The 487587-nt window shown below is 43.1% G+C and overlaps 7 protein-coding genes and 2 pseudogenes across 9 annotated transcripts in view; 5 read left to right on the plus strand and 4 right to left on the minus strand.

The window, feature by feature from the left end:
• Nucleotides 1–28329, minus strand: part of BMERB1 (bMERB domain containing 1) — a 197395-nt gene extending 169066 nt beyond the window's left edge. The window contains exon 1 of the mRNA XM_052635969.1: nt 28020–28329. Coding sequence (XP_052491929.1) covers nt 28020–28329 — 310 coding nt within the window. The remainder of the gene's footprint in view (nt 1–28019) is intronic.
• Nucleotides 28330–54172: 25843 nt separating this feature from the next.
• PDXDC1 (pyridoxal dependent decarboxylase domain containing 1) lies at nt 54173–108958 on the plus strand. The gene is made up of 23 exons (XM_052652148.1): nt 54173–54318; nt 72084–72157; nt 72660–72725; nt 75159–75239; nt 77166–77312; nt 78715–78904; nt 81277–81345; nt 82916–82994; nt 87467–87551; nt 88609–88657; nt 88799–88900; nt 89762–89887; nt 93061–93111; nt 97989–98052; nt 99235–99323; nt 100394–100499; nt 103030–103201; nt 103784–103902; nt 104181–104302; nt 105408–105500; nt 105588–105684; nt 106438–106542; nt 107215–108958. The coding sequence occupies exons 1-23, from the start codon at nt 54295–54297 to the stop codon at nt 107466–107468; spliced, it is 2364 nt and encodes a 787-aa protein (XP_052508108.1). The 5' UTR covers nt 54173–54294; the 3' UTR covers nt 107469–108958.
• A 375-nt stretch (nt 108959–109333) lies between these two features.
• NTAN1 (N-terminal asparagine amidase) lies at nt 109334–124425 on the minus strand. Its single transcript, XM_052663960.1, has 10 exons — nt 124267–124425; nt 117248–117350; nt 117106–117171; nt 116713–116821; nt 114910–114983; nt 113681–113734; nt 113086–113139; nt 111767–111864; nt 110072–110185; nt 109334–109683 (listed from the first exon to the last, which is right to left on the minus strand). The coding sequence occupies exons 1-10, from the start codon at nt 124345–124347 to the stop codon at nt 109504–109506; spliced, it is 933 nt and encodes a 310-aa protein (XP_052519920.1). The 5' UTR covers nt 124348–124425; the 3' UTR covers nt 109334–109503.
• A 2771-nt stretch (nt 124426–127196) lies between these two features.
• Nucleotides 127197–156298, minus strand: RRN3 (RRN3 homolog, RNA polymerase I transcription factor). The gene is made up of 18 exons (XM_052659134.1): nt 156170–156298; nt 154019–154124; nt 153276–153332; nt 149147–149236; nt 148870–148999; nt 148414–148473; nt 147957–148020; nt 147153–147222; nt 144713–144811; nt 143034–143126; nt 141891–142029; nt 139922–140052; nt 138571–138701; nt 137443–137627; nt 133844–133952; nt 131179–131331; nt 130299–130386; nt 127197–129187 (listed from the first exon to the last, which is right to left on the minus strand). The coding sequence occupies exons 1-18, from the start codon at nt 156256–156258 to the stop codon at nt 129026–129028; spliced, it is 1956 nt and encodes a 651-aa protein (XP_052515094.1). The 5' UTR covers nt 156259–156298; the 3' UTR covers nt 127197–129025.
• Nucleotides 156299–161996: 5698 nt separating this feature from the next.
• LOC128070753 (heterogeneous nuclear ribonucleoprotein C-like) lies at nt 161997–162902 on the plus strand (annotated as a pseudogene).
• A 63193-nt stretch (nt 162903–226095) lies between these two features.
• On the plus strand, nt 226096–226782 carry LOC128060053 (vacuolar-sorting protein SNF8-like; annotated as a pseudogene).
• Nucleotides 226783–237548: 10766 nt separating this feature from the next.
• On the plus strand, nt 237549–255895 carry LOC128043915 (group 10 secretory phospholipase A2-like). The gene is given in 6 exon segments (XM_052636329.1): nt 237549–237627; nt 241665–241815; nt 243085–243191; nt 255129–255187; nt 255190–255229; nt 255753–255895. Coding segments are annotated over 6 exon segments (579 nt in total).
• Nucleotides 255896–256780: 885 nt separating this feature from the next.
• On the minus strand, nt 256781–287421 carry BFAR (bifunctional apoptosis regulator). Of its 2 annotated transcripts, none has more exons than XM_052655392.1 (8): nt 287229–287421; nt 274156–274431; nt 272449–272653; nt 271602–271771; nt 269521–269665; nt 262521–262694; nt 260616–260818; nt 256781–259031 (listed from the first exon to the last, which is right to left on the minus strand). In XM_052655392.1, exons 2-8 carry the CDS (start codon nt 274416–274418, stop codon nt 258839–258841), a joined length of 1353 nt encoding a protein of 450 aa, XP_052511352.1. In that variant the 5' UTR covers nt 274419–274431; nt 287229–287421; the 3' UTR covers nt 256781–258838. The 2 variants fall into 2 exon arrangements, with proteins under 2 accessions (XP_052511352.1, XP_052511343.1); XM_052655383.1 differs by having other exon boundaries at nt 256782–259031; nt 274156–274492.
• On the plus strand, nt 286751–486939 carry PARN (poly(A)-specific ribonuclease). Of its 2 annotated transcripts, none has more exons than XM_052655370.1 (24): nt 286751–286982; nt 293348–293425; nt 297086–297165; nt 297645–297712; nt 297798–297879; nt 306252–306312; nt 312289–312454; nt 313478–313543; nt 314634–314672; nt 316031–316073; nt 317202–317282; nt 320312–320368; nt 326462–326539; nt 331048–331091; nt 332230–332272; nt 332954–333029; nt 335214–335324; nt 335633–335702; nt 360015–360070; nt 361041–361127; nt 364075–364149; nt 431666–431855; nt 472381–472574; nt 486020–486939. In XM_052655370.1, exons 4-24 carry the CDS (start codon nt 297651–297653, stop codon nt 486070–486072), a joined length of 1734 nt encoding a protein of 577 aa, XP_052511330.1. In that variant the 5' UTR covers nt 286751–286982; nt 293348–293425; nt 297086–297165; nt 297645–297650; the 3' UTR covers nt 486073–486939. The 2 variants fall into 2 exon arrangements, with proteins under 2 accessions (XP_052511330.1, XP_052511322.1); XM_052655362.1 differs by lacking the exon at nt 286751–286982 and adding an exon at nt 292977–293014.
• Nucleotides 486940–487587: the final 648 nt, after the last annotated feature.

The following is a 487587-nucleotide window of genomic DNA, read 5'->3' on the forward strand; positions in this document are numbered from 1 at the left end:
ATGTGCCAGGAGCTATCCTTCAAGCTTTCACAAATGTGATCTCATTTATTCCTGAGTAAATTGAGGCGGTGAAAAGTAATCTCCTAACCCAGGATCACACAACTAGTAAATAAAGACCCAGGTGCTGAGAGGCACATGCCTCAAAAATCATTCTACTCATTACCAGAAAAGAGTTCCTTGTATAGACCTCAGGGACTTTACAAAGGAAATATTGGATTACAGCAATGTGACTCATCAGCCCAATTTAATATTACCTATTCATTATAATGCAATGATGCTTGCATAACAGAGAATGCTGTTGTATTTCTGTGTGTGGCTCTGTAGCAGCCATACGTAGATCACAGGACCCCTGAGCATAGGCTAATTCCATGACCCACAAATGCAATCAATATTAAAAGCAGTTTTAATTGTTCATATTTATGTGTTGCAAATACACAGTCTAATTTTGGTCAGTGGTAGCATCTAGGTAATGCTGACTCAGAAGGGACACATTTGTTGTTGCCATGAGAAGTGGAAAAGCTGAATCACAGTGTACCACAGAAAATGTTACCACTATTAATATAACATGTGCTGAGCAGTGAGCAAGACGGAATCAGACCATCTCTGACCAACAGGTTCATCCTTCTACCAGGAGACAGATCCAAGAAACGTCACGGTCCTATGTCCCTATGTTGTATTATGTTCTCTATCAACTAAGCTAATTATTAGTGTGTGGTTATCCGGTCCACGGGGCTTCCCAGGTGGTGCTGGTTATGTTATGTCTCCTGCATTGCCTGCCAATGCAGGGGACATAGCATGCTGAGCGATTGAGCATTCGTACATGAAATATGTACTGGAATATATTCCAATTTTAATCCCAGACTGTAGTTCAGTCTGGTTCAATCCCTAGGTCAGGAAGATCCCCTGGAGGAGGGCATGGCAACAACCCACCCCAGTATTCTTGCCTGGAGAATCCCATGGACAGAGGAGTCTGGTGGGCTACAGTCCATGAGGTCGCAAAGAGTCAGACACGACTGAAGCGACTTAGCACACACAGCACATTGGTCAACATCACCAGTGTGGTGTACCATCTAAAAAAAGGATTGCAAACTCAGAGCCTACAAGGGCCTGCATTGGGCAGGTTGTAAGAGAGTAGAGAATGAAGTCTATAGTGAACTGTCTAATGGAAGCAGATACTGTATACAGTGCTCAATCGAGGACTATAGCAATCAGAGGACCACATCTTCCAGGAGATGCCAGAGACCCAGATTTTTAACATGAAAGTTCCAAAGTCTGGAGACCTTGTGATTGCCATAAAAAGCACTCTTGTGGACCAGATTTGTCCATTCTCTGCTGCATGCCTCTGTTAAAAGACTTCTAGTTTGCCTCTCATTTCTTCTATCTTGTGGAAAGCTGAACTTGGATGGGTTCCAGTTTTTATGTATTTACTTACTATTAGTTGCCTACACTGGGTCTTTGTTGCTGCAGGTGGGCATCTCATTGCAGTGGCTTCTCTTGGTGTGAATCACAGGCTTCAGTAGTTGTGACTCCCGTGTTTAGTTGCCCTGCAGCACATGGGATCTTCCTGCAGGGGGGATCAAACCCATGTCCCCTGCACTAGCAGATGGATTCTTAACCACTGGACCCCCAGGAAAGTCCCCAGTTTTCTTTTTGAGGTAAGAGGATCATGGAAAAAGCAAGAGAGTTCCAGAAAACCATTTATCTCTGCTTTATTGACTATGCCAAAGCCTTTGACTGTGTAGATCACAATGAACTGTGGAAAATTCTGAAAGAGATGGGAATACCAGACCACCTGACCTGCCTCTAGAGAAACCTGTATGCAGGTCAGGAAGCAACAGTTAGAACTGGACATGGAACAACAGACTGGTTCCAAATAGGAAAAGGAGTACATCAAGGCTGTATATTGTCACCCTGCTTATTTAACTTCTATGCAGAGTACATCATGAGAAACACTGGGCTGGAAGAAGCACAAGCTGGAATCAAGATTGCCGGGAGAAATATCAATAACCTCAGATAGGCGGATGACACCACCCTTATGGCAGAAAGTGAAGAGGAATTCAAAAGCCTCTTGAAAGTGAAAGAGAAGAGTGAAAAGTTGGCTTAAAGCTCAACATTCAGAAAACGAAGATCATGGCATCTGGTCCCATCACTTCATGGGAAATAGATGGGGAAACAGTGGAAACAGTGTCAGACTTTATCTTTTTGGGCTCCAAAGTCACTGCAGATGGTGATTGCAGCCATGAGATTAAAAGACGCTTACTCCTTGGAAAGAAAGTTGTGACCAACCTAGATAGCATATTGAAAAGCAGAGACATTACTCTGCCAACAAAGGTCCGTCTAGTCAAGGCTACGGTTTTTCCAGTGGTCATGTATGGATGTGAAAGTTGGACTGTGAAGAAGGCTGAGTGCCGAAGAACTGATGCTTTTGAACTGTGGTGTTGGAGAAGACTCTTGAGAGTCCCTTGGACTGCAAGGAGATCCAACCAGTCCATTCTGAAGGAGATCAGTCCTGAATATTCATTAGAAGGACTGATACTGAAGCTGAAACTGCAATACTTTGTCTACCTGATGCGAAGAGTTGACCCATTGGAAAAGACCCTGATGCTGGGAAAGATTGAGGGCAGGAGGAGAAGGGGTCGACAGAGGATGAGATGGTTGGATGGCATCACCAACTCGATGGACATGAGTTTGAGTAAGCTCTGGGAGTTGGTGATGGACAGGAAAGCCTGGCATGCTGCAGTCCATGGGGTCGCAAAGAGTCAGATATGACCAAGCAACTGAACTGAGACATTGAGAAATTAAATCAATTCATTTTATTATTTTTATACAATGTTAAAGGTTACACTTAATTTACAGGTATTACAGAATATTGACCATAGTCCCCATTTTGTACAAGGCATCCTTGTATTCTTCCTTACATCCAATACTTTGTACCTCCCAGTACCCAGGTCCTATGTTGCACACCCCCCACCCCGGTAACCACTAGTTTGTTCTCTGTATCTCTGAGTCTGCTTCTTTTTTGTTATATTCACTAGTTTGTGGTAGTGTTTAGATTCCACATATGAGTGACAGCATACAGTATTTGTCTTTCTCTATCTGACTGATTTCACTTAGCATAATGCCTTCCAAGGGCTTCCCAGGTGGCTCTAGTGGTAAAGAACCCCCACCTGCCAATGCAGGAGACATAAGAGACACAGCTTCAATCCCTGAGTCAGGAAGATCTCCTGGAGGAGGGCATGGCAACCCATTCCAGTATTCCTGCCTGGAGAATCCCGGGGACAGAGGAACCTGGTGGGCTACAGTCCACGGGGTCCCAAAGATTTGGAACATGACTGAAGCGACTGTGCAGGCACAATGCCTTCCAAGTCCATCCATGTTGCTGCAAATGTCAAAATTTCACTCTTCTGGCTGAGTAGTTTTGCATTGCATACCACGTTGATGGACACTTAGGTTACTTCCATATCTTGCCTATTGTAAATAATGCAATTTTAAAATTAAATATTTCTGTTTATGGTCTTCATTTATTTACTCAATCACAGTGTCTATTTAGTACCCATGGCAGAAAGTGAAGAGGAACTAAAAAGCCTCTTGATGAAAGCAAAAGTGGAGAGTGAAAAAGTTGGCTTAAAGCTCAACATTCAGAAAACGAAGATCATGGCATCCGGTCCCATCACTTCATGGGAAATAGATGGGGAAAGAGTGGAAACAGTGGCAGACTTTATTTTTTTTGGGCTCCAAAATCACTGCAGATGGTGAATGCAGCCATGAAATTAAAAGATGCTTACTCCTCGGAAGAAAAGTTATGACCAACCTAGATAGTATACTCAAAAGCAGAGACATTACTTTGCCGACTAAGGTCCGTCTAGTCAAGGCTATGGTTTTTCCTGTGGTCATGTATGGATGTGAGAGTTGGACTGTGAAGAAGGCTGAGCGCCGAAGAATTGATGCTTTTGAACTGTGGTGTTGGAGAAGACTCTTGAGAGTCCCTTGGACTGCAAGGAGATCCAACCAGTCCATTCTGAAGGAGATCAGCCCTGGGATTTTTTAACCAGGGTGGTAGGGGTAAACCTTATTGAGAAGATGCATTTAAGAAAAGAATGGAAGGAATTAAGGGAGTTGGCCATGAGATTATCATAGAGGCGAGCCAGTGCAAGCGTCCTGCAGTCTCCAGCCTCCATTAGGGTGACGCCTGCCTCCTGGGATTCATGCCCTTGAGGGCTGGATTTAGAAGAGAGGAGAAGAGAGTGTGGAGGAAGTGAAAGTGTGCGACATGAAAACTAAGTTACAAAAGGCCTGTGTTGGGGTTTTCTCGAGTGTTTTTTCTCTGTGTTGGATCTCACTCGACCGAAAGCCATGTTGGGAGCTTCCCAACGGAGGGGTTTATGTGGTGATGAACCGAGGCCCCCAGCCAACAGCCAGCTGAGTGAGTTTGGAAGCAGGTCCTCCAGCCTGTCAAGACTTCTTCGCTGATGGCAGCCCCAGCTGCCATCTCAACTGTAATCTCGTGAGAAATATGGAGCCCCCACTACTCAGCTAAGCCACCCCCAGGTTCCTGAGCCATGAAAACTGTGTGAGATAATGTATGGTTTTTGTTTTAATTACACTTTGGGGTAATATGTTACACAGCAGCAACTGAGTAATGTAGACCCTAAAGCAAGACTCTGCCTGGAGAACGTGAGGTGGAGAGGGAAGTGGCGGGAACTGAGCGCAGAAGGTCAAAGTCAAGGTCAAGGTCTGGCAGGATCTCCAGGCTTCTGTAAGAATCCTGATTGTTCCCCAGAGTGGGATGGAAAGCCACTGACAGGGTCATTCTCAGAGGAGTGACATGAGATGACTAACTGGTTTGACCACTGAAAAAGAAGGTACGATTTTTTTTTTTAGCACTGTATAATAAATTATTTCATATTCATGATAATTCAGGAAAACTCTTCTTTTTTTTTTCTCCCTTGCCTCCAATTTCTGACCTTGATTATCCTGTCAGCGCTGTGTTTTCACTCAGGTCTTCCTTGGATTTTTCAAGTCGGTCTTACATTCTAGCATCCTCCGTGTCTGGAAACCACATCCTTCTCCCTTCAGGCACGCATCCAGAAACAATATTTTGGATCCTGCCTGACATCAGCAGAGCTATTTTTAAACCTTTGTAAAATCCAGACACTCTTTCTTTTAGAGGATTACCCTACAGTGTATCAAACATATTGAAATGCACCCACATCCCACATTTAATATAAATGATATACTTAGGAAAATTGAGTTGCAAATGACTGACCAACATTATATTCCTTTTTAAAAACATTTAAACTTATTCATTTTGATTTACTAAGATTCTTTTTTGTATTTTGAAGCCTTATCTATGTATTTATAGACATATATGTATATATACATGCATGTATATATGTATACAGACACACACACGTTTCAAAGATCTTTATAGACCCTTAAAGTTCAAAGACCCTAACCGCTGTGCTTGTGTGTGTGTGTGTGTGTGTGTGTGTGCGGGCGCGTGCGCGTGCTAAATCATACTTTAGTCGTGTCCAACTCTTTGCAACCCTATGGACTACAGCCCGCCAGGCTCCTTTGTCCATGGGATTTTCTCCTTATATTGGAGGGGGTTGCTATGGGAACCCCCAGGGAATCTTTCCGACCCAGGGATCGAATCTACATCTCCTGCATTGGTAGGCAGATTCTTTACCACTGAGCCATCTGAGAAGCCCTAAGGTGTATGATACTGACTATAAATCCTCTGAGAGTCAGGGAGGAAAAAAAAGCATAATAAAAGCCAGCATTGGAAGAGATGGCTTTATGGCAAGGTGTCTGGGGTGGGGCTTTGAAAACCAGCTTTTAAATAGAGTAGGTGCTCAGTTCAACAATTGTTGAATAAATGGATAAATGAATGAATGAGCAGTAAGTACTATCGTGAATTTTTAGTCCCCTACCACCATTTATTGTATCCGTGGCTCTACCCTGTGCCAGCAGCTCTGAGGAAGTAAAATACAGTTTTTTAAAAAATGCTGATAACCCAGAAGTCAGTCAATTATTAGCTTTTGGATTTCAAAACAGTCTTTGGAAACAAATCATAGAAGGATTTTCAAAAGCTCTTACAGTCCAAACACTAACTTCTGAGTATCAAAAGTCAAGTCCCTAAGGGCTCACAGCATAGTTTCTGCAATGATTGATAGATTTGTGAAGAACAAATGAAGAGTCAGATGACCTTGCCCTGGGAGATAGATTCCTTAACAGAGGGAGGGCTGCAGAGGCCCCTAGGAGAGGAGTCCCTCAGGTTGGAGAGACGGCTTGGAGGGTTGAGTCAGCATGGAAAGGCCTCCAGCCTCTCTGGGGTAAGCACTGGACCTCATCAGCAAAGGGGCGCCAGGTCAAGGCTCACAAATCACCCAAGTTACTCCCTAAGCCAAGTCCAGCCTGGGTCCAGGAGCTCTGTGGTAGCCCACCCCAATGCCTGCATGTCCATTTTCTAGCCAGACAGACTCATCTGCAGCTCAGACGGAATCCAGCCCTCTAAATTATCCTGTGTGTAGGAATTCCTTGGCAATCCAGTGGTTAGGACTCCACACTTCACTGTAGAGGTCAGGGGTTCGACCCCTGGCTGGGGACCTAGGATCCCACAACACACCAGCATGGCCAAAATAAGTAAATGAGTTGTTCTGTGTGCATAAGCCTGTTTTCCTTAATCTTGGGTAGAGAACGGAAGGGAAAGCCTTGCCATTCTGATTGAAGCCAGGATGGGGATGAATATGAACCTAGGAAATAGGAAAAAATACTTTTTTTCAACTTTTATTAACAAGTAGAATTTGGATAAAAAGAAGGCAAGGACACAGCATCCTATGATATGACCCACAAGCAAATGGGACAACATAAAAACCAGTCTGTAGCAGGGAAAGCACAGTGGGGAGTAACAGATAAATTGGTTTTCGCTTTTACCACTTGTCTGTATTGCTCATCATTCTTTCTATACATTTGCATTTGGGACTTCTCCGGTAATCCAGTGGCTAAGACAAAAGGCCTGCAATGCAGGGGGCCCAGGTTCAATCCCTAGTTGGGGAACTAGATCTCTTCACATGCCACAACTAAAGATCCTGCATGCTGCAGCTAAGACTCAGTGCAGCCAAATAAATAAATATAAATAAAATCTGCCTCCTCTAGCTTTTGCTTTACAGTGGACTATTTTATACACCTTTTACCTTCTTTTTATTTTTTACAGAGTGAAATCATTTTCATTTCTTCAGAGAAAAGCATAATTGCTCCAAACTGTTGAGAAATTACTCTAGATGTATATATTGCTCCTTAAAATTTCTTCCAGAGGATAAAATAAATTACTTTTGTTCATTAACTCTTTTCAGAGATTTCACACATCACCTGCAGGAGATTCTCTAATAGTCTTCTCACAGATTCATTATTGGCCAAAAGCCTGGAAATCTCAGTTCACTTAAGTAATACTTATCATGATAGAGCAAAAACAGTCTGCAAAAACTTGGCATGTTACCATTTTTGCCTAGTGGGTTTATATCTTATTGTTCAGAATATTAATACTTCTTGTCCCTTTATTAAGTCCTCTAAATATTATAAAGCATTTTTTCTGGCATTCAACTCATGTATAAACTGACTTTTCCCCACTTCCCTTTAGTAGCAAAAAATTAAAGTAAAACTGGCCAAAACGTGCAAGAACCTTTAATGGCAGACACACCATTCCACCCCCTAAGAACATTCTTCTAATCTTCCATTTAGAGACCTGTGATTGAAGAAGTCAAGTGAACAGGGAATATTTTTACTTTGGTTCAGTAGTTTCGTTTCAACTTTCCAATTTATTAATATAACCCTTACGCAGAAGACATTCAAAAAGAATGACCTGTGAAAATTTAACAAACCTGAACTTTACATGTAACTTGATTTCATCTGTTCTATAGCTATTCAAATTCTAGAACTAAAAGCTAAGTGCTGGGTACAAGGAAGGGAATTCCATCTCCTACCCTCCAAGTTACCTTCCTATATTTTAGGAATCTAAAATATATAATATAATAGAACATATTTATATTAATTTTTATATAAAATTAATTTATAATATTATATATATAATATAATTCCCATTATATTCACAACAGTTTGATTATAATTTTGAAAAACCTAAAAGGATTTGATGGGAATGTAAATCAGTACAGTCACTGTGGAAAACAGGATGAAGTTCCTTAAATAAAAAACTAAAAATAGAGTTACTGTATGATCCAGCAATCCCACTCCTGGACATATATCTGGAGAAAATTTAATCTGAAAAGATACATGCACCCCAGTGTTCACAGCAGGACTATTTCCAACAGCCAAGACACGGAAGCGAACTAAGTGCCCATCCACAGAGGAAAGGATAAAGAAGATGTGGTAATATATATTTTTGTTTTTGTTGCTCAGTCTCTAAGTCGTGTCTGACTCTTTGTGACCTCCATGGACTGAATACTGGAGTGAGTAGCCATTCCCTTCTCCAGGGAATCTTCTTGACACCAGGATCGAACTGAGGTCTCTTCCATTGCAGACAGATTCTTTACCATCTAAGCCACCAGAGAAAGAAAGAAAGAAAGTGAAGTCGCTCAGTCGTGTCCGACTCTTTGCGACCCCATAGACTATACCAGGCTCCTCTGTCCATGGGATTTTCCAGGCAATAGTACTGGAGTGGATTGCCATTTAAATTCACGTCCATTCCATTGTGTACGGGATACCACTCAGGCATAAAAAAAGAATTAAATAATACCATTTTCAGCAACATGGATGGACCTAGATATTATCCTACTAAGTGAAATAAGTCAGATAGAGAAAAACATCACATGATATCATTTATATGTGGAATCTAAAATATAATACAAATGAATGTATTTACAAAACAGAAATAGACTCACAGACATAGAAAACAAACTTATGGTTACCAAAGGGGAAGGGGTGGGAGGGATAAATTAGGAGTTTGACATTAGCAGATGCATACTGGGCTGTGTGTGTGCTTAGTCGCTCAGTCACATCTGATGCTTTTCGACCCACTGGACTGCAGCCCACCAGGTTCCTCTATCCATGGGGATTCTCCAGGCAAGAATACTGCAGTGGGTTGCCATGCCCTCTTCCAGGAGATCCTCCCAACCCAGGGGTCGAACCCAGGTCTCCCACATTGCAGAGACACACGCTACTATATATAAAATAGATAACCAACGAGGAGCTACGACATCATACTGACTGCATAGCACAAGAAACTATATTCAATATTCTGTAATAAATCATAATGGAAAGAATATGAAAAAGAATATACATATATGTGTGTATATATATGTATATAAATGGAATCACTTTGCTGTATATAAGAAACTAACACAGCATTGTAAATCAACTGTACTTCAATGAAAAAATATGTTTTAAAACAAAAGCAGGATACAAATTCTGTTCAAGTTCCCATAGTTTATAAACCAAGAGACACTGGAACATATCCGGGGACATAAAACAAGGTGCAAAAATTTCTTGGCCTAAAGGTATTGAAATCATATAGACTATGTTCTTTTATCAATGTGGAATTACGTTAGAAATAAATATCAAAAGGTAATTTAAAATAACCGACATATTTTCAAGTGCAATGTGACATTTACCGAGAGAGATCTTTGACTTAGCCATAGTAGAACTGTTAGTCACTTAGTCATGTCCAACTTTTTGCAACCGCACAGACTGTAACCTGCCAGGATCCTCTGTCCATGGGGTTGTCTAGGCAAGAATACTGGAGTGGGTTGTCATTCCCTTCTCCAGTGGATCTTCCTGATACAGACATCAAACCCAGGTCTCCTGCACTGAAGGAAGATTCTTTACCATCTGAGCTACCAGGAAGCTCTGTAGCTTAGCCATGGAAAGCCTCAGTAAAGTTAAGACTGGAAATACAGAGGGTGATTACAGAGAAGAAAGCATTTAAATGAGAAATTAATAGCAAAGACACTTTAAAAACCCCACATATTTGGAAAGTAAATGTCCACTTTTAAATGGTGGTTGTATCTAAGAAGCCATAACAAGGAAAATTAAAAAATATTTGTAACAGAATAAATATGAAAAGAGCATTTATCAGAATTTGTTGTATATGGCTGAAGCTGCTCAATGCTGCTAAATACAATGTGGAATCTTGAATGAGGTATGAAAATAATGGATACTAGCATAAAATTCTGTGAAATTTGAACAAAATCTGTACTTTAGTTATAATACTATACCACGTTAATTTCCTGTTGTTTTTTTTTTAACTACATAGCCATTTCTTTATATTCTCAGAATTGGATCAGAAGTTTCAAGCCTCATTCAAAATCTTTAAAAATCTTTAAGATAATAATCTTTCTAGACTTGTAGCAATAATACTAGATACCAGAATAAATGGAACTATATCAAAGTTTTGAGTGAATATAAACTAGAAATCTAGCATTCTATCCATATTTACTCAAACAAGTGGAACCAAAATGTCATAAATGTTTTAGCTAGGCAAAAATTCATAAATTTTCTGAAATATATATTCTATTATATGTGCTATTTATATATGATAAAATCTTGAGAAAGGGAAAAAAAGAGAGATGGGGAAATTGGAAAATAAGGACCTACGACATAGCACAGGGAACTATGTTCAATATTCCGTAATAAACCATAATGGAAAGAATATGAAAAAAAATGTGTGTATATGTATATAAACTGAATCACTTTTCTGTATGCCAGAAACTAATACAGCATTGTAAATCAACTATACTTCAATAAAATAGTTTCAATAAAGAATAAAGTTTAAAAATAAAACAATATGGTAAAGAAAGGGACCTGAAAGGAAGGTGCAGTGATACAGAAAGGGGAGCCACGGAAAAATCTACTGTGACCCCAAGGCACACACAGGTTCACAAATAGCATAACTGTATACATTTGCTGAAGTCAACTCCAGAACAAAGCAACATATTTTTCAGATACATACTTGCAGTTCCTTCATGGACTGTGTTCAGGGAAATCTATTTCAGTCAACACAGTAGGAAAGGATTTAAATCAGGAAAAAAGAAATGAGTGGGGGAAAAAAAAAAAAAAGGAATGAGTGGACTCCAGGCCAAAGGAGCCACAAGAACATGGGACTGCAGTTTAAGTAATTTTCCAGCTGAAGCTCAAGTTGGCCTCCATAGTATTAATAAGAGGAATCTTAATAACGCATTCCCCCCTATTTAATACTCAAAAAGAATAGCTCTTGAGAAGTCAGTTGGGAACGACACCAATTCTAAATTTTCAGCTCTATCAGAGTACATACATTCATAGGATGTAGACGAAACATTTGGAAGAATTCAGTAAGTGACAAAGAGCACACGTTAGATAAGGACAACCTGTATCTCAATCCAGAGTAAAGGCATAAATCTTATATTTGCAATAAAGACGATTAGGAAAGATTACAGGATGTAAATCTCATTTCCTTTACATATTTCCCAGAATATTCATACCACCGATAACACAAAAGAGTAATTTTCTGTATTTAACTAAAATTCATTTATTTTTCGTATACATTAAATCACAATTACCCTAAAAATTTAATATACATAAAAATTAAATTTAGAAATGAAGCAACCGGTGGTGTTTTTGCAACCCGTTCCACACAAAATATGAAGAGTACTCTGGCTCCGTGGTTCAGAGGGGTAAGACACTGACACAGGTGTGAGAAGATGAACAAATAGTTCTTCCTTATGAACATTAAAAAGGCAATGTTCAGACGCAGCAGGTGTCTGCCCCACTGTCTGACCTCAGTACTGAGGTAGGTTATCCATCATACTGACCAAGCCCTTCACTAGGAAGCATCATCAGACACTGTGATACTCTCAACTCTGAAATGGCTTTTAATCCAACAGCAATCAATTCTCAGTCTCCCAAATTCACAGAATTCACAACATACATACTCCATCCACTGTCAATCTAACTGAAAATGTAATCAGTTCTGCTCTTTGGCAATTATTTGGTGATCTGACTGAATTTCCATTTCCAGGTCATATATGGAGGCTGGGGAATAGGCGTGTATAACCACCTATGCTTAGTCACTCAGTCGTGTCCAACTCTCTGCAACCCCATGGACTGCAGCCCGCCAGGCTCCTCTGTCCACGGGATTCTCCAGGTAAGAATATTGGAGTGGGTTGCCATGCCCTCCTCCAGGGGCTCTTCCCAACCCAGAGATCAAACCTAGGTCTCCCACAGTGCAGGCAGATTCTTTACCACCAGAGCCATCAGAGAAGTCCAAGAATACTGGAGTGGGTAGCCTATCCCTTCTCCAGGGGATCTTCGCGACTCAGGGATTGAACCAGGGTCTCCCACATTGCAGGCAAATTCTTTACCAGCTGAGCTACCAGGGAAGCCCCTATATAACCACCTACATATTATGATTTCAGGAGCCCCAGAAATTAATGTCCAGAGTAAATCTGTAACAGTTGTGAGCTGGGTATCAGCACCCAGACAACCATACTGCATGAGCCACAAACTATGAAATATTCACATAAATATTCATATACGTAAACAGGAGGCATTATGCAGGGTTCTCCGGAGAAACAGAACCAATAGGATTGTGTATAGAGCAAGAAAAGGAGATTTATGAAAAGGAATCGGCTCACATGATGATGGAGACAGGTCCCAGACTGCAGGGTGAGTGAGCAAGCTGGAAACCCAGGAGAGGCCACACTTTAGTTCCAGCCTGAGTCTGAAGGCCTGAAAACAAGGCAAGCCAATGTGAAGCTCTCATCTGAAGGCTGACAGGCTCCAGACATAGGAAGAGCCAACGTTTTGAGTCCAAAGGTAGCAAAAAGGTCAATGTCCCAGTTTGAAGGCAGTCAGGCAGTAAGAATGCTATTACTTAGGATTAAGCCAGGCTTTTTGTTCTATTCAGGCCTTTAACTGATTGGACGAGGCCCACCCACATTAGGGAGGGCAATCTACTTGACTTAGTCTATAATATACATGTCACTCTCATCCAAAAACACCTTCAGAGAAACACCTAGAGTAATATTTGACCAAATATCTGGGCACCTCATGGCCCAGTCAAGTTGACACATAAAATTAACCATCACAAAAGGGTTTCCCTCATAGCTCAGCTGGTAAAGAATCCACCTGCAATGCAGGAGATCCTGATTCAATTCCTGGATTGAGAAGATCCACTGGAGAAGGCATAGGCTACCCATTCTAGTATTCTTGGGCTTCCCTTGTGGCTCTGCTGGTGAAGAATCCGCCTGCAATACAGGAGACCTGAGTTCAATCCCTGGGTTGGGAAGATCCCCTGGAGAAGGGAAAGGCTATCCACTCCAGTATTCTGGCCTGGAGGATTCCATGGAGTGTATAGTCCATGGGCTTGCAAACAGCTGGACACGACTGAGTGACTTTCACTTTCTTTCAATGGTAGTCTACTGGTTTGAAGGAGGCCAAACTACCTTGATTCTACCCAGTTGTTTTTCTTTTTCTTTCTTTATTTTTGGCTGTGTTGGGGCTTTGTTGCTGTGCAGGCTTTCTCTAGTTGCAGTAAGTGGAGGCTACTCTCTACTTGCTATGCACGGGTGGCTTGTGGTGGCTTCTCTTGTGGAGCATGGGCCCTAGGGCATGGGCTCAGTAGTTGGGGCACATGGGCTTAGTTACTCCAGGGCATGCGGAATCTTCCCAGATAGGGACTGAATCCATATCTCCCACATTGGCAGGCGGATTCTTAACCGCTGGACCACCAGGGAAGTCCTACGCATTTCTTTAAGACAAACAATCCAATCTTTCGAGAGTTAGAGACAGATATAAAGAGATGATTTTCAGAGGGTGTGTGCAAGTTGGACCAGGGGCATCAAAGCCTTCAAGTCCTCACCATCTGTAAGAAAACACAATTTTCTGGGGCCAAAGTAAGTGAAGGTCTGAGTTGTATCCAGCTTAAGACAGGACAGCTACCTGCACACAGGGATGAAAACGAAGGGGTCATCCATCCAGACTGCTCAGCAGCAGTCTAGAGGCAAAAAACAGGAGAAATCCACAAATTACATTCATTCATTCAATAGTGTTACAGAGCTTCTGCTCCATGCCAGACACTGTGCTAGACATTTCAGAAACAAGTATAAATAAGAACTATATTCTTCCTTTCAGAAGTTCATTTCAGTAGGGATTATAAATATGCAAACAGATGATGATCATACATTGTGAAAAGTTCACAATAAATTGCAATGATCTCTGCCCAGCTGGTTTTAATTCAATGGGAAGTAGACCGTGTAATGTAAAGTATATCAGAAATCTGCCAAAACACACCTTCTCTCCACCCCCACCCACCCAGCAATAGTTCCCTAAAACTCCATCCAGAGATACGCTTGCATTAGTAATTTAAAAAGCAAAGCAAAACTCAACTAGAAAGGCTGTCATCCACATCTTAGTAAATTAGTTTAATAAACCTACTCTTCTAAATGTAGCTGAAATCAGGCGCATGAAGAGAATGGGAGATTTGAGAAATGAGGAAAAGAAATGAGAACTGATTTGGAAGATACAGCACTAAGCCAGAGAGAACGTGGGCTTCCCTGGTGGCTCAGCGATAAAGAATCCTCCTGCAATGCAGGAGCCACAGGAGATGTGGGCTCAATCCTTGGATCAGGAAGATCCCCTGGAGAATGGCATGGCAACCCACTCCAGGATTCTTGCCTGGAGAATCCCATGAACAGAGGATGCTAGAGGGCTACAGTCTATGCATCGCAAAGAGCTGACACGATTGAATCAACAGGACGCACGCACAGAGACAATGCAGAGAATAGGCATCCAGAGATAGAAGAGGATTTCAGAAAAGAAAGGGAATGCAGCAAGGTCGAAGTCTTTGGGCACAAGAACCTATTAAGTTTTCAATACTTTCAGAAGATGAATCTAATTTCGGATGGAACCTGCCTCCAAAATGTTTCAGTTTAGTTCAGTCGCTCAGTTGTGTCTGACTCTTTGCGACCCCATGAACTGCAGCACGCCAGGCCTCCCTGTCCATCACCATCTCCAGGAGTTCACTCAAACTCATGTCCATTGAGTTGGTGATGCCACCCAGCCATCTCATCCTCTGTCATCCCCTTCTCCTCCTGCCGTCAATCCCTCCCAGCATCAGAGTCTTATCCAATGAGTCAACTCTTCGCATGAGGTGGCCAAAGTACTGGAGTTTCAGCTTTAGCATCAGTCCTTCCAAAGAAATCCCAGGACTGATCTCCTTTAGAATGGACTGTTTACTCACTTCAAAATTCTCCCAAGGGCTGAACTTCCTCCTTTTTCTTTCTCCAGAAGGAAGAAGAGACCCACAGAGCAAGCTCTGCTTCCATCTCTGAATCATGGCTGTCTTGTCACTGAACTGTGTGGGCTTTAACTTCATCACAGTTTCTGTCCCCTAGGAGTGTCTGGGTGGTCAGGTTTGTGGAGGAATGAAGGACAGAAGAGGGCTTGTTATGGCCATTTGACAGAAAGAGGAAGGTATGGATGAATAAAGATTTAAAGAAAGACAGACTTACAACAGGGAAGCAAACTAAAAAAAGATAAGCTTCTGATATATGCCCATAATGTTAATCAGTTATTAACTATACACTTGGTTGACTACAGTTTATAATAGCTTGAAATCCCAAGTACATCATTTATTGTTAAACCAGATTTCCCATTTCACTTATTTCCACGGACAATATTAAAAGAAAATTTTTCAATAGGTTTAAAATTGCATTTTCTATGACTTGGTTTCTTCAGATTCTAAGCATTGTAGGCAAAACTAGATTACATATAGCCAATGCAAGGTCAAGATCTTCAGGCACAAAAAATCCATTAATGTTCTAATACTTTCAGAAGATGAACCTAATTTCAGATGAAAGCTGCCTCCAGAATATATGGTTAAGTATGTTCTGGGTATAATTTGTTTTGGCAAACAGTGTAGAAATTCATATGAAACTCTACTGAACTAACAGTAAATTGCCCACCTAGAAAAAAATAAATTTTCAATAGCTTCAAAAGAATTCTAAAGGATGACAGTCCTTGGAGGAGAAATAAAACATGGATGAGTTAGAAATTGTAGTTCTGGGCTGTTATTTAGTTGCTAAGTCATGTCCAACTCTTTTGCGAGCCCATGGACTGTAGCCCATCAGGCTCCTCTGTCCATGAGATTCTCCAGGCAAGAATACTGGAGTGGGTTGCCATTTCCTTCTCCAGGCCATCTTCCCAATCCTGGGATTGAACCTGCGTCTCCTGCACTTAGATACAACCTGAAATAGCAAAGTTAAATTTCTATATCCACATGTTTTATAGTGAAAGAAACAGAACAAAATTTTCTTAAAAGTATTAATAAATCCAAATTGCAATTATTAATGAAGTATTAGAATGTGAAAAAATGTTTTCTACCTTGAGTTATCTTTTAGTAGCTCTGGGTTTCTCTGGTGGCTCAGACAGTAAAGTGTCTGTCTGCAATGCAGGAGACACAGGTTTGATCCTTGGGTTGGGAAGATCCCCTGGAGAAGGAAATGGCACCCCACTCCAGTATTCTTGCCTGGAAAATCCCATGGACGGTGGAGCCTGGTAGGCTACTGTCCATGGGGTCACAAAGAGTCGGACATGACTGAGCGACTTCACTTCACTTAGTAGCTCTAATTCCTTTCCTCCACTGGACAGTTTTCTTATTCTGGATCCCAAAAAAATCAGTGCCAATAAGATAAAGTTTTCCTAAAGCACTCTTCATTTTATGAACCCTTAAGTGCCAAATTTCACTCACTGTATACTGGGCAAATCGATCACTTTGTCTATTGAATCCCCTTAGTGATAGATTTTGAGGAAAACATTTTTCCATGCCACTGTCACACATGGCTTCAGAAAATTTTCAATTCAGTGCACTCAGTCCTGTCTTAAGTATATGCTTTTAAGTATATGATTTACTCAAATTTAATAGGTATTAATGTATCTTACCTTACTGGGGCAAGAGTAAGGAAATTTATAGACAGTTTAACTCTAAAATAATTGGTTTGCATAGTTGTAAAGTAGTTCATACAACAGAAGAGCTATTTCACAACATGTAACACAAGTTTTATCATTTAAAACTATAACTATAGTTTTAGAGTAACTATAGTAAAGGCTACCAGAGTAACTACAGTAAGGGCTACTCGGCAGCCTTCTAGATGAGCTTCAATATTACTTATGGTGAAAGAATAGTGTTTGGGAAAATATTTGAGAAAACAGACCTTGGAGGAAGAGAGAAAAGCTTCAGTTCAGTTCAGTTCAGTCGCTCAGTTGTGTCTGACTCTTTGCGATCCCATGAATCGCAGCACGCCAGGTCTCCCTGTCCATCACCATCTCCGGGAGTTCACTCAGACTCACGTCCATTGAGTCGGTGATGCCATCCAGCCATCTCATCCTCTGTCATCCCCTTCTCCTCCTGCCCCCAATCCCTCCCAGCATCAGAATCTTTTCCAATGAGTCAACTCTTCACATGAGATGGCCAAAGTACTGGAGTTTCAGCCTCAGCATCATTCCTTCGAAAGAAATCCCAGGGCTGATCTCCTCCAGAATGGACTGGTTGGATCTCCTTGCAGTCCAAGGGACTCTCAAGAGTCTTCTCCAACACCACAGTTCAAAAGCGTCAATTCTTCGGCGCTCAGCCTTCTTCACAGTCCAACTCTCACATCCATACAAGACCACAGGAAAAACTATCATTCATCAAAGTTTGATAATCTTTACTTATTGTGTTATTCTGTACTGTAGAGAATATACAGCATATATTCTCTGAATACTTGCAAATAATACGCTTTTAATTTTTATGCAAACCAAACAATAATAATAAGATAAAATTGTACAAAGTACAATTGTAAAATTGTAAAATAAATGTAAAATTGTAAAATAAAATTATACAATGGTTGCATAACTCTAAGAACATACTAAAATCCACTAAATTATTTAAACTATTATCCAAAGAAATGACATTGAGTGGTATTTAACCATTTAAATCACAACACATTCAGTTCAGTTCAGTTCAGTTGCTCAGTCATGTCTGACTCTTTGCGACCCCAAGACTGCAGCATGCCAGGCTTCTCTGTCCATCACCATCTCCTGGAGCTTGCTCAAACTCATGTTCAATGAGTCAGTGATGCCATCCAACCATCTCATCTTCTGTCGTCCCCTTCTCCTCCTGCCTTCAATCTTGCCCAGCATCAGGGTCTTTTCCAATGAGTCAGTTCCTTGAAGCAGGTGGACAAAGGATTGGAGCTTCAGCTTCAGCATCAGTCCTTCCAATGAATATTCAGGACCGATTTCCTTTAGGATTGACTGGTTGGATCTCCTTGCTATCCAAGGGATTCTCAAGAGTCTTCTCCAACACCACAGTTCAAAAGCATCAATTCTTTGGTGCTCAGCTTTCTTTATGGTCCAACTTTCACATCCATACATGACTACCGGTAAAAACCATAGCTTCGACTAGATGGACTTTTGTCAGCAGAAAATTTTTAAAATGTGCAAACTCTCACATTGCCTAATTCTTTCTCACCAAACCAACTATGATATAGATAAAATGGAGTAACTGTCATTAATTTTCCTACAAATGAAAGAGTGATAGGTTGCAAATTATGTATGATTTTAAATTATAAGTAAGCTAGACAGAAGTATCTACATTATTCAAAGCTGAGGAATGGTTATGGATAGTTCTCTCTATGTTAGAAGCTACATGCCTTTTTTTTTTTTTTTTTTTTGCTTTGCTTTCTCCTTCAAGATCACATCTCATCCTGGGACTTCCTGGTGGTCCAGGGACTAGGACTCCATGCACCCAATGCAGGGGGCCCAAGTTCAATCCCTGGGCAGGGAACCAGATCCCACATGCTGCAACTAAGAGTTTGCATGCTGAAACTAAGGATTCCATATGCCTCAACTAAACAACCCAAGTGCTACAACTAAGACCAGTGCAGTCAAATAAAAAATATTAAAAAAAAAAAAAAGATCTCATCTGATCCTACCATTACCACTCCAGTTCACAGACCCTCAGTCTTTTGAATCCATCTTTCAACATCCAGCTGTGGCATCTCCTCCATGGAGCCTCCCCAGATTGCTCAGGCACCATGATTTTAAAAGCTTATGTGCTTCCCTGGTGGTTCAAACGGTAGAGTCTGCCTGCAATGCCAGAGACCAAGGTTTGATCCCTGGGTCAGAAAAACCCCCTGGAGAAGGAAATGGCAACCCACTCCAGTATTCTTGCCTGGAGAATCCCGTGGACAGAGGAGCCTGGCGGGCTACAGTCCATGGGGTTGCAAAGAGTTGGATATGACTGAGCAACTTCATTTTCACTTTTCACTGCTTATGTCACCAGCCTATGTCTGGGTGGCATTATTACATTAACAGTCAAGCTTTCTATTGACCACTTGTCATGGATGCTGTTCAGGTACTGAATGGTGAACTGGATTAGATCTCCTGAGAACCTGATTGTCATTTTTTTAATACTTATCCTTGCAACCAGATCAAGAACTTCTTTTTTAATTTTTAAAAAACATTTATTTACTTGGCTGCATTGGTCTTAGCTGTGGCACGTGGGATCTTTGTAGCATCGTGAGGGATTTTTTGTTGTGGTGCATGGACTCTCTAGTTGTGGCATGCAGACTCAGTAGTTGCAGTGCTCAGGCCTAGTTACTCTGTGGCTTGTTGGATCTTTAGTTCCCCAGCCAGGCACTGAACCCAAGTCCCCTAAATTGGTAGGCGAATTCTTAACGACTGGACCACCAGGGAAGTCCCCAAGACCACGGACTTCTTTTAACAGTTGTCACATGCTATTTATCCTCTTCACATCCTTACAGTGGCCATTTAATAACCTTTACTATTTACGTGAGGGTTATGAAGTTTTATCTACTACAGTTATCCTAGTGGACGATAAGACGGGTTCCATCCACTCGTGTAGAAGGAAAAGATCTCTCCTGAATTGAGAATTCATTTTTTAGTTATTTGAGTAAAAAGCCTATATCTGAAACTGGAAACGGAAACCAGGAAAGTCAAGACTGGGCACCCTTGATTTTAATGGTAGCAGGGCCAGGAAGATAGCTCCCTGGGGGTGGTGGCCAATGGCATCATTACAAGGTGACTATTAAAGAGCCAGAAAAGGAAGAAAACTGGCTAAGTGCCATCACAGCTACAGGGCAAATGGACCCAGGATCAGGAAGCAGTAGTCTGTGAGCTTTGAAAACAAATGTTTTGACATCCTCCAAATTTCCATTTTGTTTTCTACATGTATTAGGTGAAGTTGTTTTGAAAATCCAGTCTTCTTCAGCTCTGTCATGGGAAACGAATGAAAGGTTTTACTTTTGCCTGAGCAACAGGGGGCCAGAAAAGAGGGCCAGGGGGCAACACACAAGCACAAACCCTAGGGGGTACTTCCCTGATGGTCCAGTGGTTGGGACTCCACACTTCCAAAGCAGAGGACCCTAGTTGGAGAACTCAGAGTCTGCACGCTGTGAGGCACAGCCAAAAATAATGATTGAAAAAAAAGACAGAGAAGAAGAAGCCTTATGGAATGGAGAAATTTGGAAGAAGAATAGCATCCATCTGGTCTGTTCTAAACCCTGGAAGGTCAAGAGCGTGTTTTACCAAGGATGGCAGCATTTTAAAACAAACATTGCATTATTTCAAATGAGTTCCATTTCTCACACTAAAGCACAAAAAGACTCTTGAGAAAAATTAAAATGGTATCATTTGCAAAAATTCCGAGAATACATGCTACATGTCTCTGGAGTACAGAGTAACACATTATTGAGTCAAGATTATCAAACTTTTATGAATAATAAGCTTTTTGCCCTTCCCCCAAGGTTTGTTTTCTCAAATCTTTTGCCAAACACTATTTTTCCACCATCAGTAGTGCTGAAACTGATCTAGAACAGTGTCAAGCAGTCCTTACTATAGTTACTTGGGATATGCTTTTCTTTTTGATAGATAAATTGATTGATCTCTAGTTGTGGCGTGTGGGCTCCAGAGCATGGGCTCAGTAATTGCAGCACAAGGTAGGGCTTAGCTGCCCCTCAGCATATGGCATCTTCCCAGACCGGGGATTGAACCTATGTCCCCTGCATTGACAGGTGGATTCTTAACTACTAGACCACCAGGGAAGTCTTGGATATACTTTTTAAATGATAAAACATGTCTCACATGTTGTGAAATAGCTCTTCTGTTATACGAACTACTTTTAAAACTATATGAAAAACCAATTATTTTAGAATTAAACTCTACCTTACTCTTGCCCCAATAATGTAAAATATATTAATATCTATTAGATTCAAATAACTTATGACATATAAATCTAAATTACAAGTTACATAAATTATATGCTTAAATATTTAGGCAAACAAGCTTAAATTAATCTTAAATATAAAGTCTCAAGATAAATATATTAACATCACAATGTTTAACATCTTTAAATTTGTGAAACACTCCATTGGAAACAACTGAACAGTGATGCAATTCTTGGATGAAAATTGCTAAAACTTCTTAAAATAATCACATAATTTTTAAATCCACTGATTTGAAGATAGAAATGAAAAATTGGATTGAGTTTCTCATGTCAACCTTAAAAATTACCTATAAAGACTTACGTTAAAGCAGTAATTTAAAAAAATATATCATCAGTGTGAATTTCGGGATAAATATTTTCCCTGAAACTTTATGGAATTGAGTTCTTTCTTCCAGAAGAAAAGCGTTTTTTTTTTTTTAGGAACTTCATTCAATATATTTCTTTTTAAAACCAAATATTTTGTACATTTCATATATCTAGGAAATGGGATATTTAACCAAGTGAATATACTAAAAACTAAAAAACATTAACCAAAAAAAAAAAAACCCAAACCCTTAAAAACTGTAAAAATAGAAAACATCAGTAAAATATACTCTATTCAGGACCACTGATGATACGCTATTTTTTAATATATGAAATGTACTTGCAGAGCTTTCATGTTAGCATAACAATAAATTATTATACAATATTTGGGGGGTAATCTGTTTATTCAAACTTTCTGATTGTGGTGTAAACAAACATTTACTGTAAGGACTATTTTTGGTATAAAAAATAATCTGATCCAAAAGTGTTTAGGAGACAACTTGAGATTTTAGAAGATGGGGGTTTTCTATATCAACTGGCAATAAAATATTAGACCAGAAATAGTAATGATTATAAAATGCCACTTTGGCACTATCATTGATATTAACCAAGGGAGTAGAGGAGTCAAAGTGGTATAGGAAATGGCAACCCACTCCAGTATTCTTGCCTGGAAACTTCCACAGAGAGAGGAGCCTGGCAGGCTACAGTCCATGGGGTCGCAAAGAGCCGGACACAACTGAGCACCAGCATTAGAGAGGTGAAAACATTAGAGAATTAATAGCTCCAGATTAGAAGTGGGGGGGAGAAGGATATTTGGATAAAATTGAAAGTTATCATTGCTAATTAAAAAGCAGTCAGGTCTATAAGAAAGTAAATCTTCAAAACGGAGCACGTAACTGGTAAGCAGAGTATTTTATCTGCAGGCAATTCACTGTGCTTACTTAAGGGGAAGAAATGAGTCCCTTTCAGGGAGTTCTTGACTTGTCATTTCTCTGGGGGCTTTTCAGCTTCATTTGTCCCCTTGATATGACGGAAAGTAAAAGCTGATTTGAAGGTGCCATCACCTTCCTGTTGAGAAAAACAGAGGAAGGTGGCCCACAGAAAACCACAGAGTCCAGTGTAAGCTGTTCGCCAGCGAATGGGAATGAGGCTGAAGTTGGTCAGCTGTAACAGAGAGAACACATCTGTGAGAGCTCCGTATAAACCAAACCCATGAATTAGCATTCTCAGTAGTTTGAAACTCACCTGTACAAAAGGCCAGTACATCAGACCACTCTGGAATAAAGGAAAACCTTATTAGGATGCTTTTAAATAGCACGAAGTAATCAGACAGTTTGTTCTATAAAGTGTTAAAAAAAAAAACACACAGACAACAAAATAAATAAATAAAAACAAAGATGAAACAATGGTTTAAAAAAGAAATACCAGACAGGAAGAATGTGGAGGTGGGAGTATATTTCAGACTAAGCAGATTAAATTAGACGACTTATGGTCTCTCAAGTGGAAGAGGGTGGGAAGTTGTACAGAAAGCTGTTAGGCACAGGAATAAAGATTTTTATTAGTTGTAGTCATAGACCTAGACTATAGAAAAGTCTACCTGAATGAGGACCAATTCTGGAAGACAACTACTTTCAAATCATTGTTAACAACATATATTTATATATTGCAGTTTTCCTGTTTGCTCATGCAAATGATTCAGGGAAATACCGATAAAACACAGGATCGTCAATGAATTTTTGAAACTATAGACCAAACCCACTTTATGGTGATTTTCTAATAATGTAGTCTAGCTACTTCATGCTAGAGAATAAATTTAGCTTTTAAGATGGATTTATTTTAACAGGCTTTAACCTGTTGGTTCGGGTTTCCCAGGTAATAGTGGTAAAGAATCTGCCTTCCAACGCAGGAGAGACAGGTTCGATCCCTGAGTTGGGAAGATTCCCTGGAGAAGGAAAAGGCAACCCACTCCAGTATTCTTGCCTGGGAAATCCCATGGACAGAGGAGGCCGGCGGGCTACAGTCCACGGAGTGGCAAAAGAGTCAGACATGACTTAGTGATTAAACAACAACTGAGTATACAGGACAAGAGGTGACTTGTTTCAAGCCCTGGAATAACCCTGAGAAAGTTTCCTTTTCTGTAAATACCATTGTGATGTTAAGAAGGTTCATTTCACGGGGACACAGCAGAATGCATACCTGGAAACATCAGCTCTAAAAGTGGCAATGATTCCATTAAGCCACTCACATTCTACAATTCCTATTTTGCAATAACCTCTTTGACTCCAAAAATCACTGTAATCACTTACAAGAATAAATACAAGAATGTCAGAAATCATTGTGAACATTGAATAAAATTCAGAGACACATATAGACATTCTTAAAGCTTCTCCTTTAACCATTAAAACAAATTTAAGAACTGTCAAAACATTGTACCCTTGTGTCAACCATCTGGAGCCCTAATTTAAGAATATTTTTATTTAAATGTATTTTATGTTAAAAAAGATACCAAAAAGGGCTTCCCTGGTGGTCCAGTGGTTAAGAATCTGCCTTCCAGTTCAGGGACGAAGTTTCGATCCCTAATGGGGAACTAAAATCTCACATGCCTTGAGGCAACTAAGCCTGCACACCACAATGAAAGATCTCGTGCAGAAACTAAGACCTGACACAGCCAAATAAATAAATATTTTTTAAAAAAAAGATACAGAAAGATCATGGTTGTATTTTTCAAGTCTGTCTTACCTTATACGTATTCCAGAATTTCTGTCTCATGTCCAAAAATATGTCATCCTTTCCCTGGAGAATACTCATACCTATTTGGAAAAACACATACCAAAAGAATTTTAATAAGATTCAATAGGAAGAATACTGTGTAACAGTTCACGTTCAAGTTTTCTATTCCAATATGCAAGGTGACCACTGCTATCACTCACTCAGTATGTCCCATCTGACCCAACAGTGAAAACAAGACAATCTGCATTCTAAAACCGAGTACATTTTAAAGTGATGATTAATATGAACTGACAATATGGGTATGAGGTTATAGCAGAATTATTTAAAAAAAACTGTAAGAGAATTCACAAAACCTCAATATAATCACAGTGGGACTATTGGTGACATTTTTCCTCTCCTTTCAAAACATTTTTTGAAATTCTTAAATTTTTAAAAATTAATTTCCTCCTTTTACAGAAAGGCTGCCAGACCCTGGATGTTCTAGCAACTTCAGATTTCCCATCTAAAGAGGCTTTCAAATTGGAATTTGAAAGCGGAACATCAATTCAATGCTCCTAAAAACATGTGGAAAACTTTGATATTCAACAACCCTGAAAAGGAAGTTAGGGGAAAAGAATAAAACCCTCTTATTTTAGGAAGGGTGTAAACATGCTGCTAAGTCACTTCAGTCGTGTCTAACTCTGGCGACCCCATAGACGGCAGCCCACCAGGCGCCCCCATCCCTGGGATTCTCCAGGCAAGAACATTGGAGGGGGTTGCCATTTCCTTCTCCAATGCGTGAAAGTGAAGTTGGTCAGTTGTGTCCGACCCTCAGCGACCCTAAAAGACTGCAGCCTACCATAAGAGTGCTTTAAAAATTTTCCCCCAACTCTGATTAGGAGGAAAGGGAAATAAAATATTTTAAGTCAATTGCAGGGGATTCTTAGAACAGGACTTACAAGAAAACTGAGCCCAATATTGGTAATACTGTACTCAACTTACACAGCAGTAACTAAGGGCTAAGCATTTTCTGTGCTTTCTTTCATAACCCTGGGCTAAGGATGGTCAAGTTACAAAGGAGGAAAAGCGCTCAGGGAGGCTGATAGTGATCCAAGAGCAACCCAGGTGTGGATTCTGAACCAGGTCTCATAATCACAGCTATTCTAGCTTCCAAGGGATGCCCAGCACAAAGGATCATCTAAGACAGGCAGTTTCCAAGCCTAAAGAGCCTTGAACAGACATCCAACCTACCCCCCTCCTACCTCCCCAACTTCATTTTTACAGGAGGAGAGGGAAGCAGGGTCCAGAAATGTGAAAAGAAAAACAAGCCCCGTGGGCAGGAATCTGTTTCAGGGTCCTTGGGCTTGACTCACAAGCCCCAGCAGCCCTGTGACTGTAGCATCTTTCTGGTTTCAGGCATACTGACATTCCCCAGGGAGACGAAAACCATGCCATGAATTGTGTTTGTTTCGGGCAAATCATTTTTTCTCCTATGAGCCTCAGTTTCCTCGTGTGTGTGTGTGTGTGTGTGTGTGTGTGTGTGTGTGTGTGTGTGTTAGTCACTCATTTGTGTCTGACTCTTTGTGACCACATAGACTGTAGCTCGCCAGGCTCTTCTGTCCATAGAATTCTCCAGGCAAAAATACTGGAGTGGGTTGCCATTCCCTCCTCCAGGGATCTTCCCGACCCAGGGATCAAACCCAGGACTCCTGCATTGCAGGCAGGTTCTATACTGTCTGAGCCACCAGGGAAGCCCCTTCCTCATATGTAACATGGGAATAATGGTACCTGCCTTGCTGTTTAATTTTGAGAATTAAACAGGAATCTGATTCCCAAAAGCCAACACCACCACCCTCCACCCCATCACCATGGTACAAGGCCACTGCTGCAGCAGGCACGAGGAAACTTCACAAACCTGGCCTGGACGTCACTCCGGGGATAAGGCACAGATTTCTGATAAACCAGGCAGCTCCTGCTCTCAGGTCCTCTAGGCCCTGACCTCATGGACCCTGTCAGCTTTGTGGCTGGCACTGTATCAGGCATGATTCCTGTGCAATTTGTGAGCAACTCTGGTCCTCGAGAAGGCGATGGCACCCACTCCAGTACTCTTGCCTGGAAAATCCCATGGACAGAGGAGCCTGGAGGCTGCAGTCCATGGGGTCACTAAGAGTCCGGCACGACTGCACGCCTTCACTTTCACTTTTCACTTTCATGCAATGGAGAAGGCAATGGCAACCCACTCCAGTGTTCTTGCCTGGAGAATCCCAGGGACGGGGGAGCCTGGTGGGCTGCCGTCTATGAGATTCCACAGAGGTGGACACGACTGAAGTGACTTAGCAGTAGCAGCTGGTCCTCAAAATGAGATCCATGGGGCAGTGTAGGTTCCTTCAAAGTGGTAACTTGATCACTTCGACCCGTTTAGAAGAAAGCACCAACAGGCACTGGCATGACCCTATGGGGGGGAATCTGTGATCCCCAATGCCAAGGCCTGGCCCAGAATCCTTGAATTTTCTTAATGGATGGGTGCCCCTCCCCTGATCACTCCTTTCCAGGTGATAGAAAACGCTATGAAGATGAAGGCCACAGAGCCCTCTCCACTGTTTTAGAATTTTAGGGTGCTAAGGAAGGTTCCCAAATGTAGGCCCTCAGGCTCTGCGGTGCACTTTCTGAAGAGTGGGGCTCCCTGCACCCTCACAGGTACAGAGTCCTCTCATAACAGGGGTCCAAGGTCTTCTCACATTTATCTGTGGGTTTTGATGTGGGGATGGGACTCCCTTCAGGTAAACCTTTACAAAAGCAGGAAAATGGCCCTGAGCACACATTCTGGGGGCAAACAGGTGGGACCCGGAGGCTCAGATGGTATAGAATCTGCCTGCAATGCAGGAGACCTGGGTTTGATCCCTGAGTTCGGGCAGATCCCCTGGAGAAGGAATTGGCAACCCACTTCAGTATTCTTGCCTGGAGAATCCCATGGACAGAGGAGTCTGGGGAGGCTACAGTCCATGGAGTCACAAAGAGTTGGGACACGACTGAGCGACTAACTCTTGAACACTTAGGCGGGACCTCAGATTCCCCTGTCTCTGCCCCGACCATCCTGAATCCCCTCACATTTTTTTTTCCTGTTGGAAAGGCTTATCCCTCCAGTGGAAACGAGGCCCCCAGGCCCAGGCGTGAATTTTCCCAGGAGCGGGACCGTCTCCCCCCACCCCACCCCGGACCGTCCCATCCCCACCCCTCCCCGCCCCACAACCTAGTCGCAGCGGCTATGGTAACGAGCTGGGGGTCTCCTTGATATCCCCGTGGATCTTTTTTTTCAGGGGAAAAATGGATCTCCTTTCCTGTCTCCCCCAATTCCGGCCTGCGTACACCCCAGGGCCCCCTGAAACTTCCAGCCCCAGACTGTTTGCAACCCCAGCGTCCCAAAGGCGCCCCTCGCGCCCTAATCCCAGGCCTCTCCAGCAACCACGCCTCAATCGCTTTCCCCTCAACCCCCTTAATCCACGGTCCCCAGACTTCCCGGTCCTCACACCTCGATCTCCCGCTCTCGCCCCGACCATCCCAGTCTCCTAACCCTTGGCCCCCACGGGAGGGTTTCCAGCCCCGGCCCCGTTCCCACAGAGCCCCAGGCTTCTGCTCCGTCCCAGCCCCAGGAAGCCCCTGCCTCCAGTCCCCCAATTCCAGATCCGACCCCGTTCCCCAGCTCCGCCTCCAGGTCCCCCTCCCGGCTCCTCACCGGCATAGAAGGTAGAGACGTACACCGGCCCGCCCAGAGCCTGGTCGCACAGCACCTTGGCCAGGATGGTGCGCGGCGCGCGCCCAGGCAGCGCGCGCTCCAGCAGGCTCAGCCACACATAGTTTAAGTTCGCGTGGAAGGCCACGGCCACGGTAGCCACGTGCCGCGTATGTTGCCAGTCGGGCTGGCCGCCCCGCAGCAGCTGCTGCAGCGCGTCGCCGCCCGAGAAGAACCCGGCGTAAAGCAGTACGTTCGCTGGCCAAGGGTAACGCCCGGCGGCGCGCGTGAGAGCCTGCCACCAGCTCACCATGCCGGTTCCCAAGGCGCCCCACGAACGCAGGCCGCTGGCTCCCGGGCCTTCCCCCTTCGCCCTCCGCCCCGGCAGCCGGCGCGCCGCCTCCAGCCACTTGCACCTACCTCCTTCCGATGCTCGAAGGCGATTGGGCGCCCCGCGCACACCCAACCCCCGCCGGCCAATCCCGTGGCCCCTGGCGATCCTGGGGCTGAGCTTTTGATGTGCGGTGGGTCCACAAATGCTTGATCCCCTAGCAAGAAATACCCAGAACAGGCAAATCCATTCAGACTGTAGACTAGTCAGGGGCTGGGCGATGGCGTGGGGGCGGGTGGGGGTGCGAAGTGACTGCTAACCGGGTGTGGGGTTCTTTTGTGGCGTGATGAAATATCTAGTAATTAGGTAATAGTAGCGATTGCATGGTAACGAAAACCATTGAATGAATCGTGAACTGTGTGGTATGTGAATTATACCTCAAAAACAAACCAAAAAAAAAGTTAAAAAAAGGAAAAACTTGGGGAAAAGTGGGCATACCAAAACTCTATTACCAAGGTGGCGGTGTATTTTAAATGTTTTTACATGCAAGAGATTCACAGTTTCAACACATACAGTGCAGTCTTTGGAGACAATGTCAGAAATTAACCTCTGAGGTCTTTTTTGAATGTGAGGTGGGATTCAATCCTCTTCAGAGGCTATGCCTCAATGAATATTACCTCCCAAAACATACACTGAGTTCCCAGAAGCAGGGGGTCATTGGAAACCCAAACAGCAGGTGTAAACTCTGACCTCATGGAAGTCACTTTCTCTTTGCTTCTTTTTCTCCATTTTTCCTTCCTCCGTGGTCACATCCAATTCCATTCTCATTTTCTCTCTTTCCCTCTTCTGTTTACCCTATTTGGTTAATTATTAATTTTTGATTTTTAACTTTTCATTTTGAAATAATGCCAGACTTTTTGAAATGTTGCAAAAGTAGTACAGAGTTCCCCTATACTCTTCACCCAAGCTTTCCCAGATATTGACATCTTACATAACCATAGTACAATCCTCAGAACAAGGAAACAGGCACTGATGTAATAACCTGCCTAGAGACCATATTCAAATTACTGCCAATTGTCCCACCAAAGTCCTTTTACAAGGACTAGCATTCAATCCTGGGTCACTTTGCATTGCATTGAATTGATACAGAGCACCTTAGTCGCCAATTAGGAGCATTAACCAGTTATTTTACAGTTCGTTCCTCAATTTGTCAGCCCTACTTTATGGGCTGAACTGTGTCCCCACAAAATTCATAGGTTGAGGCTCTAACCCCTAGTACCTCAGAATGTGGCTGTCTTTGGAGAAAGGGCTTTAAAAGAGGTGGTTAGGTTCAAATGAGGCCCTTAGGCTAGGCCCCAATCCAATCTGACTGGTGTCCTAGTAAGAGGAGCAAATTTGGACATAGGAAGAGACATGAGCAGTGCATGCATGCACACAAGAAAGGTCATGCAAGGACCGGGTGAGAAGGGGGCCACCTACAAGCAAAGGAGACAGGCTTCAGAAAAAACTAAGACAGCTGACATTTTGACCTTGGACTCCCAGCCTCCGGAACTGTGAGAAAATAAATTGTTTAACCCACCTAGCCTGTGGTATTTTCTTCTGGCAGCCCAAGCCGACTAATCCACCCATTCTCTTCACTTTTTGGGATTCTGCCAATTTCTGTGTCCTTTGACCTTTGCTATCTGCTCCTGTACTGATCTTCATCCCTTCGTGCTCGTCGTGCTTGTTACTGGTTGCAAGTAAATCTTCTGTCAGACTTGTCTCCACTAGGCAGGTTCCTGGCACACACCTTTGTTTGTTTATTACTTAAATTCCCCTTGTATTATTCTTTTCCTATTGTTGCTGTGACAAGTTACCACAAATCTGTTGCCTTAGAGGTTTGGAGGTCAGAAGTCTAAAATGGACCCACGGACTGCCTTCCCTTCAAAGGCCCTAGAAGAGGATCCATCTCCTTGCCCTTTCCAGCTTCTAGAGGCCCCCTGCATCCCTGGATGGCTCCTTCCTCTGTCTTCAAAGTCGGTTTCATAGCATCTTCCAGTCTCTCTCTGTCATTCTATCACCACATAGTCTTCTCTGACTCCAACCCGTCTATTCTTCCTCTTAGAAGGACCCTTGTGATCACATTCATCCTACCTGGATAACACAGTGTAACCTCCACACCTTGAGATCTTTACCTGTTTGACTCTTTGCAACCTTAGGGACAGTAGCCTGCCAGGCTCCCCTGTCCATGGGATTTCCCAGGCAAGAATACTAAACTGCCATTTCCTACTCCAGGGGATCTTACTGATCCAGGGATCAAACCCTTGTCTCTTTTGTCCTGAATTGGCAGGTGGATGCTTTACCACTGCAACACCTGGGACATCTTTGCAGGGCTATGGGGCTTCCTGTGTAGCTCAGTCAGTAAAGAATCTGCCTGCAATGCTGAAGACCTGGGTTCGATTCCTGGGTTGGGAAGATCCCCTGGAGAAGGAAATGGCAACCCACTCCAGTATTCTTGCCTGGAGAATCCCATGGACGGAGGAGCCTGGGGGGGCTGAAGTCCATGGGGTCACAAGAGTCAGACACGACTTAGTGCACTTTGTCTTACTTCTCTGTAATCCTTTCAATCGCTAACTGCAATTGATCACATCAGCTGAAATAAAAGGACCCATATCTCAACAAACTGCGATAGGACCAGCTGTTAACTCAGGCAATCTTTCATTCATTCATTCAGTTGATCAGTATTTACTGAGCACAGTTATGGGCCAGGCACTAAACTATGGGCTTGTGGCATGGATTTGTGTTCAAAATGATTTTTTTCTAAGAAAAAAAAAAAAATCTAATTCCTGCCTAAATTAGAGGAAATTGTGGTCTTCATTAAGAAAAAAAAAGGAAATCATCCTAATGCCTCCTACACAATTCCCTTAACCAAATTTGTTAGAGAGAAAAATAGAGCAAAATTGGGGAAATTTTCTGAAAAGTAGGGTAGGGGAGGGATTAGGGTTTCCTGGTAAAATGTTCAGTTCAGTTCAGTTCAGTCGCTCAGTTGTGTCCGACTCTTTGCGACCCCATGAACTGCAGCACACCAGGCCTCCCTGTCCATCACCAACTCCCAGAGATCACACAAACTCTTGTCCATCGAGTCAGTGATGCCATCCAGCCATCTCATACTCTGTCGTCTCCTTCTCCTCCTGCCCCTAATCCCTCCCAACCCCTAATCCCTCAGGGTCTTTTCCAATGAGTCAGTCAACTCTTCGCATGAGGTGGCCAAAGTATTGGAGTTTCAGCTTTAACATCAGTCCTTCCAAAGAACACCCAGGACTGATCTCTTTTAGAATGGACTGGTTGGATCTCCTTGCAGTCCAAGGGACTCTCAAGAGTCTTTTCCAACACCACAGTTCAAATGCATCAATTCTACGGCACTCAGCTTTCTTCACAGTCCAACTCTCACATCCATACATGACCACTGGAAAAACCATAGCCTTGACTAGACGGACCTTTGTTGGCAACGTAATGTCTCTGCTTTTCAATATGCTATCTAGGTTGGTCAAAACTTTCCTTCCAAGGAGTAAGCGTCTTTTAAGTTCATGGCTGTAGTCACCATCTGCAGTGATTTTGGAGCCCCCAAAAATAAAGTCTGACACTGTTTCCACTGTTTCCCCATCTATTTCCCATGGAGTGATGGGACCAGATGCCGTGATCTTCGTTTTCGGAATGTTGAGCTTGAAGCCAACTTTTTCACTCTCCTCTTTCACTTTCAAGAGGCTTTTGAGTTCCTCTTCACTTTCTGCCATAAGGGTGGCGTCATCTGCATACCTGAGGTTACTGATATTTCTCCAAGTAATCTTGATTCCAGGTTGTGCTTCTTCCAGCCCAGCGTTTCTCATGATGCACTCTGCATATAAGTTAAATAAGCAGGGTGACAATATACAGCCTTGATGTACTCCTTTTCCTATTTGGAACCAGTCTGTTGTTCCATGTCCAGTTCTAACTGTTGCTTCCTGACCTGCATATAGGTTTCTCAAGAGGCAGGTCAGGTGGCCTGGTATTCTCATCTCTTTCAGAATTTTCCACAGTTTATTGTGATCCACACAGTCAAAGGCTTTGGCATAGTCAATAAAGCAGAAATAGATGTTTTTCTGGAACTCTCTTGCTTTTTCCATGATCCAGCGGATGTTGGCAATTTGATCTCTGGTTCCTCTGCCTTTTCTAAAACCAGCTTGAACATCTGGAATTTCACAGTTCACGTATTGCTGAAGCCTGGTTTGGAGAATTTTGAGCATTACTTTACTAGCGTGTGAGATGAGTGCAATTGTGTGGTAGTTTGAGCATTCTTTGGCATTGCCTTTTTTTGGGATTGGAATGAAAACTGACCTTTTCCAGTCCTGTGGCCACTGCTGAGTTTTCCAAATTTGCTGGCATATTGAGTGCAGCACTTTCACAGCATCATCTTTCAGGATTTGAAATAACTCAACTGGAATTCCATCACCTCCACTAGCTTTGTTCGTAGTGATGCTTTCTAAGGCCCACTTGACTTCATATTCCAGGATATCTGGAATGATATCCTAGGTGAGTGATCACACCACCGTAATTATCTTGGTCGTGAAGATCTTTTTTTGTACAGTTCTTCTGTGTAGGATGCCCATTTAATTTTGAATTTCATATGAACAATGAATAATTTTTAGTGTACGTATACCCTGGTGCAGTATTTAAGCATGCTTACACTAAAAAATTTTAACTGTTCATCTGAAATTTGAAGTGAATTGAGCAGCCTGTACCTTTATTTTTAATTTTTGGCCACACCCTGTCGCTTATGGGATCTTAGTTCCCTGCCCAGGGATTGAACCCAGGCCTGGAAAGTGAAAGTGCTGAGTCCTAACCACTGGACCTCCAGGAACTCCCAAGGGCATCCTGCTTTGGTTTTTAAAATATTTATTTATTTATTTGACTGTGCTTAGTCGTGGTATGTGGGATCCAGTTCCCTGACAAGGGACTGAATGTGGGCCCCCTGCACTGGGAGTGCAGAGTCTTAGCCATCGGATCAGCAGGGAAGTCCAGGCATCCTGTATTTTTAAAATACAACTATTGGGATTGACATTCTTGGTGAGCGCGCTGCATGTGGCAGTTTTCTACTAACCACTTTAATACATGAATTCTTTTTCTCCTCACAGAAAGCCAGTGAGGCTGAGGATTGGTAACAACCTATATAGGGGCAAATATCCTCCAAAATCTATGGTGATGTTTATGAAGGAGCTCAACATATTTACTTAATGGGAGTTGAAAGGAAGAGCAATTACTATTTTGAAAGTTGAGATGGTTTTATGTAGAGTGGTATATACTTGTCTCTTCTTAAAAGCAATAAAAAAAAATGCAGCAGTTAAAAACAATCTAATTCAGTAAAAATGCTAAAGAACCTGCCTGGCCTTCAAAGGAGAAGAGATGCTGTGAGATAAATTAATTCATTCCATTGATGCTTCATCATTTGTGCAAGCTGTGATTTCGAGCCCTCTGGCAATAAGGAATTAAGTTTTACAGGACATTAATATCCCTGAACAATGGAGGATAACTAGGGAATGTAGTGCTGAGTTAAAATGGAAGAGTTTTGTTAGGAGTTCTTTCAGCAGGGAGTAAAGTACTAACGTGGGAACTGAGCTTCAATTTACAACTAAGGATCACATTAAACACACATTAAGATTACACGGAAGCTTATTGTAACCATTATTATTTCATTTTATTTAAATGAATGGGGACTTAATAAGAACCATCATGTGGGCTGCAGTGTCTAAAATCTTCTGTCTTCTTTTGCTAATCTGGAAATTTCTACTGACAAAAGTTTACTGTGCTGAATAGGCTCCAAGACCAACAGGTCTGTTTTCCAACGAATGAAGGAAGCAATCAGCTTCAAAAAAAAAAAAGAAAAAAACCCATGACCTTCTGAAAAGGTCATGGAAGTTCCTCCTGTCCCTTCAATATCACCTCTGAGACGTCTTTTGTTTCTGAGGGTGTGGGTACTAAGCCAGAGACCGACTCCTTGTCACCTGAAATGAGGTTGGCAACAAAAGCTCCAATATAATCCTCTTTCTTGCAACATTTTCTCACCCACCCACCCCTTCAGCCCAGACCCCTTCATTCTCAAAAATTATTATTTATCTATTTTTGGCTGCACTGGGTCTTCATTGCTTCAGGCTTTCTCCAGTCGTGGCAAGCAGGGGCTACGCTCCAGTTGCCATGCTCTTCTCCTTGCGGTGACTTTTGCTGCAGTGCAAGGGGTCTAGGGTGGGTGGGCTTCAGTAGTTGTGGCTCAAGGGGTTAGTTGCCAGAGGCATGTGGCATCTCCCCAGATCAGGGATGGAGCCCATGTCCCCTACATTGGCAGGTAAGTTCTTAACTACTGAACCACCACAGAAGTCCATTCTTTTTTCTTTATTTATTTATTTGACTGCAACAAGTCTTAGTTGCAGCACACGGGATCATCAGTCTTCCTTGTGTCGCACGGGATCTTTTAGCTGAGGCATGTAGGGTCTAGTTCCCCAACCAGGCATTGAACCCAGGCCACCTGCATTGGGAGCACAGAGTCTTAGCCACTGGACCACCAGGGAAGTACCCCCAGAGGCCTTCTTTCTTAATGGAATTTCTCCAGCCTTGATCTGAATGGAAGGGGGTGCTTTGATTTGAAGCTAGGTATGCTCAGTAAACACAAGGTTTTTGTTTAGTGTGGTTACAGATGAATAAAAAGAGCTATGCTTTATGTAAATGTTAATATCATTTTCTTTTCTAAAAATTACTTTTCTTTGGATGGGTTCCAGTAGGTGGGGTTGAAATGATGGAGGTGGGGGTAGGAGGTACCACCACTGCTGACACCCTACTATTACCGAAAGGTATGCATGGGGGTCTGGTTGCTGACCGCTCAAAAGCCAGTAAACAGGCCAGGTTGATGGAAAGGAAATTTTGTTTTATTTCAGATGCTGGCAATTGGGGTGGGGGAGGAAGAGGGGGAGGGTGGCAGACATATGTCCAAAGGCTGATTCCCCCTGCAACCCCCACAAGCAGAGGGTAAGAGCTTCCATAGACAGATTTGATGGGTGGGGCGGAGGTTATATGCAGAAACAGCACAGTGGCCTGACTAGCATCATCTTGGTTGCTTTAGGTACAGTTAATCGTCAGTTTCAGGGTGCACTTGTTCCCATTTCTTTTTGGCCAGCTCTCAGAATTGTGCAGCTCAAGTCCTGGGTACAGTCTGGTCATCACGTAGTTACCTTCTCCACCTGGTGTTCTCGTATCTATAAGACAGCTCACAGGATATGGCTCAGAATATTATCTATAGCCCTTGAGAAAGAACTGAAGGTCCTTGACGATACTTAATGACAACATTGTTATTACTTAGTCTCCTTTGACTGTTTTTGTTTCAGCATTTCTCACTTCTCGGATTAAACTTGTTCTTTGATTCAAGTTTTCTACAGGCAAAAGGCAGACAGAAGACATGGTGAGGGGCAAGGATCATAGAGTCCTGCTCTGTTTCACTACATGAATGTCCGTAGGAGAGAAAGAATGGGTACTCTAGCTGAAAAAGTTCCAGAGAGGTTAGAAGGAAGAAAATACAAGCCTAGTTCCAACCGGAGCCTTAATTTCTCCTCTTAGCAGAAATGATATGAAGCAATCCCATCATGAAATCGTTGCATGTCAGCTCTAATATGGAAAAACCACACCTAAGAAATCTGTTTTGGACTTCCCTGGTGGTCCGGGGGTTAAGAATCCGCTTACCAATGCAGGGGATGTGGGTTCAATACCTGGTCTGGGAAAACTCCACATGCCTCGGGGCAACTAAGCCCAGTGCTCCACAACTACTGAGCCCATGCACTGCAACTACTGAAACCCATGCATTCTAAAATCTATGCCCCACAACAAGAGAGGCCACTGCAATGAGAAGCCCGTGTACCGCCAAGGAGAGCTGTCCCTGCTTGCCGCAACTAGAGAAACCCCATATGCAGCAACGAAGACCCAAAACGGCCGAAAATAAATAAATTCATATATGCTAAAAAAGAATTCTGTCTTTATGACCTAGGCAACTCTTACTCCCTTGACATTGGCACCAGTTATCTGAAAGTGCTGGGTTCCATACGATTGTTTTCAGACCCTCTTAATGTCGTTGTATGGATGGATATGCGAGTTGGACTATAAAGAAAACTGAGTGCCTAAGAATTGATGCTTTTGAACTGTGGTGTTGGAGAAGACTCTTGAGAGTCCCTTGGATTGCAAGGAGATCCAGCCAGTCCATTCTAAAGGAAATCAATCCTGAATATTCATTGGAAGGATGGATGCTGAAGCTGAAGCTCCAATACTTTGGCCACCTCATGTGAAGAACTGACTCATTTGAAAAGACCCTGATGCTGGGAAAGACTGAGGGCAGGAGGAGAACAGAGGATGAGATGGTTGGATGACATTACCAACTCAATGGACATGAGTTTGAGTAAACTCCAGGAGTTGGTGATGGACAGGGAGGCCTGGCGTGCTGCAGCCCGTAGGGTTGCAAAGAGTCGGACACGACTGAGTGACTGAACTGAACGTTGTTGCTGTAGTTGTTCAGGTGCTCAGTCGTGTCTAACTCTTTTGCATCCCCATGGATGGTAGCCTGCCAGGCTCCTCTGTCCATAGACTTCTCCACACAAGAATACTAGAGTGGGTTGCCATTTCCTTCTCCAGGGAATCATCCTGACCCAGGAATCGAACCCATGTCTCCTGCATTGGCAGGGGGATTCTTTACCACTGAGCCACCAGGGAAGCTGGTGGCTTAGTTTGGGCTGGAAGTAAAACAAAGTGCTAAGGTGAGAGTTGTATCCATCCCTTGCTCTTGTTGAGAAGTTTGGAATACTTTCCACTTTCCATCCTGCCCTCAAGAGAATACGAAAATGGGGCCATGGATTTCTTAATAGGGATGGTGGACATCAGATAGTTCACCTGAGACTTGGTACTTTGTGCTATTTGAAAGAAATATTTGAAATAGAGGGTTTCTCTGGCACAGGAACTGTTTTCACCAGCTTTGTTTTCAGTGACTATTCTGCCCACATTGGTGTGGAATAATAGGGCAGCCAATTAAATTTATATCATTAATTTTTCATTTTTAAGCTTTGGAGAAAGAAATACCTTTTTAGTTCTCCTAAAATATGTCAAGAAGAGATTTTTAAAAATCTGAAATTATGAAAAATCTAACACTAGAAGCAGCTTTAATGATAGTGCATATTCAAATATGCAATTAAGAATTTCCATATAAAAGGTGGAATTCATTTCAGAGAGTTCTCCAATTATGCTTTTTTTGAACCTCTGAAACTTCAATTACTTTCAAAAAAAGGTATGACTCTACTAATATGTGAAAGAAATAATTAATTAGTGGAATAATGGTTTAAAGATGATGTTAGTGTTCTGAATGATCCAATCAGGAGAGAGAAATCACACTGTAATTAGAACAGGGAAAGTTTGATACAGTCGATTGTTATTACTCGAATTAGTTACAGTCTATAAAGTTGCTATAAGCACTAAACCAGCAAATGCTAACCCTTCCTCCTAGAGGAATTACAGGGTTAGGTTCCTTTCAGCCTCTGGTCACATTTCATCAATTGATCAATACAAAGCCTTGCTTTGTGTTTCTGTTGAAACACAAAGGACACTTTATTGAATATGCATTGTGGATGTGTTAACACTGAACTCTCAACCCAACAGCTTTATAACTCCTGCCTGAACAAAACTAGGTATTCTCTACAAAGGGCACATCACGGCCTTTTTGCATTTAGGAATACTAGACAGCACTGTAGAAGTAAGCTCAGCCATTTAAAACAGTGAAATTCCTAGCAAAAAGCATAAAAATGTAGGAATCACTGTGAAAAGGACACTTGCAGTAGGAGAGACAACCAAAAGGTCAAGCATCGCCTTGTTTGACTGTAGCTGGGAACATGCAAGTTAGAAGATTCAAAGCTTTTGCTTCTCTGAGCATGTGCATGTCTTCAAATGATAGCAAAAGCGTTAAGAGTATTGGTTGTGGGGCTTCCGAACAAATTTTAGCAAGTAGGTGAATTTGCAAATATAGAATCACCAAATAATGACTATCGACTGTATAAAGAATTGTTAATGGTAAATTCAAATGATGAGGGATTGAATACAAGAGAACCCTAAAGAATACAGAAATAGCAGATATAAGGACCAGCCACTACTCCTAGGGCTGAGATAAAACACCCAAGAAGAACCCTCCCTACCCTTTAGGGCTGAAATCCTGATCTTATTGGGAGGGCACATGGCAGAGAAGTCAGCTGCTCTAAGGACCTGCCAGCCAGTGGAATTTGCTGGAGATCTGCCTTCTAGGGTAAACTGTTGTGGGACCTCACTGGAGGTTTGTTGTTTAGCTGCTTTGTCTGAATCTTTGCAACCCCATGGACTGTAGACTGCCAGGCTCCTCTGTCCACGGAATTTTCCAGGCGAGAATATTGGAGTGGGTTGCCATTTCCCTTCTCCAGAGGATCTTCCTGACCCAGGGATGGAACCCATGTCTCCTGCATTGCAGGCAGATTCTTTACTATTGAGCCACTAGGAAAACCACCAGAGTGAGTACCAGGGTGTGATACAGTGATTTTCTTGCTACTGCTAATTCATTTCAGTCGTGTCCGACTCTGTGCGACCCCATAGACGGCAGCCTGTCAGGCTCCTCCGTCCCTGGGATTCTCCAGGTAAGAACTCTGGAGTGGGCTGAGCATTAAAAAAAGTTATTTATGTAATTTGGCTGTGCAGCATATGGGATCTTAGATCCCCAACCAGAGATTGAACCCCACCCCCTTCATTGGATGAGTGGCGTCTTAATCACAGACCTCCAGGGAAGTCCCAATGATATAGTGATTTATAATAAGAAATATTTATTTGCTCTGTGTCCCATTTCTGGCACAGAGCTCCTAAAATGCTTGGATTTTCTGAGCGATAAGAGCAATGGGAGCATCACTTTGTTATATTTGGTCTACAGTTTTGTACTCCGCCTGAAATAGCTTCCGAGTCCTCAGACTGAAAGGAGGAGTGTCTAGTTATTTGCAACAAGTTTAAGTGTTAGTCGCTCAGTCGTGCCTGACTCTTTGCAACCCTATGGACTGTGGCCCACCAGGCTCCTCTGTCCATGAGATTTTCCAGGCAAGGATACTGGAGTGGGTTGCCATTTCCTTGCAACAAGCCCCTTTCAACTACAACTGAGTTTATGTTAATAAGGCAACTTTTGGGCTGCCTTTAAGGCCAGACTTGTTACCAGGGGAAACCAATTGCGACATCAGAGGGTTGGGACTTTTAGTCCTGCTCCCACCTCCAGGGAGGGGGGCTGAGGACTGGAGATTGAAGCAATCACCAGTGATTTAATCAACTGTGCCTTTGTAATGATGCTTCCATAAAACCCCGAGAGGATGGGATTCAGAAAGCTTTTGGGTTGGTGGACGTGTGGCGATCTAGGGAAGAGGGTCTCCCCTCCCAGGGCATGGAAGCTTCAAGCTCCATCCCACATACCCTGCCCTATGAACCTTTTCCATCTGGCTATTCCTGAGCTATGACAAACCTAGATGGCATATTAAAAAGCAGAGACATTACTCTGCCGACCAAGGTCCATCTACTCAAAGCTATGGTTTTTCCAGTAGTCATGTATGGATGTGAGAGTTGGACCATAAAAAAAGCTGAGCACTGAAGAATTGATGCTTTTGAACTGTGGTGTTGGAGAAGACTCTTGAGAGTCCCTTGGACAGTAAGGAGATCCAACCAGTCAATCCTAAAGGAAATCCACCCTGAATATTCATTGGAAGGACTGAGGCTGAAGCTGAAGCTCCAATCCTTTGTCCACCTGCCGCGAAGAACTGACTCATTGGAAAAGACCCTGATGCTGGGCAAAACTGAAGGCAGGTGGAGAAGGGGACGACAGGGGATAAGATGGTTGGATGACATCACCGACTCGGTGGACATGAATTTCAGTAGGCTCCAGGAAATGGTGATGGACAGGGAAGCCTGACATGCTGCAGTCCATGGGGTCGCAAAGAGTTGGATGCGACTGAGCGAATGAACTGAACTGATTCCTGAATTATATCCTTTTATAATAAACTGGTAACCTAGTAAGTAAAATGTTTTTCTGAGTTCTGTAAGTCACTCTAGCAAATTAATCAGATCCAAGGAGGAGGTTGTGAGAAACTCCGATTTATATCCGGTTGGTCAGGAACATAGGGAAACAATCTGCATTCGTGGTTGGCGTCTGAAGTGGGAGGAAGTCTTGTGGGACTGAGGCCTTAACCTACGGGATCTGATACTCGACAGGTAGTGTCAGAATTAAATTATTGGACATCACACCCAGCTGATGTCACAGAACCGCTAGGTGAGTGGCAAACCCTTACATCTGGTAGAAGTGGAGTCGTGTTGTATCAACAGTAAAGTGTCGAGAGTAGAGGAGACATAGGAGTGAGTTTTTCCCTACATCTAAGGAAACCTGCTCCTAGCATTAGAGAGGCCACCAGTAAGAACCTAGAAGCAAAACTCTTTCCTCCTGTGATGTCTTTCCAGCGCCCTCTACTGACAAAATGTAACATAACATTGTGCCAAGCTGTCAAAGGAGACATATTTGTAAAGGGCCCAGATCCATCTTTGCAAACCAGGCAAAATGAATGGATTTGGAGCAAGGAGATTATAAATTAACAAACAGCACAAATATCTGGGCTTCCCTCATAGCTCAGTGGGTAAGGAATCTGCCTTCAATGCAGGAGACCAGGGTTTGATTCCTGGGTCGGGAAGATCCTCTGGAGAAGGAAATGGCAACCCAATCCTGTAGTCTTGCCTGAAGAATTCCATGGACAGAGCAGCCTGGCGGGCTACAGTCCATGAGAACGAAAGAGTCAGACACAACTTAGCGACTAAACCACCACCACCACCACAAGTACTATTTAATGTTCTCCTTTTAAGTGACTCTACATGTGTGGAAAACAAATCAAATTAAGAAAATTAACATTCTACAGCTAAGCAGTTTCCGATTTTAATTAATTTTAATAACCTTTTCCATGTATTCATATGTTGCTGCTGTTGTTTAGTTGCTAAGTCGTGTCCAAGTCTTTTTCAACCCCATGGACTGTAGACCACCAGGCTCCTTTGTCCATGGGATTTCCCAGGCAAGAATCCTGGAGTGCGTTGCCATTTCCTTCTCCCTGGGGATCTTCACAACCCAGGGATCAAACCCACATCTCTTACGTCTCCTGCATTGGCAAGTGGGTTTTTTTACCACTGAGCCACCAGGGAACCCCATGTATTCACATACTTTTCCTTAAAAAAATAGGTTTATAATATACATGATATTTTCTTAGATATTTTTTTGAGGCAACATATCATCTCTCCATGTCAATAAGTAGGTTATCTACATCATTGTTTGGAAAGGTGTGTTTCGACCAAGTTTACCATTATGACCAATTTTTCATTATATTATGGAATATATAGATTGTTTAAAATACTTCATCATTATAAACAATGCTGATATGACATTCTTATAGCTAAACCTTTAACTTAATGATTTTTTAGTTTAAATTTCTGGGAGCAGAATTTGGGGCACAAAAGATATGTATATTTTAGGTTTTTCTGTCGTTATTACTGAATTGCAAACTGCACTCAGTTGAATGTAACTGAAATCTATAAAAGGTGTCATAACAATTTGAAATTCAAGCAGCAATGCATGAGATTATTTCTTCTACTCTAAGTAACAGCAGATTAACATTATTAGCAAAAAAAAAAACCCAGTTAGTTTGACAGGCAAAAATCTCACTTGATTTTTGCACTTTTTAATCACTAGTAATGTTGACACTTTTTCATGTGTATCAATATCTACACGTTTTTCTTTTTTTATATTGTCTGTTAATGTCGTTGTTCATTATTCTTTTGGGGTATACAACGAAAGAGTCGGACATGACTTAGTGACTGAACAACAGTAACAAATGTTAGAGAAGACCGAATTCTTTCATGAAATATAAATCTGAGACACATGAAAGGTAAAATTACCATTTTATACTATTTCACCTTTTTACAATGTCACCTAAAACTTCAATATACTCTAAAATCCTGCTTAGAACATCTTAAACAAAAAGAAAAGAACATCTTAAATGTTCTTTTAACGTAGTTTAAAATCTTAGTAAAGGGACTTCCCTGGTGGTCCAGTGGCTAAAATTCCATGCTCCCAATGCAGGAGAGCCAGGTTGGATCCCTGATCAGGGAACTAGACCCCATATGCTGCAATTAAAGAGTTTGTATGCTGCAATTGAAGATCCCAAGTGCTGCAATCAAGACCCAGCATAGTCAAAATAAATAAATAAATATTTTTAAAAAAAGATTAAATACAATGTTAGTAATTTTTTTTTTTCGTATGGCTGCATCTATGTTAAAATATCTGCTTCAAATTTTCTAAGTCTTCACGCCCAATGCTTCTCCAGTGATAATTAGCTGATGGTCAAATGTGAATTTCCAGAGATGATCAAACATCAAAGAAAAGTCCTTTAAGTAACAGAAACACTTGGAAATGTCTTCCTCACGGTCTTAACTATCAGTAAACTGTTGGTAGTAATCAGTTGGTTTTGCTTAATTTTCTTCTATTTCCAGCTAGTTATCACCGAATAGATATTTCCAATGTTTTAGAACAAAGATTTCAAATTTACAGCCTGAGGCATGAATTCATTCATAATTTACTTTCTTTTATGATACCTAAAACAAATATATTATAGAGCCATTTGTTACTATCCCATTCCTAAAGAATGTTAAGATCCACAAATGCAGAGGCTTAATCCCTTGGACTGCAAGGAGATCCAACCAGTCCATTCTGAAGGAGATCAACCCTGGGTGTTCTTTGGAAGGAATGATGCTAAAGCTGAAACTCCAGTACTTTGGCCCCCTCATGCAAAGAGTTGATTCATTGGAAAAGACTCTGATGCTGGGAGGGATTGGGGGCAGGAGGAGAAGGGAATGACAGGATGAGATGGCTGGATGGCATCACCAACTCGATGGACATGAGTTTGAGTAAACTCCGGGAGTTGGTGATGGACAGGGAGGCCTGGCGTGCTGCAATTCATGGGGTCGCAAAGAGTCAGACACGACTGAGCGACTGAACTGAACTGATCTGAACTGAATCTCTTAAGGACTTCCTGGTGGTACAGTGGATAAGAATCTACCCACTAATTCAGGGGACACGGGTTTGATCGCTGGTCTAGGAAGATTCCACATGCCCCAGAACAACTACACCCGTGCTCCACAACTACAAAGCCCAAGAGTTGCAACAACTGAAGCCCCTGTGCCTGCAGCCTGTGCTCCACAAGAGAGGTCCCCTCTTGCTGCAACTAGAGAAAGCCCACTCACAGCAATGAAGACCGAGTGCAACCAAAAATAAATAATTAAAAAAAATCTCCTTCAATCATTGTATTCCTGATTCCTGGAATACTGCCTGGCATATAGTGGACTCTAAGAAAATATTTGTTGAATCAAGGCATTCAGTAACTACTCATTGAACACCCACTCCATCCTAGACATTGGCCTGCCCAGACTTGGGAGGTAAAAATCGTCACTTGGAAGATGAAGTGTCTTTAAGCTCCAGGGGACAGTGAAAGACAGGGAAGCCTGGCAAGCTGCAGTCCATGGGGTGCAAAGAGTCGGACACAACTTAGAAACTGAGCAATAAATAAACCCATTAAAACCAGATTGAAAATAATGGAAATGTCTAGAAATAAAATCCACACATCATGCCATATAGATTATTCATTCATCCATTCATTACACAACTTTTTTTAGAGCTTACCTGCTAGTCCTTAAGGACAAAATAAGATTGACAGACTCCATCTTTACAGAAATTGCATTCGTAGTCTATCAGGGGAGACAGGCATTAAATAACTAGTTAACTACAGTTATGCTAAGTACATTGAAGGAGACACATAGGTGCCTATAAGTACTGATGACATTGCCCAAAGAATGACAGCTGAGACCAAACAGGTTGAAAAGGGTAATACCACACCTCTGGGCCATGTGAAGGACATACACTTTATTCTAGCAGCAAGGAAGGCTTATAAGCAGAGGATCCAGTTTCTCTGTGTAACAGAGAACAGAATTGTTAACAGAGAACTTGTTATTGATGGCAAGTTTGAGTACCTACTGCACGGTGAGGCCAAACAAACATCAACTTCAGAGTTTAGATCAGAGAAAAGTCTATTGCAGGGCCAAGCTTGGAGACAGGGGGGCTCATGTCCTCCCTCAAAACCTGAGATCCCCAAAGGGTTCAGGGAAGCCCCCACCCCTATTCCCCTCACCCCCCTCACCTACCCCATCCACCCCACCCCACCCCATCCCATCCAACACCATTCAGCTTGCAGGATCTTAGTTTCCAGATCAAGGATTGAACCCTGGCCCTCAGCAGTGAAAGTGTGGAGTCCTAACCACTAGACCAACAGGAAAATCCCTCAGTAAAGCCTTTTTAAAGGCAAACTGAGGACTTCCCTGGTGGCCCATAGGCTAAGACGCCTCACTACCAATGCAGGGGCCCAGGGTTTGATCTCTGGTCAGAGAACTAGATTCTGGATGCCACACTAACGATCCTGCAAAGCTGCAAGTAAAAATCTTCAGCATGAGGCAAGTGAAAATATTTGGAGTGCTGCAACTAAGACCTAGCACAGCCAAAAAAAGAAATATTTTAAAAATACAGAACATTTCTATCACCCTCAAAAGTCCCCTAATACCCCCATACATTCAATTCCCTTTGACCCCTTGTTGTTATTCAGTTGCTCAGTCATGTCTGACTCTTTTGTGACCCCATGGACTTAATCCCCCAGGTTCCTCTGTCCATGGGATTTCCCAGGCAAGAATACTGGAGTGGGTTGCCATTTCCTTCTCCAGAGGATATTCCTGATCCAGGGATCAAAGCTGAGTCTCCTGCACTGGCAGGCAGATTCTTTTACCCCTGAGCCACTGGGGAAACCCTTTGACCCCTGGCCCCAGGCTTTCTGTCATTATAGATGAGTTTGCATTGTCTAGAATTTCATATAAATGAAATCACCAAGGACATATTTAGTATCTGTATTAATTTGGGTTTGGCTTCTTTCACTCAGCTTCATGTTTTTGAGATTCATCTATGGCAGTGATCAGCAAACTCTAGCCTATGGGCCAAATCTTGCCTACTGCCTGTTTATTTAAAGACCCAAGAGCTAAGAATGGCTTTATATTTTCAAACAACTTTAACAAATCAGAATAATTAAATTCAAAATTCAGTGCCTATAAATAAAGTTTTATTGCGACACTGTCATGACTCATTTCTTTATGTATTATCTATGGCTACATTCATGCTACACAGAGTTGAGTAGCTGCAACAGAGACAAATGGTCCACAAAGCCTAAAAACTTTCTGTCTGGCACTTGACAGAAAAGTTTGCTAATCCCTACTTTGTGCTATTCCATATATCAGCGCTTTATTCCTTTTTACTGTTGTATAATATTCCACTCCATTGTATGGCCAAACCACAATTTATTTCTGTTGATGGACATTTGGTGTTTCTCCTTAATATTCTTATTCCATATACCATGTGGTTCTGATGTTTTTTTATTCCATTTGATTTTTTAAAAATTGCTAGATATGACCCAGTAAACTGATTTCACAACCCATTAATGAGGTGACTCTCAGTTTGAAAAACAAGATGTTGAGATAGACTGAGAATGTATAGAGTAAGAAAAGGACTTTAGGGATGAGTGCTGAGGAAATCCAGTGGTTATATGTTAGGTAGAGGAAGAAGGACTGAGAAAGGGCAGAGAGGAGAGGACAACCAAGAGAGTTTGATACTTTAGGAAGCAAGAAAAGTCTCAGTTGCCAAAGGAGGGTGATTATCTGGATCCGGTGTAGCTGAGACATGAGGTAAAATGGATTGAGAAGATTCTATGGGTGGATGAGATTCACTTGGGGGAAGGCAGCTGCAACTAGACTGAAAGGAGTTGGCTGGACCTCCCTGGTAGTGCAGTGTTTAAGAATCCACCTGCCAATGCAGGTGGCATGCGTTCTAGTCCTGGTGCAGGAAGACTCCACACGCTGCAGGGCAAGTAAGCCCGCGGGCCACAACTATAGAGTCCACGCTCTAGAGCCCACAAGCCCCAACAAGAGAAGCCCACGCACTGTGACTAAGGCCCTCACGCAGCAACATTAGACTCCACGCAGCCAAAAACAAACAAACAAGAAACGAAATGAGTTGGTGGTGCTTGTGTCACGAAAACTCAGACCATGAGAGTAACTGGAAGGGAAGGGGGTCCAAGGAGAAGTTCTTGTTGACGTGCTTCTCGGCTGAAAGAAAAAAAAAAAACATACAAACGTATGCTAAAGCACACCGAAAGATTAAGTATAACCTGGATTTTACAGATCAGTAAACCAAACATCATGAGCTTAAGCAACTTGTCCAAGGAGCTTTCACTTGCACAGCTTTAAGACCCCAGACTGACTTGGGTCTAGAATCTGAGCTGTGAAAATATGCTACAGAACTAATCAAGGAAAAGCTGGTCTGGGCATAAGTCAATATTTACACCTTTGATTTAAAAGTCTACCATTGAAAGAAAAGTTTGTAATCTTTTGCAAGCTTCTGGGGAAGAAAACATGATTATTCACTACCTGAGATTTGTGAACAATAAGACATTAATCTATTTTTATATCAGGTAAGGCTCTGGACATTTGTATGAAGAAAGTCACTATGCATTTGAAATATCAACATAAGGACCTTCTAAAAGTAGATGGAAATCTCACACTGATGGACGTTCTGCAAAGTATCTGGCCTGTACCCTTCGCTGTTGTGAAACACAAAGTTGGAGGAACTATTCTAGAATGCATTATTCTAGACTTCTGCCTTCCTGGACTTTACTGGGACAATTGTCAAGATCTGAATAGAGTTTACTGATTAGAAAATATTGTAGTATCAATGTTAATTTCATAATTTTGGTGCTTGTATTGTGGTTGTGAAGGAGGATGTCCTTCACAAATATATGTTAAATTGTTGAGAAACCAAGGGTAGCATCTGCAACTGATTATGAAATGATTCAGGAAAAAAAAATGTGTGGGTTTATTTAAGAAAGAGAGAACAATGAAGCAAGTATGGTAAAATGTTAACATTTGAGGAATTTGGGTGAAGAGTTTTCAAAAATTCCTTGTACTTTTCTTGTACATAAGTCTGAAGTTATGTTAAAACAAACATGACAGACTTCCCTGGTGGTCCAGAGGTTAAGAATTCACCTGCCAATGCAGGGGACACAGGCTTGATCCCTGGTCCGGGAAGATCCCACATTTCTCAGGGCAACTAAACTTGGGCGTCACAAGTCCTGAGCCTGCACTCTAGAGCTGGAGAAGTCCTCCAGCAAGCAAGTCCTCACCCAACAACTAGAGTAGCCCCAGTTTGCCGCAACTACAGAAAGCCCACATGCAGCAATGAAGACCCAGTGCAGCCAAAAACTTAAATAAAATTTAAAAATAAAACAAAAACACAAGAATCTTAAAAATGGAAAGTACGGTGACATGAAATCATAGCTTGGATTTATACTCTTGAAAAACCTTCCTCAGATGTAAAAATGTATATGGTATTTTAAAAATTCATAGCTCTTCCATTGAGGTTAGAATTAATATAAGTTAAAGAATCGTGGATCAGCTGGTAAAAGCATCTGCCTGCAATGCAGGAGATCCAGGTTTGATCTCTGGGTCAGGACGATCCACTGGAGAAGGAAATGGCAACCCATTCCAATACTCTTGCCTGGAAAATTCCATGGATGGAGGAGCCTCAAAGGCTACAGTCCATTGGGTCGCAAAGAATTGGACATGACTGAGAGACTGGACTACTTACTGCCTTCTAACAACACAAAAAGACAGAAAACCAGATACTGAGTGCCTCTTAGTGAAGAGAACAACACCATCTTTGAATTCTTTTCTGCAGACTTCAAATCTGAATCTGATTAAACGTAGATTCAACAGCCAAGCTGCAGGAAATATACTGAACAGAGGAAAATCCAGACTAAGGAAAATCTGGAACAATAATCTGGTGTCTTCAACAATTAAATTGCAAAGGAGGAAAAATATATAGGAAAACCTGTAGATTAAAAGAGATTAAAAGATACAGATATGAATAGGTGTTTTTTGTTTTTGTTTTTAAAGATGAAGCTAAACTGTAATGGTTAGGGGTGCATCGCTGGGTGATAAAACTGCAAAGAAAATGTAAGTGAATGATTACTATAAATATAGGAAATGGCAATTTTTTCTTGGGAGGGAACTAGGATTGTTTGAGAAAGTGTGATTGTTTATAGGGTGTCTGAGAAGGCTCCTCTCATTGGGGGTGAAGCTTACAGGGTATTAGTCAATGACAATCCACTTCTTTTAAGTTGTTTTCTATATTTTAACAATAAGATTTGTTAAAGAAAAACTTTCTTAGTGAACTTGATGTAACCAACGAAGTAAGTTAGGAATCAAATAGTCTCAGGGTCGCCAACTCAAGTCGCCTTTAGGGACTGCAGACTTCTCTCTCAAATTTTTAAAGTAGTAAAACTGATTTGAATCTATTTTTTTACAGGCAATTTCAGTTCAGTTCAGTTCAGTTACTCAGTCGTCTCTGACTCTGCGACCCCATGGATTGCCGCATGCTGGGCTTCCCTGTCCATCACCAACTCCTGGAGCCTACTCAAACTCATGTCCATCAAGTCGATGGTGCCATCCAACCATCTCTCACCGTCTGTCGTCCCCTTCTCCTCCTGCCTTCAATTCCTAGGCCATTCAGTTATGACCTAAATCAAATCCCTTATGATTATACATTGGAAGTGACAAATAGATTCAAGGGATTAGATCTGAAAGACAGAATGCCTAAAGAACTATGGATGGAGGTTTGTAACATGTATAGGAGGCAGTGACCAAAACCATCCCCAAGAAAAAAAAATGCAACAAGGCAAAATGGTTGTCTGAGGAGGCCTCACAAATAGCTGAGAAAATAAGAGAAGCTAAAGGAAAAGGAGAAAAGGAAAGATATACTCATCGGAATGCAGAGTTCCAAAGAATAACAAGAGATAAGAAAGTCTTCATAAGTGAACAGTGCAAAGAAGTAGAGGAAGACAATAGCATAGAAAAGACTAGAGATCTCTTCGAGAAAATTAGAGATACCAAGGGAATATTTCATGCAAAGATGGGCACAATAAAGGATAGAAACCATATGGACCTAACAGAAGCAAAAGATATTAAGAGGTAACAAGAATACACAGAAGAACTATACAAAAAAGGTCTTAATGACCTGAATAACCATGATGGTGTGATCAGTCACCTAGAGCCAGACACCCTAGAGTATAAAGTCAAGGGGGCCTTAGGAAGCATCTCTATGAACAAAGCTAGTGGAGGTGATAGAATTCCAGCTGAGCTTTCAAATCCTAAAAGATGCTGCTGTTAAAGTGCTGCACTCAATATGCCAGCAAATTTGGAAAACTTAGCAGTGGCCAAAGGAAAAGATCAGTTTTCATTTCAATCCCAAAGAAGGACAATGCTAAAGAATGTTCAAATTACTATAAAACTGCACTCATTTCATATGCTAGAAAGGTAATGCTCAAGATCCTTCAAGCTAGGCTTCAACCGTACGTCAACCGAGAACTTCCAGATGTACAAGCTGGTTTTAGATAAGGCAAAGGAACCAGAGATCAAATTGCCAACATCCACTGGATCATAGAAAAAGCAAGGGAAATCCAGAAAAACATCTACTTCTGTTTCATTGCTTAGACTAAAGCCTTTGACTGTGTGGATCACAATAAGCTGTGGAAAATTCTTTAAGAGATGGGAACACCAGACCATCTTACCTGCCTCCTGAGAAACCTGTATGCAGGTCAAAAAGCAACAGTTGGAACTGGATATGGAACAACAGACTGGTTCCAAACTGGGAAAGGAGTCTGTCAAGGCTGTATATTGTCACCCTGATTATTTAACTTATATGCAGAGTACATCATGCAAAATGCCAGGCTGGATGAAGCACAGCTGGAATCAAGATTGCCAGGAGAAATATCAATAACCTCATATATGCAGATGATACCACCCTAATGGCAGAAAGCAAAGAGAAACTAAAGAGCCTCTTGATGAAGGTGAAAGAGGAGAGTGAAAAAGTTGGCTTAAAACTCAACATGCAGAAAACAAAGATCATGGCATCCGGTCCCATCACTTCATGGGAAATAGATGGGGAAACAGTGGAAACAGTGTCAGACTTTATTTTTTGGGGCTCCAAAATCACTGCAGATGGTGACTGCAGCCATGAAATTAAAAGACGCTTACTCCTTGGAAGAAAAGCTATGACCAACCTAGACAGCATGTTAAAAAGCAGAGATGTCATTTTTCCAACAAAGGTCCAAAGACAAAGTCTATAGACCAAAGGTCTATGACTTTTGACATAGTCAAAGCTATGGTTTTTCCAGTAGTCATATATGGATGTGAGAGTTGAACCATAAAGAAGGCTAAGCTCTGAAGAACTGATGCTTTCGAAATGTGGTACTGGAGAAGACTCTTGAGAGTCCCTTGGATTGCAATCTTTGGATTGCAAGGAGACCAAACCAGTCAATCCTGAACAAAATCAACCCTGAATGTTTACTGGAAGGACTGATGCTGAAGCTGAAGCTCCAATACTTTGGACACCTGATGCAAAAAGCCAACTCACTGGAAAAGACCCTGATGCTGGGCAAGACTGAGGGCAGAAGAAGAAGGGGGTGACAGAGGATGATATGGTTGGATGCCATCAATGACTCAATGGACATGAGTTTGAGCAAACTCCAGGAGATGGTGAAGGACAGGGAAGTTTGGAGTGCTGCAGTCCACGGGGTCACAAAGAGTCAGACATGACTGAGCAACTGAACAACAATGATGAATAATAAATATATATTCCATATATGAAACTTGGTTGATTTTAAAACTTAAAGACTTAAAAACTACAGTATAATGTATATGTGTTAGTTGCTCAGTCATTTCTGACTATTTGCAACCCTTTGCAAATAGTCATGGACTTTATTGACAGTCATGGACCTGTCAGGCTCTTCTGTCCATGGAATTCTCCAGGTAACAATGCTGGAGTGGGTTGCCATTCCCTTCCCAGGGGATCTTCCCAACCCAGGGACTGAACCCAGGTCTCCTGTGTTGCAGGCAGATTCTTTACCATCTGAGCCACCAGGGAAGCCCATGTTGTAGGTATGTAAATATTATTCAGGGTATAACAAAAAAATAGGGAAAAATAACCACAAACTTCCTTTATTTGGTTTGCTTTTTGTCTATTAATCAGGAAAAGTCTGTATCAGAATGTATAAGCTCAGTTTTCCACACAGTGAGTGGTTTCATGTTCTGACTCCCTACAATATTTTTCTCATTGGACCCTCTCTTCATACTAGGCCATAGAATGCGGTATTATAATTTAGCTGTCTACCTATAGGCTAATGGTTTTGTTTTTCCAGGTGTGTGTGTGTGTGTGTGTGTGTGTGTGTGTGACTTGAGTATAAAATGAAAGCTATGCTTATTCTCTCCAGAAAAATGCACTCGTGCAAAATTTGGGGCACAGTTTCAGGAGTTTCAGACCTCCTCCTAGGTCCCAAAGTAAAAATCTCTGCCTTAGTATTTTCTTAACAGCAGGATCTTGCCTTATTCTTGTATGTCTAGCCCCTGACTGTCCAAGATGGTAGTCAATAAGTATTTGGGTAAATACTGAACGAACCAATTATTCCCACTTTTTCATGTTGAGTTTTAAAGTCTACTTTTAAAACAGATAATGTATCAATAAATTTCACATCTCTATTATTTGTTTTGTAGACTCTACTTTTTAATATAATCCAGATACTTGGAGGTGGCTTTAAAAATTAGGAGTTTTTAATGATATCCAAAGGATGAGGTGTTAAAGGGTGAAATATATGGAGGTCTGCAACTTTGGAATGTATCAAAACATAAGGTATTCACATGTACACCCGTGGTATTCATGTCAATGTATGGCAAAACCAATACAGTATTGTAAAGTAAAATAAAGTAAGAAACAGTGAAAAAAAAAAAAAACATAAGGTATACTGATGGATAGAAAGATGGATTGGTTACTCAGTCTGTTTGCTTACTTCAGACTGCTTGAGACCGAGGCCAGCCAGGCTCATCTGTCCATGGGATTCTCCAGGCAAGAATACTGGAGTGGGTTTCCATGCTCTCCTCCAGGGGAACTTCCCAACCCAGGGATCACTCCCATCTCCTGTGGCTCCAACACTGCAGGCAGATTCTTTACCACTGAGGCACTGGAGAAGTCCCAGATAGATGGATACTGATGTAAATACAATATTAGAGCAAATATAGGTAAATGTTCACTGCAGAATAGGCATATAGGTGTTCATGGTATAACAACTTTTCTGTTTGATAACACGTTTGAAAAGGAGAGTTGTTTAGCTCAAGCAGAGGTACATTCCACTTTTAACTCTTGCAGAAATCTATCATTTTTTTGTTTGCAGAGCTGTCTAGAGAACCTTAATGGTTCCCACTGTACACTCTAAATCTACAAACAAGGCTTCTTTTGGTAGAATATAATTTTATTAACATAACTGGCCAATTTATCTGATGCAAGTTAGAGAGCTCAAACAATGTAATTACTACACTGAAATGCGACCCAGTCATTTACACATGTTTCAGAAGAGGTGCGCAAAACGAGAGAAAATGAATGTTTCTGTGGTCGTAGTATCATCGGTGTTCTAGTGGTGAATTGTTTTAGGGACTGCAACAGCAATAGACTAGTTCATTTCAGTTTCTCTCGTTTACAGGGAAAAATAAGGACATTTATGTCCTCCCTCATTCCCCGGAAATACCTTATGATTATACAGCAGGGATGGGAGTGGTTATAGAGGCAGTGCGTGTAGCATACAGACGCTGGGATCCTACCTAGATTGGCACTGCGAAACCGGGATAATGATGATCTCTACATCACAGGGCTGCTGTAGCATAAAATGGAAGAGCAGCGGCTGATCTATTATTATCATTATTATCTAACAAGTCATAATTGTGCCCCGACATGAAGAAAGAGACTGTGCCGGTTGTCTCAGAACGTCTAAAATTCTGCGGGAAGATCTGAGACAAATTCCACAGCTCTGCGGCTAAGTAACTTCAGTCGTGTCCGACTCTGTGCGACCCCATAAACGGCAGCCCACCACAGCTCTGACCAGGGCCTTTTCAGAGCAGCCGGTACTCTCGATGGAGTCCGATACTTGAAACCCGCGGAAGCCCTTAGCACCTAGGAAACCACCGATGCTGCGCCATTCTGTGGTGGAATGGCCTGTTCCATTCCTGAGGGATGTTGATAGTAGGGGAGCTTGGGAGACTAAGCCCGGAAATGCCGGTGAGTTTACTAGCATCTCCACCATTTTACTACATGACTGATATCTTGTAATTATCACACTTCTACCCTGACGCCCGCGACAGGCTTTTTGAGGAGCGTTTGGAACGGCGCCACAGTCTCTCACCTGGGACCATTTGGGCTAGCCGGTGAGACGGCCAGGAACAGAAGGCTGGAGGGCCCCGCCCCCACGCAGCCCCCGCCCCGCCCCCACGCAGCCCCCGCCCCGCCCCCACGCAGCCCCCGCCCCGCCCCCACGCAGCCCCCGCCCCGCCCCCACGCAGCCCCCGCCCTTTCAAGCCGCGCCCCGCCTCCACGCGGGCTCCGCCCCTCCGCGCCGCGCGCCGCCCCACAGGCCCCGCCCCACTTCGCCGCGCCCCGCCCCCTTCCCCGCCCCCACCTCTGCACCCCGAGACCCGCTTTCCCCTCCCAGCGGCGCTGTTGGGCAGCTCCACCTCATCTCGGCCCTGCCCGCCGCGGGCGCGCTGGACGTCAGCGCTGCCAGCGTGGAAACGGCGGCGGGGCGCGGGAGGCGGAAGTAGCGCCTGGGACTGCCGAGCCTCCTTCTGGCTCCACCGGCCGCCTCAGCCATGGACGCGTCCCTGGAGAAGAAGGTCCGTAGCTTGGGGATGGACGCGGCGCGGCGACCCGAAACCCCCCTCCTCCGGGGCGACTGTTTGCCGCTCGGGAGCTGCCATTGTGACCCGGGAGGGGACCGGGGGCTAACGGGCCCGCCTGAGGTGGTCTGGCTGCGAGGGCGTCCGTCTCGGCCCTCGCGGCTGGGCCCTGGTCACGTCACGGGGCCCGGGGGTCTCTAGGGTCCCCGTGGACCGGGAGGGGTCTTCGGGGCCGGGTTCTGTGCGGGGGCTGCGAGCGACCCGGAGCCCAGTCGGGGGCCTCGGGGCCGACCGTGGCGCCTGCCTCCGCTCGGCTCGCCCTCTCGAATGACAGAGCCAGCAGTCTGCGGCCCCAGAAGCGCCTGGAATGAAGTCCCAGTTGTTTCGAAGCCAACTGCAAACCTGTAGGTTGTCTGCGGTCTCCGAGTTTGCTTTCTTTAGCGTGCCTTGGAGTCACCTGGGGCCCTTGGTTAAGGAAAAAATATCCAGATTTTCAGCCTCGAAGTCCGAACCTCAGGGGGGCGAGACTGGGATTTGTGGGTTAAACAAGGTCCCCACGTGATTCTGATGCGGTCGTTTAAAGACCCCTGAGGTCCAGAAAGGGGCGGGGCTTCTGCAGATGGTGACTTTCGTTTGGGGCGATGCTGCTGCCGCGCAACTTTCTGGCTCCCCCTTTTTGTGGCCAAGGGAGACCCTGGGGTCAGTCGGAAAACCGCTGGAAGGAGCGTTTTCCTCTGGTCTCCTCTTGGGAGAACAGCAGCGTGGTGTACCTAGCTGACCGCTCTGGCATGTGAAATGGATTCTAATTGTCCCGGATTTAGGGCGGGTAAACGAGAACCAGAGCTTAGGTTTCTTCACGGATCCCTACCTTCAGACCTGACTTTCTGCCCGCCTCCGGAGTCCTTCCTTGGGAGTCTGCTTGTCCAGACCGGGTTTATCAGTTATGTGGGGTTCAGGAGCGATGGTAGTGTTTTAAGACTGCTTTATTTTAATTTTGAACTGGCAAATATTTGGTCATTTTTTTCAGTGCAGCAGCTGCTATAGATTTATTCACTTGTCACTGGCGAGTTGAAGGGAGTTAACTACAAGTTGAGCCAGAGGTCTTCACATGCGATTTAGCCTACACGTTGGTTATTTCTCGTAAATTGGGTGGAAGGAATCAAGAAAGGGCAAAGATAATATGTTTTTATTCCACTGCCTCTGTGGTGAATGTTTCTGGCTAGGAACAGCCTTCCCAGGCTTTTGATGAACACAGTGTCTATCTTTTTTTGGAGTTTTCAGTCTAAATCAGTGTTTCTCAACCACCAGGCAGTTTTTCCCACCCCGGGGGATATTTGGTCAACGTTTGGATACATATTTTGGTTGTCACAACCAGGAATTAGGGAGGGGCCTCTGGTTCCTAGTAAGTAGAGGCCAGGGATTCTGCTAACATGCGACATTGCTCTGGACAGACACCATGCCAGAGATTATCAGTAGTGCCGAGGCCCAGAACCCCAGGTCTACAGCGCATGTGGACCAGTGGTTGAATACCAAATGATGCTAACAATTTCCCCTCAGTGTTTCCTTTCCAATTTCATAAAGAAGATGGGAGCAGCTTTGTGTCATTTCCGTTAGAAACTGAAAGAACTGGAGTGTTTTCCTCCAGGAATAGTTCATTACAGGCAAATCTAGGAAAGAGTGAGTTGGAATCCTTCTTTACATACTACTTTTTTGGTATTTGATCAGTGTATCGCAGTGTTTGGTCCTTAAGAGTTAATTGATAATAAAAGATCTAAACTCTTCAAATGAAGATCTGAAGAGGTACTGAAACTCCGACATGCTTAAGCCTGGCGCATTCACAATTACAGTGATCTTTTAGGAATTCAGAACGTGTGGGCTGGAAGTCTCTGCCTTTGGCCAGTGTGGAAACTTTGAATGTAAGTTTTTCAGAACTAGTACTGTGTCTTATTTTTATATTCCTTGAAGCGATAGAGGGCTTTCCTTGTAATGAACAGTTTCTCTTGGTGCTAAGTGGGCAGAAAAGAAAAAGCATTGCTGTAATATGAGTGTTGAGGATTTTGTGTTCTGAAAAATAGTTTGCATCAAAGTAAAACATTGCATTGTGCCCATTATTCTGGTTTCTTTGAGGAACAGACGATTCTGTGTTAAATTCTACATTGCTAGTATGCGTAAATTTAAGAACTTTTTGAGCAGTTCTGAATGATCCCCTTTAAACTGATCCCTGCATGATTAATACTAGCTACAGAAACCACAATGTTATTTAATACCCATCCTCTAAAATTTCAAGTAATCTCTCTCACTCTACACTGTACTGTGCCATCGCTGTTTAATAGGATCACTCAGTACATTTCCTTTGGTCCAAATGTCATTTTGTACCCTTGCTTTTTCTTTAAATAATATTCAGACTGCAAACCTGTGATGACAGAGCCTTTTCCTTGCCTTGATTTTTCTTTCACAATATATCAGTTGTCTTTTTGTATTCCAAATTATTGTCCGGAAAAACTAGAGATAGGGTAATTAAAGTGAAAGTGAAAGCCGCTTAGTCATGTTCAACTCTTTGCGACCCCATGGACTGTATGGTCCATGGAATTCTCCAGGCCAGAATACTGGAGTGGGTAGCCTTTCCCTTCTCCAGGGGATCTTCCCAACCCAAGATCAAACCCAGGTCTCCCACATTGCAGGCGGATTCTTTACTAGCTGAGCCACAAGGGAAAGGGAAAGTGAAGTCGCTCAGTCGTGTCTGACTCTTTGCGACCCCATGGACTGTAGCCTAGCAAGCTCCTCTTTCCATGGGATTTTCCAGGCAATAGTACTGGAGTGGATTGCCATTTCCTTCTCCAGGGGATCTTCCCGACCCAGGGATCGAACCTAGGTCTCCCGCATTGTAGACAGATGCTTTACTGTCTGAGCCAAAGGAAGCCCAAGCCACAAGGGAAGCCCAGTGTAATTCAAGGGGCAAGAAATTCAAACTAGAAGAGTAGGAGCCTCAAACCATCAATATTGAATGTCCAACTCATAAGGAAGGAGTGTCACAGTGTTTACTTATGTTTAAGTAAAATGTTGATCCAAGTTTAAAAAATGCCACAGGAAGTAATAACACTGGTGCTGAAGATCTTAATGAGGTATTCAGCACACCTACATACACCTGTTAGTAAAAACCTGCTACTTTAAACTTGTAGAACAGCCCAGACCTTTTCCTGTTGCTTGGGAAAAAAATCTCATTCTTGCTGGGTATTATGTTTAGACAAGGTGTATTGCAGTTTGTTTTGCATTTACTTTAATTCCAGCCTTGAGTAAACTTAGAGCAGATGTCTCCTCCTTGACACCCCTGACATTGGTCTGGGTCGTTCTCTGCCGTGGGGGCCATCCTATGCACTGTGGGGTGTTTAGCTGCATTCCTGACCTCCACCCGCTCAGTGCCAATAGCATCTCCTCCCCGACAGTGTGACAACCAAAAACATCTCAAATTGAGGCAGTTGTCCCCTGGGGTGAGAGGATCCCCTCTGGTTGAGAACCACTGACTTAGAGAATCTGGAGCTGCACCATCCATCAGCCATATTTGGCAGTTTACATTTAAATCTAATTAATTAAAATTGAGTAAGTTTAAAATTCAGTTCTTCAGTCACAGGAGCCACATTTCAAGTGTTCAGCAGTCACAACGTGGTTTGTAGTGCAGCACAGACAATAGCACATGTCCATCGCCACAGAAGTTCTGTTGGACAGTGGTGTAGAGTGGGGCCAATTTATTTATTGTATATCTAACTCTTGGTTCTAAGAGAGGCAACTTGGAGCCTGTTTCTAACCTAAATAGTTACTACCAAGCCCATTTTTGATCGTTGTGCTCATCCAGAGCTAAGTGTCCCCTATCCCTTGGACTTGATTTTGGAAAATTCTGTTCCCACCTCACTGTTTATGAGGAGCAGCAGGAGGTGCATGGTGGGAACATTGCTGACCATTACTGATAAGAACTATCAGAATTTTTATCCCTGCTCTTTACTTAAATGCTCACAGAAAGAGCCCCCATGAGCCAAACTTGAAATGAGTAGTTTCTGTGATATGCCTTTGTGGATCCCACTCTTATAGAGAAAAGGAAGACTTCCGTGAGGAGATGAACACCTATAATGTTCATTTAAAGCTGACCTCTGCATTATTGTGATGGAGGGTTTTGCATGTAGGTGCATTGTGCCTAGGGCAGTAAGTGATTCTTAAATGCTGGGTGTCAGGGAAACATGGCAACGTTCCTGATCCCAAACATTTGTGACATCTGTGGTTCTTGGTTTATTCAAGATTTTAGATGCAATTTATTCAAGATATGCAATAGTTAACAGTAGAGCTATTGGTGTTCCCCAGGCCTGGGTATTCCATCTTACCTAGGATTTTGAGTTATAATTATAGATAGCAGTTGCTTGAGCTTAATGTCATCTGTTTTCACCCAGAGCACTTTGACTTCAGGTTTTTTATTGCTGGTCATCTACAGTCAAAGCCCTGTGCTGAGTTCAGAAAGAGACACAAGATGCATAAGATACGATCTCTGAAAGAGGTTACAGTAGGGGGCATACAAGTTTAGGCAAAGCCTTGTATAGCAAGTCAAAGTTCGCTCAGTCATGTCTGACTCTTTGTGACCCCATGAACTGTACAGTCCATGGAATTCTCCAGGCCAGAATACTGGAGTGGATATCCTTTCCCTTCTCCAGGGGATCTTCCCAACCCAAGGATCGAACCCATGTCTCCCGCATTGCAGGTGGATTCTTTACCAGCTGAGCCACAAGGGAAGCCCAAGGATCCTGGAGTGGGTAGCCTATCCCTTCTCCAGGGGATCTTCCTGACCCAGAAATCAAACCGGGGTCTCCTGCGTTGCAAGCGGATTCTTTACCAACTGATTTATCAGGGAAGCACTTTGTATAGCGAAGAGGGATGAAAAGAAGCACAGGAATTAAGAAACAAAGGGCATTGAGTGAGTGGTCGGAAAGTTTATGTGGAAGAGATTCTTTAGGTAGAATACTTAGTTCAGAATCACGACTTTTCTAGGTTTGTTCTAAATGTAAATATAATGCATTTTTTTGCTTTATATTTGTGCCTAATGTTACTGCTTAAGTGTGTGTTAGTCACTCAGTTGTGTCCAACTCTTTGCCGTCCCACAGACTGTAGTCTGCCAGACTCTGTCCACGGAATTCTCCAGGCAAGAATACTGGAGTGGGTTGCCATTCCCTTCTCCAGGGGATCTTCCTTACCTAGGGATTGAACCCGGGTCTCCTGCTTTGCAGGCAGATTCTTTACCAGGGAAGCTCCCAGTGTTACTGCTGTTAGAATATAAATTAAGAGAAAAGAAGCCATTTTGTCTCTTGATGTTAAATCAGATATTAAAAGATATGTATATTTATATGCCTCCAATCACATTGAAAGTATCCAGAACTTCCTTTCAGAAATTTATCTAGCTAAAATCGAATCCATTCTCTCCAAACAATATTTAAGGGCTATAAAATTATTCTGAGTTTAATATTTGTTTAATTTCTGTTGCTATCACAATAGTTTTTGTTTTTGTTGTTTCCTTTGTGGCAAATGTTAAGTGTTTAGCTGCCTTAATGTTAGATAGTTCTTGAGTCCAGCCTGGGGCCCTATCTACTTTCTAATGCCCATGGAAAAGGCATGACTGAGGGGCAGTAAACTTTTCTAAGATCTTTTTTCTATATGCATAAAAAGTAGAAACAGCAAAATAAAGTCTTCAATTTGAAGGTGCAACTCAGTGACACTGAGCATGTTGCTGCTATAAGGCTTTCAGTAACCTAGTGAGACTGAATTGCTTATTAGACTGGGCATTGTATTGGGTGGGGTCCTATGAAACTGCTGGTTTTGGCCCCTGGAAATAGCTGAATTTTAGCAGAGTCACAGTTTTACTCAGTAAAGGCCTAAAGATACATAGAGCCTTCAAGAATTGACGGTTTCCTTTCCTGAGAATTCTTATTAAGATAAGGTTGACAACATTAAATCTGCATAATTCCAATTCAGTTTTGGAAGTAATTGTATTGATAAGGGCAATGGATATCTTTATCTTTCTGAATTGATCCACCCACCAAGTCCTAGGAAACACCTTCTTAAAGAAGCATGTCTCAGTGACTTATTTTTTCCAGTGACTATAGCATGCTTTTCTTTAGGCGGTTTTCTTTTTTGTTCCAGAGTTAAGTATGTGGTTCTATGTGATTCCAAATAAACTAGTAAACATTTTAGAACTAGCGCTTGCTTGTTGTGGTATTTTTCCTTCCTTGTAGTTATTGGCACTCATGATAAAATGTCTAAGTGAATTGATTCTCCAGAAGTAGTAGTCTCTTGGAATACACAGTTTTTGAAATTTTTGGATCCCTGGTCTTCCCAGCATGTATCTGAAAACAGTTTTTTTTTATTTAGTTATGTATTTATTTTTGGCTGTGCTGGGTCTTCTTGCTGAGCGGGCTTTTCTCTAGTTGCGCCGATAGGGGGCTGCTCTCTAGCTGTGCTGTGCGACTTCTTATCTCAGTGGCTTTTGTTGCAGAGCCCGGCCCTTGGTGCACAGGCTTCAGCAGTGGCTCACGGGCTTAGTTGCTCTGTGGCATGTGGGATCTTCTCAGACCAGGAATCGAACCGGTGTCTTCTGTATTCGCTGGGAGATTCTTTACCATTGAACCATCAGGGAAGCCTGCCCAGCATGTATCTTATGGGAGTGAATTGATGGCCTTTTTTCCTTGTGATGCCAGATTTGATCTGGTGTCACTGTGTTTCATCCCTACTGATACCAGATTTTCCCCCTCTTATTTGTGTATTTTTGCCCCTTCTTTTTCCTATCTGTTCTTTTCTGCCTCTTTTCTTGAGGGATTTGTAAGGTTACATACCAACACCTTATGCCACATTTGTATATCCCTTTTCAACTAAAATATTTTGCTTAATAAGCCAGTAAAAAATACAGGATGTCTTCATGTTCTCAAACACTCACATATAGAGTCTATGATAGTTAAAAATAAAAGATTTTCCAAGAGTGTCCAACTTTTAAAAGACAAACAGATGAGAGTGCCTGGTTCTTAATTAAATTCTTTTCTGTTGGCACTACATAAAAGTATTTAGACATGTAGAAACTGAGGCCCCAGTGAGAAAGTCAGGTTTGCAAGGTGCTCTGTCGGCTTGGAGGGTCCCTGTCATCTCTCATGGTTAACCCGAAAGGAACAGCTGTGTTCATGGAGCAGCTGCTGCTGCTGAGAAACTCTGCTTCTCAGAGATGCGTAGTATTTGGGGTACTTGTTTAGTGCTAGACAGCAGGCATTCTTTATGTTTTCTGCTATGTTTTCACCTGGGAGGAAAATGTATGGTGTTTGGAGAGTTGATACTTGCATGATTATCACTATCCAGGATTAAACCTGCTTAGAAAGCTGTGGAAAGCTGAAGAGTAGGTGGAATGTTAAAAACATCAATTCAGAGCTTTATTGATTGCCTTGAAGAGTAGTGAAGAAAGGTAGTGATTTGTTTGTTTGTTTGTTTTTAATTGAAGTGTAGTAGATTTGGGCTTCCCTGGTGGCTCAGCAATAAAAAATCAGCCTGCATACACGAGACCCAGGTTTGATCCCTGGGTCAAGAAGATCCTCTGGAGAAGGGATTGAGGATCCACTCCAGTATTCTTGCCTGGAGAATTTCACGGACAGAGGAGCCTGGCAGGCTACAGTCCGTGGGATTGCAAGAGTTGGACATGACTGAGGGACTAAACCACCACCACCGTACTTGACTTATGATGTTGTGATAATGTCTGTGTAGTGACTTTTTTATGTCTAATGCAAATGTTGAAGGTTTAGGTCTGCATTTTTAAAATAGCCATTATTCTTATACCATTTGTGAACTTTGTTACCACTTGTATTGTTATTTGCTGAATATTTCTTTTCAGTCAACTCAATCAATTTGCCCTCCTTTTTTAAAAATTAAGGAACGATTTATATGCACTAAAAACACACAGTTTGAGTTTTGGCAGTTGTGTATAGTCACATCAGTTCAGTTCAGTCATGCAGTCATGTCTGATTCTTTGCAACCCCATGGACTGCAGCACGCCAGGCCACCCTGTCCATCACCAACTCCCGGAGCTTGCTCATCATGTCCATTGAGTCGGTGATGCCATCCAACCATCTTATCTTCTGTCATCCCCTTCTCCTCCTGCCTTCAATCTTTCCCTGTATCAGGGTCTTTTCAAATGAGTCAGTTCTTCACATCAGGTGGACAAAGTATTGGAGTTTCAGCTTCAACATCAGTCCTTCCAGTGAATATTCAGGACTGATTTCCTTTAGGATGGACTTGTTGGATCTCCTTGCAGTCCAAGGGACTCTCAAAAGTCTCCTCCAACACCACAGTTCAAAAGCATCAGTTCTTCGGCTCTCAGCCTTCTTTATGGTCCAACTCTCACATCCAAACATGACTACTGGAAAAAGCGTAACTTTGACTAGCTGGAACTTTGTCGGCAAAGTAATGTCTCTGCTTTTTAATATGCCATCTAGGTTGATCATAGTGTTTCTTCCAAGGAGCAGGCATCTTTTAATTTCATGGCTGCAATCACCATCTGCAGTGATTTTGGAGCCCAAGAAAATAAAGTCTGACACTGTTTCCACTGTTTCCCCATCTGTTTGAAGTGATAGGACCGCATGCCATGATCTTACTTTTCTGAATGTTGAGTTTTAAGCCAACTTTTTCACTCTTCTCTTTCACTTTCATTAAGAGGCTCTTTACTTCTTTGCTTTCTGCCGTAACGGTGGTGTCATCTGCATATCTGAGGTTATTGATATTTCTCCCGGAAATCTTGATTCCAGCTTGTGCTTCATCCAGCCTGGCATTTCACATGATGTACTCTGCATATAAGTTAAATAAACAGGGTGATGATATACAGCCTTCACATACTCTTTTCCTGATTTGGTACCAGTCTATTGTTCCATGTCCAGTTCTAACTGTTGCTTCTTGATTTGCATACAGATTTGTCAGGAGGCAGATCAGGTGGTCTGGTATTCCCATTTCTTTCAGAATTTTCCACAGTTTGTTGTGATCCACACAGTCAAAGGCTTTGGCATAGTCAATAAGGCAGAATAGATGTTTTTCTGGAATTCTCTCACTTTTTCAATGATCCACCAGATGTTTGCGATTTGATCTGTGGTTCCTCTGCCTTTCTAAATCCAGTTTGAACATCTGGAAGTTCACGGTTCATATACTGTTGAAGCCTGGCTTGGAGAATTTTGAGCATTACTTTGTTAGCATGTGAGATGAGTGCAGTTGTGCAGTAGTTTGAACATTCTTTGGCATTGCTTTTCTTTGGGATTGGAATGAAAACTGACATTTAATCCCTATGGCCATTACTGAGTTTTCCAAATTTGCTGGCATATGAGTGCAGCACTTTCACAGCATCATCTTTTAGGATTTGAAATAGCTCTACTGGAATTCGATCACCTCCACTAGCTTTGTTCGTAGTGATGCTTCCTAAAGCCCACTTGACTTCAGACGCCAGGATATCTGGCTCTAGGTGAGTGATCACACCATCATGGTTATCTGGGTCATTAAGATCTTTTTTGTATAGTTCTTCTGTGTATTCTTCTGCTTCTGTTAAGTCCATATCATTTCTGTCCTTTATTTCTGTCCTTCATGTGAAAGTGAATAATATAATTTTGGGTCACACTTTGGTGGGCTGGTTTAATTGAACAAAATGTGTTCAAGGGCTCAATTAAACACCTTGGAAGCTGAAAATATTTTAAGTGTATGTAGAGCTGTGCTGTGCTTAGTTCCTCAGTCATGTCTGACTCTTTGCAACTCCATGGACTGTAGCCCACCAAGCTCCTCTATCCATGGGGATTCTCCAGGCAAGAATACTGGAGTGGGTTGCCATGCCCTCCTCCAGTGGATCTTCCCAACCCAGGGATCAAACCCATGTCTCCCACATTGCAGGCAGATTCTTTAACGTCTGAGCCGTCAGGGAAGCCCTGGAGAGCAGTGGTTCCCAAATCTTTGGCCCTGGGATTTTATTCTTCTTCTGCTGTAGTGTCCATTTATGAAAGGTTATTACAAACAACTTCTCAGTTAATAAAATATGTCTATTAACAAATTATTGTTTATTCTGTTACTAATTACCGGGTATGAATTTTCAGTGACATCCATTAAAATGGTGTGAGTCCCCATCCCCTAAACTGCAGGTTACATCCTATATATGAGATGTCAGATCAATTTAGCAGATCATGACCAGCAGTTTTTCAGAAAAATGAAATAGAATAAAATGATAAATATAACATAATCCAAATAATAGGAGTATTACCTCGTAACTGAGTTGATATAATTCTAGCCAAAGGCAAAAATAAGTATTTTTCCCCCATTAATTCAAATAATTTTTCTTCCAAATAAATTTAGTTTCCTACAACTTTGAAAAGTTGAGAGTTACTTCCAGACCTCCTTTACTATGTTATCTTGCATTTGACTTTCAATTTTTTTTCCTCTAACATTTATGTTGTGGGAATGTTAGTGATATTTTAACATTACATATATACTATTTCTTCTTTTGATAGTGGCAGACTATTTTAATATCCCACATGAAAGTGATGTAAATCCACTAGTATAAAAGTCATTGTTAAAAAATGCTTATGAAAGAATGAATGGCAGGGCTTGTTTTACAAATTGAGCTGTCTGGTTCTCTGACATTACCATATGAGCAATTAAATGGTTCTCCTTAGGAGCTTTGAAATTGCATTAAGCCATGCCATGCATCTCTGTTAGACATAATTGGAGCAAAAATATGGAATCCACTTCATTACACAGAATCAGCCGTCGCTGAAATATAATTTACAAATTTGCAGTCTAATGACTAACAGTTTAATAACGGATTCTGAATTTTCAGTAGTGTACATGTGGTCTTGTAATTAGAAAGTGAGCCAGTGGATATACGCACTCTGTATATGCTTTGTTGCACATTTGGGCTCTGTTTTTAAACAGTATAATTGCTCCAAGCCTCTTGAGGGCTGAAGGACCCCAGTTGAGTGGAGACCCTAGGAGTCCAACGCAGAAGTGTGTGTTGGCTGCAGGGCCCTTTCCTAGAAAAGCATCTTGAAACACCACATTCATGTTCAGCCTGTGTTGGCTTGCTTCAAGACAGCAGAAAAGATGATGGAAGGGAAACAGACTAAATGCCAACTGACTTCAAAAGGGATGGTTAGATAGTCCATGGGGTCGCAAAGAGTTGGACACGACTGAGAGACTTCACTTTCACTTTCATGTATGGATGTGAGAGTTGGACTGTAAAGAAAGCTGATCCCCAAAGAATTGGTTCTTTGGAATTGTGGTGCTGTATAAGACTCTTGCCCTGGAGAAGGAAATGGCAACCCACTTCAGTATTTTGCCTGGAGAATCCCCATGGACAGAGGAACCTGGCAGGCTACAGTCCATGGGGTCGCAAGAGTTGGACACAACTTAGCGACTGCTACCATAAGACTCTTGAGAGTCCCTTGGACATCAAAGATATCAAACCAGTCAATCCTAAGGGAAATCAACCCTGAATATTGTTTGGAAGTACTGATGCTAAAGCTCCAATAATTTAGCCACCTGATGTGAAGAGCTGACTCATTGGAAAAAAACCCTGATGGTTGGATAAGATTGAAGGCAGGAAGAGAAGGCGATGATGGAGGATGAGATGGTTGGGTGGCATCACTGATTTGATGGTCATGAGTTTGAGCAAACACATGAGTTTGAGAGAGTGAAGGACAGGGAAGCCTGGCATGCTGCAGTCCATGGGGTCGCAAAGAGTTGGACATGACTGAGCGACTGAACAACAACAATAAGGAGTCTAAAAAACCTCAAGTGTCTTCTTGCCTACTAACCTCCTTCATCCTGAACTCTGTCTTAGAGACAAGATATCCCTATCTTGTCCAGGAAATTCATCTACGTAATAAACTTTTGGAGGAAGCAGCCCCTTTGTGTAAAAAAAAGGGGTGGGGGATGGTTAGACTCTGTTGCTTTTTTTGTTAATAAAGGGGCCTTTTTTCAGGAATTGTTTCTAGTTAGCCCCCAGTTTTTAATCAGGCCCCTGTACTCAAGATTTAAATGAGAGAAAATATATTGTTTATAGGGAGGAAAAGATGTCTCTCGTAACAATACTGTGTGGTCTTGAGCATTGAGAAAAGTGCCATGGGCAGTACCTGCACTGCAGTGCACTCCTTTTGAATTATGTGTTGTCTTTGGTTTTACCTTATAACTCATGAACAGCCAGCACTGCAAACATTTGCCTGGCCTTCACTCGGTGGAATACTGATTTAAGATAGGAAGTAAACACTGTAGTGAAGGCTGGGGTAACTGTACATCCTGGTTTGCCCAAGACTGTCCCAGTTTGTACCTGCTGTCCTGGCTTAATTATTAATAGTACTGCCTTGACTCTTAAATATGCTCTGGTTTGGGTAATAAGTTTATGATCATCTAGTTGAGGCTGTTGTAGAATAGAAATTTTACCCAGAGGGAGAGTCTTCTGATAAACTAACATTTATCTAGGTGAAAACATCAGTCAAACAAGGATTACGTTTAAAATGAGACCTTAGCTCTAATTATGATTTTGAGACAAGAGCTTTTTCAAAGTGTAAGTTGCTTTGTTTTCTTATTTGATGAAATTGAGGGGCAGTATTGCCTAGTGGTTAAGAGCACTGGTTCTAGAGTAATTCAGACCTTATTTTATTAAAAAAAAACATTTTTTTTTTTTTGGCCACACCTCAAGGCACGTGGGATCTTGGTTCCCTGACCAGGGATCAAATCTGCACCTCCTGCATTGGAAGCTTGGAGTCTTAACCACTGGAGTGCCAGGGAAATCCTCAGACCTTGTTCTAAATTCTGGCTCTGAAGCCTGCTAACTCTGTAACTTTGAGTTTGCTAGGAAGTAATGTATGTAATCACTTCATGGCAAATCGATGGAGAAGAAATGGAAGCAGTGACAGATTTTAATTTCCTGGGCTCCAAAGTCACCGCATATGGTAACTTCAGCCATGAAATTAAAAGATGCTTGCTCCTTGGAAGGAAAGCTATGACAAACCTAGACTGCGTATTGAAAAGCAGAGACATCCCTTTGCTAATGAAGGTCCGTATAGTCAATGATAAATGGTTTTCCCAGTAGTCATATATGGATGTCAGGACCATGTGTGGACCATAAAGAAGACTGAGTGCTAAAGAACTGACGCTTCTGAACTGTGGTGCTGGAGAAGACTCTTGAGAGTCCCTTGGACAGCAAGGAGATCAAACTAGTCAATCCTAAAGGAAATCAACTCTGAATATTCATTGGAAGGACTGATGCTGAAGCTCCAATACTTTGGCCACCTGATGCGAAGAGCCGACTCATTGGAAAAGACCCTAATGCTGGGAAAGACTGAGGGCAGGAGGAAGAGGGGACAACAGAGGATGAGATGGTTGGATGGCATCACCGATTCAATGGACGTGAGTTTGAGCAAACTCTGGGAGATAGTGAAGTACACAAAAGCCTGGCATGCTGCAGTTCATTGGGTCACAAAGAGTCAAACTGACTTAGCGAATAAACAACAACAATGTATATAAAGGTGTTAATTAGATGATGTCTGGAATATAGAGAGCAATTCAGTAAGTGTTAGTAATGAGGGATCACAGTAAATTAAGGATCACAAATCTCATTGAGTCCTTTTTCTGCTCCAGGCCCTGTGTTAGGTGCTAAGGTTTGAAAAATATGACATTTTTCCCAGGAACCTGGCATAGAATACTATTTTTTTTCTTCCCTGAATAGTGTAAAACAGTCTTCTTCTAAATACTGAATGTTGGACATCTTTATTCAACTTAATTCTTTGCTCATTTTGGTTTGTGTCTGGCTGTTGCCCTGCTATTGCTTTTTAACATTTATCACACAAGTTCTTTGTCTGGCCCTGTAACAGGTATTGAGGTTGGGAAATGTGAAGAAGAAAGTAGTCACTGTCCTCAGTAGAAGTGTATAGAGGCATGGCTTTTAGTTTTAAGTAACCAATTGATAAATATTTTTTTTAGAGCATTCTTTGACTTAAGGCCTGATATCCTGCAGCTGGGTAACATTTTATATTTTGGATTATCCTGTTAACAGAACAGGCCCATGTGGGTCTATAGCACTGGAGTCACATTCTATTCACATTTAACTAAACGTGCTATTTTCCTTACCCATCTGCTACCCCACCCCCTGCCCCCACTTCACTCCCTAAAAGAGAGTAGGAGCAAGAACAATTTAAATGTCAGTCTTTCCACTCAATGAGTGTGTGCTCTTGAGAGAGAGAGAGACTCAGATGGGGAAATATGAAGCTGCACTTCCCTCCTGCCTCTTTCAGTGTCAGCGTCTTGTCATCACATGTGATTCTGGTGTTTAAAAATAAGTAATATCATGTGAAGCAGCTTCTTAAGTCGACTACTTTGTCTATTCTTAACTGAAAAATCTGTTCAATCTTATAGGAAAAGTTAGTTGTATTGAACTTAGAGCCAATATGTTGATATCCAGTATGCTGTGCCTTCCTGAGGGGTTTCAGAGGCAATATGGCAGGCAATCCAAGACTCAGGCTGACTTTAGACATTTTAGGCCTGTTGTTTAGCTGCTCAGTTGTGTCTGACTCTTGCGACCTCATGGACTTTAGCCCTCCAGGCTCCTCCATCCGTGGGATTCTCCAGGCAAGAATACTGGAGTGGGTTGCCATTTCCTTCTCCGAGGGATCTTCCTGACCCTAGGATAAAATCTGCATCTCCTGCCTTGCAGACAGATTCTTTACCAGTGAGCCACCAGGGAAGCCCTTGAGGCCTATAAGAGAAGGCAGAATCAGTGGGAGTCTGAATGGCTGCCTTCAAGAAGCATATGATCATACTGGGGAGAATACCTGTACTGGGAAGGCCACCTGTAACACAGTTCACAGTGAGGGATGTTAGAAATTGGGCAGATACATATTAGAATGGCCTCGGGTTCAAGCCTTCCATCCTGCTGTCCCCGTGAATATTAGTACAGTCATTTGTCAGGCAGTGAGTCCAGATGTTTGATTTAGGAAAAAATGATATCGATATCATTAGAGGGGATGTGAAAAAGTGAAAGTGATTTTATCCATAAGGGTTTCTTGAAAGTAGTGGATCCTGATTTAATAGGTGGTTAGCGGTAGATAAAAGGCACAGGGACATTTCAGACAGGACAGATGTTATAAGCACGAAACAGGGAAGAGTAATTGATCAAGCAAACTGTTTGTCTTTGCATTTGGCCAGATGCTCAAAGATTGGAGTGTCACAGGAGATGTGGGTGGTAAGGACCTTGACCAGCAGACTGGGGAGCAAGATCACTTCTCTTGACCATTATCTTGTTCCTCCTCCTACTCAGAATTGTTAAGGAAGAACAAGGAGACCCTTTTAAATTGCTCTTTCACTCACCTTGTGGTTACATTTAAATTGTGATTTTTATTGGAAACACCTGTTGTTTTTTAAGTGATTTTTCTATCTTTTGTAAAAATCAGGTCGGATATGGCTACGTGATTCTTTTCTAACCCCTTGTAGAATCAGTGTGGTGTAATAGAGGGAGAAACAGATCAGGAAACCAGGGTTCTGGCAGCTCTCTGTCTTTGATTAGTTCCATGAGCCTAGGCAAGTCACTGTCCTTCTCGAAGTCTTAGTTTCCTCTCGGAAGTGTGACATCAGGACTTCCCTGGCCTGGCGGTCCAGTAGTTAGGACTCTGCACTTCCCCTGCAGGGGGCACTGGTTCGATCCTTGGTTGGGAACTAAGATCCCACTTGCCGTGCAGTGCAGGCAAAAATAAGTAAGTTATAAATAATTAAAATGTTAGACTGGAAACAGAGGCTTTCATGCTATACTTTTCCTCTTTTGGAAACTTGACTCAAAACCCTGTTGTTAAAAACAGAGCTGATCTCCTTAAAGGGGAGCGGAGCTGGAAGCTCCAGGTGGCTGCCGAGCCCCTTCTCCCTAAAGTTCTTCCCAAGAGTCTTAAGGCTCCAAAGAACTCAGGTTGGCAATGCCTAGACTAGACCCCTAAGGTCCCTTCTTGATTTAACATTTTCTGGTACTTACACTGGGATTTCCCTGGTGCCTCAGACGGTAAGGAATCCGCCTGCAATGTGAGAGATGCAAGTTTGATCCGTGGATTGGAAAAACCCCCTGGAGAAGAATGACTACCCACCCTGGTATTCTCACACTGGTAAACAGTAGAATTTCTTTAAGAAAAAGAACACAATTTTGAGGAGGTAATGCAACACTAAAGGTAATACTGATTGCACATCTACATAAGATAAGCTATTACCAGGTACAGTAGACAACAGGAGGAAAATGCAGATAAATACACTTGAAGTACACTTAAGAGGAGAACAAAAGAGAGCTTCTATAATTGTTTATAACTCAACTCATGCTACATAGAGATTCATGGCAACAAGGCTGTCTCCCTAAAAATTGTTACGGAGATATAAGAAGAAAGAGTGAATGTTTTAATTCTGTGAGAATTTAAAAAATTTAGTTTCATCTGTGTTTTGAATGGGAGGTCGATGTACGCTTGGTACTAAAATCCAAAAGGATATGAATGATAAATTCTTTGGAGACGTCAGTATTACAAGTTTGTATAAGTGTCCGGAGGTTTTAGAAGCACTTGCAAATTCTTGAATGTAGGAGTTTCATGTGATTGCTGTAACCTGTTAACATGAACTGGGTAGCTCGGATCAACAGAAATGTATTCTCTGTCAGTTCTGGAGGCCAGAAGTTTGAAATCATTGTCAGTGAACTGACATCAAGGGATGGCAGGGCGCACTCCCTCCAGAGGCTCTGGGGTGTCCCTTGCTTTCTTGTTCCAGCTTGTTGCTTGCCAGCCACCTTGCCTTTATTGGTGGCAGTTCTAAGGGCAGCATCTCCAGATCTCTCTCTGCTCTGGGACACAGCACCTGCTCTCTGTTGTGTGTGGTTTCCTCCCAGTTCTCTCATGTTGGTTCATGCTAGGGCACTCAGGGCTCACCTGGATGACCACAGTTTAATCACATCTGCAGAGACTTTGTCACATGAGGGACACATTCACAAGTTCTAGGGATTAGGATATGAACGTCTTTTGGGGGGCTAGTTTTCAGCTTGGTGGTGGTGATTTAGCCGCTGAGCAGTATCCGATCCTTGCGACCCCATGGACTATAGCCCTCCAGGCTCCTCTGTCCATGGGATTTCCAGGCAGGAACACTTGGCGTAGGTTGCCATTTCCTTCTCCAGGGGATCTTCCCAACCCAGGAATTGAACCCACATCTCCTGCATTGCAAGCAGATTGTTACCACTAGGCCACCAGGGAAGCCCCATTTTTCAGCTTGCTACAGCCGTAAAACAAATAGTATGCTATTCATACTTCTCTGGACTTTCTTCTAATAGTGAAAAACTCGAGTAACCTAAAAGGCCCATTAATTCAGGACTGTTAAACTATAGTACATCCATCAGATACAAAAAGGTGTAACCGCTAAAGAGAATGAAGCGGACCTACTGATGTGGAACGGTACTCACTGTAAAGCAGGAAAAAAGCAGTGTGGAGAAGCGCACGTGAGGAGAGGGAAGCTTGGAGAGGAACATGCCAAAAGCGGCCTCCCCGGGGCTGGGACTTTGTACTGTTGGAATTCTGACATCAAGCATGTGCTTCATAACCCAAGTATGTTATAATAAATCCAGAAGAAGATGGACTTAACATTTAGTTTTTTTCTTGATGAACTTTGTTGTGGAAGTATTAGAAGGTTGTTAACATTTAACCTTTTGAAAAATTTTTTTCCAGATAGCAGACCCTACTCTAGCTGAAATGGGAAAAAACTTGAAGGAGGCCATGAAGATGCTCGAGGACAGTCAGAGGTGAGCCTGCAGAACAGACGTGACCCCATTAAACGCGCTCAGCCTGCTGCGAAACTGGTGGCACTGGTTTCCTGCTGTTGAAGACACCTCTTGCTTTCAGCACGTCATGCTTAGCTGCAGCTGACTTTAAAACTGGTGTTTGTCTTGAGTGGAAGGTGCTTTATCATTAAAGGATTTTGAAATTGAGGGGCAGGACTTATAATTTTCACTTCTGCCTATTAAAATTTACGTAATATATTAACTTGATTCTAGAAATACTTCTTACTATATATTCAGGTCGTATAGTACGTCAAGTAAACAAGAAATGGGTTGAAGTATTATTATTTTTTTTTAGTATTCTTTTCCTGAAATTATAGCCCAGCCTGGGGGGCTGGGGTGGGGTGGGGGTGGGGGAATATGTGTTTCAAATCCCACATCAGTTACTAGAGTTTATGAGCAATATTATCACATGTTCATGCTCCAATGTTAGAAATATAACAATTTTTTATTTCCTTTAAATTAGAAGAACAGAGGAGGAAAATGGAAAGAAGCCCCTATCAGGGGATATTCCAGGGCCACTGCAAGGCAGGTAGGTGGCAAGGAAGAGAACCACTTTTTCCTACTGTTTAGCACAGTTGCTCAGTGTTATGGGAAGGGAGTTTGGGGCAGAATGGATACGTGTATATGTATGGCTCAGCCCCTTTGCTGTCCACCTGAAGTTATCACGACATTGTTAATCAGCTGTACTCCAGCGTGAGGTATACATTTTCTTTAAAGCAAGATTTTACCATCACTGATTTACAGTTTTAATGAACACAAAGCAAATTGAGAGTTCTATGCAGTGTAACATCAGAAAAGTGAAATGCTGTTGGCTGGCTGGTGATGCTGCTATCTATACCTACTGTTTCTCCCCCTTCCTGGTTCCGAGTTTAACACAGCCTCTTAGAGGCATATAAGACTCATAATATAACTCAGCTATTGTACTTGTTTCATCCTTGAAACCAGCAATCTGGTAGACTGAGGTTCATTGTGAGAGTTATCTTAACTTAATAAGATTTACCATTGTATTGTATAGTAAGGAAAAGAAAATGAAAGGAAAGCATCAGCTCATTTATTAGTAGAGTGATTTATTTTTTGGCAACTAAAGGAAATCTGTCTAATATTTGTGGTTTGAAGTAGCAGGGAAAATATCAGGAAATTAAGTAGATGTTCAGCCAACAGTTTTTACAGGATGTTTGGAGAAGACAATGGCACCCCACTCCAGTACTCTTGCCTGGAAAATCCCATGGGTGGAGGAGCCTGGTAGGCTGCAGTCCATGGGGTCGCTGAGAGTTGGACACGACTCAGTGACTTCACTTTCACTTTTCACTTTCATGCGTTGGAGAAGGAAATGGCAACCCACTCCAGTGTTCTTGCCTGGAGAATCCCAGGGACGGCAGAGCCTGGAGGGCTGCCATCTATGGGGTCGCACAGAGTCGGACACGACTGAAACGACTTAGCAGCAGCAGCAGCACTTAATATGGATTTTAAGTCCTGGCCCAGTGTCCTTCGGACAAACTTATTATTTTTTTTATAACCAGGAAATCGTGCATAGGTAAATAGTGCAACTCCCTTAAGCCGTCCTTTGACCCGAATATAAATACGTTCAGGGTTGCAAAAGAACAGAGGAAGGAAGGATCCCAGTGGATGGAGGAAGTCCTCTATGGGTGAAGTTCATTTTCCAGCTGAGAACAGGAACCAGATCTTCTAAGTCTCCTCACCCAGGCCTGCTGAAGGGAGTTATAGGGTTCTACTCATCCTGCAGAGGTTTCCCTAGAAGAGATACTGCCAGGAGCATCTGTAATTCAGAGTGGGAGTGCATTAATGACGCCAGTCCAGGGTGTTCACACTAATAATGCTGATAGCTGCATCCGAGATCCCACTTCCCAGGCGCAGAGTTCAGTGCTTTTCATGGACTAATGGCGTCCTCACAGCTCTGTAACATAGGGTTTCCTGAAGGTCACCTCGCTTCATTTCTGCATAGAGTCCAAGGACCAGAGTCCTTCACATGTGAAGGTCAGCACCTTGAGGAAGATGGGTTTGCGGACATTGCTTTTCAAAAGGGAGAACTTTTTATGTCACCTTCTCCTTAATAGAGTGGTAGCATGTTGACATCACATGCTTTGCAAGTCACCTTGCCATTGCTAACGAACACCCTGCTCACATTCTTCTCGTATGTTTCCACCTCACGTAATGAGCATTTAAAAACGTATCTTGGACAGAAGTAAGTCTGTTTATACTCTAACCAAGTCTCCAGTTTCTCCAGTTTGGGGAAGAGGTGGTAATAAGCGATGCCTGCATTTCATGTTTAACTCTGTTAAAACAAACAGACAAGAATCCCACGTGGAAGGAAACTTAGATACACCCAGTGGTATTATAGTATTCTTGCTGCTTTTGTGATCTTCCAGCAGCTTATAAGGACTATTTTGACCCTTATAATATGCTTACTAAGTAGTCTCCAAGACTCAAATGAACTGGTAGAGAAATACTGCTAAAGCTAGTGAAGTTTTTAAAAATCAAATTTACATTCAGGTAGAAGATTTAATTAATCACAAGTAAGGGGCTTCCGTGGTGGCTCAGATGATCAAGAATCTGCCTGCAGTGCAGTGGACCCAGGTTCAAGCCCCAGGTGGGGAAGATCTTCTGGAGAAAGGAATGGCTACCCACTCCAGGATTCCTGCATGGAGAATTCCATGGACAGAGGAGCTTGGCGGGTTGCAGTCCATGGGGTTGCAAAGAGTCAGACACAACTAAGCAACTAATACTTTAATATATGTATGGTTATATTCAGAATTCAGTTGATAACTTATGGTTTATTTTTAAAAAACAAGATGGTGTATACTATATCTCAAAACACATTATTTCTGTTGTAACAGAAAGACATCAAAGCTAGCTGAGACAAGAGAAATAGTGAGAGTGGTGGTGAGGGGAGGGAGTGGCGTGTGCTATTTCCCCGTCTATCAACTGTTTTTCTGTTCCACAGTGGACAAGACATGGTGAGCATCCTCCAGTTAGTTCAGAATCTGATGCATGGAGACGAAGACGAGGAGCCCCAGAGCACCCGGTAATGGAGAACGGTTGGCAGCTTCTCTTTGAGAGTATCTGTGTTCTTGGGTTTGATAATGATTGCATTCATACAAGTTGCTGCAATGATAAGCCTTATTTCATTCCAGATTATATATGAAGTTACAACAACATTCACTTCCTTCAGGGAGACGTTGACATGTTTTAGATAATGTATTTTATAAAAGGAAATCATTTACTAAAACCTTGTCATTTTTATGGTCTTGTGCCTTAGGGAGGGGCTGGCGCAGTGGCCAGAGGGTAGCTGCTGTGTGCTTCTGTTTCTGGCTGTTGCTGTTCCTGGGCTTTTGATTGCTGAGAAGTACTGCAGCTGAATTCATTGGTGGCAAGCCATGCCATCTGTGAATCATCTGCTTATCTTATTTCCATTTATGCATCTATCAAGCAATTTATCTAGTTTTCTCTTAAATTGTTTTAAATACAGTGTTTTTTAGAATAAGTAATGCATTCTTCTGGTTCAGATTTCAAAAGATAGAAAAGGTATATATGCAAAGGCAGTATTCCTTCTTATCTCTCTCTCCCTAGCTTGTTCTCCTTCCTAGAGATAAGCTGCCAGTTTCTGGTGTATTCTTCAGAGATACTTCATGTATACGTACACCCAAGCCAGATGTTTATGCTTACTGCTTCCAGGGCCTAAATTCTCTGCACGTTGTTCTTTGTCTTCCTTTTTTCATTTATGTCTTGAAATTCCTGGAATAGCAGTACACTTTCTCCTTTTAAGAGCTGTTTGATGTTGCTCTGGGCATTCCCTGGTAGCTCAGCAGTAAAGAATCCACCTGCAGCGCAGGGTACGTGGGTTTGATCCCTGGGTCGGGCAGATCCTCTGCAGGAGAAAGTGGCAGCCTCCTCCAGTAGTCTTGCCTGGAAAGTCCCATGGACAGAGGAGGCTGGTGGGCTACGGTCCTTGGGGTCGCAAAGAGTTGGAAATGACCGAACATGCACACAGTGTTAATGGATGAGCCATATTTTATTTAACTAGTCTCCGATTCATGTTTTACTCTTACAAACATTCCTGCAGCTAGTAACTTTGTACATGTGTCATTTCCTCAAAGTAGTGTTTCTGGAGATTAGAGTCCTAGAAGTGAGATTGCTAGACTGAGTAAGTTTGTATATTTATAAATTTGACAGATATTGCCAAATTTCCCTGCATGGACTTGTGCCTGTTCACATTCCCACTCTGTATGTGTGTGAGGACCTTTTTCCCCACACGCTTGCCTACAAGGGTATTAGCAAACTTATGGATTGTTGCCAGTCTGATAGGTAAGAAATGATATTTCAGCATGGTTTTAGTTTGCATTTTTCTTAAGAAATCAGGTTAAGTGTCTTTTTTGTACGTTTTAAGGCCCATTTATATTCCCTTTTCTATGAACTGTCTTTGCCCAGAATCCTGTTGATTCTGTCATTTTCATTATTACATTTGTTCTTTATAAGGGAAATTAGTCCATCCACTTTAATTATATGCAAAGCAATACCTAGTTCCCCTTGAATTTGCTGAATTGTTATACGTAGCTGTTTAATGCAGGGAATTGATCTTCATCTATTAATTCTTAAATTGTCTTCTGCGCATTTTATCTCAGCTCTACTCTCTATAGTTCTTACAGCTAGTATTTAATTTAAAAAACTTATTTGGAGAAAATTATTTAAAAATAGTTTGTGTATTTAGTTGGTATTCAATAAAAAGGATATTTATCTTCTAGCACTTGAATTCAGAAAGAAAATTTCCCCCTAAGCTATGAATACCTTATTACGCATTGAATTTTCTAAATTTATCTCAGTTTCTGCCTTCTAGGTCGTTAAGTGGATTTCAAATGTGACAGAAGTTTTTGTGGAATACTGTGTCTCTAAGTTTTATTTGTTTATGCTTAGACTGATACCTTTTTTAAAATCTAATATTTTTGATTAACAGAATTCAGAATATTGGAGAACAAGGTCATATATCTTTGTTGGGGCATAGTCTGGGAGCTTACATTTCAACTCTGGATAAAGAGAAGCTGAGGAAACTCACTACTAGGATACTTTCAGACACTACCTTATGGCTCTGCAGAATTTTCAGGTAATAAGTTTTTAGTTTCTGGTAAAGGCATTTATGAGTTGGATCTAGACTGTGAGATGTCTCTTTTCTGGAGCTGTGCTACCTAGAGTCAGATCTGCCTCTTCCCTTTCGGAAGAGTTACTCAACCACTCTGCATGCTTCAGTCTCCCTATCTGTGCAGCAGAGATAGACTTAATATCCATTTGATGGCATTGTTGTGAGGATTAAATGAACCCATGAAGTAATGCGTGGAGGATCTGAGGACATGAGCCTGCACTGTTGAACAATGTCCACAGGTTCTCATGTGTCACTGTAGATAGCAGAGCTGTGTGTGATCTCGCTCTGTATTTGTCTAAGTCTCCTGTAAATGTGTCATCATACCCATGACTTAAAGAAAGTAAAGATAAGGAAAGAGAAAGAAGATTCCTAGTTGGCACATGTTGGTAGAAGATGTAGCAGTGAAATGGAGGCACGTGTGGGGGAGTTTTTCTCTTTTTTTTTGCCATGCTGTGTCGCATGCTGGATCTTAGTTCCTCAAGCAGGGATTGAACCCATGCCCCCAGTCTTAACTACTAGACCACCAGGGAGGTCCCTGGATTCGAGTATTTTTATTTAAAGTATTAGCTGTGTTTTAGTAGAAGGGAAATGCTGTCATAAGGAAGATGAGTATGTGTTGGGAAATTGAAATTTGCTTTATACAGTGGTAAATACTGTCATTATTAAGGAATTCTAGCCGAGTAAGGAATCAGTAGAAGATAAAGACCAGTGGTATTTTGTGTTTATTTATACTGTTATTTTTATGGAAAAGGAATGTTTACCTAACGTTGGAACGTTTAATAACTTGGGAGACTCATTTTCAGATGGTGGGAAGGAGCTTGGCCTGGCGAGAGTACGAGTTTGCCTGTGTGGCAAAGGAGAAATTTTCTTCTAATAAAAATCCAACACCTGTAATTGTAATTCTCTCTCTTTCTCTTTAGAGATGGAGAAGAATAAAAGTTTCCAAGCAGATAATAGTGAAAGCAAAACTTAGCCTGACTAGCATTATTGACAGTTTTACTTAACTTTGGATGTTTTAGGGCTGACACTGCAAAAAACCATGCCTACATTACCCAGTGCTGCTTTTCTGGTAAAGTAAGCCAGTCCATGATCTTCAGCCTTTTTATATCGGAGGCATTCCTATTTCCTACTGGTTTTCTTAGTTCCTACTCTTCCAGGAGCTCAGTGTGGATAAAGGGTCATTGCCTTTGTTCTTTATAACCTCCAGCTGCCGTGAGTTTTCAGCCATCTGAGACGAGGGTGATTCCTATCTCCTTTGATCTGGGTGACAGTTTCTAGGTTGAGAAAAGATTTACTTCCATGGTTATAAGACTGGGACTTATAAACTCAGAGGTAAGAGCGTACTGACATGTGAGTCTCTCAACAGGTATGAAAATGGCTGTGCTTATTTCCACGAAGAAGAAAGAGAAGGGCTCGCAAAGATCTGTAGGCTTGCCATCCATTCCCGTTATGAAGACTTCGTAGTGGATGGGTTCAACGTGTTATATAACAGGAAGCCTGTGATCTATCTAAGTGCTGCTGCTAGGCCTGGCCTGGGCCAGTACCTCTGTAATCAGGTAATGTGGCATAAGGGCGATCGTTTAAGGAAACGATGCTTTATTCTGTCCTAGAAGTTTCTGAAGTGTGTTGACCTATTTCTTTAGCCGCTTTTTTTTCAAGCGAAAAGGAAGATGATTTTCTTACATGCGTCTGTCATTTTTAGATGTAAATGTGTATTAATAAGTTTAGAGAGATATGTATGTCTTTTTTAGTTGCCCAAAGGCAACTGTAGTCAACATTTTACTTTATTTCTTTTCAGACTTTGATCAGTCAGAGGGCATGTACGTTTTTACATGGCTATACATGGCTTTTTTCACTTACTGTTGTAACAGGTGCATATCATGTTTTATCAGTTCTTCAAAGTAAAGTATATTTTTAATGCCTTCATGACATTCCTTCAAGTGAGTGTATAGTATTTAAAAATTATTTTTTTCTTTTTGGACAGTTAGTGTTTTTATTCTTTGGCTTTTTATGACCATTTTTGGGAAATTTTCTTTGTATAGTGCTGTTATGGACATCTTTGTGCATAAAGCTTTTTCTATACTTTGGGTTATATTCCTCAGATGGATTTTCAGAGCCAGTCTAGAATTATTAGATCAAAGAGCATTATCCTTTTCTGGAGTTTAGGAAAGCTTGATTAGGGTGCTACCTTGAGTCAAGAACCTGTTAAGCCTCTTGGCCAAGAACATTTTAAAGCAAAACCCATAGGATTGGAGGGATTGTCTTCTGTAAGATGGAGAAGTCCCCGGGAGAAACAGAGGAGAGACTCTGGATCTGGAGTTGAGTTATTTCTGAGCCTTGGTCACTGGTGGCAAGAAATTGTGTCCTCTTCTTCTCTGGATGAGGAGAAGTATTCTTGCCTGGAGAATCCCATCGACAGAGGAGCCTGACGGGGTATAGTCCATGGGGTTGAAAAAGAGTTAGACACGACTTGGTGACTAATCAGCAACAACAAATATTAACCTAAGTGGACTAAATCAGGTTGGCAATACAGAGTATTTTTACCCGTTTTCACATCAAAATGAAATCATGCCCTCTTCTTAAGGATATACAAAATGAGGAATTTTATAATACCTCTGTAGAAACATGAAACAAATTACTTACTGGGTACTTGCTGTGAGCCAGGCTCTTACGGGCTCAAAGCTGTTTTGGAACAGCAATCGAGTCTTCAAAAAATATGTGAGGATGTTAAGTGGGAAAGGCAGGTGGCAGGTGTTCATGTTTTAAAAGTATGTACATGCTAATGTGCATATTTTTTTATACCTGGAAAAATATATAAATACATTATATTTTTGCCTAGAAAATATCTGGAAAGTTCTATACTAACCTATTAACAGGGGTAATGTTCATCACTCAGTTGTGTCCAACTCTATGACTCTGTGGCTGTAGCCTGCCAGGCTCCTCTGTCCATGGGATTCTCCAGGAAAGGATCCTGGAGTGGGTTGCCATTCCCTTCTCCAGGGGATCATCCCAACCCAGAGATCAACCCTGGGTCTCCTGCATTGCAGGTGGATTCTTTCCTGTCTGAGCCATCAGGGAAGCCCAACAGTGACAAATTGTGGCTTAACTGGGGGGTCTGAGGGGTGGGGGGAATGGGACGACATTTTCACTTTTAATTTCTATAATTATTTATTGTGTGTTTTACTTGGGTTTCACTTTCATAATTTAGAGCAAAGGTTCTTTACAGGAAAAAAATGTGAATAAAATGCTCGTTAAATTTTTGGTCTATAAGGCTTACAAGTCTTAGTTATATAGAGCAATATGCTCAAATGTTAAAAAATTCCTAAAACATAATCTCCTTAAGGATTTGGAAGCTAAAAATGAAGAATATAAAATTTATTTGACAATTACTGTCTTTATAACACTTCATTTCTCTTGAGATATGTACATCTGTTGCTCCATATTTATTGTTTTTTAAGAATGGGTGGGACATTTTGTTCCTTGAATACCTTTAGGTGGTGTTATTTACCACTAATCCTTGGAGGGAAGATCCTAAATTACCCCCAAAAATGCTAAAGGCTCAGCTTGTTTCTCCATTTGGAAAAGTTTTTTGTTTTTTTTGGCATATTCTAAAATACAGCAAAGAATAGGTACTCATTTAGAAGATGAGTTGATAGTTACTCATTCAATTGACTCATTTAGAAAATTTTACATTGTCTGTATCCTCTTAGAAGACAGCTCCTGGAAATTTACCACCCCACCCTCCTCCACCACTTGATTTTTTTGGCTTGACTCTCTAGATATACTTTAACATCTATATATTTATATTAAGTATTCCTAAGGAAGGGATTGTTTTAAAAGAATTGTGACTTAGAACCACAGTCTTTCAGGGATGTAAGGGGATGGAGACAAAGATCCTTCTTGTGAAATTGCATGCTTCTCTCCACAGCTTGGCCTGCCCTTTCCCTGCTTGTGTCGGGTGCCCTGTAACACTGTGTTTGGATCCCAGCATCAGATGGTAAGCTCTGATGGTAAAGTTTATAATGGTAAAATACACTGGTAAGCTCTGATGGTAAGTTTATAAAATAAGAAAGAATTGTGTTTTGAAACTGTATCTTCTTTTCAACTGTGGCTCTGTTCGCTGGCTTCCAGATAATTATTAGCTTATTCACGGGGTGCTTAGATCTTCCCGTTGCCTAATACATGCTTCCAGGTTTGAATGTCCACACAGGTTGACTGGCAGAAAGATGAGCAGCACCTGGTTCTTAAGGAGTCTTATAATCACTGTATCACCTGCTTTAAGTAGAAACATGGAGTTCAATTAAGCATCAGAAATTCCTTCTAAACCATTCTTTCAAATGGTTATCACTGTTAACCTGGATTTATGAATGGGCAGATTTTGAAAGTAAGGTTGTTTATCATAATCCTTGGGACTGGATTCTGCTTATGTTCAGACATACAAGTGGTGAGGCTTTCCATACTGAAGTCAGAAGCAGAAGGGATAGGTTTTAGGATTCTGCATTTCTTTTTCAAGGTAGTTAGGTTTTCTGGTTTAGATACATCATTGAATAACATTCAGTTCAGTTCAGTCACTCAGTCGTAGTCATGTCCGACGCTTTGTAATCCCGTGGACTGCAGCACACCAGGCTTCCCTGTCCATCACCAACTCCTGGAGCTTGCTCAAACTCATGTTCATCGAGTCGGTGATGCCATCCAACCATCTCATCCTCTGTCATCCCCTTCTCCCACCTTCAACCTTTCCCAGCATCAGGGTCTTTTCCAATGAGTCAGTTCTTTGCATCAGGTGGCCAAAGTATTAGAGTTTCAGCTTCAGCATCAGCCCTTCCAATGAATATTCAGGACTGATTTCCTTTAGGATGGACTGGTTTGATCTCCTTGCAGTCCACGGAACTCTCAAGAGTCTTCTCTAGGGGACTTCCCTGGTGGTCCAGTGCCTAAGACTTCATGTTTCCAATGCAGGTGGCCTGGGTTCAATCCCTGGTCAGGGAACTAGATCCCACATGCTGCAGCTAAAAAAAAAACACGTGCTGCAACCAAGACTGCAACCACGTGCTGCAGGAAAGAAAATAAAAAGTTGTAGAGGGGGGAAAAAAAAAGAGTTGCAAAAAAAACAGTCTTCTTCAACACCACAGTTCAAAAGCATCAATTCTTCGGCACTCAGCTTTCTTCATGGTCCAACTCTCACATCCATGCACAACTACTGGAAAAATCATAGCTTTGACTAGACAGACCTTTGTTGGCATAACATTAGAGATACATTTTTGGCTGTTTTTGTGGCGACAAGGGGGACAGTTTAGGAGAATTTTTTAAATCATAAACGTTTTAAAGTAGAGAAATGTTGGTTTTGTGTATGTAGTTTCTAACTTTAATCTCTGAGTTTTTTAGTTAATCTTCAAGTAAAATGATTTTGTTTTCTCATCTATAATTAGAGGGATAAAAAGGAAAATTGTCTAGAAAAGAATTGGTAAATTTTGAGAGTATCTGCTTCATTCAGAAGTTATCATTTTTCCTTGTATAGCTTTTATGTTGGTTGTCTCATGTTTTTGTGGTTTGTCTTTCAATCCCAGGATGTCGCCTTCCTGGAGAAACTGATTAAAGATGACATAGAGCGAGGAAAACTGCCCTTGCTTCTTGTTGCAAATGCTGGTAGGTGTCATGAACCTGAATCTTCCATTTTGGACATACAAGGTAGAAGATTGGAAAAAAAAAGAAGATTGGTACTTAGCCTAAAAGAGATCAAGTCTTAAGAATGTGAGGTAGAGGTAGACAGTATCAGTACCATGGTGAGAATTATAATAGTAAAATATTGGTTTGTTTTGGGAGTTCTTATTTGTGTGTATATACTTTTTCATTTAGGATGTAAGTGCTTTTCTACTCCATCATGTGCTTCCTTTCTAAATTGAATTTTTAAATGTCACACTTAAATCTCCCCATTTGAGATAGCAAGTCAACTACCGCTTTCTGCTATGCTCACCAAATTGTATTCAGCATTGTACTTGAATCTCTGGACAGTGCAGTAAGGCAAGAAAAATAATTACATGACACGTACATGACATGACAAAAATAGTTACATGACAGATTAGAGAGGAGAAATAAACTGTCTTTATTTATAGATGGCATGATTATAAGATAGAAAGTCCTAAGGTAACCACAAAGAACAGCCATTGGAACTAATAAGCAAATCTATCAAGGTTGCAATGAACAATTGAAATTGAATTTTAAAGGCCATTTATAATAGCATCAAAAAACCCTTCATGGATAAATGTAATAAAATAATGCAAGATGTATACACTGAAAACTATAAAATGTTGCTGAGAGAAATTCAGGAAGACCCAAATAAATGGAACAGTGTGCCATAAACATGGGTTGGATGGCTTGATAGTATTGTCAGATCTCTCCCAAATTAATTTATATATTCAACTCAATCCATATCAAAATCTTAGCAGACTTCCAATTTTTTATAGAAATGGATCAATTCAGTTCAGTCAGTCGTGTCCAACTCTTTGCGACCCCATGAACTGCAGTATGCCAGGCTTCCCTGTCCATCACCAACTCCTGGAGCTTGCTCAAACTCGTGTCCATTGAGTCGGTGATGCCATCCAACCATCTCATCCTCTGTAGTCTCCTCCTCCTCCCACCTTCAATCTTTCCCAGCATCAGAGTCTTTTCAGATGAATCAGTTCTTCACATCAGGTGGCCAAAGTACTGGAGTTTCAGCTTCAGCATCAGTCCTTCCAATGAATATTCAAGACTGATTTCCTTTAGGATGGACTGGTTGGATCTCCTTGCTGATAGAAATGGATAAGCTGATTCTAAAATTTATATGTACATAAAATGGTCTAAGATGAGTGAAAATCATTGTGAAAAAGAGCAGCATTGGAAGACCTACCTTGTCTGACTTTTAGAGTTACTATACAGCTGCAAGATAAGAGTGTGAGCTTAACCAAAGAAAAGAGAGTTCAGAAATAGACTCACCTATAGAAATATGATCACTTAGGTTTTTTTTTTAATAAAGATGCCAAAGGTAATTTAAAGAGAAAAGGATAGTCTTTTTCCATCAGTGGTTTTGGAACAATTGGATATCAATATAGGAAAACTTGAACCTCAATCTTTACCTCACTCTACATGCAGATGTTAATTGTAAATAGTTCGTAAGCCTGAACATAAAAGCCAAAGCAGTAAAATTTCTAGAAGAACATGTAGAAGATCTTTATGACCTTGACTGAGGACAGATTTCTGGGGACACAAGAGGCAGAACCATAAATTGGGCTTTATCAAAAATTAAAAGCTTTGCTGCCCAGGGAACTGTATTCAATATCTTGTAATAACCTTAATGGAAGAATCTGAAAAAGAATGACTTTGCTGTCAGGTAGCTGAGTGGCAAAGAATGCCAAGCAGGAGACAGGTGCGATCCCTGGGTCAGGAAGATCCCCTGGAGAAGGAAATGGCAACCCACTCCAGTATTCTTGCCTGGAAAATCCCACGGACAGAGGAACCTGGCGGGCTGCAGTCCATAGGGTCACAAAAGAGTCGGACATGACTTAGCAGCTGAACAACAACAATACCTGAAACTAACACAACATTGTAAATCAACTACAATTTAATTAAGGAAAAAAAAAGCTTTTGCTATCCAGAAAACCATGTTTTAAAAAAAAATGGAAAGGCAAGTAACAGACTAGGAGAAAATATTGGCAAAACATTTTCCTGACAAAGGACTCTATCCAAAACATACAAGGAGTTTTTATAATTCAGTATTACAGATATAAATAATACCGTGTTTAAAGTGAACAAGAGATTTGAGTAGACACTTCACCAAAGAGATACATGAATGTATAAGCACCGAAAAAATGCTTAATATCATTAGTCGTTAGAGAAATGCAAAGTAAAACCACAATAAGCTACTACTATACATCTGTTAGAATAGAGAATATAAAAAAATACAGTGCCAAGCACTAGTGAGAATGCAGAATAAGTGAAACTCTTAGGCTGCTGTAGAGATGCAACATTCTTGCCTGAAAACAACCCAGATTCCCCTCCCCTGGTGAATGAATAAATTGTAGGATAAACAAGTCATGGGTTACTAAGCAGTAAATGAAAATAATTACTGATATACATATCCACATGGATGAATTTCAGAAGCATGCTAATTAAGTGCCAAAATCCAGACATAAAAGAAGTTACATAGTCTATGATCCCTTAAAATGAAATTCTAAGAAGATAAAATGACAGCAAAGAAAACAGATCACAGTTGCCTGGGGCCAGTGAGGAGTGGAGAGAAGAGTGAAACGTCAGGGGGAGACGAGGGCACTTTTGGGGTCATGCTATGCTGATTATATGCCGTATACGTTTGTCAAAATTCATTGAATCGACTGAAGCAACTCAGCACGCCGCACGCACATACATGAGTGGATTTTATTGTACATAAATTATACTTCATTCAGTAAAGTTAATTATTAAAAAACAATAATAAACAGAAAAAGCATCCATCCACCTTGTTGCCACCAGAAAAACTGTCTCTTCTGCCTGATTTAGTGTATATATATTTAAATAGAAACAGAACCAATGTACTATCAATCACTTAACAAATGGGAGGGGCACCAACAAATGGTTGGTTGCGTGACTTACCAGTGTGACCACATTGCGTTCCCCAGACCCCGCGTCCCAGTGCTCAGACAGCTGACATTGCCACAAGATGAAGAGAATGTGAGTGTGGCCTCCAGTTGCTTAAACACAGCATTGTGCTTTATGTTTTGATGGCTCATGTGACCCAACCCATGCCTTGGCCTTTGATTTTGTTCTAGCTAAACTTAATGTGTCATTTAAGATTTTTTTTTTTTTTAATTTGAGATGGGTTTGGGTTTGGGAGGTGGAGTTTTCCGCCTTTTCCCTGGCATAGCCTCTGCAAGAGAAGCACTTGTCTTAGTTGTGTTCATTGAATCAGTTGGTGAAGATCTGAAATCTTACTAGGTGGCTTCTGCTAACTGGAAATTTAGGACAATTGGGAGCATGCCGACACTTCATTTTATTCATGTTCTGTAAAGAGGGTCTTCCCAGCAAAGCCTGCCATGTAAATGTCACCAAGGGGTTGGGTCAACATGTGTAATGTGTTCAAGCTGACTTCAGAATGCTTTCTAAATTTAAACAAAGAACCCCTCACATTGGGTTAAAAAAATTATATTATTTTTTATAGAAAGTGAAAGTTCCTCAGTCGTGTCCAACTCTTTGCGACCCTATGGACTGTAGCCTGCCAGGCTCCTTTGTCCATGAAATTCTCCAGGCGAGAATACTGGAGTGGGTTGCCATTCCCTTCTCCAGAGGATCTTCCCAACCTAGGGATCAAACCGAGGTCTCCCTCTATTTTTTATAGAGGACACATCTAAATAAAAATAACCCAGAAAGTGACCAAAAGTAAGGGATATCTCGGGCGAGGGCTTTCCAGCTGATGTAGTGGTAAAGAATCTGCCAGCCAGTGCAGGAGACACAAGAGATGAGTGTTCAGTCCCTGAGTTGGGAAGATGCCCTGGAGGAGGAAATGGCAACCCACTCCAGGATTCTTGCCTGGAGAATCCCGTGAACAGAGAGGAGCCTGGCGGGCTACAGTCCTTTGGGTCACAAAGAATCAGACATGACTGAGCACACACACACATCTTGGGCAAATGGTGAGAGAACAAAAGTACTATAGCAGGGTTGCTGTGAGATAAAATAGACTTCATAGTAATAATTCATGGCATCTTCTCAGAGATATGTATAAATGCTTATGAATATAACTGAAATATATAAAGGAAAAGTTGACAGAATACTGGTATAAATTGACAAACCCACACTCTTGGTGGGAAACTTGAATATATTCTGAAACAACAGATCAAGTACATAGAAAATTAGTGTATACAGATACATAGAGAGAGGATTTAAATTGACAGCGAGCTTGATTTTTTATTTTTTAAAACTTGAATAATCCTTGAATAATCAGCTTGCAGTGGTTGATTTTAAGCCAGTTTACAAGGAAAATCTCAACAGATATATTACTTCTCTCAAAGGGAGATAAAGTATACAGAAGCTTTTATCATGCTGTAAAGACTCAGAAAAATTTGTGTCCTTTCTTGTGTGTTTTATCCTAGGAACTGCAGCAGTGGGGCACACAGATAAGATTGGGCGTTTGAAAGAGCTCTGTGAGCAATACGGCATATGGCTCCACGTGGAGGGGTGAGTGGAGGGGAGTGTGGGTCCACAGTGGGCCTGCAGAGTGCCTGGGAAGAGCTCACTCTGTCATCACATTTATCTCTAAGGACTCTGGTGAAGTGATAGTGAAGGTGCAAGTCGCTCAGTCATGTTCTACTCTTTGTGATCCCATGGTCTATACAGCCCATGGAGTTCTGCAGGCCAGATTACTCTAGTGGGTGGCCGTTCCCTTCTCGGGCAGTCTTCCCAACCCAGAGATTGAACGCAGGTCTCCCACCTTGCAGGCAGATTCTTTACCAGCTGAGCCACCAGGGAAGCCCAAGGACTCTCTGGGTTGCAGATAATAAAGAGATCTTATTGGCTTCCGTAACTCAGACCAGTGTTAGGATCGGCAGTAGGCACCACGTCACCAAGTCACTTGGCTGAACTTCCTCTGGGGTGGCTCCGGCTGGAGGTAGATAGCCTTTCCTGTTCTGGTGCAGAGTGGCTGCAGCAACTCCAGCTGCCTTTCCAGCTTTGTGTCCAGAGGGTCAGAGATCCTGCCAGGAGTCGTATGCTGAGCCAGTCACTGTGGCCAGGGAAATGTAATTCTCTGATAGTTCAGGTGATTTCGAGGCTGAGGTCTCACAGAGGAGGTGGGGGTGGATTCCCAGAAGGCCGCTGGAGTGCTGCAAAGACAAAAGGCGAGGAGGATGTGGGGCAGCCCTGGGGGTCCACTTCCAGCATGTCATACATACAGGGTGTGTTGCATCTTAATATTATCTCTCTGGGAAGCGTGATGACTTGGATATAATACTTACCAAGATAGAAAGTACGACACTTACTACACTAGATAAGTAGAAGCCATCCCCCGAAACATTTTAATTAAAATGCATTTTCCAGGTTTTCCTGAAATTTGTATAATATATGTACCACACTTTATGTTGCTGTTGCAAATGCTACCAACACAGCTGAAAGACATGTAAACGTCAGCGTGGAACAGCACAGCCGTTTTGTTTTTCTTTTTGGGGGGGGTAAGTACATACTTAGCAAATAAGCAGCAGTAAATAACTAGTTCTCAGGTCTGTGTTTTTTCTTGCAGTGTGAATCTGGCCACCTTGGCTCTAGGTTATGTCTCCTCTTCAGTGCTGGTATGTTGTTGATTTACTAGATACTGTGTTTTTAAGAAGGAATTTAAAATCACTTAATCCCTGATGGTTTCTATGAATGAAGAGGGTGCTGGGTTGACTGGGTCCTGATCGTCTAACAGGAAGCTGTTCTCTCTGTGGTAGGCTGCAACCAAATGTGACAGCATGACGCTGACTCCGGGCCCGTGGCTGGGTTTGCCAGCTGTTCCGGCCGTGACCCTCTATAAGCATGACGATCCTGCCTTGGTAAACTTCCTCTCGCTGGGAGGGAGGAGGGAGTGGCTAGTAATCATTGAGTCTGGGAGCAAAATACAGAAAAAGGAAAAAGTGCATTTTTTCCTTAATGCTACATCTGTGATTTTTCATTAAAAAAAATCTTTTATTTACATAAGGGAAACTATGCCATGTATTTTTTTTCTATTTATTCTCCCCATACTTACCCATGTGTATGAAAAACTTTTATCACTGTATAATATTCCATCATTTAAGTACCACAGTCATCCTCTATTTGTGAACTTTTAGGCTGTTTTCACGTTTTTGTTACTGAAATAATGAGTATCACTCGTGTTTCAAATTACTCCTTAGACTGGATTCCCACAGTGGAATTAATAATTAAGATTATTTTAAGGCTCTTGATCTTCCACATTGTCTAAAAAGTTACAAAATGATGTAATTCTTAAAAGCGTAGTGATGGTTCTTGTTAGTGAACCACTTAGTGATAGGCAACTGCAGAATAAGTTTTCAGTGATTCTTAAACAGTTAAGCCTTGCTCATGTGTTTCTGGCCAAGTATTTGAGGATGCTCAGAACAGCCTTGGAAGGGGCTACCTCTTGAGTGGCTAAGAGCTCCTGCTCTGGGATGAACCTGTCTGGATTCTCATCCCGCTTTGCCACATGTTAGCTACAAACCCTTGGAAAAAGCAAGGTCTCTGAGCCAAGTTGCCTAGAATACTTTGCTCGTGGAATTGCTTGATGATCAAATAAATAATGCAAGCCAAGTGCCTGCATAGCATCTGACACAAACTAAGTGCATAGTAAATGGAAAGTGGTTAGTTCTGCTATGTGATTTCACTGGCTTTAAGTAATCAACCTATATTGACTTTTTTAGACTTTAGTTTCCGGTCTTACATCAAATAAGCCAGCAGACAAGCTCCGTGCCCTGCCACTGTGGTTGTCTTTACAGTACTTGGGACTTGATGGGATTGTGGAGAGGATCAAGCATGCCTGTCAGCTGGTGAGTGGAAACCTGAAGTTCGCACAAGTCACAGATCCTCCATGGCAGAAACAGACAGAAAAATCCTTCACTGATTGACCCTGCCTTCAATACCTCATTGTCTGGATTTCCCTTCTCATAAGCAAGCAGACTAATTGCCCTGCACATATAGGTTTCTTGTTCAAAGTTCTGGGAGAGACTGCTGGGGCTGTCCCAGCATTTGTGTCCAAATGAAATCAGATTAAAATGAATGTCGGTGTCAGCATGGGGGAGAAAAGAAGTCACGGGGACGGCCAAGGAGTGGAGGAGGATGCGGAGGCAGGGATAAGCGTTCCACTTGACTGACCGACTCTTGAGGGTAAAAGAATATCATGGCTGGGGGGAGTAAGGCTAGCATGGATATTTTTAACACCCACTGGCTTGGGCTCCCAAATTGCAAAGCTTTTGGAACAATTCTAATTCTCTGTTTGAGGTGTTCTAATTGTGAAAGCTATATAATTATGTTGTAGTTCAGAAAACAAAAAATGCCTTATGTATGCAGTTTTTGAGAGCTGAGTTCTACCTAAGTCTATAGCATGATGTCACCTTTCTGTCCTTCTGATTTCCCACCTGTAAAATAGAAGTGATGATGTAATGAAAGATTGTCATGAGGACTTAGTGAGTTCGTACATGTAAAGCTCTCACAGTAGGGCCTAATCATATGGTAAGGTATGCAGATAGTTTTAAAAATAATTCTCTGTTTTCCCTGGTTGAGGAGCTAAGATCTTGCATGCTGCATGGGTGCAGCCAAAAACAAGAAAAAATAAATCTTTGTTTTAAATGTATTACTGGAATGCGAACATCCTTGTGTCATTTTTATATTTAAGAAAAATTAGTATTTTCATATTACTGTAATAGGGGGTCTTGTTATAACAGGATATTTTAACATGAGTTTCTAATGAAATATAAACATTCTAAATTAAGTAGTTTCATTTTTACATTAAGTTTTATTAAGATTCATGCTCATTATGTTTACAGAAGCACATTTTTAAAAACATTTTCTCATGGGGCTCTTGGCCCTCATCTTGAGGTTTGGTTCTTCGGAAGGAGAAGGCTTCATTGCCATGGTAACTTAGTTTGGGGAAGGTTGGGGCACTCCAGGGAGAGCTGTTCAGCTCCCTTTGGTTTACAGAGTACAAGAGAATAATGATGAGATTAGCCACCAGACACTTGAGGTCCCTGCGCTCTGGCATCTACCTGCCAGCAGACACCACAGTGGATCGCAAACCCTCCTGAGGCCTGGCCTCCGCTGCTGACTCACGCTGCTAAACGCACATGTGGAAACCCCACAGAGGTTCAGCAGGTGTGGTCTTCCATGTCCCGTCCTGCCTTGTAGTCCACACCAGGCCTCACATTCCCTGAGCAAAAATCAGTGTCCTCTTTTTCTTCCTTTTTCTCCTCTTGGGAAGCAGTTCCAGAGCGTTTACACTCAGTGCCAAGCACTGTGCGGCACCATGGGGCACCATGGATGCAGGCTCTCATTTGGTCTCTGCAGCTCCCCCAAAGTATAAGGTCCAGTGATAGCATATTAAGAATTAGTTTCCAGGACTTCCCTAGCGGTCTGGTGGTTAAGATTCTGCACTTCCATTGCAGGGGGCCTCAGTTTCGATCCCTGGTCAGGGAACTAAGATCCTGCATGCCACTCAGCATGGCCAAAAAAAAAAAAAAAGTTACTACAGTAATATTGACTATATTCCCCATGACTTATTTTTTAATAATTGCAAGTTTGTGCTTTTTACCTTTTGAGTCCCTTCACCGACCTCCCCCAGCCGCCACCTCTAGCAGAGACCAGTCTTCTCTGTAACTGTCAGCTATGTTTTGTTTTAGATTTCACATGTGAGATCATATGGTATTTGTCTTTGTTTGAATTATTTCACTTGGAGTAATGCCCTTCAGGCCCACTCATGTGTGCATGCTAAGATGCTCAGTTGTGTCCGACTCTTTGTGACCCTATGGACTATAGCCCTTCAGGCTCCTCTGTCCATGGGAATTCTCCAGGCAAGAATGCGGCAGTGGGTTGCCATGCCCTCCTCCAGGGGATCTTTCCGGCTCAGGGACTGAACGCTTGTCTTTCTGTCTCCTGCATTAGCAGGTGGGTCCTTTATCCCTAGCACCAGCTGGGAAGCCCTCAGGCCCACTCATGTTGTTGCAAATGACAAGCTTTTGTTCTTTTTTTATGGCCGATTATTTCCCATTGTGTGCGTGTGTGTGTATTATTATATGCCCTAACGTCTTAACTCATTCATCCTTTGATGGACGCTTAGGTTGTTTACGTATCTTGGCTATTGTAAATAATTCTGAAGTGAACATACCTCGACAAATTAGTATTTTCCTGTTCTTCAGTGCAGATAACCCACCTGGAATTGCTGGATCATATGGTGGTTCTATTTTTCATTTTTTGCGGAAGCTCCATATGTTTTCCACAGTGGCTGCACCAATTTACATTCCAACCAAGGGTGCACAAGGGTTCTTTTTTCTCCGCATTCTTGTGAACACTTGTCGTTTCTTGTTGTTTTGATGACAGCCATGCTCCCAGGTGTGCAGCGACATCGCATTGTGGTTTTGATTTGCATTTCCCTGATGATTCGCAATGTTGAGCATCTTATCTTTCCATGTGCCTGTTGTCTGGGAAAATGTCTATTCAGATCTTCTGTCCATTTTTTAATTGGGATTGTTTGGGTTTTTGCTATTGAGTTGTATGAGTTCTTCATAGACTTTGGATTTTAACGCCTTATTAAGTAAATGATTTGCAAATATTTTCTCCAGTGCCATAGGTTGCCTTTTCATTTGTTGATGGCTTCCTTTCTGTGCAGAAGCTTTTTAGTCTGATGTAGTCTGCTTGTTTAATTTTGTTTTTGTTGCCTTGCACTCAGTATTTTTTGAATGAATGAAAGACCTCTATATTGTTAACATGACAAATTCACATATATCTAATTAGAAAAAGCTTTTCTGGGATCACTAAATGTAATTGTAACTGGCATATTGGGGAGTATTTGCAGATGTTGACATGCAAAAATTGGCAGCCAAATTTAGAAATCATCAAGTCGCAGATGGCTTTATCTGCCCAAGATCCTTGTTTGCAGACTTGCAAAGACCCTTAGGAAAACTACTTCTTAATATGAAATTACATGAAACTGTTCTTTTGTCATTTGCAGAGTCAACGATTGCAAGAAAGCTTGAAGAAAGTGAACCACATCAAAATCTTGGTACAGTATATAATTTGGTCTCTTACAGTCAGTAACTTTTACCTTCAGTGACTTAGCACGATTTTCTCCAGATTTGGTGCATGTCCATGGAATTGCAGCAGCTCCAGTTAACCACCATTCTTTGGGAAAGTCATACATGTCCTGATGACCTAATTCTGCAGTTAGCAGAAAGCCTAGAAATTGGCCCCATACACTGTTTGAACACCTACAGTGCTTTTCAAATAATCCATTCACAGTTTTTATTCTAAAACTGCACAAAGATGTAATAAGCACCATTGATTTCACCTTTCCAGGGATTTTTAGAACACCCATCTTCCTCAAGTGGAAAATTGTTTTGTCTCTCAGAGTGCTTTGGGCCACTCTTTGTGAAGCCCTCTGATCCCAGAGAGCATTTGCATGAAGGGGTGTTTCTTTGACAATTCTACAAGATATAGTTAACTTTAAAACTAACATTTGAGTTTATTTGGAGTTCAAGTGAGTGCAGTTTGTGTCCACTTTAGGACATGGTTCGGTTTAAGTGCCTGATCAGGGGCTGCTTCCCTTACCGCCTTCTGAGTAGGAGCTGGGAGCTACTCACTTGACCTGAGGTGACTCCACTCCTAGCTTGGAAGGGGACAGTGGCCCCACTGGAGAAGCAGAGGATCAATGTAAGTCAGGAGACTTGGGTTCCAATTTCAGCTGTGCCACGGGGCCCCTGTGACACTGACTCATTCTGTTAGTGAGCTCAGCTGTCGGTGAAGGTATGTTGGTTGGACACTCTTGATTGCAAACAGAGAGACTAAATTATGGACTGGAATGAGCACGCTGGTGGGGTGCAGGCAGTGCTGGGCCTGTGTATTTCCTGTCACTCCTTTGCTGAGCCCTCTTGGGCTCCTCCTCACTCCTCCGTCCTCTTTCTCCTGCAAACCAAGAGGAGCTGATGTTGCTCACTAATCACCAGCTGGTTTGGACTTCTTTGTAAGGCCACATACTGCCCAGGCATAACCCTGCTCCTTCCCTCCTTCCAATGGCTGCTTTACTCAATAGAGGGGACAGCCACTGGCAAACACCATGAGGCACTGTGGCCTGGCAGTGATCCGTCCACGCCGCCATCAGCATCTTCCTGTCAGTAACCCACCATCATCATCGTCACCATCGCCACTGCAGCTGCTATTCGTGACATGCTTGCTGGGTAGCACGCGTGATACTAAGTCCCCCTTCCATGCCTGTTTCATTTAACCATCACACATCTCCTTTGTACATGCTGTTCCCCATACCTGGAAACACTGTTCCCCTTAATTCTTCTCATTACCAGCTTCTTATCCTTCAGATCTTAGTTCCCACATATCACCTCTTCAGAGAGGCTTTCCCTGAGCCCCCACCCCATCAGAGTAACACCCACCACCTTCCATCACTCTCTGTGCTCTGGGTTTTTTCCTTCATCATTGTTACTGCCTGAAATTGTGGGCTGTATTTGTTCCTTGTCTGTTTTTGTCTGGAGAAGCCTTGTAAAGCCAAAGACTTTTGTCTGTTCATGACTTTATATCCTATACCCAGTGTGGTACCTGGCATACAATAGGTGTTCAAGTGTGAATAAATACACAGACTCTGTGAGTTGGACACAGTGGTTATTCCTTTTTTTTAAGTGAGGAGGAAGCTAAGGCACAGACAGGATAAGGAAGTGCTGAGGCAGCGTAGAACTGGGATGCACTCTCAAAGCCTTGTCCTCTGCCAGTGGACCCTCTGTCTCAGGGTAGTTAGAGGAGAATGGATCCGTCTGCCTCAGTGGCTCGTCGGGAGGGGCACATCAGCTAATGTGCGGGAAGGCAGAATGGAGGCCGTCAGGCACCATAAAGTGGAGGTGATTATTGATTGCCTTTTGCTCCTTGCTCCAGCCTTTGTCTGGTGCTTTCATAAGTACTGACTTGTGAACCCTCACAGTAAGCCTCTGGGGTCGAGTGGCAGCGTCTCCGTTTCTGTGGCTCAGGTGAGCTGTGTGTCCAGAGTCCCAGAACTAGTATGTGGCAAAGCCAGGAATTGACCCCAGGGTATCTCAGAAAAGCTTCCCTGCTGCATAGCTACTCCCTTCTCCCAGCGCCCGTGACCTTCTTCCTTCCCATCTGGAGGGCCCTTCAGGAGCCTCTCCCATTGCAGAAACAAGGACCCACTTCCCCAGCTCAGCACCTCCAGTGCCAGGGCCCGGGGTGGCACCCGCAACCCGCTTTCGCAGCGTGCCAGTTCAGTCTCCTCGGCAACTGTGTTCTGATAAGGCTGCTGTTTTACTGGACTCTTACCAAGCACTTTGAGTGGATTCTAAAGTCGGCCTGTGAGGGGAAGCTCTAACACTGTCACCATTACACCCGAGAACTCCAGAATGCCTCCGTGGGACAGTGAGCATGGCTTCACGTTTATGTCCTTGTTGTTCTGCCACTTTGACCATGGTACATCTAAGTGAGGATTTTTTTTTCAGTCCTGTTTGGGACTTGTGCTGATTTAACATGAGGATTCTTCTTTTTTTTTTGTTAATCCTATAAAGTTAATTTTTTCAGATATCCCTTCAAGAACACCAGCGAGCTGCATACTGAACCTGTCATTCCACCCTCCATCAATTTCTTGGACGCCTCCATCTCTTTCTGCTGCCTTCTAGAGCCTCTTTTCAGATCCTTCTTTGAGTTCAGTCGTTTATTCTTGAGCAGCATCTCATCTGCTGTTCAACCCATTCACTGAGCTTTTTACTTCCAGTGACCTCTTTCATTCTGCGATATTCTCTTCAGTTCTTTTTCAAGTTATTCTGTTTTATAATCATCTTTTTAAAGCAAGGATTTCTGGTCCTTTGTCTGTCTGTTTAAACACAGTGATCGCCATGTGTTTCCGAGGTTGTTTCAGTCTCAGTTTTGGGGGCCACAAATCGTCCTCTCAGTTATGTCTGCTGACTCTTGCTTCCTGTGTTACATAATTTTTCTGTTATAAGTGAGATTTTTTTCTCTTGTATGACTTGCCAGGGTCCATTTATTTATGTTGGTTTCCCAGCTTTAGGAGTCCCACAGAGGACGTCACACACAGGTGCAGAACACACCTGATGTTTTCTTCTCATGAAAGAATTTGTCTCTCTCTGCAGAGCCTTAGGTAGAGTGAAGCTTTCTTACTGATCAGTGGGTGAAGTTTTTCTCTCTTTTCGTAAAGAGCATTTTTCAAGGGTCCTGGCTTTATGTAAACTAAGCACTACCCCTCACATGGGCTTAAAAACCCACAACCTTAGATGTTAATGCAAAGTTCCAGGCCCCATGTGTGCTCCCCTCCCCCAGACCCTGCAGCTCAGCTTACAGTATTCTTTCTGTTTTCTCTTCTTTCTGGGTTCACCTTTTTTGTGAGCCTAACAATGCTTTGAACCTTTTTTGGTTATTGATTGCATTTAATCAAGCATTTCAGGTATTTAGAATTGATGACTTCAGCTTTAGCTTGTTCTACCATGTGGCCAGAACCAGAATTCTACATATATAGCCCTGTACAGTATTTCTTATGCACACTGACATTGAGACCACAGGGCTCCAAAAAGGAAGAAACAGAAGACTATAGAAGTCTTGGCACTCAAATTCTACCTTGTTCTGAAAATAGGAATGTAGAGTTTTGTCACTTTGTTACCATTTACTTTTTATGCTTACTCCATTCTATATATTAAACCACTCTGACTTTAAAGATAACTAGTAGATTTATTTATGTGAAAATTAAAAGAGATAGTAGATATGAAAGCACAAGAATTGACTCCATAAATAACTGGCAGATTCAAATCTACCTGTTGCTTAATCAGACTCACACACATTTGTTCCTTTGAACAGCTTAGTGGGAAAGATCTTGGGCCTGTCTCCCCAGTTGGCATGTCCTGGTGTGGCCCTACCAGTGCCATGGGAAATAGGTTTCAAGACTAGAATTGTAGTGCTGGAGTTGTTGAATGCTTGGAGAGCCCCTCTCCCTCTACCCCCACCTCCTTCCCCAGCACCACCGTCTGTCGAGGGCATTGACACTCCCTCTGTGTCCTGACCCCAAGGGGAAGCTGATGGCTGACTGTACATTTGTTCAGTGGAGAACAGGGAACCTCGGGCTGGGCAGTCTTAATGCAGTGGCCGTCTTCATCTGTTAGGAAATCTGTTAGTGAAGATGGTTGTCTGATGCCTGTCCTGAACGTAAGTGCTACTTCGGTGATTTAGAGAAACACAGCCTCAGTTCTAGACTGTGGTTATGCACACGCCGGCAGGACTTGCCTTCTGCTCAGCGAGTTTCACATGATGAGTGGAGGATGAGTAGGAAAGGCTCCAGTCAGTCCTGGCTGCAGGGGCCTCACTTCTGGATTCTTGAAAGCCTGGACTCTCAACGCTGATTCTAGTGCCACTGTTTTCTTGCCTTTCTTGATCTTTCGTGTTGGACCCATGTTTATCCAGAACTATCAAAAATTTCCTTCTGCTTCTCAGGGTACCAGTGTCACATATTATAATGTATTCTCAGGACTGGCTTATAATTATTTCTAAGAATTTTACTAAACCTTTGATTTTTGTTTCTCCAGCAACTGAAATTAACCTTTGAACTTGATGTGGTTTTTTTTGCTGTGGCAGCAGTGGTGGTGGTGGTGGTGGTGGTTGGTTTTTTGGTTGGTTTGTTTCCTTGGTTTTGGTGTTTTGGTTCTTTTCCTGCTGCGCAGCTTGTGGTATCTTAGTTCCCTGATCAGAGACTGAACCAGGCCCTGGCAGTGGGAGCACAGAGCCCTAACCACTGGGCCACCAGGGGATTCTCTGTGTGTGCTTACTAAGGGCAACACCTGCAGCCTAGTTTCCAGGCTCGCTGTTTGACTTTGTAGGTGTTTGGAATTTACTGTCACTTGGTAATAACTGGATTCCATGTTTCAGGTGGAAGATGAGCTCAGTTCCCCAGTGGTGGTATTCAGATTTTTCCAGGAACTACCAGGCTCTGGTAGGTGATTTTTAAATGAGGGTTATTTTTCTGCATGTAAGGGCTTTGAGTGTTAAACCACTTCATGTTAACTAGGTAGTCCAAAATATTTTGATTGCTAAAATCTTGTCATCATTGCAAAAAAATGTAATAACGTTCACAAGAATTCCAGGCCTATTTGCCTTAGCACTTTACTGACAGTTTGCCGTGATTAAACCAGTGGTTTCCAAACACCAGTCCCTGGACTACTGCTGGAATGAATGAGAGAGTCCCTTGAAAACAGAATTTGGGGCCCTCCTTCCTAAGTGTTTTGATTCAGTAAGTGGATTCAAGAATCTCTATTTGTAAATACTGTCCCAAAGGCGCCCTGCTTAGTCCAGGGCTCTCTCATGTTTCACCCAACAGCCATGGACCCCATTCCAGACCGTTCTCCACATCCTGTCACCCCCTTCCCCGTAGCCTGCGTGTCTTCCCGTGCCCGATAGATGAGGTCCAGGCTCTGGACCAGGCCTCATGCGGCCTGCGGGTCCAAGCCCTCCCCTTCCCCCCGCCTTCCTCTTCTTGCTCGCTGTGCCTCAGTCAGACTGGTCTCCTCTGAGGCACCACTGCCCCCCTCATCCTCCTGGCACCTGCCCGCCTTCGGGTCCCTGCAGTGCCCACCCCCTCATGGAGCCTTCCATGCCTGTCCTGTCTGAGGTGACCGACTCCTTCATATCATTTCAGAGCCTCACCTTCTATCAAGGCCCTGACAACAGTATTTAGTGATTTCATTTCTTTATGCTGTTTCTCCCGTAGAACATAAGCGCCAGCCTGACAAAAACCTTGTCTGTCTCATATCCTAACCCCAGGCCCAGCACAGCGCCTGGCACGAGCTGGCGCCTCGACGGTTAATCGCGGGAGGCCAGTTGCACTGTGAGGCCTGGCGTGCTGCTGGGCCGACCCCCTGCCCAGGGCTCGGTGCTTGTGGACTAGTTGGTGACTTATAATTTTTATGCTTTGATTTCTGCTCAGAATTCCTTGAGAGAGAAAATGTTTTAATGAAATTAAGAATTGCATTTGTATAAATAGATGTAAGCGTATTGATCTTCATAATGTTTGAGACTTTTCTCTCAGGTTCACATTGGGCACTAAGTGAGACGGGTTGGGCGGTTGCTGTAGTTGGCTCTAATTCTGGGAGGCAAACCTCTCTGTGTTTTGTGTCAGATCCAGGACTTAATGCCATCCCAGCGCCCAGTGCTGCCCCCTCAGCTGTTGGCCGGGAGAGGCACTCCTGTGATGCCCTGAACCACTGGGTAAGAATGCTGTCACGTGCCCTTCCTGCTGTGTCTGGATGGTTGGGATAATGCATGGTCACCTCTAGAAAGGCAGAAACTCACTGGGGAGCCCTGTGAAGCGTGGGCTTTGTCCTGGGCTTCTTAAGCAAAAACCATGGCCCCAGAGGCTACACAAGTTCCGCAGGTCCTCTCAGCACTGTTCCTGCAGGTTCTTCACAGAACCGTTTCTCTCCTGCCCTGTAAGGCTGATTGACAACAAGCCAAGCATGGCCTGCAGTCCCGGCACTATGGAGCTCTGCTGATCGCAGAAGGCACATGAACCCTCCCCTGCATGCCTTCAGTGGAGGGGCTCTTTGCTTTGGCTGTCTTTTGACACTGAAATCATGGCATGATCAGTATAAAGAATATTCTAAACAACGTGAAGGTGTTCACCAGAGCAGCACCAACCCTAGCAAAACCTTGGACATGCCCCCAGTGGTTAGGACTCAAGAGCTTCCACTGCATGGGGCCCAGGTTCAGTCCCTGGATGGGGAGCCAAGATCCTGCATGCTGCAAAGTGTAGCCTAAAAAAAATACCTGGACATGGCTAACCTAGGTGTTTGGGTGAATAAGGTACATCCATGCAGTGAAGTTCAGAACAGCCAGTATAAACCGTGTAGCTGCGTGTTCATGGCAGAAGAGAAATGGTCACTGTGAACTGCATGGGAAAGTGCAGCTTACTACACAGCATGTAGTGTATCCTGTTTCACAGCAGCAACAGAAGAAACAGACTCACATGCACAGAAGATGGGGGAGGGTTATACCATATGTCAACAGTCAGTAGGTGTTTCTCAGTGGTGTATTGTGGGTAAGTTTTTGTTTGGTTTGGTCTACCTGTATTGCCTAGATTTTTCTACAGCAAACATTTTTGTAGTAAGAAAAAATGTAAAATTTACGATTTTTAAAATGAAGGTGCCATAAGTATTCAAAGAAAATCACAGATGAAAGGAAACTCACCTCCAGGACCCTCTTGGGTCTGGGCTGAGTGGACGAGGAGACACGGGTGCCCTCCTTGCTGGAGTGCGTTCATTCTGCCCCTTTCCCTGCAGCTGGGAGAACAGCTGAAGCAGTTGGTGCCCGTGAGCGGCCTCACGGTCATGGATCTGGAGGTTGAGGGCACGTGCGTGCGGTTCAGCCCTCTGATGACGGCAGCAGGTAAGCTATCTCTGTGGGGCACCCTCGGTGTTGTTCTGAGGGCACCGGTGCCAGGTTGTCAGAGTCTGGGCTATAGACTGATCGCTTTCCCCATGAGTCTATCTTCTCTCCCTGGGGAGGCTTTTACTTTTCATTTGGCTGAGTTTAGGTAGACAAGCCCCTTTCCAGGGTACCTCCTCACAAAGAGAGATCTGTGAAGTCACTCGAATTCCTGTGTCTTGATGTCCTCTGACCTTTTGTTTTCTGTTCAGTGGTTCTCAGTCCAGAGTGACTTTAGAATCCCTGCAGAACTCTGAAAACCCCCAGTGGCCAGCCCCACCTGCAGAGATTCTGGTTGACTGAGTGTACTTGGAATGGAGCCTGGGCACCAAACAGGCCGGTGAAGGTCGAGATCACTGTCGTAGACCTCTTAGAGAGCAACAGAGCTGAAAGCACGTGGACTTTGATGACAGAAAGTCCTGGGGGTTCTTGTCCCTCTTCAGCCACTTCATACCTGTGGGACCTGGAGTGAATTTCTTGTCTCCATACCTGTTCCCCACCACCTCACAGTGGTGATGTGAAGATCAAACTGTGAGATTGTGAACGTGCAGTGGCTTGGGTAGTGCTTGGCATATTTTATAGTAGGCGCTTAAAAATAAGCTGTATAGAGATGCATCAGAAATCTGATTGTGCTTTTTTCTGAGATGATCTATGTTCAGAGAATGCTTGATGGTTTTTCATGAGGTGTTTTCTGCATTTTTGGAAAGGTATTTTTCCCACAGACTTCAGAGTAGGGAAGTTGCAGGCACCTGTCCCGCGTGTCGTGACTGTGGCCAGAGGCCTCGGAACATTCTGGGAGCCTTCGGTCCTGCTGAGCAGGGCGTCTGGAACTGGAAAAAGTAACTGTGGACACCCCATGCTGCACGTATTGAGGCTGAGATCACACAGGCTTTTGAATCAGTGGAAGCGAGGGTGCAGTGAACCCTGAGACTCTCAGGCTCTGACCTTCAGAAGCACTTGGTACTGTCACCATCATCACCCTGCCCTGCCGCCCCTCCCCCACCCCCTAAAACCTCCCCCCTCCATGTAAATAGAGTGAGAACTGCGTGGCTGTCTTCTTGTTTCCAGCCTGATACAACGTTTATCACCTGGCTTAAGCAGAGTCTTTCTTCAAGAAGAATCTGATTTCTATGGTAGGATTTCACTGTGTGTTAAATCAGAGGGGCTAATCACAGTCCAACTCTCACATCCATACATGACCACTGGAAAAACCATAGCCTTGACTAGACAGACCTTTGTTGGCAAAGTAATGTCTTTGCTTTTTAATAGACTATCTAGGTTGGTCATAACTTTCCTTCCAAGGAGTAAGCGTCTTTTAATTTCATGGCTGCAGTCACCATCTGCAGTGATTTTGGAGCCCCCAAAAATAAAGTCTGACACTGTTTCTACTGTTTCCCCATCTATTTCCCATGAAGTGATGGGCCCAGAAAGCTGAGCGCTGAAGAATTGATGCTTTTGAACTGTGGTGTTGGAGAAGACTCTTGAGAGTCCCTTGGACTGCAAGGAGATCCAACCAGTTCATTCTAAAAGAAATCAGTCCTGGGTGTTCTTTGGAACGAATGATGCTAAAGTTGAAACTCCAGTACTTTGGCCACCTCATGTGAAGAATTGACTCATTGGAAAAGACTGATGCTGGGAGGGATTGAGGGCAGGAGGAGAAGGGGACGACAGAGGATGAGATGGCTGGATGGCATCACCGACTCGATGGACGTGAGTCTGAGTGAACTCTGGGAGTTGGTGATGGACAGGGAAGCTTGGCGTGGTGCAATTCAATAGGTCGCAAAGAGTCGGACACGACTGAGCGACTGAACTGAACTGAATACTATCTTCTGTGTAAGAACAAAATGTGTCTACACCTAGGCCGTCAGCTACGTGAATTTTTAACACCTGCTTCTTCTATATCTGGGTTTGTAGTTCAGTTGTGTCCGACTCTTTGTGACCCCATTAACTGCAGCACACCAGGATTCCCTGTCCTTCACTATCTCCCAAGTTTGCTCAAATTCATGTCCATTGAGTCGATGATGCCACCCAACCATCTTATCCTCTGTCATCCGCTTCTCTTCTTGCCCTCAATCTTTCCCAGCATCAGGGTCTTTTCCAGTGAGTCAGCTCTTTACATCAGGTGGCCAAAGTATTGGAGCTTCAGCATCAGTCCTACCAATGAATATTCAGGGTTGATTTCCTTTAAGATGGACTGGTTGGATCTCCTTGCAGTCCAAGGGCCTCTTAAGAGTCTTCTCCAACACCACAGTTCGAAAGCGTCAATTCTTTGGCACTTAGCCTTCTTTATGGTCCAACTCTCACATCCATAAATATCTCATATCCTCACGTATCTGGGTTTAGTGGTTTTTTTTTTTTTTTTGACTGCTCGTCTGCAACCGATTGGCTGTACTGAGAACTGCTTATGTTCTGATGGTGGAAGTGAGAGCACAGCTCCCTCATTTCCAGCCATTCCTTAAGCGCTTCCCTGACATTCTGCGCATGTGTCCAGTTTTAGGGACGCGGGGAGAGGATGTGGATCAGCTGGTGGCCTGCATCCAGAGCAAGCTGCCGGTCCTGACCTGCACACTGCAGCTGCGAGAGGAGTTCAAGCAGGAGGTGGAGGCAACGGCAGGCCTCTTGTACGTTGACGACCCCAGCTGGCCTGGAATAGGAGTTGTCAGGTATGGTAAGACCGTGGGCGGATCATTTTGTGAACCAGCTTAGAAATCTAAAATGAATTTGTGTAGTCACAGCACTCGGGTCTGATGCAGGTTCACCCAGACCTGGGCATTTAAAAGAGCACAGCTGGCAAGCGGCACAGCATGCACTCAGGGAAGCAGGAGTTGCTGTGTTCTTTCTGCTCCAGCTTGAAAGTTACTAGCGCACCACTGACATGAACAGAGAGCTACAGCTCACCCCAGAGAACCACTTCCCAGTGGGGGCAGACCCTCCAGCCTCTGACTCAGTGGGCATCTTGAGGCCCTTTGTCCCCTCTCGGGATGAGGGAAGCCTCCAGCTGGTCTTACGAGTGATGGGGCTTCCTGGCCACGCCCCTCCTTGTACATTTCATGCACCTGGAGACTTGGGCTCCCCTGGGACATTCTTAAGGTTCGCTCTTGAGACCCTGTGAGCGGCTCCTTTGCCCTGTGTCTCCTTCCACACCCTTGGTAACTTCCAGCAGCTTCTCCTCCACCTGTCATCCTGTGTCTAGAGGGACACTTATTTTAGATTACTGAAGTGCTGTTATGTGATATTGTTTATAGGTATGAACACGCTAATGATGATAAGAGCAGTTTGAAATTGGATCCAGAAGGGGAAAAAATCCATGCTGGGCTCCTGAAAAAGTTAAATGAACTGGAATCTGACCTTACATTTAAAATGGGTAATTACTCCTATAAGTCAGCTGTGGACTTTGGAAGCCATTTTCTAACTGGCCTAAAGGGAGTTGGGCTGTCTTAAGTGGTGTAACACTTCATAGCATGAGAGAGCTTCCTGCCCCTGCCACAGCCTCGCTGGGTCCTGAATCCGCAGTAGCTCTATGCCCTCAGCCCCTAGGGGAGGCTGCCCTATGCCTGGCTGCGTGGTGTGCACAGAATGGCCTGTGTATGACTCGTGACAGCAGACTTGGGAACCAAGTTGGTCTGTTGTTTCTGCCCACAGGCCCTGAGTATAAAAGCATGAAGAGCTGTATTTACATTGGCATGGCGAGTGATGACATCGACGTTTCCGAACTAGCGGAGACTATCGCAGTCACAGCCCGAGAAATCGAGGAGAACTCAAGGGTCTGTAAGAGTAATCTGTGCCTCATTCCTTTTTTGGGTTTTCCCTGGGCAACTAGCTGGAGTCACAGAGGAAGAAGCTACCCTCGGCGATGTCTGTCCATTCATTCTTTGCCCAGGTGTGTAAAGGCCGCCTGTGAGCCAGGCGTTGAGCAGGTACCACGGCAGTCCCTGCCCTCGGTGAACTCATGAGCCAGCCTGGGAAAGACGTGAATGAGCAAGTGAGGTGGTGCATGCACGTTTGGGAAGATGTGTTCACATCATCTCTGCCCCGCGAGGCCAGGGGAGAGCTGGTCAGAGCTGGTCCTGGGGCTGGATGGGATGGTGCTTCGGGTAACAGAACTTCCCGCCCGTAATAGACCTGCTGCTCTTGGCCAGTTGGCACAGAGGACCAGGCTGTCAGGCTTACAGGACGCTCTCCACACCAGATATGAGTCATTAGGAATCCCTCAAAGGGAGGGAAAAGTGACCAGCGCAAGGCTGGCCTGAGAGGAGGCAGACACCTGTGTCATGCAACTCACGTTTGGTAGGAGGGGTGCAGAAGAAAAGGGGTTTGAAATGGAGCCCAGGAGCCAGCTTTCTTGGGTGGGCATCTTAGTTCCTTTGGACCCCGCCTGTATCACTTCCGCCTCCGTTTCCGTGAATGTTGAGCACTGTGTCTTAGTTTTTCCCTTCTGCCTGCACTGGGTCCTCCTGCAGTGCAGACTCTCCAGCTGTGACGCGCAGGTTTAGTTGCCCCAAGACGTGTGGGGTCTTAGTTCCCAGACCAGGGATGGAACTCATGTCCCCTGCATTGGAGGCAGATTCTTAACCACTGGACCACCAGAGAAGTCCCTGTTGTGTCTGTTTCCTGTTGGTAGGACGTTCAGATCATAGGGGCAGTTCTTTCTCTTTCTGGCAAATGAGGCCAGTCACCGTGGCACCTAACACTAGGCCTCCTTTAGCATCTTGATCTCTTCTATTTGATTTTCTGCTGTATTTTCACACTGACATGTTAAAGTACCATTTCCTAACACACTTTTGAAAAATATCCCCAGTGCTGTGTTTATAGTTCTAGAACCCCGGCAAGCAGCTTGGACAGATAATGCCTTTCTTGGTCTTAACACAGCTACTGGAAAACATGACAGAAGTGGTTCGGAAAGGAATCCAGGAAGCTCAGGTTCAGCTGCAGAAGGCAAATGAGGAGCGGCTTCTGGAAGAGGTGAGGCTCCAGGCTGGGCCCCTGGCTGGACTCAGGCTGGGAGCTGGCCTCTGGACCACAGCCTTGAGCAACGGTTGTGTTTTGCAGGGGGTGTTACGGCAGATCCCCGTGGTCGGATCCGTGCTGAACTGGTTTTCTCCAGTACAAGCATCACAAAAAGGAAGGACGTTCAACCTGACGGCAGGTAGGACTACCTTCCTCCCACTTTCTCGCATCTGGATTGTTTGGCCAGGTGTCCTGGGATGAGGAGCCGTGTCTGCGTCCCAGGCTTCACACCAGGCGCTGGGCCAGGACCTGAGAGGAGGCGAGGTTTGTCTGCCTGGACTCTCATCCTTCTCGCCTATCCTGACGGTTGCAACAGCGCGGGGGAAGGTGCCCGTGCCCGTGCCCCCAGCAGACTCCCCTTCTGGGGTCCAAGCCCACGCAGCTGTCCGTTCGGATCAGTGTTAATATTCTTGCAGCTCTCCTGAATGTTTTCCCCCAGTCAAGGGCTGCTTTTGCATGGGGCAAGTGAAAGGCTGTAGTCTGTAGCTTTTTAGTTCAAACAGCGAGTATTCCCAGTTGCTGTTCTGCCATGGAGTAGGCTCCCCGAACCTGGGCCCTTCCTCAGGAAATGATGACTACACGGTCACAGGGCAGCAGGGGATAATCTGACTCTCCCCACCAGGCCTCAGCCTTTAGCCAAGAGGCGTCCACTCCTTGTTGCTAAAAGACATTTCCCACCAGGGCCTGGCTCTCCAGGCACGCTTGGGCCACACTGCAGGCTGGCTACACAGGCTGGCTGGGGAGTCAAGGCTGGAACACCCCACGGGGCCAGCACCTGGCTCAGGGGAGCTGGAGCCTTGGCAGGAAGCTCATGGGGAACAAAGCTGACGGGCCTCCACAGGGCCCCCTGCACTGGGCGCCTACCCCACACCTCCCTGCCCCCTTCCCGCAGGCTCCCTGGAGTCCACGGAACACACGTACGTCTACAAAGTGCAAGGCTCAGGGGTCACACCGCCTCAGACCCCCACAGGCACTCGCGTTAAACAGAGGCTTCCAGGTACGTCAGTCCCCATGCCTGAGCTCACTGATACTGAAGAACATTGTTCATATTTCCCTGGGGAAAAGACCTTGGCCTCACATAACGCTTCTATGACCTGCATTCCTGTGTTCTTGGTTCTTCAACCCAAAGTTCTATTTCTCTTCATCTAAGAACAGTGGTCCCTGCCCCTGGGCTTCCCAGGTGGCGCTAGTGGTAAGAACCCACCTGCCAATGCAGGAGACTTGAGAGACAGAGGTTCAATCCCTGGGTCAGGAAGACCCCCTGGAGGAGGGCATGGCAACCCACTCCAGCATTCTAGCCTGGGAAATTCCAAGGATAGAGGAGCCTGGGGTGGCTGAGTCAGACACGACTGAAGCGACTGGGCCCACACGCACGTCTCTGCCCCTTCAGCCATCTCTGAGCCTTGGGGAGCCACCTGCGGAGCGTCACGTTTACCGTGTCCACTCCTCTGAGCTTCTCCCAGCTGGGGCTCCCTCACGGTCCCTGGCGCTGGGGGCATGTTAGTGTCCCATCAGCTCTCATTTCTCGCCTCATCACTCAATGCTTCAGAGCCAGGGATCCCTGGGATTTCTGCTGTGATTAAATACAGATCGCTTAGAGCACAGCTGGCTTCTGCCGCAGGGGCACCCTTTCCTGAACCGTCAGTGCTGTTCATTGATCTTCCTCTAGGCCAGAAGCCTTTTAAAAGGTCCCTGCGTGGTTCAGATGCCATCAGTGAGACCAGCTCAGTCAGTCACATCGAAGACTTGGAGAAGGTGGAGCAGCTGTCAGGTGGGCAAGAGGCCTCAGAAGCTAACAGCCCTGAGCGGCACCCAGGGGCGCCCGCCCCTCTGGAAGCCGAGCCGCCTGGAGCCCTCCAAGACGGGGCCCAGGGCCTGCAAGATGACCGCCCGCAGGTAGAAGAGCCAGAGAGCTTAAGATAAAACTCAGTGTTTGCTTGGAGACTGTACTGAATATTGTTTCAGGGAAATGAAGTTATTCTGAAAATGTGAACTGTGCCACATGCTGAGAGAAATTACTGTTATTTGTGCTTAACTGGGATGGTTGCACAAATGTGTGCCTGAGAGCCAGGCCCAGGCGGGCAGTTGACATGTCTGATTTTGTGGGTGTTGTAGAACAACCAACAACTACTGTTTCTGTCTACCCAACTGTAGTAACACCATTTCCCCCCCGTTACCATAAACACTTTTTATTCACAAAAAACATGAGAATTTCCAGTGCCTGCCACTTGAAATACTTGCGCTTCTCTTTCTAAACAGACACATGGAAGATGTTATAGGTTGCACATAGTACGTTCTTGGTGAGACAGCTTTCTAGAACTCTCCGGGTTCCCTGGGGCCCTGCTGCACAGACAGACGGCGATCTCTGCCATCTGTCTTACTTGGTATTCAGTTGGATCAGGTCGCAATATGCAACTGGACTGTCTGGCTTGAAGGAGTGGGCATGATGGGGTTGTAACAGGAGCGTCAAAAGCCCTCTCCTGCACCCCCGCTGCTGCTGCCCTGAGACGTCGGTCAGGGCCGTGTCCACTGAGCGGCGGCAGGTCAGGCTGGACCCGGCACTGCTTCTGGCTCCACTCTGCCGCCAGCCCGTGTCTCCCTTTATATGCTATTTGTAAACAAATTAAAACTCCTCTATTCAGAGTAACTGTACAGACTCTTCTCAACCATATTATATATATATATATATGTATATTTTTAAATACTGGTAAAACTTTTAAATTGGCACAGAAGTACAGACTGTACTCATTTCTATGTTTAATATCTGAAAACTCAACAGATGCTGCTCTTAAGAGCCTCGTATTAAATATGCTGTGTAGCACCTCGTTATGTTGAAATTCTAAATTTAAGTCCACCTCTGACCTGTTCTCACGGGAACTTCTGGAGTCTGTTCACAGCAGCTCAGCCCTTTGGGCCCAACTCAGAAACAAGATCCAGAGGGGCAGCCTTTCTCAGGCTGATCAAGCCAGATGACTGCTGAAATAACTGAAGTAAACCCTTGACTACGGCCCGTTTCTAAGTCCTGCGTCACTTCCTTTACCGTTGGCAGCGGCCCCTGTGCCTTTCAGTCCAGCAGTCAAGCTATGGGAGACCTTAAATGGTGGCAATTCACATGGGGTTTGGGGACTGTCGAATTGAAAGCCTTAGTTATACCATATTAAGCCTATAATTACACTCTGATTTGATGTGATTTCTGACATTTGGCACTTGTCAAAATGCAGTTTTCTTTTCTTCCTGGTGCAAATGATTAACAAGTCTTCCCTGTTTCTTTGGTGCAATGAAGTATAGCAGATAAAATGGGGGAAAGGGAAATTATTACCTTTACAAGATTAATTTTTAAATGTTTTTATATATATTTGAAATTGTTAAATTGGTTTTGCTGAAACAATTTCACCCTTGAGATACTATTTGAATGTTGGTTTCAATAAAGGTTCTTGAAATTGTTCCCAGTTCTTCACTTCATAAATCTTAGCATTAATTGGGCACGGTGACTTCCTTTTGGATAGCAACTTCAAAAGAATAAACGTTTCTAAAAATACGTAATATCAGGTTTGAATCTGATGCTTCTAAAGTATTTTGAGGTTAAAAAAAATCTGAGATGTATAAATTCTCGCCGCTGCATTTTAAACAAACTAAACGACAATTTTTCCTTTATTCACTAATTTAGCAGAATTAGGAAGACTTACCCAGACTTACCCAAGTATCTGAAATAGCTGCTTATGGAATAGTGAGAAAGCCAGCTTCTCCTCTGGCCTCTTAATACTAACCAAGAAGAAAACCTAAACAAATGCCTTTGCCAAAATAAGATTTTATTTTAAAGTCATCTGAAAAACAGGTAAGGAGTAAGGAGAGAGACCTCAGACTGAATGGAGGAAGATTCCAAGTTCACACTCTACCCTGCCCCCGCCAGGGGTCTTTTGCTGTGTCAGAGAGGTGCTTTCTTTGGTAATTCCTATTTTTAGCTTCCTGGGGAAGAGATCTTTTCCCATAAGCCATCTTCATTTTTTTTGTAGAGTAGAGCCTTGTTCCCAGGAAACAGTGTGTTAGCTGGAGAAGGGTGTTTCTTTAAAAACATCAAGGTAGATCTGATATGTTCAACAAAGTGGGGGGGCTCAGCCAGAGGTGACGTGGAAAGGTTCTGGAAAAACAAGATTTGGGGTGTGAGAGGAGAACCGGCTCTGTTCCCTACTTGGATAAAGCTGTCAAGAGTGTCTCTGTGCTCCTTACACATTCATCAGGCTGTTCTCGGATCACTGTATAAATATATATAATATGTAAAGTTACATAAGAAACAGGTGTGCTGGGTCAACGAGAACAAAGCAGATGGCTGCCTGTTGCTCTGCTGCGTAGACATCTACCCAGGATCCACTCAACCCCGACTAACATTAGGAGCAGCTCAGCAGGGTCTGCGAATGGTGCCCTCCACAGACACCGAAGGGAAAGCTGCTGTGGTCTCATCTACACTCTCTTCTTCGACAGATGAGGAAACCAGGGGCCAGAGAGGTGCCCAGCCTGTAGATGCTCACCTCTAGTATCTGCTTATCATCTTGCTGCAACCAGAAATCCACATGGGGAAATGGCATCCAGGAATACGGTCCTATACGAAGTTGCTCTGTCTTTGCATCGTAAATGCTAATCATCTAAAAAAAGAACATTTCAGGGGCAGAATTTAAGGAGTGTTATCAGCAGAAATGCTGCCTTTACTGCAAGCTCCCGTGTCGTCTTGAACTTGAGGCATTTATCTGGTAGAGAAGCTTCTTTCAAGTTTTGTCTCACTGCAACAAGCTGCCGCTTAACTACTTCCCACCAGTCTAGTACTGCACTTGGTGGGCAACAGACATCATTTTGTTTAGTTCTGACAACAGTCCTGCAGGAAGATGGTGTTTTTTCCATTTTGGTTGGAGACCTGAGGCTCAGAGATGGGCCTGCTGCCAAAGTCATGTGTAAGTGTCAGGGCTGGGCTGCAGACCCTGTGTGTCTGATCCAAGGTCATGCCCCTCGCTGCCTCCTTGTTCACACCCCTAAGTCATCTTGGAGATTAAAACCACACATGCCTGTTGCCTCCTCAAGAGAAGGGAAAAGCCAACTCATAAAAATTTGCCAAATGATCAATTCCTTGAATTCTCAAATGTTGCCAGTGGTAGTTTCCAGCTTAACCAGCAATGTTCAATTTTGGTTACTGAGACTACGTCCTGCTGCTGCTGCTAAGTCGCGTCAGTCGTGTCCGACTCTGTGCGACCCCATAGACGGCAGCCCACCAGGCTCCCCTGTCCCTGGGATTCTCCAGGCAAGAACACTGGAGTGGGTTGCCATTTCCTTCTCCAATGCAGGAAAGTGAAAAGTGAAAGTGAAGTCGCTCAGTCGTCTCCGACTTTTAGCGACCCCATGGACTGTAGCCCACCAGGCTCCTCCGTCCATGGGATTTTCCAGGCAAGAGTACTGGAGTGGGGTGCCACTGCCTTCTCCAAATATGTTCTGAATCTTAGCTAAATCAAGACTGTTCTGCTCCCTGAGAGACTGAGAAAGGAAACCTAACAATGTCAAAGGGTTGGCAGAACAGACCACTGGGTCCAGATGTTTCCAGTGAAAATGAAAGCTTTTCCTAAGCAAGCAGACTTCTTTTGGTTGCTCTAATGCAATTTCTGTTTTTTTCACGTTACGCGTTTTTAAAGGATTTTTTTCAATCGTTCCTCAAATAGCATGTCAGTCTTGTTTTTTTTCCCAACTTTTAAAATGAAGGTGTTAGTTAACTAAAAAGACCCAAAGGCAATCAGACTTTTAAACTGATCTGATTATTCTTTGGGGTCATCAATTCATCCCAGCAAACTGCTTTCCAGTGACCTCGTCTGGGGACAGCATGACCTGCAGTAGAGAAAAGAAAAGCCTCTTCTCCCCACTTAGCTCTCCTTTCTTTGCAGTAACTTCACTGGTAAAGCTCTTACAAAGTACAAGGGGTTCATTTTGTTTGGATCTGGATGCAGGGAGAGTCACATATATCCCCAACATCTTCAGGGCACAGAACTGGGGTCTTGCACTTCTAACCTAAAACATTCTTTCTTCTCTATGTGCTATGAGTGTGTGGTGGTTCCTGATCATGGGCAGCTTTCCAGAAGCTGTCAGAAACTTTTCATTTCCAAAGTGGATAAAGCTCAAGGCTTTGGAGTTTGATGCACCGCCCCCTCCACCTTCCCTTCACCCTGTTAAGATGCTGTCGGACTCACTGGTCCTCCTGTTAAAGCTCGGGCGGCCCGCAGCTCCTCCTCCGGACCTCGGTCTTGGAAGGAGGCTCTGTAGATTTCGGCAGTTTTGATGTTGACAGCTGTGAGGACGACAGGACGACTCCAATTGGCAAAAGGAGCTGGTAAGTCTCACACTCATACCATTGCCCGTGATAGGACTGAGCAAAGTTACATGTTGGTAGTCTCTCCCTTGCTGGGAAGGGAGAATGCAATGCTTTGGCCAGGCATCTCACTGAGAAGTGCTGAGGCCCGAGCTGGACCCAGTAAGACCTGGCTCCAGACCAAGGGCCGCCCCCACCCGGGAGACGCGCCATCTCTTCAGGCAGCCCGTGGCAAGGCCTCCCTGCTCAGCCCTGTGACAAGGAAGACAAGCCTTGACAAGACATGGCTGCGGACGTGGCCTGGGATCGGCGCCAGGGCTGGTGGTGTGTGCTGGTTATGACTATTTCTGACATACAAAGGATAGAGAATAAAGCAGTGAACACCTTGCCAAATAAACCAAATGTTAGGGATGTGGCAGAAGCCCTCTGTAGAGACAGCCAGTCTCAGGACTTCCCTGGTGGTACAGTGGTTCAAAATCTGCCTTCCAATGCAGGAGACTCAGGTTCAATCCTTGGTCAGGGAACCAAGATCCCACATGCAGCAGGGCAGTTAAGCCCTCACCTGAACTACTGAGCTCAGGTGCCTCAACTAGAGAGAAGCCCAGGCACCGCAAGAAAAAATCCTACATGCCACAACTAAGCCCAATGCACCCAAATAAATACTTAAAGTAAACAAATAAAGACAGCCAGTCCCAGCCTGTTAAAGCCTCAGGAGTCCCAGGGGCTGTCACAGGAGGAAGGGACACTCTGGCTTTCTTTCAGGCTAACCATCTTTAGCCTGATGGTTTCACTTTGCTTTGTAGGCTCTTTGTTCTCCATCAAAACCTTAATTAGTTCCCTGAGTATAAGAAGATTCAAATTGCCCCATTTCAGCCCCCAGAGTTCTGGCTAAAGAAAAGCAGAGGGGCCTCTTGGGGGAGCAGAGCCCACTGACATCGAGCTGTCCTCTAACCCGGCGAGGCCCAGGCTTTCTATTCACTACCTGTTTCCCTTCACAGTCTAGGACGTGGACATTGTTTCTCCCGTAGATATAAGGTCAGAGAAGGTAAGCTCCTTGCCCAGGCTCGCCCAGCAGATCCAGAGAAGAGTCAGGACCCGGGCCCAAGGCTCTGCCACACTGACAGCTGCGGGCCCACCAGCTGCAGAATCTGCCTTTAATCAGTGTGAGATCACAGACCTTCCACCCAACATGCTACTTACCAATGCCGTAAATTATTGGAAAGTGGCTTTCATTTTCTTCCCGGTCATTTAATTCTAACACATTAAAAAAAAAAAAAGGAATTTTAAGATCTAATTTTAAAGAAATACTAAATAATTGCTTTCATTTTCTATAAACAGAGGCCAAGAAGGAGGCCCCCGCCTGCAAAGGGGGGGGAATCAAAACATGAAAGGGCCCGTGTCCTGTTTCCCAGCCAAGCCTGGGGCGGTCAGATTATTGGAACAAACTGCCCCTCCAGAGTCTGAGTCTCCGGTCACCCACACACGTGGCGGCAGCTCCTAGTGGGACCGGCCCCAACCCTTCCTAGAAAACGGAAGAGGCTGCTGAGAATCCCTCAGAGGAGAGCCCTCAGGGGGTGGGGGGTCAGGATCTCGGCGGAGGCTGCGCGGGATCTGGATGAGGGAGGGCAGGGAGGGCCATGCCAGCAGATATGGGGAAAGCCAGAAGAGGGCAGCAATCCAACGACACGTGGTGCCGTCTGCAACTGAGGCACAGACGCAGGGTCCTGCCTTCAGGGCGAGGGCAAAACATCCCCCAAAGCTGCAGCTTTGCTCTGGGAGGAGTGGCAGAGCTCACCTGTCACACACAACGTCACCAGATGAATGTCATCTTCTTGTCTGTCAAATTCACCTACAACGAGAATTTTAAAACTCATGTCAAAAAAGTTCCCTTAAGTAGCAGAGCATACGCTGAACAAGTCAAGAGGGGGATGGAGGGTGGGATCCACCACCCTTAGACCACAGCCCGGCCTGTCCATCGGAGGCGGATACCCCTGAGCGGATGCCCAGCACCCTGCCTGCCAAGGGTCAGACGCGCGCCCAGCATCGGGCCCAGAGAAAACTCCCACGGAGACTTTCCTTTCTTCTCCCTATTCTGAGAGGCTGGCGGGACAAACAGTCATAAGATTTTAATCTTTCCCTAAAGAACGTTTTTTTCCTGATGGGTCATAAAATCTGACTGTTATGAAACATTTGGAAAGTATAGAAGAGTATAAGGAGTCTGTGGCTTTTGAAGGTGTAAGCGAATGGGCTTTTCCTGCCGATAATCCTAGCACTTAACAGTGTACTTCCTGCCGTGTTTGTCCGTGCACAGCTGAGCTCAGACACCGTGCAGGCACTGCCTGTCTGTACATGTTATTGTTTGTACATGCTATTTTCCCATGCAGTGCAAACCTCTTCGTTGAATATCTTTTAATGGCACATATACCTATGCCTCTATTAGTAGACAGTAGATTTCCTGCTGTAGATAATCTTTTGCCCACCTTCAGGTGTAAATCTCTATGCACACTTCAGATTAATTTTCTTAGAAAAGATTCTCAAAAGAGAAATTACTGGGTCTGTGATGGACCATGATGCCAAAAGGCTTTCCAGGTTCAGGTTTCACCGAAGTACTGCAGGGTGGAAGTATGCCCACCTCGCTGCTTCATGGTTAATCACAGAATGTTGTTTTTTCTCATGGTAGTATTTGCTAATTTAACCAAGAAAAAATAGTATGATCAGGGTTATTTTAACTTTCTGCACATTAACAAGAACATTTCTGCAGGAGGGTGGTGTTTTTTTCCCCACACAATTCACAGGCTTACTGTGAGGCATCACCTGCTGTTTTGAAGGCAAACTATGTCCCCATCCCGTGAGCTCTAAACGTTCAGCTCTTTGCTCTCCAGTGTTTATGGAAGATTTCAAGCTGAGCAGTTTGGGTGGCTCCCAGCAGGTGCGCCCCTCGTAGGTTCTGTACTAATTGAGATTTTCATCTAAGCAAAAATAGGTACACATTTTTATCAGATTTGAGGGGAAAAGTGAACTTACTAAGGAGCTGATGAGTCAGTTTCTGTGACAACTGCCTGTCGTCATTGAAGCCTCCCACGAGGTGTACTTCCAGCCTGGCAAAGAGACCAGAGTGGGTGCTCAGAGGCGGGACGGCTCAGCCTGGCAGGCCTGGGTCTGCCCTGAGCCTCAGCTCCTGGTTCCCGGCCCTGTTCACGCCATGGCGCACACACTGGGGCTCTGCCCGGGGGCCCAGGGGTGCTGTGTCTCAAACATGATGCCACCGGGAGGCAAAAGAAAGAAAGGCTGGTCTGGAAGATAACGATTACATCACACAACTCACCCGCCCTGAGCGGGACGCTTCAGAAACCTCTTAAAAGTCTCGGCCTGGTGCAGGGTCGGGGAGGGACGAGACTGACCCGGCCCTGCGTGGGGGCATCCCTGCCACCAGGAGGCCAGCGTCTTGGAGAGACAGGGGTCTCATCTCCGTTTTACAGAGAAGGAAACTGGTTCAGCGTCTGATGCACATGCTTATCTATGACAGCAGCTTTTTCCTCAGTGCGTCCCCCTGAGCACTGGCCGCATGAGACAGAAAAGCATTCTCAGGGTTCAATAAGCTTGGGAGGCCTCGCCCGCCCCCAGGGCAGCCACCAGGCACACAGCAGAGCACAGCAGCACAGTACAGCTCCGGGAAAACCTACAGCTGGAAAACCCGCATCAACTCTGTTAACCCTGCGTTTCCCAAGCTCACTTCTCTGCTAACTCCAGTCCTCTGCCTGTGACGACCTGGGGACCCGAGCTCAAGAGAGTGCAGCCACCTTTCACACTCCCTTCAACCGACAGAACCCTCCCGAGGAAGGCCCCAGAATCTTCCACGTCAGCAGCTCAGTGTGAAGCATCTGGTGGCCTCGAATCCTCTCTCTCACAACCATGTGCTGAGAACCATGGTCCTGGGCCTGGAGCCCAGTCCAGCTATATGTACTGCCGGGCTCAGTGTCCGACAGGACACAAGGCTGAGGCCAGCCCAGCCGATCACAGACCCGGCAAGGGGAGAGTTAAACTTAAACACAGATCTGTGTTCCATTAGGGAAACTGTGACAGCGAGGAGGCCTTCCTTAAATCCCTGGGATTTGGAGAACGTGTGGATGACTAGACTAGCTCATTCCAGTGAACTGCTGCCCCAGACTTCAGATAAGATGAGAGCCATGCCTGCCAGGCCTGGCGATGAGAGAGAAAGGGGAGGCGACAGTGAGCACCAGCCAGACGGCCGGGCTGGGGTTGCGGCTCCCTTAAGTAGCCACGTGGCTCCTGAGGGCCCACCCTGGGGGCCACACGTGGGAAGCAGTCTGTCACTGGTGAGCAGGCGGGCACTGTGCTGGGCGCCCAGGCGGGCGCCAGCTCTTGCACACAGCCTGCAACACTGACCCCCTTCGTTCCCACCTTCGTTTTCCTCACAGCCCGACCACTACTTAACATCCTGCTTTGCTGGCGTCTCCTCCCCATGGACTGTGAGCCCCGGGGGCAGGGTTTTGTCTCCTCCATTCACTGCGAGGCCCCTGGCACCTATGAGCAGTTCCAGTTCACAGGAAACACTCAACAAACACCTCCTGAAGAAAGGGAGAGATTCCACTGCTGGGGTGCCATAAGGCATCGGCGGACACACAGAGGCCACTGAGAACACAACTGCAGGTTCAAAGTCAGACCCTCCTTCCGGGACCGGCCCCGAGTCCCGTCGTCCACTCTGCCCTGAGCAGCTGCTGAGGCGAGGGCAGGCACCCCAGCAGCTTCCTCTACACGACGGGGCCAAGTTCCCCACATGACGCAACGCAGGAGCGGGGCGCTCACCTTCCACATTGAGTGTGGTCGGAAAAGGATTTTATGGCGTTCATGATCAAGGGGACCTCAGCTTTGGTGTCACTTCCGTCACAGTGTGTCAAGCAGGTAGCCCCATTACCTGAAGAACAAGGGTGAAACGACTCATGTTATTCCCGATGAGAACTCGGGGTGCAGCCCAGGTCTACGCCTGTCCATTCGGACCACCTCATCTTTGAACGGCCTGCAAGAAGGAAAAACAGAGACGTCTGGGCTGCCCAGCCAACCCATCTGACCAGGGCCTCGGGGAGGGGCCATGCAGACGGAGGAGAGGTGAGCGGAGCCAGGAAACGCAAATTGAGACGCTCATGGTCCCATGCGGTGGGTCCAGGTAAGGAACAGTTTCCTGCGTGTCTCTCGTCATACCTGTGTGCCTCAGGACCACAATGTGACAAGTGGTGGCATCATCAGAACCCAGAATGGAGATGGAGCCTGTTTAAAAAAGAAATAAAATAAAATATCCACTAGCCTTTGGGGAGAAGGCCCAATTCACTGGTTCCTAACCTACCATCCTTTGGGGAGGTCACTGCAAGCTCTCTTTGCTGAACATACAGAAGGCCCTGGGGTCCCACTTGTTGAACAGACTGACCTCTGAGAAGTCTGGCTCTTTCCTGTTTAATTAAAAAAAAAAATAAAATAGTGATGGAAATTAGTGAGGATTGCGTAACTAGATAGATAGATGGAGAGAGCCAAAGTGCGCCCTAGGTGGAAACAGACCCTCGTGAGGTCTGAGGTGTGTGTATTATCTGACAGAAAGGCTAAAATAAAAACGCAGTGGGATAAATAAAAACACTACCGTGTGGAACAGTGAAGAAAGCAAGGAAGTTCTGGGTTTTTTTCACCCTAGAGAACAACATTCTAAAACCTATGAAATAAGATGCAAAGATCCTTTTCTACAATTCTTTGCAATTATAAAGAGAATCAGATCAGATGGACTAGTGGAGTGAGTGGTTCAGAAATTACAGCCCTTCTTCACTTTCTTTAAAAATGAGGATGGCTCCAAGCCTTCCCTATGCCCCAACCTAGTAATCCCCCCTCTGGAAACCTGTACTGTAGGAATAACCCCAAAGGCCAATGCGCTTATCCCTGTGTTACTGGGAACGGCACGAAGCTGGACGACAACCGAAAAGGTAAGCAAATTATGCAGAACCGGCTCACAGCTGTTAACCCCACAGTCACAAACAATGAAGACCACGGGAAAGGAGCTTTGAGAAATGGAAAACTGAAGAGCGAGACACAAGAGTGGGAAAAGAAATTAAAGCTGTAAATATGCTATTAGTGCGACAATGCTGAAAACGTTACTACATATAGGGGAGAATACTGGAAGGAAAGCCACTGATATAACCATGATGGCGTTGGAACAAGGCCAACGCACGCCATTTAACTGTCCCAGCTGCCGTCCCTCTATTCTCCAAATGCCCTGTGAGGTAATTATGTTATTACAGTAGAAAACCAGGGGACTTCCCTGGTGGTCCAGCGTTAAGACGCCGAGCATCCCATGCTGGGGGCAGGGGTTGGATCCCTGGTTAGGGAACTAAGACTCCACATGCCACATGGCGTGGCCCAAAAGAAAAAAAAAAAGGCTACAGCAGAGAACCAAACAGGAGAACTCATAAATAAGCAAATTAACGAAAAGGTAGGGTAACATTAGGTGTCCACTGAGTGTCTGTATAAATTCTTATGCAGTAAATCTGGAGCGGGGAAAACTCAGGTGGCCAGTTAGCTCTTCGCCCAGTCGCTCAGTTGTGTCCGACTTTGCAATCCCGGAATGTAGCCCACCAGGCTCCTCTGTCCATGGGATTTCCCAGGCAAAAACACTGGAGTGGCTTGCCATTGCCTTCTCCAGGGGGTCTTCCTGACCCAGAGATCAAACCTGGATGGCCTGCATTGCAGGCAGATTCTTTACTGTCTGAGCCACCAGGGAAGCCCAATTAATTCTTTAATGAGAATTAAATTTTTCTTCAAAAATGTCAAATTGATGCATCACTAAAATGTATCCTAATTTCCTTCTTACTTACAACAAATAAACTCCTCAATAAACAATTTCCTAACCACGTGTGCAAATACAGAGCGTGTAGGTACTTGTCTAGACCGGGGAACATTTTTATAGACTTACACTGGCTGCTGGCCATTCCTCACAGCTGGGGCTAATTTCGGTTAGTGCTGGCTTACCAGACAAAATACAAGAGATAGAAGAGAACATGACAGTCCATTCGGTGAGTTATAAAAAGTCCTCTTCTAATGAACTTCCACTAATGAGAAGCAAGGCAGCAGTCACTGAGGAACTACAGTGAGAAGCAGTGAGGAACGACTTCAGACAGGAATTGAACTGGGGATTAGCAGATGCAAACTATCACATACAGAATGGGTAAACAGTAAGGTCCTAACTGTATGTAGCACAGGGAACCAGTCAGTGTCCTGTAATAAATGATAATGGAAAAGAACATGAGAAAGAATATAAATACATAAAACTGAATCACTGCTATACAGCAGAAATTAATACATCGCAAATTAACTATACTTCAATTTAAAATATTTTTCTAAAAAGAAAGGAACAAGGACCGAATGAAGCACAGTGTGCGATCCGAGGCCTGGAGTCAAAGAGAAAGAAATGCAGCCGATGGTGCAAAAACTCACACCTCAGAGCAGTGAGCGCTCTTCCTTTTCATACCACTTCTCACCTCAATTCAAGGTAAGATAATGGAGAACGCAGAATTTCTTTTTTTTTTATCATTCCTTTAATACTCACCTCCTTTGGTTCGTTTCAGGGAGAGGGAGGGAGGAGTCAAGGCAAATTTTTACCGCTCCTTTTCACAACTGGGTCACCACCCAAAAGCAAAGCTATTTCTGAGAAATGAATTATCACTTGTTTACCTAAGAACCCCAAATCACAACGTCTCTGATCTACAGTGCCTACTGTTTCCCAGAGAAACAGAAGCGCGCTGATCGGGAGAGAGGACGGCCTGAAAGGGAAAACAGCGACGCTGGTCTGTCACGTTCAAAAAGGAAAAGAAGATTAGCTCAAGTTCTCCTCTAAGCAAAAACACACAGCCCTACTATATAAACTCGTATCCCTTCTGAAATAAAAGCAGCCCAGGTTTTTTTGAATGTTCTGAACGCTCAGATTCACACATACACACACCCCAAACACACCCCCAAAACCTTTTCCCTCAGTCTCTCTTGCTACTGCTCATCCTCATTTCTCAATTCCTATCTGAGGGCACTGTCCTCTTATCCCCAGGGTCAGTGCACTTGTTTCAGAAAAGGGCCAGACGGTAAATATTTGGGGCTTAGCAGACCATGCAGTTTCAGCTCCTCAGTGTGAAATCAACAGAGGACACGTGACAAATGGCCGTGTCCCCAGAAAATATTTATGGGTGACAATGAACACTGAATTTCATGAGACTTCATGTGTCACGAAGTGACTTCATATTTCACATATCAGGAAGCATTCTTTTCTTTCCCCTCATCATTTAAAACTGTAGAAACCACTCTGGGCTGGTGGGTCATCCACCAACAGAACACGGCCCGTGGCTGTAGCTGACTGTCCCAGGGTTCACCCATCGCTGGGGTGCAACCCCAGAGGACAACTAAGTCCCCCTCACCCCTCTGCCAGACTCTGTCTTTCTTCCTTCAAAAACAGGAAAGCAAGTATGAAAGCACCGCCCAGCCCAGCCCTCGGGACTGAGCCTTCTTCCCCCAAAAGGGCCCTACCCCATCGCCGTCCCGTCTTCCCTCACACCTGCTGTTGTAGCTGTGTAGTCTCTCGGTCGTGTCTGACCCTCTTTGTGACCCCATGGCCTGTAGCCCACCAGGCTTCTCTGTCCATGGGAGTTCCCAGGAAAGATAACTGCAGTGGGCTGCCATTTCCTCCTCCAGGGGATCTTCCTGAGCCAGGGATCGAACCTGCGTCTCCTGCATTGGCAGGTGGCTCCTTTACTGCTGAGCCACCTGAGAAGCCCAAGAAATGGGAGCCCGATGGCACTCTGGCCGAGAACAGGGCCCGGGGCCTCCTGTGTGGGAGGTGAGAATTCTTCCACTGAACCCCATGCGCCTCTCGCCTCAATTCCTGCAACTCGTGCCCCCAGCGAAAAGTACAAGGCATGACAATGCAGGGGGGCGGGGGGCGCCCCCCACTCACTCCTGGAGTGACTGACCTGGGCAGAGCCTGAGCCCCTGTGCTTCATCCCGTCCTCTGAGAAACGAGGCCACTGCTTAGGGTGTGGGAGGATTAACTGGGAGCAGGCCTGCGGGGAGTGGCTGTCCCTACTCCCCACCTCTGCTCCCCGGTCCTGACCCCGAGGTCTCCCATACCCACTCTGTCCTTGGGATGGCTGCCTGCATCCTTGCTTCAAAACACTGGTTCTGTTACAGGGTTTTTGTGCTCAAAAAGCCCTTCAATGGGATAATTACAGGGATTTATAAAGATTCAGCTCTGTGAATGTTCCTAAAGGGGAAAGAGCAGAAATGTCTCGCATGCTTAAAAGCAGGAACTACATTATGTGGAATTCCATGGGACCGTTAAGTCTCAAGGTGCTGGGGACCGGATTCTGAGCATCCAGAGGCTGGATAAGAGCGGAAGCTCTGGACCGCACCATCCGAGGGTGCTCTCCGCGGGGACGGCGGCATCTGCACCTGCTGTCTCATCTTGTAGCCGCTGTCACTCATGACTGTCGAGCACTAGAAACATGGCTAGTGTGACTGTGTGTGTGCTCACGATGCTTCAGTCGTGTCTGACTCTTAGCGACCCCATGGACTGCAGCCCGCCAGGCTCCTCTGTCTGTGGGATTCTCCAGGCAAGGATACTGGAGTGGGTTGCCCTGCCCTCCTCCAGGGGATCTTCCCGACCCCACAACAGAACCCGCATCTCCTGCGTCTCCTGCACTGCAGGTGGATTCCTGAACCACTGAGCCACTTGGGAAGCGCAGTGTGACTGAGGAGCTGATTTTTTCATTTTATCGAATTTTGTTGCTAAGTCACTTCAGTCATGTCTGACTCTGTGCGACCCCAGAGACAACAGGCCACCAGGCTCCCCCGTCCTTGGGATTCTCCAGGCAAGAACACTGGAGTGGGTTGCTATTTCCCATGAATTTTAACTAAATGTAAACTGCCACCTGTGGCCAATGGCTACGGTACTGAGCAGCGCTGCTCCAGAGGCAAAGGCCAACCCGCCAGGGTTCACCTCTCGCAGCATGCAAAACCTTGGGCAACTTACTCCACGCTCCGTGCCTCAGAGTCCCCAGCTGTAAAATGGGAACAGTATTAGTACCTGCCTCCTAGGGCTGGGATGCTTGGCGAGCTCCACAGCAGTGCTATTACTGTTGCTGCTGTTATTATTACCCTACGCTAAACACAGCTATAGACGGGCTGGTAACCGCTGCTACTGCATACTCACAACCTACTGTCACAGGAAAAAGGACACCTTATGGAACAGAGCACACAGTACGCTATCATGTAAAAAAGGACATCATATACAACGAAAAACCTCTGTAAGGATATTCACCGAAGTGTGAAGCATAGTTGTGGTCACAGATTCCTTTTCCTTCTTTTTGAGACTTCTATTTTCTTACCAAGGGGATACTACTTGCTATTAAACAAATAATAATTAAACCTTTCATTTCTCTACACTGTGTGTCAGCTGAACGACCCATCTAAACCTCTGCAACCTACGTATGACTGACCTCTCCCGGCTTGCCTCCCATTCTGCCCTCCTGCCCTCTGTGCCAGGCCCTCCTGCCCTCTGTGCCAGGGAAACCAGTCAGTTCACCCGCCCTCAGAGCCCCTCCTGCCCTTCCCAGGGGCCGGGGGGCACAGTCCAGTTGGCCCAGTGAGAATGCCTCCCCTCTCCCCTTAGGCCGCCGCCTGTGGAAGCGGCCGCCCACCCCGGCCACACTCCTGTAAGGCAAACTGGTCCCCACTCCACAGCCTTTCTAGGCCGAGTCTCCCCAGAGGCCAAACCTCCCTTCTAGAGGTTCCTGGTATCCCACCTCATTCCCCTTCTCTCCACACTTAGGGTGCTGCCTTGGACTAACTTTTTCATAGAAACTTTCTAACAGACATAAAAATAGAGTGTCACTACGTTCTTTAGGCAGCTGCAACTTCTTCCCCTTTGAGTCCCAGTCCCAACTTCAGCAGTTAAGTGACACAGCACAAGGAAGGAAAGTGCTTAACACGATGACTAGTGTCCGCTGGGCGCCCAGTACGTGCTGGCTGATATTACTACGGCTTTCTCGAAATGTAAGTCGAGAATCACAGAGTTGTCCCCTCGTCCCTTGTCAGTAACATCGCCTCATCTTTCGGGGGTCATTCTGCTCACCTGTTTGTGTAACACATATTTACAAAGCACAGATTCATGGCCAGGGTCTGCCCTAGGCTCTGAGTATACAAAGGGAAGATGCATACTCTGCCTTCAGGAAGCTTACGTTCTCGCAAGGGGAGGCGGAGATCAAGGGAAAATAAAACAAGCCTGCTGGACAAGATCATTACACACCGCCCAAGTGGTACAGAAGAAACCTCAAGAATATCTTTCCTAAGCCCACAGACTTGGCCAGATTCCTGAGCTTCACTTTGCAGAGTGAAAAGGCGCATTCTCCCCTGTACGGCACTTAATTAACAGTTAATGGTGTTTGAGCCACTCTGTGGCTAAAAAACATAAAAACCATCCCCACCCCATACATACCCTGACTGTGAGGAAAGAGGCAAAGGCCATAGGGGCCATAGGGGCCATGAGGGGCTCAGCGGGCATCTCTTAAATCCATGAAATGGGTTGAACTGGATCTGAGGCAAGTGGGAGGTTTGGTTCCGATTTTTTTTTTTTACAGTAAAAACCGTTTTCCAAACAGTCTCTGCTTATGCATGGAATAAGGGTTCAGAGGTCTATGTAAGGACAAAAGCAGGAAACAAAACAAAAAAACCTTCCATAGGGTGTGGTCCTCAACACAGCCCAGCGGGGCGAAAACACCGAGGGCCCTTCCTTCCTTCTAAAAATACCCGGGAGCCCCACACCGCGGGGCTAGAAGCCCAGGGGACCCGCCGGGATGCCCCTGCCCACACCCGGAACAGCCTCCAGCTTCCTGAAACCCCCAGGAAGGTGGTACACTCACCGCGGGTGGGGATGCGCGGCGAGGGAGCGACCCAGGACGCTGCCCAGATTCGCCTAAACGGGTCAAAATCCGGACTGGGGGGCTGGGACCGCCCTATATGTGAGAGGGGGTCCCGGCGTGTCCTCCAGCCGCGGTGCTGGGCGACCTTGGGCAAGTCACCTAACCTCTCTGGGCCCCCATCCCCTCCTCTGGAAAAAGAGGGGGGCCTCCGCAGATGCCCTGTAAGGTCCAAAGAAGGTAAAAGCCCCACAGACGCCTCAAGCCCGCGCTCCGGATGTGCCGACAGCACCTCAGCTGCGCCAAGTTTCGAGCCTGACTCCGGGGAGAGCTGGTGGTGCCGGCGGCGGCGGGCTGAGGACGGCTCTGGCCCGCCTGCAGGTTCCCTCGGGCCCGCCTCGTAGCCCCCCGCCCGGGCCCTGCTCACCTCCAGAAGCGGGTGGGCTCGGACCAGGTCCCCGGCGGACTGCGGCAGCCGCACTCGCCGCCCGTCCACGAGCAGCGGCATCGCGGAGGCGGCCGCCCGGGCAGGCCCAGGGAGGCAGCGGCCTCCCCACCCAGGGGCCGCCCTCCGCCCCCAGCCTCGGGCAGCCCCGCCCCGGCCCGCCGCGCCGCGCGTGCCTCCGGGAAATGGAGTCCGACGGAGGCGCAGTCCCCAGAGGCTAACGAAACCTAGAGCGGGGTCGCAGGGCCCCATGGGAAACGTAGTACAAACCGGAGGGAGCCCCCCTCCTCCGCAAGGGGCGCTGGGAAATGTAGTCCTGAAAGCGTGGAAAGACACGCAGGATGGGGAGGAGCCGCGCTTCTCCAGAGGGCCTTTGCGCTCAGCTCCAGGCTCACAGGAAAAGGCAATGACACCCCACTCCAGTACTCTTGCCTGGAAAATCCCAAGGACGGAGGAGCCTGATAGGCTACAGTCCATGGGGTCGCTAAGAGTCGGACACGACTGAGCGACTTCACTTTCACTTTTCACTTTCACGCGTTGGAGAAGGAAATGGCAACCCACTCCAGTGTTCTTGCCTGGAGAATCCCAGGGATGGGGGAGCCTGGTGGGCTGCCGTCTGTGGGGTCGCACAGAGTTGGACACTACTGAAGCAATTTAGCAGCAGCAGCAGCGGCAGCCAGGCTCACAATGCAGCCAACCTGGCCTGAGTTTGGGCACTGGGGTCGCCTAAGTTCATCATAGTGAACTAGAGAAAGTCTGCGAACCTGCGTGTTGCTTCAAAGGGCTGTATTTAATGATTAACATAAACTGTTTAAAGATGAAAAAATGGACCCTCTAGTTTGCTAGCCCCACACATTTAGAGATCGCTAATAATGATCTCTTTCAGATCATGGCTTCCCAGGCGGCGCAGGTGGTAAAAGAGCCTGCCTGCTAACGCAGGAGACTAAAAAGCTGCGAGTTCGATCCCTGGGTTGGGAAGACCTCCTGGAAGAGGAAAGAGCAACCGACTCCATGACTCCTGCCTGGAGAATTCAATGGACAGAGAGCCTGGTGGGCTACAGTCCATAGGGTCTGTAGAATCAGACGCGAGTGAAGAGACTTAGGACACAAGTAGGCACAATAATGCTTGATGCTTGACATTAAATAGGCACTAAGAGATGGGCTGCATCCGGTCCCATCACTTCATGGGAAATAGATGGGGAAACAGTGGAAACAGTGTCAGACTTTACTTTTTGGGCTCCAAAATCACTGCAGATGGTGACTGCACCCATGAAATTAAGACGCTTACTCCTTGGAAGAAAAGTTATGACCAACCTAGAAAGCATATTCAAAAGCAGAGACATTACTTTGCCGACTAAGGTCTGTCTAGTCAAGGCTATGGTTTTTCCTGTGGTCATGTGTGGGTGTGAGAGTTGGACTGTGAAGAAGGCTGAGCGCCAAAGATGCTTTTGAACTGTGGGGTTGGAGAAGACTCTTGAGATTCCCTTGGACTGCAAGGAGATCCAACCAGTCCATTCTGAAGGAGATCAACCCTGGGATTTCTTGGAAGGAATGATGCTAAAGCTGGAAGCTCCAGTACTTTGGCCACCTCATGTGAAGAGTTGACTCATTGGAAAAGACTCTGATGCTGGGAGGGATTGGGGGCAGGAGAAGAAGGGGATGACCGAAGATGAGATGGCTGGATGGCATCACGGACTCGATGGACATGAGTCTGAGTGAACTCCGGGAGTTGGTGATGGACAGGGAGGCCTGGCGTGCTACGATTCATTGGGTTGCAAAGAGTCGGACACGACTGAGCAACTGAACTGAACTGAAGAGATGGGCTAAGAACCCTGGGAGTAAAGACCAGCAAAATGCCCTACAGACCCTACTGAGGACAGGTACACTGGTGTGAGGCTTCTCACCTTGGAGCCAATACTATTCAAATAGATCCGACTCCACAATGAACAAAACAATTTTAGAAAAGTCATAACGGTGAGATGATCAAGGGGGACGCACTTCACACAGAGCAAAAATTATCAGACTGTCTCTAGGATGCTGCAGTAAGCACTGCCTGGCAGGCAGAGCCTTCAGACCCTTCTCCTCCGGTTGAGTTTAAGTTGGTACCAAATAGGTAAACATGGGAGAAATGGAAGCTATCTTCGCCTTGAAAAGACTTTTCCATGCTTCCTGCATAACTTTCTCCCAAGGTGGTGAAACAACTGACTTTACATGAACATTCATCAAATCCTCACAACCATGAAGTAGTTATTAGTAATTTCCACTTTTATTTTCAAAGTGGAGCTCAGAGAGACTAGGTAACTTGCTCAGGGTCACACCTCAGGAAGAAGACAGGTCTGACACCCTCGACACTTTGTAAGTCCTTTCACATCTGTAAGAATTAGCCACTTCTCATTAAAGAAGGCCCACCCATAGCTGGCAGACAAAATGATGGACCCTGGGACTCCTACTCCATTGAAAGCCTGCTTTTGAGTACGAGGGATAGAAAAATCCTGTTTTCACATAATTCCAAAGATTAAACAACTTTTTTTTTTCACAGATGTTCCTTAAAACCCTGTAACTTTCTGGAAGTGTTTGTTCTCCTTGGACCAGTTGGGTGGGATGCCCTCTAGACGCACCTGGAAGTGATCCTCATCACCAATATGCAACTATTTCTGAGTACTTGCAACCTGGCCTTCCCTGGTGCCCCAGTGGTAAAGAATCCACCTGCCAATGCAGAAAACGTGGGTTTGATCCCTGGGTTGGGAAGATCCCCTCCAGTAGGAAATAGCAATCCACTCCAGTATTCTTGCCTGGGAAACCTCATGGACAGAGAAGCCTGGTGGGCTATAGTCCATGGGGTTGCAAAAGTCAGACACAACTTAGTGACTAAACAACAACTTGCAAACACACTGACAATTATTTTTGCCTCTTTAATAAAGTCTCAGTTTAGTAAAGTCTCAATTTCAGTTTTCTATTGCAAAATGGTGCTTTAATACAGTAGATCAATTAAGGAGAAAAAAAACACAGAAATCAAAAGAACGTTAATGTGACAAGCCTCTTTATCAGGGTATCTCCCTTTACCCAAGGTGGTGAAACAACCGACTTTACATGAACGTTCATCAAATCCTCACAAGTAGTTATTAATTTCCACTTTTATTTTCAAAGTGGAGCTCAGAGAGTGTAAGAACAAAAGTTCCAAGTTAACCATGTCACTGTTTTATCCTCACAATAGATTTTTTTTTCCAACTCCTTTGAAATTTTAGACTTCTATGTAAATATATCCTTCTACATTAAAGCTATTCCCCAACTCACAGAGACTCCACTCACCATTAATTTCTATAGACACATTTTCAATCACTCATTTTATGCACTATACAAAAATCCCATCTTTTTGTCTGCAGTTAAAAAGAGAACCTAAAGGCTCTCAAAGGACCTTCCACCAAGTCACCAAAAGAAAATCACCAATATCCCAAACTTTTTAAAACAATAAAAATTTGTTTTTCAAAAACGTATTTACAGACTGAAGCTCCAAATTCTACATTGCCATCAATGTAATAAACGAGCATACAAAGCCCTAGGAAAGAGAAAAGTATTTCATTACAAAATATTTGTGATCAAGAAAATATCGCTTAACTTTAAATAAAGAATAGGAAAAGTGACAGTAAAATAAATATATTTAAAGATGTCCATTTTCACAAATAACAAAAAAGTACACAGATAACAAATGAAGCTAAAATATGCAGGAGCTTCAAAATGACTCTAGCAGCGCTTGCATAAGTCTGTTATACAGCAATGTTGTTTAGACTCCTCTCTCTCAGTGTTTGGTTATAAAAATACAAAAAGAGACTCAAGAGAGGAGGATTTCAGTGAGCTGGAATTCATGATACAATGAATAGCCAGTAGACAGGGACTGCGTTGTAACCCTGGCCTCTTGTTGCTAGCAAAACCATTCCACCAAATAACCTAAAATCCCCTCTCTTCCCCCACTTTTGGACAAAGGAATTCTTAGTTACCAACATAACATTCCACTACAAACAAGTAGTTCCAGTTCTAACTGCACTCTTGGGAGCCTCAAGATAAAATACTGTGTTTTATAAAAGTTCAACCCCTCTTTTAGTCAATGTGAATTACATTAACCCAGAACTCCATTTTTCCTCTTAAATCCATTTTTACACTCACAAATGTATGATCTGTCTGATTCTGCTTCTCTAAATCCTCTCTCTCTCCCTTCACGCGTCTATTGGTTTCTGAAGTCCTTGGAGATCTCCTTTAGTGCCAGCTCCAACCTGCAGCATCCAGGACCAGCCCTGGCCGCCTCCCTCATCTGTCCTCGTATGTTCCCTGCACCCCACTGAAACTCCAGAACACAAATGCAATTAGGCAGAGGGTACACAGTGTATCCAAAATAGTTAAACTCATTCTGAAGATTTTAAAGAGCATCCTACAGGACTTTTCAGTGAAAAGATATCATGTCAACAAACTCTTGTAAGTATGAGCCAAGCTTTCAACATTTATCACCAACTCCACTATAAAATATTGCACATGGTACTCTGTCTTTTCCTTTAGTCTCTACAGGAACAAAACAGAAAAAAAAAAAAAAAAAAGAAGAAAACAAAAAACCCAACCACATCTGTTCAGATACCAGAGTAAGTCTAACTTGAAAGTGAGATGCCTGAAGCATGTACTCGCTCAAGTTCAAAGAAACACTCAAACAGGATGAAACCCAGTACTGAAGGGCCCTACGGGAGGAGTGTCAGCCTCAGTCACAAATCCTTGTGACCAGGGGGGACTGGTCCGGCAGGTATAAGACAGGTGGGGAGCCCACACTACTTGAAGGGCTGCGGAAATGTGCGTCAAAGGAGCTCGGTGTAATTCCAACTTCACCTTTCAAAAAATCGTCTTCCTCATCTTCTACCACCTCCTGCACAAAAACAGAGATTACAAACAAGATTGCAAGCAGCAGTTTGAAATGCTTTCAAGAATTCCTTTCCTCAGGAATGTGCTACTTCTAGAGAAAAAAAAGAGTGAAGAAAAAAAAAATCTTCATTTTGAAGGCTTCCTCTGATGCATACTTCTTTGTTACAAACCACTCACACAATTGCTCATGACACATTGTGAACATCTCTTTAAAATCTGATTTTTTTTTAAACAGATTTTAAGTTCAAGGAGGACAGGTAACATCATATATCACTCTTGCTCAATCTAACGTAACATGGAATGAATAACCACCTTCCTCAAATGCAAAATTTAAAGAAAAAATAAAAATAAAAAGCATTCCAATGATAACTTATGAAAAAGAAAGCCATATTAAATCTGATTTTTAATGAAGAAATGAATGTGCCACAAAGAAACAGATGGTGACATTCCTATCTTCACCACCTATTCATGAAGACCTACAAAATTAGTGTGAACTTCTGGGGATGTTTCAGCAATAAGCAAATCTGAGACTGTTTCTTGGTGGTAACTATCAAGTGGTAAAGATCTAAATTTGTTAAGCTGATTTTTAATTATCCTTCACGTAGAGTCAGCATGTGAGATATCTGGTTTGAACAATTCATTAAAAAGCAAGCAGGACTTCCCTTGTGGTCGAGTGGTTAAGAATCCACTTGCCAATGCAGGAGACACAGGTCCAACCTCTGGTCTGGGAAGATCCCACTGCTGCGGAGCAACTAAGCTCTCGCGCCACATCCACGGAAGCTCGCGCACCTGAGCCCATGCTCCGCAGCAAGAGAAGTCACTACAGTGAGAAACCCACACCCCACAACAGAGTAGCCCCTGCACATCCCAACAACAGAAAACCCACACAGCAACAAAGACCCAGCACCGCCAAAAATAAATATATAAATCTTTAACAAACAAACAAACAAAAGGCAAACACTCTTCTCATAAGAACATAACCTCAGTGCGGTGTTCCGTAATGGCTGAATGAACAAATGTAGCATTCAAATGTAGCACTGCCTTTAACTCTTACTGTGATCTGTAGCCACATAGGAGATTCCCAGAAAGTGTACTGAAATCACAACTTTATTTACCTTTTTAATGGGTTTCTTAAACTCCTGAAGCTCTTCCGCACTCATGTCTTCCCATATCTGATAAAGAGGATCAATGAATTTCTTTGACCTGTCAAAAAGATCACATTTCAAAATCAAATTAAATAAACACTAACAGCGAAAGTCATATATTTATTACCTCTTTTCTCACAAGATCCAAAATGAAAAAGTAAAAACTATAACTCAAACAACAGTGTCCAAAAATACCCTACGCAGGATCTGTTAACGTGGCTTCTTTGTAAGAGCACATCCACTCACACAGATGGAGTATTACACCGACTGTTTCTCATTTTTTCAAGTGAAAACTACTTCGACTGTGCAAAGATTGACAGTGAGTTATAGTATGTTCAAACTGAAGGTGAAACTATTATTCTAGAACTTCCTTTGCTGTTAGTTACAGACTGTCATAACAGAAATTCTGCTTCCTTAAATACATGCGAAGTGAAGACTGGCCTGAGGTTTTCTATAATTACCCATCCAGATAAATCACTTGGCATTTGCTTAATCGTGCAAGACTATGGGATGTGGTCTCTAGAGGAAGGAACGAGTCATTTGGGAGAAATTTATGAGCAAAGAAAAGGCAGCATCCTCCTTCTCCAGCCTCTTCTATGTTCAAACCAACAAGTTTCAAGGATGACAAAAACCCCTTGGTATCATCTGGGCTCCTACTAAGGTAGACCCTCAGCAGCCTCAAACTGGCTTTTCCACACTGGGCCTGGAATACACACAAGGAGACCAGGAGACCCTGTCAAAGGCTAGGAGAGCCACGCATGACAAAGAAACCCTAAGTGCTGATCCTGGGAAAGGCATATACACACCACATTTAAATTCACCACCGAAAGGGCGACTGTGTAACACCCACCTCTTCAGCACACAAGGATCAAAGGGGAAGAAGGTGTCCAGTGGGTTCGTACAGGTCTGCACCGAGTCCCCCCCAGCAGTGTTTCTGATAACGGGCAGCATCTGGCGGTTGTTCCTCTCAATAAGAGTGTAGCAGAAGACAAGCTGGTATTTGCTGTGGAACAAAACCAACACCGACAGAAGCATTAACATGCCACAGTTACTCTATGGACACGCCCATTTCTGTGTGACAGCCACCCCAACACACAGACCTTACTGAACATAACAACTACAAGAAAAAACAGCATAAAGTAGAAAGTAACCCTTTTTGGGAACAGTCCTCTGGGCCTACTATTTACAACTGGCGAAGGAGGAAGAAAATTACTATCACTTTAAGAATATGAGAGTGGGCTTAGATTATTAATAGGCACCACTCACTGAAAACGAATGGGTTCATGGTAATTGTTATAATTTACAAAATTATGTAGCTATCTACTTATTTTTACTGTTTGTAAGAGAATTAGTGGGTTGGTGAAAAAAAGGGCTTTGGGTTCCACTGAGAGAAAATACGCATTGTTGATGGAGAGACTTGGCTACTGAAGAAATTAAGATGGGTCCTAAGGGAGAGACATGGGGTTTACTGAATCACAACCTCAGAAAATGGTAAAGAAAGGAATAGAGAGTGAAAACAGTTAAGTGGACAGAAGACCTTGCAATAAAAACCCATGGGACCAAGACACGGTCAATCCCTTTGTGGGTTTTGACTTAGCAATTCAAGATCACTCACTGGGCTGCTTCTTTGCGATGAGGACTTAGCTCACTTCTGCTAACTCCCCCGGCTCCCTGCTTCCCTCCCACGGTACTCGTTCAGCCATCTGTTCTCAGGCTCTCAGCTCATTACTGCAATCTTAAGTATGGCTGTTTCGGTTCCATTAGCCGAGGATCACATTTGACTCTTGGTGGGAAGGTAGTATGGCAAAACTGCACTTTCCAGTATCTGGTAAAACGGAAGGTGTATACTTCTACCGCCCAGCAACTGCACTTCTGGGTGACAGGAGTCTATGCCTGTGCGCCAGGACACACATACAACCATGTTCCCAACATTGGAAAACTAAGGCAGCTTGCTGCTGCTACTGCTGCTAAGTCACTTCAGTCATGTCCGACTCTGTGCGACCCCACAGATGGCAGCCCACCAAGCTCCCCCGTCCTTGGGATTCTCCAGGCAAGAACACTGGAGTGGGTTGCCATTTCCTTCTCCAATGCATGAAAGTGAAAAGTGAAAGTGAAGTCGCTCAGTCGTGTCCAACTCTTTGTGACCCCATGAACTGCAGCCTACCAGGCTCCTCTGCCCCTGGGATTTTCCAGGCAAGAGTACTGGAGTGGGGTGCCATCGCCTTCTCCTTAAATCCCAACAAAGAATCGATTTTTTTAAATTACGAGAACATTACACAGCAGTCAACATCAAAAGACAGCCATATGGGTCCACATGGTTAACTCAATAAGTATGCAGAAGCAGCAGCTACAGAATAATACTTAAGATCCTTGACACAAACCTTTATTTCCACCTCTTGCTTACAGACTCCCATCTTACTCCTCACCTCCGCCGCTAATCCCAGCCCCAAATCTCAAGCCTCTATGACCAGCCTGCCCCTCAGCTGCAGCCCCTACTCCAACCCACACACACTCTACAGGCAGCAGCCTCTGCCTTGTTCCATCCATCCTTATTCTTCCAGAGGCTATCTTCCTGCAACATGCTAGAAATGTCCACCCGCTGGGCACTATTGCTGGTTGGTTTCTTATTTTTTCACTATCATTTTTGAGATCTCAGGAGAGAGAGAAATCCTTAGACTAGATACCCAGTGAAGGAAAAATGAGGGTGCTGATGTCTAGAGGAGCAGAAATTATCCTTGTCTTCTAATAGCATCATCTGTTGAGCATTTTAATTTACGATCTACAGTCCATGGGGTTGAGAGATGTTGGACACAACTGAGCGACTAACACTTCTTTCTGTCCTCAATATCCTAATTAGAGGCCCAAGGTCTCCAATTCACTTTCTACACAAAGCAGGACAGTTCAGTGAATGCTGACAAAGGAGCCAGCCTGTCGGCATTCAAACCTCAGCTCTGCCACAGTCTACCCATGACTTCTCCCAAGTCATTCAGTCTCTCTGTGACCCCACCTTGTCATTTATAAACAGCGGTTAGTAACACAGACATAGGACAGTGTGAGCAATAGGTGAGCTCTGTGTAGAGTGCTTACTGGGACCGTGCTGGGCACACAGCAAACGCCATGCATCAGCTGCAGCCACAAGGCCTCCACTGAACCATCTCCCTACTTGTTGGATGTTTATCTCGTGTCCAGTCTATTTTTATTACTATTATAGGAGTCATTCTAATAAACATCTGTGATTTGTACCTCTTGGCTTGCGAACTTACTTTAAAGTGCCTGAGCTTCTGCTGAATGATCCTCTTTAGACTAAAAAGCAGTAGCAATTTGCAATGCCACCAAAAGTACAAAAACAACACCTTCGATGCAGTGTTTTCTGCAGGCACTGGGTTACTGGTTTTTAAATGTCTTTTTGTTATGAATTTTGTTAAGTAATATTACAGAAATTTAATGGAATTTTACAATACTAACATAAGTTTACTTTTTAAGTAACTTCCAGAAATAAAGCAGAAAGAACTTACTTTGTGATTGCGGCAAAAAAGTTAACGACCGAGGGCAGGCAAATCTTCAGAGGATTCAGCTGACTCATCACTATCCGTTCAAAATTTAGACTCTGAAGGTACCTCAAACCTTTGATTAAAGAACAACAACAAAAAATTTTTTTAAAGGTACAAACACAACAGTCTAAGCAGCACTCATTATTCTATATATTAAAAAAAATTTTTTAAGGGTATTTGCACAAATGTTTTGAAGGTTCATGTAGATATTCACATAGTGCAAAGCCCAAAGAACACAGTTTATCTTAACCACACGCATTTACAACCAAACCAACTTTTCTAAAGAAAAGAGTTTACTCTTTTAAAGATCCAGGAAAGTAAAGATACATTCCTAGTGGGCTACGAGCTTATAAGACAATTTGGAACTCAGATACATGCAAGCTCAGCACATGCTGACTGCAGCACGGGAAACACAGAACATGTGATCTGACTTCTGCTAACAATCATGGACTCATTAAGCAGTTGGGGAGCAGAGTGAATTCCCCATTCCCTCAAGGTGATGACTATACAGTATGGAATTTCTCCTTCCTGAACTCCATGTGTATATATACACACACTAATATGACAGTTAACAAAGCCAACAGCAAGCCTTACAAAACTCAAATTATCAGTAAAGTTGAGCCTATTTTTCAAGCGTGCATTCACTGTATTTCGGGGGTTTTTTGTTTTTTGTAACAAAACCATGGAGGTAGAAGGAAAAACTGGGTACATACTACTGTCTTGGAATCAATGACTATACTTCTCTCCTATATAAAAAGAACACCACACTTATTCTAAGAGGTGAGCAAACCAACTTGTGCCTAAGTATATTTTTGTTAGGAGATCCTTTGATGTATATATTTTGATAAAAGTGACTAAAAATGCAATAATGTAAAGGCTTACAAGAAATAGATCCACTCCAGTACTCCTGCCTGGAAAATCCCATGGACAGAGGAGCCTGGTAGGCTGCAGTCCACGGGTTCACACAGAGTCGGACACAACTGAAGTGACTTAGCAGCAGCAGCAGCAGCAGTAGTAGTAGTAGTAGTAGTAGTAGCAGCAGCAGCAGCAGCATGCAGTTACAAGCATAATGTAGATGGATCCTAAACTACGTATCATGTGTAACTCATAAATGAGACTGTGCTTACATAAAGTGATCCTCTTAAGTGTAGAATTAATGGACGTTTAGATATGTGGATAACACCACCCTTATGGCAGAAGCGAAGAGGAACTAAAAAGCCTCTTGAGTAAAAAGTAAAAGAGGAGAGTGAAAAAGTTGGCTTAAAGCTCACCATTCAGAAAACTAAGATCATGGCATCTGGTCCCATCACTTCATGGGAAATAGATGGGGAAACAGTGTCAGACTTTATTTTGGGGGGCTCCAAAATCACTGCAGATGGTGACTGCAGCCATGAAATTAAGACGCTTACTCCTTGAAAGGAAAGTTATCACCAACCTAGATAGCATATTGAAAAGCAAAGACATTACTTTGCCAACAAAGGTCCATTTAGTCAAGGCTATGGTTTTTCCAGAGGTCATGTGTGGATATTAAAGTTGGACTGTGAAGAAAGCTGAGTGCCAAAGAATTGATGCTTTTGAGCTGTGGTGTTGGAGAAGACTCTTGAGAGTCCCTTGGACTGCAAGGAGATCCAACCAGTCCATTCTAAAGGAGATCAGCCCTGGGATTTCTTTGGAAGGAATGATGCTAAAGCTAAAACTCCAGTACTTTGGCCACCTCATGAGAAGAGTTGACTCATTGGAAGACTCTGCAGCTGGGAGGGATTGGGGGCAGGAGGAGAAGAGGACAACAGAGAATGAGATGGCTGGATGGCATCACCGACTCAATGGACATGAGTTTGGGTGAACTCCGGGAGTTGGTGATGGACAGGGAGGCCTGGCGTGCTGTGATTCATGGGGTCGCAAACAGTCAGACACTACTGAGTGACTGAACTGAACTGAACTGACACAATATCCTTTCTGTGTTGGTGCTTGTATTTAAGACTGTAAATCTCATCAGCTTTTGCACAGTTAATGTCTCTATTAGACTCTTTAGAAAAGTATCTTTTATGGTTAATAAAATGTAAAGACTACACCTGCTATTATACTAGCTTTCATTCTTACATATTTTCACAGGGAACCTGTTTTAATGAATTTATTTTGAGAATTTTTAAATCAAATTCTATGTCAGGCTTTTACATTAATGTCCAATAGGTGGTTAGATTTGTTCAATGTTAAAACAGGTATTATGGTAACTTCCTCATCAGTTAAATTACTAATTTAAAGTATAATATTTTTTTTATTAAGGAAAGCTAACTTATAGAGAAGTTTGGCTGAGAATAGACAACTGTTAACGCCCTTTGTTGTACAGAATGCTGTGCTTTAATAAATCATGATGTTGTAATAGAAAAAAAAGAAAAGAAATAGATCCTCTTTAACTAAGACTCTTAGCATTTATTTTTACAGAGAAGAGCACTGATTTTACTTACCTTGTGATAAAATCTTGTCCTACTACTGTTCATACACCTATTTTTAAGCCCCCATCTTTTTAGTAGTAGTCATGATACAAGAAAGTGCATGTGATGCAACACGCACAAGCTTCAGCTTAGAGCTGTGATTCTCAACCAAAGGCCACAGTGCCCTCAAGAGAACATCTGGTAGTGTCTGGAAGATAGTTTTAGTTGTCACAACAGAGGACGAGCAGGGCTAGTACTGGCATCGAGCGGGTAGAGAGTGCAAGAGACTGCTGGTCACCCTATTATACACAGGACAGCCCCCACAACAAAGGATTATCCAGCCTAAGGTATCAGCAGTGCAGAGTCTGAGAAACTCTGGCTTAGAGCAAACAGCATATTAAACCATTTGCATTATTCATGAAAATGAAACAATTTAAACTGACTTAACTGATGCTGTTCTTGGGGACTGCCTTCAACTGTAATACACTAACCCAAGAAACAACCTTCATCTGGTAGACTCAAATTTTAACTCTTAGAAATTAGCAAAACTGAAAACCAGGAGATTAACTCGAGTCTTTGGGTCCAGGAGCATACCTGGAATAACCTCAAGCTTCAGGGTCACTCTCATCTGGTTTTAATCTCTCATCCTGCCAATAAGTTACTTCCCTGGGGTTTGGTCTCATCTGTAAAGCAGGGATGACGTCCACAGTTCACTGGGCCATTGCAGGGATGGGATGGGATGGGATGGGATGGGATGGGATGGGATGGGATGGGATGGGATGGGATGGGATGGGATGGGGGCAGCATGGGGGCGGGGGCTGAGGATCAAAAGTGCCGAGCCCGGCGTGGCCACAGCACAAACGCTGAGCCACACCTCACATCTGACAACGACTCCTGCTGCCACCTTCTAGAGTGGAGCTTCTCAATCACAAATCCATCGACTGTTAAAAAGAAGGCTTATGGGACTTTTAGAGGCCCACAAGCTGCTAGAAATTATCTGTAAAAGCTTGAGTGCACAGGTAGTTTTCTAACAAACAATTTTTGTCAAAAAAAGTAATAAATCTTCATCCTGAAGGGTAACTAGTACATAGGAAAATCCAGTTTCATATCCATCACCCCCACATCACTGACCTTCCTTCAGGTTTCCACTTAAAAGCTGCTTGTGTCTAAAAACAAACGTGTAGAATACAGCTTGGCAGGCTGAATAAAATGGTCCGTGGAGAGCAACGTCACAAAATGCCTTTGTTCCTGAATCCTGGTTATTAAGGTATACGTGTAGCCAGTTAACCAAAAGATCTAGGCATGATTTTACAGTACTAGAGAAAAGAAAAATTCAAGTCAACTTCACTTGCTTCATAACACACTAGAGTGACACAAAAACACATAATTGCCTCTCATTGCAAACTAAGAAAAGTCTGTCCATTGGCTTCTTTATCTATTAGCCATGGGCACAGAGGAGAAGCAAGCAAAGGTAAGGATGGGCAGGTGGAAAGGCAGCATTCCATTACAAAGTCAAGAATGTGGACCTTCCATGAACCACAGGAAGGCCCCTAAGGCAGCCTAAAGGGTCAAGAGTTGGAGAACAGTTTCTCCTGGTCAACTCAGCAGGGCTCTTCCGATGGCCTCCCAGTCCTCTTGAGGGAAAATGGTCAGAGAAGAGGCATGTCTACCCACACCTCAGAAGAGAAAAACAACCTGGCTGACTTCACCATTTCCTGGGGGTTCTCATGAAGTCCTGTGGTCAACAATTCAGGACAGAATACCCAGACAGCTTTTGGTTGTCAGGGAAGGGCTTTTAATAACCCTCTGGCTCAAGGATATCTTCATGGACCACTGGAAGAAACAGGCCCAGCACCGGCCTCCTAAATAGATCCATTACCTCCAAAGGGGATTTTTTTTCTTCAGCTTTAACAGATACAATTGATTCAGAATGCAAATGAAAAATGACAAACCTATAAAAAGAATCAAAACAGTATACAACACTGTACCCATCCATGAAGACAAATGGGTCTTCATGTTCAAGTGCAACGATACAGATGACAGAAGCTTTGCATGTGAGGTTTTACAGTTTAAAAATGAGACATTTTATTCTGAAATTGCCTCTCGGAAATATAAACATCTTGCATAGAGTGGAGAAACAAATTTTCCACTTTAAAGACAGGCCACAAAAATAAGGCAGTTATTTCTCTGACTTGAGACAATACTATATTCTTTTTTAAAGCATGATAAGAAAAGCACTTGGAAAATCAGGTTACTTACATAAGAGGAATAAATTTAGCTCTTGCCAAAAAGCTCCCAATATAATTTGCAGCAGCTTGCCTGATGATAGCAGGATTATTTGGATCCTGCAATTTTTTCCAGAGATGTTCCAAAAATGCTTCTGCAAATCCCTATAAAAAGAGAAGGTGTTGGTCTCCTCTTTTTCTAATGCTTCAGATATTCTAGCTAGCAGAATTCTAAGATTTTTAACTCACCAACATGGGAAAGCTCCAGTATCTCAGTTATACTGCTAAATAATGAACAGGGTCATCATGGTTCTTATTTTGAAAACACTCTGAGATAATACTATCAAAAACAAAAGGCATTCCCCAGCTTTAAACAATTCAATGGATGCCCAAGCCAGCTGAGCATCAGACTTAGGGCTCTGGAACCCCACACACCCCTGACAGGACGCTGGGATCCAACAGTCTGTAAAAGCTCTGTTAAGTGAGAATTCTCTGGCGGCCCGGGGGTTAGGACGCAGTGTTCTCACTGCCAGGGTGCAGCCAAAACATAAACAAGTAAATAAAGCTCTAGGACACTGATATTTAGCCGTAACTAGAAAGCAGTGCTTATCCACACTCACATGGGAATCCCTTTTGCCATACCCTCCAGACTGCACATAACAAACTCAACCAGAAACAGAAACGAGGATTAAAGTACAGTTGATATCTGACTGATTATGCTAACTGTAGGGAAAAAACTGACCAATTCACTTCTTTTCAACAAAGAATGCAACCTCCAACTTCTCTCAAACAGCTCTTTTCAAAAGCTACTAATATATGCTTTGGGGCAGATTGAGTTTAACCTTCCTACCCATGAACAGTACTCTCCTAGACTAGGACTAGGAAGCTATGAAATAGCACAAAGAAGAGTCCTGTGTTCTTTCGCTTTATTCTCAAAACAGAAAAACAAACTCTTCCGAGTTTTAAAATCCTGGATTAAAACTTTAGTTTGGGCTAGTTAATATCAACTGAAACAGAATTTAAGAAAATAAAGTTACATACTGTATATGAGGTTTTTAAAAATTGGAATAGAATTGCTTTACAACTGTGTCCACATGAGATTTTAGGGAAGGTGTGAATTAAAGGGAAGGACACCACCTAGTGGACCAAACGCAGGACGACGTTTTCAGAGCACAGCTTCAGCTGATGGGCAGCAACGCCCTCGCCTCCTTCCATAGGTTGAGAAGGGCTTTCTATTTGACTAGAGGCACTAAGTAAAATGAGCTCCAGACAAAGAAATGCTCGATTCATGGTCCCTCTTCAACATTTCCCTCCACCCCTCATTTTTTAAGGAAAACCTGGGGCAAGAATAACAAAAGCTACGATAACGCAAATGACATACTCACCAATTTAAAGCTACAGAGGTAAAACATGAAAAATTGCACATGGCAAGAGGCATGGGTGGGCAACAGGAGCTTGTCAAAGATGGTTATGAGATCTCGATATAAATCTTTTGTTTTGTTGTTATCAATGTTACCTGTGAAGAAAATTTGGCATTTCAGTTCTATACATTATTTTCAAGCCACGAGTTTCATTTACATTTTAAAAAAGCAAACAAAACCATTAAGAAATACTTCATCCATGAAGCTAATGGGGGGTCGGGGTGGGGGCATAGGATGCCATCTTTATCTGGCACAGAGTTTCCATTTCAATTATAAAAATCCAGGACTGGTAAGGAAGTGGGCCCTCATCTCACACACACCACTGTAATTCCACACATTGGAAAATCACCATTTATAAGTTCTACTGCTAGGAATTTATCACAAGCAAACAAGTGACAATATAGGTGTAAGTATGTTCATTACACTGTTACTTATAATGGCAAATAAAGCAGGGGGAGGAAAAAAATAAGGAACCAGTTAAACCCATATGATTAATAACTATTTTAGAAGAACCGTGAATTGTATGAGAAAATGTTCTTAAGAGGTAAAAGGGGAAGATTATAAAATACTACATATAGTGTGATTCCCCCAGAGAAGGCAATGGCACCCCACTCCAGTACTCTTGCCTGGAAAATCCCATGGACAGAGGAGCCTGGTAGGCTGCAGTCCATGGGGTCGCTAAGAGTCGGACACGACTAAGCAACTTCACTTTCACTTTTCACTTTCATGCATTGGAGAAGGAAATGGCAACCCACTCCAGTGTTCTTGCCTGGAGAATCCCAGGGACAGGGGAGCCTGGTGGGCTTCCATCTATGGGGTCGCACAGAGTCGGACATGACTGAAGTGACTTTGCAGCAGCAGCAGCAGTGTGATTCCCCAAATCCGTTGAGAAAAACACATACACCCACGCAAATAGAACAGAAAAAAATAAAAAAATGCTAATAATGGTTCTCCGACTAGGAGTGTGTGACCATATAAACTGTCTTTTAAAAAAAATCCTTTCCTGTATTTTCCAAATCTTCTCTAACCAACATGTATTACTTTTATAGCAGCAAAAAAGTTAAAGTAATAACATACTCAACTCAGATTCAAGCCCTATTATTCTGAATGGTTGAGTTTCATTCTTAATCTGAGAAATGCAAATAGAAAAAAAACTGCTTTTTTCAAGGCGAAGTGTCTAGACTAAAAATCTAAAAATTCCATTAAGGGCAAGAAACATATCAATTTGTCCACCAACACTTGGAACAACCAGAAGTACCCAGACTCTAAATTACAAACATAACACCAAGTGTATGCATGCATGCATGCTAAGTCGCTTCAGTCATGTCTGACTCTTTGCAATCACATGGACTGTAGCCTGCCAGGTTCCTCTGTCCATGGGATTCTCTAGGCAAGAATACTGGAGTAGGTTGCCATGCCTTCCTCCAGGGGATCTTCCAGACCCAGGGATCAAACCCGCATCCTCTTAACATGTCCTGCATTGGCAGACACATTCTTCACCACAAGCGCCACCTGAAAAGCCCCAAATATCTACTATGTGTACGTATGCTTGGTCATGTCCAACTCTTTCCAATCTCATGGACTGTAGCCCACCAGGCTCCTTTGTCCAATACCGGGCTGGGTTGCCATTTCCTTCCTCCAAAATATCCACTATACCATTCTTAAATGTCTCCAACTTGAGGTCCACTTTAAACTGTCCAAACTCCATATATAATCTTTTAATACAGTAGGCAGTGAAAAGATCACCAAGGCCTTTGAAGACAAACACAACTGAGTCTGGGTCCCAGTTCCACTACTCTCAAGCTATGTCACGTTGGCAAACAATCTCTCTAAACTTTCTTTTCCTCATACTCAAAACAAAGATTTTTATCGTGATTTTCTATCAGTATGCCCAGCACAGCGCATCCCAGCTGTGGCTACTGCAGGCTGTTACCGTCCACGTAGCAGACGTCCTTAATGTAGGACAAGAGTAAAGACAGGAGGATGTCCAGGCGCTCAGCCATGGGATGGACCATCTGATCGAGCCTTCCCGGATCAGCCTCAGTTTTGTGGTCAGCTTCCTCATCTTCATCCTTTGAAGGTAAAGTAAAAACTGACGTTATAAAAACTCAGTAAAAGTAGTTTAGGGAGAAAACTCTGAGGTAACTGTTTCCTTTAAAAGATAAAGAGAAAACCCAGAAGTCTTGCCAGGCAGAGGCTGTCAACCAGAGGCATGAATCAGAATCACCCCTGGAATTCAACATGAAAGCACAGATCCAGCCTCTGACTCTCATGTAGAAGAGCCACCTACAGTGTGACCGTGCAAACACCACAGATTTCCCCCAGTTTCTGGCACAAACTGTTGGTGCCGGGTTTCCTTTCCTGGGACGGGGCACCCACCCCCTCAGCTGCTATGAGCACTGGCTGCCAGCTCTCAGCTGCCCCGTTCTCCGGAGAACTGCCTTGGCTCCTCCCAACCCTCCCAATCAGACCTAGTAACTGACATGAGGTCACAAGAGGCCATTCCCCCCAGTCTCAAGGTAGGATTAACCCTGTCCTGTAACTCATGCTCCAGAGCTCCTGGGGGGGATCAGGCTGCAGTGACTTCCAATCGAAACCCAACTCTCCCTTCCTTCCTCCCCCTGCCCTTCCTGCTTCCCCACACCCTGTGTCCCAAGGGCACCTGCATCCCCATCTCAGGCTCCTCCCAGTGAACCCAAGTTAAGACACAGCTCCAAGCAGAGAGGCACTGGGTGAAGGTACACAATTTGTAGAACACAGGAATCACACTGACGTGCTTTTCTATGTATCACTCCTCAACAAACAATATGTGGTGTACAGAAACAAACTTAAGGAACAGACGGAAGAGTAAAAGGGAAACAGACTTCACCAAAACCAAATTCAAAGCCTTGGAAATGAACTCTACTAGTCGATAAACAACAAGGCAGCAAACTACCCATTTAAAGAACCATTTTCAATCTTGCCGAACTACTGCTTTAACCCAAAGCCTTGACAAAGGTGAGGAGCCATCAGCTGTCTCTTGCCACCCTCTGGGACTGTGAGCTGTATATGTCTGACTACGTTCACGAATACTGACCATATTAAATAGGGCTTCTGTGGCGTCGGCTCCACCACCAGTTTGAGCTGCTGTTTCCTCAGCATCCTCAATATCCTGCCGGGATGCATTCACCTACATCATAACACAGAAAAAAAAAAAGAATAAAAACATATAAAATACAACCACAGTATTCAGCAACTGGAAACTCACCTAATGTGCATGTTCTAAAGATATCCACACTAGCACCCTATACAGCACTGTAACTCAATACACAATTATGGCACAAACCTATAAATGAAACTCGGTCAAGAAAGAATTGACAAGATTGTAAATCAAGCAGCCTGTACTACATATTTTCATAAAAATCAAAACGAACTGTGCTATGTTGGCCTATATCAGACAGCTTCAAAATTCAACATTTATCCCAACACTTACTAGGCACAAGGCACATGCATGGAGTATAACAGCGTACGATCAATCAATGGAGAAAATTATTAAATCCAAGTCAATTTTGAATTACTGAAAATTTATTTTAGCATATAACCCTCCAGATAGCTTGTTTAACATACCATCCAAATATGCCTTTTTAACATGTCTATATACATGACCTTCTTCCTAAATGTACTCTAAAATGTTCCATAAGCATACATCAGAGAAGGACTTTATAAAGATTACGGATGCAGGTGATCAGAGAGGTTTAACTCCAAGTGAACAATGCGCAAGCCCACCCAACCTCTGGTCTTTCCTAGAACTCCCTCCCCACTACAGGATCAGCGTGCTTTCCATCAACCCCTATCTCCTTAGTCCACAAACCTCCTCTCCCCAACCCTGAAACATGCCTCTCACCCCTGCTTCATCTTCTCTCTACACCGCAAACCCTCAGCGGGTCTCTAGCAGCCCCACTTCCTAAGCAGCCACACTCTCCACAGCAACAGACTGCCTCCGAAACCCCAAACCCACAGACTCTACTTTCCTCAACCTCCTGAAGAAGGCCAGCAACATCTCATGCTGCTGAGAGAAGCCTGATCCTCCCTGGGTGCCCAGGCTCTTGCTTTTCCTCCCACTTCCAATCTCACTCTCTCTCCTGTCGGGTTTGCTCTCAGTCCTCGACCTGCAGCTTCAATTGCCGGCTGACTGTCCTCCACCCCGTTCCCTCACCCGCACCTCAACCCATCCAAAGAGGAACTCATCACCCTGCAACTTCCTCCTGACGTTTTTTAATACTGTTATGGCAACACCAGGCTTTCGTTCCACAGGGAGCTACCTTTGAGGGATTCCTTTCCCTTACCCCTCCACTCCTCTACTTCCAATCCAGTCAGGGCCCTTTCCTCCACGTGTCACCAGAATCCACCCCTTTCTCATTCCCTCTGCAACTTATTGCAGGTCACTTCCTAGGAATGTCTTCCCAACTTCTGACTACAACAGATTTTCTAGCTCATAATGCATGTGTTCCATCCACAGCATTTATCACAATACTTTTCCACTTATATGACTTTCTAATTAATGCCTTGTTCCCCAACCATGAGAGATAGGACTGTCTATAAACAACACCACACCCATGTTCAAAGGAAATGTTTAAGAAATGTTCAATGAATCAAAGGTGGAACTGTGGATTCTCTTCTATTGTTGCTACTATTGTTTCAATTATTATAACAAATACTGTAACATAATATTTGGAAAAAGAAAACTGAAGAGAAAACAGATTATCTAATACTTACGTCCAACTTGAGTAGCTTTTCAACAACAAGCTCCAGAATTTCATGCCTCAAGGTCGGAAAATACACACTAATCCTGAGTAAGTTATGAACATAACATTCCTAAAACATAAAAAGATAGAAAAAATGACTATCAAGCAACACAGAAACTACACTGTTTATATACACAATATCAGCATAATTGTGATTTATATACTCCTACAGTATTTTTAAAACAGGTTTGTTGATACACAATTCACCCACTTTAAGTGTACAATTCAATAGTTCTCAACTATTCAGAGTTGTGCAACCATCACCATAATCAATTTCAGAACATTTTCATCACCCTAAAAAAAAAAATCCTTGTATCTTCCAGTAAGGTACCTCCTCCCAGCCCTAAGTAACCACTGGTCTACTTTCTTTCTCTATGAATTTGCCTAGCATAGATATTTCACGTAAGAATATTACAACATGTAGTGTTTTAGCATAATGTTTTCAAAGTTCATTCATGTTGCAGCAAGTAAACCATGTTTATTGTTGACTGATATTCCAATCTGCAGGGATAGCACGTTCCATTTATTTATAAGCTGCTAAACACTTGGCTTCCATATTTTGGCTACTACGAGTAAAGCTGCTTTGAACATTTGTGCAAAAGTTTTTAGGTGGACGCATATTTTTACTTCCCTTGGGAGCAGTGGAAATGCTGGTTCATGTGGCAATTCTACCTTTTATGAGGAACTGTAAGGCTGTTTTCCAAAGCAGCTGTACCATTTACCATTTACATCCCCACCAGAGCGTGGGGGGTTCTGGTTTCTCCACATCTTTGCCAACACTTGTTACTATCTATCGTTCTGAGTACAGCCATCCTAGTAGGTAGGAGGCAGTATCTCACTGTGGTTTTGCCTTGCATTCTCCTAATGACTAAAAATGTTTAGTTTTTCACGTGCTCCTTAGCCATCTGTTTATCTATTGTGGAGAAATATCCCTTTAGACTCTTTGTACATTTTTAAATTAGGTTCAATAACAGTTCTTTAAATATTCTAGATACAAGTCCTTTATCCAATATATGATTTGCAAATATTTTTCCATTATTTGTCTTTTCATTTTCTTGAAGACTATGAAGCACAACAGGTTTTAATTTTGATGCAATTCAACTGTCCTTGCTGTGGTTTCTTGTGGTATATCTAGAAATTGTTGTCTAAGATCACAAATATTTTCACCCACATTTTTTCTAACAGTTTTATCCAATTTGAGTTCAGTTTTGTATAAAATGTGAAGAGAAGTCCTATTTTATTCTTGGCATATGAATGTACCCCTGTCCCAGAATCAACTGTTGAAAAGACTATTTATTCTCTTCCCCACTGTCCTACACAACCGATCACTATACATTGATCTGGCATCCTGTGACTATACTGAACTCACTTATTACCACTAGTGTTCTTGTGAATTCCTTAGGATTTTTCTGTATATAAGATCATGTCATCTGCAAAAAGAGACAGTTTTACTTCTTCCTTTCCAACCTGGGCACCTTTCTTTTTCTTGCCTAACTGCCCTGGCTAGAAACTCTAGAATAATACTGACCAGAAGTGGCAAAAGTGGACATCCCTGTTCTGTTCCTTATTGTGGGGGAAAGCCTTCAATCTTTCACTACTGAGTATAAAGACAAGTTTTGAATTTTTCATAGATTTTTTTCACAGATGCCCTTCATCAGGCTGAGGAAGTTCTCTTCTGTTTTTGTCACAAAATGGTTTTGGCGTTTTTCATCTACTAAGATGATCATGTGGTATTTACCATTTATTCTACTGATACAGCCTGTGATTCTAATTGCTTTGGGAGTATTAAATCAACTTTGCATCCCTAGGATAAATTTCAGTGTATAATTCTTTTTTGTATGTTGTTAGGCTCAGTTTCCCAGTATTTTGCTGAGAATTTTAGCATCTATGCTCATAAGAGATACAGAATTTGTAACATTCCAGTTGAAGCACACTCTCACAAATATCAACAAAAGTTGTTAACTCTTTATTTAATACCTATATTATTTAGAAAAAATATTCTGTATTTAGAAGGAAACCACTGTTAGTTACTGAACGCTACACAGATGATCTAAGTATTATGCAGAAGACTTCCACGACTTCATTAACAGAAGGCTCTGCCTTCAAATAAGGCATGTTTACAGCTGGTAATAAATGAGCTATTATCTTCCAGCAATTCCTACCTGTGTTAACATTAAGTTCTATCTAGATATTTCTGAAATGGACTCTGCCTTTGACACGTACACAGGAGTAAGAGAAAAGGCACTAAGAATCCTCAGTCAGTGGCTTGCTAAGAAAGGAATGAGTCAAATTCTTAGTCTTGAGTTTAAAATTCAGCAGATAAAACTTTGAAGAAAAAGACCCAAATTCACCTAAAACTAAACCACACAAAACAACTTTTCCATTATTTCCCCCATGAAAAGATTTCTTACCAATGTTCTCTCTGATTTTCGAACAAATGGAAATTTTTCCACCAGTATTGGCATAAGAAACCATGGTGTGCTATTAAAAAAAAAAATTCAATAAATCCATGATAACAAGACTTTCTCAGAAGGTAACATTTCCATTCTAAGAGCAAATATGGATACAAGAGGCAAAAGGCAACTCCTACCTCAAGCAACTGGAAGTGAAAACACCTCAGAGAAAATCTGTAACAACTTAGGGAAAAATAAGCTTCTGCTGAGTTTGATATCATCAGCATATTAAAGGAGGATTCTTTTTTTTCTACAAAAGTTTTAACAAAGAGCTTCAGTTTAAAATCTAAACACTTCCCACTACACATGTTATTTTTAAAAGGAGAAAAAATTACCAACTTGGCCTTTTTAAAGTTAGCTTATGTGCTAAGCTTACTGGGGGAATTTGAAGTTCACCCCTCCAAAAGAAACCTACATATAGAGCTAATTTCTATTCGTAAGACAATACACAAACACATAGGCGGTTCTCACCGAAAAATTTTGGGTATTTTTGTCTGTTGAAGTTAAAAGCAAAAGTCCAACCACCATAGAAAGCTGGAGGGTAGACTTGGCATACAGGTTTTGAAAAGAAATTGAAGACAATGAATAGAGAACTGAAATGCCTTGTTTTCTAAACTGTGATATGACAGCAATGAGATACAAAAACATGCTGCATACAACTTCAGGTTTGATGCTGTGAACATTTTATAATTTTCTACTAACTGACTGTAATTTTCTTGAGACTTAAACACAATACAAAATAAGTAACTGAAATATACTCACGATGGGACATATTTTGCTATTATCTGTAAGGCTCTATGACAGGTGTCAAAATTTGCAGGAAGATCTACAGGTGAAAAGGGAGAGCATGAGCATTAAGATAAGACTGAAAACTGAAAAATTACCTACTTAAGGCTAAAATCGTCTGCTGACCAAAACGGAATCATCTGTCAGCTAAATAATCACATGTCAGCAAAATAATAATCTCAAGACTTTTCTCCATGACTATCAATGAATACGATAAATAATGCCAGTAATGGCAACTGATTGCATAGTAATCAGTTAAATATAACTGAGATTCTTTTTGTTAGATATATAACAAAAAGACCCCATCAAAGGTTGCCCTTTGTTACCGTCTACCTGTGAGACTAAGTCCTAGAGGAACCAGGATACCTGAGCGGTCAGCACACATTCACTCAGACACAAGAGGTGGCCTTCGTCTAATCCTCTTTGTACTTACTTTCATCCTCATCATCAGAATCCGAAACATCTACGTCACCTTCTTTAATAACCACTCGGGCTTTTGAGGAAAAAAGAAAATGTTATACTTCTAACGATCTGAACAAGGAACAGCTACATAAAAAAAGCAATTTTTCTGTTATCCAAACTTAATACAATAAAATTTACAATGTGGGCATGAAGTTTAAGCAGCTAAAAATCCCTGAGTTCCAAGACTTCACCAGAAGCTCACTAAAGTGAATTAAATCCATAAAAATCACAGCAACAAATAAATCCAGACACTTCCAGGGAGGTCATTACAGGGAACAGACAAGTACCAGAACTACTGCTGCCCCAGTAAGTATCCTGGCCTCTCCCATGGTGGCATAATCTCCAAAATACAGTGGGAAGGCAGCCTTTTTAACAGAGATAAATTTTTAAAAAGAAAACTTGAAGCAAGAAAAGAGCAATGACTTACGAGGTACAAAATGAGAAGCAATCATGCTGAGACATGGTCTAAGGAAGACAGTCTGTGCTGATACAAGATTACCAAGGAAGGATAAATACTCCTCCACCACTGTCTGACTTCTGTTCAACCACTGCAATCTCTAGAGATGGGAGGGAAAGACAAAAGAAACATTTTACTGATACAACACATCCTATTTTCAACATATACAATATACACTATTTTCAACAGATACTATTTTCAAAGTACTGAATTACATATAAGTCATTGAAATAAATAGTGAACTTACCAACAGAATATTAATAAGCTGCTCAAAGTCTTTCGTTAAGTACATGATGGAAGAACGGAATTCAAGCAGCCAGTTAATGATCTGGTCATCCTTAAGTTAAAAAAAGAAGAGTACTTTCAAAATCACAAGTCCTCTAAAATAACAGAAATATTATATTACCTGGCATTGGTCATCTATCAGCAACATTTAAATTAGGGGGGAAAAGTCACAAACTTGGACTTAAGCCAAAGTTGGGATGACGATTTCTTAGTTTTTATCAAAATAAAAAAAGATGTTACAATAAATTTTCCTTTTTTCTAAAAACAAAGAAGAAGAAGTAATATGGTAAATGTTGACACCTGGGACTTTTTTAAAGTGAAGAATTCTAACAGATCAAATATTCTAAGGTCACAAAGACCAAGAGGCACCTCTACTGCCTCTATACTCATGATGACCTGCAAGCATGTGGATAATATTCAGTCTAAGCTGATTAACCAGAGTCATCAATAAATGTAACTTTTTTTAACCCAATATGCAAACGGGTCTAAAAGAATCAAAATGTGTTCTATATAAATGATGGGTCTACTACTCCATTAAATATTTTTCAGACAATAAAATTACTATTCATAATACTTTTCTTGACACAGGAAAACCTGCTAAGTTCAAAAAAGAGGCCATGTAGAGAATAAGGTATCAGTGATACTTAATAGATATTGCTTGCATTGAAGCATATATACAACACACATGTGCAAGAAAAAAATTAAAGCCCCTAATTCTGGGGAACTTCCTGGTGGTCCAGACTTTGCTTTCACTGCCAAAGGGGCAGATTCACTCCCTGGTTAGGGAACTAGGATCCCACAAGCTGCACAGTATGGCCAAAAAAAAAAAAAAAGCCCCTAGTTTTTTAAAGAAAATGGTTAATGCTGATAAATCAGATTCAGTAGGGGAAAAGAGAAATAAAGAAACAAAAATAATACTGTGTTGCACCTTTAGCAACAGACTACAGACAATGCCGAACCCCCAGTGATAAACTACTGACAGACAGGGCTGGACCTACAGCCCTAGACTACGTATAGGAAGTACACGCCATGCGCCAGGCACAGTGCTTAGCACCATACATATATACCTATCCCTAATCCTAAACATGCTGCGAAGGGATTACTGTTATTCTCATTTTATAGATGAAAAAACTGAGGCTAAGAAAGATTAATAAGATTAATTTGCCCATCACATCAGTAAAAAAGGACTTCCCTGGTGGCTCAGACGGTAAAACATCTGCCTACAATGCAGGAGACCTGGGTTCAATCCCTGGGTCAGGAAGATCTCCTGGAGAAGGAAAAGGCAACCCACTTCAGTATTCTTGCCTGGAAAATCCCATGGATGGAGGAGTGTGTAGGCTACAGTCCACGGGGTCGCAGAGTTGAACACAACTGAGCAACTTCACTTTCACCAGTAAAAGACTAGGTTCAAACCCATCTGCCTAGATCGATGCCCCGCCCACTTCCCCACAGTGCCTTGCCCCACACAGTGGAGCTCCCCACCTTCCACTCAACCAGTGAGAGCTTCCTATGCATCATCTATGTGACAAACCTCCATGACACTATTTGCGGATGAAACCCTAACTAACCTGGCAGGAAAATAAAGTCACAACTCACTTGCAGTTTAACTTCATAATGTCCACATTCATTAAGGGTAACAAGACCTGAAGCAGAGAGGTCAAGCTAAGTTACACACACAGTTAGCTCTAGTCTGTCACTTTTCCACTAAAACAAGTGCAACAGAATCATAAGGACATTTAACGCTCCAGTTTTCAAGTAAACCAGTCAGGGACTATGGTACTGAGCAATTATTAGAAACAAATTATTTCAACACTCCTCTGAACTAACATAAACATAACTGATGTGATTCTTGGGTCTGTAAAAATTCCCTGGAGATGTGCTGATATGAAATACAGTAGAACACAAAGAATGTGCACCCGGGGAAGAAGGCACAGGTCAGAGAAAGCTTTAGAGACGAAGTGATGCTTCCATTGTCTTTAAACAGACTGAGTACTCTCACGGGCTCTACACTTTACAAAGGTGAAAGCATGTCTTCAGAAAACCAAGAGCAGTTTAGTCTGGCTGGAGTATACTGTGAGCAAGCAAGCCAACAGATAAATCTGGAGAGCAATGAGGGACCAGACATATCACTGAAGTCCCTGTAAGCCAGATTTCTAATTAGAGATCTGCTGGTAGTGTGGGGCATGGTCTCAATGAAGGCACAGTCATGTGCTTAGACAATATCTGGGAAAGTTCATTAGTGAAGATGACATTTCAGTTGGGTCTCAAGGAATAGTCTTATAATTACAGTAATAATAATAAAAAACACTAATATAAGACTAGGTGCAAGGCACTATTCTAAGACTTTTAACATTCCATGAGAGAGATAGAACTACCATTGGTTCATAGCTGGGGACACCTAGGCACTGAAATGCAGTAATTTGCCCTCAATCACAAAGCCGGTAAGAGAGGGAGGTGATGTAACCAGAGCCCATGCTCAAACAGGCACCAAGCAAAGTGGATCCAAGAACCTCTCACAGGCAGAAAGAAAAGGCACATCAAAGCCGTAAAGTGGCAAATTCAAGAAATACAGTCTCCAGTGAGACGGAACACTCCAAGTCTGCTGCAGGCCATGCTAAGGGGCTGGTCCTCTATTCCTCGGTGGGCATGAAGCAGGGCAATGGCATTTCTAGAATGTGCTTTAGAGATGACTCAGATGCACTGTTAAGATATAAGGGATGGAGGGGACGTGTACGTGAGACAGACAAGCAATAAATCATTTAAGCACATAAAGCCTGTATAGAAGTGGATTTGAAAGAGAGAAAACGCTAAATCCAGGGCACCTGTAACACCTATGGGTTTGCGGTTAAGAAACAAGTCCACACAACGTTGTAATTCAATTATACTTTGATAAAAAAAAATTAGTGATATTAAAATTAAAAAAGAAAGAACAAAGTCTGAAGTCCACAAGACCAATCTGATCTATAAATGCAAATAGCTCTATTATGAAGACACAGATATATCCCAAAGCCACAAGAACATAGGGCAATCACACAGGAAGAATCTGTAAAGTGAGGACGGGGTAAGTTAGGAAATCCAATCAATACCAAATTTCTGAAGAACCTGTCGAGAGAGATGAGATAAGCAGTAAGAAGACAGGAAGATCAAAGAAACTGAAGGAAAGGTTTTAAGAAATGGGCAGTCAACTGTACAAATTGCTACAAGAAATTACTATGGGGCTGAAAGAGAAAGTCCATGAAATCAGAATGCAGGAAATCATCAGTAACCTTTGTCACAGTACATACAGCAGTGAACTTCACAGTGGATTTAAACACTAATGAGAAGGTGCAGTCTGTCGGCATGAACAATTACAAAGTCCTCTGAGTCAGACACTGCTCTCACTGGATCCTCGAAAGACCTCTACGCTTAAAGAACTTATTTCTCTGGATTTACAAGAAGGGAAACAGAGGCAGAGAGGTTAAAGAATGTGCCCAAGATCACACACTGGGAAACAATGGAGCTGGGATTCTATTCCAGGCAATCTGACCACCACTGCCCACAATAACAGACTATTCTTCCCACAACTGGGCAGTCAAGGAAGAAAGGGGGAATAACGCTTACTTGACGGGTACATATCTCGAACCATTTCCAAAAACAATGAAACAGGGTAGTAGGTTGAAATACAAGTCATCATTTGTTGGTTTCATTTTGCTGTTTTGGCACTGGAGAGCCATGAGCGTTGCATGCAGCATAGAAGACGGGTTCTAAAATGGCAAATTAAAGCAGGGTTTCCCAGCCTCAGGACCGCTGGGATTCGGGCCAGATTGTGCATTGTTGTGAAGGGCTGCTGTGTGTGTTGTTTGCTTTTCAGCAGCACCCCTATCACCCACTCACTGGATGGTAGTACCACTGTTCCCTTATCAAAAATGTCCCCAATTCATCACTAAGTTCCCTCAGGGGTGAAAATGCCCCTGGTTGAGAACCGTTAAAGCAGGATCACCAAGTAAGTTCTAGAGAATGGAACAGGACAAAAAGTGCAAATTAACATCTTTGTTAATAACATTAACAAAGTGTTAACAGCTTTGCTAATAATCAAACACAAAATTAGTTACCTTTATCTCTGGATCTGACAGCTGGTTCTTCAACAACTCAAAGTCATTTGTTTCCCCCTTAAGAAGAGGGGAAAAAATAAATTTTTGCTTGCTTGGGTTTTCCTTTTAAAGACCAACAGCAGGACTTTAAACTATTACAAAAAGAAAACTGTAACACTGACATCTCAGTTCTGGGGTGTTTGGGTACACTTGTGTACACCTGTGTACTGACATCTGACCATGACAGTATCCATGCACATATATGGAATTAAACACAGGTCACACATGAAAGTACACAGAATGCACATTTTCCCACCATCACTGAGACACAGTAGAATCACTTCTAAACTGACATGGAAACAAAGCCCATTAATAGAGCTGGTTTATTATCCCAAAGCAATGCTTATGTAACTACTTAAGAAATAAAATGCTTTGATCTAATGGGTTTTTTAAAATTATACCACTTGCTAAAGATTTTAAAGGACACGAAATAAAGTGTAAATAAAGCTTTAAACAAAGCATCTGAAGGTATAAAACCGCAGAAAAGGGGTTACTATTCTAATTGTGAGCGGACAGCACCATGCTATTGTTAAACTGATTTGACTTCAATATTGATATCTAAAATCCACCTTATTTGCCTATTGGTCTTTAGTATAATAGCTATAATTGTATTCTGACCACCAAAAATCAAACCTCAATACATCAATTATATTTCAATAAATCTGAGGGACAAACCCACCAAACCTCACACTATCCCCTCTTACCTTTTTGTACTTCAGTAACACTTCTGTCACAGTTCCACCAAACCGAACAGTTTTTCTTGGGGGAGAATTGAAGAAATCATTCTCTAATGCAAGCATGTCTGAAAGCCTACAGAACCAAAAGTATCAAGCCATTAGGTGCATGACAAGGAACAATCTCATCCTTCAGTGAGACCACTGCTAAAGCCCCCTAACTGGCCTCCCTCCTCCCACTTGAATCCCCCATCAATGGATTCTTCATTCAGTGATCTAAAAATCTTTCAAAAACTAAAGACAGGCTTCCCTGGTGGTGCAGTGGTTAAGAATCTGCCTGCCAATGCAGGGGACACGGATTTGACTCCTGGTCCGGGAAGATCCCACATGTTGAGGGGCAACTAAATAAGCCGCCACAACTACTGAAGCCTGGGCACCCCTGAGCCTGTGTTCTGCAACAAGAGAAGCCACCCCAGTGTGAAGCCTGCACACCACAACGAAAGCAGCCCGTCTGCTGCAACTAGAGAAAGCTCACAGCAACCCAGTATTTTTTTTTTTTAACTTAAAAAAGATCATGCTACTCTTCTGCTTAAATTCTTTAAAGGTTTCCTACTTTACTTAAAATAAAAAAACCTAAACTCCTTATCATTAAGGTCCTACATTAATCTAGCCCCTACCTATCTCTCTGACCTCACCTCCAACCCTTACATACTGCAGCCAGAGTCCTTTCTGCTATTCAAGTTCACCAGTCAGATTCCCATATAACTTACTATTCCCTCTGTCAGAAACACTCATTCTCCAGATGTATACACGGTTGGACCCTTGTCTTCTTTCAGGTTGAAGCTTAAATGTCAGAGAGACCTTCCATATCAGAAATCTTAAGTACCCATCCTCTCCCTCTTCCCTACTGTCACACTGTTTTATTTCTTCACAGTAGCTACCACTATCTGAAATTATTGTTGATTTACTCTTTCCCTCCTTAGACTTTAAACTTGGTTGAGAGCACGGACATTGTCTCTTTTGATATACTGTCCCCAACTCTAACATCCAAAGTAGGTACTTAAAAAAAAAAATTATGATATTATGTCAAGAGTTCCACAAAGTCTGTTTCTTTTAAACAAGTCAATGAAAAAAACATAGCATCCTGCTAAAGACTCTCATGGAAGAAAAGTTATGACCAATCTAGACAGCATATTAAAAAGCAGAGACATTACTTTGCCAACAAAGGGCCGTCTAGTCAAGGCTATGGTTTTTTCAGTAGTCATGTATGAATGTGAGAGTTGTAAAGAAAGCTGAACGCCAAAGAATTGATGCTTCTGAACTGTGATGTTGGAGAAGATTCTTGAGAGTCCCTTGGACTGCAAGGAGATCCAACCAGTCCATCCTAAAGGAGATCAGTCCTGAGTGTTCATTGGAAGGACTGATGTTGAAGCTGAAACTCCAGTACTCTGGCCACCTGATGCGAAAAGATGACTCATTTGAAAAGAACCTGATGCTGGGAAAGATTGAGGGCAGGAGGAGAAGGGGACCACAGAGGATGAGATGGCTGGATGGCATCACCGACTCAATGGACATGGGTTTGGGTAGACTCTGGCAGTTGGTGATGGACAGGGAGGCCTGGCCTGCAGCGGTTCATGGAGTCGCAAAGAGTCGGACACGACTGTGCAACTGAACTGGACTGAAAGACTCTCAAAGTTAAACCCCAAAGTGTTTTATGGGAGTTACGGGTTTTAAAAGTTGAGCTAGATATAAAACACTGTTAAGCAAACGTGCATCAAAATAACCTTCAAGCAAAAAACTTAAAGACACAATCTGCCATCAGTGACATCATTTGGTTAATAATCCAAATAGCCCAAGTATCTCTTTTTGAAATCTAGTCGAAGCAGCAGGAAGGAAGGGTAAAGTAGTATAAGGTAGTACCCAGGCCTGGAAAAATGAGGAGAGAAAAGGGGGGAGAAAAGGGGACTCTGGAACCGAGGAGGTTCCTTTTCCCAGCCCCGCTCCCACCTTTATTACCCATCTAAGGGTCACGGGCTCACTCCTGACGACCTAAAGTGACCCTCTTCCCTCGGCTCCCACCCATTCCATGAGCTCTGGCCCCGACCCTTCAGCTCCGCTCTCCTAATCCCGGTCCAGTGCTCTGGTCCCGGAAGCGCAGAAGGAAGCGTCCTGGATTCTTACCCGGTCCTCGACGAGCCCAGCCTCTTGACAGCAGAGGCCGAAGCGGCCGCATCTCCGGGCAACCGCGTGTGAAGCAGAGGAGCCGCCATCCGGCCGGACAAACGCGACGACTGCGGCTTATGCCGGAAGTCTTTCTCTCTCTAGGCCCGCCTCCGTCCCGGAAGACTCGCGTGAGAGCGACGGGCTTCAGCCAATCAGGAGCCCCAGGCAGGGAGAGCTGAGTTACCCCGGTCCAGGCTAGAGTGCCGCCAAGGCGTAATCCCTGCCGTGAATCAGGCCGCTTCTTCCGCTTGAAGGATTTTCCCCGCCAAGCTAACTGCTGATGGCGGCTGTGGACTCTGCTGGTGGCTCAGCGGTAAAGAATCCGCCTGCCAATGCAGGAGACTTGGGTCCGATCCCTGAGTCGGGAAGGTCGGGTGGAGGAGGGCATGGCTACCTACTCCAGTGTTCTTGTTTGGAGAATCCCATGGACAGAGGAGCCTGGAGGGCTATAGTCCATGGGGTCGCAAAGAATGCACAGCTGAAGCGATTTAGCCAGTGCACTGTATTGAGCCAACTTTGACTCAGTTGGACCAACAAAGGTCCGTCTAGTCAAAGCTATGGTTTTTCCAGTAGTCATGTAGGGATGTGAGAGTTGGGCTATAAAGAAGGCGAACTGTGGTGTTGCAGAAGACTCTTGAGAGTCCCTTGGACAGCAAGGAGCTCAAACCAGTAAATCCTAAAGGAAATCAGCCCTGAATATTCATTGGAAGGACTGATGCTGAAGCTCCAATACTTTGGCCACCTGATGCGAAGAGCCGACTCATTGGAAAAGACCTTGATGCTGGGAAAGACTGAGGGCAGGAGGAGAAGGGGACTCCGGGAGAGGGTGAAAGACAGGGAAGCCTGGCATGCTGTAGTCCATGGGGTCACAAGGAGTCGGACATGAATGAGCGACTGAACAACAACTGTAATGAGACCGGAGAGCTGCCTGGGAGGTGTCTGTCCAGCCCTGAGTTTCCCAGAGAAGGGGCGGGGACACCGGGAGGGGCCAATCAGTGGCTTGGTCTGTCGACTTTTAACTTTTTGGAGTCAGAGCCTCCCTCAATCAAATTGAAGAACCCAAGCCTAGAGGGCTAAGGTACATAGGGTCGCAGAGAATTGGACACAACGGAAGCAATTTAGCATGCAGGCACTCATAAAACAGATAACTAATGAGAACCTACTGAACAGCGTAGAGAATGCTACTCAGAGTTCTGTGGTGACCTAAATGGGAAGGAAATCTGCAAAAGAGTGGGTATATGTATACATATCGCTGATTCACTTTGCTGTACAGTAGAAAATAACAAAATTGTAAAGCAACTACACTCCAATAAAAAGCAATAATAAAAATGAAGAACTGGAAGTCCTGTGATTAATCTAAACCTACAGAAAGATGGGGTGGGTCAGGATTTGAACAAGTCGGCCTGACCCAGAAACCTGCTTTTTCCTACCTACTGGGCTATTCTCACAAACACCCAAGCTAATCTTACCCTCCTGGAAACGGGGTTGATGACACATCCAAAAATCTCAGAGCTGTGATAATTCTGGGATTAGATATCAAAGAGTGAGAGAAGGCAGTTTTCAAAAGGCTTTAACCCTTAAACTTAACAAGGTTTAAAGATGTACCAAGTCAGCCAGACCAGCAAAGCAGGGAAGGGTCTTCCAAACAGGGAACAACAGGTGCCAAGGCAGGGTGGGTGGGAAGAAGGCAGAGGGAAAAAGGGGATGTCCTTCCCCTCACTTTCTAAGAAGGGGGAATTGTTGCAACCTTTGGATATGAAAAGGGCATAAACTAGGTACAGCAACTTAAAATATAAAGCATTGTTCTGTTTTGGCAACGGTGTAAAATCAGTTATTGTCCTTCTGCTGCTTCCATATGGGCACACCATTTCTTGCCTCACTGCGTCAGAGTTCCTGCGGAATGCTGGGCAGAAATCATCCATGTCCCAGGAACCAAGGAAATTGCGTGGTAGCTCACAAAGATGTTCAAGATAGCTGTTTAAGTGGGAATCTCTTCCCCTATACCCACAAAGCAGAGCTAAAAAGAAAAAAAAAAATCACAATTCTTTGCACTCTCAGCCAGTAGAAGTTTAACTGTACTGTCAAGGAATTTGACAGTTACTTTATTCCTTCACTTATAAAAAGTCTGATATGTATTAAAGAATATATGTTAATGTAAGTTATTAAACATAGTAAAGTGAAGACCTGCGAATGTACAACCAACTTATGAAACAGCCTGTATTATTGATGCTTCCTATATGCTCCTTCCAGACCCCCACCATCTGCCTGCTTCCTCTCAAGGTAACCACTATCCTGAGTTTTTAAAAAATCGTTTCAACTTTTCTCTTGTCTTTCAATGATAAAATTACTTCAGTGTGGCATCATACTGCTGTTTCTTTTCAATCAACATTTTGCTTTTAGAATCCAATCCTGTTGTGTATAATTATGTTTCTCCTACCATATAGCATGGGCTCCCCTGGTGGCTCAGAGAAAAGGAATTCACCTGCAATGCAGGAGAGGCGGGTTTGATCCCTGGATTAGGAAGATCCCCTGGAGAAACAAATGGCAACCCACTCCAGTATTGTTGCCTGGGAAATCCCAGACTGGAGCCTGGAGGGCTACAGTCCATGGGGTCATAAAGAGTTGGACACAACTTAGCAACTAAACAGCAACAACCATGATTTATCAATCCATTTTCCTGTCTCCAATATTTAGATTGTTTCCTTTCCCGGCTCCTCCCTACTCTTACATACATTGTTATGATTATTCTTACACATCCTCCTGATTCAAAGGTGCATGAATTTGTCTTAGGGTAGAGATGCTCTTGGAGGTATACAAGACACAGTCAAAGAACTTTCCTAAGTGGTTGTGCCACTCCCTGCAATACTTCGTCCATAAGCTTGAACACAGCTTCTTCCTTATTTTCATGAAGCACAGTTAAGACAAAGCTTATGTGTTAAATTTTTTTTCAATAACACCTGAGCACAATACAGGAAAAATCCTAAAACTGGCATAAGCTTCTGTGGGAGTTCTCAGGTCATGCTCCTTCATTGTGGATCCTCCCCTGCTGCTGCTGCTAAGTCGCTTCAGTCGTGTCTGACTCTGTGCGACCCCATAGACAGCAGCCCACCAGGCTCCCCCGTCCCTGGGATTCTCCAGGCAAGAACACTGGAGTGGGTTGCCATTTCCTTCTCCAGTGCATGAAAGTGAAAAGTGAAAGTGAAGATGCTCAGTCATATCCAACTTTTAGCGACCCCATGGACTGCAGCCCACCAGGCTCCTCCGTCCATGAGATTTTCCAGGCAAGAGTACTGGAATGGGGTGCCACTTCACTCTGTTTCATGGGCCATCTCAGCGTGACAGGATAAAAGCCTCCTTTATCCAGTCTTGCCTCCCTCAGACTCTCATGGCTTTTTGTCTCCAACTCTTAAAAACAGAAAGTACCAGTACTAATGAAGACCCCTCCTTCTCTAACTGCAACAACAACAGAAAGCAAACAAATAGGAACATGTGCTTGCAAAGATACAACCTCACCTACAATGTAGTCATCCTTTCGTATCACTGGGTATTATCATTGTTCATAATTGCTCTGAGCTTCTTCACTCTAGAGTGAAATTTTACTTTCGTGTACCCAGATGACCCATTAAACTGTTTTTCAAAAGAGCAGTCTTCCTCTAGAGATGAATTTTACACTCGTCCCCAGAGTAGTTCTTTTGGGCAAAGCCTCAATCATGGCTTGAAAGTAACAGAAGCTATCTTTAGCTAGTTTAAGCAGAAAAGAAGAATTTGTTCTAAGATTACAGGATATATTAAAGCACCAAAAAAGAATTTCTCACTGGCCAAATTTGAGTCAGGGACTTCTCTGTTGGCTCAGTGGTAAAGAATCCACCTGCCAATGCAGGAGGTATGGATATGATCCCTGGGTTGGGCAGATCCCCTGGAGAAGGAAATGGCAACTCACTCCTGTATTCTTGCCTGGGAAATCTCATGCACAGAGGAGTCTGGCAGGCTACAGTCCATAGGGTCGCAAAGAGTAGGACATAACTTAGTGACTAAATAACAACAATAAGCCCTCCTCTAACCCAGTCTAGAGAGATGAGGTCATATGGTACCAAATGGCTTCCAGTGAATTTTTGCTGTAGATGAAAGGGTCACTATCAATGCTCCAGAAATGTTTTTCAAATCACTGAATGGCAGGGACGTTCCAAATGAATAATTCTAAATAGCAAAGCCAATAATAAATATCTCATTTGTTCCTTTCCCCTTTCCAAAGAGTCAACAGTTATTTTATAAGTCACTTATCTTTATAAAAACATTCATTAATACAAGATGGCAACTGTATATCTTTCATGTAGATAATGAATATTCATAATGTATATATGTACTAATATATCATATTCACATATTATATATGAAATTATAAATAAATATTCATATACTATGTGTATGTAATATAAAATTATATACAATATAATTAATGTATTTAATATTTGATTAAATAATATAAGTATATCCAAAGAAGATTAATTTAGAGCTTTCCTTGTCCCAGAGAAATAAAAGCAGTTTCTCAACCTTGGCACTGGTGACATTTTAGACCAGCTAATACTTTATGAAAGGCGGAGGCTGTTCTGCGCATTGTAGGATGTTTAGCAGTATCTCCGGTCTTCACCCCCAAGGTATCTTCACCCCCTAGGTGGTAGTAGCATTCCCCTCTGTGCCACTGTGACAAGCAGAGGTCTCCAGACAGTGCCAAATGCCCCAGGAAGACAGTATTGCCAAATTAAGAACTACTGGTATAAATCACGATCTTAGTGAACACAACTGTGCTCATTTCACATGCTAGAAAGGTAATGCTCAAAATCCTTCAAGCCAGGCTTCAACAATACGCGAACCGAGTAATTCCAGATGTTCAAGCTGGATTTAGAAAAGGCGGAGGAGCCAGAGATCAAATTGCTAACATCCGGTGGATCACAGAAAAAGCAGGGGAATTTTAAAAAAAACCTACTTCTGCTTCATTGACTATGCTAAAGCCTTTGACTGTGTGGATCACAACAAACTGTGGAAAATTCTGAAAGAGATGGGAATACCAGACCACCTTACCTGTATCATGAGAAACCTGTATGCAGGTCAAGAAGCAACAGTTAGAACCAGATGTGGAACAACTGACTGGTTCCAAATTGGGAAAGAAGTACATCAAGGCTGTATATCGTCACCCTGTTTATTTAATTTCTATGCAGAGTACATCATGCAAAATGCCAGACTGGGTAAACAAGCTAGAATCAAGATTGCGGTAGAAATATCAACCACCTCAGATATGCAGATGACACCACACTAACGACAGAAAGCAAAGAGGAACTAAAGAGCCTCTTGATGAAGGCAAAAGAGAAGAGTGGAAAAGCTGGCTTAAAATTCAACATTCAAAAAACTATCTTGGCGTCTGCTCCCATGATTTCATGGCAAATAGATGGATGAAATGTGGAAACAGTGACAGATTTCATTTTCTTGAACTCCAAAATCACTGCAGTCGGTGACTGTAGCCACGAAAGTAAAAGACACTTGCTCCTTGGAAGTAAAGCTCTGAGAAACCTAGACAGCGTATTAAAAAGCAGAAACACGTTTTGTGAAGAGGCAAAGACTGAGTGATTGCGACCGCGTTGCCAACCTCTGGCAGCAATCGGCTTCTCCACATAGAACCCAGGGGTAGGAGATTTAGAATCGAATCTCTTTTCCCTTCCCCCTCCTGTGACTTTTTTCTTTATCTTCAGCTACTTTTTCAGCTTTGTGAGGCACCGTATCACCAAAGACAATGGCCAGCAATGTTACCAATAAGATGGATCCTTGCTCCATGAACTGTCGTGTGTTCATTGGGAATCTTAATACCCTTGTGGACAAGAAATCCGACGTGGAGGCAATCTTCTCAAAATACAGCAAAATCGCGGGTTGCTCTGTTCATAAGGGCTTTGCCTTCGTCCAGTGTGTTAATGAGAGAAACGCCCGGGCTGCTGTGGCAGGAGAGGATGGCAGGATGATTGCTGGCCAGGTTTTAGATATTAATCTGGCTGCAGAGCCAAAAGTGAACCGAGGAAAAGCACGTGTGAAACAATCTGCAGTGCAGATTACAGGTCAGTACCAGAACACCCTTCTCCATCCCCTCCACTCAGCCCATCTTTTGACTTGGACTGTGACTTTCAACAGGATTATTATGACAGGATGTACAGTTACCCAGCACGTGTTCCTCCTCCTCCTATTGCTCGGGCTGTGGTGCCCTCGGAATGCCAGCAGATATCAGGAAACACCTCATGAAGGGGCGAACATGGCTCCAATTCTAAGAGCAGACAGTGGGGATCTTCCTCTAAATCTGGAAAGTTGAAAGATGACCTTCGGACCATTAAGAAGGAGTTAACCCAGATAAAACAAAAAGTGGGTTCTTTACTGGAAAGCCTGGGAAAAAAATTGAAAAGGAACAGAGCAAAGAAGGAGTGGAGATGAGGAAGGGTAAGTCAGAAGAGGAACAGAGCGGCAGCTCCCTGAGCAAGATGAGACAAATGTGAAGATGGAGTCTGAGTGGGGGGTGCAGATGACTCTGCTGAGGAGGGGGACCTACTGGATGGCGACGATAGTGAAGATCGGGGGATGACCAGCTGGAGTTGATCAAGGATGATGAAACAGAGAGGATAACAGAGACAGCACCAATGGTGAGGATAACTCTTAAGCACATAGCAGGGTTTAGAAATCTTGTCCCATGATTTCTTTACCTAGGCGCTTGTCTAAGATCAAAATTTTCACCAGATCCTCTCCCCTAGTATCTTCAGCACTTGCTCACTGTTCTCCCCACCCTTGTCCTTCCCATGTTCATTAATTCATATTACCCATTTTCACTTCCTTTGACCTTCCTAGTAGTTATGTTAAGTCTTTACCCTGTAATTTTTGCTTTAATTTTGATACGTCTTTATGACTTAACAATAAAAAGGATGTATCAACTGTCTCCAAAATAATCTCTTGTTATAGAGGGAGGACAGTTCTTTCCATTCATACAGTAGCTGCTTCGCTAACTACAAAGGCAATCTCATTAGTTGAGTAGAACCTGAGAGCAGCTTTGAGTTAGAGGTATCTGTGTTATACCCCACATAACAGTGTTATGCGGGGCTGTTAAACACAAATGTAACAATGTATTTTTGTGAATGAGAGTTGGCATGTTAAATGCATCCTCTGGAAAAATAACTAGTGTAATAGACTTCAGGTCTGTTTTTTAAAGTTGATACTGTGGGTTATTTTTGTGAACAGCCTGATATTTGGGACCTTTTTTCCCCTCAAAATAAACAAGTCCTTATTTAACCAGGAATTTGGAGGGGTAAAAAAAAAGCAGAGACATCACTTTGCCAACAAAGGTCCACATAGTGAAAGCTATGGTATTTCTAGTAATCATGTACGGATGTGAGAGTTGAACCATAAAGAAGGCTGAGCACCAAAGAACTGATGTTTTTGAACTGTGGTGTTGGAGAAGACTCTTGAGAGTCCCTTGGACAGCAAGGCAATCAAACCAGTCAATCCTAAAGGAAATCATACCTGAATATTGGAAGGACTGATGCTGAAGCTGAATATCCAGTACTTTGACTACCTGATGCAAAGAACTGACTCATTGGAAAAGATCCTAATGCTGGGAAAGATTGAAGGCAGGAGGAGAAGGGGGCTGACAGAGGATGAGATGGTTGGATAGCATCACCGACTCAATGGACATATGTCTGAGCAAACTCAGGGAGATAGTGAAGGTCAGGGAAACCTGGTGTGCTGCAGTCCATGGGGTTGCACAGAGTCAAACATGACTGAGCAACTGAACAACAACAAGGTGAACTTTTAGTCCAATTGAAGACACAAAACATATATGAAACAACTGGAGGACAAAGAGGTAAAACAATATACAAGATTATATTATAAACAGTCATATAGTTTCCATTTTTGCCTTTAATATTCTTTGGAAGATGTGGGCTCCATCCCTGGGCCGGGAAGATCCCCAACCCACTCCTGGAAAATCCAGGAGTGTATTTTCAGGATTTCAGGAGTGTAATTTCCAGTATTTTTGCCTGGAAAATCCCATGGACAGAGATGCCGGGTGAGCTACAGTCCATGGGGTCGCAAGGAGTCAGACATGGCTGAAGTGACTTAGCACACAAGCACAAATCTATTAAGTCCTTAAAGCGGACAACATGCTACTTGCTGTTGGGTTCTATAAAGTGCATACTTTACATCTGTGAGGCATTCTGGTAAGCTTCCCTAAGAAAGTGATTATTGAATCAAAATTTTAAAAATCACTAAGAGTGAAAGGGTCAACAGGCTATGTGGGGATAGCGCTTTTAAACCAAGGAGAAAAGTGTGTGCAAGACCCCATGGCAAGAGTAGAATACGGGATATGAGTTAGGATTTGAATTTAACAGTCCAAGGTTAAGGTAATAGTCCTTTGGAGGAAGGTGGTGGTGGTTGAGAAGACAATCCATTGAGAGAACAGTCAAAATTGGAATCTTGAAATAAATGAATGATTGGGAATACTTTTGTAATGCAAATATGCATTCCTTTCCCTTCTTAATATTCAAATATGTTAGCTTTTTGCAATGCAAGACACAAAGTACAAAAATCTAAGCTGAGTGAATGTTAAATTTCAGAAGTAATGTATTATTTAATAGCAGTTCATCATGATATAAGGCTTCCTTTGTGGCTCAGCTGGTAAAGAATCCACCTGCAATGCAGGAGACCTGGGTTTGATCCTTGGGTTGGGAAGATTCTCCAGAGAAGGGAAAGGCTACCCACTCCAGTATTCTGGCCTGGAGAATTCCATGGACAGTCCACGGGGTCTCAAAGAGTTGGACATGATTGGGTGACTTTCACTTTCACCATAATATAATCTGCTAACGGTATTGGAAAATCTTGTCCATATTGTTACTGAACTCAGGTTCACCTGCTCCTCACTCAAGAATGCGATAACAAGAGACAAGTGTCAGGTAAAAAGAAAGACAGCTTTATTGAGGAGGATGGCAATCCTGGGGAGAAGGTGGACCCATGAACCAAAAAATAATCCCGGAGTTTGCTCAAATCTATGTCCATCGAGTCAGTGATGCTACATAATCATTTCATCCTCTGCCATCCCCTTCTCCTCCTGCCCTAAATCTTTCCCAGTATCAGAGTCTTTTCCAGTGAGTCAGCTCTTCACATCAGGTGGCCAAATTATTGGAGCTTCAGCATCAGTCCTTCCAATGAATATTCAGTGTTGATTTCCTTTAGGATTAACTAGTTTGATCTCCTTGCAGTCCAAGGGACTCTCAAGAGTCTTTTCTAGCACTGCAATTCGAAAGCATCAGTTCCTCAGTGCTCAGGCTTCTTTATGGTCCAACTCTCACACTGTACATGACTACTGGAAAAACCATAGCTTTGATTATACATATCTTTGTTAACAACTTTAGAGAAACTTTAAAAGGGAAGGGGGACAGAAAAAGGGAAGGTACTGAAAAAGATGCATAGTATCCTGCTAGTCACTTTTTAAAAATGCACAGACTTGTATAAAAATATATGCTGGGTTTTGCACAGACTCTCTGGATAGATGTTCCAGACACTAAAAACAATGATTGCTTCTGGGAAAGGGCCATTAAGGACTGGGGAGCAGGGGGGTGGGGTTCAAAAGCTGAAGGAAGATTTATTTTCACTGTATAGCTTTTAGTACTATTTCCCTATCTCATTCTCTGAGATAATGTATTTTTTAAGGAAACTACAACACAATGAAATAATTTTACTGATTTGCTAGAAGGAGGACTCATACTCAGGGAGGTCAAATTTTAGTCCAGCCTCTGCCACTAACTAGGTATAGGCAGATCACTTACGATTTTGTTTGTTTGGGGGCAGGGAATGGACTAAACAGCCTTTGGAATTGTTAAAGTCAGTGCTCAATCACTAGTGGTTGATCGGTCAATATGTATTTATTAGGTCCAAATTTATTATTGCTTTTAAATATGTATTAGAATGGAAACCACAAAAATGTCCATCAATAGGAAACAAGTGAAATTATGATACATCTATTCAATGGAATACTGTGTTCATAAAAAAAAAAGAAAGCTCTTTGACACCCAAAATGGAAAGACCTCTGAGATACATATTAAGTTTAAAAAAAACCTGTAAAGAAACACTAGAATGTATAAGCACTTGGCATATATAAATGATATATATATATAATGAATCATTATATATAAGTGATATATATATAATGAATCATTATATATGTGATATATATATAATGAATCATTATATATAACTGATATATATATAATGAATCATTATATATATATGCTTGAATGAAAGGATTTATAAGAAATAAGTAACATTTTTTAAAATTATGTATTTATTTTTGGATGCACTGTGTTCATTTGGATGCACTGTGTTCACTGTGGAGGCAGTGGCACCCCACTCCAGTACTCTTGCCTGGAAAACCCCATAGACGGAGGAGCCTGGCAGGCTGCAGTCCATGGGGTCGCTGAGGGTTGGACACAACTGAGCGACTTCACTTTCACTTTTCACTTTCATGTACTGGAGAAGGAAATGGCAACCCACTCCAGTGTTCTTGCCTGGAGAATCCCAGGGATGGTGGAGCCTGGTGGGCTGCCTCTATGGGGTCGCACAGAGTCAGACACGACTGAAGCGACTTAGCAGCAGCAGCATTCACTGACGCTGCACTGGCTTTCTCTAGGGGCAGTGCTCTGGTTTCTCACTGCACCGGTTCCTCTTGTTGTAGAGCACTGAACCTAGAGACTGAGGGCTTCAGGAGTTGCGGCACGGGCTTAGTTGCTCTGTGGCATGTGGGATCTTCCTGCACCAGGGATCAAACTTATCTCCCCTGCACTGGCAGGCAGATTCTTAACCACTGGTCCACCAGGAAAGCCCCTAATAACATCGTTGATGTCTATCAGGAGCAATGTTATGAAGGTTGAAGGCTTTAATATGTGCTATTTTATGCTTTTTGGATTTTGCAATATGGAATTACATTACCTAGTCAAAGATTTAAACTTTAAAAATTTGTTCATCCTATAAAATGTTTTATTTCTATGTCACTTTTTAAAAACTGTAGTTGATGTATGATATTATATGTTACAAGCGTATAATATAGTGATACCTAATTAAGGTTATACTCCACCTAGAGTTGTTATAAAATATTGGCTATATTCCCTGTGCTGTACAATATGGCTTCGTGGCTTATTTTATACATAATAGTTTGTATTTCTTTACTCCGCTACCCCTTGTCTTGCCCCTCCCCACTGGTTACCACTAGTTCTCTGTATCTGTGAGTCTGTTTCTTCTTTGTTATACTCACTAGTTTGTTGTGTTTTTTTAGATTCTACATACAACTGATATCATATAGCATTTGTTTTTCTCTATCTGACTTATTTCACTTAGCATAATGCCCTCCAAGTCCAACCATGTTGTTCAAATGGCAAATTTTTATTCTTTTTTTAATGGCTGAATAGTATAAAAATACTTCTTTTAATTTGAGGGTAAGATAAACCAGAAGAGTCTAGTGTTTTTTACTTTATTGTCTATTTATTGATTCATACATTTATGTTTTTAATATTTATTTTTCCTTCATGTCAAGGCCTGTGTGGAGTCCTGGCTGGGGGTGCAGCTCTGCTCTAGGTAGTCAGTCACTTGGGGACCTAGTGTTTGTAAAATACCTAAGTACCTATATTTACTAAGATGATTATAAAGTTGTTTCTATTTTTCTCACAAGGTGACGATCTGCTGCTCAGCATTGGTGACGCTTGAGGTTCACTAATCACAATTCTTAAGAACCAATTCTATTTACCCAAGATAAAATCCAATCATAGGAGTATTGATTAGCCTCTGCAAGATAAAAGGCTCTTCTGCAGGTTCCTGAAATGTGCGTATGTACACACCCTCTGTCCTCCAAGAATGTCCTTTGCACTTACTTGGTCCCTTATTCTGCACTACATTAAAGTTGATTTTTCTCTGAATTCCTAACTATAGCTCTTCAATCCTTAAAACAACTCTGCTAAGATTTCCCTGGTGGTCCAGTGGCTATGATTCCACACTCCCAATGCAGGGGGCCTGGGTTCGATACTTGGTCAAGGAACTAGATTCCACTAAGACCGGGTGCAGCCCAATAAACAAATAATCAATAAAATTAAAAACAGCAACAAGAAGACAACTGTGCTTACCTGGTGCATTGTATATATAGAAGCTCAGCAGTTGCACATATTTATTAGTTAAAAATAAATCTATAAATGTTAAATGGTTTATAAATTGCTGGTTTAATCCAATTATTCTTTTTGGATTGTGGTCAAATACACAGAAAGTTTTGGTTGTGCCAGTGGTAAAGAACCTGCCTGCCAATGCAGGAGATGTAAGAGACACGAGTTCTATCCCTGGGTCAGGAAGATCCTCTGGAGGAGGCCATGGCAGCCCACTCCAGTATTCTTGCCTGGAGAATCCCATGGAAAGAGGAGCCTGGGGGGCTACAGTCCATGGGGTTGCAAAGAGTTGGATACAACTGAAGTGACTTAGCAGGCAAGCATGCACACATAAAATTTACCATCTTAACCATTTTCAAATGTACAGTTCGGTAGTGTTAAGTACATCCACACTGTTGTACAATCGATCTCCATAACCCTTTTCATCTGAAATTCTGTACCCATTAAACAACTCCCCATTCCCCCAACTATCCCCAGACTCTGGAAACCATCACTCTTCTTTCTGTCTCTGTGAGTCTGATTCTCTGACATGAGAAATCTTATATAGGTGGACTCACACGGCAGCATACGTCTTGTTGTAACTGGCTTATTTCACTTAGCATAATATCCTGCCATTATTCTTTTTTCCAAGTATCTGCAGTGCATAAAGGCTTCCAGCTTGAGTTAATTTTTTTTAAATTCTGAACAGAGAAATACTGAAGCATGGGACAGAAAATGGGAGGATTTATAAAAACAACTAACATTTTTGGAAGATTTGATAAAACATACCATACCACGTATTTTTACTTGTAATTGGAAATCTAAAAAAAGAAACTATCCCTATATTAGAGCATTGTTGCACAAATAATCCAATGATACAAAGGAAGAACATAAAAGAGAACAGTCCCACATGAACTTTGATCATCATTAATCAGTTCAGTTCAGTCACTCAGTTGTGTCCGACTCTTTGCGACCCCATGAACCGCAGCATGCCAGGCCTCCCTGTCTATCACCAACTCCCGGAGTCCACCCAAACCCATGTCCATTGAGTTGGTGATGCCATCCAACCATCTCATCCTGTCGTCCCCTTCTCCTCCTGCCCTCAGTCTTTCCCAGCATCAGGGTCTTTTCAAATGAGTCAGCTCTTCACATCAGGTGGGCAAAGTTTCGGCTTCAACGTCAGTCCTTCCAATGAAAACCCAGGACTGATCTCCTTTAGGATGGACTGGTTGGATCTCCTTGCAGTCCAAGGGACTCTTCAGAGTCTTCTCCAATACCACAGTTCAAAGGCATCAATTTTTCAGTGCTCAGTTTTCTTTATAGTCCAACTCTCACATCCATACATGACCACTGGAAAAACCATAGCCTTGACTAGATGGCCCTTTGTTGGCAAAGTAATGTCTCTGCTTTTTAATATGCTGTCTAGGTTGGTCATAACTTTCCCTCCAAGGAGTAAGCGTCTTTTAATTTCATGGCTGCAATCACCATCTGCAGTGATTTTGGAGCCCCCAAGAATAAAGTCAGCCACTGTTTCCACTGTTTCCCCATCTATTTGCCATGAAGTGATGGGGCTGGATGCCATGATCTTAGTTTTCTGAATGTTGAGCTTTAAGCCAACTTTTTCACTCTCCTCTTTCATTTTCATCAAGAGGCTTTTTAGTTCCTCTTCACTTTCTGCCATAAGAGTGGTGTCATCTGCATATCTGAGGTTATTGATATTTCTCCCGGCAATCTTGATTCCAGCTTGTGCTTCTTCCAGCCCAGAGTTTCTCACGATGAACTCTGCATAGAAGTTAAATAAGCAGGGTGACAATATACAGCCTTGATGTACTCCTTTTCCTATTTGGAACCAGTCTGTTGATCCATGTCCAGTTCTAACTGTTGCTTTCTGACCTGCATACAGGTTTCTCAAGAGGCAGGTCAGGTGGTCTGATATTCCCATCTCTTTCAGAATTTTCCACAGTTTATTGTGATCCACACAGTCAAAGGCTTTGGCATAAATAAAGTAGAAATAGATGCTTTTCTGGAACTCTTTTGCTTTTTCCATGATCCAACGGATGTTGCCAACTTGATCTCTGGTTCCTCTGCCTTTTCTAAAACCAGCTTGAACATCTGGAAGTTATCATTAATATATGCAATCAAATCAGCAATTTTAAATCCTTGGGAAAAAGGGAAACTCCTGCTATTTAAAAAAATGAAAATACAAATTGTAATATGTTGATTGTACTAATCTTTCTGATAGCTTGATGAGGCCACATGGTATCCTTAAAAAAGAAGCCACATTTTTCAATGTCCATTTCTGTGGGATTTGTATTTATATCTTTACCCAAAGTGTGTGACGTTATTTTCCACTTAGAATGCTGGAATGCTTTCACAAGAGAAATCTATTTTAAAAACCAACTTATTTCAAAGCAAAGTTCATTTGGCTGTTCAACAAACTGTTCACTGGCACAGTTTATTATGGGTTAAAATTCTGATAATGTCTTTATTATCTGAGGCTGGAATATTCTCCCCAACCCTGAAACGTATGTTTGGCAGAGGCAGTCTGGTTACGTTTGCTGGTCTGAGATAGATCAGGACTCCATGTGAAGGTTTCCAAAATGAGGTTAAGGTAAGTATTTGTGCTTTTATAAACTTGGTGTTGAAATCTGAAGGAATACTGGTGGGTTCTGAAAAGAAAAAAGCAATTTTGAGATGCGAGTGGAACAAAAAAATTACAGAGTTGTTGATTTTCATTTTCTCTGGAAGTAGAGCTTTAAACGGAGAACTAAGCCACAGACTGATCCGGGGTATTACAGCTCGTTATGACTAACAGGCTTAAGAAAAAGGCTCATTAATAACAATCGCTTGCACGGAAAGTGTATAGTATACACCTTATAACAAATTATACATTAATTATATATCAATTCCAGCTTCTCAATTTATATGACATTGAAAGAATTACATAACCTTCCAAAATCAGATCTCCTTTCCTTAAAGTAGAGATAAGAGTGGTGCCTGTCTCTATTGTGACAAATGAGATAAAGCCTGTAAGTTACTTGGTACAGTGGGTAATGTATGATAACACCCAACAAATGCTAGCTACTATTATTAACAAATACCCCATGTGTGTGTGTGTGTTGATTCCAAATTATACAAAATGGGAACACAAAGATAAATAAAACAATGGTGAATGAGATCCTCATGGTCTAGTGGAGAAGTGGCTACTACTATATTTAAGAGGTAGTGAATCTGGGACTTCCCTGGGGGTCGAGAGGCTAAGACTCCACGTTCTCAAGTAGGGGGCCCAGAATCAATCCCTGGTCAGGGAACTAGACCTCACATGCCACAACTAGAGATCCAGTGCAGCCAAATAAATGTTGTGGGTTTGTTTTTTTTTAAAGAAGAAAAAAAGAGGCAATGAGTCATATAAACTGAGAAGCTGCTCTTGGTCAGGTGGATGATTCCAGCTGAGGCAACTGGAGTCAAAGCAGCTGTACAACCCACCCCCCCAGTGAGTGGGAATGGGGGTGGGGGTGGGGGTGGGCGGGAGCAGTTACTCTCTTGTTATATAAGCAGCCACGTAATAGCCCAGATTTTCCCTTTTGACCCACCGAGCCTATAATATTTATCATCTGGGCTTTCATAGAAAAAAAAATTGCCAGCCTCCATTTTATTTTATTTATTTTTCACCGCATGGCTTTTGGGACCTCAGTTCCCTGACCAGGCATCAAACCTGGGTCCCCTGCATTGTAAGCATGGAGCTTTAACCACTGGCCCACCAGGGAAGTCTCAGCTCCATATTAGATAAGCACTCATCCTACTGTCAATACAGAGAAATGTATCAAAACAGTGTCATTCTCCCTGATGGTATCGTGGGACAGGAAGACAAGAGCATAGCCATTTTGGAAAAGGACCGGGAAGGGCCTTGAGAAAAACAGGCCTTGTGAGCTAAGAACAAAGGCCCCAGGGGTCTCAGGCCCAGAGACAAAAAACCTGGCCGGGGGGTGGGGGTGGGGAAATGAAAGATTAACTTTATCTCTGTTACACTAAAGAGTATAGCTAGTTGCCACAAGACTAGAAGCTCAACTATAAATTATAACCTTATCTGTTCCTGTGCTTTCTTACAGAAAATTCTCATGCATTTCTTCCCCCTCACAAAAGCACTCCCTATTCCTGATAGTCATCACGGAGCCACCTGCTGATAAATAATCAAAGAAGGTTGATGATTTCTGGAAGTCTTCAGTGCTCCATCAGACAAACCCTCCCTTTTGTCATAAAAGCAACTCACCCTTTCTACTCCGGGAGCTGAAAGTTTTGTTTTGTAGTTGTGTGTTTTTTTCTTTGCCACTTTTTCCTTTGTGCACAAGCTATCTCTTTTAATAAAAAGCTTTTCTTGGGACTTCCCTGGTGGTACAGTGGATAAGAATCCACCTGCCAATGCAAGGGACATAGGTTCGATGCCCGGACCAGGAAGATTCCACATGACATGGAGCAACTAAGCCTGTGAGCCACAATTGCTGAAGCCCCCACACCCAAGAGCCTGTGCTCTGCAACAAGAGAAGCCACTGCAATAAGAAGCCCATGCACAACTAGAGAGTAACCCCTGCTTGTTGCAGCTAGAAAAAGTCTGCACACCGCAGCGAAGACCCAGCACAACCAAAATATAAACACACACAAAAATAAGTAAATAAATTATATATATATAAGCTTTTATTGCCTAAGCTTTCCTTTCTTTGGGGAAATGATACTCATTTCTATGGTAGTACTGTCCAAGAAGGTAGAAAGGGCCTGGCAACAATCTTTGTAGCCAAAGTAAAATGTTATGCCCAAGTAAATAAACACCTAACACTGTCTTCCAGGATGAATACCCATGGAGCCTACACTCTAGTTAGAAACTGTTGCTAACATCAAAGAGGGCTGTTTTCAGCTTCGAACTAACCAGGAGAGAATTCAGCAATTATTCACTAATTATTGGCCTACTGCCATTACTTTATAACAGAGCACACAGGTAGAATTATGAACGCAATTACCCTTCTTAAAAAGCCAGCAAGGGGGCTTCCTGGTGGTTCGGTGGATAAGAATCCACCTGGCAATGCAGGAGAAACTGGTTTGATCCCTGGTGCAGGAAGATCCCACAAGCCACGGGCAACCAAAGCCCTTGCGCCTACAGCCTGTGCTCTGCCACAAGACAAGCCACCGCAATGAGAAGCCTGTGCACTGCAGTGAAGGGTAGCTCCTGCTTGTCGCAACTAGAGAAAGCCCTGCAGGGCAACAAAGACCCAGAACAACCAAAAATAAGCAGTTTTAAAAAAAGGCGGCCTGCAAAGATTTCTCACCCCCCAATTTTGGAGTCCCAGGCACTCTTTTTTTTCATGGTAAAGACCACTTCATTGGTGGCAGTTAGTACAAATCAATAAATATTGATCCCCCCCCAAAACTCAATTATTTATCAGATTACTGGTTCACGGTGAGCTGAACGGAGTTGAGCCAAGTGACTGTTGGGAGGATAAACTGAAGTCAATCCAGCTTCTTGGGAAATGAAGTCATAGTCAGTTGATATATGGCATATGCCATTCCATCAGCTCTAAGAATCATGCATGGTGGCCCTATACAGGAGGGCATCAGCTATCCCACCTTTCAGATGCACTGGAATAACATTACCTTCCTGAAACAGCTTTTGTTTCCCTGGAACCTTACGCTCAGACTGCCTGTGTGAAGCAGTACTCACGGTCCTCTGGGTAATCTGACAAAGAGCCAGCAGATTCTGCAACCTCTTGGCTCAGTTACTGCCTACTAACCTCGACAACTGACCACCAGGAACGAAAGCACTCTTGACTACAGCCTCAGATTATCCTTTCCCAAGTGTGTCCCCAGCAGGTCAAGGACTGTTAAACCTCTGAGACTTTCTGTTCATTTTCCCCCATGCATGGAATGTTGTTCCATCTTCTTCATCCAATGAATACCTCTGGGTCTTCGTTGCTATGCACAGGCTTTAGATCAAAAATCTCTCACCCAGCCCACACCTGTATTCTGGAAGACCGAGTAGACTTGTGTTACAAGCACTTGTTGTGTGTGTGTGTGTGCCAATCACTCAGTCATGTCTGACTCTTTGCGACCCCATGGACTGTAGCCCGCCAGCTCAGAGGTCCAAGGGGTTTTCCGGGCAAGAATACTGAGTGGGTTGCTGTTTCCTCCTCCAGGGGATCTTCACTGTGTTAATTATTCCTAGATCTGCCTTCCTTGATAAACAGTGAGTGCTTGGAGAACAGGGGCACCTTATCTTTGAATCTCTAACACCTAATGTAATGCCTGGCACTTGATAGAAATTCAACAAATGCCAAGCCAATGAATTAATCATTTAAAAGACACTGCATGGCAGTTCCTGTCAAAAATAAGGGGTAGACACCAGGCTACCCCTCCTTCTTCCTTGTCTAAAGTGTTCTTCTCTTTAGAGAACACGGTCTCTAAGCTTTCTGATGGCAAGGTCTGCAACCTTTGTGTTTATTTGTGGTCACCATTATTCTTGGCACTTAGTAAACGCTCCTTCAAGAATTATATGGAGAATTATTTCAATCATATGAATTAATGGGAAAATGATCTTTTTCAATAACACTAAATCCTTAACTTGTGGAATTATTACAATTTGTTACTGTTTTGCTCTTTAAAAAAAAGGAAACCTAAATCACTGAATGTATTTCATTTTAGAATCCACAAGTCCAAACTGTACAAAAATTAAGAGCTAAAATGCTTTGCCCCTATGATTATCTATAGAATATATATATGTGTGTGTGTATACCTAGAAACTGTTACACATTCTCTTAAAGGTGAATTGGAGAAAATTTTAAGGAAATTAAGGGTTTGACTTCCACCTAATAGTTGTATTTCATGTCAGAGATGAAACCAGTCAATATGAAATAAGGATGAACACCTTCTTGAATGTGTTGGTAGCATGTAAACAAGGAGCATTAACATAATCTCAAAGTATTGCTCTGCTCCATACTCTTCCTCCTTGCCCCCCAAGGAACTTATCAAATGGGGTCAGAGAGAAAGACCAGTATACTGACACTCAGCACTTAAACCACTGAGAAGCAGTGTTTTAAGGGTCACCAATTTTGACCTTCACATGATCTCTTCTATTGTTCTAATTGACAAGGGGTCGGTTGGGAGTTAAATGAACCTCCTCCTCAGCTGTCTTAACCATAACATTCATCTCATAGGTCAGTATAAAGGGTCTTGTGATTTAGTACACATAACCACATGTGTACTATGGTACATAAGCGTATATGATTTAATACAAATAACAAAATGTTTTCCAAATCTCAGAATCTTTCCAAGTTTCAGGCCACGATTAATTTTAACCTTTATGTTGATGCATGTAAAATAATTTTACTTAAGTAAATGGATTTCAAAAAGCTACCATCACTATCGTAAACAGAGAAACTAATAATAATACTGGGCATAGATAGAAGTTATCCACTAAAATAACTGTTAATATGAATGGTATTAAGTCCTAGCTGGGTGGAGGTGTTGCCTACCAAAGCATTAGAGAGGTGTTAGAGATCAGTAACCCCAGACTAAGGACATTCTCCTTCATATAATTAAAAAGATTGAAAAAGAACTGAAAAGACCTTTCCCACCGGAAGGCTCACTGCTATTTGTGTGGTGTCTTGTACCACCTAAACTCATCTTATTTCAGAAACATTGTAGAATCTCGCCACCTTCACACCCCCTGAAGCTTTAGAACTCCTGAGTGAAGGTAATTAATACTCTCAGGCTGGTAGAGCCATAAAGCCTTAACAACAACTCATCCACTCAGAGCACTAGGTTTCAAAAACCTACCTAAACTCAAATAATCGAATCACTGAAGGAACAGGTCACTTCACCTCCAGTAACTTTATGTGTCTGAACAGAGGCGGTTGAGGAAACCACCAGAACACGGACCTGGAAACGATTAAGGAATACTGCAGGTATTCCTCCTAAATCACTTACTTGGCGGAGGCCTGAGGGCCACTCAGAAGGCTGGGGTCTACTTCTGTCCTAGATGGAGTGACTCTTCTCTCGGACCAGTGTAGGGGTCCTCCCGGAGGGCACTGATTGCTGGGCTTGAGCAGCTGGAGCTGGAGACTGAGGAGGCAGGGCCGCAGCGTCAGGACGGTTCTGACTTAGCTCCTGGTCCGCTGGTGGCGGGGTCTCAAGAGCAACTGGCTCTGTGTGAAACTCCTGGGCAGATGGAGGCTGGCTTGGTCTAATTTCCTGGACTAAAGAGCTGCTCTGGGAGGCCTGCTGGGTGTGATACGTGGCCCGAAGGTCCAGAATAGCCTGGGCCACCTGCAGGTCCACAGGCTGGGTCTGCAAAGACTCGGTGGGCAGAACCTGGAGCAGAGAGATGGTGGCCAGACTCTGGGCCTGGGAGGCCTGAAGAGGTGGTGGTCCAGTTTGACAGACCTCCAAAAGATTCTGAAGCTGATGCTGAGAGGCCAGAGGCACCAGGGGGTGGCCTTCAGAGGCCACAGGCACTGGGAGCTGGCTTTGAGAGGCCACAGGCACCAGAGGGTGGCTCTGAGAGGTCCTAGGCACCAGGGGGTAACTCTGAGAGGCTCTAGGCACCAGGGGGTGGCCCTCAGAGGCCACAGGTACCAGGGAGTTGCCCTCAGAAGCCACAGGTACAAGGGGGTGGCCCTCAGAGGCCACAAGCACCGGAAGCTGGCTCTGAGAGGCCCTAAGCACCAGGGGGTAGCTCTGAGAGATCCTAGGCTCCAGGGGTTGGCTCTGAGAGGTCCTAGGCACCAGGGGGTGGCTCTGAGAGGTTCTAGGCATCAGGGGCTGGCCCTTAGCAGCCACAGGTACCAGGGGGTGGCCCTCAGAGGCCACAGGCACTGGGAGGTGGCCTTGAGAGGTCACAGGCACCAGGGGGTGGCTCTGAGAGGCCACAGGTACCAGGGGGTGGCCCTCAGAGGCCACAGGCACTGGGAGCTGGCCTTGAGAGGTCACAGGCACCAGGGGGTGGCTCTGAGAGGCCACAGGTACCAGGGGGTGGCCCTCAGAGGCCACAGGCACTGGGAGCTGGCCTTGAGAGGTCACAGGCACCAGGGGGTGGCTCTGAGAGGCCACAGGTACCAGGGAGTGGCCCTCAGAGGCTGCAGGCACCAGAAGCGGGCTCTGAGAGGTCACAGGCATCAGGGGGTGGTCCTCAGAGGTAAGGATGGTCAGAGGCTGGCTTGTAAAAGACAAGGAGACAACAGGCAGGCTCTTAGAGGCAAAGACCACCCGAGGCTGAGTAGTAGAAGTCAGGGGGACAGCAGGCTGTCTTGTAGGAGCAAGAGTGACTGCAGGGGGCTGGCTTGTAGAGGAAACTACAGCCAAGGAAACTTCAGACTGGCTTTTAGAAGTCAGGAGAGGTGGAGGTTGGCTAGTAGAGGGCAAAGGGGCTGCAAACTGGCTCACAGAGACAAGATTCACTGCAAGGGGCTGGCTCGTAGAGGCCAAGGCTATTACAGGCTGGCTCTTCGAAGTCAGAATAGGGGCACTTTGGCTCATAGAGGCCAAGGAGACTACGGGCAGGCTCTTAGAAGTCAGGATGACTGGAGTTGGAGGCTGGTCCAGAGGAGATGGCGTGAATGGCTGCACCAGATTGGTCGATGGTCCCTTAACGAACTTTGGGAGACTAGCCTCACGGCCCAGGTCACCAGCATCGGGCACCTGGGAGCCAGCTTCCTTTACAATTTTGACAGCTTCGGGTTTGGGGAGATCCTTGCTGCCAAAGTCCTGAGCCTCGCCCTTCTCCGCGACCCCTTCCGCCCGGTCTTTGTCTTGGTCTAGCTGGCTTTCGACCTGGCCCGTGACGGTCATATCTAGAGATGTCCGCCCTTCCAGGAACCTCTGGCGTTGTCGCCGCCGCCGCCGCCGTATCCGCATAAAGGTGTTGGAAACGCTGCCTATGGTGAAAGTGAAGCGGTTGCTGATGGTCTGGCTCAGGACTTCCAGCGTGTAGGCGGAGGGCAGGCGGTAGGGGCTGTTCAAGGCCTCTTCAGGAGACAGTTCGATGTTACCGCTGTACCAGAAAGTCCACCAGAGGAGGCTGAAGAAGATGATGCTGGCACCCAGGTAGAGGAACATGTCATAGTAGAGCATACGGGTGAAGACCCCGGTGAACACCATGGCCGCGCCCACCGTGTCGAAGGTGACGCCCAGCCAAAAGAAATGCTTGCAGCGGCCCAGGCACGACCGCTTCTCGAGGTTGGCGGCGTGGTTAACCGAAACCTCCATGAGCTCCGACTGCCGCCGCCGCCGCCGCCGCCGGGTCCGCAGAAGCTACCAGGCAAGCGGCGTCGCCACAGGCCGGCAGGGGCCGCTGGGTCGCCACGGCGACGCGTTGGGGGCGCGCCAGGAAGGAGGCGGGACGAGAGTTCGGAAAGCTCGGGCACCGCCCACCTGCGCAGAGAGCGGGGAAAAAAAAAAAAAAAAAGGCGGCACACCAGGGCCGGGCGCATGCGCAGTCTGCCCCAAGGCGGTCCGTCCCAAGGCGGTGTACCCCATCGCCCCGCCCCCGACCCGGGCCGCCTTCGCGCGCTGTTTCCTCCGCGTGCTCCAGTCGCGTGTGCGTGCGCCGCCTGGGACCTTCGCAGAGCCGAGAGTTCACCTCACGTGCTCGGTGTCCCCGCCGTAGGAAGACGTATCTACATTCTTTCCTTCGAGCCCCCGCCTTCCAGAACGGGGGCGAAATCCTGAAGGAGCGCAAAGGGCAAGGACTCTTGTCAGTAACTTCCATTTTCTCAGCTAGGAATGCAGGTTGGTGTCAGGTGCTACCACTTTCAGAGGTAAAGGCTTTCCCTGGTTTTGGTGAAGGGTCTGTTGATAGATATCTTTATTCAGATCTTAGCTATTTGCCTCCTAGTGACTGGGCGATTACTTGCTTGCCTAGAGAGCAGACCTAGGGGTGGATTCCCCCGCCCCTCCCCCGTCTTTTCAGTTTCTTCTGTTTTAATTTTCCTTCCAATTTTTTTTTTTTTAGTTTTGTTTTCAGTTTTAGTTTGGTGGGGTGTTTTTTTTGGCCATTCTGTGAGGCATGTGGGATCTTAGTTCCTTTACCAAGAATGGAACCCCTGCCCCCTGCAGCTGAAGCACGGTCTTAACCAGTGGACCAAGGGAATTTTAATTTTCCTTATAGTGTTAAATTAGTTGAAAACATTTGAAAAATTGGTGTATTTAATTTACATTGTTTTGAGTTTATTGTAGAGTATTTGTAACAAAACCAGAATTTGTTACAATTTTACATTCGTGGTCTTAATGGAAACAAACATCAATCAGTTCAGTTCAGTTCAGTTCAGTCACTCAGTCGTCTCCGACTCTTTGCGACCCCATGAATCGCAGCACGCCAGGCCTCCCTGTTCATCACCATCTCCCGGAGTTCACTCAGACTCACGTCCATCGAGTCCGTGATGCCATCCAGCCATCTCATCCTCAGTCGTCCCCTTCTCCTCCTGCCCCCAATCCCTCCCAGCATCAGAGTCTTTTCCAGTGAGTCAACTCTTCTCATGAGGTGGCCAAAGTACTGGAGTTTCAGCTTTAGCATCAGTCCTTCCAAAGAAATCCCAGGGTTGATCTCCTTCAGAATGGACTGGTTGGATCTCCTTGCAGTCTAAGGGACTCTCAAGAGTCTTCTCCAACACCACAGTTCAAAAGCATCAATTCTTTGGCGCTCAGCCTTCTTCACAGTCCAACTCTCACATCCATACATGACCACTGGAAAAACCATAGCCTTGACTAGACGGACCTTAGTCGGCAAAGTAATGTCTCTGCTTTTGAGTATACTATCTAGGTTGGTCATAACTTTCCTTCCAAGGAGTAAGCGTCTTTTAATTTCATGGCTGCAATCACCATCTGCAGTGATTTTGGAGCCCCCCAAAATAAAGTCTGACACTGTTCCCACTGTTTCCCCATCTATTTCCCATGAAGTGATGGGACCGGATGCCAAGATCTTCGTTTTCTGAATGTTGAGCTTTAAGCCAACTTTTTCGCTCTCCTTTCACTTTCATCAAGAGGCTTTTTAGCTCCTCTTCACTTTCTGCCATAAGGGTGGTGTTATCTGCATATCTGAGGTTATTGATATTTCTCCCAGCAGTCTTGATTCCAGCTTGTGTTTCTTATACAGGCTTGACGTACTCCTTTTCCTATTTGGAACCAGTCTGTTGTTCCATGTCCAGTTCTAACTGTTGCTTCCTGACCTGCATACAGATTTCTCAAGAGGCAGGTTAGGTGGTCTGGTATTCCCATCTCTTTCAGAATTTTCCACAGTTTATTGTGATCCACACAGTCAAAGGCTTTGGCATAGTCAATAAAGCAGAAATAGATGACAAACATCAATAATACTATTGAAATACACTTTTTAGTGTATCTTGTTTTAAATGGAAAATTACTGCATTTTACAATTTTTCAACATAGCAACTCATTAACATCTTCCCCCACCCCCACCCGACCCCAGGCTGCACCCAGGGGCTTATGGGATCTTAGCTTCCCGACTAAGGATTGAACCCAGACCCTGACAGTGAAAGCACCAAGTCATAACCACTGAACTACCAGAGAAGTTACAAACCACGGGATATTTTTGAGGAAATAATTTTTTTTAAGTTATTTTTTTTATGGAAGAAATGTTTGCTTTACCTCCTGATAGTCAAAAGTAGTTCTTATACAGGAGCACAGATCAAAGCCTTTCAGAAGTGGATTGTTAAAAATCAATGGTGTGCTGGGTCCTTGATATGAGGTAGGGATTAGGTAATTGTAACAATATAGTTTCTCAGAGAAAGCCATTTTCACACCCCAGATTAGTATTTTTTTTCTTTAGTAAGTCAATAACTTAATGAACTTGTTGATTCCTTTATTGGCTGGGAAGGCATTCATCAACCAGAAGAAAAATGAGCAACTGCTTATTAACTTTCCAGTAGCTAACATGATACTTCCTGGATTTAAATTTCAGAAATAATAGATTTCTTTTACATGATAACGCCTTTTAGTTGAGAGGTGTTGGTCTCTCTTTCGTTTTACCTAGTGCTAATATACCATGGGATCATGAAAGAGCCGCACACAACTTAGCGACTAAACAACAAGAAATATACCATGACATAATGTGACACACTTTAAGCTGCACTTTGAAAATTGCAGTATGTAGTTGATTTACAAGGTTGACGTTAATTTCTGCTGTATAGCAAAGTAATTCATATCTATATCTCTCTGCATATGAAAGTGAAGTGAAAGTCACTCACTCGTGTCCGACTCTGCGACCCCATGGAATATACTGTCCGTGGAATTCTCCAGGCTAGAATAGTAGAGTGGATAGCCTTTCCCTTCTCCAGAGAATCTTCCCAACCCAGGAATCAAACCCAGGTCTCCCACATTACAGGCAGATTCTTAACCAGCTGAGCCAGAAGATATTTTATATTCTTCTCCATTATGAATAGAAAAGGCAGAGAAACCAGAGATCAAATTGCCAACATCTGTTGGATCATAGAAAAAGCAGAAGTCCAGGAAAACGTCCACTTCTGCTTTGTTGACTGCTTCTGCTTTGAGTACAGTAAAGCCGTTTTCATCTTTTGTGAATCTACTCTGGGTTTTTGCTTTGTGTTTACCCTGAGGCTTGCACATAATGTCCTATAGATATAACCATCGATTTTATGCTGATAACAACTTAGTTTCAATCACAGACAAAAACTCTTTCCCCCTACTTCCCCCTTTTATCTTTTTGATGTCATAATTTACCTCTTTTATTTTGGGTATTCATTAACAAATTATTATAGCTATTTCTAATACTCTTGTTCTTTAACCTTAATAACAGAGGAACTCCCTTAATCTATCAGTGGTTTCTCAGTAGAATACTTACATGCCAGAAGACAGTGGGATGATATATTCAGGAGTGCTGAAAGGAAAAACGAAACAAAACCTGCCAACCAAAAGGAGCTAAGTGGTTAACACTCCATCATATCACAGTATTCAGATATTCTGAATTGACTGTATACTTACTTTTATCCGTATGTTGTATGTTTTCACATGTTTTCATGTTACTAACGAATATCTTTGCATTTCAGCTTGGAAAATTCCTTTCAGCATTTCTTATAAACCAGGTTTAGTGGTGATGAATTGCCTCAGGTTCTGTTTTTCTGGGAAAGTCTTTATCTCACCTTCATTCCTGAAGGACAGATTTGCCAGTAAAGTACTTTTGGTTGGCAGGTTTTGTTTTGCTTTTTCCTTTCAGCACTCTTGAGTATATCATCCCACTGTCTTCTGGCATTTAAGTTTTCTGCTGAGAATCCACTGATCGCTTGAGGGAGGTCCTTTGTAAGTTATAGGCTTTTTTCCCACCTCCCTCTTGCTGTGCTTAAGATTCTCTCTTGGTTTTTGAGTTTTGATAGTTTTTTTTAAAATGTGCCTTGGAGAGGGTCTCTTTAAGCTGACTTTGTTAGGTGTCCCATGAGCTTCACAAAATTGGATATCCAGATCGCTTCACAGATTTAGGAAGTTCTCAGACATTACTTCTTCAAATAAACTTTCTGCCTTCTTCTCCCTCTCTTTTCCTTTTGAAACTAATAATTTGGAAAATACATAATTTTTTGATGGATCCATGGACCACATAGGTTCCTTTCATTCCTTTCTCTTTGATCTCCTCTAACTGGATAAGCTCTAATTTCCTATCTTCTGTCTCACAGAATCATCTATTGATCCATCTGTGGTTGCTTTCTATTTCATTTTTAATTTCATTCATTGTATGCTTCAGCTCCAGAACGTCTATGTATGTATTTATTTATTTTGGCTGCACTGGATCTTCATTGCCATTGCTGCATGAGGGCTTTCTCTAGTTGCAAACAAGCAGGGGCTACTCTCTAGTTGTGGTCCGAGGGCTTCTCTAGTTGTGGGGCAATGGCTCTAGAGTGCGTGGGCTTCAGTAGTTGTGGCATGCGGGGTCAGTTGTTGCTGCATCAGGGTTTAATTGCCCTCTGGATGTGTGGGATTTTGGTTCTCCAACCAGGGATCAAACTCGAGTCCTCTACATTGGAAGATGTATTTAAACCACTGGATAACCAGGGAAGTCCCCAGAACTTCTGTTTTGTTCTTTTCTGTGGTTTCTATGTATTTGTTAAACCTTTCATTTTGTTTGTATATTGTTTTGCAGATTTCACTGAATTGTCATTCTGTGTTTTCTTGAAATTCACTAAGTTTCCTTATAACAGCTACTTGAATTCTTTATTGGGTGAATTGAAGATTTCCGTGTCTCTGGATTTGGTTATTGGAAGTTTCTTGTGATCATTTGGTGGTGTGATGTTACCTTGATCTTTTCTGTTCCTTGGAGTTTTGCTCTGCTTATTTCACACATAAAGTAGTGGTCATCTTCTCCAGTTTTTACTGCCTTCTGTTGGCTCTGCTACCGATTCTGAGGCTTTCTCAGACCTTATAGGGGTATACCTACTCTGTGCTGCCTGCTCCCTCTTGTGGCAGAATTCTTAAGCTTCTATGTCTTCTCTGGATCCTGCAAAGTTCTGACAGCTTCTCTTTTGTTTTCCCAAAGATGTGGCTTTAGCTTTCGCACCGCCAAGCTTGCCGTCTGTCCCCGGCCCACAGATTGAGGCTGGCTTCCTGAGTGTTCTTACTAGCTGTCCACCGCAGTTTGCTCTCACCGCTGCTGTCAGGAGCACACACGGGGGCCTGGCCGCAGAGGAGTGGAGTGGCGTGGGCGAGGCACCTGGAGCACTGAGGGCTCCTGTGGGTCAGTTGGCAAGCGAGGCTTTCGCAGCAGCACATGGGCAGGCTTCCTGATGGAGTCCCGATGCAGTTAGTAGGATCTGCATCCCTTTTAAAGCCCTCGGAATCCTATCTCCACTCACCCAGCTTCTTCCCATCTTCCTGTCCTGGAGTTCAGGATTCAGTAACTGTGGGTGGGGTGAGAGAGGAATGAACCCCTTCCCCTACATCCTGCACAACTGGGAAGGCTGGGCACTCAGTCCCATGCTCTCCCTTTCCTTGCAGGAGAAATCACCACTGAGAAAACCTCTCTTTTACTTGAGCTGGGCTGCCTTGGGGGCAGAGCGATGTGGGGAAAGTGAAGTGGTTCCTCTTACCCTCTCCTTTGTGTCCAGACTTGTATTTCTTTGCTCTTTTTTTCTTTTTAAAAAATATTTATTTGGCTGTGTTGAGTCTTAGTAGCAGCATGCAGGATCTTTGTTACAGCATGCGGGATCTTTGTTGCAGCGTGCGGGATCTTTGTTGCAGCGTGCGGGATCTTTGTTGCAGCCTGCCAGATCTTTCTCTGTGGCACACAGACTCTAGCTGTGCCATGTGGGCTCCGTAGTTGTGGCACATGGGTCTAGTTGCTCTGCCGGGATCTTAGTTCCTTGACCCGTGTTCCCTCCATTGCAAGGAGGATTCTTGCAATGGAAACTTGTGTTCCCTCCATTGCAAGGAGGATTCTTAACCACTGGACCACCAGAGGAGCAAAGAAGTCCCTCTTTGCTCCTTTCATGTCCTAGATCTTTTCCTCTGGAAAGCTGGACTTCCACAAAGGCTCTCTCACCCACGGTTGATTCTAGGGACTCCCAGACCACAGCAGAGAGAGGCTGGAGCCAGTTCATGGGCCACTGCAGGGTGTATAGCTGGGAGCAAGGTCTGTCTGCCTATTACCTGAGCACAGGTGGGCAAGACTTCTGCATCTGTTGGCTTATGGATCCCACTGCTCCCTCAATCGTACCTTTGTCCATGGATGGATGCCAAATTTTTGTTATTGGTTAGGAAAAGGGATAAAAACAAGGGATGTCTGTGTCACTGTGATACTGACATCACCTATCCCATTTTAACTACTTTTAAGCCTATAATTCAGTGGCATGTGTTCTCACAGCTATGCAACCATCACCACCATTCACCTCCAGAACTTAATTTCCCAAATTAAAAGTCAGTATCTATTAACTAGTAAGTCTTCATCATCCCTTTCCCCCGGCACCTGGTAATCTCTGTTCTACTTTCTGTCTCTGTGACTTTGACTATTCTAGGTGCCTTTCACCTAAGAGGAATCATGCAATATTTGTCTTATTGTCTCTGGCTTTTTTAAGTTAGCATCCGTGTTGTTCAAGATCCTTCCATTTTGCAGCATGTGTCAGAATTTCTTTCCTTTTTAAGGCTAATAATATCCCATTGTCTAGATACGCTACATTTTGTTTATTCATCCATCCACTTAGGAATATTTGGGTCGTTTCTTCTTTTGTGCATCCTTGCTTTATTCACGGCACTGCTGACACTTGCTTCTTGCCCCGGTGGCTCAGAGGTAAAGAATCCACCCGCAAGGTACAGTCTCCTGCAGAGAGGCACAGGAGACTTGAGTTCAATCTCTGGGTAGGGAAGATCCCTAGAGAACGGAATGGCAACCCACTCCAGTATTCTTGCCTGGAGAATCCCCTGGACAGAGGAGCCTGGCAGGGTACTGTCGATAGGGTCACAAAGAGTCGGACACAGCTGAAGTGACTAAGCATATGTGGACTGAACTGTGTGCTGCCAAATTCATATGTTCAAGCCCCAGTGTGACTTTGTTTGGAGAGAGGGTCTGTAAGGAGGTAATCAAGATTAAGTGAGGTTATAGGATAACACCTTAAGTCCATAGGACTGAGGTCCTTATAAAAGGGGAAGGGACACCAAAGATTTCTCCGAACACCTGAACAGAGAGGAGCCCCTTTGAGGACACAGCAATAAGATGGCCACCTACAAGCCAGGAAGCAAGTCCTCACCAGAAACCAAAGCCGCCAGCATCTCTCTATGAGGAGTCTAGCCTCCAAAACAGAGAAAATTTCTGTTGTTAAACTCCTCAGTCTGTGATGTTTTGTTAGGCAGCCTGAGCAGACTAATACTACCCTGGATGATTCTTTGCTGCGGGAGGGCTGTCTTGTATATGGGAGGACATTTTGCAGGCACCTCTGGCCCCTACTCACAGGGAGAGGCCAGTAACACCTTCCTCTCCATGTTGTGACAACCGAAAGTGACTCCAGACATTGCCAAGTGTTTCCTGGGAAACAAAACTGTCCCAGTGGAGAACCGCTGATGCAGAGGAATTGAAACATGTCTCTCTGGCTGGGGGACTTCCCTGGTGATCCAGTGGTTAAGAATCTGCTTCGCAGTGCAGGTGACACGGGTTCGATCCCTAATCTGGGAACTAAGATCCCACAGGCCTTGGAGCAACTAAGCCCACATGCCACAACAATGAAGCCTCGGTGCTCTGGAGCCTGAGCTCTACAACTAGAGAGCCTGTGCCCTGCAGTGAAGGATCCCACGTGCTGCAACTGAGACCCGATGCAGCCAAATAAGTAAATGTTTAAAAAAAAACAACAAAAAACTGGCTCAGTTGTTTTCCATTTTCATAGGGAGTGGCTGCAAGAGAAGAAGACATATCCTAGTGGGAGAAAGAGGCAAAGAGCTTAGACTTCAGTCCATGTGTTTTGTTATTATTCAATATCAGAATCCTGAGAATGCACTAAAGACATACTTATCCTACCCAAGAAGCTTCTGTTCAGTGGACAGGGATTATGGTGCTGGTTTTGTTCGTGTTCTCTGGAACCCACCTAACTTGTGTTCTGTAAGCATCCAAGACTATTAAAACTGGGTCATCTTTAACTTCTAACTGATGACTCAGTTGACATTAAATGGGAATAGGATGCCCTATAAATGCCTTGTTCTGGAGAACAGTGATTGTAGGATTTACAACAGGTTTCGTGACCTGGCTCAGAAGAATGTCTCCCTCAACCCAACTCTTCTGTTGATTATTTATTATATCACTAATATTTGGAGAGAACTTTGAATTATTAGGATAAAGAACGTTTCCCTCTGCCCCAAACAGTGTCTAAGAAAAGATTTTCTGAAAAGACAAATGAACAGAATAAGAAGGAAGATGTTTGTGGCTGTATCTTAAAAACTAAAATTTATTTTAGGTTTAAAAAGAATAAATAAAATGGAGATCCTTTTGAGGCCTGACTCTGCTCACAGAAGTGGATAGTGGGCTCATTCTCACTCTTGCAGCCCAGATGAAGGTGGAGGTTCCTTCTGCAGGTGGACACCATGATGTTCCACTTGCCTATCACGCACTTTCTTCATTGTTGTGCTGTGATATTCACATGTTGAGAATCAGAACCCAGAGAAGCAGCAGTCCAAGAGTAAAACTTATCCAGTCTTCAGCTGACAAAGCCATTCCAATCGATAACAGCATATATCCTAATATAAAGTGGAGGATGAATTCAAAGTACAGCATTGAGAACTGCCTTCTAAGCTGCATCTCTTGTAACAAGGTGTTTAAAATAGGAGCTCATGGGATGCCAGCTGCAGCACATTTTTGGTGGTGGCAGAAAGAGGAGAGGAAGAATGACCAGAATTACCACTGAAAGGTTGACTGAAGAATTCCTCATTTTGAAAGGACATTGCTTTCAATATGCAGTTCATTTGTACCCATAAGGAGCATGACTGCTCAGACTCGAGTTCTACCATATCCAGTTTTGGGGTATCAAGAGGATAATGTTGTAGGATCATCTTGAATATCTTCCATGAAAGATGCTCAAGAGAAGAGAATGCCCAGCTTGTATGGCTTTAAACAACCCCAGGAAGCAATCTGTTACAGTAAGTCCCCTGCATACGAACGAGTTCCATTCTGAGGGCGTTCATAAGTCCAAGTGTTCAGAAGTCCAACAGGGTTAGCCTGGGTACCCAACTCACATGACCAGCTACATAGTACTGTACTATAATAGATTTATAATACTTTTCATATAAATAATATATAAAAACCTAAGAAACAAAAAGGAAAACATTTTTAATCTTACAGTACAGTACTCAGCACACTGCAGCAGCTGGCATACAAGGACTGGCATAAGTGAACGGACGAGAAGACTTACAGACTGGAGGAGAGGGAGGAGGTGGGAGACGATACAGCTGGAGGGTCATCAGCAATAGAAGAGGGAGGGGCAAGCTGCAGTTTCATCCATGCCTGAGGGTGATGGCACAGGTTCCGGCTCCTTGTTAGAACCAGACACACATTTGCATCTTTGAAAGTTTGCAAGCTGAAGGTTTGTATGTAGGGGACTTACTGTATTGAATAAATCTTGGTGAACTTATATAAAAGGTTGTTTTTACTTTAAGAAAACAAATATATGGTCAACAGAAAGTAAAATCCATATGAACTGAAGAACCAACATTTTGAGCCTCAATTGTTGTGTATTTGGATAGTGATCTGTAATTACTTTACGTGGGTGAAATGTCTATAGGATTTGCCACTCTGAGCTTTACGTTTTATTAAAAATTTTTTATATTTAACTTTCATTGAAGTGTAGTCCATTTACAATGCTGTTTCAGTTTTGGGTGTACAGAAAAATGATTCAGACATATATATATATTTTTTTTTCTTCATTCTTATTTCTATATTCTTTATTATGTATACATACATATGTGGGGCTTCCCTGGTGGCTCAGTCAGTAAAGAATTCACCTACAATGCAGGAGACACGGGTTCGACCCCTGGGTCAGGAAGATCCCCTGGAGGAGGGCATGGCAACCCATTCCAGTATTCTTGCCTGGAGAATCCCATGGACAGAGAAGCTTGGTGGGCCACAGTCCCTGGGGTCACAAAGAGTCAGACACAACTGAAATGACTGAGCACGTGCACACTAACGCACACACACACACACTCTATCATATTCAGAATATCTTTCAGATATTCCCACTAAAAGATATTGAATATGGTTCCGGTGCTATACAGTAGGACTCTCTTGGTTTGAACTTTCTCTAAATACAAACATGTCCGAAGGGCTCAATGTTAGCAGGTATTGGCTGTTAAACAATTAGATAGGCAGCCAAGATGGCTTTGGTATTTAGTAACTTCAGTGCAAGAAAACGGCTCCTTGAGACTGTCAGCACACACCAGGCCATGGGGATTTGACAACACAGAGAAAAGCCATCCCACTGGACAAGCTACCTCTCTAAGCTCAGTTTCTTCACTAGTAACAACCTCATTTGACATTTGAAAGCATTAAATTAGCAGGCCTAGAAGAGTGCCTGGCATAATAGCTAATGTCTATTTAGTCTTTTCAGGCCTGTCTCCTGAAAGTAGAGCCAAAATTTGTAGCCGGCTGAGTGGATAGGTGAGGTCTGTCCTCATCTACCATTTTCTGAACAAGTCAGAGTCTTCACTGAGTCACAGGTGCCAGGGAAGTAGTTGGAAGCCTCATGTGACAACTTACAGGTAAACTTATTCTAAAGCTGAAGTACATGCAAGCATCAATGAGCTTCCAACCCAATGAGAAGCTTATTTCATCAAGTTCCACAAAATCCTTATGCTTGTCCAAGAGATGTGCAGATGCCCTTTACATATTTTTAAACAATGTTTTTTAACAGATGCTTTCAATAATGCTTTTAAAGTTCTGGCCAGGGCTTCCCTGGTGGTCTAGTGGTTAAGAATCCACCTGCCAATGCAGGGGACACAAATTTGATCCCTGGTCTGGGAAGATTTTACATGCTCTGGGCCAACTAAGTCCATGCACCCAGAGTCTGTGCTCTAGAGCCATAGAGCTGCAACTGTTGAGACTTCTTGTTGCAACTACTGAAGCCCCCTGTGCCCTAGAGCTCACGCTCCACAGCAAGGGAAGCCCTTGCTCGCCGCAACTAGAGAAAATCTGCACGAAGTGATTTAGACCCAGCACAGCCAAAAATAAAATTTTAAAAAGTAATAAAGTTTAGAACAACTTCATAAAGCAGGCTAGAATTGTGGGAGGCACATCAGATTTGAGATCTGAGGACAGGGCTTCAAAGTTTGCAAAACACCTGGATACTAAGATGCAAACATGTCAGCTACATCAAGCCCTACCTTCAGTCAGCTAAAGCTGGTAGAAGACAAGTTACTTAATTAAATCTGTGCAATAAAGCTTCATTGGTGAGACTGTAGAGGCAGACACAGGTGCCAAGGTTAGAATGGATGGAGAGATGACGGAATAAACAGGAATGGGTCCTAGCAACATATTGAACTTAATCCCAAGACACAGCTGGCATATGCTAGGCAGAAGTGGGAGAAATATTCTAGCTAGACAGAATAGTAGTGAACATCAAAGAAGAGTGGATTGATGCAGGATTTTACATGAGGAGTAAGTAACTTAGCATGGCCACAGTAGAAGCTGGATTCTGTAAAGAGGGGAGAGGCCAGAAAGGAAGAAGCTGAAGAGGTAGGCAGAGCCCACATAATATGGAATTTTACAACAAATTCACCAATGGAGGTTTGATCCTGAGAGTGGAACAAATCCTCATGACTCTTAAAGAAATGTACAGTAACTTGTTAACTCAGTGGGCCTGGGCTGTCCAAACTCTATATATTCCAAAGTTCTTCAGGACTGGTCTTGATCACTCTTTGGAGATAACCTATGATCTTGGCATAGGCCATCTGCTAAGAGTATTTTGTATACCTGGGCTTTGGACCACACCATACAGTGGATGCTAGTAATATGATTTATGGTGAGTGCCTAGTTTTGCATGCTTAAGGGCTCTGGGCTATACTACATCAGTCTGAACTTGGTGGGAAGGGCTGGAGACTGCCCATTTGCCTACATAACTGACCCCCAGTAAGAACACTGGACACCAGGACATGGGCGAGCTTCCTTAGTTGACAGTACTTCACACATTTTGTGAACTGCTGGCAGAGTTAAGTGCTGTCAAAGCTACTCCACTGGGAGAGGACAGTTGGAAGCTTGGGCCTAGAATGTCCTAGACTCTGCCTTATATAACTTTTCCTTTGCTGATTGTATCCTTTAACAATAATAAACCATAACCATGAGTATAACAGCTATTCTGAACCCTGTGAGCCCTTCTAGTGAAATATCAAACCAAGAATGTTCTTGGGTCTCCAACAGCCAAGAGATAGCAAATAACATTTACATTTAACATTTGGGAATTAATACATTTGTCATAAGAAGGATGGATTTGAGGGGGCTAATATCAAGGAGTCTAGAAAAGAGATGTAAAGACCTCAGTGAAGAGGAGTGTTGATAACAAGTGAATAAGCCTTGATGGTGTGGGGGGAATTTGGGGGGTGAGGGGTATAGAATTGGGATCAGCTGGCTTGAGTAACTAGGCTTACAGTATCTACATTTTCTTGCTTGGGCAAGATCTAGGTAGACAGGTCTAGGGGAAACACCTCCAGCCTGACATAGATATAACTGGGCGTGGGAAACATCCCCCAACCAGGAAGGAATGGATGCTGTGGAATAAATGAAATTACCCTGAAGGAATATTCAGAGAGCAAGGAGAAAAGAGTCAAGTCCAGGAATTAGTGGCACCCTGGCTGGTTGTTTAACCCCCATGACTTCTGCACGGCAAGGGGCCATGCTGGTTCTTCTCTGCTAAATCTCTTGGTGTCTATGAAGGTCATCTGGCTGTCATCCAAGACAACAGAGAACTTGCCTATTTCTTGCAACTGTAGTGCCTGTAACATTGTAGTGACTCAAATTAGTCAGTTCACTTCAGTCGCTCAGTCATGTCTGACTCCCCACCACCCCACAGCAGGCTTCCCTGTCCATCACCAACTCCTGGAGCTTGCTCAAACTCACGTCCACTGAGTCAGTGATGCCATCCAACCATCTCATCCTCTGTCGTCCCCTTCTCCTCCTGCCTTCAGTCTTTCCCAGCATCACTATCTTTTCCAGTGAGTCAGTTCTTCACATCAGGTGGCCAAAGTATTGGAGCTTCAGCTACAGCATCAGTCCTTCCAATGAATATTCAGGACTGATTTCCTTTAGGATTGACTGGTTGGATCTCCTTGCAGTCCAAGGGACTCTCAAAGAATCTCCTCCAGCACCACAATTTGAAAGCATCAGTTCTTTGGTGTTCAGCTTTCTTTATGGTATAACTCTCACATCCATACATGACTACTGGAAAAACCACTGCTTTGACTAGACAGGCCTTTGTTGGCAAAGCAATGTCTCTGCTTTTTAATATGCTGTCTAGGTTGGTCATAGCTTTTCTTCCAAGGAGCAAGCGTCTTTTAATTTCATGGCTGCAGTCACCATCTGCAGTAATTTTGGAGCCCCCCGAAATGAAGTCTCTCACTGTTTCCACTGTTTCCCCATCTATTTGCCATTTAATGATGGTACCGCATGCCATGATCTTCATTTTCTGAATGTTGAGTTTTAAGCCAGCTTTTTCACTCGCCTCCTTCACTTTCGTTAAGAGGCTCTTCAGTTCCTCTTTGCTTTCTGCCATAAGGGTGGTGTCATCTGCATATATGAGATTATTGATATTTCTCAAATATCAATACTCAAATACTTCTTCCTTTTTTGGGGCCACATGTCCTGGGATGCACAGTACTTGTGGGAGCTTAGTTCCCCAACTAGGGATTGAACCTACACCTCCTGCATTGGAAGGGTGGAGTCTTAACCAATGGACCACCAAGAAAGTCCTCAAATACTTCTTTAGCAGAATGATTCTGAAACAAAAGAACAGCTACTACAGGAAAAAGAAGAAAATTATTTTTGGCTACCAGAGTTGAAATCTAATGATTAGATGAAGAAAGCTATCACTTATTTAACTTCCATGTACAGTTGTCAGCTGGAAACAATGAAAAAGATTGAGAAGCTGGGCATGGGAGGGCAGAAAGACCTGCACAAGCCAGAGGGACTCTGTGACCTTTTAGAGCTGGTTAATCTTTTATACTTGATAAGAAAGCTCTCAGTTCCCTCTAACTCAGTTAATAATGTCAGCACTGCAGGTGTTTTGTTTTTTTTTTTTTGATGGAGTTCCAGGGAACACTTATCCCCAGAGAGATGCTTCACAAACAGAAATTTTCTTTATCAAATGGGTTTGCGAAATGTTAGATACTCCTGGAGTTTCATCATGCACAAGAGTCCTCTGGGAGATTTGTCAATGAATACTGTTGCTCATTAAACCCAGTATTCCCCCGGGTCACCTGGATGTTGAACCACATCCCACCAAAGACCTTTTAAAATCATACAGAACTCATGCCCCTTGGAACACATCTTTGCCAAAAACTGAGTTTGAGTACTCCAAATACTTTCCACTGAGTATGTGCTGTTTTATCAGATTGTATTTGTATACCAAGCATCTTAAAAGAATGCAAAGCAAGCTTTCCTATCTGGTAGACCAACAGTTTCCTCTAGTCCAAATTGAGGAAGCTATGAAAGATTTTATAATTCAGGTGGACAACCGAGTTTGTAGTGAAAGATCTTTGGCATCGGGCAGATCTCTATGGGAAGACAGTGATGAAGAGCTTGAGTGCTGGAGCTGTACTTCCTGGGTTCAAATCCTGCCTCTGCCACTTTCTTACTCTCTGACCTCGAGCAAGTTGCTTAATCTCTCTGCTTATGTGTCTCCGTCTATAGAGCGGGGAAGACAACAATCGTATTCATGGAGTGTTTGTATTACCCAGAACATCACAAGTGTTCCACAAATGTTAGCTGTTCCTCTTGAGTTACTGATAAAAAAAATTTTCACATATCAAGATATAGGGAAGTGATTCTGGCTTATACATGAGTTAACCTGAATTTTTTTTTTAACCTGAATTGTATGCTTATTAAAATAGCCTGTTTGTGGCCTAGCAGGTGTAATTGTACATCCGCTTTAATTATTAGAGAACAGGACACATGGACCAAAAGTACAGAATGTCCATATTAAAAAGAGAGAATAAATGCCTCTCTTCCTGGTATGTCAGTGCTGGTCCCCCTCTGATGATAAGTAAGTCTGCCTTCCCAGGTGCCAAGTTCATGCTGCCTTGCTGTGTACTTGCTGGAATATTCTTTTCTGACCCTGAAGAAATGTATACCTAACTTGTTAAATGTTCTTTGTTCCAGAGATATAATACTGTGCTGAAAACCCTGCTACTCCGGAGGAGTTTCTCAGTGTAATTCTGGGCTAGTCCTCAGTTCAGTCCAATCGCTCAATTGTGTCTGACTCCCTGCTACCCCATAGACTGCAGCACACCGGGCTTCCTTGTCCATCACCAACTCCTGGAGCTTGCTCAAACTCATGTCCACCAAGTCAGTGATGCCATCCAACCATCTCATCCTCTGTCATCCCCTGACTTCAATCTTTTCCAGCATCAGCGTCTTTTCTAATGAGTCAGTTCTTTGCATCAGGTGGCCAAAGTATTGTAGCTTCAGCTACAGCATCAGTCCTTCCAATGAATATGCAGGACTGATTTCCTTCAGGATTGACTGGCTGGATCTCCTTGCAGTCCAAGGGACTCTCAACAGTCTTCTCCAACACCACAAACCAAAATTCTTTGTTGCTCAGCTTTCTTTATGATCCAACTCTCACATCCATACATGATTACTGGAAAAACCATAGCTTTGACTAGACGGACCATTGTCAGCCATGTCTCTGCTTTTTAATATGCTGTCTAGGTTGGTCATAGCTTTTCTTCCAAGGAGAAAGCATCTTTTAATTTCATCACTGCAGTCACCATCTGCAGTGATTTTGGAGCCCCCCAAAATGAAGTCTCTCACTGTTTCCATTGTTTCCGCATATATTTGCCATGAAGTGATGGGACCGCATGCCATGATCTTTGTTTTTTGAATGTTGAGTTTTAAGCAAGGTTTTTCACTTTCCTCTTTCACTTTCATCAAGAGGCTCTTCTTTTCCTCTTTGCTTTCTGGCATAAGGGTGGTGTCATCTGCATATCTGAGGTTATTGATATTTTTCCTAGCAATCTTGATTCCAGCTTGTGCTTCAGCCAGCCCAGCATTTCTCATGACGTACTCTGCATATAAGTTAAATAAGCAGGGTGACAATATACAGCCTTGATGTACTCCTTTTCCTATTTGGAACAAGTCTGTTGTTCCATGTCCAGTTCTAACTGTTGCTTCCTGACCTGCATACAGATTTCTCAGGAGGCAGGTCAGGTGGTCTGGTACTCCCATCTCTTGAAGAGTTTTTCATAGCTTGTTGTGATCCACATAGTCAAAGGCTCTGGCATAGTCAATCAAGCAGAAATAGATGTTTTTCTGGAACTCTCTTGCTTTTTCAATGATCCGACAGATGTTGGGTATTTGATCTCCGGTTCTTCTGTCCTTTCTAAATCTACTTTGAACATCTGGAAGTTCTTGGTTCACGTATTGTTGAAGCCTGGCTTGGAGAATTGTGAGCATTACTTTGCTAGCATGTGAGATGAGTACAATTGTGCAGTAGTTTGAACATTCTTTGGCATGGCTTTTCTTTGGAATTAGAATGAAAACTGACCTTTTCCAGTCCTGTGGCCACTGCTGAGTTTTCCAAATTTGCTGGTATACTGAGTGCAGCACTTCTACAGCATCATCTTCTAGGACTTGAAGTAGCTCAGCTGGAATTCCATCACCTCCACTAGCTTTGTTCATAGGGATGCTTCCTAAGGCCCACTTGACTTTGGACTCCAGGATGTCTGTCTGTAGGTGAGTGATCACACCATTGTGCTTACCTAGGTCATTAAGATCTTTTTTTGTATAGTTCTTCTAAGTATTCTGTTTATCATGTGCTGATCTCAAACTCCCAATTCTACTCTCCTGGACCCTCCTCCCCCTTGGCAACTAGAAGTCTAAGCAGAAGGAATTTCAAGTTCACATAAAGGAAATCTTAATTTCAAGAGAAAAGTAAAAACAAACAAATGTCTAAATGACATCAAAGCATTTTATATGAAATTTTGATTTCACTGAATCCTGGAAGATGATGTTGTGAAAGTGCTGCACTCAATATGCCAGCAAATTTGGAAAACTCAGCAGTGGCCACAGGATTGGAAAAGGTCAGTTTTCATTCCAATCCCAAAGAAAGGCAATGCCAAAGAATGCTCAAACTACTGCACAATTGCACTCATCTCACACACTAGTAAAGTAATGCTTAAAATTCTCTAAGCCAGGCTTCAATAGCACATGAACCGTGAACTTCCAGATGTTCAAGCTGGTTTTAGAAAAGGCAGAGGAACCAGAGATCAAATTGCCAACATCCACTGGATCATCAAAAAAGCAAGAGAGTTCCAGAAAAACATCTATTTCTGCTTGATTGACTATGCCAAAGCCTTTGACTGTGTGGATCACAATAAACTGTGGAAAATTCTGAAAGAGATGGGAATACCAGACCACCTGACCTGCCTCCTGAGAAATCTGTATGCAGGTCAGGAAGCAACAGTTAGAACTGGACATGGAACAACAGACTGGTTCCAAATAGGAAAAGGAGTACATCAAGGCTGTATATATTGTCACCCTGCTTATTTAACTTCTATGCAGAGTACATCATGAGAAACTCTGGGCTGGAAGAAACACAAGCTGGAATCAAGATTGCCGGGAGAAATATCAATAACCTCAGATATGCAGATGACACCCCTTATGGCAGAAAGTGAAGAGGAACTAAAAAGCCTCTTGATGAAAGTGAAAGAGGAGAGTGAAAAAGTTGACTTAAAGCTCAACATTCAGAAAACGAAGATCATGGCATCTGGTCCCATCACTTCATGGCAAATAGATGGGGAAACAGTGGAAACAGTGTCAGACTTTAGTTTTCTGGGCTCCAAAATCACTGCAGATGGTGAATGCAGCCATGAAACTAAAAGACGCTTACTCCTTGGAAGAAAAGTTATGACCAACCTAGATAGCATGTTGAAAAGCAGAGACATTATTTTGCCAACAAAGTTCCGTCTAGTCAAGGCTATGGTTTTTCCAGTGGTCATGTATGGATGTGAGAGTAGGACTGTGAACAAAGCTGAGCGCCAAAGAATTGATGCTTTTGAACTGTGGTGTTGGAGAAGACTCTTGAGAGTCCCTTGGACTGCAAGGAGATCCGCCCTGGGATTTCTTTGGGAGGAATGATGCTAAAGCTGAAACTCCAGTACTTTGGCCACCTCATGCGAAGAGTTGACTCATTGGAAAAGACTCTGATGCTGGGAGGGATTGGGGGCAGGAGGAGAAGGGGATGAGAGAGGATGAGATGGCTGGATGGCATCACGGACTCGATGGACGTGAGTCTGAGTGAACTCCGGGAGTTGGTGACGGACAGGGAGGCCTGGCGTGCTGCGATTCATGGGGTCGCAAAGAGTCGGACACGACTGAGCGACTGAACTGAACTGAACTGAACTATAAAAAGTATTAACAGCTTATAGACAAAAAATTAGAAGAAATTTAAGAAACAGACAAGACCTCCTTTAACCTTCAAGACAACCTGTTTCTCCAGAGAAGAAACATTCACCTTTGCTTCACCTCTCGCCTTTTCAAATCCTGGGGATGGATTGCCATTAATTACAACAACATGGATTTCTGGAGAGAAGCACTTTTACAACTTAGATTTATGGGACTTTTTTTCCCTCTCCCAATTAAGCCTGTGGTTTCATTGATGTTCTTTAAGGAGTGAAGTTTCACAATAACAGGGACTGTGAGTAATGCTTGTGGCTATAGGGCAGTGGTTCTCAACCTTGTTGCCCAGAAGAAGCAACTATCTGAGGGGCTTTTAAAAAAGCAGATACCCCTGCCCTGCCCCAAACCACATGAGTGAGAATAACATCCTGCATTTGGAGAAATTAAAAGCACTCCGGTTGTCTTAAAGCTCACCCCAGGTCAAAAACTACTGCAGTGTCTGTGTCTCCATTGCTGCCCTGCAAATAGGTTCAGCAGTACCATCTTTCTAGATTCCATATATATGCACTAATATATGATCCTTCTTTTTCTCCTTCTGACTAATTTCACTCTGTATAACAGGCTTTAGGTTTATCCTGCTCATTAGAGAAGGTGGGAGGGAGGTTCCAGAGGGAGGGGACATATGTATACCTATGGCTGATTTATGGTGATATGTGATGGAGACCAACACAATACTGTAAAGCAATTATCCTCCAATTAAAAATGAGTACATTTTTTGGACTTCACTGGTAGTCTAGTGGTTAAAAATCTTCCTGCTAATGCAGGGGACACAGGTTTGATCCTTGGTCCGGGAGGATTCCACATGATGCAGAGCAACTAAGACTGTGTGCCACAACTGCTGAGCCCCCTCACTGCAACTACCAAAGCTTGTGTGGCTAGGGCCTGTGCTCTGATACAAGAGAAGCCACTACGATGGGAAGCCTGTGCATCACAACAAAGAATAGCCCTGGTTCACTCTAACTAGAAAAGGCATGCTCAGCAACAAAGACCCAATGCAGCCAAAAATAAATAAATACAAGTATTTTTGAAAAAAGAATACATTTTAAAAAACTGATGTAAAGTAACTTGAACATAATCAGAAAATAATATTAATACATTGATTTTATATGACCTTCTCTTGGAGTTAGAAACCATAAATATCTCATTTGGCTTCACCTGATGCTATTTGACACAAATGTTACTCCTAAATGAAGGCTGCGTGCATGCTAAGCAACTCCAGTTGTGTCCAACTCTTTGCAACCCTATGGGCAGTAGCCTGCCAGGCTCCTCTGTCCATGGAATTCTCTAAGCAAGAATACTGAGTGGGCTGCCATGCCCTCCAGGGGATCTTCCCAACCTAGGGATCAAACCTGCTTCTCTTATGTCTCCTGCATTGGCAGGCGGGTTCTTTACCACTAGCACCATCAGGGATGCCCAGATGAAGGCTACATCTAAGTTAGGGCAATGGTTCTCAACCAGCAGCAACAGCGTTACTTGGGAACTTGTTAGAAATGTAAATTGTCAAGCTCTACCTAGACTTGCTGAGGCAGGAGGGTAGAGCCCAGCAATCAGTGTTTTAATAAGCAGATTTAATGCACCCTGAAATTTGAGAACCACTGAGTATTGTAATGCTTTAAATCTAGGGCTGCCAGGTTAGATATAGGACACTGAGTTAAATATGAATTTCAGATAAACACTTTTATCTGAATATTGCCTCAGTCAGTACAGTTCAGTTGCTCAGTTGTGTCCGACTCTTTGGAACTCCATGAACCGCAGCACACCAGGCCTCCGTGTCCATCACCAACTCCAGGTGCCTACCCAAACTCATGTTCACCGGGTCGGTGATAACATCCAACCATTTCATCCTCTGTCATCCCCTTCTCCTTCTGCCCTCAATCTTTCCCAGCATCAGGGTCTTTTCAAATGTCAGCTCTTTGCATCATGTGGCCAAAGAATTGGAGTTTCAGCTTCAACATTAGTCCTTCCAATGAACACTCAGGACTGATCTTCTTTAGGATGGACTGGTTGGATCTCCTTGCAGTCCAAGGGACTCTCAAGAGTCTTCTCCAACACTACAGTTCAAAAGCATCAATTTTTCTGCACTCAGCTTTCTTTATAGTCCAACTCTCCTATCCATACATGACTATTGGAAAAACCATAGCCTTGACTAGACGGAACTTTGTTGGCAAAGTAATGTCTCTGCTTTTCAATATGCTATCCACGTTGGTCATAACTTTCCCTTCAAGGAGTAAGCGTCTTTTAATTTCATGGCTGCAGTCACATCTGCAATGATTTTGGAGCCCCCCAAAATAAAATCTGACACTGTTTCCACTGCTTCCCCATCTATTTGCCATGAAGTGATGGGACCAGATGCCATGATCTTCGTTTTCTGAATGTTGAGCTTTAAGTCAACTTTTTCACTCTCCTCTTTCACTTTCATCAAGAGGCTTTTGAGTTCCTCTTCACTTTCTGCCATAAGGGTGGTGTCATCTGCATATCTGAGGTTATTGATATATCTCCTGGAAATCTTGATTCCAGCTTGTGCTTCTTCCAGCCCAGCGTTTCTCATGATGTACTCTGCATAGAAGTTAAATAAGCAGGGTGACAATATACAGCCTTGACGTACTACTATTCCTATTTGGAAACAGTCTGTTGTTCCATGTCCAGTTCTAACTGTTGCTTCCTGACCAGCAAGATTTCTCAGGAGGCAAGTCAGGTGGTCTGGTATTCCCGTCTCTTTCAGAATTTTCCACAGTTTCTTGTGATCCACACAGTCAAAGGCTTTGACATAGTCAATCAAGCAGAAATAGATGTTTTTCTGGAACTCTCTTGCTTTTTTGATGATCCAGTGGATGTTGGCAATTTGATCTCTGGTTCCTCTGCCTTTCCTAAAACGAGCTTGAACATCTGGAAGTTCACGGTTCACGTATTGCTGAAGCCTGGCTTGGAGAATTTTGAGCATTTACTAGCGTGTGAGATGAGTACAATTGTGCGGTAGTTTGAGCATTCTTTGGCATTGCCTTTCTTTGGGATTGGAATGAAAACTGACCTCTTCCAGTCCTGTGGCCACTGCTGAGTTTTCCAAATTTGCTGGCATATTGAGTGCAGCACTTTCACAGCATCATCTTTTAGGATATGAAATAGCTCAACTGGGATTCCATCACCTCCACTAGCTTTGTTTGTAGTGATGCTTCCTAAGGACCATTGGACTTCACATTCCAGAATGTCTGGCTCTAGGTGAGTGATCACACCATCGTGATTAACTGGGTTGTGAAGATCTTTTTCTTACAGTTCTGTGTATTCTTGCCACCTCTTCTTAATATCTTCTGCTTCTGTCAGTTCCATACAATTTCTGTCCTTTATTGAGCCCATCTTTGCATGAAATGTTCCCTTGGTATCTCTAATTTTCTTGAAGAGATCTCTAGTTTTCCCCCATTCTATTGTTTTCCTCTATTTCTTTGCGTTGATCACTGAGAAAGGCTTTCTTATCTCTCCTTGCTATTCTTTGGAATTCTGCATTCAAATGGGTATATCTTTCCTTTTCTCCTTTGCTTTTCACTTCTCTTCTTTTCTCAGCTATTTGTAAGGCCTCCTCAGACAGCCATTTTGCTTTTTTGCATTTCTTTTTCTTGGGGATGGTTTTGATCCCTGTCTCTTGTACAATGTCACAAACCTCTGTCCATAATTCATCAGGCACTCTGTCTATCAGATCTAGTCCCTTAAATCTATTTCTCACTTACACTGTATAATCATAAGGGATTTGTTTTAGGTCATATCTGAATGGTTTAGTGATTTTTCCCACTTTCTTCAGTTTAAGTCTGAATTTGGCAATAAGGAGGTCACATTCCCAGCCACAGTCAGCTCCCAGTCTTGTTTTTGTTGACTGTATAAAGCTTCTCCATTTTTGGCTGCAAAGAATATAATTAGTCTGATTGTGGTGTTGACCATCTGGTGATGACCATGTGTAGAGTCTTCTCTTGTGTTGTTGGAAGAGGGTGTTTGCTATGACCAGTGCGTTCTCTTCGCAAAACTCTATTAGCCTTTGCCCTGCTTCATTCTGTACTCCAAGGCCAAATTTGCCTGTTACTCCTGTTGACTTCCTAGTTTTGCATTCCAGTCCCCTATAATGAAAAGGACATCTTTTTTGGGTGTTAATTCTAAAAGGTCTTGTAGGTCTTCATAGAACCGTTCAGCTTCAGCTTCTTCAGTGTTACTGGTTGGGGCATAGACTTGGATAACTGTGATATTGAATGGTTTGCCTTGGAAACGAACAGAGATCATTCTGTCGTTTTTGTGATTGTCCTCAAGTACTGCATTTTGGACTCTTTTGTTGACCATGGTGGCTACTCCATTTCTTCTAAGGGATTCCTGCCCACAGTAGTAGATATAAGGGTCATCTGAGTTAAATTCACCCATTCCAGTCCATTTTAGTTTGCCGATTCCTAGAATGTCGATGTTCACTCTTGCCATCTCCTATTTTACAACTTCAAATTTGCCTTGATTCATGGGCCTAACATTCCAGGTTCCTATGCAATATTGCTCTTTACAGCATTGAATCTTGCGTCTATCACCAGTCCCATCCACAACTGGGTGTTGTTTTTACTTTGGCTCCATCCTTTCATTCTTTCTGGAGTTATTTCTCCACTGATCTCCAGTAGCGTGTTGGGCACCTGCGGACCTGGGGAGATCCTCTTTCAGTATCCTATCTTTTTGCCTTTCATACTGTTCATGCGGTTCTCAAGGCAAGAATACTGAAGTGGTTTGCCATTCCCTTCTCCAGTGGACCACATTCTGTCAGACCTCTCTACCATGACCCATCCATCTTAGGTGGCCCCACGTGGCATGGCCTGGTTTCACTGAGTTTGACAAGGCTGTGGTCCATGTGATCAGATTGGCTAGGTGTCTGTGATTGTGGTTTCAGTCTGTCTGCCCTCTGATGCCCTCTCTCAGCGCCTACCATCTTACTTTGGTTTCTCCTACCTTGGACATGGGGTATCTCTTCACGGCTGCTCCAGTGGAGCACAGCCGCTGCTCCATACCTTGGATGTGAGGTATCTCCTCTCTGCCGCTCACCGCTTCCGTGCCCTGCAGCCACCGCTCGCCACTTGTCTAAGACATACTAAAAAATTGTTTTTTGCTTATCTGAGATTCATATTTAACTGGGCATGAAATCCCAAGGACCGAGGAGCCTGGTGGGCTACAGTCCATGGGGCTGCAACAGACTCAGATACCACTTAGCGACTAAACAACAAAACACACTGTATCTTTATTTCCTAAATCTGGCAATTCTGTTTTAAAAATCTTGCCCGCATTGCTTTTAATTTTAGACCTGTAAAAGCAAGAGGAATGGGTTCTTTTAGAATGAAATTTTATAAGTAAAATTTCACAAATAAAGTGGAAAAAGATGACTAAGTTGAAAGAAAAAAACAAAAGGAAAACATTCCATACACTGAAAACACAATGTGGAAATTACACCAAAATGGTCACAATGTCTATGATTTGCAGAATAGTATCATGAGTGACATTATTTACTTGTAGCCTTGAATTCTGAATAACTCAGAACACTTTGAGTTATTGAGAAGAATTATCTCCATTTCAGCGATGGTAAAACCAAATGCAAAAGGATATTTGCAGTTGATTTAAAAAAACAAAGCGAGCAAACAAAGTCTTACTGTATAGCACAGGGAATTATATTCAATATCCTGTGATAAACCATGATGGGAAAGAAAATTAAAATAAATGTACAGTAGGACTTTCCTGGTGGTTCAGTGATTAAGATTCCATACTTCCAGTCCTGGGGGTGAGGGTTCAATCCCTGGTCAGGGAACTAAGATCCTGCATGCTATGAAGTGTGGACCAAAGAAGGAAAAAGAATCGCTTTGCTGTATAACAGAAATTAGCACAATATTGTAAGTCAACTCTACTGCATTAAAACAAATATTAAAAAGGAAAACAAAGGTATTGCCTATTCAGAAAATCTGTAGAGAAACAGGGGGATAGTACCCCCCTGATGCCTATTTTGATTAGGCTCCATCTTTCACTGGAGAACTGTGGGGGATGGTGCTGGGAGGTGGGAGAGGGAGACGGCATGGTTTGCAGGTGGGAGGGATGGTGCTTGTCACCTGGCATTTTAAAAACACATTTAGGACTTCCTTCGTGGTCCAGTGATGAAGAATCCACCTGCCAGTGCAGGGGACACAGGTTCGATCCCTGGTCCTGGAAGATCCCACATGCACTGGGGCAACTAAGCCCTAGAGCCCACATTCTACAGCAAGAGAAGCCACCGCAATGAGAAGCCCCAGCACCACAACTAGAGAGGAGCCCCCTTCCACTGCAACTAGAGCAAGCCCGGGTGCAGGAACGGAGACCCAGTGCAGCCACAAATAAATACATAAAAACGTATTTAGAAAAGATTCTTTAGAAAAGAATCAAGATAATGATCTTGAAAACAGAGTTATCTTCTTCCTTAAAGCATTTTTTCTAATTAGTAAAGTAATACTTATTCTTTGTAGAAAAATTAGAAAATTATGAAAAACCACAGAGAATAACAATCAATGGAGAAAATGTCAAAATTTGTACATAACCTTTGTAGCTTTTTCTCAATTCCCCATAGACATATCACAAATGTGGGCTGTATGTATCACTGCACTTAGTGTTTTATAACCTAGTTTCTTGGCCCAAGAACATATTTGAATCTTTTCTTCAATCATTACATTTTTTTCCCCATATAATTTTGATGACTTAGGATTTAGTTGAGCTTCCCAGGTGGCGCCAGTGGCTAAGAACCCACCTGCCAATGCAGGAGACATAAGAGACACGGGTTGGATCCCTGGGTTGGAAAGATCCTCTGGAGGAGGGCAGGGCAAATAGGGATGGCTACATAATAATCTAACTCCCTATTGTTGAATATGCCTCTGACTAAATTTGAAGATCTAAATGACTCTGCTTTAATTTATTGTATAGAGGATTTTCACTGTCCTAAAAATCCCCTGTGCTCTGCCTGTTCATTCTGCCCCCTCTCCCACCCTTGAAATCACGCCCTTGCAATCAAGGATCATTTTGTTGTTTCCACAGTTTTGCCTTTTCCAGAATGCCATATAGCTGGAATCATTTGGTATGTAACCGTCTTAGATCGGCTTCTTTCACTTAGTGCTGCTGCTCTTTAGTCACTGTGAAAGTGAAAGTGAGAGTCTTAGTCACTCAGTCTTGTCTGACTCTGTGATCCTATAGACTGTAGCCCGCTAGGTTCCTCTGTCCATGGAATTTTTCAGGCAAGAATTTTGGAGTGGATTGCCATTCCCTTCTCCAGGGGATCTTCCCAACCCAGGGATTGAAGCCAGGTCTTCTGTATTGCAGGCAGATACAGAAGGGAAGCCCTGTTTAGTTGCTAAATTGTGTGCAACTCTTTGCAATCCCATGGACTGTAGTCTGCCCAGCTCCTCTACCCATGGGATTTCCCAGGCAAGAATACTGAAGTGGGTTGCTGTTTCCTTCTCCAGGGAATTTTCCTGACCCAGGAACCAAACCCACGTCTCCTGCTTGACGAAGGGACTCTACCACTAAGCCACCTGGGAAGCACCTTTCACTTAGTAGTATGCACTTATTTATGGTTTCTCCATGTTTTTTCCCTGGCTTGATAGCTTGTTTCACTTTCAGTTCAGTTCAGTTCAGTCTCTCAGTCATGTCCGACTCTTCGTGACCCCATGAATCGCAGCACGCCAGGCCTCCCTGTCCATCACCAACTCCCAGAGTTCACTCAGACTCACGTCCATTGAGTCAGTGATGCCATCCAGCCATCTCATCCTCTGTTGTCCCCTTCTCCTCCTGCCCCCAATCCCTCCCAGCATCAGAGTCTTTTCCAATGAGTCAACTCTTCGCATGAGGTGGCCAAAGTACTGGAGTTTCAGCTTTAGCATCATTCCTTCCAAAGATAGCACTGAGTAATAGTCCATTGTCTGGATGTTCCACAGTTTATCAGTTAACCTACTGAAAGATATTTGGTTGCCTCCAAGATTTAGCTGGGCTGGATGAATCACAAGCTGGAATCAAGATTGCTGGGAGAAATATCAACAACCTCAGATATGCAGATGATACCACTCTAATGGCAGAAAGCAAAGAGGAACTAAAGAGCTTCTTGATGAGGGTGAAAAAGGAGAGTGAAAAACTGGCTTAAAACTCAATGTTCAGAAAGCTACATGGCATCCAGTCCCATCACTTCATGGCAAGTAGAAGAGGAAAAAGTGGAAACAGTGACAGGTTTTAATTTCTTAGGCTCCAAAATCACTGTAGATGGTGACCACAGTTATGAAATTAAGACACTTGCTCCTTGGAAGAAAAGCTATGATAAAAATAGATGGTGTATTAAAAAGCAGAGACATCACTTTGCTGACAAAGGTCCATATATTCAAGGCTATGAATTTTCCAGTAGTCATGTAAGGGTGTGAGAGTTGGATCATAAAGAAGGCTCAGCCCCAAAGAGTGGATGCTTTCGTATTGTGGTGCGGGAGAAGGCTCTTGAGAGTCTCTTGGACTGCAAGGAGATCAAACCAGTTAATCCTAAAGGAAATCAACCCCAAATATTCACTGGAAGGACTGATGCTGAAGCTGAAGCTCTGATACATGGGGCTACAAAGAGTAGGACATGACTTAGCAACTAAAGAACAAATTTTGGCAATTACAGCAAAACACCACATGCAAATTCTTGCATGCACGGAAGCTTTCAGCTTCTTTATGTAAATTCCAAGGAGTTTAATTGCTGGATCTTACTGTAAGAGCATGTTTAATTTTGTAAGAAATTGCTGAACTGTCTTCCAAAGAGACAGTACCATTTTGCATTCCTTCTAGCAATGTATGAGAATTCCTGTTGGGGAATATCCTTACCAGCATTTGGTGTTGTCAATATTCTAGATTTGGGGCCATTCTAATAGGTGTGTAATGGTATTGCATTGTTGTATTTATTTGCATTTTTATGATGATATATAATGTAGTGCATCTTTTCACATGCTTTTTCACCATCTGTTTATCTTTTCCGGTGAAGTGTTTGTTATGCTTCTGGGGTCATTTTTTAATTAGGTTGCTTGTTTTCTCATTGTTGAGTTATAAGAGTTCTTCGTAAATTTTGGATAGGTGTGTGCTGTCGCTCAGTTGTGTTCAACTCTTTGATACCCCAGGGACTATAGCAAACCAGGCTCCTCTATCCTCGGAATTTTCCAGGCAAGTGGGTTGCCACTTCCTACTTCAGGGAATCTTCTCCACCCAAGGAATGAACCCACGTCTCCTGCATGGGCAGGCAGATTCTTTACCACCATGTCACCTGGAGAGCCAAAATTTTGGATAGTAGTCCTTTATTAGATGTGCCTTTGCAAATACTTTCTCCCACTCTGTCTTATTTTCTCATTCTCCTGAGACTGTCACACAGAAAAAGTTTTCAGTTTTAATTAAGTCCAGTTTATTATTTATTTAATTCTTGGATCACGTTACATCTAAAAATTCATCCCCATACCCAAGGTCATCTAGATTTTCTATGTTACCTACTAGGGTTTTATAGTGTTAACGTTTGCATTTAGGCCTCTGATTCATTTCAGTTAATTTTTGTGATCAATGTAAAGTCTGTATCTGATTTTTTTTTTGCACATGTATGTCCAGCTGTTCCAGCATCACTTGTTGAAAAGACTGTTCTACTGTATTGACTTCACTTTTCTGTCAAAGATCAGTTGACTATAATTTTTTTAATTGGTCTATTTCTGGGGTTTCTGGTTTTTTTCTATTGACCTATTTGTGTATTCTTTGCCAGCACCACCGTATTTCGATTATTGTAGCTTTTAAAGTCTTGAATATGCCTGCACTGCAGGAGATCTGGGCTTGATCCCTGAGTTGGGACGATCCCCTGGAGAAGGGAAAGGCTACCCATTCCAGTATTCTGGCCTGGAGAATTCCATGAGTCCATGGGGTCACAAAGAGTCAGACACGACTGAACAACTTTCACTCAAAAGTCTTGAAGTTGGGTAGGATCAATTCTCTGACTTTGTTCTTCTTCAAAATCATGTTGGCTATTCTGGGTGTTTTGCCTCTGCACAGAAACTTTAGAATGACTTCGTTGATATCCACAAAACAACTTGCTGGGGTTTTGACTGAGACTTCATTGAATTTATGGATAAAATTGGGAAGAACAACAATATGGCAATAGTGAGTCTTCCTATGCATGAACATGGAATATCTCTCCATTCATATAGTTCTTGGATTTTGTTCAACAGGTTTGTAATTTTCGTCACATAGATCCTGTACATATTCTGTAAAATTTATACTAACTAATTTCTGGAGTACTAATGTAAATGGTATTGTTTTCAATTTCAAAGTCTACTTGTTTATCACTGGTATACAGGAAAATTTTTAACTTTTGTAAGTTAATCTTGGATCCTACAGTCTTGCTATAATTCCTTACTTGTTTAAAGATTTTCTACATAGACAACCATGTCATCTGTATACAAAGACAGTTTTATTTTTTCCTTCCCAATCTGTATACCTTTTATTTCCTTTTCCCATTTTATTTACTAGTGTCTTAGTCCATTTAGGTTGCTAAAACAAATTAACATAGACTGAGTGGCTTATATACAACAGAAATATATTTCTCACAGTCCCAGAGGCTGGGAAGTTTAAGACCAAGGTGACAGCAGGTTTGGTAACTGGCGAGGCCCACTTCCTGATTCAAAGACAGCTGTCTTCTTATCATGTCCTTAAATGGAGGAACTGGATGAGGGAGCTCTGCATGGTCTCTTTTAGAAAGGTACTAATCCCATCGATGAGGGCTCTACCTTCATGACGGATTCACCCCTGAAGTCTCCACCTCCAAATACTATCACATTGCGGGTTCAGCTCAGTTCAGTTCAGTCGCTCAGTCATGTCCAACTCTTTGCGACCCCGTGAACTGCAGCACGCCAGGACTCCCTGTCAATTACCAACTCCCAGAGTTTACTCAAACTCATGTCCATTGAGTTGGTGATGTCATCCAACCATCTCATCCACTGTCGTCCCCTTCACCTCCTGCCCTCAATCTTTCCCAGCATCAGGGTCTTTTCAAATGTCAGCTCTTCGTATCAGGTGGCCAAAGATTTGGAGTTTCAGCTTCAACATCAGTCCTTACAGTGAACACCCAGGACTGATCTCCTTTAGGATGGACTGGTTGGATCTCCTTGCAGTCCAAGGAACTCTCAAGAGTCTTCTCCAACAGCACAGTTCAAAAGCATCAATTCTTCTGCACTCAGCTATCTTTATAGTCCAACTCTCACATCCATATATGACCACTGGAAAAACCATAGCCTTGACATTGTGGGTTGGATTTCAACATATGAATTTGAGGGGTTGGGAGGGGATGCAAACATTTAATCAAAGCAATTAGCTAGGATATCCTGTATGATGTTTTAAAAAAAGTAGTGAGAGGTGACATCTTTGCCTTGCTCTTGATCTTAGCAGGGGAGTTCTAGTTTCTCATCATTCAGTTTGGTGTTAGTTGTAGACTTTTTGTAGATGTTCTTTATCAAGATGAGGAAATTTCTTCTATTCCTAGTTTGCTGTATTCATTTTATTTTAAAACTTTATACCATTATCAGCATATTAAAAAGCAGAGACACTACTTTACCAACAAAGGTCCGTCTAGTCAAAGCTATGGTTTTCCCAGTAGTCATGAATGGATGTGACAGTTGGACTTTAAAGAAAGCTGAGCGCTGAAGAATTGATGCTTTTGAACTGTGGTGTTGGAGAAGATTCTTGAGAGTCCCTTGGACTGCAAGGAGATCCAACCAGTCAATCCTGAAGGAAATCAGTCCTGAATATTCATTGGAAGGACTTATGCTGAACCTGACGCTCCAAAACTTTGGCAATCTGATGCAAAGAACCAAATTCTTGGGAAAGACCTTGATTCTGGGAAAGATTGAGGGCAGGAGGAGAAGGGAACAACAGACGATCAGATGGTTGGATGGCAACACCGATGTGATGGACATGAGTTTGGGTAAACTTGGTGAGTTGGTGATGGACAGGGAAGTCTGGCAGGCTGCAGTCCATAGGGTCACAAAGAGTCGAACATGACTGAGTGACTGAATTGAACTGAACTGAACTGAACCATTATTTTTACCACAAGCCCTTTGAACAATTTAGGATTTCTTGGTGTGGGTGTTTGTCTTTAGGATGTAAAACCAAAATACCGTGTTTTAAAGTCTCTTCCTCTCTTTGTGGTTATTTACCAACTACTTATACAGACAGTCATTTGTTTCAGCTTTAAAAATATTTTTTTAGGGATATTGTTCTTTTGATTTAATTTTATTTCTAAATTATGTAAAATTGTACTTGAATCCACAATCAAAACTTGTAAAAAAATACATTAAGAGAAGTATATCATCTACTCCTTCCTCAATACATTCTCATAGTCTCCTGCAGGTAACCTAGGTAACTATTTTTATTAGCTTCCCTTGTAGCTCAGTCGGTAAAAAATCTGCCTGTGGTGCAAGAGACCCAGGTTTGATCCCTGGGTTGGGAAGATCCCCTGGAGAAGGAAATGGTGACCCACTCCAGTATCCTTGCCTGTAAAATCTCATGGACAGAGGAGCCTGGTGGGCTGCAGTCCATGGGTTCACAAAGAGTCGGGCATGACTGGGCAACTAACACACACTTTGGTTTATCTTTTTATTGAACCAAACTTGTGTCCACTTTCCAGTCACACAGCAAAGCCAGTTACGAACACCAGGTCCCTGTGAAGGAAACTATAGCATTCATTGCAGGGTACCAAGCAAGGGAGTGGGCTTCCCTGGTGGCTCAGATGGTAAAGAATCTGCCTGCAATGCCGGAGACCTGGGTTCAGTCCCAGGACTGGGAAGATCCCCTGGAGGAGGGCATGGCAACCCACTCCAGCATTCCTGCCTGGAGAATCCCCAGGGACAGAGGAGCCTGGTGTGCTGCAGTCTGGGGTTGCAGAGAGTTGGACGCGACTGAGCGCCTATGCACTTCACAGCACAGCAAGCAAGGGAGTAGGAGATAGACATCAGATTCACTCCAATTAATCTTTGAGTTGGGGGTTGTAAAAGGTGAAGAACAATAGAAGTTGAGATTAATCACCATTTTGTGATGTTTTTCTTAATCATAGTTTCGAGAGTCAAGCTGTTTCTGGCTTTTGAGTCTCTGACCAAGTATTTTGTGGTTCTTGGGTCTGCAAGCTCATCTTACCCTGGAGAAACAATGTTGATAATGATATCTATGAGGGCAATTTTAGTATGTTAATGTTGTTATCGACAACAGCAATTTTAGTTACCTGACTCTAGTTGATTAGTGTTCAGTTAGCACAGGATTGAGGTCAGAGGGGATAAGAAAGGGAATAACGTTTTGGATTGAGAGATTAATCATAAACTCAGTAAAGGGAAGATAATTTTAGGAGGAATAAGTTTCAAAACCGTCCAAGAGTATGGAGAATTTCTTGTACACCTTATGTCACCCAGCTTCCTCTGTCAATGTCTTACTTAACCATAGTATTGTTACCGAAAGCAGGAAATTAAAATTGATATAATGACGTAATTTACAAATCTTATTTCGATTTTTGTTCGCAAATATTTTGATAGGTCAAAATTGCTGTCCCCTGATGCCAGGGTGGTTGCTGCCATCATGTCCCCCAGTGCTAGTGAGGGACATAATGCTATATATATATTTGCCTAGATATCTACCTTGAGGGAAAAAATAATCAGACATAGTGAACAAACTCAGAGGCATGCTGATCTGGAAACATTTTGTAGCCTATGTGTCTGTGTGAGCTTGCTCAGTTGTGTCTGACTCTTTGCTACCCCAAGAGCTGCACCCCGCCAGGCTCCTCTATCCATAGGATCTTTCAGGCAAGAATACTGGAGTGGGTTGCCATTTCCTCCTCCATTTATAGACTATACATTTTATCAATTAAACCAAATTGTCACACAAACATTGTGCCTATTCTTTTAGCAGCAGACTTAAAACAAGCAGTGATACACGCCGGTAGTTACACTCTGTGAAAACTTCACCCGAGAATTTTCTTTCTGTCTTGAATGCTGAGGGCAGCAGTTTGGTCAGAAGTAACCTAATAACTTTAAATATTGATAGGGAGACAACCATTTGGTAAACAGTTCAACTGAATTATAGGATGGGTTTTGCCTGGTCTGGATTCTTGGGTCAGTTGCCCATCACTGCTGTTGTCTTCTCATCCTGGTGTGGGTGTCGTTTGGGGTCCGCAGGTCTTTCTATACAGGTCTTCAATGCAGAGGCCCTTATTAATTGGGAAATATGAATTCAAGAGTCAACTCCCTTCAGTTTCACTGTGCATGAGCTGGTTAGGAAAAGCTGCAGAGAGTCCTTTTATCTAAGTTGGAGGCAGCCCTTTAACTGATGCTATTCCGGTTTGCACAATCTCCTGGCTGAAGGTCATGAGGCATCTGATCCTCATCCAAAGAAAAATTGCTGTGATAAGCTTCAGAAACAAACCTGGAGAGTCCTTTTAATAATTCAGTTTAACTATACAATAATGTAACATAACAGCAAATAGCTATCTGGGAAGTTGAGTCAACTGACAAAATTAGAATTTAATTTCCTCTGAAACATAATCTTTTTCTGTCTAAAATTACCCCCATTTCTACAAATATAGCTAAATGAAGACTATTTTGGGGAATTTCCTGGTGGCTTTCACTGCCAAGGCTAGGGTTCAATCCCTGGTTGGGGAACTGAGATCCCACAAGTGGTATGGTGTATCAAAAAAACCCAAAAGACTAATTTGTTTGCAGCCTAAATCTGGCTTCAGTTAACTTGGCCTGATTACTTACATATGCATAAAAATATCACATAGGCTCTTTCAAGTGAGCTCTGCTGGATCTTTTTATAAGGAATTTCATATTGTATTGAACTTTGGTAGATTTATCCAGTGGAATATTCAGTTCAGTTCAGTTCAGTCGCTCAGTTGTGTCCGACTCTTTGCGACCCCATGAATTGCAGCACGTCAGGCCTACCCGTCCATCAGCAACTCCCAGAGTTCACTCAGATTCACGTCCATCGAGTCAGTGAAGCCATCCAGCCATCTCATCCTCTGTCGCCCCCTTCTCCTCCTGCCCCCAATCCCTCCCAACATCAAAGTATTTTCCAATGAGTCAACTCTTCGCATGAGGTGGCCAAAGTACTGGAGTTTCAGCTTTAGCATCAGTCCTTCCAAAGAAATCCCAGGGCTGATCTTCAGAATGGACTGGTTGGATCTCCTTGCAGTCCAAGGAACTCTCAAGAGTCTTCTCCAACACCACAGTTCAAAAGGATCAATTCTTCAGCCCTCAGCCTTCTTCATAGTCCAACTCTCACATCCATACATGACTACTAGTCAGCCACAAAAAGAATGAAATAAAGCCATTTGTAGCAACATGGATCAACCTAGAGATTATCATGCTAAGTGCAATAAACCAAACAGAAATATCATATGATATTGCTTATATATGGAACCTAAAAAATTATACAAATAAACTTCTATACAAAACAGAAATAAACCCATAGACATAAGTAAACAAACTTATGGTTATGTAAGGGGAATGGGTAGGGGGAGAGACAAATTAGGAGGTTGGAATTAACATAAGCACACTACTTATATATAAAATAGATAACCACCAAAAACCTACTGTATAGCACAGGGAATTTTACTCAGTATTTTTTAATGACCTATAAGAGAAAAGAATCTGAAAAAAAAATGTGTATAACTGAATCATTTTGCTCTATGCCTGAAATTAACAGAACATTGTAAATCAACTATACTTCAGTTTTTTTAAAAAAGCCTCTCAAGGCTAGGAAAGCCATGCCAAGGTCTTACCATCAGACTCCACCTGTGATATCTATGGATTTGAGTGAATTCCTCTCTTTTCCAAGTCCCAAAGAAAGTATCCTGAGATTCCTGCATCTACTAGGAGGTGGCCGTCTGTATTTACCTGGTAAGACTGCTGGGAATCCATTAAGCAGGGTACTGGGTTGTTTTTCCAAGAACTTCATGGTGTCATAAAATCCACATTAGCTCTGTAAAACTGCCTGGTCATATTTGCTAATGATATTTGCGTATTTATTTGGCTGTGCCGGATCTTATTTGCAGCAGGCAGGATCTTCAGTCTTTGTTGCGGCATGTGAGATCTTTAGTTGCTGCAAGTGAACTCTTAGCTGAAGTATGTGGGATTTAGTTCCCTGATCAGGAATTGAATCTAGGCCCCCTACATTGTGAGCATGGAGACTTAACCACTGGATCAACAGGGAAGTCCTGTCTGCTTATACTGAACTCTACACTAGTACCGTTTAGTTGCTCAGTTGCTGTGTCTGACTCTTTGCAATCCCATGGACTGTGACTGGCCCGGCTCCTCTGTCCATAGGATTCTCCAGGCAAGAAAACTGAAGTGGGTTGCCATCCCCTTCTCCAGGGGATCTTCCCCACCTAGGGATCAAACCAGGGTCTCCTGCGTTGCAGACAAATTCTCTACCGTACTGACCAACTCCTTTGATTCTATGCATATTCTCAAATATGCCATTCCAGTCAAAGCCATGGTAATATGACCAATGTTCACAATTCCATACTGTTATAAGGAGAACACATTCTTATTGAACATACAAAAATAACTGTATTTACATAACATAAGAATACTCAGTAAGAGTTTCAAAATTCTGGAAGAATCTGATAGAGAAAAAAGAGAAATGTTTCAATGGCTCTTACAAAGGTATAGATTACCCTGTTACTATGAGCCATGATTAACTTGAGAAAGCTTTCCTAATAGAAAACACACATTAAATCAGTAATATTGCAGACAAAAACCATAAAAACTATAACCACATTCATCAGTGCCCTCAGCCCCACATGACTAATCCTTGTTATGATCTTCTGTTAACCATTTAATCCGTTAGGGTTTCCATTAAAGTTCTTTTAATTTCTTACCCAGTTCAGCAATATGACCTGAAAGTTTTCAGTAAACTGTATACATATGAAAAACTCCTTTTTATGAATCTTCTTGGAGATGAACTACTTTTCTGCAAAAGCATCAGAGTACACCAATAACTATCTATAAATAATAAGACTTTTAAAGCCACGGTTATACACCTGGTTACAATGCAATTGGCAAATAAACTTGGTTACTGTGGTGACATACAACATTTAAAGATAATAAAAGAATTGTGACTGAAAAAATTCTACCAAGACATATTCAAGTCTTAGAAGTGTTATATAAATTTCTAGAACATCTATATTAATCCCATTTACCCACACAGTAAGGTTTATCTCCAACCACTTGACAATGTTTCCCGTGTAACTTAACATACTTAATCATCCTAATCAGCTTAATCTTTGTCTCTGGGATGCCATAGGGACACTTTGAAGCATCTCAAAGCTAGCTAGAGGTCAAAAGAACTTCAGGTAAATTTGACTGTTGGCGTGGGAAGGAGAGGGTGGAACAAATTGAGAGAGTGGCATTGACACATAGACATTAGGCAGATTCTTTACCATTTGAGCTACTAAGTAAGCCTGTAAAATGGGAAGTTGCTGCATAACACAGGGTGCTCAGCCTGGCGCTCTGTGACAACCTAAAGAGGTGGGATGCGGGGAGGGAGTTTTAAGAGGGAGGGGTTATATGTATACTTATAGCTGATCCACATTGTTGTGTGGCAGAAACCAACACAACATTGTCAAGCAGTTATTCTCCAAATAAAAATAAATTAAAAAACAAAAGATTTTAACTCTTGGGAAATTTGTCAAAAATATTAAAAGTTTCAAAACATTTGGTCAAAAAGGATCGTAGGTCACTGTGAGACAATAGTTTTGTTGTTGTTCAGTTGCTCAGTCTGTTCAACTCTTTGCAACACCATGGACTGCAGCACACCAAGCCTCCCTGTCCTTCACCATCTCCTGGAGTTTGTTCAAACTCATGTCCATTGGGTTGGTGATGCCATCCGACCATCTCATCCTCTGTCATCTGCTTCTCCTCCCACCTTCAATCTTTCCCAGTGTCAGGATCTTTTCTAATGAGTAGGCTCCTCTCAGCACGTGGTCAAAAAGTATTAGAGCTTCAACTTCAGCATCAGTCCTTCCAATGAATATTCAGGGTTGATTTCCTTTAGGATTGACTGGTTAGATCTCCCTGCAGTCCAAGGTACTCTCAAGAGTCTTCTCCAACACCGCTGTTCAAAGGCATCAATTCTTCAGTGCTCAGCCTTCTTTATGGTCCAACTCTCATATCCATACATGACTACTGGAAAAACCATAGCTTTGACTCTACAGACCTTTGTTGACAAAGTAATGTCTCTGCTTTTCAATATACAGTCTAGGTTTATCATAGCTTTTCTCCCAAGGAGCAAGCATCTTTTAATTTCATGGCTGCAGTCACCATCTGCAGTGATTTTGGAGCCCAAGAAAATAAAGTTTGTTACTGTCTCCATTGTTTCCCTAGCTCTTTGCCATGAAGTGATTGGGACTGGATGCCATGATCTTCAGTTTTTGAATGCTGAATTTTAAGCCAGCTTTTTCACTCTCCTCTTTCACTTTCATCAAGAGGTTCTTTAGTTCCTCTTTGCTTTCTACCATGAGGGTGGTGTCATCTGCATATCTAAGCTTGTTGACATTTCTACCAGTAATCTTGAGTCCAGCTTGTGCTTCATCTAGGCCAGCATTTCTCATGATGTACTCTGCATATACATTAACCAAGCAGGGTGACAATATCCAGCCTTGACATACTCCTTTCCCAATTTGGAAACAGTCCATTGTTCCATATCCAGTTCTAACTGTTGCTTCTTGACCTGCATACAGATTTCTCAGGAGGCAGGTAAGGCGGTCTGGTATTCCCATCTCAAAGAATTTTCCACAATTTGTTATGATCCACACAGTCAAAGGTTTTAGATTAGTCAGTGAAGCAGAAATAAATGTTTTTCTGGAATTCTCTTTATTTTTCTAGGATCAAACAGATCTTCATAATTTGCTCTCTGGTTCCTCTGCCTTTTCTAAATCCAGCTTGAACATCTGGGAGTTCTTGGTTCATGTACTTTTGAAGCCTAGCTTGGAGTATTTTGAGCATTACTTTGCTAGTATGTGAAATGAGTGTGATTGTTTGAACGTTCTTTGGCATTGTCTTTCTTTGGGATTGGAATAAAAATTGACCTTTTCCAGTCCTGTGACCACTGCTGAATTTTCCAAATTTGCTGGTATACTGAGCGGAGCACCTTAACAGCATCACTTTTTAGGATTTGAAATAGCTCAGCTGGAATTCCATCATGTTCTCTAGCTTTCTTCATAGTGATGCTTCTTAGGGCCCATTTGATTTCACACTCCACGATGTCTAGCTCTAGATGAGTGATCATACCATCATAGTTATCTGGATCATGAAGATCTTTTTTTGTATAGTTCTTCTGTATATTCTTGCCACCTCTTTTTAATATCTTCTGCTTCTGTTAGGTCCATATCATCTCTGTCCTTTATTGTGCCCATCTTTGCATGAAATGTTCCCTTGGTTCTCTGATTTTCTTGAAGAGCTCTCTAGTCTTTCCCATTCTGTTGTTTTCCTCTATTTCTTTGCATTGTTCACTTAGGAAGGTTTCCTTATCTGTCCTTGTTATTCTTTGGAACACTGCATTCAGTTAGGTACATCTTTCCTTTTCTTCTTTGCCTTTCTCTTCTCTTCTTTTCTTAGCTATTTGTAAGACCTCCTCAGACAATCATTTTGCCTTTTTACATTTCTTTTTCTTTGGGATGATTTTGATCACTGCCTCCTCTACAACATTACAAACCTCCATCCATAGTTCTTCAGACTCTCTGTCTATCAGGTCTAATCCCTTGAATCTATTCGTCACCTAGACTGTATAATTGTAAGGGATTTGATTTAGGTCATACTTCAGTGGCCTAGTGGTTTCCCCTATTTTCTTCAGTTTATGCCTGAATTTGGAGTTCCTCATAAGGAGTTCATGATCTGAGCCACAGTGAGCTCCACATCATGTTTTTGCTGACTATATAGAGCTTTTCCATCTTTGGCTGCAAAGAATATAATCAATCTGATTTTGGTATTGACCATCTGGTGACATCCATGTGTAGAGTTGTCCCTTGTGTTGTTGGAAGAGGGTGTTTGCTATGACCAGTGTGTTCTCTTGGCAAAACTCTGTTAGCCTTTGCCCTGCTTCATTTTGTACTGCAAGGCCAAAATTTTCTCCTGACTTTCTACTCTTACATTCCATTCCCCTATGATGAAAAGGACATCTTTTTTTTTTTTTGGCTGTTATTTCTAGAAGGTTTAGTAGGTCTTCACAGAACCATTCAACTTCAGCTTCTTCAGCATTAGTGGTTGGGGCATAGACTTGGATTACTGCCATGTTGAATGGTTTGCCTTGGAAACGAACAGAAATCATTCTGTTGTTTTTGAGACTGCCCCCAAGTACTGCATTTGGGGCTCTTTTTTTTTTTAACTATGAGGGCTACTCCATTTCTTCTAAGGGATTCTTGCCCACAGTAGTAGATATAATGGTTGTCTGAGTAAAATTCACCCATTCTCATCCATTTCAGTTCATGGATTCCTAAAATGTTGATGTTCACTCTTGCCATCTCCTGTTTGACCACATCCAATTTACCTTGATTCATGGACCTATTATTCTAGATTCCTATGCAATATTCTTTACAGCATCAGCCTTTACTTTCACAACCAGACACATCCACAGCTGGGCATTTTTTTCCGCTTTAACTCAGCCTCTTCATTCTTTCTGGAGCTATTTCTACACTCTTCTCCGGTAGCATATTGGGCACCTACTGACCTGGGGAGTTTGTCTTTCAGTTTTATATCTTTTTGCCTGCTCATATTGTTCACGGGGTTCTCATGCTGGTTTGCCATTCCTTTCTCCAGTGGACCACGTTTTGTCAGCACTCTCCACCATGACCCATCCGTCTTGGGTGGCCCTGCACAGCACGGCTCATAGTTTCATTGAGTTAGACCAGGCTGTGATGCACATGATCAGTCTGGTTAGTTTCCTGGGACTGTGGTTTTCATTCTTTCTGCCCTCTCATGGATGAGGATAAGAGGCTTGGACAAGCTTCTTGATGGGAGGGATTGGCTGTGGGGAAAACTGGGTCTTGCTCTGGTAAGCAAGGCCATGCTCGGTAAATCTTTAATCCAATTTTCTGTTGATGGGGGTGGGGTGCTGTGTTTCCTCCCTGCAGTTTCGCCTGAGGCCAAACTATGGTAGGAGTAACGGTGACTTCCTTCAGAAGGGTTTATGCCAGCATGCTGCAGCCCCCAGGGCTGTTGTAGTCAGTCCCTTGACCCCGTGGCAGGCCACTGTTGACCCACACCCCCACTGGAGACTCCTAGACACTCACAGTCAAGTCTGGCTCAGTCTCTTGTGGGGTCACTGCTCCTTTCTCCTATGTCTTGGTGCACACAAGGTTTTGTTTGTGCCCTCCAAGAGTCTGTTTCCCCAATCCTGTGGAAGTTCTTTAATCAAGTCCCACTGGCCTTCATAGTCAAATTCCCTGGGGGTTCTCAGTCCCTTTGCCAATTCTTTGTGACAAGAATACTGGAGTGGCTTCCTATGCCCTCCTCCAGGGGATTTTCCCAACCCAGGGATCAAACCCAGGTCTCTTGCATTGTAGGCGATTGTTTTACTGTCTGAGCCATGAAGGAAGTGAGACAATAGTTATTCACTTAATAAAAGTGACAATAAAAGATTTCAAAGCAAAGACAGAAAGTTAAAGTATTTAAAAGATTATTTTAAAAGGTTACAATCTGTTATCAAAATAACTTGATATTAAAAAAAAAAAAAAAACTTGGTTCTCCTAATAGAGAAAAGAAGTTCAGGTTTTTCACCATCCTGCCTTTAATATTAAAATTTGTTTACTTGATTAAATTCATTCTAGTCATGGACAGTCCCGACCACACATAGAATTCCTTTCTAAAGATTGTTTTTAACCTTTTGTATACTATAACTTTCTATATTCTTATATTTGTCCCTTATTTTCTTTCCCATTTAGAAGTAACCAGCTTTAGGGCCAAATTATTTTTTTTCCATACTAAAATGCATTTCTGTTCCTTATGCTTTCTCTTTCCTTGCATTCAAAGATGTCTTTTTAGTAATTTTTAGTTTTAATTACATATATTAATTAGAATTCTCAATTCATAAAATTTTTATTTTCTAGTGAAAACTAAGAAGTAAGCATTAAAATTTTTTTAAGTAAATCAGTATACTTCAATTTAAAAAAAAGGAGTAAGCAATTGTGAACTGTTTGTCATACCAACATGTCCTGACTGGAAAACTTATGAACATATATATTCTATAACCTTCTGAAATGTACATTTTCTCATAGCATAATTTTTTTCTTAATATGGTATAAGGTATGTGTCTAATAAACCCAACATCTTTAGTTTTTTCTTCATAAGAAGACAAAGTAGGTAAACTTATGCTTGTTCAGCAATGAATGCTTCAGTATTTTATATCTTATTTGAAATGATCTGGATAGTCAATGACTTTTCCATCATTACCTTAATTTAACAAAACTCTAAAGTGGCTCAGATGGTAAAGAATTCTTCTGCAGTGCAGGAGACTTGGGTTCAATCCCTGGATGCAAAGGTGCCCAGGAGAAGGGAATGTCTACCTACTCCAGTATTCTTGCCTGGAGAGTTCCATGGACAGAGGAGCCTGGTGGGCTATATATGGGGTTGCAAAGATCAGAAACTACTGAGCAACTAACACTTAAAGAGATAGACTTAAGTCTAAAGTCTCCACTTACAAAATCTGGAGGAACTATTTCTTTGGGGGGGTTGGAAATCAGTTTGTTTTAATGAGACTTTCGCATTTTCTGTATTACTTTTAAAACAAAGGTCCTTGTGAGTCACTGTTTGTTGTTGTTTAGTCAGTCAGTAATGTCCAGCTCTTTAGGACCCCATGGATTGTAGCCTGCCAGGCTCCTCTGTTCATGGGATTTCCCAGGCAAGCATACTGGAGTAGGTTGCCATTTCCTTCTCCAGGGGATCTTCCTGATCCAGGGATTGAACCCACGTCTTCTGTTGGCAGGTGGATGCTTTACCACTGAGCCACCTGAGAAGCCTGAGTCACTTTTTAGAGAACTTAATGTTAGGAAAAAAGTTTGCTTTTCTCCTCAATATTTGAAATGCTTATTTTAAAATTTATGTTATTGAAATAAAACTGATTTATTATGTTGTGTTAATTTCTTCTGTATAACAATGAGATTCAGTTACACATATACCTACAATCTTTTTCATATACTTAAAAAAAAATTATTGATTTATAGTTGAGTCAGCAGGGTTTGATTTCAGAAATTCCAGAGGACTGGGGGAGACAGAGGCACTTGGAGAGCACAAACAAAACCTTGTGCACACCAGGACCAGGGGAAAGGAGCAGTGACCCCACAGGAGACTGAACCAGACCTGCCTGCGAGTACTGGGGGGCTTCCTATGGATGTGAGGCTCAACAGTGGCCTGCCGAGGGATCAGGGGCATTAGCAGCAGCAGTCTTGGGAGGTGTGGCATGTTGGCATATGTCCTCTTGGAGGAGGTTGCCATAGAGAGTGCAGGCTCCAGGACTAGGTCACCTCAGCCCAAACAACTAACAGGGAGGGAGCACAGCCTCACCCATCAACAGAAAATTGGATTAAAGTTTTACTGAGGATGGCCCTGCCCACCAGAGCAAGACCCAGTTTTCCCAATAGCCAGTCCCTTCCATCAGGAAGCTGGCACAAGCATCTTACTATCTTCATCCATCAGAGGGCAGACAGGAGAAGCAAGAACTTCAGTCTCATGGCCTTCAGAACAAAAAGCACAATCACAGAAAACTAACCAAAATGATCTCATGGATCATAGCCTTGTGTAACTCAGTGAAAGCATGAGCCATACTGTGCAGGGCCACCCAGGATGGACGGGTCATGGTGGAGAGTTCTGACATAATGTCCACTAGAGAAGGCACTGGCAAACCACTTCAGTATTTTTGCTTTGAGAACCCCATGAACAATATGAAAGGGAAAAAATATGTGACACTGAAAGATGAACTCCCCAGGCTGGAAGGTGCCCAATAGGCTATTGGGGAAGAGTGGAAACATAATTCCAGAAAGAATGAAGAGACGGAGCCAAAGTGGAAATGACACCCAGCTGTGGATGTGTCTGGTTGTGAAAGTAAAGTCTGGTGCCTTAAAAAACAATGTTGCATAGGAACTTAGAATATCAGATCCATGAATCAAGGTAAATCGGATACGGTCAAATAGGTGATGGCAAGAATGAACATCAACATTTTAGCAATCAGTGAACTAAAATGATGGGAATGGGCAAATTAAATTCAGATGACCATTATATAAACTACTGTGGGCAAGAATCCCTTAGAAGAAATAAAGTAACCCTCATAGTCAACAGAAGAGTCCAAAATGCAGTACTTTGGTGCAGTCTTAAAAATGACAGAATGGTCTCTGTTTGTTTCTAAGAAAAACCATTCAGTATCACAGAAATCCAAGTTTATGCCCCAACCACTAATGCTGAAAAAGCTGAATTTGAACAGTTCTATGAAGAACCAGAGATCAAATTGCCAACATCTGCTGGATCATGGAAAAAGCAAGAGAGTTCCAGAAAAACATCTATTTCTGCTTTATCGACTATGCCAAAGCCTTTGACAGTGTGGATCACAATAAACTGTGGAAAATTCTGAAAGAGATGGGAATACCAGACCACCTGATCTTCCTCTTGAGAAACCTATATGCAGGTTAGGAAGCAACAGTTAGAACTGGACATGGAACAACAGACTGGTTCCAAATAGGAAAAGAAGTACATCAAGGCTGTATATTGTCACCCTGCTTATTTAACTTCTATGCAGAGTACATCATGAGAAATGCTGGGCTGGAAGAAGCACAAGCTGGAATCAAGATTGCTGGAAGAAATATCAGTAACCTCAGATATGCAGATGACACCACCCTTATGTCAGAAAGTAAAGAGGAACTAAAAAGCCTCTTGATGAAAGTGAAAGAGAAGAGTGAAAAGTTGGCTTAAAGCTCAACATTCAGACAACAAAGATCATGGTATCTGGTCCCATCACTTCACAGCAAATAGATGGGGAAACAGTGGAAACAGTGTCAGACTTTATTTTTTGGGGCTCCAAAATCACTGCAGATGGTGATTGCAGCCATGAAATTAAAAGATGCTTACTCCTTGGAAGAAAAGTTATGACCAACCTAGATAGCATATTCAAAAGCAGAGACATTACTTTGCCAACTAAAGTCCATCTAGTCAAGGCTATGGTTTTTCCAGTGGTCATGTATGGATGTGAGAGTTGGACTATGAAGAAAGCTGAGTGCTGAAGAATTGATGCTTTTGAACTATGGTGCTGATGAAGACTCTTGAGAGTCCCTTGGACTGCAAGGAGATCCAACCAGTCCATCCTAAAGGCGATCAGTCCTGGGTGTTCATTGGAAGGACTGATGCTGAACCTGAAACTCCAATACTTTGGCCACCTCATGCGAAGAGTTGACTCATTGGAAAAGACTGTGATGTTGGGAGGGATTGAGGGCAGGAGGAGAAAGGGACGACAGAGGATGAGATGGCTGGATGGCATCACTGACTCGATAGATATGAGTCTGAGTGAACTCCAGGAGTTGGTGATGGACAGGGAGGCCTGGCGTGCTGTGATTCATGGGGTTGCAAAGAGTTTGACACGACTGAGCGACTGAACTGAATTGAACTGATGAAGACCTACAAGACCTTCTAGAACTAATGCCCCCCCCCCCAAAAAATGTCATTTCATTCTTAGGAGATTGGAATGCAAAAGTAGGAAGTCAAGAGATACCTGGAGTAACAGGCAAGTTTTTCCTTGGAGTACAAAATGAAGCAGGGCAAGGCTAATAGAGTTTTGCCAAGAAAACATACTAGTTGTAGCAAACACCCTTTTACAATAACACAAGAGAAGATTCTATACATGGACATCACCAGATGGTCAATACTGAAATCAGATTGATTATATTCTTTGTAGCCAAAGGTGGAGAAGCTCTATACAGTCAGCAAAAACAAGACCAGGAGCTGACTGTGGCTTAGATCATGAGCTCTTCTATAGCCAAATTCAGACTTAAATTGAAGAAAATAGGGAAAACCACTAGGCCATTGATGTATGACCTAAATGAAATTCCTTATGATTATACGGAGGAAGTGACAAATAGATTCAAGGGAAGTGACAAATAGATCTGATAGACAGAGTGCCTGAAGATCTATGGATGGAGGTTCATGACCTTGTACATGAGGCGGTGACCAAAACCATCCCAAAGAAAAAGAAATGAGAAAAGGTAAAATGGTTGTTTGAGGAGGCCTTAAAAATAGCTGAGAAAAGAAGAGAAGCTAAAGGCAAAGGATAAAAGGAAAGATATACTCGACTGAATTCCAAAGAATAGCAAGGAGAGATACACCTTCTTAAGTGAACAATGCAAAGAAATAGAGGAAAACAATGGAGCGGGAAAGATTAGAGATCTCAAGAGAGTTAGAGATATCAAGGGAACATTTCATGCAAAGATGGGCAAAATAGAGACAGAAACAGCAAAGACCTAACAGAAGCAGAAGAAATTAAGAAGGGGTGGCAGGAATACACAGAAAAACTGTACAAAAAAGGTCTTAATGACCTGGATAACCAGTATGGTGTGGTCACTCACCTAGAGCCAGACATCCTGGAGCATGAAGTCAAGTGGGCCTTAGGAAGCATCACTACGAGCAAAGCTAGTGGAGGTGATAGAATTCCAGCTGAGCTATTTCAAATCCTAAAAGATGATACTGTTAAAGTGCTGCACTCAATATGCCAGCAAATTTGGAAAACTCAGCAATGGTCACAGGATTGGAAAAGGTCAGTTTTTGTTCCAGTCTCAAAAAGGCCAATGCCAAAGAATGTTCAAACTACTGTACAATTGCACTCATTTCAGATGTGAGCAAGGTAATGCTCAATATCCTTTAAGCTAGGCTTCAGCAGCACATGAACCAAGAACTTCCAGATGTTCAAGCTGGACTTAGAAAAGGCAGAGGAACCAGAAATCAAATTGCCAATATCCATTGGATTATAGAAAATGCAAGAGGATTCCAGGAAAACATCTACTTCTGCTTCATTGATTACACTAAAGCCTTTGACTGTGTGGATCACAAAAAACTCTGAAGAATTCTTAAAGAGATGGGAATACCAGACCACCTGACCTGCTTCCTGAGAAACCTGTATGCAGGTCAAGAAGCAACAGTTAAAACCGAACTTGAAACAACAGACTGGTTGAAATCTGGGAAAGGAGTATGTCAAGGCTATATTTTGTCACCCTGCTTATTTAACTTATATGCCAAGTACATCATGTGAAATGCTGGGCTGGATGAAACACAAGATGGAATCAAGTTTACCAGGAGAAATATCAACAACCTCAGATATGCAGATAATATCACCCTAGTGGCAGAAAACAAAGAGGTATTAAACTACCTCTTGAGAATGAAAGAGGAGAGAGAAAAAGCTTGCTAAAAACTCAACATTTAAAAAACTAAGAACATGGCATCCAGTCCCATCATTTCATGGCAAACAGATGGGGGAAAAATGGAAACAATGACAGATTTTATTTTGGGGGCTCCAAATTCCATGAAATTAAAAGATACTTGCTCTTTGGAAGAAAAGCTATGACAAACCTAGATAGTGTATTAAAAAGCAGAGACTTAACTTTGTCAACAAAGGTCTGTATAATCAAAGCTATGGTTTTTCCAGTAGCCATGTACAAATGTGAGAGCAGGACCATAAAGAAGGCTGAGCACCAAAGAGCTTATACTTTCACACTCTAGTGCTGGAGAAGACTCTTGAGAGTCCCCTGGACTACAAGGAGATCAAACCAGTCAATCTGAAATTAACCCTGAATATTCATTGGAAGGACTGATGCTGAAGCTGCCACGTGATTCAAAGAGCCAACTCACTGGAAAAGACCCTGATGCTGGGAAGGATTGAAGGCAGAGAAGAGGATGAGATGGTTGGATGGCATCACTGACCCAATGGACATGAATTTGAACAAACTCCAGGAGATAGTGAAGGACAGTGAAGCTTGGCATGCTGCAGTCCATGAGGATCTCAATGACTTAGCGAACTGAACAGCAGTTGATTCAGTCGGTGAAGAATCCACCTCCAATACAGGAGACACCGGTAACACAGGAGACCTGGTTTCCATCCCTGGGTCAGAGATCACCTGGGGAAGGAAATGGCAACTCACTCCAGGATTCTTGCCTGGGAATCTCATGGACAGAGGAGCCTGCTGGGCTATAATCCATGGGATTGCATAAGTCAGATGTGACTGAGCAACTAAAAACAACAACATACTTGACTTACAATGTTATATTAATTTCTGCTGTATAGAAAACTGACTCCATTGTGTGTGTGTGTTATGTATATATTTCTTTTTATTTCCATTATGATTTATGGCAGGATATTGAGTATAGTTCCCTGAGCTACACACTAGGACTTTGGTGTTTATCCATTCAATATATAATAGGAAATAATTTCAGAGTAGTGGTGGATCCAATTTTCTGGCAGCGGGGTGGCTATGGCCCAGGGCAGGGATGCACTGCTGCGGGGTGGGAACTGATGTCATCCCCAAGAAGAAGCTTGCACAGCCAAGTATAGGGAGTGAGGGACTGTCTTGGCTGAGACGGATGTCCAAGCAGTTGGACATGTACAAGACCAACCTGAAAGAGTATGTCAGCAAGCCCAAGCAGGGGATCTGGAAGAATCCTGAGTCCCAGATGGATTTCCAGGACATGTGTGCTACTATTGGGGTGGATTCTCTGGCCTCTGGGAAAGGATTTTGGTCTGAGATGCTAGGTGTGGGAGACGTCTATTACAAGCTGGGTGTCTAGATCATCCACGTGTGCCTGGCCCTGAAGCAATGAAATGGAAACCTGATAACTCTGGAGGGACTACATGACGTCAACAGGTGTTAAAAGGAAAGGTCACATTCGCCCAGGCTGTCAGCCAAGACGACCTAATTGGAGCCATCAGGACGCTGAAGGCACTCGGCGCTGGCCTTGGCGTCATCCCTGGGGGCGGCACTTGCTTCCTGCGGTCTGTCCCACTGAGCTAAACATGGATCATGCTGTGGTGCTGCAGGTGGCAGGGAAAATGGCTCTGTGGCTGTCAGTGACATCAGTCTTTTATTTTTAAACTATCGATTTATTTTGGGGATGCTGGTCTTTGTTGCTGCAGGAGCCATGCTCCAGTCACAGAGTGGTGCGTGGGCTTCTCAGTAGTGGCTTCTCTTGTTGCAGCCCCCAGACTCAGTAGTTGTGGTGCCCAGGGCCTTAGTTGCTGCACAGCATGTGGGATCTTCCCAGACCAGGAATCGAACCCCTGTCTCCTGCACTGGCAGAAGAATTCTTTACCGCTGAACCCTCTTTCAAAGCCAGTCTTAAATGCGAGGCAAGTACTGGAACACCTGCTGAAGGAAGGGCTGGCTTGGCTGGATCGGCTGGGCTCCAGGGGAGACCTACCACTGGGTGCCAGGTCTCCCCTCTGACCTCTAGATTCCCAGGAGAGTACAGCTGAGGAGACCAGAGAAGGCCACCCCTGACTGGGAATGCTGAAGGGGGCACAGCAGTGGGCAGGGAGAAGAGAGAGGAGTGGGTGGTGAATAAAACCTGGACAACTTTGTTTTCAAAAAGAACATCCCTGATGGTCTAGTGGTTAAGAGTCTGTACTTCCACTGGAGGAGACACAGGTTCGATCCCTGGTCTGGGAAGATCCCACGTGCTTCAGAGCAACAAAGCCCATGCACTGCAACTCACAAATGAGCCCGCGCTCTACAGCCTGGGAGCCACAGCTACTGAGGTCCACGTGCCTTGAGTGTGTGGTCCCCAGCAAGTGGAGCCCCCACAAAGAGAAGGCCACACCCCACAACAAAGAGTAGCCCCTGCTCACTGTAACTAGAGAAAAGCCCGGCTAGCAATGGAGACCTGCACAGCCCAAAACAAGTAAATATAGAAAGTGAAAAAGACTCCCTAACCCATCAGAAAAAAAAAGAAAGAACAGGAGGACTTCCCTGATGATCCAGTGGTTAAGATTCTGTACTTTCACTGCAGGGGGTGAAGGTTCAATCTAAGAACTAAGATCTCAGAAGCCCTGAGATGTGCCCCCCACCCCCCAGTTTTTTTAAATACACACACATCTAAAACATCATTACTAAAGAGTTCATCTTAGAAGCTCTTATCTCATTTACTCAGTTTCACTACTTATGACATATCATCATACCAAGTTAATTTTTCTTTGTTAAAAATTGAAGTATAGTTGATCTACAGTGTTGCATTAGTTTCTGAGGTATAGCAAAGTGATTCAGCTAAATATATACAATCAATATATATATAATTTTCAGATTTTTTCCAATTAAGCTCACTACAAGATAATTGATATTGTAGTAAGATAAAAGATAGTGAATATAGTTCCCTATGCTCTACAGTAGGATCTTGTTTATCTATTTTACGTATAGTAGTTTGCACTAAGCGCGGGCGGGTGCACACTAAGCGTGGCTGAGAGGAGCTACCCCACGTCTGAGGTCAGGGGCAGAAGCTGGGAGGACCCCATGCCCGAAGGGTGGCGGCCAAGAGGTGTTACCCCACGTCCGAGGTCAGGGGCAGCGGCTGAGAGTGCCAGGCTGCAACGGCACAGGAACGGCCGAGAGGAGCTAACCCGTGCCCAAGGCCAGGGGTGGCGGCCAGGAGAAGCAACCCCACGTCCAAGGAGCGGTGGCTGCACAGGCGCAGGAGGGCCTAGAGGAGCTATCCCACATTGAAGGTCAGGAAGGGAGGCAGTGAGGAGATACCGTTTGTCCAAGGTAAGGAGCAGCAGCTGTGCTTTGCTGGAGCAGCCGTGAAGAGATACCCCACGCCCAAGGTAAGAGAAACCCAAGTGAGATGGTAGGTGTTGCAAGAGGGCATCAGAGGGCAGACACACTGAAACCATACTCACAGAAAACTAGTCAATCTAATCACACTAGGACCACAGCCTTGTCTAACTCAGTGAAACTAAGCCATGATGCCCACGGGGCAACCCAAGACGGGCGGGTCACGGTGGAGAGGTCTGACAGAATGCGGTCCACTGGAGAAGGGAATGGCAAACCACTTCAGTATTCTTGCCTTGAGAACCCCATGAACAGTATGAAAAGGCAAAATGATAGGATACTGAAAGAGGAACTCCCCAGGTCCGTAGGTGCCCAACACGCTACTAAATATCAGTGGAGAAATAACTCTAGAAAGAATGAAGGGATGGAGCAAAAGCAAAAAAAAAATACCCAGCTGTGGATGTGACTAGTGATAGAAGCAAGGTCCGATGCTGTAAAGAGCAATATTGCATAGGAACCTGGAACATCAGGTCCATGAATCAAGGCAAATAGGAAGTGGTCAAACAAGAGATGGCAAGAGTGAACGTCGACATTCTAGGAATCAGCAAACTAAAATGGACTGGAATGGGTGAATTTAACTCGGATGACCATTATATCTACTACTGTGGGCAGGAAGCCCTCAGAAGAAATGGAGTAACCATTACGGTCAACAAAAGAGTCCGAAATGCAGTACTTGGATGCAATCTGAAAAACGACAGAATGATCTCTGTTCGTCTCCAAGGCAAACCATTCAATATCACAGTTATCCAAGTCTATGCCCCAACCAGTAATGCTGAAGAAGCTGAAGTTGAACAGTTCTATGAAGACCTACAAGACCTTTTAGAACTAACACCCCAAAAAGATGTCCTTTTCATTATAGGGGACCGGAATGCAAAAGTAGGAAGTCAAGAAACACCTGGAGTAACAGGCAAATTTGGCCTTGGAATGCAGAACGAAGCAGGGTAAAGACTAATAGAGTTTTGCCAAGAAAATGCACTGGTCATAGCAAACACCCTCTTCCCACAACACAAGAGAAGACTCTACACAGGACATCACCAGATGGTCAACACTGAAATCAGATTGATTATATTCTTTGCAGCCAAGGATGGAGAAACTCTAAACAGTCAACAAAAACAAGACCAGGACCTGACTGTGGCTCAGATCATGAACTCCTTATTGCCAAATTCAGACTCAAATTGAAGAAAGTAGGGAAAACCACTAGACCATTCAGGTATGACCTAAATCAAATCCCTTATGATTATACAGTGGAAGTGAGAAATAGATTTAAGGGCCTAGATCTGATAGATAGAGTGCCTGATGAACTATGGAATGAGGTTCGTGACATTGTACAGGAGACAGGGATCAAGACCATCCCCATGGAAAAGAAATGCAAAAAAGCAAAATGGCTGTCTGGGGAGGCCTTACAAATAGCTGTGAAAAGAAGAGAGGCAAAAGCAAAGGAGAAAAGGAAAGATACAAGCATCTGAATGCAGAGTTCCAAAGAATAGCAAGAAGAGATAAGAAAGCCTTCTTCAGCGATCAATGCAAAGAAATAGAGGAAAAGAACAGAATGGGAAAGACTAGAGATCTCTTCAAGAAAATTAGAGATACCAAGGGAGGATTTCATGCAAGGATGGGCTCAATAAAGGACAGAAATGGTATGGACCTACCAGAAGCAGAAGATATAAGAAGAGGTGGCAAGAATACACGGAAGAACTGTACAAAAAAGATCTTCACGACCCAGATAATCACGATAGTGTGATCACTCATCTAGAGCCAGACATCCTGGAATGTGAAGTCAAGTGGGCCTTAGAAAGCATCACTACGAACAAAGCTAGTGGAGCTGATGGCATTCCAGTTGAGCTATTTCAAATCCTGAAAGATGATGCTGTGAAAGTGTTGCACTCAATATGCCAGCAAATTTGGAAAACTCAGCAGTGACCACAGGACTGGAAAAGGTCAGTTTTCATTCCAATCCCAAAGGCAATGCCAAAGAATGCTCAAACTACCGCAAAATTACACTCATCTCACATGCTAGTAAAGTAATGCTCAAAATTCTCCAAGCCAGGCTTCAGCAATAAGTGAACCGTGAACTTCCTGATGTTCAAGCTGGTTTTAGAAAAGGCAGAGGAACCAGAGATCAAATTGCCAACATCCACTGGATCATCAAAAAAGCAAGAGAGTTTCAGAAAAACATCTATTTCTGCTTTCTTGACTACCCCAAAGCCTTTGACAGTGTGGATCACAATAAACTGTGGAAAATTCTGAAAGAGACAGGAATACCAGACCACCTGACCTGCCTCTTGAGAAATCTGTATGCAGGTCAGGAAGCAACAGTTAGAACTGGACATGGAACAACAGACTGGTTCCAGATAGGAAAAGGAGTACATCAAGGCTGTATATTGTCACCCTGCTTATTTAACTTCTATGCAGAGTACATCATGAGAAACGCTGGTTTGGAAGAAACACAAGCTGGAATCAAGATTGCCAGGAGAAACATCAATAACCTCAGATATGCAGATGACACCACACTTATGGCAGAAAGTGAAGAGGAACTAAAGAACCTCTTGATGAAAGTGAAAGAGGAAAGTGAAAAGTTGGCTTAAAGCTCAACATTCAGAAAACGAAGATCATGGCATCCGGTCCCATCACTTCATGGGAAATAGATGGGGAAACAGTGGAAACAGTGTCAGACTTTATTTTTGGGGGCTCCAAAATCACTGCAGATGGTGACTGCAGCCATGAAATTAAAAGACGTTTACTCCTTGGAAGAAAAGTTATGACCAACCTAGATAGCATATTCAAAAGCAGAGACATTACTTTGCCAACAAAAGTCCGTCTAGTCAAGGCTATGGTTTTTCCTGTGGTCATGTATGGATGTGAGAGTTGGACTGTGAAGAAGGCTGAGCACCGAAGAATTGATGCTTTTGAACTGTGGTGTTGGAGAAGACTCTTGAGAGTCCCTTGGACTGCAAGGAGATCCAACCAATCCATTCTGAAGGAGATCAGCCCTGGGATTTCTTTGGAAGGAATGATGCTAAAGCTGAAACTCCAGTACTTTGGCCACCTCATGCGAAGAGTTGACTCATTGGAAAAGACTGTGATGCTGGGAGGGATTGGGGGCAGGAGGAGAAGGGGATGACAGAGGATGAGATGGCTGGATGGCATCACAGACTCGATGGACGTGAGTCTGAGTGAACTCTGGGAGTTGGTGATGGACAGGGAGGCCTGGCGTGCTGCAATTCATGGGGTCGCAAACAGTTGGACATGACTGAGTGACTGAACTGAACTGATCCAGTATTTTGGTTATCTGATGTGAACAGATGACTCACCAGAAAAATCCCTGATGCTGGGAAAGACTGAGGGCAGAAGGAGAAGAAGGCATCAGAGGATGAGATGTTCGGATGGCATCACTGATGCAATGAACATGAACTTGGGCAAACTTTGGGAGATGGTGACGCATAGGGAGGCCTAGCATACTGCAGTCCACAGGGTTACAAAGAGTCAGACATGACTGGATTGCTGAACAATAACAACAAGTTTGTACCTACTCATCCCTGCCTATGAGTAGCTATGGTTCAGACATCCAAGGAAATAACCAGGTGACACTGTGGGTGTAATTTCAGACTAGTACTTGCATTGCTAAGAACTTGAGTTTTTTGACTTGTGTCAGACTTGGATGCCACCAGACATTCTCAAAACAGTGTCTGCTGGCAGTAAGTAACTGCAATCTTACTTTTTATAAAGCCAGACAACTGGCTACTTGACTATATGTCTCCCCAAAGTGCCAGGTCCAGAGTGGGTTTCAGGCCTATTCTTCTGAAAATAAGTGAGATTTATTTTGTCTATTAAGATTCCAGTTGTCACTTCCAACTACTTCTGCTTGGGCCTGTTGCCCCCAAATGACAGACCAAGGGATTGAGGTTTTAATCATAGAAGACTCAGGTCCAGGAGTTGGTACTCAGAAATACTTTCAGTTCAGTGTCTGTTCTTCAAACTGAGGCAGCACTATGCCCCATTTCAACAGGAAGTTACTGGAGCCACAGTTGCCCAGTTCCCTGAATTAAAGTGAGCAGGAGTCTATGGGGTTTTGGGGTCTTTCTGTGTCTTCTGTTTCTTGTTTGTAGGATACACACTTCATTCAGCCTTTTTGACGTTCCCGGAGTTCCAAAGGGCAGATTCAAATAGTTGCTGATCAGGGAAGGGGTGGGATACAAAATCAGAAGAGAAACAGTCAAGTGAGTTTGAGTAAACTCTGGGAGTTGATGATGGACAGGGAGGCATGGCGTGCTGCAGTCCATGGGGTCGGAAAGAGTGGGACTGAACTGAACTGAACTGAACAGACAAGTGGTGGTACAGCCTTAGGGCAGGGTCCTGTTTCCTACTCAAGGAATATGCATAACAATATCTTTGAGTTCTTTGGCAGAACTGGAGCCCCACCCAGGTGGAGGATGGTAACTTCAGGCTGAGCGCAAGATTCCTGGAGCACCGCCCTGTTGCCTCACACCAACCAATCAGAAGAAAGTCACACACTTTGCAGCCTTCACCCCAAATTGTGCCTTCCTTCCCGGGGCCCTATTTGGCCCCTGTCTGTTTCAGGGTTTCACACTAAATGGCTGTTATTAGAAGGGTGAATGCTGGTTTCAGACCCAGATCAATTGGTAAAGAATCTGTCTGCAACATGGGAGACCTGGGTTCGATCCCTGGGATGGGAAGGTCCCCTGGAGAAGGGAAAGGCTACCCACTCCAGTATTCTGGTCTAGAGAATTCTGGTTGCAAAGAGTTGGACATGACAAAGTGACTTTCACCTTCTTTTCTTTCTTTCATATCTAGATTTAGATTAGGTAGAGAGAGACTTCTGCTCTGCTAGGCAGGACTATGCCCGTGCACAGCAGCAAGAAGTCACAGAAGAAAGAGACCTCCACCCCAATCCCCAAAACGTATCTTGAGTATGAAGTCTCTCAGGGGAAGTTGTTAGGCGAAACACACTGACTGACTGCCCACCATAGCCAGGCACCATAGTAACCATTTGCATGAGTTATTTTACAACAGGAGATCTTGCTAAAGAATACGGAACTAACAAGCCACCACCAACTGGAAGAGTTTCAGTTCAGTTCAGTCGCTCAGTCGTGTCCGACTCTTTGCGACCCAATGAATCGCAGCACGCCAGGCCTCCCTGTCCATCACCATCTCCTGGAGTTCACTCAAACTCACGTCCATCGAGTCAGTGATGCCATCCAGCCATCTCATCCTCGGTCGTCCCCTTCTCCTCCTGCCCCCAATCCCTCCCAGCATCAAAGTCTTTTCCAATGAGTCAACTCTTCGCATGAGGTGGCCAAAGTACTGGAGCTGCAGCTTTAGCATCATTCCTTCCAAAGAGATTCCAGGGCTGATCTCCTTCAGAATGGATTCGTTGGATCTCCTTGCAGTCCAAGGGACTCTCAAGAGTCTTCTCCAACACCACAGTACAAAAGCATCAATTCTTCGGTGCTCAGCCTTCACAGTCCAACTCTCACATCCATACATGACCACAGGAAAAACCATAGCCTTGACTAGACGGACCTTAGTGGGCAAAGTAATGTCTCTGCTACAGATATATTTATATATTGGGCTTCCCCGGTGGCTCAGCAGTAAAGAATCGGCCTGCAATGCAGGAGCCGCAGGAGACACAGGTTCGCTCCTTGAATCGGGAAGATCCCCTAGAGGATAGTGGCAACCCACTCCAGTATTCTCGCCTGGGAAATCCCATCTGGTGGGCTACAGTCCATGGGGTTGCTCAGAGTCCGACACGACTGGAGTGAGTTAGCACACACACACATGTTTATAATATGGCTGTCTGTCTGTTGTGTGATCTGTAATGATAAAGATAGGATCACACTGCCAATGCCTGCTTTTTAAAGTATTTTTAAATGGCCATCAAATATTCTTCAAAACACTCTCTATTAGAATGAACATGTATGAACATCTTATAATGTTTTAATTGTTGTATATTTATGCTGTTTCTAGATTTTTGTTGTTAAGGATCCATTTTGTGTATAAATCTTGTCTGAGAAATTTATTTTCTTAGTGTTATTCCTAGAAATGGGTTTCTGGGTCAAAGGATGTACTCATCTGTATCAGGATTCACTGGTCTGTTATTTGTGGTTTCACGAGTTGGAGCATGTACACAGATTCACACACTCCCCTGTATGTATAAAGTTATTTTATCTTCTGCAGTCAAATTCTCTTCCCCTGAGCTATACCCCCTATTTTATCTTCTAATCATAGAAGAGCACTCACTTACATCATCTAAAGAAATCATTTTATTCACCAAACATTTGCAGCAATTTTTTGTCAATAGATGAGGATGAAACCTGAAGATTAGACTGAGACCAACTCTGTTAAACAACAGAGTTGGTCGTGACCAACTCTTTGCAACACCATGGACTGTAGCCCACCAGGCTCCTCCCTCATGGGATTTCCCAGGCAAGAATACTGGAGTGGGTTGCCCTTTCCTTCTCCAGGGGATCTGCCTGATCCAGGGATCAAACCTTGTCTCCTGCTTAGCAGTGAGCCACCAGGGAAGCCTGAGGCCAGCTCTAGATCACTGTTAATTAATGTGCTTAACTCACCCTTAGGAAATGAGATGATGTGGCTCCGTTCACGTTGTGGCAAATTCCGTCTCACTCAGCACGTTCAGTGGAGGCACCTCTGGACCAGACTTGTAATTTCAGTTCAGTTCAGGTGCTCAGTTGAGTCTGACTCTTTGCAACCCCATGGACTGCAGCACACCAGTCTTTCCTGTCCATCACCAACTCCTGGAGCTTACTCAAATTCTGGTCAAGTTGATGATGGCTTCTCCTCCGTCCTTCAATATTTTCCAGTATTAGGTTCTTTTCTAGTGAGTCAGTTCTTCTAATGAGGTGGCCAAAGTATTAGAGTTTCAGCTTCAACATCAGTCCTTCCAATGAATATTCAGGACTGATTTCCTTTAGGATGGACTGGTTGGATCTCCTTGCAGTCCAAGGGACTCTCAAGAGTCTTTTCCAACACCACAGTTCAAAAGCATCATTTCTTCGGTGCTCAGCTTTCTTTATAGTCCAACTCTCACACCCATCCATGACCACTGGAAAAACCGTAGTTTTGACTAGATGGACCTTTGCTGGCAAAGTAATGTCTCTAGTTTTTAGTATGCTGTCTAAGTTGGTAATAGCTTTTCTTCCAAGGAGCAAGTGTCTTTTAATTTACGTTACTTTAAATATGTTAATTACCGGGAGAGTAGGTCTTTAGTATATTCGCTGATGGGGCTTCCCTTGTAGCTCAGCTGGTAGACTTGGGTTCGATCCCTGGGTTGGGAAGATCCCATGGAGCAGGGAAAGGCTACCTACTCCAGAGAGTCAGACTAGACTGAGCGATGTACACTCACTTACGTGTTTGGTGATGGTCTCGATACTCCAGTTATTTAACATAATTGGAAACAAATTGTTTTGCAAAATGAGCTTTGCAGATATTGAGGATAACCAGTTAAAGCAGTAGAGTCTGAGGTGCAAAAGTTCCAATATTGAAAGCAGATTCCCTAATTTCTTAATTATAACGGACCTAGCATAGATGGTAAAGAACCTGCCTGCAATGCAGGAGACCCAGGTTCCATTCCTGGGTCCAAAAGATCCCTGGAGGAGGAAATGGCAGCCCACTCCAGTACTCTTGCTTGGGAAGTCCCATGGACAGAGGAGCCTGTTGAGCTACAGTCCATATGATAGGAAAGAGTTGGACATGACTGAGCGACTAACACTTTTAACAGGGTAAATGAGTCTTCCTCCATGCATATTGATTGCGAACCTCCTTGAAAGCAGAAGTCTTTTTCCCTAAATTTATGTGGGATGTTTTCATTCCCCATTGCCCGTGAAGACCTTCAGAAGAAAGAAAATGTTTTTTATTCCATGTTTTGGAGATTCTGAAACCCATAATCTGTTTGGACAAGCCTTAACTGTATACCTGTTGGTGTTCAAGAGGAGAGACTTTGGTTTTGCTTTGAGAAGCTCACTCCTCAAAACAAGGGGAGAGTGACCTCAGAGTATGGCAGGTGGATGCCCGGAGGCTCGGGTTTTCCGCGAAGGAGGCAGACAGGGGTTTGGCACCATGTAGAAATAAATGTGAGCCTGGGCTCCCCAACTTCTTGGTTCTTAGCTTCTCTGAGCTTCACTTTCTTCTTGTGAAAATGAGAACATCGGGGGTCTGAAGTAAAATCGTGCACCCGACGTCCTTAGTACACTTAGCAGGTGAGACGCGAGGTCACCTTAGTTGCCACTATTTTTCGGAGGGCTTGGGGAGGGGTTCCGCCCTCCGAATCAGTCATGACTAATTGGGTAGGGCTATCACCGGGAACAAAGGGGAACAGATGTGTGCCACCTATTTTGGACACGGAGCACCTACTGTGTACCTCTTTCGGCCTCGCGAGGCCCCTTGGAGGACTTGATGCCCTACGCCAGATGAAGAGCCTGAGGACGGGAGGGAGCGGGGGTGGGCGGCTTGCTGAGACGCAGCTGCAGCCTGGCTCCCCGTTCCCACCGCTGTTCCTTGGTCTTTTTTGTTTTTTTCTTTTTTTACGTGAAGCTACACTGTAACCTTGAGCAAGTCTCGGCTCCTCTCCGTTTCCGACTGGCGGTGGGTAGTGGATTGCAGGAACAAGGGACAAGGACAGGGAGTCCAAGCTTTCGGGACATCTAAAGTTTTTAAGATCCTTCCAGTCCCTCCCCTTGCCCTACGTCTCCTCCCGTCGGACGCCCAGGTGAGCTCCGGGAGGGGAGGGGCTCGCAGGTAATGATAACAGCAGCCGAGCACCTAGGGACTCCGCGACCCGACGCGCGCTAAACGCCTTTCCTCCGTAATTCTCCGCTAAGCCCGGGCTGGATTCTCCCTGGAGCCGGGCGCCCATCCCATGACCAAGACGCACAGGTCGCGACGGCGGGCCGGCGCCTCCCCCGGCCCCTGCGGCCCCTGCGGCCCCTGCGGCTCCTGCGGCTCCGCCCGGGCGCTCCCGAGAGGGAGGCCGGGGGCGGCGCCGGGCGGGGCCGGGCGGGGCGTGGGGAGGGGGTTCGGCCCCGGCCGGGTGACTGCACTGGCCCGCCGCACAGCCTCCACACTTGCCTCCCGCCGACGGGTCCGATGGCTCCGCTGCCTCTGTGCCCGATGCTAGGGCTGTTTCTGCTGCTGCTCCTGGGATCTGGACCCGGGCTCAGAGCAGGTGAGTGAAGGGACGAGCCCCCATCCGAGGACCCAGGGCTTCCTGGGACTCCTTCAGTCCTCCCCGGGATTCCTGGAACCCTGCCTCCCTACCCATCCGCAAGAACCCCAACTCCCCAGCCCTTCCAGGGGACCCAGGAGCCCTACAGTCCCCGGCCCTCCTTTGTGCAGCCCACCTGCACATTGCTTCCCGGCTTCCTGGACGTCCTGTGTGTCGCCCCCTCCCCACCTCCACCACTTCCCCAAAAGCCCCTGCCTCATTTACCCCTTCCAGGGACCCTGAAACCTTCTCCAGGGGGGCTCTGTGTCCTCCCCAAACATCCCCTCTGTCACCCTCTCCAGTGATCAGATCTCCCCATCACCTGACTTGGGATCCTGTGAACCCACCCTTCTCTCCGCCTGTCCCTGGGGTCTGCAGTGGGACCACCAGGGAGACACCAGAGGTTGGAAGGAACAGGGGGAGAAGGGGCCAGACCCTACCTGGAGCCAGAGAAGAAGGTGATGTCTCCTTCTCACCACTCCTGGACATGACCCTTGGAGAGGTCCCCTCGGCAACCTCCCATTTACATGTTTACCACAGGGAAGTATGTGGTCATCAGAAGCTCGGAGACACACAGGCATAGAACACCACCAGCAACATCTGGGCACACAGGTGCTGGGCTCACGGATGGCCTCACACCCATGCTGCATGCTCAGTCACTTCAGTCGTGTCCGACTCTTTGTGACCCCAAGGACCGTAGCCTGCCAGGCTCTTCTGTCCATGGGGTTCTCCAGGCAACAATACTGGAGTGGGTTGCCATGTCCTCCTCAGGCTCACACACAGACACAGGCAAAGACACTCAGAGGGGAACACACACACACTCAGGGATACTGAGACAGCCCCATATGAGCACACACACACACACACACACACACACAGAATCACATGAGCACACACATGCACACACACATATGCACACCTTCAGGCCCATAGGAAGCCTGGGCAGCCTTGGCACTCCCAGTAGAGGCTGTTGTGGGCAGACAGAGCAAACAGCCCCCAGAATGACCTGCCCCACCTAAGTTGGCATAGAGGGAGTGTTTGCCTTGCTTACAAACCCAGCGCTGGGCATCCACCCATGCTCGGGTTCTCCCTAAGGCTGAGCCCTGGACCCTGAGATGCCAGAGCTGGGGTTGAGTCAGGGTAGGGGGACCTCTGGGGACAGCTTTGGGGTATGGGTTTGGAACGGGGGTCTTTTCAGATGTGCTTGTTATTTTTTTTAAGTTTTTATTTGTTTCTGGCAGATTCTTAAGTCCCCAGCCAGGGAATCAGACCATGCCCCCTGCAGTGAGAGCACAGAATCATAACCTCTGGACCACCGGGAAGTCCCCAGATGTGCTTAGACTGGAAGTGTTCCATGGGGCTTGGTGGATCCAGGGGTCAAGGGACCTTTTCTGAAAGCCCCCTCATGCCAGGGGATGTGGGGCTCCTAGGGCAGAGGTCTGTCCAGACTGAAGGGTCATTGCCGTGAGCAGAGAGTAGCACAGGGTGACGAGGGCCCCTGTGGTCACGTGGCAGGGAGGCAGATTCTAGAAGGAGGTGATGAGTGAGCTAAGTGAGAATGGGGTCAGGGCATCTGTTACACAGGGTGTATGTGACAGTGTGATGGGAAGTTTAATTGGAGGAATAGGAAATGATGAGTGGGGTCTATGTGGGGTCCATGTTGAGAGAGGGCACCAGAGGGGGGAGAGGGTGTGTTTCTGCAGGGCCTCTGGCTCAGTGAGGACCCTGAGCTTTACCTGGAGGGGGTTGGGAGCCTGGGGAGGTTTCAGGCAGAGATGTGGGCACCTGGGCAAGTCCTGTGAGGGTGAGGGCTGGTCATCCAGAGAGGAGGGCAAAGCTTTTAACTCTAAACTCGTTGTTACATTTTGTTTCTATTTAGTTTATCTCTAATTCCCTAGATGAATATGCTCCTTTTTCCACTGAGAAAAAAGAAAATTGAGGGGACTCCCTGGCTTCCCGGTGATAAGAAAGACTCTGAGTTTCCACTGCAGTGGATCTGGTTCATTTCCTGGTCAGGGAACTAAGATCCCACATGCTGTGCTTGCGGCCAAACAAAACCAAACAACAACAACAACAACAACCCAACAACAAAAAAAATTGAATTTGAATTTTGGCCTGGATTCTTCAAAGAAGAGTCAGCATGATAAAATCTTGTTTTAGATTTTACAAATGTGAAAGGGAATCCGCAAATCTCTGGATTCTCAGTCCTGGAGCCGTGGGTGGAGAGTGAGCTCCCAGGGGTCAGGCCAACATGGGAACAAGTTTCTGTTCAGCAGTTCACCCACTCTGGGACCTAGGATGGGTCCTTTTGCCTCTCCTAGCCTCAATCTTTCCATCTGTAAATGGGAGACTGCTACTGCTACTGCTAAGTCACTTCAGTCGTGTCCGACCCTGTGCAACCCCATAGACGGCAACCCACCAGTCTCCCCCGTCCCCAGGATTCTCCAGGCAAGAACACTGGAGTGGGTTGCCATTTCCTTCGCCAATGCGTGAAAGTGAAGTCGCTCAGTCGTGTCTGACTCTTAGCGACCCCATGGACCGCAGCCTACCAGGCTCCTCTGTCCATGGGATTTTCCAAGCAAGAGTACTGGAGTGGGTGCCATTGCCTTCTTCGAAATGGGAGACTAGCAGCCCATAAGACAAAGAGATTGACAACAGATGTCGCCTGTGGATTGGGGAACACGGTGCCTGGTGCCAGGTGAAGTTCAAGTGATAGCTTCTCCGTGCTGTGGCTGATTGTGTGTGTGTGTTTTCTACGTGTTGACTGTGTGCAGCATGTGAGATTTTAGTTCCCTGACCAGTGACTGAACCCCTGCCCCTGCAGTGGAAGCACAGTGTCTTAACCACTAGACCTCCAGGGAAGTCCCTGATTGTGGTTTCTGACCAAACACCAGAGTGGACTCTTGGACCTCACCAGAAGGAGTAGTGGCTCTGGGATTCTCTGATGTCCAGTCGCAGTGGGTTTGACCGCCCCTGACCACGAGCAATGGACTCCTCGATGCCCCTTACCTCTGTCACCCCAGGCCTCCCTCTCCTGCTGCTATTGGGTGAGGAGGAACCACTGGATTGGGAGTCAGAAGGGCCCCCCTCCCCAGCCCCATGACTGTAGGGGTCATGCTTCCCATCTGAGCCTCCTCTTTCTCCCATGTGAGATGCAGGGGTTCCGGTTGCACCAACTGTGTTTTGCTATGGACAGAGAAATGGCTGGGATGGGGTCACAGGGCCTCCCTGTGTGGCAGGAAGCTATGCCCTGGCAGTGAAAATAAGAGGTGATGCAAAGAATCTGGAAGGCAGTGGTGAGGGGGTGGGGGAGGTCCCTGTAGAGGATGGCAGGGAACCTGTTTGGTTCATCTCTGATGTCCAGTGCCCAGGACAGGCAACTAGACAGACATTAGATACACAACCCACAATCCGACTGTGTCTGAAGTTGACATGGGCAAAGGATTGAGAACGAGGGCATTCCAGGAAGAGGGACCAGCCAGTGCAAGGGCCTAGAGGTATGATTTTTTTTCAGATGCCGTGGCTCTGTGACCTGGTTTTTCCTTCACGGCTGCCTTGAAGATATTGATAATAATAGTTAGAGCTCACTGTGTGCTGGTAATTTACATGCATGATCTCATTCCATTCTGGGGAGTGAGGTCCCCTTATTCCTCTCTTTTAAGATGAGGAAACCAAGGCACAGAGAGATTGAGTGGTCCAAGGTCACACAGCTAGGAAGAAGGAGAAGCAGGATTCAACCCTGAGATAGTCATCCAGAGGATGAGATGTTTGGATAGCATCATTGACTCAATGAACATGAGTTTGAAAGAGCTCCAGGAGACAGTGAAGGATAGGGAAGCCTGGTGTGCTGCAGTCCACGCGGTTGCAAACAGTTGGACACGACTGAGTGACTGAACAACAAGAAGTCATCCAGACACTTTTCAGGCTAGTGCCTGTCCCCAGGCCAGGACAGCCCCCACCTGCAGCCTCTAACTTTTGTCTCCCTCCTCCACCCCCAGCTCCCCAGAGGTCACATGTGCACCGACGTGGGCTCATAGGACTGGCCGGGGCTATTGACTGTGTTGGCCCTCGCCCTGCCTTGGTCTACGTGAAATATGGCTGCTTTTGTGGTCTGGGGGGCCATGGCCAGCCCCAGGATGCCATAGACTGGTGAGTGCATGCTGGGGGCTTAAGGTCCCCACCCCCTGGGGTGGTTAAGGCTTATGAGGAAATACCCAAACTGAGGTTGGGTTTAGATACGAGGCCCCCAGCAAATGGTGCTCTTTGCAGCAAAGGGTCTCCTGGGCAACATGCCCATGAGGCCAGACCTTGGTGCCAGCTGGCCCCCAGTCTGGCAGGGTGATTACTTTAGCTGAAAAAAAAAATCATACATCACTGTATGAAATGACCCAGACTTATTATGCACCAAAACTGTCCTGAGAGCCCCTTTGAGTTCTCACAACAGCCCCATTTCAGAGATAAGGAAACTGAGGCCCAGAGAGATCAACTTGTCTAGAGCCACATACAGAGTGAGGGGTGGGGACTGGGATTTGAGCCCAGGCGGCCTGGCTGGATTCATGCCCCTGATCACTGCCTTCTGCTGCTGGGTGAGAAGGACCTGTTCTGTGCCAGGCTGTGGGCTTAGACCTTCCACGACCTCTCATTTGCCACCACAGCCATGGCCGTCCGATGGGGATCCCTATTTTACAGACCGGGTCCCACAGCCACTCATCCATTTCCAGAGTGGTCAGGGGGCAAAATGTTGATTGTCTCTTCCAGGTCTTGGAGAATATAGTTGTCACTGACAGGTCTCTATCCAGCCTCGTGCCTCCAAGGCTCCTGCCGTGGGCCCTGCCCTTCCTCCCACACTCTGGTTGGCTGGTTCCTGCACATCTTTCCAGACATAGCTCCCCCAGGCATCACCCCCTCTTGGAAGTCTTCTCTGAAGCCTAGCTGGACCTGGCATCCCCTCTGGCTCCCAGAATCCTGTCACCTGCATCCTCGTGTTTCTTGCCATGCCCACCGCATCTGGAGATTTGTCTGCCTCCCCCATCCTGGGGTTGGGGGCTGGTGCTTGGGCTGAGACCTCAAGCAGGAAGAGTGGGCAGGAATTTCTCCCAGGCAGAGGCAGATTAGGGGCAAAGTCAGGAGGCAGGGAGGGTATGGCTGGAAGAGACCAGCATGGCTGGAGCTCAGAGGCTCAGAGACTGAGGCAGGCAAGGGCCAGACTTGAGCATGGCGGAGAGACAGAGGTAGGGCAAGACACACTGGGGTCAGTGGGATTAATTCCCAGGACGGGGATTCTCAGGGACAAAGCCTGGACCAGAAGATGCTCTCCCCTGTGGGTCCTCATTCTCCTGAAGTTATGGCACAGGAGGATGGCCAAGGGGCCACCCTTGCCCTCACGTACCCCTTGGTCTGTCCATCTGCTACCCGCAGGTGCTGTCATGCACACGACTGCTGCTATGCACATGCCGAGAACTCCGGCTGCAGTCCCAAGTTGCAGCCCTACTCCTGGAATTGCGTCAGTCAGATTGTCAAGTGTGGTGAGTTCCCAACATAACACCCAGCAACAGCCATTGGCTGGAACATAGAGGGGCTTCCCACTGTAGGTGGGGCCGTTCTCCCATCTGCCCCAGTCTCCACCATGCCCTATTGTCTCTCCAACATTGAGGCCAAGGGTCAGTTACCGTAGTTCATTTCTCCTGTGCTGTTGATTTTGTTAAGAAAAAGGGATTTTTCTGTCAAACCTAGGAAAACAGAAGGGAGGTCCAAAGGCTGACTGATTTGAGAGAAATGAGAGTGGTGATTGAGCCCATTTATTTATCAGAATGAAGAGTATGCTGGCGTCTAAAGAATCCCCTTTGTGTTAGCACTGCCGGCCCCAGGGGATGTCTGAGTTTGCAGACCCTGGCGTGTGGCTGACAGCTTGGTCTGTGATTGAGATTCTGTTATGTCACTAAGCCCTGATCTCCTGGGGCCTCAGTTTGCTCACTGGTAAACTGGGAGTGGAAATCCAGCTGGCCTGTGGTGAGGGTGAAGTGACAGTGTTATGGCATTTCATGCCTAATAGATGTCCTTAATGGTCTGTTGAAGAAATGACCCAACACAGAACCTCCGATGAGCAAGACCAGGCACAATTTCATGGAGCCCAGGATTTAGGGAAGGACATTAACACAGTTCTGAGTAACCCTGAATGCCCCCAAGAGAAAGTGATATCTCTTTCAATTTTCTTTTAATCCTAATTTTGTGAAATCAGGAGAAAGTCAGTTTTAATCTAGCTAAAACATCTGTGGGACCCTCCCTGATCCTTTTGAACAGAGAGAGTAGATTTCTGGCTTATAACGTTATTCAAAAACTGTTCTATTCTTAAATTTAATTCAGGCTTTAAAAAATCCTTCATATCTATCCATCTATCATCTATCTGTTTATCTGTTACTTCTCTTTAACCACAAGCAGCATGTATTTAATGAGGATAATTGTAACATAACCTGATACCACTGTACATTTTACATGACTAGCTACCTGTAAAGCTGAAAGAAAAATAAACTTGTGGTTTAAAATATTTTGTCCCTCAGGGCAATCTTACTGGTTTTCAAAAGAAACCAGTAAGAAAAGGAATGAAGTATTTGTTTTTAGAATTATCTTCTGATGGATGGTGTTTTCCATTTACAGTTTCTGTTCACATAAATTTAAAAAGCCAAATCAAGGGAAGAAACAGGATGTGAATAATTGTACAGGCACTGTGTAGATAAGGCTGGGATTTGGGCAGTGAAATTCCAAGTTATCTGAGAAGCTGAAATGAAACACACAGACAACGGGCTCCATAACTTTTTTTTTTCTTTTTACTCTTAACTGAGCATAACATAAAATTAACCATTTTAAAGTGTACCTTTCAGTGATATGTAATGCATTCACAATGTCCTCCAGCCATAACCTCTATTTCCAAAACATTTTACTTTTATTTTTGGATGCGCGGGGTCTTCTCTGCCGTGTGCGCGCTTTCTCTAGTTACGGCAAGTGGGGGCTACTCTCCAGCTGTGGTGAACAGGCTTCTCCTTGCAGTGGGTTTTCTTGTTGTGAAGCAGGGCTCTAGGCCATGTGGGCTCAGTAGCTGTTTGACTCGGGCTTTGTTGCTCCATGACATGTGGCATCTTCCTGGACCAGTAATGTGTCCCCTGCAATTGGCAGGCAGATTGTTAACCACTGGACCACCAGGGGTTCCCAAAACATTTTCATCAACATCCCCGCAAAATCACACACCTGTCAAGTGCTCAGTTTCTATTCCTCCTCTTTCCAGCATCTGGCAACCACTAATTTGCTTTCAATCTTTACGGATTTACCTATTCTAGATATTTCCTATAAATGATGTCATATAATAAGCCTTTTGTGTCTGACTTCTTTCACTTAGCCTCATGCTTTCAAGGTTCATTCATGTTGTAGCATGTGTCTGAACTTCATTCCTTTTTATGACTGAATAATATTCCATTGTAGGTATGTATCGGAGAAGGCAATGGCACCCCACTCCAGTACTCTTGCCTGGAAAATCCTATGGACAGAGGAGCCTGGAAGGCTGCAGTCCATGGGGTTGCTAAGAGTCAGACATGACTGAGCGACTTCACTTTCACTTTTCACTTTCATGCATTGGAGAAGGAAATGGCAACCCACTCCAGTGTTCTTGCCTGGAGAATCCCAGGGACAGGGGAGCCTGGTGGGCTGCCTCCTATGGGGTCACACAGAGTTGGACACGACTGAAGTGACTTGCCAGTAGGTATGTATATACTACATTTTGCGTATCCATTCATTCATTGTAGGACATTGTATTGTTTCTGAAACCGTTTACCTCAGATTGGGACTTGAACGAGCCAAAACCCAGTTTGGGACTTGAACCCACATGAAGTGAAGTGAAGTGAAAGTTGCTCAGTTGTGTCCAACTCTTTGCGACCCCATGGACAGGCCATGGAATTCTCCAGGCCAGAATAGCCATTCCCTTCTCCAAGGGATCTTCCCAACCCAGGGATCAAACCCAGGTCCCCCACATTGTAGGTGGATTCTTTACCAGCTGAGCCACAAGGGAAGCCCAAGAATACTGGAGTGAGTAGCCTTATCCCTTCTCCGGGGGATCTTCCCGACCCAGGAATCAAACCAGGATCTCCCGCATTGCAGGTGGATTCTTTACCAACTGAGCTCACATGGCTGGAACTCAAACCCAGCCAAAACCCATGGTACCTGGTTTCAGGACCTAATGAAGCTCAGGTTCTTGATATCTCATTGCAGAAAGAACTCAGTGAGAGACAAAGTGATAGGTGAGAAGTGGATTTATTCAGATTCAGAGAGAAGCACACTCCACAGACAGAGTGTGCGCCATCACAGAGAGTGAGTGTGGCCGTGAAATGTGGTGTGGTTGGTTTTTATAGGCTGGGTAATTTCACATGCTAGTGAGTGGGAGGATTCTTCTAGCTATTTTTGGGAAGAGGTGGAGATTTCCAGGATTTGGTCCACTGTCCACTCGGTCTTTTGACAGTGCCTTGGAACTCTCGTGGTACCTCTGGGTGTGTCATTTCACTTGCTGATTGAGGGTTAAGGTCTAGTCTTGTCTGCCATCTTGGTCGCATTTGATTCTAATCGGTTTATGGTGCGTTCTTGGGCTATGTCATTCGTTCACAAGTTGTGCCCTGCTCCTTTTCTTCCTGTTGTATTTCCACCTTTTAACTACTGGGAATAGTGCTGCTGTGAACATTTGTGAACAAATATTTGTTTGAATACATGTCTTCATTTCTTTGGGGGCATATACATAGGAGTGGAATTGTTGCATTGTCCAGTAATTCCATTTTACTTTTTGAGGAACCCTTCCCTGGTGGCTCAGATGGTAAAGAATCTGCCTGCAATGCAGGAGATCTGGGTTTGATCCTTTGGTCAGGAAGATCCACTGGAGAAAAGAATGGCTACCCACTCCAATATTCTTGCCTAGAGAATTCCATGGACAGAGGAGCCTGGTGGGCTAGCGTCCATAGGGTCACAAAGATTCAGACATGAGTGAGTGACTAACACTTTCACACCAATTTTTGCTATAGGAGCTGCACTGTTTTACATTTCTCATTAGCAATGTATAGGGTATTTCTCCACAGCCTTGCCAACATTTGCTATTTTTCTTTTTTCTTTATTATTTAGTGGAGATAATTAGTGTGTCTCATTGTGATTTTGATTTGCCTTTTTCTCATGACTAATGATGTTGAACATATTTTCATGTGCTGGTTGGTCACTTTTCCATCTTCTTTGGAGAAATATCTATTCAAGTCTTCTGCTCATTGAGTAGTTTGTCCTATTGTTGTTGAGTTGTGAGAGTTTCTTGTTCTGGATACCGGACTCTATCATATATGTGATTTGCAAAAGATTTCCGACCATTCTGTTGCCTTTTTATTTTTTTGATAATGTCTTTGGTATACAAAAGGTTTAATTTTGCTAAAGCCTGATTTATCACTTCTGTCTTTTTTATTTTGGGGCTGCACTGGTCTCCATTATGGCACGTGGGCTTCTCCAGTTGTGGTGCGTGGGCTCCGGAATGCCCAGGCTCAGCCGTCGTGGTGTTAGGGCTCCAGAGCACGTGGTCTCTCTAGTTGGGGTGTGCAGGCTTAGTTGCTCTGCAGCATGTAGGATCTTAGTTCTCCAGTCAGGGATCACACTCACCTCCCTGCTTTGGAAGGCAGATTCTTAACCACTGCACCACTAGGGAAGTCCCAATTTTGTCTTCTGTTGATTGCATTTCTGGTATCCTGTCTAAGAATTTGTCGCCAGATCCAAGGTCATGAAGATTACCCCTATATTCTTCAAACAGTGTTATAGTTTGAACTCTTTTATTTTTTTAAATTTTCTTGAAGCATTATTGATTTACAATGTTGTGTTAATTTCTGCTGAACAGTGACGTGACTCAGTTATATATATTTTTTCACTGAACTCTTAACTTTAGGTCATTGATCTATGTTGAGTTGGTTTTTGTCTATGGTGAGTGGTAGGAGTCCACGTTTATTCTTTGGCACATGGATATTCAGTTGTTCCAGCACCATTTGTTGAAGAGACTCTTTTGTCCCCATTAAATTGTCTTGGTACTTTTGTTGAAAATCACCTGGCCCTTAGATTGATGTCATCTCTGAGCCTGTTTTCTTACCTGGAAGATGGATGTTGCAAAGATGAAAAAAAAGAGTTTATAATGTGATATCCAATTGGATGGAGGTTGCTACTTTCTTCCCTCCTCTCTCCTCCATCCCTCATTCTTATCTGAACTTCCCTCTGATCCCCACTGCCTCCACCTGAGAGAACTGAGGGTGTGGTGTGATTCTTCACTGAAACCCCAGCTACTGCAGACTCCAGTATTCTTGCCTGGAGAATCCCATGGACAGAGGAGCCTGGTGGGCTATAGTCCATGAAGTCACAAAGAGTCGGACACAACTGAGTGCTCGAGCACACACACACACACACACACACCCATATAAAAATGATATTTGTGAAATACTTATTAGTGTGTCAGCTAGTGGGGCTGTGCCTATTTACAGAACTGCTTTCCCTGAACTGAATGAAGAGAACCAAAATATCTATTATGCATTTTTTGGCTAAAAATATTCTCTTATTCTGTTTGGAGATATTCTGAACTTAGCTGTTTGCTTAATTACAGGTGTGGCCCATTTTCCATTTATGGGCTTGACAAATATATTTTTTAAAAATATTAAGCATATAATAATATTTACCAGCAGGCCTTTATTTTAAACTTAACCCTTGGGAGCTAGGTTTCCTTTTCAGTTTTTTATTATTCTTGAATAACATGAATCTGTTGGAATTCTGAGGCCATAGAATAGTGAGACCAAGCCTTGTTTTTCAAAGGATTTTCTTGCTCAGGGAGACGTGAGGAGCATAGCGGAGGGACAGACACTGGGTCAGGAGATGCTGGGCTGGAATCCTGATATACTCTTTCCCAGATCTGCGGCCTTGGACAAGTTACTGAATCCCTCTCCTTTTCTGTAAAATGGGAGTAACAAAACTCTGGTGCTGGGTTTGTACAAGAATTGGAAATGATATATGTTTTTTCTATATTCTCCCAACAACCATTATTGAGAATCTATTCTGTGTCAGGCTCCCTGATGGGCAAAACAGAGGAGCAAGGCTCTGTGGTCGAAAAAGGGAGCAGGAAATAGTGTTCATGCCAATTGCTTTTATAAGTGCTTGTTGGAAAAGACATCAATGAAGTACTATGCATGAAAGCGAAAAATGAAAGTGTCAGTTGCTCAGTCATGTCCGACTCTTTGCGACCTCATGGACTACAGCCTGCCAGGCTCCTCTGTCCATGGAATTCTCCAGATAAGAATATTGGAATGGGTAGCCATTGCCTTCTCCAGGGGACCTTCCACTCTGGTTGCTGCAAGGAATATAGCTGGAGGGAACAAGGGTGGCAGCTAGGCCCCCCTGTGAGGCTGCTGCAGGGATCTGGGTGAGAAGTGCCTTGGACAGATGACATCAGTGGAGGTAGCGGAAGGTGGAGCCAGGGGACTCCCATGGATGGGGGAGGGAAGGGGAAATGGCTGGAGTGTTTGTGTCAGTCCCCCTGTCCTTAGACAGCTGTCCTTTGGCCAACTCTGCGGGAACAGTGCAACCTTGGAGCTTCAATGGCTCTTTCCTTAGAAGTCCCTAGCCCACCAGGTCATGTTCCAAGGGTATGGCCCGTGGAAATTTTACCGGTAACAGTGCTGGCTCTGGTACCAGCTGGTTCATTTACCAATTTTTACGTATTAGTTTTATCTATCTGTCCATCTGTCCATCCATCTGTCTGTCCATCCATGCACAGGCCTTTTCTGATTCAAACCTAATCCACGTTTGTTGTGGAAAATCAAAACATCCCAGAATCATTGTGATGTAAGAAGTTAGGCTCCATCCACCAGCATTAACTAGCTTCTGTTGCTTGGCATGTTGTTCTCCTCCAGGTTTATGCATGTGTAAACAGACAGACAAGAACAAATATCAGGACTTCCCTGGTGGTCCAGTGGTTAAGAATCTGCCTGCAATCTAGAGGATGCAGGTTTGATCCCTGGTCCGGGAAGATCCCATATGCCCTGGAGCAGCTAAACCCGGGTGCCACAACTATCGAGCCTGTGCTCTGGAGCCCGAGAGTCACAACAGAAGGCACCGCACTCAGAAGCCTGCCCGCTGCAACTCGAGAGTGGCCCCTGCTTGTCACAACCAAAATCCACTCACAGCAACAAAGACCCAGCACAGCCAGAAATACATAAAATAAATACTTTTCTTTAAAAAAAGAACAAAAATCGGATCACATTATATACATCACGTTTTTTGTTTTTTTTTTTTCCCACCTAATATTGTGTCTTGGACATCTTGGAATGTCTAGATTGGCCTCATTCTTAAATATATATTTATTTTATTTACTTATTTTTGGCCGTGTATGGGCTTTCTCTAGTTGCGGTGTGCAGGCTTCTCAGTGCTGTGCCTTCTTTTATTGCGGACCATGGGCTCTAGGGTGCGTGGGCTCAGTAGCCGTGGCTCTCGGGCGCTAGAGCTCGGGCTCAATAGTTATGGCTCACGGGCTTAATTGCTGCGTGGCTTGTGGGATCTTCTCCGACCAGGGATCAAACCCATGTTTCCTGCATTGGCAGATGGAGTCTTTACCACTGAGCCACCGGAAAAGCCCCAGCCTCATTCTTTTAAAGTCTGACAATCACCTGCAGTAGAGTGTCTCCATCTTGACACTATGGACATTGGAGGCTGGATCTCTGGTGTGGGAGCCATCCTGGGCATTGCAGATGTTTAGTAACATCCCTGGTCTCTGCCAAGCAGATGCCGGTAGCAAACCCCCTACCCTCCACCTGGGACAGCCAAAGATGTCTCTAGACGCTACCACAAGCCCGGTGGGGGACACAACGGCCCGCAGCTGAGAATGGCCAGTCTGTGGCACCAATGTACTTCATTTTGCAGAGACTGTGGTTGTTTATAAGGCTTTGTGCACCTGTGACAGGCTTTTGCAGCATGGAGTCTTAGAATTGTAGGGTCAGATGGTGTATTTGAGGCACCCTTAGAATAATGGGCTTCCCTTGTAGCTCAGTCGGTAAAGAATCTGCCTGCAGTGCAGGAGACCCAGGTTCGATCCCTGGGTTGGGAAGATCCCCTGGAGAAGGAAGTGGCAACCACTCCTGTATCCTTGCCTGGAAAATCTCATGGACACAGGAGCCTGGTGGGCTGCAGACAATGGGGTTGCAGAGCTGGGCATGACTGAGCGACTAACACTCACTTACTTACTTACTAGAATTTTTATGTAGAAAGGGCTGGCAGGCAGCCTGAAGGGGAGGTTAGAGGACTTGTCCTGGAGGAGTATTTACTCTGCAAGGGCATTTAGACAATGTAGACGGTGTTTATTGTAGAAGCTGGGGAGGTGCTAAAGGGAGGCCTGGTGAAGATCAGGGAGGAGGAGGGCCATCAAAGACCCCCACAAGCCACCTCCTTTCATCACTGAGTGGTATAGATATTTTAAGTCTAATAAGTAATGTAAACTAAATTCAAAGTAGCGGCCCCTCACATTTGGTTAATTGAGATCACTTTTCCACAATGAAAGCACTGTATGGCTCAAAGTAGAAAAGTTTCAAATTATAACTTCTACCACAAAAGTTTTGTGGGAAATAAAACTCCCATTGACACTACCCAGACCTCCATTTGATTAATTTTCTGGTGCTGTTCTTGTTTTGTCTTTTTTTGAGTGCATAATACATAAAAAATAGAGCAGTGTGTATTGTACTCCTTAAGTTTTCTTAAATGTAAGTTGCTTCCCATGTCATTAATGGCAAAACCATCACAATATTGTAAAGTAATTATCCTCCAATTAAAATAAATTGAATAATTTAAAAAAGCTCTATTCAAAGAATAGATTGTTGTTGTTCAGTCACCAAGTCGAGTCTGACTCTCTGTGACCCCACTGAATTGCAGCATGCCAGGCTTCCCGTCCTTCACTATCTCCCGGAATTTGCTCAAACTCATGTCCATTGAGTCAGTGATGCCATCCAACCATCTCATCCTCTGTCGTCCTCTTCTCCTCCCGCCTTCAAGAGTTCGATTCCTTGTCAGAAAACTAGATTCCACATGTTGCAACTAAGACCTGGTGCAGACAGATTTATTGATTGGTTTTAAAATCCTGTCTTAAAACTTGGATTTATAAGGGCAGATGAGTCCCCTGAGTTGACAGTCTGTTCCCTTCTGGCAGACAAGCCAGGAGGGCTGGGATCAGGCAGAGCTGAAGTGGGGATCAGTCCCTATACCCCTTCTCTGGATTTTTCTTCTGTAAGGTTGGGGTGCTGATGCTGAAAGCTCAGCTTCTCTGTACACCAGTGCTGAATCAAACCTTGGAGGCAGAATTTTGGGCAAAGTAGAAAAGGATAGGTTTTTTGCTTTGTCAGGCCAAGTGGGGGACAGAGCAGGCTTATGCCCTCAAAACCCACTTGGGAAGATAGTGAGAAGTTTTATAGTAATTGTCCAAAGAGGGAGTGATCAGCTCGAGGACGTTCTTCTGGTGGGTTGGTGGTGAGGTAAGTGGGAATCAACATCATCAACCTTCAAGTCCAACTAGCCTGAGGTCTATGTGTTTATGGGCAGCATACTACTGGTAACTCCTCCCACCTGGAAGCCTTTCAGTATCTGCAAAATATCCCAAAGACATTCTTGTGTGGACCTGTTAATAGGAAAACAGGACCTTGCCCCAGGGCTGCTCTTGACTGTTTCCCCTTGGTCTCCCATCCTCTCCCTTCCCTAGTTAACAACTGCTTGACTCTGCCTCCAGGTACTGCATTTCGGACTCTTTTGTTGACCATGAAGGCTATTCCATTTCTTCTAAAGAATTCCTGCCCGCAATAGTAGATATAATGTTCATCTGAGTTAAATTCGCCCATTCCAGTCCATTTTAGTTCACTGATTGCTAGAATGACGACTGTGAAGAAAGCTGAGCGCTGAAGAATTGATGCTTTTGAACTGTGGTGTTGGAGAAGACTCTTGAGAGTCCCTTGGACTGCAAGGAGATCCAACCAGTCCATTCTGAAGGAGATCAGTCCTGGGTGTTCTTTGGAAGGAATGATGCAAAAGCTGAAACTCCAGTACTTTGGCCACCTCATGCGAAGAGTTGACTCATTGGAAAAGACTCTGATGCTGGGAGGGATTGGGGGCAGGAGGAGAAGGGGACGACAGAGGATGAGATGGCTGGATGGCATCACAGACTCGAGGGACGTGAGTCTGAGTGAACTCCGGGAGATGGTGATGGACAGGGAGGCCTGGCGTGCTGCGATTCATGGGGTTGGAAAGAGTTGGACATGACTGAGCGACTGAACTGAACTGAACTGACTCTGCCTATTGGAACTCAGGGAAGGAGTTGGAGGAACTCATGGAGAACTCATGGAGGCTGAAGAAAGGCTGTTTCCTATAATCAAAGAAGTGAGGGACACAAAGGCCTTTTGCCCAGGAGCCTCAGAGGGCCCTGCATGCCTCCAGTGCCAGTGGCTCTGCCCTGAGAGGACTGGGTGAGATGGGGACCACAGAGCCAGCCCTTCACGTAACTGCATAGTTAACTCAGGCTTCCGTCATCTCCACTTTTTCTGTTACCATTTACTGAATTATAACCAAGACGATTTTTTGTTCTGTTTTTTAAAATTTCGTTTTGTTTTTTTTGGCCTTGCAGCATGGCTTGGGACATTAGTCTCCTGACCAGGGATCCAATCTACGCCCATGGCAGCGAAAGTTTGGAGTCCTAACCCCTGGACCGCCAGTGAATCCCCAAGGCAGAGTGTTTAAACACAGGCTTTTGGAGTTGGAGGTGTTTGTGTTTTGCCTTCTCTCTCAATAGTTTCCCAGAGTGTGAGAAGCTTAATAAATGAATTTAGGTGAGAAGGATTTTCCCTTTCAGTCCTTTGTTAATTCTTCCAGTTAGGCAAGGAGGAAGTATCGATTGCATGATGGTCTGACTGCTAGAGAGGGTGAACCTCTCTTTCACTTGCTATTCTCCCTTTTTTAAAACTAAGACACTCCATTCTGGGGGCTCATAGCTTTCAGGTGGGTAACAGGATTTAACTAGACTTTTATCTTCACTGGCTTTTTTTAGTCAGTTTTATATATTTGTGGTATAAGATTTTGGTTTTCCATTTATGGCAGTGATGATTTATTTAATGCAATTTAATACTATTTAATATAATTAAATAATAATTTATTTAATAATTGACTATTAAAAATAAAGGGGATTTAAAGATATCCCTGGTGGCTCAGTGGTAAAGAATCTGCCTGCAATGCAAGAGACATGAATATTATTACCTTGGGTCGGGAAGATCCCCTGGAGAAGGAAATGGCAACTCACTCCAGGATTCTTGCATGGAAAATCTCATGGATAGAGGAGCCTGATGGGCTACAGTCCATGGGGTCACAAAAAGGGTCAGACAAGACTGAGAGACTAGCACACATAAAGCTATCATCTTGAAGCTGCCATGGGCCTGAGTTTGGGAAACCCTGTGTGCAGTCATGTTGATAAACACCTTTAATCAACTCAGCTCATTACAGGGTCAGAGGGTCTCAGGCCCCCTGCCTCCTGCTTGACATCTCCCAACCCTGCCCCTGTTCATCACGCCAGGTGCTGCCAAGCACTCTGAGTGTTGCCCTGAGACAGAAGCTGAATTTTCTGCCTCTCATGCTTCATCTTGCTAGGATCTCTAAGGAACATGTATATTTTAAGAGGAGATTTTTAAGATTAGCTGGCAGTTTAAGGAGGTCAGCTACAGCTCATAAGCACCTGCTGTTTGCCCTACATTTTACTGACTTCCATCTCTTTGCATTCTCCCAACAGCCCTTAGAAGTAGGTACTTTTAGTATCCTCATGTGGACCCTGTGGAAGCAGCCTGGGAAGGATGAAGTGATGTGTCCAAAGGAACTATATCCATGGCTGAGCTGGCTACCTCCAAGCTCATGCTTTGCTGTGCCTCTGGAAGAAATTTGGAAGGATTTAATAGTGGGTGTCCCCTGCCCCACCCCCACCCACCTCCACCACAATTATTTTGTGAATAATTAAAAACTCACAGTCAAAGGCAGGTGACGTATCCAGAGCTGTTATAGCTTCTAGATTAATGGATACAACTTGAAGATCACAAAATCTTTCCAACCCAAAGGATTGCTTCTGTAGCAGCAAAATTCCCAAGGTAGAGGGAGATCTATCTTTGGGTGGCAGCCTTTGCATCTCTGTATAACGTAGGCCCAAGAGGAAGGGAGAGATGGAATGTACAATTGTTACCTAAAACAAGCTGTTTTTTTATATGGTATCATGTCATCTGCATATAATGACAATTTTACCTCTTCTCTTCCAATTTGGATTCCCTTTATTTCTTTTCCTTATCTGATTGCTATGGCTAGGACTTCCACTACTATGCTGTATAGGAATGGTGAGAATGGGCATCCTTGTCTTGTTCCAGATTTCAGTGGGAAGTCGTTCAGCTTTTCACCACTGTTATGTTGGCTGTGGGAACAAGCTGTTTTCTTGAAGGAGCATCTGAAAGAGACTTGGAGAGAAAAGGTAGGGAAGTGCAGGTAGAACCAACATTGATGGTGTGCATGCCTAGGGCCAAGCCCCTGCCTGGCACTTTATATATGCTTTCTCACCCAGACTTCATAATAAACCCACACAGTGGATAGTGCCCCCTTTTAAATGAGGACTTTGCTCAGAAAGTTCACACAGAGCAGGGCTCCAAAAAAAAAAAAAAAGCCTGGATGGTTCCCAGGCACCTACTGCTTGTCTAACTGGATCCTCAAGTGCAATAGTGTAATACTGATACAGAAGAGAAGCTTTATAAAAGGGCGTACAGACTTTGGACTTTTCCTCTGAAAATATTACCCTGGTGACTTCGTTTTCTGTAAAATGGGCTGAATATCACCTTCCTTGGGAGTTGTCATGATGAGGGGGATCACTATGGTGAACTGTCAAAGTGTTACCCGGATGCAGTTTATGACCCTTCCTTTCCAGCTTTACTAGCTTCCCTTGTGTTTATCTTCAGGCCTGCAAATCCCTGTTCTAACTTCAGTTTCTCCACTTCTTCCAGAACCAACGGAGGACAAATGCCAAGAACTCATATGCAAGTGTGACCAGGAGTTTGCCCACTGCTTAGCCCGAACAGAGTACAACATTAAGTACCTCTTCTATCCCAATTTCTTGTGTGGGAACTATTCACCTGAATGTGACTGACTAGCCTGACTTGAAATGTTTTTGCACGAGGGAATAAAACTCCTTTTTGCTCATCAACAGCCTCATTCAGTTCTTTGCAGTAGGGAGCTGAGGCCAAGTGTCGAAGTGGCAACCCTTGTGTTTGCTTTCTCTCCTGCCCGGAACTTGGGCTACAGCCAGTTTGGTTTCCAGTTTGATTAATGTCAAAAGTCCCATCCTGTTTAATAAAACCACAACTGTGCTTCTGACTGTATTGGGTTTGATACCATTTTTGACATTCAGCCTTTGTGAAAAAGGGCTAGGCCTTATCTTCTAACCTGTTCCTGATGGCAGGTAGTCAAAACAGACCAAACACATACTGTGTGTGCAGATTCTGGGCAATGAAGAAGCCTACCACACACTGCCCAAACTTGTGAAGTTCAAGTCTAGTAGTTTTTAGCTTAAGTCTTCTTTCCATATCCCACTCCACTTTTAACAGTTAAAATTTATTTCCTGATTACAAAAGTGTAATAGTACCTAAACAGCAAAAAAAGAAAATAAGAGAAATACAGAAAGAAAAAAACCCACTCGAATTCTCACAGTCCAATATAACCACACTTAGCATTTTGGTGTGCTGCCTATCAGTCTTGTCAGCAATGCTTTAAAAGTGTAATTGAGGCAATTCCCTGGTGGTCCAGTGGTTAGGACTCTGTGCTTTCACTGCAGGGGCCGTAGCTTCAATGCCTGATCAGGGAATTAAGATCCGCTGTGTTTCATGGTGTGGCCGAATCAATAAATGTTTAAAAACCTCACGCGATTTTAAAAAAATATATAATTGAGACTCCGTAATGTATGACTTTTACAAGCTTTTTTCCATTTTTGTGTCTTTAAAAAAAGCTGTGAAAACTTCATTTCCATGTATTATTAGATACTATTTTATAGACTGCTAGCTTTCTGACATGGGCAGTATTTCCTATTCTTATCAATTACTAATGTTAACGAGGATGCTTGTCAATCTTTACCCTCTCCCACCTTTTTATTATTCCTTGAGATTTGCAGAAATGGAACTCTTACATTAAAGGGTCTGAGTATTTTAAATAGACACCTCATTTTGAGACACCTGAGCCTGCTCTGAGAGGGTGGCCCTCGCTCTGCCATGCCTGTTCCTCCTGCAGGTGATAAACAGGGAGCACCCCGCCTCTCCTGTTTGCGCTTGGCTGTCTGCCTTGTACTCCTCCCCAGCACGTGTATTACTCATCTCTGAAGCATGATTTGGGGAGCAGGTGAGGACAGTGTGGGAAGGCCAAGAGGCACAGGTGAGAAGCACTGGACAGGGAGTCTGCCCTGGGCCCCAGCTCCAGTAGTGCTACCCAGCCTCCCTTTCTTCATCTACAAATAAGAGGGGCTTCCCTGGTGGTCCCGTGGTTAAGAGCCCGCCTTGCAATGCAGGCAACATGGGTTTGATGCCTGATTGGGGAGCTAAGATCCCATAAGCCACGAAGCAACTAAGCCTGCACACCGCAACTACTGAACCCACACGTCACACAACTAGAGCATCCACAAGCTGCAACTAAGACCTGAGGCAGCCGAACAGATAAATATTGTAAAAAATAAAAAAAGAGAAGAGTAACCTCGTGAGGCACCAGGCCAGGGAGATGTAGACACTGCAATGTCCCTGGATCCACTGGGTTGGCAGTGTCTCTGGCTTATCAAGTCAGGCAGGCCCAGGGCCTGATGAGGAAACACAAGGGTAAGGAAAACATTCTCTCCCCTTTCACTTAAGATATCCTCAGTGGCTCCTCGGCTGTGGGGTGGAGGGGGGGTGTGGTAAGCGTGACCAGTAGGTTGTACTGGGCAACATACTTTCTTCATGTTTCCTAAACAGTCAATTTTTCTCTATGTAGAAGTTTTATCTGTATATAAACTGTATTTTTATTTCAAGTCATTTCTTCAAACTTTCAGATGCAGAGTTTGAGGGAAATCTTCAAAGATACAAAGGGTTAATGAATGGTTCATAGACTCGCAAAAAAACACTTTGGATGCAAGCTCATTTCTGTATAAATATGGGGCTGATCTTCAGATTGATAGCCTTTCACACCTGCTGTTGTCACACTGGCAGGAAATCAAAGGCCACAGTTCATCTCATATTTACAATTACAGCACTTGGTGTAATTACACATTGTTTTATACATCAGAGCAGGACAATAAAGATTATACAGTGTGAGGTCAATGTACAATGTTTCCTTAAACAAACGCACTGGCTTGGATTTTATAGATTACATTCTCAAAAACAAAGCAAACCCTGCCGAACAACAATTTTACATAGCACGGAAGCAGCTCAGCCTGATTAAACTGCCTGACGTCCCACTCAACAACTCCAACAGAAAGATCCAAACTTTCAGTGATTCCAAGCAGAAAACAGTGGTGGCAAGTCTAACCACCATCATTCGAACCTCAAACTGACTGCTTTCAGAGGTTTAACTCTGAACCTTCTAGCAACTCTTACACAAGACAGAATCATCAACGGGATTGTGGTTTTTCCTCCTTATTTTTCATGTGCAACTGCCTCTGCCTATGACAACATCTTCTGTTCTCCCACACTTGACCAAGAGGACAAGCCTGGCCCTGGGCTCCGACCCGCCCTGGGAGCCTCTTATCAGTCACTGAGGTTAGAGCAAGCGGGGATTGCGACCCACTGTGTGTCCTCCGAGGACCCTGAGTCCCTGCCAGCCATCGCAGGCTGAGCCTCCCAAGTCCTGGCGAGGAAGGCGGCTGGGTAGGAGGTGCGGCCGCCGTGTTGGCCAAGCTCTGGGGCGCCAGTTCCTGCTGCCATGAGCCGAGGGAGGAGACCTGGCCGTGGCCTCTGACGGACAAAGCAGCACCTTGTTTACTAGGGGCGGAAAATAGGAAGTCCGCTTCCCCCTCTCCCCAGAGCTCGGCGGGCAGGGAGGCTGCAAGGGTCCCTCGGAACCTCAGCAGCGTCAATCACAAGACCTGGGTTTCCAGCCGTCGGACCTCCTTGACCACGAGATCAATGTTAATAATCGGGTTAAAGTACAGGGCCCAGTAAAACAGACAGTTGCAAACAAACTGAGGGATGAGGGGCCAGAACATGGCCACAAAAAGCCCCTGTGTCGACACTTTCCAGAAATGGCTCCACATCCTCTGAGGCACGGTCCTGCAAAAGGGAGAGAGGTGTGTGAGAGCTGAGACCGAGGCGCTCAGACCCTGCCTGGGCCTTTCCCCGCCGCAGAGTCTGGCCGCTGGAGCTGCAGGAGACCCTGTTTCCTGTCCCCTGTGCCTGAGACACACCTTTCCTGACCACGTCACCTTCAACTCCTGGGATGGAGCCTGGAGGGGGCTTCCTCAGGGAAATGTCACCACGTCCCCTCAGGCGAGGCCTTCCCAGCACTGCCCCAACTCCACCCGCTTCTGCGCCGAGTCACACTTGTGTTTAATACAATACAGACATATTCTAACTTGTCTGTTTATTTCTGGCGGTGCTGGGTCTTCGTTGCTGCGCGGGCTTCTCTCTAGCTGTGGTGAGCACGGGCTCCTCTCTGTTTGCAGTGCACAGGCTTCTAACTGCAGTGGCCTCTCGTGTTGCAGAGCATGGGCTTTAGGGCGCATGGGCTTCAGTAGTTGTGGTTCCTGGGGTCTAGATCACAGGCTCAATAGTTGTGGCCCACGGGCTTAGTTGCTCCTGGGCATGTGGGATCTTCCCGGATCAGGGACTGAACCAGTGTCTCCTGCATTGGTGGGCAGACTCTTTACCACTGGGCCACCAGGGAAGCCCCTTTAATTTAATATTAATGTAATATTTTCTCTGCTAGGCTGTAGGCCTTCAGAGTATAAACTATCCTCTTGACCAACAGATCTGCGGTGTCCAGCAGAGAAGCAGGGGCACAGGACAGGTTCAATCAACTGGGCATGAATAAGCGGAATCACTGAATTGAATAAATAATGGAGATTCCTGTCAGGTTCTCAGTATTCACCTGATGGGCGAGGCCAAGAAGCCTGGGTCCATCAGAGCAAAGGCACGTGAGCCCGCGGCTTTCCCAAGTGCTATAGGGAGAGAAGTGTCTCTTTCCTTTAGGGCTCCTAAGCTGTCGGTCTCTACCTGGAGGGATCAAGGGCCCCCAAACACAGGAGCTGTTGAGGTGAACAGAGGGAGAAAGACACTTGGCCCTAAGGACAGTGATCGGGTCTCTGGGTCCAGCCACGCAGGAGGCCATCACTGGGCATGGCCCTTGGTATGAAAGCCAACCCAGGTTGGTTTCTGTCACTTGCAACCAAGAGTCCTGACTCAGCGACTGTCTAGTCCAACTTTCTCATTTTACACATTAATCCAGAGAAATGATTACTGTCCCAGTTGTGGCAGAGCAGGGTAAGAACTCATGCCTACAGAATTCCTCCTCAGATCTCTTTATGTTCTACCACACTACTTTCCATACAGCACCCTCTCCTCGCTTCTTTCTTCCTCAGTGATTAAACTCCTTCATGTACACCCCACCCTCCAGGAATTATCTGGTGTATTACGTGGGGAAAAGGCACCCGGAGGCACACTTTAACAATGAGCACCACGAGAGCCTCCCCATACTGAACTGAAGTAGTTTTCCTGTTCGGTGCTTAAGCAGTGTTTCTAAACCAGATTGCTGGGTGTCTACTAGAGTCTGAAAAACACTCCAGAGGACTTCTCCACTTGGTATTTCTTCCCCAGTCTCTGTTGCTCCAACCATCTCCAACATAAAAACACACTTACTTCAGTTCACTTCTGGACCAGATCCTCCAGAAGGAGAATAATTCCAGAACCGAGAGAAGCATGGCGTTGACGATGAGAAACCGTGACGTCCAGTAATGGACCTCCAGCCAGTCCCAAGCAAACTCAGCAATCAGCTGGTATGGTAGGAAGGAGTACTTGATGAGGAATTCTCGCCACTGCTTCCATGTGGGCTCTCTAAGATCCTTTAGGAGTAGAACACGAGTAAATACATAAAAACAGACACAAAAAATTACGAGGACTGACTTTTACACAAGATATTGTGGTCAGCCCAGAGAGTTTTACATTTATTAACACACACACACATAGACATACACATCCAACAATCTCAAGTGAGATCTCCATCCATCAACTTACCTTGTAATAACTCATCGTACACTAAATAAATGTTACCAAAGAGACTGAACCTCTTACATTGTTATATGATTGTGGAAGCTCAGAAGGAAAAAAAAAAAAATCTAAGCATGAGATATTAATCAGAAGGTTGAAATAGATAAAATTAACCAGTTTTAAAATGTCTTCAGCACTGCAAGAGCAGCTCAAACAATTTCCCAAATTCAACCTCTCACCTGTGGTGGAATGATCACAGGTCACGGGAAAATTAAATGTGTACCTTTAGAAAGTAATTTTGGGAAAATGAAAAACTTTAATGACAAACTTAGCAGGTAATTTATAACAAGAGTTTTTAAACAACTCATAGGCATTTGGGGCTTTCTTGGTGGCTCAGACTGGTAAAGAATCTGCCTGGAATGTGGGAGACCTGGGTTTAATCCCTGGGTCAGGAAGATTGCTTAGAGAAGGGAATGGCAACCCACTCCAGTCTTCTTGCCTAGAGAATTTCATGGACATAGGAGCCTGGCGGGCTACAGTCCATGGGGTCGCAAACAGTCGGACACAACTGAGCAACTAACACTTTTCACTTTCTTTTAGGCATCCAGAGGGCCAATGAAAGCTGAGCAAGACTGTGCACAATGGAGCAGACACTGAGCATCCCAAGAAAAAGCCGGCCTGATGAGCAGACAGTGATATAGACAGGGCTTGTTACAATGGCAAGGTCAGGGGTTCTCTGTGCTCCCAGTCTAGCAAGGGCAGAGAACAGCTGAAAACTGGGTAAATGGAGAAACACTGTGCAAAGGGGCTAACGAGCAGGCTTAAAGCAACATCAAGGCTAAAGTCACTTAGGCAGGCACTTGATCCAAGTGTTTAAGAAAAGGTCTTGGAGATTTGGGAATTCTGTTTCAATATCATACACAATGATTCCTATACCCTTGTGACTTTTGATATAAACAGATCAGAAGGACTGCCCCCAAAAGTACCAATGTAAAGGGCATTACCCTCCAGTGACACAGAGAATCAATCTGAGTCAATGCGATCAACTATTCTGGAGGAATACAAGAGAGCCGTGGTGGGTAACCAGCCCTGCCAAAGGCCTGGTGGTCAGCTAACAGGATGACTGCCATCCGCAAGCAGGATGGTGGCTTCCTATTCTGAGGCCCATAGGACATATACTAAACCAATTTAGAAGATCCCATTAAGAGATTACCAAGATCCATTACCAAGCTGGAGGGCCCATAAATCTAACGCTCAGGCAATCTGGAAATATGCTACCTTATTTTATAACAGAAGCAATACTGTTTTTTTTTTTTCCCCTCTAAATATCTCAAGTCTAAAAGGTAACCCCTCTGGCTATGCAATGCAGGAAACAAAACAGGCTTCTAGGAGTGGAGAAGTTCCTGCTCTATTTTCTTTGTGAGGGCTCTCCTTGCAAGATTCCAGTGAAGACTTGTGCTATTTGCTCCTCCCTGCTAGGCTACAGCCACATATCCAAATCTATTCCACGATGGGCAATGGTGGCATGACGTCCCTCAAGGCCCTCTGCAGACCCACCAGGAGCTTGGATATGATGTCCTCCCTGGAGCCGTCTTCTTGAAGAGGACAGATGGTGTGAATGAAGGGCAGGAAGGTGTCGGTGTAGTCAAACAGGTAGAGGTACAGCAGGCCAAGGCGCGGGGAGCTCTTGAGGGCATACAGCAGGAACAGGGACCTCCCAGGGTTCACGGCCTGCAGAGCACAAGTATTCATTACAACCATGGCTGCATTCTCCCGACTCACGCTCCTTCTGCAGTCTCACGCCCTCTGCCATGTGGTTTGTGCTAACAATGAATGAATGAATGAATGAATGAGAAGAGGAGGCCAAGAAATTCATCTGATGGGCCACATTATATAAAGATCCAGCCTCTCTCCACGGTTGGGGAGAGGCAGGAGGATGAGAAGCAAGGTCCTAGGCACAGTTAGAAGAACACAACCTTTCAGGAAAGTAAATGAGTGAGTGGGTGGGTGTGCTCAGTCCGGTCTGATTCTCTGCAACCCCATGGACAGTAGTCCATCAGGTTTCTCCGTTCATGGGACTATCTCAGCAAGAATACTAGAGTGGGTTGCCACTTCCTACTCCAGGGTACCTTTCTGATCTAGGGATCGAACCTGTGTCTTCTGCACTGGCAGGTGGATTCTTTACCGCTGAGCCACCTGGGAAGCCCCAAATAGTGGGCACCACTTAATAAAAATAACCTGAACTACAGGTCTCATGCACAAAATATTTTGTGTTGCACTGTATATAACAGAGAAAAAGTGAAATCTGTGACTTCTGTCCTGAAGTTACAGTAGATAATTAGCCCAGAATTCATACAGCCATTGAGGAATGCAAAGGAGGAGCTTTGGATAATGCTCACGTTAAAACATTAGGTGAAAAAAGTCAGCACTGTTGAAAGCAGGGCCTGACTGGTTCATAGCTGAGATCTTCTTCTAAAAGATCACCTGGCTCACAAGAGACGTCAATACATATTTTTGTGTGTGTGTGTGTGTTTGCGTGTGCACACGCACGCATGCTCAGTCGCTCAGTCTTGTCCTACTTTTTTGGAATTCCATGGACTGTAGCCTGCCAAGCTCATCTGTCCCTGGGATTTCCCAGACAAGAATACTGGAGTGGGTTGCTATTTCCTTCTCCAAGGGAATTTTTCCAACCCAGGAATTGAACCTCTATCTTCTGCACTGCAGATGGATTCTTTACCACTGAGCCACCTGGGGAACCCTATAAACAGTACTTAGAATAATCAAAATGGTGTTAGAAGAAACCTCCCATTTAAAGATGTGTTTCAGCCAACAAGTGAAAAAGAAACGAGAGAGTTATGATACCACCATTTGGCAACCCTTAATGAACTCAGAGATTTAAACAATCAATGATCGTGGGACGTTATGAGCCTCCTGATGGAAAAAATACCACATCTATGAAGCAGCCTTGCCATCCCACCAAATCTAAACCAAAGTTAGCCTCTAGTCTACTAGATTATAAGATATGCAGGGGACAAAAGGACCTGTTAGGTGACACCACAGAGACAAGTGCCAAAGTTCAAGATGTCAGAAACCACAGGAGAAAATGATCTGGTTTCTACAACAATTAAGTGCAGGGTAATGAAAAGAGGGAGGCAGAATCTATAGACCGAAAGAGACATAAGAGGTGTGTGTGTGTGTGTGTGCACGTGCGTGCACGTGTACTCAGTCATGTCTGACTCTTTGCAACCCCATGGACTGTAACCCGCCAGGCTCCTGTGTCCATGGAACTTTCCAGGCAAGAATACTGGAGTGGGTTGGCCATTTCCTTCTCCAGGGGATCTTCCCACCCAGGGATCGAACCCATGTCTCTTGCACCTTTGACATAACCAACAAACAACCCAATGTGCAGTTCAATACCAGAAAACCAAACCCAATCAAAAAGTCGGAAGAAGATCTAAACAGACATTTCTCCAAAGAAGACATACAGATGGCTGATATACACATGAAAAGATGCTCAACACTGCTCATTATTAGAGAAAAGCAAATTAAAACTATCACCTCACACGTCAGAATGGCCATCATCAAAAAATCTACAAACAGTAAAGAGTGGAGAGGGTGTGGGGAGAAGGAAACCCTCTTGCACTTTGGTGGGAATGTAAACTGATACAGCCACTGTGGAAGAGAGTATGAAGAGTCCTTACAAAACTAGGAATAAAACTACTATATGACCCAGCAATCCCACTACTGGGCATATACCCTGAGGAAACTGTAACTGAAAGAGACGTGCCCCAGTGTTCACTACAGCACTACTGACAATAGCCAGAACACGGCAGTGACCTAAACATCTATTGCCGGATGAATGGATAAAGGTTGTGGTACATATGTACAATATTACTCAGCCATCATGCAACAGTAATTCAAAAAAATACAGATACCCAGAGCCTATTACACAGAGTGAAGTAAGGCAGAAAGAGCAAAACAAGTACCATTCATTAACACATATATATTGAATCTAGAAAGATGGTACTGAGGAGCCTATTTGCAGGGCAGCAATGGGGATGCAGACACAGAGAAGAGACTTGTGGACACAGTGGGGGAAGGAGAGAGAGGGAGAAATTGGAAGAATAACATCAAAACATACACATTACCATGTGTAAAATAAGACAGCCACTGGGAATTGGCTGTGTGATGCAGGGAGCTCAACCCGGGCCTCTGTGACAACCTACAGGGGAGGGATGGGGTGGGAGATGGGAGGGAGGTTCAAGAGGAAGGGGACATTTGTATACCTATGGCTGATTCATGTTGATGTATGGTGGAAACTAACCCAACATTGTAAAGCAATTATCCTCCAATTAAAAAAAAAAAAGCCAGAAGACCTGAATAGACATTTTTCCAAAGGAGACAGAGATGGCCAATATGCACGTGAAAAGCCACATCAACATCGCTAATTATCAGAGAAGTGGAAATCAAAATCACAATGAGATATCACATCAACTTGTCAGAAAAACCATCATCAAAAAGACCACAGATAACAAATGTTGGAGAGGGTGTGGAGACAAGGGAACCCTTGTACCTTGTTGGTGGGAATTTATATTGCTGCAGCCACTGTGGAAAACAGTATGGAGGTTCCTCAAAAATCTAAAAATAGTCCTTCCATACCATCTAGCAATTGCACTCCCTGGAATATATCTGAAGAAAAAAAACATTAATTCAGAAAGAAGCAGACAGCCAATGCTCATAATAGCATTATTTATGCTTGCTAACCTACAGAAACAGCCTAAGTATCCATCAACAGATGAATGGGTAAAGATGATGATAATGATATAATATATATGGAATGGAATACTGCTCTTCCGTAGGAATGAAATTTTGCCATTTGCAACAACTTGGATGGACCTGGGAGCATTATGCTTAGTGAAATTAAGTCAGATGTAGGAAACAAATACATATATTTTGACTTATATGTGGAATCTAAAAAATAAAACTAACAAATGACTATAAGAAAACAGAAACCAACGCACAGGTTTAGAGAAACAAGTGGTTACCAAAGGGGACAAAGAAGTGGGGAGGGGCAAGATAGGGGTAGGAGATTAAGAGGTACAAAGTACTCCATATAAAATAAGTCGGCCCAAGAACATACTGTATAGAACAGGCAATATAGCTGATATTTTAATAACTTTAAATGGGGTATAATCTACAAAAATACTGAATCACTATGCTGTACACCTGAAACTAATATTGTAAATCACTTTTCCTCAATTAAAACAAAAAAAGATATGACAACCAAATGTGGACTCTATTTGGACCCTGGCTGGAACAAGTCAACTGGGGGAAAAAAAAAAAAGTGCGTTATGTGTATACTGATAGATTGTTTGTAACATCAGAGAATTATTCATTCTGGGGTGTACACTGTGATATTTTAGTTTTGTTTTTTTAAAAAGTCTTTAATTTTTAGAGATTCAGTGAAATATTTACTTCTGAAATAGAACTATCCCAGATTTTCAAGATAATCAGGAATAGTAGGAATAGGTATAACTGTGAAATAAACATAGCCAAGAGTTACTGTCTTATGGGCGGATGGTAGTTTTGTACTATTATCTTGCCTTTGTGTGTATTCGAAATTTTCCATAGTAACGGTTCAAAAAAAAGTCAACTTAGGTGAGACATAGAAATGTGGAAATAGTTCTTCAGTTTAAAGCAGCTTTTCCCAATCTTTTTTGCATTATTACCTCTTAAGGATTCTTTTAAAGATTTTCTCATAAACGTGCCCCTGCCCCAGAAAATGTTAATACCACAGAAATACTGTGTATTTGTTTATGTACTGTGATCTCTGGAGCCACAAGTCATTGCAATACGTAATGCTTTTCACCCCTCCAGAACCAATGGCCTTGGGGGCAAAACTGCTCTTTTGAGTGTGCGGTCTCTAAAAGAACACAGGTCCCAGAAACGGAGCCTGACTGTGTGCAGCCACATCGTGCTAAGGACAAGAGAAGGGACGATGGCCGGGTTAATGTTTGTAGGTCTGGGGTCAGCTGGGCCAAAATATCCCAACTCTGGGCTCCTCTCTGTCAGATGAGAAGGATGAACCAAAGTCCCAGCGAGGGGATCATGATGGCAGGGCTGCAGAGGGGAGCAAGCCATCTCTCTCAAGTCAGCCCAGAACAGTGGTACTCAGGAGCAGCTGCACTGGGACTCCAAGGTCAGGGGGGTCCTGTCGCACAGCCTGTGGTGCGGGCTAAGTCGCCTCAGCCGCGTCTGTCGCACAGCCTGTGGTGCAGGCTAAGTCGCCTCAGCCGCGTCTGTCGCACAGCCTGTGGTGCGGGCTAAGTCACCTCAGTCGTGTCTGACTCTTTGAGACCCCATGGACTGTAGCTCGCCAGGCTCGTCTGTCCATGGGATTCTCCAGGCAAGAACACTGGAGTGGGTTGCCATACGCTCCTCCAGGGGATATTCCCCACCCAGGGATGGAACCTGTGTCTCCTACAGCTCATGCTTTGGCAGGCAGGTTCTTCTAGCACCACTGGGAAGCCTATACACGCAACATCAAATGACCACCCTTGCGGAGATCGGAAGGAACAAGATTCTGATTGCCTTTTAAACCAGGACCAGAATCCCAATCCCATTCACTACAGTTAATATTAAGTCTACTTTGATAGACTCTAAATAGAGGGTCACAGGACCCAGAAAGGTTCTGTCAGATATTAAAATCCACCACAGGACTAATATCGGCTATAAAAAGTCCAGAGTTTGACTGCATTAACAAAACTAATAATTTATGACAAAAGAGAAGTAGAGATTTAAAAAAAAAAATTGACAAACGAACAATAGTCAAACAGTAAAAAAAAAAAAAGAAAAAGGTAAAACAATAAATCTTTTATCTTAGGACCCCTATCCCCATTCTTCAAAAAATTTGAAACTAGTGTTTTTCAGTTTTAAAGTAATACAGGCACACACTGCTATATTCAAAATGGGTAACCAACAAGGACCTACTGTATGGCACAGGAAGTCTGCTCAATGCTATGTGCCAGCCTAGATGGCAGGGGGGTTGGGGGGAGGATGGAGACATGTGTTGTGCCTGGCTGAGTCCCTTTGCTGTTCACCTGAGACCACTGCAACATTGTTCATGGGCTATTCCCCAATACAAAATACAAAGTTTAAAGTTTGGAAAAAAAAATAAAGTAATACATGCACATAATAAACACAATCTTCTTTTTCAAATGGCACAGAATTGAACTGAATGACAAATACAGTTCAGCCTTTCGTCCATGTCGCAATCCCTAGGTGAGAACATTGTTCGCAGTCCTTGTATCCTTCCAGAGATCTATGATCCACACAAACACGTAGGTTTTCTAACGTGCTTTTTGTTTTCAGTTAAAAATACCACTTGGGCCTCCTTTCTGGTTAGCGCACCCCAGGTCACCTCCGCCTTTGTAATGGCTACAAGTGGGGCTGAGCTGTATTTACTCAACTTGCTCCTAACAATGGGCACTGAGGTTGTTTTCCATGAGCGACTGCCAGTGATACTGGCGTCAACATCTTGTTCAATGGTTTCTGTGACTCAAATGTATAGCTCTCACTGATTCTCTGAGGTCACTGGCTGAGAAAGAAAAGGGACCAGGAGGCCCAGGGTCGTGCTGGCATTCCCAGTGTGTCCTGCAGGAGCCACAAGTCACTGCAACACATACCTCATTTCACCCCTCAAGAACCAATGGCGAGGAGCCCAGGAGTCAGGCTCCCCGGTCTTTTCTTGATCAGACCACTATGCTGCCTGTGTGCTCAATGCAAAGAAGTGAGATGAAGATCAAAGAGTAAGTACCGCTTAAATTTGAATAGTTAGTGACAAACTGCTCTCCAAAGAGAGGGCACCAATTTAGGATCCGCAAACATGAGTGCCTCTTTGCTCGTGTTATTATGAAATGTTCTCATCCCGACAATGTCAGAGTTGAGAACAACACAGGGGGTTGTCTCAGTTTGTACTAGAATTATCAGTGAGCATTACCCCCACCCCCAATCAACTTAATTGGTTATTTGTATTTAGTTTTCTCCATGATGTCTTGTTTAGGGTACAGGTCTGTGTGATTCAGATATTCTATGACTATTAAAAAATAGTGTTCCTCTTATAGTACGGTACTCCCTAGATTCTCCCTGTAAAAGAGAACGAGGTACCCAGCGAAGAACAATTTATCAGAATCGAGTAAAGTTGATGACGTGCATTACTTGTGACCCAGTAATCCCATTCCTGTGTATAGCACTGATAAGAAAGAGTGGCCATCAATGGGAGAGAGGACAGATGGTCATGCTGATAAATGGGGGCCAGAGAGAAAAGCTACTTGCAGAAGCATCAGCTCACTTCATGCCTCTTAGGTTAAGGTTCAAAATCTAGAATGTTAGTGCTGTGGAGACACACCCGTAACACAAGCAGGAGAGCAGGCCCAGGAAGGATCCACAGCTTGACAGGGGCTTCAGCTGTGTCTGCCATGTCTGCGAGCAGTGGGCAGACAGATAACTGTTATCTTGTTCTCAGTACTTTTCTTTTTCCATTTAAGAAAGTGTTCACCTTATATTCCCAGAGGTTCTGGGGGGGCTTCACACCCAGGGCTTTCACTCGCTCCAGCTCCATGAGGATAGCTCTTCGGTGGCTGCTGCTTTCTATGGTATACGGAGCCTTAGAAAATTCTTCCTCTGTCAGAGTTAAAAGCAACCTGGGGGGATAGGGGTGGAAGCAAGCTTTTCAGTCAGAACTCTACCTTATCAACACAAATACACACTTTGGGCTTGAGGTAAGGCACCTAATATATGAAGTAATATGGCCAACAGAAAACAAGTGAAAGCTTACTATTTGCTAGGGACTCTCTGAAGACGCTTTGCTATATTATCACTGACCCATCTACCAATTCTGCAAGGTAGGTGGTATCATGTCCATTGTGTGGGTGAGAAAACTGGCTTAGACAAATAAAATGACTCACCCAAGGCACACTCAGGAGGACCACTTTGCTCCTACCCTTGGTCTTTCAGCTATGCACTCTGACCTTACTATTTTTCAAAGTATATGCGTGTGTGTGTGTGTGTGTGTGTGTGTGTGTGTGTGTGTCTGTGTGTAGGAAAAAAAAAACTAGAAGGAAATCCAATGAAATATCATGATAATAAGAGTAGCTGTTTGGGGGTAGTGATTAAAGATGATAGCAGATACATTATCTGTTCCCTTTCATCAGAAAATGTGAATTTACCGCTAGTGACTCCTCATTAAAGTACCCCATAAAGGTTTATTCTCCTTTACTCAGCAATGCCAGTTTAGGAAGCTCTCCTCTGGAAGGAAGATAGTTATGCAAAGTACATTGTATTAACAAGGCAGAGAATTCCAGGAGGGAGCAGGGTGAGGTGGGAGGTGGTGCTACTCTTTACAAAAAGCAGAGTGGGAGCATTTTGCTTCCTCAATAGAGAGTCAAGTGTTGAAAGTTCAGTTCAAGGGGAAAAACGGAGCAGGGTGGGAGGTGGGGCACCAGACAGGTTATCTGGGGATCCCAGATAGACAGCCTAGCAGTGAGGACCACGTGTCTGATTCAAATGGGTTACAGAGCAGTGGCCTGGTGGTCTAAGTACATTCCTATGTGATCCCAAGGAAGGCAGGGACCCAGTAAAAATGGACAGGGCTCAGGAAGGAGCAGGGAGCTTTGCTGATGGGCAGAAGCAGCCTGCCCCATCGCTCAGCAGTGAGTGAGTTCCTCAAACTAATGGGTTCCTCCATTTGTACCAATGCAGTTTGGTACTGTCTGGAGCAGAAAAAAAAGGAAACACCATAAATGTGTGTTCATAGAGGTTAATAGACTCTAGCATATACATATAAACACACACACATACACATATGTATATATATACATATAAACACAGGTCTGCTTAGAACAATCATATTTTCATTTAAATAAATAATCCACAGTTCTATGTGTAGAACTGTATAAACATTGAAAAAAATCTGGACACCTGTCCAGCAAGTGGTTTTTTTCTCAAGAGCAGGATGATGAAAGTAGTTCATTTCTAATGTCCTATAGTTCCACATTATTATTTTGAAATAAACAAACACGTTACCCTTATAATTGGGAAGCAACAAACAATTAAAACGTCAACCAATGACATAAAATGGTATGGCTGCTTTAGAAAAGTTTAATGGTTTGCTAAAAGGTAAACACAGAGTTACCTTATGACCCAGCAATTCCGCTCCAAGAGTACTGAGTATTGAAAATACAAGTTCACACAAAAACCTTTACACAAGTGATCACAGCAGCAGTGTTCCTAACAGCCCCCAAATGGAATCAATCCAAATGTCCATCAGCTGAAGAACGAATGAAGGAAGAACGGAAATACTCTGAACAGGCAAATCCAGGAGACAGAAAGTAGAATGGTGCTTGCCGGGGGCTGAGAGAGGGGAAAATGAGGACTGACTGCCTTTAGCAGGAGCTGTCTTTTGGGGGGTGATGAGAATGTTCTAAAGCCAGACTGTGGCCATGGCTGCACATATCTGCAAATATATTAAGAACCATGGATTATACACTTCAGATGGGTGAGTTTCAGGGTATGCGGACAGCATCTCAAAAACACTGTTTCAGAAATGTCAGTGGCGCAGCAGCAGAGTTTGCTCCTCACCTTCCGTTTACTCTTTCAGATAAAAACCTGTCTCTGTAGAGGGAGGCCCAAGGGCCTAGCTGCTCCAGCCAGAGCACAACTTCCTCCGCTGTCCATCTGGCCACAGCCTTGTGGACCAGGAGGTGCCGCTCGGATTCCCTGCTGCTCCAGTGGTACACCAGCAGGACCACCTGGGGAAAAGCGACAAGGACCTTACTGCACAGAAAGATCAGAGATGCCAGCTTCCGAATACGTGAGTGTGGGGTCGGGGAGGAAAGACGCTGGGCTGGGAGGAAACGATGCCAAGTCTGTCAACACTGAAGCCAGGCCACGCCACTGCCACAGGGAGCTGGGGAGCACGACCCTCGGTGGGCTCACTCTGCTGATTTTCGGGTCATTGTCGGGGAACAGAGACAGAAATGGGACTCACTACAAGGCACCTGGGAGCACTGTGCCCTCGACCCCATCCATTTGGCCAGTGTGACTGACTCATGTGCCTTTGCTATTGGAAAATTTGTTAACAATAAGATTTTCGTAGCATGGATAGAACTTAAAAAGAAAAACAGTCTCTAAGGTTTGAAGTTAGTAAAGTGCTGTGCTCAAGACATGGCCTCAGTTCCAGCCCTAACACCTTTCTGCACCAGTTTCCTTCTCTCTAGAGCAGGAATAATGACAGTGTCTATTGCATAGGCTGTGAAGATGAAATGGGACAAAATTAACAGTTACTGGGCTCTGAATACCGGACTCTGTAGATACCTGTATGGGCAACATCCCAGGTTTCAACTTACACAGTGAATTACCATGTGCGATCACTTAGGAGTATTTCAACAGAACTGACTTCAGTGAAAATCGTGGGACATCCACTTACTGCCACCCCAGTTAAAGCTGTGAGCACTCCGGAGTAGAAACCCCCTCCCCTGTGCTGGTTCCCTCGGCCTGTGTGGGGAGCTGAAGGGGTCTGATCATTCCCAAACTTTTGAAAGGCTGCAAGACTCTGGACTATGTCGTTATTCTGCTGAATGTCTTCAAATCGCATTCTAATGGCATCAGGAAATAATTTTTCAATGGCGTCCCTATGAAGGAGAGAGAGAGAGAGAAAAAAGACAGTTGTTTAACTAAATACACTTAAAATGTTTAGAGGACAAAATAACACTGATGTCAACATTTAATAATATACCAAGGATTTCCCTGCTCGTCCAGTGGTTAAGAATCTACCTTCCAATGTGGGGGGTGTAAGTTTGAGACGGGGAACTAAGATCCCATAAGCTATGAGGCCACTAAGCCCATGCACCACAATTAGTGAGCCCGCATGTCCCAATGAAGACCCAATGTAGCCAAAAGTAAATAGTTGTTTTTAAAAATACATATACCAGGATTCAGAAAGAATGGATAAGAAGGTTGGTTATGGCCCTATTGGTAACAACAACAAATCAAAAATTTCTACATGTCCACTGTTAGGGAAGCAGCTAAACAAAACATAGCATATTTCTACAGAGGAGCAATACATTGTTTTAAAAATAAGTTTACTGGATAACACTGGGTATCAAGATAAATAAATTTCATTCAAACATATTGTTTGAATGAAATAGGAAACTGCGGAAACACAGACTGTACACAACTGACATAAGAAAATATTTGCATTTCCTATTGGCACATAAATGTATAAATTATCATAACTGAAACTACTCTGAGAAAAAGGAAGAACTGTAATAAGATGGGGGGAGGCGGGGTCGAAGGGGTCTGTATCAGCAACGATCTGATTATCAAAAATTAACTCATAAAAAGAGAAAAAAGGTGAAGTTCAGTTGTAAAAGTTAGACCAACGATCAGGCCATGCCATAGGGCTCTTTATCTTCAATTATACACAAATTGAGAACCTCCCCCCGCCACCCGCCCCACAAGAGAACCCTTCTTCAACTTAAGATTAACCTGCAGATAAACCAAGGCTGACAGGTCAGAGCAACGTGTTTGTAAATACACTTCCTGTGAAAAACAGAATGCTGGGTTAACGTTTTAACCTTCCTGGTACTCTGTTGATAGAGAGAAGGCAACAGAAAGGATTTTAGCCTCATAGATCTCCCAGGAACAGGATGAACATTATGAATAGAAAAAGGAAAAAATCCACCATCTGAAAGTCTTACCTGCTGTGTGATGCTACGCATGAGAAACTCTATGAATGTGGCAAGTGCGACAGAGTTTAGTCAGAGATGAAAATCAGCATCACACTAGTTATTCAGAATCACGCAGTTAGGCCACTTTCTCTATTCTAGGGTGTTCTCAGTGAGCACAGACCAGTCAGAAGCATTATGTACCAAGGGTTACAGAAAATGGTCTGGTAACCAGTTTCTTCCTTTCCCTCATTTATAATAAATAATAGACATATCACGGCCACCTGTGAGGAAGGGAGTCAGGACTTGCAGGCCCTTGAGCCCCCTGACTCACATGCCAGTGGATCCAGAGTGACCCCCGAGGCAGTGGGCTCCACGTCTCGGGCCTTTCCAGATGTGGCTGCTCCCATTAAGAGAAACCACGCTGTCCAAGCCCAGTGAGCTACCCATATGGACGTGAGCATTACCTGAGGAGAATATTGACTTTGGGGAAGCCTTCCCATTTTTCTCTGCATTCTGGACACTCTGTTTTCTTCGAAGAGGCCCACCACAGAGCGAGGCAGTGCCGGCAGAAGCTGTGCCCACAGTTCAAGGTGGTGGGGTTAACCAGGATGTCGTAGCAGCAGTGACAGGAGAATTCATTAATGGAAATCTGAGGGCTGGCGCTCTCGAGCGGGCCCGTTTTCTCAAGGCTTGCTGCATCCACATCATTCTGCAGAGACTCCTCCATCTCTTAGCAAATTCTGGAATCCATAGACATAGAAAATTACAGACTCAGCAGACCTAAGCAAGATGACATTAAATCTAGGGGAAAAAGAGAGACAAACAACAGAAACAAGTCAAATAATTTAGCAGGTGTTTGAGATGACAGATATTCTATTAAAGCTCTGATTTTTAAATGTGACAAACTTGGCTTCTAAAAATTTACATTTCGTAAACCACATAAACATCACTAAATTTTTCGACTTACTGTCACACTTTCAAAAATTAGGTAAAGCAAAAGGGTGCAAAGCAAACTTCAGTGGGCTTGGGTGGGGGGGAGGCTGGAGAATTCTAGACCCTTCCCTGCTAACTTCCTTGGAAGATTTAATTTCTCCGGCCTCAGTTTTCTCAATGAAATCTGTGACATCCTTTCAATGTACATAACTTTAAATAAACCAGATTCTTGGCCCACTAAAATGTTTGGAGTTGGCAATAACAGATGCACTTCATATAAACAACAGATTTTATCCAAACAAATCTGCCTTCCCCTGAGGTAATTATTTAATATATGACTTCAGAGGCTCCCATAGGGACGGTACCTGGAAGAGAGGCCTGGTTCTCTGAGATGCCCTATGCCAGGCCTACTTGCCTGGGGCTAAATATCCCTCCTCTCTCCCCAGATCAACCCAAACAAGCACATCCTGCCTTCTGGATCCCACTAGTTTGGTGTCACAGAAACATGGTAATGTCACTAATAAGCTAATGGCAAAGGACCATTCTCTTCTCATTCTTATCTGGGTCTTAAGGGATTTTTATTGAGAAGCAATATGATGAGGGCATGGAGTTAGAAGTTCAACTCTCCATCTCTGAGACTAAGTTACCTGGGCTCTCCCAGCCTTATTTCCTCAACCTCACAGTGTCTTAAGAGGGTTGTGCTGTGCTAAGCTGCTTCAGTCTTCTCCTACTCTTTGCGACCCCATGGACTGTAGCCCAACAGGCTCCTCTGTCCAAGGGATTCTTCAGGCAAGAATACTGGAGTGGGCTGCCATTTCCTTCTCCAGGGGATCTTTTCAACTTCAGGGACTGAATCCATGTCTCTTATGTCTCCTGCACTGGCAGGTGGGTTCTTTACCACTAGAGCCACCTGGGAGGCCTTGTGAGGGTTAGAGATGGTGAACGGGGGTGGTGGATGGTGTAAACAGGGCCGAAAGAAATTATTATTCACATTGCTACTGGAATTAGCATGCACAGACACTGGTGGGGATGTTTCTCAATCTCACTATTATTACAGGAAAGAAAGTAAGTTGCTGTTGATGACCCACAACTGGTCTCGCAGAGGACTCTTCACAGGCACAGTGGTTGAGAATACAGGTACCAGGGCTGGGCCGCCTGCGTTCTTACCCCAGCTCTGCCCTCTGGATCTGAGTCTCAGGTCTCTCATCTAATAATAGGGGTGGTAACAGGGGCTTCCCTGGTGGCTCAGTGGTAAAGGATTGTCTGCCATGCAGGAGACGTAGGTTCGATCCTTGGGTCAGGAAGATCCCCTAGAGAAGGAAATGGCAACTCAATCTAGGATTCTTGCCTGGGAAATTAAATGGACAGATGAGCCTGGCAGGCTAAAATCCATGGGGTCACAGAGTCGGACACGACTTAGCAACTAAACAACAACAATAAACAATAGTATTTACCTCATTGGGAGGTTTTGAGAGTTAGATATGAGAATGCAATTAAAGTGCCTGGCATACTGTAAGTAGACCATAAATGGTAACGATTTCTCTGATTTTCAGGGAATTGAATCACTTTTTACAGGGCACAAATTTTAAATTAAGCATGATAACATTATTTTAAACAAGAAAATCTATAAACATGAGAATACAAATCATGGCCACCGTTTGGTGGTCTGCTGCCCGTCTGATCCACCAGAGCTTTCTGAATCCCTAAGAAACAATTACATCCAAGAAGTATGCTCAGCAAGTCAATGAGATGCACTGAAAACTGCAATGCCTAGTCAGCATTGGTCAACAAAAGGGCCCAGTTCTTCTCCATGACAACACCCAACAACCAGTGCTTCAAAGTTGAACAAATTGCGCTATGAACTTTTGTCTCATTGACCATATTCACCTGAACTCTTGCCAACCGATTACCACTTCTTCAAGCATCTCAACAACTTTTTGCAGGGAAAAGGCAGTTCCACAAACCAGCAGGAGGCAAAAAAGGCTTTTGAAGAGTTTGTCAAATCCTGAAGCACATATTTTTACGCTATAGGAATAAACATACTTATTGCTCGTTAGCAAAAGTGGTGTTGATTGTAATGGTTCCTATTTTGATTAATAATGATGCATTTGAGCCTAGTTATAATAATTTAAAGTTCACAACTTTAATTAAACCACAATTACGTTTGCACCAACCTAATGTTAGTAGGCTATGGTCTTTCCAGCAGTCATATATGGATGTGAGAGCTGGACCACAAAGGCAGAGAGCTGAAGAATTGATGCTTTTGAACTGTGGTGTTGGAGAAGACTCTTGAGAGTCCCTTGGACAGCAAGGATATCAAACCAGTCAATCCTAAAGGAAATCAACTGTGAATATCCTTTAGAAGAACTGATGCTGAAGCTCCAATACTTTGGCCACCCGATGCAAACAGCCGACTCACTGGAAAAGACCCTGATGCTGGGAAAGACTGAGGGCAAGCAGAGAAGGGAGTGACAGAGGATGAGATGGTTGGATGGCATCACTGATTTAATGGACATGAACTTGGGCAAACTCCACGAGACGGTGAGGGACAGGGAAGCCTGGTGTGTTACAGCTCATGGGGTCGAGAAGACTTAGACATGACTTGGTGATGGAGCAACGTTAGTAGTTTCTTTGTTGGGTGGGAGAGGATCATTTTTTTGGTTTTGGTTTTCTGTATTTACTAAGCTGTTCTCAATGAAAATGATCACTGCAAAAATACAGAGAAAATCATAAATTAAACCACATTTGCTGATTATTTGTTTCTAAAAATTAACTGAATTTTATTTATTTTTGGCTGCACTGGGTCTGCATTGCTGTGTTTGGGCTTCCCCTAGCTGTGGCAAGAGAGGATCTCCTCGTGTGGTGTACAGGCTTCTCCCTGTGGTGGCTTCTCTTGTTGCCAAGCTCAGGCTCGAGCTTGGCAGGTATTGCAAGCTTCGGTAGTTGAGGTTCATAGGCTTAAGCTGCCCTGTGGCATGTGGAATCTTCCCAAACCAAGAACAAACTGGTGTCCCCTGCATTGGCAGGCAGATTCTTAACTACTGGACAGGGAATTCTTATCTGTATGTTTAAGAAACATTTAAACATTTTCTGCTTTCCTCTGGGCAGTCTCTCCAAATTACTTGAGAGAGCTCATATAATACAGGTTTTCAGAGAAAAGAATCATTGTTTTGATAAAGTGATTCCTTTATTCGTCCAATACTAATTAAACAACTACCATGTGGACAGAGTTATCCCAGGAAATCATCACTGGACCATTTTGAGCTACTGAGCATCACTAAGGATGCCCATCACTGGTGGGCACTTGAAGTGCATTCACGAGTCCATCTACACTCACTGTTGGAGGCAGGATACAGAGGCTTCTGGTGAGGGCTGCACAGGGGTGAGAAGAGATGGGCCTGATCTGGGTGCTGTTCTTGGTGCGTTGTGGCGAGCAGTGAGTGACACACCTGGAGATACAGGTCTGATACAGAGTCCTGTGTTCCACGCCTGGTTCACGAAAGGTGGGCAGATGAGGGCACATAAAGGTTTTGGAGGCGGATGAAATCAGTAAAGCTGTGCTTGAGGAGTGGGCTTCCCTGGTAGTTCAGCTGGTAAAGAATCTACCTGCAATGCAGGAGACCTGGTTTGATTCCTGGGTTGGGAAGATCTGCTGGAGAAGGGATAGGCTACTCGTTCCAGTGCTTGAGGATGATAAATCTCATCAGGAAGGTGGGCTGGGCTGGGACAAGGTAGAAGGGAGGTGCTGTTACTTCTGCAACTATGGTGACAAACATGAAAATGCAAAGAGAGAGATCAATCTATGCAAGAGATATTACAAGAGTCATTTCTGAGCTTTGGTGACTAGAGAGAATGATCAAAGAGGTTGTCTAGTTTCTAGAACTGGGGAAGTAGATGGTTCTGCTGATAGAAATGGGTCACAGCAGGGACTTCCCTTGCGGTCCTGTGGTTAACATTCTGCACTCCTGATGCAGGGGGCCCCGGTTCAATTCCTGGTCAGGGAACTAGATCCCACATGCTCCAACTCAGAGCCTGTGTGCTGCAACCGAAGCTCTGGCACAACTGAATAAATTAAAAAAAAAAAAAAAAAATGAGTCCGTGTAAACTAATGGGGCCCAGCTTGAAAAGAAGGTAAAAGTTGAATTTGAGGTGATGACAAAATTTCCAAGAACTGCCTAGTGAGCATGTGGAGATATGAAACTATGGTTATGAGGTTAGAGCGAGGCCAAGTGTATGGATCTCAAAGTCATTTGACATGGCAACATATATGGAAATAAATTTCTCACAACCTTTTAAAACTAGAATGCACCAATAATTCTTAGTTTACCAGATCTGAAAGTTATTTGTCATAAGAGAGAATAAGATATCAAAGTGCATTTTAAGTGTCATGTTTGGAAAAGCTGAGGTGGCCACTAACTCTGTTTTTTTAATTGTCTTCAACAAACTAGAAACTGCACAGACTTTAAGTGGAGAGTGAAAATGTTGGCTTAAAGCTCAACATTCAGAAAATAAAGATCATGGCATCTGGTCCCATCACTTCACAACAAAAAGATGGGGAAACAGTGGAAACAGTGGCTGACTTTATTTTGGGGGGCTCCAAAATCACTGCAGATGGTGACTGCAGCCATGAAATTAAAAGACGCTTACTCCTTGGAAGGAAAGTTATGACCAACTTAGATAGCATATTGAAAAGCAGAGACATCACTTTTCCAACAAAGGTCCGTCTAGTCAAGGCTATGGTTTTTCCAGTGGTCATGTATGGATGTGAGAGTTGGACTGTAAGAAAGCTGAGCGCCGAAGAATTGATGCTTTTGAACTGCGGTGTTGGAGAAGACTCTTGAGTGTCCCTTGGACTGCAGGGAGATCCAACCAGTCCATTCTGAAGATCAGCCCTGGGATTTCTTTGGAAGGAATGATGCTAAAGCTGAAACTCCAATACTTTGGCCACCTCACGCGAAGAGTTGACTCACTGGAAAAGACTCTGATGCTGGGAGGGATTGGGGGAAGGAGGAGAAGGGGACAACAGAGGATGAGATGGCTGGATGGCATCACTGACTCAATGCACATGAGTCTGAGTGAACTCCGAGAGTTGGTGATGGACAGGGAGGCCTGGCGTGCTGCTATTCATGGGGTCGCAAAGAGTCAGACACGACTGAGTGATTGAACTGAACTAGGAATTCTGCTCATTTCATTTTACTCTAAATTGAAAAACTGGACGTTAACAGAGACAGGGTGCACAACTTAACTGAATTCAACTGATCTTTTCTGCTATTTTTGTATAAATATTTGGGTTGTTTCCATTAAAGAAAGCAACAAGAAAGCAAAAGGAGGAAAGTGCCTCCCAGGTGATAAAAATCTAGCTCAGATACTGAAGTTCCAAGCTGTGGTCTTTTGACTTGGATAAACACACCCTCCTGCACTGCAAAGGCCTCTTCGAGGATGTTGATGACGATTCGCTACAAACGCGGCACACACAGCAACGGGCTGGAACTGAGAGCAGCTTTGCTGGCTGAGTTCCTTCACGGGGAAGCACGTGTTAGACACACCCACAGCCTACTGCTCTTCCTGCTGCAGTCTCAGAAGAGTCTGGGGGGGTGTGGTTAGGATGGGGCGAGAAGCATTCCAGCCCTGCTCCCAGTGCCCTGCCCACACGGAGACACTTAGGTTTGTGCTTAATCACTGCAAAACAAGACCAGTGTTGATTACCTTGCTCAAAACGAATGGGAAAAATGCCTGAGTTGGAAAAGCCTGCAAAACTGCAAACAGAGACAAGGTAAAAACAACGGCCTGGATACCACAGAATTGAAGACCTCTGCTCTGAGTCACTCTGAAGAGCTGTGGTTTCTGACAGTTGAAGCTGGTTCTTCAGCTGACGTCTGTATCAGTGCTTCAAGGGGTCAGGGCACACTCTGAAATCACGGGCCAAGTTTGTGTTTGTCTACACGAGCCTTTTCCTGAAGGAAATCTAGGTTTTTATTTACTCTCCTGGGGCTTCTCAGGTAGCACTAGGGGTGAAGAACCCTCCTGCCAATGCAGGAGACATGGGTTCCATCCTTGGGTCAGGAAGATCCCTGGAGACGGAAATGGCAACCTACTCTAGTATTCTTGTCTGAAGGGCTACGGTCCATGGGGTCGCAGAGTCAGATATGACTGCAGTGACTCAGCGTGCATAGCATGCAAAGTGGACCAAGGCCCAGATAAGGCTAAGAACCACTGACTGTCTGTCCAGTGAGACAAAGGCTTTATTAATGTAACCCCCGCTGCTCCCCACAGTGACTCAGCATTACTGTCAAGAGCAGCCATTCTCCTTGACCTGGCAGTTTCAACAGTGGCGCCATCTGTTCTTTTTGTTTCTTCCGGCCGCACAGCATGTGGGATGGCCAAGGATCGGATCTGTACTGGAAGTGCAGAGTCTTAACCACTGGACCACCAAGTCCCAACATTGAGTCTTCGGACAGGCAATTTTCACGAGGTGCTTCTCTTTCTCCTCCTCCTCCCCCACTTTCTATTGAATTTGATGCCAGCATTTAAAACAATCTGATGTCACAGACAAATTCAGATTCCTGGCTGCTTCTGAAAATTCAGAAGATCTGGCAACCCTGGGTTCTCCTTTTGTGTGTTTAGAATCCGCGAAGCTGTGTATCTGAGCAGCTGCCTGCTTCAGAGGGAGCTGCAATCATCACCCCAGCTGGCTTCCTCACTTCCATTAGCTGCCAGATTTCAGTGGATATTTGTTTTTCATAACTTGTTCCGTAAGGTGCTGCCTTCCGGGTCCAGCATGAGAGTGTGGCATTTCTAGGTGGACTGGCCTTTTAGGCTGGAAAGCTTCTGGAGGTCTATGGGCTTATAGGTTTTCTCTTTCTCTGCTGTTGGGTGGTTACTTATTGTTGGGAAGGTGGTTACTTATGAGGTCTTCCTCACATTTTTCTATGTTACCCCTTCTATTCTGCTTTAGACTCAGGTGCAGGAGATTCTGTGTGTGAATGGCTGTGCATGAGGGCAGGGGTCAAGTTTAAAAATCCTAAGCTGGCTTTATTCTCATCATATCCTTACAGACCTAGCACCTATTTATCAAGTATTTCAGTAGAGGCCCTTAAGACACTTAATTTTTTGGAGGTCTTACCTATTCCTGGTTCTGAGGGACAGAGTAATACAGCTCAGTTTTAAAATCAGAAGACAGATTCTGATTCCCAGCTTCACTACCAGCCATGAGATCACAGGCAAATTATTCATCCTCCCCAAGGCTCACATCACCAGACATAAGCAATGGGACTGGCCTCAGAATTAAGAGGACAGCACACAGGAAGCACTCATGGTCCCTTCTTCCACATCACGTTCTAGCGGGTGACATCTGTCAATCCATTCAAGAGAAGAATTGCTAAGGTGGTATCTTTCCTGCCCATGCCATATAACCAACAACTTACTCTACCATGTAACTTTTATTTATTAAAATGGCCACACTTGCTTTTATTGCAAGACAAATGGACATTTTTGAAATTTTATATTATGTTTTTGGCTGTGTCTCAAGACATGTGGGATCTTAGTTTTCCAATGAGGGATTGAACCCGTGCCCTCTGCAGTGGAAACACACAGTCCTAACCACTGGAGTGCCCAGGAATTCTCTACCCTGTAACTTTTTAACACCTGGAGAGACACGACCTCCTGAGTAGCACACCATGTCTAAAGTTGCCATGTCAAGAAATGGCATAAAATCTTAGAAAGCATTAATATGTGAAATATGACATGAATATAAACACCTGCTCAAACTGCACAGCTGACATTTTCTAAAATGTTCATGGGTTAGGTCTGTTGGCACAACTGATAGGAAGCAATTGCTAGAAAATAATTATCACAAGATATCTATCACCCCAACCTTATGTATATTCAACCAAAGAAATACCTAACTGACAGGGTACAACTGTCTGAAAATCCATGGGGGGAAAAAAGAGCTGGGACACATATAATGTCCCAATGATTCTATGTAACTGAAGACCCTGGAATGAATTTGGCTATTCCATCCCTGGAAGGAAAGTTGTTTGTCAAGTGCTTCTCTATGGGTTTATCCAGGGGCCTACTCTCCAGGAGGAGGCAGGGGCCCTGCTATGGCCTGTTTCATTCTTCAGTCCTTCAACTCACATTTAAGAAAACTAATATAATGATTTTTATTGAGTTTATTGAAGAAGAATGCATTAATTTTCAGTTTAAGAATTTTTATATCTTAGCTTCTAAAGACCTCACTATGTGATGACTGTTAATTCTTCAGAAAGTGAAATTATCAAGCTGGTTAGTTCAGTGAAATTATGGTTCTACTTCTTCACTCAACAAAACACTGACTGTGACTGTAATACATACTGAACATTTTAGGAATAAGTCTTTGAAGAACTAATGTATTGGGATTCCAGCCTGAAAAATGTGATCTCAACTATTTCTTAGCAGAAATGTTGGCTGCAAGAATACAAAGATTTTGGCTTTAGATTGGTCTCTAGTTAGGTTATTTCTTCCCATTACATACTGCCCAACAACAGAGAATAATGACAATTGCTAACATTAATTGAGCCCTTATATAATGTGAGAGGTATAATAATCTTATGGGATAATTATTACTATCATCTCCATTTTACTGATGAGAAACTGGAGACCTAACTGGTATAGGACAGAGTCCTGTTTTTTGTTTTGTTTTTTCAAACAACACAAATTTCTTTTCTTTCTTACTTTTTCCTTTTTTTTTGGCTGCACAGTGGAGCATGTGGGATCCTAGTTCCCCGACCAGGGATCAAACCCATGCCTCCTGCAGTGGAAGCCAGGGACCTCCAGGTCAGGTTTTAAATCATGGTCTCATGTAAAGCCTGTCCTCGTACACTACGTCAGTCTAGGCCACAACATAGAGGTGTCACTGTGAAGCTGAGAAATTCAAACTAGAATCTGACATCACTGCATTTTGGAACAAGAACTGCAGCTTGAGGCTGTTAGGGTGACCATGCTCTTCCACCTAGGAGATAGATAAACAAGCAGAAATATTCACAAGAGAAGTAGGGGTGATAGTGTTTGGGTGTACCTCATTTCTGGCACCCCTAGTCCACCCCTGGGGACACAACTTAGACACTAGCAGAACACTACAGATATTATCAAATGTCCAAAGACCAAAGACACCCATTTCTAGTAATTATGAGATACACAGAAATGAGTCCAAATGTAAGCAAAGCAAAGATCAGAAGTGGCAATAAAAAGAGAATGTGGTAAATGCTTCTTGCAGGTGGTGGAAACTGGCTTTCATTAACATAAGAGAAGAACTTCCAGGCTCTTACTGTATAAAACTCTGTGTTTTTCCAACTTAAAGAGACAGATTTTCTTTCTCAACAGGGTCAGGAATCACTAGGGCAAAGGTAGCCAGCCAGCTCATGGGTTAGGTCTGTTGGTACAACTGATAGAAAACAACTGCTAGGAAATAATTATCATAAGATATCTATCACCCCAACCTTATGTATATTCTCCCAAAGAAACACCTAACTAACAAGGTACAACTGTCTGAAAATCCATGGGGGAAAGAAAAAGACCTGGGACACATATAATGTCCCAGTGATTCTATGTGACTGGGCACTGACTTGCTGCCTACACTCGGAGGCCCTGTGATTTACTGCTCTGGAGTGCTGTTGTGCAAGACAAGAGCATACGGGGAAGGGTCTGTGGAGGATATGCAAATGACTTATCTTGTGTAAAACACTGGAGACGTCCAATAATTTAGGAAGTGATCAAAAACTACTGGTGGTCACCACTAACCCATACCATAGCTACTGGTTTTTAAACTATCCCATTATGACTCACACATTTCTAAACTCATGAATCCTTTTCAGGTTTTGTACACTGCTGGTTGAGCAGCCTGTGCCTCTCCAACCAGATCCTGAGCTCTTGAAGGTCAGGAACCAAGTCAGAGAATTCTATCATTGTACCTGGGAGTGACTGGCACAAAGCTGAGTTCTAGTTATTTGGAGCTGAAAATAGAACCCACAAACCTTTGATTTCTATCATAGAAACTTCTTAGAACGTCTGTTGGAATCACCCCAGAAATTTGGTGAATTCAAACAAAGATATGTGGGAGAGAGGACCAGGAATGCTCCTTTTAAAGAAGCCCCTTAGAATATTCTTTACAAAAACAAAAAACAGTTATTTTTAATTGAAGGATAATTGCTTTACAATATTGTGTTGGTTTCTGCCATACGTCAACATTAATCAACCATAGATTACATATGCTCCCTCCTTCTTAAACCTCCCCCAAACTTCTCACCCTATCCTGACCCTCTAGGTTATCACAGATCTTACTTACATGGATGTTTGGGAACTGAGAGCTGTTACATACAAATAAACACTTGCAATCCTAAGTGTATGTTTCATACAAGCTGAGGCAAGACAGTAACAAAATCAAGTTTAAGTAACATTTCCAATTTCCTTTCCTCTCCTCTCCAATCCTTCCTCTCTCCACAGTCCCAATCATCCTACTGGAGCAAAATCCTGATCAAGTCCTTCCTTTACTCAAAACCTTCCCAACTGTGAGAGTATAAAACCCATGGTCACTTAAGAATCTTTATGGCCCAGCTGCAATCAACAGAACTTTTTAACTAAGAGCATGGACTCTGGGGCCAGAATGACTGCATTCAAATCCCAATGATTCCAATTATTAGTTGTGTGACCTCAGGCAAGGTACTTAACCTGTCTATGCCTCAGTTTCTTAATCCGTAAAATGGGGATATGGATAGTACCTGTCTGATAGGGTTGCTGACAGGATTAAATGAATTAATGCACGCACAGCACTCAGAATGGTACCTGGCACACAGTAAGTGCAAAGTTATAAGTGTTCATTTTTACTATTATCCTGATCACCTCCTGCTACTCACCTACTCATAGGTTATACTCTAGCCCCACCTGTTAATTCCTGCCCTTTCCCCACACTGTTCTATCTGTAACACAGACACACCATCTCTGCGTCAAAAGTGTCCAACTGACAAGACCCAAATCAACCATCACTTGAAAATCTTTAATGACTAACCTTCTCCATAGCTCAAATTAATCCTTCCTGCCTCCGTGCACTAAGTAACTTTCATTTGTGCATGTTTTCTCACCTAGACTATGATTTCCCTGGAAACGTTAGTATAATTGAAATAGTACTGTTTTAAGAGTGACACACTCCATCTATCTCCTCTGAGCCTTTATTTCCCATTTCTAAGTTCAGGATAATAACAGTTCCTTTGAAGGAAGCTTAAATGACTGATTTCTATCTACAGATAGTCCGAAAATCCACTGTGTGATTGATTGGCATTAACAATTATTAATAGTGGTGTTTATTTAGTGCCAGCTAGCCTGGTAGGCTGCAGTCCCTGGGGTCGCTAAGAGTCGGACACGACTGAGCACCTTCACTTTCACTTTTCACTTTCATGCATTGGAGAAGGAAATGGCAACTCATTCGTGTTCTTGCCTGGAGAATCCCAGGGAGGGGGGAGCCTGGTGGGCTGCCGTCTATGGGGTCGCACAGAGTCGGACACGACTGAAGCGACTTAGCAGCAGCAGTAGGTAGGTAGTACCGGTGCCAAATACCGGAACTTCAAAAAACAAAAAACTGCCCCGGAGCAGCACAATTTTCCCATCAAGTTTATAGAGATCTGCAAGGAAACTGAGCACATGGGTTTGTATATCCCTAGGCGGGCTTGTTTATAAGCAAGCTGTGACAAAAACAAACCCAATCCAACCCAACCCACACGTGCACTCTTGCGCGTCAGCTCTGGGAAGTGCTCCAGGAGAGGAAGGTAGTAAAACTCCTTCCCATTGGCGTTTCAGAGCGTGTCATCAAGACCATCTACAAGGTCTGTCCAAGGACTGGCCAATCGGCTTCGGTGGGGAGGACCCAACGAGGACTTAGGAGGGCAAGACAGCACCTGGATCCTTCTCCCCACCAAAGTTGGAGGGCCGCCTTCTGCCCCGCCAAAGATCCCCTATCAGACGCGGCCTGATTCTCTTTTGCCTTTGTCCAGATTTCTAAGCCATGAAGTCATAATCACAAGAGCTGGGAGTGTGACTCTGGGTTTCACTTTTCCTTTCTGCGAGTCCCTTATACTCTTCTAAAACGGGATCATTCGTTCAGCCCTGGGGCCAGAATCACCCGGCTAGTTAGATCTGAAGCCCAGCCTGGCGTCTATCAGGAGCCGGGTCAATTCTGCACGCGCGGTCGCTTCGCGCTCCCGGGGGCAGGGTCCCGGTCATCTCCCTCCGAGGTGTGAGGCAGCCACGTCCTCTCCGTCTCGCCCTGGGGAGGGTGGAGGTGGAGATGCAGAAACTACAGGCTCGGACTGTGACCCGGGAGTGAACACAGGTGAGGTCCAGGAACCGGCTTGCCGAGGTGGGGCTCTCGGGAAGGATGGAGAAGCTGGCCAAGTGGGGGTCCGCGCCTCAAAGGTAGGGCTGAGGCTGCACAGAACCCAGGTCTGGGAGGGGAGAACCCAGGTCTGGGAGGGGAGATCCCGCCCACCTCCTCCGAGCCCGTTCTCCACCGCCTCCTTCCACACCCTAAGTCGAGCCCGGCCGCACCCTAGCTACTCTCCGCCAAGCCGCTTCTTACCTCCGCGCTCATGGCCAACCTGGCAGTCGACCCCTTCCTGGACCCCTTCACAGACACAGAGGAAGAGGTAGCAGCTCCACTTCCGGAAATAACCTTGGACTCACTGCGGAGGAGGGTACCCCGCCGGCCCGCGACCATAGAGGAGAGGCCGCAGTTGTTCCCCAACCCCCTGAACCCTGCGCCCTCCCGCTGCCTAGAGCGGCCACTCCCGCGCCTGGGGGTCCGCGCAGGCGTACTACTTCCAGCCCCGCCCCTTCCTCTTGGGTGGCCAGACCTTGAGCGCAGGGCGTTAACACCCTGAAGGTGCTCCCTCCGGGTGTCTGTTTTGTTAACTGCAGGAAACAGCTTTGCCTGGAAATTAAAATAATATTACAAGACTGCACTGTACTCGCCACGATTTTTTTTTTTTGGCGGTTACATTGTATACAGAAATCAGAGGACCGTCGCTATATTTCCATTTGCAGTATTAAGAATCGGATTATTAAAATACCTTTATCACCACGTTTTTTTCTCACCCAGCGTCTTGGTTCGTTAAGCTGTGCTGTTAAGGTGTGCTTGGGCACTCAGTCGTGTCCGACTCTTTGCGACCCGGTGGACTGTAACCGCCCGGCACCTCTGTCCGTGGGGACTCTCCAGGCGGGAATACTGACGAGTGGGTTGCCATGCACTTCGCTAGGGGATCCTCCCAACCCAGGGATCGAACCGAGGTCTCTCGTATTGCAGGCGGGTTCTTCACTGTCTGAGCCACCAGTTAAGAATTCATTCTGATTATCTGCTTTAAGTCACTGGCCTGGAAATTGATAAAACTGATCATTTTTTCCCCTAGCAATCAAATGTGCAAAGAGTGAAAAGACTGATGTTCTGTGCTAGTGCCAGGAGGGTATGAACTCATTTTCTGGAGGGTAGTCTGACAATAGGCAGCAGCATATTTTTAACATTGCAGTGAAAGATATGTGACAAAATTTACCATTTTAACTGTTTTTAAGTGTGCAATTCACTGGCACTAAGTGTATCCACATTATTGTGCAAGCATGACTCACATCCATCTCTAGGACTTTATCATCTTCCCAAACTGGAAGTTCATATTCATTCAACAATTCTCAATAGTTCCTTCCCCAGCCTCTGATAACTACCATCTAGGTACCACATGTAAATGGGATCATACAGTGTTTTGTCTTGTGACTGGCTTATTTCCCCCACCATAGTGTTCTCCAGGTTCATCTACTTTGTAACATGTGTCAGAATTTCCTTCCATTTAGAGGTAGAATAATATTCCATTGTATATATACATGACATTTTGTTTATCCAGTTTATCTGATGATGGATACTTGGGTTGTTTCTGCTTTTTGTCTATTGTGAATTATGCTGCTATGAATATGGGTGTACAAATCCCTATTCAAACCTCTACTTTCAGTTAGTTTGGGTGCATACCCAAAAGTGGAATTGCTGCATTACATTTGATAATTCTATTTTTAATTTTTAAAGACAGGCCATAATGTTTTCCATAGGGGCTGTACCATTTTATATTCCCACTAGCAGCAGGCAAAGTTCTAGTTTCTCACCTAATAGGCATGAAATGAAACCTCATTTTGGTTTTCACTTGCATTTGTGATGTTCGGCATCTTTTCATGAGCTTATTGGCCATTTATATCTTCTTTGAAGAAATATTTAAGTCCTTTGTCCATTTGAAAAATAGCTTCATTTATCTATTTATTTGGGCTGTCCTGGGTCTCTGTTGCTTTTCTCTAGCTGTGGTGAGTGGAGCCTACTCTCTAGTTTCGATGCTAGGGCTTCTCCTTGTGGAGCTCAGGCTCTAGGGTGTGCAGGCTTCAGTAGCTGCGGCTCCTGGGCTCCAGGGCACAGGCTCAATAGTCGTGGTGCCTGGGCTTAGTTGCCCTGTGGTGGCATGTGGAATCTTTCTGGACCAAAGATCAAACCCATGTTTCTGGCGTTGTCAGGCAGATTCTTTACAACTGAGCCACCCGGGAAGCCCCACTCCACATGTCCACTTTTATACTGGATTGTTTCCTTTTGTGTTTTTTGGGTTGTAGGCGTTCTTTTTGTATTATGGATATTAACCCATTATCAGATATATGGTTTGCAAATATTTTCTCCCATTTTATGGGTTGCCTTTTCATCTTGTTGGTAGTGTCCTTTGAAGCAGAAAAGTTTTAAATTTTGATATAATTCAATTCGTTGATTTTTTTTTCTTTTCTTGCTTGTGCCTTTGGTGTCATAGCCAAAAAAATGATTGCCAAATCCAATGTCATGAAATTTTGCCCTATGCTTTCTTCTAAAACCCTTATAGTTTTGGCATTTGCATTTAGGTGTTTGATTTACTTTGAGTTAATTTTTATACAGTGTTAGGTAAGGGTCTAACTTCATTCTTTTGAATGTGGATATTCAATTTTCTCAACATCATTTATTGAAAAGAGTATCCTTTCCTCATTGAATGACCTTGGCATCCAAATCATTTGAATGTATATTCAAGGCCGTATTTGTGGGCTGTCTACTCTATTTCATTAGACTCTATGTCTATTTATGTCAGTACCACACTGTTTTGATTAATGTTGCTTTACTATAAGTTTTGATAATTATTGAACTTAAATTACTTAAAATTTAAGTGGTCATATGTGGCCACTACTCTCTATCTAGGACTTTCAAAGCTGATACCAATAGGCAGAGAGATATTTCAGATTTTAAGTTTGACTACTTGTATTGGTTTTCACATTTACACAGATTGCTGCTTACACTAAGAACAGAGGACATAGCTAACTATATATAAATTTCCTTTGAATGAGGAGAGGAAAATGGACTTGTGGCACCTTGTGGGGATAATATGGCCACACTCTTGTTCTTTAGGGTACGTAATATTTTCTTTTGGGGGAAAATGGTTATTTTCTTTTCAAAAAGACCAAGTGGTTTGTACTCAGCATTTCTCCCAAACCTAAGGGGTGAATTCAGGGAAATGTGACAGCAGGTCAGAACTCTGATCATAGCTTATTGACACATTTATTTCTACAGTGCTTTATAAGTCACATACATTATCGACACTGATCCTAAAACTGATTTAGTGGAAGAGAAAATAGAAGCTTAGGAATATTGAATAATTCCAGACCTAGTAAACAGATGGTAAAGAATCTGCCTCCAGTGCAGGAGACCCAGGTTTGACCCCTGAGTCAGGAAGATCCCCTGGGGAAGGGAATGGCAACCCACTCCAATATTCTTGCCTGGAGAATTCCATGGACAGAGAAGCCTGACAGGCTACAGTCCATGGGGTCACAAAGAGTTGGACACGACTGAGTAACTAACACTTTCTCTCTGACCACTAACATCTTGACTGAGCCTTAGAAGCCAGATCGTCTAACCAACTTCATATGGCTTTTGTGAAAGACCAAGGTGAATTCTCAGACAGCCATTTTGCTTTTTGCATTTCTTTTTCTTGGGGATGGTCTTGATTCCTGTCTCCTGTACAATGTCACGAACCTCCATCCATAGTTCATCAGGCACTCTGTCTATCAGATCTAGTCCCCTAAATCTATTTCTCACTTCCACTGTATAATCATAAGGGATTTGATTTAGGTCATACCTGAATGGTCTAGTGGTTTTCCCGACTTTCTTCAATATAAGTCTGAATTTGGCAATAAGGAGTTCATGATCTGAGCCACAGTCCACTCCCGGTCTTGTTTCTGCTGCTGCTGCTAAGTCGCTTCAGTCGTGTCCGACTCTGTGCGACTCCATAGACTGCAGCCCACCGGGCTCCCCCCTCCCTGGGATTCTCCAGGCAAGAACACCGGAGTGGGTTGCCATTTCCTTCTCCAATGCATGAAAGTGAAAAGGGAAAGTGAAGTCGCTCAGTCGTGTCCGACCCTCAGCGACCCCATGGACTGCAGCCCACCAGGCTCCTCCGTCCATGGGATTTTCCAGGCAAGAGTACTGGAGTGGGTGCCATTGCCTTCTCTGTGTTTCTGCTGACTGTATAGCTTCTCCATCTTTGGCTGCAAATAATATAATCAATCTGATTTCGGTGTTCACCATCTGGTGATGTCCATGTGTAGAGTCTTTTCTTGTGTTGTTGGAAGAAGGTGTTTGCTATGACCAGTGCGTTCTCTTGGCAAAACTCTATTAGCCTTTTCCCTGCTTCATTCCGTACTCCAAAGCCACATTTGCTCCAGGTGTTTCTTGACTTCCTACTTTTGCATTTCAGTCCTCTATAATGGAAAAAGACATCTTTTGGGGGTGCTAGTTCTAAAAGTTCTTGTAGGTCTTCATAGAACCATTCAACTTCAGCTTCTTCAGTGTTACTGGTCAGGGCATAGACTTGGATTACTGTCATATTGAATGGTTTGCCTTGGAAATGAACAGAGATCATTCTGTCATTTTTGAGACTGCCCCCGAGTACCACATTTTGGACTCTTCTGTTGACTGACGGCTACTCCATTTCTTCTAAAGGATTCCTGCCCACAGTAGTAGATGGTGATTGCAGCCATGAAATTAAAAGATGCTTACTCCTTGGAAGGAAAGTTATGACCAACCTAGACAGCATATTAAAAAGCAAAGACATTACTTTGTCAACAAAGGTCTGTCTAGTCAAGGCTATGGTTTTCCCAGTAGTCATGTATCGATGTGAGAGCTGAACTATAAAGTAAGCTGAGTGCCGAAGAATTGATGCTTTTGAACTGTGGTGTTGGAGAAGACTCTTGAGAGTCCCTTGGACTGCAAGGAGATCCAACCAGTCCATGCTAAAGGAGATCAGTCCTGGGTGTTCATTGGAAGGACTGATGTTGAAGCTGAAACTCCAATACTTTGGCCATCTAATGTGAAGAGCTGACTCATTGGAAAAGACCCTGATGCTGGGAAAGATTGAGGCCAGGAGGAGAAGGGGACGACAGAGGATGAGATGGTTGGATGGCATCACCGACTCAATGGACATGAGTCTGGGTGAACTCCAGGAGTCGCTGATGGACAGGGAGGCCTGGTGTGCTGTGGTTCATGGGGTCGAGAAGAGTCGGATACGATTGAGCGACTTAACTGAAGTGAAGGTGAATTCTTTTGACCACTCCATGTTTATGGAGCATCTGCTCGTGTCAGCAGTGTTGTAGGCTCTGGGAATCAACAGCAAACCAATAACCAACATAAAACTCCATTATGCAGGACCTCATCTGTTTTGCTCACCATCGTATTCCCAGTAGCTAGTGCCACAGCTAAGGGTCTCAGCTTTGCGTTCCCTGTCGCCTCTGCAAATAACCCTCTTTCCCACTATTCTTATTGCAGCACTCTGCTTTTTCTCTTTAAAGCGATCTTCGGATTTCCAAGTGGCAAGTTTGAATCTTGCCTGACTTTACGCTCTTCAAGTTAAGTTCCAATGGGGTTGGGCATCTTGTCTTTTCTATTCACCCCTGTATCCCCACTCATTTCAGAGTGTCTGGCACATAATTGGAACTCAGGAAATAGTTCCTCATCAATTGGATGGATGTAAGGTCACTCAAACTTCTCAAGTAAAAGGCCCAAGTCTGGTCGACTCCAGTGAGACCACGGCTTGGAGAACTTTGATAGCCACGCCCCTGCTGCCTCCCGGGAACGAAACCAACTCTTGGCCCCGCCTCCGCCATGACGCAGGCGCACGTGACGTGCGCCGGCGCGCGCTGTTTCCGGAAGTCGCCCCCGTGATTTCTGCCGCGGCTGCCAGCGCTGTCGCCGCGGAACTTCGCGAGTGGAACGGTCGAGGCGGGCCCGGGCGGGGCCGGAGGCCTGGCCACTCCGCAGAATGGAGATAATCAGGAGCAGTGCGTGTCCGCTGTACACCTCCCCGCGTCCTCGCGGCAGTTCCTCACCCGGCCTGTTAGGCCCTCACCGCGGCAGGTCTACTTGACCCGGCCTGGGGCAGAAGCAGTCCCCTCAGGGGTTTGCTCCCCTTTTGCGCCTCTTGGGGCCTTGTTCGTCTCTGGCCAGTGCACCCCTCGGGGCTTATATCCCTCCGGTCTGTGCACCCCTTAGGGACTTGTCCTCTCATCCCAGGATCCTTGGAAGCTCTCCCTCCCTCCTTCCCTATCCCCCTAGTAACTCATGGGCAGGAAGCCAGGCCATCGATTCTGAGCCTCTTCTCGGTTTCTCCGCAGATTTTAAGAGTAATCTTCACAAAGTGTACCAGGCCATAGAGGAGGCCGACTTCTTCGCCATCGATGGGGAGTTTTCAGGTATCCCTCGCTTGCAAGCTCGAGGCTGGCACCCTGCAGTGCATAGCCAAGCCTCCTCCTGCCCGCCACCCCCATTCCCCCACCCCTCACCCCTCACCCCCCAACCCCGCGCCCTCCTGTCCTCTGGCCTGGGCTTATACCTGCTGGTCGCTCCTCCCTGTTTGAGTTTTTTGGGTCAGGTTGCATGAGTCTCCACGTTTCCTCTTAAACGTTTCAAAAGCACGAAAGAGGTGCGGTGGGTTTCCTGATTGGGTTTGTGGTGGTTCGAACTCTGAGGGTTGCTGATAAGAGACTACCGTTTTGATGCTGCTGAAAAACGACTGGACAAAGTGTGGGACAGAGCTTGAGAGTTAGGGTCAGGCCTTTTTTGATGTATGGTGAAATACGCATAGCATAAAATGTATCCTCTTAACCATTTTAAGTGGTTTTAAAAGTTAAGTGACATGTAGGACATTCACACTGGAATGCCACCATCCCCACCGTCCATCTCCACAGAAGTTTTTCATCTTCCAGAACTGAAACTCTACACATTGGACAGTAATTCTCAGCTTCTCCCTCCCCTCTGCCTCTAGCAATCATTGTTTCTGTCTCTATGAATTTGACTACTTTAGACATTTCCTCTAAGAGGACTCATACAATATTGGTGCTTTGTGACGGACCTTAAGGTTGGACTTCTGCAGATAAATGAGGGTATTCCTTTAGGCATTAATGAAAGTGTTCATTGCCTGCCTTGTACACATGTGTCTAGTACTTAGGTTAGTATAACTAACAGTTACAATTGCAAGGTTCTTTTTTTTTTGGATCAAAGGTATCCAAATTTTGGTAAAGATAGCCATTTTTGCTACAAATTGTACATGTTTCAAAGACTTCAGCTCTTTCTAAAGGAATCCATGTTGGGCATAATCTTTTTAACTGGGCATAATCCATTACTGGATTATAATTGCTTAATTATATATATAGTTATATATATAATTGTATATAATTATAATTACTGAATTATAATCAACCAATTGTATCAGTTTCAAGTGTAGAACATAGTGATTTGATATTTTTATACATTGTGGATTGGTTACCTCGCTAAGTCTAGTTACCATCTGCTGTCATACAAAGTTCTTGTCAGCTGTATTATTGGCTATATTCTCTGTGCTGTGACTTACTTATAAGTGAAAGTTTGTACCTCTTAAACCCCTTCACCTATTTGGCCTCCCCCCCTACACCTCTCCCCCACTCTGGCAACCATCAGTTTACTCTCTGTATCAATAAGTCTCTTTCTGTTTCTTTCTTTTTTTTTAAGATTTCATCAGTAAGTGAAATAATCAGTATTTGCTTTCTTTGTCTGACTTATTTCACTCACTTAGCAGAGAAGCTATGGCACCCCACTCCAGTACCCTTGCCTGGAAAATCCCATGGACGGAGGAGCCTGGTAGGCTGTAGTCCTCGGAGTCCCGAAGAGTCGGGCACAGCTGAGCGACTTCACCTTCACTTTTCACTTTCATGCATTGGAGAAGGAAATGGCAGCCCACTCCGGTGTTCTTGCCTGGAGAATCCCAGGAACGGGGGAGCCTGGTGGGCTGCCGCCTATGGGGTCCCACAGAGTGGGACACGACTGAAGCGACTTAGTAGTAGTAGTAGTATAGTACCTTCTAGGCCCATCCATATTACAGGGTTTTTTTCTTTCTTTCTTATGGTTGAGTAATATTTCTTTACACCAATTCTTTGCAATCCCGTGGACTGTAGCCCGTCAGACTCCTCTCTCTGTGGAATCCTCTAAGCAAGAATACTGGAGTGGGTAGCCATTCCCTTCTCCAGGGGATCTTCTCAACCTCTGGTGTCCCACATTGCAGGCAGATTCTTTACCATCTGAGCCATCAGGGAAGCCCCATGTATGCATATATATGTGTGTATACACACACATACACATATACACACAAATAAATAGCATCTTCTTTACGTATATATAGGATCTTTATCCATTCATTTATCCTTGGACACTTAAGTTGCTTCTAACTTTGCTGTTGTAAATAATGCTGTAGTGACTTAGGGATGCATATATCTTTTTCAGTTAGAATTATTGAAGAAAAAGTAATTTTTGTTTTCTTCTGCTAAATATCCAGAAGTGGAATTGCTGGATCATATGTTCAGTCCAGTTCAGTTGCTCAGTCGTGTCCGACTCTTTGCGACCCCATGAATCGCAGCACGCCAGGCCTCCCTGTCCATCACCAACTCAGAGTTCACTAGACTCAACAGAGTTCACTCAGACTCACGTCCATTGAGTCAGTGATGCCATCCAGCCATCTCATCCTCTGTCATCCTCTTCTCCTCCTGTCCCCAATCCCTCCCAGCATCAGAGTCTTTTCCAATGAGTCAGTTCTTCACATGAGGTGGCCAAAGTACTGGAGTTTCAGCTTTAGCATCATTCCTTCCAAAGAAATCCCAGGGCTGATCTCCTTCAGAATGGACTGGTTGGATCTCCTTGCAGTCCAGGGGACTCTCAAGAGTCTTCTCTAATACCACAGTTCAAAAGCATCAATTCTTTGGCACTCAGCCTTCTTCACAGTCCAACTCAGATCTATACATGACCACAGGAAAAACCATAGCCTTGACTAGACGGACCTTAGTCAGCAAAGTAATGTCTCTGCTTTTGAATATGCTATCTAGGTTGGTCATAACTTTCCTTCTAAGGAGTAAGTATCTTTTAATTTCATGGCTGCAGTCACCATCTGCAGTGATTTTGGAGCCCCCCAAAATAAAGTCTGACACTGTTTCCACTGTTTCCCCAAATATGTTCTATTTTTAATATTTTGAGGACGCTTTATACTGTTTTCTATAGTGTCTGCGCCAGTTGACATTCCCACCAACAGTGCATGACACTTTCCTTTTCTCCACATCCTCGTCAGCACTTATTTCTTGTGTTTTTGAGAATAGCCATTCATTCTGACAGATGTGAGGTGGTATCTCAAGATTGCTATGGTTGTTCGGGGTCTTTTGTGGTTCTATACAAATTTTAGGATTATTTGTTTAGTTCTGTGAAAAACACCATAGGTATTTTGATAGAGATTGCATCGAATCTATAGATGTTTTGGGTAATATGGGCATTTTAACAGTATTAATTCTTCCAGTTCATGAGCATTTCTGTTTATTCATGTTTTCTGCAATTTCTTTTACCAGTGTCTTATAGTTCTCAGAGGACAGGTCTTTCACCTTGGTTAAATGTATTCCTAGGTATTTTATTCTTTTGATGCAGTTGTCAATGGGATGGTTTTTATAATTTCTCTTTTTGATAGTTTGTTATTAGTGTATAGAAATTTACAATGGATTTCTGAATATTAACTTCGTATCCTGCAACTCTACTGAATTCATTGATTAATTCTAATAATTTTTTGGTGAGATATCTGTAGAGTTTTCTTTATTTGAAATCTGGTTTAGATACTGAAACTATCCATTCTCAAATTGAAACATTCGTATTTCTGAATTCTTTATTATAGGGTTTGGCTTGTTAGCCTGCAAAATTCATGCTAATTTTGAAAAAGTGAAGTAAAGAGCACTTCCAGTTAGTTTTAATTCTTAAAAATATGAAATTATAGAGACATTGAATAGTTGACTGACATTTTTCCAGTAGCATTTGCTAATAGGTTAAAACTTTTTTTTCTTAAAATCTAGGAATCAGCGATGGACCTTCGGTCACCGCATTAACAAATGGTTTTGACACTCCAGAAGAAAGGTATCAGAAGCTTAAAAAGGTAAGTGGGTGTGCTAGAAAATCTTATTTTTTTTCTCATGTTGGTCTTGCATATGTTAAATTATAGAGGAATAAAATCGTCAAACTTGTTTATTAACTTCTCAACCCCAGCTATGAATGATATTTAGTGGTGTTTAAAACAACAGCAAAAATAATTGTTTGCTGGAAAACATTTTGGGGAAGGTTTAGTATTTTCATTGTTAATTTGATTTGTAGGAAATATGATGTGGTTATTTTAATCATTTGGAAATAGGTTTACTATGATGCTCTGGATGATGCATAAGTGCTTAGTTGGGAAAAATATTAAGAAATGTATATAAATTAATAATGCTTCTGATAGGTGATCTGTAATCTGTTTGGATCAGAAGTATTCTGCCAAAGTCAAGTAGAGTAATCAGAAAACCTACCTGATTGCAAATACTGTTGCTCGTGTCGACTGTACAGCACTGTTTTGACAGGTATTTTATTTCCCTTTTCCAGCATTCCATGGACTTTTTGCTGTTTCAGTTTGGCCTTTGCACTTTTAAGTATGACTACACAGATTCAAAGTAGGTTGTTTTAACAAGCGGTGGGAATTCTTTTGTCATGGCATAATGTAACACCCTAAGTCTCCTTTTATCTTATTTTCTCCAGGTATATAACAAAGTCTTTTAACTTCTATGTTTTCCCGAAACCCTTCAATAGATCCTCACCAGATGTCAAATTTGTTTGTCAGGTTAGTAGTATCATTGAGTTTTTTTTTCCTGTTATGAGTCCCTGATGAAGCTGTGTGGACATGTGGAATCAGAATTCTCTTTAAAATTTGGTTCTATAGCCAACTTTGCACTTTGGGCAAATCACTTTACCTCACTGACCTTCAGGTTTAGGGTTAGAAATAAATCATACTCCCGTCTTTCCTTCGACCTGAGAGTGAGTTAAGGAATAAGATGTGAGAGACAGGCAGCGGGAAATGGGAACATGAACTTTATTTTAAGTAAAGCTGAATTTGAGGCCATGACTTCGTACTGTGGCTCTTTGGGGGATTTTTTTTATTGTCTTACCCCTGAACTGAACCTACAGATTAGGACCTGCAGGTTTTTTCCCACCCCATTCTCACTGCACACCTCTCCAAGGGTAGACCTTTATTTTCTGGAGGAGCAGAGTATGTGTGTATCCTCATTGAAAAGAGCAAACGTAGAAGTGAACGTGAAAGTATAGTCACTCAGTCGTGTCTGACTCTTTACGACCCCATGAATGTAGCCCCCAGGGTTCTCAGTCCATGGGATTCTTCAGACAAGAATACTGGAGTGGGTTGCTGTGCCCTCCTCCAGGGGATCTTCCCGACCCAGGGATCGATCCCAGGTCTCCTGCATTGCAGGCAGATTCTTTACTGTCTGAGCCACCAGGGAACCCAGAAGGGGCTAAATTATATGGGCTCAGTTTCTTTTCCCAAGCTTACCAGTTAGGAAAGAGAGGGTAGAGAAAGATCACTGTTACCTACTGAGGAGAAGAGGGCTGACTTTATGAGCCAAGGTAAGGGTACAGGGAGGTGTCCCTTTAGAACAGCCAGTTCAGAGTTGTAGCTGATCTGGTAGACATTCAGTGAATGTCAGCTTCCCCTTTCTGCTCTCTTAATAATCTGATTCGTGGATAAGGAGATCATTGATCTCCACTGACAGGAGAATGTAAATTAGTGTCTATTATATGGATATGTGATAAAGCCTGAGTTTTGGTCTTCTCTTCCTTATAATCTTATGTCTGAGCTTCTCTCCCCAGAGTGACATTAGTTGCTTTGAGTCTTCTCATCTGTCCCTTTTCCTGCATCTAAGTAGTAATGAAGTTAAGAAAGCCTGGAGGGTAGGCTTCTGAGTGACTGAGTCATGTCAGATTCTCTCTGTAATAAGGCAGGATGTAAACAAATGAAATAGCATTCATTGTGTGTCAGGAGCTGGAAAGAAGGCAATTTTACTCTTGTAACCAGCATTTTTCTTAAATTAGCAGATAAACCATAGTTGATAGTTCTTTACCTTGCAATAAGTTCAGTTCAGTCTCTCAGTCATGTCTCGACTCTTTGCGACCCCATGGACTGCAGCACGCGCAGCCTCCGTGTCCATCACCAACTCCTGGAGTTTACTGAAACTCATGTCCATTGAGTCGGTGATGCCATCAAACCATCTCATCTCATCCTCATTTAACAACTATTTACCAGTCACCTGAGTGTAGAATACTTCATTGAACAATATTTATACATTTTTTCTGAGAAAGATAGGTTCAGTTTGGACATTTGTATGGATGTAGTTTTCCAGTGGTAGCAGGAAAAGACAGTTCCTTAAAATGGATTCCATGGTTTTAGCCAGGGATTAATCAAATGCACACAGTGGCAGTGAGACATCTTAGGGATGACAGTATGTTCTAAAAGACCAACACAAACACAGTTATTCTAGGAAATCAACTGGAGACAGATCAGAAGAACCCTACCCATCATACAAAACCATCCTGTGACTACACCTGGAACACTTTATACAGTTCTAATAGCCCGCCACTCCTTAAAAAAAAGAAAAACATCATAGACTTGAAGACAGGCCAGAGATTAATGGGCTCAAATAGTGCAGTTCTCTATTCTGGAAAAACAAACGCAGAGAAGAGGTTGAGACTCAGTAAGTAAACTTGGCAATTATATGGATAAGGTAAATGATAGTATCTTTGAATTTTTTTTCTGGTCCTCCATCTAAGATGGATTTTGTCTTGTTTAAAATTCTATGCCTACAGCAGAGTCGCATCTTAAAAGGAACTTAGCTTCTAGAGTCAGTGAGTAGGGTGAAGATTGTGTCTAGTTAAAAATCGATCTCAAAAAGCCTTTATTATCCTTAAAGCAGGGAGAATTGGGCAGCAAAACAACTTACTGTGCTATCTGAAAACTAAGTATCTGTACACAGAGTGATCCATGCACACTAGACAGGCTATGGAGGAACGGACCCCCTGAGAGCCATGCGCACTCCTGGAGCTCGTGCCCATCCAGGTGAATTGCAAGGCATCTGCATTGTCTTCACTTCTTTTTTCTTCTGTTCTTCTTTTCTCTGGCTGAACATCTGTAGTTGAGTTCATGGAGGAAAATATATACATGATTGTAAAAAGACACTGCTGCTGTCTATAGAGTAAAAAATGTTTCCTTTTTTAAATCCCCTCTTCCCACATGCCACTTCTTTCCCCATTTCACTCCTCTTGTGCCATATATACATATACTCCTGTGTCTACATATATATATACACACACACATACACAGTTTTAGGTTTTTTCTTTAATATACGCAAAATCGTAACATTCATATTTCATATAGCTTGCATTTTCCGTTTAATGCAATGTCTTCATACTTCATAATGCAGATGTATTGTAACCTAATTGGAATTGGAAAGTTTCCCAGTGGCCCCCTGTTTTAAGCAGTGCTGTAGTCAGTGTCCATGTGCATGTGTGTTGGTTGTATATGGGAATTTTTTTTTTTTGGCTGAATCAACATGTTTTTAAAGCTATTTTTAAAATTTATTTTTAATCGGACGATAGTTGCTTTACAGTGTTATATGGTTTCTGCCGTACAATAACATGAATTAGCCATAAGTGTACATATATCCCCTCTCTCTTGAACGTCCTTCCCCTTCCTCCCCCACCCCATCCCACCTCTCTAGGTTGTCACAGAGTAAGTTTCAGGTTAAACTCCAGGAATGTTTTTATCGGATAGCTTTCCTAGGAGGGGAATTGATGAGTCATAGAACTTACAGATTTAAAAGTTTGATAGATGCCTCAGATTGTCCCCCCTAATATCTATGCTTATCTTTTGAATCCTGAAAATGGTACATTTAGGACAAACCAAAGATAGTGTTTAGAATATTACAAATAAAGTTTGTTGGTTTGACGTGTTTTTTCTTTATTATGGTAAAAAAAAAAATCCATAACCTAAAATTTACCATTTTAAAAGGCTTTAAGTTCAGTGGCATAGAGTACATTTTTTGGTGCGGTCTAAAGAGTATTATTTGAGTAGAAAATAAATAGCTTCAAGAAGGGGATATGTGATCTCTGACTCTGATTTTTAAAGAAGAAAGGATATTTTGGAGTCTAGTGACAGGAGGGGTAAAAGTGCCTTTCCATAATCCATCTTTTGGTGTTTCTGTCAGTGATGGGTATTAGGGGAGCAAAGTTATAAGAATACTCAGGCATGGAAGGTAGAGGGGCTTATGGCCCAAGTCAGAAGGCACTGGGTCTTATTTCAGAACAGGATAAAGAGGGAAGATACAGGGGAAATGGTTGCTTATTCACACCACAGAAAACTTGGACATGATAGAAAATGATGTGCCCATATTTGTGTGTGTGTGTGTGCGTGCGCACGCGCGTGCGTGCACGCACATACCCGTGTATATTTGATTAGGTTGCTCATATTTTAAAAGAACTTGTGTCAGGTAATAAAGATACATAAAGTACAGAAAAGTATATGTAATATATAAAACCTTTTTACCTAAGTTTAAAAATAAGTAAGTGAAAAATTAGAAGAAAAGAAAAATGAGGGTGTGATTACTGTGTTATGATTAGCACACAGAATTCATGCCAAAGAAAGTCTTACCTTTGGCTTACTTCAGAAGCTTGTCTCTTGAGCTTCCTATCAGCCAAGATAAGGGGGAAACACACCGTCAGTTCGGTGGCCCAAAGGATCAAAACGGACCAGGACCAGTTCAGCTTTCCTCAGATTAGAGACCCCAAGACATTTCCCTTTCTGTTATCGTTGTCTTAGTTGCTCAGTCATGTATGACTCTTTGTGACCCCATGAACTGTAGCCCGCCAGACTCCTCTGTCCATGGAATTCTCCAGACCAGAACACTGGAGTGTGTAGCTATTCCCTTTTCCAGGAGATCTTCCCGACCCAGGGAGTGAACCCAGGTCTTCTTAATGGCAGGCAGAGTTTTTATCATCTGAGCCACCAGGGAAGCCCCTGTTATCATAAAGAAGTCATTAATGTAGAAGACGTCGTCTTTGGCAGCAGCCCTAAAGTGAATGTGGTGATGAGCTTACTGGGACTGGGAGAGCATCCTCAGTCTAGACTGATGGTGTACCATCAAGTACGGCTCAGGAAGGGCCGCTCTATAAGGGGTCATATTTAGCTGTTCCGAATTTAGTTACTTCAGTTGCTCAGTTATGTCCAACTCTTTGAGACCCCATCGACTGCAGCACGCCAGGCTTCCCTGTCCATCACCAACTCACGGAGCTTGCTCAAACTCAGTGTCCATCGAGTCGTGATGCCATCCAACCATCTCATCGTCTGTTGTCCCCTTCTCTTCCTGCCTTCAATCTTTCCCAGCGTCAGGGTCTTTTCCAATGAGTCAGTTCTTCGTATCAGGTGGCCAAAGTATTGGAGTTTCAGCTTTGGCATCAGTCCTTCCAATGAATATTCAGGACTGATTTCCTTTCGGATGGACTGGTTGGATCTCCCTTGGACTTGCTGTCAAAGGGACTCTCAAGAGTCTTCTCCAGCACCACAGTTCAAAAGCATCAATTCTTTGGCACTCAGCTTTCTTTATAGTCCACCTCTTACATCCATACCTGATTGCTGGAAAAACCATAGCTTTGACTAGACGGACCTTTGTTGGCAAAGTAACGTCTCTGCCTTTTAATATGGTGTCTAGATTAGTCATAGGTTTTCTTCCAAGGAGCAAGTGTCTTTTAATTTCATGGCTGCAGTCACCATCTGCAGTGATTTTGGAGCCCAAAATCATGGGACTGGATGCCATGATCTTCGTTTTTTGAATGTTGAGTTTTAAGCCAGTTTTTTCACTTTCCTCTTTCACTTTCACCAAGAGGCTCTTTAGTTTACTTTTAGCATATTAAAAAGCAGAGACATTACTTTGCCAACAAAGGTCCATTTGGTCAAAGCTATGATTTTTTCCAGTAGTCATGTATGTTTGTGAGAGTTGGTCTATAAAGAAAGCTGAGTGCTGAAGAATTGATGCTTTAGAACTATAGTGTAGGAGAAGACTCTTGAGAGCCCCTTGGACAGCAAGGAGATCCAACCAGTCCATCCGAAAGGAAATCAGTCCTAAATATTCATTGGAAGGGCTGATGCTGAAGCTGAAACTCTAATACTTTTGGCCACCTGATGCGAAGGACTTGACTCATTGGAAGAGACCCTGATGCTGGGAAAGATAGAAGGTGAGAGGAGAAGGGGATGACAGAGGATGAGATGGTTGGATGGCATCACTGACTCAATGGACATGAGTTTGAGTAAACTTTGGGAGTTGGTGATGGACAGGGCGGCCTGGTGTCCTGCAGTCCATGGGGCTGCAAAGAGTCGAATATGACTGAGCGACTGAACTGAACATAGTCAAAGGCTTTGGCGTAATCAATAAAGCAGAAATAGATGTTTTTCTGGAATTCTCTTGCTTTTTTGATGATCCAACAGATGTTGGCTATTTGATCTCTGGTTCTTCTGCCTTTTCTAAGTCCAGCTTGACATCTGGAAGTTCATGGTTACCATACTGTTGAAGCCTGGCTTGGAGAATTTTGAGCATTACTTTGCTAGCATGTGAGATGAGTACAGTTTTGCAGTAGGTTGAATATTCTTTGGTTTTGTCCTTCTTTGGAATTGGAATGAAAACCGACCTTTTCCAGTCCCGTGGCCTCTGCTGAGTTTTCCAAATTTGCTGGCATATCGAGTGTGGCACTTTCACAGCATCCTCTTTTAGGATTTGAAATAGCTCAACTGGAATTCCATCACTTCCACTAGCTTTGTTTGTAGTGATGCTCCCTGAGGACCACTTGACTTCACATTCCAGGATGTCTGGCTCTAGGTGAGTGACCACACCATCGTGGTTATCTGGGTCATGAAGATCTTTTTTGTATAGTTCTTCTGTGTATTCTTGCCTCCTCTTCTTAATATCTTCTGCTTCTGTTATGTCCATACCATTTTTGTCCTTTACTGTGCCCATCTTTGCATGAAATATTCCCTTGGTATCTCTGTTTTTCTAGAAGAGATCTCTAGTATTTCCCATTCTGTTGTTTTCCTCTATTTCTTTGCATTGATCACTGAGGAAGGCTTTTTTATCTCTCCTTGCTATTCTTTGGAACTCTGTATTCAAATGGGTGTATCTTTCCTTTTCTCCTTTGCCTTTAGCTTCTCTTCTTTTCTCAGCTATCTGTGAGACATCCTCAGACAACCATTCTGCCTTTTTACATTTCTTTTTCTTGGGGATGGTCTTGCTCACTGCCTCCTGTACATGTTACAAACCTCTGTCCATAGTTCTTCGGGCTCTCTTGTCTATCATATCGAATCCCTTGAATCTACTTGTCACTTCTGGTGTATAATTGTAAGGGATTTGATTTAGGTCATACATGAGTGGTCTAGTGGTTTTCCCTACTTTCTTCAATTTAAGTCTGAATTTGGCATTAAGGAGTTCATGATCTGAGCCACAGTTGGTTCCTGGTCTTGTTTTTGGTGACTGTTACAGAGCCTCTCCATCTTTGGCTGCAAAGAATATAATCAGTGTGATTTCGGTGTTGACCATCTGGTGATGTCCATATGTAGTTTTCTCTTGTGTTGTTGGAAGAGGGTGTTTGCTTTGACCAGTGCGTTCTCTTGGCAAAACTCTATTAGCCTTTGCCCTGCTTCATTTTGTACTCCAAGGCCAAATTTGCCTGCTACTCCAGGTATCTCTTGACTTCCTACTTTTGCATTCCAGTCCCCTGTGATGAAAAGGACATCTCTTTTGAGTGTTAGTTCTAGAGTGTCTTGTAGGTCTTCATAGAACCGTTCAACTTCAGCTTCTTCAGCGTTACTGGTTGGGGCATAGATTGGATTACTATGATATTGAATGGTTTTCTTTGGATACGAACAGAGATCATTCTCTCATTTTTGAGACTGCACTCAAGTACTGCATTTCAGACTCTGGTTGACCGTGAGGGCTACTCCATTTCTTCTAAGGGATTCTTGCCCACAGTAGTAGATACAGTCATCATCTGAGTTAAATTCACCCATTCCAGTCTGTTTTAGTTCACTGATTACTAAAATATCGATGTTCCCTCTTGTCATCTCCTGTTTGACCACTTCTAATTTACCTTAATTCATGGACCTAACAGTCCAGATTCCTATGCAATATTGCTCTTGACAGCATCAGACTTTACTTCCATCACCAGTCACATCCGCAGCTGGGCATTGTTTTCTCTTTGGCTTCTTCTTTTCATTCTTTGTGGAGTTATTTCTCCACTCCTCTCCAGTAGCATATTGGACACCTACCGACGTGGGAATTTCATTTTTCAGTGTCACATATCTTTTTCCCTTTTCATACTGTTAATGGGGTTCTCAAGGCAAGAAATTGGAGTGGTTTGCCAGTCCCTTCTCCAGTGGACCACGTTTTGTCAGAACTCTCCACCATGACCGTTGCATCTTGGGTGGCCCTGCACAGCACAGATCATAGTTCCATTGAGTTCGACAAGGCTGTTCTGACTTAAAACAAGAATAAAATTAGAGAAGCTCAGTGATGTTTCCCACTCTTCAGTCAGTTGAGTAAGGACTTTGTGAAAATTTCCCCATTCTTGCGTATTGTTACTTACTTGATATTTTTGTTACGTTTACGTTTATATTTTGACTTTGAAATATGTATTTAATAAGTCTCTTTACTGGGAATTTTTCTATATTATGTTGTTGAATGTAAAGAACATCCAGTTATTTTGGGCTTCCAGAATCTAATTTGAAGTGAATATTGATACCTTATAGTTTGCACATTTGTTCCCTTAAACTTGAACCTGGGGTGAGATAATAGAAATACATTTAATTTTTATTCAGGAGTTTTCTGCCTATTGGGAGAATATATGTTCACCAAGTAAAATTTTCTTAAATGTTGGGTAACAAAGGATATTCCTCTTACAAACTATAAGGGAGAAGCCCAGATAGTTGAAGTGAATGAATGGACAGTTCAGCAGCCATGGAGTAGAAACCCCTTGTCCTCTGACCCGTGGCATGCTGCCCCCTTGCCTGGTTGCCTTTGTTTACTCCCCAGAGTTCTTTCTCTGCCTCTGTTCACACACCTGCCACGGACCTCACTGAAATGCATGTTCTATTTACTCTTGTTTCAGAGCTCAAGCATTGACTTTCTAGCAAGCCAAGGATTTGATTTTAATAAAGTTTTTCGCAACGGTAAGATTACATGTGACCTCTCTTCAGAGCTTGTAAATCTGGATTCGGTTGAGAATTATCTTCCTGTGCATACTGTCTGAGACAGGGTCTCGGATTTCCATTCCAGCCTATGCAGCCATTAAAGTTCTCATTGTGCCCCACTCCTGAAGGCCTGGTCGAGCATGAAGGGCGCAGGAGAGGAGCTGCTGCTTCGTTCAGCTCCAGTGAGGCCTCTTGAGCCCTCAGACTCATTGAGTGGAGCTTGTGCTGTTACTGGTGTGACTCAGTGGCCTGGCAGACTCCCCGTGGGGTATGTGTCCCCATTGTCTTTCACTGAGACAAGTGCTCCAGTGTCGCTTTTTCAAAAACAGCCGTGTTTCAGTAATACCGTGATGGTCTTTGGAGGAAAAAATTCAGTTCTGACGGCTAACTTGCTGGTGTGATGTGCTGACCAGCAGCCTGGCGGGTTGGGGAGACCAAGTCCTAGTCCTTATCCCCAGCATAGGGCATGATCCCTCAGAGAGGTGATTGTTAAATATTTAATTAATGAATGCTGGACATTGAAGCACGTCAGAGTGGCTTTTTTTCCTCCATTCATTTATTTTCTGGAAAGTGCCTGGGAAAGCCTCTCTTGTTCCCAGCAGTATTAGGTGCCTGCTGCTCTAAGGTCAGTAACTTCTTTTCACTTAACTATTCTTGTAAACTGTGTTCTTTCCCATGGTGGATGTGTTACTGAGTGAGGTAGGAGAGGAGATGTTACTCAGCAAAGGTTCTAGAACATAGACTTCAACTACAATCTCTCTGCCTCAGCATGATCTCGTTGTAGGGTCTTTAGGACCATGTCTTGTTGTCTGTTAATTGCTTCAGTGGTGCTGCATCTTCATATCTACTGATGATTTTGATTTTTGGAAATGCTAAAAAAATTTTGAATCCAAACTGCTTACTTAACCTACTGGGTATACCCACTGGGTAACACAGCTTGGGTATAACAAAGTAATTTTATTCCCTGTGGCTCATGCTTGACTCTGAAAGCCACTATAAAATACAAATTCCACATGTAGTTAGAGCACTGTGATGGAATGTGTGCAATTTGTTTTTTTTGGTGCACTGTGTGGCATGTGGGATCTTAGTTCCCTGACCAGGGATTGACCTTGTGTCCCCTGTGTTGGAAGTGTGGAGTCTTAACCACTGGGCCATCTGGGAAGTCTTATCGCAGGAATGTTTTGAAGGAAATACTTGAACCAGATTCCTATGAATGTGTTTTCCAGCCTGATGATTTTATTTTCATAGAAGGAGAAAAACAGCTAAATAGGAGGATGCTTCATTTTCTAGTTTTGTAGTCAGACCTTGGAGTATTTTAGTTACAACTGCATCAGGGCTCCCAGGCCATCTGTTATTACTGAGACTCTTATCCCTGTGCTTTAAATCTGACCCAGACCTTCACTTCTCTTCCTTATTAAATTTTTCCACTCTAGGGTTTGCACATGCCAGAACCTTTCCTTCTGGCAGTCACCTTGGAAGTACCTCTGACTTCCTTGTCTGAAGTGGAACCAGGTGACTGTGGTCACCATTCTCCTAAGCCCAGATGGTTTCAGCTCTGTTTGTGCAGCTGGGCGGTAGGCCTGCCACCTTCAGCCCATCTGAGTTCTTCTCAGGAGCCACGGCTCTTCCCAGGGCTGTGTTACCACCCTGCCATCCCCCTTCTGCTGATGTCCTGGGCATGGCCTTCACCAGAAGCCTAGACTTTGGCTCATCTTGCTCTCTCTTCCTACCTCTCTCCTCCTTTCAGGTGATTCCAGCATCCACACGGAGCACCTGCAAAAGCTGTCACGTGTGCTCCCAGGTGGTCAGCAGTCCTCGCCTCTGCCTCCCCTTAGCTGTCCACTCCGTTAGTGGCTTCATGGGTCTTATCAGCAGGCACTGTGCCCGCCTCCATCATTTCTCCTTGACATTGCCTCCTCTCGTCCTTCACATCCACTTGGCTACCTCATTTCAGCAGCTGGTTGATCTCTGTTGCTTTCTCACTGTCAGTTACCTTCTACTCTCTGGTCTAGACTTCTCTCCTTGTCCACCTGGTCCGTTATTATCCTTTCTTCTTCCCCTTGCTCCTCTCCGCATATTGAACTCGTCTAGCTAAGTCCCAGGCTTAGTTGGTTCTGATCATTCACTTTCTCTCTTCCTGAGCATCTGAGTATTGCAGTAAAATGGGACATACCTGAGCCCATTTGTCACTTTAAATTCATGAGCACAAGCATCAAGTAAGAACTCCATCATGCTCAGAAATCCTACTTTTCTGACTAAGAAATTCCCTTTCTGACTTTCTAAAATATCTGTATTTTTACCATCTCTCTCCAGGCCTCCCTCTCAGCTGCTGGTCATGCCTCAGTGAAAATAGAAGCCAGCAGGCAAGAGCCAGTTTGTGTTCTTACCACCAGACCCACAGATCTCCCCGCTGAGCCTGGGCCTGGCCTTTTCACAGGTGTTCCTTAGAAGGCTAGTCCCTCCCTTTGTGTCAGGCACTGGCTCTTCCAGTTTGCCCTTCTGTCTGCTGGGTGTTTTCCCTTCTCTGCTGATCACTCCATCAACCTTTGTAAACATTCTTTTAGTGCAGAGCTCCCTAATCTAGTCCATGGGCCGCTTTCCTGCCATAGATCGAGTTCCGGAATCTGTGAATCTGGGGAAGGCGGTGAGGAGTTGACATCTATATTTTTGTCTAACCTTGGACTGAATCTGTTCATTTCTTCTGTTGGGAATGTAGGCAACAACCCAGCCGCATTAGCAGTAGCAGGAAGTTTGTCCTCAAGTGAAATCCTAGGTAATGGCATTTTCGTTTTGGCAGATATCTTGAATATTGTTTGCCTTCATCAGTACTTTGAAGTTATTGTAGTTATTTCACCTGCCATTCGGTCTTTAAAAATTTTTTTTAATGTATTTAATTTACTTATTTGGCTGCACCAGGTCTTAGTGCAGCGCTTGGAATCTTCGATCTTTGTTGCAGCGTGTGAACTCTCAGTTATGGCATGCCAGATCTAGTTCCCTGACTAAGGATTGAACCCGGGCCCCCTGCATTGGGAGCAGAGAGTCGTAGGACCAGTGGGGAAGTCCCTGCCGTTAGGTCTTCTTAATTTAATGTGTTGACCAGGAAGCTGGTATCTTATATTACTATATCATAGATATTAAAAAAAAGTTCTTGGTAACTGTTTCGATTTAATTACTTTTCTTTATAATCTTGTGTATTTTATTTTATGCATTGGAAAACATCATTTTGAGGAAGGGCCTGTAGATTTCACCCGACCACCAAAGGAATAGGTGGCACGTGAAGATGAATCACGCCTGTGGGGATATCTCTATCTCAGAATAACTCTAAGCAAAGCAAACCCATCCCCCTCACTTGATTCCACATCCCCAGTGTCCCTTCTCGCCTGTGATGCTCCCACTCGGAGGAAGGCATCTTGAATGAGGTGTTTGCTCTCGCCGTTCCTGCCTCTTCCCCTCTGGTTTTCTCTTCACCCACCTGAGCCAGTCTGCTGTCCTCGCCCCTCCTCGGACTTGCGGTCAGGTCATATGCCAGGATCTCACACCTTGTGGATCCTTTTTGCCCTCACTCCGCCTTTGGCGGGATCTGACCGGGCGATTGCGCCCTCCTCCCCTGACGCTCTCCCCAGCTCTCAGACTCTTCGTTCTGTGCTTTTCCTCCTGCCGTCCTCTGGCCTCCTCTGCATCCTGACTGACTCTTTTTCATCTTGCCTGGCTTCAGTGTTAGTCTCATATATTCCATGGTTTCATTTACTTTTTGTTATTAAATTCTTATTTTGAAATAACCTCAGACTTTATAAATGTTGCCAGAATACCTCAGAGAATTCCTGGTACCTGCCCTCCAGTTTCCTGAATGTTGGCATTATACTGTTTGCCTTGTCGTCCTTTCTCTCATTACATGCGTGTGTATAATTTTTTCCCCCAAACCATTTTTGAGTAAGTTCCAGACATGACGTTTCTTTATTCCTAACTACTTCAGTGTGCATTTTCCTAAAAACAAGTACCTTCTCTTACACAGTACAGTAATCCAAATTAGGAGATGGACGTTGCTCCAGTACTGTTACCTCGTTTACAAACCTAATGTATATAAGTTTTGCTACTTAGATTAAAAGAGAAAAACAACTACTCCCCGTCCAGATTCAGTCTGGGCTCACACGCTGCATTTAAGCTATCGTATCTCTTTGCTCTTTTACAGTCCAGAGCAATTTCTCAGTCTGTCTTTGATTTCAGTGCCTTGACAGTATTTTGTAGCGGAGGCTAGTTTGTGGCATGCCCCTCAATTGGGACTTTTATGTTTCCTCAGCCAAGTCTACAGGCGTCCATTCCTCTCGGGCAGGGATACTGCAGATGTGTGCTCAGTGCATCATATCAGGAGAACGTGGCACCAGTGAGCCGAGTTACTGCTGATTATAGCTTTTCTTTTTACTTTTAGAAAAACACACGTGTATCATCTGTTAATTATTTCTAAGTATACAGTTGGCTGGTATTAAGTACATACATATTGTTGTGTAGCTTTTGGTGTTTGTAATGTTGATCATACTTCTTCAGTTAGGTTTAGCATCCACTGATGAGTCTTGCTTGAGACAATTATTGTTGCTGACAAATGATGATTTTCTAACTTCATCATTGGTTCTACAGTTCATTAACTGTCTGATGACTGGTAATGCCTCCCTTCATCCTGATGACACATAAATTTGTATCTCAACACCTTTCTCCTGAGCTTTAGGCTTTTATTTGTAGCTTTTCATTTATATGTATATCCCTAGATGATTTAATATATCCAGGAGGTAGCTTTTGGCTTTATTGGGACAAGCATGTCCATTTATTTACCCACTGTGTATGGCTGTTTTCATGTTGGAAAGATGTTGAGATCTTATGTTGCCACAGAGATCTCCTTATGGCCCATAAGCCTAAAATGTTTATTGTTTGTCCCTTTAAGGAAAGGTGTACTGATCTCTGATCTAAGCGGTTATCTCCTGCCTGGACAACCACAGTGGACAGTTCCTTTTGGCTAACCTCCCTACTTCAATTCTCATAGGACTCCAGGTGGTCTTTTAAAAACACGGAGCAGGGCTTCCGTGGTGGTCTAGTGGTTAAGAATCCGTCTTGCAATGCACATGGGTTCGATCCCTGGTCCAGGGAGATTCTGTATGCAATTGGGCAGCTAGCCCACACCTCACAACTACTGAACCTGAGTGAGTTCTAGAGCTGTGCCCGCTGCAGCTAGAGAGTAGCCTCTGCTGTCCGCAACTGGGGAGAGCCCGTGCGCAGCAGTGAAGACCCAGTGCAGCCAAAAATAAATAAATATTTTTTAAAAAGCACATGAAAATATGGAGCAGATAATGTGATTATTGTGCTTAAAACCTTCCAATAGCATTCTCTTGTTCTTAGAATAAGTAAATTCTTACCATGACCTCTAAGGGCCCGTGTAACCTTGCCCCATCCTGTCCAGCCTGACATTACTCCATTCTCCTGCTTACAGCTTCCTTCTTCTGGAACTGTTTGTGGAACAGTCCACAGCATTTCTGTCCTTTAGGCTTTTATGCCTGTTCCGCGCCTGAAATACTCTTCCCTCAGCTCTTGCATGTCTGATCCATGCTCCCCTTTTGGGTCCTCCTGCCCGGTGGCCTTCTCTGGTTGTCCTAAGGTGTTCCCTTCACTAGCGAGCAGGATGCATCTCCCTTGTTCATCATTAGCTCAGCGGCGCCTGGTACAGTGCCTGGCACAGTGTGCATGCCAGGTCACAGCCTGTTGAGAGATGAATGAATGAACGAGCATATGGAGTGAAGGAGGTAGACACACACATTTCAAAATCACTTGCTTTTTCCACTGGATTTTTTTTTTTTGAGCTGTAGTCAAATATGGTCTTTCCCGAGTCTTTTAGTCTCTGTGGTTTGTTACAAAATTTTTTACGATAAACAGTGACCTCTGCTAATGCACGCTTTTAAAAATTCTGTTCAGGAATTCCGTACTTAAACCAGGAAGAAGAAAGACAGTTAAGAGAGCAGTATGATGAGAAGCGTTCGCAGTCCAATGGTGCAGGTGCTCTGTCCTACACGTCTCCTAACACTTCAAAGTGTCCCGTGACTATTCCTGACGATCAGAAGAAGTTCATTGACCAAGTGGTGTAAGTTCCTAAACTGAAACCAGACGTGCGATGAGATGTGTGTCTTGGGGGCAGGATTGATGCCTGTATCTCAGGCCTGTGCTACCCACACACAGCGCACACAGAAGTGTGATGTGAGGGCAGGATTTAATTGTGGCATACCTGAGTTTGTGTTATATGTTGTTGTTCAGTCGCTAAGTTGTGTCTGTCCCTTTGCGACCCCATGGACTGCAGCATGCCAGGCTTTTCTGACCTTCACTGTCTCCCGAAGTTAGCTCAAACTCATGTCCATTGAGTTGGTGATGCCATCCAACCTTCTACTGTCAGTTGTAAACTGAGCTCTGTGTACTGTGTGCAGAATCGCCATGTGTCACCAGGCCAGAGACTGCCTTGGCAAGTGGGCAGACCTCTTGGGGGGACCAGAGGCCTGACAGCCACTGTTCCCCCGAAGGCAGAGGCACATCCAGATATTGCAACACATCTGTGTTTTTTTTTTCTGTTGTGGTGAAGTTTCTAACAAGCAAATGTGCCACGGGAGGAGCGTCTGGTTTTGCTCAGTTTAGTTATCGGTGTAACTGCTGACTCATTGGAAAAGACCCTGATGTTGGGAAAGATTGAAGGCAGAACGAGAAGAGGGTGACAGAGGATGAGATGGTTGAATGGCATTACTAATTCAGTGGACATGAACTTGGGCAAACTCTGAAAGATGGTGAGGGAGAGGGAAGCCTGGAGTGCTGCAGTCCATGTTGCCAAGAAGAGTTGGACATGACTTGGTGACTGAACAACAGAATTACTTGACCAGGAAAGTAAAAATGTAAATCACTTGTATCAATGAATCCTTGAGAAGTTGTCACTAACTCATTAATAACAATGACAGAAAGAATCTGCCAAAGTAAAGCATTTTAAGCCTTACTGAACTAAAAAGTTATGATTTGGTAAAATTACATTGTCATATGTTATTGCTTTTGAGTATGGTGGTTCTGTTGATTGATGACTTCATTCCTTAATGATGCTGATGGTCATGTTTTTATTCTAATTCTTCAGAGAGAAAATAGAAGATTTATTACAAAGTGAAGAAAACAAGAACTTGGATTTAGAGCCATGTACTGGGTCAGTTGCCTTGAATGTTTTCACTTGTTCTCTTTTGGAAAAGGTAGATGATTTCTGGCATGTGCTCTCCTTGGTCTCTTAAAAACATTCATAAATAGTCTTTTTATTATAGGTATGTTCCCAAGATTTCAGCACTAACTTTAGCATTAACGCAGTGGGGACCATGGTATATTGAGACACTGAATGAGTGCTTTGTCCTGTCCTGGAGGGAAGAAAACTGGTGTGCACCTTTGCTTTAAGTCATGCTCAAGAGTGGCGTAATTATTGTAGCCTTGATGTGTGCTTCATACAGAAAGGCTTCAGAAGAGCAGAATCCATTGTTAGGCTATTTCTGTCCTTTTCATTTCTCTCTACAGTAAAAAGCATCAGTGTTTCAAAGAGTCAGTAACTGAAACAGCCTGCTTTCCTTCCTTTTACATTGTGACTAGCTTCACAGAAGTGTTTTAATGCATTTGTCTACTTAAAATTCTCTTCATACAACCACAGGAGGTAATATTTTGGTTAGATAAGGACTTCTGCCTCTTCTATAAAGGCAGTATAATAATAGCAGTGATAAAGAGCATTTTCCATTCATTAATTCTCTTGGAGAAGAAAATGGCTACTTCAGTATTCTGGCCTGGAGAATTCTGTGGACTGTTCCATGGGGTTGCAAAGAGTTGGACATGACTGAGTGACTTTCACTTTTTCATTCACTTCATTAATTAGGCTGTGTGGTGACATGGTTGCGGCACACGGGCTTCTCTGGTTGCAGCTTGAATGCATCTCTCTAGTTGTGGTGTGTGGGCTGAATTGCCCCTCGGCATATAGGATCTTAGTTCCCTGACTAGGGATCAAACCCGAGTCCTCTCCGTTGAAAAGTGGATTCTTAACCGTTGGACCACCAGGGAAGTCCCAGTAAAGAGCATTTTGATGAAGAAAAGTGGTGAGGAATCCTCCCACCTCAATCATCCTCTCTGTTCCTTTTGCTTGTTAACTGTCATTTCTAATGAAGCCTCTTGTAAAACTTACATGGTCTTTCCCAATCAGTGCTTGGTCAGTTTGAATTTTCCTTCAATGATTGCAAATTAATACCTTTCACTTGTTTTCGTAGGTTCCAAAGAAAACTGATTTATCAGACTTTGAGCTGGAAGTAAGTGTTTATATTATACATGAGTGTTCTGTGAGGGACCCAGAATTAAAAAATTAAATGCAGTTTTTTAGCCTTTATTTCATTTTTGATGTTCTGCTGGTTTTGGTGACTTGATCATACCATGTTCTTGGGCAGTGCTTTATTTTATTACTGTTCCCCCCCACCCCCAATTTCTTAAGTTAAATACCTGCTTAATTTATTTGCTCTTGCTTCTTAGTAGCTGCTGTAAAGGCTTTACAGTTTTCTTTTAATGATCAACTTGGCATATCCTAAATTGTAGTATTATTTTTGTTCTTTGAAGGTATATGATAAAGATTTGGCTTTAAGACCTGGGAAATACTCAGGTGAATGCTCTTTGTTTTTCTTTTTTGAAACAGGGTAATTTTTATTTAGATTCTTGTCATTTATATTAACTTTTTAATTTATGCAGCTTAAACTATTTAATTATATTAGGCTGCCTTCTTTACTATATTTCATTAGCATTGTACACAGAATTTTTAATTTCATACTTTTGCTGTTTATAAGAAATATTGAAATAAATTAGATTAAATGAAAGGTGAATGCTTTTTCTAAAGCAGGGATTAGACCATGGGTGGATTTCAGGATGCCTGAATCTCCTGAAATAATATCCAAAATTTTGTATGTGTTTTTTTCTGGAGGTGTTTCCATTAGTTTAATTATATTTTCAAGTGAATCTCTTAACTTAGCAGTTGAATGTCAGGATTGAACAGATGGATGTTTGCACTTGACTTCGTTTGGGGTTTTTGTTCTTTAGTTAGAATCTGCCAGTGGCATGTACAAAGAATTTACTTTGACCAGACTAGGAAAAGGGCCATTATTATTTGATCAGGCTCCTTTCCTCTCATGTTATCCTTGCAACATACTCCCTGTGGATTCCAGATTCCTCTCCTTGGCAGATGCCAACTACTGTGCCAGCTTACCACCGAGTTACTCATCTCAAACCTCCCCTGTGTGTGCCCCAGACCATCCAAAGAGACCTCCAAAATTTTCACTTAGGAAGTAAGCATTGTGACATTTAGAAGCAAGATTTGACTGTGAGGTAATATGTTGTCTGTATTATATGATGCCTGACATTTCAGAAACTGCCTAAGTCCTAAAAACTTAATTTGAAATCAGATACATTGCTGTATTCTAAGAGCAGAGATGGGGAAACATTTGAAAACTGAAATATTATGGAATAGGCTTACTCTACAGTCTTCCTTGTAGTAATATATATTGCATACTCAATAAAACAGATGTAATGAAATTATAGCTATTAAGTTGTTTTAAAAGTCCTTTAGGGTCTTAGCTGTCATTATCTCATCTACTGATAATCATGTTTTCTTTCTTGCCTTTAGGTATCCCAAAGGCATTCATGTTGAGACTTTAGAAACCGAAAAGGTAACCCCAGGGCTTATCCAGGGCCAACATTAAATGCATTGAACCAGTGCCACAATATTCAAGTACAAAGTGCAGTCAGATCAAGAAATTGAAAGTCAGAGTTGGCTCCCATACGTATGAGCTGGGTGACATTGGACAAGTCATTTCCCCGCTGCTAGCCTCAGTTTCCTCATTTGTAAATCCATGCATGACCGTGGTAATGATGAGCTCTGTTGTCTCACAGCTTTTTAAAAAGTATTAGATGGAACTGAACTTTGTAAACTTGAGAGCATGCAAATGTTGGTACACATTCTCATCATCACAGAAAGCTGATATGCATGGTACTCATGTAGTAATTGCTCCTTGTCACATGGGCCACTAAAATTCGGTTTTAGAATCTGGGGCATCAGCATTCTGTCATCATGTATTCCCGGAGAGCAGTGATAGAACCGAAATGGGTAGTGGTGGGCTGATGGTGGGTTCCTTTGACAGAACTATAGAATTTTAGAATTTAGTTCTTGTTCTTAAGTGAGATGTCTAATTAAATAAGAGATTACATAAATTAAATCTTGCTAGAAGATAAATCTCAAACTTTGACACAGGAGATTTTGTGGTGTTTGATCCAGAATGCAGTGTGAGAAAGAAGATGCTAGTTATCCGACAGGTTACTGGAAAATCCAGGATTTTTCTTTTATGTTAATGAGAAATGATATAGAAATTTTAAAAATTGAGGTATGGTTGACTTACCAGTATTAGTTTTAGGTATATAATATGATTCAAGTTTATATGGGTTACATAGAATTTTTATTTCAAAACCAACTACTTTGAAATTTGTGTTCAAATGCAACATCTTAGTGTCCATCATGGAGTGTCTTACTGTCACATTCTCTTGATATTTATAATTGACTCTGTTGGGGTGAATTAATAAATCATAGGAAACTGTTGTGGAAACATGGAGACGAAGTCTAGTTTGTAAAGCAACAACTCAACTTTTGGTGGCATTTCAAGATACTTTGAATGTCTTTAGCCCCTGAAAGACTGTGCACTGATAAAAATTATAACCTCTAATGGTAGCAGAACCTGAATTTCAGAGGGTGAGGAGGGTCAGGTAGCTTCCAGAAAATTGTATATCTCCTTTATGTCTTTTAGAAAGAGCGATATATTGTTATCAGCAAAGTAGATGAAGAAGAACGCAAAAGAAGAGAGCAACAGAAACATGCTAAGGAACAGGTGATTGAACTACACTCATTTCCTTTGGGTGAGAAATGGCAACAGAATTGTAAATCCTATGTTGGATTCAGTTTAGTGAATCATTTTCTCCCGTGGAAGAATTGAATTCATAGCAAAACCTGAAAGAGAGTGAGGGAGATCGAAGCGTAGGTATTTAGACATAGCCAGCAAAGTGAAATGGCAACCCACTCCAGTGTTCTTGTCTGCAGAATCCCAGGGATGGGGGAGCCTGGTGGGCTGCCGTCTGTGGGGTTGCACAGAGTTGGACATGACTGAAGCAACTTAGCAGCAGCAGCAGCAGCAGCAAAGTGAGGGTGGCATCGCGGTGGACAGTCTTCACCTCCATGAAGCCATCTCAGAGCAAGAGTTAGTGGTTAGCATTCAGACTTTGTGTCACTGAGCGTCTCGGCCCGTTAAGTGGTCTCACTGTGGCTATATTCAGGCCCGGTTAACTAGTTTTCCTAAAACAAAGTTGAGATGATATGGGCCTACAGATGTATGCTCATATTTTTGTTGGAACCTCACTTTGGTTGTCCTCTGGAGAATGGATTCGAGCAGGAAGACCAGTTAACCTGAAGAGTAACCAAGCAGCTAAGAGACGCCAGTGGCCTTAAACAGGAGAAAGTGAAGTGGAAATGTTAAGCGGTCTTTCATGTCCAACTCTTTGCGATCTGATGGACTGTAGCCCACCAGGCTCCTCTGTGCATGGAATTCTCCAGGCAAGAATACTGGAGTGGTTTGCCATGCCCTCCTCCAGAGGGGCTTAGCTTTGGGAATAGGTTTTTTTTTTCTTTTTTTAAAAAATTTAATTCTGGTAAAATATGTAACATGAAATTTACCATCTTTGCCATTTTGAAGTGTTCAATTCTGTACTGTTAAATACATTTACATTGTCCTACAACCATCACTACCATCTGTCTCCAGAACTGTTTTTATCCTGCAAAATTGAAACACTATATCCATTAACTAATAACTTCCCACTCCTCCCATCCCCCAGCCTCTGGTACCCACTGTTCTTTCTGTCTATGAATTTGACTCCTCTCAATGCCTCACATAAGTGGAATCAGATAGTATTTGGCTTCGTTCATTTAGCGTAATAGCATTTTGGGTTCATCTTTATTGTAGCATGTGTCACAGTTTCCTTTCTTTTTAAAGTCTGAATAATATTCTGTATACCACATTATGTTTGTCCATTTATCTGTTGATGGACTCTTGTGTTGCTTCTGTCTTTTGGTTCTTGTGACTAATGCAGCTCTGAACATGAGTGTCAAGGATTCTTTTGAGTCCTTGCTTTCAGTTCTTTGGAGCATATATATACCCAGGAGTGGAATTGCTGGATCATATGGTAATTCTGTTTTTAATATTTTGAGGGACTACTGTGACTGTACCACTTTACATTCCCACCAACAAAGTACAAGTGTTCCAATTTCTCTACAAAACCACCAGTGCTTTTTAGACTCAAGAGTAATTTAAGGAAGTGAACAATTTCAGTGAGGGTGAAATGGGAGAGCAGGGGGCTTGCAGTTTCCTGGGAATTAAACTGGACCTAGTGAATTTTTTTTTAATTTAAATTTTTGGCCATGCCACACAGTGTGCAGGAAGGATCTTAGTTCCCTGACCAGGAATAGAACCCATGCTCGTTGCAATGGAAGCACAGTCTTAGCGCCTGGACCAGGGATCTCCCAGAGAAGAGTCACTAAATAATTTAGCTGTGAAGAGACAAGAAGGAGAGTGGTTCCCTAGAGCTTAGAGTTAAGGAAAGGATTTGAAGATAGGGAAGAAATTGAGTCTATTTAAGCACCGTATTGAAGAAAACAGGAGAGAAGCTGAGTGGGAATGAGTCTCAGTGTGGTGCTGTAAAAATTTTATAAAAATGCATTTGACCAGGAAAAAAGAAGGCGGGGGGGCGGGGAGGGCGGCGCCTCCCTGGTGGCTCAGTTGGTAAAGAATCCCCCTGTAGTGCAGGAGACCTGGATTTGATCCTTAGGTTGGGAAGATCCCTTGGAGAAGAGAATGGCAACCCACTCCCGTATTCTTGCCTGGAGAATCCCATGGACAGAGGAGCCTGGTGGGCTACAGTTCATGGGGTCAAAAAGAGTCTGACATGACTGAGCAACTAAGCGCTCACTCAGGAAAAAAAAAATTAGAGAATTCTTGATATAGCAGTTGATCTTAGTGGTTCTCCTCGGAATGGAATGCAGTATTAATTTGGCCAGCAGGTGGCAGCTTTTAAAAGTCCCTGTTTTTAAGGCAACTTCTTGTTTAGTCCTTAAATTGTATCAGACTCTGTAACCCTATGGACTATAGCCCACCAGGTTCCTCTGTCCATGGGATTACCCAGGCTCAAATACTGGAATGGGTTGCCATTTCTTCCTCTAGGGGATCTTTCTGACCCAGGGATTGAATTGATTTCTCGTGCATTGGCAGATGGATTCTTTACCGCTGAGCCACCTCGGAAGCCCTCAAGGCAGTCTGAGGGATGTGGAAATTTCAGCAGTTGATTGGAAGTGATGGGTATTCCCTAGCACTGTCATCTCAGTAACTGATGAATGGGAAGTGATGGGTATACCCTAGCATTGTTACCTTAGTAACTGATGAATGGGAAGTGATGGGTATACCCTAGCACTGTTACGTTAGTAACTGATGAATGGGAAGTGATGGGTATATCCTAGCACTGTTACCTTAGTAACTGATGAATGGGAAGTGATGGGTATATCCTAGCACTGTTACCTTAGTAACTGATGAATAGGAAGTGATGGGTATACCCTAGCACTGTTATCTTAGTAACTGATGAATAGTTTGCCACTTGCTCATCCCTCTCTCTGAAACAGAAAAATGGTACATGCAGAAATCATTTCCAACGCAGTTGTTTGGCGGTGATGGACTCAAAGCATGGGAAACAAAAGTTATCTAACTGGATATAAAATTTCAGCCCCCTTTTTTTTTTTTTTTTTGCCTAGATTTTAACTTATTCAAACAAGGAATATATATATTTCAATAGCTGGTTTTTTGTTTTGTTTTTAAATTAGGAAGAACTGAATGATGCTGTGGGATTTTCTAGAGTCATTCATGCCATTGCTAATTCGGTAAGTGAAACAAACTTTGTAATTAATTTCCTGAACATAACATTTACTGTGAAATGCCAAGTTATCATTGCAAATCCATCATCTGGTCACATTGATATTAGAATGTTTTCTTGGTCTGGAGGGAGAAGTTAGAACTTCATAAAGATAGCTTGTCATAATGCACTCAGTGTGACATTATAATTGCTGAATTACATCCAAACCGTTGTTTCAGAAAGCATTTCTGTTAAAACGCAGAAGAGGATTATACTGTGATGGCCTTATGTGGCTCCATGAAACTGATAATTTATTATTCTCAAAACCAACAAGAAGCAGAATAGCAAACTAAAGAAGATGAGCAGAAATAATCCAGTGTTTGAAACCTTGTATTCCTTCATCAAAAGAAATCTAGAGGATAAAAATAATTGTGTTGAATTCCTCCGCTTAACTGAATCCTGTATCTTTGTTTTTTAAATAATTTTATTTATTTATTTAGGCTGTGCTGGGTCTTTGTTGCCGTGAGGGCTCTTCTCTAGTTTTGGCGAATAGGGGCTCCTGTCTAGTTGCGGTATGCGGGCTTCTCATTGCGGTGGCTTCTCTTGTTGTGGAGCGCAGGCTCCAGAGCACTTGGGCTCGGTAGCTGCATCTCCTGGTCTCTAGAGCACAGGTTTAATGGTTGTGGTGCACGAGCTTAGTTGCTCCTCAGCATGTGGAATCTTCCTGGGCCAGGGATTGAACCTGTGTCTCCTGTATTGGCAGGCACATTCTTTACCACTACCCCAGAGAATCCCTGAATGTTATATCTTAATAACATTAGATACATTTAAAAAATGTGTCAACTGTTTATGTAAATGTGCTGGAGGGTTCTATGATAGATATAGTAGATATTTTCCCTTGTTTCTTACATCCTTTAAGAAAAGAAGCACCCCCATCTTGCACAGAGAAACTGGGTCTTGCTGCTGGTTGTTCTGTTGAGTTACCCATCCAAGTCACACTGCTTTCCTGATGCTAAACTTCCTGGAGTCTGAGACTTCCTTTTCCTTGAGTAGCTGGCCTAGGGAGAAGGAATTGTCTCCCTGAAGGAGTCTTCTTGTCCCTTAGATGCTGAGCTCTGCCTCGGGGAAACTTGAAGGCGGTGCTCCAGGAGTCCATAGTTGTCTCAACAGCAGGTACAGCCTTGTCAAACAGGAGCACTTTTAGGGAGGCAGCCACTCACCCTGGCAAGGGGTATACAGCACTTAGACCTTGAGAGAGAAAAGGGCCGGCTCCTCTGGAGCTCTTTCTCTCAAGTAAATGATGTTACCGGAACAGAAGAGAGCCAGGGATGAGCCTGGAGAAAAACAAAAGGTGTGGGTCTCTTGAGAAGTAGCTAAAAAGCTAGTTTAAAACTCAGCATTTCAAAAAACTTAGATCATGGCATCTGGTCCCATCACTTCATGGCAAATAGATAGGGAAACAATGGAAACAATGACAGACTTTATTTTCTTGGGCTCCAAAATCACTGCAGGTGGTGACTGCAGCCATGAAATTAAAAGACACTTGCTCCTTGGAAGAAATGTTATGACAAACCTAGATAGCGTATTAAAAAGCAGAGACATCAGTTTGCCCACAAAGATCCATGTAGTCAAAGTTATGGTTTTTCCAGTGGTCATGTATGGATGTGAGAGTTGGACCGTAAAAAAGGCTGAGCGCTGAAGAGTTGATGCTTTTGAATTGTGGTGTTGGAGAAGACTCTTGAGAGTCCGTTGGACTGCAAGGAGATCAAAGCAGTCAGTCCTAAACTAAAGGAAATCAGTCCTGAATATTCATTGGGAACGCATGTACACCCGTGGCGGATTCATGTTGATGTATGGCAAAACCAATACAGTATTATAAAGTAAAATAAAAATAAAATAAAATCCGTTTGGACATTTATCAAAAAAAAAAAAAAAAAAGACTGATGCAGAATCTGAAGCTCCAAAACTTGGGCCACCTGATGAGAAGAGCCGACTCATTGGAAAAGACCCTGATGCTGGGAAAGATTTAAGGCAGAAGGAGAAGAGGGTGACAGAGGATGAGATGCTCAGATGGCATCACTGATTCAATGGACAATAACTTGCGTAAACTCTGTGAGATGGTGAGGGACAGGGAAGCCTGATGTGCTGCAGTCCAAAGAGTCAGGACATGACTGATCAACAGCAACAAGATTGCGTGTATTCAGAGAAGCAGAGAGGGTTTCCCTCGTGGCTCAGTGGTAAAGAATCTGCCTGTAATGCAAGAGACTTGGGTTTGATCCCTGGATTAAAAAGATTTCTTGGAGAAGGAAATGGCAACCCACTCCAGTATTCTTGCCTGGTATATTCCATGGACAGAGGAGCCTGCTGGGCTACAGTCTGTGAGGTCACAGAAAGTTGGATATAACTGAGAGACACACACACACACAGAGAAGCAGAGGGGAGTTTCTGGTCATGTTTGCTTACATTACACACACTTAACCAGCCGTCTTCAGAGCAGTGAAGCTGTCCTTGAAACATGTGGGGCAGCAGTTGGCTTTGAGCTCCCATAACCAGCATGATGGTTTAGGGGGCTTTTCCAAGGTGGGGGCATTTCTTTGCCTTGTACAAACAATTCAGATCCCTTAGCCAGCTGTGCCTCTATTTATTTTTCCTCTCTGTCGTCCCTCTTCTGCAGAGTGATTCATAGCATGTTGTGGACCATTCATAGTACACGTCACGGAGCATACCGCGATAAAAATTTAGCCCTGTTTGTTAGTGATCCAGACATTTAAAATTTAAGTCATGTACTTCAAAACTACTAATGTAGTTGAGCTCTGTATAGCCAGTGAACAAGTAAACACTCTATATGAGACCAGGTTCTTTTCCCGTCACTCTTAGTAACGAATCTGTTGTCTCTAGTTTAAAAAAAATTCATACTAGTTTTTCACCCACAGAAAAGTTGCAAAACTGGTACAGGATTTCTATACACCCGTCACCTAGCGACACCTAATGTTACTATCTTGTATAACCATACAGTTGCAGAACCATGAAATTAGCATTGGTACAATATTATGAGCTAACTTGAATTTAACCTGTTTTTCCTCTTAAGTCCTTTTCCTATTCATGGTTCTGTCTAGGATCCCACATTGCGTTTACTTGTTATTTCTCCTTAGTCTTCCGCAGTCTGTAGTTTACTTTGTCTTTTATAAAGAGTATTGATTGTAATTATGTCGGGTGTCCTTTGGTTTGGATTTGTTTGATCTCTTCTCACGTTGGATTGAAGACACAGTTTTGGTAGGCACACCACAGAAATGATGGTTTATGACATTGACCCCCCATCACTCAGTTCAGGTGGTGTCTGCTGGGCTTAGGCACTGTAGAGTTACTGTGCCTACTTTTGTAGTTAATGAATATATTGGAGATATTTTCAGATGCGGAGAGTCCTCTTTTTTCTCGAGCTTTTGCCAGTGGCATAGCATCTGTCAGTGGACCTTGCCTGCAGCCATCATGACTGTGGTATGCTAGTGGCAAGTTTGTGTTTCCCTCCTTCTTTTTCCATTTGTTTCTGGAAATCTTTTAGAAGAGCTGCCCCTGCTCCCCTTCTGTTAATTCTTTTTTTGTTTTTTTTTTTTTGACTCAGAGAAATTTATTTCATTCTACATATCTTTAAACAACTTATTTATTTATTTGGCTACATCAGGTCTTAGTTGCAGCGTGCAGGCTCTCTAGTTGTGGCACACAGGCTTAGTAGTTGGGGCTTGCAGGATGAGTTGCTCCAAGGCACATGGGATCTTAGTTCCCTGATTAGAGATGGAACTGACAGCCCCTGCATTGGAAGATGGATTCTTAACTACTTGACCACCAGGGAAGTCCCCACTGTGTAGATTTCTTTCTTAATTGAAAAACATTATCAATTTATTTATTGTTGGCTCTGCTGAGTCTTCATTGCCATGTGTGGGCTTTAGTTGCAGTTGAGCAGGAGCTACTTTTCTCTAGTTGCGGTGCAGGGGCTTCTCTTATTGTGGAGCATGGGCCCTAGAGCATGCAGGCTTCCGTTGCTGTGGCACACGGGCTAGTTGCCCCACAACTTGTGGGGTCTTCCTAGACCAGTGATTGAACTGTGTCCCCTGCATTGACAGGTGGATTCCTAACCACTGGACCATAAGGGAAGTCCCTCTACAGATTTTAATCTAGTGTTCTTATCATTTATTTTGTTGCTCAGATGGTATCACGTGGGCCATTGGCGCTTCTTCAGGCTGACTCCCCTGGAACAAGCCCCCGTCTTTTTCTGAGCACCTCCTTACTTTCTGACATCACAAGATATTCCACACTTATCTTATATTTTCCCTTCCTCAGCTCTAGAATCAATGACTTCTCCAAGGAGCCCTGGTTCCTTTTAGAAACCAAGTTCTGGTGCTGAGCTCCTGCTGTGGTGTTACTACTTCTAGTTCCCCTCCCTGCACAGAGCTAAGAATGATACATGTGTAACCATGCATATACACACGTTGCTATTTCCGTGTCTGACTTAAATGCACAGAGCTAAGAATGGTACATGTGTGTAACCATGCATGTATATACATGTTGATATTTCCCTGTCTGACTTACATGCATATTTTGAAAAATGAATTTATACTGATATATGACAGACTGTGGTGTTGGCGAAGACTCTTGAGAGTCCCTTGGACTGCAAGGAGATCCAACCAGTCCATTCTAAAGGAGATCAGTCCTGGGTGTTCTTTGGAAGGAATGATGCTAAAGCTGAAACTCCAGTACTTTGGCCACCTCATGTGAAGAGTTGACTCATTGGAAAAGACTCTGATGCTGGGAGGGATTGGGGGCAGGAGAAGGGGACGACAGAGGATGAGATGGCTGGATGGCATCACCGACTCGATGGACGTGAGTTTGAGTGAACTCCGGGAGATGGTGATGGACAGGGAGGCTTGGTGTGCTGCAGTTCATGGGGTCACAAAGAGTCGGACACGACTGAGCGACTGGACTGAACTGAACTGATGACAGACTCTAGTCCAATACCACAGGGTTTACTTTTAACCTACTCTCTTGTCTTATTTGTAACTTTCTTCCCTCCGACACTGGGAATTGCAGTTCTTGTTATCTGCTGTGTTGATGTTAGTTTTGTTCTTCCCGACCTCTTTCAGTGTGGTTGAGGGCTTCATTTATAATACAGTTAGGTTTGTCTTTTAGGGTTTCCATTTTGGGTTCCTTCCTTCTCTGTGGTTTCAATCAATACTTGGTATCTTAGCATTGCGTAGATATTCAGAATGGCCCACACACTGAGCTGAGAGGATAGCTCGTCTGTTGGATTTGGGAGATTTTGTACAGAATTATTTATTTCAGAGAATTATGTTTAGCTTTGTGAGTCAAGGAGTATTGCTCTGAAGGTCCACTGGGATGTAGCAAAAAGCTCTGGATGCTTTATGTTAAAAATACTGTCACCTGGCTAGCTAAATCTAAGTTTGATGTTCCATTTTTTGCAGTTTAATTTTTATCAAAATGGACTAATTTATTACACATATATTGTACCTCATTGGTTGAAGAGCAGTGAATTTCATTGGAAACAATATTTCAGAACAAGCCCTGTGGAATTTGATATACATGATGGAGGAGATGAAAACTCATTCTACTTAAGTTCGTTATTTTCACCTTCTAGCATTGTTATGAGTGTCTTTTGAAAATAAATGAGTTGTTTTGAAGAAAACATTTCTGAAATAGATATTTGGAGTTTGTTCACAAATTATTTGACAGTTCAAGGTTTCTAGCATTTTCAGTTACTTTTTTGAACTCTTTAATAAAAATTTTACTACTTCTGATTCTTTTGGGTAGAAGATGAATAAAAATCAGAGAAAAAAGATCAATGAAATCAAAGTCTTTTGGAGCTTTTACTTTGCATTCTGGATTTTACACCAGAAGAGGAATGAAGCCAGCCCAGATTTCTTTATTTGCATATCTTTATACATTCTTTTCCCCCCTTAGTGTCAAAAAGTAAGTTTAGTACAAAATCCTCATGGAAGCAAGCCATACATTTCAAGATACTTAGCGTTTTCTGTTAGTGTTTTGAGCTCTTCAGTAAAAAGCCCTGATCCAGCTTTGCACCAAGGAGTCTCCTAACCATGGCTTTTTTCAGGGGAAGCTTGTCATTGGACACAACATGCTCTTGGACGTCATGCATACGGTTCATCAGTTCTACTGCCCTCTGCCTGCGGTGAGTGTCTTGTCAGCCTGTGTTAAGAATTCTCGTCTTCAATACTGAGAACGTGTTCTCTGTGGGGTGCCGTTCCCTTGTCCGCAGCTGTCCCAGAGGGACAGTCTCCTGCACTTGGTTGAATGTTTTTGAAGATATTTTAAAGGATCTTCGGATGGCTGCCATCGCTGGAGTGAGGTTAAACATTTGTTTCGTCTTGATGCTGGAGGTTTGTTTCCTCAGTTAGTGCTGAGCAGGGGTGGCTGAGCTGCAGATGTGGTCTTCAGGTTTGATACTGCTAACATGAACCATAGCAGGGCATTGAAGTGGAGGTGGCTGGGGTGGGGGGGTGAGGGGGTGGGTAGTGGGGCTAGAGGTCTATAGACTGGATCAGGTTGTGTAAAAGTTTTGGTTCCCTCTTGCGAGGCTGCTTCCCTGAGATTCTTTGTGGACCTTGGTGTTTTGGGACTCTTGGAGCCATGCTGTCTCAGTGCACCAAAGCACGAGCTCCAGGTAAAGGGCTGCTCTCTGTCGCCTCCTCTTCGCTCCCTGACTGCCTGGGGTCTCACCTTGCTGCCGCTCATCACTTCAGTGCCTGCCCTTCATTTTCTCTCCATGTTTTCTGTCCTTTAGTGATCTCACCCACCTTCTAGGACTTCAGCTGAAGACATCGATATCTTCCTCTCCAGCTGGGATCTTTCCTCAGATCCTGGTCACAGTTTATGCTGACCCCACACGTCTCTACCTGGGTAGCTTTCAGAATGAGTGGGGTTTAAAATTCATGTGTCGCAAATTGGGTGTGCAACTTAACGTAACCTTTCTCTCCTTCTGTCTCCAAACCCATTCTTTCTCCTGATTGCTTCACTGTAAATGATGCCCAGTCACCAACATGGTCTTTAACATCTGTTTTGGCTCTTCCTCTGTCCCCCAGATCTGGCCAGTTCTAAAATCCTGGCAGTTTTGTCTCCAGGCTGTCTCTCACATCTGGATTCTTTCCATTTCAAGTAGCAAGTAGCTTTATTTCTCATCTGAAGTTAGCAAACTCCAGGCAGGATTTCCTGCCTCACTTTAACCTTCAGCCCATCCTTTAAACAGAGGTTGGCAAACTTTTTCTATGGAGGGTCAGATAGTAAAATATTTGGGGCTCTCCAGGCTGAATAGTCTTTGTCAGGACTCTCAACACTGTCATTGTCACCTGAAAACTGCTGTAGAATGCAGTGCGTCGACAAATGGGTATGACTTTGCCCCAGAAAAATTTTATTTAAAAATAGGTGATAGGCCAGATTTGGCTTGTGGCTGTGGTTTTCCAGCCTCTGTTTTAAACTATTATATACCACCAGATTTTTTAAAATGGGAAGATAATTGCTTTTCAATATTGTGTTGGTTTCTGCCATACAACAACTTGAATCAGCTATAACTATATATATATATATATATATATATATCCCCTCCCTCTTGAGCCTGGCTTCCCTATCCTGAACCCCATCCCTCTAGGTCATCATAGCGTGCCAGGCTGGGCTCCGTGTGTTACAGAGCAGCTTCCCGTAGCTAGCTATTTTACACGTGGTAGTGTATACATGTCAGTGCTGCTCAATTCATCCTACCCTCTCCTTCCCCCTCCCTGTCTGCAAGTCCATTTTCTACGGCTTTGTCTGCATATACCACCAGAGTTACCTTTTATGGCTTCTGGATTGGATAATACCTACTTTAGAGTCCAGTGCCATTTATACATCTGCAAAGCCTCAGTTACTTCACGTTTCTCATGATGCATCGTTCCTTCAGCATCTTGATTACTTTTCTTTGGAAAATTCCAACACTGAATACAGCAGGTCTGTTGGGAAGCCTGTTCCTATTTCTGCAGCCTTAAGGTTGTCCTTGCTTTTCATAAAAACTGCATCACCCTCAGGGACTCAAAGGCATCATAGTTGTGAGTCTCAAAACAAACGTGATGGGTGTGAATTTGCATTGTGTAAAGCTAAAGAGCTAATGTTAATTTCAGATCCGTCACTCCTTATTGACTGAATAGTAGTAGCCTCTCTCACGGCCTTTTGACCTTCAGAGCAGTGAAGTTATCTGTAAGGAAAAGTGTATTTAATGCTGTGTTTATAGGTGTTTTAAACACCAAACAGAGCTTGGCTTGTAAGAGGCATTAAATACTGATTTAACAAATGAGTGTTTTCCGACTGTGTCAGCTTTGTAATCTCCTGATGTATGGCTCTGTCCACATGACTGACCCTGAGTTAAATTCTGAGTTAATCCCGTGTTCTTTGTTTTTTTGTACAGTTGATTCTTTTTAGCCTGGCATTATCAAGCCTTCTGTGATCTGGCCCAACCTTCTTGTATAGTCTGGACCCATTTTTATCCTTCTTCCCAGCCAGACTGGCTCATTTTTTCTCCCCCTAGAAAATGTTGTATGCTTTTGCATGTCTGTGGTTTTTGGTATGGAGAAGGCAATGGCAACCCCACTCCAGTACTCTTGCCTGGCAAATCCCATGGACAGAGGAACCTGGTAGGCTGCAGTCCATGGGGTCGCTAGGAGTTGGACACGACTGAGCGACTTCATTTTCATTTTTCACTTTCATGCATTGGAGAAGGAAATGGCAACCCACCCAGTGTTCTTGCCTGGAGGATCCCAGGGACGGGGAGCCTGGTGGGCTGCCATCTGTGGAGTCGCACAGAGTTGGACACGACTAAAGAGACTTAGCAGCAGCAGCAGTTTTTGGTATATGAAATCCTTCAACTTGAATTTCCTCTGGCTTTTCTGACTGTTTGTTATTTACAGCTTTACCCATCTTACCCAGGTCCAGTGTATGCCTCTTTGGGCGTACACCTTTCCCTTGCCTGCTGCCTTGCCCAAGAGTGATCTTTCCTTTCTCTGAACTGCCAGAGAACCATGTACCTCTCTCCTATTGCATAAATTTTGCCTTTACATCTTACTCCGTTTTTCTCTGTAAGTGATTCCCTCCTTGGACAAGGAGTGTGACCTTTTTATTGTCTGTGTCTAAATGCCTAGAATAGTGCTTTGTATGTGAGGGCTTAATAAATGTTATCTTGCATGTAGCTAGTTTTCAATCTAATTCTACTGGAAAGAGCATATGGTTTATTGCAAAATAGAAGGTGAGTTAGGGTAAGTGGTTTTATTCCTTGCTTTATTACTAAGGCCTGAGTATGTTACGTAACTTCTTTGTGTTCTGTCATTGTCAGAAGGAGAAAATGGTTTTCTTTCATCCACCTTTGGAAGAAGAGATAACAGGAAAGGAAAAAGCCTAATTAAAATGATAGAAATACACTGTTACCAAATGTTGTATTTAAAAGTGCACTAAAGGATCTATGTTTTGGGGCAGGTTTTTAGGGGAAGAGTCTCTTCTTAAAAGTCTTGCTATTCATTCTTGCTACCTTTTAGAAGGCATTGGTCTAGAACCTTGCTGTATGCTGGCCCTGGAACTGGCCATAATTCTAATTTTATCTTGCTTGTGAGGCTTTCTAATGGTACTGAGAGATTACAGTCTTTATTGTCTTTTTGTTTGACTTAGCACTGAAACCGATTATTCATGTATTGTTCATTAATTTAATGATAGCCATTGAAAAAGCTGGTAAATACTTCAAGCTAGCTAAATACAGACTGTATTTACAGGCTCAAAAAGCTAATGGGAAATGGCAGTTTCCTGTGAAGCGTGAATAACGCTGAAGAGAACTGTAGTCACAGTGGGTCAGGAGTATGAGCAGGCAGTGTGGTATGGCAGTTATGTATATAAATAAGTTAATTCAAAATGAGAGCAATCTCATTCCAGCGCTAGACTTCCTGATCAAATAAACTTGGGAAATGAATTGCCTAATTTAGGCATTTGCTATTGGTGCCACTTAAGCAATTTTCTGAGTAGTTAAAGCAAGAATCATGTGTATTGGAAAGTCTCTGTTTTAGTGGCCATTTTAACCAATATTTCAATGGTGTTTCCATTAAAAGTATGATCCAATTTACAGTATGTCCATTTCCTGCATGAACCACTTTATTTTATTTTTTAAAAAATTTTATTGAGGTATAGTTGATTTGTAGTGTTGTATTAATTTCTGCTGTACAGCAAAGTGACTCAGTTATACATAAATATTCCTTTTCATATTCTTTTCCTTTATGCTTTATCACAAGATACTGTCAACCAAAAAAAAAAAAAGATAGTCAACCATTTTATTTAAATAATTCTACGTCTCACTTTACAGTGAATTGTGTAATAGAAGTATTAGTGACTCTTTTCTACATACAATAAAAACCTTTTCCCCAAACTCTTTTGTTTCAGCCATAAAATGCTCATATATCTATTTTGCTTATGCAGAATTTTAGTACCAGGTCATATGATTCCCAATCAGTGAGGAATTGCCAAAATTTTTAGATATTAGTGAGAAATGGAAGTTTAGCTTCAAGTGCCTGTGTTGGTATCATGGTTTGAGAAGAGAACCATGGGACTTGAAATATTTGTTTTAAATATTGCAAACATACCAGTAAAATCATAACAGGTCACGTTCTTATTTTTTAGGACTTAAATGAATTTAAGGAGATGACAACATGTGTTTTCCCCAGGTAAGCTTTCTTTGAGGATTTGCCTTTTGTTAAAAACTGCCATCAGGGCATCCATAATTACACATAGGTATACAGTAATTTATTAAAACCATTAGATCATGGTGACAGTTCAGTTTGCATAAGTTGGAAAATGGCTTAATAGCTCCACCTTGCTGATGTTTGCTTTTACAAATGATGGTTATGTTTGTTGTTAAAATTTTAAAGCCAGAATTTGATCCAAGGGTGAAAACGGACAGCAGCTGCCTTTTCTCTTACCCTGCCTCCCACTGTCTGCGGGACCTGGGAGGTCTGCTTGAGTTGGCGCTTGTCTGTCTTGTCTGTCGGGTGAACCTTGTCACAGTGAAGCATCCAGTTGAGGATATTCTGTTGAATACTGAAGATGGTTGAATATATAGTTGGATAGAGTTGGATATGTTGAGAGTATTCTGTCGTCGGTCAAAACCTGTCTGGCTAGAGAACTCCTTTTTCGCAACTTTGTCAGTGCCTTAGCCTGTTGGTATTGTCCATGGTTAGTGTGGTGTGTTCTGGTAGATCCTACGTCAGCCGCATGAAGCCCTCAGAACAAGAGTCTACATCTGAGGACCTGTCTGCAGAGGACTTGGAGCAGTTGCTCTTTCAGCCAGACTATTTCTGTCCAATTATCTGCAGTACTCATATTTATATGAGAGGAAATAGTATTTTTATATGAGTGTGTATATGTGTGTGTTTCTTTTTTCTGTTATTGCAATTTCTGAAGCAGAGTAGTGGGAAATAACAGTTGTATGAGACTGCAAATGTAGTTTTTGACCCTCCAAGATATTATATTATACAGATCTGGGTAGTGGTAGGAGATGATAAGAGCTTGGGAGCATCAGGCCTGCAGCAGTGTTTGAACCACGTGCAAACACACGAGGATGTTTGACTTAGCCCTGATGTCAGTGTAAGCCCATGCCCTCTAGAACTTGTGCTGTAGGTGTGGGCTTCCCCACAGCCTCCTGATGAAGTGCCTGGATGAGGGGACCGTGTCCTCAGTCTGACTTAGTGGAGATGCAGATGACTGATGTGCCTAACGCCCCCATCCACTGTTATTCATTGGAGTAAAGTACATTTTGAACGTTGCTATCCATTTTGTTTACCTTTTTAAAAAATTCTGTTTTAGGCTCTTGGATACAAAATTGATGGCCAGCACACAACCTTTTAAGGTATTTAAAAAATCAGAACTATTGTTGATAAATTATATCCTGATTGCTGCTAACAGCTTTAGAATTCTGGTCAGTTAATGTCACTTTCCAATACAACTTCCCCCCTACCTGCCTCTTGTTCTCTGAAAAAACAAAAAAAGATAAAAAAGAAATTGAGGAAAGACTAGAAATAGATATGTCAAAATGTAAATAGCAGTTGTCTTTGGGTAGTGGAATTGTGGGAGTTTTTTCCTTTTGAATATAAATTTTTAATGTTAAAACATAATGAATTTTTGAATAGATTACAGATGCATACACTCATTCCTTTTCCTTTTTTTACATATTTTGGATATATAGTCTACAAGAGAATTCAGGTAAAAATATAATCATTTGCTTCTTTCTGAAGTGACTTTATATGGCTGAGTGAAATGAATGCCAGAGCAGTATAGCTTTCTGGCCAAAGGTCTGTAGATACTTAACACATCTGTAAAAACTTTTCATATGGCTATACTTCCCATATGGTGGAAATTAAACTTGTGGTTTCTCTCTCATATTGAAAAGAACGACTCCTGTGTTTCTTTAAAGAACACAAGGGGGCAGTACTAGATACTTTTTTTTTTTTTGGTCCTGATTCTTCGTGAATCTCTAATAGATGTTGCTCTGAGATGATGACAGCTGCTCCCTGTGTTTCCTGGTTTGTAGGATATCATTAACAACACATCCCTTGCAGAATTGGAAAAGCGGTTAAAAGAGATACCTTTCAACCCTCCTAAAGTTGGTAAGAATATAAACGATCCCAGAAAGCTCCACATTCTCAATGATAATTATGGATGTCTATTATAGAAGAAAGGTAAAACTATTCTAGAAACTACATATGTTGTACATTTATAAATTTTGGCTGAATTAACTTGCTCGTACCCTTGGTTGAGTTGCTATTTTCTGAATAAAGATGGTCTTCTAATCCTACCTCGATTTTGCACGGGTAGGATTGGGTAGCCTGTTCGTTGAGAAGTTTAGCAATGGAATCTTCAGGGCTTTTTGTTTCTTAATGCTTGGAATTGCCCCCAAACTTTATGTGTCTTCCTTTTGGCTTAAGCAAAGACAAAAAGCTGGTGATTAATTGTCAGGGGTAGAGTGAAAATATACTTTTTGTCTCAGGAAAGCCCAAGAACTGGGTTTACAGATGAGGAAGGAGGGGGCTCCACCTCTGCCTCCTTCAGAGGTCGCTTAGGCACTGGACAGCAGTGGTGAGGAAAACCAGAGAAGGAAGGGACATTTCTCAAGGGTGGAAACGTTTGCCGTATCTGGCCATGGTCCCACCCATGTGTTTGGTGAACCTTCCAGGTGTTAGTTACTTCCTTGGTTCCTCTTGGCCTCAGTCATGCTGCTGGTATCATAATTAACATCCCATTAGATGTAGCCTGCAAGCTTCCTGAGAAATTGATAACAGGACTGATGGCTCAGGAATTGACAATGGAAGGTACTAAAGCAGCCAAGATGACAGTTATTTGCTTCCCTTTCTGGAATAGTCCAAAAAAGGAATTAAGTAAAGGATGGGGGGAGAAAACCTAGACCTTTCCTCTAACAATATAATGGACAGTATAATGGAAATAATTGATTTTGGAAATAAGTGTTTCAGCTGGTGGTAGAATAGAGGCCATGACTTAGTTGGCTATCATGTTAAAAGACTTTTTTTTTTAAGCTTAAAATCTAATATTCAGTACTTACTGAGGTTAAAGAATTCTTGCTTAAAGAGCATTGTATTGATATAAAAACAATTATAGCTTTTTCATTGTTAATTTCCACTCATGCTTTTGATTCTGTTGTAACCTTTTTGATTCTCATTTACAAAATGGTTCTAGGAAAGAACTATTTATGAGTTACAGTTTTATCCCGTTATTTCCATATAATATTCCAGTAAGGAGAGTTTAGTCTAAAGCAGGTTCAGTAAACCTCATTCTCTCAGCATCTGTGAATATCATTGTGACCAGAGAGGCATGTCATAAAACGGTCTCTCCCATGAGGATGTGCCATGTTGCAAGGGCAGTGTTACAGCAAATTCTGATGTTTTGGGACTTGGTTGTGCTTTCTGTCTTTATATCTGTGAGTTTGGAGACATAGTGAAGGACACTGTTGACTTGAGCTGCCAACCTTGATGGGAGTCTTTGGTTTTTGGGGAGGGTGAGCTGGAGTATTGTCAGATAACAGTTACAGAGTGTTTACCACATACCAAACATGGCATGAGAGCTTTGCTTACTTGAGCTCATTTGATCCTCACAAAAGCCTAACGAGGGAGCTCTGATTGTCATTGCCCTTCTACCATGGTGGATGCCCAGAGAGGGCAACGTGCCCAAGATCACATAGCAGCTAAGTGATGGAGCAAAGATTCAAACTCAGACAGTGGACGCTGGGGGCCATGCTCTTAGCCATTGCTCTGAGGTCCCTAATCTTAGGGATCTAATGCCTAATGACCTGGGGTAGAGCTGATTTAATAATAATAGAAATAAAGTGCACAATAAATGTAATATGCCTGAATCATCCCCAAACCACCTCCGCCCCCATGGAAAATTTGTCTTTCACGAAACTGGTCCCTGGTGCCAAAAAGATTGGGGACCACTGCTCTGAAATACCCCTTGTGTCCCAATCAGAGGAGGAGTCATGGTCACAGGAGTGAGTTATGCATGGTTGTAAATAGCATCCAACAGCATGCAGTTGGGAGGCGTGTGGCTGAGTCTTTGACAACGTAACCAAGACACTTCTCTAGTCTAGACCGAAGCCCTCATTTGCAGTGACTCTGTTATCTCAAGATCTTGTGTGGAGAGAATTAAGGAGATAGCTTTCTTTCTGCTTCTTTATGGTGTTTCTGCCACACAGACGTCTGGATTTGGCAGGGCAGCATGCTTACGAGTCTTCATGATTTGTGACGACCTTGGGAAGACTGTTATTTCTTTTTTCTCTTTAGAAAGTGCAGAAGGCTTTCCAAGTTATGACACGGCTTCTGAACAGCTCCACGAGGCAGGCTATGATGCTTATATCACAGGACTGTGTTTCATCTCCATGGCCAACTACCTAGGTACACACTGTACCTGTCTCTGTCAACACACCATGATCCAGAGGGGATCTTCCCTGTCTACCCTTTCCCTTGGATCCACTCACCCAGTAGGAAGTGGGAGGGTTTTGAGGGAGGAGGGGGAGGAGTTTGGGAGAGGGGGTGGGGAGTGCACAGGAAGAACCATCAAATGCTTACCTGGGGTTGTGGTCCTTGGTCCACATGAGCACTTATTGTACCCTTGCAGAACCATACTGTTGATTTCAGGATATTTTTTTCAGGCTTTGTTTTTCCTTGACTGTATGTGATATTCTGCTTCTTTTCTTTATTAGGTTCTTTTCTTAGTCCTCCAAAGAGTCATGTGTCTGCCAGATCAAAACTCATCGAACCTTTTTTTAACAAGTAAGTAATCAGAGTTCCAGTGCCCCAGAATCCTCTGCTGGTGGAAGAGCCCAGTATCTGGGATGTCAGTGAGGGGTGACTGGGAGCTCTCGGGCATTTTTAGATATTTCTCATCGCTGGTGACTCAGATGTTTTTTGAAAAATAGAAATTGACCTTTTCGAAAAGAATGTATTCAATATTTGCTAGAAAAAAAAAGAAAACATTATGAAAGGTAGCACATCTCTTCCAAGACAAAGGACTGGTGGCTTCAGAATTTAAGTGACCCATGAGGGAGTCTCTGAGTATGTGTCTGTATACACAGTCAGACCTAACTTAACCCCAACAGGCTTTACGAGTGAGATTATTCTTCACGCTTGCATTATTATCTAATTAAATAATGTCCTTTCTAAGAAGACGTTGGGTACACAAATGACTTCTCAGATAACCTGTGGAGCAGGTTGATGGTCATCGCATCCCGAGCCCTCATCTGAATGGATCCGGTGAAGTTGCTCCTTCACCGTCGGAGGAAGTCAGTGTGACTGTAGGGAAACGTCTGCTCTCAGAGCATTTCCAAAGAATCTCTAGATTATTACTTCAAAGTGAGGCTGGTGCTTTCTTGGCACAGTTGAGACTAAAGTTGTGAATGTGATCATCCAGCCGGCCACAGCATGGCTTTGTGCCAGGGCCCCAAGCCTTCGTCTCTACCCTACCTCTCTTCGCAGGGCTGGTTCTGGGAGGTTTAGGTGAGCCAGACAGAAGTGGGCAGCCCACATCACTCACCACTTCTGAGAGAGCCATTTCAGGGTCGGCTTGGTGACATCATTTCCTTATATGTGGCATTTTGCATTTCTATCAGTGCTTTCCTGAGTAAGAGTGCTGTCTCCTCCAGAGTCTGTATAAATTCTGGTATCACAGTGCTTGTTCATAGGTACCATGCTGCAGTCAGAAGTTAATTCCAAACATCTGGATTCCTACAGGCTTGGAATCTGTATAGTCTGAGTTAGTGAATTCTGTCATCCTGTGGCTTCTTCCTTTTTAAATCTTTGTTCTTTTCTGTGGAAGTTCAGAGGTAAATGTGTTTGACTTTTCAAAAACATCTTTCACATCAAAAAAAAAATCTTTCAAAGAGGACTGGGTAACAATGTAGTGTATATTGAAAATTAAGTTGAATTTTTCTGCATGGAAAACTAATTCTGCCACCAGTTGAGTTCTTGCTATCTATCCAGTTCAAAATGGGATTTTCTAACCCCTTAACTCTAAATTGGGGGCAGTGTTTATCTTTGTAAATCTTAGGACCTCTTATGGCATCAACCATGGAACCTGTGAGTGACACTATACATATGGATTGTGGCCTTTCTGGCATTTTTATGCATGTGATGTTAAGTTTGTCGTTCAGCAGTATTTTGCAACTGGGGAGATGTTTACTCCCGTTTAAATATTTAAAACAACAATCCTGCTTCTGCACTAAAATCAGCTCCTAATAAAGTCAGGTGATGGTTGCAAATGTGGGTAGATAGAGGCTGTCTCTTGTTTATCAGTCATCTGTGTGGCCAAAATGAACAGCAGTCAAAGTAGGCTTCGGTTTATAAGTTTAAGTGAAGTGAAAGTTGCTCAGTTGTGTCCAACTCTTTGCGACCCCATGGACTGTACAGTCCATGGAATTCTCCAGATCAGAATACTGGAGTGGATAGGTGTTCCCTTCTCCAGGGGATCTTCCCAACCCAAGGATCGAACCCAGGTCTCCTGCATTGCAGGAGGATTCTTTACCAGCTGAGCCACAAGGGAAGCCCTTTAAAAGTTTAAGACTTCTAGATCAATTTAGTATTGCTAATTATATGCAAAGATATTACTACAAGAACTGGGGAGTAAACACATAACTTAACTTTTAAATGGGGCTGGTGTCCATTCAGATTATTTTTTTGCTAAAACCTAGATGCATACCAAAAATAGTTGAGGTTTAGGAATCCTCCTGTGATATTGCACTGAAAATTCTTGCCCAATTTGATTTTTTTCCTCTATTTTTCCCTATCTGTGAAGGAAGAATTGTTTCTTTATCTTTGAAGGGAAGAAAGATTCTAGCAGGATTTAAAGTGCAAAATAAAGACTTTTTTTATTCTATATTGGACTGGCTTGGTTAAGTACAGCCACCCATCCTGAACCCGTTAAGAAAATGGGAAAAGCGGTTGCTTTTGATGATATGAGTAGATGTGTGTTCAGTTGCTCAGAAGTGTCCAACTCTTTGTGACCCCTTCGACTGTAGCCCACCAGGCTTCTCTGTCTATAGGATTTCCCAGGTGAGAATACTAGAGTGGGGTTCCATTTTCTCCTCCAGTGGATCTTCCCGACCCAGGGATCAAACACGCATCTCCTGCATCGGTGTGTGCATTCATTACCACTGCACCACCTGGGAAGCCAATATTGACCCATTCTTACTTAAATGCAGGTTTCATTTATGATATTAAACCTTGATTTTTTACTTCAAGATTGCTCTTGTAAAAAGACGTCCAACAGTTGCTATCAGTATTATCTCAAGCGGTTGATTTTAGAAGAATCTAAATTTTTCTGAGGGTTTATTTGTTTTTGTTGTTGTTCAGTCACTAAGTTGTGTTGGACTGTTTGCATCCCCGTGGAGCACAGCGTTTCTGGCTTTCCTGTCCTTTGTTATCTCCCAGAGTTTGCTCAAACTTGTGTCCACTGAATTGGTGATGCCATCCAACCATTTCATCCTCTGTCACCCTCTTTTCCTCCTGCCCTCAATCTTTCCAAGTATTAATGTTTTCCAGTGAGTCAGCTTTTTGCATCAAGCGGCCAAAGTATTGGAGCTTCAGCTTTAGCTTCAGTCCTTCCAATGAGTATTCAGGGTTGATTTCCTTTAGGGTTGACTGGTTTGATCTCCTTGCTGTCCAAGGGACTCTCAAGAGTCTTATTCAGCACCACAGTTTGAAAGCATCAATTCTTTGGCACACAGCCTTCTTTTTGGCACCTGGCTTTTCTCAATGTAAGCTTAACCAAACAGACATAGCCTTAATATGAATTTGGGCGGACATGAGCTGACTTACATGTGCAAGTGATATTTTTGCTCTGCTCTCACAAGATTGTTTAAAAAGTAAACCTTCAGTGAAGGTAAACCCAGCCTATTTCTGCATTATTTTGAATTAGCATCTGATTGCGTTAGGTGTTTCTTTCAGGGAAGCTTTACCGAGTCCGCTATTGAGAAGATTCCAAGACAGTTGGTGCTTGAGCAGATTGCAGAAATGGAGTGTAGTACAGGGCACTTTCTAAGCCCAGTTTGTCCAGGGAAATGTCCCAGTAGACTTTGCAAGGTACCGTTTGTCTCTTTCCTTTCCTGGGCACCTCATTTCTCCCTTCCTTTTTGGACTCAGAATGAAAGTCCTAATATTGCTGAATGATGGAAATTGGGATGAGACCACTGCTAATGACAGGCTGTGTGCAGCGTTCTCTTCCTCTATGTTGTGGGCTCTCTGCTCAGGAATTGGTTTACCTTCTTTTATGACCTTGGTCAGTTTTCATCAATGCATAGAAAACCAGACTTAGAGAAGATCCTTTGGTCAAATCCTTTTAGGCCCGGAAGGAGCTAAAAATACACTCTGCTTATACTTTTTATTGCACGACAGAAAGCACATAATCAGACTTTAGTGTTATGTTTTATTAACAGCCATCTGTTTCTGCAAGACCCCTTGAGCTCTCTTGTATTAATAGATAACCTTTTATGAAGGGTTTTGGGGAAAGGTTATTTTCGATTTTCCTCAGTTCTTAGAAGGAGGAAGGAAATGAGCACGTATTTTGGCCAATCTCTAAGTAGTGGGATTAAAAAGGAAGAAGTGCCTGCACTCTGCTATATAGGACAGCTGCGTCATGCTGGGCACAAGTGTTCTGAATTTTTTTTTTAATGATTTTTTTAAAAGTCTCTATTGAATTTGTTACAGTATTGCTTCCGTTGTTTATGTTCTGGCTTCTTGGTGATGAGGCATGTGGGATCTTAGCCCCTGGACCAGGGGTTGAACCCACACTGCCTGCATCAAAAGGCAGATTCTTAACCACTGGACCACCAAGGAAGTCCCACAGCATTCTGAATTTCAACAGGAGTCTTCCTAGGATGACAGGGCCGTGTGTTCCATCTAAGCTGAAGATAAGACAATTCATTTCCTCCTCTGTAAAAACAGGACTGGAACTATCCCCCTCCCATGTAAGTTATAAAAGTCACATGAGATGCAAAAGGACTTTGATAGTTCCTCAGACTTAGTAGGTGGCCAGGGTCTGTTATTTTCCTTTGCTGAAGTACAAGAGGATTTGACATGCTGGGAAATTCAAAACAGTAGATATCGTAGCAGCATGAGTTTTTATGTTTTTAGTTTCATGATAGAGAAGAAAATGGATTGAAGTGCCGATTTAAAACTGGAGCAAATGTGAAGCATCCACTTTTCCTGTACTCACCTTTTAGTGTTTGCTTAAGAAAAATCAGAGGACAATAAAGTATGTCAGATTGGTACATAATAGAAGTAAGATTGCTTTGATTTGAAGCATTTTAGAAAGTTTTGTTATGCAGATGAATCCAGCAATTTATGGAAGGTTGTATAGGTACACAAAGCAATGATAAGTGGCGAGTAGGAGGAATGGTTACAGCGCCAGAGATGAAGCACACTGATGTCTTCTCCCTTTTCCTCCATGGAGAGCAATCATGTGCGGGCAGTAAGTTCTTTCTGCTAATCTGCCTGTGCTTCACCTTTGACATCAGAGAGATTTTTTAAACTGAAGGGTTGTAAAAAAACAAAATACTTCCGATCCGTGCAGAACCTTCTTTTGCTGGAGCTGGGCGTGAACCATGCTTATTGTCTCAGTTACCAGCAGTCACGCTTCATGCTGAACCATGTCGTTCACTGAGTGACCCACGTGTCCGAAAGTGCAGACCCTGCTTGTCTTTTTTTTTTAAATATAAATTTATTTATTTTAATTGGAGGTTAATTACTTTACAATATTGTATTGGTTTTGCCATACATCAACATGTATCCACCACAGGTATACACATGTTCCTCATCCTGAACCCCCCTCCCTCCTCCCTCCCCGTACCATCCTTCTGGGTCTTCTCAGTGCACCAGCCCCAAGCATCCAGTATCACGCATTGAACCTGGACTGGCGACTTGTTTCATATATGATATTATACATGTTTCAATGCCATTCTCCCAAATCATCCCACCCTCTCCCTCTCCCACAGAGTCCGAAAGACTGTTCTATACGTCTGTGTCTCTTTCGCTGTCTTGCATACAGGGTTATCGTTACCATCTTTTTAAATTCCATATACATACGTTAGTATACTGTATTGGTGTTTTTCTTTCTGGCTTCACTCTGTATAATAGGTTCCAGTTTCATCCACCTCATTAGAACTGATTCAAATGTATTCTTTTTAATGGCTGAGTAATACTCCATTGTGTATATGTACCACAGCTTTCTTATCCATTCATCTGCTGATGGACCTCTAGGTTGTTTCCATGTCCTGGCTATTATAAACAGTGCTGCGATGAACATTGGGGTACACGTGTCTCTTTCAATTCTGGTTTCCTCAGTGTGTATGCCCAGCAGGAGGATTGCTGGGTCATAAGGCAGTTCTATTTCCAGTTTTTTAAGGAATTTCCACACTGTTCTCCATAGTGGCTGTACTAGTTTGAATTCCCACCAACAGTATAAGAGGGTTCTCTTTTCTCCACACCCTCTCCAGCATTTATTGCTTGTAGACTTTTGGATTGCAGCCATTCTGACTGGCATGAAATGGTACCTCACTGTGGTTTTGATTTGCATTTCTCTGATAATGAGTGATGTTGAGCATCTTTTCATGTGTTTATTAGCCATCTGTATGTCTTCTTTGGAGAAATGTCTATTTAGTTCTTTGGCCCATTTTTTGATTGGGTCATTTATTTTTCTGGAATTGAGCTGTAGGTGTTGCTTGTATATTTTTGAGATTAGTTCTTTGTTGGTTGCTTCATTTGCTATTATTTTCTCCCATTCTGAAGGCTGTCTTTTCACCTTGCTTATAGTTTCCTTTGTTGTGCAGAAGCTTTTAAGTTTAATTAGGTCCCATTTGTTTATTTTTGCTTTTATTTCCAGTATTCTGGGAGGTGGGTCATAGAGGATCCTGCTGTGATGTATGTCGGAGAGTGTTTTGCCTATGTTCTCTTCCAGGAGTTTTATAGTTTCTGGCCTTCTGTTTAAATCTTTAATCCATTTTGAGTTTATTTTTGTGTATGGTGTTAGAAAGTGTTCTAGTTTCATTCTTTTACAAGTGGTTGACCAGTTTTCCCAGCACCACTTGTTAAAGAGATTGTCTTTAATCCATTGTATATTCTAGCCTCCTTTGTCAAAGATAAGGTGTCCATAGGTGCGTGGATTTATCTCTGGACTTTCTATTTTGTTCCATATTTCTGTCTTTGTGCCAGTACCATACTGTCTTGATGACTGTGGCTTTGTAGTAGAGCCTGAAGTCAGGCAGGTTGATTCCTCCAGTTCCATTCTTCTTTCTCAAGATTGCTTTGGCTATTCGAGGTTTTTTGTTTTTCCATACAAATTGTGAAATTATTTGTTCTAGCTCTGTGAAAAATACCGTTGGTAGCTTGATAGGGATTGCATTGAATCTATAAATTGCTTTGGGTAGTATACTCATTTTCACTATATTGATTCTTACGATCCATGAACATGGATATTTCTCCATCTATTAGTGTCCTCTTTGATTTCTTTCACCAGTGTTTTATAGTTTTCTATATACAGGTCTTTAGTTTCTTTAGGTAGATATATTCCTAAGTATTTTATTATTTTCGTTGCAGTGGTGAATGGAATTGTTTCCTTAATTTCTCTATTTTCTCATTATTAGTGTATAGGAATGCAAGGGATTTCTGTGTGTTGATTTTATATCCTGCAACTTTACTGTATTCATTGATTAGCTCTAGTAATGATGGACGTGAGTCTGAGTGAACTCTAGGAGTTGGTGATGGACAGGGAAGCCTGGTGTGCTGCAATTCATGGGGTCTCAAAGAGTCGGAGACGACTGAGCGACTGAACTGAACTGAACTGATGTAGAGGATCATGTCATCTGCAAACAGTGAGAGTTTTACTTCTTCTTTTCCAATTTGGATTCCGTTTATTTCTTTTTCTTCTCTGATTGCTGTGGCCAAAACTTCCAAAACTATGTTGAATAGTAATGGTGAAAGTGGGCACCCTTGACTTGTTCCTGACTTTAGGGGAAATGCTTTCAATTTTTCACCATTGAGGATAATGTTTGCTGTGGGTTTGTCATATATAGCTTTTATTATGTTGAGGTATGTTCCTTCTATTCCTGCTTTCTGGAGAGTTTTTATCATAAATGGATGTTGAATTTTGTCAAAGGCTTTCTCTGCATCTATTGAGCTAATCATATGGCTTTTATTTTTCAATTTGTTAATGTGGTGTATTACATTGATTGATTTGCAGATATTAAAGAATCCTTGCATCCCTGAGATAAAGCCCACTTGGTCATGGTGTATGATCTTTTTAATGTGTTGTTAGATTCTGATTGCTAGAATTTTGTTAAGGATTTTTGCATCTATGTTCATCAGTGATATTGGCCTGTAGTTTTCTTTTTTTGTGGCATCTTTTGTCAGGTTTTGGTATTAGGGTGGTGGTGGCCTCATAGAATGAGTTTGGAAGTTTACCTTCCTCTGCAATTTTCTGGAAGAGTTTGAGAAGATAGGTGTTAGCTCTTCCCTAAATTTTTGGTAGAATTCAGCTGTGAAGCCGTCTGGACCTGGGCTTTTGTTTGCTGGAAGATTTCTGATTACAGTTTCAATTTCTGTGCTTGTGATGGGTCTGTTAAAGATTTTCTATTTCTTCCTGGTTCGGTTTTGGAAAGTTGTGCTTTTCTAAGAATTTGTCCATTTCTTCCACATTGTCCATTTTATTGGCATATAATTGCTGATAGTAGTCTTTTATGATCCTTTGCATTTCTGTGTTGTCTGTTGTGGTCTCTCCATTTTCATTTCTAATTTTATTGATTTGATGTTTCTCCCTTTGTTTCTTAATGAGTCTGCCTAATGGTTTGTCAATTTTATTTATCCTTTCAAAGAACCAGCTTTTGGTTTTGTTGATTTTTGCTGTGGTCTCTTTTGTTTCTTTTGCATTTACTTCTGCCCTAATTTTTAAGATTTCTTTCCTTCTACTAACCCTGGGGTTCTCCCATTTCTTCCTTTTCTAGTTGCTTTAGGTGTAGAGTTAGGTTATTTATTTGACTTTTTTCTTGTTTCTTGAGGTATGCCTGTATTGTTATGAACTTTCCCCTTAGCGCTGCTTTTATAGTGTCCCACAGGTTTTGGGTTGTTGTGTTTTCATTTTCATTCGTTTCTATGCATATTTTGATTTCTTTTTTTATTTCTTCTGTGATTTGTTGGTTATTCAGCAGCATGTTGTTCAGCCTCCAACATGTTGGAATTTTTAATAGTTTTTCTCCTGTAATTGAGATCTAATCTTATTGCATTGTGGTCAGAAAAGATGCTTGGAATGATTTCAGTTTTTTTGAATTTACCAAGACTAGATTTATGGCCCAGGATGTGATCTCTCCTGGAGAAGATTCCGTGTGTGCTTGAGAAAAAGGTTAAATTCATTGTTTTGGGGTGAAATGTCCTATAGATAGCAATTAGGTCTAACTAGTCTGTTGTATCGTTTAAAGTTTGCATCTCCTTGTTAATTTTCTGTTTAGTTGATCTATCCATAGGTGTGAGTGCAGTGTTCAAGTCTCCCACTGTTATTGTGTTATTGTTAATTTCCCCTTTCATACTTGTTAGCATTTGTCTTACATATTGCGGTGCTCCTATGTTGGGTGCATATGTATTTATAATTGTTATATCTTCTTCTTGGATTGATCCTTTGATCATTATATAGTGTCCTTCTTTGTCTCTTTTCACAGCTTTTGTTTTAAAGTCTATTTTATCTGATATGAGTATTGCTACTCCTGCTTTCTTTTGGTCTCTATTTGCATGGAATACCTTTTTCCAGCCCTTCACTTTCAGTCTGTATGTGTCCCCTGTTTTGAGGTGGGTCTCTTGTAGACAACATATATAGGGGTCTTATTTTTGTATCCATTCAGCCAGTCTTTGTCTTTTGGTTGGGGCATTCAACCCATTTATGTTTAAGGTAATTATTGATAAGTATGATCCCGTTGCCATTTACTTTATTGTTTTGGGTTCGAGTTTATACACCATTTTTGTGTTTCCTGTCTAGAGAATATCCTTTAGCATTTGTCGAAGAGCTGGTTTGGTGGTGCTGAATTCTCTCAGCTTTTGCTTGTCTGTAAAACTTTTAATTTCTCCTTCATATTTAAATGAGATCCTTGCTGGGTACAGTAATCTGGGCTGTAGGTTATTTTCTTTCATCACTTTAAGTATGTCTTGCCATTCCCTCCTGGCTTGAAGAGTTCCTATTGAAAGATCAGCCGTTAGCCTTATGGGGATCCCCTTGTGTGTTATTTGTTGTTTTTCCCTTGCTGCTTTTAATATTTGTTCTTTGTGTTTGATCTTTGTTAATTTGATTAATATGTGTCTTGGGGTGTTTTGCCTTGGGTTTATCCTGTTTGTGACTCTCTGGGTTTCTTGGACTTGGGTGATTATTTCCTTCCCCATTTTAGGAAAGTTTTCAACTATTATCTCCTCAAGTATTTTCTCATGGTCTTTCTTTTTGTCTTCTTCTTCTGGGACTCCTATGATTTGAGTGTTGGAGCATTTCATATTGTCCTGGAGGTCTCTGAGATTGTCCTCATTTCTTTTAATTCGTTTTTCTTTTTTACTCTCTGATTCATTTATTTCTACCATTCTATCTTCTAATTCACTAATCCTGTCTTCTGCCTCTGTTATTCTACTATTTGTTCTCCAGAGTATTGTTGATCTCATTTATTACATTATTCATTATATATTGACTCTTTTTTATTTATTCTAGGTCCTTGTTAAACCTTTCTTGCATCTTCTCAATCCTTGTCTCCAGGCTATTTATCTGTGATTCCATTTTGATTTCAAGATTTTGGATCATTTTTATCATCATTGTTTGGAGTTTTTTCTCACATAGATTCCCTATCTCTTCCTCTTTGGTTTGGTTTGGTGGGCATTTATCCTATTCCTTTACCTGCTGGGTATCCCTCTGTCTCTTCACCTTGTTTATATTGCTGCGTTTGGGGTGTCTTTTCTGTATTCTGGCAGTTTGTGGAGTTCTCTTTATTGTGGAGTTTCCTCGCTGTGGGTGGGGTTGTGCAGGTGGCTTGTCAAGGTTTCTTGGTTAGGGAAGCTTGTGTTGGTGTTCTGGTGGGTGGAGCTGGATTTCTTCTCTCTGGAGTGCAATGAAGTGTCCAGTAATGAGTTACGAGATGTCTATGGTTTTAGAGTAACTTTGGGAAGTCTGTATATTGGAGCTCAGGGCTGTGTTCCTGTGTTGCTGGAGAATTTGCTTGGTATGTCTTGCTCTGGAACTTGTTGCCCCTTGGGTGGTGCTTGGTTTCAGTGTAGGTATGGAGGTGTTTGATGAACTCCTGTCAATGAATGTTCCCTGGAGTCAGGAGCTCTCTTGTGTTCTCAGGGTTTGGACTTAAGCCTCCTGCTTCTGGTTTTCAGTCTTATTTTTACAGTAGTCTCAAAACTTCTCCTTCTATACAGCACGGTTGATAAAACATCTAGGTTAAAGATGAAAAGTTTCTCCACAGTGAGGAACACCCAGAGAGGTTCACAGAGTTACATGGAGAAGAGAAGAGGGAGCAGGGAGTTAGAGGTGACCCGAATGAGATAAGGTGGAATCAATAGAGGAGAGAGCAAGCTAGCCAGTAATCACTTCCTTATGTGTACTCCACAGCTGGACCGCTCAGAGATGTTCACGGAGTTATACAGAGAAGAGAGGAGGGAGGAAGGAGACAGAGGTGGCCAGGAGGATAAAAGGGGGGGAATGAAAAAGAGAGAGACAGATCCAGCCAGTAATCAGTTCCGTAAGTGTTCTTCACCATTTGGAACCCACAGAAATTCACAGAGTTGGGTAGAGAAGAGAGGGGTTAGTGAGGAGACACAGGTGACCTGGTGGAGAAAAAGGAGAGTCCAAAGGGGGAGAGAGCAGTCAAGCCAGTAATCTTGCTCCTATGTTAAAATGGGTACTGAAAATTGGGTTCTTAAAGGCACCAAATTGATAACAAATACCAAAAAGCAAAGATTAAAAATCTAGAGTTTGGAATTTCAAAAATACAACATTAAAGAAAAGAAGAAAAAAAAAGGCGAGAAAAAAAGACAAAGTCACAAAAATTATTAAAAAAATATATATATATGAAGTTTGCTTTTGAAAAATAGGGTCTTTTTTTTTTTGCAAAGTAATAGTAGGTTATAAAAGTGAAAATTAAAGAGTAATAGAGGACTTAAACATTTTTAAAAATTAAAAAAAAAGAATGATCATAAAAATAGTAAAAATATATCTAGGACTTTCTCTGGTGTTGTGGGTAGTGTGGGGTCAGTTCATTTTCAGATAGTTCCTTGGTCCAGCTTATATTTCTCAAGATCTATAGGCCCCTTCCTATGTAGTCGGTACTAACGACAGGGTTTTAGTCTATTGCACCTGTCACTTCCAAGGCGGTTCCCTCTGTTTTAGCTTCTTCTGTTTGCTGGTCTCTTCAGTGTCTGATTTCCACCCTGACACAAAGAGGGTGGTGGTGGACACTTTTTTTAGGCTCACTTGTTCAGTCGCGCTGTGGGGAGGGAGGGACACTGCAAACAAATAGCACTGGTGTGTGCTCGCAGTGCCTCAGCCACACTGGGTCTTCCCCTGCTCATGGCACATGTACCCTCCCTGCCCACTCTCCTCAGTCTCTATGTTGCTCTGCCGGGAACCGTCCGAGGCCGGCCCTGGGCTACATGCACCTCCCAGGTCTAAGCCGGTCTGGTTCAGGCACTTGGGTGATCCTCAGAGGCGAAGACTCCGTTGCGCCTGCATTTTGTGCCCTTCCCATGTCCGAGCAGCTCAGGTGATGGGGTGTTTGGTGAGCGCGGTCGCTGCGACTTATCGCCTCTCCCATCCCTGCTGCTCGGTTTTCTGGGTGTACAACCGGCGCACCTTCTCGGGCAGATGTTGACGTCCAGAACCCCAAGAAGTCTTAGTTGACAAAGAAGCCTGCTTACAATTTTGTAGATAATGTCTCTCTGGGGCTGTGATTGCCCCCTTCCGGCTCTGGCTGCCTGTCATCGGAGGGGGATTGTCTGCAGCCAGCTGTCTCTGTTCAGTCCTTTGTTCTGTGCATGGGCCTGGCGGTGTCTTAGGTTAGGGCTGGCTTTTTGGGTGGTAGTTATCCCACAGTCTGGTTTGCTAGCCCAAGTTAGTTCGCTCAGATTGGGCTTGGGGCATTCAGGCCAGATCCTTATGCTAAGCAATGCAGCCCGCACCTCCCTGCTCAGCCTCCGCTTGCTAGTGGCAGGTGCAGGCATCTGCGCTGCTTCTCCGCTGGGGGAGTTACCGTTGGGCGTGGAATTTGTGGGTTTTAATTATTTATTTATTTTTCCTCCCTGTTATGTTGCCCTCTGTGCTTCCAAGGCTCGCCGCTGACTCAGCAGTGAGGGTGTTTCCTGGTGTTTGGAAACTTCTCTCTTTAAGATTCCCTTCCCGGGACGGAGCTCCGTCCCTACCTCTTTTGTCTCTTTTTTTGTCTTTTATATTTTTTCCTACCTCCTTTCGAAGGCAATGGGCTGCTTTTCTGGGTGCCTGATGTCCTCTGCCAGCATTCAGAAGTTGTTTTGTGGAATTTACTCAATGTTTAAATGTTCTTTTGATGAATTTGTTGGGGAGAAAGTGGTCTCCCCATCCTATTCCTCCACCATCTTAGGACCGCCTCCCCCTGCTTGTCTTTCATGAGAGCAGTACCTGCGCCCCTGCAGGGCAGCCCTCACCTTACCTTCTCCTGTCCTGCCTGCCCCTTCTCATACGGAGGAGTAAAAGGTGCTGGAACAACAAGAAGGCAAGGCCAGTCTTGCGTGCGTGCTCAGTCGCTCAGACTGTGTGTCCAACTCTTTGTCACCCCATTGACTATAGCCCGCCAGGCTCCTCTGCCCATGGAAGTTTCCAGGCAAGAATACTGGAGGAGGTTGTCAATTCCTCCTCCAGTGGATCTTCCTGACTCAGAGATCAAATCCAAATCTCTTGCATCTCCTACATTGGCAGGTGGATCTTTACTATGTGCCACCTGGGAAGCCTCCTAGCAATTGCTTCAGGTTTTAGCATCTTAGGGGATGGAGCCAATATGTCTTTACCTGAGATCCTGTTAAGCTTGGGTATCAGTTAAGTCCATTGTGGTTCTTTTTTTTAAAAAATAATGTAATTTGTGTATTATTAGCGGTGCTGGGTCTTTGCTCCTGCTCTGGCTTTTTCTAGTCGGGCTGTGTGCTGGCTGCTCTAGTTGCAGTGCTCGGGCTTCTCATTGCAGTGGCTTCTCTTGTTGCAGAGCCGGGGCTCTAGGGTGCTCAGACTTAGTAGCTGTGGCCTGTGGGCTCAGTAGTTGGTGGCTCCCGGGCTCTCGAGCACAGGCTCAGTAGTTGTGGTGCATGGGTTTAGTTGCTCTGCGGCATGTGGGATCTTCCTGGATCAGGGATGAAACCCTCATCTCCTGCACTGGCAGGTGGATTCTTCTTTACCACTGAGCCACCAGGGAAGCCCATAAGTCCATTGTTTTAAGTGTTAGAGTAATTTCCCCCAAGAGCTTTCCAGCTTTACAACATAAGCGAGCGAGAGGTGCAACACGATTTGTGCTGTTGGGAAGACCTGCCTGTGGGTGTCACAGTGCTCAACATGATGGGTTTTCATATGTGTTTCACATGTTAAAATCATTTGGTTAATTTCTCTAGTAGAACAGCTTCACTTCAGGGTACTGTGTAATAGAGAGCAGTTGTGGTCTCTGGGATCAGGTACCTGGATTTGAATCCCAGCCCCGCTCTCTATACCTGGAACCCCTTGAGTAAGTTACCCTCAGCTTCCTCATCTGTAGTTGAGAATGATGGTACCCATTGGATAGGGTTGCCGTCAGAGTGACATGGGAGAATGTGTATAAAATGCACAGTGCCTGACATGTCATAGGCCTCAGTCAGCTTGTCACTGCTTTGGGGACATTTGTACTTTGAAGAGGTGCTTCTGTTGACCAGATGCTGGGAACAAATGGAGAGCTTTTTGTTTTTAAAGGAAATACCGTATAATCATATCTTTAGTACTGTAGGCCTCCTATAAGGTGGGCTTTGTATTCAGTTATGAGCCTTGATCAGAAAAAATAGGGAGAGGAGGATAAAGCGTGCTTGTAACTCAGTGGTGCTCAGGAAGATTTGCATGTACGTCTTTTTTGCTTTTTGTTTCCCCCTTTGAGGCATATGGTCATATCTCAGTCTTTGGGCTGGGCAGCATTTCTAGTTGTAGATTTTTATTGGGAGAGGAAAGTAAAGAAGTAGCATTTACTAAGTGACCCTTTGAAAGTGGTTTCTTTTTGTTTTTGTTTTTGTTTTTTACCAGCTTTATTGGGATATAAATTTGCACACCATACAGTTCACCCATTTAAAGTGTACAGTTCAGTGGTTTGGGGTATATGACATTATGCATTTTTTAAAAATTATGGTAAACTATATGTAACCTACAATTTGCCATTTTAACGATTTTTAAGCGTAGAATTCAGTGGCAGTAAGTACATCCACAGTGTTGCACAGCTGTCCCACTGTCTGTTTCCAGAACTTTTTCCTCACCCCAAACAAACTCTGTGGTCATTAGGCAGTAATTCCCCATCCCCCGGCTCCCCTCAGCCCCAGGGAAACCTCTCACCTGCTTTTCTATCTACAAATTTGTCCTTGTGTGAGCTGTTTCTTCTTGAGCAACTCATTGCTCCAGTGAGATCTTAATCTATTGAAACAACACCTTGGGTTTCCTAAATCAGTGTTGGCTTGGTTTGATTGCCCCAAAAGTGAGCGCCCTGATTTTCATAAAGGTGAAAGACAAGGTGAGTCTCGAGCACATGAAAATAGCCTTGAGTGTGGGGCTTCTTAAGACTAGAAACTAGTGCTTGTTTCCAAACTAGTTGTTGAGTTCTCCAGGCAAGGGGTGCTTGCCTCAAACTGACACTGCCTTATCTAATTTCTGCCTAGCAACCTTGTTTTCCTAAAGATTTATCGGGCAAGCTGCTTCCATGGCTTTATCAGAAGGCCACTTTTGATATGGGTATAGGCCATGCCACATACCTCTAGTCGGTGTGCTAGCCTTGTGGGCCCCCAAGGGCTGTCTACATGTGGGCCCATTCTAGCCTTGGATTGGCTTGAAAGTACATGTCTCTCTAGCTTAATAACTTGTTTATCATTACAATTTGTAGAGGTTAGAAAAAATGAGTCCCTGGATATTTGTTTAAGCAGCTTGCCTCCTTCTTAGCAGGATATCATCATAGTTTCCTGTGATTCCTATTTGAATCTCCACAAGCTTGGTAGCTGACCTAAAACAACAGACATTTATTCTTTCACAGTTCTGGAGGCCAGAAGTTTGAAATTAGGGTATAGGTGTGGCTGTGCTCCTTCCACAGGCTCTGTGAAGGATCTGTTCCTTGCTTCTCTAGGGCCTGGTGATGCTGGCACTCCTCGGCTTGTCACCGTGTCACTCCAGTCTCTGCCTCCCCCTCTGTGTGTATCCTGTCTCTCTTTCTTTTGTAAGGACAGTTGTGATGGTATTTAGGGTATACTTGGATAGTTCGGGATATGTCCTCATGTAAGGTCCTTAACCTAATTTCTAGTTCCATCTGCTAAGATCCTTTTTTCAAAGAAGACAGCATTCAGAGGTTCTGGGAATTAGGCTGTGGACCTATCTTTTTGGAGGCCCATTTATAGGCATGTTGGTAGTAAAGTCAGTATTCTTAGGTAGTTCTTGCCTTGCTTTGGCCCTGGCTGTAAGCAAGTAGGTCATAGTTATTTCCAAGACTGTTTCACAGTTAATTTATATGAGTCAGAGGTTAGCAGGGTACCCTAAGAAATTTAGAAGTGAGAGAGTGAAGAGAGGTGAAGTCGCTTAGTCATGTCTGACTCTTTGCAACCCCATGAACTGTAGCCCGCCAGGCTCTTCTGTCCATGGGATTTTTCAGGCAAGAATACTGGAGTGGGTTGTCATTTCCTTCTCCAGGGGATCTTCCCAACCCAAGGATCAAACCTGGGTGTCCTGCATTGCAGGCAGACTCCTTACTGGCTGAGCCATGAGGGAATTTAGACTAGCCGCCAAGTATCTTCTCTATTGAACATCTTCCATGGTTCAGAGTATTTCACCCACAGCGACTATAATTTCTGACAGCATCCCTGCTGCTAAGTCACTTCAGTCTCGTCCGACTGTGTGCGACCTCATAGACGGCAGCCCACCAGGCTCCCCCATCCCTGGGATTCTCCAGGCAAGAACACTGGAGTGGGTTGCCATTTCCTTCTCCAATGCATGAAAGTGAAAAGTGAAAGGGAAGTTGCTCAGTCATGTCTGACTGTTAGTGACCCCATGGACTGCAGCCTACCAGGCTCCTCCATCCATAGATTTTCCAGGCAAGAGTACTGGAGTGGGGTGCCATTGCCTTCTCTGACAGCATCCCTGAGGAGGTAGGTAATAAGGTCCCTCATTTGCAGGCTGAGGCCATCTGCTGAGGGCCCCAGAAACAGTTGAGTCTGGGTTAACCCAGGTTTGTCCTCAGCTGGGGATAGGATTCTTACTCCAGAGCATCAGTCTCTAAAAGAGACGGCTTGACAGTTAGTAGGACGTTTTCTTAAGAGACAGTGCTAGTGTCACTGAAAGATGTCTTTGTCTGCATGTTTGGCTTGAGCAGTGATTCTAAAAGATGTTGACTTGGACCACCGGATCGAGTGCAACCAGTTTCCTCTGACATTTTACAGTCTGCTGTTTTATAGGTCCAGCAGCCGTTGCCTTTGTACAATGTTTAGTTTAACACTTCTGTTTGATGTAATTTGATATGGTTCATTGATGGAGACTGTTTAAACGAGCTGCTGACTGTCTTTCCTTTTGCCTTTCTTCCCCGCACCCGCCCCTGTTTCTTGTGTTACATCTCCGAGAAGGGACATGAGTTGGCTTTGGGACAAATGTCGGGTAATGCTCTATTTGTCAAGACATCAAGTGACTAGACTGGAAATTGCGCGTGCACCCCTCTCCCCGCCCCAAGTGAAATGAAAATAACTGGTGCCACAGTGACTCCTCTACCCAGTGGTTGCCCTCTCATTTTACACAAGAGCTTTAGTGAGCGAAATAAATGAGCTTATTTTGTGAGCGATGTCTGCATGCTTCCTACCCTGGATGATAAAATTAGTTTTTTATGGCGCATAAATATGTATAACGATGAGCCCTTGCATACACGGTTCTCATGAAGTGCTTTTTACTGCTGTGCCCTGAAGGAAATACCAAGACCATTTGCAAGAACAGTAGAGCTGGCAGTCGTTAAAGGTTTCAATTTCCCTCTGGAAGGCTTGGGACTTGGAGTTAGGTGCAAATTAATTCACCACTCAAATCGTGTTGAGATGAGATTGTACTTGGCATCTCCGTATTCTGGTCTGCAGTGGCATAAGAGGAGTTCAGTTTTGCTTGGAAATCTGTTCTTTGAGGTAAAGCTTTTTAGGAAGAGATGTGTAGTCTTGAACAAATGCATATGTTTACTCTTTAAATGAAATACTGAGTTTCTAGGTGGAAGAATGAAAAGTTTGGGGGCTGGAGGGTTTTCCTTTTGCTCAGGCAGAACCAGAGTAAACACTGTCCTCTTTTATGAAGACAGGCTGTAACATCAGAAATCCTTCTAGATCATTCAAGCCTGTGTGTATGTGTACAGATCTGACCTTACAGAAAATAAAGCTCTTGTATTCAGATACCTCATTATCTCACTCACCCCTAAGATGCGCCATTTCACAGGGTTTTCCTGGTGGTGATCATGGTGTGTGGCGCGGGTGTGACCGCGAGGCCCGAGGCCCGGGTGGCAGCTGGTTCTGCACTGCAGACGTGGAAAGGTTGTCCTTTGACCTGCAGCAGCATGGCTGTCTTCTCTGCTCCTTCATCCTGGTTGCCTTCCTCAGTCCACCCAAAGCTCTTCTCAGAAAGCAACCTCGTTTCTTATATCTGGATTCTGCCCCGTTGCACGAAGCTATAATTTAATCAGCCCTTAGAGCATTGCCAGAAACTACTGACAAAAGCCTATGTCTGAGATTGTACATCTCGAGTTCTTGCACTAGAGGTGATTCAGGACGCGCGTCCTCATTTGTCCCTTAGAGGCTCACTGTTTCACGTGAGGCTGTGGGAAGAGCTCAGGTTAGAAGCCCAATGTGAGGGGGGTGTGGGCTTCCCAGGTGGCACCAATGGTAAAGAACCTGCCCACCTGCCAGTGCAGGAGATGTAAGACACGTGGGTTCAATCCCTGGGTCAGGAAGATCCCCCGGAGGAAGAAATGGCAAGTTGCTCCAATATTCTTGCCTGGAGAATTCCACAGACAGAGGAGCCTGGCGGGGTTGCACAGTTGGACACAACTGAAGCGTAAGGGGGTACCTGGCAGAGAGAAGGTGAGGCCTTTAGTGTAAGACTAGTAATGGAGAAGGCAGTGGCAACCCCACTTCAGTACTCTCGCCTGGAAAATCCCATGGATGGAGGAGCCTGGTGGGTGGCAGTCCATGGGGGCGCTAAGAGTCGGACACGACTGAGCGACTTCACTTTCATTTTTCACCTTCATGCATTAGAGAAGGAAATGGCAACCCGCTCCAGTGTTCTTACCTGGAAAATCCCAGGGACGGGGGAGCCTGGTGGGCTGCCATCTATGGGGTTGCACAGAGTCAGACATGACTGAAATGACTTAGCAGCAGCAGCAGCAGTAATGGGGCAACTTTGGGTCTGAATCTGTCTCTGCTCCCATGATGGCCAAGGGTAAGCCGCCGGAGCAGGAAAAAGCTGCTTGCTCGTTCCTTGTATGATAGGACTTGGTGCCTGTCCCCCAGATACCAGAGGATCAGAGAAGGCTGAATGTGCCGTAACAAACGCTTATTTTAGTCAGGAACCTTATCCTTTTAAAAAGTAATATATTCTTATTCTGATTGAAGCACAAATTACCCACTTGTAATTCCACCAGCCAAAACAAAACAAAACAAAACAAAATTGTCATTTGGTGTATTTCCTGCTAATGTGTTTTCTATCTCTATTTCATGTATTAATTGAGATAGTACTGTTATATAATTTGGTAACTTAAAAAAAATTCAATAAAGGATTTTTCAAAAGACGTTAACACTAGTGGTTAGCAGCATGGTGTTGCTGGTCTTCAGTGGCGGCTCAGGTGAGCATCGTGGTCCACGTACAGCCTAATCCATGTGTCCGGCCTTCTGTCAGCTGCACAGCCACTGCCCTGCGCTGGGTATTACTGGTTTTTTGCCAATTGTTTCTTTTATTTTTTTCTTTTAAATTTATTTATTTGGCTCTGCCAGGTCTTTGTTGCGGCATGTGGGATCCTTAGGTGAGGCATGTGAACTCCTGTGGGATCATGAGTTGCAGCATGTGGGATCTAGTTCCCTGACCAGGAATCAAACCCAGGGCCCCCCAGCACTGGGAGTGCAGAGTCTTAGATGCTGGACTACCAGGGAAGTCCTGCCGATTGTTTCTTTGAGTGGCCCCAAGTGCAGGTCATTGATCCACTGTCTTTTTCTGCCATCACTTAGCAGCAGTGGAAACCATGCTGCTGCAGGAGCAAAACGAAATATTTCCTTTCGTTTCTGAATAGAATTATTGGCTTTACGTATATGTAGACTCGGTCATGTGGAATTTTAATGAACCGTAATGATCTTTGTGGTTCCCAGAGGTTTGAGCCTCTGTGCAAAATATTCCTGAATCACCTTCAGGACTTCCTGTCTGCATTTAAATGTCATCTTTGCCCTTTATGTTTTCTTGAGCACAGCTGCATAAAGCAGGTTAATACTAGCACTGTTTGCCATCCATTTTCACATTGGACAACTGCAAATGATTCAGATAAGCCGCAGTCCAAGACAAGCTCTTGTGTCATCAAAGAATACCCTTTGACCTTAGTGTACCTCTTTTGAGCTGCTCAGTGTGTCTTGTGCTTGCCAAAATCTGGGTCTGAAGCTTGTTGGTAAGGTCAGAGAATTTTGACAAGTTTGGAGAGTCTGTGTATGTGTGTGCCAGCCTTGGGGTCCGTATTAGAGGCTAAAGCTTGTGATGCCGGAGGGGCTGCTTTGTCGCCAAGTCATAGAAAGGGTTGGACTTTTGCCAGTGATTTGCCAAGAGAGTAGTTTATGCTGTCTTTTTTTTACTTTCTTCTTCAAAATGAGGAAAACAGTGGTCAGCAGTTGTTTCCCCCTATTGACCTCTTGCAGAGGACCTAGCTGTTTGCCACAATTGACCTCCTGGTTTCAGGGAATGGTGGAAGCCTTATGTTATTGCTGCCTGGATGTTGAGGGAGTGCTTGACGTTTGTTGTGATAGTTTTGTGTTTCTAAGTCACAATAATTTCCTGCAAACAAATCATTAAAACTAATACCTTTTTGGAGAAGTTGACACAAGTCATTATTACCCACCTGATCAGTGAATCATCATTTGTGGAAATTAACAGTCTTAAACATACTTTTTTTCTGTGAACCCAGTGATTTTCAGTTCCCAGGTTATGAGTCAGTAGGACTTAGGTGGGTGGGGCCCAGGAATTTGCATTCCTATCAAGATGCCTGTCTGGGGAAACACATTTTGATAAGTGCTCAAGGTTCTAGGCTCTAAGAAGCTTTAAGTCTGAAATGAAATTCTCCTGTGACTATAAGCCTTCTCACATAGTCCAGGTCACAGTGTCACACCACCATGGTCAGAAAAAAATGTCAGCAGATGACTTTCCATGAGTGCCATGCAGCATACGGGCAGCAGAGCTGGGTGGCTGTTCTGGACACAGAGGCACTGTCCACAGCCTATTCTGTGTAGCCTGTTAAGAGGCTGAGCTGAAGTCACCCAGTCTGCTGACTGAATGACCCCCGAGTATGCTGTGCTCCACCCTTGGATCTGTCCGGATGTTTGAAAGCCACACTAAACAACATTGCCAGTATCATCATAGAGCATTAAAAAACTGACAAATGCCCAAAAGGGTAGAATTTATTTTATAGCATCTAGAATGTGAACATGAGTCATGTAGTGTACTGGGATAGAATCCCAATGTATGATTGGCCCTTATATCAGATGGGAACTTTAATTTTAGTCTTTGACAGAATCATTGTCAGTCCTTCAGAGAATAAGTGCAAAAATAGTGTTTCATCAGGAAGCTTGCAGGAACGTGGCCAGGGCCTCACACAGTCTTGTGTGTCTCTACCAAATTATAGCCGCCCTGAATCTTCACTGAAATAAAAATAACATTTCCTGCAAGCGATGGTCCGAGAGTGTTTCCAATATCTGCAGATGAAAGGCCTTCTGGGAGAGACTGTTCTTCAATACAGTTCACAGGGAAGGAGCATCCTTTCATGTGCTTGTCAGTATTTCTGCTCGCCTAGTGCATTTCTCATGCGTTGAAATGAAAACTGTTTGGTCAGATGAACCACACACGAGGTGTTTTATCAGATCATCCCAGGGTGTCAGTGTAGGCCATCTGACAGCCAGTCAGTATGAGGGGTGCATGCAATGAAATGTTTTAATTTTCCCTCAAAAGGGCAGGCGGGGATGCTTCCAGTGCAGTGGCCTGCAAACCGTCTGGCCTAAAAGGAGAGGGAGGCCCTCGGCGAGTTGACTTTGGGTCTGTTCCACAAACGCTCAGCTCCAGTTTTAGAATCGGTTTCCCAGTTGCATGGGGTGCTGTCAGCCAAGTCACAGACAGAATTGGTTTGCGTGTTCCTCCAGGGTTTGGGGTGATTTGCTTCTCTGTAAAGCCCAGACATGAAGGTGTAGGGATGAGTGAGAAGGGCTATTAATATAATTCATTTGGAAGGGGTTTCTATTTAGTTAAAGTATTGAATAAGCAAATGAGGTAGTATAGGATTAACTAACTTAAAAAAAATCTTTTGAGTGTTTCTGCTGAGAATAAATTTTTACTGAGTTTAAACAGAAATGATAACTTATAATCGAGATGAAATATTAAAGGACAAACAGCCAGTGTAACACTTGACGAAATGTATCTTTAAAATTAAGAAAATATATATTTACATGGCAAGAGAACTGGGGAAGTGTGCTTTTAAATGTCATCCTTGTTTGTATTTATAAGACAATAGATTTTCTAAACTTGGTGAGGCCTCATGACCTTTAGAGGAAAACAGTATTTTTAAAAGAAATAAAGCGGCTACACACTCAAACTTGTGATTTTGCTTTATATTGGTCTCCCCACAGCAGGTGGGGTAGTGCACAGGATATACAGGATTGATTCTACCGGTGTTTTCAGTTGAACTTTCTCTAAGAAAATCTCTATAGTTATTCCCCCTGGGCCTATCAGTTCTGGTAGCCTCTGTTTTCTTTTTTAGTTTAAAAAATAATCACAAAAGGATTTTTGAAGAACATAACTCAGTTTCCCAAAATCATTGGCTGTTTTTTTTCAGAGCAGGGAGTGGGGAGTATTTTTTATTTTCGGTTTAATGATATTGGGTGTTTTACAAAGCTGTCACAATAGTATAAAATGTGCTTTTAAAAAAATCAAAAATTGGCCTGCAAGTTACTGATGTTTTGAATTTTTTGAAAGTTATCTTGAAATTAATTCTGTTGGAATGATGATCTATAATTTATCCACCCACACACGTCGTTGAATCTGGAGGTTGATTTTGATTACTGGTGCCTTTGAAGGTAGAACAGTGAACATCTTGTTGATTCAGTTTTTATTCTTCTGTTGAAGTTTGGGTACACAATTTATTTTTGTAGTGGTTGATATGTTTCTTCAACTTTTACTGAAAGTTGTTTTTGTTTTTGTTTTTTTTTTTTTGGTGTAGAGTTGGGAGCCATCTCTCAGTTTACTAAATGGAAAACTGAGAATTATGTGAACCATAAAAATATTGATCCTTCTAACCCAGGACTAACTCATCAGGTTCTGGTTGTCAGTAGTAATAACAACCACTTTCGAGGGGAATCTATGCTTTTATATGTCTCATTGTTTTCTGGCATTGCAGGCAGTATCGATTAAACTGGGTGAACCAGATCCAGAAAAGTACACTTGAGCCTAAATTAGTGAACTAAAAATAAATTTGGTTTCTTAGCCATAGGATTTGGTTTATTAAATTGTAGGCTAGGCAACAAGTCCTCAAACCGCAGAGTACCAGGACTTTGTTTTTTCTGGCATTCACAGAACAGTGGTATTCATGCTGATGGCTCCATTTGTAAACTGGATCATGCCCTGCCTGGCTTTTGAATGCCTGGTAATAATGTGCCTTAATTGCAGGTCAGTGAAGCCAAACTAATTGCTTGTTGGGCACTTGGATTGCCTTTTTAATTTGCTGTATAATGCAATCGCTACCAGAAATGCATAATATGCCGTTATCTAAATAAAACTCATTAAAATCATCTTACAGACAACAGAATGCCTGATATTTTGCCCACAATCTTGCAAATAAAAGCAAATTGAATGGCATTATGGAGCGCTGTAATTTAGAAGCACTCTTCTAAAAAGTGCCTTTGTATCCATTTAAAAAGTATACATAAATGACTGCTGTGATTTCTATCAGTGTGATAGGTTTTTTGTTTGTTTGTTTTTACCAAGGATTATTTTGCTTCATGCTTTTAATATGTTTTAAATGGGAGTAATGACAGTTCACCCAGTAAGATTAGTACTCATCCAATGATCGCATTTCAGTTTAAAAAAAGAAGAAAAGACAGACACTGGTGACACATTCCTAGCTCACAAAGCACCGGTCCATAGGGGTTACCTTTACGATTTGTGGGGACAGTTGTTCAAGGGGGTTAAGATGGTTGGCACGCTGTAGGGCTCATTTTCTCTCAGTTTTTCTGGACTAACAGGGCAGTTCAGCAGAGGACTTCCTTTCGACTCTTTGATGACTAATTTTATTCATTTAGCTAATATTTATTAAGTAGCTCCTGAGTGCCAGGAACTGTTGTAGGTGTTGGGGATACCAGTTTTTGTTTTCTATTTATAATAAATACTTCAGACTCAGGAAGTGTCCTCAGTCGTGTCTGACTAATATTTAGCCCTAGAGAAAGATGTGAAGTGGATCTTAAGAATCTACAAAATGATTTTAGATATAAGGTAGTATAATTAAGGAGCTTCTATGAAAGAATTTTCTAGATGTTTTTATCAGTTGCTTTTTTTAAGAAGTTAGTCCATTATCCATTTTCCTTTTCTTTTGGTAGGTTATTTCTTATGAGAGTCATGGATATCCCGTATCTAAACTTGGAAGGACCAGACTGTAAGTGAATTTTTATTTTCTCATTGCATCTGCACATTTAAGTGTGTGGTCTGGAAAGGATAACAGGAACAGAATTACTGAAGAAAGAGCTTTATTCACTTAAAAATAGCCAGTGATTTTGTGGTTGATATGAATAGTATGCCTAAGTTAATGTTACCCTTGGGCCTTGATTAACCCATCTCTTTACTTGTATTTTCCAGTTTATACATGAGTTGAATTAAAAAATATATATATCTTCTCATCATTACTTCATTTTCACTCAGCACTCTGAGTTCATGATTTTCTATAAATACATTGTATGTGTAATAGATTTCAAGATGTACTAGCCGTGATAATAACAGTACATTTTCTATTTTCCAGTTGTTTGAGTATGTATATATTTAAGTTTTGTGGTTAGGGTTTTTTTTCTCTCTTTGAAGACCTCGGACAACCACGCTGTTTGAGAGGTGGTTGTCGCTTCCGATTGTTCTTTTCCATTGCACTTTTTGTAGCCTTGGTAAATTTCCTTAATATATGCCATAGGCAGATAGAAACAGAGGAATTACACTTTATACACGACGATAATAATCACTGCAGTAGAAGTTTGAGGACATTCTGTGTTGCACTTCGTATTAATTTTAATGCTCAAACTTGTCACCCTTGCAGCAGTTCTGTGAGCTGAGTCTTGTCATCCCCAGGAAATAACCACAAGTGGCTAGGCCTCTGGCTCTGAGTTGCACAACCAAGTGGTGGGTGTGGGATTAGAAAACAAGATTGTGACTCAGGACTACGTCTCTTCAAACAGTCCATTCAGTTTGGACAGTGCATTTTTTTTTTAAGTTAAATAAACATGGACATTAAGGCTCATTTGGTAATTGCAAGGCTTTCATAATGATTCTCCAAGTTAGCCTGGGCTCAGTTTCATTGACGAACCACTGGTCAGGTGTCCCCTTTTCAGCCATCAACCTTTCATCAAAAATTTGTTTTGTAGTGCAGCCTAAACGTGATCACGTCCTCCATGTGACATTCCCCAAAGAATGGAAAACCAGTGACCTTTACCAGCTTTTCAGTGCCTTTGGTAAGTCAAGGATAAGTATAGATGTTTTTTTAGGGTCCTGCTCCTCTTACGGTCTAGGTAGTCAGAGTATGTAGATGGCTTTAGCTTGGACATAAAAGAGGATTAATATGCAAAGTTTTCATCTCACTCAGAGAGTTTTTGGAGCTTGGTATGCTGCTTTCTTATGCCAATATGATCTGAGGACTTTTTGCTAGCATCCCACAGCAGAGCTCTGTTACTCATCTATATCCATGGAAATCAAGAACAGTTGGCCCCTTACTGTCGACCCATGGGGAAGAAGTCTAGGCTGAATCATTGTTAAGATGAAATGGAAAGAGAATGCCTGTTTCATAAGGGCAGGCAGTTGCTGCTCAATATCGAATAGTCCAGCAGAAAAGCACAGGTGTTTGAGAGGACCAAGTATGGGGTAGGTTCTTCTGTTACCTTTTTTATCAGGTCAGGTGATTAGATTAAATTGAACAGTCTTCTGATTAGGGTTTATAAAGGCCATTCTGATTGTAAGTCTTCAGCAGTGTCTCTTAATTTTAACAAATAAAGTATTTAGACTGTCATCCCTGGAGATTCATGATTAAAATGGAAGCAGCAAAAACCTGAATGTCTAATAATAAGCCTGTTTAGTGAATGTTAATGTGTCTCCCCAACAGCTTAATATGTAGCAGTTTTAGAAAGAGTTGAAGAGTTTGTTAAAAGATGGTAAAATGTTTGTATTTTAGCATTCAGAGTAAAATGCAGATACAAAGTAGAATTCCTATATAACTAACATCATTTTTGTTGAAATCAAACTGAAAGGATGCACCTTGCTCTTATCACTGAATGTTTTAGATAGGATTTTTTTCTTCCTCTTTGTGCTTTTCAATATTTCTTAAAATAAACATACATTAGCTTTTATAAGTACAAAACATTGTGCAGTTTTTAGGAATGTAAGTGTATGCAAGTGTATTTCTGGCAAGTCATCCTAATCTTTGCAGATAGTTTAAATGACTTCTGAAATTATAGTCCTGCTTTTTAACTTAAATGCAGTGAGATTTCACAGTACATTCCTTTGGTAAGCTTTGGATGTTGTTTCCCATCTTGTGTTGCTCTTACCCCTATTTACTTAAACTTTAATTGGCTATATTCATCAGGACGCTCTGAGTAGAATATTTTTCATTTTAATTAAAGAAAGGTTAGCTGTGGGATATTGAACAGGTAACCTCTGTGTTTCCTCCTTGGAGATGATGATGGTGATGTTGCTGCCTATTTAATAGGCTTGTCAGGATGATCAAATGAGCTGATCCGTGGAATGCATTCAGAATAGTATGTGGCCTAGAGTAGCTACTTGAGAAACGTTAATTATTGTTGTTGAGTCACTAAGTCATGTGCATCTCTTTGCAGCCCCATGGACTGTGGCCCACCAGGCTCCTCTGTCTCTGGGATTTCCCAGGCAAGAGTACTGGAGTGGGGTGCCACTTCCTCCCCCAGGGGATCCACATCTCCTGCATTGGCAGGTGGATTCTTTCCCACTGAGCCACCTGGGAAGCCCACACACACTATTTGTCTAGAAAAAACATACAGGGTAGAGAGCTAAGGAAGTAATGGTAGTGACTTTTGTAATCGAGAAAGTCCTGGCACCCCATGGTGCAGCAGGAAGTGAAAGTTCTTTCCTGTGAAGGAGACGCAAAGCAGCTTTCAAGTATTCCGAAGCCTTCAAAAATTTTAATAGATAATAAGACATTTTTTCATCACTAAGTTTTGGTGATGTTTCGCCATTAAAAAAAATTCATTCCAGTCTTCCGTGTTTTTTCGGGAAGAGGGTAGTGGGTAGATCTCTGCTTGCCCCTGGGTTTTCTCCAGCTCCCGGCGCTCTGCTCCTCTCCCCCTCTGTCCACTCTCCTGCATTCCATTCTGTTTGCGTTTCGCCTTTGGAGAGGACTTGTCTCTGTATGTGAAAGTCATTTCGTGCCACTATACTGCCTTCTGTCCCTCTGTGTTTTTCTTTTCTGTATTGGTCTGTCTTGGTTTCCTCTCTCTGATGCCTTCTTCTACTCGTCCTTTATCCCCTATCTGTTTTTCGTTATTTGAGTTCTTTCCCTGGCCTTGAGATCAGCATTGACTTTTTCTTATTTCTTACACACATGCTCTCTGGTTTTTACTAGTGATCCTTTTAAAAATATACCAGGTTCATGGACTTTTAGTCTTTTAGTACATGAACCTGGCATAGTCCTTCATTTATTTAAGTAATTAGTTTTCATTTGCTTATTTTCAGTCCTGACTCCAGCAGTGAAAGTGCCGAATCCTAACGACTAGACCACCAGGGAACTCTCTACTCCTGATCTTGATTGGAAAAAAGTCTCTAACCCTGGCAGGAGATTGGGTTGAATGGTAAACTGCCTCAGGATTTAATCCAGAAGGATCTTTTTTTGTTTGTTTGTTTTTAAAACAAACGTTAGAAGATTCTTCTGGTTTTCCTGGTTTATCTGCTTTCTTGAAGTTTTAACTGTAGCAGCTACTATGATCGGAGGAGGCAGTGGCAACCCACTCCAGTACTCTTGCCTGGAAAGTCCCATGGATGGAGGAGCCTGGTGGGCTGCAGTCTATGGGGTCTCGAAGAGTCAGACATGACTGAGAGATTTCATTTTCACTTTTCACTTTCATGCATTGGAGAAGGAAATGGTAACCCACTCCAGTGTTCTTGCTTGGAGAATCCCAGGGACAGTGGAGCCTGGTGGGCTGCCGTCTATGGGGTCGCACAGAGTCGGACACGACTGAATTGACTTAGCAGCAGCAGCTACTATGATAGATTTAAGTTTTATTTCTCTGTAGTGCTGAGATTTTGATCATCTTTTAAACTAACACCTCATCTCTCTTTAAATTGATGGATGTTCTGAAATATGTCAGATATACAAATGGAATCTGAGAGCTATCTAAATGGCTAAATGCTTACTTTGCTTTTAATTCAATATTTCAGGTAACATTCAGATATCTTGGATTGATGACACATCAGCATTTGTTTCTCTCAGCCAACCTGAACAAGTGCCAATTGGTAAGTGTGTTGGGCCTTTGTTTGGTGTATTGATTAAAAATGAGAGCTTGCCCACTTCCCAGTCTAGATGCTGTGGTGTTCAGTCAACTGATTCACAAACATTGCTGCCTGGTTTGTTTTGAGCTTGTCTCTGAAATGAAGTAATTAGTAAGTATCGCATTTAGATGAAAAAATAAGACAAATATATAGATTCTTTAGATATACTCTATCGTATATCTTTCATTTTTCTGTTCCCTTCCTATAGCCCTTTTTCGAAAATGATTTGTATGTTTACTTTGAAGGATAGAAATAGCAAGTTGAGAGGAATGGGGAATACCAGATGGTGATTCCTATATTGACCTGTTTGCCTCTATACTTTTCCCATTTATTTTATAACTTTTTGCAATTCACTTATTTCATTAAACTGGTATCAAATACTTGTTTTTACAAACAAACTGAAAGATACTCTAGCTGCTTCTAAATTAGGATTATAAAAAGGTCGAATACCAACTCTCTTATAACATTGGACCCTAAATAATTTTGATTTTAACCATCACAAAACATCCTATATTCTTAGGATGTAAAGCTATTGAAGAAAATATGTATTGTTCACCTACTTCTTCACATAGATTTCAAGTTCCCTGGTGCAAATAATAAAAACGTATGAAAATGTTAAGTATGCTGATTAACATTTTCTTCTTATTAAATGAAGTGCCACAGACTAAAAGTATATAATTCTGACTGATGTATGAGCAGAATATAAGCAGTTTTATATGAAAATTTCTACAAATACACAAATTCAGGTCAAATATTTTTTGGTATTTAAAAATAGATATATAACCATCACAGGAATATATGCCGTGTTATAGAAATGGAAAGTTTAGGCTCTGGAATCATATTGCCGCACTACCTATAGTGTGACCTTGGGCAAGTTCTTTAATAAGCTTCTGCTTATCTTTATAAACTGAGGACAATGTTACGGATTTTCTAGGATTGTTGTGAGGATTACACGAGATGATTATGTATATAAAGCTGGCATTGCTTGGAACTTTCATGGTGGTTATTTCGAAGTAGATTTCAACGTGAAAGGCACTGCAGGAGCTTGTGGCACTAGGAACAGTACTGGATACAGGGTGTGAATTATATTGCTATCAACAGTTACATGTCTTCATATTTGCTTATCTGTGACCTATCCCCCCACAATCCTTAGAAAGACAGTTTACATGGAATCCGAAGGGAACGGGTTATTAGAAAGCTAAGGATGACTTCAAGTGTGGGGCAAGGACCTTGAGATTAAGATGGTTGTGAGACTTCAAGAAATTAGGCCGTGCAGTGGGAGCAAAGGGGACGCACAAGCTTTCAAGTCACACTGACATGGGAACTAGCCTGCCTCTGCCACCTGTCAGCCACGCACCTCGAGGCATGCCATGTAAATTCTAAGCCACAGGCTCCTCACTGGAGAGATGGAGATGGTGATAGTTACTTTGTAAAATGATACCGCACAGTATCTGTCTGTCTATTTAATTTGGCTGCTCTGGGTCTCAAGTTGTGGCGCTCTGGGTCTCAAGTTGTGGCACTCAGGATCTTTGATCTTTGTTGTGGCATGCAGGATCTTTAGTTGTAGCATATGAACTCTTTGAAGCTTGTGGGATGTAGTTATCCAACCAGCGGCTCTCCAGCCCCTGCACTGGGAGCTCGGAGTCTTAGCCCCTGGACCACCAGGGAATCTCCAAGATCACAGATTTTAAGTTCCCAGCAAAGAGCCTGGCACTCCATCAGCAGTGCCAGACAATTGGTAGTATTTATCATGACACTGCTTGGCCTCCCTCACTGTGTGTAAATCTGGAATCTGTAAGACACTAGTGAGTAGTATTTACTTGAAAGTGCAAGCGTAATTCCTTGTTTATGGGTAAGAGGTGTCAAAGCCTCTTTTAACGTGCCTGTTATACTGTATTTGATGTCCCGTAATGAATATTCCCTTACTTATTTTTGCATCTTTCAATAGTATAGTAGCTTTTACGCTCGATATTTTATTCAGTGATACCTGAAATCAAGCTAGATTTCAGAATCACGTAGCCACAGAAGTCCTCTGATTTGTTCATTGCCCATCTTATTCACCACTGGGGGCTTCCCTGGTGGCCCAGATGATGAAGAATCTGCCTGCAATGCAGGAGACCTGGGTTTAATCCCTGGGTCAGGAAGATCCCCTGGAAAAAGGAATGGCTACCCACTCCAGTGTTCTTGCTTGGAGAATTCCATGGACAGAGGAGCCTGGCGGGCTACAGTCCATAGAGTTGCAAAGAGTCAGACACAACTGAGTGACTGAGACACAAATACAGTCACCACTGGATCCCCTTCTCATGCCTGGTGTGTGAATGGGCCATGCAGGGAGTTGGCCAAGATGAAATTGTGACCTTTTTACCTCTTTTCCTCCTAGGTTAAGAAGTCAGGTGACTGTTTTTTTTTTTAATTCCTTCTCTTCTTTATTTTTTATTTAATTATTATTATTTTTATTTGGGGGATCTTTGTTGCGGCATGTGGGCTTTCTCTAGTTTTGGCGCACTGGGACTACTCTCTAGTTGCAGTGTGCTCACTCCTTGCAGCGGCTTCTCTTGTTGCAGAGCGTGGGCTTTAGAGCCTGAGGGCTTAGTAGTTGCAGCACATGGGCTTAGTTGCCCAACCAGGGATCACACCTCTGTTCCTCCTTTGGAAGGCGGATTCTTAACCAGTGGACCACCAGGAAAGTCGTGTGACCTGTCTTTTGATACATGCAGCTTTACTAAGCAAGTCTAATATTCCACCATAGTCTCTCTTCTGACAGAAAAGACAACTCTTAACATAAATACCTGGCCATTTGCATGTACTGTTCCTATGACTGCAGTTTTCTTGGCCAGGAGCCGTCTTTTACTCAACCATCCTCTTCCTCCAGAAGCCTGGCTCTGTCCTACTTCTGTCCTCAGCTCAGCCTCGACACCGTGTCTCCAGGTATTTTCTCAGGCTCCTTTTACAGTGGTTTGGACCCTGTTCTCTGTACGGAGCCTGATACCCTTTCTTACCATACCTTGCTTCCCTGGTTGTCTTCCCAGAGGGACTGGAAACTCTCTGAGAGCAGGGACCTTATCTCTTGTTTGCCATTGTGTTTTCAGGGTTTCGAGTTTTAGTGTCTGATGTTAGAAGTGTATGTTACATAGCTGTTGAGCTGAATAAATGCCATTCAAGGTGTCATGACTTAGAAATGCCTTTCTGCATTTGCTGGGTGTATCTCGTGTCTCAGGCGTTGTGCTGTGATTTCTGAAACAATGCAAATATTTCACTGAAAGACAGTGTAGAATTAGTTTTTCATCATGGTGATTTTACCGATGAGCAAGACCCAAGGTGTTTAATATGCTGCAAATCCTGTTAATGTTATCTTAAACAAATTACTTATGCATTTCAGCGGAAACACAGGGCCTGTTAGATCAATAACATAACATTGGAAAAATCATTAAATGCCTATTTATATAGCAGCTCATAATGGCTTCTTTGGCTCAGTTACAAACTTGTTTTTGATTTACATTTAAGGAGTTGCTTTTTTACTGACACCTGTCTTTTTTTTTTATTTCTTCATCATGCTGAGTCTAATCAAGATTTCTTCAGAGCATTTTCATGACTATGACAGCTCTTTCTCAGGTCTATCAAAATGATTAAAACTCTTCTCCTGAGTGTCATTTAGTATGATTCCTGTTGCTTTTTGTTTCTTCACATGCTTCCCCTCTGCCTGGGAAGACAGCCTGTGGCCAGTGTGGGACTTGACGCCATGGAGGAGATCACTTAGCCTCATTGTTTGCCAATTTTTCTCAGAGTCATTGAATAAGAAATCACCTGTAATGGTCACATCTGAATAACTCAGACATGTTTAGGATTTTTATATACCTAATTCAGTCTTGTTAAATGGGAGAAAGAGCTCAACAACATTTCAAATGTACTGGCTCTTCCTAGTCTTATTCTCAATATTTAGACATTGTCTTATGTGTCCTTAGGCTCCTCTGTCCATGGAATTCTCCAGGCAAGAATACTGGAGTGGGTAGCCATTCCCTTCTCCAAGGGGATCTTCCTGACCCAGGGATTGAACCCTGGTCTCCTGCAGTACAGGCAGATTCTTTACAGTGTGAGCTACCAGGGAAGCCCCTTATATACATTATAAGGCATTATCCCTCTGCCTGTAATTCTTATAGAAATAGCTTGAGGAAAATTAGCTTTTCATTTGTTTTGAAAGTCAGAGTTTGGAGCACACCATGAATACTACAGAGAAATGTTAAAAAGCAAAAATTGATGGAGGCACTGTAGAACAGGTAAAAAAAACCTAGTGGTTATTTTGTAAAGCCAGCCCCCATTCAGGGAGTTACAGAAATTCCTGATACGCTGCCTTGGGAGCCTGTTCATGATGTGTTTATGGGGATGGGTAGGTACCTGGCTTTACAGCTTCACTTCAGTCCCTAGTATGAGTGTGTTTATGTTAAACCATGCGTTTAAAAGCCCAGCTTGTGATTGTGCTGAACAGATAAACATCAGAGTTGTGATGTGGTTTTTGAGGTGATTATTCAGTACTGGATTTCCAAAGAGGCTGCTTATAACTTTAAACTTCACCTGTGCTTTTTGTTAACCTTTTAAAGTTTACCGAATCTGTCAGTCAGTTCAGTCGCTCAGTCGTGTCCGACTCTTCGCGACCCCATGAATCACAGCACGCCAGGCCTCCCTGTCCATCACCACCTCCCGAAGTTCGTTCATACTCACGTCCCTCGAGTCCGTGATGCCATCCAGCCATCTCATTCTCTGTCATCCCCTTTTCCTCCTGCCCCCAGTCCCTCCCAGCATCAGAGTCTTTTAGAGGTACTCATTTGTGGGATTGATTTGTCTTCTCGTTTTTCCTCAGTCACTCTAGGTTCCTGACTTTGTTGCTCTTTTCAAAGAACCAGCTTTTGGCTGACTTCATTTTTCTCTGTTGTTTGCTGGTGTCTATTTTGTTGGTTTCTGCATTGTTGTTTTCTTTTTTTTAAGTTGCTTTGGATTTACTTTGCTCTTCTTTTCCAGTTTCTTGAAGTAGAAAGTTATGTGCTTTTTTATTCCCCCCTGTCTTCTAAAATATTTTTGAGCCTGGCTTCTGATAGCTTAGCCAGTGATCAGTCAGATGTGCTTGAACATCTTGAGCCATTAAGGCTTTCTGCTTTTGCCAGCAAGGTTTGGGAATTTCAGCATCCCACCTTCAAGCAGTTCATAAGTCTGCCCCAGTTTTCACTTTGGGGTGGACCTTCTTTCTCCAGTGTGAGTGCACAAGGCCTCACACCCAGCCAACAGTGTGTATGTAGCTAAGATCCTCTCCCAGTCATTGATTTTGGCCTCTTTTTGGTTCTGATACAAGCATTTAAAGCTATAAGTTACCTCAAAGCACCGTTTCAGGTACATCCCATCAACTGTACTTTGTGTTTGCATTATTGTTAAGTTAGACACATTTTCTAAAGGCTATTTGAAGTGAAGTGAAGTCACTCAGTCATGTCCTACTCTTTGTGACCCCGTGGACTGTAGCCCACCAGGCTCCGCCGTCCCTGGAATTCTCCAGGCAAGAACACTGGAGTGGGTTGCCATTTCCTTCTCCAGGGGATCTTCCCAACCCAGGGATCCAACCCTGGTCTCCCACATTGCTGCTGCTGCTGCTGCTAAGTCACTTCAGTCGTGTCCGACTCTGTGTGACCCCATAGACGGCAGCCCACCAGGCTCCCCCGTCCCTGGAATTCTCCAGGCAAGAATACTGGAGTGGGTTACCATTTCCTTCTCCAATGCATGAAAGTGAAAAGTGAAACTGAAGTTGCTCAGTCGTGTCCAACCCTCAGCAACCCCATGGACTGCAGCCTTCCAGGCTTCTCCGTCCATGGGATTTTCCAGGCAAGAGTACTGGAGTGGGGTGCCATTGCCTTCTCTTAACCTCTGAGCTACCAGGGAAGGCTCCTTTAACCAGGGATTATTGGGAAGGGTGTTGTTTAATTTCCAAGTACTTCGAATTTTCCTAGATTTCTTATTGTTACTACTAACAATTTAATTGTGTTGTGATTAGAAATTTTACTATGATTTCATTCCTTTTAAATGCAGTGAAATTTGCTTTATAGCCTCGCATAAAATATGACTTGTCTTGCTGAACATACTGTGTACACTTGTAAAGAATGTAAATGCTGTGGGATAAGGTTTGATCTATAAATATCACTATTGTTCAGATATTGTATCTTTACTGACGTTTTATTTAGTAATTCTATCCATTTTTGAGAGAAGGTGTTAAACTCTCGTATGATTGTGGAAGTGTCTATTTGCCCGTTTCATTTTGTCACTTTTCATGTCATATATTTTGAAGCTGTTATAATTGTTTTATCTTTCAGATAAATTCATTCATTTGTCATTATGAAATGCCTGTCTTTATCTTCTGTGTTGCTGTTATTTTTAAGTCTAATCTAATATTAATATAGTTAGTCTTTTTTATGTTTGGTAAATCCTTTATGGTGTATCCTTTTTCTTCCATTTTTTATGAGCCCATCTATGTATACATAAAATAATCTCTTGTATTTACAGACAGCGCACAGTTCGGTCTTGCATTTTTAAAAAATCCATTCTGATAACTCTGACGTTTTATTGGAGTATTTAGTTCATTGATGTTTAGTGTAATTATTTCCGTGCTTCAGTTCAGTTCAGTCACTCAGTCGTGTCCGACTCTGCGACCCCATGACTCACAGCATGCCAGGCCTCTCCGTCCATCACCAACTCCCTGAGATCACTCAGACTCATGTTCATCGAGTCCGTGATGCCATCCAGCCATCTCATCCTTGGTTGTCCCCTTCTCCTCCTGCCCCCAATCCCTCCCAGCATCAGAGTCTTTTCCAATGAGTCAACTCTTCACATGAGGGGGCCAAAGTACTGGAGTTTCAGCTTTAGCATCACTCCTTCCAAAGAAATCCCAGGACTGATCTCCTTCAGAATGGACTGGTTGGATCTCCTTGCAGTCCAAGGGACTCTCAAGAGTCTTCTCCAACACCACAGTTCAAAAGCATCAATTCTTTGGCGCTCAGCCTTCTTCACAGTCCAACTCTCACATCCATATATGACCACAGGAAAAACCATAGCCTTGACTTAGATGGACCTTAGTCGGAAAGTAATGTCTCTGCTTTTGAACATACTATCTAGGTTGGTCATAACTTTTCTTCCAAGGAGTAAGCGTCTTTTAGTCACATGGCTGCAATCACCATCTGCAGTGATTTTGGAGGCCAAAAAATAAAGTCTGACACTGTTTCCACTGTTTCCCCATCTATTTCCCATGAAGTGATGGGACCGGATGCCATGATCTTTGTTTTCTGAATGTTGAGCTTTAAGCCAACTTTTTCACTCTCTTGTTTCACTTTCATCAAGAGGCTTTTTAGTTCCTCTTCACTTTCTGCCATAAGGGTGGTATCATCTGCATATCTGAAGTTATTGATATTTCTCCCAGCAATCTTGATTGCAGCTTGTGCTTCTTCCAAACCAGCGTTTCTCATGATGTACTCTGCATAGAAGTTAAATAAGCAGGGTGACAATATACAGCCTTGACATACTCCTTTTCCTATTTGGAACCAGTCTGTTGTTCCATGTCCAGTTCTAACTGTTGCTTCCTGACCTGCATATAGGTTTCTCAAGAGGCAGGTCAGGTGGTCTGATATTCCCATCTCTTTCAGAATTTTCCACAGTGTATTGTGATCCATACAGTCAAAGGCTTTGGCATAGTCAATCAAGCAGAAACAGATGTTTTTCTGGAACTCTCTTGCTTTTTCCATGATCCAGCAGATGTTGGCAATTTGATCTCTGGTTCCTCTGCCTTTTCTAAAACCAGCTTGAACATCAGGGAGTTCATGGTTCACGTATTGCTGAAGCCTGGCTTAGAGAATTTTGAGCATTGCTTTACTAGCATGTGAGATGAGTGCAATTGTGCGGTAGTTTGAGCATTCTTTGGCATTGCCTTTCTTTGGGATTGGAATGAAAACTGACCTTTTTCAATCCTGTGGCCACTGCTGAGTTTTCCAAATTTGCTGGCATATTGACTGCAGCACTTTCACAGCATCATCTTTCAGGATTTGAAATAGCTCAACTGGAATGCCATCAGCTCCACTAGCTTTGTTCGTAGTGATGCTTTCTAAGGCCCACTTGACTTCACTTTCCAAGATGTCTGGCTCTAGATTAGTGATCACATCATTATGATTATCTGGGTCATGAAGATCTTTTTTGTACAGTTCTTCCGTGTATTCTTGCCACCTCTTCTTAATATCTTCTGCTTCTGTTAGGTCCATACCATTTCTGTCCTTTATCGAGCCCATCCTTGCATGAAATCCTCCCTTGGTATCTCTAATTTTCTTGAAGAGATCTCTAGTCTTTCCCATTCTGTTCTTTTCCTCTATTTCTTTGCACTGATTGCTGAAGAAGGCTTTCTTATCTCTTCTTGCTATTCTTTGGAACTCTGCATTCAGATGCTTGTGTCTTTCCTTTTCTCCTTTGCTTTTCACTTCTCTTCTTTTCACAGCTATTTGTAAGGCCTCCTCACACAGCCATTTTGCTTTTTTGCATTTCTTTTTCATGGGGATGGTCTTGATCCCTGTCTCCTGTACAGTGTCACAAACCTCATTCCATAGTTCATCAGGCACTCTATCTATCAGATCTCGGCCCTTAAATCTATTTCTCACTTCCACTGTATAATCATAAGAGATTTGATTTAGGTCATACCTGAATGGTCTAGCGGTTTTCCCTACTTTCTTCAATTTGAGTCTGAATTTGGTAATAAGGAGTTCATGATCTGAGCCACAGTCAGCTCCTGGTCTTGTTTTTGTTGACTGTATAGAGCTTCTCCATCTTTGGCTGCAAAGAATATAATCAGTCTGATTTCGGTGTTGACCATCTGATGATGTCCACATGTAGAGTCTTCTCTTGTGTTGTGGGAAGAGGGTGTTTGCTATGACCAGTGCATTTTCTTGGCAAAACTCTATATTAGTCTTTGCCCTGCTTCATTCCGCATTCCAAGGCCAAATTTGCCTGTTACTCCAGGCGTTTCTTGACTTCCTACTTTTGCATTCCAGTCCCCTATAATGAAAAGGATATCTTTTTTGGGTGTTAGTCTAAAAGGTCTTGTAGGTCTTCATAAAACCGTTCAACTTCAGCTTCTTCAGCGTTACTGGTTGGGGCATAGACTTGGATAACTGTGATATTGAATGGTTTGCCTTGGAGACGAACAGACATGCTTAGGCTTGTCATTTTGAAGTTTGTTTTTTGTTTATTCACTCTGTTTTTTATTCCTTTGTTTCCCCCTTTCCTGTCTTCTTTTGGATTATTTGAAAAATTTAAAAGAATTCTATTTTAATTTTTCTGTTGGCTTTTTAGTGTTATACCTGTTTGCTTTAGAAATTTCAACATATATTCATAACTTTTCACAGTCCTCTTAGAGTTCATGTTCTCATATAGAAGGTAGAAACCTTACCTAACGATAAGTAGAAACCTTTGTATATATATTCCACAGAATTCAGTACATTTAAATAGGTCCATTTACTCTAATTCCTACTGTCTTTCTGGCTGTGATTGGCATAGGTATCATTACAAGTGCTCTGATTATAAATCCCACAGAATGGTGTTATAGTTTTGCTTTAAGTAGTCATAGGTATTTTAAGAAATTAAAACGATGAATTTTTGTATTTTCCCAGATATTTACCATTTCAAATGTTTGCATTCATTCCTGAAGATCCAAGTTTCTTTAGGGTATCATTTCAGTTCAGCCTGAAAAACTTCATTAGTATTTCTTATAGTGCTGGTATGGTGGCAACTATTTCTCTTGGTTTTTCTTTATCCGAAAATGTCTTTTTTTGCCTTCATTCATGTAGAACATTTTAGCTGGGCTTTTCTTTCAGCATTTAAAGATGTTCCACCATCTTCTGGCTTCGATGGTTTCTGATGACAAGGTTGCAGTCATTTGAATCATTGTTGCCCTCTGTGTAATGAATTGTTTTTCTCTGACTACTTTAAAGATTTTTCTCTTTACCATTGAGTTTTTTAGATGTAGGTAGGCATGGCTTTCCTTGTAACTATCCTTTTGGGGTTGACTGAACTTCTTGAGCTATAGATTTATGTTTGTTTATCAGGTTTGGGTAGTTTTTAGACATTATTTGAATATATTTTTCCTGTTTTGTATCCTCTTACCTCTTCTTTTGGGGCTTCAGTTACCTATATGTAGGAGACCTTTTGATTTTGTCCCTATGTTTCCTGATGCTCTGTTCATTTCTTTTCTACCTTTTTTGCCCTCTTCTTTAGATTGGATCATTTCTGTTGACCTACGAGGTCACTGACTCTTCCCTCAGTTATCATTATTTTGCTGTTTAGCCTGTCCAGTGAATTTTTAATTTTATATATATTTTTAGTTCCATATTTTCATTCAGTTTATTTTTCACTTTTTCTACTTCTCTGTTGAGATTTTTTATTTTGAGCCTATATACCTTTACCTTGATGAACATATTCAGAATAGCTAGTTTAAAGTCTTGGTCTAGTCATTCCAATGTCTGTGTCATCTAAGCATTGGTACCTGTTGATTATCTTGTTTCTGAGACTGGGTCACATTTTCCTGACTCCTCATATATTCAGTAACTTGGGATTGTTTCCTGGACAGTGTGACTATTCTTTTGTGGTGACTTTGGATTCATTTATATTCCTCAGAAGAGTGTTGCTGTTTTTGTTTTAGTTTTAACAGGCAGTTAGCTTAAACTTCAAAGCCTCTCATGCTTGTGGTGGGAAGTAGCTTAGACATGAGCAGTTCAGACTGCTTTCACTCTGTCGCATGCGTGGCCGAGGGTCAGCCAGTTGTGCTGTGTGTGCTCAGTTGCTTTGCAATCATGTCCGACTCCTAGACGACTGTACGGATCTTAGCCCACCAGCCTCCCCTGTCCGTGGGATTCTCCAGGCAAGAATACTAGAGAGGGTAGCCATGCCCCCCTTCAAGGGATCTTCCCGACCAAGGGATTGAACCCATGTTTTTTATGTCTTCTTCGTTGGCAGGCGGGTTCTTTACCAATAGTGCCCCTGGAAAGCCCCACATTGGGGTGCCCATACCCTGGGTTCCCCTTTTCCAGGATTCCTTCGTCATTCCGTATTGCCACTGGTTACCCCTTGCTTCCCCCACCCCCCAACTCCTCCGATGAGAAAGACATGGGATTTCTCTATCAGATTTTTAATTCCTCTTTGCCCTTTTTACTACAGATCCCCTTTAGGGCAAAGTCACATTAAAAAAAAAAAAACCCAGGAAATTCACTCTGTGCTAGTTTGCTTCCTTCAAGTCTTGGCTCTCCTCCAGTATCTCTCTGTTTCTGTCCCAAGGCCCTTAAATACTTGTTTTTAGCATTTTCACCCAGAGCTTATGTTGTCATCAGTGGAAAGGTCAGCTTGTTAAGAGCTTATTCCTCCATCTTGGAGGTGGAATGCTTCTACCTTTGCTTTTCATTTGTTGCCCCTATGGCATCTGCTTTTGATGCAGAACTTCCTGCTGTACTATGCCATGCTTGAACTATGTCTTTCTCTTTGCTTAATAACATTTTAAGAGAATCTAATGTTAATGCAATAACAACCTGTCACTTACTTCCTCTAATCAGTTAAAAAGTTTCAGTTCAGTTCAGTCGCTCAGTCATGTCTGACTTTTTGCAACCCCATGGACTGCAGCACACCAGCCCTCCCTGTTGATCACCAACTCCCGGAATTTACTCAAACTCAGGTCCATTGAGTCGGTGATGCCATCCAACCATCTCATCCTCTCTCGTGCCCTTCTCCTCTTGCCTTCAATCTTTCCCAGCATCAGAGTCTTTTCAAATGAGTCAGCTCTTCGTATCAGGTAGCCAAAGTATTGGAGTTTCGGCTTCAACATCAGTCCTTCCAGTGAACATTTATTTAGTACTGATCTTTAGGATTGACTGGTTGGATCTTGTTGCAGTCCAAGGGACTCTCAAGAGTCTTCTCCAACACCACAGTTCAGAAACATCAATTCTTTGGCGCTCAGCTTTCTTTATAGTCCAACTCTCACATCCATACATGACTATTGGAAAAACCATAGCCTTGACTAGACTAACCTTTGTTGGTGAAGTAATGTCTCTGCTTTTTAATACGCTGTCTAGGTTGGTCATAACTTTTCTTCCACGGAGTAAGTGTCTTTTTATTTCATGGCTGCAGGCACCATCTGCAGTGATTTTGAAGCCCCCCAAAATAAAAAGTTTCGTTCCTTTTAAATACCACACATATACTGATAGACAAATGATTGGTGTTTTTGCTTCTGTCTGTGGTGCTTTTCATAGTTGGCTAGTGTGTTTCTGTATATTTATTCTTGTCAAAGAAGAAATGCACAGAACAGTCAAGAACCAAAAAATAAGTGATACTTTTCCTTTCTTGGTAATTTTCCTAATCTTAAATGGTATGTGGGCTCAACAGTTATCTTGAATTATAAATTATGGCAATAAATAAATGAGTTCAACTACAACATGCCTTTTTAAAATAAAAATTCTTTTAAATAAGCTTGTTCCAGAGGGAAAGGATAGATGACTTAACTTTTGGTTAAAATTATACATGATTTTTATGCCCTAAGTACTGGATCCTGAAAGCAGTGTTCTGTTTTGTGTTTTGACCACACCACGCAACGTGTGGGATCTTAGTCCCCTGTCCAGAGATTGAACCCGTGCTTCCTGCAGTGGAAGCGGGGAGTCCTTACCACTTCCAGGGAAGTCCTTATATTTGTTTTTATACAGAACAAGTTTTTTTTTTTTAATAGTGGTGGCTTATTGAGTACTTCAGTTTGGTAAAGGGAAATCATTATTAGTATGAAGCATGCATGTCTAGGGACTGTGGCCAAAATCTTAAAATTAAAATAAAAGCATGCATGTCTATATGTTTTGTGTTGCTATCTTCTCATTTGAAAACTTGTAAGAGCAACTGACTCTTTTTATTCCCCCTGTAAATCACTTAATCTACAAAAGGCACTATGGAAATTTTTAATAATATTTATTAGGAACCTTCTTGTTTGCCTAATTCCCTTATGTGTTTAATCTTTTTTTTTTTTCCTTTTTTTTTTATTTTTATTTTTATTTTTTTTAATTTTAAAATCTTTAATTCTTACATGTGTTCCCAAACATGAACCCCCCTCCCACCTCCCTCCCCATAACATCTCTGTGGGTCATCCCCATGCACCAGCCCCAAGCATGCTGTATCCTGCGTCAGACATAGACTAGCGATTCAATTCTTACATGATAGTATACATGATAGAATGCCATTCTCCCATATCATCCCACCCTCTCCCTCTCCCTCTGAGTCCAAAAGTCCGTTATAGACAGCTGCGTCTTTTTTCCTGTCTTGCATACAGGGTCGTCATTGCCATCTTTCTAAATTCCATATATATGTGTTAGTATACTGTATTGGTGTTTTTCTTTCTGGCTTACTTCACTCTGTGTTTAATCTTGAGAGTTAACGGTCTTATGCACCTCTGCTGTGAAGTCTGTATCAGTCAGATTTATTTAAGAGCGTGACAGTAACTTGGACTCTTCCTAATTAAGGCATTAACTGGTGTAAGAATAGGGCGGAAAGTTTCCTGACTGCCAGATAAGGTTTCCCAAGTTCTTAATAGAATTAACAGTGTTAAAGCAAGCAGTGAGGAAATGAGTCCTGTGGCAGTGAGAATGTCACCAGGAGAAAACGCAGTGTCTATGCTTCAGAGGCTGGATCTTTATCTTCTGTTCAACTGCTTGTTGTTCAAGGAACTGGGTTTGACCTTTGTGTTTAAGGGGCCATGTTATATCTGGTTCAAAGACTGTTTGCTTTGTGATGCACTGGCCAAATATTCAGGAAACCCATCAAATTTAGTTGTCACGTCATGTTAAAATATTGCTTTTGTTTTGCTCTCCCGCTTCCAATTTTAGAAGTAAATCAAACTCACTATAGAAAATGTGAGAAATATCTGAAAATATAAAGGCGAAAACAGTTCAACCATGGTCTCACCATCGAGATATGAATGCTAGCAGTATTTTGGCTAGTGTTTCCTGTCAGTTGTTTTACTCTGCCTGGATGAGTATTTTTATAATGTTTTTAATACTAGAGACCTGACTTTAAATGCGTTTTTTAAAAACACTCATCTATTTATTTTAGGTTTTTGGCTGTGCTGAGTCTTCCTTGCTGCACAGACTTTTCTCTAGTTGGGGGTCCACAGGGGGCTGCTCTCGAGTTGCGGTGCGTGGCTTCCCACTGTGGTGGCTTCTCTTGTTGCACAGCGCCGGCTCCAGGGAGCTCGGGCTTCAGCAGTTGCGGCTCGAGGACTCTAGGGCACAGGATCAGTAGTTGTGGCGCATGGGCTTAGTTGTTCCAAGGCATGTGGGATGGGATCTTCTTGAGAGCCCATGTCTCTGGCCATTGGCAGGTGGGTTCTTTACCACTGAGCCTCCAAGGAAGCCCTAAGTGGTTTTCAGGTCTGCTTTGTTATTTAACATTATTTCACAAGCACTTCCCGTGCCATTACACATTTTTCTACAAGTTTCCTTTTAATGGATGCACTATATTTCATTGTAGAGATATATGTAACTTATTTATCTGGACTTCCTTCTGGATTGTATGTTATATCCACATTTTTACTATTTTAAATAGCTTCTTTAATGAGCATCTTTGCCTTTATCTCTGATTATTTTCTTAAAAGAAATTCTGAAGACGTGAAATCGAAATGATAATCTTAAAGAAAAAAAATCTAAAACAAGTCGTTTTTTCCTCTTATTGAACAGTGATAATTTTTGTTAATAGAAAAGTTTTAAAGTACCAAAAAATTAATAATTTGTGTAGCACCCCTCTCATTATGAACAGATAATGCAGTAGCATTTGAGATGTACTTTTGAATTGTGTATATTTAAGTATATATTCATCTTATAGTATTTTATGCTTTGCGTATTGTTTTACTGTGTGCTTTTAACAGTGCTTCATGTCTATGTAATAAGCTCTTTATATTTTTTTGTGTTTAGTTGAATAACATTTCATCATGAATATATTATCATTTATTTAACCAGTTCTGTGCTGGACATTTATAGTTTTAGGACCCTTTACTCCTGTTTCAAAATAAGCTTTTACTTATTATTCAGATTGAGATTAGAATTGTTGTGGTAGGGTCACTCAAAAAGTCCACTTGGATTTTTCACCGCTGTTTTAACAAATTAATTCCATTGGTGTCTTTATTTTGACATATTCAGTCTCTGTGATGAGGTATATGTATCTTTTCCTTTACTCAGATGATCTTGTACATCTTTGAATGTAATTTTGTGTCTTGTGGTTCTTGTGCTTGTCAACATACTTTTCAGGGTTACACAGAATAAGTTAGAAAGCAGGTTCCATTACGTCTGTCCCAGAGAACAGGCTCCTTTGTCCTCTATGTCTCCCGGAGTTTTCTCAGATTCATGTCCATTGAGTTGGTGATGCTGTCTAGCCATCTTATCCTCTGCTGCTCCCTTCTTTTGCTTTCAGTCGTTCCCAGCATCAGGGTCTTTTCCAATGAGTAGGCTCTTTGCACCAGGTAGCCAAAGTATTAGAGCTGCAGCAACAGTCTTTTCAGTCAACATTTAGCACTGATTTCCTTTAGGATTGACTGGTTTGATCTCCTTGCAGTCCAAGGGACTCTCAAGAGTGTTCTCCAGCACCACAGTTTGAAAGCGTCAATTCTTCAGCACTCAGCCTTCTTTATGGTCCAACTCTCACATCAGCACATGACCACTGGAAAAACCATAGCTTTGACTAGATGGACCTTGACAAGCAAAGTGATGTCTTGGCTTTTTAATATACTGTCTAGGTTTGTCATAACTTTCCTTTCAAGGAGCAAGCGTCTTTTAATTTCAAGGCTGCATTCACCATTTGCAGTGATTTTGGAGCCCAAGAAGATAAAATCTCTCACTGCTTCTACTTTCCCCCCTTCTGTTAGCCATGCTATGATGGGACCAAATGCCATGATCTTAGTTTTCTGAGTGTTGGTTTCAAGCTAGCTTTTTCAGTCTCCTCTTTCACTCTCATCAAGAGCCTTTTTAGTTCCTCTTCATTATCTGCCATTAGAGTGGTATCATTTGCACATCTGAGGTTGTTGGTATTTCTCCCAGCAATCTTGATTCCAGCTTATGATTCATCCAGCCCAGCATTTCACGATGTACTCTGCATATAAGTTAAATATATTGCAAGGTGACAATATATAGCCTTGTCATACTCCTTTCCCAATTTTGAATTGTTCAGTTGTTCCATGTCTGGTTCCAACTGTTGCTTCTTGACCTGCATACAGGTTTCTCAGAAGACAAATAAGGTGGTCTGGTACTCCCCATCTTTTTAAGAATTTTCCACAGTTTGCTGTGATCCACACAGTGAAAGGCTTTAGGGTAGTCAGTGAAGCAGAAGTAGATGTTTTTTTGGAATTCCCTTGCTTTCTCTTTGATCCAATGAATGTTAGCTATTTGATCTCTAGTTCCTCTGCCTTTTCTAAACCCAGCTTGTACCTCCAAAACGTATTGGTTCACATACTGCTGAAGCCTAGCTTGAAGGATTTTGAGCATAACCTTGTTAGTGCAGTTGTATGGTAGCTGGAAAATTCTTTGACATTGCCCTTCTTTGGGATTGGAATGAAAACAGACCTTTTCCAGGCCTTTGTCCACTGGTGAGTTTTCTAAATTTGCTGACATATTGATTGCAGCACTTTATAGCATCTTCTTTTAGGATTTTAAATAGCTCAGCTGGAATTCCATCAACTCCACTAGCTTTGTTGGTAGTAATGCTTTCTAAGGCCAGCTTGACTTCACACTCCAGGATGTCTGACTCTAGGTGAATGACCACACCATTGTGGCCTTCCAGGTCATTAAGACCTTTTTTATACAGTTCTTACCACCTCTTCTTAGCATCTTCTGCTTCTGTTAGGTCCTTATCATTTCTGTCCTTTGTTGTGCCCATCCTTGCATGAAATGTTGCTTTGATCGCTCTAATTTTCTTGAGGAGATCTCTAGTCTATCTCACTGTATCGTTTTCCTCTGTTTCGTTGCATCATTCATTTAAGAAGGCTTTCTTATCTCTCCTTGCTGTTCTTTGAAACTCTTCATTCAGTTGGGTATATCTTTCTCCTTCTCCTTTGCCTTTCGCTTGGCTTCTTTCCTTAGCTATTTATAAAGACTCCTCAGGCAACCACTTTACCTTCTTGCATTTCTTTTCTTTGAGATGATTTTGGTCACTTCCTCCTGTACAGTGTTTTGAACCTCTGTCCATAGTTCTTCAAGCACTCTGTCTACTAGATTTAATCCCTTGAATCTATTCAGCACCTCTACTATATAGTCATAAGGGATTTGATTTAGGTAATTTCTGAATGGCCTTATTGTTTTTCCTATTCTCTTCAATTTAAGCCTGAATTTTGCAGTAAGGAGCTCATAATCTGAACCACAGTCAGTTCTAGTTTTTTTTTTTTTTACCGACTGTATACAGCTTCTCCATTTTTAGCTGCAAAGAACATAATCAGTCTGATTCTGATATTGACCATTTGGTGATGTCCATGTGTAGAGTTAGTTGTCTCATGGGTTGTTGGAAAAGGGTGTTTGCTATGACTAGTGTGTTCTTTTGACAAAACTCTGTTGGCCTTTGCCCGGCTTCATTTTTTACTCCAAGGCTAAACTTGCCTGTTACTCCAGGTATCTCTTGACTTCCTACTTTTGCATTTCAGTCTCCTATGATGAAAATAACATCTTTTTTTTTTTTTTTGATGTTAGTTCTAAACGGTGTTGTAGGTCTTCATAGAACCAGTCAACTTCAGTTTCTTTGGCATCAGTGGTTGGGGCATAGACTTGGATTACTGTCATGTTGAATGGTTTGCCTTGGAAGCAAACCAAGATCATTCTTTCGTTTTTGAGATCACGCTCAAGCACTGCATTTTGGACTCTCTTGTTAACTATAAGGGCTACTCCATTTCTCCTAAGGGAGTCTTGCCCACAGTAGTACATATCATGGTCAGCTGAATTAAATCCACCCATTCCTGTCCATTTTAGTTCACTGATTCCTAAGGTGTTGATATTCAATCTTGCCAGCTCCTGCTTGACCACGTCCAATTTACCTTGATTCATGGACCTAACATTCCAGGTTCCCATGCAGCATTATTCCTTAAGGCATGATTTTACTTTCAACACCAGGCACATCCACAACTTTGTGTTGTTTCCATTCTGGCCCAGCCACTTCATTCTTTCTGGAGCTATTATTAATTGCCCTTTGCTCTTCCCCAGTAACATGTTGGACATGTTCTGTCCTGGGGGTCTTATCTTCTGGTATCATATCTTTTTGCCTTTTCATACTGTTCATGGGGTTCTCCAAGTAAGAATACTAGAGTGATTTGCCATTTCCTCCTTCACTGGAGAAGAGGAGGAAGCATTTTGTCAGAAGTCTTCACTATGGCACATTCATCTTGGAAGGCTGTGACCCATGAAGGGGATGAAAAATATTGCCAGTGAAATCTCATGGGATGGTGAAACTACAGGTGAATTTCACTTTCTTGCGATTTTTTTTTTTTCTGTTTTCTGATTTTTCTGTAGGACAGGTATTACCTGTATATTAAAATTTAATAATGAAGGTGTACTTCTTTCATTTTCATATGTGCAGGAAGACAGCAAAAGGAAACTTCTTGCTTCTAAAATTCTTAAATGTCTAGCATGTGGTTGACTGTAGTTATTTTATGGTACCTTTTTCCTGATTATGAAATTTATGGAGTTACTTCCTCTGAATTTTCCTTCTTCAACTTTTTGGTGTAAATCTATTCTGGGAAGGTAAGTATGAAGCATTTTTGATTTGTGTTATTTGTTGATCATATTTCCACTGTTGAGTATTTTTACAACCCGTCTTTTCTTGTTTATCCTGGAAGAAAGCCCAAACATCACTTTTGTAGCAGGATGAATGTCACTTCATCATGTTCAGCAAAAATGCCAGAGAATACTAGATGTTGGAGTGTTAAATAATTTGTAATTGACGGTGGTGGTGACCCTGGGACTTCAGACCAGGGTTTTACCTTAATTTCTATACCTCAATATGAACATATCTAGATATTTACTAGTGTGTTTCAGGTTGCATGATTATAAATAGCAAGCATGGCTTAAAATACGTGTTTAGTAATAAGGCTTTATATTACACTGTCCTACTAGTAGGAATGTCTTTTATTTCTTCTTAATTGGAGCAACTGGAATTTCATCACCTCCACTAGCTTTGTTTGTAGTGATGCTTTCTAAGGCCCACTTGGCTTCACATTCCAGGATGTCTGGCTCTAGGTGAGTGATCACACCATCATGATTATCTTGGTCATGAAGATCTTTTCTGTATAGTTCTTCTGTGTATTCTTGCCACCTCTTCTTAATATCTTCTGCTTCTGGTAGGTCCATACCATTTCTGTCCTTTGTCGAGCCCATCTTTGCATGAAATGTTCCCTTGGTATCTCTAATTTTCTTGAAGAGATCTCTAGTCTTTCCCATTCTGTTCTTTTCCTCTATTTCTTTGCATTGATTGCTGAGGAGGGCTTTCTTATCTCTTCTTGCTATTCTTTGGAACTCTGCATTCAGATGCTTGTGTCTTTCCTTTTCTCCTTTGCTTTTCAGTTCTCTTCTTTTCACAGCTATTTGTAAGGCCTCCCCAGACAGCCGTTTTGCTTTTTTGCATTTCTTTTCCATGCGGATGGTCTTGATCCCTGTCTCCTGTACAATGTCACGAACCTCTGTCCATAGTTCATCAGGCACTCTATCTATCAGATCTCGGCCCTTAAATCTATTTCTCACTTCCACTGTATAATCATAAGGGATTTGATTTAGGTCATACCTGAATGGTCTAGTGGTTTTCCCTACTTTCTTCAATTTGAGTCTGAATTTGGTAATAAGGAGTTCATGATCTGAGCCACAGTCAGCTCCTGGTCTTGTTTTTGTTGACTGTATAGAGCTTCTCCGTCTTTGGCTGCATAGAATATAATCAGTCTGATTTTGGTGTTGACCATCTGATGATGTCCACATGTAGAGTCTTCTCTTGTGTTGTGGGAAGAGGGTGTTTGCTATGACCAGTGCATTTTCTTGGCAAAACTCTTATTAGTTTTATCCTTAGAAAGCATCACTACAAACAAAGCTAGTGGAGGTGATGGAATTCCAGTTGAGCTATTTCAAATCCTGAAAGATGATGCTGTGAAAGTGTTACATTCAATATACCAGCAAATTTGGAAAACTCAGCAGTGGCCACAGGACTGGAAAAGGTCAGTTTTCATTCCAATCCCAAAGAAAGGCAATGCCAAAGAATGTTCAAACTACTGCACAATTGCACTCATCTCACATGCTAGTAAAGCAATGCTCAAAATTCTCCAAGCTAGGCTTCAGCAGTATGTGAACTGTGAACTTCCAGATGTTCAAGCTGGTTTTAGAAAAGGCAGAGGAACCAGAGATCAAATTGCCAACATCTGCTGGATCATGGAAAAAGCAAGAGAGTTCCAGAAAAACATCTGTTTCTGCTTGATTGACTATGCCAAAGCCTTTGACTGTGTGGATCACAATACACTGTGGAAAATTCTGAAAGAGATGGGAATACCACACCACCTGACCTGCCTCTTGCGAAATCTGTATGCAGGTCAGGAAGCAACAGTTAGAACTGGACATGGAACAACAGACTGGTTCCAAATAGGAAAAGGAGTATGTCAAGGCTGTATATTGTCACCCTGCTTATTTAATTTCTATGCAGAGTACATCATGAGAAACGCTGGTTTGGAAGAAGCACAAGCTGCAATCAAGATTGCTGGGAGAAATATCAATAATTTCAGATATGCAGATGATACCACCCTTATGGCAGAAAGTGAAGAGGAACTAAAAAGCCTCTTAATGAAAGTGAAACAAGAGAGTGAAAAAGTTGGCTTAAAGCTCAACATTCAGAAAACAAAGATCATGGCATCCGGTCCCATCACTTCATGGGAAATAGATGGGGAAACAGTGGAAACGGTGTCAGACTTTATTTTTGGGGGCTCTGAAATCACTGCAGATGGTGACTGCAGCCATGAAATTAACAGACACTTGCTCTTTGGAAGAAAAGTTATGACCAACCTAAACAGCATATTGAAAAGCAGAAACATTACTTTGCCAACAAAAGTCCATCTAGTCAAGGCTATGGTTTTTCCAGTGGTCATATATGGATGTGAGAGTTGGACTGTGAAGAAAGCTGAGCGCCGAAGAATTGATGCTTTTGAACTGTGGTGTTGGAGAAGACTCTTGAGAGTCCCTTGGACTGCAAGGAGATCCAACCAGTCCATTCTGAAGGAGATCAGCCCTGGGATTTCTTTGGAAGTAGTGATGCTGAAGCTGAAACTCCAGTACTTTGGCCCCCTCATGTGAAGAGTTGACTCATTGGAAAAGACTCTGATGCTGGGAGGGATTGGGGGCAGGAGGAAAAGGGGACAACAGAGGATGAGATGGCTGGATGGCATCACGGACTCGATGTACATGAGTCTGAGTGAACTCTGGGAGTTGGTGATGGACAGGGAGGCCTGGCATGCTGTGATTCATGGGGTTGCAAAGAGTTGGACATGACTGAGCGACTGAACTGAACTGAATTGGAGCAACATGGGGAGTTTCATGGAGGTTTGTTTTCTAATTGTGTCACAGGCCAAAGAGCAAACTGCTACAGTATTGGGGAAAGGAATAGGAAAGAGGGCTTTCCAGGTGGCACCGTGGTAAAGAATCAGCCTGCCAGGGCAGGAGACACTAGAGACTCGGGTTTGATCCCTAACTTGGGAAGATCCCCTGGAGTAGGAAATGACAATGCACTCCAGTATTCTTGCCTGGAAAATGGCATGGACAGAGGACCCTGTGGGCCACAGTCCATGGTATTGCAAAGAGTTAGACACAACTGAGGAACTGAGCACACAGACAACATAGAAAAGACACCAACACATGAAAATAAAACTTTGAAACTGAGCTTTTTTCCCCTCAAAAATCCTTTATTGTTATTATGTAGATAATTTAAAAGGAAGGGAAATAAATTATTATAGCATATTATGTAGCAAAACAGTATGAGCTACTTATAGGATGGATACCTACTGATTTTAGTAATTATTGTTTCTCAAAATATGAATTGTGTTATAGTACGAGCTGGGTCACATTTAGATGTGCATTTTTATAATCATATATTCAGATGGCATGTAAGCCTTATTGATTTATCACTGTGTATTGGTAGAAACCTTGTATTTTTATGTTCAGTGTTCTTTATAGTCATGGCAGAGAAGAGAATAATTATGAGGTAGTTTGCAAGGTTTTTTAAAAAGATGGGTTTCTAGAAATTTCCTGGTGGTCCATTGGCTAGAACCCTGAGCTTCCACTGCAGGGGGAAAGGGTTCCGTCTCTGGTTGGGAAACTGGGATCCCATAAGCTTTGTGGCGTGGCCAAAAAAAATCAGAAAGCTGGGTTTCATTTGAAAGCTGCAGTGTTAAAATCTTTGCATAAATAATTGCCTGTGTAGAGTCTCCACACTCAAGGAACTCATGGTCTGATGATGCAGATGGGAATCTAGACAACCAGTGCATCCACTGGGGCTGGGACAAGGTACCCTGCTCCAGGAGAGAGGACCGGTTCAGACTGTCGTGGAGACACAGAAGAGGGTCAGCTGGGGAGGCTTCCTGGAGTAGGTGGTACTGCTCCCAGTTATGAGTTGAATGGAGTTAGCCTAGTAGAGGAAACCTGAGAAAGTTCTGGCAAAGAATGGGACCAGCACATCCTTTAATTTGATTGCAACGTGGGTACACGTGGTGGAGTGGCTGGAAAGGAAGTTAGAAGGTAGAAACATGAAATGTGTACATTAAAACTAGGAGTTTGCATCTGATCCCTGTACAAGCCTCCTGTAATGGTGATCTGGGGTGGTCTTTATTTTTTTTTTTTGGCCGCACTGCAAAGCCTGCTGAATCTTACTTTTCCTGACCAGGGATGGAACCTGAGTCCCCCGTAGTGGAAGCACAGAATCTTACCCACTGGACCACCAGGGAAGTCCCCTTGAAGTAGTTCTTTAAATCAGGTTTGAAAATAATATATTGCATCTCAGTTTGTTTTGTTGTTGTTGTTGTTGTTGTTGAAGTCTGGGACTTTCAGAAGAATTTCCAGGTATGGAGTGCTTAGTGTGTCAATTTGAACTGTTCCTGTACAAGCCTGAATGCTATCAGAGGTGACACAGCGCCCCCGCCCCCCATGACACTCCTCCATATGTGTTGGTGTCATTGTAGCACAAGGTCAAAAATAGACGGATATATTCAGGCAGATTCTGTTTATTTTTAAGTGTCTAGGAGGTTGGTCTTTGCTTCAGAGCCTTCTCTGAGATTGAGGCCAAATTGAATTTATCTGGGAAGCTGCCACATGTATAAATGCTACACAGAATAATAAATGGGCCAATGGCTTCCAGGAATCAGTGACAGAGCACTTCAGATCCTAATTTAGAGTTCATAAAAATTATCTCTTGACAAATAAGATTGCAAAAACAGGAAATCCTACCTAGTGGGTTCGTCTTTGGGCAAACATGTAAACATTTATACAAAGGATACTGAAGCAAGTCAAGGTAGGAGAGAATAATTGAGTGGGTGAGTGAACGAAGGCATATAGATGGCAAGTGCTGCGTGTCGCTTTACGTCCTTGGTATGTGGGGTGGTTGCTGGGATGAGTTGGGAAGGCTTTGAGAAGAGGCCTCAGTGGGGTCCTTGAAAGAGGGCTGATCCTGAGTTAACAGAGAAGAGAGAGAATGGCGCAGGCGGAGCTGGTATAGGCAGAGGAGTGACTGTTTACGACAGGGTTTGTCAGGCTGGCTCCCTCTCACTGGGCTGTGAAATGGTTTTAGTGAGTGAGTGTGACCAGCCTATTTTTTATAAAAGAAAAAAAATTAGAAAATGTCAGAGTGAGTCTCATGTGATAATGATAGGTTTGCTTTTTTTAATGTAACTTTTTTCCAGGTATAAATCTGTACATGTGGGAGTGTGTGTGTGTGTGTACTGGGTTGTAATAAAAATGTAGTGTTGCAGGTCATGGCCAAAAAAGTGAATTCAGACAGTTTAGGAGATAAGCAAAGCTTCCATGTAATGAGAGTCTCCTCTTCCGTGTGCAGAGCCCGTGGCAGCTGAGGGTGACTCTGACAACGATCTGCGTCCTCAGGTGCTCCCTGTCTCTAGCAGAGCTGGGCATCGCTGTGGACAGCATCTGGAAGGAAGGCTCATTCCTTCACTCTTAGTCTCCATGAATCGGGTGGAGACCTACATGCTTCTCAACCCAGAGAGGGATACTGTGGCCAAAATGTCTCACCCCTCTCTATCCCCCTTGCTCGCTCTTCCTCGTGGAAGGCGGCTGATGGTGAAATTAGGAAAAGGCTGACACCCCTGGGCCTTCTTGATCAGTGGGAGGGGTCATTGTATTGAAGAAGGCAGGCCTGGAAAACCAGCTGCTAGGGTCTGTTCCTGATCTTGAGATTAGGCAATAGTTTAGATTTTAGAGGCTCCCAGCAATTGTCAGGTCTTTTCGCTGATGTGGGTGGTGGGGAGGGTCACCTGGTCTGAATTTCCCTTTTTTTTTAACTTTTTATTTTACTGGGGCATAGCCGACGATCCTGGTCTGAATTTTTTGTAGGGGGTGGCATTGGCCACGGTAGGAGGCCCTGTTTGGACCTCAGACCCAACATCTGTCTCCAGCACAGGGAGTTTCACGCTTTGGGGGAGCCTAAAGATGATACTGTGTCGTCATCCATTCCTCCATCTGTCCCACAACTTGTTGAACCCTAAGAGGGTGATGCTCCCTCACTGCCAGCTGGGAACAGTGGGAGAGATGGTTGGAAAGGACCAGAGCCTGAGGGCTCCTGGTACTGCTGCCCAACCAGATGTCGACTTTGTATGTGAGCAGCAGAGAGCCTTTCCGTGCACCCAGAGGTGTGTGGGTGTGAGTGTGGGTGATGACATGATAAGAAATTTCTTTCCTCACATTTCTTTCCTGCAAGATACGGAATTTCTTTCCTTTCTTTCCTATAGGAACAATGGGCTACATGATGTGGGAGAGCTGAGAGACTGGGCATGACTTTACAGAAGTAGAAAGTCAATCGGTAGTAACCTACGGTTAAATTTTCTTCTATTCCAGGATTGGTCCATGAGGGTGTTTGTTTACTACTGACATTATTTGGATTTTGTGGAAACTAAATTTTCCTAGTTTGCCACTCTTCTGGGTTACCAAACTTGAAATGCTTTTTAAATCCAGGTGTGACTTTCTGTGTCTTGTCTTCATTCCATGTCACCAACCAGAAGGTGGTGCTGTCGTGCTGGCAACTAATCCACCTTTCCATCTCCTAGTAAACCCTGTCATCTAAATGCTTATTCACACTAAGTAGTGTGGACAGATAGAGCGTGCCGTTTGCACGGCGTAACCCTCATGTGGTACGGCAGTAGTTACGCAGCATTTGCGGGAGCAAAAACCTCAGTCTGGAGCTTGGAGAAACCTGCCACCAGAGTCTCCCTTAGGTGCTTGCTCAGGGCCAGAGTGAAGAGTCAGAGTGAAGATTTCTGTTATTTGCTATTTGATCTGTGTGCAGTCTTCCATAATTTGGTATGAAGATTTATGAATAGAGAGGAGAGAAGTTTCCATAGAGAGAAAATTTCCTCTCGTTTTGGAAAAGATCTGAGTACCTGGAGAAAAACTCCTGAATCAGGTTTGCCGGAAACACTGTTCTCAGTTGATTGTTTCATTGGATACACAGTTGAATTACCCAGCTTACTGTAACCATTTGGAAGAAACCTGGATGCTGTGATGAACTTGGAATAAAACTGGCTGTGTGATCTTGGGTGCTTGACTTAACTTCTCTGAGCCTTCAGCTGTAAAAGCAAGATGAGAAAATATACTTTTCAGTGCTGGGAAGAATTGATGGCAGTAAGAAAGGTGATGGTCTTAACGCTATCTGCTTAGCAAACATGCATTTCTTACCTATCCCGTCCCCATTCAGAAATCCCGACATTAAAATAATATTACCTAACTGATTCTATAAAAAGTGTGCATCGCCGCAACATGGAAACTTGTGTAAAACTTGGAGAATGATGTACCTCTCAGATAAAAGTACCCTCCATGTGCACCTTTTCAACATGAGACCAAAACTACTGCCAAAATGATTTTTCATTGTCTGTCCCTTTCTTACCTGTGGCTTCCTGCCTTGCTCTTCTAATTCCTCATTTACCCACTTTGTAGTTAGGGGTTCCCCCTGGAGCCTACATGGGGCCCCCATTGCACTAGCTCCTGGAGCCCCTTCCTGTTAACAGAGGTCAGCTTTTCAGAAGGTTGGCAAGTAATCCGAGGACCCTACAGAAGTCAGTAAGATTGCTATAAGGTTGGTCTACAGATTTATTCCCAGAGTCAGTACGGGAGGCTGGTTTGGGCATGGTCTTAAAAGTACAGTCAGTCCTCATCATGCACAGATTCTGTGTTTGTGAATTCACCTACTCGTTAAAATTTTTTTGCAACCTCAAAATCAGCACTCAGGGAGCTTTTGTGGTCATTCACGGACATGCGCAGAGCAGCAGAAACGTGACTCTCCAGACACACACGGTCCCCAGTGGAGGTTGAACAAGGCGATGCTTCTCGGTGCAGCTCATACTGTAAACAAGGGTCCTTTTCACTGCCTATTTATTGCCACTTTTTGCACATTTTTCTGCTTTCTGTTGGTGATTTTTGCCATTTGAAATGCCCCCGCCCCCACCACGGGGCTAAAGTGCTGTCTGTATTCCCGGCCCGACAAGACCAATGTGCCTTGTAGTGAGAGAAGCTGCATTCAGGCATGAGTTACAGTCCCTTGTTGCTCAGTTCAGTAGTAGTGAGTCAGCAACATGTCTTAAATACGGTATCTTTACATGGAAGTACACGAACGACAAGCATGTGTGTTGATTGGCTCAAGAAAGTGTTGTGGCCCAAGGCTTGCAGGGACCTGGCCCTGGTCTCCCCCCGGGGAGTGGTGGCAGTGCTGGAGGATTCTTACGGAAACGCGAGACTTGACTCTTTTCATCTCTGCCTTCCTTTCTCCTCCGCGTGTTCCATGCAGCACCCTTAGGGAAAAAGGATTTCTGGGCTGCTCCTTGTTTTTCAAGGAGAGCTGTGAGAGGTTTTGGCTCCTGCCTGACAGGAGCCCTGCCGCAGAGACGGGCTTGCTGCAGGGGGCCCAGCCTCGCCAGTGGTGACCCGGGTGGTGCCTGGCACAGGGACACCCTCAGTGCTGGGTCATTAGGTGGATGGACCCCAAGGAGCTTCATGTGGTGAGCTGGGTTACCAAGAGCCATCTCCTCAGGGTATCGCGACTTTGAGCATTTGTTCTTATTATGGCTGTATAGCTAAAGGATCGAGATTGTATGTTGGACATCTGTGCCTGTAATTCCTACAACTCTTGCATTTGACTTTTATTGAAGATGATTTGCTTTTTCTTCTTTTTTCTGACACCTTAGTTCTGCAGATGAATCTTCTTGTGGATTTCCACCTCACCTTTTTCATTGTGTGGTGAGGTTTGAGAAAACCCAGGATGTGTGGTTCACCTTGCCAGCCTCTTCATTTCCACAGAATTTAGCTTGCATGTTGGTCCCTCTTAGAAGGGAAGGGGCCTGGGGTGGGAGAAGAGTAAAAGACTGTGGAGGACTCACTTAATCCCTCTGCTAGGTACTTAGAGAAAGTAACGTGCGGCAGATTTGGTTGAAAGGGGACTTGCTGTCCTGTTACACAACCGTTCTGTTCACCTCTGTACACAGAACACAGAGTCCGGTCTTCCCTGAGTAGAGCCCATAATTAAAGTGTCACTTGTAAGTCTGTTAGGCTAATCAGGTCCCCGGATTTACTGAGCAGCTCTGACCGGTTGTGTGGCACGTGGGATACCTTCACGGCTGAGCGACAGTGGGTGTGGTGGACAGGCTGTGCCCCAGCACACTGCTCGGCTGGCACATTGCTGCCTTCACGCACCTGGCTGGGAGCTTGTTGCACACACAGCCACTCTTGACTTTTCTTGCAGGTGGGGTGTGTGCCCCCTACCCGTCTGAGAATGATGGACGCCTCGCCTCGCTGGCTGAGAGGATTTGTCCCTTCTGTGACTGCTGCATTGACGAGACCGTATCAGTATTAAGCATTGAAACTGACAGGTCTGGGGCAACTTCAGACGTGGCTTCCTGCACTTCCCAGACACATCCTTATCTCGCAGATGGGTGGGGGTCATCTGTTTCACTTCTTGGCAGAGAATAGCCTTTATCCACTGGTGCATTTACTTCCTCATCTGTGGAGGGTCACTTTTAGTAAGAGAGGCAAGGCATAGGAACTCAATCTCTGTGTATTTCTGAGAGATCTTTCAACTGAAATTCCACAGTGAGATTCCCTCCGAGTCTTTTGGATAACTTCAGACAAACAGAAACAAGAACTACTTCGTTTGCGACCCCCATGTGTGCATATATATTTTTTAAAGTAGTGCTGGTAGTGTTTGTTCTGGAAAATATCTGTTACTGTTTAAGTTCTCCTCCTCTTTCTCATGAAATTACTGAGAATTAATTGGAGGGACCTGCCTTCCTCGCCGTAACGTGTACTGTGTTGGGCTGTATTTAAAGGAGAGATTCATTTTGATGTACGAATAAAGTTAAGAGTTGCAGTTTTTACACATATGTATAAAATTCTGCTATGTTGTCTGGTAATAAAAAGATTTAATGGATCCGAATGAGGAAAGATACACACAAACACCACAGGGCAGGATCGGAATGGCACCGATGGTTATATTTTGTTGATGTTAACTCCTTAGAGAAATTTTTACAAGCAGTTGGTAGTCATTTTTAGTACTGCTACGGAAACATTTTAATAGAATACTGTTTGGAAAATTATATGTAAGTGGAGATAAAATGTTTTCGGTAAAGTATTTTAGGTACGTTTAAAGACTTTTCTCTAAATTTTTGTTAGATTTCTAATTTGAGTAAAGGAAACTTTATCCCTCCTAGGCTTTCCTGGTGGCTCAGTGGTAAAGAATCCACCTGCAATGCAGAAGTCACAGGATCCCTGGGTTGGGAAGATCCCCTGGAGGAGGAAATGGCAACCAGTATTCTTGCCTGGAGAATCCCCATGGACAGAGGAGTCTGGCGGGCTACAGTCCGTGGGGTCACAAGAGAGTCGGACACGACTGAGTGACTTAGCATGTACGCATCCCTCCTAGTCTATTCCTTCCCCTACCTTGTAAATGCTTGCAAGCATGTTGAAAAGTGATCATGTTAGAGCTTGATCTTTGTCTCCTTGTCTTGGTAAATCGAATACTCCTAATGCCTCAATTTAGCAGCAGCAGTGAACAGCTGCCCCTTGGAGTCAAGATCTTTTTTCATAATTCATGTGTGGGACAGGAACGTGTACCTAGTATTGAATCTTGATTATCTAAACTACTCGGGGTGGACCAGGAGTATGATAATATACTAGTTTGTCTTCAGGGCTCAGCTCTTCTTTTAGAGCTTCCTTTCTGATAAGGAAAAACAAAACCAAACAGAAAATTCATAACTAGGCAATTGCCTTGGGAAAACAACAGCTCATGAAATGTTTTCAGTGTGTTAGGCTAAGGAAAAAGAGAATTTAAATAAAGCTCACAGGCTACAATCAGCCCCCTGTGTTGCATCTGGGCTCCCTTGAATGACTTGGTCCTTTATCTCCCTAATCCTCGCATCACTCCCTGGAGGCACGCAGACACAAGCAGGTTCCGTTTGGCCGTGCAGTTAGCTGTTTCTGTGTCTTTGATATTAAGAGGCACAATCACATTCTCCAGAAATGTATAATTTTTCCTCAGTAGAGCTCACTCTCTACACATATACAATATTAATTTTAGGTTAGTGGGAGGGCAGATTCTCTGTATTTAGAGGAAAGGGGCAGAAAGTGGAGATTATTGTTGCTTACACCCCAGTCCCCACCAGAGCATTTCTGGTTCTATGACTTCACGTTAGGAAATGTGGTTAAGATCATGCTCGGTTGTTCAGTCGTGTCCTACTCTTTGCAACCCCGTGGACTCTGTCCATGGGATTCTCCTGGCAAGAATAGTGGAGTGGGTTGCCATTTCCTCCTCCAGGGGATCTTTCCAGCCCAGGGATTGAACCCACATCTCTTGAGGCTCCTGAGTTGGAAGGATAGTCCATGATACTTGTCAAGTGTTGCTCCGTGACTTGGTCACTTTTTACAAATATTCCAAGTGTGTTTGAAAGGAAAGTGCAGTTTTCCAGTTGTGAAGTATGGGGTACCATATGGGCAAATCAGGGTTGTAAATATGTGGCTCTGATCTTTTATTTATTTACTCATTCTTTTCCTTTGCTTGATCTGTAAGTTTATAATTGAGTTTTTTTTTTTTTTAAGCTGCTGCTGTGGTTTTGAAATTTCTTGGCTTCTCCTTATGTTTCTGTCAGTTTCTGGTTTGGAGCAAGTTAGTCCCATTGTTCTAATTAGTGGTTTGTTGTTTTTGCCCTGAACTCAGTTTTGTCTGATACAGCTTTATTAGATCAAAAGTTCCCTTTTTTAGTTAGTATTTGCTTCATATCTTTTCCAGCCTTGTAGTTTCAACCTTTTTGGGTTGCTTTCAGTTCAGTTCAGTTCAGTTCAGTCGCTCAGTCGTGTCTGACTCTTTGCGACCCCATGAATTGCAGCGCGCCAGGCCTCCCTGTCCATCACCAACTCCCAGAGTTCACTCAGTCTCATGTGTATCGAGTTGGGGATACCATCCAGCCATCTCTTCCTCTGTCGTCCCCTTCTCCTCCTGCCCTCAATCCCTCCCAGCATCAGAGTCTTTTCCAATGAGTCAACTCTTCACATGAGGTGTCCAGAGTACTGGAGCTTCAGCTTTAGCATCATTCCTTCCAAATAAATCCCACGGTTGATCTCCTTCGGAATGGACTGGTTGGATCTTCTTGCAGTCCAAGGGACCCTCAAGAGTCTTCTCCAACACCACAGTTCAAAAGCATCAATTCTTTGGCTCTCAGCCTTCTTCACAGTCCAACTCTCACATCCATACATGACCACAGGAAAATCCATAGCCTTGACTAGACAGACCTTAGTCGGCAAAGTAATGTCTCTGCTTTTGAACATACTATCTAGGTTGGTCATAACTTTTCTTCCAAGGAGTAAGCGTCTGTTAATTTCATGGCCGCAGTCACCATCTGCAGTGATTTGGGGGCCCAAAAAAATGAAGTCTGACACTGTTTCCACTGTTTCCCCATCTATTTCCCATGAAGTGATGGGACCGGATGCCATGATCTTTGTTTTCTGAATGTTGAGCTTTAAGCCAACTTTTTCACTCTCTTGTTTCACTTTCATCAAGAGGCTTTTTAGTTCCTCTTCACTTTCTGCCATAAGGGTGGTATCATCTGCATATCTGAAGTTATTGATATTTCTCCCAGCAATCTTGATTCCAGCTTGTTTCTTCCAGTCCTGCATTTCTCATGATGTACTCTGCATAGAAGTTAAATAAGCAAGGTGACAGTATACAGCCTTGACATACTCCTTTTCCTATTTGGAACCAGTCTGTTGTTCCATGTCCAGTTCTAACTGTTGCTTCCTGACCTGCATACAGATTTCGCAAGAGGCAGGTCAGGTGGTGTGGTATTCCCATCTCTTTCAGAATTTTCCACAGTTTATTGTGATCCACACAGTCAAAGGCTTTGGCATAGTCAATCAAGCAGAAACAGATGTTTTTCTGGAACTCTCTTGCTTTTTCCATGATCCAGCAGATGTTGGCAATTTGATCTCTGGTTCCTCTGCCTTTTCTAAAACCAGCTTGAACATCAGGGAGTTCACGGTTCACATATTGCTGAAGTCTGGCTTGGAGAATTTTGAGCATTACTTAACTAGCATAGATGTGTCTTTTCAAAAAATATATATTTATTTATTTGGCAAATTCCTGCAATTCTAGAAAAAAATTAGAGGAATTTGACATAAGTGATAGCAATATGTGTCACTTATGTGGAATCTTATATGGAATCATATATATACATATATGTGTGTGTATATATATATATAAATGAACTTAATTAAAAAACAAATAGACTCACAGACATAGGAAATTTATGGTTACCAAAAAGGGATAGTTGGGGGGGCGGGGGTGGCAAAGGATATGGGGAGAGATAAAATAGAAGTTCAGTTCAGTTCAGTCGCTCAGTCATGTCCGACTCTTTGCGACCCCATGAATTGGCAGCACGCCAGGCCTCCCTGTCCATCACCAACTCCCGGAGTTCACTCAGACCCATGTCCATCGAGTCCGTGATGCCATCCAGCCATCTCATCCTTTGTCGTCCCCTTCTCCTCCTGCCCCCAATCCCTCCCAGCATCAAAGTCTTTTCCAATGAGTCAACTCTTCGCATGAGGTTGTTGGGGGGGGGGTGGGAATTTACAGGAATTTGGTCTGTGGTATGTCAAGTGCTCTATTTTACTTTGTTTTCCATATGGAAAAGGGAATATTTAGGTTGGTCAAAGTGTGTTGTTACAGCATCTTGACAGAGCTGGAAAGCCGTGAAAGTGGAAATGATGTTCTGTCAGACCTTTCACCTTCGTTAAGCCTGTTCAGGGAGCCAGATTAGGAAACCAGAGGGTACCCACTGTGGCACCGTCACCAGACGGGGGCCCCGGATGGTGAACCTAAAGGGATGTGGGGAGGGGAGAGGCTCCTGCAGTCCAGTAGTTGGTTTGGTAACATTTTTTAATTGCAGAAGACTTTTAAAGATATACAAGAAAATGGAAGGATGTAATGAATCCTTCTGTGTGCTAAATCCACCCCCCCCCCGCCCCACCCCCAACCCCAGCCACCAGAACAGCCAGTCCTGCTTCAGGTCTCCGTTACTTACTGTTTCCCTTTATATTTTGAAGCACGTTCTAGACACCATATTGTATTCATTGGTTTGTGTTTCAGTGTGTATCTCTCAAAGACAAATTCTTTAAAAAAACAAAAACAACAAACAACCATGAGACTTCTCTCAAGGTCCAGGTACGCTGTGCTCCCAGTGCAGAGGGCCAGGTTCAATCCAGGAGCTGGATCCCACACACCACTACTAAGAGTTTGCATGCAGCAAGTGAAGGTTGAAGACCGTGGGTGCTGCAAGTATGGCCCAGAACAGCCAAATAAATAAGCAGAGCATTAAAAAAAAAATACTATTATTGCTCTTTAAAAAATTAAATCTTTACTATCATCAAAAATTCACTGATTGTTAAAATTTCCAGTTATCTCACAAGTGTCATGAGTTTTTCCATTTGAGTCAAGAGCCACACGAGGACCACACACTGATTGTTGAAATGTCCGTGAGGTCTTTTAATCTGTAGCTCTCTTTCTCTCACTTACTGAAGAAACCAGGGTCATTGGTCCTGTAGAGTTTCCTTCAGTTCTGATTTTACTGACTATGTCTCCTTGTGTTGTCTTATATATTCTCCTGTCCTCCTGTTGCCTGTAAATTACTTCTTAAATCTAGAGGCTTGACCCAGATAAGATTTGATTTGGCCAGGATGCAAGACCCCTTCATGGATGCTATTGTGTTCTCCGATCAGGAAGCCCATGACGTCTGGTGCGTCTCATTCTGTGAGAGAGCTCACGAAACTGTTGTTAATGCTTACCCTAGATCCTTTATTTCATCAGAGGTTGCAGTAGGGTGATTTTGTCATTCTAGCATTCCTGTTTCCGTTATTTGTTGGAATACATTTCTAAAGAGAAATTCTCGCTTATCTCCAATGTGGTTTGCGGTTGATATAGGAAAAGCAGAATATGTGTTTGCTTCTTTCATTTATTGCTCTTTTTTTTTTTTTTTGGTAAAGTGAGTTGATTTACTAGAATTGTCTATTTGTGACCAGTTAGCCATTTTGGTTTGGTATCACAATGAACTCATGGACCTAATGGCACATAAACATTTATAATGTGATCCACTCAGGTACAGTTTTGACCCTTATCAGTGATCCAGTTCTCCCAGCTTCACAAGCAAGAGCCTCTGGCCAAGTCCTTTTGGCCTGCCCTGTGCCACGACAGGATGTTCCAGGCACACCTGTGCATGCTCTGCCCCAGGCCTGGAGTCAGCACTCCTCTGAGGGGCTCTGGTTGCTCTTCATGGAAAATGGTGTTTCAGGACCACAATCTGGGTGCCAGCCGGCTCGCTGGGCTGGGTTGGTCATTGTTTCTGAGCCTTTACAATAGACAGAGCTAAGAAAAACATCTTTTTCTTTCAGATAAAAATACATCGTGAGTTTAAACTGGTATTTCTGATTCAGGACTGAAGTTTTTCACTTAACCTCTTTTGTCTTATATGTTCTTTATCCCATATACTGGGAGAATACCGGGAAGGGTGGAAATAGAGCATCATGTAGCTATTCGTCTGTTTTATCTCATGATATATATGCCCAGAAACCTCAGAACAACCAGTCAGTGCCAGTGTGATGGAGAACAGTCCAGACTTTTTGCAGTTCTGTTTGGCTTGGGCTCTTCCCCAAGGGACGAGGGACACACAGTCTGATAGCTGTTCTAAAGCCTTTTCCATTAGTTTCTCTCTGAGTTTATGCCCCTAGTTGGATACACGTTAGGCTCATTTTTAAATTTTGCAGTTTTAGGGATCTCTTTTAAAAATGTAATCATTTGTAATGATTTAAAATATCGTCATGGTCCCAAAGTTGGTTTTAAAAAAGAAGGTATACTCTATTCAGAAACAGCTAGTTTTTAGTAGTTTCCTCCACCCTGTTCTCTCCTTCCCCTTATAAGTAACTATTTTTAAAAGTGTGTTTTATCCTCCTTTTGTTTATTTTTCTTAAGATAAACAGATAAGTTAGACATATTTATATTGTTTGTTAGATAAATTGCAATCTGTATTTACTTTCTTTTTCAGCTTTGCTTTTTTCATTTTGCAAGATATCTGGGAGAGAGCATCACAGTCATATCACTATAATAGTACAGTGCATGGTTGGATTTTGCTTTGCTAGCCAATCTGAATTTTTTTCTTTTAATAGATGGGCTTAAGCCCATTTAAATTTGTTCATATAACCAATATGCTTGGCCTCGATTCTGTCATTGTTTTATATTATATATGTAGTTATACAAGTCTTTCATATGGGTAATCTTTCTCTGAATGATCTGTTTTATGTATTCTCTCTTGCCTTTAACTAATATGTTTTTTGAGGTTTTGTTTATTGTTTTTGTGGATTCAAAATTTTTTGTGTACTTATCTGTTTTCAGCTGTGCTGGGTCTTTGGTGCTGCCCAGACTTTTCTCTAGTTGCAGCAGTCAGGCTACTCTCTAGGTGTGGTTCTCGGGCTTCCCGTGGCGGTGGCTTCTCTTACAGAACGCAAGCGCTAAGGCGCTCGGCCGTCAGGAGCTGAGGCTCCCAGGCTCTAGAGCACAGGCCCAGTGGTTGTGGTGCTGCTTCGTGCCTTTTTTGATCCTCCTGGATCAGGAATCGAATCCATGTCTCCTGCTTTGGCAGGTGGATTCTTTACCACTGAGCCACCTGGGAAGCCCTGGGTTTTGTTTTGTTTTGTGTTTTAAAAGAATGAGTTATATTTTTGTCTGAAGGGCTACCATATTCTAATGCCATTATATAATACGTTAGCCAGGCCCTTTTTCACTGTCCATGAGTTCCCTCTGTTTGCATTTTGCTTGTTAACACCCCTTTGGCCAGAGGAGGTCCCCTGTCAGTCCGAGAAGGAGCAATGAACCGACTACCCCTCTTGATGGGAAGAGCAGAAAAGTCACGTTTCACAGGGTGTGCATGAACAGAAGGAAGAATTTGGGGGCATTGGCAGTCTGCCACAACTCCCGTTATATAGTGTTTTTAATCTTCTCTGTCATCATTATCTATTGGTTCCCTACCAGTATGAGCAATATTGAAGTTAGTTAATAATCTCTTATTTTCCTTGCCTTCCCTCTCTTCTGCATCTGACTTGCAGAAATACCCTTGTACTCACCATTACTAACTATACTTATTCTTTTTTTAAAAAAATTTAGTTTGATTGATTTATTTGGCTGCACTGGGTCTTAGTTACAGTGTGTAGGATCTAGTTCTTTCACAGGAATTGAACCCAGGCCCCCTGCGTTGACAGCATGGAGTCTTAGCCACTGGACTACCAGGAAGTCCCAGAACTCTTACTCTGCTCTTCTTGTATGCCTTCCTTATTCTCAGCTTTTCTTTTTTAATATTTGCATTGTCAGAGCAAACAGCCATATGCACTATAATCTATCTCTTATAACCATCATTTAGTGTGAGTCCTACAGGTAAATATACATTCAGTGCTCACTATCAGTACTTACAATGATGTTCCTTAAGTCAGTTTGGTTTTCTGAAGCTTTTTCTCCAGTACATGTTTTAGGAAGTCATGGGGAAAATGCTTCTGAAATTCTTGCATGTTAGTTTGTCTGTAGTCTTTTTGAGAGTCAGTTTAGCTTATCATGCATTCTTACATTTTTAGATGTTGATTCAAATATTCTTTGAGTATTTAAAATAATGATGTTCCATTTTCTTCTGGCTTGAAGTGCTTCTGTCCAAGGCAGTCTGACATTTTCCCTTCTCAGTGGGTTGCTCTTTTTGATTGGATGCCCCAGAGATTTTTTTGCTTTAAAGTCTACTGGTTTTACTAAAATACGTCTTCAGGCTAGATGTTCTGGATCTGTTTTCCCAGGTGTGCGCCTTTTCAGTGCGCATTATTGTCTCTTTAAAAATTGGTTTTGGTTACTTCAGTCATGAAGTAACTGAAGTAACATGAAGTAACATGAATTTTCAGTATTGTTCTGTGTATTGCTTTTATTTTTGTTTATGAGAACTTCTGTTGTACCTGTCTGGATCTTCTTTGTCTGTTTTCTGTGTCATTTTCCAATCATTTTTAACCTCTGCATTTCTTTTTGGTTTAACATTTCTTCCTCCTCTCATCTCTTCTGTCCCTTAAGACGTTGGATTTATTCATTCTTCTTTGTAATTTAGTCTTCATTTATAAAATGATTTCTTTTATGTCAAATTCTTTCTTGAGTTCTAATGTTTTCTGGAGTGCTGCCCCCTCATTTCTGAGTATTTCTAGGTCTCATTTTGTTCTCACATATATTTTATCATTCTCTTAAATTCTTACAGTTCATTTCAAAGTATTAGACACAGTTTTCATCTCCTTGGTAGGCATGTCTTTCTGGCATGCTTTCATTGACCATAGGGATAGTATTTCTGCTCCTTTTATAATAACTTCCTATGGGATTTGAACACAATCCTTTTTCTGTTACTCATTTTGGTGGTTTATTTTTTAACTGTTAAAACCTCTGGAGAAACATTATGTTGGCAATGAAATATTTTTGTGCATGTGTATTTGAGTTCCGTCGTCAGTCCTAGTCATCTCACAGCAATGAAACATACCATAGAGTTTGCTGTGGTGGGTTAAAGGCATTTCATGTTTGTACTGGGGACGTTGTTTTAAAAGGAAGTTAACATCTCCAAGTACTTAGGTTCAAGTTCTATGTGCATTGCTATGGCTGAGCTGTGAAAGACAGGAGCGGTTATATATTTTAGAATCTGACCAGCGCAGTAACAAAGGCAAGTTTGGTTTGAGGAGATAGTGAGGAACAGGGATGTGTTGATTTCGGGAATTTGTAGAGATGTTTGTTCTTTGTTCTGCAGACCATATGATGTATTATTACCAACAGAGAAGTTATATGATAAAAGCTTAGCTTCCCCTTGGCATTTGTGATAATTAACAGCTTGATCTTATACAACTTTTCGATGTCATCTCATTTATACAAAATATCCTTATCAAGTGCCCACTGTACGCCTGCTGTTCCAAGCCTGCTGTTCCTGCTGCAAGCCTTTCAACAAGGTGCATGCCCCACTCGGAATGATCGTTCCCTAGATATTTAGTGATTCTCACTCTCTCAGTTCACCTCCGTCACATCATTGAACCAGATTTCTTTGCCTTACCATGCCATTTGACAGTAACTGTTACACACATATGCACGCACACACGCACTCTCTCTTACGTTACTGCTTTCCAAAGCACTGCAGTTGTTTGACTTTTCATTTAGTTTGTACACTTCCCCCATGTCTGTTTCCTCTTATTCGAATCAAAGCTCCGGGTTAGATGCCCAGTGCTTAGAATGGTTCCTGACACACGTGAGGCGGTCAGCAGTTTATTCAGTTAGCACATACATACTGGACACTGAGGACACCAGGTTAGCAACACGTATCTCCCCACTCCCACATGGAATTCAGAGTCTAGTGAGAGAGGTGGATGTTAGTAATAAAGTGTAGAAAGTGCTGGATGAGAGGACCGGACAGAGGAGACAGGTAGTCTAGGGCAGTTGGGAAGGCCTCTCTGAGAAGAGTTCTGAGCTTAAGAAGCAAAGGTGTGGTGAGTGTGAGCTTTGTGGTGGGAGTTGTCCAGGAGGATGGAGCACCTCTTTGATGGACTTACCAGTCAGAGGGAACCAGGTCAGCACTGTGAGGAATGGGAGAGAGATGAGCAGACACGGGGGTGGCTGGGCAGGGCCACGTCTGGCAGGGCCTCCAGGCCGAGTTACAGATTTTGTCCTCAGTGAGCTGTCTGAACAGTAGTACCCATCACAACAGCAGTACCCATCACAACCACATAGGTTGGGTCCTCACTCAGACAGTGTGGTGCGTTCACAGTATGTATGGTAAACACAGGGTTTTACAGGATGCTCAGCAGGGAAGTAGAGTGATTAGTAGTTGGACCATTTGTCATGGCTCCCTCAGCGATGTTGAGAGCCCTCAGATAAAATAAATACATGTACAGTAAATATTTGTATTATTTATTAGCAAGATTACAGTACTATAATATTTTTGTTTTTAATAGTGCACTTAATTTGCTGAAGTTCTGAAAATGTTTTAGGTTGGTTCTGGAAGAAAAGCATTTATTTTAGTTATAAGACTTCAAAAAAAAGGAAGGGAAAAGAAAAAAGCCCTTTAAAATGGACAGTTCAGCTTCAGTCGCTCAGTCGTGTCCGACTCTTTGTGACCCCATGGACTGCAGCACGCCAGGCTTCCCTGTGCATCACCAACTCCCAGAGTTTGCTCAAACTCATGTCCATCGAGTTGGTGATGCCATCCAACCATCTCATCCTCTGTCATCCCCTTCTCCTCCTGCCTTCAATCTTTCCCAGCATCAGGGTCTTTTCCAGTGAGTCCATAAAGCGACCTTGGGTGGCAGTTTACAGCTTGAGGAGAATATGTTGTTTTTTAGGTTTTCCTAGTCTGTTGAAAAAACAGGTGAAACTCATTACCCCCATGCTTTGGAAGAGGCCCTGACCTTTTCCTTTTCCTCTTCACATCAGGTGGCCAAGATATTGGAGTTTCAGCTTCAGCCTCAGTCCTTAAATGGGCAAGATGACTGCTTTTAATGCCAGTTTCACCTGGAAAGGAAAGGTTTTTAGAAGTGTATGGATAAAAGGAGACAGCAGATGGAGTAAGGCAGAGTGCAAAGAGCAGGATCTTTCTGGCATTCCATGGCCTCACTCTTGATATCCACGGCCTGATTCTTACAACACTTAACTGATGTTAGCCAATTACTTTATCCAGACGTCTCTGAGCCTAGGTTTCCTCTCATAGAAAACAAAGCCGAGCTATTACTTTGCTCATCCGTCTGTAGGGAGTCAGCGAACCTCCTCCTCAGGAGGCCCCATTCACCAGCCTCCCAGCATGGATGAGGTTGAGTGAGAGGATTGCTGATACCACACTTAGCACACGCCTGCCGCTCAGGAAATTCTCCACTACCTGGCAGCTCCCACCTCCAGTGTGGGAGATAACTTACTTGCCTTACGGGGTTTTGTACACAATTAATGGCTTTTTAACTTACACTTCCTTCCAAGAGGAGAAAAGAAAATTACTTCTTTTTAGATCTCCAAAGCTTTTCAGAATTACTTTTGAGATGCATTTAACCCTCTAGGAACATGGATCCTACTTGAATCTGTTAAGCCTGTTAATTCAGGAGGCAGAAGAGAGCCAAACAAAGATATCTCAGGTTCATATTTTTGTCATGATTTCAGTGTGTTGACTCAAACTTAGGTTATGTGCAATGTATTATTAGCTACCCTCTCTGACTCGCGTTGGAATTCGTCTGTTGCTTGAACATTTCCCAAGTAATTTTTTTTCTTTCTTTTTTTTTTTTAATGAGCCATCAAATAGGATGTGGCTTGGGGTTTTCTAAGCCTTAGGAATGGATTTGTTTTAATGTGTCTGGACTCTCTTTCCCTCTCCTTTGTGAAAAAGAACATTTTCATTTCTCAGCGGGGCATGAAAGGGTGCAGGGTTTAGGCTTTGTCCCTAGCGCAGACCAAGCTATTTCATCCTTGACCTTTGAAAGATAATGGAACCTTGGACTTATCACCCTGCGTCAGCTCATGGAGATAAGCAAGCTGTATGCTTTTAGAGTTTGAGCTAGCAGTGACTTTTAAATTTTGTTTTATTTTTTTAAATAAGGGACAACTAATGAACAATTTAAAGGAAATGCTTGTGTAGATTGGAGGTAATAGAAGAAAAAGAATTTGTCATCTGATTTTTGTGTTTTGTTGGAACTCAAGGGGAATTACTTCCCCTTGAGAAAAAAAAAGATCTCAGTTACCCAACCAGAGGTTGAACCCAGCCCCTCAGCAGTGAAAGTTTGGAATCCTAACCACTAGACCACCAGGAAATTCCCTCCAGAAACTGCCCTTTATTGAGCAATCTCATGATCGGTTGGCATCTAGAACTTTGGACATTGGTGATTTTTCCCACCCTGCGTGGCCCAATTCTTTTCTACCTTTTCTATTCTCCGTAAAGATTTCTTTTGTCTCTCCTCCTTCCTGGTTTAGCAGGCAGAAGAGCCAGCTTGGCTAGATACTGAGCACTGTCTGTATAGCAAAGTGAAAACACTGCATCCCAGGGTGGTGGCAGCTAGGTGGGCTGCAGCTGTGTGCTTCTGTGCTTCACTGACAAGCGTCAGTGAAGGCCTCGGTTTAAAATGCAGTTACCTGGTGTAGTCTTTGGAAACAGAATGACAGATTAAGAAACTAACTCTAGCTCAAGGTTTGGATTTCCTTAATTTGTCATTTTGATTAAGCAATTGTTTTCTTTCTCTTTGAGGCCTTAATCATCATCTTCGTATCACACAGATTCATCTTTCTTCTTGTGCTTTAAAAAAGTGAATTTTTATAAAACTTTCGTAATTTAGGGTTCTGTACAGGTACTTAATTATCCCTTAAGTACATAGTTTTCCCAGTCTTGGTTTTTCCACCCACCCCACACCCCCTGCCCCAAGAATTTGTGAAAATGTTCAAGAAGTACAGTAGTGGTGAAGTTGGCCACTGCATATATATTGGTTTAAAAAGCTACCCTGGGTGGCAGTTTACAGCTTGAGGAGAATATGTTGTTAGGTTTTCCTACAGCCTCTGTTGAAAAAACAGGTGAAACTCTTTACCCCCATGCTTTGGAAGCGGCCCTGACCTTTTCTTTTTCCTCACAAATGACCATATTCGTCCAGCTCTCCGCTGTTTGTTCTCTCCCATGGGGAGAGTCTTGGGCCTCAAAGATGCTAGAAAAGCCTGCAGCAACACTGAGCAGGTTAAGTTTAATTGTTGAGTGTCTGGGAATCTTCTCTGAAGAGGAATGTTTCCACCAGTTGTTCTTGTCGTTTTGTTGGGACGTGTTTGTTTGTTGGCTCTGCATGAAGATTTAAACTCTCCTCTGAAAGAAAACAGGTGTATGTTAGCACAATAAATTGTATATCTCTCCTCTGGTGAGTTCTGAAACCCATTTCTTAGTGACCAGAAGTAAGAAGGACGTTTAACCATAGTCTTCCTTCTTTACTAAAAGAAATACTATGCCAAAATGTTTATTCCTTAAGAATAGAGTTCTTCCTCCAAGGGTTGTGAGATGCGCTTATTTCTGTGAAGCTTATTTCTACCTGAAACAGTTGCTTCTATAGGCTTTTTGGTCCAGGTATAAAAATCTCTGTCATTTAATGCACTTTGCCCTCACGCTTGTGTTAATATTGTGTATAAAGATGCTTTTCAGATGCTCTTAGATTTTGGTAATATTTGATCAAGTATTTGATCTTCATATTTGTGGGCTTTAAACAATAATGATGACATGAATTTATCTTTATAATTTGTTATCCATTTGATGGGCTTCCCAGCTGACACTAGTGGTAAAAAACCTCCCTGCCAATGTAGGAGAGACGCGAGTTCGATCCCTGGGTCAGAACTATCTCCTGGAGGAGGGCACGACAACCCACTCCAGTATTCTTGCCTGGAGAATCCCATGGACAGAGGAGCCTAGTGGGCTGCAGTCCATGGGGTCTCAAGGAGTTTGACATGACTGAAGCAGCTTAGCATGCATGTACAGACACATCCGTTTGATAGCTCTCTTAAGTGATGGGTGGGGTATAGGGTTTAAAGTTTTCATCCTCCAAGTATCTCTTCACAGGAAAGCATATTGGTATGGAAAATAATGTGGAGGTTTCTCAAAAAACTAAAGACAGAATTTTGATCCAGCAATCCCACTCCTGGGAAATACCCAGATAGAAGTTTAATTTGAAAAGATACAGGTACCCCTATGTTCATAGCAGCACTCTTTACAATGGCCAAGACATGGAACAACCGAAACGTCCATCGATAGATGAATAGATGAAGATGTGGTGTGTGTGTATATATATATATATATATATATGTATATATGTATATATGGAATATTATTCAGCCACAAAATGAAATAATGCCATTTTCAGTAATATGGATGGACCTAGAGAGTATTATGCTAAGCGAAGTAAGAAAGTGGAGACAAATTTCATATGTTATCACTTATACGTGGAATCTAAAATATAAGATAAATAAACGTATCTATAAAACAGCACAGACCCAGAGAACAGACTTATGGTTGCCAAGGAGGGTGTAGGGGAGGAAAGGATTGGGAGTTTGAGCTTAGCAGATGCAAAATATTATATATAGGATGGATAAACAACAGAGTCCTATTATATAGCACAGGGAACTATATTTGATATCCTATGATAAGCCATAATGGAAAAGAATGTTTTATGTGTGTATAACTGAATCACTTTGCTGTACAGCAGAAATTAACACAATATTGTAAGTCAACTATACTTCAATAAAATTTCTAAAAGAAAGCATATTGGTAATTATACTGCTTTGTCATTTGTGACAGCATCTTAAAATAATCTGTTTACTTACAGCCAAAGAAAAAAGTTACTAAATAATCATGTAGTAAGTCACATTTATTGAATTAAGCTCTTTCTTCCCCTTCTCTCCACCTTCAGTTCAATAACTCTCAAGTGTACTATCTGTGCTTTCTTTGAGCATGCACGACCAGCTGAATGAGAGAAGCAGGCTGAAAATCGTCATGCCCATCCATGCAGTATGAATCTTGTCTGAAAGCATCAGAGGCTGATCAGTGAGGTCGAAAAAGCAGATAGATCAGCTGATTGCATCTTCTCTGTGGCAGCTTGTAGCCTTGTAGGGGAGGTTCCTTTCTGAATGCATAGGGTTTTCTTGAGAGTCAGTCTACATAGGTGAAATCTCTTAAGTGGATTATTTCTCTCAATAATTTTAATCATTCAGAATAATTTTGTTTATAATTTAGCTTATTCTTTGAAAATTTTGCCTCTTAAAAATTTTACCTTCTGCATTCTCAGAATAATTTTTATCATTCTCAGAACATTTGACTATCAAGAATAATTTTTAAATTCTGTCACATGTTGAAAGTTGTCAACCCAAGATGTTGACTTGCCTACATTCAGAATGAAACCAAGATATTCATTTAGTTAGTGATAACTCTGTTCTCTTAAGGCTGCAGTTAAAAGTGAAGTGAGTTGCGGAATTTGGGTTCAGCCTAGACTAGGATTTTTGAGGTTGAGCTATAGCCAAACCCCTAATTAATTAAATAAAATATTAAGACTGCTCTGTCTCAAAGAAAATTTATTTGATCTTTACTGGCATTGAATCAAGCCTTTTGAGTAGAACATTTTCAGCATATTAATAATATGTATAAATAGCTCATAACCTTCCTCTGTAATTATCAAAAAGTTTGCAGTCCCACAGTCAGTTTAAAAGTTTTCTTTTTAAATAGAGCTCTCTCTCTATAGTTACAGACGACCCAGCACTGTGGGTCTGTGAGCTTGTGTTCCCTTGCTCTCACCTTTCAGATTGTCTAATCGGGTAACTCCAATAACAAAAAAATTCCACTGTGTTCTAGGTCTAAGAATGCCAAATTTTTTTGTCTTTTGTTTTTAAAAAGTATTTTAAAAAAATGAAATGAATACATGCTTATTATAGAAAATTGGGGAGAAACACACACAAATGGAATGAAGACAATCGCCTAGAAATAATGGTAATAACCTTCTGGTATTTTTTTTCAGTATTTTGCCTCTTTTGTAGGTCTAAGTGTCCATCATTCAGCTTTTGCTATTTTCATTAATAGTTATGAGAGATTTTCTCAAGTTACTTAAACTTGTTGGGGAAGGAAAAAGTTTCCCTCTATCCTTTTTAGATTCTTCTGCCTTGTCTAAGAGTTATACTGACATGAGACAGGTTAGCAGAAGAAAGAGAAATATAATTATATATATACTGGACATATGGGGCTTCCCAGGTAACACTAGTGGTAGAGAACCCACCTGCCAGTACTGGAGACGCAGGTTTGATCCCTGGGTCAGGAAGATCCCCTGACGGATGGCAGGGCACGGCAGCCCACTCCACTGTCCTTACCTGGAGAATCCCGTGGACAGAGGAGCCTTGTGGGCTCTGGTCCATAGGATCGCAGAGTGAGACACGACTGAAGCGACCAAGCGTGCACACATGTACACACAGGATACATACACACGCATACATAAGCCTGGTGGCTCCGCAGTAAGGAATCCGCCTGCAGTGCAGGAGACCCGCGCTCTGTCCCTGTGGTTGGGAAGATCCCCTGGAAGAGGAAATGGCTACCTATTCCAGTATTTTTGCCTGGGAAATCCCAGGATAGAGGAGCCTGGCAGGCTACAGTCTGTGGGGTGGGAAAAAGTCAGACACTACTGAGCACAAAAGATAGCTGTGTTTATACATATATATGTGAATACAGAGAGACCCAAGGATAAGTTAGACAGTTGAGGCTTGTATGCCTTCTCTCTCTCTCTCTCTTTTTTTGGAGGGGGGGCGGCGCTGCACTGAGTCTGTTGCTGTATGGACCTTCTCTGGTTGCAGTGAGAGGGGGCTGCTCCCAAGTTGTGGTGAGCGGGCTTCTCTTTGCAGTGGCTTCTCTTGTTGCACAGCACAGGCTCTAGGAGTGCGAGCTTCTGTAGTTGTGGCACACGGGCTTAGTTGCTCAGTGGCATGTGGGATCTTCCCAGATCAAGAGTCAAACCGGTGTCCCTTGCATTGGTAGGTGGATTCCTAACCACTGGACCACCAGGTAAGTCCCAGAGGCTTGTATCAAAGGGGAAGGAATCAAAGGGGAGAAGAAGATAGTTCACATGGAGATGAGAAAAAAAATATTTGGTAATAAGCAAAGGTATGCTGGGCCCTGCAGAGACAACTCTGAAAAGCTTTTAACCAACTGCATTAGTTTAAACCCTCAAGTCAATGTACCATAATTTACTCAATAATATTCTTATTATAGAATTTTTACGTGATTTTTCATTTTTTAAAATTATTTATTTTAATTGGAGGCTAATTACTTTACAATATTGTAGTGGTTTTAGCCATACATTGTATTTTCATTTTAACAACACTCACAATCCTCTTTGGGAACAAGAATTTTGTGTAAAAGGATGAACTGCAAATGCAAAATTATAAAATATCTGGGATTTCACTTGGCCTGTGTCTGTAACATGATAGAGTCAGAGATTTGGTTTAAAAAATGTTAAGAACAATTAGAATATCTCATATATTATCATATAGCCCTGTATAAAAGTTAAGTAAGTAAGTAAAGTGGCTCAGTCGTGTCCGACTCTTTGCAACCCCATGGACGGTAGCCTACCAGGCCCCTCTGTCCATGGAATTTTCCAGGCAGGAGTACTGGAGGGGTTGCCATTTCCTTCTCCAGGGAATATAAAGTATAATGGTTATGTCAGTTTGTAATCCACCCAGTGTCAAGTATTTCTCTTTTTAAAACTGTTATCAGCAGTTCTTTTTATTTTTGCTATTTTCTTTTTATTTTGAAAAATGTAACCTATAAACCTATAGGTAAGATGGCAGCCTTTGTTACATTTCCTTTATCTTCTCCTCACTCTGCACATATACATATGTGCACACGTATCCATAAAATGTAAAGTTCAGTTCAGTCACTCAGTCGTGTCCAACTCTTCCCAACCCCATGGGCTGCAGCATGCCAGCCTTCCCTGTCCATCACCAACTCCTGGAGCCTACTCAAACTCATGTCCATTGAGTCGGTGATGCCATCCAACCATCTCATCCTCTGTTGTCCCGTTCTCCTCCTGCCTTCAATCATTCCCAGCATCAAGGTCTTTTCCAGTGAGTCTTTTCACATCAGGTGGCCAAAGTATTGGAGTTTCAGCTTCAGCATCAGTCCTTCCAATGAATATTCAGGTCTGATTTCCTTTAGGATGGACTGTTTGGATCTCCTTGCAGTCCAAGTGACTCTCAAGAGTCTTCTCCAACATAGTTCAACAGTTCAAAAGCATCAATTCTTTGGCACTCAGCTTTCTTTATGGTCCCACTCACATCCATACATGACAACTGGAAAAAAGAAAGGTTTGACTAGATGGATCTTTGTTGGCAAAGTAATGTCTCTGCTTTTTAATATGCTGTCTAGGTTGGTCATAGCTTTTCTTCCAAGGAGCAAGCATCTTTTATTTTCATGGCTGCAGTTACTCTGCAGTGATTTTGGAGTCCCCCAAAATAAAGTCTCTCACTGTTCCTCTTGTTTCCCCATCTATTTGCCATGAAGTGATAGGACCAGATGCCATGATCTTAGTTTTCTGAATGTTGAGTCTTAAGGCAGCTTTTTCAGTCTCCTCTTTCACTTTCTTCAAGAGATGAGGAAATGCAGTGTTAGTGTTAACTGCTCAGTCCTGTCCGACTCTTTGTGACCCTATGGATTGTAGCCAACCAGGCTCCTCTGTCCATGAAATTCTCCAGGCAAGAATACTGGAGTGGGTAGCCATTTCCTTCTCTAGGGGATCTTCCTGACCCAGAGATCAAACCTGGGTCTCCTGCATTGCAGGCAGATTCTTTACTGTTTGAGCCACCAGTATATAAGTATTATTATTTCTTTAATTACATTTATGATATTGATATGAGCTAATGTTCAGGCCATAATAAAATTTCTCCACATGTTCCAGCATTGTCTCTTACAGTTTTTTATCTTATTTTTTGATCCAAGATCAAGTCAAAATCATATATTGCATTTAGTCATCATAGCTCTCTGGTTTTAAACATGTGTCAAAGATTTTATTCAGCTCATTAATTAATGATAAAACCAATAAGATGTTAAAAGCAATTCAGATGAGAATTTAACACACTAGACAATGTATTTTCACAGTTCTGTGAGCAGAAATCATTTGCGTAACTCTTGTATTTCTCTCAATTTTCTACAGTTTAACTTCTACAGGTTGTAAAAAAAACAAAAACAAACCCTGGTATTCATTTTCTGCTGCCTCTGACAAATTACCAGAAACTTGGCAGCTTAAAAACAACACAGACTGATTGTCTTGCGGCTTAGTTGGAGTGTCTTATAGTTGGAGGGCAAGTGTCCAAAATGGGTTTCAGTTGGTGAAATTAAGGTGTCAGCAGACCTGTGTTCCTTCTCGGGGGAGGGGAGTCCATTTCTTTGCTTTCCCTCCACCTTCCAGGGGTCACCTGTATAGTTTGGCTTCTCGTCCCCATCCTTCATCTTTAAAGCCAGTGAAGTCATGTTAGCTCTTCCATCTCCTTCAATATAGAGCAGTCCCCAGCCTGTTTTTGTTTTTCGTAACATTGACACTTCTTGGAAAGTTCAAAGCAGGTGTTGCTTTGTGGTGTCCTCCACTCGGGGTTTGTCTCTGTCCTGGGATTCCACGTGTCTGACAGGAGCACTACATAGGTGACCTTGCCTTAGCACGTCTCACTGAGGGACACAGACACTGTTTGTTCCATTATCACTGATGTTTTGTTTGGTAATTTTGTTAAATGGAGGCCTCAGAAATCTCCGTTGCAGCTCTCCCCCTTTGTGTTAACCAGTACTCTGTGGGCAATACTTGTGCAAGAGTGTCATTCAGGGTTTAGTTGATGCGCTGCAGAGAGCACACTAGAATTACTTTGAAGAGTTTAATTGGTTCGTCTCATTTTGTGAGTTGTGTGCTTTCTTACTGATTCATCAGTACACTTTTATTATGATTATTCCTTTTCTAACATTTAGTGAGCCATTATTTATTAGCTACTAGACACTGTTTTGAAATCTTCATAACGATTTTATGAACCACCCCCACCTGCATTTTACAGAAGAAATTGAAGCTTAGAGAGATGAATGCTGGGTTTTGTATTTTGCAGATATTTGTCCCAGTTTGTTGTATGCATCTTAAGATAGTTTATTTTGCTACACCGAGCTTTACATTTTATCACAGTAACAACTAGCAATTTATCCTGTTATAGTTTTTACCTTCTGTGTTCTGTATAGAAGCATTAAGTGTTAAATCCATCAGGAATGAGTTTTGCTCAAATGCCATCTTATCACTAAGTAGGGTTAAGTTGCTAGATTTTGCTTAAAGTAAGCATGGCCCAAATATTGTGTGGGATATACTTATACTAAAAAATGACCTGTTGTGTGTCTGAAATTCAACTTTAACTTGATACATGCAGAGATTTGTACTTTTAGGGTTTTCTAGGTGGCCAGTGCCAGCGCCAAGTCGCTTCAGTCATGTCCGACCTGGCGCTAGTGGTAAAGAACCCACCTGCCAAAGCAGGAGATATAAGCGAAGTGGGTTTGATCCCTGGGTTGGGAAGATCCCTTGGAAGAGGGCATGGCAATCCACTCCAGTATTCTTGCCCAGAGAATCCCATGGACAGAGGAGCCTGGTGGGCTACCGTCCATGGGGTTGCAAAGAGTCGGACACAATGGGAGCGACTTAGCACACACGCACACACACACACGTTTTTGTTTGGTGATGCTGTCATTAAGGCTGTCCCTGATCACTTTATTTAAAATTGCAACTCCCACATCAGCCCTCCCCGCTCTTCTTTTTCTCCATGGCACTATACATAAACAGTGTATTTTATTTTTTTGTTGAGTGTCTTCACTCTACCACTGGGATATAAAATCTATGATGCCAGACATTTTTTAAACTTTCAAATGTAGATTTAACATACATATAGAAAAGTGCATGCATCATAAGTATACCACTCAGTGAATTTCCTCAAAGTGAGTACATCTGTATAACTACCTTCCGGGGGTGCCAGAATTTTTATTCTCAATGGATTTTCAATGCCCCAAGTAGTACCTGACACATAGTAGGTGATCAGCAGATATATTTGTTGAATGAATCAGTGATGTAGCCTGGGAGGTAGACATTCAAAAGATTACTTTGTGTGCAAATAACTAGTGAGAGAATTTATTGATTATTTATTGCTTGGTCCTTATCCCCCTGAAAAGCATAGTTTTGATGAATTTGAATAGAATAATTATTTAGCTACTCCCCTACTGTTGAACATTTTGGAGGCTTATGTTTTGGGTTGTTAAAATATATATCCTTAGACAAAGATGTGAAAGGGTTAAGGGTATATATATACCCTTGATATAGGTATATATTACCCTTAAACAAGTTTAATGCATCTTTGTGTATTAAAAATTAATCCTCATTTCAGATTGTTTTCATAGACTGGTTTCCTGAAAGAGATTTCTAGATGAAAGGGTATGCCCCTTTCATTCCGACAGAACACCACAACAGTCAGTGATCTGTCTGCTGAAAGTGGCGCGTGGAGAGGAGTGACACCATGACTCTGTGTTCCTGCTTCTGAGAAGAGCTAGCAGGCCCGGTGGCCAGTGGCTGGTCACTTCTTTGATGTCATTTTTCCTGGTTGGTAGGGTGTCGGAGGTGCCTTGGGTCTGAATGCCAGCTCCCCTCCCTACACCAGCTGCAGGACTTGGGGCAAGTCGTTCAACAGATTGCCGTTTTCTCTAGACCGTGATGGTAGCAGAGCCTATGGGGGTATCACATGGGATGTAGTCTCAGGAGGTAGTAAGTGCAGCTCTAGGGCAGGCGGTCCCTGCTCCACGCTCACCCAGTCCCTGGTCCAGATCACTTGGTAATGAGCTGACAGATGCGAGGCGATGACTTCACTTTGGCCTTGAAATACTTGTCTGGTGAGTGAGGGTCAGGCTGTGAGCTTGCAGGACAGGATTCCCACCGTCCCATTGTGACCACAGGGTGCAGGGATAGAGGAGTATTATCACCCTTCTGAGACAGATTGTCCTGACCTGTGAGAGCACGCCCTCTGAGCTGAGGCTACCCTCATTTTTCCTTGCTCGTATATGTTACTGACATTGCTGTCACCTTTGCTGGGAAAAGTAGATACGGCGTTATCCTTGTCTCACACCAGTCAGCTCTTTCCAGGATTGCTCCTGTCCACAAAAAACAAACAGCTCTGTGAGTATCCTGTGTGCATTGAGAGTGCAATTGTCTTGTGTAAACCACTCCACGTGGACATAACCTTTGCCACGTGGCTGCCAAGAAGAGGAGGACGAGTTTCTTCTCCCTTTTGGTGTTCTTGCTCCACCGGACGGAGTGGGTCATTTATTCCGTTACTATTTATCACAAAGGACCTGTGCAGTAGGGGGCAACTCTTAAACTCCTGGCTAAGGACCCCTGGCTCCAAAGGAGGGTGGATGGGATGCCCATGTGTGGGGGTGGGGGTGGGGTTGGGGGCGGGCAATGCAAGTTGGCATTTCTCTGCAGTTTTATTTAAACCATCCTCACACATTTGAAAAATCCCACATCCACTTTATTTTCATATTAAAACTTTTCCAATGACCAGATTAATTATTTAACTTTTCGTCTCTGTTCTCCAGTCATGGGTAGTCATGGTTATTCAGTGACTGGCAGTCGTTGCCAGCCCAGGGCTCCTGGGAGCAGAGAGAAATAGCTGTGTTAGATACCCTCTCCTAGAGAAGTACTGCCGGTGACATAAAGCGACTGCAGCACGCTGCTTGTCCTGAAGGACTTGCTGGGGTCTGTGCGCCCAGAGGACGGGCACAAAGGCCTGGATTGTGTGTTCACTCGGTTCCAGCTAGAGAGGCAGCATAAAATGCTTCAACTTGTACGAATTCAAAAGTACTTGTTGGGGAAATTGTTTTTCTCAGTAGTGAGACTGGTTTCGCTTGTCACTCCACTCAGTGACATGAGTTTGAGCAAACTCAGACAAGGAAGCCTGCAGTCCCATGGGGTCCCAAAAAGTCAGACATGACTGAGTGACTGAATGACAGCCACCACCACGCAGTGAAAGTGAGTCAGAGATGAAATGGGAAGCAGGGATATGCTTCTCCTACGAGAATATCCATTCTCACGTTCCTCCTGGAGGGTAGACTCTTGCCGATTAGAGATTAAGTGTGCTCACCTGCGTGTGTGTTCAGTAACCTTGTCCTCATGTGCCAGCCATCCCTTCCCCTGGGTGTGCAAGAGGTGCAACAGTGGGGTGCTGTGACACTGAAGGGGAAAACAGCCACGTCTGATGCTGCTGTGACACCTCCAAAGGGAATTTACAAGGGTAACTTCGACTAAATGGGGCTTTCACCTTTAGCCTCCCTGCCTGTCTGCTCCAGGTGTACACACTGTTGCAACTCCACCGCACTAACTGCTTTCCCTGAAATGACCCGTGGGCAGCACCTCGGCTCCAGGACAAGGAAGCAGCTGCCCAGAGAGCTGACCCCAGGGCGCATATGCTCACTCATTCCACTGTTTTGTATTACTATCTTTTCAACCATGAATCACTTACAAAAAATTTTTTTCTCTTTTTTAATTTAAGTAATCCCAACAGAGAGTTCCCTAGCCATCCAGTGGCTAGGACTCGGTGCTTTTACTGCCATGGCCCGACTTCAATCGCTGGTCAGGGAACTAAGAGCCCACAAGCTGCCAAAAAAAAAAAGTCTCAGCAGCATTTAGTCAGGCTTGCAGAGAACCAAGTACAGGGTCTGCCTGTGCTCTTTGTGGCAACGGCAGCGAACCCTGCTGTGTTCCGGTCTGAGCTGGAGAAGAACGGGCTGCGATTGTGTGGGTTTTGTGCCCCATCTGTGACTTTCTGGCCACACTCAGGTAGCTGCTCCCTGTTGGGTGTGTCCGGTTCCCTGCCACCCCACCCCCCCAGGGCGGGCTTGTGGGGCGAGTGTGTGCCTGGAGCTTGGGAGAAGGCATGACGCAGCATTCCAGCCGCCCTCTGGGGATTCTCACCGCTCCCGCTTTAATAAAATGTGGCAGGTTGCCTGGCAACCCGGGAGCTGGTGGGGATTTTTTTCCTACCTACTTTACCAAAAAGCCCTCTATCAGCTCTTGGCTGACCACTCGGGAGGGAGTAGGAGATAAACTTGGCTCCGCAAGCCGACTTTCTCCTTTCTTTTTCCCCATCCCTGCCTGCATCTTAATATTCGCTCACTCTTCTGTTCTTATCTATCATTTAAAGGTAGAAGCTGGAGAGTTTGACTCCCAAATCAAATCCCGAGGGGGATTTGTTACTGAAAACATGTTCCTTTTTACATTAGGCAGAGTGACTTCTTTTGCGAGTCAGACTCAAGGACTGTTTTACCCTGTTGTATGTAGCGATGCACCTCTGCTGATTTTTTTTCTTGCATTAAAAAAAATTTTATTTATTTTAATTGGAGGCTTGATTTGGTTTTGACAGAAGAATCCAGTTGAAGCCGTACAAGCAAGCGTGGTTTGTGCGTTTCCTGTTGGTGAAGGCCTCTAACTGCTCCCTCCCCTAACCTGGAGAGGGAGCAGTCTGTGAGTGTACCACAGAACCGTGGTTTGTGGAGCTTTGCAGCTCTGTCCCATTCAAGTTGCCATCAGATACTCATATTTTTTCTTCATCGAAATCATAGTGTAATGCTATGCAAAGGCAGCATAAATAAATTCATTCATGACACTTAAGTTTACGTGCTTTAAAATGAGACTTGGCTTACATTAGAGGCAGTAGATGTGGGCCTGCAGAGCTGTAATTTAAAGGGTGATAAATATTTTTCTAGGGAAAAATTAATGTAGAGAGCACTTTAAAGTCCCTGAACGCTCCATTATCAGTCAGAAAGCAGTCTGTGTTCCACTCTACCAATACAGGCCTTGCAAAAGTTGTTTTTCAATTTCCTAATTTGTGTTAAGCATTTTGACATTGCCGGAAACTCTTGGGCCATTGGAAATTTTAAGGTGTAATGTCATAAAATATTCCAGAATACTTTAAAACTTAGCAGTATCACAGTTGCCACTGTATTCATTGTTGTTTTTATTTTTTTTTAATATAAGTGCTTTAAAATGTAGCACTTGACTCTTTTTTTCTAACCAGTTGATTTTCCATCGGATGTCCAAACACACAAAAAGTTCTACATTTACATCTCCTTAGGATGTAGAAAACAAAATGATTGTTCAGAATAATGTAGAGATCTTAATCACTTGAGACAGGAAAGCTAACCAGTGCCAATATCACATTTTAAAAGAAAAAAAGCCTTCCTTACTCTCCTGCTGGCAAAGAATTTCAGTTTCTTTAAAAGTTTAGGAGGGGCTTCCCTGGTGGCTCAGACAGTAAAGAATCTGCCAACAACGCAGGAGACCTGGGTTCGATCCCTGGACAAGGAAATGGCTACCCACTCCAGTATTCTTGCCTGGAGGATTCCATGGACAGAGGAGCCTGGTGGACTGTAGTCCATGGGGTTGCAAAGAGTTACACACTACGGAGCGACTAACACCTTCGCTTTAAACATGCAGGAGTCATGAAGAGCTTGTTATTTCTCTCAATTTGCAAGTTGCTGCTTTCAGAAAGCAGCTCCTCCCCAGATGGGAGAAGCTCAGTCTGGCTGGCTCGCAGGCAGGCACGCTCTCCCCGTCCCCTTCCTCTTCACATCGCTCTCTTTCTCGTCTCTGTCCTTTCCTTCCTTCCCCTGCCCTCCTGTACATGTATGTGTTTGACCCTGAGCTGCTTCGCCTGTTTCTGTTAGCTTAGCATCTTCCTGTCAGACCTGAATGCTGCCTGTAGGCCTGACCCCTGATGTCAGGAACCTCCGCCTCCTGTAACAGCAAGACAGACTTAAGGATGAAGAAAGTAAAAGAGGTGGAATAGCCTTCCTAAAATTCTGACGTCTACAGGGAAATGGTTGGGTGACTTAAAGGGAGGAAAATACAGTCCGTCTCCTGCATACGAACCTTCGAGTTGCAGACTTTTCAAAGACTTGAACGTGGACTCGCACGTCCAGTTACGTCAGACATGAGTGAGCCTGCAGCTCGTGCTCCATCTGCTGTTGCTGACGACGCTTCAGCCCTGCTGTCTCCCACCTCCTCTCCCTCCTCCAGTCTGTAACTCCTCTTGCCTGTTCACTCGATGCCAGTCCTTGTATACCAGCTGCTGTACTGTGCTAGGTTCTGTGTTGTAAGATTAAAGTGTTTCATTTTTTTGCGTTTGTTTTTTAATGTATTATTTGTGTGAAACTATTATAAACCTATTACAGTATAGTATTATATAGCCAGTTGTGTTAGTCGGGTTCGTGGGCTAACTTTGTTGGACTTAGGAACAAATTGGACTAACACATGCGATTTTGGAATGAAACTCGTTCATATGCAGCGGACTTAACCTGTCAGTGTAGAATGAACGTGTTAAATGCCAAGCTGGAATGGGACTTTAAAACCCAAGTAATTCTCACTCAGTTTTGTGCTGCCCCTTTGGGCTGTTTGGTGAACTGTAGGGTTTTAACAGAGAGAACCTATCAGTGGAAAAAAATCAGTCGTTGGGCAGATAGTCTCAGCAAAGGCAAAGAGTAAAATTGATGTGGAAAATAAGGCTAACTTTATCATTTGTGGCTTATTTCCCCATTGGCGAAGCATGCGATTCTCTCTGTATACGCTCTTGACATCAGACGTTGCCGGTTAGAACAAATACATTGCATGGTCCCAAGGCAGCCTGTGGTTTAAAGAGCAGATTCCATTCGTTTTGTTGTGAATCAGTTCTCCCTGCATAGAGACTGGACCCTAGTATAGCGCAGCAGCTGGCATACAAGGACTGGCATCGAGTAAACAGGTAAGAGTTGCTGCCAGTGAGGGCTCTGTGCAGGCACTGAGGCCGCAGGCCTGAGTGTTAGAGCAGGTCGTCTTGGCATTTTTTCCTAATCTTTTTGGTGGTGGCAGGTCATATATGGGGTGTCCTGAAAACACTGAAGAGGCAAGTCACATCTGATGGAGATTTCAGAGGGTTCCACATCTGTAGGTGGATCGCAGTGGTGGGTGCGAGGGGGCTAGAAGGGAAGAAGGCAGGACGAGGAAGAGGGCTTGTTTATGGGTGGCATCACAATGCCCTCGGGAGAACCCTGAGAGGTTCTAGACCGGTAGCGCGGCAAGGAAGGGTTAACGGGAACCATACACGGAATTGCCCTGTGTACACTTTATACGGCATTTCTACGACTCCTTTCTGGGTTGGGAGAGGCCCCTTTGGGGAACGGATGCCCTCCCTCCCAGGGGTAATGACTCACCCTGCAGGTGAGACAGCTCAGCCCTGCCTGCTGATAAGGGCCTGTCATTTTCATTCTCTCTCTCCTTCCCTCCTGGGTTTCACTTGGTTAATGAATAAGCTGAGTCATGAGGTGTAAGTAAATTCTTTTATCAAATGAAAACCACATCAAAACAGCCACAGAGAGACATGTAGTGAAAGTGTAAATATTGCGGCTCAGCATCTCCCACAGTATCTGGTTGGCTTATACATGAACAGACTTTTAAGCTTTTCAACTGTGGAAACCTTTAAATCTGAAAATGTGCTGCTCTGTCAGGCTTTCTGTAAACATGGTCTTGGGACGTAAAGAAAAGGGTGCATTTATGTGTTATCACAATAGCGGTAATATTGTGGCAGATTTAACGCTTCATAAAGTGCTCAAACTGCGAAGGTCAGTAGTCCAAAAGTATTGTCCTGCTGTACGTGGGGGACATTTCTATTTGGTGTATGTTTGCATCTGGCATCTGAAACATCACAGGAGAGAGTTAGTGAACCCTGCTTAACTCCAGCTGCACACCCAGCCACTGCCTCCACCCAGCAGTTCAGTTACATACGAACTCTGGCTGGTGAATAGGTTGTGTCCTAAAAGTCCTTTTGTTGATTAACCTTTTAGAACACAAAGCACATTGTCTCACAGAAATGCCACTTTGAATGGTGGGTGTCAATGAGCTGTGGCTTGTTTCAAACTTCGGGTCAGGAAATCAGTGCTAGTTGACACCAGAATTTAAAAAGAAGGGAGAAAAGAAACAATAGGAAGCATCAGAGTGGGTTGGGTAGAAAAGGTAGGTCTCCTTTAGTGATACTGTTGCAATTTAAAACGTGCTGCACACTGTATGCCTTTAGACTGCGAAGGCGCCCTTGTAGGAGGAGGTTGTGTCAGTAGGGGGTTAAAACTGGCTGTTCACCACCACTCAGCACTGTGATGTGCGGCAGGGGACTTAACCCATCTGCGTCTCTTGTTTGGTCATATTCAAAATAGGGCTGTTTTGTAGAGGATAGGATTAGAGATGAAAGAGTCTATGTTAAGGTTAATATATTAGGGTATTATAGACTGTATGGTAATCTATTAGGACTCGAGCTCATATAGCATCTGGAACATGGTAACCCCTCTGTAAACCATGACTATTATTTATTTGTACTCCTCTGTGATATGTGCAGGCCTTAAAAACACTGTTATAAAAAATAGTATAACTAAAAACATGTACTATTTAGTTTTCCCTAGAGTGCAATTTATTCAGTATTCCTGACATTTAGGATCTGCCATTTCGCACATTCTAGGAGATCTTTGATTTTACTTTTAATTATTCCTGTGTAGTTGAGACATCAACCTTAATTTTTTCCCAAGAAGTGTGAAGAATGTTACAAATTACCTTAGCTCTTTCAGCTGTCTGTCAAGTTTGTCAGGACTGCTAAGTATGGAATTACTTCCTAACTTCCTAAGTGTTTTATCTTTAAAAAAAAATTCTCTCTCTCTCTTTAAGTGACTCTCAATTCTAAATTTTTTTGGAACTCCGGTTGCTCCTGTTTGACTCCATCATAAAATCATCATTTTCTTGACCCTCTGCAGGTTATTCAATCTCTTTCAGCTTCTGTTTTTGTGTCTGTGAAAACAGAGCTCCTTGCCCACCTTGCGGGATTGCTTTGAGGACAGAAAGAGCATGGGAGAGTTGGTTACTCTGCACAGAAGGCCACTGTCTCCCGTTGGATGCTTGTCACAGCACCATGGCCTCTCCTGCCCCTCTGTCCTCCCGGCCTCAGCCCCGGGGCACTCAGGGAGACCCCCTCCCTCCACCCAGGGAACCGCCAGCTTCCTGGTGGGGCTTCCTACCCCGGTTTCACAAAGCTCTAACCCACTCCTCCCTCCACTCGGAAGTGGGGCCCCCACAGATGCTCTGGGCCCCACCTCCTCTCCAGGCCTCACATGGGCCCATATCCTCAGGCCCACCTGCAGCTTGTTTCCAACACCCCAAAAACCTGCCGAATCCTTTCCATCTTTTCAAAAGGACTCCTGATTCCAGTGCCCTTTGCTCCCAATGACTCCTCTTTGCAAGTCCCAGGAGTCTGCAAGTATCATCCCCGCCATCTGCCCTCTGCTTCACCTGTGGTCCCTGGTGACCTCTGTATCCTGAAGCCCCAGGGCCCTGTCCTCCTGCCTGGTCCCCAGCACACTGACCATTCTTCCCTTCTGGGCCCCGCAGCCCTGGACTTCCTAGGTTAGTCCCCCTCCCCCTCAGGCCCTGCTCCTGCCATCTATAAGGTGAGTGTCGCTGTTTCTCAATGTCCCACTGGGACTTCTTTTCTCACTCCGCGCCTTCTCCATTCCTCCCGTTTTCCCCGTTGGTCACAGTGACCTTGTAGACACATATCAGCTCACACTCGTACCCCCTCCAGGTGACTGAAGCCAGACTGTGGGTCCCACTGTACGTGGCATGGGGTGCCCATCACCCGGGTTCACTGCAGGTCCTCCCGCCTCCCTCTGCAGTCTCCACTGTTAACGTCATATTTCAGTTCCTCCATCCAAACCGTGTCTCCTTATCAGGTTGGTCGCTCCGTGCTATTCCTGCCTGGAACGCCCTTCCCCGTCCCCAGTGTCTTTTACTGTTTGCCCTCTCACCTTCAGTCTCCGGAAAGCCCGAGTGTCTTTTCCTTAGAGAAACGGTCCCTGTGTCCCAGGCTTGCCCAGCCAGCACTCCACTGGAAACTCCAGAGCGCATTTCTCACCCTCAGCACATGTGGGGCTCTGTGCCCTGTCCTGCCCTCCCAGCAAATACAAGGACTGGATCTCTGATTCAGCCCCAGTGGCCCAGGCATAGAAGATGATGTGTTTGTTCATCAGTGAATGGATAGATGAATAAATGAACAAGTGAGAGTTTAGTGTCTGTATTCACGCACAGGTGGAGGGGTGAATAAATGAACAAGCAGGAACTAAGTATGTTTGTTTGTAAAGCAGTCAGCAGAGTGCTTATGTGTAGTAAGCACTCAATAAAGGGTGGCTTTATTTATTTTTAATTGACTTTTCAGCTAGGAACCATGAAAAGAAAAGAACCTCCCCTCCCCCTTGTCCTTGCACCCGCCACCCGCAGGCTGGTTCATGAAAGCCGTGCTTCTTGGCGATGCCATTCAGTGAACGCAGAAGCAGTTGGCAGAGGCCCTGGGAGCTGGGAACTTAAGCAGTGGCCTCTTCCTCACTGTCAACCTTTTGCTCCTTGTGCTGAAATCTTTATTCCTCACCTAGAGCCCTGACTCCCTGGTGCTCCTCTGCCAGTCCGTTCCTTTCCTTTTCTCCTCCTCCAGATTGTGAGCTTCTTTTGTGAGGGGATCATCTGTCCCCTTCCATCATGCCCCAGTGCCTGACACAGAACCTGGAGCTGGTGTTTGTGGAGTGAATGAATGAGGTGCACGTTTCAGAAGCAGACTCTGGTGTCGCCAAGAGTTAGTGAAAATTAATTGACTAGTTTTGGTTGCTTCAGTTTTTTTTAATTATGGTTCAGACTTTCTGATTTCACACTTGTCCTGTATGGTTGATGTATGGGTTCCTGTATAATCTATTTTATTTTCATGTTTTTTTTTGCACGGGAAAGATCCCAATTCTAGACGATACTGCTATTGCATGAGCTGCTGCAGACTTGGGTGTGTGAGGCCCCCTCACTTCCAGCCCCCTATGTGTGATGAGCTGCAGTTCGCTGAATCTGTGTCTCTGTAGGATGCTTTAGACACAGTTCTTTTAGTCTGAACTCTGATTTATCCACAATAGCCTCATTAATTAAGCAGCTACTGTGTAGTAGGCCCTGTGCTAAGAGCGCTGCCCTTCCTAATAGCTTTCTGAAATGAGTGAATAGGCCCCATTTGATGGATAAAGAGAGGGAAGCCCAGGGAGGCCCGGTGACTTGCCTCAGGCAAGTAAAGATTTGGGCAGAATTTGAACCCAGGCCTCTGCGGCCTCAGAACCTGTGGTTTTTCCCACTTGACTTCATGGCCTCCCCCTGTGTGGATTTCAAGTAAATGTCGCCATATCTACACGTCAGCATTCGTCCGGTTTGTGGAAAGTGTTTTCTTCTCCACTTCCTTGGCCTTCATTAGAGACCGTGAGGTGAAAAGCACTGTGGGAGCCACGGGCAGAATGAGGGGTGACGTGGAGGAGCACGGCGCAGGCAGGCTCGTAGGTGGCGGAACCAGGATGGGACCCACTTCCTCTCTGGTGCCGTCGAGTTTTGACGGGGCTCCCAGCGCCCGCCCTCACGGTGCCGAGGACCCAGTGGGGTGGGGTGCAAGCCCGGTTCTGGGAGCGCTCGGCTGCTCTTTCTCTCACACGCTGCCCTTCACATCTTTTCAAGCGTCGTGACCTGAGCCTGCTTCCCTGGCCCTGGTCCATTTCTTTCCTGAGGGTCTCATGTCGAGTGCTGTGATGGAGGCCGGGGGAAAGCAGAGGTGGACGAAACCAGTGCCCCTCTGCCTCTTTTTTTTAAAAATATTTATCTGTTTAATTGGTTGTGCTAGGTCTTAGTTGTGACATTCAGGGTGTAGTTCCCTGCCCAGGAATCAAACCCGGGCGCCCTACGTTGGGAGTGTGGAGCCTTAGTGACTGGACCGTGAGGAGAGACCGACTACCGGCCCCTGTCCCCGCCTCTTACTCCATTACGTCCTCTCTTACAGGGCTTGCATCTTTTTCACGTGCCTTAGTATGCATTCTTTAGCCTTAGTACTTTATTTTTTATTCTGTTTCTTTTTTTTTTTTCGGCTGCACCGCAAGGCTTGTGGGATCTTCGTGTCCCAACCAGGGATCGAATGCAGACTCTCAGCAGTGGAAGCGTGGAGTCCTAACCACTGGACTGCCAGGGAAGTCCCTAGCCTTAGTGCTTTAAAAGCAAGCAAACAAACAGAAACCCTTCATTGGGTGAGTAGGCACTGCGTGAGGAGCAGCAGACAAGGAATCACGGGTTCTGGGTCCTGACCCTGTGTCTGGGGCCAGTGTGTTGGCCCCGCCGAGGCTGCTGTAAGGGCCGTCACCATCCGTTTCCCGGTGTTGCTGTGAGGCTCAGGGGTGGTGATGTGCGTGGGCTGCCACTGCCCAGAGAGAGCCAGCCCTTCAGAGTCAGAGTTCACTCCTCTTGTGTCCAGCCCCGGACTCTCTGTCCCCTGATCAGCCTTCATCACGGAACTTTTAACTGAAGGTGTGAATATGTGTCCTGGTTCCGGCTTTCTCCTCTTGAAACAAGCTGCCAACAGATACAGAAGCTGTGCTTCTTCCCTCCCTCCATAATCTTCGTTTAAATTCCTGCCAGAGTACCATGGGAGAACCTAGGCGCTACAGATGAGTAAAGTACTATCCCTTCCCTCACAGAGCGCCTGGCCCCATTGGGAACACACGTGGGAAGAAGTCAGAGTTGAGGGAGGGCTGCACTGAGTTAAACGCCCTGACGTCCCCTCGCAGGCTGGCACTTTATCTTGAAGACTCTGCAGGGTTTTATAGACGAGAATGGACTGGTGAGGGTAAAACAGAGCTGTTTGTGTCCTGGGCGACTGCCCACTCTCACCTGTTGGACACCCTGGAAATAGCTGTACTGCACATGCTTCTGACAGAGCGCCAAGCCCTGCAAGCACCTTATCTGCCTAGTTCCTTAGATGGGTTGAACGTAGGCAAATGTTCCTGCTGACCATTATTAGGGTTGAGTGTTTTTGTAAAGGCCTTCCCAGGTGGCTCAGAGGTAAAGAACCTCCCTGCCAATGCAGGAGACAAAGGAGACGTGGGTTCGATCCCTGGGTCAGGAAGATCCCCTGGAGAAGGAAATGGCTACCCACTCACTATTCTTGCCTGGAGAATCCCATGGACAGAGGAGCCTGGCAGGCTACAGTCCATAGGGTCGCAAAGACTAGGACATGACTGAGCTTGCACACACTTTTTTTTTATAAAGTTGGCTGTCTCCTTGAGAACCCAAGGTAAACCCGTCCATTCTCTCTCTGGTAAAAGTGGGGAAATGGTCATGCTTCTGAAAACCCAAACTGGATCCAATCGTGTAGAACACGAGAAAACTTCTCAGTCCGATATGTTCTCATGTAAATAAGCAAGCAAATACAAAGCAGCGTCGGGTGCCCTCCTGGTGCGGGTTGAAAGCCCGGAATGAGGACACAGTGGTGCAGGGCCCCAGGCTGGCGGCCGAGGGAGGGGTCAGGAGAGGCCGTGAAGGGCATCGGAAGTGGGCATCGTCAAGGATTAAAGCACACATTGGCGGGTGGGGCGGAGGGTCTGGGCCTGCAAAGCTGGCAGAGGTCACTCTCAGCACACGTCACTTCTGGTGGGAGGTGAACACACCAGGTTATCACAGAGAGATTCTTCTGCTTTGTACACAACTCAGTTGTATGGAGAGGTGGCTGGACTCTGAGGCTCTCGCAGACAGAGGCGCCTGCCTGTGTTAACTCCAAATGACATGGTCTGGGACCCTTCCAGTGCACATGGTGTCATGAAAAGAATGCAGCTTTGGTTTGGATCCCAAAATTTGTCATCTTCGGGACCTTGAACCCATCACTTCTTCTGAGCTTCAGTGTCCTTATCTATAAAGTCAGGATAATCCTTACAGGATTTTTCCGTACCTGGCAGAATAAGTAACCAGTAAATAGTTCCCTTTCTCGTAACTATCAGATGGATAAGCATAGGTGATTCCCTTAGAAACTGACTGAGAACCTAATGTTGGCTGAGGGTAGCCACTGCAGAAAACGCAGGGCTGATGGTGGTAACTGCTTTAGAAGTTTCCTGATGTTCCCCCCGCCCCCCCCCCCCGCCGCCCCCTCCTAGCCATTGCTGCAATAAAATGATTGCAGCAGCTTGATAACAGGCTGCACAAGTGTCCTCAGCTTCCCCAGGGAAGGTCTGAGAAGCCCGGTGTGTCAGCACCCCCGTGCTTGGCTACAGCACTCCAACCATTCAGGGACACCTCCTTGTCACCGGAGACATTGAAACTAGAGAAACTCTTACCTCCTGCAAGAGACCTTCAAACTTGGCCTCAGAAACGGCCCTTCGGGGTTGGACCGAGAAAGCCTAACCAATTTGTTTACAATGTAGTGAACCTCTGTGAAACCACTACTCAACCAGAAGAGCTAAAATACCGTTAGTAAATTATAACAAGAATCTGCTGTTCCTCCACATCCCAAACCCCTGATTCCTGGTGGAGGAGCGTGGAAATGGGGAACCACTCTCATAAAAGTCACATTGATCCTTTTCTTGCTTTCTTGATGCTCTGTGCCTCTCTAGCCTCAGACTCACTCTCGCTCTCCCCTCTTCCCCCTCTGTCTCCTGTTCCCCCTGCCTTCCCCACCTCCTTCTCCCTCTCCAGATCTACAAAATGACGCCTTATTTAAGTGCTCGTAATTTGCCTTTCCTTGAGGTTGAGCAGCTCCTTTCTATAATTATTGGCATTTTATGCTCCCTTTTCTGTGAGATGACTAGGCGTGCTTTTTGTGTCTTTTGCCCATTTTTCTGTTGGGTCCTCTCTTACTGATTTGTAGGCGTTTTTATGTATTCTGGTGCTAATCCTCCATCAGTTGCACATGTTAGAAATATCTCCTCCCAGCATGTAGACTCTTCGCCCTCTTCAGAGTCTCTTCTGACGGACACAAGTTTTCATATTAATGTAAGCCAAACTTATTGATCTTTTCTTTATGCTTAACATTTTTTTTTTTGTATCTTCATAAATTCTTTCCTACTTCAAGCTCAGGAAGAGATATTCACTTCTATTTTCTTTTCAAGTTTTCAAAGTTTGCTTTTGACATTTAAGTGGTTCATCCATCTGGAGTTGATTTTTTGGCCTGGTGTGAGTAAGAATCCAGTTTTTTTTTTCTTTTTTTTCCCGTGGATAAACAATTTTTCCAACTTTTCCTTTTGCACGCTGTCATGCTGCCTCTGTCGGATATCAGAGTTTCATAGATGCCTAGATCTGTTTCTAGGCTCTCCTGTACCATCGGTCAGGTTGTTTATCTCTGTACCATTACGGCACTGTCTTAAGTACTACAGGTTTACAATAAGCTTTTTAGCTAGCCAAGGAAGTCCCCCTGTCTTATTCTTCTTCAGAAATGTTTGGGCTATTATTGGCCCATTTGTCTTCCATTTAAAATTTGGAATTGGACCTTTGAAATGCCACAGAATGATTGAGATGTAATATATATACCATGAAATACACATCCACTGTTCTGTTGGCCAGGGCTTTGTTTTAACAAACGCACACCATGGTGTAACCTCCACCGCAGGCAAAGACACAGAGGGCAGTTGCATCACTCCCAGAATTCCCTCGCGTCCTTGGTGGTTGGCTTCATCCCCCGAGTCCCCGGCTACCACTGCTCAGTGTTCTGCTGAGATTTTTCTTAATCTCTTAAAGATTTTTTTCAATGTTTTTATTAAAATGGAATTTTAAAAATTGGAGTTGCATCACATCTATAGATCAATTTAGGAAGGTCTCTATGTCTTACGTTGTCTTCTTGTGAATGTAATGTAGCTCTCGACCTAGTTGGAGAGATCTTTTACTTGATTATAGTGGAAGGTTCTACATTTTTAGGGAAAAAAAACATCTAAACATTGTAAGTAGTTCTTTAAAAGTCCTCTTCAAGGAAGCATTTTATGAGATAATCCTCAATCTAAATGGACACAGAAATACACAAATATATGTCAGACTTGTGGCAATGTTATATTTTTTTAAATGCTCACATGTTGGTTCCAAACCAGCTTTGTCGCTTGCTCTACAAGACTGTAAGCAGACATGCGTGGCTCCTTGAATGTTCAGCCTCTTTATCTGTGTGATGACTAGAACGTCTCTTCCCTGTGGGGTGGTTGTGAAGATTAAATGCTTCAAGACAGGGCGCCCAGCTCAGCGAAGCTGTGGGTGGGTGAAGTCTGCAGGAGAGGAGGTGCTCTTGTTCACCCACAGGGAGCTGGGGAAGGCCCTCACTGTGTTTGGTTTCACAGCGGCTTCAACAGAGTGGCATGGCCAAAAGATGGCCTTGAAGCATTTCCCTGACAAATTTGGAAAAGGTTAGTGTTACCAAGCCTCCTGCTCCACGCCGCTTCTGACAGGCGAGCTGGAATCACTGAAGGACGCAGCTGACAGCCAATTCATTTTGCTGATTCATCCATTAGAGGGGTGGCTCTGCGCCAGAGCTGGCTTCCAGATTAAAGGCCGAGAGCTGCAAAGCTGCTGGGACTTGAAGGAATGCTGGTAAATTATTGCCATGTGAAGGCCAGCAGTGAAAAGGGGATTGTTACTTGTTTCCCCCTTTAAGCGCTCCTCGTTCCAAATGTGCTCAGATAAATTCCCCATCATGATCAGGGAGCTTTTGAAGCATTTGTCCGTGGGGCTGGGACCCAAATTACTGGAAGCAGTCGGATGCTGTTAAGCAGATCATCTTGGCTCCTTTATGACCTTATCATCACCTTTGCTTTCATGGGGAATGTTGACTCAAGCCTCCTCTTTGACTCGGTAGTCCAAACTAAACTCGAGAGAGGTGTTGCGGCATATGTCTTCCCTTGGGGACACGCTTCAGAATAACCCTGCCTGAGTAAGGAGTGAGACCTAAAGAGGAAAATCCAGCCGATGCTCACTTGCCAATGACTGGTACAGAATAAGCATGTAGAATCTGTGGGTTCACATTATCCATCACACTGAGAGGTGAACTGTCATATAGTAGGTCGTCTCAGGCTCCCATAACTCTGCGTGAAGCTTGTGTGGGAGAAGGTGGGCTCGAGAGGTGGAGACTGTGTCTTGTTCTACCAGATGTCTAGCATGGTCCCTGGGACGGACAGACACTTAGTGAGCAACTGCTGGGTGGAGGCATGGATGGATGATGTTGGTTGGATATACAGATTGTGGGGCAGTTAGATGAATGAGCTGAGAAAGTCAGACATGCAGTCCTTTGGAAGCTAGAAAAGTAACTGTCCCGAGGAATAGGATTTTCAGCAAAGGATACTGTTTCTGCAGTTCTCTGATCTGAGTGACTTTGGTCGATAGCATGTCTGCAGAACTGATTGCTTTCTGTTTATCTCCTTGTGAGTGAGTCAGAGCATGCTGTTTTGAGCTCACATTTCACTAACTCACTCTACTCCCTTGGGACAGTGTGAAAGTTCTTTCATACCTTTAGGGTTTGTTCCTCCCCCCCCCCCCCCACCTACCCGCCCCCCACCCTACCCCTCTTTAACTCTAGAGTGAATATTTGAAAAGTACAGCAAACTTCTTAATTAAAAAATAAATAAATAAAGAATGGGAGTCTTTCCTTATTTTTCTTGTTGCTGTTTTATTTTGCTTTTGCTCTTCAGATGGCTAAGCATTTAAGGCATGACATTCTATAAACTACTGTTGTGCTGAGGAGTTTTAGGCAAATCCAGTCTGTTTGGAGTGAAGCTGGTTGCGTCAGATATGCAGGGGGTATCTGCGTCTCATCTAGGTGTCTTGTCCCTGTGGTTCAAGGTCCCTGGAGTACTGGAGTCCCTTTTCCAGTTCTGATGTGTCCATCATCACCTGCTACATTTATTCACATAATATTTACTGGGAACCACTCTATGTGGCTCAGACAGTAAAGAATCCACTTGCAACTCAGGAAACCCCTGTTCAATCCCTGGGTCAGGAAGATTCCCTGGAGAAGGGCATGGCAACCCACTCCAGTATTCTTGCCTGGAGAACTCCCATGGACAGAGGAGCCTGGTGAGCTACAGTCCATGGGATTGCAAAGAGTCAGACATGACTGAGCAACAAACATTCACTTCCTTCACTCTGTACCAAGAAGTCGCTGAAAATAGGTACACAGACTATTTCAGACATGATGGTGCTTTTCCAGCAGCACAGGTCCCAGGTCTGCTCCCGCAGCTCCCTGCCAGCACGGCCCAGCCCTTGCTGTCTCGCTGCTAGTGGGGGTAATAACCAGTGGATGGGGAATGTTTGCTCACACTGCAGAAGCCGGAGCAGCACAAGGGGCCCATCCACACCGTTTTTGTGGGTCCTCACTCCCAGGCCACTCCCGTGTTCCAGCCCCCAGCCTCCGAGAAAGAGTCAGGAAGACAGTCCTGGCCTTATCACCCATTAACACCAAAAAGGGAACAAGCTCTGGCTCTCAAGAACTCCTGCCAGAAGCACATTACAGAGAATTAACAGGCTTTAAGAAGAGAGAGAGAAGAGGCAGGTCTCAAATATTGTGGGCCTGTCTTGAATCTGCAGAGTCCAAAGGGAAGCACAGACCTTTGAGAAGGGCCCTGGCCTTAGGGTCCAGGCAGCCTGGTTTTCCTCCCTGCCGCTGGTGCAGCGTGGCCTGCGGTAGCCCCAGCTTACTTACAGTCAGCAAAGGTGACTTCTCCCTTGCAGGTGTGCTGTGAAGGTTAGACATCACGTTTGCAGAGCACCAGGCACAGGCATGCAGTAGACCTGCGGGGATCAGCACTGCTGGGGATGAGCACTGCTGTCCAGATTGCTTTTCTTGTCATCTTTATTTTCACAACAGTTTTCCCTTGGCGGTTTTGTTTTGTTTTTCATTTTCTTACTCTGAAAATGAGTACTTTTCAGGCAGTAATGTTACCTGCAGATATTCTGAAAATTAATGTCTTGCTCACATCCTTCTGGTTCTTTATAGTTTATAGAGCACTTTCACACTCTAAGGGAGGCTGGGGAGCAGGACTTTCTTCTCCAGGTCAGGAGACTCAGACGGGGAGAGCTGTGGGATGTTCCCAAAGCCATCTGGCTTCTAAATGGCAGACCTGACCTCAGGGTTCCTTTGATGACCTCAAGCCACTTTTCCAACATCCTGGGGCCAGGCCAGACCCTTTGTTAAGGATTTGTTCTTTTCCTTGTAGCTGTCAATACCAGCAAGTATGCAGAGAGCTATCGCATCCAGACCTATGCTGACTATGTCGGGAAAAAGCGAGAGGAGAAGCAGATGAAGAGAAAGTGGACAGAAGATAGTTGGAAGGAGGTTGAGCCAAAGCGGCTAAACACGCAGTGCGTCTCCTACGGTTTGCAGAATCACCATTACCACGCCAACAGGTAAGAGTTCTTGGCTGTTGATTTGAAGAGCATTGCGTCATCCTAGCAAAGTTCTTATTTGTTTCTTGTGGGACTAAGAGTAGTAAATCTGACTTGTGAGAAAGGCTTTTTCTGACTTTTCACATAATATCAGAAGTTACTACTCCCTTAATTCCTTCTGTACTGTATAGACCATTTCAGCTAACATCCACAAAACCCCAGTGAGGCAGAAAAGGGGATATATTTTATTCCCATCTTAGGGGTGAAGAAACAGGGGCTCCGTGACTTGGCCACCACTCAGTGAGTGAGCTGGGGTCAGAGCTGAACTTTCCCACATCACACTTCTTCCTCTCCCCAGACTGCCACGGTGCTTCTGGCTGAGCTTCTGAGCCCCTTCTGTGTCCCACGTAGACACTGAACCACAGGCCCGCTGTGGAAGGAGAACTTGACACACACTTCTGTTACTTACCTGTAATCCTATAGTACTTTCAGAAGATGAATACTGGCGACATTTTAGGATCTTTGTGAAACTGTAAAACATAAATACCATAGAAAGTGGTGGTGGGGGAGAAGGGGGAGTTCAGTGTAGAAAATTATAAAGATGAGAAAAGTGAATCAGCAAAGAAAAAATTAGCCATAATCCCACCTCCCAGAAGCAATCTCTGTTAATATTTTGGATTGCCTTCCATACTTTTAAAATGGCTTTTAGAGATTTGTAAAATTGAAGTATAATAAACATATGATAAAATGTGCTAATCTAAAGTACTTAATTAGTTCAAAGAGTTTTAATAGTTATATATACCCATGTGACCACCGCTCAAAGCAAGATGTTAGAACATTTCTATCTCCCACCTCAAATTTTTGTTGTGTCCCTTTTTAAGCAACTCCAAGCCCCCACTATCCTAAGCTACTATTTCAAATTTCTATCACTGTGGATTAATTTTGATTATTCTTGAATCTATAAAAAATGTAATCACTCAGTGTTGTAGTTGGCTTCTTTCACTTAACATCTTTTTGAAATTCACCCTTAGTGTTGTATGTATCAAGAGTTCGTTAATTTTTATTTTCAGTAGTATTTCATTGTATGAATATACAGTATTTGCCTTGTCATCTGTTGGTGGACATTTGGTTTGTTTCCAGGTGGGACTGTTATAAATCAGGCTGCTGTGAACATTTCTGTAAAAAAAATTTTTGTGGGTATGTGTTTTCATTTCTCTTGAGTAAATATCTAAGGTTAGAATTGTTGGTTCTTAGGATATGTGTATGTTAAATTTTATCGGAGCTGCCAAACAGTTGTCCAAAGTGGATGCTCCATTTTATACTCCCCTAGCTGGAACGCTATCTGGACACTCCAGTTGTTCCACATCCTTGGCAACACTTCGTATTATCAGCCTTTTTTAGCCATTCTAGAAGATACGGGATGGTATTGCATTGTGATTTTAATTTGCGTTTCTCTGGTTAACCGCCTTTTTGTGTGCTTCCTAACCATTCAGATATCTTCTGTGTGAGGCAGATATATAAGTCTCTTGCCTCTTTTTACTGTAGATTGTAGGAGTTCTTTTATATATTCTGGATCCACACATCCTCTGTCAAATATTTGTGCTGCAGGTACATTTTATTTGAGTTTGGGGTAGTGTATTCATTTTTTTAGTGATGTATTTTGATGAGCAGATTTTTTAGTGCTGATGAAGTCCTGTTAATAATTTTTTTTTAATGGTTGGTGGATTTTTCCCTGTCCCTAAACTCTGTCTACCTAAGGTTGCAATAATTTTCTAGAAACTTGTCTTCTGGAAGTTTTATAGTTTTAGCTTTTACATATAACCTTGAGCCATTTCAAATTTTGTATGAGATAGGAGTCAGGGTTTATTTTTTTCCATATGGACATCTAGTTGTTCTGGTAGCATTTGTTAAAAAGACTTTTTCTTTCCTTTTAAATTGACTTGGCACTTTTGTCAAAAATAAATTGACCATGTATGTCTAGGTCTATTTCTGGATCCTTCTGTTCCACTCATATTTATACCTGTTCTTATGCCAATACCACGCTTTCTTATTTCTGACTTTATAGTAAGCTTTCCTGATAACTCAGTTGGTAAAGAATCTACCTGCAATGCAGGAGACCCCAGTTCGATTCCTGGGTTGGGAAGATCCACTGGAGAAGGGATAGGCTACCCACTCCAGTATTCTTGGGATTCCCTTGTGGCTCAGCTGCTAAAGAATCTGCCTGTAATATGGGAGATCTGGGTTCGATCCCTGGGTTGGGTAGATCCCCTGGAGAAGAGAAGGGCTTCCCACTCCAGTATTCTGGCCTGGAGAATTCCATGGACTGTATAGTCCATGGGGTTGCAAAGAGTTGGACACAACCGAGTGACTTTCACTTTCAAAACCAGGTAGCATAAACCCGCCAACAATTGTTCTTTTTTTTTGTATTGTTTTGGCTCTTCTAGATCCTTTGTATTCCACAAAAAAAAAATTTTTTTTAAACTTTTTCTGTGCTGGATCTTCGTTGGGGCATGCAGGCTCTCTCTAGTTGCAGTGTGTGGGCTTCTCTTGTGGAGCACGTGCTCTAGAGCATCTGGGCTCAGTAGTTATGTTCATTTTCCCCTAAATATTTATATTATTTCTGTAATCATAAGTAGAATTGTTTCATTTTCAAATTGTCTGCTGCTTCTATATGGATATATAATTAATTCTTCAATATATATAGTGAAGTCTATATATATATTGATCTTATATCCCTTCAGCCTTTTAAAATTTGCTTATTCTGATAGGTTGGGTGTTTTCTTAATATTCTGCAGGGTTTTTCATTTGTGCAGTCATGTTGGCATACTAATAACAGTCTTATCTCTTTTCCAATCTTTGTGTCTTTTATCTTTTTCTTGCTTTATTGCACCAACTAGCACCTTTAGTATATTGTTAAAGTGGGAAGAGAAGATATCCTTTCCTTGCTAACAGTATTAGTTCAGTGTTGCCCCTTGATCTATGATTGATAGGCTGTTCACAAGTCTTTTTTCAGGTTGAGAAAGTTACCCTCCGTTTCCAGTTTGCTACAACTTTTGTATCATGAATAGATGTTGGATATTTTCAGGTACTCTTTCTGTATCTTTTTGCCTCTTTAATTTTTTTACCTTTATTTATTTATTTATTTTGACTGCACTGGGTCTTTGTTGCTGCATGCAGGCTTTTTCTCTAGCTGCAGTGGGCGAGGGCTCCTCTTTATTGCGCTGTGCAGGCTTCTCATTGTGGTGGCTTCTGTGGTTGCAGAGCACAGGCTGTAGAGCTCGAGGGCTCAGTAGTCGTGGCTCATGGGCTCTAGAGCTCGGGCTCAGTAGTCGTGGCACACAGGCTTAGTTGCTCTATGGTATGTGGAATTTTCCTGGAGGGGGATGAAGCCCATGTACCACCAGGGAAGTCCTATCTTTCAACATTGTCATATGGTTTTGCCCTTTGTTAACATTTTGAATGACATTGGTTGGCTTTTGAATGCTTAATCAGATTTGCATTCCTGAGAGGAATCCAGCTGGGTCGTGGATGGGGTCTGTCGGTCATGGACCCAATACATCCACTGGGTTATGATGTATCAACACTCCTTTTTACATGTTGCCGGATTTTAATATATTGTTAATTATTTCTATATCTTTGTTCATGAGGAATATTAGATTATAGTTTGCTCTTTTTTTATATTTTCGTCAAGTTTTGGTATCAGGATAATGCTGACCTCATATAGTTTAGAAGTTCCTCTTCTGTTATTTGGTGACAGTGTGTATATGATTTGAGGGGAGGGGGGCATTGGTTAAATTATTGGTCAAGTTTACCTTTTAGCTCAGTCGGTAAAGAATCTGCCTGCAGTGCAGGAGACCTGGGTTTGATCCCTGGGTTGGGAAGATCCCCTGGAGAAGGAAATGGCAACCCACTCCAGTATCCTCGCCTGGAAAATCTCATGGACAGAGGAGCCTGGTGGGCTGCAGCCCATGTGTCACAAAGGGTCGGGCATGACTGAGCGACTAACACTTACTTACTTATACTAGTGAAGACATCTGGTCATAAGGGTTTCTTGTGAAAATGGTTTCTGATGGTGAACTGAATTTCTTTAATAGATACGGGTCTGTTGTTTCTTATATCACTTTATGAATTTGTGTTTTCCAAGGAATACTCTGTTTAAGTTGTCAAATTTATTAGCATAAGATTATTAGCTGAAAATATTCCCTTAAGGGACTTCCCTGGCCGCCCAGGGGTTAAGACTCCGCACTTCCAAGGCAGGGGGCGTGGGTTTGATCCCTGGTCAGGGAACTAGATCCTACATGCCGCAACTAAGACCTGGTGCAGCCAAATAAACAATTAAAAAAAAAAAAAAAAAGAAAATATTCCCTTATAATTTCAGTATCTGTAGGATCTATAATTATATCCCTTTAAAAACTTCTAATATTAGTAATTTGTGTTGTCTCTCTTTTTTTCCTTGCTAGGTGTTAATTGTCAGTACCAGGACTTATCTAGTATTGCATTTGTGTCCTCTTTTTTCATTTATTTACACTCTTCTTATCATTTCTTATGCTTATTTTGAATTTAATAGTTATTCTTTGGATTCTTTGGATTTCACATGTTATTCTCCCATTGTAAGGTAGGAACTTAACTCGTTGAAGTTATGTTTCTTCTTTTCTGTAGAAGTATTTAAAGCTGTGAATTTTCCTTTAGTTTTTGTTAGCTGTATTCCACATATTTTGACATGTTAGCTTTTCACTATTATCTATTACAAATATTTTCTCATTTTTCTTGTGCTTTCTTCCTTAACACATGAATTATTTAGGACTTCTGTGATAATTATTGAGACTTGTTTTATGGCTTGACATGTGTTCTGTCTTGGTACATCATCTGTGTGCACTCGAGTGAGTGTGATATTCCATTAATATCATTTTAAGTTACATTGGTTCATGGTTTTGCTCAACTCTTCTATATCTTTACTGATTGTGAGTTAGGTTTTTTTTAATTGTTGTTGTTAGGTTTTTTTGGGGTGGGTGGGTGGGAGGGTTGTATACTTTTTCTTTGAGCTACTGAGAGTGGTATTGAAATCGCCAACTGTGGTTGTAGATTTATTTCTCCATTTAATTTTATCAGTTTTTTCTTCATGTATTTTGAAGCTCTTTTGATAAATGTATGCCTGTCTTATAGATTGTTATGTCTTCTTAATGAATTTCCCATTTTATCATTGTGGAATATTTCTTCTCCATTCTAGAAATAACTTTTTTGATGTTTATTTTATCTGGTATTAATACAGCCACTCTTGTTTCTTATCCTATATGGTTGCCTTTTACTGTCAACTTATTTGTCTTTATAATTAAAGTAGGTTTCTTATAAACAGCTTATGGTTGGATCTTGCTTTTTTATCCATTCTGGCAATCCCTGCCTAATTTATTCTTAACCTAATTAATGATGCAAATGAACCTGTCTTCTATCTTGGTGTTCCTTTCTTATTTGTCTTGATTGTTCTGTGTCCCTCTGTACCTCTTTTCTGTCTTTTTTTGGATGAATTGTGTGTTATTTAGTGTTTACTGATACTATAGCCTCCCATTTTTATCTTCCCTATCAACTTTTTGCTTATATTTCTTTGTGTTATTTTTTGTCATTGCTCCAGAGTAATGGTTGGCAAACTGTATTGTGTTAGTTGCTTCAGTCATGTCCTACTCTTTGCGACCGCCTGGACTGTAGCCCACCAGGCTCCTCTGTCCATGGAATTCTGCAGGCAAGAATACTGGAGTGGGTTCCCATTTCCTTCCAAATCTGGCCAACATGTTTTTATGAAGTTTTATTGGAACACAGCCATGCCTATTAATTTACATTTTGCCTCTGATTGCTTTGCAATATGATAACAGATTTCAGTAGTTATGACAGACTATATAGCCCATACAACTCAAAATGTTTACTATCTGTTCCTTTACAGAAAAGTTTCCTGACTCCTGCTCTAGAGCTGCCCAGTATGGTAGCCACTGACCACACATGGCTAATGAGTCCTTCAGATATGTCTAGTCCAAACTAAGATGTTGCAGATTTAAAACATGCATGATTTTGAATGATTGATGACATGTTGAAATGATAACATTTTTTATATATTGGGCTAAATAAAGATATTGAAATCCATTTTATTTATTTATTTTTTAATGGTGACTCCTAGAAAATTTAGAATTGTGTATCTGGCTCACAATATATTTCTGTTGGCCAAGTGCTCCTCTGAGATTAAAGTACGCCTCTTTCATGAATCACAGTTTATCTTCAAGTGAAAGTACATTGCTTCATGAACAGTGTAAGATTATTACAAGAGTGTATTTCCATCTGCCTCTCTCATCCTTTGTGAACTTTTGTCTCATATTTTACTTCTACATTCTGTAAACTTGATCATGTTGTTGCTGTTGTTCCTTTTCTCTCTCTTTTTCTTTAAAACAGTTAATACTCTTAAAAAAAAAAAGTGGAGGGGGGACTGAAGTCTGGGGAAAATAGCATAAGTATAAACAAAAATTCAGGCATAATTAGAAAAGTCCAGTTAAGATTGTCAGGGCCCTTAACAGTTGGCTCTGTGACTTGCTCCTGTTGGCTTTAGAGAATTGACCTGAGACCTTGGGAGACACCTCATGACTGCTGAGCTTCCAGGGTTGGCTGTCTGCACTTTCCCTGGAGGTGGTTGTCCATTTCTTCTTCTGTTTGCACTGATGTTGTGGCAGAAGTCTTTCCTGTAATAGATTCAGAATATTCAAAGAGTTTATAGTTGATAACTGGACAAAAGATAGGGCTTCGGTTCTGGGAAACTGTACTGGATTTGCTTGAGAAGGGAAAAAGGAGATTTGGTTTGGTGGCAAGAGATCTGAGTGACTAAGTACAGGTTGGCATAGCATTTGAAGAATGCTCCTTTGCAGTGGATGCTGAAACATCTAAGATCTCACTAATAGATACTTAGTCCCCATAAGCAGACACTGATGTCTGAAACAGTCTTAAAAAAACAGATGCTCTTTCCCTTCTCATTTTACTAAGGATGTTCTGTAATTAAAGAAAATGGTTTTCCAAAGCCACTTTGCCCTTACAGAGGTTTGGTCCATCATATCTGTGGATTATTTGCTCTCTTTGGCTTATTTCAACTATTAGGAAAAAACCCTTTGGCTTGTCTTCCTTCTAGCCTTTCCTTTCTGTGAGACTAAATTTCAGCCTTCCTTGAAAATGTAGTTGTTGCTGTTCAGTTGCTCAGTTGTGTCTGACTCTGCGACCCCAGGGACTGCAGCACGCCAGGCTTCCCTGTCCTTCACCATCTCCCGGAGTTTGGCCAAACTCATGTCCATTGAGTCAATGATGCCATCCAACCATCTCATTCCTCTGTAGCTCCTGGGAATTCCTCTTTATGTAGGAAACGCTAAAGCATACGTCAAAGCTATGGTTTTCAGATTTCATATAATTTTCATCTGAAGTTAGCAGTTTCTGCAAGTAATTGAATGTGCATATTTCATTAGGAAATGGAGGGCAAGCCCTTTAGAGACACAGAAGATTCAGATGAAGCAGACTGGGTCCCAGCACCTATTGCTCTGTCAGACTGCTTACAGGTTTATTCATAAATGGGTCTGTGGAGCCAGTGTTTTCTCTCCTCCGACTGAAAAAAAATGCCATAGAGACAGCAGAGCCCACAGAGTGAAAAGGGAGCTGACTTATAAGCAGCTAGACAAGAAGTGTTCTAGCTTGCGCTCTGCTGGTACCTTGGCAAAGACTACGCTCATTCTTCCCTTCAGTGAATACCAGCAAGAGCCCAGTATTTGTGTTTTCTCATCTTAAATGGAAAGAAGGCCAAAGTCCCTTCTAGATCTTAAATCCCAAGTGTTTTTACCTTGTGTCCAGTGTAGGTAGGGCATGAAGAGGAAACTGATACAAACTCTTCAAGACCCTTTGAGAATCTCCTCAAATAGCAGGTAGCTTCTTTTCAACCCAAAGAGTTAGATTTTTGAAAATCCCTGTAGTAGGAGAACTTTTGGTTAAGAGGTATATAATAAAAATAAGATTGGATGAACCAGTATCTTAAGTGAGCCTGTGAAATCCCTTTACCATACTGAAATGTATAAATGTGACTTTCCTGGTGGCTCAGACCATAAAGAGTCCACCTGCAATGTGAGAGGCCTGGGTTCTGTCCCTGGGTTGGGAAGATCCCCTGGAGAAGGGAATGGCAACCCACTCCAGTATTTTTGCGTGGAGAATCCTATGGACAGAAGTACCTGGTGGGCTAGAATCCATGGGGTCGCAAAGAGTCAGACATGACTGACCAACTAAGCACAGCAGTGCACACTGAAATAATAAGGACAGGCACCCAACAGAGAAAAGACGGTTGACCCTTTCACTCGGTTTTCAAATTCCACCTATCATCTGTGTATTAGAATTTCTTTGACCCTCCTTCTCCCCATGATTTCATGAAGACGGTTAGACAGCACTTGTCTGGAGCAGGAGAAACTTGTACTCAATCCTTTTTGTCCTCTATGTCTTGGTCCTCTTTTTGCACATTTGTTGCTTTCCAGCTTCTATGACAGAGCGGTTGCCTCTCACTTCCAGACCCCACCCCTGCCACCCCACCCCATGCTGCGTGCTAAGTCACTCCAGTCATGTCCAACTCTTCGCGACCCCATGGGCTGTAGCCTGCCACGCTCCTCTGTCCATGGGATTCTCCAGGCAAGAATGCTGGAGTGGGCTGCCATGCCCTCCTCCAGGGGATCTTCCCGACCCAGGGATTGAACCCGTGTCTCCTGTGTCTCCTGCATTGGCAGGTGGGTTCTTTACCACTAACGCCACCTGGGAAACCCATGCCACCCGCCTGCCCCCATCTGAGAATGAATCTTTGCAGCCTCAGCCCCACCCCTTTTACCCTGGAGGCCACTTACTCCCTCTCAGTGTTGACTTTCTCTTGTTCATTTGTTCTTGCTCCTGGTTCCATTGCAGAAATCTCCATTTAGTTTTGCTGCTTCTGTTCCTGGTTTTCAGCTGCCTTTTCCTGGGGAAATTTCCTATTTTTTGTTCTTGGTTCAGTAGCTTAGGAACAGACTTTACAGGTGTGTGTTTATATTACCAATGACAGTGACACAATTTCTGTTTCCCTTTGGATAGACCCTTAGCGTCTGGAAAAGACTATAAAAGTTATCAAGTCTAGCTACCTTAATATCTTTCTTGTATTTAGGCAGACTAAATGTTGGAAATTTCACTGTAGAACTTGTAAGTTACACATATTTTAGCAGAAAAAGTGTTTCCCGTGACACTTTTTAAACCATTGGAGTGATAAATGCACATAATTTTTAAAAATTTGCATGGTACAAGAGAATATAAAGTGAAGGGAGGAAATCTTGGCTCCACACTCCCTGTTCTTTTTCCCAGTGGCAGCTACTATTATCATTTTCTTCATTTTCTATTATCACTGTACTTTTAAATTATACCTCTGTTACTCGTCTTATACACTTTGACCAATATATCTTGATCACTTCTAAAAAAGATTAGAAATTTAACACTTGTATATTACCTTCTGTCTGTTACCCCTCTCACTTTGGTGAGTGATGTTATTTATTTATTTTTACTGCTTTTGTGTATCTGTCCTTTTGTGCTTTCTTGAGAATCTTGATTCCAAGAGATGACAGTAGGTATACAGCATCTATAATCCGTGAGTTTCTTCAGTCATGTCTGACTCTTTGCAACCCTATGGACTGTAGCCCCCCAGGCTCCTCTGTCCATGAGATTCTTCAGGCAGGAATACTAGAGTGTGTTGCTATGTCCTCCTCCAGGGGATCTTCCCAACCCAAGGATCAAATCCGTGTCTCTTATGTCTCTTGCACTGGCAGGTGAGTTCTTTACCACTGGTGCTGCCTGGGAAGCCTGTATACAGCATCTGTAATATGATTGTGTAAATGCAATATTCTGAAGAGAAAAAGTAGCATAAAGAGGCCCACAGAGAAGAAAATTGATTCCTATGCCATTAAAGCTTTGCTACCCAAAGATAATTTTCCAAATATCCCAGCCTTTCATGTGTAGATTTTTTTCTTTAAGAGAAGTAATCTTTTCCTGGAGTGATTTTTCTTTTCCTTTTTGCATATATATATTAATAGTGTATGGTTAGTAAACACTATAGAAATGTCTCAATTTCACTTTCATAATTGGTAGTGTTGCTTGAATACAGAATTCCAGATCCAACAGTTTATTCTTTCAGAACTTAAAATACATTGCTTTCACCACTATAATCATTCATTTACTTTCCTGTTTCCTTCAGGGCAGGTGCCATGCTTTTTATGTCTTGATTTCACTAGCACATAACCTAGAGTCTGACCCAGCGGATATACTCAGATGTTTGGTTAATAAATGAATGAATAAATTCCCGAATGCCAGTATCCCCAGTGCCTGCTCTGAGCTAGGGCTCTCATGTTTTCATTCCTGAGATGCTCATGGCAGCTCTTGGCAGGGAGAGTGGGGGAGGTTATCCCCATTTCACGGAGGCCCAGGGAGATTAAACAATTCTTGACAAAGAACTGGAGCCTGAAACCAGGTCAGCTACAGAACCCCGTGCTTTCCACTATCCATCAAACCCCGTATACATTTTCCCAGGTCTGGTACGCTGCTCTATCCTCAAGGGAAGAAGGTACTCAAACCGATTGCACCTAGCTACGCGCCACATAGAGGACTGTTGTCTTTTTCTTCTTCTTTCTACTTATTTGGCTGCGTCGAGTCTTAGTTGCAGCACATGGCGTCTTCACTGCAGCGCTCAGCATGTTCACTGCAGCGCTCGGGCTTCTCCCTAGCTGCGGCACACGGGGGCTCAGTCGTTGCAGCACGGACGCTTAGTTGCCCAGCTGCACATGTGATCCCAGTTCCCCAAACCAGGGGTCAAACCCACATCCCCTGCATTAGAAGACTGATTCTTTTTTAGATTTATGTATTTATTTTTGTTTTTTCTTTAAATTATTTATTTTAATTGGAGGCTAATTACTTTACAATATTGTGGTGATTTTTGCCGTACATTGACATGAATCAGCCGTGGGTGTACATGTGTCCCCCTGTCCCGCACCCCTCTCCTGCCCGCCTCCCCATCCCATCCCTCTGGGTTATCCCAGTGCACCAGCTTTGAGTGCCCTGTTTCATGCATCGAACTTGGACTGGTCATCTGTTTCACATATAGTAATATACATGTTTCAATGCTGTTCTCTCAAGTCATCCCACTCTTGCCTTCTCCCACAGAATCCAGAAGTCTGTTGTTTATATCTGTGTTTCTTTTGCTGTCTTGCGTATCTTTCTAAATTCCATATATATGTATTAATATACTATATTGACGTTTTTCTTTATGACTTCACTCTGTATAATAGGCTCCAGTTTCATCCACCTCATTAGAACTGATTCAAAGGTGTTTTTTTTAAAATAGCTGAGTAATATTTCATTGTGTATATGTACCACAGCTTTCTTATCCATTCGTCTGCCGATGGACATCTAGGTTGCTTCCATGTCCTAGCTTGTAAACAGTGCTGCGATGAATATTGGGATAAATGTGTCTCTTTCAATTCTGGTTTCCTTGGTGTGTATGCCCAGCAGTGGCATTGTATGGCAGTTCTATTTCCAGTTTTTTAAGGAATCTTCACACTGTTCTCCATAGTGGCTATACTAGTTTGCATTTCCACAGTGTAATAGCATTCCCTTTTCTCCTCACCCTCTCCAGCATTTATTGTTTGTAAACTTTTTGATAGCAGCCATTCTGACTGGCGTCAGATGGTACCTCATTGTGGTTTTGATTTGCATTTCTCTGATAATGAGTGATGTTGAGCCATGTGTTTGTTAGCCATCTGAATATCTTCTTTGGAGAAATGTCTGTTTAGTTCTTTGGCCCACTTTTTTATTGGGTCATTTATTTTTCTGGTATTGAGCTGCATGAGCTGCTTGTATATTTTTGAGATTCTTTGTCAGCTACTTCGTTTGCTATTATTTTCTCCCTTTCTGAAGGCTGTCTTTTTACCTTGCTTATAGTTTCCTTCATTGTGCAAAAGCTTTTAAGTTTAATTAGGTCCCATTAGTTTATTTTTGTTTTTATTTCCATTACTCTGGGAGGTGGATCATAGAGGATCTTGTTATTTATGTCAGAGTGTTTTGCCTGTGTTTTCCTCTAGGAGTTTTACAGTTTCTCGTCTTACATTTAGATCTTTAATCCATTTTGAGTTTATTTTTGTGTTTGGTGTTAGAAAGTGTTCTAATCTCATTCTTTTACAGATGGTTGACCAGTTTTCCCAGCACCACTTTTCTCCTTCGTATATTTTTGTAGAAAGCAGATTCTTAACCACAGGACTGCCAGGGGAAGTCCTGGGACTATTGTCTTAACTGTAATCACCACATATCTAAGAAAACATCCAAGAGCTGTGTCTTTTCACTTTAAAGTGATATCCTAGGAAACAGAAGAGAGGTCCTTTTGAATTTCTGCTTTAATGAATCCTGAAACTTTTCATTACAGAAAATTTTCAAATATATACCGAAGTAGAGAAAATAACATAATGAATGAACATCTAGCTACCACAAAGTGTCAGTGATGGACGTATGGCCAGTCCTGCTTAAAATAGTACTCTTTCTCTCCCCCTCCCTTTCAGGTAATTTTGTAATAAATCATAGACAGCAAATGATTTCAGGCATGAGTCTACATGTGTATGTATCTAAAAGATGAGCAACCATCTTTAAACAAAACTATCATACTCCTTCCACATTGAAACATTAACAATGATTCCTCACTGTCAGAGATCCAGTGTTCAGGTCTCCTTTTGTGTTTCCCATGATTTGCTTGTTTGGCCGTCCTGGCTGTCTGTTGCTGTGCGGCCTTTCCCTGGTTGTGAGCAGGGGCTGCTCCCTAGCTGCTGTACACAGGCGTCTCATTGTGTGGCTTCCTTGTTGCAGAGCTCGGGCTCTAGGGTGGCCAGGCTTCAGTAGTTACGCACTCGGGCCAGTAATTGCCGCATGCAGGCTTAGTTGCTCTGTGGCATGTGGGATCTTTCCAGACCAGGGATCAATCCTGTGTCCCCTTGATTGGCGGGGCAGATTCTTACACCACTGGACCGTCAAGGAAGTCTCAGATTTTTTTGTTCACAGATTTTTTTAAAAAGTAATTGTTTTGTTTGACCTCCAGTTTCTAAACAAGTTCACATATTACATTTGATTGATGTGTCACGTTTCTTTCTTAATCTCTGAATTCCTCCTGTCCTTTTCCTGTACCGCCTGTAACTTTGCAGTAGATTTTAAAATACCAGATTGTTTGCTCTGTAGAAGTTCCCATATTCTGGAACATTCTTGTAAGGTTGTATAACATGTTACCTGACTACTGTGTTTGTAATCAACCGGTAGTTAGATCTATAAACTCAAATCAGATTCAGGGCTAAACTGAATGGCAAGACTAGCTCCTAGATGGTGTTGTGTATTTCCTGTTGCATTGAGTTGGATGGCACAAAAAGTCTACTTTTCTCCCTTTTGTGATAAGATTGATCATGTGGGTTCAGATGTTGCTAGCCTGGTTCATCTAATATGAAGTTCCCCTATCAGTTTTTTATCTGATGATTTTTAGTAGCCATTAATGATCAATGGCTAGATTCATTATTTCATTAAAGGTTGCAAAATAATAATATATTGTTATTTCCTCATTTATTGTCCCAGATGCTCTTACTTAAAATGAAAAATCTCTTATCATCTATTTGGTTACCTGCAGGTATAGTTCATATAGAAACAACAGAATGGGACTTCCCTGGTGGTTAAGACTCCACCCTTCCAATACAGGGCCTGAGGGTCAATCCCTCATCTGGGAATTGAGATCTCATATGTCACACAGTACAGCCAAAAAAAAAAGGCAGAATGAGTGATTTAATCTCTCCCACCAACACACCTTTTTAAAACTAGTTTTCAGAAAAACTTGATTTCCTAGCACCTTTCAAAGGTGAGCAATGAGGTTTATTTTGTTTGAATCAAATACATATAAAATATGTATTTTATATATTTTAATACATTACAGTTACTGTTCTTTTTGGTGCTCAGATTATCTTGTTCCTGACTGGTGAGAGCCATTTCCAGTTGTCTCTTGAGTCTTCTGTTGCAATCCCAATAGTTGTTAGTAGCTTCTTTAACTTCTGATATTCTTAAGAAGATATTCCAGACTCTACTTGTACATTTTCTACCTTATATTTGGAATCAGCCATTTCTTTTTTTATTTTTTTTTCAAAGTGTTAAGATTTTATTTGCAAAGCTTCTTTGTTGTGTAGAAAGTAAAAATGCTGTTACAATCTTGGCATAACTGGTAGCCATGGACAGTTGACTGTGGTGTGTTTGTTGGTGTGAAGGCCCCAAGTTTGGTGGTAGATTTCCCAAAGGGACTACATGGACGAAGGTGGCATGTCATAGGAACTATTCTTTGGCTCTTTGGCTGGGTGGGTGTCCTGGGGTTTGTATCATAGCTGCCATTTAAATAAAAAAAGCTGTCAAATCCATGTCCATAGTCCAGCCAATACAAAGTGGTTCTTTTTTTGCAGGATATTTAAAAGTGAAAAAGTAAGAGTGTTAGTCGCTCAGTTGTATCCAACTCTATGGAGACCCCCCCCCCCCCCCCCCCCCATAGACTGTAGCCCGCTAGGGCCCTCCGTCCGTGGAATTCTCCAGGCAAGAATACTGGAGAGAGTAGCCATTTCTTCCTCTAGGGGATCTTCCCAATGCAGAGATTGAACCCAGGTATCCTGCATTGCAGGCAGTAGAATCAGCCATTTCTCAAAGGCCCTGTTCCTTTTGATTGGCAATTGTACTTAGAAACCATAATTTGATTTCTAAGGGTGTTTATTGATATTAGATTTGTCATTGTTTATAAACTTCTTAAATGTAAAGAGAAGTCTTCCCTCCTTTCCTTTTTTTGCTTTTAAGATAAATTTATAGTGATATTTCCAATCCATCTAGACTCCAGGACTTAATTAATTACATATAAAACCTTCTTGTTAGTTGGTAATGGATCACACATACTTTTCCCCACCTTCCTTTTCTCATTTAGCTGTGTATCTTGGAAGTCACTTTTATTCTGTGTCTCTTAAAAAGTGATTCTTTATGCTGCAGATGGTTTTTGTGTTCTTCAGTCTCCTTAATAAAACATACTAACCAGCTAAACCTCAATGTTTCATCCTAGTTTAAATGATCAACCATGTAGCAAAATTCATAAATGTTGTATTAAGTTGCTTTGTGAAAAATTAATTCACAACCAGTAGAGCCCTGGATAAATCCATTAATCATTTATCCAGATAAATGATAAATCATTTGGATAAAGCATTCTTCTTTTACCTTTCTCCTCTTCTTGTCTCTTTCTTTGTCCTCATCAGTATAAAGATGTAAAGCTCACTGACACTCAGCATGCTTTTTGGAATCTCTGCCGAACGACGTGAAAAACGAGAAAGCTCATTTATGAAGCAGATTCTTCATTGCAGGCACTGTGCTAGGTGCTTTATATCATTTCAAAACTCTTAACAACTCAGTGATCCCTTGGAATATTCCTGATTTATCTATGAGAAAGCTGAGTCTCAGAGAAGCTAAATAATTTACTGAAGTTATGCATGATTCTAACTTACAGGCCTTTGGGAGCCATAGCAAGTGCATTACGTTGCCTCTCAGGAAGACGACACATATACACCTAAGAGTGTGCGTATTTGAGAAAGAGGTCTCATTTTAGCAAATCATGTCTTCTTTAAAAGAACGGTCCCCAGCCTTTTTGGCACCAGGGACCAGTTTTGAGGAAGACCAGGAGCAGGGCCAAGGTTAATAAGGGGGGCGGAGAGATGGTTTCTGGATGATTCAAGCACATTACATTTATTGCTCACTTTATTTCTATTATTATTATATCAGCTCCACCTCAGATCAGCAGCCATTAAATCCCAGAGGTTGGGGACGCCTGCTTAAAAAAAAAAAATCCTGTGTTAAAGAAGCCCTAAGGTTAAAACATCTGAATTTCAAACTTCTTTGGGGAGAGGCTTTAGATATCTAGTCCCACAGATCATCAGTGTAAAACTCTTAGTTTGTAATTTCTGGCTTTTTTTTTTTTTTTCAAAGAAAGAGAAGTGACTCTGGGATGTACAAGCCAATATCAGAAGTACTGGGGTGTCATCCTTCTAGGATTCTCAGCACTGGTCTTCCCTTTCGTAGTGGCCTTTGGTGGGTTGTTCCTCTGATTTTAAGTAGAGAAACTGCAGCACAGCGAGAGGAAAGTGACTGGTGGTGAAGGGGAGATGTCGAGTCTCCTCAGCCGGGCACAGTAACTGGAGGGAAGGGGCAATAGGAACTGTGGGCAGGATTATCAAACGTCGTCATCAGAAGAGCATTGGGAGCTGCCCCGGGGGCTCAGTGGCAAAGAATCCACCTGCCGACACAGGTTTGATCCCTGATCCGGGAAGATTCCACATGCCACAGAGCAATTAAGCCTGAGCCCATGCTCTGCAACAAGAGAAACCACAGCAATGAGAAGCCCTTGCTCCAAAACTAGAGAGTAACCCCCGCTGGTCACAACTAGAGAAAAGCCCTCACTGCAACGGAGACCCAGCACAGCCAGAAATAATAAATAAATAAATAGAATTATACACAGATTAAAAAAAAGAGCAGTGGTCCTTTCTCCAGGCAGAGGACAGAGGAAGAACCCCTGAGGAGGCCTAAGTTGCATTGGTAGACCTGTCTCACTGATAAGACAACTCAGAGAGAAGTGTCTTGCTCCAGATCACAGAGCTGGTGCCATCGTAGATGCTATCATGTTTCATGATAGCAGTAATGTTTGAAAATTACTGTTTTCTTTCCTAATCTTCATGCTGTTTATTTGACTAACCGTAATTAACAGTAATTATCTGTTTCTAATAATGAGTTCTATATATTCGTGCTTGTCTTCATATAAGAGTATAATTTTTTTTCTAATGCTGCTAACCATTGAAATTGCCCTCAACACACTTAGATGATAGGGAAGTTGAAATGCTGTTTTTCATGTTGAAATACAAAACAGATTTCCTGTTTGAGGTACTCAGGTCATGTGCAGTTAAGATTATTCCTGTTTGTAGAATAGTTTTCATTGAAATAAAGCATGAATTATGTAAATCCTGTATTTTAATTGCCAGGTGTAGAAATCTGACAGTTCACTTTTCTGGCAGTTTTTTTTTTTTTTTGACACTTTATGATTTTTTAATATTCTGCTACTATCATGGAAGCCTGCAGAAGCCACGGTGTCCTTGTGTTATTTGAGGGGGGTGGGAGTTGTGAGGATGCAGAATGACTGCTGTGATCAAACACCAGGTTTGTCCTTGTACTGATAGGGCTCCATGTTTCAATACCGTCTACAGGTTTAAGGTGTGTGGGTCCCTTTGTTTGTTCAGGGGTCACTGAAGGGTTTCATTTCATCCTGCTGCGTCGCTGGTAGTACAGAAGCCAGACCTTTGCCAGGTAGGAACCTTCAGATCTTTCCTTTTGTACCCACTTTTCCCAAATGCAGGAAGAACTAAAATCTGCTGTATATGTTCAAATCTCCACTTCCAAAATAGAACTAATAGTACAATCTAAGTGATGCCTAAATGGATGTTTACTGTACAACTCTTCAAACTTTCCTGTGTATTGAAAGTTTTCCTAATAAAATATTGGCAGGAAGTGGAACTGGGCCTCCTAGAAACAGGGGCGGGCAGTTTGGGTGGTTCCTGATAATCTGCAGGTTCCAGGCACCTGTGAGTTAACAAATGGGTGTCTGGGTGGTGGTTTCCCTGGTCCCCCAGGGAAGCTGGGCACACTCGCCTCTCACCCTTCCAGCCATGCAGACCAGGCTCTGCAACCTGCTTGAGCCACTCAGCACCTTCCTTCTGCTCTTCTTTCTCTCTGGCTCCCCTCCTTTCTTGATGCTTTGCAGAGCTTGGGGCCACTGTCTCTGAAGACTTTGATCAACATCATCTCTAGAAAACATGAACCTTTTGCTCACCACGGTCCAGAGTGGGAACAGAGGAGGCACTGGCATTTCAGTATCTGCTGTATGCCTCTTACACCCTCACAATAATCTGTTCTTACAATTGAGGAGCTGAGACTCGCTCCTTTTTGCCCTGAGTCACAAAACCAGTAAATGACAACACCCAGATTCAAGTGCTCATCACTCTTTCATCCCAGATCCCATTCACACTCTTTCCGGGTTGCCTCCTGTCTTCTCCACATCTATCTGTGATCCATCCACACCCCCAGAAATGCCCTCTGACATGCCTTCCATGCCACCTGGAATCCTTGAGAATTCTTTGCCGTGGGGACTCTCATAGGAAGTGAAAAGATAAAGTTGGGGTTGTTGTTTATTCATATTAGTGCTCGCTCCAGCACCGGATAAATGATGCCTTGTGGTCAGTCAGAGAAAGGTTTAAATAAACAAGTGAACCCATAAGGCATTAGGAACACATCTTCCCACCCAGCTTCTGATTGGAGAAGGCCATGCAGTCAGCTTTTTTCCTTTTGAACAATATGAGGCCATGCTTGGATACTTTCACATGCTTTGCTAAAGGCTAGGCAAGATGGAATGACTTTTTCCGTAATCATACCAGCATCCAGCTTATTTACAGCTGTTTCATCTGAAAGAGCCATATGAAGGTAGGAGGAGACTGACTGTGAAAGCCTTGGAATATCTCAAGTCTGAAGACCTTTCACCCTTGGCTAATCACTTATTTTAAAGGAAAGTAATTTAAAAGGAAATCAAACTCGTGATGCTACAGGAATCAGTATTCAGACCACCAGTTTTTGAGTGTTAACATCAGTTGTCAAATAGTTGATGTAAAGAATTGGGGAATTCTTGGAAAGGACCATGAAGTATATTAGTTCATCTTCTTAAATGAGTGATTCTACGTTCTTGGAAGGGATTAGTTTCTTAGTTTGCTGTAGTCACAAATTATCCCCAGAAGGGTCTTCAAAATCCAAGCCAGGATGATAGAAGCACATGGTTTCCTGGTGTCGGAACCTCTTCTGGTCCCTGGTTCTCTGTTCTCAGGGAGCTGAAACATGTTCTCCATGTCAAGGTACTTACCTTGTTCTCTTCTGCTGAAGCCATCCTACTCTGTTGATTCGTCAGACCAAACTGTTAGTGCTAAAGCACTAAATGGAGACAGTTTTTAAACTCCTACTCATTTGCATTAAAACAGTAGCCTTCTTTAAAAAATTGTTGCTAATGTCCACACATTCCAATTCATCTTGTTTTCAGGTGTTCTGTAAGTTTAATTTTGAATAACAATTATCAGTATTTGAGTGCACAAACCCTCGTAGAAGCATCTGTCAGGCTAAACATCTGGAATGTATTTCAGTGGCAGTATTTCACAAAGTAAGCACCAAATAAGAGTACTCTGTTTTACCTTGTTTCAGCATAGTCCATTAATACTCATGAGAGTAATACTTTAGTGATGCTACTTTAGAAACATAGCTGTATTCTTTGATTCTTTCCAGTTGAAAAGTATAAATTCGGAGGTCTTGATTTGGATCTTGGCTTTAATTAGTCATCTCATCATTAGTTTGATAACTCTGTAATGTGAATGTCCACTTAGGATGGCTAAATTCATGAATAGAATGATACTGTTAGAATTTACAGTAGCCTTGTCCACATGGTCGTTAGCCTTCTTTCTATCCTCTTCTTTCATTCCCAGTTTTTCTGTCTCTGTTAGCTCAGATCTTTTGGCTTCAGTGGGCATCAGATAAAGGTGGGTGTCCAAGCAGAGAGAAGGAGTTGGAGCCTTCCATGAGTATGAAAAAGCCCCACCTTGCCCTTTCCTTTGTCATTTGTGAAGCAGTAGTTAACCTCCACATTTGAGCCTGTTCAGTTGACATTGATGGGGTTTATTCCTTTTCAGTTTGGGTTTACTGGGTTTGTGAGAAAAATAACCAAAAATGACAACCAGAAACCCAAACTGACAATTTCCAAAGAAATTAAATGTCTTCAAAAACGTATAGGATTAAGATACTCATGCTATAATTTGTTGTTTTATAGGTAACTGGCTTTGAACTTTTTCTTGTGTGTCGTTTCTACTTACAAATGCTATATATAAAAAAATTCTTTTTTATTTTATTATAGCAGTGCCTATAACTGTATGAACAGAAGTCTTACTTGATAAAGCCACGTACTTGTGGAAGCTGGAGAGGACTTGGAGGTGATCTTGTACACCCTCCTCTGTGTTAGAGAGGAGAACTGGGGAGTCAGAGAAGCTGTCTCTTACTCATGGTCATGAAGCCAATTAAGAGAGCTTACTCTTACTTAATTGGCAATTTAAGACAGACAAGTAGCAATTTACTGTTGGTATGGTGATTTTTCACATACCAACTTCACTTTGTGAAGTTCTTGGCACTTGTTTTTCTTTTAAAATACTGCCAACAAAATACATAAGCATTGTTCTTTTGAAGCCAAATAATATTTTTAAAAATTATAGTAAAAAGCAGCAGTCCCCTGTCACGCCCATTCTGTCCCTCAGAGGCAATCACTTTCAACTCTTTTCATTTGATAATTTACCTTATTTCCAAGTGATATCCGAGTAATATGCTTATTGCTATGTCTTCATTTTTCTGTGTCCATTGACTTCCAAATACTGTAGTCTTGTCCAGTCACGTTAAGTTTCCCTCAGCTCCCTACATTGTTTCCTCAGTTTTTTCTCTCTGAATCCTGGTGTGTTTGGGTTTTGTCTCAAAGACTTTCTTCAAAGGCTTGACTATTTTTGGCCATCAAGTATTGTGGCACTAGTGGTAAAGAACCCACCTGCCAGTGTAGGAGACGTAAGGGATGTGGGTTGGGAAGATCACCTTGGAGAAGGGCGTGTCAAACCACTCCAGTATTTTTACCTAGAGAATCCCGTGGATAGACTCCCGTGGATAGTGGGCTACAGTCCATAGGATTACAAAGAGTCAGAGACGACTGAGCAACTAACACTTTCACTTTCAGTATTGTTTAAGAAAGAACTGAAAAGGGATGAGAAGTTCTTGGAGGCAGAAGTTACTGATGGTTTCTCCTTGTAGAGTGGTGAGGTGAGAAGCTGGTTTTGTAATTACATATCTTTTCTCTGAGACTCATTCTTTTCTTTAGGGCTTGTGCTTCTTCCAATGTACATAAGAAATCTTTGCCTAAACTAGGGTCATAAGGATTTTCTTTCTTTTTTTTTCTGTAAGTTTTATAGTTTTATGTTTAGGCATATGATCTATTTCCAGTTGATTTTTATGTACAGAATGAGTTATGAATACAGTTTCATTTTTTGCATATAGATGTCCATTTGTTCTGGCACCATTTTTTGAGAATACTGTCCTTTATTGAATTACCTTGATTCCTTTGTCAAAAACCCGTTGGCCATATGCATGCGGTCTATTTCTAGACTCTGTTATATTCCATTGATCTGTGTCTTTCCTTATGCCAATGCTACAGTGTCTTAATTTATGCTGAAGCTTTATAGTGAGCCTTGAAATCAGATAGTATATCCTTCAACCATTTTCTTCTTTAAAAAATATAATGCTTATTCCAAGTTCTTTGCTTTTGCACAGAAAGTTTAGAGTCAATTTGTTGATTTCTATAAAAAGTCTGCTAGAACTTTGATTGGGATTTTGTTGAATCTATTAATATAAGATCCTTTTGGGGAGAGTTAACAGCTTAACTATATTGAGTCTTCTCACCCATGAACACAGTGTATATTTTCACTTAGGTTTACTTTGATTTCTCACATCACCATATTGTAGTTTTCAGCATACAGATATTACATATGTTTTATTAGAGTTGTCCTTAAGTATTTTACTTTTTGATGGTACTGTAAGTCATATTTTTTTTGTAAGTCATACATTTTAAGGTTCAATTTCTTGTCATTCACTGCTAATATAAAAAATACAGGTGATTTGTCTATTTTGACCTTGTATCCTTGAATCTTACAACCTTTTTGTAGACTATTTAGTGTTTTCTGTTTAGACAATCTGTTAAAAAAAAAAAGACATTAGTATTTCTCTCTAGCCAAAGGACCTTATGAGTTTCATTTCTTTTTCTTGCCTTATTTCTCTGGCAAGAGCCTCTAGTACAGTTTTGAATAGAAATGGTGAGAGTCAATATCTGTGCCTTGTTCCTGATATTAGGGCAAAAGCATTCCACGTTAAGTGTGATACTAGCTCTAAGGACTGAGCTCTTTTAGAGATTGATTTTCTAATTTGTAGCTTCTGGGAGATGACCTGACTGCTGGTGCCCTGGAGGCTCACTTCTTAGTATATGGAAGATACTCCTTCCTCTGTTGTGCTGTGCTTAGTTGCTCAGTCATGTCTGTAGTCCACCAGGCTCCTCTGTCTGTGGGGATTCTCCAGGCAAGAATACTGGAGTGGGTTGCCATGCCCTTCTCTGGGGGATCTTACCAACCCAGGGATCAAACCCAGGTCTCTTTCATTGCCAGCAGATTCTTTACCGTCTGAGTTACCAGGGAAGCCCAAGAATAATGGAGTGGGTAGCCTATCCCTTCTCCAGGGGAACTTTCCGACCCAGGGATCAAACCAGGGTCTCCTACATTGCAGGTGGATTCTTTACCAGCTGAGCTACCCGGGAAGCCCTCCTTCCTCTGTTAGTCAGTTCTTATTGCCCAAGTCAATCCCGCTCTCTACTGCTGGACCTGGTGCCTCTCTGAGGGGCTCAGTTTCTCCAGAGCCAAAAGCTCCTCTCCAGCTTCTGTTGACTTTGGGGGAATGCTGGCCCCCTGGCTTCACAGGAATGGGGTGGGGGTCCTAGAACAGCCTCTTCCTCTGTTGGCATAGACAGTCCTTATCACCTACAGGAATCTGGTGCCTGTTATTTGCCTAGACTACGCAGAGCTCTATTGGGCAAACCAGCTTTTTATACAACACTTAGATTTGTTTCCCCCACTATGCAATGTTTTGTGGGACCCCTGTCCTTACTTGTCATCTCCAAAGACCGTGTCTCCAAGGTGAGCACACATCGCCTCCTCTCCCGCTGCCTCTCCTCTTCTGTGCCTTTGTAAGGATATTTCTGTCTCTCTACAGATAAATCCCTATGTTCAGCTGGTCATGTTTAACTTCCTGGAAGTTGTTAAAAAGCAGTTCATTTTCTAAAATAGTTGAGCTTTTGATATGGTGAGGGGAGTCGTTTTGGTTTGATTGTTGGTGCTATGTATGTGCGTGCTAAGTTGCTCAGTCAAGTCCAACTCTTTGTGGCCCTATGGACTGTAACCCACCAGGCTCCTCTGTCAATGGAATTCTCCACGCAAGAATACTGGAGTGAGTATTCTTCTCCAGGGGATCTTCTCAACCTGGGGATCAAACCCAGGTTTCCTACATTGCAGGCAGACTCTTTACCCTCTGAACTACCTGGGAAGCCCAATATTACTGGTATGATTAGTAAGCCCTTTCATTGGAGGCAAAAGTAAATTTTAGTTGCAAAATTAAATTTTTTCCTAGCCCCTGAGAATTCCAAATATTGTGAATTCAGCTTCAATTAGTTGTACGTTGAGTCTAAATTCTTAAATTTAAGAGTTAGTATTGATGTTGTTCGTGTTTGTTATCAATCTTTTCTATATTGAATTAAAGTAAGTTAGGAATAGGGGACTATTTACCAGGTTCAGACAGTGTTCTTGTAAAATGTATTTCTAATTGCATGCCATTGATTTTTTTGTAACCCAGAACCAATTTTTGTCTCCTTTATGCTAATTTACAAATAAACGTTATGCCTAGGACTGAGCACATACTCATGCCACACATTCGTATATCCTCCCCACCCACCACCTTTCATTCCACAAATGACAGCCTTTATTCCTGGGTAGCCATCATACAGATGTACCGTACCTAATTTTGCTTTTCAAACTCAAACTTCTTTTTTAGAAATAAGAATCACAGTTGATCAGCAGTTTTCAAGGAGCAGCCTTCTGAATTGAGTCTAGGCTCTATGGCATCCTCCTCTCATCCACCCGGACCATGCCTGCAGACTCAGAAACAGTCATGCTGCTGGAATTTGAATGCAGCCCGGGAGTTTGTGAAAACAATAAAGATGCATTTTTTAGCTCCCACATCCCCAGATTTTTCCAGTTCATTTTGCAGAGTGAGGTAGTTTGCACAGTGGGACACCTCTTCTTTCCCTTGGCTCTTTTCTTGTGGGGTGTGTGCTTTTTTCTAGGCATTCTGGGGAAGTTGACTGTGTACAGTAAGTCCCCTACATATGAATGAGTTCTTTTCCAAGAGTGCATTCATAAGTCCAGTTTGTTAAATCCAACAAAGTTAGCCTAGGTCCCCAGCTAACACAACCAGCTAGAGTCCTGTCCTTTAACGGGTTTATAATACCTTTCACATAAATAAGACATGCAATTTCACTCATTCCTGATGCTGACGGAAGGCACATTTACACCTTTGAAAGTTTGCAACTTGAAGGTTCATATGTAGGGAACTTACTGTCCTAGACGGTAAACCATGTTAGTATTATGTATAATTCAGGACAGGATAAGCAGTCTGGTGTTTGTCACTTAGCTTTTTGGTCTGATGGGGGGAGCATTCACTTATTTCTTGACTGAAAAGGACTGACTGACTGCAGGCTCTGCATAGGGTACTGAGAACCCTGAGGTCAGCAGAGAGTAAAATCCTGCTCTCGCTGAACTTACCTTCTAGTGGCAGAGAGAGAGAGTAAGCAAGTCACGAATCAGTATGAAACAGAGGCAGAGATGAGTAGGAAGAGGAAGACAAACAGGGAGGGGTGAGAGCTGCTTGGGCTCCTCAGGGGGCCAGGCCACACCTTTCCAAGGCGGTCTCTTCTCAGTTGAGACCCGCACAGAAGGGACTGGCCCTGGGGAGCTGGTGTGAGGGGCAAGGCTGTGGAGCATTTCAAAGAGGAGTAGACTCGGAGAACACCCTCAGACCTACCCAACCGGCTACACAATCTGGGAGGAGTCACTTACTCTGAGGATGTGGTTTCTTGCTTGTAAAGTGGGAATGAAAACACATGTTCAGCTTCCAGTGATCACAGACAAATATCAAATGAGAGAATTTTATAAACTATGCACCCCTTTAAAATGAAAGGTGGCTGTTATTTTACTTAGCAGTGTGAACTTCCTGGCCAGCTAAAGAACTTACCTTTGTCTTTAGGACTTACACTGAAGCTGGGGGTGAAAACAGTGTGATGCTGGCATAAGGAGAAACAGGCAGATAGGGAGACAGCAGAGAGTCCAGTGTGTGGTCGGTTTATTTCCAATAGGGTTGCCACGCAGGAGTTCCTTCCTGGCGTTTCCAAATCATAAGAAGTATCAGTTGAGAGATCAGGGTAAAGGGAAAACATCTGTGGGAATTAAAGTTTAACCATCAACATAGGCATTACTAAAAAAAAGTCGTAGGCATTACTAACTCAAAGGAATCATCTGACAGGTCAAAAGCAAGAGTGGAATCAATGTCAAAGGTTAAGGTCAACATTTTTGAAGTAAGGACTGGAGCAGACAGGATGAACAGGGCCACCATCAGATCAGTTATTCTCTCTTGTCACTGTTGCTTTGTTATATGTGTTTGCGGCCCTGTCTGCTATTAATACTAACTTATTCTTATAAGAAGGAATGTATTGGACTTCCCAGGTGGTCCGGTGGTTAAGAATCTGCCCTGTAATGCAGGGGACATGGGTTTGATCTTTAGTCCGGGAAGATCCCACATTCTTTGGGGCGACTGAGCCATGTGCCACAATTACTGAGCAGTGCTCTGGAGCCCACGAGTCACAGCTACTGAAGCCCTTGTGCCCTGGAGCCCGTGCTCTGCAATGAGAGAAGCCACCGCGATGAGAAGCCTGCACACCACAACTTGAGAGTAGCCTCTGCTTGCCGCAACTAGAGGAAGCCCACACACAGCAACAGAGACCCAGCACAGCAATACATTAATTTTAAAAAATATTAGCGAGATTACAAACAGTAGTACACTGTATAAAGATTCTGCAAATCTTGCTCCAAGAAATCAGTTTTGGAAGCAGTCTTTAATTTGGCAGTTTTGAACCATGTACTGTTAATAGGATATCTGAATGTTACGTTATCTTAATAGAATCCAGTAGTGTTCCAGTGTTTGAATATTTGCTGTAGGTTACAGTTCTTTGTAAAGACTTCTGCAGAAAAAAATGCAGAGACAAAATGTAAGTGTCATTGTGGAATATTCCAATGTGAAATCAGTCGATCTAAAATCTGAATTAGGACAAGCGGTATCAATTTTAGCAGCAAAACCAAAATTAAGGCAAGCAGACGAAGTATTTTCATCTCTAGAAAAGGAAATGAGTCTATATGAAATAGTGCATAGTTTAACACCCAACTTGTATTTGCTTTGGACACACTCGGAATAGTTTGATCAACATCAGCACGACCTGAACGAATCTCTTCTCCATCTGGAACATTTGTTTTATGAAAAATACTAATGCTTGTGTGTTTTAAAATCTCATTTAAGAATAACTTTTAAATACAAAATACTTGTGACATCTTTCTGTTTTTAAATGATATTTATTGGGCATTCATTTAATGCTAATGTTTTTATTATCAGATTTCTGTATCAGGTGGAGATTATTTTTTACATGATTGAAATATATGATATTGTCACAGTCTATTTGTTCATAATAATAGGAACCCACACATTTATTATTATATCTTACTTTACCAAAGTAACCCCTGAAACTTTTTTTTTCACGATTTATTTCCTTATTTATTTTATTTTTGACTGCACTAGGTCTTTGTTGCTGTGTGCAGGCTTTCTCTGGTTGCACTGAGGAGGCTACCATTTGTTGCAGAGCAAGGGCTCTAAACGCTTGGGTTTCAGTAGTTGTGGCTCATGGGCTCAGTAGTTGCCTCGAGGCATGTGGGATCACTCTGGACCAGAGATCGAACCCATGTCCTCTGCACTGGCAAACAGTCTCCTAACCACTGGACCACCAGGGAAGCCCCTGAAACTTCTTAACATAACCCTATCACAGAAGTGATTCAGTGTTTCATGATAACTCATTATTACTTAAAATCATGTAAGAAAGTGTGAAAAATATAGAATAATATGTAATTTGGCAATTCCAATTTCTTGTTCTCAAATCCTAAGATTAATAACTGCCAGGAATTTGGAAAAATTAAAAATTTCTGATGAAATTGCTGGTAATTCAATAGGCAAAGGTTAGTTTTGACAACGAATTGTTCTCAATCAAATGCAAAAAAAATAAACTTCCACTCTTATATCCACCATATATCTAATGAAGCTTAAAATGCCTTGCAGGCCTAAATGTAAGAATTAAAACTGTAACACTTCTAGAGATGGAAAAAAGACTTAGTGACCTTATGTTGTGGACTGAATTGAGTTTCCACCCCACCCCTGTATTCATATGATGAAGCCCTAACTCCCAATGAGATGGAATTAGGAGATGGGGCCTTGAGAAGGTGATTAGAATTAGATGAGGTCATGAGAGTGGGGGGCTTCATGATGGGATTGGTGCCCTCATAAGAAGAGGAATACAGAGAGGGGTGGGTCTCTCTTACCATCTCTAAAACATGACAAAAGAAATTAAAGAGCTAAATAAATGAAAACATATTCTCTGTTGATGAATTTGAAGACTGAATATTATTAAGATGTTAGTGATCTACAGATTCAATGCAGTTTCTTTCAAAAACCTATTTTCTGTAGAAACAGAAAAATCCATCCTAAAATGCTTACAGAATCTCAGGAGATCCTTGATTGCCAAAACAGTCTTGGAAAAAGAAAAGCAAATTTGAAGACCTAACACTTGCTGATATCAAAACTCACCGTGAAGCTACAGTAATCAAAACAGTGTGGTTCTGGCATACAGACATATACCAGTAGTCAGATGATTTTCAACAAGGATTGTTCTAAGACCATTCAGTGAGAAGGGACAGTCTTTTGAATAAATGGTGTTGGGTAAACTGTATATCCACAGGAAAAAATGAAGTCAGACCCTAACGTAACACCATATACAAAAATTAACTCAAACTGGATTAAATATATATATATATATATATATAAACATAGAGGCTAAAACTATAGAACTCTGAGAAGACAACAAAGAAAACATAAGGAGAAGTTTTAATGACATTGCATTTGGCAATGACTTCTTGGATATGACATGAAAGACACAAGCAACAAAAAACAGATAAAGTGGACTTCATGAAAATTAATAAAAGCTTTTGTGCGTTAAAAGACACTACAACAGAGTGAAAAGGCAGTCCACAGAATGGGAGAAAATATTTTCAAACCATATATCTGATAAGGGATTAATGTCTAGAGTATATAGAGAATTCCTAAAACCCAACAGCAATAAGAATCAGACAGCTTGATTCAAAAACGAGCAAAGAACTTGCACAGAAATTTCTCCAAAGAAGGTATTCAGATGACCAATAAGCACATGATTCTCAGTGTCACTATGCTTCGGGGAAATGCACAGCAAAATCATAGTGAGATACCACCTCATACCCATTAAGAAAAATATGAAACTAGAAAATAAATGTTAACAAAGATAGGAGAATTGGAACTTTGTGCACTGTTGGTAGGAATGTAAACTGATACAGCTGCTGTGAAAAACAGTATGATGGTTCCTCAGAAAACTAAAAACAGATTTGTCGTATGATCCCACCAATTCCTCTTCTTGATATGTACCCAAAAGAATTGAAAGCAGAGTCTTGAAGAGAGATTTGTACAGCCCATGTTGATAGCAGCATTTTCGCAGCTAAAATGTGGAAGCAACCCAAGTGTTCACTGAGAGATGAATGGATAAGCAAACTGTGGTATGTGTACAGTGGACTAACAGTAGCAGTGCACGGGCTTCTGATTGCAGTGGCTTCTCTGGTTGTGGAGCACGGGCTCTCGGGCTTGCAGGCTTCGGCAGTCGCAGCACATGGGCTCAGTAGTTGTGGCTCCCAGACTCTTGAGCACAGGCTCAATAGTTGTGGCCCACGGGCTTAGTTGCTCCATGGCATGTGGAATCTTTCCAGACCAGGGATCAAACCCATATCTCCTGCATTGGCAGATGGATTTTTTTTTCTTTTTTTTGCCACTGAGCCACCAGTGAAGCCCTATACAATGGGCTTTTATTCAGCCTGAAAAAGGAACGAAATTCTGACCCACACACCAAGATGGATGAACCTTGTTTGACATTATGCTAGATGAAAAAAAGCCAAATACTGTATGGTTCCACTTCTATGAAGTACCTTCTAGAGTAGTCAAAATCATAGAGACAGAAGTAGAATGGTGGTTGCCAGGGCCTGGGAGGAAAAAGGAATGGGGTATTAATGTTCAATGGGTACAGAGTTTCAGTTTTGCAAAGTGGAAAGAGTTCTGGGAAAGGATGGTGGTGACGGTTGCACAACAATATAAATGTACTTAATTCCACTGAGGTGGTAGTTTTATGTTTTGTGTCTTTTGCCACGATTAAAAAAACTCAGAAAAGCCTTTACACGGATGTGCATAGTATTCCTATTTATAGTAGCAGAATATTGGAAGCAGCCCAGAAGTCCATCAACTGATAAATGAGTAAATGAATTGCAGTATAGCCATACTATGAAATAATATTATTTAGTAACAAAAGGAATGAAATATCAATCCTTCCAACTGTGTGGCTGGTTCTCAGAGTATTATACTAAGCATGAGTCAAACAGAAAAGGCTAAATACTGTATTATTTCATTCATATGAACCATTAGAAAAAGCAAAGCTATGGGGACTGCAGGCAGATCAGTGGTTGCTGGGAAGAGAATTGAGTGCAGAGTGGCACAAGGAATATTTTTAGAGAAAGGAAACTGACATCTATCTTGATTGTTACAGTGCTTACAGGGCTACATACAGTTTCAAAAATTAACCAAACTGGGGACTTTTTTGGTAGTCCAGTGGCTAAGACTTGGCCCTCCCAACGCAGGGAGCCCAGGTTCAATGCCTGGTCAGGGAACGAGGTCCCACACGCCACACCTAAGACCCAGTACAGCCAACCAAACAAATAAATAATAAAAATTGACTGAACTGTATACTTAAAATGAGTGGATTTAATTGCATGTAGATAATGCCCTAATTAAAAGTAAAGAGGGGAAATTTTTCCTGAGGCAGTCAAATTTTTGTGGTTTTACAGAAAAAGACATTTGTAGAAGCTCATAAATGTGAGCTTCCTGTTAGCAAACCTTCTTTTCTACTAAGAGGAGGAAGTTAATGGAGATATTCACCCTGGCAGAATTTGATTTGTAGTTGCTGCATTGTTAACGATATCTTGTAGCAGAATTCTAAGTTTGACCCAAGAACTGTTGTAACCAGGCCAGCTTATCATTTGCATTCCCCCATATAGACACTAAGAAAGGTTTGCTGTTCAGTTTTGGCATACCATGTTGTTTCTCTAACATTTTATTTTTTAAATTAATCACCACTTCTTTCCTGGATTTAAATGTGCACTTGGTATGCATTATAAAGTAGTTCACTTTGTGCATTCTAGTTTTGCATGCGAAGTGAGCTCAGACTCATAGAGGTTGTTTTGCTGGGTTTTCATCCTGACTTTTGATCTTTAAAATCAATCTGTAATGTACTAGCCTATCAACTTGCATATATTGAGTGTCTACACACATACACACACACACACACACACACACACACACACACACAACACTGGGCCATAAAAATGGATAATCAAAAACTTAAAGGCCTTACTGCCTAAATCTGGTTTTCAGTGTTTAATAAAAACTGTTTTTGATCCAAAACCACTTTAGTTAAGCTATATGGGATACAGTCACAATTTTTATTTTTAGTGAAAGAGTAACAGTTGAGAAAATTTTATATTGGTGTAGATATTTCATACAAATGCATATTTAAACATCTGAACTGTGTTAATTTCACACCTATGTGAGGGCTTTCTCAGGCAAAATGTCCAGTAAACAGTAGCCCTTCCTAGGGAGCAAAGGCTTCTTATTTGAAGCTAGAAACTGTAGATTACGAACTGCCATGAAATTAGAAGATGCTTGCTCCTTGGAGAAAAGCTGTGACCAACCTAGATAGCATATTAAAAAGCAGAGACATTACTTTGCCAACAAAGGTCCATCTAATCAAAGCTGTGGTTTTTCTAGTAGTCATGTATGGATGTGAGAGTTGAACCATAAAGAAAGCTAAGCACCAAAGAATTTATGCTTTTGAACTGTGGTGTTGGGGAAGACTCTTGAGAGTCTCTTGGACAGCATGGAGGTCCATCCAGTCCATCCTAAAGGAAATCAGTCCTGAATATTCATTGGAAGGACTGATGCTAAAGCTGAAACTCCAGTACTTTGGCCACCTGATGAGAAGAACTGACTCATTTGAAAAGACCCTGATGCTGGGAAGGATTGAAGGTAGGCAGAGAAGGGGACGACAAAGGATGAGATGGTTGGATGGCATCACTGACGTGATGGAGATGAGTTTGAGCATGCTCTGGGAGTTGGTGATGGAAAGGGAGGCCTGGCGTGCTGCAGTCCATGGGGTTGCAAAGAGCCACTGAGCGACTGAACTGAACTGAAGATCTTCCCTAACCTGGTGATCTAGAGGTTAAGAATCCATCTTCCAATGCAGGGACTCAGGTTCGATCCCTGGTCAGGGATCCCACATACTGCGAGGCCACAACCAAGCCTGTGTGCCACAACTGCTGAGCCCGTGCACTCTAGAGCCTGTTGTTGGCTCTACTACTAGAGAGAAGCCCATGCACAGCGACAAAGACCTAGTGAAGCCAAAAAAAAGGAAATATGGGGACTTCCCTAGTGGTCCAATGGTTAAGACTCTTCACTTCCAATGAACGGGGAGTTGCTCTGGTCCCTCATTGGGGAATTGATATTCCCACATGCTGAGGGGTGCTGAAAAAAGAAAAAAAAGAACTTAAGAAATGTGTTGTAAATTAATTGGGGAAAATGTTTCTGAAAATGTTTTGTAAAATTAAAAGTCATATAAAAACAGGAACCTCCCAGAGGCAAGGTGCTCGCATAGGCTGTGATACATAGTAGACTCTTAGAAATTTATCAAGAGGAACACTAGACATTCATGGGTTTTGTGGGCCAAGAATATCCCAGTGACGTACAATGAGGATAAAAATAATGTTTCCAGCAAACACCTGCAAAATCATCATCTGCAAATTCAGGCTAAAATTAATGCAGTCAATCCTGATACTCATAGAAAACTACCTAATGTTGAGGACTAGTTCTGACAAAAGTGTATTCTGTATAAAGATACAGAGTATTAACATTACTCCAGAAAGTTGAGGTCCCTCTGCCTCTGCCATCCCCCAGTTCTTCCTCAGTTTTTTTTCTCTGTGGTTAAGCCTTTTCTGTGATTTCATATACATGGAATTATGAAATACCCACTGTTTTATGGGAAGGCTTCATTCACTTAGCATGTGCTTGAGATTCCCCCGTGTTGCTTATATGAGTAATTCCTTATTGTTATGAGCTGAGTGTTTCATTGTATACCTGTGTTGCAGTTTGTTTGTTTGTTCTCCTATTGATGAACATCTGCATTGGTCCCAGTTTTGTTTATTATAGATGATAAGGACATATGACTTAAAGGCCCCTGGAGACGGACAAGCAGAGTGTTCCAGGAAGCATGGAGGAAAAGGAGCACCGAACAGAGGAATTAGGGAGCATTCTGTGAGGCTAGTGGTATTTGAGCAGGAAGAGATGGGCAGTAGGCTCTTGGCACAAACAGCAATGTCAGAATGGGAAATACAGGGTGTATTGGGGTTGATAAGCCCACTGGTGGACAGCAGACCATGTGGAAAACTGCATGTCATGGAATTAATTAAGGTAAACAGATGCTGTCTTTGCAACTCAACTGCCTCGTGGAAGAGAAGGCTAGAAGGACTTTGCTTGTGGTCCAGTGGTTAAGCATCCATGTGCCAATGGAGGGGACGTGGGTTCGATCCCTAGTCCAGGAAGATCCCACATGCCACAAGGCAGCAAATCTCGTGAGTCACAACTGCTGAAGCTTGTGCATCTGGAGCCCATGCTGTGCAGCGAGAGAAGCCACTGCAGTGAGAGTCAGCCCACACACCACCGCAAAGAGTAGCCTGCTCACCGCAGCTAGAGAAAGCCGACTCACAGCAACGGAGACCCGGCGCAGCCAAAGTAATAATAAATAATTTTAAAAAAAGATAAGGCTGGAGAAACCAATGGGGACCCAGATGACAGAGGAACCTGCCTGCTGCTCTAAGCAGTTACAAGTCAGTTTTGTGGTGGAAGCAGTGGAAGTCTCCGAGCTAGAAATATTTGATCAGATCTCTGCTTTGGAAGATGTTTGGTAACATTGGAAGGAAAGGATTTGAAAGGGAAGGGAGACTGGGAGGAGGAGGAACGGGAAGGACTAACCACTTCAGATCCTGTTTTAAGAATCGAGAGGCAAGATTGGGAGGGTGCACGGGCGACAGTGTAGGAAGGAGCTGGAACGGTGACTGAGAGTCAACAGGCAGGACTGGACAGGGTTGGAAGGAGACCCATGGGAGATGCTCATCATGTTGATAGAATGTTGGTTAAATGAGGGGATGAACTGAAGGGCCCAGGCATTGAAGAACGAAAAGGCATGGATGCTGACTCTGGGGACCCTAAAGGGACTCCACTGGTAACGAATCTACCTGCAATGCAGACACTCTGGTTCGATTCCTGGTTGGGAAGATCCCCCAGAGAAGGGATGGGGCTACCCACTCCAATATTCTTGGGCTTGCCTGGTGGCTCAGACAGTAAAGAATCCTCCTGCAATGTGGGAGACGTGGGTTCGATCCCTGGATTGGGACGATCCCCTGGTAAGGGAATAGCTACTTACCGCAATATTCTTGCCTGGAGAATCCCACGGACAGAGGAGCCTGGCACGCTACAGTCCCTGGGGTCGAAAAGAGTCAGACACAACCGAGCAACTTTCACTTTCGCTTGTATCAAATGAGATGTTTTGTTAATGGGTCAGGGAGCTGCTTCCTTGTATTACTGGGTTGGTGATATATTTATCACTCGTGTGTAAGCACTTACACACCTCAGTCCTAGATTGTGCTGCAGTAGACAGACATCACGGAGAAGGCAGTGGCACCCCACTCCAGTACTCCTGCCTGGGAAATCCCATGGGCGGAGCGGCCTGGTAGGCTGCAGTCCATGGGGTCGCGAAGAGTCGGACATGACTGAGTGACTTCATTTTCACTTTTCACTTTCATGCATTGGAGAAGGAAATGGCAACCCACTCCAGTGTTCTTGCCTGGAGAATCCCAGGGATGGGGGAGCCTGGTGGGCTGCCGTCTATGGGGTCACACAGAGTCGGACACGACTGAAGTGACTTAGCAGCAGCAGCAGCAGCAGACAGACATCAGAAGATACTCCTTAGATGAAATTCACTTTTCCTTGTTTTTTTAAAAAGATTTTTTTTTGATGTGGACCTTTTTTTTTTTTTTAAGTCTTTATTGAATTTGTTACAGTATTGCTTCTGTTTTATGTTTTGGATTTTTGGCCACGAGGCATGTAGGATCTTAGCTCCTCCAGACCAGGGATCAAACCCACACCCCCTGCGTTGGAAGCGAGGAGTCTTAATCACTGGACCGCCAGGGAGGTTCCTACTTTCCTTATTCATTGAAGCTCATGCTTCTCAAGTATCTCCAGTAATTTATTTTGCTTTTATATTGGAAATAATTTCAAACTGTAAAAAAGTCCACAAATACTGCAAAGAGTGCCCATATATTCTTTATCCAGATACCTCTGTTGTTAACCTGTGCCATTTTTGGTTTCGTCTGTGCATGCTGTCTCTTCTTCCCCTTCCTCTCTCTGTATACACACTCTGTTGCTGCACTCCCTTTTTCTCTCCGTACCCCACCCCGCAACACACTTGTTTTTTTCTTAGCCATCCGAGAGGAAGTTAGCGACATCATGATCTTTAATCCGTAAATACTCTAAGGGTATTGATACTCTCTAGTATAACTGTTGGAGAAGGCAGTGGCACCCCACTCCAGTACTCTTGCCTGGGAAATCCCATGGACGGAGGAGCCTGGAAGGCTGCAGTCCATGGGGTCACTGAGGGTTGGACACAACTGAGCGACTTCACTTTCACTTTTCACTTTCATGCATTGGAGAAGGAAATGGCAACCCACTCCAGTGTTCTTGCCTGGAGAATCCCAGGGATGGGGGAGCCTGGTGGGCTGCCGTCTTATGGGGTTGCACAGAGTCGGACACGACTGAAGTGAGTTAGTAGTAGTAGTAGTATAACTGTGGTATAGTTATCAACGTCAGTAATTTTACATTGATATAATACAGTAATCTCCTATTCATATTCCAGTTTTATTATTTGATCCAATATTATCTTTATAGCTTTACCTCTAGTATAAGATCCAGTCTGTGATAATGTGTTGCAACTAATTTTCATTGTCTCTTTAGTCTTTTTTATGACAATGCCATTTTTGAAGGACACCAACCCTTCACCCCACTTTTTTTCCATAAGGTATTTTTTTCATTTGGGTTTGTCTGATGTTTCTTCATGATTACATTCAAGTTATACAGTCCTGACTAGAATACTGCAGAAGTGATGCTGTGCCCTTCTCAGGATATCAGCCTCAGGAGTGACACTTTAAGGTCCTGCAGATATCCTGCACTTCATCAAAGTTTCTCCTCTGATTTAGCATCTCTTGATACTTTTGCATCATTCATTATTCATGTGATGGTTACCAATGGATAATTTGCCAATTCCATCTTTCTCTACTTTTACCATTTCCTACTCAGCATTTAACCAGAATTAAGAGCTCTTCCCTCCTCTCTCTGTCTGTTGTATATTGATGCAGACCCATGGGTTCCTGTCTTTTCTCAGTGGTTTAGAATGTATTGTTGACCCTTCAATCACTCTGATGCTCACATGCTTGGTCAGTCAGAGCCCTTTGCACCCAGTCCCTGGTCCCTGTGCCAGGCCACTGTCATCTCCTGAGCAGTTTCCTGCTTTCTTGTATAGCAAGATACTCTGGGCTCATTTTGTGCTTCATTTACCCAGCCCTGGAATCAAGTTCTTCTTTGAGGAGCCCTTTTTGTTTTCAGTGGGGTTGGGTGTTTGACATTATAATGTGGACACTACATGTGCTTGTGACCACTGAAATTTTTTTCCTTCTGTGTCCTTTCAGTGGGCAATACTGGGAAGTATGTGCATGGATATACACATATATGTCATATACATATGCAGGTAAACATGCACACGTGTACCCACACTTGGTTTTGAAATCCCAAGTCTGGGGACTTCCCTGGTATCCAGTGAGTAAGACTCCGTGCTCCCAGTGCAGGGGTCCCAGGTTCAATCCTTGATCAGGGAACTAGATCCCAGATGTCACAACTAAGAGTTCACATGCTTCAACTGAAGGTCCTGCATGCCGCAATGAAAACTGAAGATCCTGCATTGCAAGCAAATAAATAACTATGTCTTTAAAAAGAAAGAAATAGAAAACGTAATAGAAAATAGCCACTAAAAATGAAAAAAAAAAAAAGAGAGATGCCACGCCCATACTCATATCTCCCGTTTCATTCCATCCCCACAGGGTCCCCCTTGCCTTCTCCTATTCCAATATTTGCATATCTATTTTCCAACTACATCAACACTTTTACTAATTTGCTAAGCATCATCGTGTATCCAGACATTTTCAGAGTCGCTTCGCTCATTTAACTACAGAAGCAAACCTACTGAAGAGTTCGGGATTTTTTCTTTAATTCCACCACCCACCCCAATATTCCACCCAAGAATGGGAATACAGGTTCATAAATTGCTTGTTTGTACTCTGCTTTTTTCACCATTTTCACTGGAAATTATTCCATATCAGTTCTTTGAGATTATCGTTCGTTCTTGTAACTGCTTAGTTAGATTGACTATACATAGCATAGTTTATTCAACCAGTTTATAACCGATTATTCAACCAATTTCCTATACTTAGACATTTGGATATTTGGCAATAAAATATCCTAATAACAAATAAAGTGGCAATGAGTAATCTTGTACATAAATATTTTTGCATTGTTGGAGGTATATCTTCTAAATTCCTCGAAGTGGGATTGCTAGCTCAAAGAGTAAACAGATACATAGTTTTGTTAAATACTGGCACATTTGCTTCTGGAAGAGTTGGACTATTTTTCATTCTCACTAGTGCTTTGTGAGTGCCGATTTTCATAGTCTTACCAACACAGTATTTCATCAAGCATTTGAATGTTTTTGCCAATCTAATGGTGAGAAACAATATTTCATTTTATTTTGTATCATGAAGGGAATTGAACATCTTTTTGTGTGTATAAGGGGTAATTGAACATTTTTTGTGTGTTTAAGAGGTGTGTGTGTGTGGTCTATCTTTGTGTGTAATGAGCTATTTAGTCATAGCTTTGCTGATTTTCCTATAGAATTTTGGTCTTTTTTCCCTTTAATTTTGAGTTTTACTTGTATACTAGAGACATTAGCCTTTTATCTGTGAAACACTTTACAAATATTTTCTCCTGGTTTCTCATTTGTCTTCACTGTGCTATGCAGTGGATTTTTATCTTTAAGTGATCATATTTATAAATCTTTTATTACATATGGATTGTGAGTCATAGTGAGTCATGATGCCTCTGTCTACACCCAGGTATTGGAGGAATTCATCCATGTTTTCCTTCGGTATGTGTTTAGGTTCATATTCATTAGATATCTGATCCATTTTAACATTTTTTTCTTTTTTATGGGTAAAGAATGGGTCTAGTGTATCTTTTTCCATTTGTCCCACCACCGGTTTTCTGAAAGTTTATTTCTGCCCCAGTAGTTTGAATGTATGTGCTCAGTCACTCAGTTGTATCTGACTCTTTGCAACCCTTTGGACTGTAGCCCACCCGGCTCCTCTGTCCATGGAAATTTTCAGGCAGGAATACCAGAATTGGTTGCCATTTCTTCCTCCAGGGGAATTTAAATACTACCATTACCAAAAAAAATTTATTTATTCGACTGCCTCGGCTCTCATGCAGGATCTTTTGTTGCGATGTGCAGGCTCTCTAGCTGTGGCACTTGGGTTTAGTGGCCCCTCGGCATGTGGGATCTTAGTTCCTGGACCAGGGATCGAACCTGTGTCCCCTGCATTGCAGGGCAGATTCTTAACCACTGGACCACTAGATTTCTGTGTGCAGTTAGGGATATTTCAGGACTTTGTATTTCTTGAAGTACCGATGGTTCCATCTGAGTTTTCATTAAACATTTATGTCTCAGAGGCTGTCATGTTCCAGGGTTTACAGCGCAGAGGAATATTTAGGCCTCCTACCCCTTTTTAGGTGGAGGGATATGTCCTTACTATCTTCCAACTTATGCTTTCTGAATTTTTCAAAATTTCTTGACACCAACCAAAAATAGTTTCAGTCTTTAAGAAAAATTTAAAGGTATTGTCAGTTTTCAAACAGCAAACTTTAGCATGAATTTTTAATACCCACCCCCCCCAATACTTCCATTGGTATTCTCCCTTTTCTTCATGTCCCCTCAATAAAAGATGTTTCTGAAAGCTGCAGATAATACAGGTGAAAAGAAGACAGTGGCAGGCCAGCCAGCCATTCTTATGAGGCCATCTGCTCTGGGCTCTGTTCTGCTTCCTGTAGCTTTTAAACACCACCACCTTCTTCTTCTGAGTGCACAAGTGTAAGGTACAGGGAAGAGGGAAGTGCAGGAGCAACATTTCTGAACTTGAATAATTGAGTAGCCTGAGTGCTTTATAGGTAACATTTTTAAAGCAGCGGTACCCCACCCTTTTTGGCCGCAGGGACCAGGTTCATGGAAGACAATTTTTCCATTGACCAGGGTAGGTGGTGGTTTCAGGATGATTCTCAAAAGGAGCTTGCAGCCTAGATCCCTCGCATGCACGGTTCACAATGGGGTTCACTGTCCTATGAGGATCTGCTGCCCCCATTGATCCAACAGGATGCGGAGCTTGGTCAGCAATATGAGCAATGGAAAGCAGCTGTGAATACAGATGAAACTTGACTTGCTCGCCCACTGCTCACCTCTTGCCATGCGGCCTGGTTCATCACCCAGTACACGTCCATGGTCTAGGGGTTGGGGACCCCTGTTTTAAAGCACTCACTTCCTAGGAAAGGCTGACCCAGGGCCATGCTCACATTCTCTCTCTCGCTATCCACCCTTCTCTCTGGGCTGGAATGGCCTCCCTTAGGGGGAATGACTGGATTCTTTATGCTTTTCATAACGTGGGGCTATGGTTTTTTTAAAAAACCTGTAAGACTCATTTAGAGGAGACAGGACTCACACTGGCCATGTGGTCTCTGTTTTTATCAAGTTCTATTTCAGGGAACATACTTTCTTAAGGAAAATCAGGACATGTAATCTGATCTAATTCAGCATGTCAAATCCTGTAAAGCTTTAAAAATGAAGCCAGGTTTAATGATAATCTTGACAAGTCACTCTTTTGGAATAGAAGAAGATTCTATGAAGGTGGGGTATGGTTGTGTCTTTGCGACTCTATGGAGTGTAGCCTACCAGGCTCCTCTGTCCATGGGATTTCCCAGGCAAGAATACTGAAGTAGGTGGCCATTTCCTACTCCAGGGATCTTCCCAACCCAGGGATCAAATCTGTGTCTCCTGCATTGGCAGGCAGACTCTTGACTGCTGAGCCACCCAGGAAGCCCTGAGGTATGCCCCTTAAGTATATTCAAATGCACAAGTAGTGTGGCAGCAGACAGATCAAGAGTTCTCCTGTTCTCCTGCGTATCTGTTAGGCAGGCATGTAAGTAACAATGCTGTTTCGTGATTTACTGTAATCCATACCGCTGCTTTGTTATGATTGCTCTGCTAGTCTGTTGTACTCTTTGGTTGCTGCTGCTGCTGAGTCGCTTCAGTCGTGTCCAACTCTGCGACCCCATAGAGGGCAGCCCACCAGGCTCCACCGTCCCTTGGATTCTCCAGGCAAGAACACTGGAGTGGGTTGCCATTGCCTTCTGCAATGTGTGAAAGTGAAGTCGCTCAGTCGTATCTGACTCTTCACGACCCCATGGACTGCAGCCTCTCAGGCTCCTCCACCCATGGGATTTTCCAGGCAAGAGTACTAGAGTCGGGTGCCGTTGCCTTCTCCGACTCTTCTGTTAGGATTGTTGTTTAGTCTTTCAGTCATGTCTGACTCTTTTCTACCCCATGGACTGCAGGGCGCCAGCCCTCCTGTCCTTCACTAGCTCCTGGAGTTTGCTCAGACTCACGTCCATGATGGTCAGTGATACGACCATCTCATCCTCTATTGCCCTCTTCTTCTCCTGCCCTCAATCTTTCCCGGCATCAGGGACTTTCCCAATGAATCGGCTGTTTGTAACTCTATCAAAATAAAGACCAGGGATTTTCATTAAAACTTTTTTCTTTTAAACACTCTTAGATTTGTGTCTATCTGTGCACAAGTCTGATACAGAAGATTCCTCTGAATAGGCTTGCTGTAGGTATACGTTTAGACTTCAGTTCACAGGGAGCAGCTGCCTGTATTGTTTGATTGCTAGTTAAGTGTTAATAGAATTAAGAGTGTTAAAATATTTTTATAGGCTTAGTCTTCCAGTTACTCTCAGCACCCTTCATGTTGTTCCTCTATTTGCATTTCAGTCTCACAGCCACCAGCACAGTAGGAAAGAGAAACCTGAGTCCCAGTCGAGCAGAAGCTGGCCTGGAGGCCCGAGCATCGGGGGAGATTTCTGACACTGAGCTTGAGCAGACAGATCCCTGTGCAGAATCCCTCTCAGAGGGAAGGAAAAAGGCCAAGAAACTAAAAAGGATGAAGAAGGACCTTTCTCCGACAGGTTTGTATTGAGTCTCACCAAGGGCCTGGAGCTGAGTCCTCCACAGTGCTCTAGAAACTCTCACTGGGGGGAAGAAATTACCTCAGGGCTTCAGTTGATGGCCAAACCCATGTAGCCCAAAACAGGACCAGATGTTTTTTGGATCGTTTTCATTTTAATTTGAGGAATCCCTTAATAGCCCTGGCTCTGGATAGTGTGAGGCTTGGCAGGGGACTCCTTGTTAAAGATGATCCGCCCATTTTGGTAACCTTCTCTCTCTCCTCCATTGTTTAGAGGTTTTGTGATGTGTGTAAAGTCACCTGAGTATTTTAAATGTGTATGTGAGTTTGCACAGAGCTCTACTCCTACACTTGTTATTTTCAGTAGAATTTTCACTGTTCCTAGCCCAACCCCAGGCAGCCTGAATTTCTCTCATAAGCAGAGTTACGTAAGAAACAAAGGAAATGGGAAATGAACACATGTTGTGAACCCACTGTGTGCTAGACAGTGCAGTAGGAGCCTTCTCTCTCTCCTGGTTGAATTTCATTCTCACAACAGCTCTGACCTAGGAACTCACCCTTGTTTTAGTGATGGCAGATGTCTGATCTCAGAGTGGCAAGGAAATGCGCATGTAGCTAGTAAGAAGCAGAGCAAGGACTTCCCTGGTGGTCCAGTGATTAAGAATCTGCCTGCCAATGCAGGGGACACGGGTTTGATCTCTGATGTGGGAAGATCCCACATGCCGCAGGGGGCAACTGTCCCCTGGAGAAGAGACACCACCACAATGAGAAGCCCGTACACTGCAATTAGGGAGTAGGCTCCCCCAACCCCGCTGCAGCTAGAGAAAGCCCACACGCAGCAGTGAAGACCCAGCGCAGCCAAAAAATTAATTAAAAAAATTTTTTTTAATTAAGTATAAGTAATTTTTTTTAAGGAGCAGGAAACAAAAACAACACCAAAAGCAGAAAGAGAAGGTGAGCTGAGTCCCACATCCCCTCCGTCCCCCAGACATGCTTTGGAGGCCCCAGGAGCTCACCCAGCCCTTGGTGCTCAGACCTTCTACAGGCCCGAGTGCGAGGCAAGGAAGGGGCTTGCGGGGCAGCCAGAGCCTGAGAAAGGCCCTGCCTAGGAGATCCGACCAGAACCTGCTCAGCAAGCTGTCACAGCAACAGAAAGGACAGCCGCTGCTGACCAAGTGCTTGTAGAGGGCCTGGCTCTGCCCCTCAGACTTGACTGAAACACTTTCCTTCAAATCTCTGAAGTAGGCATCATGGTCCATTTTACAATGAAGAAAACGAAAGCCTGAGAGAAGGCAGTATCTTCAGCAAGTGGTGCTGGCCAAGCTGGACAGCTGCATGTAAATCAGTGACGTTAGAACACTCCCTCACACCATACACAACAGTAAACTCAAAATGGCTTAAGACTTAAGTATAAGACATGGCATCATAAAACTCCTAGAAGAGAACAAAACATTATCTGACTTAAGTCTTGGCAGTGTTTTCTTAGGTCAGTCTCCCAAGGCAATAGAAACAAAGCAAAATAAATGGGGCCTACTCAAACTTATACAATCTTTTTACCGTCTGAGACACTAGGGAAGCCCTTACACAGCAAAGGAAACTATAAACAAATTGAAAAGACAAAATCTATGGAATGGGAGAAAATGTTGCAAACGATGCAACTGACAGGCTTAATTTCCAAAATATACAAGCAGCTCATGCAAGTCAACAACAGAAAAGCAAACCACCCAATCAACAAATAGGCAAAAGACCTAAGTAGACATTTCTCCAAAGAAGGCATACGGATGAAGAGATGCTGCTGCTGCTGAGTCACTTCAGTCGTGTCCAACTCTGTGCGGCCCCATAAACGGCAGCCCACCAGGCTCCGCCGTCCCTGGGATTCTCCAGGCAAGAACACTGGAGTAGGTTGCCGTTTCCTTCTCCAGTGCATGAAAGTGAAAAGTGAAAGTGAAGTCACTCAGTCGTGTCCAACTCTGTGACCCTATGGACTGCAGCCTACCAGGCTCCTCTGTCCATGGGATTTTCCAGGCAAGAGTACTGGAGTGGGTTGCCATTGCCTTCTCCAACTGTTAGAGAAATGCAAATCAAAACTACAATGAGGTACCACCTCACACTGGTCAGAATGGCCATCGTCAAAAGTCTACAAATAATAAATGCTGTATTCGCTGCTGCTGCTGCTAAATCGCTTCAGTTGTGTCCGACTCTGTGCAACCCCATAGATGGCAGCCCACCAGGCTCCCCCATCCCTGGGATTCTCCAGGCAAGAATACTGGAGTGGGTTGCCATTTCTTCCTCCAATGCATGAAAGTGAAAAGTGAAAGTGAAGTCACTCAGTCATGTCTGACTTGTAGCGACGCCATGGACTGCAGCCTACCAGGCTCCCCTGTCCATGGGATTTTCCAGGCAAGAGTACTGGAGTGGGGTGCCATTGCCTTCTCCAAAATGCTATAGAGAGTGTAGAAAAAAGTCGGTAGGAACAAAAGTTGGTACAGCCACTGTGGAGAACAGCATGGAGGTTCCTTATTTAAAAGCTAAAAATATACTTGCCACATGATCCAGCAACCTCACTCCTGGACATATATCTGGAGAAAACTAATTCTAAAAGATACATGCACCTCTGTTCATAACCACACTATATGCAGTAACCAAGACATGGAAGCCGCCTAAATGTCCACTGACAGACGAATGGTTAAAGGTGTGGTACATATATACGTGGGGTATCACTCAGTCATAGAAAAGAATGAAGTAATGCCATTTGCAGCAACATGGATGCACCTGGAGATTACCATACTAAGCCAATGTCAGAAAGAGAAAGACGAATACAATGTGATACCCCTTCTATGTGGACTCTAGAATACGATACAAATGAACTTATTTACAAAACAAAAAGAGACTCACAGACAAAGGAAACAAATTTATGGTTATCAAAGGGGAAAGGGGGCAGGGGAGGGATACTAGGAGTCTGAGAGTAGCAGATACAAACTGCTATATATAAAACAGATGAACAAGGTGCTAGTGTATCGAATGGGGGACTATGTTCAATATCCTGTAATAAACCATAATGGAAAAGATATGAAAAACATCTATATGTATATATATATAACTGAATATCACTTTGCTATAGACCAGAAACTAACACAACATTGTAAGTCAACTATACTGCAACTAAAAAATTTTTGAAAAAAGGAGGGAAGAAGGAGGGAAAAGAGGAAAGGAGGAAACCAAGGCCTGAGGATTGTGTGACTTGCCCCGGGTCACGGAGCACGAAGTCAGGTCTGCAACAAAGTGGATATTTTTTTTTTTTTTAATCTTTAACCACATTAAATTTTTTTTTAATTTTATTTATTTTTTTAATTTTAAAATCTTTAATTCTTACATGCGTTCCCAAACATGAACCCCCCTCCCACCTCCCTCCCCATAACATCTCTCTGGGTCATCCCCATGCACCAGCCCCAAGCATGCTGTATCCTGCGTCAGACATAGACTGGCGATTCGATTCTTACATGATAGTATACATGTTAGAATGCCATTCTCCCAAATCATCCCACCCTCTCCCTCTCCCTCTGAGTCCAAAAGTCCGTTATACACATCTGTGTCTTTTTTGCTGTCTTGCATACAGGGTCGTCATTGCCATCTTTCTAAATTCCATATATATGTGTTAGTATACTGTATTGGTGTTTTTCTTTCTGGCTTACTTCACTCTGTATAATCGGCTCCAGTTTCATCCATCTCATCAGAACTGATTCAAATGAATTCTTTTTAACGGCTGAGTAATACTCCATTGTGTATATGTACCACAGCTTTCTTATCCATTCATCTGCTGATGGACATCTAGGTTGTTTCCATGTCCTGGCTATTATAAACAGTGCTGCGATGAACATTGAGGTACATGTGTCTCTTTCAATTCTGGTTTCCTTGGTGTGTATGCCCAACAGTGGGATTGGTGGGTCATAAGGGAGTTCTATTTGCAATTTTTTAAGGAATCTCCACACTGTTCTCCATAGTGGCTGTACTAGTTTGCATTCCCACCAACAGTGGTTCCGTTTTCTCCACACCCTCTCCAGCATTTATTGCTTGCAGATTTTTGGATTGCAGCCATTCTGACTGGTGTGAAGTGGTACCTCATTGTGGTTTTGATTTGCATTTCTCTAATAATGAGTGATGTTGAGCATCTTTTCATGTGTTTGTTAGCCATCCGTATGTCTTCTTTGGAGAAATGTCTATTTAGTTCTTTGGCCCATTTTTTGATTGGGTCGTTTATTTTTCTGGAATTGAGCTGCATAAGTTGCTTGTATATTTTTGAGATTAGTTGTTTGTCAGTTGCTTCATTTGCTATTATTTTCTCCCATTCAGAAGGCTGTCTTTTCACCTTGCTTATATTTTTAAGCGCAGTTACATGTTGTCTCCTTAGGATGAGGGGATGCCTGAGAGGGAAGTTACTCCTGTCCTGTATCTGACTTCGTGACAGTCACCCCCGTTAGTTGGAACCAACAGTCAGGTCAAAGGATAGGAGTGGAGCCCTGGAACTTGATTCATACCCAGGCCAAGAATGCATTGTGTTTCAGTTAATTCCTCTTTTTACACGGCTTGATATGCCTGTAGGGCGTTTTCTGAATCTCATTGATATTAATGAAATCAAAGACAGCAGAAGTGTCACAGATGCCTTTTTATGCATTGTGCTGAAGCTGCACTTTAACTGAAAGCGTAAGTTCTTACTTGAAGTCTGGGCTGTGTGTTTTCACTGTCTGCTCCAGGCTGTGCGTCTCCCCTCGTTTCCCTCATGTAAGTATGAGAGAGGTTTTTAATCTGCAACATTGTCTTCACCTCTGACGCCCATTGCCCTTGTCACACTGGGCCTGCTCCACAGATGTTAGATACTAAAGGTTAGCATGGCTGTCAGAGCTCACCCAGAGCATGACCAGGATTGGGGGCTTTTCCCTTCTTGTATAGCTTTCCTTCACCTCTCAATCTCCTGAATTTTTTTAAATTATCTGTTACTTCTCAGGGACAGGATTTTAGGTTTTTTCCCTTCTGTCTCAGCACAGTGTCAAAGATATTAAAATACCTAATAATAGATTGCATTAATAGATTAGTTCCTTTTTTAACTTCCATCATTTTAAGGGAAAACTTTCTGTGAGTTATTTGGGGTTTTGAATTTATAACACCATCATTTAAATAGTCTCTTTTTCCCTCCGATTGACAGTAAAGCTGTCACTGCCACAAGATTTGAGCTTTAAAAAAAAAAGATAGATTTTTTTCAGTTCTTTGTCAGTCCTGCTAAAGAAGAAAGAGAAACATCTTGACAACTTTTAATTGAATCAGATAACTTAAGAGCAATGAGTTTTCTTCTAGAACACCATTCATTGGGTTAGATCTTCCAGCAGCACAGGCCTGGAAGTTCCCTGGATCCTCTTTAGCTGGTTTGTTTCGAGCACATAGTCCTAAAAGTATCCGCAGGATGTAGGTCAAGATACCAGGTACTGGGCCTGGCAGGTCAACCAATTTTGATTGCTCAGTTACTTTAAGGAGGTCCTAAAATGAGCAAGAGAAAAATTGATGTTTTCTAACTGTGGTGCTGAGAAGACTCTTGAGAGTCCCTTACACAGCTAGGAAATCAAATCAGTCAATCCTAAAGAAAATCAACCCTGAATATTCATTGGCAGGACTGATGCTGAAGCTGAAGTTCCAATACTTTGTCCATCTGATGTGAAGAGCTGACTCACTGGAAAAGACACTGATGCTGGGAAAGACTGAAGGCAGGAGGAGAAGGAGATGACAGAGGATGAGATGGTTGGATGGCATCATTGACTCGATGGACATGAGTTTGAGCAAACTCCAGGAGATAGTGAAGGACAGGGAAGCGTGGCATGCTGCATTCCATGGGGTCACAAAGAGTGGAACGTGCCTGAGCAACTGAACAACAACAAAGTTCAGACTCTGAAGGGTCTGTGTTAAACTCCCAAAGCTTCAGAGTGTCCCAGGAGACCAGAGGTGGAACTGGCTTAGAGTGTTTGGTACAGTGTGGCTTCATTTTTCCTGCAGAGAAGGGTTCTAAGGCATCAAGCTGAGCAGTCCTACTGGGGACAGTATCTTTTTTTTTTTTTTTCTCTTTTAACTATAAAGTGTTTCATCACTAAATTTAATGATAAATTCCAGAGAACACACTATTATCACTAGTTTTATTTTATAACAAGATCAGATGTGGTGGTGGTATATTTATCTGAGTATTATTTTAAATACATCCCTCTCACTATAGATTAACCTTCTATGCAGGGATTTTGTCCTTCTACGAATTAGATACTCAATAAATATGTCTTCAACAGATTGAATACATGAAAGCATACAGTGTGATAACAGGATTTGCATGAATTCCTTTCATAAGGCCAGTGATGAGATTCTCAGCCAGTTCTTTTGCATGCACGCGTACTGAGTCACCTCAGTCGTGTCCAACTCTTTGTGACCCCATGGACTGTGGCCCGCCAGGCTCCTCTGTCCATGGGATTCTCCGGGTGAGAGAACACTGGAGTGGGCTGCCACGCCCTCCTCCGGGCATCTTCCCAATCCAGGGATGAACCCGCATCTCGTGCATCTCTCTGAGATGGATTCTTTCACCCACTGAGCCACCTGGGGAGCCACTGATGCTTTTATCTTGGTCCTAGTCCCCATCTTTTGCTCTTGCTGTCTAACTGGCCGCTTCTATGTGGACACTCAAATCCACGATGGCCAAGGCTTCTCTGATATTAATATGTACAGGATTCTGCAAATCTTTTTGTACCGAAGTCCCCAAGCTCAGTGGGGACGGCGCCTTGACAGGTGCTCCCATGACCCACTGGGGCGCATTGGGTGCCCAGAGCACTGCCAGTGAAGGCGTGGGGAATGCAGAGGACAGCCTCCCACCAGTAGGGAGCGTTCTGCTTTCCAAGGGGAAGGTAACAAAAAGTAGGACCATGGGATATCACATGGGCTTCCCCAGTGACTCAGATGGTAAAGAATCCACCTGCAATGCGGGAGACCCGGGTTCAATCCCTCTGTTGGGAAGATCCCCTGGAGAAGGGAATGGCAACCCACTCCAGTATTCTTGCCGGGAGAATTCCATGGACAGAGGAGCCTGGTAGGCTATAGTCCATGCGGTCTCAAAGAGTCAGACACGACTAAGCAACTAACACTTTCACTGTTTTTCACAGGATGTCATGTACCGTAGCAATTTCTGGCCAACTGATGCTCAAGAAATCCCCCACAAACAGTGTCATTTTTCTTAGTTATACATCTTAATATCAAAGATACACTGAGAGTTAAGTACTGGATGCCTTCCCACAGAACAAAAGGACTTAAGTTGCAGAAGAAATGACCATTTAATAGTATATACCAGACATTGTGCTAGGAATGTCCTTTATGATCTAGTCATTGTAAAAACTGAGTAAAGTGTAGATGTCATTATCTCTGATTTATAGAGAGGAAAAAGAGTCAAAGAATCACAGATAGGCAAAGTAAAATACAGCTGCTATTGAGGGTGGCAGGGAGGGCTGTCTGAGCCAGAGCAAAGGCATCAAACCTCCCTGCAGTGTGTGGTGTCTCCTAACTCCAGAGGACGCGAAGGGTTCTTCCCAAAGGTGAATGTTTCTGGCAGCCGTTCTAGATCAGAAACAGCTGCCCACCCAGACTTTCTTGTGATGAAATCATGTGATAAAAATCCAAGATATTCTTCCCTTTTGGAGCTTTTTATCTGCATGCCATGTGACTTAGTAAATGTTTTTCTCCTGAATGTAGTTGTTTCTATCCTATTTTTAGGAAGCAAATGTATACTATCAATCCTCCCCCTTTTATACTTATTGGAGTTAATGGAGATTGATAATGCTGTCTGCTCTCCTCTGGGGCATTCAAGGCATTCTCTCCATTGGTGCATAAAGGAAGCAGCTCCGTGTGCTGTATATGCTGGAGTCAGCTGTCTCTAAGAAGTGTTTCCCAGACACTGTTTGATGGGTGGGTATCCACAGCGCCCTTGCTCTTGCTGAGGAAGTGAATTCATATTCTAGTGGCCTGATGCTGGCCAGACTAGCCAGTCTCAAAATAGAGATGGACTGTCCAATAGCCGAGGTTCCACGTCTAACGCTCCTAGTGTTCACAGAGCAGGGCCAAGAGCTGTGGCTGTTCCTGGTGACTTGTCATGTAGCAGCGATGTCGTTCCAAGTCTCTTTTCCCCCTCACGTTTAAAACACAACACAGTAGAGCTTTCCATGTTTTCCAAGAACCGAGAGTTTTATTGGAGTCTTGACTAATCTGCTGACTTTTTTCCAGCTTCAGCCCTTAGGGTTCAGTGTGAAAATGGAGACTCTACTTGGAACAGCAGTCTCCTCTTGCTGTCAGAGGTCTCCTGAAGTCAGAAACGTGATCTGCAGTTGGTGCTGTTGGTCACCTGAGTGGCCAGCCTAGGGAAGCCCAGCAGCCTCCCCAGGAGCTTTCTAATTACTCAGTTCAGATATGGATTTCAGCCTCACTGAGGGGGATGCTGCACTGCAGGGCAGTGTGCTCCACGAGTGCCCTTCCTCTTCCTGCAGGCAGCCCTCAGGGACTCCCCACACGCCATCCAGGGGAGCCCTGCCTTCTTAGTGTGGAAACCACCCCATGACCAGGCCCTTCGGAGCATTTCCTAGTTAAAAACTCCCATATGGCACCCAGAGGATCTTTCCATGTGAAGAGTTCCACTCTGTAGATTCGATTTGATGGCAGATTTCTGATGTGCTGCATACCTTTTCAGATTCACAGGAGGGAAGAGCTTCCTTAGCTCAGAGTTTCTCCTTTTCAACTCTGATTAATGAAGTGAAGTGAATAAAAAGTCGTGTCCGACTCTTTGAGACCCCCATGGACTGTAGCCAGCCAGGCTTCTCTGTCCATGGGATTCTCCAGGCAAGAATACTGAGTGGGTTGCCATTCCTTTCTCCAGGAGATCATCCTGACCCATGGACCGAACCTGGGTCTCCTGCATTGCAGGTGGATTCTTGACTGTCTGAGCCACCAGGGAAACCCTCAACTCTTAAGTAGGTGAAAGGCAAATCAGCAGAAACAGTCACCTTTTGTTTCCACTTTTTACTTTCTTTTGTTGTTTTGTTAATAAAAATAATGGGCTTACTATGAAAATCAGTAAAATGAAGGAAAATAGAATATAAAATTCCACAGTTACTTGGTACTCTGTTAACAAGTATTTCTCTCTACCTGTCGTTTTTATGCATAGTGGGAGCATACTCTGTATGCCATTTAGTATCTTGTTTTCCCCCATCTGAAAACTCTTGGTCAAATAATTTTAATTATCAGCATAATATTTTATATTAAAATTTTTGTCTTTTTTTTAAAAAAACAATATTCCTCATACCTTTTGCAGGGTCAGCTTTATTAAGATTCAGTTTATATACAGTGAAAGTCATTACTCTGTGGCGTACCGGCTTTGACAAAGTGTACAGGCTTGACAAATGTATACAGTCATATAAGCATCACTGTGCTCAAGAAATAAAACAGCTATTCCAGAAGATTCCCTCGTGCCCCTTTGCAGTCAGCCCCTCCCCATCCCTAGATCCTGGCAGCCACCGATCTGCTTTCTGTCACTGTAATTTTGCCTTTTCCGGGGGTCGTTTAAATGGAATCATTCGATACGTGACCCCTTTGACATTTGTCTGTGTTGTCACCCACGTCGCTGGTTCATTCCTTTCTTCTGTGGATTAACAGTCCCCTTTCAGACATACCACTCTTTGTTTATCCATTTTGCCTTTGGCATTTAGGTGTTAGCAGCTGAGGATCTAGCAGATACAAACCTTCTGTGTCAGTTTTTATGTGAACTAAGTGTTCATTTCTTTGGAATAAACACCTACGGGTGGACTTACTGTCTCAGATGGTACGTGTATGTTTAATTGTGTAAGAACCTGGCCCACTGTTCTCCAGGGTGGCTGCAGCGCTCCTCATCCCCACCAGGGCTCAGTGGCTCTCTGCAGTCAGCAGTGCTGGTGGTGTCCTTTCTAGCCATCCCAGTGACGTGGACTGGTATCTCCTTATGGCTTTGGTTTGAATTTCCCTAATGACTGACAGTGTTAAATATCTTTTTCTGTGATTATTTGTCCATTGAAATATCTTCTTTGATGAAATGAGTGTTTAAATCTTTTGCCTGTTTTTTCATTGGGCTGTTTGTTTTTTCTTATTGAATTTTGAGAGTTCTTATGGATTCAGGATACAAGTCCTGTTGAGTGTTTTACAGATTCCTCTGGACAGTGCTTTTCATTCTCTTAGCAGTGCCTTTCAGTAGTAGATGTTTTACATTTTAATGGAATCCAGCTTATCATTTTTTCCTCTTGAATTATGCCTTTGGTGTCATATGTGAGAAAGCTTTGCTTTATTCAAGATTGCAGAGTTCTCCTATGTTTTCTTCTAGAAGTTTTCTAGTTTCAGGTTTTACATTTAGATATACCGTCCATTTTGTATATGATGCAAGGCACAGTCCATCATAGCAGGAGATAGATGTCCTGAAGTTTCTGTTGAAAAAGAAAAGTTGTTCCTGAGTAATTCTTTGCATTCTAGTTACCGCACAGGGCTGTGAAAAGCGAGTTTCCTAGAAAACTGACCACAATTTCTTATCCATTAGCTTTGAAATGGATCCTTCAACGGTCTATAGCTCTCCCTTTCTGGAATGTGCTGGAACGAGCACCAGCAGTAACCTTCAGCTCCCTTCTGGTCTAGGTCTCCTTTAGTTGGTTCACAAAATTCTGGCTGCTCTGTGCACACCATCCTTTCTCAGCAGCTGCACATTGTAGGCAGCTTTCTTTGACTGTAGGCTGTTGGCTTCCCCACGCAGTAACCACATGCAGCGTTGGGCCACCTTCTCCACAAGGGGAAGGGGCTAATGAGCATTCAGAACTGGCTCTGTGCCAGGAACATAGCTGACTCATGGAAATCCTCTGAGGCTCAAAGTAGCATTGAGTGTACCGTACAGATACGGCAGTGAGAGTTGCTCAGAGTCTTACAGCTACTGAGATAGCCCCACCACGCTTGCCTCTCTCCCCAGTTTCTGCTTATGCCGTTGTTTCTCACTTGCTCTCCGCAGAGTCACTCCTGTGTGGTTTCTTTTTGTTTGCTTTTGGCTGCATCTGGTCTTGATTGTGGCACGCAGGATCTTCCTTGTAGTGCACAGCTCAGTAGTCACAGAGCTCAGGCTTAGTTGGAATCAAACCTGTGTTCCCTGCATTGCAAGGTGGATTCTTAACCCCCAGGCCACCAAGGAAGTCCTGTTTCTGTGTGTGGGACAGCGTGCCGCCAGACTCACATGCATTCCCACCCAGGTAGGTAGCAATGGCAGCACATTGCTTTTAGCCATTGATCTTTTTCCCTCTCAGTTTTATTTCAGCGCCCACCCCCACCCCAACATTTGGCCTTGTGGCTTTTACCTTTAGAATATCTGATAGGCTGCTGTATTATTTCTTTGATATGTGAGTTACAAAAACACCCTTACTGATGTCAGTTTTCCTCCCTATCAAGTACTGTGTGACTGGGTGGTTGAGAAAGGGGTCAGGCTAGTTTAATCTTATCCTGGGCCATCTGCAGAATTTAGTTGTTCCCTGGAGGGGACTGTTTGTGTTTTGCTTTGTCTTTCAATAGCCTTTATTCCTTTTCTTTCCTTTTTAAGTTTTATGCATTTATTTGTTTTTGGCTACTCTGGGTCTTCGTTGCTGGGCGAGGGCTTTCTTTAGTTGCAGCAGGCAGGGGGGCTGCTCTCTAGCTGCAGTTCAAGGGCCTCTCGTTACAGTGGCTTCCCGTCTTGCGGAGCACAGGCTCCAGGGCACACGGGCTCAGTAGTTGCAGCTCGTGGGCTTAGTTGCCCCACAGCATATGGAATCTTCCTGGACCAGGGATCAAACCCACGTCCCCCACATTGGCAGGCAGATTCTTAATGACTGCCCCACCAGGGAAGTCCCACCGTTTTTCCTTTTCTAACTGGATCATGGGACTCAGTCATGGGGACCATCTCCTGCTCACCTTCAGTTCTCTGGAGCAGTCCTGGGACATGTGTGTTTCATGCAACCATTGAGACTCCCGACAGAACACTTTAGATGACGTCCTCTCCTGCTCTTCTCATCCTGTCTCTCTGGGTTTTATCTCAGTAAAGGAGGAGAGGGGCTGATTCTCATGCCAGCAGAAATCCTCATGTCATTTCACGTGTTTGGACCTAGTTACCTTTAGGCCTTCCTGTCACGGGCAGTAACCACCCTCAGCTGAACAAGTGCCCCTCTGTTTTTGAAAGTTACTCTCCGCTTCAGGCATCATCACAGACCTCTCCCCTTTTTCAGTCTTGGGCTGTTAGCTGGGGCTGGCTTTGCCTGTTTCCCTGCCAACCCTACCTTAGGGCTTAAATAATGCATGATATCCCGGGTATGAGAGCACCTAGCCGGCCGCATTTTCCATCATGAAAACGCTGTTTCCTGACTTAGTTCCCATGTACTTGGCTGTGGACATCGGTGGTCCAAGCAGTGACCCAATGGAGCTGCTGCTGTTACAGAAAGCTTCCGAATGAAGAAGGGCTTGTAACTTTGGGGTGAAACTGTTTGTAACAGAAGAGGCTCCTTTAAGTCACGAAGACTGTAGCCAGTGTTGCTGAAATAGGAAAGAGCTACAAGCTGCTTTTGCAGATCTGTTTTGGGATGTGTGAACCCCCACTGGTCAGCTTCCCTCTAGCCACTATCTAGCCACCAGCCCCTGAGACTTCTCATCTAGCTAACAGTCACTGCAGCACAGAGAAACTCATCCTCCCAGGCCTTTGGCAGGGATCTCGGTTCTGTGGGCATCTGGACCCCCATCTCAGCCACTTGCTGTAAAACAGGCATATTAGTGCCACTAAACCAGGCTTGTATGAAGGTTAAATGAACTAAGTGCCCGGCATGCTGCTGCTACTGCTAAGTCGCTTCAGCCGTGTCCGACTCTGTGCGACCCCCTGCTAGGCTCCTCTGTCTCTGGGATTCTCCAGGCAAGAATACTGGAGAGGGTTGCCATTTTCTTCTCCAATGCATAAAAGTGAAAAGCGAAAGTGAAGTTGCTCAGTCGTGCCCGACTCTTAGCGACCCCATGGACTGCAGCCTACCAGGCTCCTCCGTCCATGGGATTTTCCAGGCAAGAGTGCTGGAGTGGGGTGCCACTGCCTTCTCCGCCCGGCATGCTGGCTAGCAAAGAATATGGGAGTGTGTGCTCACTGGAGGATGCTTAACTCCTGTGAAGTCAGTACGGACGCCCAGGCAGGAGGCATTCCTGGATCCTGCGGTGATGTTTCTGCAGCGTGGCCTTCGTATGCTGGGCACTGCTCTCCAGCGACAAGACCATCCCAGCCTGGCCCTGGTCAACCCTGTCCAGGCAGCTCCTCTTTCTTTCCCCCGGCCAGGGCAGCCCTCTCCTGATTCACCTTCTTTTGTCCTCGCCCACCAGGAAGCATCTCGGACAGCTCGGCCAAGCTCTTCGAAGTCCCCGACACGTGGTAACCAAGACCGGAGTGGAACAACCCCGCTGGTGCTGTTGCCGAGAAGGAAAGAAGCAGCTGGCACGTTTGGAAGCCATACCGCGTTTCACTGAATCCACTGTGGTGTGGGAGGAGCCTGAAACCAAGTGTGTCTCCTGAAAAAACCCCAGTTTTTATTTTCAAGGCTGTGTTCCTTCCTCCTCAGCCTCACCCATGTGCTGGCACTCAGCGTGTTGTCGACTGTCGTGTGTTCATGATTCACCAGGTCATTAAGGTCATTACTTGTTGCTCGTGTGAAACCCTCCAGTCACAGATCTGTGTGTGCGAATCCACCCGAAGGGAAGGCCAACCATGAGACCCGCAGAAAGAGCCGACGCTCTTGTGTGCTGTGACCATGAATTTGGGGTTGAACTTCTCGAGAGGTTCACGCTCAGGCCCGGGGGCAGCCCTGGGGTGTGGTACGGCCTCCCGTGAAGAATTCGGTCGTGTCTGCCTGCTTCTCATCATTGCTGCCTGAAACCACGAAGCTCCCAAGCTTGTTTTCCTGGTAGGAAGATGTCTACCACTATCAACACATGCCTTGACCTTTGGGGCATATTTATTTAGAGGTGGTTTTTTTTCCCCCCTAAGATGTGAGTTTCTCATGGTGGGGTGTACGAATGAAAAGTTAATTTCTGTTTTCCCAGGTAGCATTCCGTGTCTTAGCCAGTGTCTTGTCTGTTTGTCTGGTGGTGTCTGGGGGTGAGGTGGCAAGTGTGCGTACGTGTGCATGTGTGTGAAATCATAACAAATCAACACCGTGTACCAGCCTTTCTCTGTCAAACCAGATCACAGCAGCGACAGAATCCCGTGGATCTGCTTCCTACAGATCACTGTTAGATATTTAACATTTTTGTATCATGGTAATTAAAAAAAATGAAAAATGTATTTCCGAAAGATGAAAATTAAAGAGATTTTCTTAGGATTCTGGGTTTTTTCTCTTCTTTTGTGAGTGAATGACATGCTTAATCTCTACATAGATGTGTTTCTCTTTAAAGATCACCCCAGAAAAAGCTCTGCAAAGTCAGTAAGCCTGGTGCTTTTTTTTCTTCTTTTTTCTCTCTCGCTTAACCTCTAACCCCTTACACCTGCCTTGATGAGTCAGGCGCCTGGCTGGAGAGGAGCCGGTGGTCAGCGGTGTCAGAGGGGTGCATCTTCATGGTGGGAAGGTTCTGAACAGAATTCAAGGTCTTGAGGGAATTCAGATTTGTAAGATGCTTTCCCCAGTTAAGGGCCTCTTGACATTTCCCAGTTCCCCGAGAGTTTGATAGCCCCCAAGTTATAAACCCAGGCTCCCCTGCTCCTCGCCGCTGTCACTGTGCACAGCCCACTGGGAAAGCGTGTGACGGGAGGGTGAGGCCAGACAAAGCAGCATCTCCAGGAGGATTTAGAGGTGCTGCTGGCCCCCGCTGAGTCATTAAAACCCGCAGGTGGAAACAGGCGCACCTGACGCTGCTTTTAACAGCATGAACAGCAGGGCAGACCATGCAAAGTGGTG

The sequence above is a fragment of the Budorcas taxicolor genome, chromosome 2 (assembly GCF_023091745.1).
Source record: "Budorcas taxicolor isolate Tak-1 chromosome 2, Takin1.1, whole genome shotgun sequence".
Taxonomy (NCBI): Eukaryota; Metazoa; Chordata; class Mammalia; order Artiodactyla; family Bovidae; genus Budorcas; species Budorcas taxicolor.

Coding starts and splice junctions, on each gene's coding strand:
- PDXDC1 (XM_052652148.1), top strand. CDS start 54,295: ATGGACGCGTCCCTGGAGAAGAAG. Junction 77,313..78,714: donor TGGCTCTGCAGAATTTTCAG/GTAATAAGTTTT, acceptor GTCTCTCAACAG/GTATGAAAATGGCTGTGCTT. Junction 81,346..82,915: donor TTGGATCCCAGCATCAGATG/GTAAGCTCTGAT, acceptor TTTCAATCCCAG/GATGTCGCCTTCCTGGAGAA.
- NTAN1 (XM_052663960.1), bottom strand. CDS start 124,347: ATGCCGCTGCTCGTGGACGGGCGGCGAGTGCGGCTGCCGCAGTCCGCC. Junction 117,172..117,247: donor AGTGACCTCCCCAAAGGATG/GTAGGTTAGGAA, acceptor TTTTTTAAACAG/GCTCCATCTCCATTCTGGGT. Junction 109,684..110,071: donor ATGATAAGCAGATACTAGAG/GTGAGCATCTAC, acceptor TTGTTTTTCCAG/AACCTTTCCACGTCACCTCT.
- RRN3 (XM_052659134.1), bottom strand. CDS start 156,258: ATGGCGGCTCCTCTGCTTCACACGCGGTTGCCCGGAGATGCGGCCGCT. Junction 149,000..149,146: donor AGCTTATTAATATTCTGTTG/GTAAGTTCACTA, acceptor TCCCATCTCTAG/AGATTGCAGTGGTTGAACAG. Junction 147,223..147,956: donor ATAGCAAAATATGTCCCATC/GTGAGTATATTT, acceptor TTTTTTTAATAG/CACACCATGGTTTCTTATGC.
- BFAR (XM_052655392.1), bottom strand. CDS start 274,418: ATGGAGGAGTCTCTGCAGAATGATGTGGATGCAGCAAGCCTTGAGAAA. Junction 262,695..269,520: donor AGAACCTCTGGGAATATAAG/GTGAACACTTTC, acceptor TGTGCTCTGCAG/GCCGTGAACCCTGGGAGGTC. Junction 260,819..262,520: donor ACATCATATCCAAGCTCCTG/GTGGGTCTGCAG, acceptor CTACTCCTAAAG/GATCTTAGAGAGCCCACATG.
- PARN (XM_052655362.1), top strand. Junction 297,880..306,251: donor ATGTCAAATTTGTTTGTCAG/GTTAGTAGTATC, acceptor CTCTTGTTTCAG/AGCTCAAGCATTGACTTTCT. Junction 313,544..314,633: donor GATTTAGAGCCATGTACTGG/GTCAGTTGCCTT, acceptor TTGTTTTCGTAG/GTTCCAAAGAAAACTGATTT.